Below are 576,716 nucleotides of genomic sequence, written 5' to 3' on the forward strand. Positions count from 1 at the left end.
CTATTTTCATGGGATTATTTGTCCAACCCCAAGGTAACTAATTCCCTTTGGGATTATCTTCCTTCCTCAACCAATGTTCAAAATAATCCTCCAGCTCTTATCCTATTCTTTACCCTCCCAAACCAAACATAGTATAATAAATCTCATGGTATATATTAAACCCATCCAATTATTCACCCAAAAGACTTTCAAGGAAGTGAGATTGTTGAGATTGGAGTGGAAGATGGTAAGGGTTATAAAGATACATATTCAAACGATATGTATAGCCCTGGGAGAAGTAAAAGTAAATATTTTGGTGGCGTTGGGGAAAGGGAGAGGCCCAAAAGCAGGTCAGGGAAGGATATAGAGGTAGATAAAGGGTATGTAAATTCATGAATGTCACATATTCATGAAGAAATAAAACATCATTAGATGCTCACAGAAAATTTGTGCTTATAATTTTCATTAGAATCTTCATTGCCTCTTTCGTCATTTACAGCTGTTATGTTTACCATTACACTGGCTTAAAAGAGTTTCATTTTTCATTTTTTTGGTATTTTATTACATCTTATCTAGTAATATTCTGCTTTTTAGATCATAATTAATTTAATTTGTTGTATTACAAAATATTCTATTTGAGGTATGATAATTGATATACTGCTTTCATAGATAGTTAAACCAGATCAATCTCTCTTGCTCTTCATCTCAGGTACATTTTTCAAAGCAATTAATTCTTTGGTAGTTTTGTTTGTTTTTCATTACTTTCTTTGTTTTTCAAATCAATTACTCTCTAATTTAAGATTTTGTAGATTTGTTTGTTTTCATTACTTTTGAGAAGGGGTGGTAATTGATTTGCAAGATAGTTTGGGATTAGATAGCTTATACTATAGATGGTCTCATGATCTCAGAGTGACAATGTATGAGATTATTTGGATTTTTGCAATTAATTATCTATTTAGCAAGTGTGCTTGGTCTATGTTTTTTGTGCTTATATTTTTTGTGTAACATTATGATTTTGAATTTCTAATGTTTATCATAATTTTTTGTTAAGTAATTTGAAATCTACCCTCGTCTGCACAGTTTTCTTTTTGGGCTTTGATAGGGACACAAAAATGGTGCTATACAAATGAAATAGAACACTACTAAGATATATTGGTATGTGTGGGTGTTCATGTAGTAGTGAGAACTTGTTGCTTACTTGTGAGTACAAGAACAAACTAAATGAAGCATACCTAATATCTAGTACTTGCCATTGTTATGTGCTATCAACTACAATCATGGAATTTTTTACTTTGTGATCAATCAGGATAATCTGGTTGTTCTTGTAGAATCTTCATTAGAGATACCTAGTCATCTTGATGAAGTTCTATATCATAATCTATCAAGAGCATTGTAGAAACTTTTAGTTTCTTCATTAATATGCTTCATGCTAGAAATGCTTCTAGTATGCTTGATAGTGTTGATTCAAGTTGCACCACCGGGATGCAAAAATCATGACAGTTGTTTATTTAGCAAGTAATTATCCATGCATGCATAAATAGCTGTAGACCTGTCCAAGAATCTTCATCAGAGATACCTAGTCATCTTTGATGAGGCTCTTCTTGGATTGTCCAGTTTGGACAGTTCAGGAGCACAAGTCTATGTTATAATTAGTAGTTCTACTACTTAAATATAGTCCATCTCGTAGAGATTTCGTGTAGTAGCTCCTCATGTTCTCCGGGGTGTAGCAATACACCCAGTCTGTGTAGTGTACTTGGAGAACCATAGGGAGATGCTGTCGAAATTTCGTTAGAGATAGATAGAGCGGTATGAGCTACTTTTTACAATATAGACTGTGCATTCCTGAATGGGAAAGTAGGATGAACCAACCTATTAGAGAAGAGTTAGAGGTGAATGGTGTCATGTCGCATGCATTATAAGGTACTTAATTGAGGTTAAGAATAATTAAAATGAAATGATAATTTTAAACTTTGTTGATTTGACAGTGACATTTGTAGTGTAAGACGAAGTCAGATGGATAAAAGTTGGATAAATCAGCATAGGTTGCATCCAGAATATATAGAAGGGGTTAAGGAATTTGTTAAACTTGCATGCCAAAATAATCTTCTATCCAATGAAGTCACATGTCCATGTAAATGGTGTTGGAATGTCAAACTAGTAAAGAAAGACCTTTTGGGGGAACATTTAATGGTCAATGGATTTTTTCCAAGCTACACCAGATGAATTTTTCATGGGAAAGATTTATCGGCGTCTGTGCCATTGAATGAGAATGTCAGTGATTCGAATGATGGCGATGAAGTCAATGAAATGATATATGAGGGGTTCGGACTTCCTCCACCAAGCTTGGTTCATCTAGCTAGTAATGAGACTGGAAGTTCTAATATTGAACCAGGCCCAGATAAGAAAACTGAAAGATTTTTCAGTTTATTGAAGGAGGCTGAAAGAGAGTTGTATCCAGAGTGTTACAAGTTTTCAACGCTCTCATTTGTTGTTCGATTATTGCATATCAAGTGCCTTAGTGGATGGAGCGACAAGTCTTTAACGATGTTGCTTAAACTTTTGAAGGATGCATTTCCAAAAGGTGAAACTTTGTCAAAGTCGTTCTATGCAATGAGGGCACTCCTTAGGGAATTAGGCCTCGATTATCACAAGGTACATGCATGCCCAAGAGATTGTTCACTGTATTGAAAGGAGACAGCTAGTAGGGATGATTGCATAGTGTGTCAGACGCCTAGATACAAACAGTTTGAGGGTGCGAAGAATGATTATAAAAAGAAGCAACAAAGAATTACACAAAAGATTGTGAGATACTTTCCTTTGATTCCAAGGCTTCAAAGATTGTTCATGTCATGTCATCCAAAACTGCTTCATTAATGAGATGGCATGCAGAGGGCCGAATTGATGACGGCAAAATGAGACATCCTGCTAACTCTCCTGTCTGGAAAAATTTTGATACTTTGTATCCCAAGTTTGCGAGTGAGCCTCGCAACGTCAGACTAGGTTTAGCAGCGGATGGATTTAATCCATTCAAGGCAATGAATGTTGCTCACAGCAGTTGGCCAGTTATTGTGATGCCTTATAATTTGCCACCGTGGTTGTGCATGAAACAACCTCATATGATGATGATATTGCTCATTGATGGTCCTTCTTCACCTGGCAATAACATTGATGTCTACTTGTACTTGTTAGTGGATGAATTGAATGAATTGTGGGAAAATGGTGTTCAAACATACGACGCAGAAACTAATCAAATGTTCCAATTGTACGCGGTCTTACTGTGGACAATAAATGATTTTCCTGCATATGCAAATTTGTCTAGATGGAGCAAAGGTGCTTTAGTTTGTCCTTTTTGTAACATACGTACTCGACATCGGTATTTAAAGAATGGAAGGAAAATTTGTTACATTGGGCATCGCCGCTGGTTGAATGCGAGTCATAAATTTCGAAAAGATGGTGCGTCATTTGATGGAACTTTTGAATTTGAACCATGTCCAACTCAGTTATTGGGGGCTAATGTGTTACGACAGCTAGGGCCTAAGCATCAACCAACTAACAGACAAAAAAGAACTAGGAAAGGAAAGGAAAAAGAGGACAACGAGGAGGATCATAATTGGAGGAAGAGGAGTATTTTCTTTGAGCTTCCATATTAGGAGCATAATTTGATTCGCCACAATCTTGATGTAATACACATTGAGAAGAACGTGTGTGATAATGTATGATAATGTATTGTGGACGATATTAAATGTTGATGGGAAAGGAAAGGATAATTTAAATGCTCGTCGAGACTTGCAAGATATGGGAATTCGAAAGGCGTTGGGAACAGGTATTATTTGCCGCCTGCATGTTTTGCTATGAACAATAGAGAGAGAGGTTTGTTTTGTACACTCCTGAAGAATATCAAAGTTCCAGATGGGTATGCATCCAATATTTCTCGTCGTGTTAACCTCAAACAACATAGCATATCTGGACTGAAAAGTCATGACAACCATATATTGATGCAACAAATACTTCCAATAGCAGTGAGAAATTTGTTACCGAAGAAAGTTGTTGAACCATTGATTGAGTTAGGCAATTTCTTCAGGCAATTGTGCTCCAAAACTCTAGAGCCAGATGGGTTAGATTGTCTTCAATCCCAAATTGCTCTTACACTTTGTCATCTTGAGAGAATTTTTCCTCCATCCTTTTTCGATATAAGGGAGCACTTGCCTATTCACCTAGCAGAGGAGGCCAAGATTGCCGGTCCAGTGCAATATCGCTGGATGTACTTTATAGAAAGGTGTGCAATTCTACTCCAATTTACAGTTGTATTCATTTGTTTGTTTATAATTGAAAGTCATGTGTGCATTTGTTTATAGGTAACTTATGACACTTAAGTCATATATGCGTAATCGAAGTCATCCAGAAGGTTCAATTGCAGAGGGATACGTAGTTGAAGAGTGTATGACCTTTTGCTCAAGGTACTTGGATGATGTCGAGTCAAAATTGAATCGACCAACAAGGAATTACGATGTTAGCGACAATCTTGGGATATTACTAGGTCATGCTTTAGGAAAAGGAGAAGGGTTTGCGCTTGATAACACATCATGGGTACAAGCTCATCGGTATGTGTTATTTAACACTGCTGCGGTTGTCCCATATAGAGAGTAAGATACAATCTTTGTTTCAAAATTTTATTGATACCATTAATAAGTATCTTGCATTTTATAAGTATTTTAAATGTATAGGGAGCATCGTGATTTTATTAAGCGGTCCCGACCGTAGATATGTGCTATTCATGTGTGACTAGATTGACAACAACAAAGGACTGAAGCAGGATGGGTTTGGTTTCACACTTGTTAATTTCAATCATTTGTTATATACAAACAAACAAAATAGCGATGAGCCATTCATCCTAGCATCTCAGGCACAACAAGTTTTCTATGTTAATGATACCGTTGAAGCTGATTGGGATGTTGTAGTCAAGATGAAACCTAGAGACTTGTATGAGGTGTGTGGAGAACAACCAATTAATGATGGAGAACATCACAATGAAGTGGAAGGATTTGCCGACCAAGAGTTAGATGCAACTTCATTTGCTTGTGAAGAGGACATAAATTGGGTTAGACAAGGTGAAGTTGGAACAACTATTGATGAAACTATTGGACCTCTTGGGATATCGACACAGACACAATCTGAAGATGATGAAGAAATGATATGATATTGTAATTTTGTTTCATATTCATTGTTACATTTGTGCTTTTAGCATGGATATTCATGTTAATGAAACCTTTGCTTTTAAAATGCGTCATTTGTTTTCTTTTCAACGTGATTGTCCTTGAGACAACCTTTTATGTCCTTGAGAATGATCATACTTGTTATATTAAGATTGTGTTTAAAATTTAAATTTGTAGAGAATTTTTTTTAATATTTTGGCAAGTCTTAATGTATTCACTATCGTATCTATTGTACTTTATATTCCTTGCTAACCCATAAAATTCTACACGTATGCTTGTGGTCTTCTGTAAACTAGCATGACAGATCGACGATGCTCTAGGCAGAGGCAACATTCAGCCTCTGCAAATTCTGAGAGCTCTTATAGTGGGAGGGCAAATGAGAGTTCTTGCAGTGGGAGTTCAGATGAGAGTTCAAAGGAGAGTACACGCATCATACCTGATCCACCCATGTCATGGTATCCTCCAGGTAGCTTGCCTAGTACATCATCGAGTATTGGTTCAACACATGACACTATTGCTGGTATGAATTATTTTATTCAATTGAATTACTCCATTAGATTTCTTTGTTAATGTTCTTTTTTCTTTTGATGTTTTACATTTCTTTTTTTAAAACTAAGTGGCACTACTCCGCTTGCTCCATGGTTTTGGATTTTTCCCCTTTGTCAAAAATCTATGTAGGCTTGGCTTTCAGCTTCCTTGTTAGTGCCCAAAAAAAATGTTCACTGCTGTAGCATTTTGGTTTTGTTATTCAATATGGTCTACCCTTGAGCTAGTGTTTGATTCTACTCTACAAAAATAATGCACTGTCAAAGTTACAAGATATTATTTTACCCTTGAGCTAGTTTTAGAAAAAATTTTGATATTATTTTTGAAAATGTTCATTAAAGACAAAAAGTGGAGATGGCAATCTTACAGCTGCATTTTCTGCACCAAAGCTGCTCGCTTTGCCGTCCAATCCATAAGCAATGTTCTCCTCAATGGAACAGTTGAACAGAACGGGCTTCTAGCTCACTATGCTAATCTGCATTTCAACAGTAGACTCGTCCATTAGATATGAAATTTCTTTTTTTTCTTTTTTTTTTTCTTTTATCAGCTATTAGAACTGAAATTTCACTGGACATTGAAAACCAATAAAAACATGTTTAAAATTTTCTGTTTGCACATGTTATGACAACTTACATTTCTGTGTAGGTGCTCATGGGATATCTCTACTAAAGCAACACCATTCACCAAAATCTTTCCTTTGATAGGGTCATAAAACCTTTCGATCAAGTTTGCTATAGTGGTCTGCATCATCCAATTAAAAGATATTAGTCATGTTGCATATGCATCAATTTACACCTGCTGTAAAGGGTAATATTTACAAAAATGTCATAAATAGGATCCAATGACTCTTAATTCAGATCCTTTTCTGGTTTGGCGAATGGCCTGAGTTTGAAAACATTGGAAAGAAAAATGCATAAACATGAATCCATTGCTAATCTTTAATAATATATTACCTTCCTACCACCACTGGGGCTGACTAGAGCAACCTTTGAACCAGCCTATAGTTTTAATGTTATTCCCTAATTCACAGAATGAGTCATGGTTATATCAGAACACTCAAATTTAAAGCCACTTCTGCATCTTGACTGCTACAATAGATGACAATGAAGTATTTAAGTAGCTTCCTTTGTCACCCTCTCGCGACGACAATGAATAATTTATTGATGATGTGATGTTTTGTTGACAATTACATTAATTTCTTCGACAGTTTTGTGACTGAAACCCAAGTATCTTATCAATTTTTATCATTCTTTCTAGTATCTTCTAACTTGATATTGATATTTGGATGAGTAAGTCATAGTTCGAGAGGCCCAACACTCATGCATGCTAGTGATTGGAACCCAAGTGGTGGCATTTTACATATTGTGCCTAATGCTGATTTTGTTGATACACTCTGTTCTGTCTTCTTTGTCATCTATTCTATTATCATTATAATTTTTATTTTTATTTGAAAAAAATTGAAATTTTGTGCATCAGGTGTGACATTGCATTCGAAGTCGTTGCATAGATTTTGGCTGGTAGATTGAGTTCAATCCTTTACAAGCTTATTCCCAATGAGGGGGCTTTTTATTCAACAGAGGAACTTTAATACAGTACTGGTTTTCTTGCTCAAGTGAAAGCAAACTCTATTTTTTTGAGTAGCTATACTGTTGTTGTAGGTATGAAATTGGTGGTTTTTGTGTAAAACATGTCTCGAAAGTGATAAGAATGGAATTTTTTTCTTCTTCTAAATCAATGAAATATTTTGATGCTGATGGAAAGTATCTTTTATTTTCATTATTATTTTTACTTTTTCCGTGATACTTGTTAGGAAGATCCTTTGATCATGTTTATGTTTTGGATAATAGAGTCAATGATACTGTGTTGTTATGGGGCATGACTTGAATTGCAGAGATCCAGATATATTTTGTTACTGTGTTGATGAATTGAGATATACTTTATTTTTATTTTTGATATAGAGATCAAGAGATTGATGAATTGCGTTTTAAAATGTAGAACATTACTTGATTTGTAGGTTTTAAAATGCTACACACTTGGAAAAAATGACAGAAAATAAAATGTGTAGAACATATTCATTCTAGGTATACTTGCAACTGCACTAATTTAGAATCCCCACCCCCCCCCCCCCCCCCCAAAAAAAAAAAAAAGAAAAAAACGCCACAAAATGACGTCATTGTAGGGCCCAGCACGAATTAAAAAAATAAAAAAAGTGGCATTTTTTGAAAAAACGCCACTAAATGACGTCATTGTGACGTCACACGTTAATTTGGGACGGAGGGTGAGACGGTCGTCAAAGATTTTGCGGCGTTTTAAGAAACGCCGTCTAATATTTTAAGCGACGTTTTTAAACGTTGGGTAGCTATTGCGGCGGTCCTATTAGCGGCGAAAATTTTACACGTCATTATAAGATATTACAGCGTTTTTTAGTATTTTTGCGGCGTTTTAAAAACACCGCTAAAAAATGAATTTCCTGTAGTGTGTTATCAAAACTTTGACATAAAATAGGTTAATAAAAATTGAAGGATATGTCTTCTATTTTCCAAACTAGGGTAGATTCTAAGCCATTATCACCATTTTCATCATATCTGGAGTTTTACATAACCATTTCATTTAAAACTAGTAAGGTTGAAAACTAGGCTCATAATAGATCAATTCAAGAAAGTTTTACAAATTACTAATGTTTTGTTAGAGAAAGTGAATTTTAGAGTCAGCCTGTCCACGGCCCCGGGGGGGGGGGGGGGGGGGTTACAATTAAGTGGTTTTTTTTTAAAAAATATTGGCGAATTATACTAATCGTCCTTGTAGTTTAGAGCTTGTGTTACTTTGGTCCTTAACCTTTCAACTGTAATACATCTGATCTCGAATTTTAAATTCCGTTTCAAATAAAGACAATTGAAGATATTGTTACTCTTATTCAAAGAGCAAAGTCATCAATATGATAAAATACAAACTAGTTTGACAAAAATAAAAGTCAAAAAATTATTTTTAAATTTTTAAAAATTATTTCTACTCGCCAAAGATAAAATTATATAAAAATGATAAATCTTTTACATTTTTATTTTTTTACCAACTTAGTTTGTAGTGTATATTTCGATCATGATCATGTAATAAGCGGTTGTTTTTGTTGATTTTTTAGATGATTATCATATAATAAATGGTTGTATTTATTATTAATAGATATTTTTGGATGGTTATTACGTTTTTAATGTGTAATTAATATGTTTAATAAATGAAATTTTTTAGTTTTGAATTTTTTTAATTTAATAGATTGGTTTAATAATGACATCAAAAGTTATTGCCATGTTTGACTTAAAAAAAAATAAAAGCTAATTTAACGAAAATAAATATAAAAAAAATTATTTATACCCTTCCAAGGATAAAATTATATAAAAATGTGTGTTTTTAATTTTTTTTTCATCAATTTAATTTTTAGTATCTTAGTAAAAAAAATTGAAATAGATTCTGAAAATCAAGCCAAACAAAACTTTATAACTAAGAAAGTTTCAACATTATTCATTAAAAAAAAAGACCATTACATACCAAACAACGTGCAAGGTAACTAATACAAAAAAAACTGTATAACGACTTTGCCCTTGAAATGAACCGTTTGTAAAGAAAACATTTTTGATTGTCCTTATTTGGAACGAGATTGAAAATTCAGGATCAAATGTATTACAATTGAAAAGTTAGAGACTAAAGTGATACAAACTCTAAACTACAAGCACTATTAGTGTAATTCGCCCAAAAAATATTTATAGATGCATGAAAAAATTTATAATTTTAATTATTAATATTTATAAAATTTACGAACCCGCTACAGAGCTCGAATTACTCAGGCTCGAAGTTGGCTCGAATTTTAAACGGCGTCATTTTTGTAATTTTTTTTTTTTTTTTTCAGCAGAAGGAAGAAGACGAAGAAGAGAAGGAGGGGGAGGGGGAGGGGGAGGGGGAGGAGGGGGAGGAAGGACTGGAGGGGGCCTCAAAAATGGAGGAGGAGGGGGCGGATGCGATCGGCGGAGGCGAGGGACGGACCTGCGACGACGACCTGCTGCCTACGACGACGAGCTGCCTGTGACGACGAGCTGCTGCCAGCGACGAGCTGCCTGTGGCGACGAGCTGCTGCCAGCGACGAGCTGCCTGCGACGATGAGCTGCTGCCAGCGACGACGACGAGCTGCCTGCGACGACTCTCGCCTTTGTTTCTCGCCTCCTCTGTAACAGAAGAAGGAAGAAAAAGAATAAAAAAAAAAAAAAAATCAATTTCGAGCCAGATTCGAGCCACACATTTCGAGCACTCAAACATTTTCGTAAAATTTATTACTTATGTATAATTTTTTTTTTCTCTATATTTTCACTGAGTTGTAGTTACTAAAAAACACCAATGTGCATTGTTTGGTTGGGCCCACAACTCCATTAACCCCAGGCTACATATGAGTACTATCTCATATTAATAGACTTTAATATGCACTCTCTCATTAAAAATAAATAAATAAATAACATGCACTCTCACTCACAAATTTTCATAATTTTAGAGTAAATGGTATAAGAGATGTGAATTTCCAAATTTTGATGATTCAACAATACGTACTAACTAGTAGTAGCATAGACATTAATTAAAAGGGGAACTATACAGGCAGAAGTACGGAAAAATAATTATCAATATATGAGGAAGTGTAAGTGACAATTACACCACATCACAAACACACTTACACCTTTCATGTATTGATAATTTTTTTTTTTTTTCTACCTGCATGTAATTCTCTCTTAATTAAATCATATTCATGATTCTTATGCTTTAAGCCATGACTCGCGTATCATAGATCCAAGTTCTGGAGATATGAGATGTGACATTATTCACCTTGTTTGGTTTTAAAAAATTGAGCTAATTTTTTAGAATATTAAGTTTTATATATTTTGTATTTTTTTTTTGTTTTTACTTAAAAACATATAATATTTTATGATTTTTTTAAAAAAAATTTTTAGATGCACATAACTTAGATTCACTTAAAAATTATCATATTTATGCGAAAAAACTCTTTAAAAAATTCATCAAATGCAAAAATACAAAAAATATAAAAATTCAATATATTTTGGTATTTTTTTGTATTTATCAAACTTTTTAAATATTTTTTCATAAATATTTTACTTTTTAAGTGCATCTAAATTGTGTACATATAGAAAGTAAAAAATTTACTTGAAATATTAAAAAAATTTACTAAACTTAAAAACACGAAAAATAAAAAAAATTAATTTTCAAAAAAGCAATCAAAACTAAACAAAGTGATTGGTTTTAGTGGAAATGAAATTTTACATAAAATGTTAATGACTTCTATAGAAATTTATAGAATCACACATCTATCTATCTATCTATCTATCTATCTATATATTACATAAGTAAAAGGTGATTTTTAGTGAGAAGAGTTAAGAGAGCTCTAAATGCTCAATCCAAATTTCTTGATTTTTCAATTTAAAAAAATAATTAATAAATCACACACTAACACTTTCTTTTTAAAACAAAGAATGCAGTTTTTATTCCTAAAGTCATTCATTCCTTACCATTAAACAAGAAAGGAGCTTTCCAATTAAAAAAAATTAATAAATCACACACTCAAAAATATGTCTTCATAAAATATTTTCTATTAAAATATTTTAAATTATTCACGATAAAGCATAAAATAATTTATATAATTAAAATTTTGTAACACGTTGTTTTTTTTTTTTTTTTTTTTCACCATGGCCATTACTACTCAACGTATATATCAAATCTCATTATTTTTATACACAAACGCTAGTAGGGATTCTTTAAGGTTCAAACTCTCAACTCATTTTTTTTTTAATTTTTAATTTTTTTAATAATAAAAATATTAAGTGTCATTATATGTTGCATTTTAATTAGTTCATAATTAAATTCATGGAGTTTTATATTAAACCCTTAAATCATGCTACCATAATTACTATGTCAAATTACTTTCTTAATTTATGTTTACCATACCAAATTTATTTTCAAAATGGCTTCCCTAAGATTGCATTAATGCATGATTTTGATACATTTATACGTATACATATGTAAAAAATCAAGTTGATAAGATAACAGTAACCATGTGTTAGTATCAATTTTGTATGAAAAAAATGGATGGTGAGAAAATAAACAGTTCATACATAATTAATCCAAACGCGTGACTTCCGTTATCTGATCAACTTGATTTTTTGCAGGGATGATGTACTCAAGGAACCCTAAAATGTGAACGGTTTAGATCATCAAAACGGGGCGTAAAATTGACCCATTGAATGTTTAATCCAATATTATAACCCCCAAATTAGCTCATACCGGTCACGAATCGATAAATTATGATATAATTTATACATAATATTTAAATTTATTATTATCAATTTTTTTTTTACTAAGATTAAAGCTAAAATATGACATATAATCTAGGGAGACTTTATCTTAGATAATTTTTGAATATATAAATATATGTAACTATTTATTTCATAGTGTTAACATAAATATATAATTTTTTACATAAGTTCAAATTTTTTAATGGATATGCATAAAATATGTTCATAATTCTTATTTAAAAAATAAAAATTACTTATAGATATTTATTTACCAATTTAATAAATAAATAGGTCAAATGATTCATAAGTTGGGCATAGACCAAGACAATTTTTAATGATTATGTGAAGATCACGTTGGCATAAATATATAAGTCATTTATGTGTAACTCTGATAAAAATGAATAAAAGTTAATTGATTATAAATCATTTTTACTATATATTTTAGATAAATTTTATATTATTATTTAATTTTAAAATTAATTTTTGATTATTTATTTATAATGGTGCATAGCACTACCAAGGCTACTTTAACAGCTCTTGACACAAAGTAAAAATAAAACTAACTAAGATTTTAAAAAGTAAAGTGATTTTTTTTATTTAGTAGCTCCAAAATACAAAAATTGCTAACATTTATAGGTTATTGACACAAAATAAAATTAAAATAAAACTAACTAATAAGATTTTAAAAAGAAAAGTGGTACTATTTTTTTTTTATTTAGCAGCTTCAAAATACAAAAATTGTTGAAATTTGTTGGCTGATCCTTTGAAATTCTTTTTTTTTCTTCTTATAGTTAAGTAGCTTTAGAATACAAAATTGTTAAAAATTATTAGTAGTAGACACAAAATAGAGTTAAAATTTGTATAATAAGACACCATAAATACTTATTTTTTAACTACACAATTAAAATTTAAAAAAATTATAGTTTCCATTTGACTCTTATATAATTTTTAACTTACTACACCTCAATTCTTTTCTTTTTTTTTTGACAAATTAAAAAAAATTTAGGTGACATTTCACTTTTATCTAATTTTTAAACTACCACCATCTTCTATTCTTCTATTAGAGTTATATTAGATTTTTTTTTTCTTCAGGTTTATCATATTTTATTTTAAAATTTTTAAATTTTAACTGGATTTCTATTTTTCAATCTTCATTTGATATTTACTAAATTTCTCTCTACCTCATCTTTCTAGAATTTATTTAATTTTCTCCTTCTATATTCTTATAGTTCATCCTCAAATTTAAACTTGATTTTTTTTTTAATCTTTATCTTATATTTACAGAATTCACTATCACTCTTGATTTTCAGTTGAATTTATTTTTTTCCGAAGATTTATCTAACTTTCTCTTTCTATATTCATTTTCAAATTTAAGCTAATTTTTTTTAATCTTTATCTTGTATTTATAGAATTTCTCTATTACTCTTCATTTTCAATTAAATTTATTCAATTGAGTGTATTTCAAAAAGAATTAATTACTCCTACATATTTATATAAATATAGTGAAATCACTCAAATCTATTATTTAAATACCCATCTAAATTAATATCATAATATTTAATTAATTTTTAACATATTTCATATTATTTAGCACATTTTGTTATTTGTCCGTGCATAGCACGGATTTTTCGCTTGTTAAGAAGAAAGGAAAAGAGACGTGAAGTCTACTTTACAAATGCCTTCCTTTCTAATTTTGTTGAAAAATGTATAACAGTGAATAATTATTATTATTAATATATATATATATATATATATTTTTAATCGGTTGTCCAAAGCAACTTACACTTACCTCCATTAATTTTGGGGAACCAATCCCTCTATTTGCTTACGGGACCTTATTTTTTTTTTTTCGATTCATAAAACAAAGTAAACATCCTATATGGATTAATCCAAGAAACTTATTATAAATCCAAGAAACTTATTATAAGTAGTATTGATTAATTATCTTATAATATGTAAGAATTAGAATAAAAAATATTTAAATATAATAATTCGATTAGATTAAAATTAGGGTATCAAAAAAAAATATATATATATATATATATATATCACATAAACCTTGGTATATTTATTTTGTAAAAGTTGAATTCAGAATCCACAAATATATATATATATATATCACATAAACCTTGCATTTTCCGATCAATATATATACATATATATAAATAAAATAAAATAAAAAAAACATTGCATTTTTAATTCTTTCCTCATAAACCTTTGTTTCCCAATCTCAACTATCAATCCATCTAGCCTTGATGGACTAGGCAATTCAAAAAATGGTGAAGGATAATTTTGTCAATTCACTCCTCTTCTTTACTTTAGCAACTGGTATGGTTATAAAATGAAGAGTCAACTCAACAGTTGTATTTACTTTTCAAACTCAATGATATGATAATTTATTATAATATGTAAGGTAATTTTTTTTCTCATATTTTTTTTAATCATCTTCATATCATTAGTCGAAAAAATAACTTCTATATCATTTTTTCCAAAATAAATTAAACTATATTAAAATTCAATTTGTCTCCGACTCATTAAAAATTTATTTAAATGCTAGTTCTTAACCAAGCTGAGCTCAAATAGCTTTAATAGAGAAATATGGCATCACAAATTTCCATGGAATTATTTTACCCCCCCTCCCCCCCTTTTTTTGTGTTGTTGATAACTCATGGTATCTGGGTTAATTTGTGTGCACCTCGATTAATCTCTGAGGGACCAATTCCACTATTCACTAGCGGAGAACTCAATTAAAGCCAGAACAGAGCTCCGTATGGATTGATCCTTGCAATTATCTCACTTTTCTCACTTTTTACCAGCCGTTTCCGTTTGTTTTATTTACTTATGAATAAAATTCTTGGCCATATATACTCATGAAGAGTATGACAGTATGGAACAAACAGGGGGCATGACCTCTGCACACAACTCTGTTATTTCGTTCCCTATAAAACATTCATGCATCTCTGTAGCTTCCCATGTTATGCCAATGCAACAACTTTGCCAACAAGGTGAAAGAAAACTATGGAGCCGAGTACATATATTCACTAATTGGCAAATAGAACACATCCAAGCCCATCACTAATTGGTCAAATTTAACTTAGGCCCATTGGGCTTAAGTAGTTATACGCCGAGCAAACCCACGGAGATTGAGATGTGTGCTAACCATGTGATGCTGAGCTTACAAACATTGAGGCTGAATGTTGAAGTCAGATTGATGTATCAATCCACTCCACGTGCGCCCAAGTTATTCCTTTCTAGAGGTGTAGTAGGAAGTTGGCCCCTGACATGGTGATGATCATGAGGTAAATATCAAAGCTACAGGAGAAATATCTAGGAAGGACCTCTATAAAAGGGGATAGTTCAAAGTAGAAAGGTATGTTTTGACAACTAAGATTCACTAGAAGTATAAAATACTTCTTCTCTCAACCAAATATTGACTTTCTCATCGGAGTACTAATTCCGATATCTCCAATCGGAGTACTTTTCTTGATTCAAGCATCGGAGGTAGGATCTTTCAACAAAGGAGTATTATAAAATCACCCCCACAAAAACTCACCGAGCAAACCCATACACTCGAGTTGAAAGAAAAAAAAGAAAAAGAAAAAGAAAAACAGAGGACCAACTGCGCAAACCCATAAAAGAAAATAGTTAAAAGGAAAAGAAAAGATCGGTCCATATGGATGTTCTTATAGAGCATAATATTAGAAACGAAAAATGAGACAATGTAGAAATAGATTGAAAATGATGTTGTATTTAGAGAAGACCAACCTGGTGTCATGGTGCCGTTGATGATGAAGAGGAACATCACCCATATGAGGCCTCACCATCCTTCGGTCCGGTGGATTGCAAGGATAACAATGCTTTCTTTGCCTGCCTTGCCTTGTTTATTAAGTTGACTAGGAGATGTCAATATAAGCTAAATGGAAGATTGCAGAGTTATATTGATATCTAAGCACTTCATCGGCTGATAGTAGTGAGAATGGGGATAAATTGTCTAGATTTCTGATTGTAGTGTGTACGGGGGTGAAATATCCTTTGTTTTCCGTACTCCTTGAACTCAAGCTTCACGGAACGACGCTTGACCTGAAGACAAAGAAATGGTGAGCTGCCCGGCGGTGTGTTGCCGGATAGACCCTCCGACGATCAAGTCAGACCACTTGAAGAAGAAGATAGCATTTTCTAGAGAGAGAGAGCATTGTTCAGATTGCATACCTCCAACGTCCCCCCTTCTTCCTTTTTCTAGGCTGGCCATGCAGCCTCAGGGATTATGCATACACTACCTTTGCTGTCCTTCCCTGGACAGGTGGCAGTGCTCTCCTCTCACTACCTTACGCGTGTAAAGGCTAAAACCCCCAAACAGCATGCGTGGAACTGCTAAACGGTATTGACGCGTGCCAGGAGTGGATTTCCCCTCCATCACACCATTGCTCCAAGTGGCACACCAAACCGGGATACTATGACCAACCTATCCCTTGGGAAGAAACACAACAATGATTCTCACGACCGAGTTGTATGAAGTCGGTCCTTCCAGGTTGACTGGCCGTGAGGCGTGCCGGCCTTCGCCCCGGCCTAAATTCATTCCGGGCTGTTCTTGGCACGGTCCAGACGTACCATTGCGGATTCAACCGAATGCCTAGCCAAATCATAGCTCGGTCTGGCACACGCCTGACTCCACGCTCCGGTCGACCAATCTAGCTCGGCCGAGCATGACGGGCCAGAGAATCACTCCGACCGAGGAAATAGCCCGGCTCTCGCAAGGCCCGTTATAACCCGCGTTACCGTAGCTTGGCCGTACCTGTCCGGCGCAAATCTCCCTCTCAATTGCCCCTTAATCCCATCCGAGCTGAGCGTGAATGGGATTACAACCATCACCAAGCTATCTAATTTGGTCGGTCTTCTGAATTACGCCAGTAGTCTTGTCACCAATCGTACAGCCGTACTGACAGAACCATCTTTTCGCTGCCACGTGGCTTCACATCACTGGGCCCGTGCAGCCCCACAGATGTCTCCCTCACGTGTAAAATTCAAACGGTTGCCGCCCTTTGGCTTCCCCCCTCCTTTATATACGCACACGAGGGGTCACACGCCCCTATTGTTCACCTTCTCTCTCGAGCCAAAACCCTAGCCTCTAAATCTCCAAGCTTCTGCCTCCACTGACATTACTGCTCTTTGCCTCATCTTCGTCCATTTCTGTCTCTTCCGAAGCTGTAATCAAGCTCGCGGCTGACTGATCTCTGCGTGGCACCCGTCATCAGTAAGCTTATTTACCCCTCTCTCGTATTTTTATGCCTGTGTTCTTCATGTTCTTCATTTATGCTTTTCAAGTTCTTTATTTGGGACTGCTGGCACTCTACCAGTCCCCCCATTTTTTGCATAAAACTTATACACACTAGGGAAAACTGAAATTAAAGAAACGGATGGGGCCTTCGTGCCCCTGGTTTCCCTTAGCTTCAATACATGAACTTCATATTTGGGATGAACAGAGCGGGCCCTGGGTAAGACCGAGCTAAATCCATCATTTAGATCCATAAATAGGATTTAGCCGAGCAAAAACTTGTTTGTGGTCTTGTTTTGAGGATGCGACCGAGCTGCAACTAGGGGGCAAGAATCGATCTAGGAAGGCCAGGTTGGCCAGATAGTGAAGCCGAGATAGGAAAGAAAACCGATCAAACGCCCCAGGATTCTAAACCGAGCTAGACACTTCTCGTTGGAGCCGTGCAATTTATGCCGTGCTAATCCTTGGACTTATTTCTTAATAATACAGAACAAACTAGGACCGACCAGGCCCGTTCAGCGTTACCAACGATGAAGCTCAAAGTCCAAGCAAACACACAAAAACTTTTCACCGAGATACGACCTAGGTTATCCCAATAAATAAAATCGGGATAGATGGGGAAATACCGGTTCATGGTGAGTTCTCCCGGGGCACTGGCCGAGTTCCGTAGAGAGTATAGTATCCCGGATGATGTCCACTTAGAGCTCGCTAAGAAAGGAGACACTCCTTGGGGCGAGCTGGACAAATGCCCCTTCACGGTGGTGTCCATAGTAGAAGGAGGCTTGCGCTTCCCGGTCCAACCGCTGATCTGCGAGTTTTTGAGGCAAACAAGGCTGTGCTCGACACAAGTCTCCAACAATACGTACAAAATAATAAACGGAGTGACCGAGCTAAATAGAATACTCGGCCTGAAACTAGGCCTCGCCGAGATATTTCACCAATATAGTCTTAGCAAAAATAAAGGTGGGCTTTGCTGGTATCTGAAGGTCAAGAAAGGCCGAGCAAAACTCATCGAAGGTAATCTGGACAAAGAAACCAACGACGACGACTTCATGTGGGTGTCCGGTCGTTATGAGGACACCGAGGCGCCCATACTGGGCTGGTACATTAGGAAAGATTTTGAGAGTGCCGGTGAGTATCTCGGTGAATCGTATTATTTTCTTTCTGCATTGGTCTTCTTGTTGCCGATCTAACACTTGTCTTCTTTTTGCAAATTATAAGCTCTTGACAGAGGATTACTCCCGCGCTAACCAGGAAGCTATAAGGGTTTTGTTGCGTCATCCGACTAAGGAGCGAGAATCACCAAAGCTGCTCGGCTTCGAACCCAGCTACCACTACATGGCGCCGTGCAAGAGCAGGGTAACCAACTTTCTGCGTGCGCCCTCTCTAGAACCATATCCAAGCCTTCCACCGATCAAACTGGTCCCTTTGACGGCCGAACAAAAAATGGCGAAGATCCAAGCTATCAAGTCGATGATCACCGGCGAGGCGAGTGACTCCCAGCCACCGGAGGCAACTGGGGGGACTTCTTCCACGTCAGCCGCGCAAGAGGAGGGGGCTGTGTTGGCTCTGGCCAGTGAACAAGCTGCGGGTCGGTCGAAGAAAAGACCGAAAAAAAATCAAACCGAACAACATCTGGCCGACGAGGATTCGACCGAGCATGCGTCAACCGACTTGGGGGACCAGACCGAGCAACCGATCAGCGGACCATCCACATGATCTAGTGCCCCCCCAGTCTGGTCGCTCGAGTTATCATATAAAGGCCAAGTTGTCTCCACTGCGGACTCAGTCTACGCGACAAGGATTACTCTCTCGGTTTCAACATGTCCAAGGGGCTGCTCCTTCCCGCCGACATGAAGAAGCATGAAGAGCTGTCTGACCTAAAGGTGCTCCGCTCGGTCGCAAAGTCAATAGTGTTGGTAAGTTGGCAGTCTCCTTAGTTTATCAAGTTGTTGCTCTATTTTTCCATTCTGACAATCTTCATGTGTTTGCAGGCCGCGCAGAAGAACTATCTCGCCCACAAGAGAATGATAGCTGTGTGAAAAAGTTTGCGGGAGGCCATAACCGATAATAAGGCCAAGACGGCCGAGCTGAATAAATTGAAGGCCGCGCAAGAAGAAGCTTCGGCCGAGCACGACAGCCTAGCTGAACGGTTGGCCCGGGCAGACAAGGAAAAGTAGAGGGCCCTGCAGATGACCAAGGCTCGCTACATCGTTGAGCTGCGTAAATTTCGCGATGCCCACAAAGCCGAGAGGGACAAGGCGGTCGACGACGCTGAGGACCGTGGCTACGCGGAGGGCGAAAGGGCTTACGAGCGGCAAGTTCAGGGGACCAAGGACATATTTTTCCAGTGCGGCTGGAAAGTTGCCGTGGAAAAACTTGGCCTTGGTCAAGACGTCGAGGTGTTCCAAAACCCGCCCGCTGCCTTCATTCCGGCCTATATGCAGGCTTACGCAAGTGTCGTGCAGAAGAGGCTTATTGAAGAAGCGAAGTAGGCAGCTGAAGTAGAAGCAACCGCTGTGTAACCAGCCGAGCAAAATCCTTCTGAAGCTTCTGGAGGGGCCGAGGATTGAGATGCCGAGCAGGAGGTTGTCGCAGTGGTTGATGCTGCGGCAGATGGAGCCGAGATAGGAGTGACCGAACAGGATGCTCTAGTAGATTTGGATTGATCTCCTTTTCCCTTTTTTGTTTTTTTTTTTGAATGTAACCGGGCTTAGCCCCACTTTTGTAGTCCAGCTTGCTCCATCAATGAAAATTTCAACTTTTTGCCTGCCATGTATCTATTTCTATGCGGTTATGATTGTCTCGATTATAATGTATAAATTTTCTTCGATTTGAAATGTTTGTCGAATACAACTTTTAGCTCGAGCATTACATAAGTCGGGCAAAATGCCAACTTTTAGCTCGGCTACAAAGTTTGTGGGTGAGCAAAATCAGTTCGGCCCTTACACAAATTGGGCAAAACGTCGACATTTCACGCTGGCGAGCAAAGTCGGCTCGACCCTTTGCAATTTGGTCAAAACGCCAACATTTCACTTGGCCGAGCAAAATCAGCTCGGCCCTTACAAGTTGGTCAGAACGCCAACATTTCACTTGGGCGAGCAAAATCAGCTCGACCTTACAAGTTGGTCAGAACGCCAACATTTCCCTTGGGCGAGCAAAATCAGCTCGGCCCTTACAAGTTGGTCAGAATGCTAACATTTCACTTTAGGCAAGCAAAAATCAGCTTGGCCTTCATGCAATCCAGACAGAACACCAACTGTTTGTATGGCCTGTCTCTACACCGGCGAGAAAAAGTCAGTTCGGCCCAGTGTAAGTTGGTCTTCTTGCCCCTGGCATCCATAGTGGCCCAATATCCTTGTGATGTCATTGTACAAAAACACATAATATAAGAAAAAAGTAGGGCTATCTTTCATTACATGTCAGCGATTTACATCAAATGCCAAAAGGCTAAAGGTTCAAAAGACTAAGTAACAAAAACGATTACATTTCAAAAGTAAAAATCTTAAGATTAGCTGCATTCCATGGTTTGGGGATAGCTTTACCATCTAAGTCTTCCAGATGGTATGCCTCTTTGCCTGCAAGGCCAGTCACCTTATACGGCCCCTCCCAATTTGCACCTAGTTTGCCTTCGCCAGGGATCACCGTGTCGCCCATCACTTTTCTCAAGACCCAATCTCCAATCTTGAACAGCCTTGGATGCACAACCTTGTTGTATTTCCTAGAGAGTTCTTGCTGGTATGCCGCTATATAGATCAGAGCCCGTTCCCTTCTTTCTTCAGCTAGGTCAAGTTCCAAGGCCACTACTTCATTGTTCAAGTCTAGCTGAAAACTTTCAGACCGGATGGTTGGCATGCCGACTTCCAGTGGGATGACGACCTCCATGCCATAGGCCAAGGCGAATGGTGTTTCCTCAGTGGAGCGTCTCGGCGTGGTGCGGTATGCCCAGAGCACATTTGGGTGTTCTTCAGCCCACTTCCCTTTGGCTTTTTCTAGCCGCTTCTTCAGCCCGTCCAGGATGGTCTTGTTTGAGGCTTCTGCTTGACCATTTGACTGAGGGTAGGCTAGTGTTGAGTTGTAGAACTCGATCTTTAACTCTTCGCAAAATCCGCGAAAGAGTTTCCTATCGAACTGAGTGCCATTATCCGATATGAGGGCCTTTGGTATACCGAAACGAGTGATGACATTTTGCCAAACGAACTTCTTCACATCTTTTCCCTTTATGGTTGCCAATGGCTCGGCCTCAACCCACTTGGTGAAGTAGTCGGTAGCAGCGATGAAGAACTTGTGGTTGCTCGGCGCTGTTGGGAGTGGTCCCACAATATCCAATCCTCAAAGCACGAACGGCCAAGGACTTGTAAGGGGGAGCAATTCTCTGGCCGGCCGGTGGATTTGGTGAGCAAATTTTTGTCATTTTTCACACTTGTGAACCTATTTTTGCGCGTCCGCCTGTATACACGGCCATTGTGCGGGGAGCAAATATTCAGGCAAGCCCGCACTCCTTTCTTCCAAGCTCCTGCCTATCCGATCGACCTGCGAGCACAACAGTGGTGAGCTACCCAGCGGTGTGTGGCCGGAAAACCCCTCCGACGATCAAGTTAGACACACACACACAGGGATAGAGAGAGAGAGAGGACTGAGTTGTGTTTAGTGTTTTTCTCACCAAATTGTGTCATCCCCAATATGGGGGGCGCAGACATGCTTATATACCTTCTGCGCCCCAAATCTACTCCCAGTGATCTCTCGATACGTGGTGCTGCTATCCCATCTGTCAGCACATATCTTGCTGAACATCACCTAACCCGACTGCCAGCCCATTCTATTGGGAGCTCGGCAGCCGGGCTGCAGTATCTCGGCTGTCAACGGCTGTGTTGTGCAGCTGGCTAGAGCGCTCCGCTCGCCGCGCTCCATTTCGACCGAGCTCGGTTGCATCTCAGCATCGCCGAGCTCGAGACAGCTCACGCTAGTTTACCATCGGCCTTCCTACCGAGCTAACTCTTGGACCGTGGAACAACCACGCCTCGCCTGGCGCCGGACATACCACTTGACCGGCTTCTAAATCGTGAAGCCAAACAGCCCGGTCCAACCACGCCCCTTATCCGAGCAAAACCTCTAAGGATGGGCCATGTTATCGCGGCCCAACCTTGTTCGGCCAAACACGTCTGGCCCAAATCTGTCTGGCCATTATCGCAGACCAAACCAAATCATAAATCTCCCTCTCAATTGCCCCTTAATCCCGTCCGCGCAAGCGTGACTGGGATTACCTGTTCTGACCGGGTTAACTCTTCCTCGGTCTTCAGTTTTACGAGAGGTCAACCGGGCTACTTTACTTGCTCGGTTCCCTGACTTGCTCGGTCGTCGCTTCGTCTGACCAACCTGTCCCCTCAACTCTGTTGTCGCCATTAATGGGGGCACGCGTCATGCGCTGATTGGTCCTCAAGCGGCCAACCAACGCGTCTGTTAGCATTCAAATTTTTGGCAGTTTTTCCACCTTAAAAGCATGCCCAGCTTCCTTCATCCTACTCTTCTTGCCTCTCAATTCTCTTCGACGACCCAGAGCTCGTGCCATTTTTCCCTTGCCATTTCTGAGCTTGTGTTTGTAGGAGGAGCCACTGTTTTCAACTGGTAAGTCCTTCAAGCCCCCTTTTTTACTATTTCACTTGGTATTGCACATATTAGGGCATAAATCTGTAGATTTTAGGACGCACCCTACCCCAAATCCTCACCTGGCCCTTATTCGCGTCGTTGTTCTTGCTGTTCTTCATTTTCCCTGATGAACACTGAAGATCTGGAGCGGACCGGGCTCCAGGTCTTCTTTTGATCCAAAAAATCATTCAGACCGAGCAAATAACCAGTCTGTCAAAACCTTAGGAGAAACTGGGTAGGCAGAGAACTCGGTCGCTAGACCGGGCTAAAATCTGGTCTGCTTGTGCGACCGAGCTCCTTGACTCACCCTATCGACCGAGGTGGTTGGCATCCTCTACGACTGAGCTAAAGTCAAGCTCTTTTTGGGCGACCGCGCTTACACTTACAATTGCCATCCTCTTCCTGCAGAGTCTAAGGGGACCATTGACCAAATATTGAGGCTCTCAAAGACCGAGCAGCCATCACGACACCAGTCTTTGCCAAACCACCTCAGTCGAGCTAAACTAGCCGGCTACACATGGGGCGCTTCCGCTTCCTTGTTGACACCCCGGCTGCCTTGGCTGTATTCCGGGAAGACTACAGTATCTCGGCAGATGTTCACCTAGAGCTCACCGAGATCGAGACAACCCCTTGGGGCAGATTAGACCAGTGCCCTTTCACCGTTCTTTCCATTGTTGAAGGAGGCCTCTGCTTCCCGGTCAACCCTCTGCTGACCGAATTTCTGTGCCGTACCGGGCTAGCACCCACACAAGTGTTAACCAACACCTACCAAATAATCAACGGCATTCACGAACTAAATAACCGGCTAGGGACCAACTTAGGCTTAGCCGAGATATTGCGATAGTACACCCTTGGGCACACTGGCGATGGCCTCGCCTACTGCTTAAAGATTAGGCCGGGCAAAGAAAAAATAGTGACCGGTACCCCAGACAAAGAATTACACGACGGCGACTTCTTCTAGGTGTCCGACAATTATGAAACAGCCGACGTACCGGGCTGGTTCATTAGCAAGAATTTCGGCGAGACATGTAAGCCGTGCTAACTTTCCCGGTCAATTGCCTTTGTTCCATAATCTGAACTTTAACATTTTCCTTCTTTCCTTTGTAGCAATCCACGCTTTACAAGCCAACTACCACTACCCCAACGAGGAAGCCATCAGGGCCGTGCTCCGTTATCGCAACCGGGATTGCAACGAGTTGCTCGGCTACATCCCGACATACCGGTACTCTGCTCCACACCGGAGTAAGGTCACAGACTTCCTCCGTGCTCCATCACCTCCTCCAGACCCAACACTACCGGACGTGCCTCTAATCCGGTTAACCGAGGAAGAAGAGATGGCAAAATGAAGCCGTATCAAAAACCTCCTCACTGCAACATCTGCCGAGATACTGAGCGTTATCACCCGCGCTCTAGCTGCCGGTTAATCAAGTGGTGCCATGGTGGCGTTGGCGTCTCCAGCCGCCGATCAAGCCAGCCAAGAAGCTCACCGGGCTGGGAAAAGGCCTCGCGTAGATCCCTCTACCGAGCTGGTTGAAGAGCTGACTACCGAGCAACCCACCGTCACCAAAGACCCAACACCGGCATGGCGACCGCAGCTCAAGCACCGGAGTAAGGAGATCCCGGCAACGGCCTCCGTGAAGGGCGACAAAGAACATCTCCTTGCCTTTGACCTCTCTAAGGCCCTTCTCCTGCCGAGCGACGTGGTCGGAAGTGACCATGTCCCAGACACCCGGCTGGTGAAGTCGGCCGTGAAGTCCATGACCAGGGTAAGAGTCTCAAACTTCTACTCAAATTTTCACAAGTGTTTGCACGGTTTCCACTCTGATCCAATTTTCTACTTGCAGGCCATCCAGAAGCAACACTTGGTCATGGAGAGCATCCATCGACTACGGCAAAAGGCAAACGACACTGCCAGCCAAGTCCAAAGCCTTCAGACTGAGCTCGGCCGAGCAAAGTCCTCTCTTCAAATTGCTAATGCTGACAACACCAATTTGCTCAGCAAGATTGACGCCGTTGAACAAGAAAGAGATGCAGTAAAACCCGAGCTCGAGGCACTCAAAACGTCAAGAGAGAATGAGTGCGAAGACGCCAATAATGTCGGCTTCAAGGAGGCCGAGGACAGTTACAAGAAGCAAGTCTTTGCCACCCAGGACATCTACTTCAAGGCGGGTTGGAAGGCTGCTTGCACTCAGCTCGGTCAAGGTCCTGATACCGACGTGTTTGCCTCCCCACCGGCTATCTTCCTACCGAGCTATCTCGTGCCATATGCCAACGACGTCTTCAGCGCGTTGCAGGCTGAGGCCGAGGAAGGACTTGAAGGAGAAGGCGAGGCAAATGCTGGGGGAGAGGACCGCCAAGAGCAGGAGCAGCCCGGCCAAACTGCGACCGGTGTCCGAGATCAAACCCCACCGATCAACCTGGAGGAAGCTGGCGACGAATTCACTAACCTTTCCCCCATAGTGTAGTTTTCTTTGTTTTTCTTTCTTTTTGCTCTGCACATGTAACTGGGCTGTCTGCCCCACCTCTTGTACATATTTTTATCATCAATGAAAAAGCTCAATTTTCTTGAAGTGTTGGCATGGTCTTAAAGCTGAGTAACCTCAATCGGACAAAATACTTCGGCAACATTAACCATCTTGCTTAACTTAACTAACTGGCAAAGGCATCTCGGTTGTAGGCATATAGTTGAATAAATCACCAACTATTTCAACCGTAACAATACATCTCGGTTAGCATAGTCAACCGAAATGAATCATCTCGGTAGTAGTTACAAAGCTGATCATGTCAACTCTTTCAACCGGAGTAAATCATCTCGGTTGAGAATACCCAAGTTGAGCAAAACATCAACTCTTTCAACCGGAGTAAATCATCTCGGTTGAGAATACCCAAGTTGAGCAAGACATCAACTCTTTCAACCGGAGTAAATCATCTCGGTTGAGAATACCCAAGTTGAGCAAAACATCAACTCTTTCAACCGGAGTAAATCATCTCGGTTGAGAATACCCAAGTTGAGCAAAACACCAACTCTTTCAACCGGAGTAAATCATCTCGATTGAGAATCTCAAAACTCAAAGCAACAATAAAAATGCTAAGGCAAAGATGAGTCACTTCTATATATTGACAAAAATGAATATTACATGAAGTGTAAGGCAAAAAATTCCTTTGCACAAAAAGAAAGCTAAAGCTAGAAATAATACAACTTGAGGTTGGCTGCATTCCATAGCCGGGGTATTCCTCTACCATCCAAGTCCTCCAGGTGATATGCCCCCTTGCCCGCCAGACTGGTTATTTTGTAGGGTCCTTCCCAATTTGTCCCTAGTTTGCCTTCACCTGGCACCAGGGTATTGCCATGACTTTCCTCAAGACCCAATCACCTACTTTGAACGGTCTGGGGTGCACCGTTTTGTTGTATTTTCTTAAGAGCTCTGGTTGGTAGGCAGCCACATGGATGAGAGCCTTTTCCCGACGCTCTTCCACTAGATCTAGTTCAAGGGCAATGGCTTCGGCGTTAAGTTTAGGTTCAAAACTTTCACGTCTGAGGATGGGCATGCCGACTTCCAAAGGTATGACTGCCTCCATGCCATAAGCCAAAGCAAATGGAGTTTCCCCAATAGACCGCCGCGGGGTTGTTCAGTATGCCCAAAGGACGCTGGGGAGTTCCTCAGCCCACTTTCCCTTGGCCTTTTCCAGCCGTTTCTTCAACCCATCAAGTATGATCTTGTTCGACGCCTTGGCTTGGCCATTGGACTGTGGGTAAGCCGGGGTAGAGTTGTAGAATTCTATCTTTAAATCTTCATAAAACCCTCTGAATAGGTGACCGTCAAACTGGGTGCCGTCATCAGAGATCAAAATTTTGGGGACGCCAAACCGCGTGACTACGTTCTGCCAGACAAACTGCTTCATGTCTTTCTCCTTGATTGTTGCCAAAGGCTCCGCTTCAACCCATTTGGTGAAGTAGTCTGTGGCCACGATGAAGAACTGCCGATTGCCTGGTGCTGTTGGGAGCGGCCCCACTATATCTAGCCCCTACATCGCAAAGGGCCAAGGGCTGGTGAGAGGAAGAAGTTCCCTGGCCGGCTGGTGGATCTGGTGGGCAAACTTCTGGCATTTCTCACACTTGTGAACATATTTCTGGGCGTCGGCTTGTATGCACGGCCACCAGTAGCCTTGCGAAATAGCTCGGTAGGCCAAAGACCTGCCCCCTATATGACTGCCACAGATGCCTTCGTGAATTTCATAAAGGAAGGCTTCCACGCTGCTCGGGTGCACACACTTCAGGTAGGGACCAGTGAAAGACTTCTTGTATAAAGCACCTGATGGAGAGAGCCAAAATCACTCGGACTTCACCCGCACTTTATGCGCTTCCTTCTTGTCGGCTGGAAGGGTCCGTTCTCTGAGAAAGAGAATTATAGGGTCCATCCAAGAAGGACCTAGCTCAGCGTAGAGTACTTCTGTCTGCCCGGTTTCCTCAATATTGGGCCTCGGAAGGAATTCAATCAAAAGAGGGTTGGGAGATGTGCTGTCGACCATAGAAGCAAGGCCGGCCAACTCATCTGCTCGCCCGTTTTCTTCTCAGCCAATCTGTTGGACCTTGATCGCCTGAAATCGCTTGATGTGGTCTTTGACCAGAGCTTGGTACTTCATCATTCTGTCATCCTTTGCCTCATAAACCCCAGAAACTTGGTTAACCACAAGCTGGGAATCGCTATAAACCACTAGCTCGGATGCTTGCATCTGAAGCGCGCTCTTGAGACCGGCCAATAGCGCCCCGTACTCGGCCTCATTGTTAGATGCTGGGAAGCCAAGGGTGATAGAATGTTCAATAGTCAGTCCGTCTGGCGAAATCAGAACTATACCCAGTCCGGCACCGTGATGGTTCGAGGCCCCATCAACAAAAAGTTTCCACATTTCGCCGACAAAGAGCTTCCAACACTCTGAGGGGTCCTGAGAAGCTTGAGGGTTGATGGGATCACGGTTGCTCGGCTGTTCGGCTTCCGGTCCCGTGCTGAGCGGTTCCACTTCAGCCCCCCTTGGTGATTCGGCGCCGGACTCAGCAAGTTGATCCATAATGCCTAAGTCCGTAAGCGAATCGCCAGGTTGCAGTATTATGCCGGCCGCAGGCTCTGTGCTGAGCGGTTCCATTTCTTCCCTCCTCGGTGATGGGGTGTCGGACAAAGCGGGTTGGTCAGTGATACCTAACTCCGACATCGCATCACCGTGCTGTAGTATCGTATTAACTGAAGGTGCTTCGGCGGGGCGCGCAAGTTCCGTGTCGTCATTGCCGCCAAGCTCTGGTATTTCGGTCGAGCTTGCATTCACTCTTCATCTGCCATGGCAATATCGACCGGGCATACCAGATGAGTTCCAAGTGAGAATTCAGCAACGAAGTCAGCCAAAGTCTGGACTTTTATGGCAGTGCACGGCTGGAACTTCACATCAAACTGTCCCAATTTGACCGCCCACTTAAGAATCCGACCGGAGAAGTCTGCCCGTTCGAACAAATCTTTGAGAGGGAACTCGGTCAAGACGATGATGGTATGGGCATGGAAATAGTGTGCCAACTTCCTTGAAGCCATCATCAAAGCTAACGCAAGTTTTTCCAGCGGCAAGTACCTCGACTCTGCCGGTAGCAAGGTTTTGCTGACGTTGAAGATGGGTAGATGTTTGATTCTTTCCGACCAGACAAGCACCGCACTGACTGCATGCTGCGATACGGCCAGATAAAGGTAGAGTTCTTCTCCGGGCTCCGGTGTGACCAACAACGGCGCTGAAGACAAATACTCCTTGAGCTCGGCCAAAGCCCAGTCACAATCTTCATCCCATGAGAACTTTGATTTCAAGGCTTAAAAGAAAGGGTGGCAGCGATCTGATGACCGGCTTATAAATTGGTTAAGCGCGGCGGCCATTCCGGCCACATGCTACACATCCTTAGCCGAGCTAGGCTGTTTTAACTCTTGCACGGCTCGGATTTGTGTAGGGTCTGCTTCGATACCTCGGTTCGTGACTAGGAAACCCAAAAATTTTCCAGATCCCACGCCGAAGGCACACTTAGACGCATTTAGGCGTAGCTTGTGCTTTTTGACAATGGTGAACATCTCAGCCAAATCGGACAAATGGTCTGCTTGATGCCGGCTCTTAACCACCATATCATCAATATAAGCCTCCATTGTCCGGCCTAGCAGAGGAGTGAACATCTTGGTAACCATCATTTGAAAAGTTGTCCCGGCGTTCTTCAAACCAAAAGGCATGACTCGATAGCAGAAGAGTCCCCTTGGTGTAGTAAATGAGGTGATCTCTCGGTCGGGCCCATGCATGGAAATCTGATGGTAGCCGCGGTAGGCGTCCAAGAAACTGAGCCTGTTATGTCCAGCTGTTAAGTCCACAAGCTGGTCTATTCTAGGCAGAGGGAAGCTGTCTTTCGGATAAGCTCGGTTGACGGTCTTGTAGTCAACACAAACTCGCCACTTCCCATTCTTCTTAGGCACCACGACCGTGTTTGAAATCCACCGAGGGTAGTGCACTTCCTGAATTGCTCGCGCCTCAAGCAAGTTCTTCACTTTCTTCGCAACTACCTCGGCGTGATGCAGTGCTGATCTCCTTGTTCGCTGAATGACCGGCTTGGCTCTGGGGAAGACATTGAGATGATGGCATATAAAACACGGATCGAGACCGGGCATGTCGTAAGGTGACCATGCGAAGACTTCAATGTTGGCCATCAAAAATTCAACCATGTCGGTCCTTTCTTGGGCTGTAAGGCTTAAGCCGAGCAAGAAGAACTTGTCTGGATGCTCTGTATCAATGTGCACTTCCACCAATTCCTCGATAGCTTTGTCCTCGGCCTTGGTGCCCACATCATCAAGGACTCCCCGGTCTTCTGGTCCCTCAATCATTTGAACGAAGCCTTTGGCAGCTCGGCTCCCGTTGACTGCCACGAAGCATTGCTTCGACATGACTTGATCGCCCCAAATCTCCTCGATTGCCCCCATAACCCAGGGGAATCTCATTACCTGATGATAGGTCGATGCTACGGCTTGCATAGCGTGAAGCCATCCCCTTCCAAGGATCAAATTATAAGTGGATGGCACCTGTAACACCCAGAACTCCACTTGTTTGACCATGGATCCCGCTTTGACTGGTAGGATAATCTTTCCCAAAGGCCACTCCGGTTGTGAGTTGAAACTAACCAGTGGCGAAGTTGCCGGGGCCAAATCTGTATCCCGGAGCTTGAGCTGTTTGAAAGCGTCGTAGTACATGATCTCGACCGAGCTTCCCTGATCGATCAAGATCCGTTTGACATCAAATTCTTTGACGCGGAGTGTAACCACTAGGGCATCGTTGTGCGGCGTCTGAATGCGCTCTAGGTCTCTTGAGGAGAAACTAATCACATCTTTCTCTTCGGTCTTCCCCCTTTTGATCGCAAGCTGAACCGACAAAACTTCCCTCATGTGTTTTGCCTTCTTGATCATACCTCGGAGCTCGCATACACACGCCGGTTCCACTATGCCGTGGATGACATTAACAACGCCTTGTGGAGGCGCATCTCGGTCATCCGGTCCCCGCGGGTCAACCGGAGCTTGATTGGCCTTCACGGCCCCATCAATGTAAAGGTCTAGGTGTCCAGCTGCGACTAGCTCTTCCAAGTATTGCCTCAAAGGCAAACAGTCCTCTATCCGGTGGCCTCGCTCCCGGTGAAACGTGCAATGGTACCTCGGATTGAGGCCCTTCTGTCCATCGCCTAACTTAGCAGGAAATCGGACATACTCCTCGTCACGGGTTTTACTAAGTATGCGATAGATTGGAATCTTAAAGACCGTGGTGATGCCTGTCCTTGCTTTCAACCTTCTATTTGCATCGGCTACGTCATCCCGGTCATTCTGACGTCCCCTACCCCGGTTTTTGCGATTTGAGCCACGGTTCGATTCCTCAGCGCAGTCACTTGATCGGCTAGACTCCTGTCCGACCGCATGCACTTTGCCAGCTGATCTCTTGTCCACTAGTACCGGAGTTATTTTCGCGGTAGATGCCGACGTCATCCTCCACACGGATGTGCTCATTGATGCGCTACATTAACTGGCCCATGGATGTCGGCTGGTGCATGGTAATCGAGTCCCGCAGTCTATGTCCGACCGGGAGACCTCGCTTGTATTGTGTGATTGCAAGGTTGACCGGGCAATCCAAAATCTCGTTGAAGGTCTCCCAATATCTGGAGTTATATGCCTTCAATGTGTCGCTCGGTTCCATTTTGACACTCAGTAGGTGGTCAACTTCCTTTGGTGTTTTTGTGTTGGTTTTGAAGCGCGTCACGAAGGTCTCGGCCAACTGATGCCACCTTTCTATGCTCTCCTCCGACAACCTCTCGAACCATGTCAAGCCCAGTTCGCCTAAACTTGACGGGAAGATAAGGCACACAAGTGCGTCATTCTGCCTATGCCCGGCCATGACCTGTCAGAAGTGACTCACATGCATGTAGGGATCGGTTTTTCCGTCGTAGAGTGGGAATTTAGGTTGGTGGAAGCCTGCTGGAAGCGGCGTTGTTTCTATCTCTAGAGAGAAAGGGGTGGCGCTCAGCCTTGCCAAGTCCGTATCTAGAAGGAGTGGCGCTGCTTGGCGGGGTGGAGGCATTCTGACCTCCTCGCTGGCGTGAACCCCATAGGATAGCCGCTAGAACGTCGGCATCCTCTGAACCTCCCGCCGGCGAGCTCGTTCCTTCAAGACTGCCGAAAAATCCTCTAAATGAGCGGAATAAGAATACCTCGACGTCGTCGCCAGACGTGAGGGTTGATAGGTGCTGTCTTGCGCACTGGACTTCTCTTCGTGCGAGTCGGAATCTCCAACCTTGTAACTTCTGGTGATGGAAATGGACGCAGTGTGTCGCTGACTTTGACTGCTTGAACGGCGGGGTTGGGTGCGCTCACTGTGGTCTCTCACTCTAGCTACACCCTTTCCTTTAACATGCCGCTTCAGCTCCTCCATCTCCGCCGCTATTCGCCGAATGACGGCGTCCTGGTCCCTTAACTTGTGTTCCAGACGTCTGGCATGTGATTCTCTCCGCCGCCGATGACCGTCTGGACTCCGTCAATGACCATAACTTCTTCCGCGCCTATCCCGCACATCTCTTGAATGTCCTCCTGGAGAAATCTCCAGGTCCGCCAACGGTGGAACGATGGTGGGATGCCATTTTCTCCATCTGCCTGACTCCGGGGTGACTCCGTCGATGGCAGACAACAGAATATCGTCGTTGTTCGCCATGGACGGCGATCAAATGAGCCTGGAAGACAAGGTTTTGTCTTTCAAAGTTCCCACAGACGGCGCCAATTGTGCGGGGAGCAAATATTCAGGCAAGCCCGCACTCCTTTCTTCCAAGCTCCTGCCTGTCCGATCGACTTGCGAGCACAACGGCGGTGAGCTACTTGGCGGTGTGTGGCCGGAAAATCCCTCCGACGATCAAGTTAGACACACACACACACACAGGGATAGAGAGAGAGAGAGGACTGAGTGGTGTTTAGTGTTTTTCTTACCAAATTGTGTCATCCCCAGTATGGGGGGCGCAAACATGTTTATATACCTTCTGCGCCCCAAATCTACTCCCAGTGATCTCTCGATACGTGGTGCTGCTATCCCATCTGTCAGCACATATCTTGCTAAACATCACCTAACCTGACTGCTAGCCCATTCTACTGGGAGCTCGGCAGCCGGGCTGCAGTATCTCGGCTGTCAACGGCCGTGTTGTGCAGCTGGCCAGAGCGCTCCGCTCGCCGCGCTCCATTTTGACCGAGCAAAACCTCTAAGGATGGGCCGTGTTACCGCGACCTAACCTTGTTCGGCCAAACACGTCGGACCCAAATCTGTCTGGCCATTATCGTGGCCCAAACCAGATCATAAATCTCCCTCTCAGCCACCAATAACCCTGGGAAATCGCTTGGTAAGCCAAAGACCTGCTCCCAATATGACTCCCGCAGATGCCTTCATGAATCTCCTAGAGGAAAGCTTCCACCTTGTCGAGGTGGACGCACTTCAGATACGGCCCGGTGAAAGACTTCTTGTACAAGGCTCCAGATGGAGAAAGCCAAAACCATTCTGATTTGGCCCGGATTTTGTCAGCCGCCTTGTTTTCTTCTGGTAGAATTCTTTCTTTTAGGAAGGCGATGATGGGGTCCATCTAGGATGGTCCCAAGTTAGTGCAAAGTACTTCGGACATTTCTGGTTCCTCAATGCTTGGCCGAGGTAGGAATTCTATCATCAAAGGATTGAGGAAAGCTGTTTGCGTAGATGTATGGCCGGCCAGTTCATCAGCTGTGTTGTTTTCTTCACGGTTGATTTGTTTCACTCTTATTGCGGCGAACTTCTTGATTTCTACGCGCACCAAGGCTTGATACTTGGTCATTCTTTCATCCCTGGCTTCATACTCCCCAGAGACCTGATTGACCACCAGCTTGGAGTCGCTGAATATTATAAGAGTCGACGCTTTCATTCTCAATGCACTTCTCAATCCGGCAAGGAGGGCCTCATATTTCGCCTCATTGTTGGACGCCGGGAAGCCGAGCGTAATTGCCTGCTCGATAACCAGCCCGTCCGGGGAAGTCAGCACGATACCCAGCCCAGCGCCATGTCTGTTGGAGGCCCCATCGACGAAGAGCTTCCACATCTCGCCAATATACAACTTCTAGCAGTCTGATGGGTTTTGGGAGCTTCTCAGCTCCAAGGTACTGGTCGGTTCATTCTGATCTCTTTCTATGTCTCGATCGGGCTTGTCTTTTGATGAGTTATCCGGCTTTCCCACTTCGGCTTGCATTTTCCCTTCTCCCATTTGTGATCCAACACTTGTCTCGGTTGCCTGAACCATGGGTTATGCCAAATCCGCGCTAGCCAAATCAACCGGGCAAACTGGATGCATTCCAGGGGCAAACTCCGCTATAAAGCCTGCCAGAACTTGAGCCTTGATCGCAGTACGCAGTTGGAACTTGATGTCATATTGCCCCAATTCTACGGCCCATTTCAAAATCCTCCCGGTAAAGTCTACCCTTTCAAAGAGCACCTTAAGCGGGAACTCGGTCAGCACAACTATTGTGTGGGCATGAAAATAGTGTGCCAGTTTTCTGAAAGCCATCATCAGGGCCAGGGCTAATTTTTCTAACGGTAGATATCTTGATTCAGCCAGGAGCAAGGTCTTGCTTACGTAGAAGATGTGAAGGTGCTGGGTACCTTCAGCACAGACTAAAACCGCGCTCACCGCATGCTGAGAGACCGCCAAATAGAGATATAGTTCTTCGCCTGGCTTCGGTGTAACTAGGATAAGGGCTGAGCAAAGGTATACTCTTAGATCCACCAACGCACGTCGTCCTAGAAGAACTTGGCCTTTAAAGTTTTGAAGAAGGGCCTGCAACAATCTGAAGACCGGCTTATAAATCGGTTCAGCGTGGCTGCCATCTCGGCAAGATGTTACACATCCTTCATGGAGTTTGGGCACTCCAGCTCTTGTATCGCCTTGATTTGGGAAGGGTCGGCTTCAATCCCTCGGTTCGTGACCAAAAAACCCAGAAACTTTCCGGTGCCGACTCCGAAGGCACACTTGGAGGCATTTAAACGAAGCTTGTGATGTTTAAGTGTAGCGAACATCTCTACTAGGTCGGCGAGGTGTTAAGACTTTTCCCTGATCTTTACCACTATATCGTCGATGTAGGCCTCCATGGTGCGGCCCAGAAGGGGAGCGAACATCTTGGTTATCATCCTTTGAAAAGTTGCCACAGCATTTTTCAATCCGAACGGCATGACTTTGTAATAGTACAAGCCTCTTGGAGTGGTGAATGAAGTGATCTCTCGGTCCGGTCCATACATGGCTATCTGGTGGTAGCCGCGATATGCATCCAGGAAGCTAAACCTCTGATGGCCAGCGGTCAAGTCCACTAATTGGTCAATTCGTGGGAGGGAGAAGTTATCCTTTAGGCATGCACGGTTGACCATCTTATAATCAACGCACACCCGCCACTTGCCATTCTTTTTTGAAACCACCACCGTATTGGATATGCACTGAGGGTATTGCACTTCTTCTATTGCCCCTGCTTCCAACAAGTTCTTAACTTCTTCCACCACTACCTCGACATGGTGCAAGGCCGAGCGGCGTGTCCTCTGGATGACCGGCCGTGCATTTGGAAAGACGTTTAACTGGTGGCAAATGAAACTAGGGTCGACGCCAGGCATATTGTAAGGCGTCCATGCGAAGGCTTCCATATTGGAAATCAGAAAGTCAACGTACTCAAGTCGCTCGGTGCTAGACAAGGATGAGCCCAAAAGAAAGAACTTGTTTGGGTCATTCTCATCTACACGCACCTCTACCAAATCTTCAACTAATTTCTCCTCGGCCTTCATTCCTACGTCTTCCAAGACTTCCTTTCCCTCCGGGCCCTCTACCATTTGAACGAAGCCTTTGGCGGCTCGGCTGCCGTTCACCGCAACGAAGCACTGTTTTTCCATTACCTGGTCTCCCCAAACCTCTTCTACCTGCCCGGTTAATGCCGGGAAACGCAAAACCTGGTGGTAGGTCGACGCTTCTACTTGCATGGCATGCAACCAGCCCCTACCCAAAATTAAGTTGTAGGTCGATGGAACTTTAAGCACCCAAAACTTCACTTGCTTTGTGACTGATCCCGCTCTGACCGATAGTATGATCTTTCCGATCGGCCATTCTGGTTGAGAGTTAAAGCCAACCAATGGAGACGTTGCAGGGGCCAAGTCCTTGTCTTCCAACTTCATTTGTTTGAATGTGTCATAATACATGATTTCGACCGAACTCCCCTAGTCAATCAAAATCCTCTTGATGTCAAAGTCTTTGACGCGAAGAGTCACTACTAAGGCGTCGTTGTGGGGCATTTGAATTTTCTCCAAGTCCTTACTTGAAAAGGTAAGGATATCCTTCTCCTCGGTCTTCCCTTTCTTCACCGCGGGCTGAACGGAGAGCACCTCCCTCATGTGCTCGGCTTTCTTAATTATCTCTCTCAACTCGCAGACCCTAGCTAGTTCAATGATGCCATGGATGACATTGATTATGCCTTGGGGCGCTGCGTCCAGGTCGACAAGGCCGTTCGGTTCGGTTTGTCCCGGTGGAGCAGCCTTCATGCCCCTCCCATCTATGTATTGGTCCAGATGTCCCGCCGTCACCAACTCCTCAAAATGTTGTTTGAGCGGCAAGCAATCCTCCGTTCGGTGCCCTCATTCCTCATGGAAGGTGCAGCAATACCTTGAGTTGAAGCCTCTCTGTGTACTCCCCAACTTGGCCGGCCAGCGGACGAAAGGTTCACCTCGAATTTCACTTAGGATGCAGTAAATAGGGATTTTAAAGACCGTGGTGATACCAGTGCGCACTTTCAATTTATTCTTGGCATCTTCTTTCTCATCACGAGGAGCGTTAGCTCGGTCGTTTCTGCGACCTCTGCTTCTATCATCGCGATTTGAGCCACGACGTTGATCTTTTGATCGGTTGTTTAACCTTCCCCGCCATTCTTCTGTCTGCCGCGACCGGATTAGCCTTCTCGGTCGCGGAGGCGGCATCATCCTCCACACGGATGTGTTCATTGATCCGTTGCATCAAGGCCTCCGTGGTTGTGGGCTGGTGCATTGTAAGTGAATCTCGCAGCCTATGTCCGACTGGGAGACCTCGCTTGTATTGAGTAATTGCCAGATTGGTGGGGCAGTCGAGGATCTCATTGTAAGTTTCCCAATACTTCGCATTGTATGCCTTCAACGAACCTCCAAACTCTATCTTGACGCCCAGGAGATGGTCAACCTCCTTTGGTGTTCGAGTGTTGGTTTTGAATCTGGTGACGAAGGCTTCCGCTAGTTGCTGCCATCCCTCGATACTCCCCATCAGAAGCCTTTCGAACCATTTCAGGCCTAGTTCTCCCAAGCTTGCTGGGAATATGAGGCACATCAAGGCGTCATTGTGCCGGTGTCCAGCCATTACTTGCCTGTAATGACTCACGTACATATACAGATCCGTTTTGTCGTCGTACAACGTGAACTTGGGATGGTGGAATCCTGCAGGGAGTGGTGTACTCTCGATTTCTGGAGATAGCGGCGTAACCGTAAGGCTTGCCAGCTCTTTGTCCACAAGCGCCGGGGCCACCACTCTGGGTGCAGGCATTGCCACCTCCTCACTACAATGGATTTAGGAGCTAAGCCTCTGCAATGCCGACAATCTCTGAGTCTCCCTGCGGCGAGCCTTCTCCTCCAACACATCCCTCAGGTCTCCGGAATGGCCGGAAAAAGAGTATCGCGATGTCGACGACGGGGGTGAGGGACGGTAGGTGCTATCGCGAGTATGAAATTTGCCCACCCGTAGGTCGGAGTCCCCGACCCATAGCTTCGGGTGATAGAGAGAGAATGCGTCATTTCTTGGCGGCGACTGCCAGAACGAAGAGATGGGGTGCGCTCATTGAGGTTGCCCTCTCCAGCAACACCCTTTCTCTTGATCTGGCGTTTCAGCACCTCTATTTCAGCTGCTATCTTGCGAATGAGGGCGTCCTGGTCTTTGAGTTTGTGCTCCAAGCGCTGTGCATGCGACTCCCCTCGCCATCGACGGCCCTCTGGACTCTTCGAGCGATCAGTACTCCTTGCGCGTTTGTCTCGTGCACCTCTCGAAGAAGTCTCTAGGCCCGCCATGGCTGGAATATTTGTGGGGCCTTCTCTCCGCCGAACAGACTCTGGTGTGACACCATCGACGACGGACAGTGGAGTTTCGTCGTTGTTAGCCATGGAAATGATCGAAAAAGCTTGAAGAGCAAGGTTTGAGTATCAAAGTTTTCCCACAAACGGCGCCAATTATACGGGGGTGAAATATCCTTTGCTTTCCGTACTCCTTGAACTCAAGCTTCACGTAACGACGCCTGACCTGAAGACAAAGAAATGGTGAGCTGCCCGGCAGTGTGTTGCTGGATAGACCCTCCGACGATCAAGTCAAACCACTTGAAGAAGAAGAGAGCACTTTCTAGAGAGAGAGAGAGAATTGTTCAGATTGCATACATCCAACGTCCCCCCTTCTTCCTTTTTCTAGGCTGGCCATGCAGCCTCAGGGATTATGCGCGCCCTACCTCTGCTGTCCTTCCCTGGACAGGTGGTAGTGCTCTTCTCTCATTACCTTACGCGTGTAAAGGCTAAAACCCCCAAACAGCATGCGTGGAACTGCCAAACGGTATTGACGCGTGCCAGGAGTGGATTTCCCCTCCATCACACCATTGGTCCAGGTGGCACACCAAACCGAGATACCATGACCGACCTATCCCTTGGGAAGAAACACAACAATGATTCTCACGGCCGAGCTGTATGAAGTCAGTCCTTCCGGGCTAATTGGCCGTTAGGCACCGGCCTAAATTCATTCTGGGCTGTTCTTGGCTCGGTCCAGATGCACCATTGCGGATTCAACCGAATGCCTAGCCAAATCATAGCTCGGTCTGGCACACGCCTGACTCCACACTTCGGTCGACAAATCTAGCTCGGCCGGGCATGACAGGCTGGGGAATCACTCCTACGGAGGAAATAGCCCGGCTCTCACAAGGTCCGTTATAACCCGCGTTACCGTAGCTCGGTTGTACCTGTCCGGTGCAAATCTCCCTCTCATAGTGGTAATTGTAATGGTAGTAATATAGATAGACACTATTTTGGTTGATAGCAGGGAGGCTGACTCTGGAGTCAGTCCGTGGATAAATTGTCTAAATTATTTTATTGTATAGTTTGATTGTGATCTCTATGCACTTTCTTGGCTAAATAGTGTGCACAGTTTAATAATAGCATTATTGTTTTGGTTTAAAAATTATATTATTTTTTAAATTTAATGATATGATATTTTATTAAAATATCTAAGACAATTCTTTTTTTCATTTATTTTCTAATCATCAACTAATCATCTTATGGACACATTATTGAGTTTAGAAAATAGATTTACAAAGTAGACTTGTATATCATTTTTCTTTTAATAAATAAGGATAAAAAATACGGCAAACCTTTTCAATCCCTATACAATGGGTTTGAGAGTTTGTCAATATGGTAAAATCAGGTTTGGAGATGAGAAATTATTCTAATGTGTATATTATTATTTTATTAATTTTTTTCAAATGTATTATTTTCCTTAAAATGTGATAATAGGATATTTATGTACTATTGTCTTATTAAACTTTTGACAAATGTGTCATTCTTAAAATATAACGATAGGATATCATTTTAATGTGTGTACTATCATCTTATTATGTTTTGAAATGTGGATATGCTTCATATGAGACATTTTAATGTGAGATAACACTTGTGGATTCATAAGAATATTTATGGGACTAAATAATCCATAAGTCATAGATATAGGATTTAGGAAAAGGCTTCTCTCTAGTCCAAATCGGATTGGAGAGTGTTGTTGGGCCTTCGTGAGCCCATTACAGAACTTCATCAATAATTCAAACCGTTTAATGTGTGTAAGGCTTGTCAAGTATTTCATTCCTGTAAAAAATCATGTTGATCGAATATTGATAATCACTAATAATCATTAATACGAGTTCCATGATAGGTCCACAGAAATCCAACAGCACCCTCCAGTTAGGTATCTCAACTAGAGAGGCAGTCTACTAAAATTTATTAGTAAATACTCCAATAAAAAAAACCGACAAGATTTTTGTGGATTTTGTTGGATATGAGGAGGACAATCTCACTCTACAGCCCGAGCCGATTACGCGTTTTGTGGGACCTGCGATGGCGGCTGATTATTTTGAATTATAAAACACAGCACACAGAGAAAGCTTCGAATAGGCGTAGTATGTCTGAGTTTTTCCAAAGTATAACTACCATGCTCAATTGTCACCCCATTAGTATGATAAATTTATATTATTTATTGCACTCGATATATTTTTTTGTAATTATCATTTTATTTAATTATAATTTTTAATATATTTTAATTAAAAGGCACTGTTAGACCCGTTAATAATTTAATGAAAAAAATTAAAATATCCTTATATTTTTTTCATTTATCTGAAAGACAAAGTGCACTTTAATACTTTATTTTATGTGTAATTTACCCCATTAAAATTTAAAAATGAATATATAACCTCCTTATATATGTCACGTGCTTCACACTTGTTATTAAGTTGAACAGAATGTTAACAGTGTACTTCAATTCACAAGGGGATTATGTGGTCATTTCCAAACGTTAAGGGGTAAACCGCATATGGCCCAAATCACAAGGATAAAGTAAAGATTGCCCCATCATATTTATAGCATTAAAAGTAGTGTTTACCCTCAAAAATTTTTTTTTTTCAAAATGAAAGTTGACTCAATCTGTTTATTTATTTATTATCAAATTAAGTTTCTTATTTATATAAATATAGTCAATACTTATAATCCTACTTTAATTAGTTTTAAGCTAATCAAACAGAGCCAAATGAACAATTGGCTATTCAAATTTTGTTTGAAAATTTAAAAACCTTCAAAATATATTCAAGATTGACTAGTTCAATTAACGAGTCAACTTCAAACAAAATTTGAACGAACCAAATATGAGTCGAGCTTGAACTATAATAATATGTTCACAATTGACTTATTAATCAATAGATTAATGCTTGAGATCTCCAAAATGGGGGACCTCCAAAATGATGTGGACCAATCAATTTTTTTTTTCTTTCCTTCCTCTCTCTCTCTCACAAGTGAGTAGGGGTTGTAGAGGTGATATTTTTTGGAGGTATGTAGCATTTCTGTAAATCAATATTTATTATATCCAATTTAAATTGGGGTATTTGGTGATACGTCCCTCACACTAATAGCTTCAAGCAAACATAACAGGGTAATGTGCTTTGCTGCCATAAGTCCTCAGCAACTATTGCACATAGCAGGGTTACAAAAATGCCCATAGTGGTTAAATTGAGTTTAAATTTTAAAATGTCATGAATTTTAATTTAGATGTCTATTTCTGAAAGGAAAAATAAAATACTATTTTTAATAGGACGAGATGTAATTTTTAAAATCACAATAAATAATTTATATTTTAAACAAATATCAAAAAACATATTTATAAATTATTCTGGTTTTTTTAATAATTTTTTTAAAAATAAACTATTCAAATTATCTGCATCGGTCTAATGTGAACTCATTGAAGGCAATTGCATCGTCCTGTTTATTTACATTGATCTGAAACGAGACTTTCATTGAAGAAATCTCATTGGCCAAGTGGGCGAGTTTTTTTTTTTTTTTTTGGTTAGAGGAAAATCCTCACATCCTTCCCGCAAGTCCATGGCAACGTCTATGACGAGATTACTATGGTGTCCTGTTTTCCGTTTTGGATGAGAGATTATAGCCTGGGAGCTTGTACCGACCCCTTAACACAAGTTTTATTTAAGTCAAAACTAGTGTAGCGGAGGGGAGTCAAACCCATGCCAATTTGCTGCTTGAGGCTCTCCTCCCCCCAAGCCAACTGCGCTACCGCCTAAGGGGTATGTGGGCGAGATTATTTGGCAGAGAGGGTGATTGTCTGTGACGGACCTCATTCAGATAATTTGATTGATTATGGAGTCAACACGTGACTTTCTCATTGAAGATATCTCATTGGCCAGGACGGGTTCGTAAAGGAAACTTATTTTACGGAGAGGGAACTTTAGAATGGGATCAGATTCTCTCCAGTCCACATAGTAGACTGGACCATGTTGTTTGGGCTTATAGGGTTCACCACAGGTCCTGTTTCGATAATCTGAACCGTTCAATGTGTAGAGCTTGTCGAGTATTTTATGCATGCAAAAAATCATATTGATCGGATATCGATAGCTACTTGATCGGATTAGATTTATGTCAACAATTTATTTTGAAAATCATATTTACCGTTGAAAGAAATATGATTTCATCAAGTGGCTATCAATATCTGATTGACGTAATTTGTTGTAGGAATGAAATACTCGACGGATTCTACACATATTGTGATGACCGGGTGCGCTACTCGTTTTGTTTTTCCCTGTTAAACTTTGGGTTTGTCTTATTGGGGTGTTGGGTTGGCTTGGAACCTTGTTAATTGATTGGGTTTGTTGCGTTCGAGAGTTTTTTCCCAAAGTTCTGCTCTTGTTTATTCTGGGGTTGTTTTTCACTCGTTTTTACGGGTGCTCGGTTGAGTCCGAAGTGTCTGGAATCGAACAAAAAAAATTCTGGGTTGGAGGACCAAGGCCGCAAGTGCGGGGCCTTGGGCCGCACGTGCAGAATTCAGGGGATTTTCTAGGTTGCACACTACTAAAAAGGCACGTGAAGAGGATGGTGCGGAGTGAGGTGAGGGGAGGGACCACCGCACGTGCTGAGGTGAAGGACGCACGTGTGGAAAGACGCTCTGCATGTGTGAGAGAGGGCGCCTTACGTGCGGGCCTCTGGGCAACCCAAAATTTTTTTCTTTTTCTTCTTTTGGGGCTGAGTGTATATCATTTTTTCCTATATCTCTCTCTAAAAACACATTGCTCTACCTTCTCTCTACATTTCTCAGCCAAAACATCACAAGATCCTTGATTTCTCCAAATCCATACACATTTTGACCCAAGTTCCTTCATCAAAGTTGGGGAGCTAAGTAAGAACTTCACATTGTACGATGGAGATCGAATTTCTTCAACTTTTGATTCTAGGGTTTCATCAAATCTCTTCATCAACCTTGAGGTAGGGACTCCTTTGAGTTATATATATGTTTTTGCAAAGTTAAATGTCGATTTTGTGGCTTTCTTGAATGATGTTAGGACAGTTTGATTTTTGGCTCAAGTATGATATGATTTTCAAAAGTGGGTTTAAATTTCAACCTTTTTTTTAATCCTTGAGGGTTTCATTTTCAATAATTTAAGAAAGATTATTGTGGTGACATTTCACCAAGGAAATGGGGGGAATGTTTTGGTTTTGATGAAGAACCCTAGAAATTTTGGGGGGTTTTGGAAAGTGTGGAGAACCTATGGATTTTCTTGTGTCAAAAAAATGAATGAATGAAAGTTTCATAATGTTGTTTGCAAAAATGGCAATTTTCTTGGTATATGAGGATTGGGAATTTATTTTAAAATTATTGTTAAATGCATGAACATGTGTAGTTATGAGATGACAAATTGTTGAGTTTCTTGAAACATGAAAGTTGTGATTTTGGAGGTTGATATTCAAAACTTGATATGTAGTCTTAAAATGACCAAGTCATTGAGAATTGTGCAAGGTGGGAAATGTGGCCACTTGTTAATAAGTTTAAATTGAACATGTAGCTATTTTGTGATAAATAAAATTGAAGAAGGAAAAATGGAAAGCATTGATAATTGTTGCATCACATACTTGTGAAGTGATTGTTATACTTTTTGAATTGAGCTTGGAAAAGTTTATATTGAGAAAGGAATATTTTGAATTGAGACTATTGAAATGTTTTGAAGTAAATACGTTGGTAAGTCCGGATAGGAGGTGTAGATGAAATTGTTTAAGTTGGCCTGAGTGTTCGGGGTGAAAGAACGAAAACACGTGCGGAGAAGGTACCACTTCCCTTCCGATTAGCAACCGGTAAAGTGGGGGTTTTTGGTAGTGCTTGTAAAGCCTACTTGCAGACACCAACTTAGGGATTACCTGAGTCGTATTTACCACCCCATTGAATTAATTTGTAAATTTTGAAATTGTTGAGATTTCAAGCTATGGTGGAACGTGATGACTTTTTTTTAAAGGCATGTAAATGAAATTCTCTTTTAATTGGCATTGCATGGCATTTTCACTTAATATTGAAAATTTTGCATAAATGTATATACTTTGTTAAGGACTTTCTACTGGGCTTTATGCTCACCCCTATGGGATTTTAGTGTAGGAAAAGATGTGGTGATCTCTCCAAGTAGAGGGCGTGGATATATTTTGTGAAGAGTAATGACTCTATTTTTGTTGTGACTCATTTTGCTAGCCAAAGGCTATTCATGTATGGGTTCATGAAACCATTTTTGTGTAATCGGGCTAAGCCTTGGAATATGTAAGCCCTTAAGGGCATTTTATTTCTTTTTTTTTTTGGGATTTGATGTACTACATGCTATAGATTCATGTATTTTTATATCATTGAATGTATAATCCACATGTGGGATTTTGTGTACAAACCTTATTGATTAATGATGTAAAGCTTGGGAAGTTGCTATTATTTCTTTAATGGATGTTGTTGATATACCTACTCTGTGTTGGGTTATTTTTGGGACGTTACACATACAGTTTGAATTATCGAAATAAAACTTGTGGTATGTCCCCACAGACCCAACCCGATTTCGGATTGGAGAGAAGCCTGGTCCCTTCAGAATAATTGGCTTGTCTGTGACAAACCTCATCCAGATAAATTGGCTGATTTTGGAGTCAACAAGAGCAAAAAAAAAAAAAAAAATCAATAAAGATGTTTCCTTACAACTTTGTGCATGATAAAATGGGATGGAGACAGTTAAAATCGCATACAAAATTAGCAGATTATGATTGGTCATTTTTTGACACAAATATGAATATGACATGATTTAATAGCACGAATGTTAAACAAGTTATGTTAATGTCAAACCTGCATAACACAAAGTTAGTCTAAATAATCTTCTTTTTTTGTCAGACATGAATCACCTGTTTAATAACAATTAGTTCCGCATTTTAATGTTACTTCTACTAATGGGTACATCACATTTTTTAATCCCTTATATAACTCCATCCAATTAATTTAGAAGTATGTAAAATATAATTTTTAAGCTAATATAATATTAACTTTGTTTTTAATTCAAAATAATTTATTTTTTTCTACTGATAGGTACATCACATTTTCAAATCTGTTATATGACTCCATCCAATTAATTTAAAAGTGTGTAAAATATAATTTTTAGGCTAATATAGTATTAATTTTGTTTTTAATTGAAAATAATGCCTTTTTTTCCTACTATTTTAAAGTTAATCTACTAAAAAAATATAATAATAAGGATTTATTTTTTGTGAATTAGAAAAATAGAATTGAGTTGAAATTAAATATTTTTATAAATAATTTCATTCCATAGAGTTTAGTTTCATTAAATTTAATTTGTGAGAAAAAGAATTTAGTTGTTCTTCACACTTAGTATTTTTTAAACTTAGGATGGGAGGTTTTTACATGACACATTAACTCGATACAAATTGAACATGAATAAAAAATGACCAAACACAATAACAAGAAATAATAAAAGAGTCAAGTTAATATTGAGATAATTCTGACACGACCCAACACGACACAAAGTCCACTTCTAGAATTAAATAGATAATATTTTTCTCAGACTGTTTCAATTCATCACATTATTGTCTCTTATAGGGTTAATTATATTTTTGAGACAATTACAATAAATCCTGAGTTTTTAGTTTTATCAATTTAAAACCGTAATCTTTTCATATGTTTTAATCTAAACTGTTCATCTATTTTCGTTAAGTAAAATTGACGAAAAAATAGTATTTTAATCATTAAACTCAATGTAAGGGTACACATAAAATGAATAAAATACATTTTTCATTGAATTTAATGACTAAAATATTCATTTTTCTATCGATTTTAATTGACTTGAAATAAACAAATGGTTTAGATTGAAAATAGTTCAAAAATTTAGTGTTTAAATTGATAAAATTAAAAATATAGGGTTTATTTTGTTATAAGACTCAAACCTTGAGTATTTTTTTTTTTTTTAAATTTTCCTTATATTTTTCTAATCCTCAAAATATGAGTCTTATATTATTTTAGTCCCCAATGTTTAAATTGTATCAATTTGGTCCCCAATATATAAAAGTGTTTTAATTTGGTCATCAATATTTAAATTGTGTTAATCTTGTTCCCAATGTATAAAAAGTCTTTCAATTTAGTCCCCTAATATTAAAATTGCATCTATTAACATTTTATATACTGTGGACCGGATTTACACTATTTATACATTGGGGATCAAATTGAAATATTTTTATATATTAGGTATCAAATTGTCACAATTTAAATATTGAAAATCAAAATAACACAATACTCATATTTGGGGAACCAAAAATATAATTAATTCTTTATTATATATCACATGTTATTTGCGATTTTGCATTACATTCCTCTGCTGCCAAGTGTGTTTTCTTTTCTTTTCTTTTCTTTTCTTTTCTTTCTTGTATATATATATATATATATATATAATCATTGAGCTGCTTTCCAAATAACAATTAGAATTCTTCATCACTTTTTTTTAAAATTCTAATTTTTCCCTATAAAATCTACTATGTTTTATAAAAGTCATGAAGAATTCTATATAGGGAAAATTATTTATAAGTCACATTAGGAGAACTTATTTAATGTGAAGTCCTCTGTAATTTCTTATAGAGTTTCAAATCTTATTTAGATAGGAATGTATTCCACAAGGTCCTATGAGTTGTGAATAAATGGTATTAATATACTATTATACCCTATAATGGCAAAACCATACATAGGAAATTGAATGTTACCATATATCATATCTATATGAATGTGAATTTGAATTTCAAAATACACGAACAAGCAACATTTTCAAATTCAATTTAAAAAATCAAAAACCTAGTAAGTTTGCGAAACGTAATGTGACACGTACGTAAACACTGAATACAGCAACGTCACAACACAAATTCAAAGAAAAAATACAACCAAACATAACATGCACAAAACATGACAACATTACAGATGTGGGTTAACATTACAACCTAAATGTAACGTCATTAGAGGATAATGAAAGTGTGCCAATGTATGGATGTACCATTTTACAACGCGAATGTGTTTTTTTACATCTGAATGTCGAATCTGATATGGTCACGTTACGTTACATTTATGTAGGTGTCACGTTACGTTTCGCAAACTTAATAGGTTTTTAATTTTTTTAATTAAATATGAAAATGTTGCTGGTTTATGAAAAATGGTACATCCATACATTGGCACACTTTCATTAGCCTCCAATGACGTTACATTTAGGTTGTAATGTTAACCCACATCTGTAATGTTGTCATGTTTTGTACGTGTTACATTCGGTTGTGTAGACCGCCCGAACTTCCTCTGCGCGCCCCCATTTTCGGAAAGGGCGTGGATTGGGTTCATAGCTACTACAGTTCGGACTCCTGTCACAGTTCTGAATCTAATCTCAAAAAGTACAATGTAAGACTGATAAATCACCAAAGAGTTCAAAATCAGCAAATCCTTTTGGAAAATCGATTTTAATCAAAAAGCGTAAAACATGGACTGCTTTGCCAAATTTTAGAGTCGCCACCTAAATATTTTATTTTGGGAAATTTAGAAAACCCTGACTCGTGCCTAAGGCCACGTGTCCGTCATCACCAAAGTTGCTTCGGCTCGGGAACTTGGGTACGAGGGGGGAAGGTCATGAAATGAGCACCCTCGCTCGCCCGATCAAAGGATTGGCCTCTACTAATCATGATATGTTAGTTTAAAAACATATGTGTTCTTATTCCGATTGTTATCTATCTTACTACGTGATGCGCACAACATACAAGTATAGACTAAATCGCAAGACTTGGAACAAAACATCTCATGTTTGTTTTTCGAAAATGGTTTGGAATTGCTACCCTCAAGTAGGCTAAAGCGCGAATTTGCCACCCTCAAGTGGGCTTAAAACTCGCATTTGATGAATTGTCCCAATTCAAGCAATGAAGCCTTCATCCATAGGCATTCATGCAGTTAATCACTTAAGCACATAGCCTCATGGCAAGCATGTTGTCATGGCAACACTCGCACTCATGCAAGTATGCTAAAGCGTAAACACTTATAATGTACTCCGAGCCAAAACAGAGAACTAGTTAGAAATCAATGCATGATCCTAACTGTACAAGATGCCTAATGCAACACATGCAAAAATGCAACTAATAGGCTTGGCTATCTAAAATGGCATATGAATGCAACAACTTGATACACGTATTCAAAGAGGTATTGAAATACGATACAGTTTGAATGATGCGCCGAGCCCGGTGCATGCAAGACAATTGAATGATGCAAACATACAAACATAAGATATGCTAATCAAAATGTGCCCTAAAACTAACCATCGTAAGCGGTTAAATAAAAGGGAGAAAGACGTGGGGTTGGAAGACATGCACACACACACGCATCCTTATTACAACATTTGCCCTCTCGACGGAGGGTCCGAATGAATAAGCTAAGCTACATCTAAGCTAAGTTAGCTAACTAATCTAATAATCTAATTAGACTAATTATTACACAACCAAAATGAAAAATAAACAATCTACTTACTAATTATTACATCACTTAACTAATTAACAAATTAATTAATTAATTACAAATTCAATGCTAACTAACAAGTAAGCATAAAAACTAAGCTACTCCAGCTCTGTTTGAAGAAGAAGAGGATGCATGCTCGGTCGCCGCCTCGAAAAGCTCTCTGGTTGCTCTCTTGAGGCTCTGTTTGCAGGGTGTCTTCAAGATCTTGCTGCTGAAACTTACCAAAACAGTGCTGGGGAGTGCACCAGTGGCCTATCGGCCATGAGGAGTTGCTGCCGACCATCTGCCGGCCAAAAGTGGGCTTCTGCCGGCCAACAATGAGAGCGTGCCGGTCATCAATGTGGCACTGCCGGCCACTGGTGTACTGCGACACCAAACTGCAACAGAGCACAAAACAGAGGAAATGGAGGGTCTCCCTAGGACATGTCTGTGCTATGTCCCTCCTTATCACCTCAAAACATCAAAGGAGAGGCACCATTGGATCCAAAACCATCAACCGAGTATCTCAATGCATGATGGCCAAAGATCCAACTTGTACAAATTCGATGAATGCACAACAAACAAGACACTAAGACCACGGCCTTATCATGAGTGATCCAAGGCAATGGAGACAAAGGGGATTGGCTCACTTTCATCACTTTGAGTATGAAGTGGACCAATTCACCTTGTGTTCAACATAACGTCCGGTTGAACACAATGCAATGCACACAAAACATGATTATCTTGACATGTTTTACTTAGCTCAATTCTTGTTTACACATTTTACATAACCAATCCATTCATTAGTTGGTTTGTCCAATTATGAGAGTCCTCTAATGAGAGAGAGGTCTATCATAGAGAATGGTTTAAGGCATGAGAGAGACCAATGCCTTTGACTAAGAGGAACCCTCAAAAGAGGGTTAAAGCCATTTAAGCATAGGCCTCAATCCCAAGCATTAAACTCAAACTCAAGACTAACCAATCCCCAAAGCAAATCAAAAGTGAAGAAATGAGGGAGATGGCAGATTTTAAAGTGCTAAAGTGGCATGAACAACAAGACTCTAACATGCAAACACTTCATGTACAACATGCTAGAAGGCTTAAACATTGAAACTAGTGAAGGACACAACACTAAAACCATGCAATACAATGCTCAATGGACTAAACCAGCCCTAAACAGACCTCATGCATGCCAAAACAGTGGCCAAAATGAACTGAGATGATGGCTTGAAAGGCAAGAAAATGATGCTCATGCAATGGCTCACAAACAAGGCATAAAGGTACAATTCTCAAGAGCACTTAAAGAGTGAAAAATATGGAAGTGTGACAACATCATATGCTCTGAAATAACATGCCAAATGATGCCAAAAGATGCAAATACCTTAAGTCAAGCATGCAAGATACATCAAAACTCAAAGCTAGTCAAGGCTATTGCACTACAAGCATGCATAACAAGCATCATACGACAAAGAAGGCTCAAAACAGAGCTAAAGCATGCCAAAATATAAGTAAAATCATGCTAGAGTGTAGCCAAAATGAGCTAGAATAACAGGCTAAAGAGCCAAGCATGCAAGGCTAGCTAGCAAGATTACACTACAAGTGTAAGAGACATGCAAGAGGTGACCAAACCAGCCAAAAACAAAGCTATGGAATGCCAAAATAACACCAAAAACATGCTTGAACTAAGCTAATTCAAGCCACAATAACATGCTACTTTGCAAGGCTAACAAGTAGGATTACACTACAAGTGCAAAAAGCATGCAAGAGGTGACCAAGCAAGCCAAAAACAGAGTTATGGCATGCCAAAATAACACCAAAAACATGCTGAGATTAAGCCAACACATGCGAAAATAACAAGCTAACTCATTAGGCATAGAAGGTTAGTGGGCAAGATTACACTACAAGTGCAAAGAGCAAGCAACCAATGATCAAACAAGCCAAAAACAGAGTTATGGCAGGTCTAAAAAGTCACAAAAAAATGCTTGAACAAAGCTACAAAGAAGTAGAAACACATGCTCATTTGGTGAGCCATCAACATAAGCAAACAAGACAAGAGGAGAGGGGACCACCCCCTCCTATTTGGGACCTAAAATCAAGTTTTCTAACACTGAAATTCCTCTGGAATTCAGTGGTTTTAAGGCCAAAAATAGATTGTTGTAAAGGCTTGAAAGATAGCACAAAAGGCTTTACAAGCCAAAGAGCAAAAGAGAAGACAACCCTCTAACTCAAAATAGGCTCAAACAACCATTTTAAGGACTGAAAAATGGATTTTTTTTTTAGTTGAAAACCAGCTCAAAAAATAGTCCAAAACAACGGAAAAAGGATGGTGAAGCAAGTGCACAAAACAAGCTTACAAGTTTAGACTTTTACCTCTTGAAGCACAGCATAAGAACAGCCACTTTCTTGGCTCAAATGACCTTCCAACAGCCCAAAAATAGGTTCCAAGGGACCTTAGCCCAATGATATGCAACTTTGATGAAGGATGCCTTGGCAAACTAGTTGTATATCTCAACTTCTATGCACAAAAGGACAAGAGAGAGAGAAATCTAGAGAGAGAGGCCGAGGTTTGCTCTGAAAATTTTCTAGATTTTTTTAGAGAGAGAGGCTCCCACAATTTCTAACCCTTGAATATGAGAGGAAAAGGCTCCTATATAGCAATATACAAGAGCTTCGGCCAAAAATATCAATCCAGAAATATCTGGAGCAGTATGGGACATAGCTGGAGGTAAATATCTAGAAAAATCTGAGTTTTGTCATTGTTCGCCAGCAGGAGATCATTCGTGGCCGGCAAGCATCATCAATGGCCGGCACTACATCATCCATGGCCAGCACCCTTCACCAGTGGCTGGCAGAGAAAATTTGCTCTCCAGGCCCAACTTCAAATGGGCATAACTCCTTCATCTGGACTCCTTTGTAGGTCATTCTTGTGTCCAAATTGAAGCCCCAGAAGTAAGATTTCCAATTGTGGCAGCCTTGCATCAAAATTCCAACTATGCGAAGAGATATCTCTCTTTTAGTGAAGACTGCTCAGTTTCGGTCCTACCCGGATTGATGCCCAACTTCAACCAGCCATATTTCCCCCATTCGGACTCGGCTTTAGGAGATTCTTAAGTGTAAAATGAAGCCCCGAAAGTTTTCTTTCTAATGGTGTGGCCCCATAGCTGAAATCCATGTATACGAATGGATAGACCTGATTTAGCGAGTGCTGCTCAACTCTCTTTTAACGGTTTATGCCCATCTTCTTCCCCAACTAGGTTTCTTCCCTCTCCTCTAATTTTCTTCAACTCCAAACCCCTAAGTAAGGTGTTTTGAAAGATTTTTCAAACAGTTCACCTCTCTCTCATTCATTTCCACTTTGTCCTTGCTCGGTTTACCGAAAGGCGCAACATTTAACAAAATGCGAGCATCGGAACATCGTAGAAACTTTTTTCAAAAATGTTTTGAAAGAGAGGGTTTTAAGGTCTAAAAATCATTCAAAATAGCTTTGGTTCACAATGGGGTGTAACGTGGATTTGGATCTCTTCTCTTACCAAAGAAATTGACCCTTTTCACTGCACATCTTTCATCACCAAGTAAACCATCAGTGGTGTCCAAGTCTTACGGGCGATCAAAAATGGGATGTCTATAGTTGCCCCTCTTTGATAGAGCTCAGAGTCATGAAATGACGTGAGCGAATGTCAAAGCCTAGAGACAACCCATTTTTGACAAGGCCGAAGACTTGGACAAACAAACAAACAAAATACAAATGCAGTTGGTTAAACCCAAGGGTTGCCTACGTATCCCTTTGCAAGGAATCAAACCAGCTTAGTTCAGGGACAGGATGAAGAATGACACATAATATAACAAAACAGTGTAAATGATATACAATGCAATGAAATAATCAAACCACAAGCAGTGTAAAACCACACAAATATCATAAAGGGATGGAGATGCAAAATCAAACTACATTTAACACAGAAAAGGTGCCGGAACCCTCAGACCACAATTCTCTTAGTGGAATAGGCATGCACATGCAGAACTGTGTGTTTCGTAGAAAGAATACAAGTAATTGAGTGGGATGATATAAGTGAGGAATGATCTGCTGAGGAAAGATCATGATCCTACATGCTAAATGCAACAAAACAAAGTACGATGCAATGGATGCAGTGAATAAGGCACAGGCCGAACCACATCTTGCCTAGAAAAGGCATGAACACAAAACGGACCACGTACAACACAGAAAAGGTGCCAACACCCTTAGACCACAATTCTCTTAGTGGAATAGGAATACCCACAGGTAAAGCTGACTCCCAAATACTGATAGTAATGCCCGCAGGCCTGATGCCCAAACTCGCAAACTGGTGCCCGCAGGCCTGATGCCCAAACTCATATACTGATACATGCATTCCTGTAGAGACGCACTCTAAAGCACAAAACAGATAAGTGAGAGCCAAAACACCCCTATGTTGGGGTAGGGTTTCCCTGTCCTATTTTGTTAGGAGCTAGGGTTTCACTACGTACGCAGCGGTTTCAAACAACCTATAAACGGGTAAGCAACCTGTCCTAGTTTGGAATGGTCACTATGGATCCGAATATGCACTAGGTCGAATGGTCAAAGAGGGTGCCCCGGAAAAATCGGGGTTTGTGTTCCCATACTGGCAGAGCCCACAACCGGTCAACCTTATGGTCATGCCTTGACAAGACAAGCCTCCGGCAAACCGTTCAGGAATAGCAGATGGCAAACACGGTGTCCTAGGCGCACCAATGCAAATGCAATGCAAAGAAAGACACAAGTGTAGTCAAAAACAAATATCATGAGTTCGAGTCAAGTTCTCTAAATCCCCAGCAGAGTCGCCAGAAACTGTAACAAGCCCGCGGGGGACCTCGCTACAGTTCGGACTCGATTTGTAGTCACGGTTCTAAGTCTGAACCAAAGAGTCCAAATCCGGCAAATCGTTTTGAGAAAAACAGATTTTTGAAAGAAGTGCCAAACATAGACTGCTTTGCCAGATACAGAGTCACCACCTAAATATTTTTTAATGGGAAATTTAGGAAACCTTGACTCGGTACCAAAGGCCACGTGTCCGTCATCACCAAAGTTGCCTCGGCTCGGGAACTTGGGTACGATTGGGGAAGGTCACTTCGTGAGCACCCCTGCTCGCCCGGTCAAAGACCGGCCTCTACTAACCATGATATCAATTTTTGAAAACATTGTATGTTCTTATTCCGGTTATTAGCCTAGGTTACTATGTGATGCTCGCAGCATATAAATATAGACTGGGTCGTCCGAATTGGAACAAAACATTTCATGCTTGTTTATTTGAAAATGGTTTGATGGTGCTACCCGCAGGTAGGCTAAGACACGGATTTGCCACCCTCGGGTGGGCTTAGAAAACATGATTTTGCCACTATCTAGTGGGCTTAAAACACACATTTGATGAATTATTCCAATTCAAATAACCCAACCTTCACCCACAGGCATTCAGGCAGTTATATCACATTAGCAATTAGCCTCATGGTAAGCATGCTATTCATGGCAGTCACTCACACGCATGCAAGGATGCTAAAGCATAAAGCTTACCGAGTACTCCAAGCCAAAATAGACACTTATTAGAAATCATGTATGAATCCTAAGTATACAGAAATGCCTAATGCAACACATGCAAAATGCAATTATAACAGGCTCGGCTATTCTAAAATGGCATATGAAATGTTACAACTATCACGTATTCAACTTTGAAATTGAAAATACAATGCAGTTAGTATGATGCGCCGAGCCCGGTGCATGCAATACAGATGAATGATGCAAACATGCTGTCATACTGTATGCTAATTTAAACATGCCCTAATCTAACCATCAAAAGCGGATAAATAAAAGGGAGAAAGACGTGGGGTTGGAAGACATACAACACACTCACCCACACTTATTACAGTTATACCCTCACTCGGAGGGTCCGAATAAATATACAGTCCGAATATTACAGTTCCGAATAAAAGAATATTACAGTCCAAAATGTTACAGAATCCTGATTAATTAACAAATTAACTAAGAAAATAAATAAGACTGGCGTGCAAGCCAGGGACTGTCTTGCTTCTGATGGATGATGCATGTCCGGATTGTCTTGCGCGGAAATCCACCGGAATGCCCCAATTAGCCTCTGTTTACACCTGTTCTTGAAATGCGTGCCAAGCCCTGAAAAATTGCTGATTCTTCGTTTTGCTGCAACAGAGAGCAGGAAAGGGGCATAGCAATGTATTTGCACATATATATGCATGTCTCGATCCTCGTGCCACCAATCACGCATACCGAGGCATGATGGCCGAGGAGTCGAATTGCACAACTCAATATAGGATGAATGGACATGAAACTACAGCTAAAACCTAACTCCATCATGGATAATCTGGAGTGTCGGTGACTGAGGAATTGAGACACATTCCGTCACTCGGAGTACGAAATGTACCTCGTTTCCCGTGCCCGGGCTAACTCCTATTCCGGACACGATGCAATATGCATGATATGCATGAAATGCAACTAATATACAATCCTAACATACACAATGCTATGGAATGACATGCCACGAAATACGTGCACACGGGCACGCAAATCGAGGCGATGATATGTGTCTCGAAATGCGTGCACACGGGTACGTAAACCGAGGCAATGACGGAATGTGATGAAATGATACGGAAACATGATAAATGGGCTTATACCAACATGAGTGAGCCTCAGCCACACTCACATAGGATGCCGGCGGATGAAAACGAGGTGCCTCGAAATGCGTGCACACGAGCACGCAAACTGAGGCAATGATAGAATGTGATGAAATGACATGAAAATGATATGGACTTATACCAACATGAGTGAGCCTCAGCCACACTCACATGGGATGCCGTCGGATAAAAATGAAGTGCCTCGAAATGCGTGCACACGGGCACGCAAACCGAGGCAATGCAAAAATGCGATGTAATGACATGAAAATGATAGATGGGCTTATACCAACATGAGTGAGCCTCAGCCACACTCACATAGGATGCCGTCGGATAAAAATGAAGTGCCTCGAAATGCGTGCACACGGGCACGCAAACCGAGGCAATGCAAAAATGCGATGTAATGACATGAAAATGATAGCAATCATTCTAATGGAATTTTAGCAGTAAAATATGGGGGAAAACAGCCCCGAAATGAGGCGAAATGACATGAAATGCATGGAATTGTCCCGAAATGCAACATTAGGCACCCGAAATGGCCTATAGCTATGCCAAACATGCACAATATGGACATGCAATGCAAAGACAGAAGCTAGAAAGTCCCGAAAAAGGCACTTTCACAGTTATAAACAAGGCCAAACAGCAAGCATAGGTAGGGGAAAAATGGCATGCAAGAATAGGGACCAAAAGAGGGGTAATGAAGCAAGTGATATAAGAAAAACCCAAACTGAAAATTTTCCTTCTACAACACTGAAGATGGACCAAAAATATGAACATTTACAGTATATGGCAGCCTCAAAATCAGTATACAAATATGCTAAAAATGTGATGCAAAACAAAGCTCAAAAGGTGCTATAACATGAAGTATACAAAATAATCACCAAACAGAAAAAAATTGTTAATGAAACATGAAGTATAGGTCAAAATAAGACTATCTCTAGGCCTGTAAAATGGCCGAAAACAAAAGCATGGTAGGCTAACTAAACATGCAAGAAAACGAACCAAAAGGTAGCCAAAGAGGCAAGTGGTATATGCAATGCTCAAACTGAAAAATTCCCTTCTACAACATTGAAGAGGGACCAAAAATAAGCATATTTCCAGAACTGTAAAACAGCCAAAACAGAATACAAACATGCTAGAAATGCAATGCAAAATTAGGCTCAAAAGTGGCTATAACATGAGGTATGCAAAATAATCACCAAATAGCCAAAGACCCTTAATAAAACATTAATTATAGGTCAAAATAAGACTATCTCTAGGCCTGTAAAATGGCCGAAAACAAAATCATGGTAGGCTAACTAAACATGCAAGAAAACGGTATTTACAAAGGGTATTGAAGCAAGTAGCATATGGAGGGCTCAAACAGGGTTGAGCCCTTAATGAAAAGTGACAATGAGCTCAAAAGAGGGCCCTTTTCAGTTAGGGCCGGAGCTTGAAACAAAAAGCATGGATGGCTTAGAGATGGTGCAAGAATGAGCTAGAAAAGAGGGAAATTGGACTTACCTTTGAAGACCAACACTTTTGTTGCTTCTTGGACCAGATTTGGTGACTCTAAGCTGCTGGAATTCTTCCCCTTGCTGCTGGAATGGAAGGGTGGTGGTAGAGCTTGAAGATGATGAAGAAATGGAACCCAAAACTTGAAGGAAATGGGGTGCTATGTATGTATCTCCTCCAAGAAAGCCTTGTAACCCTTTTCTTGAGTTGGGAGGCCAGCAAAATTTAAGAGAGAGAGAGAAGAGCCTCCTCCAAAGTGGAGTGAAAAATGAGCCTCTTTCTTCTTTCAAAAGGGTCCCCGGATGTAGATATTTTTTGGGGGAAAACCAAGGCACAGCTGGAATGCACTCAACCTGACAAAGCAGGCCGGCCAGGTACTTTTGCTGCAGGTGGCCGGCCGGCCACTTAACATAGCCGGCCGGCTAGGTCAAAGAAAAAAATGGCCGGCCGGCCAGAAAAAGTGGCCGGCCACCCCCTAGGATGAAGCCCCAGAAGTTAGCTTTCCAATGGCGCAAACCTTGCATTAAAATTCCTCCTGTAGAAAAAGTTATGCCCTTTTCCGTGAAGCCGCGCAGATTCAGTCCAAGCGGACTTCAACCAACCACATCTCTCCCCCCCGGACTTGGACTTGGGAGATTCTTGAGTGCAAAATGAAGCCCCGGAAGTAAGCTTTCCAATGGTGGTGGCCTCATATATTAATTTCTCTTGTACAAAGAGTTACGCCCGTTTCGGTGAAGCCGCGCAGCTTTTTCTCCTTCCCGGATTCATGCTGAACCACTTTTGACCAAAAAGAAGTTAGCTTTTCGGCAAAATTACTAGCCTCCCACCAACTTTTGGTGTCCTCTCATGTGTGTAGATCACATATATGTGGTTGAAAGTTGGCAATACAGGCTCCAGGGTGTTCAACATTGCATATGAAGAGAGGGGTAAAAAAGTAATTTTACAATTATTGGTCGGCCATGGGTTTTTAGGGGCCTCCCAGGTGTGTAGATCACAGATATGTGGTTGAAAGTTGGCAACACTAACTCCAAGGTGTTCAACATTGGCCCGGAAGAGGAGGGGCAAAAATGGAAAGAAAAATTAATGGCCGCCCATAAACTTTTAGGAGCCTCCCAAGTGTGTAGATCACAGATATGTGGTCGAAAGTTGGCAACACTAACTCCAAGGTGTTCAACATTGGCCCGGAAGTTGGAAAAACGGGCGCCGGGAGGCTCCGGAGGAGAGATAACTGGTTGCTGCAACAATTACTAGCCTCCCACCCTTCAGTGACCTTCCTGGTGATAAAACAGAGGTACCTGCCAAAAATGAGCAAAAACCGATGCAAAACGAATGCTCGGGGGCCAAAACACGCAGTTCGGAGTCCCGAAAATGGGCTGTTAAGCACCGAAAATGGCAATCGACCACGAAGTGGGTTTCTCAGACCCCAGTGTCCCTCAAAAGGGAGTAAATAAAAAGTATGCCGAAAAACAGAGCAAACGGAGGTGGTTAGGCGATCCCGAACCGAGGCACACGGCCTGACGGCTCCGAAAATCGAGAACCGGGCTCCGAAATGGGCAAAATGGCCTACGGCCACCAAATGTAGCTCACGGCCACTGAGAGATGGTCTACGGGACCTCTCCCTCCCCTCAGGAAAAGAAACAGAGAAAACCGAGTCTGGTTCGCAAACCGAGGCAAGGCACAGAAGAGGGTTCGGAAGCCCGGAGGCAGGGCTCGCAGCCGCGACTCTGAGACTTCTGAACAAGCACAACATGCAATATCACCGAGTGCTCAACTGGTGATGTCTGAGTCTTAAGGTCGGTCAAAAATGGGGTGTCTACAGTTGCCCCTCTTTGACAGAACTCGGAAGTCATAAGTGACGAGAGTGAATGTCAAAGTCCAGAGACGACCCATTTTTGACAAGGCCGAAGACTTAGACAAACATACAAAATAACACAGAGATGTGCCCGCAGGCAGGGGGCAAGATGCAAAAAAAAAAAAAAAATGATATGCAGGAAGATTTCGATAATTGGACTTATACGCCACGCGAAGCCGGTTTGAAAGTTGGACTTATACGCTACGCGAAGCCGATTTGAAAGTTGGACTTATACGCTACGCGAAGCCGGTTTGAAGAGTGGACTTATACGCTACGCGAAGCCAGTTCGAAGAGTGGACTTATACGCTACGCGAAGCCAATTTGAAGATTTGAGAATTCATGCAATGCACTGTAATGTAGTGGCTAAAACGCAATGTAATAGCTAAGAGGTAAAGGTACCTTAAAGGGGCAATTGGCAATGACTTACCTCATGCTGCTGGGGATCTTCCGCTTCTTCTTGGTTGAACTGCAGGTACTACTTTTCTCCCTGACTATGGTCGCAGCTTTCCCTATTCTCCAACAGGGTGACAGACTAGGTTGGATCAGTATCCAGAATTGAGGCGCATACAGATGCTATCTCAATCTATGGGGCTGCCATACAGATTTCAAGCCGAGGATATACCCCTGGGTATTTAAACCAGACTTTAGTCTCGGAAATCCCGAACCTTTGCGTTCTAGGCATAAGCCATTCAAACTCTAGTTTCCACCGTCTCAGTTGGTCTCCTAGGAACTCACCGCAAACACAGGCAGGTGGCTATACCAGACCACCGAAAGTCGTTCGGGCACGACAAACACCAAAGGAATTGCACCTTCAGAGGATTTAAGGTCTCCTAGACCAGGGGTGCACAAGATAGTGCGATGAAATGCAAGTGCGATGTGCAGAACAGCGTGAATGATGATGCAGGACTTAAGGTCTCCCTAGACCAGGGGATTTAAGGTCTCCTAGACCAGAGGATTTAAGGTCTCCTAGACCGGGGAGTGCACAAGACAGTGCGATGAAAAGTGAATGCACAAAACAGTGCTAAACAGATGCACAAAATAGTGCGATGCTAAAGGTGTACAAAACAGTACGAGTAAGGTGAATGCACAAAACAGTGCGATACAAATAAGGTGCGCAAGATAGCGCGATACAATGCACTAACAAGTACAGGTGAGATGCGCAAGATAGCGCGATGGAATGCATGCAAAATGCAAGTAAGGTGCACAAAACAGTACAATGCGCAAGAAAGCGCGAGTGATTTGAAATGCACAGGACAGTGTGATACGCTAAACAGCGCGATTGAAATGAAATGCACTAGACAGTGCGATGCGCTAAACAGCGCGATTGAAATGAAATGCACTAAACAGTGCGAGTGATGCATGTTCTATGTAAATGAGGTGCATTTTCTACGCAAAAGATACGAGCATATTCTATGCAAGTATGGAAGAGTGCATTTTCTATGCAAAAGATACGAGCATATTCTATGCAAGTATGGAAGAGTGCATTTTCTATGCAAAAGATACGAGCATATTCTATGCAAGTATGGAAGAGTGCATTTTCTATGCAAAAGATACGAGCATATTCTATGCAAGTATGGAAGAGTGCATTTTCTATGCAAAAGATACGAGCATATTCTATGCAAGTATGGAAGAGTGCATTTTCTATGCAAAATATACGAGCATATTCTATGCAAGTATGGAAGAGTGCATTTTCTATGCAAAAGATACGAGCATATTCTATGCAAGTATGGAAGAGTGCATTTTCTATGCAAAAGATACGAGCATATTCTATGCAAGTATGGAAGAGTGCATTTTCTATGCAAAAGATACGAGCATATTCTATGCATGAAACAAGCAAAGCATATTCTATGCATGAATCATAACGATGCGCGTGCCGCATGCAACAACAGTGTGTATGAAAGTTCACATTCTATGTAGTTGAGGAGTATCAAATATGTACTCTGGTGCCTCTGATTTACCTGTTAGAGGACTTTGCAACACACTCAGCTCAAAAAGGGGCACACCCTGTGCATATTGGCGAGGGATAACATTTGCTGCTGCTGCTTTAATTGCCGTTCTGACTTGAAGCATGCTTAAGCTTGGAGTAGAGGCACACTCATTCTTCAGGGCACTGGCAAGGCTTGAAGAGGTACACATGGAATGCAATCTCAGAAGTTTCTGAAGGTGAAACACACTCAGATGCTCAAAATTTTCCCTATTTTCTTTTGCTTTGCAGTTCGGAACTTATATAGCTTCAGATAGGTCCTGGTTTTGCTGTTCTGACATGACTTGGGCTGAACCCTGCGGTTTTATGAAAGAATGAATCTTGTTTTGCACAGATGTGGAGAACGGCACGGCACTCGGAGCGCAAAACGATTTTATTTTGAAATTGATAAATGAGCTCTTGACTGGGTATCGAGCCTACGACTGAACACAGCAAGACAACTCAACACGGAAATAAAAGGCACACAACCTAGACACATCGGGTAACACTCGAAACGACTCAAAACAAGAATCGAGATAAAACAAAAGGACACGACACTCAGACGTGCACAGGGAGTCTGTTTCACCGAGTAGTGTTTCCCACCCTTTCTTATTTGTGGTTCTCACATCACTCGGCCCTCAAGCTCTGTTTTTTCTGAAAAAGCCCCTTTCTCACTTTTTCTCTCATCGTACATCTCTCTATTCTTCAATCTCTCGTTTTTCATCCCTCCCCTGGGTGGTTGATGGATGAACGGGAAGTTGCGGGCTCACGCCCAACATAATCAGCTCGTGGCTATTTCCTTCGGTGACATCTGTCGATGCGCCGGATGAGGGAATGAAGCATCTTGATCCATTCCAATTCGTGCTTCGCACTCGGCTTGATACCTCGCTGCTTGGAGGATGAGAGAGCTTTCAGCCCTTTGTTGTTAACTTCGGTCATCCCCCTTTTTTTTTTGGCGGGTAGAGTGGCCTTTCTGGCAAGTATGTTGGCAATGGGGAAAAGACAGGAAGCCTGACTCAACTGTGCCCGTAGTTCATCATTTTGACCATTTTTTTAGTTTTAGTTTTCTAAAAAAATTTTTGACCAAAATGAGAGTTAGATTAACATACTTGTTCAATTTTCTGATTTAAAATCATGCAAGTTAGGCAGTGAGCACTGAGAGTTTTCCTTTTTTGGGTCCAAGAAATGGTCCAGTTTTGAAAATGGAATACTTTTCGAGAAGATTAGTCAACCTCAGTAAAAATTCTCAAAAACTATTTTTGCAAACGACCACTGCTCAACGAGTACGGAACCTACTCTCGAGATGCACAACCTCGGATCCGTAGCAATGGAAAATTGCTCCTTGTCTGAAGGACACTGCATGGCAACGGAATGTTGCCTCTTGTTTGAAATGACACTACGGCGTTCTGAATGGCAACGGAAAGTTGCCCCTTGTTTGGATAGCACCGCAGCGCATTGAATGGCAACGGAAAGTTTCCCCTTGTTTGAATGACACCGCGGTGCATTGAATGGCAACGGAAAGTTGCCCCTTGTCTGAATGGCACCGTAGTGTATTGTAGTCAGTCCTCAGAGCGACGAACGCAACCAGACTCTCAGATATAGAGAAGGCAAAGATTATCAGAACCATTACATGGACATGATTGAGTTTGAAGTGTTTTACGGCTGGACTTCAGAATGAAGTTGCCTACGTATCCCAAAGATGGGAATCAAGCCTTACGTAGTTCGGGGTTAAGGTACACTCGGGTATTAACCTCTCCTTTTTAGGCTCTAACTTTTGCCAAGGCGCCCGTTGCGGGTTTTCGACCTTGCGAGCTTTGTTCTTCTTTTCTTTTCAATTCTTTTTCCTTTTTTTATTTTTTCATTCTTTTCTTTGCATCTTTCTTTTTTGTTCTCTTTTTTTCTTTTTGCATTTTTTGCTTCTTCTTTTTTTGCTCTAACTTTTGCCTGGACCGCCCTTCCGGGTTTTCGGCCCAGCGAGCCTCTCAAGGGGTAAAAGTGTGACAAGTCCATGCCAAATGGTTTTAGGATCTCGAAGCCATCTGTATCTAAGAGAGTGGCTGTTGTATCGATTTGCAGAAGGATCCATCTTTGGCTCTTCGAGCACATCGGACATTTTCGCCCCTAGTTCGAGGGGTGTTTCTGTTCTAGCTTCGCAAGCTTCTTCTGATGAGGTCTGATCTTCTTGATCTGACTTTGGTGCCTCTCGTTCGAGGGCTGCTTCAAATCTAGCCACACAGGCCTCACATCGTAGTTGACCGTCGAACCTTCTGATTTCAAGTTCAAGGTTTGGAAGCGAAGGGGTTGAGTCTCGAGGCTGAGAGCGATCCTAGGCTGCACAATCTCAAGAGCGATTCCACACAGGTCTTCGCAAGACCGCGCAAAACATTTTGTTTTTGAAAGTTTTTAAGAAAGCGACAAATCGCTCGCGCTGAAGGTAGTGTGAAACCAGTCTGGATCAAGCCAGGGTCCTTCTCAGTACTCACGCTAACAAGCATGATTTCATTCATTAAGGGCTTAACATGCCTCTCTTTCTCTCAAATGATCAAAGTTTTGCAAATCCCGAGGAATTCCTTCCTCTTTGTTTTCACCGCAGTGTTCAAAAAGTTTTGAAAAACTTAGGTTAAATGCAATGATTTTGGGGTGCAGAAGAGAGCAGGTAGAATGTACTGCCATTTCATTCAGATTCCGTCACAACTAGCACACGGCAGAAGTGAACATAGAAGTGCAAAAATTACTGCTGTTTCATTCAAATCTGTTGGTACAACTGGCTCCCTGGCAGGAACAAACTCAAAACAAAACGAAAAGACAAACGCAAAACAAAATGGTGACGCCCGAGGTAACACCCCCCGGAATCACCCGACTCCTGTACAACAGGACTGACTCGATACAACAAGACAGATCCAAAATAAAAAGAGACTGACTCAAAACAAAAAGACAGACTCAAAACAAAACAACAAGACTGACCCAATACCCGAGTCGGAAATCGGCATTCGCAAATGCTCAAAACAGTGCATGCCGTCCATCATATCTGGAGTAATTGGGCGCTGCCCGCAGGTGGTTCATCCCTCGATCACATCACATTATCCCCTACAAGTTCACTGATCAAGTGCCGATAGACTTTGCAGGACCTGGTGCGGCGATGACCCCATTGTCAAATAGATCCTGTACTTCATGGCGAAGACGAAAGCAGGCGTTGGTAGTATGGCCAGTTTGTTGATGGTACGCGCAGTACTGGGTAGTATCATGTGTAGCCGGAAGAGGGTTCGGGAGAGGCCGAGGCTCAAGGGGTTTGAGATGGCCTTGTCCAACAAGGATTTGGAGGGCTTTGGACAAAGGCATATAGAGGGCATGGAAGACCCTCCGACCTCGGGGTTGGTATTTCAAGGTTTGTGGATTTTTGCTGGACGCACCAGCAGGGGGATTAGCAGATGCTGGCCTAGTTTGCTGATCTCTTCTGAGTGGAGGATTAGAGATAGCAGGATCGTCTCTGGTATGATGACCTTTCTCCCGGCTTGCCCCTTGATTCAGACTGCTCTCATTCTGAGTGGCGAAAGTGTTATCCACAGTTTTTGCAACCACTGCAAGCACTTGCTGTTTGTTCAGTCCTTCGGCTTTCAAAGCCTCAACAACGGACAGAAGATATTCATGGGGATCCATACCCGCCCCTACCTTGTTCTTTCCACTCGCCTCCACTTTGCCAAGGGATTGGCCTTCCTCAAATGCAGCCCGTCCCAACATCGGGGAGCCTTTTGACATGAAGTTCCCGGGATGTGGTGTGGTTGATGATGGAGCCAATGTCCCGGAGGCCAGATCCGTCACGGTTTTTTGAAGATCTTTAATCATTCCCATCAACTCAGAAGTAGTGGGTTCACGGGTTTGAGATGGTTGAGGTTCAGGTGCACCCATCATGCATAAGTCCATGCTTTCTGGAATAAACACCTCAGGCTTGGGTAGATGGGCCGGGGTGATGTATATGCTGGGGTCAAAGGTGGACAGCAGTATGTAGATGTGATTGAGGTAGGCAGGAGATGTTTGGTCGTTAGGGTCTGAAGGTGGAGCTATCGTCCGGTTGTCAATGAGATTCTGGACCTCATGACGAATGCGGTAGCAACGGTCGGTGCCATGACCGCGCTGCTGATGGTACACACAGTACTTGGTGGGGTTATGTCTGGCTGGGAGTGGGTTGGGAAGAGGTTGAGGATCGAGGGGTTTGAGATGCCCTTTTTCCATCAAGGCTTTTAGTGTGCTAGTCAGGCTCATATAGAGGGGGGTGAAAGTTCTACCCTGAGTTCGGGCTGGGCCAGCTGTTTGTAGGCTCGGTTTGGCAAAAGGGTCGGCTGTGGCGACCGTATTGATTTCGGTGGGTTTGGGAATAGCGCTACTACCAGCGTTGGTACTCCTTGAAATCACCTTCCTTGTCAGTTCCCTTGTCCTGGGAATGATCCCGCTGTTGAACGCATTCTCGACTTGAACCCCCAGTTCATGCAAACTTTTGAAAGTGAATATTGGAGCAACTATCAACTTTTGCAACATATCATGCTCGAGGTTTCGGACCATCATCTGCACTTGATCCTTCTCAGAAGGGCGACGATCTGCCATTTGTGCTGCCTTTGCTCTCCACCTTGCAATGAATTCCACAAAAGGCTCTGTTGGGTTTTGGCGAGTTGCTTCAAGCTCTTGGATGGTCATTTCAACTTGGGTATTGCAGGAATACTGATCGACAAAGGCCGCAGCCAGTTCTTCCCAGTTTTGCTTCACTGTATCCTCCAATTTGGTATACCAAGTAGCTGCTACACCCGACAGGGTTCTTCCATACAGAGAGAGTTTTTGTGGCTTAGTCAGACCCATCGGCTTTAGGACATCTAAGAAGAGTCGGATATGTACCATTGGATCTCCAGACCCGTCGAAACGGTCGATATATGGCATTTTGAATCTGTCTGGGAGCCGGATGGCAGCCTCGGTGTGCCCATCCTCAATGCCAGGAATGGAGTTAAGGCCCTGTGCCCTTTTGAATTGCTTCTCAAGGTTTGCAATTTTCACTGCGGTCAGATCGGAGTCATTAGCATCAAGGGGATAACGCCTCTCATTAGGCTGCACCAGGGGTCTAAAAACTTGAGCTTGAGCCAACCCTTCTCGAGGATCTGGATCCTGCAAATCTTCAACTGGCGGAATTGGGTCAAAGTTCGGCTGGGGTCCCAAAGCTGGATGTGAGGCAGATGCCCCAGATGGGCGCTGCGTTTCAATACTGGTCTCAGCCTGCATGGCAGTTCCCTGACTTAGCGCTGCTGTCACGGCCGCAAACTCTTCCGAACCTTGTGCCATCACAGTCTGCTGAGTCCGAACAAAGGTGATGTGACTGGCGACTGACGGATTAGATGAACAGATGAGCCCTGACCGGCTTTTCTTTACCTTGCCTTAGCGAAAGAACACTGATTACCCTTGAACTGAATCTCTGACCTGGCAAAGTCTATCAGCACAAGTTCGATGAACCTCAGGGGATATCGGAGCCTTCTGAAGCGACAGTTCCAAGACTTCCTAGCAAAAGAGAAAACAGACAGCACCTCAGCCTGGTTTCACCTGAACAGATATGAGCATAGTTGAATGAGTGTGCCTTCTACTGAATTCTGCCCAAAATTCGGCCTCAAAATCTGAGTCTGATACCCACAGGTAAAGCTGACTCCCAAATACTGATAGTAATGCCCGCAGGCCTGATGCCCAAACTCACAAACTGGTGCCCGCAGGCCTGATGCCCAAACTCATATACTGATACATGCATTCCTGTAGAGACGCACTCTAAAGCACATAACAGATAAGTGAGAGCCAAAACACCCCTATGTTGGGGTAGGGTTTCCCTGTCCTATTTTGTCAGGAGCTAGGGTTTCACTACGCACGCAGCGGTTTCAAACAACCTATAAACGGGTAAGCAACCTGTCCTAGTTTGGAATGGTCACTATGGATCCGAATATGCACTAGGTCGAATGGTCAAAGAGGGTGCCCCGGAAAAACCGGGGTTTGTGTTCCCATACTGGCAGAGCCCACAACCGGTCAACCTTATGGTCATGCCTTGACAAGACAAGCCTCCGGCAAACCGTTCAGGAATAGCAGATGGCAAACACGGTGTCCTAGGCGCACCAATGCAAATGCAATGCAAAGAAAGACACAATTGTAGTCAAAAACAGATATCATGAGTTCGAGTCAAGTTCTCTAAATCCCCAGCAGAGTCGCCAGAAACTGTAACAAGCCCGCGGGGGACCTCGCTACAGTTCGGACTCGATTTGTAGTCACGGTTCTAAGTCTGAACCAAAGAGTCCAAATCCGGCAAATCGTTTTGAGAAAAACAGATTTTTGAAAGAAGTGCCAAACATGGACTGCTTTGCCAGATACAGAGTCGCCACCTAAATATTTTTTAATGGGAAATTTAGGAAACCCTGACTCGGTACCAAAGGCCACGTGTCCGTCATCACCAAAGTTGCCTCGGCTCGGGAACTTGGGTACGATTGGGGAAGGTCACTTCGTGAGCACCCCCGCTCGCCCGGTCAAAGACCGGCCTCTACTAACCATGATATCAATTTTTGAAAACATTGTATGTTCTTATTCCGGTTATTAGCCTAGGTTACTATGTGATGCTCGCAGCATATAAATATAGACTGGGTCGTCCGAATTGGAACAAAACATTTCATGCTTGTTTATTTGAAAATGGTTTGATGGTGCTACCCGCAGGTAGGCTAAGACACGGATTTGCCACCCTCGGGTGGGCTTAGAAAACATGATTTTGCCACTATCTAGTGGGCTTAAAACACACATTTGATGAATTATTCCAATTCAAATAACCCAACCTTCACCCACAGGCATTCAGGCAGTTATATCACATTAGCAATTAGCCTCATGGTAAGCATGCTATTCATGGCAGTCACTCACACGCATGCAAGGATGCTAAAGCATAAAGCTTACCGAGTACTCCAAGCCAAAATAGACACTTATTAGAAATCATGTATGAATCCTAAGTATACAGAAATGCCTAATGCAACACATGCAAAATGCAATTATAACAGGCTCGGCTATTCTAAAATGGCATATGAAATGTTACAACTATCACGTATTCAACTTTGAAATTGAAAATACAATGCAGTTAGTATGATGCGCCGAGCCCGGTGCATGCAATACAGATGAATGATGCAAACATGCTGTCATACTGTATGCTAATTTAAACATGCCCTAATCTAACCATCAAAAGCGGATAAATAAAAGGGAGAAAGACGTGGGGTTGGAAGACATACAACACACCCACCCACACTTATTACAGTTATACCCTCACTCGGAGGGTCCGAATAAATATACAGTCCGAATATTACAGTTCCGAATAAAAGAATATTACAGTCCAAAATGTTACAGAATCCTGATTAATTAACAAATTAACTGAGAAAATAAATAAGACTGGCGTGCAAGCCAGGGACTGTCTTGCTTCTGATGGATGATGCATGTCCGGATTGTCTTGCGCGGAAATCCACCGGAATGCCCCAATTAGCCTCTGTTTACACCTGTTCTTGAAATGCGTGCCAAGCCCTGAAAAATTGCTGATTCTTCGTTTTGCTGCAACAGAGAGCAGGAAAGGGGCATAGCAATGTATTTGCACATATATATGCATGTCTCGATCCTCGTGCCACCAATCACGCATACCGAGGCATGATGGCCGAGGAGTCAAATTGCACAACTCAATATAAGATGAATGCACATGAAACTACAGCTAAAACCTAACTCCATCATGGATAATCTGGAGTGTCGGTGACTAGGGAATTGAGACACATTCCGTCACTCGGAGTACGAAATGTACCTCGTTTCCCGTGCCCGGGCTAACTCCTATTCCGGACACGATGCAATATGCATGATATGCATGAAATGCAACTAATATACAATCCTAACATACACAATGCTATGGAATGACATGCCACGAAATACGTGCACACGGGCACGCAAACCGAGGCGATGATATGTGTCTCGAAATGCGTGCACACGAGCACGCAAACCGAGGCAATGACGGAATGTGATGAAATGATACGAAAACATGATAAATGGGCTTATACCAACATGAGTGAGCCTTAGCCACACTCACATAGGATGCCGGCGGATGAAAACGAGGTGCCTCGAAATGCGTGCACACGGGCACGCAAACTGAGGCAATGATAGAATGTGATGAAATGACATGAAAATGATATGGAATTATACCAACATGAGTGAGCCTCAGCCACACTCACATGGGATGCCGTCGGATAAAAATGAAGTGCCTCGAAATGCGTGCACACGGGCACGCAAACCGAGGCAATGCAAAAATGCGATGTAATGACATGAAAATGATAGATGGGCTTATACCAACATGAGTGAGCCTCAGCCACACTCACATAGGATGCCGTCGGATAAAAATGAAGTGCCTCGAAATGCGTGCACACGGGCACGCAAACCGAGGCAATGCAAAAATGCGATGTAATGACATGAAAATGATAGCAATCATTCTAATGGAATTTTAGCAGTAAAATATGGGGGAAAACAGCCCCGAAATGAGGCGAAATGACATGAAATGCATGGAATTGTCCCGAAATGCAACATTAGGCACCCGAAATGGCCTATAGCTATGCCAAACATGCACAATATGGACATGCAATGCAAAGACAGAAGCTAGACAGTCCCGAAAAAGGCACTTTCACAGTTATAAACAAGGCCAAACAGCAAGCATAGGTAGGGGAAAAATGGCATGCAAGAATAGGGGCCAAAAGAGGGGTAATGAAGCAAGTGATATAAGCAAAACCCAAAATGAAAATTTTCCTTCTACAACACTGAAGATGGACCAAAAATATGAACATTTACAGTATATGGCAGCCTCAAAATCAGTATACAAATATGCTAAAAATGTGATGCAAAACAAAGCTCAAAAGGTGCTATAACATGAAGTATACAAAATAATCACCAAACAGAAAAAAATTGTTAATGAAACATGAAGTATAGGTCAAAATAAGACTATCTCTAGGCATGTAAAATGGCCGAAAACAAAAGCATGGTAGGCTAACTAAACATGCAAGAAAACGAACCAAAAGGTAGCCAAAGAGGCAAGTGGTATATGCAATGCTCAAACTGAAAAATTCCCTTCTACAACATTGAAGAGGGACCAAAAATAAGCATATTTACAGAACTGTAAAACAGCCAAAACAGAATACAAACATGCTAGAAATGCAATGCAAAATTAGGCTCAAAAGTGGCTATAACATGAGGTATGCAAAATAATCACCAAATAGCCAAAGACCCTTAATAAAACATGAAGTATAGGTCAAAATAAGACTATCTCTAGGCCTGTAAAATGGCCGAAAACAAAAGCATGGTAGGCTAACTAAACATGCAAGAAAACGGTATTTACAAAGGGTATTGAAGCAAGTAGCATATGGAGGGCTCAAACAGGGTTGAGCCCTTAATGAAAAGTGACAATGAGCTCAAAAGAGGGCCCTTTTCAGTTAGGGCCGGAGCTTGAAACAAAAAGCATGGATGGCTTAGAGATGGTGCAAGAATGAGCTAGAAAAGAGGGAAATTGGACTTACCTTTGAAGACCAACACTTTTGTTGCTTCTTGGACCAGATTTGGTGACTCTAAGCTACTGGAATTCTTCCCCTTGCTGCTGGAATGGAAGGGTGGTGGTAGAGCTTGAAGATGATGAAGAAATGGAACCCAAAACTTGAAGGAAATGGGGTGCTATGTATGTATCTCCTCCAAGAAAGCCTTGTAACCCTTTTCTTGAGTTGGGAGGCCAGCAAAATTTAAGAGAGAGAGAGAAGAGCCTCCTCCAAAGTGGAGTGAAAAATGAGCCTCTTTCTTCTTTCAAAAGGGTCCCCGGATGTAGATATTTTTTGGGGGAAAACCAAGGCACAGCTGGAATGCACTCAACCTGACAAAGCAGGCCGGCCAGGTACTTTTGCTGCAGGTGGCCGGCCGGCCACTTAACATAGCCGGCCGGCTAGGTCAAAGAAAAAAATGGCCGGCCGGCCAGAAAAAGTGGCCGGCCATCCCCTAGGATGAAGCCCCCGAAGTTAGCTTTCCAATGGCGCAAACCTTGCATTAAAATTCCTCCTGTAGAAAAAGTTATGCCCTTTTCCGTGAAGCCGCGCAGATTCAGTCCAAGCGGACTTCAACCAACCACATCTCTCCCCCCCGGACTTGGACTTGGGAGATTCTTGAGTGCAAAATGAAGCCCCGGAAGTAAGCTTTCCAATGGTGGTGGCCTCATATATTAATTCCTCTTGTACAAAGAGTTACGCCCGTTTCGGTGAAGCCGCGCAGCTTTTTCTCCTTCCCGGATTCATGCTGAACCACTTTTGACCAAAAAGAAGTTAGCTTTTCGGCAAAATTACTAGCCTCCCACCAACTTTTGGTGTCCTCTCATGTGTGTAGATCACATATATGTGGTTGAAAGTTGGCAATACAGGCTCCAGGGTGTTCAACATTGCATGTGAAGAGAGGGGTAAAAAAGTAATTTTACAATTACTGGCCGGCCATGGGTTTTTAGGGGCCTCCCAGGTGTGTAGATCACAGATATGTGGTTGAAAGTTGGCAACACTAACTCCAAGGTGTTCAACATTGGCCCGGAAGAGGAGGGGCAAAAATGGAAAGAAAAATTAATGGCCGCCCACAAACTTTTAGGAGCCTCCCAAGTGTGTAGATCACAGATATGTGGTCGAAAGTTGGCAACACTAACTCCAAGGTGTTCAACATTGGCCCGGAAGTTGGAAAAACGGGCGCCGGGAGGCTCCGGAGGAGAGATAACTGGTTGCTGCAACAATTACTAGCCTCCCACCCTTCAGTGACCTTCCTGGTGATAAAACAGAGGTACCTGCCAAAAATGAGCAAAAACCGATGCAAAACGAATGCTCGGGGGCCAAAACACGCAGTTCGGAGTCCCGAAAATGGGCTGTTAAGCACCGAAAATGGCAATCGACCACGAAGTGGGTTTCTCAGACTCCAGTGTCCCTCAAAAGGGAGCAAATAAGAAGTATGCCGAAAAACAGAGCAAACGGAGGTGGTTAGGCGATCCCGAACCGAGGCACACGGCCTGACGGCTCCGAAAACCGAGAACCGGGCTCCGAAATGGGCAAAATGGCCTACGGCCACCAAATGTAGCTCACGGCCACTGAGAGATGGTCTACGGGACCTCTCCCTCCCCTCAGGAAAAGAAACAGAGAAAACCGAGTCTGGTTCGCAAACCGAGGCAAGGCACAGAAGAGGGTTCGGAAGCCCGGAGGCAGGGCTCGCAGCCGCGACTCTGAGACTTCTGAACAAGCACAACATGCAATATCACCGAGTGCTCAACTGGTGATGTCTGAGTCTTAAGGTCGGTCAAAAATGGGGTGTCTACAGTTGCCCCTCTTTGACAGAACTCGGAAGTCATAAGTGACGGGAGTGAATGTCAAAGCCCAGAGACGACCCATTTTTGACAAGACCGAAGACTTAGACAAACATACAAAATAACACAGAGATGTGCCCGCAGGCAGGGGGCAAGATGCAAAAAAAAAAAAAAAAAAAAAAATGATATGCAGGAAGATTTCGATAATTGGACTTATACGCCATGCGAAGCCGGTTTGAAAGTTGGACTTATACGCTACGCGAAGCCGATTTGAAAGTTGGACTTATACGCTACGCGAAGCCGGTTTGAAGAGTGGACTTATACGCTACGCGAAGCCAGTTCGAAGAGTGGACTTATACGCTACGCGAAGCCAATTTGAAGATTTGAGAATTCATGCAATGCACTGTAATGTAGTGGCTAAAACGCAATGTAATAGCTAAGAGGTAAAGGTACCTTAAAGGGGCAATTGGCAATGACTTACCTCATGCTGCTGGGGATCTTCCACTTCTTCTTGGTTGAACTGCAGGTACTACTTTTCTCCCTGACTATGGTCGCAGCTTTCCCTATTCTCCAACAGGGTGACAGACTAGGTTGGATCAGTATCCAGAATTGAGGCGCATACAGATGCTATCTCAATCTATGGGGCTGCCATACAGATTTCAAGCCGAGGATATACCCCTGGGTATTTAAACCAGACTTTAGTCTCGGAAATCCCGAACCTTTGCGTTCTAGGCATAAGCCATTCAAACTCTAGTTTCCACCGTCTCAGTTGGTCTCCTAGGAACTCACCGCAAACACAGGCAGGTGGCTATACCAGACCACCGAAAGTCGTTCGGGCACGACAAACACCAAAGGAATTGCACCTTCAGAGGATTTAAGGTCTCCTAGACCAGGGGTGCACAAGATAGTGCGATGAAATGCAAGTGCGATGTGCAGAACAGCGTGAATGATGATGCAGGACTTAAGGTCTCCTTAGACCAGGGGATTTAAGGTCTCCTAGACCAGAGGATTTAAGGTCTCCTAGACCAGGGAGTGCACAAGACAGTGCGATGAAAAGTGAATGCACAAAACAGTGCTAAACAGATGCACAAAATAGTGCGATGCTAAAGGTGTACAAAACAGTACGAGTAAGGTGAATGCACAAAACAGTGCGATACAAATAAGGTGCGCAAGATAGCGCGATACAATGCACTAACAAGTACAGGTGAGATGCGCAAGATAGCGCGATGGAATGCATGCAAAATGCAAGTAAGGTGCACAAAACAGTACAATGCGCAAGAAAGCGCGAGTGATTTCAAATGCACAGGACAGTGTGATACGCTAAACAGCGCGATTGAAATGAAATGCACTAGACAGTGCGATGCGCTAAACAGCGCGATTGAAATGAAATGCACTAAACAGTGCGAGTGATGCATGTTCTATGTAAATGAGGTGCATTTTCTACGCAAAAGATACGAGCATATTCTATGCAAGTATGGAAGAGTGCATTTTCTATGCAAAAGATACGAGCATATTCTATGCAAGTATGGAAGAGGGCATTTTCTATGCAAAAGATACGAGCATATTCTATGCAAGTATGGAAGAGTGCATTTTCTATGCAAAAGATACGAGCATATTCTATGCAAGTATGGAAGAGTGCATTTTCTATGCAAAAGATACGAGCATATTCTATGCAAGTATGGAAGAGTGCATTTTCTATGCAAAAGATACGAGCATATTCTATGCAAGTATGGAAGAGTGCATTTTCTATGCAAAAGATACGAGCATATTCTATGCAAGTATGGAAGAGTGCATTTTCTACGCAAAAGATACGAGCATATTCTATGCAAGTATGGAAGAGTGCATTTTCTATGCAAAAGATACGAGCATATTCTATGCAAGTATGGAAGAGTGCATTTTCTATGCAAAATATACGAGCATATTCTATGCAAGTATGGAAGGGTGCATTTTCTATGCAAAAGATACGAGCATATTCTATGCAAGTATGGAAGAGTGCATTTTCTATGCAAAAGATACGAGCATATTCTATGCAAGTATGGAAGAGTGCATTTTCTATGCAAAAGATACGAGCATATTCTATGCAAGTATGGAAGAGTGCATTTTCTATGCAAAAGATACGAGCATATTCTATGCATGAAACAAGCAAAGCATATTCTATGCATGAATCATAACGATGCGCGTGCCGCATGCAACAACAGTGTATATGAAAGTTCACATTCTATGTAGTTGAGAAGTATCAAATATGTACTCTGGTGCCTCTGATTTACCTGTTAGAGGACTTTGCAACACACTCAGCTCAAAAAGGGGCACACCCTGTGCATATTGGCGAGGGATAACATTTGCTGCTGCTGCTTTAATTGCCGTTCTGACTTGAAGCATGCTTAAGCTTGGAGTAGAGGCACACTCATTCTTCAGGGCACTGGCAAGGCTTGAAGAGGTACACATGGAATGCAATCTCAGAAGTTTCTGAAGGTGAAACACACTCAGATGCTCAAAATTTTCCCTATTTTCTTTTGCTTTGCAGTTCGGAACTTATATAGCTTCAGATAGGTCCTGGTTTTGCTGTTCTGACATGACTTGGGCTGAACCCTGCGGTTTTATGAAAGAATGAATCTTGTTTTGCACAGATGTGGAGAACGGCACGGCACTCGGAGCGCAAAACGATTTTATTTTGAAATTGATAAATGAGCTCTTGACTGGGTATCGAGCCTACGACTGAACACAGCAAGACAACTCAACACGGAAATAAAAGGCACACAACCTAGACACATCGGGTAACACTCGAAACGACTCAAAACAAGAATCGAGATAAAACAAAAGGACACGACACTCAGACGTGCACAGGGAGTCTGTTTCACCGAGTAGTGTTTCCCACCCTTTCTTATTTGTGGTTCTCACATCACTCGGCCCTCAAGCTCTATTTTTTCTGAAAAAGCCCCTTTCTCACTTTTTCTCTCATCGTACATCTCTCTATTCTTCAATCTCTCGTTTTTCATCCCTCCCCTGGGTGGTTGATGGATGAACGGGAAGTTGCGGGCTCACGTCCAACATAATCAGCTCATGGCTATTTCCTTCGGTGACATCTGTCGATGCGCTGGATGAGGGAATGGAGCATCTTGATCCATTCCAATCCGTGCTTCGCACTCGGCTTGATACCTCGCTGCTTGGAGGATGAGAGAGCTTTCAGCCCTTTGTTGTTAACTTCGGTCATCCCCCTTTTTTTTTTGGCGGGTAGAGTGGCCTTTCTGGCAAGTATGTTGGCAATGGGGAAAAGACAGAAAGCCTGACTCAACTGTGCCCGTAGTTCATCATTTTGACCATTTTTTTAGTTTTAGTTTTCTAAAAAAAATTTTGACCAAAATGAGAGTTAGATTAACATACTTGTTCAATTTTCTGATTTAAAATCATGCAAGTTAGGCAGTGAGCACTGAGAGTTTTCCTTTTTTGGGTCCAAGAAATGGTCCAGTTTTGAAAATGGAATACTTTTCGAGAAGATTAGTCAACCTCAGTAAAAATTCTCAAAAACTATTTTTGCAAACGACCACTGCTCAACGAGTACGGAACCTACTCTCGAGATGCACAACCTCGGATCCGTAGCAATGGAAAATTGCTCCTTGTCTGAAGGACACTGCATGGCAACGGAATGTTGCCCCTTGTTTGAAATGACACTGCGGCGTTCTGAATGGCAACGGAAAGTTACCCCTTGTTTGGATAGCACCGCAGCGCATTGAATGGCAACGGAAAGTTGCCCCTTGTTTGAATGACACCGCGGTGCATTGAATGGCAACGGAAAGTTGCCCCTTGTCTGAATGGCACCGTAGTGTATTGTAGTCAGTCCTCAGAGCGACGAACGCAACCAGACTCTCAGATATAGAGAAGGCAAAGATTATCAGAACCATTACATGGACATGATTGAGTTTGAAGTGTTTTACGGCTGGACTTCAGAATGAAGTTGCCTACGTATCCCAAAGATGGGAATCAAGCCTTACGTAGTTCGGGGTTAAGGTACACTCGGGTATTAACCTCTCCTTTTTAGGCTCTAACTTTTGCCAAGGCGCCCGTTGCGGGTTTTCGACCTTGCGAGCTTTGTTCTTCTTTTCTTTTCAATTCTTTTTCCTTTTTTGATTTTTTCGTTCTTTTCTTTGCATCTTTCTTTTTTGTTCTCTTTTTTTCTTTTTGCATTTTTTGCTTCTTCTTTTTTTGCTCTAACTTTTGCCTGGACCGCCCTTCCGGGTTTTCGGCCCAGCGAGCCTCTCAAGGGGTAAAAGTGTGACAAGTCCATGCCAAATGGTTTTAGGATCTCGAAGCCATCTGTATCCAAGAGAGTGGCTGTTGTATCGATTTGCAGAAGGATCCATCTTTGGCTCTTCGAGCACATCGGACATTTTCGCCCCTAGTTCGAGGGGTGTTTCTGTTCTAGCTTCGCAAGCTTCTTCTGATGAGGTCTGATCTTCTTGATCTGACTTTGGTGCCTCTCGTTCGAGGGCTGCTTCAAATCTAGCCACACAGGCCTCACATCGTAGTTGACCGTCGAACCTTCTGATTTCAAGTTCAAGGTTTGGAAGCGAAGGGGTTGAGTCTCGAGGCTGAGAGCGATCCTAGGCTGCACAATCTCAAGAGCGATTCCACACAGGTCTTCGCAAGACCGCGCAAAACATTTTGTTTTTGAAAGTTTTTAAGAAAGCGACAAATCGCTCGCGCTGAAGGTAGTGTGAAACCAGTCTGGATCAAGCCAGGGTCCTTCTCAGTACTCACGCTAACAAGCATGATTTCATTCATTAAGGGCTTAACATGCCTCTCTTTCTCTCAAATGATCAAAGTTTTGCAAATCCCGAGGAATTCCTTCCTCTTTGTTTTCACCGCAGTGTTCAAAAAGTTTTGAAAAACTTAGGTTAAATGCAATGATTTTGGGGTGCAGAAGAGAGCAGGTAGAATGTACTGCCATTTCATTCAGATTCCGTCACAACTAGCACACGGCAGAAGCGAACATAGAAGTGCAAAAATTACTGCTGTTTCATTCAAATCTGTTGGTACAACTGGCTCCCTGGCAGGAACAGACTCAAAACAAAACGAAAAGACAAACGCAAAACAAAATGGTGACGCCCGAGGTAACACCCCCCGGAATCACCCGACTCCTGTACAACAGGACTGACTCGATACAACAAGACAGATCCAAAATAAAAAGAGACTGACTCAAAACAAAAAGACAGACTCAAAACAAAACAACAAGACTGACCCAATACCCGAGTCGGAAACCGGCATTCGCAAATGCTCAAAACAGTGCATGCCGTCCATCATATCTGGAGTAATTGGGCGCTGCCCGCAGGTGGTTCATCCCTCGATCACATCACATTATCCCCTACAAGTTCACTGATCAAGTGCCGATAGACTTTGCAGGACCTGGTGCGGGGATGACCCCATTGTCAAATAGATCCTGTACTTCATGGCGAAGACGGAAGCAGGCGTTGGTAGTATGGCCAGTTTGTTGATGGTACGCGCAGTACTGGGTAGTATCATGTGTAGCCGGAAGAGGGTTCGGGAGAGGCCGAGGCTCAAGGGGTTTGAGATGGCCTTGTCCAACAAGGATTTGGAGGGCTTTGGACAAAGGCATATAGAGGGCATGGAAGACCCTCCGACCTCGGGGTTAGTATTTCAAGGTTTGTGGATTTTTGCTGGACGCACCAGCAGGGGGATTAGCAGATGCTGGCCTAGTTTGCTGATCTCTTCTGAGTGGAGCATTAGAGATAGCAGGATCGTCTCTGGTATGATGACCTTTCTCCCGGCTTGCCCCTTGATTCAGACTGCTCTCATTCTGAGTGGCGAAAGTGTTATCCACAGTTTTTGCAACCACTGCAAGCACTTGCTGTTTGTTCAGTCCTTCGGCTTTCAAAGCCTCAACAACGGACAGAAGATATTCATGGGGATCCATACCCGCCCCTACCTTGTTCTTTCCACTCGCCTCCACTTTGCCAAGGGATTGGCCTTCCTCAAATGCAGCCCGTCCCAACATCGGGGAGCCTTTTGACATGAAGTTCCCGGTATGTGGTGTGGTTGATGATGGAGCCAATGTCCCGGAGGCCAGATCCGTCACGGTTTTTTGAAGATCTTTAATCATTCCCATCAACTCAGAAGTAGTGGGTTCACGGGTTTGAGATGGTTGAGGTTCAGGTGCACCCATCATGCATAAGTCCATGCTTTCTGGAATAAACACCTCAGGCTTGGGTAGATGGGCCGGGGTGATGTATATGCTGGGGTCAAAGGTGGACAGCAGTATGTAGATGTGATTGAGGTAGGCAGGAGATGTTTGGTCGTTAGGGTCTGAAGGTGGAGCTATCGTCCGGTTGTCGATGAGATTCTGGACCTCATGACGAAGGCGGTAGCAACGGTCGGTGCCATGACCGCGCTGCTGATGGTACACACAGTACTTGGTGGGGTTATGTCTGGCTGGGAGTGGGTTGGAAAGAGGTTGAGGATCGAGGGGTTTGAGATGCCCTTTTTCCATCAAGGCTTTTAGTGTGCTAGTCAGGCTCATATAGAGGGGGGTGAAAGTTCTACCCTGAGTTCGGGCTGGGCCAGCTGTTTGTAGGCTCGGTTTGGCAAAAGGGTCGGCTGTGGCGACCGTATTGATTTCGGTGGGTTTGGGAATAGCGCTACTACCAGCGTTGGTACTCCTTGAAATCACCTTCCTTGTCAGTTCCCTTGTCCTGGGAATGCTCCCGCTGTTGAACGCATTCTTGACTTGAACCCCCAGTTCATGCAAACTTTTGAAAGTGAATATTGGAGCAACTATCAACTTTTGCAACATATCATGCTCGAGGTTTCGGACCATCATCTGCACTTGATCCTTCTCAGAAGGGCGACGATCTGCCATTTGTGCTGCCTTTGCTCTCCACCTTGCAATGAATTCCACAAAAGGCTCTGTTGGGTTTTGGCGAGTTGCTTCAAGCTCTTGGATGGTCATTTCAACTTGGGTATTGTAGGAATACTGATCGACAAAGGCCGCAGCCAGTTCTTCCCAGTTTTGCTTCACTGTATCCTCCAATTTGGTATACCAAGTAGCTGCTACACCCGACAGGGTTCTTCCATACAGAGAGAGTTTTTGTGGCTTAGTCAGACCCATCGGCTTTAGGACATCTAAGAAGAGTCGGATATGTACCATTGGATCTCCAGACCCGTCGAAACGGTCGATATATGGCATTTTGAATCTGTCTGGGAGCCGGATGGCAGCCTCGGTGTGCCCATCCTCAATGCCAGGAATGGAGTTAAGGCCCTGTGCCCTTTTGAATTGCTTCTCAAGGTTTGCAATTTTCACTGCGGTCAGATCGGAGTCATTAGCATCAAGGGGATAACGCCTCTCATTAGGCTGCACCAGGGGTCTAAAAACTTGAGCTTGAGCCAACCCTTCTCGAGGATCTGGATCCTGCAAATCTTCAACTGGCGGAATTGGGTCAAAGTTCGGCTGGGGTCCCAAAGCTGGATGTGAGGCAGATGCCCCAGATGGGCGCTGCGTTTCAATACTGGTCTCAGCCTGCATGGCAGTTCCCTGACTTAGCGCTGCTGTCACGGCCGCAAACTCTTCCGAACCTTGTGCCATCACAGTCTGCTGAGTCCGAACAAAGGTGATGTGACTGGCGACTGACGGATTAGATGAACAGATGAGCCCTGACCGGCTTTTCTTTACCTTGCCTTAGCGAAAGAACACTGATTACCCTTGAACTGAATCTCTGACCTGGCAAAGTCTATCAGCACAAGTTCGATGAACCTCAGGGGATATCGGAGCCTTCTGAAGCGACAGTTCCAAGACTTCCTAGCAAAAGAGAAAACAGACAGCACCTCAGCCTGGTTTCACCTGAACAGATATGAGCATAGTTGAATGAGTGTGCCCTCTACTGAATTCTGCCCAAAATTCGGCCTCAAAATCTGAGTCTGATACCCACAGGTAAAGCTGACTCCCAAATACTGATAGTAATGCCCGCAGGCCTGATGCCCAAACTCGCAAACTGGTGCCCGCAGGCCTGATGCCCAAACTCATATACTGATACATGCATTCCTGTAGAGACGCACTCTAAAGCACATAACAGATAAGTGAGAGCCAAAACACCCCTATGTTGGGGTAGGGTTTCCCTGTCCTATTTTGTCAGGAGCTAGGGTTTCACTACGCACGCAGCGGTTTCAAACAACCTATAAACGGGTAAGCAACCTGTCCTAGTTTGGAATGGTCACTATGGATCCGAATATGCACTAGGTCGAATGGTCAAAGAAGGTGCCCCGGAAAAACCGGGGTTTGTGTTCCCATACTGGCAGAGCCCACAACCGGTCAACCTTATGGTCATGCCTTGACAAGACAAGCCTCCGGCAAACCGTTCAGGAATAGCAGATGGCAAACACGGTGTCCTAGGCGCACCAATGCAAATGCAATGCAAAGAAAGACACAAGTGTAGTCAAAAACAGATATCATGAGTTCGAGTCAAGTTCTCTAAATCCCCAGCAGAGTCGCCAGAAACTGTAACAAGCCCGCGGGGGACCTCGCTACAGTTCGGACTCAATTTGTAGTCACGGTTCTAAGTCTGAACCAAAGAGTCCAAATCCGGCAAATCGTTTTGAGAAAAACAGATTTTTGAAAGAAGTGCCAAACATGGACTGCTTTGCCAGATACAGAGTCGCCACCTAAATATTTTTTAATGGGAAATTTAGGAAACCCTGACTCGGTACCAAAGGCCACGTGTCCGTCATCACCAAAGTTGCCTCGGCTCGGGAACTTGGGTACGATTGGGGAAGGTCACTTCGTGAGCACCCCCGCTCGCCCGGTCAAAGACCGGCCTCTACTAACCATGATATCAATTTTTGAAAACATTGTATGTTCTTATTCCGGTTATTAGCCTAGGTTACTATGTGATGCTCGCAGCATATAAATATAGACTGGGTCGTCCGAATTGGAACAAAACATTTCATGCTTGTTTATTTGAAAATGGTTTGATGGTGCTACCCGCAGGTAGGCTAAGACACGGATTTGCCACCCTCGGGTGGGCTTAGAAAACATGATTTTGCCACTATCTAGTGGGCTTAAAACACACATTTGATGAATTATTCCAATTCAAATAACCCAACCTTCACCCACAGGCATTCAGGCAGTTATATCACATTAGCAATTAGCCTCATGGTAAGCATGCTATTCATGGCAGTCACTCACACGCATGCAAGGATGCTAAAGCATAAAGCTTACCGAGTACTCCAAGCCAAAATAGACACTTATTAGAAATCATGTATGAATCCTAAGTATACAGAAATGCCTAATGCAACACATGCAAAATGCAATTATAACAGGCTCGGCTATTCTAAAATGGCATATGAAATGTTACAACTATCACGTATTCAACTTTGAAATTGAAAATACAATGCAGTTAGTATGATGCGCCGAGCCCGGTGCATGCAATGCAGATGAATGATGCAAACATGCTGTCATACTGTATGCTAATTTAAACATGCCCTAATCTAACCATCAAAAGCGGATAAATAAAAGGGAGAAAGACGTGGGGTTGGAAGACATACAACACACTCACCCACACTTATTACAGTTATACCCTCACTCGGAGGGTCCGAATAAATATACAGTCCGAATATTACAGTTCCGAATAAAAGAATATTACAGTCCAAAATGTTACAGAATCCTGATTAATTAACAAATTAACTAAGAAAATAAATAAGACTGGCGTGCAAGCCAGGGACTGTCTTGCTTCTGATGGATGATGCATGTCCGGATTGTCTTGCGCGGAAATCCACCAGAATGCCCCAATTAGCCTCTGTTTACACCTGTTCTTGAAATGCGTGCCAAGCCCTGAAAAATTGCTGATTCTTCGTTTTGCTGCAACAGAGAGCAGGAAAGGGGCATAGCAATGTATTTGCACATATATATGCATGTCTCGATCCTCGTGCCACCAATCACGCATACCGAGGCATGATGGCCGAGGAGTCGAATTGCACAACTCAATATAGGATGAATGCACATGAAACTACAGCTAAAACCTAACTCCATCATGGATAATCTGGAGTGTCGGTGACTGGGGAATTGAGACACATTCCGTCACTCGGAGTACGAAATGTACCTCGTTTCCCGTGCCCGGGCTAACTCCTATTCCGGACACGATGCAATATGCATGATATGCATGAAATGCAACTAATATACAATCCTAACATACACAATGCTATGGAATGACATGCCACGAAATACGTGCACACGGGCACGCAAACTGAGGCGATGATATGTGTCTCGAAATGCGTGCACACGGGCACGCAAACCGAGGCAATGACGGAATGTGATGAAATGATACGGAAACATGATAAATGGGCTTATACCAACATGAGTGAGCCTCAGCCACACTCACATAGGATGCCGGCGGATGAAAACGAGGTGCCTCGAAATGCGTGCACACGGGCACGCAAACTGAGGCAATGATAGGATGTGATGAAATGACATGAAAATGATATGGACTTATACCAACATGAGTGAGCCTCAGCCACACTCACATGGGATGCCGTCGGATAAAAATGAAGTGCCTCGAAATGCGTGCACACGGGCACGTAAACCGAGGCAATGCAAAAATGCGATGTAATGACATGAAAATGATAGATGGGCTTATACCAACATGAGTGAGCCTCAGCCACACTCACATAGGATGCCGTCGGATAAAAATGAAGTGCCTCGAAATGCATGCACACGGGCACGCAAACCGAGGCAATGCAAAAATGCGATGTAATGACATGAAAATGATAGCAATCATTCTAATGGAATTTTAGCAGTAAAATATGGGGGAAAACAGCCCCGAAATGAGGCGAAATGACATGAAATGCATGGAATTGTCCCGAAATGCAACATTAGGCACCCGAAATGGCCTATAGCTATGCCAAACAAGCACAATATGGACATGCAATGCAAAGACAGAAGCTAGAAAGTCCCGAAAAAGGCACTTTCACAGTTATAAACAAGGCCAAACAGCAAGCATAGGTAGGGGAAAAATGGCATGCAAGAATAGGGGCCAAAAGAGGGGTAATGAAGCAAGTGATATAAGAAAAACCCAAACTGAAAATTTTCCTTCTACAACACTGAAGATGGACCAAAAATATGAACATTTACAGTATATGGCAGCCTCAAAATCAGTATACAAATATGCTAAAAATGTGATGCAAAACAAAGCTCAAAAGGTGCTATAACATGAAGTATACAAAATAATCACCAAACAGAAAAAAATTGTTAATAAAACATGAAGTATAGGTCAAAATAAGACTATCTCTAGGCCTGTAAAATGGCCGAAAACAAAAGCATGGTAGGCTAACTAAACATGCAAGAAAACGAACCAAAAGGTAGCCAAAGAGGCAAGTGGTATATGCAATGCTCAAACTGAAAAATTCCCTTCTACAACATTGAAGAGGGACCAAAAATAAGCATATTTCCAGAACTGTAAAACAGCCAAAACAGAATACAAACATGCTAGAAATGCAATGCAAAATTAGGCTCAAAAGTGGCTATAACATGAGGTATGCAAAATAATCACCAAATAGCCAAAGACCCTTAATAAAACATTAAGTATAGGTCAAAATAAGACTATCTCTAGGCCTGTAAAATGGCCGAAAACAAAAGCATGGTAGGCTAACTAAACATGCAAGAAAACGGTATTTACAAAGGGTATTGAAGCAAGTAGCATATGGAGGGCTCAAACAGGGTTGAGCCCTTAATGAAAAGTGACAATGAGCTCAAAAGAGGGCCCTTTTCAGTTAGGGCCGGGGCTTGAAACAAAAAGCATGGATGGCTTAGAGATGGTGCAAGAATGAGCTAGAAAAGAGGGAAATTGGACTTACCTTTGAAGACCAACACTTTTGTTGCTTCTTGGACCAGATTTGGTGACTCTAAGCTGCTGGAATTCTTCCCCTTGCTGCTGGAATGGAAGGGTGGTGGTAGAGCTTGAAGATGATGAAGAAATGGAACCCAAAACTTGAAGGAAATGGGGTGCTATGTATGTATCTCCTCCAAGAAAGCCTTGTAACCCTTTTCTTGAGTTGGGAGGCCAGCAAAATTTAAGAGAGAGAGAGAAGAGCCTCCTCCAAAGTGGAGTGAAAAATGAGCCTCTTTCTTCTTTCAAAAGGGTCCCCGGATGTAGATATTTTTTGGGGGAAAACCAAGGCACAGCTGGAATGCACTCAACCTGACAAAGCAGGCCGGCCAGGTACTTTTGCTGTAGGTGGCCGGCCGGCCACTTAACATAGCCGGCCGGCTAGGTCAAAGAAACAAACGGCCGGCCGGCCAGAAAAAGTGGCCGGCCACCCCCTAGGATGAAGCCCCAGAAGTTAGCTTTCCAATGGCGCAAACCTTGCATTAAAATTCCTCCTGTAGAAAAAGTTATGCCCTTTTCCGTGAAGCCGCGCAGATTCAGTCCAAGCGGACTTCAACCAACCACATCTCTCCCCCCCGGACTTGGACTTGGGAGATTCTTGAGTGCAAAATGAAGCCTCGGAAGTAAGCTTTCCAATGGTGGTGGCCTCATATATTAATTCCTCTTGTACAAAGAGTTACGCCCGTTTCGGTGAAGCCGCGCAGCTTTTTCTCCTTCCCGGATTCATGCTGAACCACTTTTGACCAAAAAGAAGTTAGCTTTTCGGAAAAATTACTAGCCTCCCACCAACTTTTGGTGTCCTCTCATGTGTGTAGATCACATATATGTGGTTGAAAGTTGGCAATACAGGCTCCAGGGTGTTCAACATTGCATGTGAAGAGAGGGGTAAAAAAGTAATTTTACAATTACTGGCCGGCCATGGGTTTTTAGGGGCCTCCCAGGTGTGTAGATCACAGATATGTGATTGAAAGTTGGCAACACTAACTCCAAGGTGTTCAACATTGGCCCGGAAGAGGAGGGGCAAAAATGGAAAGAAAAATTAATGGCCGCCCATAAACTTTTAGGAGCCTCCCAAGTGTGTAGATCACAGATATGTGGTCGAAAGTTGGCAACACTAACTCCAAGGTGTTCAACATTGGCCCGGAAGTTGGAAAAACGGGCGCCGGGAGGCTCCGGAGGAGAGATAACTGGTTGCTGCAACAATTACTAGCCTCCCACCCTTCAGTGACCTTCCTGGTGATAAAACAGAGGTACCTGCCAAAAATGAGCAAAAACCGATGCAAAACGAATGCTCGGGGGCCAAAACACGCAGTTCGGAGTCCCGAAAATGGGCTGTTAAGCACCGAAAATGGCAATCGACCACGAAGTGGGTTTCTCAGACCCCAGTGTCCCTCAAAAGGGAGCAAATAAGAAGTATGCCGAAAAACAGAGCAAACGGAGGTGGTTAGGCGATCCCGAACCGAGGCACACGGCCTGACGGCTCCGAAAACCGAGAACCGGGCTCCGAAATGGGCAAAATGGCCTACGGCCACCAAATGTAGCTCACGGCCACTGAGAGATGGTCTACGGGACCTCTCCCTCCCCTCAGGAAAAGAAACAGAGAAAACCGAGTCTGGTTCGCAAACCGAGGCAAGGCACAGAAGAGGGTTCGGAAGCCCGGAGGCAGGGCTCGCAGCCGCGACTCTGAGACTTCTAAACAAGCACAACATGCAATATCACCGAGTGCTCAACTGGTGATGTCTGAGTCTTAAGGTCGGTCAAAAATGGGGTGTCTACACATACTCCAACCATGCTGAAATTATGAGAGGAGGAAAAACAAATCCCAAACACGCCGAAATCATGTGAGGAAAGAAACACTCTAATCACGTTGAAATCCTGAGAAGAGGTCCAAAAACAACCGCTCAGGGGCGCACTCGACGCAACCTAAGATAAATTCCAAATACGCTGAAAATGTGTGAGGAAAGAAACACTCTAACCACGCTGAAATCGTGAGAAGAGGTCCGAAAACAATCGCTCAGGGGCGTACTCGACGCAACCTGAGATAAATTCCAAACACGCTGAAATAGTGTGAGGAAAGGAACACTCTAACCACGCTTAAATCATGAGAAGAGGTCCAAAAATAACTGCTCAGGGGCGTACTCGACGCAACCTGAGAAAAATTCCAAACACGCTGAAATTGTGTGAGGAAAGGAACACTCTAACCACACTAAAATTGTGAGAAGAGGTCTGAAAACAACCGCTCAGGGGTGCATTTGACGCAGCCTGAGATAAATTCCAAACACGCTGAAAACGTGTGAGGAAATGAACACTCTAACCACGCTGAAATCGTGAGAAGAGGTCCGAAAACAACTGCTCAGGGGCGTACTCGACGTAACCTGAGATAAATTCCAAACACGCTAAAATCATGTGAGGAAAGGAACACTCTAACGACGCTGAAATCGTGAGAAGAGGTCCGGAAACAACCGCTTAGGGGCGTACTCGACGCAACCTGAGAAAAATTCCAAACACGCTGAAATTGTGTGAAGAAAGGAACACTCTAACCACATTGAAATCGTGAGAAGAGGTCCGAAAACAACCGCTCAGAAGTGCACTCGACGCAACCTGAGATAAATTCCAAATACGCTGAAATCATGTGAGGAAAAGAACACTCTAACCACGCTGAACTCGTGAAAAAAGGAAAACAAATTCCAAACACGCTGAAATCGTGTGAGGAAGGGCACACTCTAACCACGGTGAACTCGTGAGAAGAGGAAAACAAATTCCAAACACGCTGAAATCGTGTGAGGAAAGGCACACTCAAACCACACTGAACTTGTGAGAAGAGAAAAACAAATTCCAAACATGCTAAAATCGTGCGAGGAAGGGCACACTCTAACCACGTTGAACTCGTGAGAAGAGGAAAACAAATTCCAAACACCCTGAAATCGTGTGAGGAATGGCACATTCTAACCACGCTGAACTCGTGAGAAGAGGAAAAGAAATTCTAAACACGCTGAAATCGTGTAAGGAAGGGCACACTCTAACCACGCTGAAATCGTGAGAAGAGGAAAACAAACAATCAGGAGCGCGCTCGACACAACTTGAGATAAGTCCCGGGGAACAACGATCCTAAACGTTGCTCAGCGTAAAAGGATAAATGAATACAAGATAGCACAAGATGCAAATAAATGCAATAAGTGCGATGATCTGATACATGTTACAAACAATGTAGTGTATGATACAAGGGAATGCAATAAACAAACAAAGTGGCGCTTTAGAAAGCACCTCATGGGGTGAGTGGCGATGAACCGCTTTACTCTGACAGGGATCTCTCCCTTGTGTTCTTCGAACTCTTACCTTCAACTCACAGTTCAAAGGTCCTGAAATACTGACAAGGAATGACATCTGCATGTAGAAGCCATGGATGCCACTCATTTTCCTGATCATATTCACAACTTTCCTTATTCTCCAACGGGGTGACAGACTAGGTTCGTTCAGTATCCAGAACTGAAGCGCATACCCGCTACCTCAACCTATGGGGCTTCCATACAGATTTCAAGCGGAGGATACACCCCTAGGTATTTAAACCAGACTTTAGTCTTGGAAATTCCAAACCTTTGCGTTCTAGGCATCAGCCATTCGAACTCTAGTTTCTACCGTCGCAGTTAGTCTCCTAGGAACTCATCGCAAACACAGCCAAGATGCCTCTAGCACGGAACAGTACTTGGGGAGGGCACTTTTGATTGTCATTCTGGCTTAAAGCAGACTTGAGCTTGAGCTTGAGGTAGAGGCACACTCACACTTCGGAGCATTGACAAGGCCTGAAGAGGTACATTCGGAATGCAATCCTAGAATTTACTAAAGGTGAAACACACTCAGATGCTTCGATTTTCCCTCTTTTTTTTTGCTTCGCAGTTCGGAACCTATATAGCTTCAAATAGGTCTTAGTTCTACTGTTCTCACATGACCTAGGTTGAACCCTGTAGTTTTATGAAAGAACAAATCCTATTTTGCATATATGTGGATAACGGCACAACACTCTGGGCATAAAACGATTTATTTTAAAATTGAGAAATGAGTTCTTAACCGGGTATTGAGCCTGCAACTGACCACAGCCAAAACGATCCAACAAAGGGAAAGACAAGGTAAAACAACCTAAACACATTTATTAACACTCAAAACAAGAATCGAGACAAATAAAAACAACAGACACGACACTCAGACGTGTTCCAATGGCGAGAGACCTCTCCGTTCACGAGGAGCCTGTTTCTCCGGGTATTGTTTCTCACCCTTTCTTATTTGTGATTCTCACATCACTTGGCACTCAATCTTTAATTTTCTGAAAAAGCCCTTTTCTCACTTTTTCTCTCAACGCACATCTCTCTATTCTTCAATCTCTCTTCTTTTTTATCCCTCCCCTGGGTGGTTGATGGATAAGCAGGAAGTTGTGGGCTCTTGCCCCTAGCATTCTGCTAGATTCTCATTCTTCTGCTCACAGCTAGTGAGTTTCTCCCACAAAGGGGTTGCGGTGCGACCAGATGTACGACAGATCTACAATTGACATCGGTTGACGATGCCCTTGGCTAGTTTGGAAGTGATTGTCCAGATAAGGGAACTGAATATCCCGCTCCATTTCCAGTTCGTGCTTCGCACTTAGCTTGATACCTCGCTGCTTGGATGATGAAAGAGCTTTCGGCCCTTTGCTTGTTAGCTTTAGTTGTGCCCTTTTCTGGCAAATATGGTGCCCTTCTTGGCAAGTATGTTGACAAGGGGAAAAAGACAGAAAACTTGACTCAACTGTGCCCCTAGTTCATCATTTTGACCATTTTTTGTTTTGGCTTTCTACTAAAACAATTTTAACCAATATGAAAGTTAGATTAACATACTTGTTCGACTTTCTGATTTGAAATCATGCAAGTCAGGCTATGAGCACTGAAAATTTTCCTTTTTGGGTCCAAGAAATGGTCCAGTTTTGGAAAAAAAGAATAATTTTCGAGAAAATTAGTCAACCTCATTAAAAATTCTCAAAAACTGTTTTTGCAAATGGCCATTGCTCGACTAACACAGAATTTCCTCTTGAGATGCACAACCTCAGATCTGAACTTGATTTGTCTTGCAGTTGAATCTTCTAACAGAGTAGGACAACTGAGTCTGAACAAAGATGATCATAAAGATGAGCCACTTCACATGGACAAGATAGCCGAGTTGAACAAGGGTAAACCAATCAACATGGATGAGCCAAGCAGGCTGAAAATGATTGGGACCGAACTTCAAGATGAAGTTGTCTACGTATCCCAAACATGGGAATCAGGCCTGACGTAGTTCTGGGTTGCGGTTCACTCGGGTGTTAACACTTTCCTTCTACGCTCTAACTTTTACCAAGGCCGCCCTTCTGGGTTTTCAACCTTGTGAGCTTTGTTTTTCTTTTCTTTTCATTTTTTCTTTTTCTTTTCATTTCTTTTCTTTTTCTTCATTTCTTTTCATCTTTTTCATTTCTTCTTTTTCATCTTTTTTCATTTTTGTTCTTTCTTTTCTTTTCTTTTCTTTTTCTTGCTCTAACTTTTGCTTGGGTCGCCCTTTCGGGTTTTCGGCCCAGCGAGCCACTCAAGGGTAGAAAAAGTTTAACTTTGTCCATGTTGATCAGTTTGAGATCTCGAAGCCATCTGAATCCAGTAGAATGGCTGTTGTTCACTGATGATGTAGGAGTCCATCCAATGGAGGGCTGAAGTTGCCCCTAGTGTTGTGGATAGGAACTCGATTGTCCTTCAGCAATAAATTTTCTTCTTCCAGCTGCTGGAATTTGGCTTTCTTGCCAGTCTTCATTGGTTTGCAGAATGACCCATCTTTTGAATCTTTGAGCACATCTGACATTTTTTGCCCCTAGTGAAAGGGTTGCTTCTGATCTAGCTTTGCAAACTTCCTTTGATAACATCTGATCTTCTTGATCTGACCTTTTTGCCCCTAGTTCAAGGGTTACTTCCAAATCTGGCCTGGCGGGTCTCCTTTGATGTCATACGACCTTATTGCCCCTAGTTCATGGGCTGCTTCAAATCTGGCCATACAAGCCTTACATTGTGGTTGACCGTTGAACATTCTGAATCAAAGTTCAAGGTTTGAAATCAAAGGGGGTAGAGTCTTGAGGCTGAGAACGATCCTACGCTGCACAATCCCAAGATCAATTCCACGCATGTCTTCGCAGGACCACGCAAAATATTTTTTGAAATCTTTTAAAAAAGCGACTAGTCGCTCGTGAAGACAGTGTAGAACCAATCAGGATCAAGCCAGGATCCCTCTCAGTACTCACATTAACATACATGATCTCATTCATTAAGGGCTTAGCATGCCTCTCTTTCTCTCAGTTGATCAAATTTTTGCAAATCTCGAGGAATTTCTTCTTCTTTGTTTTCATCACAGTGTTAGAAAAGTTTTTGAAAAACTTAGGTTAATGCAATGATTTCAGGGCACAGAAAAGTAGGTGAAAAGCACTGTCGTTTCATTCAAATCTTCTGGCACAACTGGCTTCAGGGCAGAAACAAACACAAAGATGTGAAAATCATTGCTATTTCATTCAGATCCTCAAACGAAAGAGTGTAAAAGACAAACACAAAACAAGCAAGTGATGTCCAAGGTAACACCCCCGAAAGCATCCGACTCTAACACCATAGGACTGACTCGATACAACAAGACAGACTCAACTGACTCAGTACAAAAAGATTGGCTCAATACAACACAACAAGACTGACCCAATACCCAAGTCAGAAAGTAAAATAAACAGCATTCGCAAATTGCTCAAAACAGTGCGTGCCATCCATCACATCCGGAGTAAACTGAGCGCCATCCACAGGTGGTTCATCCCTCAATCACATAATCACATTATCCCCCAAGTTCACTAATCTAATACCGATAGACTTTGTAGAGCCCGGTGCGATGATGACCTTGTTATCAATCAAATCTTGTATTTCATGGCGAAGATGAAAACAAAGGTCAGTATCATGACCGGTTTGTTGATAGAAGGCATAATACTTGGCCGGGTTGTGTGAGGAAGGGAGATTATTTGGCAGTGGGTGTGGTTCCAGAGGCTTGAGATGGCCTAGTCCTATAAGGATTTGGAAAGCTTTGGACAAAGCCATGTAGAGGGGATTGAAGACCCTCTGGCCTCGGGGTGGGTACTTCGAGGTTTGTGGAGTTTTGCTGGATGCACCAGCAAAGGAATTGGTAGGCGTTGACTGGGTTTGCTGATCTCTTCCGAGTATAGGATTAGAGCTGAAAGGAACATTTCTGGTACGACGTCCCTTTTTCCAGCTTGCCCCTTGATTCAGAGTGCTCTCCTCTTGAGTGGCAAAAGTGTCATCCACAGTTTTTGCAACAACTGCGAGCACATACTATTTGTCCAGTCCCTCGACTTTCAAAGCCTTAACAGCCCACTGAAGGTGTTCATGGGGACCAATACCTGCCCCTACCTTGTTTTTGTCATTTGCCTCCACATTGCCAAGGGATTGGCTTTCTTCCAATGCAACCCGTCCTGAGATTAGGGGGCTTTTTGGCATGAAATTTCTGGCATGCGATGTGGTCGATGACGGAGCCAATATTCCAAAGGCTAGATCTGCCATAGTTCTCTGAAGATCTTCGATCATTCTCATCAGCTCAGAAGTAGTGGGTTCACGGGTTTGGCATGATTGCGGTTCGAGTGCATTCGTCATGCATAAGTGCATGCTGTCTGGAATGAACATCTTAGGCTTAGGTAAATAGGCTGGGGTGATGTATATACTGGGGTCATAGGTAGATGGCAGTATATGGATTAGATTGAGATGTAAAGGTGACGGGTGAGTACTAGCTCGAGGTCCTTTTGGTGGAGTTATGGTCCCTTCATCAATAAGATCCTGAATCTTATGATGGAGGCGGATGCAATGGTTAGTATCATGACCGTGTTGTTGATGATAGACACAGTATTTAGCTGGGTCATCTCTTGGTGGAAGAGGATTTGGAAGGGGTTGGGGTTCTAGGAGTTCTAGGTGCCCTTCTTCTCGCAGCATTTCCAAAGCTTGAGAGAGACTCATGTAAAGATGATGGAATTTTCAGGCTTGGGGCCGAGTTGAAGTGGCTGGTTTTTGGCCATTGAAGGAAGTGGTGATAGAGTCTACCTCTGAGTATTTCACAGTTGTGCTACCATCAGTAGTAGCATTAGAACTGCGAGCAACATTCTTTGTCAAAGGCTCATAATCTTCCACAAAGATTCCTTGTCTGATGGCATCCTCGATTTGAACCCCCATTTCATGAAAGGCTGAAAAGGTAAACAGAGGTAGAACGACCATCTTTTGCTGTAACTTGCTATGCAGATTCCGAACAATCATCCTGATCTGATCTTTGTCGGAAGGTCTTGTAGTCATCATTGAGGCCTTTGCTCTCCATCTCGTCACGAACTCTGAGAAACCCTCATTTGGCTCTTGGCGGGTGACTTTGAGATCACGAGTTGTGACCTTGATCTGTGTGTTGTAGGAGTATTGAGCAATAAAGGCCTCAACCAGCTCTTCCCAGTTCTATTTCACAGAGTCCTCCAATTTCGCATACCAGATTGCGGCTATCCCAGACATGGTTCGGCCGAAGAGAGACAACTTCTAGGCTGTGGTCAAACCCATTGGCCTCAAGATATCAGAAAATAGGTGGAGGTGCACCATTGGGTCTCTAGAGCCATCGAAGCAGTCGATACACAGCATTTTAAACCGCTCGGGTAAGGTAACTATAGATTCAGTATACCTGTCCTCTAAATCAGGGATGGAATTCACTCCTTGTGCTCGTTTGAATAACTTCTCCAGTTTATTGATCTTAAGTGCAGTTGGGTCAACCTCACATTCAAAGGGAGCTTCGCTTTGATGGATTAGAGGCCTGTGCTGGGATTGGCTCCGCCGGATTGCCTTGAGTCTCTTGGACATTAGAAGTATGGGCAGTGGCTCCGGGTGTCGGTTTACCCATGAGAGGTGCATGAGATACAGAGGCCGCAGCCAGCTATGGCTGTTGTTGTTGTAGCCTGTTTATCACTTCGGCCTGACGAGCCGTGACTTCAGCCTGACAGACTGTGTCCTACTGTAGTGCCTCGATTGTCTATTGCAGGTGCTGAATCTGTTCTTCCACACTGGCTGGGGGATACTGAGCCATGGGAATGGGGGATTGATCCTGTGTTGAGCTGAATGTAGACAACTGTTCCCAGACCAGACTAGACCCAAACGAATTGAGATGTGACTGCTGTAGAAACTGTACTAGTGAATTCTGCCTGAACCTCCTTCGTCTTGTAACCGATGGGGGTGAGGCAAACACAGGTTGCTTCTGAACCAATTCCGACCTGACAAAGTCTATCAACACAAATCTATCAACACAAGTCCGGTGTACTCGGGAGATATTGGAGTCTTCTGAAGCTATGGTTCCAAGACTACCCTGCAAAAGAGAAAACAGACAGCATCTCAGCCTGGTTTCACAAGAACGGATGAGCATAGCTGAATGACTGTGCTCTCTACTGAATTTTGCCCCAAAACAGATACCAAACTTGCAACTGATATGCATACCCTGTAAAGTTTCACTGCAAAACACATACCAGATAAAGAGAGCCAAAACACCCCTATGGTGGGGTAAGGTTTCCCTATCCTAGTTTCGTCAGGAGCTAGGGTTTTACTACGCACGCATGCGATTTCAAACAACCTACAATCGGGTGAGCAACCTGTCCTATTTTGGAATGGTCTCCATGGCTTCAGATATGCAACTAGGTCGAATGGTCAAAAAGGGTGCCTCGGCAAAATCGAGGTTTGTGTTCCCATCGTGGCAGAGCTCGTAACCGATCAGTGTTATGGCACGCTTTTCCAAGCAAGCCTCTGGCAAACCGTTCAGGAATAGCACATGGAAAACACTGTGACTTAGGCGCACCAATGCAAATGCAATGCAAAGAAACACATAAGTGTAAATAAAACAACATATCATGAGTTCGAGTCAAGTTCTCTAAATCCCCAACAGAGTCGCCAGAAACTGTAGACCGCCCGAACTTCCTCTGCACGCCCCCCCTTTCGGAGAGGGCGCGGATTGGGTTCATAGCTACTACAGTTCGGACTCCTGTTACGGTTCTAAATCTAATCTCACAAAGTGCAATGTAACACTGATAAATCACCAAAGAGTCCAAATCTGACAAATTGTTTTGGAAAATCGATTTTAATCAAAAAGCGCGAAACATAGACTGCTTTGCCAAATTTCAAAGCCGCCACCTAAATATTTTATTTTGAAAAATTTAGGAAACCCTGACTCGTGCCTAAGGCCACGTGTCCGTCATCACCAAAGTTGCTTCGGCTCGGGAACTTGGGTACGAGGGGGGAAGGTCATGAAATGAGCACCCCCGCTCGCCCGATCAAAGGATCGGCCTCTACTAATCATGATATGTTGTTTTAAAAACACATGTGTTCTTATTTCAGTTGTTATCTATCTTACTACGTGATGCGCACAACATACAAGTATAGACTAAATCGCAAGACTTAGAACAAAACATCTCATGTTTGTTTTTTGAAAAATGGTTTGGAATTGCTACCCTCAAGTAGGCTAAAGCGCGAATTTGCCACCCTCAAGTGGGCTTAAAACATGATTTGCTACAAACAAGTGTGCTTAAAGCTCGCATTTGATGAATTGTCCCAATTCAAGCAATGAAGCCTTCATTCACAGGCATTCATGCAGCTATTCACTTATGCACATAGCCTCATGGCAAGCATGCTGTCAGGGCAACACTCACACTCATACAAGTATGCTAAAGCGTAAACACTTACAGTGTACTCCAAGCCAAAATAGAGAACTAGTTAGAAATTAATGCATGATCCTAACTATACAAAATGCCTAATGCAACACATGCAAAAATGCAACTAATAGGCTCGGCTATCTAAAATGGCATATGAATGCAACAACTTGATACACGTATTCAAAGAGGTATTGAAATACGATACAGTTTGAATGATGCATCGAGCCCGGTGCATGCAAGACAATTGAATGATACAAACATACAAACATAAGATATGCTAATCAAAATGTGCCCTAAAACTAACCATCGTAAGCGGTTAAATAAAAGGGAGAAAGACGTGGGGTTGGAAGACATGCACACACACACGCACCCTTATTACAACATTTTCCCTCTCGACGGAGGGTCCGAATGAATAAGCTAAGCTACATCTAAGCTAAGTTAGCTAACTAATCTAATAATCTAATTAGACTAATTATTACACAACCGAAATGAAAAATAAACAATCTACTTACTAATTATTACATCACTTAACTAATTAACAAATTAATTAATTAATTACAAATTCAATGCTAACTAACAAGTAAGCATAAAAACTAAGCTGCTCCAGCTCTGTTTGAAGAAGAAGAGGATGCATGCTCGGTCGCCGCCTCGAAAAGCTCTTTGGTTGCTCTCTTGAGGCTCTGTTTGCAGGGTGTCTTCAAGATCTTGCTGCTGAAACTTACCAAAACAGTGCTGGGGAGTGCACCAATGGCCTGCTGGCCATGAGGAGTTGCTGTCGGCCAACTGCCGGCCAAGAGTGGGCTTCTACCGGCCAACAATGAGAGCGTGCCGGTCATCAATGTGGCACTGCCGGCCACTGGTGTGCTGCGACACCAAACTGTAACAGAGCACAAAACAGAGGAAATGGAGGGTCTCCCTAGGACATGTCTGTGCTATGTCCCTCCTTATCACCTCAAAACATCAAAGGAGAGGCACCATTGGATCCAAAACCATCAACCGAGCATCTCAATGCATGATGGCCAAAGATCCAACTTGCACAAATTCGATAAATGCACAACAAACAAGACACTAAAACCACGACCTTATCATGAGTGATCCAAGGCAATGGAGACAAAAGGGATTGGCTCACTTTCATCACTTTGAGTATGAAGTGGACCAATTCACCTTGTGTTCAACATAACGTTCGGTTGAACACAATGCAATGCACACAAAACATGATTATCTTGACATTTTTACTTAGCTCAATTCTTGTTTACACATTTTACATTACTAATCCATTCATTAGTTGGTTTGTCCAATTGTGAGAGTCCTCTAATGAGAGAGAGGTCTATCATAGAGAGTGGTTTAAGGCATGAGAGACACCAATGCCTTTGACTAGGAGGAACCCTCAAAAGAGGGTTAAAGCCATTTAAGCATAGGCCTTAATCCCCAGCATTAAACTCAAACTCAAGACTAGCCAATCCCCAAAGCAAATCAAAAGTGAAGAAATGAGGGAGATGGCAGATTTTAAAGTGCTAAAGTGGCATGAAAAACAAGACTCTAACATGCAAACACTTCATGTACAACATGCTAGAAGGCTTAAACATTGAAACTAGTGAATGACACAATACTAGAACCATGCAATACAATGCTCAATGGACTAAACCAGCCCTAAACAGACCTCATGCATGCCAAAACAGTGGCCAAAATGAACTGAGATGATGGCTTGAAAGGCAAGAAAATGATGCTCATGCAATGGCTCACAAACAAGGCATAAAGGTACAACTCTCAAGAGCACATAAAGAGTGAAAAATATAGAAGTGTGACAACATCATATGCTCTGAAATAACATGCCAAATGATGCCAAAAGATGCAAATACCTTAAGTCAAGCATGCAAGATACCTCAAAACTTAAAGCTAGTCAAGGCTATTGCACTACAAGCATTCACAACAAGCATCATACGACCAAGAAGGCTCAAAACAGAGCTAAAGCATGCCAAAATATGAGTAAAATCATGCTGGAGTATAGCCAAAATGAGCTAGAATAACAGGCTAAAGAGCCAAGCATGCTAGGCTAGCTAGCAAGATTACACTACAAGTGTAAGAGACATGCAAGAGGTGACCAAACCAGCCAAAAATAGAGTTATGGAATGCCAAAATAACACCAAAAACATGCTTGAACTAAGCTAATTCAAGCCACAAACACATGCTACTTTGCAAGGCTAACAAGTAGGATTACACTACAAGTGCAAGAAGCATGCAAGAGGTGACCAAGCAAGCCAAAAACAGAGTTATGGCATGCCAAAATAACACCAAAAACATGCTGAGATTAAGCCAACACATATGAAAATAACAAGCTAACTCATTAGCCATGCAAGGCTAGTGGGCAAGATTACGCTACAAGTACAAAGAGCAAGCAACCAATGATCAAACAAGCCAAAAACAGAGTTATGGCAGGTCTAAAAAGTTACTAAAAATGCTTGAACAAAGCTACAAAGAAGTAGAAACACATGCTCATTTGGTGAGCCACCAGCATAAGCAAACAAGACAAGAGCAGAGGGGACCACCCCCTCCCATTTGGGACCTAAAAACAAGTTTTCTAACACTGAAATTCCTCTGGAATTCAGTGGTTTTAAGGCCAAAAAGAGATTGTTTTAAAGGCTTGAAAGATAGCACAAAAGGCTTTACAAGCCAAAGAGCAAAAGAGAAGACAACCCTCTAACTCAAAATAGGCTCAAACAACCATTTTAAGGACTGAAAAATAGATTTTTTTTTCATTTGAAAACCAGCTCAAAAAATAGTCCAAAACAACGGAAAAAGGATGGTGAAGCAAGTGCGCAAAACAAGCTTACAAGTTTAGACTTTTACCTCTTGAAGCACAGCATAAGAACAGCCAGTTTCTTGGCTCAAATGACCTTCCAACAGCCCAAAAATAGGTTCCAAGGGACCTCAGCCCAATGATATGCAACTTTGATGAAGGATGCCTTGGCAAACTAGTTGTATATCTCAACTTCTATGCACAAAAGGACAAGAGAGAGAGAAATCTAGAGAGAGAGGCCGAGTTTTGCTCTGAAAATTTTCTAAAGAGACAGGATTTTTTTAGAGAGAGAGGCTCCCACAATTTCCAATCCTTGAATATGAGAGAAAAAGGCTCCTATATAGCAATATACAAGAGCTTCGGCCAAAAATATCAATCTAGAAATATCTAGAGCAGTATGGGACATAGCTGGAGGTAAATATCTGGAAAAATCTGAGTTTTGTCATTGTTCGCCAGCAGGAGATCATTTGTGGCCGGCAAGCATCATCAATGGCTGGCACTACATCATCCATGGCCAGCACCCTTCACCAGTGGCCGGCAGAAAAAATTTGCTCTCCAGGCCCAACTTCAAATAGGCATAACTCCTTCATTTGGACTCCTTTGCAGGTCATTCTTGTGTCCAAATTGAAGCCCCAAAAGTAAGATTTCCAATGGTGGCATCCTTGCATCATAATTCTAACTGTGCAAAGAGATATTCCTCTTTTAGTGAAGATTGCTCAGTTTCGGTCCTACCCGGATTGATGCCCAACTTCAACCAGCCATATCTCCCCCATCTGAACTCAGCTTTAGGAGATTCTTAAGTGTAAAATGAAGCCTCGGAAGTCTTCTTTCCAATGGTGGTGGCCCCATAGCTAAAATCCATGTATACGAACGGATAGGCCTAATTTAGCGAGTGCTGCTTGACTCTCTCTTAACGGTTTATGCCCATCTTCTTCCCCAACTAGGTTTCTTCCCTCTCCTCTAATTTTCTTCAACTCCAAGCCCCTAAGTAAGGTGTTTTGAAAGATTTTTCAAATAGTTCACCTCTCTCTCATTCATTTCCACTTTGTCCTTGCTTGGTTTACCAAAAGGCGCAACATTTAACAAAATGCGAGGGTCGAAACATCGTAGAAAGTTCTTTCAAAAATGTTTTGAAAGAGAGGGTTTTAAGGTCTAAAAACCATTCAAAATAGCTTTGGTTCACAATGGGGTGTAAGGTGGATTTGACTCTCTTCTCTTGCCGAAGAAATCGACCCATTTCACTGCACATCTTGCATCACCAAGTAAACCATCAGTGGCATCCAAGTCTTACGGGTGGTGAAAAATAGGGTGTCTACAGGTTGTATTTGTCTTTGAATTTGTATTGTGACGTTGTTGTATTAAGTGTTTATCTACGTGTCACGTTACGTTTCGGAAACTTAATGGGTTTTTAATTTTTTTAATTCAATGTGAAAATGTTGCTAGTTTATGAAAAATGGTACATCCATACATTGGCACATTTTCATTAGCCTCCAATGATGTTACATGGCAACGAGTCGGGCCGGGGATCACATTTCCCATCCCCAATCCCCGATGGTAGAAATTTCCTCATCCCCGGCCCCAATCCCCAACGGGGAACCTATTATCGTCTCCATCCTCATCCCCTAACGGGAATTGGGTTTCTCTGACCGCAAAAATTTCCCGGCCAAAAAAAAAAAAAAAGAACAAAACAGAAGCAACAATAGATCTGAGCTCATCTTCATCTTCTTCTTCATCAACAACAAATCTGTACCATCGACCGCCGCAACCAAATCTATGTGAGAAAGAGAGCGAAAGAGTAATGGTGGTGCGACTCAACGCCGTCGGAGCTTCGTCAGCGTTGACGATGGAAGAAAAGTAAAGGCGACGGCGAGATGAAGAAAGGCTTCGTTAGTGTTTTCGATTCAGATCACCTTATTGCCGTTCGTTTGAACCGTCAATGACGCTGTGTTGGGAAAAGAGCTCTCAGGGCAGAGGAGGAGGGACTCTAGATCTGGTGATGATGGCGGCAGATTCATTGCCGACGAAGTGCAAGTGTGGCAGCAGAGGAGATCTCGGCTTGGAAGGAAAGTGAAGGTCTCTATTTCGCCCATCTGCACGTCCGCTATTGATCTTCATCACAAGAACTACACAACAAAGAGAGAGAGGGAGAAAGGCTGAGAGAAGTGAGTGTGATGTGAGCGAGAGAGAGGCTGAGAGAAGTGACACAAAATAACCCTAAACATATAATATATATACGGGGATTAGTCGAGGCCGGGGGAACCTATCTCCGTCCCCGGCCCGAAAACCATCGGAGATTCAATTTTCAATACCATCCCCGGCCCTATGGGGATAATTTTCAGGGAAAACCCATTCCAATCAGGGTCAGCGGGTTGGGTCCCCATCGGGCAGGGTTTAAATTGCCATATCTAGTTACATTTAGATTGTAATGTTAACCCACATCTATAATGTTGTCATATTTTGTGCGTGTTACATTCGATTGTATTTTTTCTTTGAATTTGTGTTGTGACATTATTGTATTCAATGTTTACGTACGTGTCACATTACGTTTCGAAAACTTACTATGCTTTTGATTTTTTAAATTGAATGTGAAAATGTTGCTTGTTAGTGCATTTTGAAATTCAAATACAAATTCATATAGATATGATCTATGGTAACATTCAATTTCCTATATATGGTTTTGCCATTATTTATGATATTAACAACTAATATTGAGGGTAAATGTGACGACCGGGCCTTTATTTTCCTTTTTATTTTCTTCCCTCTTCACTTCGTCCTCTTCTGCTCTTGTTGAGTTTAAAACGTCCGGAAATAATTCTTGAAATTAAAGTCCTTGTTCTTGTTTTCGCTCGGTGTGGAGTTTCACTTGTTCCGGAGGGTGCACGGTCGAGTCTGGAGTGCTCGAGGACCAAACGAGAAAATTCTGGGCTGCTGGGTCAGAGCTGCATGTGCGGGGCCCTAGGCCGCATGTGCAGGGGATGAGGTCGCACGTGCGGAGAGGGGTGATCTTCAGAAGTGTGCCTACTGCTTAAAAGAAACGAACGGAGAGTGGTGCAAAAGGACCACCGCACGTGCGGGGGTGAGGGCCACACGTGCGGAGGTGAGGGCCGCACGTGCGGGAAGGGGCGCTCTACACGTGCAGGGAGGGGCGCCGCACGTGCGGCACTCTGGGCATCCGAAACTCTATTTTTTTTGCTCTTTTGGCCGAACTTGTAACACATTTTAGACACTTTCCTCTCACTCTAAACCTTATTTTCCTCCTCCTCTCTAGAAACCCTCACCAAAACACTAAAACACTTTGATTCTTGCTATCCTTGGGTCTAGATTATCATCCTCTCTCTATAATCTTAAAGATCTAAGCTAGAGCTCCTCTTGGTGTAGTGGAAGATTGAAGGATCTTCTATCAAAGCTAGGGTTTCCATCTCTTTCATCATCAAACATTGAGGTAAGGATTTCTTGAGTTATATATACATGTTTTGCTAAAGTGATGTTGTTTTTAAAGCTTTCTTGAAGTTATGGTGTTGATTTTGATTCTTGCTCTAAATGTAGAGAGGGTTTTCAAAGAAATGGGTTTTTATCTCAACCCCTTTTTAATCCATGAGGATATTCTTTTATAAAACTCTAGAAAGATGATTTTAGTGGGATTTTTATCAAGGAAATGGGAAATTTTTTGTCTTTGATGAAAAACCCTAAAATTTGGGGATTTTGAAAAAATAAGAAAATGTCTACGAAATTTCTTATTGTCTTGTGTCAAGAGGATGAATGAGAGTAAATTTCATTACATGTTTAGCAAGATAGCAATCTATTTGATGTATGAGAAATGAAATAGTAGTGTAACATATTTGTTAAACACTTGAACATGTATTGTTGGGAAGTGGCGAATGGTTGTGTACCATGATATATGAAAATTGTAAAATCTTGGAGATTGACATTGAGAACATTACATGTGGTCTTGAGGAGGCTAACTTGTTATGAATTGTGTAGGGTGAGAGATTAATGTTGCTATGAATTGATGGCATGTGGTTATTTTGTGAAATAACATTGAAAAAAAGGAAATGAGAACTTAATAAATTGGTGATGTGATAGGGATACTTAAAATGGGAAATGCTATGAGGCATGGAGAAATCATTGTATTGCATACTCATTTAATTTAATATTGTGCATTGTAAATTTGGATTTGAAGATATTTATTTCATGAATGAAAAAGGTTTTGTAATAAGAACAACATAAATGTGTATGGGGTAAATACGTTTGGTAAGTCCGGTTAGGAGGTGTAGATGAATTGATAAGTTGGCCTAAGTGTCCAGGGTGAAAGACCGAAAACACGCGCGGAGGAGGTACCACTTCCTTTCCAGTTAGCAACCGGTAAAGTGGGGTTATTGGTAGTGCTTATTGAGCCTACTTGCAGACACCAACCTAGGGATTACCTGAGTCGTATTTACCGCCCCTATTGATTAAAATTGGAAGTTTTGAAATGTGTTGAGATTGCAAACTTATATTGAAAAATGGTAATCTTTAAGAAGAGCATGAAATGAAATTTCTTTTAAAGAGTATGGCATGGCATTGACATTTGCATTTTCATTGAGAGTTTGCATAACTGTATATACTTTGTAAGAATTCTCTACTGGGCTTTATGCTCACCCCTATGGGACTTTGGTGCTGGTAAAGATGTGGTGATCCCGCCGAGTTGAGGGCGTGGGTTTATTTTTTGAAGAGTACATTGCTCTCTTATTTTTGTTGTACATTTTGGTAAGCCAAGGGCCAATGTGTATGGGTCCGAGAGACTATTTTGTGTAACCGAGCTATTGCCTTGGAAGATATAAGCCCTTAAGGGCATTTTAATTACTTGAGACTTGATGCTTCACATGCTATAGATTCAGGTGTTTTCTTATCATTGAATGTATAATTGCATGTGAAACTTTTGTATAAGCTCGTTTCATTAAACATGTAAGGATGGATGGATCTTTGTCACTATTAGTAAATATTTGTTGATGTAGTTAGTTTATGTTGATTATTTTGGGGCGTTACAGAAAATGTGTATTTTGAAATTCAAATTCGCATTCATATAAATATGATCTATGGTAACATTCAATTTCCTATATATGATTTTGCCATTATTTATGATATTAACAACTAATATTGAGTTTAAATGGGTCAACAAACTTCCCACAAGACTTATGGGAACATAAGTTTTTTAGTAGGACCATGTGTAGCATAAGTCTCCCTAATAAGACTTATAAATAATTTTCCCTTCTATATAAACCAACGATCTCTTTATTTTTAGAGTTAAATACTGAAAAATGATATATCTGTTTCGAAGAGTCCTATATAAATATAAGCAAATCGTCTATTTTCTTATCAAAAAAAAAATCGTCTTCCTATTTTTTACATTGGTGATGATTGAAGAATAAAAAACAATTAATCTTTCTTATTTCTTGTGTCTGCTCCTACTATACTGATATACGTAATATTTACAATTGTTCATCATAGATTAAATCGCTGTGAATAATTTTGGTTAAATCTTAAAGTTGTATGCATCCGTTCAAATCTAGACAGAGGAAAATAGATATGTTTTTAAAACAGAGATTTGTGTTGTATCTCAAAAATTCACAGCAATCTTCATACAATTTTTTTTTTTTTTTTTTTTTGCTTAGATTAGATTTTCTGAACTGTAATAGTTTACATAGTACATTAATAACAAAGGTATGGTGTCACAATTGTAAATAAGAATCACTTTCGTTGGTTTCATTTTTTAAATCTATTTTCCAGTTTTTAGTTTTTCATTTTTTAAATATATTTTCTAGTTTTTGGTTTTTTAGAAGTAAAATTAAAAAATAAAAAAGTATTATCAAATTAAGGGAATCTATAAAAAAAAAAATGAAAGGGTTATTTAAAAAAAAAAAAACAGTGTCAAAGACAAAAAAAAATTAAAAAATTAAAACCAAAAAATTCAAAACAATAGTTTGAAAAAATAAACCAAACTAAACAGGTAAACTTCTCTTTTTTTAAATCTTTCTTCACTAATCTCTATTTTACACAAATTATTCACAAATTCCTTTCAATTTTTGTGTGAATTTAACAATCTAATTAAAAAATAGTGCATACACACAAAAAACATAAAAATGTAACACTAAACATCTACATTATAATCAACTATTTAATTATGAATTGTGTATGTCAATTTTCGACAACACTGCCAATTAAGCACTCAGTTGGAGAACACTGGCAGAATAGATTAAGCCCGAACTACCTGTCACAAAAAGAAGAGATTTCGGCGGTGGTTCGTCTAGTCGGGGGCTTTCCGACGATCAAGTCAGTTATCTCTCAAAGATAGCAAACAGTGCTTAACTCAATAGTCAGAACATAAAAAGCATACCTTAGACCCATGGGGTTACCTCTCTTTTATAGCCAACACTTACCTAATCCCAATAGAAGCCTAGCTTCAATGGACTTAGGATTACTGCTAATTTTGGACTCCTAGTAGGATTGGGATAAACTCTCTAAGAGTCTTATCTTTATCCAAACTGAAGCCCTCTCCCATTCTAGGACTCTTGTCCCTTATTCGCTTATCCCAGATTCCGGTTTCTTCGCAGATAACCTCGGCCTAGCCGAGATCATCTCGGTGTCATGACCAAGATACGTGACACCTCGGTTGACATTTCGATGTCACCTCGGCCACGTGTTGTCATTCAAAAATTATGTCCCCACAACTGCCCCCTAGGTTCTATTACCTCAGCATCCTGAGGTGATGGAACCTATATCATTCCTCTCATTTAGCACATCGGCTAAGTTTGCTTTATCCTTCATTATCGAGGTCATCATTCGTCGGCTCAAATATGACCACGACTTAGTCTGTTTTCATCAATGCCTTAGAACCAAAAAACCAAGTTTTGTTCAAGTTTCACAACCGAGATCGTCCTCCTAGCCGAGGTCCTGCTCCATTAAATTAAGAACTCCAAAAGTTTCATCACACGTATGAGCTGTCATGCACAGCAACTCAACCATTTTTGCCACGCGTCTTTCCCCTACTGAGCCGTGCCTGACATACGCCTTTAAGTCGCATCGCACTTGCGTGCGCCGTTTGACAAACACGTCGTCCTAGGCACACTAAATGCATTTTTGCCGCCATTTCGTGTGTTTGATCAAAATCACTTCTCTCTGTCTATCTTTTCACTTTTGCATCTTCGTGTTCGTGCAAGCTTTCTCTCTCTAACTTTCTCTAATCCTCCTATTGCTTCAAGCTCTAAAGCTCTCTGCAATCACTGTCGTTCACCTCCTCCGGCGAGGTTTTTGCTAATCCTTTCTGTTTGCTGCCATCATCTGACTCCGGCGTACTCAACACCGGCTTTCATTTTTCTTTGGTGAGTCATTATTTCCTCCTTTATCAGTCTGTGTTTTTCTTTGTACCTTGCACTTTTTCTTACTTTTTGAAACAATGTAAGCTTTAATTTGGCCGACATGCCATTTTTGTAATCTAAACAATCATTCTTCAATGTCATGCCGAGGTGCTTTCTTTCCTTATCTGAATGCATATACAATTTTTTTCCCTTTCAAGTGCTTTGAATGTTTGTCTTCTTTTTACTCTTGCATGATTCTATACTTAGAATAATTTGCATGTCTTCAATGTACACCTTAACTGTGCAACCTCCTCGGGGTGGAATACCTCGGTTAAACCACTATCGGTTTATTTCGGCAAGTACATAGGTACTTCTTTTCAATACAACCTTGGCTTAAAAAAAATTCAACAAGTGTTTAAACCAATCTTCCTTTAACATAACCTCGAATTCACTTCAACTTGTAAATTTTTCATAAAATTTCAACAAGTGTTAAACATGACCTCAGTTTAACTTCAACTTGTAAATTTTTCTTTAAAAATTTCAACAAGTGTTAAACATGACCTCGGTTTAACTTCAACTTGTAAATTTTTCTTAAATTTCAACTAGTGTTAAACATGACCTCAGTTTAACTTCAACTTGTAATTTTTTCTTAAAAATTTCAACAACTGTTAAACATGACCTCGGTTTAACTTCAACTTGTAAATTTTTCTTTAAAATTTTAACAACTGTTAAACCGATCTTGGCTTGAAAATTCCAACTCCCAAGCATCATTCTCCAGCCCTCTGCGCCCTAATGTGAACTTAAGTTCCACTTTGGGTTCTCATTAAGTATGTGGCTCTGACCTCGTTGCCGAAGTCTATATTTAAACAGAGACTAGCTGATGTTCTCAACCTTGGTTCTTCTGTTAATCTTACCCAAGTGCACTTAGTTTCAATCTGTGTTTGACTCTACCGATATGGCAAGTCCAGGTTAATTCAACTTAGTTCAACTCTATTATATGCAATAGAAACTCTGCCATATAATAGGTCTAAGTTATTCGTCATGTTTCAATCAGAAACATCGCCAACTTAGTTCAACTCTATTATATGCAAGTAGGAACTCTGCCATATAATAAGTCTAAGTTATTCGTCACGTTTCAATCAGAAACATCGTCAACTTAGTTCAACTCTATTATATGCAAGTAGGAACTTTGCCATATAATAAGTCTAAGTTATTCGTCATGTTTCAGGCAGAAACATCGTCATAGGACTGGTCGGTCCTTTCGCATAGATTTCAAATTCACAAAAATCAAACTAGCACTTTATTATTACTTCAGCCGATATGCCCCATTGCCGGCAACCGAGATGATTCTATTTGGGCCAAGTTTGGCCTCCCTATTATCCTTCTTATTGCCGACAACCTTTCTCAGGATAAAGTCCCTAACCTTGAACTCTCTTGGGTTGACTTTCTTGTTGTAAGCCCTAGCAAGTTGTTGCTGGTATGCCCCCAGCCGAATTGCTGTTCTCTTGCACGTTGCAGGTGGATTTCAACAATATTTTCACGCTTTTTTACATAGGCTTCAACTTCCTTTTGCATGTAAGGCCAAAAGAATCCCTGCGATATTGCTCTATGGGCAAGGGATCTGCCCCCTGCATGGTTTCCACCTACTCCTTTGTGGACCTTATATAAAAAGTCTTTAACTTAGGTTGAGCTTTTCTCTTCTCGGACTTAATCATCTAGGCCGAGACCTTGTCTTCTGGAATCTGGGATCTGCTCACTTTAGGTTGAGCTCTTCTCTTCTCGGACCTAATCATCTAGGCTAAGATCTTGTCTTCTGGAATCTTGGATCTGCTCACTTAGGCTGAGCTCTTCTCTTCTCAGACCTAATCATATAGGCCGAGATCGTGTCTTCTGGAATCTTAGATCTGCTCACTCAGGTTGGAGGGATCAGTTGTGACTGCCTATGCAGCCCTTAATCCTGTCTCTTGCTTGCTGTATCTAGTGTTACCCCGACCTCGCCTCGGCGAGCCGTTTCTCTTTTCTTGTGTTGACGTCTTTGTCCTCGGCGTATCTTCCTCGACCCTTGCATACTTCTCTATTCTGGCCATGAGTTCCTCCATACTCTTTGGTAGTGTCTTTGCCAGTGATTTTCGTAGCAGACAGTCATCTTTCAAGCCGTTCTTAAAGGACACGACTGCCACCTCTTGGTTGCATCTTGGTATTCGATTGAACACCTCATAATACCTCTTGGCATAGTCCCTAAGGCTTTCATCCTCGCTGAATCTCAAAGCCATCAGGGAGTCCACCCTTAATGGCTGCAGTTCGTTTGTCACAAACCTGGCCATGAACATCTCGACCAGGTCTTCCTAGGTTTTCACAGTTCCTTTTGGCAACTTGTGAAACCAATCTGAGCAACAGACGAGGGGATGAGGGGAACACCTTGCAGAGCAACGGCTCGTTCCCGGTGTATAATGCCATCGAGTTCAAGTACAAACCGACATGAAAGTTGGGGTCTGACTTACCATCGTATATCTGGAACCTCGGCATGTTAAACCTCTTCGGGGCTTCGAATTTGTCCAATTCTACCAAGAACGACATTTTCGGCTTGACACGGGATGTTACCTTGGCATCTTGTTGCTTCCTCTGGAGGTAATCCCTCAGGTCCTCCTTGGTACGTCCAGGAGCTCGGCTATCAACGGATTTCAACTTTTTTGGTGCGCTACTCCCAGTTTCATATGAGCCCTCTTGGACCCTTCTCCATTAGTTGCGTCAAAGCATAGCTCCTGCCCTTGAACATGCCGATGTTCTTTGGGGTCAACTTCCTTGGTGCGATGCGTCCTTCTAGAATCTCCCCTTCTTGACTCTCCTCGCCCGACCTCTCTTGAAGGAAGATGAGAGTGTTTTTCGGTCCTGGTGTGCTGGGGGACTGTAGGGACTGTTTTTTGCCCATCTTTTCGGGCATCTTTCTTGGCTGCTGGGATCGACGTATCTTGTAATGGGAATGGTGGCTGCATGACATTGTTCTGCATCATGAAGTTCACGACCGTTTGCAGGTCCGCCAATTTGTTCACCATTACCTTCATCTCGTCGTCCCTCCGCAGGCATCTTTATTTCCACACCTGGAGGTCGTCCTTGTTATAATACCCACTCCGGTCTGATTTCTTTGGTACGCCGCCCTTCTGGCCGACGTCCTTTCCTTCATGATTCTTATCATGAGTCTCTTCGTTGTAGTTGTCTTCTTCGATATCAAGGTCAATATGTTTCCCACTCTCAATAGGGGTGTTGTCCCCAACCTTCTCTTTATGTCCGTTGTTGGCCATCTATTCTCATTTCTTTCTCACAGACGGCGCCAAATTGTGTGTGTCAATTTTCGACCACACTACCAATCAAGCACTCAGCTGGAGAACACTGGCCAAATAGATTAAGCCCGAGCGACCTGTCACAAAAAGAAGAGATTTCGGCGGTGGTTCGTCCAGCTGGGGGCACTCCGACGATCAAGTCAGCTATCTCTATAGCAAACAGTTCTTAACTCACTATTCAGAACATAAAAAGCATACCTTAGACCCATGGGGGTGCCTCTCTTTTATAGCCAACACTTATCTAATCCCAATAGAAGCCTAGCTTTGATGGACTTAGGATTATTGCTAATCTTGGACTCCCAGTAGGATTGGGATAAACTCTCTAAGAGTCTTATCTTTATCCAAACTGAAGTCCTCTCCCATTCTAAGACTCTTGTCCCTTATCCGCTTATCCCGGATTTCGATTTCTTTGCAGATAACCTCGACTTAGCCGAGATCATCTCGGTGTCATGACCAAGACACGTGACACCTCGGCTGACATTTCGGTGTCACCTCGGCCACGTGTTGTCATTCAAAAATTATGTCCCCACATGAATAATTAACATTTTATTGTTACCTATGTTATATTGTTGCAAAAGGTTTCACTTGCGATATTTTATATATATCAATGTCTACATATATAAATATATTAAATATAGATATATATATTATATATGTTACTGTATTCATATATTGTCAATCCGTAATGCTATATTACCATTGGATACTTTAATTTTCTAACATGTATCACTTTATTAATATAGTTATATTTGTTAGGAAAAAATTACAGAATTATGTATTGTTCTTCTATCAACTTATGTTTAATACATATATACATACATATTATACAAACAAGTGGTCAGAACGAACACTTTCAATAACAAACTATGACTCTGCAAAACACTTCCATCACAACAATAATTGTACTTTTTTTCCCTTTCATAGAAAAATCACATTATTGAGGAAAAATGAAAATTTGAAATTTATAACAATATGATATCGTCTCAAACTCTTACTCATTAAAACATTTTTATTACAATAAGTTATAATGGTGAATAAGAAGAAAAACAAGAAGATGGTGAAACAAAAACTATAGAAGATCTATTACAATATGTTCTCCAAGCAAAGTTAGACGAGCTGAAGTTGGAATTGTCCTATCAGTTGTGAAATTCAAGAAAAATAACGTACCTCATGCACATATTTTAGTCAAATTGCAAGGAAAAAAAATCAAAGGATGCCCAAATATTATCGCAACAACTCAATGATGTAGAAAATAAGTACATCAGATAAAAAGTTTCAATCAGTTTTTGTCATATGCTAATTACTAACAGATGAGATAATAAAGTATGTAACTTGACAGTTTTATGAAAATAACCCTGCAAACAATTATAAGTATAGATCTATAAATATTGTGAAAACAATTATGAAATTTCTATATCAATCAAAATATGAAGCTACAATATCATTTCATTTTCTTAAAAAAAAACTATTTCACATTTTCCACATAAATGAAAATATACTAATGACTAATGTTATATTTCATTATGCAAGATATTTGTGGCACAGGAAACGAGACTCAACAACTTTTGATGTATAAAAATATATTACATATTGATATTAATACGTTTTTATACCAATAATATGCAAATAATATGCAATAGTGGGTTCAGTGAATTTATATTATGAGATGAATTATTAAGCAAAATTGTGCAATTGTGCAATTAATTTCACACCTTCAATTGTATTACAGGTATGGATTATGAAAAATTGAAGTAAGAAGTTAATAGAAAAAGATTTGTATAACACTATATATTTAAAAGGCTTGTCTATTATTTATTGTTAAGATATAATTGTAATCTCAACAATCTAACTATAAATTAAAGTTTATGTTTAGAAATTTTCTCATTTATTATTTGAATTCTTTAGTCGAGTATGTATTCATTTCTTACTTAATTAGTTGTATTTTGGGTATACTTTATATACATATCACATACCACTAGTAATTTATATGAAACCAAAGAGAGATTTCCAAATATTTTATTCAACACATCTCTCATTTCACAACATTATAGAAATACATAAAGTCTTACAAAGAAATAAGCCCAACAAAATTACCAGCAGGGGAGGCAGATTTATAATAAGATAACTCTACACTCCTTTATTCTCACACGAAGTACTATTATGTAAATGGGAATAGCTCATTGTCAAACATGCATATAAAGATTTTTTTGTGTGTGTGTGTGATGGCCACTACAGTCTATATCTCAGTGGAAAATGCCAGAAACCCTAAAAACACTTCCTCAATTTATTCATAATAGTGTGATATAATAGATTTCAATTTTTGATTTGTTACACAATTATATAATGCCCAACTCCTGCTATATCATTGTAGGTAATTTTGTGGATCAGTGGATCTCTACCATTTCTCATACGTCATCCAGTCCCAGTACTGGTCCGGGTCTGGGTCTGGGTCCCAATACTGGTCCGGGTTCAGGTCCCAGTATTGGTCTAGGTCCGGATTCGGGTCCCGATGGTCTAAACTGAAAGAAGCTTATAAACATGTTGAGTAGTGCAATTCTAATCCTTTGGAAAATCCATTGGCTGCACGCAAGAAGAAAGTCCCATGCCACAACCATAACAGAGAAAACGAGCCACATGAAGTAAAGAAGACAACTGAGCCACTTTGGGATGAAGACAGAGATAAGGGAGACTGGAGAAAGAACTCCCAAGACCATAATAACATGGCCAAAGAGTCGAGAATAGTTTGAACAAAACTGTGCACGTCCGAACAGAGCTGCCAAGCCATAAGTGCATATTGCGACCACAGAAATTCTCATGCTGATAGGATGAGTTTGAAAGGGGGAGTCGTCTCCATGTTGATACATCAGTTGGACGTAACCATTCAGCAATGTAACAAAGGAGAAGTATACAGCATGAAATTCTAGTGTGATGTATGAAGAGAGATTCCTCGCCCTTGCAAGAATTAAAAATTAAAAAATAAAATAAAATAAAATCGATTAGAATGCAATGTTAAAAATTATAGTTCTTCAAATATAAGTGAACTAAAGTGATTGAATATAATAGGTGTCAACTACAATTCTACCAATATCTGTGTGACTCTATGTGGTTTATGTTGGGGATTTCAATGTAAAAATTATAGTTCTTCAAATATAAGAAAACTAAGTGATTGAATATGGGGTTGTGGTTACAGTGTGTGTATACTAGTTTAAGTTGTATTTAGAACATATATTTGGATAGCGATTTAGAAAAAGAAAGGAAAAATATAAGAAAAATATGAATGAAATATTAGTTAAATTTTTCCTCAATTTTCTTTTTCTTTTCAATTGCCTATTCAAATCTATGATGCAAACACAACGTTAAGTATTTAAGTTTAAGAAAAATACTATGCCATCAACTTTTTTGTCATCATTTTATTTTTTATTTTTCTAATATATCATCATAAGGAACAGAAATTGACCACATACTACAATTAGATTTTTGTATGTAATGACTAGAAAATTCAAACCTTTAAGTTGTTAAATAAAAATAAGCTTATTTAGTCAATTTCAACCATATCTTTCATGTTTTGGGGATTGGTATGTTTAGTATATTTCTTGTCACCTTAGTTAGTATATATGCTTCATGATGTTTATGTACGATATGAGGCCCAAAATATGTGTAGCCTATGTGTTATCTAAACTTTGACATAAAATAGGTTAATAAAAATAGAAGGATATATCCTCTGTTTTCCAAACTCTAATATTCTGAGCCATTGTCACCAATTTTGTCAAATATGGGGTTTTACGTAATCATTTCTCTTAAAAGCAATGGGGTTGAAAACTAGACTCATAAATCAATTCTAAAAACTCTTACAAATTATTCATAATTGGTTAAAGAAAATAAATGTGAATTTCAGAGTCAGCACATCTGATTTGTTTTTCTGTCAAAAAAATAACCAATGTGCACAGTTTGGCCCGCAACTCCACTTACCCAAACCACATACTGATGAGTACTATCTCCTTTTAAATTAGACTTAATAACATTCACTTCCATAAATTTTCATGATTTTAGAGTAAATGAAATGATTTAAGATATATGAATTTCCAAATTTGATGGCTCTACAATAGGTGCTAACTAGTAACTAGCAGCACCATAGACATTAATTAAATCATATTCATGATTCTTATGCTTTAACCCATGACCCACATATCACATATGCGAGGCGTCACATTGTCGATTTTAGTGTAAATGAGAGATTCACATAAAGTTTTAATAATTTTTAAAATTTTATAGAATCACACACCGGGGATAAAGAAAAAGAAAATTTTTATTATACCTAATCTTTATTGAAAAACATGTAACATTAGCTATTTGTCTTCTAATATTCAATGAATTAGAATAAAAAAATATTTAAGTATAATAATTTGGTTAGACTATAATTATGATGAAAATTACCCTAAAGTACAAAATATTTTGTAAGGGTAAATTATTGATAAATCCAATTTAGAAGTGTTTTAACCCAAGAAGTCCATGAAGGAATTTTTTAACCCATTTAGTTCCATGTATGTATAGTTTTATTCCATAAAGTCCTTTTTCTTAATTTACACTATTTTCTTGGACACTTATGCCCTTATATTTAATTTTGATACCCTTATAAATATTTTTAGAACGGTTAGCAATTTTATGATGTGAACATTCATATTTTAAAATTCACATTGGTAGGAATGTAAAATTGGCCCGTGGGCGGCCCGAAACTAGCCCACGAGCCGGGACGGGCTCGGCCCGTTGACAATGTGAATATTCACATTGACATATTAACATTCACATTAATAGGAGTGTAAAATTGGCCCGCGTCCCGTGGCGGCGTGGAGCCCGCCCGCGGCCCATGAGCGGCCCGGGGCGGGTTCGGTTCGGCCCGTTGAAAATGTGAATATTCACATTAACATGTTAACATTCACATGATAAGAGTATAAAATTGGCCCACGGCCCATGGTTGGCCAAAAGCCCGCTCGCCGCCCGGGTTGGGCCCAACTCGGGCCGTTGACAATGTGAATATTCACATTGAAATGTTAACATTCACATTGATAGAAGTGTAAAATTAGCTCGCGCCTCGTGACTGCCCGAAACCCATCCACGGCCCATGGACGGCCCGGGACGGGCCCGGCCCAGCCTATTGACAATGTGAATATTCACAATGATATGTTAACATTCACATTGATAAGAGTATAAAATTGGCCAGCAGTCCAAGGCGGGCCCGACCCGGCCCGTTGACATTATGAATATTCACATTGACATGTTAACATTCACATTGATAGGAGTATAAAATTGGCCAGCGGCCTAGGGGGGGCCCGACCCGGCCCGTTAACAATGTGAATATTCACATTGACATGTTAACATTCACATTGATAGGAGTATAAAATTGGCCAGCGGCCCAGGGCAGGCCCGACCCGGCCCGTTGACAATGTGAATATTCACATTGACATGTTAACATTCATATTGATAAGAGTGTAAAATTAGCCCGCGCCTCGTGACTGCCCGAAACCCGCCCACGGCCCATGGGCGGCCTAGGCGGGCCCGGCTCGGCCTGGGCGGGCCCGGCTCGGCCTGTTGACAATGTGAATATTCACATTGACATGTTAACATTCACATTAATAAGAGTATAAAATTGGCCCGCAGCCCATGGACGGCCAAAAGCCTGCCCGTCACCCGGGGCGGGCCCGACCCGGGCCGTTGACAATGTGAATATTCACATTGACATGTTAACATTCACATTGATAGGAGTGTAAAATTAGCCCGTACCTCGTGACTGCTCAAAACCTGTCCACGACCCATGGGCGGCCCGGGGCGGGCCCGGCTCGGCCTGTTGACAATGTGAATATTCACATTGACATGTTAACATTCACATTGATAAGAGTATAAAATTGGCCAGCGACCTAGGGCGGGCCCGACCCAGCTCGTTGACAATGTGAATATTCTCATTGACATGTTAACATTCACATTGATAAGAGTGTAAAATTGGCCAGTAGCCCGTGGGCGGCCCGAAACCCGACCGCAGCCCGAGGCGGGCTTGGCCCGACCTGTGATAATGTGAATATTCACATTGACATGTTAACATTAACATTGATAGGAGTGTAAAATTTGCCCGCTGCCCGAAGCTTGCTCGCGGTCCGGGGTAGGCCCGGCCCGGCCCGTTGGCAATGTGAATATTCATATTGACATGTTAAAATGCACATTGATAGGAATGTAGAATTGGCCCGCGGCCCGTGGGCTTCCCAAAGTCCCCTCACGGCCTGGGGCAAGCTCATTTTGGTCCGGGCCCAAGCATGTCCGAGACCCTAGGTTAGGGCCTAGGTCATCACTTTGAAGCCCGGCCCATCGGCCCGCTTAAAGCCCATTCAAGGCTCGGTCCGAGGCCCAGCCCGCCCGAGGCGCAATGTATCTTTTTGTGGAAAATAATAAAATTTTGGTAGAAAAAATTAAAAAGAATTAAAAAAAATGGCCAGGCCCGCCCAAGCCTGACCTAAGCTCGAGGCTAGGGCCAGGCCCACCAGCCCAACCCGAGGCTCGATCCATCGGCCCATCCAAAGCCCGAATACCCTTGTGCTAGGGCTAGGACCTGGGCCTAATTTTTTGCCCTGTGGGCCGACCCGACCCGGTCCAGGAAAGGCTTGTTTAGGCCTAGGCTCGAGCCTAGTCCGAGACCCTAGGCTAGGGCCTAGGCCATCACTTTGAAGCCCGGCCCGGCCCGGCCCAACGACCCCGTTAAGGCCCATTCAAGGCTCAGTCCGAGGCCCGGCCCGCGCCGAGACCTAGTGTCTTTTTTTGTGGAAAATAATAAAATTTTGGTAGAAAAAATTAAAAAGAATTAAAAAAAAATGGCCAGGCCCGCCCCAGGCCGCCCACGGGTCGTGGGCGGGTTTTGGGCAGCCATGAGGCACGGGCTAATTTTACACTTCTATCAATGTGAACGTTAACATGTCAATGTAAATATTCACATTGTCAACGGGCCGGGCCGGGCTTGCCCTAGGCCGCTGGCCAATTTTATACTCTTATCAATGTGAATGTTAACATGTCAATGTGAATATTCACATTATCAACAGGTCGGGCCGGGCCCGCCCCAGGCCGCCCATGGGCCGTGGGCGGGTTTCAGGCAGCCACGAGGCACGGGCTAATTTTACACTCCTATCAATGTGAATGTTAACATATCAATGTGAATATTCACATTGTCAACGGGCCGGGCCGAGCCCGCCCCAGGCAGTGGGCGGGCTTTTGGCCGCCCATGGGCTGCAAGCCAATTTTATACTCTTATCAATGTGAATGTTAATATGTTAATGTGAATATTCACATTGTCAACGAGTCGGACCGAGCCCGCCCCGGGGCCGCCCATGGGTCGCGGGCGTGTTTCGCGCCGCCACGGGACGCGGGCCAATTTTACACTCTTATTAATGTGAATGTTAACATGTCAATGTGAATATTCACATTGTCAATGGGTCGGGCCCCTACACATTGACGATATGAACATTCACATTGACGGTGAGAACATTCACATTAGGGGTATTTTGGTAATTATGTCACCCATAGGACTTATTAAAACATAAGAAAATAATGTGAACTAAATGGAACATAAGTAGATGAAAAGGGTATTTTGGCCTTCTTATCTCTAATAGGACCTAATGGAATAGTCCAAAAGAATATGGGTTGGATAGAATAAAGTTCTTAGAAAGTGAATTTATCAAAAAAGCTCCCATTTTGTAATATTTACTTTATAAAATTTGGATTTTGAATCCACAAAAATATCACTTTAACCTTGCATTTTAATTTTTTCATCTTAAACCTTTGTTTCTAAATTGGCCCCAATCTTAACTATAAATCCATCTTAGTGGATGGAGGCGATTTAAAGATTCAAGAAGCATAATTTTCTCAATTCACTTTTCTTTCCTTTAGCAATAAGTATGATTATAAGACAAATCAAACTATTCGAACTGAATTTGTGTTTGACTCATTAAAAACTCATTTGAAGGCTAATTTTTAATCAAGCTAAGTTCAAATAGCTTTAATAGAGAAATATTGTATCACAATTTTTTGTGAAATCATCTTACTTCACTCACTTATTACTAGTTGCTTCAGTTTATTTTTTATTTATTTATGAAGTAAATTCTAGCGATGTACTCAAGAGTATGAGAGTATGGAACAAACAGGACATGAGGCTGTCCAAAACTCAAGAAAATATCATTTTGCTATTAAATTCATCACTCAAAAATCAATTCAACTCCTTATTTTTTAATAATATCAATTTTATATGTAAACTATTTTAACAATATCAAAAATCAATTCATCACTCAGAACTCTGGCATTTGGCTTGCTCTGAAACGTTCATCCGTCTTATGCCAATGGTGCAACAAACATGGAAACTCACCAACATAAATAAACTCTACCGTAAAGAAGAAAAGAAAAACAGAGGAACAAGCACCATTATCTGGTGTGATGATGATGGTTTTTCCAAAGAAAAACAGAGGAACAAGCAAACGCATAATTAAAGAAGGCCACCGTACCTGGTGTGATGATGCTGCTGATGATGAAGAGGAAGATCAACCATATAAGGGTGCACCATTATCTGATCCGGTGATGATGTTAGCGTTGGTGCTTCTTGGGTTACTAGGCTACTTGGTGCTTCTTGGGTTCTGCCACACCTCGTTTGTTCTGGTGTTTCAATACATCAATGCGTTCTCAAATTTTAGTGCAATTTTCTTCTAGTTTGGTGCCATCAAGTATGTTTATATTCACCAAATTGCCATCCGGTTAGTTGGCCCCAATTACCAATTACCAATTGCCATGGCATCAGAATTTTGTTATGGTGATATAGAATTTGGCACCTTCGTGGATATTTACAAGCGATGTCCACGTGGCAAATAATTTTGCAATTATAATAGGTAGCGCGCAGGTTTGAACCTGCGACGTCTGCAAGAGTAATCTCAACATTTAACCACCAAGCTTCACAGCCACCGTATTAGTAAATGAAATAAATTTATATTATTTACTGCATTGGTAATATTTTCTGCTATTATCATTTTATTTATAATTTATAAAATAATTATAACACACAATTTGGTTCTAATTAACTAAAGGGCCATAATATATGTATCTTATTATGTATTTTTGTGATAAATATCATACATTTTTTGTAGCAATTACGACAATTTATAATTCAGAAATTAAATAATAAATTTTTTGGTTGTTACCCATTTGATCCACATTTTAGGGTAAACTACCAATAGATCCTAATATTTAGACATAATTCCCACCAAGTCCTATAAAAAATAAGTTCTAATAAATCGTCGTTAAAAATAATTTTGTGTGATATTTTTTATATATGTCGCTAAAAATTGACAATTAGCGACTTTTTTTATCACGATTTTCATAATATGTCGCTAAAACTTACAATTAGTGACGTTTTTCTGTGACGAATTTTTTAAATTGTCGTTGAAAGTTGTAAATTAGTGTTTTTTTGTGACGATTTTTTTAAAATGTCGCTAAAACTTATAATTAGTGACATTTTTTGTGACAAAATTTTCAAACTATCGCTAAAAATCAACAATTAGTGACTTTTTTTAATAGTGTTTAATAAAAAATGTCATTAATTATTGTAGGACCTATTGGACAATAAGTTCACTTATTAGGACCTACACGTAAGTTCCCCAATAGTTTATAACCACAAAATGTGTAATAATACTAGGGGTGAGCAGCGAATATACCGATCCGTCCAAACCGACCAAACCGAACCGATCTGCCGCATTTTGGATGGATGCGTGATGACGAGCGGACGGTTGCGGATTGAGTTTTTCCAATCCACCTAGTTTTGGACGAATGGAGGATTTAAGGTTCCTTTGGCCACAACCAAACCGCCAAACCACGAGCATCCCTAGTAATTTATAAGATTTTGTGTTTTCAATTTGTTTAGATATTCTATTTGTGTTTTCAATTGAAAAAGAGTTTAAATATTATGTTGAATATATTCTATTGAAAAAGAGCTTTCAACTTGAATATATTTTTTGAATTGAAAAAAAATAAATGTATTATTTATCTATATTTTTTTATTTTTAAATCTAACTCTAAAAATAATGGTTTTTGTTTTGAAAAACAAATATAGATGTAACAATACAGAGGCATACAATCTCTACTACTGCTCTGTTCATGGTTTTGGTGGTTTGAATTGTTTTTATATTTTAAAAACCACAAATTATAATACTTTATGTGGATGAAACATGATGTAATTATAATATGTGGATGAGGCATGCAATGATTGTAATATTCTAAAATTTCAAACTTTCTTTCTTTAGATGAGGCATCCAATGATTGTAATACTTTTTTGAGTCATTGACTGTAATACCTTTTTTTTTTAAAGGAAGTGCACAAGTTGAATTATGTTGAAAATTTATAAAATTTTAAACCGCCAAACCGATTCGCATCCATCCGCTAATCCGTCAATTCGCTCAATCCACATCTGCCGGATTGGTAGACAGATGCAGATTGATTTTCTCTAATCCGCCAATCTGGTGGACGGATGGCGGATTGGAGGTTCCATGGCCGCAACCGATCCGCACCCACCCCTAAATAATACAACAAAATATGTAACATTATCACAAAAATATGTAAATTTATTTTTAAACTACAAATTGTCGTAATTGTTATCAAAAAAATATGTAACTGTTGGCACTGAATTCAAACCAACAAATTCGAAAGTGGAACGTAGAATAATATAGAGAGATAGGATCAGCTGATCAAGAGAGAGCACATGGCAAACCAAAAAAGGACAAATGTTAGATTGTAAGAGGTTTCATGTGGCAGTTTGAAACTTCAGTTATATATCATGAGTTAAAGAACAAGGCTTAGGGGTGTAACCGTTTCAAGCAGTTACAAAGAAACAGCTAAAGCCTTGGAATTCAAATTCAGAGTTAAAGGAGGGAAAAGCTTATGAATGTAGTTATAATTGTGGAGATTATGGAGGTGAGGTTCAATAATTACTGCAAATTTGAAAGACACCTATAAATAGTCGAAATGAAAGACAAAGAAAATCCTCCGAACAAATTCAACACATTAATATATTATTTTTCTCTTTTCTTCCTCTGCATTTACTTTCCATAGGAGTAGTTTTTAACTTAAAATTATAATTTTCTTTACCAGTTCTTACCTTCAAAGTTGCCAAAACAATCAAGCTAACACAAGTGTAATTAGATTATTTTTACGAATCAATTATTTTGTTTCTATTGGTCTTTTCCTCCCATTCTTAACTTGATTATTACCGCATTAAGTTCTCTTTATTCATTACATTGGTTCAAACTTAAGCACACACAATAATATCCTCTTTATTGAGGCAAAAAAATTTTCACAATCGCCTAATCGTTAAATTAACTTAATTAATATATATATATATATATACATATATGGATTATTTAATGGGTGGCACAATTTGTACCTTAAAAGATTGGTTGGATACCTCAACTTAATAAAAAAAAATTATTACGTTCCTATTCAAAATGACCAAAAAATACTTGAAATTTACAAAAAGTACAAATCTTAGGGGGTGTTTGATAACCTCATTCGGCTCTTAAAACTAAATGTATTAAATGATAATCAATTAAGCCGTTTGATAATCACAACTTATATCACTTAAAATTTTAAGTGCCTCTTAAAATGAAAGCTAAAACTTAAGAAAATTTTAAATTATATGAAACTTATTTAATTTTGACTGAATTTATAAATATTATAAACTCACCGCCACCACTACCACCACAACCAACACCATCATGCCACCACTACCACAACCACCACCATGCCACCGCTACTACTAACGCTACCACTACCACTACTACCACCACCACCACCATCATGTCGCCACCACCACCAATACTACCACCACTTTCATCGCCATCGTCATTGTTGTCATAAGCACCACCATCATTTTACTACCATTACCATCATTACAGCCATCACCACCATGTCGCCGCCACATCAACACCACAGCTACCACCACTACCACCACCATTACCACTACCATCACAATATAAAAATTAAAGTATACAATTTGAAAATAATAAATTTAAAATTTGATCTTATGCATATTAAAAATTTCATTTTTAGTTCAGCACTTAAATTTTTATGAAATAACTTTTCAACTAAAAAATTCAGCATTCAGTTTTCAATACTATTTAGTCTTCAGTTTTTTAGATTTCGGTTTTATTAAACACCACCTTAGTGTTTTCAATACCCCATCTTATAATTGTAGCACTCTCCAAAAAAATTTCTTTCTCATCGCTTGAGCGGTTTTACGAGTCATCCAGTACTTTTGTAGGTCTGAAATTGTGAGAGATATTGATGTTCGCTCGAGCGCAGGGTTGGTCGCTCGAGCAGCCTGCCTTGGTTTGGTCTGATGTCCTGGGAGTGTGAGTTCTACACTTGAGCAAAGGTTTCATCGCTTGAGTGGTGTGGTGTCTCTGACGCTTGAGTGTTAGAGTGGTCACTCAAGCGGTCTGTTCAAGATCAGCACTTTAAAGTCATTTTTAGTTCGCTTTTCTGCATTCTTTTGAGATTCTTTCTCTATCCTCTCTCTATTTTCAGCCATTTTCGAGTTCCAAGCTCATAAAAGCTTGGTTTTCATCTCTTTCTACTAATTTTCTATACCATGTTCCTTATATAAAAATGAAGAGTATGACAAGGGCTTTCTATCCAACACACCTGAAAAATATTTTTAGCCATGTAGGGTGAGCATAAAACCCAATACATAATATTTCAAAAACTAAATATTCTCCACTAGCATAAATGATCATGATGCAATACATATATACAATATGTCCAAATGCATTTTTAAATCCATCTGTTTTCTCAACAAAACAAAACCTTTCTTTCTAATTACCAAAACCTTTCCATTTATTCAAAATATTTTCCGAAATCAAAACATTTGTTGATAAAACCCATTTCCAAAACAAGTTCGATATATCACAATGTGTGGCTAGTTGTATTGTGACCTAGCATGTGGCTAGTTATGTGCTATGTGTTTGTCAGGGCTTATTATGCCGTATACGTTGTCTTTTAATCGTGTTTTGTTTTGATCCTCTCTTTTGTGAGTTTTGGGCTGAGAGTTTGGGTAAGAATGGTTTTCCTTCTCCGTTTTGGAGTATTGAGCACTCAGTGGTACTTTTGGGGATTGTTGGTGGTTAGACGTAGTTGACGTCTTTGAGTCCGAGGAGTAGTTGTTGCTTCTTGTCTCGTAGACCACAGCGAGTTATGTGGGTCGAGGATGCATCCGTGAGATGTTCTTAGAATTATTGGTATTCGGGTGTCTTTAGGGCTCTAAGGTGTTGGACCGGGATTCAGGAACTTCTCCCTAGATAGATCTAAGCTTGGGTAGGTGTTGTGTTTTTTTTTATAGACTGAGTGGCCATTTTTGTTTTTGGCCTTTCTTTAATTTCAAGGATGGCCTGGGTCAGTTTAACTAGAGTCATTTTCATTTTTGGTTGGGGTACGGGGTTGTCCTGAGTAACGTGGTGCATTTTGGGTAGTCTTGACCGTTGGTGTGCTTTGGGGTGCCTGCTGGGCAGCAGCCCAAAGAATCTAGGTCTGGCCCACAACCTTGTTGGTTGCATCCATGAGATATTAGGTTGGAGGTCGCGCTCGCGAGTGGACTGTGACTAGGCCGCGACCAAAACATGGCTTCAGGTCCTTTTTTGCTTGATTTTGATGTCATGATTTGGGCTTGAGGGTTTTGTTAAATTGGAGGTTGTTAGGCTATGGTTTTGCTACTACAACTATTTTCGATATATAAAATTGTATATGGATTTTTAAAAATGGAAAAGCCCCAATTTGTGAAAAACCCCAACAAATATTGTTTTTGGGAGTTGGGTTAATTTTGGTAAATGGTTTGGTTGGAAAGAGATGGACGTGGGATTTGAAAACAACGAGTATTATTACTTGTTTGGGAAAATCTTGGGCTATGTTTTAGGATTGTACAGATTATGGTGAGGATGGGTAGTTGTATAATTAATGTGTCTCATCTATGTTCAATGGTAGTACATGGTTAAAAGACCTAAGGTTTTTGTCTAAGATTCAAAGAGTTTTTTTTTTTTTTTTTTTTGAAGGAAAATTCTTCAGGTTTATTCAGATAAGGTAAAACGGATGAGAAGATAATAAATGAGTTTACTTTGAAAGTCTAGTGGGACTTTATAAAGAAAGTATCCACCTATGTATACTCTACTTTGGATAAAAAATGCACGTTATATATTTATGTATCATTTGTTAGCATTCATAATCACATGTATCTATTGATCTTATTGTTAGGAATCTTTGTAAATTCCTACTGGACATATTTGTTCATCCCACGTTATTGTACTATTTTCAAGAACGGAGTACTCGTTTGAAGATCGAGAAGTTAATTGTCCTTCAAGAGTATTATTTTGTAGAGGGCAAATGAAGATGTATAGTGTAGTGAAGTGTTGAAGTGTCAATATATACTCCTGTGTAATTATTTATTTTGTAAATTTAAATGACGGGGCATGTATTTGTAATGTATCAGACATTCTATTATTGTAATCATTCCGAAGAGAACATTTTCTTGTTATTCAATCATAATTATTCTTATTATTTCTATTTGCATCATTTAATTAGATTTAAATTAAAGGTTTTGGTAATGTATCCGGGTAATAAAATTTGGGGCGTGACAATAGTTAATCTCAATCTATCATTCTCTATTCTCTTTTTACTTTCTGCACTTTACATTTTTGTACTCAATCATATTTCTTTTAAATCTAACTTTCTTGCATTCTATTTCATATTAAATTCAACAATAAATAATGAAAAATAAATTTTCAAGATTTTTTTTTTTTTTTATAGAAAATGTAAGTTTTTTTGTTCACCTTCATCATTTTTGGTTGATGGATTTTCAAAATTTATTCAGAAATTTAGTATGGAACAAATTATATTTATTCTGAAACTTATTTCTAAAAATATTTCATATATTTAGTACAGTGTTTTCGAATTATTTGACATTGTTCATTTGGCTATGTATTTTCAAACATTTAATTATCTAACTTCTTCATATTATAATTCTGAACAAAAAAAAAAAAAAAAAAATCAATATTACATTTCTAAACAAATTACATATGTTCAAAAAGAATTTGGGCAAATTACTTACACTTCCTTTGAGGTTTAACGAAATTACAGATTCCCCCTTGAGGTTTCAAAAATTACATCCCACCCCATCGCAATTAACACCGTTAACGAATATCATAAATTGACTAAAATGCCCTTTTGACAAATAAGGGCAAACCTCAAGGGGTTTAGTTAAATTATAGATTTTCCTTGAGGTTTAACAAAATTACAGATTCCCCCCTAAGGTTTAGCTAAATTATCATTTTTAAATAAGTTACAAAATGCAAAATTAAAATGGAAAAACACTTATCACATCACAAAAATTTAAGGTTTTAGAGACTAAAATTTAGGGACAAAATTATTTTTAGAGGACCAAATATTTATGTTGCAAAAAATGTCATTATATTTTTAGCAACAAAAATTGAACATTAGTGATTAATTATTATCTCTTTGGTATCAAATTTTTTGTCCCAAAAAATAAACCATTTTGAGACCAAATTATTTTGTCCCTAAAAGTCTATTTATTATTGACATTTTTGAAATTTTATCGCTAAAAGTCTTATTTTTGACTTTTCAGGGCGACTTTTTAACCACTATCCTCACGACGATAGAAATTAGTCCCTAAATGTCTTTTGCAACAAAATTTTCACTTTTAGAGATAAAAAAAAATAGTTTCTAAAACTCTTATATGTTGTAGTGCCAGACGGTGAAAATATCATAAAATTAACAAATAATTAAATAAGTTAAAAGCACGAGAAATGGCTTGTCAAAAAATTCTTAGAATATGTTTGGTTTGATTTTTAGAAATTTATTTTAAAATTTTTTTTAAAAAATTAAAAATTAATTTGGTTAAGAAATAAAAAATAAAAAATTATTATTATTTTTATATAATTTTATCTTTTGAGTGGTTAGAAATAATTTTTACAAATTAAATATATTTTTCATATTTATTTTTATTAAATTAGTTTTTATTTTTTAAAAAATTCTGAAAAAAAAAATTCTAAATAACAAATCAAATATGGTTCTAAAAACTTAATTTTTTTTCCATCTAAAATAATTCTTTTGTAAATTTTGTTGATTTATCAAAGGGATTTTAGCAGGGGCAATATCGTCCATCAATTTACATTTTAGTGATGTTAGCTAATCGTTTTAGTTAACGGTAGGGGTTAAATTGTTATACGAATATAAATCTCAGGGGGCAGGATGTAATTTCTAAAATCTCAGGGAAGAATCCGTAATTTAGCTAAACCTCAAGGGAGGTGTAGGTAATTTGCCCCAAATTTTTTTAACATACTTTAATTCTATTCAAAAAAAAAAAAAATGCACATCTGTTTTTCTCTTTTCCCTTTTTCTCCGTCTCGCCCTATCCATCCATGGCCTCCTCGGCACCACGACCTCACTCGAAATTGTTGCTCCACCTCATGTGGTACTCTCTCTCTCTCTCTCTCTCTCTCTCTCCCTCCTTTGTTGATTTGTGTTGCTTTCTTCTTGCAACTGTATTTGTATATGATCCTTTGGATTCCCAATCCTTCAAATCCAAGACTGGTCGCTAATATGTGTTCGGGCAAATTTGATCCTGCAAGTAGTGGCGAAGGGACGTTGGGCTCAGGGAGGTCACGTGCCCCCTCTGACTTTTGAATTTTTTATTTTTATTTTTTTTGTTTTTTTTTTTTAGTGGGGTCTGGCTTTCACACACAGACACAGTGCCCCTCCTAATACACAATCTCAAACCCCCTGACATACACACCATACGCACTCACGTTTGTTTGTTTTTTTGGAATCCCAATCCCAACCAAGTACTGACACAACTTTTTTTTTTGGTGAGCGCACACACCTCCAATTACAGCAAGGTTAAAACTCTAAAACCCTAAAAGTGTATGAATTTTTTATTTATTTATTTATTCACAATACTTGTTAAGTATCTTCGTATTTTTTTTTGTCTTCTTTGTCTCATTTTGTTGCTTTACAATTTACCGACTCGCGATTCAACAAATTAGGATCACACAACACAGATTTGGGACCACACTACAACCTTGGTATCTTCTCTTCATTGTTTACAGGTAACTTTATTTATTTATTTTTTACTTTTAAATAAAAACTATTAGCATTAATTTACAGTTATTTGTTAAGTTATGATTTGTAAAAAAAAATTATTTTTTATTATTTATGTTAAAATAAGAGATTTTGATATGCTAAAATTATGAATCTTAATTGGTGGTGATTTATATTAAAATTAGGAATTTTTGTTTGTTGTTGTTTGTGCTAAAATTAGGGATTTAATATTTGCTAAAATTGAAAATATTAATCTGCAGTGATTAATATTTAAATTAGGGATTTTGATTTGTTATAATTTGTGCTAAAATTAGAAATTTTGATTTGTTGTGATTTGTGTTAATTTAAATTTTTTGATTTGTATTAAAATTGGAGATTTTGATTTGTGGGGGTTTGTGATTTTGATTATGAATTTTTATTTTGATTTTTAGTTTTTGGAACAGTCATGGAGAAATATTTCAAAAGAAAATCAAATTTGGAATCATCTCTTCCTCAAGTAGAAGATGATAATTATTCTTCTGCAAAACAAAGTCGCAAAGAAATCAACTTAGTAGACCTCCCTGCAGATCCAAGACTACGCCTTGGATTATGGACTATAATGCTAATGATCGAGACCAAATTCGTAGGGCATATCTACAAAAAGGTCCTTGTCAACCTCGTGATCATAATTTTCCACAAAAATCATTTGGACAAAAACATCGGTGATTTAATTTGGCTTGGTTTAGTGAATTCCCTAATCAGTTGGAGTATAGCGTAGCAAAAGATGCAGCATTTTGTTTATGTTGTTATCTTTTCAAACCCGATATTGGAGGGTGGTGATTCTTTTGTTGGTAAGGGTTTCTCAAATTGGAAGAAAAAAGAAAAAATTAAGACTCATGTTGGAGGTCCCAATAGTACTCATAATCAAGCTTCGAGTAAATGTCAAGACTTGTTAATCCAAAACCAGCATATTCAAACGATTTTTTTAAACAATCTATCGAATTGAGTATCGAACCCGTTTGAATTCATTGGTTGATTTTGTCAAATTTCTTCTATGACAAGGACTTGCGTTTCGTAGGCATGATGAATCTGAAAATTCAAGTAACAGGAAATTTTCTTGAACTTCTCAAGTTTCTTGCCGATCGTAATGAAGATGTCAAAGTGGTTGCATTGAGCAATGCTCTACAAAATCTCAAGTTGACATCTCTTGATATTCAAAAAGATATTGTAAATGTGGCAGCATTTGAAACTATCAATGCGATTATTAGAGATCTTGGTGATGCACTTTTTTATATTTTGATTGATGAAGCCCATGACATATTAGTCAAGAAGCAAATGGCAGTTGTAATACGATATGTTGACAAAAAAGACCAAGTGATTGAGCGCTTTTTGGGTATTGAGCATGTTGCTAATACGAATGCTCTCTCACTTAAACAAGCCGTGGAAAATTTATTCTCCAGACTTGGATTGAGTATTTCTAGATTACGGGGTCAAGGATATGATGGGGCTAGTAATATGCAAGGTGAGTTCAATGGTCTTAAAACACATATACTAAAAGAGAATCCTTGTGCATATTATGTTCATTGTTTTGCTCATCAATTGCAATTGGCACTTGTAGTTGTGGCAAAGAATCATAATCAAATTGTTTTACTATTCACTTTTGTTTCTAATGTGGTGAATGTTATTGGAGCATCATGTAAACGCTGAGATATTGTTAGGGAGAAGCAAGTTGCAAAAGTTGCTGAGGCACTTAATATTGAAGAGGTATCTAGTGGGCAAGGCTTAAATAAAGAAACTAATCTTAAACGTGCTGGAGATACACATTGGGGTTCACACTATGGTACTTTAGTCAGCTTGGCTAGTATGTTTTCAACAGTGATTGATGTGCTTGAAATGATTTCGGAGGATGGTTCAAATTCAAAACAATGAGTAGAAACAAATGTATTGTTGGACTCAATTCAATCATTTGAGTTTGTATTGAACCTTCATTTAATGAAAACGATATTGGCTATTACAAGTGAGTTTTCGCAAGCACTACAAAGGAAAGATCAAGATATTGTTAATGCCATGAATTTAGTTCAAATTTCTAAAGTACGGCGCCAAAAGATGAGGGAGAGTGGGTGGACATCTTTACTTAATGATATTTTGTCTTTTTGTGAAAAGCATGAAATTGATGTTCCCCAAATGGAAGATATATTTGTAGATCAAGGGAGAAAAAGATGGAACGCTCAAGAAATTACAAACTTGCATCACTATCGCGCTAAGTTATTCTACACTGTTTTGGATATGCAAATTCAAGAACTAAATGCTCGTTTCACCGAGTCGAACACTGAGTTGTTACTTTGTGTGGCATGTTTGAATCCATCTACCTCTTCCTCTAGTTTTGACAGGAAAAAGTTAATTCATCTTGCTGAATTTTATCCTAAAGAATTTTCTTCAGTGGAGCTCATGTTACTTAATGATCAACTTGATACATATATTATCGATACGCTATCCAGTAGTGAGTTCTCAATGTTGAATGGAATTGCCGATCTTGTTAAGAAAATAGTGGAGACTGGAAGAGACAAAGTATATCCATTGATGTATTTGCTCTTGACTTTAGCATTAATCTTACCTGTTGCAACTGCTATTGTTGAGAGGATATTTTTAGCTATGAATATTTTGAAGAATCGGTTGCAGAACCGAATGGGTGATGAATGGATGAATGATAGCTTGGTTGTCTACATTGAGAGAGATATTTTTTCCAGCATTGACAATGATGCTATTATGGAAAGATTTCAAAAGATGAAAACTCATCGGGGTCAATTGTAAAAGTTTAAAATTAAAAACTTTTTGTAATGAATATTAATTTTTAATGTTTAACATTAGCTTGAAAAATTATTATTATACTATTGTTATTGATTGGTAAAGAAAAATTTTGAGATTGTAATTAATAGGTGCCCACCTATATTAAATTCTTGGCTCTGCCATTGGCCGCCACATTAGTAAATGACATAAATTTATATTATTTACTGCATTTGTAATATGTTTTACAATTATCATTTTATTTATAATTTGTAAAATAATTATAATATCATAATTCGATTCCAATTAACTAAAGGTCCATGTTATATGTATCTTGTTACGTATTTTGTGATAAATGTCAAGCATGTTTATAGCAGTTACAATAATTTATGATTCATAAATTAAATGACACATTTTCTGATAGTGTTACCCATTTGATCAAAATATTTTATGAGAAAATTGTTAAGAAGTCCAAGTTAAGGTATTAGGTTCAATAGATAATTTTTTTTGGTGAGAGATCCACTTTTTGTGAAATAGTCTGGTAAGAAATCCTTTTATTTGTTTTAAAGGACATTTTGTTTCCAATTTTACCCCTTAATCTACCTATTGACTTTTTTTATCAGTTGACTTTTTTGACTATCTGTTCAAATTTATATCTATCTGTTGAATCTTTTTCCTTATTTGTTCAATTTTTTCCCTATTTGTTCACATTTTGAGGGTTTCTCTTTGTTTTTATCTGTTGAAAATCTGTGTCATAACTTTTTTATTTATTTGTTCAATTTTTTTATCAGTTAAAATAGTAATTCATTTTTTTTATCTGCTAAAACAGATATGAACAGGTTTTATCTTTTGTTTTATCTGTTAAAAATCAACTATTCAATAGATATTCAACAGCCCAGCAAGTAACTATTCAACAACCTAATAAAAGGTTCAATTTGACTTATATCCATTCATATCTAGATAAATATACTCTAGCTTATTGGTTTTAAAACATATGTTGCAGCTTATCCCTAAATTCACAAAAAAACTTAAATTTCACAAAGCATTTCCATAATACTAAGGTTAGTGTTATGCTAAGGTAACCTAGTGGTTAATTAACCAAATTTTCAATATGTGTGTATCAGCGGTGGCAATGAAGACCTTCACCTCATCACCAATCTTTGCAACTCCCTTCCCTCTATGACCACCTCACCACCACTATCCCCTTTCTGAACCCTCTGCCATAGCCATTTTCCAGCTCTTTTTCTTCCCCTTCTTTTTCCTTCGCCATTGCAGATGATCTCAGATCTGATATTTGAAGGAGATCTATGACAGAGAGAAGGTGACTGTCGAACACATCCCTCGTAGTCGCCTCATGGAGGTGAAGATTATAACAACCCAGATTTTTAATCAATCTGTAAAATTTATACTAATATTATTTAATTACAGTTAGGAAAATATATAATTTATTATATATTATGTGTAATTTTGTAAAACAATATAATTATTAAAAATTTAGGGGTCAAAGTATAAATAAATAATTAAGTTAAGTTTGGATAAGTTTTAATTAACGGAGAATTAATCGGAGGGCGACACGTGGTAGCCCGTGGCTTGGTGCCCACGGCTGCCATCCTATATAAGGGGGGATGTGCCCAGAAAGAAAAACAAGGAAAAGAAAGAAAAGAGAAAGAAAGAAAGGAAAGAAAGGAAAGAGAAATGAGGGAAGGAAAGGGAGAAAAAAGAAGAAAAAATAATGGAAGCTGAAAGGGTCTTTGGTGGTGGAAAGAAAGAGTGAGGTATTAAAATTAAGGTGAGTTATATTATACCTTGAGTCTCCAAAATATATTTTACATATGTTTTGACTTACCATATTTATTTTATACAAGTTATGTTTTATAAATTATTATAAACTATATTATTATTTCAGTTACGTGGATTATTTTCTGAACCCTATTTGTTAAAAGGAAACCCATGAATATGTTTGTTTTATATTTTAAGAATATTTGACTATGACCTTATATACAATTATGTTTTGTAAGAACCACCACGGGAGTCCCACGCCTTAGGGGACTTAAATAACCATTGGCCCTCTGATTAGTCACTTTGCGACCCTCTGTCTGTCATGGAACCATTGACCCTCTGAATTTCTGGTGTGGAGCAAAGTGCTGTACGGAGCAAAGTGTTGTACGAAACTAAGTGCTACACTATGGTGAGAACCACCTCTAGAGTTCGTACGAGCCACCTCTTGAGTCCATACATTTGTCCGATTTTGTACCGTGGTTATAACTTCTGGTGTGTAGCAAAGTGCTATACGTAGCAAAGTGCTATACGGAACTAAGTGCTACACTATGGTGGGAGCCACCTCTAGAGTTCGTATGAGCCATCTCTTGAGTCCATACATCTGTTTTGTTCCGTTCTGTATCGTGGTTATGATTATGTATATGATTTCCGTATTTGATCTCTGTATTATATATTCTGCATTTTAATATCAAGCTCTGTTTAGCCAATAATTATCCATGGTGAATTTTATGCCCTTATACTCTTAGTATAATATTTCTCACTCTGCCATATGCTTATAGTCGTTTACCACTTTCAGGTGATATGCCAGGGCCAGCGCGTGGGGTAGACACGAAGCACTTTGTAGAGATAGTCCAGTTCTAACAATTTAATTAAATAGAAGCTCCAATGATTATTTTGGTACCCTCACTTGAATATTATTTCCGCTCGCATTTATTTATTTATTTAAGAATTGGCCGAAGGTAACTCCAATTACTGGCCATCACGATGCTTAACCCTTGGGTACGGGGAGCGGGTCGTGACAAAGATCGAGTCTACTACAGCCGTACTCATTCATTCCCTATTTTTCCATGGTAGATCTGCAGCTATTGTTTGGCCTAAGGCAACACACAGAGCAAAGAGAGATGAAGCCATCATCAGTGGACTACTTAGCGAACCTAGACGACCATAGATCGATGATGGCGATGAAGTTGACAACGTCGAAGCCCTCGAGATATTGGTGGCAGTGGTAGTGGTAGTGGTAGTGGTAGTGGAGTTTTTGGATGAAAGAGATGAGCTTGGTTTCTAAGGAGAGAACAGAGAGAGAGAGAGAAAGAGAGAATTGAGTGATAAAGGTTTGGAATATTGTTGATGACCACCGGAGCATCGGCGGTGAGACTTCATTATCGAACCAAAAATCGTGGTGCGGTGGTGCGACGAGACTTCATCGATGGAAGTGGTATCGGTGGCAAACAATGAGGGAGAGAGAGTAGAGGAAAGAGAGAGAACAATGAGAGAGAGTAAAGGGAAGAGAGAGAGAGAAAAGTGGTGAAGTTGGGTGGTCGCTGCCATGGTCTGGTAACAAATAAGGTGAGATGGTGGTGGTGGTAGTCGACAACCGTCATCTAAGAGGATATGGAAGAATGGGTGGAGGAGGATAGAGACAACTAAGGTTTCATCTCCTTAAGAGGATGAGGAGATAAAGAAAGAAGATTGTAGACATCCCCGAACGCCCCGGGGAGGAACGAGTCCCCCCCGTTCCGTTCGATATTGGGCTCACTACAGTTCAGGACTCTCAAATTGTCACGGTTCTAAGTCTGAACCAAAGAGTCCAAATCCGGCAAATCGTTTTGAGAAAACAGATTTTTGAAAGAAGTGCCAAACATGGACTGCTTTGCCAGATACAGAGTCGCCACCTAAATGTTTTATTTTGGGGAAATTTAGGAAACCCTGACTCGTTTGCCTAAGGCCACGTGTCCGTCATCACCAAAGTTGCCTCGGCTCGAGAACTTGGGTACGATTGGAGAAGGTCACTTCGTGAGCACCCCCGCTCGCCCGATCAAAGATCGGCCTCTACTAACCATGATATCTATTTTTGAAAACATTATATGTTCTTATTCCGGTTATTAGCCTAGATTTACTATGTGATGCGCACAGCATACAAGTATAGACTGGATCGTCTGAATTGGAACAAAACATTTCATGTTCGTTTGTTTGAAAATGGTTTGATGGTGCTACCCGCAAGTAGGTTAAGACGTGGATTTGCCACCCTCGAGTGGGCTTAGAAAACATGATTTTGCCACTATCTAGTGGGCTTAAAACACACATTTGATGAATTGTTCCAATTCAAATAACCCAACATTCACCCACAGGCATTCAGGCAGTTATATCACATAAGCATATAGTCTCATGGTAAGCATGCTATTCATGGCAGTCACTCACACACATGCAAGGATGCTAAAGCATAAAACTTACCGAGTACTCCAAGCCAAAACAGAAGCTGATTAGAAATCCATGCATGATCCTAACTATACAGAAATGCCTAATGCAACACATGCAAAAATGCAACTATAGCAGGCTCAGCTAGTCTAAACATGGCATATGAAATGCTACAGCTAACATGTATTCAACTTGGAATTGAAAATACAATGCAGTTAGTATGATGCGCCGAGCCCGGTGCATACAAAACAGATAAATGAATGCAAACATGCTATCATACTGTATGCTAATTGAAACATGCCCTAATCTAACCATCATAAGCTGGTAAATAAAAGGGAGAAAGACGTGGAGTTGGAAGACATACATCACACACACGCACACTTATTACAGTTGTGCCCTCGCGCAGAGGGTCCGAATAAATAATATACAGTCCCGAATAATTACAGTCCAAATAATTACAAAAATCCTAATTAATTACCAAATTAACTAAGAAAACAATAAACTGGCATGCAAGCCAGGGACTGCCTTGACTCTTCTTCAAATGATGGATGATGCATGTCCGGGTCGCCTTTGCACGAAAATCCACTGTGATGCCCCAATTAGCCTCTGTTTTGCAATACTTTTTGGAAAGCGCGCCAAGCCCCGGAAGACTGCTGATTCTCGATTTGCTGCAACAGAGAGCAGGAAAGGGGCATGGCAATGTATTTTCACACATGTATGCGTGACTACTCTTCAGGGAGTGTAGTCCTCGATCCTCGTGCCACCAATCACGCATATCGATGCATGATGGCCGAAGAGTCGATTTGCATGACTCAATATGGAATGAATGCACACATAAACACAACGAAACCTAAACTCCATCATGGATAATCCAGAGTGTCGGTGACTGGGAATTGAGACACGTTCCGTCACTCGAAGTACGAAACGTCCCTCGTTTCCCGTGCTCGGGCTAACTCCTATCCCAAGCACAATGTAATATGCATGACATGCATGAATTCAACTAATATACAACCTAGCATGCACAATGCTATGAGATGGCATACACGATGCACGAGATAACATGACATACACAATGCGCTAACATACAACCTAGCATACACAATGCTATGAAATGAAATGGCATACACAATGCAATATGGGCTTACACCAACATGAGTGAACCTCAGCCACACTCACATAAGAGGCCATGAGATGAAAATGAGACACTCGAGATGCGTGCACGCATGCACGCAAATCGAGGATCGACCCTAAGGCACAAAATGCCACTCTAACAAGACATGGCAAGGCATGGAATATGGCATACAAGCATGCAAATTTCAGTACCAAAACACAATGCAAAACAGCCCGAAACATGGCAATATGGTACCCGATGCACGGAATGAACCCGAAACACAAAACTCGGCATATGCATTGGCCTATAGCTATACAAAGCATGCATTATTTGATCATGAAGCATGAAGACAGATTCAAGGTAGTCCTAAAACAAGCATATTTACAGTTTTAAGTAAGGCCAAATAGTGAACATGAATGGGGCTAAGCTAGCATGCAAAAATGGTCCCGAAAGAGAGATAATTAAGCAAGTGGCAGCTGCTGTCCCTAAACAGAGAAGGGCCCTTCTAAAATGTTGAAGAGGGGCCCAAAATATGGTATTCTACAGTTGGTGGCTGAGCCAAAAACAGTACACAAGCATGCTCAAAATACTATACAAAATAAGGCCTAAAAAGAGGTCTAAACACAAGGAGGAAAAAGGAAACATCAAACAGCAAAAGACCCTTGATGAAACATGAAGAGGGGGTCAAAATAAGGCCATTTACAGTTTGGACCAAAGTCCAGAAACACAAACACAAGGGGCTAACAAATCATGCAAAAATGAGGCCAAAAGAGGGATATAAAGGCAAGTGGCAAAACGAAGCCACAAACAGTGATGAGCCCTTCAATAATGTTGAAGAAGGGCTCAAAATAAGATTCTTTACAGTTCGGACTAGAGCTCAAAACAGTTTACATATAGGCCTAAAATAATATGCAAGAAAATGGCATACAAAGGAGGTAATGAAGCAAGTGCAAAAAGGGAGCCTCAAACAGTGAGAGGACCTTAAACAAACATGAAATAGAGCTCAAAAAAATGATATTTTCAGTTAGGGTCAGAGCCCCAACATGCAAGCACAAAGAGCTAAGATGTGAACCAAGAAAAGGGTCAAAAAGGGGAGAAGAGGACTTACCCTTGAAGACTAATCTTTGACAGCGTTTTGGACCAAGAAATGCTGCCTTCTAAGCTCTAAGAAGACCCTCCAAGCTGCTGGAATGGAGTGGTGATGTGGTGCTAGGTGATGGTGAGGAAATGGTGTAAGAATCAAAAGGGTTTTTTAAGGCTTGGAGTAGAGAGAGAGAGAGAGAGAGAGAGAGAGATTTAATGTGAGAGCTCCAAACCAAAATTTTCTAACCCCTAAGACACAGCTGGGGGGTCTGTTATATAAACACAAGAGGGTGGAAAAGAGGGGAAAAAATGGGGGGAAATGAAATTCAAATTTCCCCCCAAAATTGGCCTAAAAGGGAGATAAAGGGGCAAGTGATAGTAGGAGATCTCAAACCGAAGAGAGCCCTTCAACAAAATTGAAGAAGGGCTCAAAATAAGACACTTTGTAGTTTATGACAAGCCACGAAAATAAATACAAGTAGGCCTAAACTATCATGCAAGAAAAGGCCTAAAAGAGGGGTAAAGAAGTAAGTGGCAGTAGGAGATCTCAAACAGCAAAAGGTCCTTAATCAAACGTGAAAAGGACCTCAAAATATGACTATCTCAAGTTCGGGTCGGAGCCCAAAAATGCAGAATGAAGGTTCGGGAGCCAAAACACGCAGTTCGGGGCCTCGAAAGTGGGCTGTTGGGCACCGGAAGTGGTGTCCGACCACGAAGTTGGTTTTTCAGACCACAGTGTCCCTCAAAAGGGAGGAAATAAGGTGTGTGCCAAAAATCGGAGCAAACGGAGGTGGTTAAGCGGTCCCGAACCGAGGTATATGGCCAACAGCTCCGAAAAACCGAAAACCGGACTCCAAACGGGCAAAACGGCCTACGACCACAAAACGTAGCCTACGGCCACTGAGAGATGATCTACGAGACCTCTCCCTCCCTTCGGGAAGAGAAAATAGAGAAAACGGAGCCTGGTTCGCAAACCGAGGCAAAGTACAAAAGAGTCCGGAAGTCCGGAGGCAAGGCTCGCAGCCGAGACTCTGAAACTTCTGAACGAGCACAATATGCAATATCACCGTGCGCTCAACTGGTGACGTCTGAGTCTCAAGGTCGGTCAAAAATGGGGTGTCTACAGTTGCCCCTCTTTGACAGAACTCGAAAGTCATAAGTGACGGGAGTGAATGTCAAAGCCCAGAGACGTCCCATTTTTGACAAGGCTGAAGACTTAGACAAACATACAAAATAACACAAATGTGCCCACAGGCATGCCCGCAGGTAGGGGCAAAATGCAACTGCCAATGCAAGAAGCTGAACATAACTTATGATCATGCAAAGAAAACTGTAATGAAGCATACCATGCAACAGTTTTAAGCAAGTGAATACAAATCTAACTACATTTCATGCAGAAAGGATGTAAGAAAATTATGCAATTCTCACTGCGTCTTACGCGGAGAAGGCTAAAAGCGACTACTGAGAATACCCGGAGTCTTACACACAACATCTCTCTGCGTATCACACATAGGAGAGGAAGAAGGTAAACCTCTCAGCGTATCACACGCAAGAGAGGAAAGGTAAACTTCTCAGCGTATCACACGCAAGAGAAGAAAGGCAAATTCCTCAGCGTATCACACGCAAGAGAAAACCTCTCAGCATATCACACGCAAGAGAGAAAAGGCAAATTTCTCAGCGTAATCACACGCAAGAGAAAACCTCTCAGCATATCACCTGCAAGAGAGGAAAGGCAAATTTCTCAGCGTATCACACGCAAGAGAAAACCTCTCAGCATATCACATGCAAGAGAGGAAAGATAAATTTCTCAATGTATCACACGCAAGAGAAAACCTCTCAGCATATCACATGTAAGAGAGAAAAGGGAAATTTCTCAGCGTATCACACGCAAGAGAAAACCTGTCAGCATGTCACATGCAAGAGAGAAAAGGTAAATTTCTCAGCGTATCACACGCAAGAGAAAACCTCTCAGTATATCACATGCGAGGGAGGAAAGATAAATTTCTCAGCGTATCACACGCAAGAGAAAACCTCTCAGCATATCACATGCAAGAGAGAAAAGGGAAATTTCTCAGCATATCACACGCAAGAGAAAACCTCTCAGCATATCACATGCAAGAGAGAAAAGGTAAATTTCTCAACGTATCACACGCAACAGAAAACCTCTCAGCATATCACATGCAAGAGAGAAAAGGTAAATTTCTCAGCGTATCACATGCAAGAGAAAACCTCTCAACATATCACATGCGAGGGAGGAAAGATAAATTTCTCAGCGTATCACACGCAAAAGAAAACCTCTCAGCATATCACATGCAAGAGAGAAAAGGGAAATTTCTCAGCGTATCACACGCAAGAGAAAACCTCTCAGCATATCACGTGCAAGAGAGAAAAGGTAAATTTCTCAGCGTATCACACGCAAGAGAAAACCTCTCAGCATATCACATGCAAGAGAGAAAAGGTAAATTTCTCAGCGTATCACACGCAAGAGAAAACCTCTCAGCATATCACATGCAAGAGAGGAAAGGTAAATTTCTCAGCGTATCACACGCAAGAGAAAACCTCTCAGCATATTACACGCAAGAGAGGAAAGGTATGAATGAACACCGGAACTCGTCCGAATGTTCGAAACCGAAGATGTCCTAACGCACTGCATGCGAGAGGAGAAAAGATGACAATTGCAAGTGAAAAGGTGCATAACGATGCAGGTGACGTGTACATAACAATGCAAGTAATGAGCATAACAATGCTAGATAAATGTGCATAACAATGCAACGAATGAGCATAACAATGCTAGATAGATGTGCATAACAATGCAACGAATGAGCATAACAATGCCATATAGATGTGCATAACAATGCAACGAATGAGCATAACAATGCCAGATAGATGTGCATAACAATGCAACGAATGAGCATAACAATGCTAGATAGATGTGCATAACAATTCAACGAATGAGCATAACAATGCCAGTGGAACGCACGTGACAACACCCGTTTGAAACAAAAATACTGAATAAGGGAATACAAGCCTTAAGTAGACCAAATTCCAAACGCAACCTCCGATTTACCTCTCGGAGGGGTCACGATACATTCCAAAAAGGATACACCTCGTGCATGCCGACTGACGATGAGCTACACATCGAAGACATGAGTTGAAAATTCCGCAGAAACATTTTGAGCTGAAAAGAGTGGGTTCTTCTTGCACTTTCTTGATTGTACTTCTAAACCGCAGTTACTACATTTCCTTCCTGGCCATGTTCACAACTTTCCCTATTCTCCAACAGGGTGACAGACTAGGTTGATTCAGTATCCAGAATCGAGGCGCATTCACATGCTATCTCAATCTATGGGGCTGCCATACAGATTTCAAGCCGAGGATAGACCCCTGGGTATTTAAACCAGACTTTAGTCTCGGAAATTCCGAACCTTTGCATTCTAGGCAATAGCCGTCCGAACTCTAGTTTCCACCGTCGCAGTTGGTCTCCTAGGAACTCATTGCAAACACAGCCAAGATGCATTTGGCAGGGGCTGGTTTTCTGAGGGAGCACTTCAATTGCCATTCTGGCATTGAAGTAGGCTTGAGTTTGGGAGTAGAGGCACACTCATACTTCGGAGCATTGACAAGGCCTGAAGAGGTACATTTGGAGTATAATAACAGAGAGTATAATCACGGAAACTGAAACAAACTCAAAAGCTCCAATTTTCCCTCTTTTCTTTTGCTTCGCAGCCTGGAACCTATATAGCTTCAGATAGATCCTGATTTTACTGCTCTCACATGACTTGGGTTGAACCGTGCGGTTTTACGAAAGAACGAATCTTATTTTGCACAATCATGAAGAATGGCACAGCACTCTGAGCACAAAACGATTTTATTTTTGAAATTAAGAAATGAGTTCTTAACCGGGTATTGAGCCTACGACTGAACACAGCGAAAAAGACTCAACAACGAAAGACAAAAAGGTAAACAACCTAAACACAACGAGACACGCTCGGGACGACTCAAAGCAGGAATCGAGACAAACTAAACAAAAGACACGACACACAGACGTATCACAAAGACGACAGACCTCTCAGATCGCGAGGAGCCAGTTTCTCCGGATATTGTTTCCCACCCTTTCTCATTTGTGTCTCTCACATCACTCGGCCCTTAGGCTCTGTTTTTCTGAAAAAGCCCTTTCCTCACTTCTTCTCTCAGCGCACACCTCTCTATTCTTCAATCTCTCATTTTGTTATCCCTCCCCTGGGTGGTTGATGGATAAGCAGGAAGTTGTGGGCTCTTGCCCCTGGTATTCTACCAGATTCTTCTTCTTGTTCACAACAGTGAGTTTCTTCCACAGAGGGGCTGCGCTACAATTGGGTGTGTAGCAAATCTGCAGCTGACATCGGTTGACGATGCTCTGTTGGGGAGTTTGGACGTGATCAGATCTGTCCAGATAAGGGAGTGGAATATCTTGTCCCATTCCGGTTCGTGCTTTGCACTTAGCTTGATACCTCGCTGCTTGGAGGATGAGAGAGCTTTCAGCCCTTTGTTGTTAACTTCAATTGTGCCCTATTCTGGCAGGTAGAGTGCCCTTCTTGGCAAGTATGTTGACAATGGGAAAGACAGGAAGCATGACTCAACTGTGTCCCTAGTTCATCATTTTGACCATTTTTTTTGTTTTAGTTTTCTCCTAAAAAATTTTGACCAAAATGAGAGTTAGATTAAAATGCTTGTTCAATTTTCTAATTTAAAATCATGCAAGTCAGGCTATGAGCACTGAAAATTTTTCTCTTTTGGGTCCAAGAAATGGTCCAGTTTTGAAAATGGAATACTTTTCGAGAAGATTAGTCAACCTCAGTAAAAATTCTCAAAAACTATTTCGCAAATGGCCACTGCTGAACGAGCACGGAACCTACCCTTGAGATGCACAACCTCAGATCCGAAGGAAAATTGCCCCTTTCCTGAAGGACACTGCATGGCAACGGAAAGTTGCCCCTTGTTTGAATGGCACCGCAGCGCATTATAGTCAGTCCTCAGAGTAACGAACACAACCAAATCCTCAGATACAGAGAAGACAAAAATGACCAGAACCATCGCATGGACACAGTCGAATTTGAAGTGTTTTACGGCTGGACTTCAGAATGAAGTTGCCTACGTATCCCAAAGATGGGAATCAAGCCTTACGTAGTTCGGGGTTAAGGTACACTCGGGTATTAACCTCTCCTTTTTAGGCTCTAACTTTTGCCTAGGCGCCCGTCACGGGTTTTCGACCTTGCGAGCTTTGTTCTTCTTTCTTTATTTTATTTTTTATTTTTTATTTTTATATTCTTTTCATTCCTTTTTCTTCTTTTTTTGCATTTTTCTTCATTTTTCTTCTTTTTTTTTTCATTCTTTGCACTTTTCTTTTTTTTTTTCTTGCTCTAACTTTTGCCTGGGTCGCCCTTCCGGGTTTTCGGCCCAGCGAGCCTCTCAAGGGTAAAAGTGTAGCTTTGTCCATGTCAAATGGTTTTGAGATCCTGAAGTCATATGAATCCAGGAGAATGGCTGTTATTTGCTGACGAAGTAGAAGTCCATCCAATGGGGGCTGAATTTGCCCCTAGTGTTGTGGATAGGAACTCGGCTGTCCTTCAGCAATACTTTCTTCTTTCCTCCCTTCTGGGATTTGGCATTCTTGCCGATCTTCATTGACTTGCGGAATGATCCACCTTTGGCTCTTCGAGCTGTCTGACATTTTTTTGCCCCTAGTTCGAAGGGTGCTTCTGACCTAGCTTCGCAAGCTTCTTTTGATGACATCTGGTCTTCTTGATCTGACTTCCTTGCCTCTTGTTCGAGAGCTGCTTTGAATCTGGCCACACAGGCCTCACATTGTAGTTGACCGTTGAACGTTCTGAATTCGAGTTCAAGGTTTTGAAAGCAGAGGGGTCGAGTCTCGAGGCTGAGAGCAATCCTAAGATGCACAATCTCAAGAGCGATTCTACACAGGTCTTCGCAGGACCGCACAAAACATTTTTTGAAATCTTTTAAGAAAGCGACCAGTCGCTCGCGCTGAAGATAGTGTAGAACTAATCTGGATCAAGCCAGGATCCTTCCCAGTACTCACACTAACAAGCATGATTTCATTCATTAAGGGCTTAGCATGCCTCTCTTTCTCTCAATTGATCAAATTTTTGCAAAACCCGAGGAATTCCTTCCTCTTCGTTTTCACTGCAGTGTTCAAAAGGTTTTGAAAAACTTAGGTCGATGTAATGAATTCAAGGCACAAAAGAGCAGGTGAGATGCATTGCCGTTTCATTCAAATCTTCTAGCACAACTGGCGCACGGCTGAAGCAAATATAAGAGTGCGAAAATCACTGCTGTTTCATTGAGATCTGTTGGCACAACTGGCTCCTCGGTAGAAACAGACTCAAAGAAAGCAAAAAGACAAACACGAAACAAAATAGTGATGTCCGAGGTAACACCCCTGAGATCACCCGACTCCTATACAACAGGACTGACTCGATACGACAAGACAGACCTCAACTAACTCAGTATGAGAAGACTGACTCAAAACAAAAGGACAGACTCAAAACAAAACAACAAGACTGACTCAATACCCAAGTTAGAATGTAGCATTCGCCAACTGCTCAAAACGGTGCGTGCCATACGCCATATCTGGAGTAAATCAAGTGCCATCTGCAGGTGGTTCATCCCCCGATCACATAGTCACATTATTCCCCCCAAGTTCACTGATCAAGTGCCGATAGACTTTGCAAGACTTGGTGCAAAGATGACCCCGTTGTCGATCAGATCTTGTATTTCGTGACGGAGACGAAAGCACATGTCAGTGTCATGGCCAGCTCGCTGATAGAAGGCACAATAGTCGGCTGGGTTGTGTGAGAGAGGGAGGTTCTTTGGTAATGGCTGCGGCTCCAAGGGCTTCAGATGCCCTTTCTTGATCAAAACCCCTAGAGCCTTTGACAAAGGCATATAAAGTGGGGTGAAAACCTTCTTGGCTTGGGGTGGATATTTGGCTGCTTGCGAGCTACTCCCGAATGCACCGGTGAATGGGGTAGCTTTTTTTGATGTGGTGGTGGTGACCATGCCCACTTCAGAAGATCTTGCAGCTGCATCACCACTGGTGGTCGCATTCGAACTGCGGGTAAACGCCCTCCTGGGCTGCTCCTTCTCCTGGTCAATGAGGCCCTGCTTCATAGCATCCTCGATCTGTACTCCCATCTCATGTAAGTCTGAAAAGGTGGGGAAGGGGAGAACGGTCATTTTCTACATAAGCTTGGGCTGGAGATTGCGCACAATCATCCGAATTTGATCTTTGTCAGTGGGCCTAAGGGTCATCATTGAGGCTTTGGCCCTCCAGCGGGCCACGAATTCTGAGAAGCTCTCCTTAGGCTCCTGTCTCGTCGTCTCAAGATCACGGGTCGTAATCTCGATTTGGGTATTGCATGAATATTGTGCGACGAAGGCCTCGGCCATCTCCTCCCAGCTTCGTTTCACTGAATCCTCCAATTTGGCGTACCAGATGGCCGCGATACCCGACAGGGTCCTGCCAAAAAGGGAAAGCTTCTGTAACCTTGTCAAGCCCATCGGGCGCAGAACATCTGAAAACAAACTCAGGTGGACCATGGGATCTCCTAATCCGTCAAAACGGTCTATGTGAGGCATCTTGAACCTATCCGGCAGTGTCACAACTGCGTCGGTGTACCCGTCCTCAATGTCCGGGATGGACTTTACCCCCTGGGATTTCTTGAACAACTTTTCAAGCTTGCTCAACTTCAACGCTGTATGGTCTACCTCGAACTCAAAGGGAGAGTCCAATGGGTTGATTGGTACTTTAGACAGCTGGGGTAAGATTGGGGGCGGAGCCGGCTCTGTCGGAATGTCCGTACCTTCTTGGACATTTGGCGTCTCCCCGGGTATTGGATCTACTGGTGGAGGGGAACTTGATGCGAAGCAGATGCTCCGTTTTGCTTTTACAATCTGGTGATTAGCTCTGCCTGTTGGGCCATGACCGCAGCCTACTGTTTGGCGAATTCAGCTTGGTGGACAGTATTTTGCTGCATGAGTTTCATACTTTCTTGCATCTGGCGCATCATTGCCTCCATCCCTGATGTGTTCTGCTGATCCATCTAACTGACTGGTATCTATCCCTGTAGTAGAAACTGAGACCTCAGCCTGACTGTTCACTAGTGGGGTAGATAAGGGCCACTAATCTGGTAACTGCTGAACTGGTGATTTGTGCCTGACTGGCCCTTTTACCTTGCCTCTGGCAAAGGAACACTGATTGCCCTTGAACTGAATCTCTGACCTGACAAAGTCTATCAGCACAAGTTCGATGAACCTCGGGGGATATCGGAGCCTTCTGAAGCTATGGTTCCCAGACTACCTAGCAAAAGAGAAAACATGTAGCATCTCAGCCTAACTTCACCAAAACAGATACGAGAATAGTAGGATGACTGTGTCCTCTACTGAATTCTGTCCCCAAAATTCTGCCTCAAATCTGATACCCTCGGGTAAAACTGATTCTTCATATTTTGATGCTCGCAGACCTAATACCTAGACTTGCAAACTGATACATGCATTCCTGTAGAGACGCACTCTAAAAGCACATAACAAGCAAGTGAGAGCCAAAACACCCCTATGTTGGGGTAGGGTTTCCCTGTCCTATTTTGTCAGGAGCTAGGGTTTCACTACGCACGCAGCGGTTTCAAACAACCTACAATCGGGTAAGCAACCTGTCCTAGCTTGGAATGGTCACTATGGATTTCGAATATGCACTAGGTCGAATGGTCAAAAAGGGTGCCCCGGTAAAACCGGGGTTTGTGTTCCCATACTGGCAGAGCCCACAACCGGTCAGCCTTATGGTCATGCCTTGACAAGACAAGCCTCCGGCAAACCGTTCAGGAATAGCAGATGGCAAACACGGTGTCCTAGGCGCACCAATGCAAATGCAATGCAAAGAAACACATAAGTGCAATCAAAACAAGATATCATGAGTTCGAGTCAAGTTCTCTAAATCCCCAACAGAGTCGCCAGAAACTGTAGACGTCCCCGAACGCCCCGGGAAGGAACGAGTCCCCCCCGTTCCGTTCGATATTGGGCTCACTACAGTTCAGGACTCTCAAATTATCACGGTTCTAAGTCTGAACCAAAGAGTCCAAATCCGGCAAATCGTTTTGAGAAAACAGATTTTTGAAAGAAGTGCCAAACATGGACTGCTTTGCCAGATACAGAATCGCCACCTAAATGTTTTATTTTGGAGAAATTTAGGAAACCCTGACTCGTTTGCCTAAGGCCACGTGTCCGTCATCACCAAAGTTGCCTCGGCTCGGGAACTTGGGTACGATTGGGGAAGGTCACTTCGTGAGCACCCCTGCTCGCCCGATCAAAGATCGGCCTCTACTAACCATGATATCTATTTTTGAAAACATTATATGTTCTTATTCCGGTTATTAGCCTAGATTTACTATGTGATGCGCACAGCATACAAGTATAGACTGGATCGTCTGAATTGGAACAAAACATTTCATGTTCGTTTGTTTGAAAATGGTTTGATGGTGCTACCCGCAAGTAGGTTAAGACGTGGATTTGCCACCCTCGGGTGGGCTTAGAAAACATGATTTTGCCACTATCTAGTGGGCTTAAAACACACATTTGATGAATTGTTCCAATTCAAATAACCCAACATTCACCCACAGGCATTCAGACAGTTATATCACATAAGCATATAGCCTTATGATAAGCATGCTATTCATGGCAGTCACTCACACACATGCAAGGATGCTAAAGCATAAAACTTACTGAGTACTCCAAGCCAAAACAGAAGCTGATTAGAAATCCATGCATGATCCTAACTATACAGAAATGCCTAATGCAACCCATGCAAAAATGCAACTATAGCAGGCTCAGCTAGTCTAAACATGGCATATGAAATGCTACAGCTAACATGTATTCAACTTGGAATTGAAAATACAATGCAGTTAGTATGATGCGCCGAGCCCGATGCATGCAAAACAGATGAATGAATGCAAACATGCTATCATACTGTATGCTAATTGAAACATGCCCTAATCTAACCATCATAAGCTGGTAAATAAAAGGGAGAAAGACGTGGGGTTGGAAGACATACATCACACACACGCACATTTATTACAGTTGTGCCCTCGCGCAGAGGGTCCGAATAAATAATATACAGTCCCGAATAATTACAGTCCAAATAATTACAAAAATCCTAATTAATTACCAAATTAACTAAGAAAACAATAAACTGGCATGCAAGCCAGGGACTGCCTTGACTCTTCTTCAAATGATGGATGATGCATGTCCGGGTCGCCTTTGCACGGAAATCCACTGTGATGCCCCAATTAGCCTCTGTTTTGCAATACTTTTTGGAAAGCGCGCCAAGCCCCGAAAGACTGCTGATTCTCGATTTGCTGCAACAGAGAGCAGGAAAGGGGCATGGCAATGTATTTTCACACATGTATGCGTGACTACTCTTCAGGGAGTGTAGTCCTCGATCCTCGTGCCACCAATCATGCATATCGATGCATGATGGCCGAGGAGTCGATTTGCATGACTCAATATGGAATGAATGCACACATAAACACAACGAAACCTAAACTCCATCATGGATAATCCGGAGTGTCGGTGACTGGGAATTGAGACACGTTCCGTCACTCGAAGTACGAAACGTCCCTTGTTTCCCGTGCTCGGGCTAACTCCTATCCCAAGCACAATGCAATATGCATGACATGCATGAATGCAACTAATATACAGCCTAGCATGCACAATGCTATGAGATGGCATACACGATGCACGAGATAACATGACATACACAATGCGCTAACATACAACCTAGCATACACAATGCTATGAAATGAAATGGCATACACAATGCAATATGGGCTTACACTAACATGAGTGGACCTCAGCCACACTCACATAAGAGGCCATGAGATGAAAATGAGACACTCGAGATGCGTGCACGCATGCACGCAAACCAAGGATCGACCCTAAGGCACAAAATGCCACTCTAACAAGACATGGCAAGGCATGGAATATGGCATACAAGCATGCAAATTTCAGTACCAAAACACGATGCAAAACAGCCCCGAAACATGGCAATATGGTACCCGATGCACGGAATGAACCCGAAACACAAAACTAGGCATATGCATTGGCCTATATCTATACAAAGCATGCATTATTTGATCATTAAGCATGAAGACAGATTCAAGGCAGTCCTAAAACAAGCATATTTACAGTTTTAAGCAAGGCCAAATAGTGAACACGAATGGGGCTAAGCTAGCATGCAAAAATGGCCCCGAAAGAGAGATAATGAAGCAAGTGGCAGCTGCTGTCCCTAAACAGAGAAGGGCCCTTCTAAAATGTTGAAGAGGGGCCCAAAATATAGTATTCTACAGTTGGTGGCCGAGCCAAAAACAATACACAAGCATGCTCAAAATACTATACAAAATAAGGCCTAAAAAGAGGTCTAAACACAAGGAGGAAAAAGGAAACATCAAACAGCAAAAGACCCTTGATGAAACATGAAGAGGGTGTCAAAATAAGGTCATTTACAGTTCGGACCAAAGTCCAAAAACACAAACACAAGGGGCTAACAAATCATGCAAAAATGAGGCCAAAAGAGGGATATAAAGGCAAGTGGCAAAAGGAAGGCACAAACAGTGATAAGTCCTTCAACAATGTTGAAGAAGGGCTCAAAATAAGCTTCTTTACAGTTCGGGCTAGAGCTCAAAAAATTTTACATATAGGCCTAAAATAATATGCAAGAAAATGGCATACAAAGGAGGTAATGAAGCAAGTGTAAAAAGGGAGCCTCAAACAGTGAGAGGCCCTTAAACAAACATGAAATAGAGCTCAAAAAAATGATATTTTCAGTTAGGGTCGGAGCCCCAACATGCAAGCACAAAGAGCTAAGATGTGAACCAAGAAAAGGGTCAAAAAGGGGAGAAGAGGACTTACCCTTGAAGACTAATCTTTGACAGCGTTTTGAACCAAGAAATTCTGCCTCCTAAGCTCTGAGAAGACCCTCCAAGCTGCTGGAATGGAGTGGTGATGTGGTGCTAGGTGATGGTGAGGAAATGGTGTAAGAATCAAAAGGGTTTTTTAAGGCTTAGAGTAGAGAGAGAGAGAGAGAGAGAGAGAGAGATTTAATGTGAGAGCTCCAAATCAAAATTTTCTAACCCCTAAAACACAGCTGGGGGGTCTGTTATATAGACACAAGAGGGTGGAAAAGAGGGGAAAAAATGGGGGGAAATGAAATTCAAATTTCCCCCTAAAATTGGCCTAAAAGGGAGATAAAGGGGCAAGTGATAGTAGAAGATCTCAAACCGAAGAGAGCCCTTCAACAAAGTTGAAGAGGGGCTCAAAATAAGACACTTTATAGTTTATAACAAGCCACGAAAATAAATACAAGTAGGCCTAAACTATCATGCAAGAAAAGGCCTAAAAGAGGGGTAAAGAAGCAAGTGGCAGTAGGAGGTCTCAAACAGAAAAAAGTCCTTAATCAAACATGAAAAGGACCTCAAAATATGACCATCTCAAGTTCGGGTCGGAGCCCAAAAATGCAGAATGAAGGTTCGGGAGCCAAAACACGCAGTTCGGGGCCCCGAAAGTGGGCTGTTGGGCACCGGAAGTGGTATCCGACCACGAAGTTGGTCTTTCGGACCACAGTGTCCCTCAAAAGGGAGGAAATAAGGTGTGTGCCAAAAATCGGAGCAAACGGAGGTGGTTAAGCGGTCCCGAACCGAGGCACACAGCCAACGGCTCCGAAAAATCGGAAACCGAACTCCAAACGGGCAAAACGGCCTACAACCACGAAACGTAGCCTACGGCCACTGAGAGATGATCTATGAGACCTCTCCCTCCCTTCGGGAAGAGAAAACAGAGAAAACGGAGCCTGGTTCGCAAACCGAGGCAAAGCACAAAAGAGTCCGGAAGTCCGGAGGCAAGGCTCGCAGCCGAGACTCTGAAACTTCTGAACGAGCACAATATGCAATATCACTGAGCGCTCAACTGGTGACGTCTGAGTCTCAAGGTCGGTCAAAAATGGAGTGTCTACAAAGATGAAAAAGGCAAATAAGTGTGAAAGATGGTTTGAAACATGCGTGATCCAAACAAATAGTAATGAGTATTTTGGTCATTTTGTAGGAGTTTGTCTTTATGAATATAATGTTTTAGCGCTTAGACCTTTGAGCAAAGAAAATCCAAAAGTGAATTTATTGCCCAAGTGTCCATATTTTATAACCACAAAATGTGTAATAATACAACAAAATATGTAACATTGTCACAAAAATGTGTAACTTCATTTTTAAACTACAAATTGTTGTAACTGTTACTAGAAAAATATGTGACTATTGGCCACGAATTCAAACCAACTAATTCGAAGGTGGCATGTGGCATAATATGAAGATATAGGATCAGCCAATCAAGAGAGAGCACATGGTAGACCAGAAAGGGACAAATGTTGGATTGTAAGAAGTGTTGTGTGGCAGTTTGCAGCTTCAGTTATATATCATGAGTTGAAGAGCAAGGCTTAAGGGTGTAACCATTTCAAGCAATTATAAGGAAACAACTAAAGCCTTGAAATTCAAATTCAGAATTGAAGTAGGGAAAAGCCTATGAATGTAGTTATAATGGTGGAGATCATGGATGTGAGATTCAATAGTTACTGCAAATTCGAATAACACCTATAAATAGTCGAAATGAAAGACAGAGAAAATCTTCCGAACAAATTCAACATATAAATTTCTTGTTTTTCTCTTTTCTTGCTCTGCATTTACTTTTCCTATGAGTAGTTTTTAACTAAGAATTGTAATTTTCTTTTCCAGTTTTTACCTTCGAAGTTGCCAGAACAATCAAGGTAACGCAAGTGTAATTGAATTATGCAATTAATCAATTACTTTCTGTTTGTCTCTTCCTCCCATTCTTTACTTGATTATTACTACATTCTTTCTACTCACTACATTGGTTCAATCTTAAGCACATACAATAAAATCCTCTTTATGGAGATAAAAAAAACTTTTCACATTTGCCTGATCATTAAATTAACTTAAATATTTATAAGGATTATTTAATGGTGGCTCTATTTGTACCTCAAAAGATTGGTTGGATACCTCAACTTAATAAATAAATAAAAAATTACGTCCCTATTCAAAATGACCAGAAAAGTACTTGAAATTGACAAAAAGTACTTGAAATTGACAAAAAGTATTAGTGTTTTGAATACCCCATCTTATAATTAATCTCAATCTTTCATTCTCTATTCTCTTTTCACTTTTTGCACTTTACATCTTCATATTCAATCCTATTTCTTTTAAAACCAACTTTCTTGCATTCTATTCCATATTAAAATCAACAATAGACAATGAAGAAAAAAAAAATTCAAGCGATTTTTTTTATTATAGAAAATGTAAGTTTTTTTGTTCATCGGTCAATCGGTTTTCAAAATTTGTTCAGAAATTCAATATGAAACAAATTATATTTATCCTGAAACTTGTTTCTAAATTTTTTTTTTTATATGTTTAGTACTGTGTTTTCGAATTATTTGACATTGCTCATTATTTAATATCCGAACAAATTATTTATGTTTGATTGTGTGTTTCCAAACATTTAGAGATTCTTTGATAACGTTTATATTTATCATTTTTTGTTTATATTTACATAATTTTTGAAAATTATAAATAAAAATTCATTTTGTTTCCATTTTCATTTTTAAAAAGTTATAAATAGGCACAAAAAGGTTAGTTTCGTTTCCTATTTAATTTTTTTATTTTTATTTTTTTTATTTCTTTTTCTTTCTTCCACTCTTTCCAACTACCACCCATTGCTCTTACCCAGACCTCAACTTTTTTTATTAAATATATTTATATATATATAATATTTATTTTCACTCATTTATCATATTACATCTTCTAACTCTCATTAATTATAATGTATTATATTACCTTTAATTTTTATTATTTTTTTATTTTTAAAGTTATAAAACTAACCTATCTTTGCCCTGGTATGATATGGGGCTGGGGCTGGGACTGGAACGGGGGTGGGGGCAAGGCATGGGCAGGGGCAGGGGCAGGGGCCAGGGCAGGGCCTCATTGTCATCTCTTCTCATCATTATTGGCTACCATCACTAACAATGGCCTCATTTGTTAACCACCTTCAGCTACCACATTTCTTAACTGTTAACCACCTTTCATTGGTACCAAACGCCTCTTACTGGCGATAACCATCCTTTGGTTACTACTTTTATTAAAAATCACTTTCAACTACCACTAGTCATTATCTCGAACCATTAACAATCACTTCCAACCAACATTTTTTGTGGCAATAACCACCTTTAGCCACTGCAAACTACCTCTTACCTGTGGCAATCACTTTCAGCCATTAACTTGCATTGCCAACAATCATCTCAGGCCACCATTTTCAACCATCGACAATGACCTCCTCCATCTCCTATTTTTACTTGGTTTCAAAATAAAATTTTAAAATACTTATGTAACAAACATATTTTTTATAAACAAAATAAATTTATAAATTTTGCCAAACGACACCTTAATTATCTAACGTGTTCATATGTTCTCAACCCCCTTCCCCAAAAAAAAAACTATTAAGGGGTTGTTTGAGATGTCCTAAATAAGTGTACTTTTTGAATTTTTGGACTAAAAAGTTGAAGAAAAAAATATGATTATTTGGGATAACTTTTTGACTTTTTACGAAAATGTATTAAAAAATTGTATAATTAAGAGTATAGGAGAAGGGAGAGAAGAATAGGCAGTACGGTGGCAGAGGAGTGGGCAGACTAGTATATAGAATATGCTTGTCTCCTTTTCAGGTATTGAATTGGACGGTAATGGTCGGCCTATGGGGGCCCACCACGGGTCTTATTTTGGTAATTGGAACCGTTCAATGTATAGAACTCATCAAGTACTATATGCTTGTAAAACATTACGTTGATCGGATATCGATAGCTATCTGATAGGATTAGTTTTTTTATCAACCATTAACTATAACACTATCTTTTTTTATACAAAACTGATTCGATCATATAGTTAGCGATATCCGATCAATGTGAACGAGTTCTACACATTGAACGGTTCAGATTATCAAAACGGGACCTGTGATGGGCCCCCACGGCCTGAACAACACCGTCCTTAAGCTTGCCTCTGCCTGTGTAATTTGTTCTCACCAAGGTCAGGTAAAGACAACTCATGCCAGAGTGGGTTGTACCTTTTTGTGTAAAAATAATTTTTTTTATAATTTTTTTTTGATAAATAATGATAATTTTTTAACTTTTTAACTTTTTTATTATTATTTTTTTTAAAGATGTCAAACTAGGCTTAAATATTGTATTTGTAAACAAATTACGTAGTTTCAAATTTTTTATTGTACATAATTTTAATTTTAACGTTATCCACATCCGTTTTTGTCTTTTCCCCTTATTCGCCGTCTCGCCCTATCCACGGCCTCCCCGGCACCACCGCCTCAGCCACGCCCTCACTCGACACTGTCGCTCCACCTCATGTGGTACTCTTTTTCTCTCTCTTTTTCTCTCTGTCTCTCTCTCTCTCGTTTGTTGATTTGTGTTGCTTTCTTCTTGCAACTGTATTTGTATATGATCCTTTGGATCCCCAATCCTCCAAATCCAAGGCTGGTCGCTGATATGTGTTAGGGCAAATTTGATCCTGCAAGTCTCAGGTTTCTAATTGTTAGATTTCTTAAAGTTCAGGATTTCTTGCTCTTCCTTTGATTTTTTGTTACTTATTATTATTTTTAAAAGCACACAACTCACCCCTACTGCGTTCTACTTGCTTCTAAGAGTTGTGTGACCTCTCCACTTGATTTTCTTCTGAGTTGGATGTTTGTTGGTTTTCAATTTGATGTTCATAGAATTTGTTTTTTATCTTTGTTTGGATGAATTTTGCAATTGTTGTCGTTTTCTCTTTTCCTTCTACATTTTCCCATATTTAAATTATAGTTTCCTTCTACTCTATTGTTCCTCTTGTTTTTCTATTAAGTTAATGTTGTTGTTGTTGTTGTTTTTTTTTTTTTTTTTTTTCTTTTTTTTTTTTTTCAGATTGAGAAAAAAACTGTAGAGGACCACAAAACAGAACAGAAATATTGGAGTTTGTTTTCTCCTGCGTTTCAGGTAAAAAAAATTCACTATGGTTTAGGGTGTTTATTGGCTGCATCTTGCTTTGAACAAATCTCATATATATATATATATATATATATGCAGAGTGGATTTGCATTTTGGAAATTTATGTAGTTAATAATTGTTTCAGGGAAATCACAAATTTGAGAAGTAAAGCAAGTGAGTTCCTTTTTAATATTCCATATCATTTAAACGAGATGTCAATGATTCGTGCTATCAAATTTTTCTGGTTAATTATATTGCACCATAAAAATTGCCCTTGATCAACTTTGTCAAGACTTGTATTTAAGACTGAAAGATTCCATGTGAAACTCCTTTTGAGGTGGTGCTTAGTGAAAAAAAGGATTCCTTTTAAAGTTTCAACCTAAGAAGCACTGACACTTCTAAGAAGGTAACATGCCGTGTCCAACACCATGTTGGACACTGACACAACACCACATGACATTTATTTGAAACTTCCCGACACTTAGACACACATGAATGACATTACAAGTTTGAATAGAATAACTTGGAATCAAATGACAAAAAGAAAGTAATGTAAATTTATACCCATTCTCCTCCTTAACAAGACTTAAAAAATTATTATCTTTTATTTAAATATTCATATATATGATATATAATAATTATTATATATTTATTATATCTTTTGCATGTGACCCCACGTGTCAAGCGTACATTTTTTGAAAATTTATGTGTTAGTGTGTCCGTGTCGTATCACATGTCCGTATCTGTGTCCGTGCTTCTTAGGTTTTAACTTTCAAGTAGAAGTTCCTTCTATATTAACGTGCCATCTGGTATTAACAAGATGACTTAGAGAGATTTGGGGTTGTAAGTTGTAAGTTAACATCTCCAACCCATATAAGGTGGTGTTTTGGGAAATTGGTAAAAGGCAGGTTTTTTGCTTTTTTAGTCTATTTTGTATATGAGAGGTGATGTGACTCAAAATGGGTAAAAAGCTAAAAGTTGGCTTTTTTTTTTTGCTTCCCAAAAGACTCCAAGGTTAGAATGAGAAATCCAAAATTGGATAGCTTTTCAGAAGCAACAGAATAAATGAGCATTAATTATTGGTTAGTCGTCGAGTTGTTAATGCTTATGAACTTGGACTTCATAAACATTGCATTGGAGAGTTCTAACTACAACAAAGAGCTGAAGGAAGCCGTCCATGAGTCTTTCCTGAGAGTGTCGTGCTTGGTGTTGGTTGCAGGCTAGTAGTCTCATTTTTGCATTAAACACGGTATGGCCATTTTATCACTGGCTGCAATTGAGCAATAGAGGACATTTCCCAGTGGATACAATGCTTGTTGGAATTTCATAAAATGAAAGAGTCCCTCAAAAAGCACAAGGACATCTAACAATGGTTAGTTCTCAAGATGAGATTTTGCCCCTACATCTGATTATCCACATTCTTGAAAGGTATATATGTTTTGGGCTGGATATATTGAAACCAAACATCGATTGCCATATGATTTAAGTCTGAAAGTAAACTATTTGACTTTATTTCTTATTGTTATAAATATCTTCTTCTCTTTTTTGGAGCATGGAGTATGGTGAAACTTTTCTAGGATCTTATAACTCATTTTATTTTTCTAAAATACCCAGATGAGGATTTGTATTATCTAAAGTTTGTTCACCTCTGCATCTCTTGAAGACATATCCTTTTGTGAACATTATGATATCTGATGCCTTTTCCTTGTGTCTGTGCTTTTATGGATGACCTTCAGTCTGCCCTTCTTTTTCTGTTGTTAATTTGTAGCTCTCACATGGAATTTGGAAGACTTGATTCCTCCGAGCGAAAGATATATTTTCAATTTCAATTCAAAGGAAGAGCTAAAAAAGTGGCATCTGTATTCAGATTCTGAATATGGAGGTGTGTCTTGCTAAACTTTGATGCCTCTATTACATAAATGATTCATGATTGAGATATTGTACAACATACACATCCAACCAACCAAAGGTTGTGGAGGAATCTGTAACTCACTTTATTTCATTTGTTGATTCCTTTTCTTTTATAGTGGTTGTTGTATTAATTATGGACATGAGTAATATCATTCAATCTTATCCCGGATTTACTACACACTCTTTAAGTAGAAAAATTCTTGTTCGTTTTCTCAAGAAAGTATCTTGATTTACTGAACTGCATGGTACTCCTCCGAAGGCAATTCATGTATAGTTAGATGTTGTGGTGTGGAGTAATTGATTCTAAAGATTATTCAAAGTGGAGACTCCTTTTACTATCATTGATCGGTCACTCTTCATGTTTGTCCTCAGCGTCTTTGGAGATCAGAGATGCTGGAAATGAATTAAGAGGTAACTCTCAGTGGATATTACTCTATATGTCAAAGCACAGGTATTTGAAAATTAGAAAATATAGTTATTATCTTGCGACATTCCAAGGGGAATCTAAAATATCTATGTATGAGCATGAAACTAAATTCCTTTTGGAAAATTTCCAGGAGAACATTAGTTTATACCTTTTTATAGTGCTTTCCACTCTTTAATCCAAATTGAGGTTCCAAGTTTTTATTAAATGCAGATGGCATCTAGTTTTTTTTTTCTTTGATCAGAAAACTTAACCTACTATCTGATGGTTGAGGAATCCCAGTTTAATCCTTGCTAGAAATGGTTGAAATTAAAGTTAGAGTGAGTCAAGATAAAAATCTTGTTTACATGACTTTGGTGAACTGGTGGTTATTCCTTCCTTCCTTTCCTTCCTTGTCTTTTATAGGAATAACCCTGGGTCTTCAACTATGCTACAATGGACTTTGGTATGGGTGTCGGGTACGCAAACTAGATAAAGAAGGGGTCGTAATTTTACATTTTTTGTTTATTATGTGAGATGAAATGGTGTTATACGTAACATACACTGTTTAAAAGGCATTTGACTCATTTTACAACAATTATACAATAATATATACATATATAACGATGGTGTTAAATACAAATATAACAAGTGTCCGATGGAATGTACTAGACACATATGTCACACCCTTGTCCAAGTGTCGAGTATCTGACATGGGTATTTGATTTATTTTGATGAGTCCATGTAACATAGGTCTTCAACTAATTTGAAACTTCCTAAAGCATTCTATGTATTTATATTGAGCTGTGATCAGGTTGCTACAAATCATATTATTTTTCTTATATGTAGGGCTTCATTTGTGTGCGCAACCTCTTACCCCCCTCTCTCTCTCTCTCTCTCTCTTTGAGGGAGTGGAGTGAGGAGGGTGCTGATCTTGTACATTCTTTGGTCAAAGGCCATACCTTGGTGTTGGTCCTAACAATCAATTATGTTTGAGAGGGGTACACTGGATATTGACTTTACCTTTGTCACAATACGCAGAGTGTCTGCTGTCATAATTGATCTCCCATCCTTGTGCTTGGTAGTATTAGCATTTAACCACTGCACCAAACATTGGCCCCTACATTGTTTGTTAGTTTTCATTTTTTAATTTAAATGAAATCCATGCGAGATATGTGGTTTTGGTTTTACTTTCTACTTATGCAAGTGCCCATTTGGGTTCGGCATCTCTCATACAACTTGGTGCAGCAAAAGCTTGTCTGATTTTAATATGGTTGCAGCAAATCAGCTGCCAAACTAACTTCTCCATGACTTACCTGCAAAATCAGAAGCTTACAAACTGCAATGTGCACTAAAAGCTTTGCATGATTCCCTAAATTTTTGTTCTTTACAACATTTGAACCTTGTGTTGGCTTCTGAACTTTGATTGCTCTTGATGTTTTTGATTAGCGGTTTTCTCTGGAAAACTTTCTCTGGATGTAGCTGAGGATTCAAAATGGAACATTTCTCGTAGTGGCTTTTGTGGTATGCGCTCTAAGAAGGTGATGTGATTGCCATCATTCTTAGGGATCAACTGTAAACAATTATAAATTTCTGTTGCAGTTCTATTCCTGTTTGCATTTTCAACTATGTTGTGGAGTAGTGTTACTAGAAAACACTAGTACCCTAGAAAATTACGTTTTGGAACGCACGTTCGAAAACGGGTGCACTTTTGTTCCAAAACAGTAAATTTGGCTATCCAAATCAATCCCAAAAGTTTTTCCAATATATTTACTTAAGGTTTCCGTATAAGTAAAAAAATAAAATATAATGAACTAAAATGGGTTAATTACATAGATCTCCCTTGAGGTTTTTGACAATTATAGAGACCTCCCCTAAGGTTTTTAAAATTACACTGACCTCCCTTGCTTTACTGACAATATATGTGAACCTCTCCTCTGTTAAATAGTTGTTAGAGGTGCTAACAGAATATTCTAACATCGGCACATTTGAGCCTCTAAATGCCAATGCTATCCTTTTTTCACCACTGCAAATACCAAACACCTTTTCTTATCCCTAACACCAAACACACATTATCACTGACCATCACAACCAAACACCACTCTCTCTCTCTCTAAAGTGCTGCACCATCACTTCCAATCCCACCCAAATCAAACACTCACTTTGAAAACATCTTGAAATTCTTTTTTTTCTTTTATTCTAGTGGGTAGAAATCTTTGAATTCATTTATATATATATATAATCTGGTGGGATATACATGATCTTTTGCATTTCATATTTCTTATGTGTGTATATATATATTGTCTATATATATGAATGCAAGATATATATATATATATATATGTATGAACCTAATGATGGTGCTTAACCAGAATTAAGGAAACATTTCTATGCTTGTGATATCTATATGCGTCTGTAGGATACTTTTGTTTAGGGAACTCCGAAGTCAGAACACCTTGGGGCATTAACTACTCTGGACAAGTGGCAATGAGCCAGCGTATGGGATGGGGGTTGGGGAGTGAGATGGCGATTTTACTATGGTAGGCACTAGGCACACAGATTGAATGTTGGAAGGCGTTTAATCAGGTTAGAGGTTGGCTGTTGTCATTTATCACACAACCTATGATTTCCTTAGAATTTGAATGGATCAGTTCTGTCTCGCCAACCACTCTCTTGGGAGCTGTGACATTTAAATTTTTCTCCTGTTGTTTTAAGCACAATGAAAGATTGGCTTTTTATCTGGGAGAGTTTCCCCCTCCCTATGGTATGCAAGTTAAATGACTCAAATTCATGTCATGTATAAATTCATTTGTCTGATTTTAAGAAAATTAAACCATTTTTTATTTTATCAACAATTTGTTAATGGCTCCTTTCCTTAATGATTATATTTCATACTCCAAACATCGTGTAGCATTAAATGGAATGATTTAATTTACATACATGCAATGCAGAGCATCCCTCCTCCTCTCTGCTACCACAGTTTCTCTTTACTAATCTGTGTTGTCTGCAGTTTGATGGCTTCATTGATTTGGATGCATATGACACCATAGCACTAAAAGTCAAAGGAGATGGAAGATGCTATATTTCTACTGTGAGCTTTCTTCATTGAGAATGGACTATTGAGAGGCTTGTATGTGTAGCGCTCTGTCTAGGGTTAATAGTTCATATTAGACTCTTCAATTTGTACTGAACTTTTAGCATACTGTGATGCAGATTTATACGGAAAATTGGGTCAATTTGCCTGGGCAGGAGGAGGATAATTCCTGGCAAGCTTTTGTTTTTGTGCCTAGGGACAACTGGTATATTGCTAAGGCAAGTTCCGCACCCTTTCGTATAGCTGGAGATTACTAAGACAGTTTAGAGACTGACTAGAAAAAGCTAAGAAAGGAAAAAAGGTGACAAAATTGTAGTAATTTACCTGGAAAGATGCACAGGTACAACAGAAAACATTGACATTATTGATATTATAAACAAAAAACTGTTATTAATAACACCATAATTTGAATCTATTTATGATATTGCTACTTATTATGGAGCTTAGATTATGCATCTTTTGTTGAATGGGAATGACCTTTTTGCTTGATAATTGAAATTCCTCAATTTGTAGACCGTGGTAAGATTCGTTTATATGGTAAAATGAGCCAACCTGCCAGTTTTTGCTTGTATATAGGAAATGAAGTGTTATTTGATGTATAAGACTACTTGGAATTTTAGTTTTTGTTATGTCCATTTGCGCACTTGAAACATGTTCTATTGTGGCTTAGGTGGGGTTTGACAATTGCTTATTATTATTATTATTATTATTACAGAACAAAAAAAAGCTTATGCATTTGGTAATTGCTAGAAATAATTTTTTGGGCTCTTTTTAAACTTGCTTTTTGGTGAAAAATTCCCATATTACGCATGTATAATTGTTGGGCCTTTGTAGGGACGCAGTGGAATTTCTGAAGTATTGAAGGTAAAATCTTCTGTTCACAAATTTGATAAATAATAGAGAGGTCATCCCAAACAGGCTCATTTGTTTTTGGCTTTTTTAGCAAAAAAAGAGCTTATTTAGGAGATCCGAAACAGAGGCTTAAGTTGCCCTGTTCTGCAATTGGAATTTCAGACTCATAATCCTATGTAATGTCAGTAAGAAAAAAAGATCATAGACACATGAATACTTTTCCATCATTTTGGGAAGTATGGAGTCTGATAGTGAATTGTCATGTTGAAAATGCTAAATATGAAATATGTTTTTCTTATCTTTTGACATCTGCTTTTTGTCGAATGTCCATTTAAAATAGTTTTTTTATGTAACTGTTGCTTGATTTGCTTGCTTGCAACATGGTTGACTTGCCCTAGATCTGAGATAGGCACGTAATGCTTCTTTGCATGGGGAAAAAAAAACATGTAAATTAACTACGAATTGGTTGTGCTTTGGAAACAACATGGCTTTACAGATTCCGCTTGCTCGATATCTGCCAACATGGAGAGGGAACATTATAGACGTAGACTTGGAAATGAATCCATCTCGAATTGTTGGCATGTCTCTATCTGTCAATGCAGAAGGTGGAGTCCCAGGTGCTAGGTCTGGCCCAGGTGATTTTCAAATGGAAATCGATTGGATTAAAGCCTTGAGGACAACACAATGAGTTGTAAAATGCTTTGTTGTACATTGTTCATTTCAAACATGTACATTTAAAAGTTATTGACTCAAAAAAAAAAAAAAAAAAAAAACGTTTTTGGTTAAATGTGCTCACTGAAATCCCAAATCCATGGAGTTGCTTTTTGGTTTCCTGTATTTTCTCTGAACTTTCTCATTAATTTGGAGTATCTTTTAACTTGACTTTGTGGACATTGATTCTTGTTGCACTCTCAACTTGCAAAATACTCTCTTCTGCCCATGTACCGCTTTCATCTTCGTAATAGCAACATTTGTCGTTCACTTTCTCTGATTCAATTTCTCATTGTCCTAGTTTATGACTCTGTTTCAATTTTAGATTTGTGGGCATATTTGGTTATGTTTCTGTTTTTGTTTTTTTTGTTGTTTGTTTGTGTATTTTTAAAAACTAAAAACAAATGGAAATTTTGAACATATCCACCATTTTTCATTTTTGTGTAAAATATTTTTCAAAATAACTTTTTGGTTTTCATCATAATGTATTGTTCTCAAAAATATTTCTTAAAAACTGTTTTTGAAAGGTTACGACAACTTGTACAATCGATAGTAATAGAACATGGCCGTTTTGTGATTTGTAAAAATTTGGATTTGACTTGTTTGGTGAGTCAGTTTTCCAATTGATTGTGATAGAACCACCAAAGTTATGACTATTTGTGGTCATTGTTACTAGCTTTGTGAATAAAAACAGTTATGATATTACATGGGCCATTGACTCCGAATAAGTTAAGTTTTGTGGTTATGAGTATTAGGGGTAGTCACAGATCGGTTTCGTGCGATTCGGGTGACGGGTTGGACCTGCCCAATAGGGTGCGGGTTGGGAAAAAATAAAATCGCTTCCGCCCGTAATGCAGGTTACGGATTGAACAGGTGGGTCATGCGGTTGTGGGAATGGTTGCGGGCGGTTTGTGAATTAATTTTTTTTTTTTTGGGACCTTCTCCATTTTCTAAGTAAAAAAAAACAAACATGACTAATTTTTTTTTTGCACTTCGAATATGTAAGTATAACAAATAAAGACGAAAAAAAAAAAAAACCAATTTTATTATTATTATTATTATTATTCAACTCAGCTAACTTTATCACATACCAATTGCAAGTATCCACTTTTTCCCATATACTGCTTACCTCTTTGCATCCAACTTCCAAGTATCAAACCATCCATAGTATGGATTCCATACCTCTCCCCTTCTCTCTGTTCCGTCGCTTTCCAACTTAATGAAAACTTTTTGTTTTTTTAAATAAACAAAACAAGTCTTTTCCAGATCTGGCATATCTTCCAAGTATCAAACATTTTTTTTTTTTTTTGTTTGCAATAGATGATCTCTAGATCTGGTGGGCGATGGCGACAAAGAGAAGAGGGGACAACTGCAAGCAACCAATGACAAGGGGCGAGAGATGGTGGTGGTGACAGCGACGGCAAGGAGAGTAGTGAGAGGTAGGCGAGATGTGAGAGAGAGAGAGAGAGAGATATAGAGAGAGGGGCAAGGGCCAGTTGAGAGAGAGAGCGGGGTAGAGAGACAGAAGACCAAAAAAATGAATTCAACTGTGATGTGGGAGTGAGATTTTTTTATTTTAAACATAATTTGCGGGCGGGTCATGTGGTTGCGCATGTAAGGTTGGATCTGACTCGAATCCCATTTTGCATGGAAAAAATAGACTCGCACTCGCCCTATTTATGCATGCGGGTAGGGTCGGATTTGTGCGAGTAGGGTTGGTTTGGACGGATTGTGCAGGTCGAATAAATCGTTGCCCACTCCTAATGAGTATGGTTATCAAAATCTTTATTTGAATGTTAGGATCTTACGAGTTGAATCAAATAATTTGGATTATAATAAGATTTTAAAATAATTACAATCTTAATTATAAAATTGTGTAAAATCGCACTTTGATTTCAATTCTAGTACGACTTTGATTTTACTAATTGTTTTTTTCTTTTTATTTATTTCTTGTATGTGTGTGTATATGCGTATATGCATATATTTATATTAAAAAAAAAAATTGACTATAAACTCCATTTTTATCCATATCCTCTAATTTATGTTAACATAGAAGATATATTAGGTTGGCACATATGATGTATATGTAATTTAAATAAGAGTAAATTACTAATAGGTTTTATTTTTTAAATTTATTACCCATTATATCCTATTGATAAATTTATCAAATAATAAATTTATCAGTCTCTTATTTTTATGAATAAATTTATAGTGATAAATTTATCAGACAAGACTTGTAGATAAATAAATCTAGCTAATAAGATTGATTGGTAAGTGCCCCTTCAAATAAATGATAAAAAAAATTAAATGTTATTAAAATATGTATATTGCTCAAATGGTAGAAGTTTTATTTCTTAAACTTTAAGGTTTCTAAGATGGTGCATATATATATATATATATTGTTATAAATATAGATATAAGTACACATCTCAAAAGGAGAAGACTTACGCGTCAAGTTTAGCCTTCGCTTCATATAATAATATAAATATAAATATGAATAGTATAAATTATATTATTATCATCAATCTGCCTCCCTACTTTTCAATTTTGTCGTGGTTTGTGAGGGCACCTGTAGTTATGTAATGCTGGGAGGCTCAAATATGAAATTTAGAAATAAAAGGAAATTTCTGTGATACAGAATTGATTTGTTTAAACATTGAATTAAATATTCAATGTTTTTTTTTTTAAAAAAATAGTAAATTTTTTAATTTGAATGTTTAAATTTAAACAGTGAAATTCACACACATAATAGTGATTTGTATTCATTGGGCTTCGGATTGATTATGGGTACTTTAAAGTTGATTCATTAATCTTAAAAAATTATTGTAAAATTATCATTTTACTATTAAACAGTCAAACTATTACATAAGCTTATTATCAATCACTACTGCATCAATTGAGCACATCATTTATAAGATTGCACATGTTGGAAAGATTTACACAAAGCACTTATATAACAAAGCAAATAACTGAAACAACAATGATATAGAACTTTAATTTTGAAGTTTTAAAGAGAGCTCTAGTAATGTGAGAAGAGAAAGAAAATAAATAAATAAAAACAAAAACATAGACGCACACATCATATCATATGTGGGTCCCACTCCTTACATATCACTAAAACTTTCTTTAAAATTTTAAAATTAGAACTCCCAATCTTTATTCAAGCGCAAAATGATGGTTTACTTTTTTTCACCATATATGAGGCTGAGTAGCACTATATGATCTCATAATTATGTTTTCCTGTGCTTTTTTGTCTTCTAGATTTGTAGTTGTGGAATCTATTAGAGTTACATGCACCCATCACATTAGTCCCTTATTTTTCACTGAATATACATGTACGGGGGAGCAAATATTCAGGTAAGCCCGTATTCCTTTCTTCCAAGCTCCGTTTCTGTCCAATCACCTGCGTGCATAACAGCAGTGAGCTACCCAGCGGTGTGTGGCCGGAAAACCCCTCCGACGACCAAGTTAGCACACATCTGAGGATAGAGAGAGTGAGGAGAGAGTTGAGTGTAAGCGTTTTTCTTACCAAATGTTCATCTGTCCAGCATGGGGGGCGCAGACTTGCTTATATACCTTCTGCGCCCCAAATCTACTCACATTCGTCTCTCGACACGTGGTGCTGCTATCCCATCTGTCAGCACAAATCTTGCTAAACATCACCTAACCCGACTGCCAGCCCACTGTATTGGGAGCTCGGCAGCCAGGCTGTAGTATCTCGGCTATCAACGGCCATGCTGCGTTTCATGCCCAGGTGCCCCCAACAACCGAGCTCCTTTCCAGCCATGCTCAACTGCATTTCGGCGAAGCCAAGCTTGAGATTGGTCATACCGGTCAACCAAAGTCCTTCCTGCCGAGCTTCAGGCATGAGCCTTCACGCTGAGCTATGGATGCGTGCTTTCCAACCGCGCAACGCATAAACCGTGGAACCCTTACTTGACCGGCCTCCGTGCCGACAAGGTGAAGTAGCTCAGTTCCACATGCCCTTGCCATTGCCAAGCAAAAATCACTTCTGGGTGGACCCGGGATACCACGGCCCAAATGTGTTCGGCCCACAATTTGCCTGGTATTACCATGGCCCAATCCAGACCATATTTTTTCCTCTCAATTGCCCATTAATTCCGTCCGCGCCAGCGTGACCGGGATTACCTGTTCCGACCGGGATGAACTCTTCCTCGGTTCATAATTTACAAGAGACAACTCGGGCTAATTTTCGCGCTCGGATCCTTGTCTTGCTCGGTCGACACTTCGTCTGACCTTCCTGTCTCTTCAACTCTGACACTGCTATTAATGGGATCACGTGTCAATCTCCCATTGGTTCTCGAGCAGCCAACCCAGCCGTCCCCTGAAATTCGAATTTGGGCGGTTTTTCTTCCTCAATAAACATGCCCCCTCCCTCTTTGATTCATTCTCACTAATATTCCTTCGTTTCAAGCGTCTCTAAGCTCTTGCCCTTTCTTTCTCGCCATCCCTGAACTCGCGTTCGAAGAAGGAGCCTCTGCTTTTCATTGGTAAGTCCCCCAACCCTTGTTATTACTATTTTCATTTCATATTTTTTTCTTTATGGCGCCAAATTCGTAGGTTTTAGGGCCTCCCCCACCCAAAACCTTCAATGCCCCTTAGTTTCTTCGCTGTTCTTCAATTTCCCTGATGAACAATAAAGATCTGGGGCGGACCGGGCTCCAGATCTTCATTTGATCCCAAAAATCATTCAGACCGAGCAAATCTTTAGTTTGTCCCAACCTTAGTAGAAACTGGGGTAGCAAAAAGGACTTGGCCGCTCGACCGGGCTAATCTCTGGTTCGCTTGACCGACCGAGCTCCTTGGCTAGCCTTTACGACCGAGGTGGTTTGGCACAAAATCATGACCGAGCTCAAGTCTAGCTCGTTTTGCGCGACCGCGCTCCTACTTACAATTACCCTCCGTTTTCCTGCAGAGTCCAAGGGGACCAAAGACCAATTCTGAGGCTCTCAAGGACCGAGCAGCCATTAATTTCCAGCCTGTGCCAAACCACCTCAGCCGAGCTAAATTAGTCGGCCACACATGGGGAAATTCCGCTTCCTTGTGGACATACCTGCTGCCTTGGCCGCCTTCAGGGAAGAATACGGTATCCCGGCAAATGTCCATTTAGAGCTTGCTGAGATGGAAACAACCCCTTGGGGCAGGCTTGACCAATGCCCCTTCACCGTGCTGTCAGTAATTGAAGGAGGCCTCCGCTTCCCCTGAATTTCTGCGCCGCACCGGCTAGCACCCACCCAAGTTTCGACCAATACTTACCGAATAATCAATGGCGTGCACGAGCTAAACAACCAGCTAGGAACAAACTTAGGTTTAGTCGAGATACTACGACTGTACGGGGAGCAAATATTCCGGCAAGCCCGTACTCCTTTCTTCCGAGCTCCGTCGATGTCTGATCACCTGCGAGCAAGTAACGGTGAGCTACCCAGCGGTGTGTGGCCGGAAAAACCCTCCGACGGTCAAGTTAGCACACACCTTAGGATGGATAGAGAGAAGGGAGAGAGAGTTTGGGTGTAAGAATTCCTTACAGAGATGTTCGTGTGTCGCGTATGGGGGGCGCAGACATGCTTATATATCCTCTGCGCCCCATATCCACTCCCAGTCATCTCCTGACACGTGGCTCCACTATCCCATCTGTCAGCATAAACCTTGCCGATCATCACCTAATCTCAACTGCCCGCCTACTCAGCAGGAGCCCGGCGGCCGAGCCGCCCCATCTGTTGCTATGCCGTACCGTACTACAAACCCAAGCACTTCACCGGCTAAGACCAAGGAGGACCGGGCTAGACAGCATCTCGGCAAAGCCTGGACCGAGGCACCTCCTGTGGTCGGCCTCTCTGCCGGTCAACCAGTTATCTTGGCTGACCACGCCTTCTCGGGCGCCGGTCACTCAACTTGTCCGGCTTCGGCCATCCCCTAACCGAGCAACTCGGTCTGACCGAGCACTTCCTCGCCGAGCAGCCTCTTCACGGTCTGGGGCAGCACACACTCGGCCCAAATTCTGCCCGGCCCGAGTTCTGGCAGCCCATCTACGAGCGGATAGTTGATCATCTCGGCCCCATGCGCCATTGGGCTCTTAGCCTGCTCGGCCGTTACCTCGGCCCAATTCCAGATCATAAATTTCCCTCTCAATTGCCCCTTAATTCCGTCCGCGAAAGCGTGACTGGGATTACTCACTTCGACCGAGATGACGTTTCTCCGGTTTCCAAGATGCCAAAGCTTCACCGGGCTAATCTGCAATCCTGCCCGGTCATGTGGCTTACATCCTTTTCCTCGACCTTTTCCTCGAAAGTAGCTCGGTTGGCTCTTCGTCTCTTCAACCCGTCGCTTCAGTCCTGACGTAGCCATAAATGGGGACACGTGGCGAGCTCCCATTGGTCATCGAGAAGCCAACCCGCCGTTTTTGCCAGAATTTGAATTTGGGCGGCCTCTCACTGGTATATACATACAGGACCTCCAAACTTCATCTCCTCTTACTGCTATTCCGTCTCTCAACTCCAGAGCTCTTGCGTCCTTGCCTTTGATCCGTCTGCCATTCTTCGTGCTCGAGGGACTCGACCCTGCCCTTCACTGGTGAGTCCTTCTACCTCTATTTTGTTGCTATTTTCTTTCATATTACACACATTAGGGTACAAAAACGTAGTTCTTAGGGCATAGGTCGTAGAATCTGTACCTAACCTCCTATTGTTCTTGGTGTTCGTCATCTTCATGAAGAACACTGAAAAACTGGGGCTAACCGGGCTCCTGGTCTTCTTTTGATCTAAAAAACCAATCAAACCGAGCAAAAAACAAGTTTGTCTCAACCTTAGCAAAAAACCGAGATCATAAAAGGACTTGGTCGCTCAACCGGGCTAACATCTGGTCTGCTTGGGCGACTGGGCTCCTTAATTAGATTAGACAACCGAGGTGGTTTGGCACTCTAAATGACCGAGCCAAAGTCCAGCTCCTTTTGCGCGACCGCGCTCGCACTTACACTTGCCATCCTTTTCCTGCAGAGTCCAAGGGGACCACTGTCGTTCCTGAGTCACTCAGAACCGAGCAGCGACCAATTACCTCAGTGCCAAACCCTTCGACCGGGCTATACCAAGCCGGCCAGAAATAGGGAAATTCCGCTTCCTAGTGGATACTCCGGCTGCGCTGGCTGCGTTCAGGGAGGAGTACGGCGTCCCGGCCGATGTCCACCTGGAGCTCGCAGAAGAGGAGACCACACCTTGGGGTAGGGAGGAGTGCCCCTTCACCGTGCTGTCCATCGTTGAGGGGGGCCTTCGTTTCCCACTCAATCCACCGATAACCGAGTTCTTGCGCCGAACCGGGCTGGCACCCACCCAAGCGTCCACCAATACTTACCAGATAATAAACGGCGTGCACGAGCTAAACAACCGGTTAGGTATAAACCTAGGTTTAGCCAAGATCCTACGCCAATACACCCTGGGCCACACCGGCGACGGTCTTGCCTATTACCTGAAGATTCGACCGGGCAGAGAGAAAATCGTAACCGGCACACCAGACAAGGATCTTCACGACGATGATTTCTTCTGGGTGTCTGGTAACTACGAGACAGCCGAGGTACCAGGCTGGATGATTAGCAAAAATTTTGGGAGCACATGTAAGCCGCGCAAATTATCCCGGTTTATACACTTTCTTGATGTTTCTGTAGTTTAATCATTCTCTTGTTTCTTTTGCAGCCATCCAAGCCTTGCAAGCCAACTACAATTTCCCCAACGTAGAGGCAATCAGGACCGCGCTTCGCTACCGCGACCGAGATTGTAACCAACTGCTCGGCTACAGTTCCATATACAGATACTCCGCTCCCCGCCAGAGTAAAATAACTGACTTCCTCCGAGTTCCAACACCTCCACCAGATCCTACTCTGCCAGACGTTCCCCTCATTCGCCTGACCGAGGAACAAGAAATGGCCAAGCGTAGCAGAATCAAGAACCTGCTCACCGCCACATCCGCCGAGGTGCCGAGCGTTGTAACTCGGTCTCCAGCCGCCGGTCAATCCAGTGGTGCAGTGGTCGCCCTTGCCTCTCCATCCGCCGGGCAATCCAGCCGAGAACCCTCTGCGCGGCACGCCGGAAAAAGAGCTCGGGTAGACCCATCCGCCGAGTTAGTCGCCGAGCTAACTACCGAGCATCCAACTGACGCCCCCGCCCCAGTACCGGCCTGGCGCCCCCAGCTGAAGCACCGGGGTCAAGACATCCTGGCGACGGCTTCGATCAAGGCTGACAAAGAGCATCTGCTTGCCTTTGATCTGTCAAAAGCTCTGCTGCTACCGAGCGACGTGGTCGGCAGCGACCACGTCCCTGACATTCGGTTGGTCAAGTCGTTAGTGAAGTCTATGGCCAGGGTAAGTCAATGCAGCTCTGAAAATTTTCCCAAGTGTTTGCCCGGTTCCGTTTCTAATCAAGTTTGCTTTTTTTTTTAGGCCATTCAAAAACAACACCTGGTTTTGGAGCGCATCCACCGGCTTAGGCAAAAGGCAAACGACACAGCCAGCCAGGTTGAGAGCCTTCAAGCCGAGCTCGGCCGGGCTAAGGCTTCCCTTGAGATGGCCAATGCTGATAATAACAGGCTGCTCGGTCAGCTGAATGCGGCCGAGAAAAAACAAAATGAGCTCCAGACCGAGGTGGACACCCTCAAGAAGTTGAAAAAGAAAGCTTGCCGGGCTGCCAATAACGCGGGTTTCAACGAGGCCGAGCAGAGCTACAAGAAGCAAGTCTTTGCAACACAAGACATATACTTCAAGGCTGGCTGGAAATTCGCTTGCGAACACCTCGGCCAGGGCTCTGACACTGACGTATTTGCCAGCCCTCCTCCAGCTTCGCTACCGGTCTACCTCGTGCCTTATGCAAACGACGTCTTCAGCGCTTTGCAGGCTGAGGCCGAGGAAGGACTTGAAGAAGGAGACGGGGAGACAGATTCTGAGGAAGAAGAGGCCGAGGTGCAGGAGTAGCCCGGCAATGAGGAGCCCGGTGCCCAAGATGCCAGTCCAACAATTAACCTGGATGCCGGCGAGGACGAATTCACCCATCTATCCCCCTTAGTTTAGTTTTCTTTTCTTGTATTTTTGCTTTGAACACTTTTGATGTAACCGGGCGCTGTCCCCACCTTTTGTAAGGGTTTTCTTATTAATGAAAAAGCCAAATTTTGCCAAGTGTTTGTGCGGTTGCAATCAATTCCATTTTCAGCAAAGCATCTCGGTATTAGTCATTGTTTGAATAGCACCTCGTCGACCGGAACTCATAACCCGGTTGATGTACTTAAGTTGGACACAACAAATTCATGAACCGAAATAACCATCTCGGTTGTAACAAAGTTGAACAAATCGACACTTCCAACCGGATTAGATCATCTCGGTTGATAATCCAAAGTTGGACAAAACACCAACTCCAACCGGAGTACATCATCTCGGTTGGGAATCCAAAGTTGGACAAAACACCAACCCTTCCAACCGGAGTACATCATCTCGGTTGGGAATCTAAAGTTGGACAAAACACCAGCTCTTCCAACCGGAGTACATCATCTCGGTTGGGAATCTAAAGTTGGACAAAACACCAGCTCTTCCAACCGGAGTACATCATCTCGGTTGGGAATCTAAAGTTGGACAAAACACCAGCTCTTCCGACCGGAGTACATCATCTCGGTTGGGAATCTAAAGTTGGACAAAACACCAACTCTTCCAACCGGAATACATCATCACGGTCCGTAATATTAAAACAACAGTCCAAGTGCTAAAGCAAAATTACTTCTATAAATTGACAAAAAGAATTACATGCTGTGGTGCAAGCCAAAAAATTTCTTTGCACAAGAAAAAAAAGCAGAAGCTTAAAAATAATACAGTTTCAAGTTGGCCGCATTCCATGGCCGGGATATTGCTCTTCCTTCTAAATCCTCCAAGTGGTAAGCCCCCTTGCCCGCCAGACCAGTGATCTTGTAGGGTCCTTCCCAATTTGCCCCTAGTTTGCCTTCTCCTGGCACCAGGGTGTTGCCCATAATCTTCCTCAAAACCCAATCACCAACCTTGAACGGTCTGGGGTGCACCGTCTTGTTATACTTCTTTGAGAGCTCCTGTTGGTAGGCGGCCACATGGATGCGGGCCTTCTCCCGACGCTCGTCCACTAGGTCCAGCTCCAAGGCAATAGCCTCGGTGTTCAGCTCGGGCTCAAAACTCTCGCTTCTGAGGGTGGGCATTTCAACTTCCAAGGGTATGACCGCCTCCATGCCGTAAGCCAAAGCAAATGGAGTTTCCCCGGTAGAACGTCGCGGGGTTGTTCGGTATGCCCAAAGGACGCTAGGTAATTCTTCAGCCCATTTGCCCTTGGCCTTTTCCAGCCGTTTCTTCAACCCATCCAGTATAGTCTTGTTCGATGCTTCGGCTTGACCATTGGACTGCGGGTAAGCCGGGGTGGAGTTGTAGAATTCTATCTTCAAATCTTCACAAAATCCTCTGAATAGGCGACCGTCAAACTGGGTGCCGTTGTCAGAGATCAAAATCTTGGGGACGCCAAACCGCGTGACCACGTTCTGCCAGACAAACCGCTTCACGTCCTTCTCTTTAATGGTGGCCAAGGGCTCAGCTTCAATCCACTTTGTGAAGTAATTTGTGGCCGCGATAAAGAATTTCTGGTTGCCCGGTGCTGTTAGCAGTGGTCCCACTATATCTAGCCCCCACATGGCGAAGGGCCAAGGACTGGTGAGGGGAAGAAGTTCCCTGGCAGGCTGGTGGATCTGATGGGCGAATTTCTGGCATTTTTTGCACTTGCGGACATATTTTTGTGCGTCGGCCTGCATGCACGGCCACCAGTATCCCTGCGAAATAGCCCGGTAGGCCAAGGACCTGCCTCCTATGTGGCTGCCACAAATGCCTTCATGAATTTCGTACAAGAAGGCCTCCACACTGCTCGGGTGCACGCACTTTAAATAAGGACCAGTGAAGGACTTCTTATATAACGCGCCAGATGAAGAGAGCCAAAACCGCTCCGACTTCACCCGGATTTTGTGTGCTTCTTTCTTGTCAGTCGGAAGAGTCCGGTCTCAGAGGAACAAGATCAAGGGGTCCATCCAGGAAGGACCTAGCGCGGCGCAGAGTACATCCGTCTGCCCGGCGTCTTCGATGCTTGGCCGCGGAAGAAAGTCAATTAACAAGGGATGTGGAGATGTGCTATCCACCATGGAGGCGAGGCCGGCCAGCTCATCAGCTCGGCTGTTTTCTTCACGACCAATTTGTTGGACTCTGATTGCCTCAAACTGCTTGATATGCTCTCTGACCAGAGCTTGGTACTTCGTCATTCTGTCGTCCTTTGCTTTGTAAATCCCAGAGACTTAGTTAACCACAAGCTGGGAATCACTGTACACCAGAAGCTCGGCAGCCTTCATTTGAATTGCACTTTTTAGCCCGGCAAGAAGGGCCTCGTACTCAGCCTCGTTGTTAGATGCCGGGAAGCCAAGCGTGATTGAATGTTCAATGGTCAGGCCATCCGGGGAGATAAGAACGATACCTAGGCCGGCACCATGACGATTGGACGCTCCATCTACAAAAAGCTTCCACATTTCCCCCACAAAAAGCTTCCAGCAGTCTGATGGGTCCTGAGAGTAGCGAAGGGCAATGGGATCACAACTGCTCGGCTGTGCGGTTTCAAGTTCTGTGACGACCGGTTCCAATTCAGTCCCTATTGGTGATTCGGCACCGGACTCAGCAAGTTGAACTGTAGTGCTCAAGTCCGTAGGCGAATCACCAGGTTGCGGTGTCAAGCCAGCCGCAGGGTCTGAGTTGTGTGGTTCAATTTCTTTCCCCCTTGGTGATGCGGGATCGGACAGAGCGGATGGGTCGGGAAGACTCAATTCTGTCATCGCATCTCCGGGTGGTAAAACCGCGCAAACTGAGGGTGCTTCAATGGTGCGCGCAAACTCCGCGCCGCTACCTATTCTAACAAGCTGTACCTCGGTGGTGCTTGCGCGCATCTCATCATCTGCCCCGGTAATATCGACCGGGCATACCGGATGAGTGCCAGGTGAGAACTCGGCGACGAAATCTGCCAAGGTCTGGGCTTCGAAAGCGGTGCGCGGCTGGAACTTCACATCAAACTGTCCCAGCTCGACCGCCCACTTAAGAACATGGCCTGAAAAATCTGCCCGTTCAAACAAGGCCTTGAGGGGAAACTCGGTCAGCACGACGATGGTATGGGCGTGAAAATAATGCGCCAACTTCCTTGAAGCCATCATCAATGCCAACGCAAGCTTTTCCAGCGGCAGGTACCTCGCCTCAGCCGGCAGCAAGGTCTTACTGACATAAAAAATTGGGAGGTGCTTGATTCCTTCAGCGCGGACTAGCACCGCACTGACTGCGTGCTGGGAGACGGCGAGGTAAAGGTAGAGTTCCTCGCCCGGCTCTGGTGTAACCAACAGTGGCGGAGAAGACAAATACTCCTTGAGCTCTGCCAAAGCTCGGTCACATTCTTCGTCCCACGAGAACTTTGACTTCAACGCTTGAAAGAAAGGGCGGCAGCGATCTGATGACCGGCTTATAAACCGATTAAGCGCGGCGGCCATCCCGGCCAGATGCTGCACGTCCTTAACTGAGCTGGGCTGTTTCAATTTTTGCACGGCTCTGATCTGAGTAGGGTCTGCTTCAATGCCTTGGTTCGTGACTAGGAATCCCAAAAATTTCCCGGATCCCACGCCAAAGGCACACTTTGACGCATTCAAGCGCAGCTTGTGCTTCTTTAGAATGGCAAGCATCTCGGCTAAGTCGGACAAATGGTTTGCCTCATGTCGGCTCTTTACCACCATATCATCGATGTAAGCCTCCATTGTCCGGCCAAGCAAAGGAGCAAACATTTTGGTTACCATCCTCTGAAAGGTTGCCCCGGCGTTCTTTAAACCAAAAGGCATCACTCGGTAGCAGAAGAGTCCCCTCGGAGTCGTGAAAGAGGTGATCTCTCGGTCAGGCCCATGCATGGCAATCTGATGGTAGCCGCGGTAGGCATCCAAGAAACTGAGCCTGTTGTGTCCAGCCGTCAAGTCCACAAGCTGGTCAATTCGTGGTAAAGGGAAGCTATCTTTGGGACAAGCTCGGTTGACTGTCTTATAGTCGACGCAAACTCGCCACTTTCCATTCTTTTTGGACACCACTACCGTGTTGGAGATCCACCGAGGGTAGTGCACTTCCTGAATTGCTCGTGCCTCAAGCAGATTCTTCACCTCCTCTGCAACTACCTCGGCGTGATGTAGTGCCGATCTCCTTGTTCGCTGGATGACTGGCTTCGCTCCAAGGAAGACATTGAGGTGATGGCAGATAAAACTTGGGTCGAGGCCAGGCATGTCGTAAGGCGACCATGCAAAGACTTCGATATTCGCCATCAAAAACTCAATCATCTCGGTCCTCTCTATGGCCGTGAGATTTGAACCGAGCAAGAAGAATTTATCCGGCTGCTCGGTATCAATTCGTACCTCAACCAATTCCTCAACAGCCTTATCTTCGGCCTTGGTACCCACATCATCCAAAACACCCTGGTCCTCCGGTCCCTCAATCATTTGAATGAATCCTTTGGCAGCCCGGCTTCCGTTGACCGCCACGAAGCACTGTTTGGACATGACCTGATCGCCCCAAATCTCCTCGATTGCCCCCATAGCCGAGGGGAATCTCATTACTTGGTGAAAAGTTGATGCCACGGCTTGCATGGCGTGTAGCCATCCCCTTCCAAGGATAAGGTTGTACGTCGAAGGCACTTGCAGCACCCAAAACTCAACTTGTTTGACCACGGATCCCGCTTTGACCGGCAGGATAATCTTTCCCAAAGGCCACTCTGGTTGCGAGTTGAATCCAACTAGTGGCGAAGTCGCCGGAGCCAAGTCTGTCTCCCGGAGTTTAAGCTGCTTGAACGCATCATAATACATGATCTCGACCGAGCTTCCCTGATCGATCAAAATCCGTTTAACATCAAATTCCTTGACGCGTAGCGTTACCACTAGGGCATCGTTGTGCGGCGTCTGGATACGTTCTAGATCCCTTGAGGTGAAACTAATCACTTCTTTTTCTTCTGTCTTCCCCCTTTTGATGGCTGGCTGTACCGACAAAACTTCCCTCATATGTTCGGCCTTCTTTATCATGCCCCGGAGTTCGCAAACTCGCTCCGGTTCCACGATACCGTGGATGACATTGATTACTCCCTGCGGCGGTGCGTCTCGGTCATCCTGTCCCCTGGGGTCGACCGGGGCCTGATTCGGTTTCACACCGCCATCAATGCAGAGGTCCAGGTGCCCGGCTGCGACGAGCTCTTCTAAGTGCTACCTCAAAGGCAAACAATCCTCAGTCCGGTGGCCTCTCTCCCGGTGGAACGTGCAACGATACCGCGGATTGTAGCCCTTCTGTCCATCGCCCAACTTAGCAGGAAACCGGACATACTCCTCGTCTCGGATTTCACTAAGTATGCGATAGATTGGAATCTTAAAGACCGTGGTTATGCCAGTCCTAGCCTTCAACCTTCGGTTTGTGTTCGCTACGTCATCTCGGGTGTAGTCATCCCGGTCATTCCGACGTCCTCTACCCCAGTTTTTGCGGTTTGAACCACGGTCTGATTCCTCTGCTCGGTCACTTGAGCGGCTGGGCTCTTGCCCAACTGCGTGCACTTTACCTGCTGTCTTCTTGTCTATTGCTACCGGACTGACCTTCACGGTAGAAGCTGACGTGTCATCTTCTACACGGATGTGCTCATTGATGCGCTGCATGAGCTGGCCCATAGAGGTCGGCTGGTGCATGGTAAGCGAGTCCCGCAGTCTATGTCCGACCGGGAGACCGCGCTTATACTGCGTGATTGCAAGGTTGACCGGGCAGTCCAAGATCTCGTTGAAGGTTTCCCAGTACCTTGAGTTGTATACCTTCAGTGTGTCGCTCGGTTCCATCTTGACACTTAGCAAATGATCGACTTCCTTTGGTGTCTTTGTGTTGGTTTTGAAGCGTGTAACAAATGCCTCGGCCAACTGGTGCCACCGTTGTATGCTCCCTTCCGGCAACCTCTCGAACCACTTTAAGCCCAGCTCTCCTAAACTGGACGGGAAGATAAGGCACATAAGCCCGTCATTGCGCCTATGTCCGGCCATGACCTGTCGGAAGTGGCTCACATGCATGTACGGATCGGTCTTTCCGTCGTAAAGTGTGAACTTAGGCTGGTGGAAGCCTGCCGGAAGTGGTGTTGTTTCTATATCCAGGGAGAAGGGGTTGGCACTCAGCCTGGCCAAGTCCGTATCTTCAAAGAGTGGCACTGCTTGGCGGGGTGGAGGCATTCCGACCTCCTCGCTGGCATGAACCCCATAAGATAACCGTTGGAACGCCGGTATCCTCTGAGCTTCGCTCCGGCGAGCCCGCTCCTTTAGGATTGCCCGCAAATCCTCCGAATGAGTGGAGAAAGAGTACCTCGACGTCGTCTCCGGACGTGAGGGTTTGTAGGTGCTGTCCTGCGCGCTTGACTTCTCTGCACCTGCATCGGAATCACCAACCTGGTAACTTCTGGTAATAGATATGGACTGAGTACGTCGCTGACTCTGTCCGCCTGAACGGCGGGAGGGGGTGCGCTCACTGTGGTCTCCCACTCCAGCTACACCTTTCCCTTTGACATGCCGCTTTAGATCCTCCATCTCCGCCGCCATTCGCCGGATGACAGCATCTTGGTCCCTCAACTTACTTTCCAGTCGCCTGGCGTATGAATCTCTCCTCCGCCGGTGACCATCTGGACTCCGTGAATGACCATGACTTCTTCCACACTTATCCCGCGCGTTTACTGACTGTCCACCAGTGGGCGTCCCCAAGTCAGCCATTGGATGGACAGCAGGAGGTCCCTCTCTCCTTCGGGTATACTCCGGGGTGGCTCCGTCGATGGCGGACAACGGAAACTCGTCGTTGTTCGCCATGGACGGCGATCAGATGAACCTGGAAGACAAGGTTTTGTCTGTCAAGCTTCCCACAGACGGCGCCAATTGTACGGGGAGCAAATATTCCGGCAAGCCCGTACTCCTTTCTTCCGAGCTCCGTCGATGTCTGATCACCTGCGAGCAAGTAACGGTGAGCTACCCGGCGGTGTGTGGCCGGAAAAACCCTCCGACGGTCAAGTTAGCACACACCTTAGGATGGATAGAGAGAAGGGAGAGAGAGTTTGTGTAACAGCGCCCGCGTGGGCCTCGTGCTACAGTTCGGACTCAATTTGTGTCACGGTTCTTAATCTGAACCAAAGAGTCCAAATCTGGCAAATCGTTTGAGAAAACAGATTTTTTGAAAAAGTAGTGCCAAACATGGACTGCTTTGCCAGATACAGAGTCGCCACCTAAATATTTTAAAATGGGGGAATTTAGGAAACCCTGACTCGGTGCCGAAGGCCACATGTCCGTCATCACCGGAGTTGTCTCGGCTCGGGAGCTTGGGTACGATCGGGGAAGGTCAGCTATGAGCACCCCCTTTTGCCCGGTCTGAAGACCGGCCTCTACTAACCGTGATATCCGTTTTTGAAAACTTTATGTGTTCTTATTCCATTTATTAGCCTAGAATTACTATGTTATGCACGCAGCAAACAAGTATAGACCAAATCGCCCAAATTGGAACAAAACATTTCATGTTTGTTTTGAAAATGGTTTGCTACTCGCAAGTAGGCTAAAATGCAGATTTTGCCACCCTCAAGTGGGCTTTTAGAAAAGATGATTTTGCCACTATCGAGTGGGCTTAAAACTCACAGTTTTAATGCATTATTCCGATTTAGGTAATTCAACCTCCATCCACAGGCATTCAAGCAGTTATATCACATAAGCAGCTAGCCTCATGGTAATCATACTGTCATGGCAACATTCACACGCATGCGATATGCTAAAGCATAAAAGCTTACCTAGTACTCCGTGCCAAAACAATAAACTAGTTAGCAAACATGCATGTCCTAGCTCATGTTAGATTGACTAATGCAACACATACGGGATGCAATTGAAGTAGGCTCGGCTAACCTAAGCATGGCATGTGAGATGCAATCAACTATCACATAGTCAATTTTTGAATTGAAGTACGAATGCAGTTAGCGTGATGTACCGAGCCTAATGCATGCAGTACAAATGCATGGATGCACGCATGCATAACATAAAGTATGCTAAAATAAATGAGCCCTAATCTACCATCATAAGCAGGTAAATAAAAGGGAGAAAGAAGTGGGGGTTGGAAGACATACACACACGCACCCACACTTATTACAAGTTTGCCCTCGCTCGGAGGGACCGAATAAATATTACAAATTAATTAACTACGCAAGCTAATTAAAATTACAAATTAATTAATTAACAAATTAATTAATCTAGGAAAACAGTAAAACGCCTCGAGAAGCGCGCCGCCATGCGCAAGCTGCCTCTGTTTTCCTTCTTTCACTCCTCTAGAGGCTGTCAAAACCTCAGGGTTGCATCCTTGGATGCTGGGAGACACCACCGGCTGGGTGAAATTGCCACCGGCACTGAGATGTTGCCACCGGCACAAAATTGAAGCTGTCGGCAGAGAAAAGATTGCCGACCGGCACCTTACACTGCCGGTCGGCAGAGTATTCCTGCAGAATCTGCAATTGACAGCAACAGAGGGCAAAGCAAAGCATGGCAGCACAATTCAAGGCATGTATGCACTACTCATGTCCCTTATCATAGTGATGACTCAAAGGGGCATGTGCCTCGGTTCCCGGACCACCAATCACGCATTTCCATGCATGATGGCCCAAAGAACCAAGTATGCAACTTTGATTTCAAATGTATGCAAACCAATCAAACAAAACTCCCAATCCCTATCACCCAAGTCAAGGGACAAGGAATGCATGCAAGATGCAATGCAACCTAGGCATACAAGCTAAGAATGCAACATGGCATGGCAAGGCACTTATGCAAGCATACGAGCATACATATGGCAATGCAAATAGATGGAAAGATGGACTTATACATGAATTAGGCAGCTCTAGTTAGGCCCAAAACAGTGGCCATAATATGAAAATGAAGTGCCTCGAAACGCGTGCACACGGGCACGCAAACCGAGGCAATGGCATATGCAATGCAATGGCTAAAACGGCATATAGAATGCAACATGGACTTATACTAACATGAGAGAACCTCAGCCACACTCACATAAGAGGCCGATGAATGAAAATGGAGTGCCTCGAACTGCGTGCACACGGGCACGCAAACCGAGGCAATGGCATACGCAATGCAATGGCATGGAAATGATATGCAAACATGCCAATGGGATTTCAGCAGCAAAATGAGGGGCAAAACAGCCCCGAAATGAGGCGAAAGTACGCCCGATGCATGGAATTCCTCCCGAAATGCGAAATTAGGCACCCGAAATGGCTTACAGCTATACAAAGCATGCATAATATGGACATGGAGCATGAAGACAGAAGCAAGACAGCTCTGAGACAAGAATTTTTACAGTTTATGACATGGCCAATCAGCAAGCAAAGATGGGGCTAAAATGGCATACAAAAATGGCCCTAAACATGAGATTATGAAGCAACTCACAGCTGCTGTCCCCAAACATGTTAGGGCCCTTCAACAACATTGAAGAGGGGCCCAAAATATGCACATTTACAGTTCATGGCAAGGCTCGAAAACAGGTACAAGCATGGCAAACAATTTATGCAAGATTAAGGCCACAAAAGGGCTATAACATGAGGTATACAAAACATTCACCAAACAAGAAAATACCCTTAATAAAACATGTTCAGGAGGTCAAAAGAAAGCCACTTTCAGTTCGGACCAAGGTCCAAAAACAGCAACATCAGGGGCTGCCAAGACATACAAAAATGGGACCAAAAGGAGGACATAAAGGGAAGTACAACATGGAAGTCCCAAACAGTGTTGAGCCCTTCTTCAATGTTGAAGAAGGGCTCAAAATAAGCCTATCTTCAATTTACATCAGGCTCAAAACCAGATTACACATAGGCCAAAAATAACATGCAAGATTAGGGCCTAAATGAGAGATAAAGAAGGAAGTGCTAGCTACTATCCTCAAACAGCAAGAGGTCCTCAATCAAACATGAAGAGGACCCCAAAATATGATGGTTTGAAGTTTGGGTCGGAGCCCAAAGATGTAAGCACAAGAAGCTAAGATATAGGCCAAAAAAATGCGCAAAAGAGGGAAAATGAGACTCACCCTTGTAGAACCAAACTTTAGCAACCTTTGGACTGAGTTTGGGAGCTTTTAACCTCTGGAGGACAGCCTCAAGCTTCTGGAATAGGCGTTGGATGCCTTGTGCTATGAGTTGATGAAGAAATGGCCCAAGAACAAGGGTGTTTGATGGTTGAATGAGGGAGATATGGTGAGAGATCAAGGGTTGTATGTATGTATATCAGATATATCTATATATCTCTGGTTTTTTGTTCCAAAAATCTCTCACCTAAACAAAGGAGGAGGATAGGTGCATATATATGCAATAAAGCACTTAACTTACAAGCTAAGTCAAGGGAAAGGGGTCAAAGGGGTTCAAGGCTTATTGGAGAAGCTTGGACAGCTGGTAGGCTTCTTGAGGAAGCCAAGAAAAGGGGTCAAGGCTTCCTCAAGAAGCCTTGAGCAAAGGGTGCAAGAAAAGGGGCCAAAGGTGTGCAAAGGGTGCAAAACAAACACACATGCACGTGGGGGATCAATTCTGTGCATTCCAGCTGGCACAGTTGGAATCCACTCAATCTGCAGAATGCTCCGGAAGGTCGTCGGCTAGCAAAAATTGCCGGTCAGCACAATAAAGTGCCGGTCGGCACAATAAATGGCCGGTCGGCACAATAAATTGCCGGCCGGCACAAACAGAGTGCCGATGGGTGGCCGGTGAGGTCAAAAAAGTGCCAGTGGATGTCCAGATTGAAGCCCCGGAAGTTAGCTTTCCAATGGCGCAAACCTTGCATTAAAATTCCTTCTGTGCAAAAAGTTATGCCCTTTTCCGTGAAGCCGCGCAGATTCGATCCAACCGGGATGATGCCCGACTTCAACTGATCATATCTCCCCCACCCGGACTTGGCTCTAGGAGATTCTTGAGTGAAAAATGAAGCCCCGGAAGTAAGCTTTCCGACGGTGGTGGCCCCATAGCTAAACTCCAAGTGTACAGATAGATAAGCCCGATTCAGCGAGGGCTGCTCGACTTGCTTCTACCCGGATTCATGCCGAACTTTTCCCAGACCAGTTTTCTCCTCTCCTTTCCTCTTTTCTTCAACTCCAAACCCCTAAACAAAGTGTTTTGAAGGATTTTCCTCTCTCCTTGCCAAAGAAATTGAATCTTTGCCCTGCACATCTCTCAACACCGAGCAAACCATCAGTAGTGCCCAAGTCTTAAGGGCGGTCAAAAATGGGGTGTCTACAGTTGCCCCTCTTTGACAGAACTCGAAAGTCATAACAATGACGGGAGTGAATGTCAAAGCCCAGAGACGACCCATTTTTGACAAGGCCGAAGACTTGGACAAAAAAACAAAATATCGATAAATAAATGGTTGCGCCCACAGGCTGCCTACGTATCCCTTTGCAAGGAATCAAACCAGCGTAGTTCAGGGGCATGATGCAAATGATATGCAGGAAGACTTTGATAATTGGACTTATACGCCACGCGAAGCCAGCTTGATAAAACAATGCAAGTGGAATGTGCGTGACAACGCAAGTGAAGAGGTGTGCATGACAATGCGACCTAAGATGAATTCCAAACACACTGAAATTGTGTGGGGAAATGGGACAGGGAGAAACATAGGGACATATCCCGGTGTTTCGGAATGGTGTGAGCATTGGAACGTATTCCGAACGCTTTTAACTGAAGAGGGAGAAACATAGGGACGTATCCCAAGGATTAGGGACGTATCCCAAAGGTTAGGGACGTATCCCAAAGATGAGGGACGTATCCCAAAGGTTAGGGACGTATCCCAAGGATTAGACAAAGGAGAAGAAACATAGGGACGTATCCTGGTGTTTCAGAAAAGGAGAAAGAAACGTAGGGACGTATCCCGGTGTTTCGGAAAAGGAAGAGAAACATAAGGACGTATCCCAGTGTCTCGGAAAAGGGAGAGAAACATAAGGACGTATCCCAGTGTCTCGGAAAAAGGGAGAGAAACATAAGGACGTATCCCAGTGTCTCGGAAAATGAGGAGTGAAACGTATGGACGTATCCCGGTGTTTCGGAAAGAGAGAGAAACGTAGGGACGTATCCCGGTGTTTCGGAAAGAGAGAGAAACGTAGGGACGTATCCCGGTGTTTCGGAATGGAAGAAGAAACATAGGGACGTATCCCGGTGTTTCGGAAAGAAGGAGAAACATAGGGACGTATCCCGGTGTTTCGGAAAGAAGGAGAAACATAGGGACGTATCCCGGTGTTTCGGAAAGAGAGAGAAACGTAGGGACGTATCCCGGTGTTTCAGAATGGAAGAAGAAACATAGGGACGTATCCCGGTGTTTCGGAAAGAAGGAGAAACATAGGGACGTATCCCGGTGTTTCGAAAAAGGAGAAGAAACATAGGGACGTATCCCGGAGTTTCGGAAAGAGAGAGAAACGTAGGGACGTATCCCGGTGTTTCGGAAAGAAGGAGAAACATAGGGACGTATCCCGGAGTTTCGGAAAAAGAGAAAGAAACATAGGGACGTATCCCGGAGTTTCCGAATGAGAAGGGAAAGCATAAGGACGTATCCCAGTGTTTCCGAATAAGAGAGCGTGCATAACAATGCAAGTGGAAAGTGCGTGACAACGCAAGTGAAAAGGTGCATGACAATGCAAATGTAATGAGCATGACAATGCTGGATAGATGTGCAAAATCAATGCAATGAATGAGCATAACAATGCTAGTGAAGTGGGTGCATAACAATGCAATTGGAACGTGCATCACAATGCAAGATTGATCTTGCGCCTGAGGTAGAGGTACACTCATATTTCGGAGCATTGACAAGGGCCTGAAGAGGTACGTCCGGAGTACAATCACGGAATTTTCTGAAGTTGACACAAACTCAGATACTTCGATTTTCGCTCTTTTGCTTTTGCTTTGCAGTCTGGAACTATCATAGCTTCAGATAGGTCCTGGTTTCACCGTTCACACTTATCGGGGGTGGACCCTGCAGTTTTCGAAAGAACAAATTTCCTTTTTTGCACAAATGTGGAGAATGGCACAGCACTCTGAGCACACAACAAATCATTTTTTGAAATTGAGAAAATGAGTTCTCGACCAGGTATTGGGCCTACGACTGAAAACAGCGAGAAAGACTCAACAACGGAAAACAAAAGGTAAACAACCTAAACACGTCGAGACACGCTCGGAACGACTCAAAGCAAGAATCGAGACAAACAAAACAAAAGACACGACACATAGACGTGCACAGGGAGCCTGTTTCACCGGGTATTATTCCCACCCTTTCTTATTTGTGATTCTCACATCACTCGGCTCTCAAGCTCGGTTTTTCTCTCAAAACCCTTTTCTTGCTTTTTCTCTCAGCGCACATCTCTCTATTCTTTAATCTCTCGTTTTTCATCCCTCCCCTGGGTGGTTGATGGATAAGCTGGGAATTGTGGGCTCTTGCCCCTGGTATTCTACCAGCTTTTGATTCTTGTTCACAACAGTGAATTCCTCCCACAGAGGGGTTGTGCTACAACTGGGTGTGTAGCAAATCTGCAGCTAACATCGGTTGATGATGCCCTGCTGGGGAGTTCGGACATGATCAGATCTGTCCAAACAAAGGAGTGAAATATCTTGATCCGTTCCCGTCCGTGCTTCGCACTTGGCTTGATTCCTCGTTGCTTGGAGGATGAGAGAGCTTTCAGCCCTTTGTTGATAGCTTCAGTGGTGCCCTTTTCTGGCAGGTAGAGTGCCCTTCTTGGCAAGTATGTTGAAAATGGGGAAAAGACAGGAAGCCTGACTCAGCTGTGCCCCTAGTTCATCATTTTGACCATTTTTTGTTTTGGTTTTCTACTAAAACAATTTTGACCAATATGAGAGTTAGATTAACATACTTGTTCGATTTTTGATTTGAAATCATGCAAGTCAGGCTATGAGCACTGAAAATTTTCCTTTTTTGGGTCCAAGAAATGGTCCAGTTTTTAGAAAAGATGGAACAATTTTCGAGGAAATTAGTCAACCTCAGTAAAAATTCTCAAAAACTATTTTTGCAAACGGCCGATGCTTAACAAGCACGGAACCTACTCTTGAGATGCGCAACTTTAGATCCGAAGGAAAATTGCCCCTTGCTTGAAGAAAAGCTGCACGGCAACGGAAAGTTGCCCCTTGTTTGAACGGCACCGCAGTGCATTGAATGGCAATGAAAAGTTGCCCCTTGTGTGAATGGCACCGTAGTGTATTGTAATCAGTCCTCAGAGCGATGATTGCAACCGAACTCCCGGATACAGAAAAGACAAAGATGACTAGAACCATCACATGGACACAGTTGAATTTGAAGTGTTTGTGGCTGGACTTCAAGATGAAGTTGCCTACGTATCCCAAACATGGGAATCAAGCCTTACGTAGTTCGGGGTTAAGGTACACTCGGGTATTAACCTCTCCTTTTTAGGCTCTAACTTTTGCCAAGGCGCCCGTTGTGGGTTTTCGACCTTGCGAGCTTTGTTCTTTTCTTTTCAAAATTTTTTTATTTCTTTTTCTCTTTTTTTTTGTTCTTCTTTTCTTCATTTCTTTTTTTTGTTCTTCTTTTCTTCATTTCTTTTTTGTTCTTTTCCTTTTTTTTCTTCTTGCTCTAACTTTTGCCTGGGTCGCCCTTCCGGGTTTTCGGCCCAGCGAGCCTCTCAAGGGTAAAAGTGTAGCTTTGTCCATGTCAAATGGTTTTGAGATCTCGAACCTGTCTGAGTCCAGGAGAGTGACTGTTGTTTGCTGACAATGCAGGAGTCCGTCCCATGGGAGCCGGATTTGCCCCTAGTGTTGTGGATAGGAACTCAGTAGTTCTTCAGCAATACTTTCTTATTTCTTCTCTTCTGGGGTTTGGCATTCTTGCCAGTCTTCATTGATTTGCAGGACGACCAATCTTCGGCTCTTCGAGCATATCTGGCATTTTTGCCCCTAGTTCTAGGGATACTTCTGATCTAGCTTTGCAAGCTTCTTTTGGCGACATCTGATCCCCTTGATCTGACTTTTCTTGCCCTTAGTTCATGGGCTGCTTCAAATCAGGCCACACAGGCTTCACATTGTGGTTGATCGTTGAACCTTCTGAATCCAAGTTCAAGGTTTGAAAATGAGGGGTCGAGTCTCGAGGCTGAGAGCGATCCTAGGCTGCACAATCTCAAGAGCGATTCCACACAGGTCTTCGCAGGACTGCGCAAAATATTTTTTGAAATTTTTTAAGAAAGCGACAAATCGCTCGCGCCGAAGATAGTGTGGGACCAATCTGGATCAAGCCAGGATTCTTCTCAGTACTCACATTAACAAACATGATCTCATTCATTAAGGGCTTAGCACGCCTCTCTTTCTCTCAGTTGATCAAGTTTTGCAAAACCCAAGGAATTCTTTCCTCTTTGTTTTTATCACAATGTTTCAAAAAAGGTTTTGGAAAACTTAGGTCATTACAATGACTTGAAAGGCACAGAAAAGGCAGGCCAAGAGCACTGTCATCTCATTCAAACTTCTGGCATAACTGGCACACGGCAGAAGCAAACACAAGAGTGTGGAAATCACTGCTGTTCATTCAAATCTGTTGGCACAACTGGCTCCCTGGCAGAAACAGACTCAAAAGGACAAACACAAAGCAAAATAGTGATATCCGAAGTAACACCCCCGGAATCACCCGACTTTAACAAAACAGGACTGACTCGACACAACAAGACAGACCCGACTAACTCAGCATGAAAAGACTGACCCAATACAAAACGACAAGACTGACCCAATACCCAAGTCAGAAAGTACAAAACTAACATTCACAAATGCTCAAAACAGTGCGTGCCATACACCATATCTGGAGTAAACTGAGTGCCGCCCGCAGGTGGTCCAACCTCTGATCACATCACATTATCCCCCCACAAGTTCACTGATCAAGTGTCGATAGACTTCGCAGGACCTGGTGCGGGGATGACCCCGTTGTCAATCAAATTTTGTATCTCGTGGTGGAGACGGACGCAACTGTCGGTGTCATGACCGGTTTGTTGATGGAAAGCACAGTACTTAGTCGGGTCATGTTTTGGAGGGAGAGGATCGGGTAAAGGCCGTTGCTCTAACGGTTTCAGATGTCCTTTCCTGAGTAGGACCCCCAGGGCTTTAGACAAAGACATATAGAGTGGGGTGAAAACCCTCTTGCCTCGGGGCAGATAGTCTGAAGTTCGGGGTTTGAAGTGGATGCACCAACAAAGGGGGTGGCTGCTCTTGGTGTGGTGGTGGTGACCATGCCCACTTCAGATGATCTTGCAGCTGCGTCACCACTGGTGGTCACATTCGAACTACGGGAAAATGCCCTCCTGGGCTGCTCCTTATCCTGGTCAAACAGACCTTGCCTCATTGCATCTTCGATTTGTACCCCCATATCGTGTAAATCTGAGAAAGTGGGAAAGGGGATTACAATCATTCTCTGCATTAGCTTAGGCTGGAGATTGCGCACAATCATCCGTATTTGATCCTTATCTGTTGGCCTAATGGTCATCATTGAGGCCTTGGCCCTCCAGCGGGCCACGAATTCTGAGAAGCTCTCCTTAGGCTCCTGCCTCGTCGTCTCAAGATCACGGGTCGTAATCTCGATTTGGGTATTGTATGAATATTGTGCGACGAAGGCCTCAGCCATCTCATCCCAACTTCTCTTGACGTCATCCCCCAATTTGGCATACCATGCGGCCGCTACACCCGACAGGGTCCGGCCAAACAAAGACAGCTTCTGCAATCTAGTGAGGCCCATTGGTCTTAGGACGTCTGAAAATAGTCGCAGGTGTACCATGGGATCCTCAGATCCGTCAAAACGATCGATTTGTGGCATCTTAAATCGATCTGGCAGCGTCACAGCTGCGTCGATGTATCCGTCTCCAATGTCCGGAATGGACTTCGCACCTTGAGATTTTTTGAACAGCTTTTCAAGCTTGTGCATTTTTAATGCCACGGGCTCCACCTCGGGCTCGAAGGGAGAATCTGATTGGTTGATAGGAGTGGGTGCCTTGGAGAGTTGAGGCAGAATCGGGGGTGGAGCTGGCCCGACTGGAATGTCCGTATCATCCTGGACATGGGTTGCCTCTCCGAGTGTGGGAACTCTTGGTGGGGGAGGAGCCTGGTGCGAAGTAGATACTCCAGTTTGCTGCTCCAATCTGGCAATTGTCTCTGCCTGTTGGGCTATGACCACAGCCTGTTGCTTGGCGAATTCTGCTTGACGGACAGTGTCTTGCTGCATGGCTTTCATACTATCCTGGAGTTGGCGCACCATCTCTTCCAGACTCGACATACTGTTCTAATCTAACTGAGCAACCGGTATATCTGTCTCTGTGGCAAAAGCAGATATCTCAACCCAACTGCACACAGGCGAGATGGATAATGACTGTTGATCTGAAGACTGTTGAACTGATGATCTGTGCCTGACTAGCCTGCTCTAGCCCTGATTACCCTTGAACTGAGTCTCTGACCTGACAAAGTCTATCAGCACAAGTCCGATGAACCCCGGGGATGTCGGAGCCTTCTGAAGCTATGGTTCCAGGACTACCCTAGCAAAAGAGAAAACCGACAGCATCTCAGCACAATTTCACTGGAACGGTTTTGAGCATACTAGGATGAATGTACTCAACACTGATCACTGTTTCCCAAATATCTGTCCCAAAATTGATACCCTCAGGTAAAACTGATTCCCCAAATACTGATGCTGATGCCCACAGGCCTGATGCCCAGACTTGTAAACTGGTATATGCATTCCTGTAGAGATATACTCTAAAAGCACATAGCAAGTAAAAAGAGCCAAAACACCCCTATGTTGGGGTAGGGTTTCCCTGTCCTATTTTGTCAGGAGCTAGGGTTTTACTACGCACACAGCGGTTTCAAACAACTTAGCATCGGGTAAGCAACCTGTCCTAGTTTGGAATGGTCACTATGGATTCCGAATATGCACTAGGTCGAATGGTCAAAATGGGTGCCCCGGTAAAACCGGGGTTTGTGTTCCCATACTGTCAGAGCCCATAGCCGGTCAGCCTTATGGACATGCCTTGACAAGACAAGCCTCCGGCAAACCGTTCAGGAATGGCAGATGGCAAACACTGTGTTCCTAGGCGCACCAATGCACATGCAATGCAAAGAAACACATAAATGAAGTCAAAACAGGATATCACGAGTTCGAGTCAAACTCTCTAAAATTCCCCAGCAGAGTCGCCAGAAACTGTAACAGCGCCCGCGTGGGCCTCGTGCTACAGTTCGGACTCAATTTGTGTCACGGTTCTTAATCTGAACCAAAGAGTCCAAATCTGGCAAATCGTTTGAGAAAACAGATTTTTTGAAAAAGTAGTGCCAAACATGGACTGCTTTGCCAGATACAGAGTCGCCACCTAAATATTTTAAAATGGGGGAATTTAGGAAACCCTGACTCGGTGCCGAAGGCCACATGTCCGTCATCACCGGAGTTGTCTCGGCTCGGGAGCTTGGGTACGATCGGGGAAGGTCAGCTATGAGCACCCCCTTTTGCCCGGTCTGAAGACCGGCCTCTACTAACCGTGATATCCGTTTTTGAAAACTTTATGTGTTCTTATTCCATTTATTAGCCTAGAATTACTATGTTATGCACGCAGCAAACAAGTATAGACCAAATCGCCCAAATTGGAACAAAACATTTCATGTTTGTTTTGAAAATGGTTTGCTACTCGCAAGTAGGCTAAAATGCAGATTTTGCCACCCTCAAGTGGGCTTTTAGAAAAGATGATTTTGCCACTATCGAGTGGGCTTAAAACTCACAGTTTTAATGCATTATTCCGATTTAGGTAATTCAACCTCCATCCACAGGCATTCAAGCAGTTATATCACATAAGCAGCTAGCCTCATGGTAATCATACTGTCATGGCAACATTCACACGCATGCGATATGCTAAAGCATAAAAGCTTACCTAGTACTCCGTGCCAAAACAATAAACTAGTTAGCAAACATGCATGTCCTAGCTCATGTTAGATTGACTAATGCAACACATACGGGATGCAATTGAAGTAGGCTCGGCTAACCTAAGCATGGCATGTGAGATGCAATCAACTATCACATAGTCAATTTTTGAATTGAAGTACGAATGCAGTTAGCGTGATGTACCGAGCCTAATGCATGCAGTACAAATGCATGGATGCACGCATGCATAACATAAAGTATGCTAAAATAAATGAGCCCTAATCTACCATCATAAGCAGGTAAATAAAAGGGAGAAAGAAGTGGGGGTTGGAAGACATACACACACGCACCCACACTTATTACAAGTTTGCCCTCGCTCGGAGGGACCGAATAAATATTACAAATTAATTAACTACGCAAGCTAATTAAAATTACAAATTAATTAATTAACAAATTAATTAATCTAGGAAAACAGTAAAACGCCTCGAGAAGCGCGCCGCCATGCGCAAGCTGCCTCTGTTTTCCTTCTTTCACTCCTCTAGAGGCTGTCAAAACCTCAGGGTTGCATCCTTGGATGCTGGGAGACACCACCGGCTGGGTGAAATTGCCACCGGCACTGAGATGTTGCCACCGGCACAAAATTGAAGCTGTCGGCAGAAAAAAGATTGCCGACCGGCACCTTACACTGCCGGTCGGCAGAGTATTCCTGCAGAATCTGCAATTGACAGCAACAGAGGGCAAAGCAAAGCATGGCAGCACAATTCAAGGCATGTATGCACTACTCATGTCCCTTATCATAGTGATGACTCAAAGGGGCATGTGCCTCGGTTCCCGGACCACCAATCACGCATTTCCATGCATGATGGCCCAAAGAACCAAGTATGCAACTTTGATTTCAAATGTATGCAAACCAATCAAACAAAACTCCCAATCCCTATCACCCAAGTCAAGGGACAAGGAATGCATGCAAGATGCAATGCAACCTAGGCATACAAGCTAAGAATGCAACATGGCATGGCAAGGCACTTATGCAAGCATACGAGCATACATATGGCAATGCAAATAGATGGAAAGATGGACTTATACATGAATTAGGCAGCTCTAGTTAGGCCCAAAACAGTGGCCATAATATGAAAATGAAGTGCCTCGAAACGCGTGCACACGGGCACGCAAACCGAGGCAATGGCATATGCAATGCAATGGCTAAAACGGCATATAGAATGCAACATGGACTTATACTAACATGAGAGAACCTCAGCCACACTCACATAAGAGGCCGATGAATGAAAATGGAGTGCCTCGAACTGCGTGCACACGGGCACGCAAACCGAGGCAATGGCATACGCAATGCAATGGCATGGAAATGATATGCAAACATGCCAATGGGATTTCAGCAGCAAAATGAGGGGCAAAACAGCCCCGAAATGAGGCGAAAGTACGCCCGATGCATGGAATTCCTCCCGAAATGCGAAATTAGGCACCCGAAATGGCTTACAGCTATACAAAGCATGCATAATATGGACATGGAGCATGAAGACAGAAGCAAGACAGCTCTGAGACAAGCATTTTTACAGTTTATGACATGGCCAATCAGCAAGCAAAGATGGGGCTAAAATGGCATACAAAAATGGCCCTAAACATGAGATTATGAAGCAACTCACAGCTGCTGTCCCCAAACATGTTAGGGCCCTTCAACAACATTGAAGAGGGGCCCAAAATATGCACATTTACAGTTCATGTCAAGGCTCGAAAACAGGTACAAGCATGGCAAACAATTTATGCAAGATTAAGGCCACAAAAGGGCTATAACATGAGGTATACAAAACATTCACCAAACAAGAAAATACCCTTAATAAAACATGTTCAGGAGGTCAAAATAAAGCCACTTTCAGTTCGGATCAAGGTCCAAAAACAGCAACATCAGGGGCTGCCAAGACATACAAAAATGGGACCAAAAGGAGGACATAAAGGGAAGTACAACATGGAAGTCCCAAACAGTGTTGAGCCCTTCTTCAATGTTGAAGAAGGGCTCAAAATAAGCCTATCTTCAATTTACATCAGGCTCAAAACCAGATTACACATAGGCCAAAAATAACATGCAAGATTAGGGCCTAAATGAGAGATAAAGAAGGAAGTGCTAGCTACTATCCTCAAACAGCAAGAGGTCCTCAATCAAACATGAAGAGGACCCCAAAATATGATGGTTTGAAGTTTGGGTCGGAGCCCAAAGATGTAAGCACAAGAAGCTAAGATATAGGCCAAAAAAATGCGCAAAAGAGGGAAAATGAGACTCACCCTTGTAGAACCAAACTTTAGCAACCTTTGGACTGAGTTTGGGAGCTTTTAACCTCTGGAGGACAGCCTCAAGCTTCTGGAATAGGCGTTGGATGCCTTGTGCTATGAGTTGATGAAGAAATGGCCCAAGAACAAGGGTGTTTGATGGTTGAATGAGGGAGATATGGTGAGAGATCAAGGGTTGTATGTATGTATATCAGATATATCTATATATCTCTGGTTTTTTGTTCCAAAAATCTCTCACCTAAACAAAGGAGGAGGAGAGGTGCATATATATGCAATAAAGCACTTAACTTACAAGCTAAGTCAAGGGAAAGGGGTCAAAGGGGTTCAAGGCTTATTGGAGAAGCTTGGACAGCTGGTAGGCTTCTTGAGGAAGCCAAGAAAAGGGGTCAAGGCTTCCTCAAGAAGCCTTGAGCAAAGGGTGCAAGAAAAGGGGCCAAAGGTGTGCAAAGGGTGCAAAACAAACACACATGCACGTGGGGGATCAATTCTGTGCATTCCAGCTGGCACAGTTGGAATCCACTCAATCTGCAGAATGCTCCGGAAGGTCGTCGGCTAGCAAAAATTGCCGGTCAGCACAATAAAGTGCCGGTCGGCACAATAAATGGCCGGTCGGCACAATAAATTGCCGGCCGGCACAAACAGAGTGCCGATGGGTGGCCGGTGAGGTCAAAAAAGTGCCGGTGGATGTCCAGATTGAAGCCCCGGAAGTTAGCTTTCCAATGGCGCAAACCTTGCATTAAAATTCCTTCTGTGCAAAAAGTTATGCCCTTTTCCGTGAAGCCGCGCAGATTCGATCCAACCGGGATGATGCCCGACTTCAACTGATCATATCTCCCCCACCCGGACTTGGCTCTAGGAGATTCTTGAGTAAAAAATGAAGCCCCGGAAGTAAGCTTTCCGACGGTGGTGGCCCCATAGCTAAACTCCAAGTGTACAGATAGATAAGCCCGATTCAGCGAGGGCTGCTCGACTTGCTTCTACCCGGATTCATGCCGAACGTTTCCCAGACCAGTTTTCTCCTCTCCTTTCCTCTTTTCTTCAACTCCAAACCCCTAAACAAAGTGTTTTGAAGGATTTGCCTCTCTCCTTGCCAAAGAAATTGAATCTTTGCCCTGCACATCTCTCAACACCGAGCAAACCATCAGTAGTGCCCAAGTCTTAAGGGCGGTCAAAAATGGGGTGTCTACAGTTTGGGTGTAAGAATTCCTTACAGAGATGTTCGTGTGTCGCGTATGGGGGGCGCAGACATGCTTATATACCTTCTGCGCCCCATATCCACTCCCAGTCATCTCCTGACACGTGGCTCCACTATCCCATTTGTCAACATAAACCTTGCCGATCATCACCTAATCTCAACTGCCCGCCTACTCAGCAGGAGCTCGGTGGCCGAGCCGCCCTATCTGTTGCTATGCCGTACCGTACTACAAACCCAAGCACTTCACCGGCTAAGACCAAGGAGGACCGAGCTAGACAGCATCTCGGCAAAGCCTGGACCGAGACACCTCCTGTGGTCGGCCTCTCTGCCGGTCAACCAGTTATCTTGGCTGACCACGCCTTCCCGGGCGCCGGTCACTCAACTTGTCCGGCTTCGGCCATCCCCTGACCGAGCAACTCGGTCTGACCGAGCACTTCCTCGCCGAGCAGCCTCTTCACGGTCTGGGGCAGCACACACTCGGCCCAAATTTTGCCCGGCCCGAGTTCTTGCAGCCCATCTACGGGCGGATAGTTGATCATCTCGGCCCTATGCGCCATTGGGCTCTCAGCCTGCTCGGCCGTTACCTCGGCCCAATTCCAGATCATAAATTTCCCTCTCAACGACAATACACCCTTGGGCACACTGGCGACGGCCTGGCCTATTATTTAAAAATAAGACCGGGCAAAGAGAAAATAGTGACCGGCACCCCGGACAAGGACTTACATGATAACGACTTCTTCTGGGTGTCTGGCAATTATGAAACAGCCGATGTACCGGGCTGGTTCATCAGCAAGAGCTTTGGTTCCACATGTAAGCCGCGCTAATTTGCTCGGTTAATTTCCTGCCTTCAACATTCTGTACTTAACCATTTTTCCTATTTCTTTTGCAGCAATTCAAGCCTTGCAATCCAACTACCAATATCCCAACGTAGAAGCCATCTGGACCGTGCTCCGTTATAGCCACCGGGATTGTAACGAGTTGCTCGGCTACACTCCAACCTACAGATACTCAGCTCCACGCCGGAGCAAAGTTACAGACTTTCTCCGTGCTCCAACACCTCCTCCAGACCCAACTCTACCAGACGTGCCGCTAATCCGGCTGACCGAAGAACAAGAGATAGCAAAACGAAGCCGCATCAAGAACCTCCTCACAGTAACCTCAGCCGAGATACCGAGCATCAGTATCCACCCGCCAGCTGCTGGTCAATCCAGCAGCCCCGTGGTTGCCTTGGCGTCTCCAGCCGCCGGGCAGGCCAGACAAGAGACTCGCCGAGTTGGCAAAAGACCTCGCGCAGACCCATCTACTGAGCTGGTTGTCGAGCTAACCACCGAGCAACCCACCGTCACCGCCGACCCAACACCATGATGGCGACCGCAGCTAAAGCACCGGGGTAAAGACATCCCGGCTAACGCTTCCGTCAAGGGCGATAAGGAGCACTTGCTCGCCTCGACCTTTCAAAAGCCCTTCTGCTGCCGAGCGACGTAGTTGGCAGCAACCACGTCCCTAACACCCGGTTGGTGAAATCTGCCGTGAAGTCCATGACCAGGGTAAGAATCTCAATCTTCTACTGAAATTTTTACAAGCGTTTGCACGGTTTCTTCTTTGATCAAATTTTCTTCTTGCAGGCCATCCAAAAGCAACACTTGGTCATGGAGCGCATCCATCGACTGCGGCAAAAGGCGAATGACTCCGCCAGCCAAGTCCAAAGCCTTCAAACCGAGCTTGGCCGAGCAAAGTCCTCACTTCAAATCGCCAATGCTGACAACAACAGGTTGCTCGGCCAGCTTGACGAAGCCGAGAAGAAGAGGGATGAGCTCCAGGCCGAGTTGGATGCACTCAAGATGTCAAGGGAGAAGGAGTGCGAAGATGCCAACGACGCCGGCTTCAAAGAAGCCGAGGACAGCTACAAGAAGCAGGTCTTCGCAACTCAAGACATTTATTTCAAAGCGGGCTGGAAGTCTGCCTATGAATATCTCGGTCAAGGTCCTGATACCGACGTGTTTGCCACTCCGCCGCCTGCCTTCCTACCGACCTATCTCGTTCCATATGCCAACGACGTCTTCAGCGTGTTGCAGGCTGAGGCCGAGGAAGGTCTTGAAAAAAAGGCCGAGGCAGATGCTGAGGGAGAAGACCACCAAGAGCAGGAGCAGCCCGGCCGAAGTGAGCCCGGTGCCCAAGACCAATCTCCAACGGTCAACTTGGAGGCAACTGAGGATGAATTCACCAACCTTTCCCCCTTAGCTTAGCTTTCTTTTTCTTTGTTTTTTGCTTTGCACATGTAACCGGGCTCTCTGCCCATCTTTTTGTACTACTTTTTTCATTAATGAAAAAGATCTAGTTTCACCAAGTGTTTGCACGGTCCTAGAGCTGAGTAACTTCAACCGGACAAAATATCTCGGCAAGACAAATTTCATTAATTAACTCATATAACCGAAATAAATCATCTCGGTAGTACACCCAGAGTTGAGCAAAACATCAAGTCTTTCAACCGGAATAAACATCTCGGTTGAGAATACCTAAGTTGAGCAAAACATCAACTTTTCAACCGGAATAATCATCTCGGTTGAGGCGAACTAATTTGAACATCAACTTTTCAACCGGAATAAACATCTCGGTTAAGAGTGCCTAAGTTGAGCAAAACATCAACTCTTTCAACCGGAGTAAACATCTCGGTTGAGAATACCTAAATTGAACAAAACATCAACTATTTCAACCGGAATAAACATCTCAGTTGAGAGTGCCTAAGTTGAGCAAAACATTAACTCTTTTAACCGGAATAAACATCTCGGTTGAGAATACCTAAGTTGAACAAAACATCAACTCCTTCAACCGGAATACACATCTCGGTTGAGGATACCTAAGTTGAACAAAACATCAACTCCTTCAACCGGAGTAAACATCTCGGTTGATGGTACCTAAGTTGAACAAAACATCAACTCCTTCAACCGGAGTAAATCATCTCGGTTGAGAATACGCAAAACGCAAAGCAACAAAAAATTCTAAGGCAAAGATGAGTCACTTCTATATATTGACAAAAATGAATATTACACGAAGTGTAAGGCAAAAAATTCCTTTGCACAAAAAAGAGAGCAAAAGCTAGAAATAATACAACTTGAGATTGGCTGCATTCCATGGCCGGGTTATTCCTCAACCATCCAAGTCCTCCAAGTGATATGCCCTCTTGCCCGCCAAACCGGTTATCTTGTAGGGTCCTTCCCAATTTGCCCCTAGTTGGCCTTCGTCTGGCACCAGGGTATTGCCCATGACCTTCCGCAAGACCCAATCACCCACTTTGAACAGTCTGGGGTGCACGGTTTTGTTGTATTTCCTTGACAGCTCTTGTTGGTAGGCGGCCACATGGATAAGAGCCTTTTCCCGGCGTTCTTCCACTAGGTCCAATTCCAAGGCAATGGCTTCGGCGTTCAGCTCGGGCTCAAAACTTTCACTTCTGAGGGTGGGCATACCAACTTCCAAAGGGATGACCGCCTCCATGCCATATGCCAAAGCAAAAGGAGTTTTCTCGGTAGATTACCGCGGGGTTGTTCGGTATGCCCAAAGGACACTGGGGAGTTCCTCAGCCCACTTTCCTTTGGCTTTCTCAAGCCTCTTCTTCAGTCCATCAAGAATGGTCTTGTTCGAAGCCTCGGCTTGACCGTTGGACTGCGAGTAAGCCGGAGTAGAGTTGTGGAATTCGATCTTCAAATCTTCACAGAACCCCCTAAATAGGCGGCCGTCAAATTGGGTGCCGTTATCAGAGATCAGAATTTTGGGGACGCCAAACCGTGTGACCACATTCTGCTAGACAAACCGCTTCACGTCTTTCTCCTTGATTGTTGCCAAAGGCTACGCTTCAACCCATTTGGTGAAGTAGTCTGTGGCCGTGATGAAGAACATCCGGTTGCCTGGTGCTGTTGGGAGCGGCCCCACTATATCTAGCCCCCACATCGCAAAGGGCCAAGGGCTAGTGAGGGGATGAAGTTCCCTGGCCGGCTGGTGGATCTGGTAGGCAAACTTCTGACATTTCTCACACTTGCGAACATATTTCTGGGCGTCGGCTTGCATGCACGGCCACCAGTAGCTTTGCAAAATAGCTCGATAGGCCAAGGACCTGCCCCCTATATGACTGCCACAGATGCCTTCGTGAATTTCGCAAAGGAAGGCTTCCATGCTGCTAGGGTGCACACACTTCAGGTAGGGGCCGGTGAAAGACTTCTTGTATAAAGCGCCTGATGGAGAGAGCCAAAACCGCTCGGACTTCACCCGCACTTTATGCGCTTCCTTCTTGTCGGCTAGAAGGGTCCGTTCTCTGAGAAAGAGGATTATAGGGTCCATCCAAGAAGGACCTAGCTCGGCGCAGAGTACTTCTGTCTACCCAGTTTCCTCAATGCTGGGCCTCGAAAGGAATTCAATCAAAATAGAGTTGGGAGATATGCTGTCGACCATAGAAGCAAGGCCAGCCAACTCATCTGCTCGGCCATTTTCTTCTCGGCCAATTTATTGGACCCTGATCGCCTGAAATCGCTTGATGTGGTCTCTGACCAGAGCTTGGTACTTCATCATTCTGTCATCCTTTGCCTCGTAAACCCCAGAAACTTGGTTAACCACAAGTTGGGAATCACTGTAAACCATTAGCTCGGATGCTTGCATCTGAAGCGCGCTCTTGAGACCGGCCAAGAGCACCTCGTACTCGGCCTCATTGTTGGATGCTGGGAAGCCAAGAGTGATAGAATGTTCAATAGTCAGTCCGTTTGGCGAAATCAGAACTATACCCAGCCCGGCACCATGACGGTTCGAGGCTCCATCAACAAAAAGTTTTCACATTTCGTCGACAAAGAGCTTCCAACACTCTGAGGGGTCTTGAGAAGCTTGAAGGTTGATGGGATCACGGTTGCTCGGCTGTTCGACTTCCGGTCCCGTGTTGAGCGGTTCCACTTCAGCTCCCCTTGGTGATTCGGCGCAGGACTCAGCAAGTTGATCCATAATGCTTAAGTCCGTAGGCGAATCGCCAGGTTGCGGTATTAGGCCGGCCGCAGGCTCTGTGCTGAGCAGTTCCATTTCGTCCCTCCTCGGTGATGTGGTGTCGGACAAAGCGGGTTGGTCAGTGATACCCATCTCCGTCATCGTATCGCCGGGCTGTAGTATCGTATTAACTGAAGGGGCTTCAGCGGGGCGCGCAAGTTCCGCGTCGCCATTGCCGTCGAGCTGTGGTATTTCGGTTGAGCTGGCATTCACCTCTTCATCTGCCACGACAATATCGACCGGGCATACCGGATGAGTTCCAGGTGAGAATTCAGCAATGAAGTCGGCCAAAGTCTGGACTTTGATGGCTGTGCGCGGCTGGAACTTCACATCAAACTGTCCCAATTCGACCGTCCACTTAAGAATCCGACCGGAGAAGTTTGCCCGTTCGAACAAAGCTTTGAGAGGGAACTCGGTCAAGACGATGATGGTATGGGCATGGAAATAGTGTGCCAACTTCCTTGAAGCCATCATCAAAGCTAACGCAAGTTTTTCCAGCGGCAAGTACCTCGACTCTGCTGGTAGCAAGGTTTTGCTGACGTAGAAGATGGGTAGATGTTTGATTCCTTCCGACCGGACAAGCACTGCACTGACTGCATGTTGCGATACGGCCAGATAAAGGTAAAGTTCTTCTCCGGGCTCTGGTGTGACCAACAACGACGCTGAAGACAAATACTCCTTGAGCTCGGCCAAAGCCCGGTCACACTCTTCATCCTATGAGAACTTTGATTTCAAGGCTTGAAAAAAAGGGCGGCAGCGATCTGATGACCGGCTTATAAATCGGTTAAGCGCGGCGGCCATTCCGGCCAGATGCTACACATCCTTAGCTGAGCTAGGCTGTTTTAACTCTTGCACGGCTCGGATTTATGTAGGGTCTGCTTCGATACCTCGGTTCGTGACTAGGAAATCCAAAAATATTCCGGATCCCACGCCGAAGGCACACTTAGATGCATTCAGGCATAGCTTGTGCTTTTTGAGAATGGCGAACATTTCGGCCAAATCAGACAAATGGTCTGCTTGATGCCAGCTCTTAACCACCATATCATCAATATAAGCCTCCATTGTCTGACCTAGTAGAGGAGCGAACATCTTGGTCACTATCCTTTGAAAAATTGCCCCGGCGTTCTTCAAACCAAAAGGCATGACCCGGTAGTAGAAGAGTCCCCTTGGTGTAGTAAACGAGGTGATCTCTCGGTCGGGCCCATGCATGGCAATCTGATGGTAGCTGCGGTAGGCGTCCAAGAAACTGAGCCTGTTATGTCCAGCCGTTAAGTCCACAAGCTGGTCTATTCTAGGCAGAGGGAAGCTGTCTTTCGGACAAGCTCGGTTGACGGTCTTGTAGTCAACGCAAACTCGCCACTTCCCATTCTTCTTGGGCACCACGACCGTGTTTGAAATCCACCGAGGGTAGTGCACTTCCTGAATTGTTCGCGCCTCTAGCAAGTTCTTCACTTCCTCCGCAACTACCTCGGCGTGATGCAGCGCTGATCTCCTTGTGCGCTGAATGACCGGCTTTGCTCCTGGGAAGACATTGAGATGATGGCATATAAAACTCAGATCGAGACTGGGCATGTCGTAAGGTGACCATGCGAAGACTTCGATGTTGGCCATCAAAAATTCAACCATGTCGGACCTTTCTTGGGCTGTAAGGCCTGAGCCGAGCAAGAAGAACTTGTTTGGATGCTCTGTATCAATGCGCACTTCCACCAATTCCTCGACAACTTTGTCCTCGGCCTTGGTGCCCACATCGTCAAGAACTCTTCGGTCTTCCGGTCCCTCAATCATTTGAACGAAGCCTTTGGCAGCTCGGCTCCCGTTGACCGCCACGAAGCATTGCTTCGACATGACTTGATCGCCCAAATCTCCTCGATTGCCCCCATAACAGAGGGGAATCTCATCACCTGATGATAGGTTGACGCTACGGCTTGCATAGCGTGAAACCACCTCCTTCCAAGGATCAAATTATAAGTGGATGACACCTGCAATACCCAGAACTCCACTTGTTTGACCACGGATCCCGCTTTGATCGGCAAGATAATCTTTTCCAAAGGCCACTCCGGTTGTGAGTTGAAACCAACCAGTGGCGAAGTTGCCGGGGCCAAATCTGTATCCCGAAGATTGAGCTGTTTGAAAGCGTCGTAGTACATGATCTCGACCGAGCTTCCCTGATCGATCAAGATCCGTTTAACATCAAATTCTTTGACGCGGAGTGTAACCACTTGGGCATTGTTGTGCGGCGTCTGAATGCGCTCCAGATCTCTTGAGGAGAATTTTATCACATCTTTCTCTTCAATCTTTCCCCTCTTGATCGCAGACTGAACCGACAAAACTTCCCTCATGTGTTCTGGATCATACCTCGGAGCTCGCACACACGCGCCGGTTCCACTATGCCGTGGATGACATTAACAACCCCTTGTGGAGGCACATCTCGGTCATCCGGTCCCCGCGGGTCAACCGGAGCTTGATTGGCCTTCACGCCCCCATCAATGTAAAGATCCAGGTGTCTGGCTGCGACTAGCTCTTTCAAGAGTTGCCTCAACGGCAAACAGTCCTCTGTCCGGTGGCCTCGCTCCTGGTGAAACGTGCAACGGTACCTCGGATTGAAGCCCTTCTGTCCGTCGCCTAACTTAGCAGGAAACCGAACATACTCCTCGTTACGAATTTCACTAAGTATGCGATAGATTGGAATCTTAAAGACCGTGGTGATGCCTGTCCTTGCTTTCAACCTTCTGTTTGCATCGGCTACGTCATCCCGGGGGTTGTCATCCCGGTCATTCTGACGTCCCCTATCCCGATTTTTACGATTAGTGCCACGGTCCGATTCTTCAACGCGGTCGCTGGATCGGCCGGACTCCTGCCCAACCGCGTGCACTTTGCCAGCTGACCTCTTGTCCGCTACTACCGGAGTTGTTTTCGCGCTAGATGCCGACGCATTATCCTCCACACGGATGTGCTCATTGATGCGTTGCACTAGCTGGCCCATGGATGTCGGCTGGTGCATGGCAAGCGAGTCCTGTAGTCTATGTCCGACCGGGAGACCTCGCTTGTATTGTGTGATTGCAAGGTTGACTGGGCAATCCAAAATCTCGTTGAAGGTCTCCCAATATCTAGAGTTGTATGCCTTCAATGTGTCGCTCGGTTCCATTTTGACACTCAGTAGGTGGTCAACTTCCTTTGGTGTTTTCGTGTTGGTTTTGAAGCGCGTCACAAAGGCCTCGACCAACTGATGCCACCTTTCTATGCTCCCCTCCGGCAACCTCTCGAACCATTTCAAGCCCAGTTCGCCTAAACTTGACAGGAAGATGAGGCACATAAGTGCGTCATTCCGCCTATGCCCGGCCATGACCTGTCGGAAGTGACTCACATGCATGTAGGGATCGGTTTTCCTGTCGTAGAGTGTGAATTTAGGCTAGTGGAAGCCTGCCGGAAGCGGTGTCGTTTCTATCTCCAAGGAGAAAGGGGTGGCGCTCAGCCTTGCCAAGTCTGTATCTAAAAGGAGTGGCGCTGCTTGGCGGGGTGGAGGCATTCCGACCTCCTTGCTGGTGTGAACCCCATAGGATAGCCGCTGGAACGCCGGCACCCTCTGAGCCTCCCGCCGGCGAGCTTGTTCCTTTAAGACTGCCCGCAAATCCTCTGAACGAGCGGAATAAGAATACTTCGACGTCGTCACCGGACGTGAGGGTCGATAGGTGCTGTCTTGCGCACTGGACTTCTCTTCGTGCAGGTCGGAATCTCCAACCTTGTAACTTCTGGTGATGGAAATGGACGCAATGTATCGCTAACTTTGATTGCCTGAACGGCGGGGTTGGGTGCGCTCACTATGGTCTCCCACTCCAGCTACACCCTTCCCTTTAACATGCCGCTTCAGCTCCTTCATCTCCGTCGCCATTCGCCGGATGACGACGTCCTGGTCCCTTAACTTGTGTTCCAGACGTCTGGCATGTGATTCTCTCCGCCGCCGATGACCGTTTGGACTTCGTGAATGATCATAACTTCTTCCGCGCTTATCCCGCGCATCTCTTGAATGTCCTCCTAGAGAAGCCTCCAGGTCCGCCATCGGAGGAACAATGGTGGGATGCCCTTCTCTCCGTCTGCCCGACTCCAGGGTAATTCCGTCGATGACAGACAATGGAATCTCCTCGTTGTTCGTCATGGACGGCGATCAGATGAGCCTGGAAGACAAGGTTTTTTCTGTCAAGTTTCCACAGACGGCGCCAATTGTACGGGGGAGCAAATATTCAGGCAAGCCCATATTCCTTTCTTCCAAGCTTCATTTCTGTCCGATCACCTACGTGCACAACAACAGTGAGCTACCCGGCGGTGTGTAGCCGGAAAACCCCTCCGACGACCAAGTTAGCACACACCTGAGGATAGAAAGAGTGAGGAGAGAGTTGAGTGTAAGCGTTTTTCTTACCAAATGTTCATCTGTCCAGCATGGGAGGCATAGACTTGCTTATATACCTTCTGCGCCATAAATCTACTCACATTCGTCTCTCGACACGTGGTGCTGCTATCCCATCTATCAGCACAAATCTTGCTGAACATCACCTAACCCGACTACCAGCCCACTGTATTGGGAGCTCGGCAGCCGGGCTGTAGCATCTCGACTGTCAACGGCCATGCTGCGTTTCATGCCCAAGTGCCCCCAACAACCGAGCTCCTTTCCAGCCATGCTCAACTGCATTCCGGCGAAGCCAAGCTTGAGATTGGTCATACCGGTCAACCAAAGTCCTTCCTGCCGAGCTTCAGGCATGAGCCTTCACGTCGAGCTATGGATGCGTGCTTTCCAACCGCGCAGTGCATAAACCGTGGAACCCTTACTTGACCGGCCTCCGTGCCGACAAGGTGAAGTAGCTCGGTTCCACATGCCCTTGCCATTGCCGAGTAAAAATCACTTCTGGGTGGACCCGGGATACCACGGCCCAAATGTGTTCGGCCCACAATTTGCCTGGTATTACCATAGCCCAATCCAGACCATATTTTTCCCTCTCAATACATTATATTTTATGTCCTCAATTCAAGTCACATGTGCAATTTTATTTGAATACATTTTATTTGAGTAATGATTAGTAAATAGAAAGATTACATGAGCAAATTATATTAGATTTTGATTCCCTCGTTGGAAATAAAACACTCATTAACTTATTATTTTTTTTTAAAAAAGGAAGTATACTATGTGCATTCTCTCTTCTATGTAGTAAATATTACGAATATTTGTAGTGTATTATGTTTTTTTTGGTAAAAATTAAAAATAACGAATATATGATGTGCGCCATTGAATGAAAGTCTTTACAATTTTAATAAGTTTTTCAAAACGAGTTTATTCCATGTGGTTTGTGGCCCCATGAATTTTGCTGGCAAGGGAAATCGAACCTAAGGTTTAGAGAGTGAGCAAACTCTCAAATCTCAAGTCTCATCCACCAGGTCAAATCCTTGGAATTCCCTTCTATAAAAGTTACGAATCATTGTAGTATTTTATGAAAGTTACAATTATATTATCAATGATGTGGTATAAATATTACAAATCATTTGTGATGAAAAATGTAATAAATCATTATGGTAAAAAAGTTAAGGTTTGTGGTATTTGTTTACAAAAGTTATATCCTATATGTTGTAATACCCTAAAACCGAAAATTCAGCCACAATGGTTATATTTCAATCAATTTGGGTCATTATCAAAATCAAATTGGATAATAACAAAAATACTACAAATGTCTTGTAACAAAGGCCAATTCAATTCCTTAATTTGAGTCATAACTAAAAATATCACAAAAGTCTCATAATCAATCATTACAAACTTCATAACCAAGTTCACTAAAAATTTGACAATCACAAAACTTCATAATTAAGCAATATATTATTTATAATCGTCACCACAAATCTTCATAACTAAAGTGTTATTGTGTACCATACAACTTTTTTTCTTTTAATTTTTTTTGTGAAATATTCTATAAAAATTTTGAGTTTGTAAATAATTTTCCAAAACAATGTGGTAAACAATTTTTTTACTTGATTAATTTAAAGTATCACATAAACATTATCTTTCTAGAAAAAATGTAATCAATATATTTGTAATTAGTATAATATTATGAAAAAAAAGGGTGGTACTGAAACCAGAATCAAATTAGTCTTATGCTGGAACAAGTCATCTATGCCAATCACATCATACCATAACATGCTTTTGAAACTTTTTTTTTCAAAGGGACTGATCTAATCTAATAACTGATTGACCATGGGGTTGATCTTTGTAGATTCACTTGATTTGATACACATCAGTTTGCACAAATATTATATTCTATTTTCTTGTTTAAATTTAAATTAGCTGCCAAAATAAGGTTGTTGATTGAATACTATGCTTTGACATGCAGTTTTAAGGAAAAATTTGAGTAAATTATATTTTATATGTCTCCACTTTTTATTGAATCTCACTTGTTCTCTAATCTTTTAATTGTTTTTTGATGATACAACGTGTTCTAGATGGAACGGGTCGGATTGATCCACGCTTTCCAAACCAGTATCCGAGGTACTAAGCCCACAATGGAACCTGCACAAGAGTTCAACGGGGAATGGGGAGTCCCCCAGCGAACCCTCCGACGAGCAAGTTAGAAAGAGAGATGAAATGTAGAGATAGATTAGAGATAGAAAGCTTAACCTTCTTTTTGTCTTCGACATCTGCTTATATCCTCTAGTAATCATTTCGTTGTCCCTTCCGACCTGTCATCTTGGCCGAAAGTCTATGCTTTAGCTTGCCTTGTTCATGGTGAGGCCGTTCTGTCTCGACGGGGAGGGGTTATCGCAATAAATGTTGTAAGGGGCTTTATTAATGGCTGATGTGCAGTGTAATAACTTTGCAGGATCTTTGTCTGCTTATGTGACTTATCCTTCTCTTGCCACGTGTTTAGATGTTATTAGTTCTTAGTGCCATGTTGAGTTCCAGCAACGTTGGGCTTTGGTAGTTGAATTATGTATTGGGCCCTAAATGGTGAGCTATAACCTTTATGGGCTTACCCATGTCAGTAGTCCCCTATTCCCAAGTGCAGCTTTAGTCCAACGAAGGGAATAATGAAGAAAGCGATGGTTGTGAAAGACCGACGGGGAGAAGACCGACCGAGAGGTGGGGCAACGACGATGGGTGGCTGAGCAGAGGGGAATACCATAAGGAGGGCCGACCGCGAAGGGTGACCGAGTGGAAGGACCGACCATGAGGAGGGGCGACTGCAAAGGGTGACCGAGTGGAGGGACTGACCATGAGGAGGGCCGACCGCGAAGGGTGACCAAGTGGAAGGACCGATCATGAGGAAGGCCAACTGCGAGGGGTGACCGAGTGGAAAGTCCGATCATGATGAGGGCCGACCGCGAAGGGTGACCAAGTGGAAGGACCGATCATGAGGAGGGCCAACCGCGAGGGGTGACCGAGTGAAAGGACCAATCGTGATGGGGGCCGACCGCGAGGGGCGACCGAGTGGAAAGACCGATCATGAGTGGAGGGGCAAGTGGTAGTACGCAGGGCTCGAGGATTGGCAGGGCACGTGGTGATTTGAAGTGGAAAAGACAAGGTAGGGGAAGGAGGCAGTGGATCGTGGTCGTACACGTGGCCTAATCCCGTGATGGGGAAGGTTAGGTGTTGGGCAAGAGACGAAAGGGTAGGTTAACATAGTGTAGACACCCCATTTTTGACCGTCCTCAAGACTTGGACGTCACCATTTGAACACTAGGTGATCATCCATGTTCGTGTTTGTCTTGAGTTCTCGGAGGTTTCGGTCTCGCGCCTTGCCTCAAGACCTCTCGACTTGTTTGTTTTGTACTTGGTTGTACACCAAACACTTGTGTTTTGCTTCTGAGGGCAGGGAATGACTTTTTAGCCATCCCCACACTTCACCGGCCTTGGTTTGAGGCCACCGGCTTTGTTTTATTGCTATCGGCCAAATATTTTAGTCGGTCGGCAGTGTTTTTGGTCGGCCGGCCATTTGTGTTGGTCAATCGGCCATATTTTCCAGCCGACCCCTTTCCATATGCTTTTGGCAGATATTTTATGCCAGTTGTCACAGCTAGCATCCACTTTACACCCCCTCCATGTACGTGTATGGAGGGATTTGCCTCTTGTTTAGCTTCTCTTGGAAGCATGAGGATTTGAACCTCTATAAAGAGGGAGCCCCTCCTCCCTCCTTCAGGTTCAGAGAATTAGGGTTAGAGAGTGAGATACAACTTTGTATCTATATTCCCTTATTTGATCCCATTTTGTGCCTCAAAAGTGAGTTTCTGTCTTACTTTTGCACTTGAACACCTAGCATTACACCACCCTTGGGTTGCTGAGGCATTAGAGGGTTGTTGTTAAGGTTCTTGAGCTGATTTTGATCAGAGAAACCTGCTGGAGCTTGGTTTTTGAAGAGGTTCTACAAGGGTGAGTTCCTTGCTTTAGAGTCCCCTTTTTTGCACAAGCTTTTAGCCTATCTTGCATCTGTTTTTAAGCTTAAGTTATAACTGATAAAAATTCTATTTTTAAGTGCTTAAAATAGTTGTTTAAGATCGCTTTGGTGTTTGGGGTTTTTTACCCCCTCTTAGGCCTTGTTTGGCCTCATTTTTGTGCCTTTTTTTGTGAGCTCCGAGACCACCTTGTATTGGCCTTCTCACCACTGAAATCTAGAGGGATTTCAGTGGTGGGGATGGTGTTTTGAGGTCCTAAGAAGGAGAGGGTCATCCCCTCTCCTTGTTGCCTTCAATACTTGTCATATTTGCCTCATGTGTGAGCACATTTCTTAAGTTCATGTTGGCCATGTCTTAGCTGGTATTTAGTGTTATTTTAGCATGATATACCTTTGTTTTGAGTTGGTTTAGACATGCCATGTATGCCTCATACACTTGTCCTGTAATCCCATATTTTAGCCTAACATGCATCATGTTGTAACATGTCTTTCTAGCATGATTATGGCTTAGCTTCAAGAAGTTTTTATCCATGTTTTGGTATGCTTGAGGTCCGATTTTGGTTGTTTGGGTCATCCACGACTTGCTTTGTATAGCTACAATGCAATCTAACTTGAAGGCTTCGAGTTTTGACCCCCCTAGCATGCATTACTTGGCTTATTTCGGTGATTTGGAGTCACTTACCATGTAATTTCAGTCCATATGGCATGCTTGTTTGCTTGCATTTTCCATCCTTTCAATGCTTTGAAGAGTTGGCGTCTTATGCTCCATGATTGGGTCATTGTGCATACTTTTAGACTTAGGCCATTTAGATGCCATCTAAGTGGGTTTTGGGGCTTATTTTGACATGATATGATTCTGTTTTGCATTAAATAACATTAAATAATCCATGCCATGTTTGGTTGTGATAGGTGTAGAGTAATGCTCCCTTTTGTAGCTTTGAATGCCCTTTGTTTTGGGCCCATTTCTTAGCATGTTTTGGCCTTGTTCCAGGCATGCTCTAACCTTGTTTTGGTCTGCCTTAGGACTGTTTTAAGCCCTCTTGGCCCTTTGGGGCTTGGTTGGTATGGTCATGGCTTGAACCCCTTGGCTAGCCTCAAGTTTTTGAACTCCCTTGCACGCTTTACTTGGGTAGTTTGATTGGTTTGGCACCACTCTTAATATGATTTCAGAGCTTAGCATGCTTGTCATTTGTCCATATTAGTCTCTTTTAATGTGTTTAAAAGTTGCCTCTTTTATGCCTTAGATGATAGGCCTTTGTGCATGCATGTTTGCATATCTATTCCATGCTTTTGTTACATCATATTGGCCACTAATTTGGGCTTATTTGAGAGTTGTCCATATTAGTTTAAGACCATTCCCGCATGTTGTTGCATGCTTGCCTTGCATGTTGTTGCATACTCGGCCTATTAACATGTTGTTGCATGTCTAAGTGGTAGTGCATTTGGCATGCATTCTTTTGGTTTTATGTTGCTTAACATGTTGTTACATGTTTACCTCACATGTTGCTACATGATTGAATGAAGTCACATGTTTATTTGCATGCTTGAACGTCCATGTTGCATCCTGCATGTTGACATACTCATGTTGCATTAGATTTGTTGCACACTTGAGCTATTTACATGTTTGCTTGCTTGCTTAGGTTGCATTGCATAGTGTGTGCATTCCTCACCTCTTGATCAACCATGATAGAGGTTAGGGCCCTTTGTGTGTTTTGTGCATTCCATTCCATATTGAGTTGCACACTTGGCACCTTGGGCCACCATGCATTGAAATGCGTGATTGATGGCCCGAGGGTCGAGCACCATGCTCCTCTAAGTCTCAAACATGCTGAGGGGGGTGGTAGTGCATAAATTGCTTTGAAAATGCATCGCCATGTTCTGTCTGTCCTCTGTTGCAGCAAATCAGTGTTCTACAGGAAGAAATGGTCGGTCGGCAACTTTCAGTGCTGGCCGACTACCAAAATAGTGCCGGTGATCCCATTTTTGGTCGATGACCATAAACCCATAGCCGGTGTTGTTTTCTATTGGTCGGTGACATCCCACTGTGCTCAGAGAGTGATTCTAAAGCTTCCTTGGGACTTGTGAAGTTTTCAAAAGTACAGATCAGTGTAAACAGAGGCAGCATGAGCATATCGACGGATTTCCGAGCGAAGCCGAGCACCCATGCATCTGTCCCTCTTCCCGAGGCTGCTTTACTACTTTTTTAGCTTAAATTAATCTGTTTAATTAGTTAAGCGTTGTGTAATATTTAGTTAGCTTGTTAGTTAATTAATTTGTATTATTCTTTCGGTCCCTTCCTCGAGAGGGCGCAATTGTGTAATAAGCGTGCGTGTGTGTGATGCATGTCTTCCAACCTCTAATTCTTTCTCCCTTTTACTTAACCGCTTATAATGGTTAGTTCTAGGGCACGTTTCAATTAGCATCCTTATGCTATGCATGTTTGCATCATTCATCAGTATTGCATGCACCGGGCTCGGCGCATCATACTAACTGCATCGTATTTCAATTCCAACTTGAATACATGTATCAATTGTTGCATCTCATATGCCACGTTAGAATAGCCAAGCCTATTTCTAGTTGCATTTTGTATGTGTTGCATTAGCCATCTTAACATGGACTTGGATCATACATCGATTACTAACATGTTCTTTGTTTTGGCTCGGAGTACACTGTGAGTGTTTATGCTTTAGCATCTTGCATGTACGTGAGTGTTAACATGACAGCATGCTTGCCATGAGGCTAATTGTTTATGTGATATAACTGCCTGAATGCCTGTGGATGAAGGTTGGGTTGCTTGAATTGGAATAATTCATTGAAATTCGTGTTTTAGCCTACTTGCAAGTAGCAAACTCCAAACCATCTTTCAAATAAACAAACATGAAATGTTTTGTTCCAACTCAAATGATCCAGTCTATACTTGTATGTTGTGTGCATCACATAGTAATTCTAGGCTAATAACCGAAATAAGAGCACATAATGTTTTCAAAACTCAATATCATGGTTAGTAGAGGCCGATCTTTGATCGGGCAAGCGGGGGTGCTCATGAAATGACCTTCCCCAATTGTATCCAAGTTCTCGAGCCGAGGCAACTTTGGTGATGACGGACACATGGCCTTAGGCACGAGTCAGGGTTTCTTAAATTCCCCACAAAATAAAATATTTAGGTGGCGACTCTGTATCTGGCAAAGCAGTCCATGTTTGACACTTCTTTCTAAAAATCTGTTTTCCAAAAACGATTTGCCAGACTTGGACTCTTTGGTGATTTATCAATTTTGCATTGCACTTTGTGAGATCAGATTAAGAACCGTGACATTTGAGTCCGAACTGTAGTGAGCCCAAATGAACAAAACGGGATTTCTCCCGGGGCGTTCGGGACATCTACACATGGGGTGTTGAAAAGGTGATTTTGGCAGATTTTTTGAAAATTTTCAAGCTGGCAAAATTTAATCGTGACCCTTGGCATACAGGAAAGCCTTGGGCTTTTGGTATTATTCACTTTACCTATCTTTTTGCAAAAAACCAAAACGTTCCAAAAGTAAACTCTTTTGTTTCCAGTGATACACCTTTGTAACATTTTGTGAACTACCTTGTGCCGCGTCCGAAGCCATTCGTAGACACACAAGAGAAATGGCACAAGAGGAAGTAGCAACCGCAAGGGTCGATCCGTTAGGCAACGACGATGCAGTGGATTTGGAAGAACAGTATCGTACGGAGCGAAGGAAGGGGGAGATAGTGAGCCAGGCGGCGCGGGCTCGCCCTAGGACAATGATTGCAGCTGCGAGACCTATTAGTCAGGTGGAGCCGGACCACTGGCACACCAAACTGGACAGATCCATACTTACGGCAGAGGAGTTGAAGGGAATAAGGAGGAAGTACCAAATTCCCTCGGAGATAGGGCTGAGGCTGCCCATATCCAGGGAGAGGGCGTCGGATGTGCGGCCAAACAAATTCAGTCTCTACGAGAAAGCGTTGCGAGGAGGTTTGAGGCTACCTTTCCCTCAAGTAGTGGTGGGCGTGCTGAATAAGTTGGAAGTGGCGCCAAGGCAGTTGATGCCTAATGCCTGGAAAATACTGATGGCCTGTGCGAGTTCTTGGCAGCCAGCGATCGGAGGAGTGGCCATGACTGTGGAGGAATTTTTCTCCTGCTACAAGGCCTCCGGTCAGCAGGAGACGTGGGTGACGCTGCAGGCTGTAACAGGGCGAGGTGTAGTGGCGAGGCTGCCATCTTCGGTGAAGGGATGGAGGCCGAGATGGTTTTTTGTGTCTACGAATGGCGGAAGGGGAGTTCGGGCAACGTGGAAGGTCCCTACCAAATCGATCGAGCCCAAGTTGGACGGGGCGGCCGAAGACCGAGTGAAGAAGGTAAAGGAATAGAGGGAAGAGAAGGGAGTGAGGTGGGAGGAACAGGTCCTTCCTTCAACGTTGTTTGCCTTGAACTTGGAACGGCAACCGTTGGGGGAGGATCCGGCAAAGGAGGAGTTAGAGGTGCAGAGGAAAGTGGAGGAGGAGAGGAGGTTGTTTGCTAGAGCGGACAAGTATAAAGAGGCAAGGTTGGGGCCTGCTCCGAAACCGATCACGAGGGAGCGAGTCTGGCCGCGTCCCAAGCCGCTTGGGGAGAAGTATTTGAGCGGTTTTGAGCCACGACCACCTCCAGTGGATCCTCTGAAGGAGAAGAGTAAAAAGGAGATGGAGGCTGTGTTGAAGGGGGAGAAGAAGAAGAGGGTAGACAAGGGTGAGGAGGGGCCAGCATTGAAGAAGATGAAGGAGGGGGTGGCGGAGGTCGCCCCAGAGGTGGGGCTGGAGGAGACAAGGGGTGGTGTGGAGACTGCCGTGGGCCCTGAAGTACAAGTGGAAGGTAGGGCGACTGGCCCTAAGCAGGAGGCAGAGCAACAGCCTAAGGGGGGTCCTGCGCCCCAAGGAGAAAGAGAAAGGGCTAGGTTGAAGACCGCCATTTACCATGCCCCAGCAGTGTTTGGGTAACTAGAAGGAGAAGGAGTTAAAGCCAGGACTGCTGCAGATCGCCTCTTAGGGGTGGTAGAAGACGTGGTCGTGCGTTCGGTGGCTGGTTTCACTGAGGCCGAACTGCTAAGGGGGTTGTGCTCTGCCCAGATGGAGGCAATTGCCTTAGCAGGAGCCCTACTGAACAATGCGGTGGCTGCAAAAGGCGAAGTGAGGCCATTAAAGACAAAGTTGGAGGAGGTGGAGGCCCAACTTGAAAGTTTGAGGAAGGAGACCGCAGGCTGGAGGAAGACTGCGCGGAGTGCGTGTGTTAGGGGGCTGGAAGAGGCCCAGAAAGCCAAGAAGATGGACGTGTTGGCGATGGTGCAGAGCTATTCTGCCGACCGTGCCAATGCTGAGCTGCTCATAACCAAGTTAGAGTTGGAGACGGCGCGCCGCAAGGTGGCGTCGCTCGAGTTCTAGTTGGCTGACGAGCAGAAGAAGCTGGAAGAGGCCCAGAAAGCCTGCACCGTCACCAACAAACGGTGGGATGAGGCCATGGTCTGCAACGAAGATCTGTGTGCTCAGTCGATCAAAGAAAAAGAAGAAGCAGATCTGAAGATCGCTGAGTTGGAGAGGGTGCTGGCAGACGAGCAGGCCAAGTTGGTGGCAGAGAGGGCGCGGTTGGAGAAGGCCTTGGAGGATGAAAGGGCCAAGTTGGCATCTGAGAGGGCGGCGTACCCCGACCTATGTGTTGCAGCGGTAGAGCAGTTCAAGGGGTCCACCGACTTCCAGATGGCCATTGATGCCGCGATCGCCAGCAGCTTGGCGAAAGAGAGGAATAGGGAGGCTGGCCCGTCGGGAGCGACCGCTAAGAGCAGAAGCGAAGAAGAAGTGATCTAGAGCTTCCAGCGGTCGGACTTCTATAAGCATGAGATGGCTGAGTTCTGGGACAGCGGCTGGAAGACTTTCAAGCGTAAAGCAGAAGAGCTGTTCCCAGACTTGGACTTCAGCAATGTAAGAATAGATGAAGACGATGTGGCCCAAACCCCCCTAGACGAGGGTGTTGAAGAAGAAGACCTTGCCTTAAGCGAGGATGAATGAGTGATGTGAATAAAATTTGTAAAGAAAATTTTGGTTGTTGTGGTTTTGTTGTTTTTTTTTTTTTTTGTAATTTCTGTAGTGGACTTATGTGTAAGTTTGTGAATAAATAAAATTATGAGTTGTTTTTTTCATACTATTGTCTTTATTTTTTGTGTATCCGAAAAGAATGAGAATGGTCATTCAAATAAGGCTTGTGTATAAATTGTAGTGAAAGCTGAGAAGTAAGGAGTCAATCTAACTTGTAAGAAAACTGTGACGCAAAGAATGTTAACAATAAAAACGTCGAAATGTAAAGGTCTTAAAATGTAAGAGTCTTGATATGTTAAATCATGTGGTCAGAGTGTTGAGGAATGAGGGATTGGGTTGGGAGATGAAAGTTAAAAAAGTAAAAAATGTTAAGAGGCGTAAAAGCATGGACCTGCAATTTGACTAAGTATGGCACCTATGCTACAAACATGAAGTTGCAAGAATGCTTGAGCCATAATTAATTCAGTCTGGCAGAGCCCTTCGTGCTTAGGCTGGCTGAGGCTGTAAGTAACTCAGTCTGGCTGAGCCCTTCGTGCTCAATTGGGCTGAGGCTTTAAGTAACTTAGTCTAGCTGGGTCCTTTGTGCTCAGTCGGGCTGAGGCTTTAAGTAACTCAGTCTGGCTGAGCCCTTCGTGCTCAGTCGGGCTGAGAGTTTAAGTAACTCAGTCTGCTGAGCCCTTCGTATTCAGTCTGGCTGAGGCTTTAAACAGGGTGTTATTGAAATATCACGCAGATAACTGAGATATGAGAGTGTTGTCATTTAAAGCGTAGCCCATTGATCACGTATACCATGTGAGAAAAGGATAAAAACATCCAAGTGCGTAGATTGTCAGAAAGAATATACAGCAATTGATCAATACAAAAAAAAACGCTTTTATTGAAAATAACGCTTCAAGTGCTCGGCGTTCCATGGATGGGGGAGGTCTCGGCCTTCCATGTCCTGAAATCGGTAAGTACTCGGACGAGGTTTGGCCTTAACAACATAAGGTCCCTCCCACTTGGCTGCCAGCTTGCCCTTAGCCAGATTTTTTGTGGCAAGAGTTGCTTCCCACAAAACAAGGTCCCCAACAGAGAACTCCTTCGGTCGGACTTTGCGGTTGTAGTGTGTTCTCATTTTCTGTTGATATGAGGCCCTCTTGACAGCAGTGGTCTCTTGGAGCTCTTCAATCGGGTCCAAGTCGGCTCGACGCAGTTCTTCAGTTAGTTCTGGATTTGAGTGCAGAACCCTTGGGGTGGGCAGACCGATTTTCACTGGGATGACCGCCTCAGCGCCGTATGTTAAGTGGAAGGGGGTCTCCCCAGTGGGGGTTTGGACGGTAGTGCAGTAGGCCCAGAGTACGTTTAGCAATTCCTCAGCTCAGAGTCCCTTAGCAGCTTCCAACTTAGTTTTTATGATCTTCAGAAGAGAATGGTTGGTGACCTCAACTTGGCCATTGGCTTAGGGATGACCTAGGGAAGAGAAACATGGTTGGATTTGAAGTTCTGCACAGAATTTCCTAAACTTGGCATTGTCGAATTGTTTGCCATTGTCGGAGACGATGGCTTAAGGGATGCCAAATCGGCACACGATTGACTGCCAGATGAATCTGATTGTGTTCCGCTCGGTGATTATGGCGAGGGGTTCCGCCTCCACCCATTTAGTGAAGTAATCAATGGCGACGATTGCGAATTTGGTTTGGTCTCGGCCGGTGGGCAATGGGCCAACTAAGTCGATCCCCCATTTGGCGAACGGGTAAGGACTGCAGAGTGTGATCAGTTCTGACAGAGGAGCATGAGGGATGTTGGCAAAGCGTTGGCACTTATCACATTTAAGCACGAATTCAGTGGCATCTTGATAGAGAGTAGACTAGAAGTAACCGCTGCGAAGTATTTTGTGGGCTAGTGACCTGGCACCCAAATGATTACCACATATACCCTCATGGACCTCCCTCATCACGTAGGTCGCTTGAACAGGATTGAGGCATCGCAGGTATGGGCGTGAAAAACCACGTTTGTACAAAAGGCCGCTGATGAGAGTGTAGTTGGATGACCGGGCCCTGACTTTGGCGGCCTGTTGTTTGTCGTCTAGCAGTTCTCCCTTTGTCAAAAATAGAAAGATGTCGGCCGCCCATGGAATAGGTTCGTTTTGGAGGAAGTGGACTTGCAGCTGGTTTGGGGAAGTGGCAAGGTGGGCCAAATACTCGAGGCGGACACCATGGCTGAGGTCGGACTGGTCTGTAGAAGCTAATTGAGCCATCTCATCTGCCTTGGAGTTTTTCGCCCGGGGAATGCGCTTGATGTGGAAAGTGTTGAAGAGGCGAGCAACAGGGAGTGCAATATCCCTGTAAGCCCGTATTGTGTCTTCCTTGGCATCAAATTCCCCCGTAATTTGTCCGACAATAAGCTGGGAATCGCTGAACACCCGGATATGGCTGACACCAATGTCTCTGGCTAGGCGAAGACCTGCTATCAAGGCTTCATATTCGGCCTCATTATTGCTTGCATCGAAGAAGAAGCGGAGAGCACACTTGAAATAACCACCCTCGGGGGCGGTGAGGATGAGACCAACCCCACTGCCTTCTTTGCGGGATGATCCGTCGACATTGAGGGTCCAAGAGTGGGGCTCTTCTGTTTCAGTGTTGACTTGCCTGGGCGGCGGGGTTGGGGTTAGAGTGGGATTAGTGAACTCCAGGATGAAGTCGGTGACAGCCTGTCCTTTGATCGCCGTTCGAGGTCGGTAGGAGATATCAAATTGGCTGAGCTCGACAGACCATTGCATAAGTCGGCCGGACAACTCTGGTTATTGCATTATCTTCTTCAATAGTTGGTCAGTGAGGACGACAATGGGTTGGGCCTGGAAGTAAGGTCGGAATCGTCTTGAGGCTATGACCAAGGCTAAGGCCATTTTTTCAAGCAGTAAGTAGTTTTGTTCTGCTCCCCTGAGAGCCCGACTAATGTAGTAGACCGGTCGTTGGACAGAGCTGTCTTCCTTGATGAGTCCTGCACTAACTGCGGTGTTTGACATGGCTAAGTAGAGAAAAAGGGGTTCACCCGTGATTGCTTGAGAAAGTAAGGGGGGTTGACCATGCACTACTTCAATTGCTGAAAGGCCTCTTCGGATTCTGCCGTCCACTCAAAAGTTTGCCGAAGAACTTTGAAGAAGGGGAGGCACTTGTCCATTGCGCGGGAAATGAAGCGGTTGGGGGCGACGACTCTGCTAGTAAGCCGCTGAACCTCCTTAATTGTTCTGGGCGACTACATTTCTATCAAGGCCTTGATTTTTTCGGGGTTAGCTTCGATGCCCTGCTGACTGACCATGAAACCCAAGAATTTCCCAGATCCTACGCCGAAGGCGCATTTCTCCGGATTGAGCTTCATTTGATACTTTCGTGGGGTGCCGAAGGTCTCTCACAAGTCGGCCAAATGATCAGTGGAGAGTTTGCTCTTGACTAGAATGTCATCGACGTATACTTCCATGTTTCGGCCTATCTGATGATGAAAGACGGCGTTGACCAACCATTGGTAAGTGGCCCCGGCATTTTTCAACCCAAATGGCATGACACAATAATGGTAGGTTCCCTGGTCGGTGATGAAGGAGGTGTGTTCCCGGTCAGACGGGTGCATCAAAATTTGGTTGTACCCAGAGAAGGCATCCATGAAGCTGAGCATTTGATGGCCGGCCGTGGCGTCAACAAGCAGATCTATGCGAGGAAGGGGATAACTGTCTTTGGGGCAAGCTCGATTAAAGTCGGAGTAGTCGACACAGAGTTGCCATTTACCGTTGTTTTTACGGACCAGGACCACATTTGACAGCCATCTGGGGTAGTCCACATTTTTGATAAACTGTGTCTTAAGGAGCTTATCTACTTCAGAAGCGATAACAGTATTGCGCTCCGGGTGAAAGATGTGCTGCTTCTGGCGAAAGGGTTAGAAGTGGGACTCAATGCTGAGACAATGGGTGATGAAGGAAGGGTCAATACCCGACATGTCGGAGTGGGTCCAGGAAAATACGTCGTTGCGCTCAATCAGGAGAGCAGTAAGGTTGGCCTTGGCCTGGGAGGATAGTTGGCTACCGATTTTGGCAATTTTTGTCAGGTTGGTGGGATTGATGGGGACCTCGACAAGCTCTTCCACTGGTGCCCCTCTGACCAGCTCATCCTCATCCCTGATGTCGAGCCCTTCAATGATCATAGCCTCCTTTAGCTTGACCTCTTTAAGTGAAGCGACGTAACATTCCTTGGCCACGGTCTGCTTTCCTCCCACTGTGCCGACCCCAAGGTCGGTGGGGAATTTGACAGCAAAATGGAAAGTGGATGTGATAGCTTGGAAATCATTTAGGGTGGTGCGGTCGAGGATGATGTTGTAAGCAGAGGGACAATCGACGACGAGGAAGGTGAGCAACTTTGTGGTCTGCTGCAGGTATTCTCCGATTGTGATGGAAAGATCGATGGAGCTGATGGAGGTCACCCGATCTCTAGTAAAACTGACCAATAGGGTTTGGAGAGGGGACAAACTTTTTTCTCCGACCTTGAGCTGGCGAAAGGCATTGAGGAAGATGATGTCTGAAGAATTACCGTTATCGACGAGAACCCGTCTGACTTTGTAATTGGAGAGGAGGGCAGAGATGACGAGGGGGTCGTCATGGGGGTAACGGATGCCTGTACAGTCGGCCTCCGTAAAGGTTATGGTCTCCATCCACTGCTTGGGCTGTTTGGAAGGGCGGTCCAATGTGGCAACTTCTTTGTCTGAGCCCTACCTTATTTTTCTGAGTTCTGCCCGCTGGGCCGAACGGGATGGTCCTCCACAAGCAAACCCGTCGGCAATAACTCGGATCTCTCCAACAGGGGGGGCGGGGTTACCTTGTGCCCGAGGTTACTATGGAGGGCGATCATGACCTTGGTTAGGGTGTGCGGGTTGTCGAGGAGGGGTGTGTCGACGGTTGTTTCTAATGGGTTAAGTCCTTTGCCTCTGCTGAGGGCGGGCTTCCATGAACCGACTAAGACGTCCCTGATGTATCAAGCCCTCGACCTGGTCTTTGAGGTTAACACACTCCTCCGTATTATGGCCATGGTCCTGATGAAAGCGGCAGTATTTGGACTGGTCTCGCCGGTTGGAAGGAGACCGTGACGGTTGGGGTCATTTTAAGGGATAACCTCGTTGAATTTGGTTCAAGACTTATTCTATAGGGGAGTTGAGGGGGGTGTTTCGTTCGAACCGGCCGGGCGGTCGGGCTGACGCCGACCGGTCGGCTCGGGGTGGTCGGTCTGTATACTGAGGTGTTTGGTGAGTGTATTGGGTGTTTCTGGTTTCGGAGTCCTTTCTCTTCTGTCTCGGGGTCGGGTTTTTGGCTGTAGGATCTTGTCAGGCGGCTAAGGAATCTTCGGTGTTCATGTATTTCTGGGCTTTGGAAAGTAGAGTTGCCATGGAGGTTAGGGGATTTTTAGAGAGGGAGAAAAGGAAGTCAGATGATCGTAGGCCAGCTATGAAAGCCGTGAGGATTATCTTGTTATCGTTTTCCGCTACCTGCAAAGCTTAGGTGTTGAAGCAGGTGATGAATCTGTACAGCGACTCCCCCTCGGCCTGACGGATATTGAGGAGTTGGGTTGCCGGACGCCACTAGTGCTGGGTACCAATGAAATGGCTGAGAAATAAGTCACTCAGGTGCTGAAAGGTAGAGACAGAGTATGTCGGTAGCTGACTAAACCAAAGTCGGGCTGACCCCTTAAGTGTTACGGGGAAAGACCGAAACATGATTTCATCAAGGAACGCATGGAGGATCATGAGGGTCCTGTAAGTCTCCAAGTGATCGACTGGGTCCGTTGTACCGTCGAAAGAGTCAATCAAGGGCATTTTAAACTTAAGAGGTAGAGGTTTGTCCCTGGTGGAGGCAACAAATGGTGAGTTAGAGGTAGTAGATGGTTTATGCTGTATGTTCTGCATGACTCCTTGGAGTTGGAACTTCATGGCTCGGAGTTCCACGTCCCAGAGTGGAACATTGTCACCGCCGGAATGCAGCGGGGGCTGGACACTACTGGCCTCTCCCTCGGGTGTGGGTGCCTAGACCGACGGAGGTGGGACCCGGGGTAGCAGGTTTATATCTGGGGGAGGGGGTCGCAAGCCTTCCAAGTTGGGTGAATTGGGCTGCTGGATAGTATGACTCGGGGCTCATTTTTGGTTGAGTGGGATATCTGGAGGTGGTAGTGGGGGCATAGGAAGGTTTCTTTGGAGTAAAGTATTAATCAGGGCTTGGTTTTGTTCGGCCAGGCGGTTAATGCTATTGGTGAGCTCGGTGAAATACTGCGGCGGGTTGTTTGGATTGGGAGGATCGGCTTGGTGGTCGGCAACATTGTGGTGAGAAGCCATGGATCTAGTTGTGACCATTCACCTTGGTGGATGGCAGGGAGGGGTTATTGGGAAAGGGTCTCCGGCGACAATGAGCACAACTGGCGCGCGGAGCAAAAGGTTCCCATAGACGACGCCAACTGATGATACAGTGTGTTCCAGATGGAACGGGTTGGATTGATCCACGCTTCCCAAACTAGTATCTGAGGTACCAAGCCCACAGTGGAACCTGCACAAAAGTTCAACGGGGAACGGGGAGTCCCCCAGCGAACCCTCCGACGAGCAAGTTAGAAAGAGAGATAGAATGTAGAGATAGATTAGAGATAAAAAGTTTAACCTTCTTCTTGTTTTCGACGTCTGCTTAAATTCTCTAGTAATCATTTTGTTGTCCCTTTCGACCTGTCATCTTGGCCGAAAGTCTATGCTCTAGCTTGCCTTGTTCATAGTGAGGCCGTTCTGTCTCAACGGGGAGGGGTTATCGCAATAAATGCTGTAAGGGGCTTCATTAATGGCTGATGTGCAGTGTAATAACTTTGCAGGATCTTTGTTTGCTTATGTGGTTTGTCCTTCTCTTGCCACGTGTTTAGATGTCATTGGTTCTTAGTGCCATGTTGAGTTTCAGCAACGTTGGGCTTTGGTAGTTGAATTATGTATTGGGTCCTAAATTGTGGGTTATAACCTTTATGGGCTTACCCATGTCAATTTTAATTAACTTTCTATATTTTGAGTCAAGTTACAATTAAGTCTAATTAAATAACGCCATTTAAAAAAAAGAAAGAAAAACAAACATGTAGGGACTAAAATTAGATATGATAAAAATATATGAGTAAGAAAGATTAAAATGAAATTTTGATAAAAAGTGCAAGGGCACCAAGTGTAATTAATATTATCACATAGCTGTTCTCTATTAATTTTTTAACACAATGTTATACAATTGTATCAAATTACTACTCAACAAAAATTGTAAGACTGTGTTTGGTTTAAGAATTTGGGGAAGAATTTAGAAATGGAAAGAGAAAAAATAAGTAAAATGTGAATAAAATATACCTATATTTCACTTAATTTCACACACTTTTTCCCTATTTGTTTCAAAATCTCTCTCTTCAAATTTATGAACCAAACACAGTTTAAGGGATTGATTGATATAATTAAAAAGTTAGAGAATAAAGTGAGATTAGATGTAAAGTGTACGGGAGTACGAGTGTAAAGTATAATTTGCTCAGGGTTTTGTTCGATCTCCAATTGAGTATTGGCAATTTGGCTGACTGAGAATATTTGGAACCCAATGCTTAAATCAATAGTTTGAAAGTATAGCAGCTAATTCTAAGCAGTTATTTGCTAAGCCTAAGTTATTATGTGGTTCCATGCCCACTAAATAGAGCGGGGAGACGTATAATTATTTTACGGATAAATTTATAGTGTGTATAATTATTCTGTCTATCAAGAATTTTATATTGACGGTGTGTCCAACTAATACCAAGGGAGTTAAAAATTATATGGCACTAAAAATAAGAAAATAGTGAAGAAATGACATGATCTCATTGAATTGATATATGGTCACGTAATCTTTATGATTCATATGATAATATTTGCTTAACAAAATAGTTATAAGTTTTTGTATTGAAAGTAATGGATATTTATAGTGTATGTTATATTATAAAGTTACACAATGAATCTATTATGTACGTTCTAAAATTACAAATGACGAAATTATGATACTTTATAATTTTTGTCATGATAATTTTGTGGTAAAAAAAATTATGATATTTTATTGTGAGAAAAATTATAACATTTTATAATTTATGTTAGGAAATTTTATAAATTTGTTAAAAAAAAAAATTCTGAAAGACCTACCATATAAATCATTTTAGAGGTGTGCTAGTCTCTCCCTTATTTTACATAACTATTAACTCCTATAATTGAAAGGACACACTATTTAACATAGACCTTACCTATTAAAATAATTCCTTATGAATACATTGCAACCTCTTTCTTACTAGGGCTCAACTCCCCTATTTGACAATTAATGACTAATGTCATAATGATTATGTACATTACATTTAATTTATTATGTGACATGTAATCACTATATTAGGAACAGCTGTGACTCATTCAAGCAATACAATTATGACAAATGAGATAATAAATCTCACAGTGATATATAAACAAAATTATTATAGTACTATTCGATAGTATTTTTTAGTTTTATTAATGTATGCCCTTGGGACATTTATAAATGCACAACTTGCTTAGATCGATCTTCCATAATAGAAATACTTGATCCAAATAATAAAAAAAGAACACACGGTCACAAGACACATTTATTCTAATATATAAATTGAAGACTAAAGTTAATGTTGGTATTACATAAATTATTTTCAAAAAATGCCTCCAAACTTGATAACTGTCATAAGCTATTTCAATTCTCTCAAAACAGTCTCAAATGACTATCATATTATCAAATTCAATTATAAATTAAACAAAGAAAAGACTATCTATCTTAAATTTTCTCACTTGTGGGCCAGCATTGATTACTGGAGTGAATCAATTGTAACTTGTCATGAGTTAGGCACTGGTTAGATTTCATTATATAAGGTAGACTTTCAAATTTATTATCGTTTGGCATTTGCTTCTTTCGCGTAAAAACCAAAAAAGTCCACCGCATTAATTCCAGCTTACGGTGAAGTTGTCATATAGGTTAAAAATACGGTAATTACATAAATAAAATTAAAAAAAAAAAATCTTAAAGATTTGATATTTGTAACATTTTTTATTTTATTTTTTAGTTTTGTCAATTTAAACAGTAGACCTTTGATTTGTTTCAATTTAAATTACATGCTTATTTTTGTTAAGTAAAATCGACGGAAAAAATAGTATTTTAATTATTAAATTCAACGAAAAATAATATTTTAAACATTTTATGCACAACTGTATTGAATTTAATAACTAAATTCTATTTTTTTTCATCTATTTTATTTAGCTGAAATAGATTGATGGTTTAGATTAAAAATAAACTACAAAATTAGGATTTAAATTGATAAAATTAAAAATTCAGTATTTATTTTGTTATAAAAGTCAAATTTTGTTAAGTAAAGGAATTTTTTTTAAAGGACGAATTATTGTTTTAAAGGAATTTTTTTTTTCCCAATTTTTCCCAATCATCGTTGAACCATTGTTGGTATTTTGGTATTTGTTAGAAAGTTCGCCTTCACCGGAAAATTTGCCAAAGGTGCCCAACAATGGTGATGATGATATGTATAAATAGGTAGATTTAGTAGATGACACGGGGCAAAATAAATAAAACTTTGATAGATAAGTAGACAGTGAACAAATAGATAGAGAGGTAAAGATCATATGATCTTCGAAATTATTATTGTCCTTTTAATTCCAAAATAACAAAATTTGCGACTATTGTTCTAAAAGTTTTAAAATTGAACTTTATGGTCCGAGTACCTTGTCTGTAATTTTTTTTAATCTTTAGTGATCTTGTTTAAAATTATGTCAATATCCTATGAAGATGAATCAAAAAAATAAATAAAAAGTCACTAAAGACAAATAATCTAGTCGAGTGGAACCAAATGTAATTTATAAAAAAAAATTAAAAAAATCCTTAAAATAAACAAAAAAAAATTTAAAAAAAAGGGGGTCATTAGAAAAGGCAACACAAACATCCACTGATTATAGTTCCATAAATGTCCTCATTCCATCATGAAGTGCATACCAATCGTGGCTCTCTGAGATGAAATACACATCGTTACATGAGTCATGTTATTTGTCATAATACATAACAAAAATATTAAGATCTCAAATTTTTTATTAAAATTTTTACCATGCGAGTGTTCGGTGGAAATTGCATTCCTAATATTGCTCAATATATACCTAAAGATATATTTTTAATTGTAATCACAATAATAATCATAATAGGTTATAACTAATATTATAATAAATCATAACTAGTGCAATAAAATATCAAAATAAGTCATAACTAAGTTATAATTAACACGACAATGAATTATAATAAAAAAAATCACAAACATAATAACTGTATGTTATAAATACCTAATTTGCAATGTTTATTATAAAATTTCATCAAATAAACAACATACTCGTCTGTTTTAATGTGACTTAAAAGCCACAATAATGAAGTGATCATCAAATATAAGAAAATTAATATTCAAACTCCATTTTAAATTGAGAAAATTTTGATTTAGTGCATATTTATAAAAATAATTATAAATTAATGATAAATTTTATAAATATTAATAATTAAATTTATAATAAATTTCACCAATTTGTAATAGTATTGTGGAAAGACCACTGTGTGGTAATTTCCCCTTTCAAATTTTACGTACTCTTGTTGTCTAAAGTACAAAAACAATTAGCCTTTGAGAACAAGTTATTTTAGTGATTTTTAATTTTTTGACTAAAATATAAGTTAAAAAAATAAGTGATTCTACTTACACTGCAAGTTTAACTTCTTACACCCTTACAATTTAATTTTTTTCTTTAATTTTTTTTATAATTTCTATAATTCTTTTATTACCCTCATCCCTAACCTTCTTCTCTCTTACACCCAAAACCTAAAAACCCTAACCCTAACACCCATTTTCATTTTCTTTCTCTTTCCTTGTCACTATCATTGCCACCGGTCGTCGCTACTGTCATCGCCATTGGCCACCACTGCCACTACCTTCACATCTCTTCAACCACCACGATCACCACCAACCACCACCTTCGTAGCCTCCTCCGCCACTCTACCGCCGCGACCATCACTACCATTGCAACCACCTCATTCTACCCCATAGACGACCACCTTCCTACCACCGTGACCCCTCTTTTCCCTTTCTTTCACCTTATTCCAGATCTAGGCTCTCTCTCTCTCTCTCTCTCTCCTCTGGTTATTCAATGGTAGATTCGACTTACTTGGTTAAGCACATAAAGTCATGTGTTGACTCTTCTAGCTCTCCGTCTCAACAATTCCATTGGTCACTAATTTCCTTGATGCTTTGGTTGATTGGCGTGTAATTTTAGCAAAAGCATATAATTTTTATTTTTCATGGCTTCAGCTTTCCCAACAATCAAACAGAACATCAAAAGAAAAGAAAAAAATTATCTATAGTTAGTGCAATTGCATTTTGTTTTTCTCATTTTTTCATTTCAATTCATTTGGGTTGTTTATGTTTCGTGTAATCAGAAGGTTATAAATCCACTGGTGGAGGTGGAGGTGGTGGGGAGAATTAGGGTTAGGGTTTTTAAGTTTTAGGTATAAGGAGAAAGAGAAAAGGTCAGGGATGAGCATAATAAAGTAATTATAGAAATAATAAAAATATAAAATAAGAAAATTATATTTTAAAAGTGTAAGGAGTTAAATTGGTGGTGTAAGTAGAATCACTCAAAAAAATTAGTATGTTTGGGATGACAAAAATATGCAAAAGTAAAGAGAAAATTGAATTTTTGACTTTTTTTTGTATAGTTTGTTAGCTTTTTGACTTTTTTAATAACTTTTTGACTTTTAGGCTAAAATGTAACACCCCCAAAATATAACCATAAGTTCAACCCAAATATATATGAATGATAGCATGGGTCAAAGTGTAAAGTTCATTCATTTCATAATATTAATAGTGCAAAAGAGTTTAGCATAAATAAATGCCCTTTTAGGCTTACACCTTTCAAAGCCTTGGCTTGGTTACAACAAAAGTGAGACTAGCTCATACAATTAAAGCCCTAGGCTATACAAGAAGTGAAACAAAACAAAGAAGCTCTTATTTCCTGAGAGTCCCTCCAATGCTATTGTCTTTGTGGAGGCATGTCACCAGCACCTGAAAATGGTTTTCCCTAAATAGGGTGAGGCACATCCTAATAGGAATAATCTAACATAACATATGAGATTTAATAAAGACATAAGTGCAATGTGCATATACAGTGTCAGGGACAAAACATTCACATTTTTATATAGTCATATAATACTGAGTTCATATTTCATTTCATTTTTCTTCAATTCATTTCAATACATGAGCCAATTTCATTATTTTTCTATAACCCAAGTGAGACTACAACTCAATGGTTCTACAATCACACAATCAACACACAAACACTTCAATCTGCCATTTTACGAAAATTTCATCTGCGGGATCGGCATCCATGTATAAATTTCGAGACTTTCACTCAGGACACTCCGGCCAACTTAATTATAATGGAGTCCATCTCCTTTCTCCTCCCAAACAGTAGAGTACATCTCCTTTCTCCTCCCAACACAATCATACATATGCAATGTATTTAAACACATAATCATACATGGAGTACATCCACTTTCTCCTCCCAAACAATCATACATATACAATGTATTTACAACATGATCATATTCAATGATAACCAACCATGGATTAGTTTTAATTCACCTAATCCTCGTGCAATTTTTATAACAATCATAGCTATCCTCCACCGATAGCCCAATAAAATCATTTCTAAACAGAAAAATAATCTCAAGATATATTATTTAAAATTTCCAAAGATGAGGCGTATCATCTACTCAATTCCACCATGTATGCCAATACTCATTCAATTTCATGTTTACAATACCAATTTCATTTATTTATACAAAATGTAACGCCCCAAAATAAACCAATATACATAATACATCAACCCATATTCACTAGATAATAATGGTAAATCTCCAACCCTTACATCATTAATCAATAGAGTTATTGCAAAAGTTCCACATGCGAATATACATTAAAAGGTATGTGTAGACACCCCATTTTTGACCGATAATAAGACTCAGACGTCACCGGTTGAGCACTTGGTGATGTTGCATATTGTGCTCGTTCTGAGGTTGCGGAGTCACGGCTGCGAGCCTTACTTCCGAACTTCCGGACTCTTTCGTGTCTTGTCTCGGTTTGCGAACCAGGCTCTGTTTTCTCTGTTTTCTCTTGCCAAAGGGAGAGAGAGGTCTCGTAGATCATCTCTCAGTGGCCGTAGGCTACGTTTCGTGGTCGTAGGCCATTCTTCCCGTTTGGAGCCCCGTTTCCGATTTTTCGGAGCCGTTGGCCGTGTGCCTCGGTTCGGGACCGCCTAACCACCTCCGTTTGCTCTGGTTTTTGGTATGCAACTTATTTCCTCCCTTTTGAGGGACACTGTGGCCCGAGAAACCAACTTCGTGGTCGAACGCTACCTCCGGTGCTTAACAGCCCATTTTCGGGGCCCCGGGCCGCGCGTTTCGGTCCCCCGAACCTCCGTTTTGCATCTGTTTTGTTTCATTTTTGGTGGAGACCTTACTTTCATGGTTAGGAAGCTTGTAGGAGGGTGGGAGGCCAGCAATTGTTCTGAAAAGCCAGCTTTATTTCTTCATCGCTCTCCGTCGCTCGTTTTTCCTCACTTGAAAGCCAATGTTGACCACCCTTGGGCCACTTTATTTGACCCTAAGCCCCATATTTGTATTGTACACACCAGGGAGGCCACCAATATGGGTTGGCCGGCCATCAATCATTCCTGACCCTTTTGAACCCCTCTAAAAAGCTAGCTTTTCTCTCTCCTGGTTCACTTTTTCCAATTTTTCTTCACATAGCTGTGTTGTACATACATGGGAGGCCACCTTTTTAGGGGTGGCCGGCCACTAATTGTGATTGACCCTTTTGACCCCTAGTCGGCTGGCCATGAGAGGTGGCCGGCTGGCCACCTGAACCTTCTGAACCTGGTCGGCCTGAACCCCCTCTCTAAGTGTGTTCCAGCTATGTATTTTGTTTCCCCCCAGATTTTGTATCCGGGGGGTTGCCTTTTGTGGGGAAATTTGAATTGGTTTCCCCCCCTTTTCCTCCACTCCTCCCTCTATAAAACCAGACCCCCCAGCTCCTTTTTTGAGGGTTACAAAATTTTTTTAGGGCCATTGCATACAATCCTCCCTCTCCCTCTCTTCCAAGCCTCAAAACATCCTTGGTTCTTGGCCATTTACACACCAACTCATAGCACAAGGCCTCCATCCTCCATTCCAGAATTTTGGGACTGTTTTGAAGAGGTTGAGAGCTCAGAAATTTGGTCCAAGAGTTGCTGAAGTTTGGTCTTCAAGGGTAAGTCTTCTTCTCCTCTTTTCTTGCCTTATTTTGCTCTATATCTAAGCCATATTTGCTAGCATTTTCAGGCTCCGACCTGAACTGTAAATAGTCATATTTTGAGCTCATCTCCATGATTGATCAAGGGTCTTTCTCTGTTTGAGGTCTCCTCCTCCACCTTTGTGTTTAAACACTCTTTTAGGCCTATTTTTGCATGATATTTTAGGCTTATTTGTGAGCTGTTTTGGACTTTGACATAAACTGTAAAATGCCTTGTTTTGAGCCCCTATTCAACTTTGTTGAAGGGCTCTCCTCTGTTTGAGGCCAGAAGCTATCACTTGTTTCTTTATCCCTCTTTTAGGCCTTTTTCTTGCATGATATTTTAGGCCTACTTGTGGTTATTTTCGAAGCTTGACATAAACTATAAAAGGCCTTATTTTGAGCTCCTCTTAAACTTTGTTGAAGGGCTCTTCACTGTTTGAGGCCAGTTGCTGTCCCTTGTCTCTATTCTCTCTTTTAGGGCCATTTTTGCATGATAGATTAGCCCTACTTGTGTTTGTTTTTGAGAGTTGTCATAAACTGGAAAAGGGCTTTTTTTGACATCATCTTCAAGTTTGTTTAAGGTTACATTTTTGTTTGAGGTCATATGCTTCCTTGTATGCTTGATTGTCTCATATTTTGAGCCTTACACCTAAGCCCTTGTTGCATGGTTTGTTTGGCCTTCTAGCCACTGAAATCCAGTGGATTTTCAGTGGCTAAGACACTTTTTTGAGCTTCCAAATCAGAGGGGGGTGACCCCCTCTCACCTTGACTTGTTTGGTGGCCATTTTGGCCTTCCAAAGAGACCCTATCTTGCATGCTTTGGAGTCACTTTCTAGGTTCAATTTGGTGAGTTTTGGGACTACCATATTTGATTTTCAGAGTCGTTTGTGCTATGCTAAGTGTCCCCCTTGTATGTTCTTAAGAATCCCTTGCATGGCCCTCTAAAGTAACTCATCATTTTTGCATGCCATGGTTGCATATCAGTGGTTATTTGGGCCTATTTTCACATATTTTGTTCACTGATTTTTTCTGGTTTGGTGAGATTCCATATGCTTCATACACTTGCCATGTAAACTATGTTTGCTAGTCGAACTTGCATGCTATGTTAGGCCATCTTGCTAGCACCTTTTGGCCACACTTTGAACTGGAAATATGCATGTTTTGGGACTGCCTTGTCTCTGTCTTTAGACTTTATGATCAAATAATGCATGCTTTATATAGCTATAAGTCATTCCATGTGCCTAGTTTTGTGTTTCGGGACCATTCCATGCATCGGGTGTCATGTTTCCATGTTTCGGGACCATTTTGCATCACATTTTAGCGCTGGAAATTACATGCTTGTATGCCATATTCCATGCCATGCCTTGTTAGAGTTGCATGCTATGCCTTAGGCTTGGCCCTCGATTTGCGTGCATGTGTGCACGCATTTCGAGTGTCTCATTTTCACCTAATGGCCACTGATGTGAGTGTGGCTGAGGTCCACTCATGTTGGTGTAAATCCATTGTACATTGTGTATGCCATTTCATTTCATAGCATTGCGTATGCTAGATTGCATGTTAGAGCATTGTGTATGCCATGTTACATTGAACATTGTGTATGCCATTTCATAGCATTGCGTATGCTAGGTTGTATGTTAGTCACATTGTGCATGCCATCTCATTTACATTGTGTTTGGGATAGGAGTTAGCCCAAGCATGGGAAACGAGGTACGTTTCGTACTCCGAGTGACGGAACGTGTCTCAATTCCCTGTCGCCGACGCTCCAAATTACCCATGATGGAGTTTAGGTCTTGTTGTGTTTTTAGGTGCATTCATTTCATATTGAGTCGTGCAAATTCGACTCCTTGGCCATCATGCATCGAGATGCATGATTGGTGGCACGAGGATCGAAGACTACACTCCCTGAAGAGTAGTCGTGCATACATATGTGAAAATACTTTGCCATGCCCCTTTCTTGCTCTCTGTTGCAGCAAAGCAGAAACTGGCAATCTTCTGGAGCTTCGTGCAATACTCCGGGCTCAACTGCAAACAGAGGCAAACCAAGGCATCACAAGGGATTTTCCGACAAAGGCAACCCGAGCATGCATCATTCATCTTTCGGAACAGAGCTGAGGCGGTCCACGGATTTGCGTGCCAATTTATTACTTTCCTAGATTAACTTGTTAATTAATTAGGGTTTTGTAATTATTTGGACTGTAATTATTTATTTGGGACTGTATTATTCTTTCAGACCCTCCGAGCGAGGGCAATGATGTAATAAGCGTGCGTGTGTGTGATGTATGTCTTTCAACCCCACGTCTTTCTCCCTTTTATTTACCAGCTTATGATGGTTAGATTAGGGCATGTTTCAATTAGCATACAGTATGACAGCATGTTTGCATTCATTCATCTGTATTGCATGCACCGGGCTTGGCACATCCTACTAATTGCATTGTATTTTCAATTCCAAGTTGAATACATGTTAGCTGTAGCATTTCATATGCCATGTTTAGAATAGCCGAGCCTGCTATAGTTGCATTTTTGCATGTGCTACATTAGGCATTTCTGTATAGTTAGGACCATGCATGGATTTCTAATTAGCTTCTGTTTTGGCTTGGAGTACTCGGTAAGTTTTATGCTTTAGCATCCTTGCATGCGTGTGAGTGACTGCCATGATAGCATGCTTACCATGAGGCTATATGCTTATGTGATATAACTGCCTGAATGCCTGTGGGTGAAGGTTGGGTTATTTGAATTGGAACAAATCATCAACTGTGAGTTTTAAGCCCACTAGATAGTGGCAAAACCATCTTTTCTAAGCCCACCCGAGAGTGGAAAAATCTGCATTTTAAACCTACTTGCGAGTAGCAAATCACTTTCAAAAATGAGCAGGAAATGTTTTGTTCCAAGTCAGGCGACCTGGTCTATACTTGTATGCTGTGCGCATCACATAGTAAATCTAGGCTAATAACCGGAATAAGAGTGCATAGTGTTTTCAAAACTAGATATAATGGTTAGTAGAGGCCGATCTTTGATCGGGCGAGTGAGGGTGCTCACGAAGTGACCTTCCCCAATCGTACCCAAGTTCCCGAGCCGAGGCAACTTTGGTGATGACGGACACGTGGCCTTAGGCAACGAGTCAGGGTTTCCTAAATTTTTCCAAAATAAAACATTTAGGTGGCGACTCTGTATCTGGCAAAGCAGTCCATGTTCGGCACTTCTTTACAAAATATCTGTTTTCAAAAACAATTTGCCGGATTTGGACTCTTTGGTTCAAATTAAGAACCGTGACAATTAGAGTCCTGAACTGTAGTGAGCCCAAAATGAACAGAACGGGACCTCATCCCTCCCGGGGCGTTCGGGGACGTCTACAGTATGAAAAACACATGAATCTATAGCATATGAAGCATCTAGTCTTAAGTAATTAGAATGCCCTTAAAGGCTTACATCTTCCAAGACATAAGCCCGGTTATACAAAATTGTCTCTTGGACGCTCACATGTTTAGCCCTTGGCTAGCAAAATAAATGCAACAAATAGAGTCGTCCGCTCTTCACCAAATATATATCCAGGCCTTCAACTTGGCGGGACTACCACATCTTTACCTGCACCAAATCCCATAGGGGTGAGCATGACGTCCAGTAGAGAAATCCTTACAAAGTATATACAGTTATGCAATTTATCCAATATTTGATGCAAATGCAAATGCCATGCAATGCCATTTCAAGGATAATCTCATTTCATGCTCTTTTAGAAAACCACCATAATTTCAATAACATTTTGAAATCTCATCAATTTCAAATTTCAATTTTTTTTTTAATCATTAGGGGCGGTAAATACGACTCAGGTAATCCCTAGGTTGGTGTCTACAAGTAGGCTTAACAAGCACTACTAATAACCCCATTTTACCGGTTGCTAACCGGAAGGGAAGTGGTACCTCATCCGCGCGTGTTTTGGGTCTTTTACCCCGGACACTTAGGCCAACTTATCAACTCATCCACACCTCCTAACCGGACTTACCAACGTATTTACCCCATACACATTTCCGTAGTTCTTATTACTTGAAGTAAATGTTTCCAATCTAAATTCACAATGCATAATAATTAATTTCATGCGAATGCAATACAATGATCTTCCTTGCCTCATAGCATTTCTCCACTATCAAGTATCTTAACAACAATATCAAAATAAATAATAACCCATTTCCTCTCTTCCATGTTATTTCGCAAAATAACCATATGCCATCAATACACAACAACAATTTCTTATCATGTACAAGTCTTAACAATTTGGTATTTTCAAGACTACATATGATGTTTTCAAACATTAATCTCCAAGATTTTACAATTCTCACAATCCATGGTACACAACAAATTGGCCACCTCACAACTATACATGTTCAAGTGTTTAGCAATAATGTTAAAATAATTTCTCATTTCTCATATATCAAGAAGATTGCTATTTTTCATAACTTATAATGAAATCTACTCTCATTCATTCTCATATCACAAGAAAAGAAATAAATCCTTAGACTTTTCCACATTTCTACAAAACCCCTAATTTCTAGGGTTTTTCATTAAAAACCAAACATTTTCCATTTCTTTAGCGAAAACCCACCAAAAACATCTTCCTTAAATTAATGAAAGTGGAACCCTTAAGGATCAACTTTAAAACATTAATTTTTAAACCTTCTTTTGAAAAAAATTTCTCTACGCTCTTGAGCCAAGAACCAAACTTTCAAAATAACTTCAAGAAAATTTTAAAATCAACATCAATCTAGCAAAACATGTATATATAACTCTAGGAAGTCCCTATCTCAATCTTTGATGATGAAAGAGATGAAACCCTAGAGTCAAGATGGAAGATTCTTCAAGTTCCACCACACCAAGAGGAGCCCTAGCTTTGATCTTCAAGATTCGAGAGAGACGATGACTCTAGGCTCAAAGGATCATAAGAAATCAAAGATTTTGGTGCTAGATGAGGGTTTTTAGAGAAAAGGAAGAGTAAAATGTTTTTAGAGAGAAAGAGAGAGAAGTTGAAAACAATGAGATACATTCAGCCGTAAAAGATAAAAAAAAAAGAAAAAAAAATAGGGTTTTCGGGCTGCCCAGCGTCCCACACATGCGGCACGCGCCCTGCATGTGCGGAGCCTCTCTCCCGCACGTGCGGCCCTGAGCCCCGCACATGCGGCATCCCCTTGCCGCACCTCCTTCAGCACCTGCATATATTGCAGTGTGCAGCCCCAGACCTCTCCTGAATTCTGCACATGCGGCCCCTAGTTTCCAACCTAGATTTTTCCCGCTCCATTCTAGGCACCTTGGACTGAACCTTGCACCCTCCGGAACAAGTGGAAATCAACACCAAAGAAACAAGAACAAGAATTTTGAGGAAGAACTTTCGAGCGCAACAACCCAGACGATTAACAAGGCTTCAAGTGAGACCCAACACAGTAACGTGACAAATCTGATGTTAAACAAAGAAAAAGAGACGGATGGCACACTAGGTCGTCACACAAAATAAATATCATAATCATCTTAGGGCAAACTCCCTCTTTTCCCAAATATCAACAAAGTACCAAAATCAAAAATTTTGACATCATACAATATCATTTTCAAACCCCATAATCATTTTCTTCTCATTCACCAAAAACCCCTCTTTCCATTTTACATCCAACCCTAGATTTGTTCACATTACCCCAAAATCCCACCACTGTTACACAACGACAAATAACTAAGTTAAAAACTATATTAAGGTATAGAAAATCCCTACCTCAAGAAGAGAAGATTAAGCAAAGCAAAGTAAAACCCTCAACAACGCCGAGACCACATTCTAATCGGATCAAAATGAAGCTCTTTGAATGCTCTAACTTTTTCTTAAAGGCGCTAGGGTAGGGAACCCAAAGGATCTAGGCCAAAATGTATAGAGAGAGAGAGAGAGAGAGAGAGAGATTATTTTAGAGAGAGAGAGTCAAGATCTAGGTTTTTGGAAAGTCTTAGAGAGAGAGAAGAACGAAAAAGTGATATAAAATGTCATTTCCGCGATCTGATATACGCATCGTCCGCTCGAGTGGAAGAGTTGACGCTTGAGCGTCCGACACAAAAAGTTATTCCGCTTGAGCGCAATAAAGATTGCTCGAGGGCCAAGACACAATGAACGCTCACCGCTCGAGCACAAGAATTCGCCGCTCGAGCATAGAAAACACAGATCTAGAAGTTTTACAGACAACAATGCAACACTCGAGCACAGGAAAGGCCGCTCGAACGCCCACCCGCTCAAGCGTAGGAAACGCCACTCGAGCGTAGAAATCACTCTCCCAGTAGTTTTGTATACTTGCAAAGTACTGAGAGTTTGTAAAGCCTGGTCGAGTGCAAGAATGGCCGCTCGAGCGGAGGAGCAAAAATCTGGATAACAAAGGTTTGGAAAAACAAGCAACTAACCTGTTCCAAACGCACAACTACAATCCAATAACCAAAATAGAGAGGAGACAAGGAAAACAAGATATGAATCACCATTCAAGACCATACAAACCCAAGTCCGGAATACGAACAAGTGACGGGTCAAAACCGGAATCGCTATATAAAAAGTGATGTTCTTGAATATTTTTTTAGAAGAAATTCTTTTGGGAAGTGGGTTGACTGTTTGACCATTTTAGCTTGAGCTAAAAAGTCTGGTTTGGGTTTAGTTTTTTTATTTTTTTTACTTAATGAGGAAAAAAAATGAAATGATTATGGTTTTGATGTGATATTTTGTCTTATTAACTTTTTAACCTATTTTGTCTTTTTGTGATTATTTTCGCTTTTTAACTTCCCAACCCAACATGCCAAGTGATGGTTAAAAATTCTATGCTAATGTGAAGAGGAATCTAAAAAAAAATAAAATAAAATAAAATAAAAATTAGAGATTTGAGTTTTGAGTATTGTAATAAAAAATTATTAAAAATTTAATTTTATCAATTTAAATTCTAAGATAAATTACAAATACACGCCCTGAGATTTGATTAAAATACAAATCACCCCCTGTGGTTTTAGAAATTACATTTCAACCCCTGAGATTTTTAATTTCATAACAAATCGCCATTTTTATTAATAAATCGTGAAATCAATTGACAGTCTTTAATGATATTAGAAATATATTTTAATTAATAATTTAGGTAATTTTATTGTTGTATGACAGAACAATTATGAATTTTATTTTTTTAGTTAATTCTGTTAAATAAATTTTTTTGATAATGGAATATTTGTAATTTTTCAAATCACAAAGGACAATCTGTACTTTAAACAAACCTCAAGGTCTGTATTTGTAATTTATCCTAAATTCTAATATTTTATTGTATTTTTCCATTTAAAAAATTTTCAACCTATTTTCATCAAGTAAAATTATCAAAACTAAAATATTTTAGTTATTAAACTCAGTATAGGTGTACGAAAAATATTTAAGATATCCATTATAATTGAGTTTAATGACTAAAATAAACTTTTTATAAATAATTTTACTTAACAAAAATAGACAAACACTTAAATTAAAAATTCAGAAATTTTTTTTTTTGTTACAAACTCAAATTTGACATTTGGTAACGTATACATTTTTCGTTTATGTTTATAAAAAATTTATAAATTAGTTTTAGTTTATTTTAGAAAAATAAAAATTAAAAACAGTTTCGTTTGAACAAAATGTCAGAAAAATTTTAAGCAAAAAGTGTTATTCTCGTGATTTGAACCACTGACCTTGGTCCATCTGCATTGCATCCGTGTGTTACTTTTATATTTTTCTTTAATTTTTAAACTTCTGTACGCTAAAAATGATAAAAACACAAAAACGATTTTGCGAGTGCTACTCTCATGGTTCGAACAATTGACTTTGTACATTGGCATTCCTTCTGCATTGCTTCCATGTTCCTTTTGTATTTATTTTTTTTAGTTTTTAAATTTTTATAAACACATTTTTTTCAATTTATGATTTTTAACTTAATTTTTTATTTGAGAGACCTGTTTATAAACTTAAAAACTTACTAAACAAGTTTATATGCCAATTTTTAATTTTTTTATAAATATAAATAGAAAACTAAAAACATAATGGTTATTTTTTTTAATTATAATTCTTCCTAAAATGTGAATTTTGAACTGGCAAGATTACCCTTGAGAGGAACCGGACGCACTATAAAGCAAGGAGAATGCAACATGAGAGAGAGGACAGAGGGACAATGACATTGTGCAGGGGTGTAAATTTGGCCCAACCCGACCCATGTCGGGCCTCGCAGGCTCCTGTCAAAATTTGGACTGGACTGGGCCTGGTCGGGCTAGCCAACGGACCAGAAAATTAGGCCCAAGCCCAAGGATATTCGGGCCTTGGGCGGGCCTCGAATCGGGCAAGTGGGCCTGGGCCTAGGCTCGAGCTTAGGCCGGTTTGGGCAAGCCTGAATATTTTTTCTGTTTGATTGTTTCTTTATTTTTTCTACCAAAATTTTATTATTTTCTACTAAAAAAGACATTGGGCCTCGGGCGGGTTGGGCTTCAAAATGGTGGCCCAGACCCAAGCCTAGGGTCTCGAGCTGGGCTCGAACCTGGGTCCAAACGGGCCTAAATGTGCTGGGCCTAAATGGGCCAGGCCCACCCTGGCCTGCGGGCGGGTTTCAGGCTGCCCACGGGTCGCGAGCCATTTTTACACTCCTTGTCCCACATTGCTACTTTGCAGCTCTCTCTCTCTCTTTTTCTAAACCCTCCAGACCATCTCCATAATTTCTACAAAACCTGTTTCACCATTCTCAAATCTCTCTCTCCCTTCAAATATACCACCAAAAAACCACATTTGCACCGCTCACTAGTATCGAAAAACTATTTTAACTCACCGCCAAAACTGCTATTTTCTTCAGTCTCCGTTGACTCTTTAAGCGATCGCGTCGAAATGAGTACTAGAGACCTTATTAGCATCGAACCTTAGGAGGTTCAGTTCCCTTGTAACTTTCTCTGAATTGCCCTTCATTGGGATTTTGCTTTTAAATCTGTGTTTTTATTGGTTTTTGAATTGATTTGTGGTTTTTTTTAGTTGAATTAAGGAAACAGATCTCTTGTTCTCTGCAATTAACGAACAAGACTGATAACTATGTTGCATTCAAGGTACCAACTTATATGGTGTTAGTTAACTTATATGTTGTTTGAAATGTAATGGCATTTTTTTTTTTAAATGAATAATGTTAGAACTTTATTGGTTATAAAGCATTGTTTTGTTTGGTTTTCAGAATTTATTTTTAGAAAAATTTTCTAAGAAATTAAAAATTAAATAAAAAAATTAAAAACACATCATTTTTATATTATTTTATTTTTTCAGAGTGTAAAAATAATTCTTTAAAATATATTTTTTTATATTTATTTTCGTTAAATTAGTTTCTATTTTTTCAAAAGTCAAATATGGCAACAAGTTTGATGTCATTATTAAACCAATCCATTAAATCAAAAAAATCCAAAACTAAAAATATTTCATATATTAAACATGTTGATTACACATTGAAAGTCCAATAACCATCCATTACATGATAATCATTAAAAAATATCTGTTAACAACAAATACAACCGTTTATTACATGATAACCATCCAAAAACATAAACCAAAAACAACCACCATTACATGATTATCATCCAAACAAATACAAACAATTAATTAGGTAAAAAAATAAAAAAAATAAAAAAGATTTATTGTTCTTATATAATTTTATTTTTGGTTGGTAGAAATAATTTTAAAAAATTTAAAAATATTTTTTGATATTTATTTTTGTCAAACTAGTTTATAATTTATCAAATTGATGACTTTACGCTTGAAATGGAACAACGGTATCTTCAAGTGTCCTTATTTGAAATGAGATTCAAAATTCAGCAAGGTGAAATGTATTACAATTGAAAGGTTAAGGATCAAAGTGACACAAGCCCCAAATTACAGGGACTGTTAGTGTAATTCGCCCTTTTAAATAATTAAAAAAAGAGTTATGCTATTAGCACCCCATCTATTATTTTAGAACCTCCATTTATTTGGACCTCCACTTATAAATTCTAAAACCCTTAAAATTTCTTTTCTCCTCTCAAATAATATCAAAATTATCCTTGTGAAAACATTAGACCCATTCAATTGAATGCACGCCCCGACGCCACTACGCCCAAAAAAGTCTCTCTCCCAAAAACCCTAACAAAACCCATGAAAGTGATTATAACTCCATCTCCACATACTTGTTCATGACTTGAGAAAATAAATATAGGGTTTTTTTGTTGCTGATTCAAAATTTCTCTTTTGCGGATTCTGCGATCTCCACTAGTTTGGTTTTGTGATCTCTCAAGTGGGTTTCTTTGAATTCTCTGACAATTTCAATTCTTATTCCTTATCTTACTTGGGTTTCGTGATTTTAAAGTTTAAAAAAGTTTCATTAATAATGTTCGTTTATCTGTTCCCAAACAAATAAGAAATATTCAGTTATTAGTTCTCGAACAAATAAACAATGTTTGTGCCTGTGTTCCCGAATTTTAATCATATGTTCGGGAGTTCAATCCTGAAAAAATGATGTACAGTTTTTATTATTTTTGTCATTTTTTTCAAGAAACTTACCCTTACATGGCCATCTCTTCTGAATTAAGAACACCATCAAAGTTATGAACCTTCTCTGAGCTTTTGTAATGCCCCGAAAAAAATATAATAATTCAACAGTAAAGACTAATACAAAATGACAATAACAAAGTATTCGGTTTTCATTAATCAAAGTCAATTTACAAAAGGGGGCACATGCATTACACATTCATAAACTTTACCCTGAATCTATAGCATGTGCACCAAACTAAATGATCAACGAAATAAATGTCCTACAGGCTTACAACTTTCCAAGACGGTGCTTGGTTACAACAAATGAGTCAAAAACTCAATACAAATAAAGCTCTAGGTTTTTACAAAAAAATAAAATAAAATAAATACAAATAAACAAAAGTGAGCTCTCAGCCCCACAATCCTTCCAGGCTAGGTCCTTGGCAGATGCATATCACCAGCACCTGAAAATGGTTTTTCCCAAGTAGGGTGAGCCAAAGCCTAGTAGAAGCAATATATCACAATATATGAAGCTTAATAAGGATATAAATATGGCATGCATATGCAATCCCTATGACAAAATCATTCATATGGTTACAAGATCATAATGTGCCAAGTTTTACATCTCCAGCCATTTTATCATTAATTCATTTCATGACAATTCATTTCACCTCAATCCATGAGTTAAATCCATTACTACCCAGACAACCCAACTGAGGTTACAAATTAGCAATTCTCTAACCAACGTAACCATCACATAAACACCTCAATTTGTCATTTTACAAAAATTTTGTATGCGGGATTCGGCACCTATGTATATACGCACAGTTTTCGAGACTTTCACCCTGGACACACATGCCAACTTAATTCAATGGAGTCCATCTCCTTTCTCCTCCCAGACATCATACATACACAACATATTAAAACACAATCATATTCAATGACAATCGATAAAAGATTAATCTCAATTCACCTAATCCTCATACAATTTCTACAACAACCATAGATATCCTCCACCGATAGCCCAAGCAGGTATTTCTAAACAGATGTACAATCTCCAAAATAGATAAATTATCTATATTTCCGTAGATGAGAGATGACCAATATCCAACTCCACCATTTACATTCATATCTATCCAATTTCACATTTCTTATACCAATTTCATTATTTGTACAAAATAATTATTTGAAACATTTTAGGGCAAAACCCCATTTTCTCCCAAATCCAACCCATGTGTCAAAATCAACAGGCTTAACACAACACAACCTCATATCTATACCCATCACCATTTTCAACCCCTTCATTTGAAAGCCCCTTTTTTATTTTAAACCAAAACCTAGGTTTGTCTAAAATCTTCCAAATCTCAACATTATATATACAACCAACAAATAACCAAGTTAAAAGTGATACGAGAGTGTAGAAAGTCCCTACCTCAAGCTTAGAAGGTGGAAGAGAAGAACTTGGAGAAATTTCACGTCAACGAAATCACAAGATATTTGGATCAAAAGAAAGCTATTGACACGATCTACACCTTATCTCAAAGGATCAAAGTGAGGAGATACCTCTACGTGGGTAGATCTAAGGATTTGGGTGAGAAAAAGTAAAAGTTGAGAGAAAAAGAGAGAGTCACGGGTAAGAGAGGGAAAGAGAAAACAACTCAAGAGAAAAGGGGACTTTGGGTCTATTTATAGTGACTAAGTATCACTAGCACAACAGCTCCAAGGTTAAATGAAAGAAACAAGCTAAAAATCTCCCAAAAAGTAGGGCCCAACCGAGCAGAATCTGGAAAAAGAGTCACAGGTGTCGACTCCTGCAACAGAGGTGTCGACCCTCAAGAAGAAAAACTGAGACACTGGTGTTTAGTAGCGGGCAAGGTGTCGACATCTTCCATTCTAGTGTCAACACTAAATGTCAACAAGCAAACTCATATTCTGCTGCATGCAAGGGTTGACCCTTCAGGCTAACAACAAGACACAAATGTCGACACCTCCATAGTTGGTGTTGACACTAAATTTCAGTTCCCATACCTAGAACAGAACAACAAGATGGTATTGACCCTTCCAAAACTCGTGTCGACACCTAGAGCAGAAAAAGGCAAGAAAAAGAAGGGAGTATCGGCACCAACAAGGATGGTGTCGACCCCTAAAGCCAAAACCAACCAAGAAGAGAGAGGAACGACCACCGCGACTATGGTTTCCAGGATTCAAAAGCAATAATGGATTGGGTCTAAGCCCGGATCGCTATAGGTTTGTTTTTGTTGTGCTCCTCTTGTCTCATGAAGTTGTGGGTGCTTGAAAAACTGTAACGCCCTCAAAATAATAACATTAAACCCAACAAATAAGACAAGCGTTGATAGATAAACTAACCACCTTCTATCATTCATTAGAATTCCATTACATAAGTATTACATGTTAATCTCATAACAAAATGCCCTACGGGCTTACAGCTTTCCAAGTTAACACTTGGTTACAACAAAGAGTTCTAACTCGTTTACACATTAAGCCCTTGGCTTGAAATTACATGTAATACATCAAAAGTAAAACGACAAAACTATGCCCGCCACTAGCCTCCCAGCTATGTCCTTGGAGGTGGCATGCTTCCTGCACCTGAAAATGATGTTCCCATATAGGGTAAGCCACAGCCCAGTAGAAATACACTAAACCAACCATGGACAATGACTAAAACATTAGCAATTGATAGTTGGTCAACACTGATACAATCACATAAATTACATATTTATGTCAACGATTTACAAGTCCCATTTACTTTTCATTTTCCCTTTTTCAACAGATAAGCATGCTAGCTCTATCATCATTTCCACAGATATGTATAAAAACTATATCTCACATTCAGATAAGCATAAAAGCTATATCCACAATCTCAACAGATATGTATATCAACAGTATCCACAGATAAGCATACAAGCTGTATCCACATTCTACAACAGATATGTATATCAACAATATCCACAGATAAGCATACAAGCTGTATCCACACTTCACAAAGATAAGCATATGAGCTCTATCTTCACTTCTCTAGACAAGCATATAAGCTCTGTCTACGGAGTACATCCCCTATCTCCTCCAAATACCTATCCGGTTTAGAGGTCCATCCCCTATCTTCCCCCAAACCGCGGAGTACATCCCCTATCTCCTCCTCTACACATAACGTATATAAACACATTGGTTCTATATACAATCACACAATACAAACAGTTAATGTATTCCAGCAACTGTCAAGTTCCATAACACATTCCATTGATTAGTTTCAGTTTGCCTAATCAACATACATTGTCTACAACAATCACGACTATCCTCCACCGATAGCCCAAAGCAGTTATTTCTAAACAGAAAATAAATGCACAAATGGATATTCAATCAACATTTCATTTCCTCATTTCTCACCAATTAATTATCCCAATTAATTAAACAATGTAATTAGGCCATTTTCCATAATTACCATTTCAACCCTTAGGTTCCATTTTCATCAATGTTTCAACAATCATTCCATTTTTTTTTCATGCTAAACATGCATCTAGGTTTATTATGAATAAAACCCCAACTTTTGTATAATTGCACAAAAGCCCCAAACTTTCACAAAATTACCAAACCAAGCCCAACATCTCAAAATACCAAAATTTAAAGACAAAACCCATAGAGAGGAGTAGGTTATCCCTACCTTGAAGTTTAAGCCAAAAAGGAGATGAAGACTCCAAGATCAACTTGCTCCAAATCCAAACTTTTTCAGATTAAATTGAAGCTCTCAACGCCCTCTATCTTTTTAACAAAGGCCCTAGGCTAGATTCACACCCTAGGGAGATGAAATCTTAGAGAGAGTGCAAGTTTAGAGTGAGAGAGGCTCGGATTTAGGTTTTGCTCAAAGAAAAGAGGTGAAAAAGTGATGTTTTAGACGCTGCTGTCCGCTGATATAAAACACGCTCGCTCGAGCGAAGGGTTGGTCGCTCGAGCGACCAGACACAGAAAACTCTCGCTCGAGCCAAGAAGTTCTCGATCGAGCGAAGAAAAACCCAGACCGCTCGAGCCACGAGAAGCTCGCTCGAGCCAGAAACTACAACTCTCAGGTCCAGAACCGGGGCAACACTACTCTCGCTCGAGCGACAAACTCCTCGCTCGAGCGAAGGACCAAAAATCTGGGCAGCAACACTAGGCTCCCAAGCACAACCAACCTGTAACAAACCTGCCCAACACATTCCATAACTCAAAATACAAAGTAAAGAGGATGCAAACTAGGAAATAAACAACTATCAACATTCACGGACACATGTCCGGATCACTGTACAACAAGGGTAAACCCGGGATCGCTATAACCTCCCCCCCTTAAAGAATTTCGCCCCCGAAATTAAGCACAAGTTTTCAAAAACAGGTTTTCCTCCATTTTGGACAATGTTACACATTTTAACATTCAACAGTTCGACCCATTACCGGTCATCCCATCCCTTTAACAAGAGACATATCACAATATGTAAACAACATATGTATTATTAACATGCATCAACATTATGCACTAACTTTCCAATGTCAACAATATACTTAACACCTATAATGTTACATTCAACTTCCATATGAGGCAAGTTCCAAACATACTTTCAATAACCAAAACATTTTCAATGTTTCACAACTTAAGACATATATAAAAGCTCTTAAGTTCAACAAAATGTAAAATTTAAATACAAAATTACATATCAACAAACAAGTCCGGATATTTCTCTCGGACTTCCAACTCACGTTCCCAAGTGGCTTCCTCCACTCCGTGATGTTTCCACAAGACTTTCACCAAAGGAATGGTCTTGCCACGCAGGACCTGATCCCGCCTATCCAAGACCCGAACCGGTCTCTCCTCATACGAGGCATCCTCATCTACCTCTAAATCGCTCCAATCCAGCACATGTGATGGATCTGGTTCATACTTCCGAAGCATACTCACATGAAACACGTCATGCACTCCGGACAACTGCGGTGGTAAGGCTAACCGATAAGCAAGCTCACCTATCCTCTCAAGGATCTCAAAAGGACCAATAAACCGAGGGGATAATTTCCCACTCTTCCCAAACCTCATCAGGCCTCGCCTAGGTGATATTTTCAGAAAGACATGATCACCTACCTCAAACGCCAAAGGTCTCCTCCTACGGTCAGCATAAGATTTCTGCCGACTCTGGGCTGTAACAAGCCTCCTACGGATAAGCTCAACTTTCTCCGTCGTCTCCCTAACTAACTCCGGACCCAACAAAGGTGCATCACCCACCTCGGCCCAACAAACTGGAGACCTACACGGTCGGCCATACAAGGCCTCAAACGGTGCCATACCGATGCTAGACTGAAAACTGTTGTTGTAGGCAAACTCTACCAATGGCAAGTGCCTCTCCCACGTCCCACAGAAGTCCAGGACACAACCCCGAAGCATATCCTCGAGGATCTGAATAGTACGCTCGGACTGCCCGTCAGTCTGAGGATGATAAGCCGTACTAAAGGTCAACTTAGTGCCCAAGGCACTCTGCAAACTCTGCCACAACCTAGCAGTAAAACGAGGATCTCTATCTGAGACGATCGTCACTGGGACCCCGTGCAATCTTACTACGTCCCGAATATACAAATCGGCAAGATGATCTACCGAATCTCTCACGCGCATAGAAATAAAGTGCGCCGACTTAGTCAACCGGTCTACAACCACCCAAATAGCATCACTACCCCGTTGAGTCCTCGGAAGACCTACAACGAAGTCCATAGTGACATGCTCCCATTTCCACTCGGCAATAGGCAAGGGTTGCAACAAACCCGCTGGCCTCTGATGCTCGGCCTTCACTTGCTGGCAAGTAAGGCATTTCGATACGAAAACAGCCACATCTCTCTTCATACCCCGCCACCAAAACTGGCGACCCAAATCCTGATACATCTTAGTACCTCCCGGATGCACCGCAAGGCGCGAATGATGAAACTCTCGGAGTACTTCCTCTCGGCAAGCCTCCGGTACAAACAAACGGTCTCGGTATCTCACACTCAGGTCGGGATACACCGTCAAGCCCTTCTCAACTTTCCCACTGGGGATCTTCTCTCGGAGGGATTCTACCTCAAGGTCACCTCTCTGTGCCTCTAACACTCTAATCAAAAGTGTAGGCTGCGCAACAACAGAAAACAAAGCCGCAGTCTCAACAGATTCGCCCAGTAGCAAATCAAACTCACCAAGTGCTCCCAACATCTCCCATTCCCGGATGGCTATACAAGCTACATCACTAATAGATTTCCTACTAAGGGCATCGGCCACAACATTGGCCTTTCCCGGATGATAATGCAACTCAAAATCATAATCCTCGATGAACTCCATCCATCTCCTCTGCCTCAAATTCAAGTCTCTCTATGTAAACAGATACTTCAAACTCTTATGATCCGAGAATACCTCGAACCTCTCACCATAAAGGTAGTGCCTCCAGATTTTCAAGGCAAAGATCACAGCTGCTAACTCTAGGTCGTGTGTGGGGTAATTCTTCTCATGTATTTTCAACTGACGTGAGCCATAAGCTACCACTTTCCCCTCTTGCATCAACACACAACCCAAACCCTCTCGTGAGGCATCACAATAAACCGAGTAACCCAACCCTCTCTCCGGAATAATCAACACCGGAGCGGTGGTCAATCTAACTTTCAGCTCTTGGAACGACTTTTCACAAGTCTCACTCCACTCAAACTTGACTCCCTTCCGAGTCAGTCTAGTCAACGGTGACGCTAACCTGGAGAAATCTTTCACAAACCGACGGTAATACCCAGCCAATCCCAGAAAACTGCGGACCTCAAACACACTCTTAGGCTGTGCCCAATCTTGCACTGCCTCAACCTTGGATGTGTCAACAGACACCCCTTCCCCGAATACCACGTGGCCTAAGAATTTGACTTCCCTCAGCCAGAATTCACACTTCCCAAACTTGGCATACAGCCTATGGGCTCTAAGTAACTCAAGCACCACTCTCAAGTGTGCCTCGTGCTCCTCCTCAGAAGACGAATAGATAAGAATGTCGTCCACGAAGACAACCACAAATCGGTCTAAGAACTCCCGGAAAATCCGGTTCATCAAGTCCATAAAGACTGCCGGTGCATTGGTAAGCCCGAATGGCATCACCAAAAACTCATAATGGCCATACCGCGTACGGAATGCCGTCTTAGGAATATCTTCCTCCCTGACCCTCAACTGATGGTAACCCGATCTCAAGTCTATCTTAGAGAAACAACGGGAACCCTTCAACTGGTCAAACAAATCATCTATACGGGGCATAGGATACTTATTCTTAACCGTAGCCCGATTCAACTTCCGATAGTCAATACACAATCTCAAGGCACCATCTTTCTTTTTAACAAAGAGTGCCGGTGCTCCCCACGGTGAAACACTAGGGCGAACAAAGCCCTTCTCGAGCAATTCCTGGAGCTGAACTTTCAACTCAACCAACTCTGCTGGAGCAAAACGGTAAGGTGCCATAGAAATCGGCGCCGTACCAGGCACTAAATCAATAGAGAACTCTATCTCTCGGTGAGGTGGCAAACTAACAAGTTCTTCGGGAAAAACCTCCGAATACTCACAAACCACCCTCGGTAACACAATCTGAGTCTCAACACACTCGCTACTCTCAAAGCTAGTAAGTAACCCACTAAGCTCACTTCGCCCTCGCGAATCATACCCCGGTGGCAAAACACTACCAACCCGGTCTCCCAAGAAATGGAACCACTCCCCGCTCAAGGTACATAACGTGACCCTCTGGCGGTAGCAATCAATAACAGCCCGGTATGACGATAACCAGTCCATACCCAAAATAACATCAAAACCCTTCATGGGCATGACAACAAACGGAAAAGGAAGCCTATAGTCGGCGACCTCTATATCACATCCTCTAACACCCTGTTTCAGAATCAACTCACCACCCAAAGGTGATACCACACAAATAGGAGATGCTAACTGTGCTAACTCCAATTCCAAAACAGATGCAAATGCAGCAGATACAAAAGAATGAGATGCACCCGTGTCTATCAACACATTAGCAACCGAGTTGCAAAACAGAAAAGTACCTCTCACTACTGATGGAGTCGGTACTAAATCCTGCGCGGTAACGGCATACACGCGCCCCGTAGGCCCCTGGTCTACCTGCTCACCTCTCGGAGCAAAAGACTGCTGCACAGACTGGGATGACGAAACTCCCGGATTGGCCCTCGAGGCCTGCACAGACTGAGCTGGCTGAAAACCCTGCGTCTGCCTAGAACCAGACGCTCCCGAAGTGGCACACAACTGTGGGCAAAACCTCTTCATGTGCCCAGGTTGTCCACACTGATAACAAGTCAAGAGCTGCCCCCTGCCCAAACTCTGACTCTGCGGTCTAGCTGATGAAGAAGCAGCTTTCTGACCTCCACCCTTCTGCGGGCAAACAGATACCTTGTGACCCAGCTGGCCACACTTGTAACAAGTGAATTCCCCCTGACCACCTCTCCCTGAGCCTACACTCGGCACTGGGAAGGTCGATCTAGCAACACCACCCTGCGACTGCTGAGGGTTAGAACCCCTCTGCCTCCTGCCATCACTCTGACCATCTTGGCTCCTCTTGGAGCCTCTCTGCCCCTCATCCTCCTCCTGCATCATAAGCTCCATATGAGCTGCAGCGTCCACTAGGTGTCTATACTCCCGGATATAAGACCCACCAACTCTCAACTTGAGGCCCCGCCTCAACTTCCTGATTCTCAACCCTAAGAATACCCAAAGCTCCTGCTAACTCTCTGGCCAAGGCACCCATAGCCTGCTGACCCACTGGTTCGGCCACATTGGCCTGACCCACTCCCTCCTGCACTGCCGGAATCTCACCCTGTAACGGTGCTTCCTGCCTCGCAGGTCTACCACGCCTAGCACCTCTTCCTCGTCCTGACATCCTAATAAAGGCAACACAGAACGTTAGCACATTCATACGTGTGCCGAAACTAAACACTCACGTCCTAATGCATGGACAAGTGTAAGTCACTCCACATAAGCACATAAACACATAAGCACTTACGAATTTCATTTCCGGATAATGATAGTCCCGAGACGTCACTAGAGTTCCGGTTAGAAATAGCATTGATCAAGTGCTTTTCCAACAAGACTCCCAGAAACTCAAGGATCCAATCAACATCCCAGAAATTAAATCCCATACCCACATAGTCACATAAGCATGTTATCAAGTAAGCACAAAGCATGTGATACTACATCTAAGTCTCTATCAAGCGAGACAAACCCATTGTGATACAAATCACTTCCCACGTACCCAAAGTATTCGAACCCGATACGCTCTGATACCAAGTTGTAACGCCCTCAAAATAATAACATTAAACCCAACAAATAAGACAAGCGTTGATAGATAAACTAACCACCTTCTATCATTCATTAGAATTCCATTACATAAGTATTACATGTTAATCTCATAACAAAATGCCCTACGGGCTTACAGCTTTCCAAGTTAACACTTGGTTACAACAAAGAGTTCTAACTCGTTTACACATTAAGCCCTTGGCTTGAAATTACATGTAATACATCAAAAGTAAAACGACAAAACTATGCCCGCCACTAGCCTCCCAGCTATGTCCTTGGAGGTGGCATGCTTCCTGCACCTGAAAATGATGTTCCCATATAGGGTAAGCCACAGCCCAGTAGAAATACACTAAACCAACCATGGACAATGACTAAAACATTAGCAATTGATAGTTGGTCAACACTGATACAATCACATAAATTACATATTTATGTCAACGACTTACAAGTCCCATTTACTTTTCATTTTCCCTTTTTCAACAGATAAGCATGCTAGCTCTATCATCATTTCCACAGATATGTATAAAAACTATATCTCACATTCAGATAAGCATAAAAGCTATATCCACAATCTCAACAGATATGTATATCAACAGTATCCACAGATAAGCATACAAGCTGTATCCACATTCTACAACAGATATGTATATCAACAATATCCACAGATAAGCATACAAGCTGTATCCACACTTCACAAAGATAAGCATATGAGCTCTATCTTCACTTCTCTAGACAAGCATATGAGCTCTGTCTACGGAGTACATCCCCTATCTCCTCCAAATACCTATCCGGTTTAGAGGTCCATCCCCTATCTTCCCCCAAACCGCGGAGTACATCCCCTATCTCCTCCTCTACACATAACGTATATAAACACATTGGTTCTATATACAATCACACAATACAAACAGTTAATGTATTCCAGCAACTGTCAAGTTCCATAACACATTCCATTGATTAGTTTCAGTTTGCCTAATCAACATACATTGTCTACAACAATCACGACTATCCTCCACCGATAGCCCAAAGCAGTTATTTCTAAACAGAAAATAAATGCACAAATGGATATTCAATCAACATTTCATTTCCTCATTTCTCACCAATTAATTATCCCAATTAATTAAACAATGTAATTAGGCCATTTTCCATAATTACCATTTCAACCCTTAGGTTCCATTTTCATCAATGTTTCAACAATCATTCCATTTTTTTTTCATGCTAAACATGCATCTAGGTTTATTATGAATAAAACCCCAACTTTTGTATAATTGCACAAAAGCCCCAAACTTTCACAAAATTACCAAACCAAGCCCAACATCTCAAAATACCAAAATTTAAAGACAAAACCCATAGAGAGGAGTAGGTTATCCCTACCTTGAAGTTTAAGCCAAAAAGGAGATGAAGACTCCAAGATCAACTTGCTCCAAATCCAAACTTTTTCAGATTAAATTGAAGCTCTCAACGCCCTCTATCTTTTTAACAAAGGCCCTAGGCTAGATTCACACCCTAGGGAGATGAAATCTTAGAGAGAGTGCAAGTTTAGAGTGAGAGAGGCTCGGATTTAGGTTTTGCTCAAAGAAAAGAGGTGAAAAAGTGATGTTTTAGACGCTGCTGTCCGCTGATATAAAACACGCTCGCTCGAGCGAAGGGTTGGTCGCTCGAGCGACCAGACACAGAAAACTCTCGCTCGAGCCAAGAAGTTCTCGATCGAGCGAAGAAAAACCCAGACCGCTCGAGCCACGAGAAGCTCGCTCGAGCCAGAAACTACAACTCTCAGGTCCAGAACCGGGGCAACACTACTCTCGCTCGAGCGACAAACTCCTCGCTCGAGCGAAGGACCAAAAATCTGGGCAGCAACACTAGGCTCCCAAGCACAACCAACCTGTAACAAACCTGCCCAACACATTCCATAACTCAAAATACAAAGTAAAGAGGATGCAAACTAGGAAATAAACAACTATCAACATTCACGGACACATGTCTGGATCACTGTACAACAAGGGTAAACCCGGGATCGCTATAAAAACTTTCACTCATTGTCATTGTTAGAGAAGTGTAGGTAGTCAAATAGTTGCCACCATTACCGCCGGAATATTGCCGCCAAAGGGTTTTCAAGGTTTTGAGAGTGGGTAGGTTTTGAAGGTGAGATTTGGAAAAGATGGATGAGTGGTGATGGATGTGGGTGCTCTCATAAATCCTAACACATGATGTAGTGGGTGTGTAAGTTTAATTGTGAAATGGGATGTCCCAAAATTATTGATGTCTTTTTTAGTAATTTCATTGAGGTTATTATTGTAATAAAAAAAAAGCTAAAAAATGAGAGGTCCAAAATAATTGATGGGGTGCTAATAACAGCACTCTAAAAAAATCTCCATTGATTAGCTTCCATTTAACAATATAAAAAATAAGGCTGTGTTTGGAACGATTTCTAAACTATGATTCTACCCCCACATTCCAATATAATGTTTAGATAGGATGTTCAAAGTATACTTCCACAACATTTAGAAAACTCAGCAGAAAACTCACACAGAGGTGCGATTTTCAATTTTTTTTTTTTTTTTTTTTTTGAAATTTGCCCTAATCGGACGTCCCACCGGTCGTTCAGCCAGTTGACCGGAACAATGCAAATTAAATTTTTTTATTTTTTTTACATATGTTAATTTTTATATATTAGAAAAAAATACTTTCTGAATTTTTAAATTTTTTTTATGTGCTTTAATAGAATTTTGAGTTGTATGTTTGGTTATGAGTTGGAAGTTTTTGAATCAAATATCATATGTCACATCAAAAATTCCCCACTCAATTCAAAATTCTTTTCAAAACTCTTTTACCAAACAAATTTTCCACACTCAAATCATAATTCCAAAACTCACAAACTCAAAATACAACTCCTACTCTCAAATCATATTTAGAAAGCTCTACCAAACGCAACCTAAAACTCTAAGGGAGCTTTTTTGATAAATCCACTTTCTAAGAGTTTTATTCCATCCAACCCATATTCTTTTTGACTATTCCATTAAGTCCTATTTGAGATAAGAAGACCAAAATACCCTTTTCATCTACTTATGTTCCATTTAGTTCACATTATTTTCTTATGTTTCAATAAGTTCTATGGGTGACATAATTACCAAAATACCCCTAATGTGAATGTTCACACCGTCAATGTGAATGTTCATATCGTCAATGTGTAAGGGCCCGACCCATGTCGATCCTCGTGGTTGCTCGGAAAAATTCGAGTCAGACCAGGCCAGTCCACGGGCCAAAAAATTAGGCCCAGCCCTAGCCTTGGCACAGGGTTATTCGGACTTTGGGCGGGCCAGTGGGTCGAGCCTTGGGTCGGGCCAGTGGGCCTGGGCCTAACCTCGGGTTTGGGCGGGCCTGGCCATTTTTTTTTTAAATTCTTTTTAATTTTTTCTAGCAAAATTTTATTATTTTTCACAAAAAAAGACACTAGGCCTTAGGTAGGCCGGGCCTCGGACCGAGCCTTGAATAAGCCTTAAACAGACCGATGGGCCAGGCCGGCCTTCAAAGTGATGGCCCAGACCTTAACCTAGGGTCTCGGACTGGGCTCGTGCCCAGGCCCAAACGAGCCTGCCTTGGGCCGCGAGCGAGCTTCGGGCAACCCACGTTCTTTTTGACTATTTCATTAGGTCCTATTTGAGGTAAGAAGACCAAAATACCCTTTTCATTTACTTATATTCTATGTAGTCCACATTATTTTCTTATGTTTCAATAAGTCCTATGGGTGACATAATTACCAAAATACCCCTAATGTGAATATTCACACCGTCAATGTGAATGTTCATACTGTCAATGTGAATGTTCATATCATCAATGTGTAGGGGCCTAGCCCATGTCGAGTCTCGTGGGTGTCCGAAAAAATTCGGGTTGGGCCTGGCCGTCCCACGGGCCAAAAAATTAAGCCCAGGCCCTAGCCCTAGCACAGGTGTATTCGGACTTTGGGTGGGCCGGTGGGTCGAGCCTCAGGTCGAGCCAATGGGCCTGGGCCTAGCCTCAGGCTTGGGTCGGGATTGGGCCGGCCTGGCCATTTTTTTAAAATTCTTTTTAGTTTTTTCTACCAAAATTTTATTATTTTCCACAAAAAAAGACACTAGGCCTCGGCGCAGGCCGGGCTTCGGATCGAGCCTTGAATGGGCCTTAACCAGGCCAATGGGTCGGACCGGGCTTCAAAGTGATGGCCCAGGCCCTAGCCTAGGGTCTCGGACTAAGCTCGAGCCCGGGCCCAAACGAGCCTTTCCCGGGCCGCGGGCGGGTTTCGGGCAGCCTACGTTCTTTTTGACTATTCCATTAAGTCCTATTTGAGGTAAGAAGACCAAAATACCATTTTCATCTACTTATATTCTATTTAGTCCACATTATTTTCTTATGTTTCAATAAGTCCTATGGGAGACATAATTACCAAAATACCCATAATGTGAATGTTCAAATCGTCAATGTGAATGTTCATATCATCAATGCGTAAAGGCCCGGGCCAGCCCATATCGAGCCTCGTGGGTGTTCGAAAAAATTCGGGCCGGCCCACGGGCCAAAAAATTAGGCGCAGGCCCTAGCCCTGGCACAAGGCTATTCGGGCTTTGGACGGGCCGATGGATCGAGCCTCGGGTCAGGCCTAGCCTTGAGCTTAGGTCAGGCTTGGGCTTTTGAATTCTTTTTAATTTTTTCTACCAAAATTTTATTATTTTCTACAAAAAAAGACATTATGCCTCAGGCGGGCTGGGCCTCGGACCGAGCCTTGAATGGGCTTAAGCGGGCCGATAGGCCAAGCCGGGCTTCAAAGTGATGGCCTAGGCCCTAGCCTAAGGTCTCGGACATGCTCGGGCCCGAACCCAAACAAGCTTGCCCCAGGCCGTGGGCGGGCTTCGGGCAACCTACGGGCCGCAGGCCAATTCTACATTCCTATCAATGTGCACGTTAACATGTCAATGTGAATATTCACATTGTCAACGGGCCGGGCTAGGCCTACCCCGGGCCGCGGGCGAGCTTCGGGCAGCAGGCAAATTTTACAGTCCTATCAATGTTAATGTTAACATGTCAATGTGAATATTCACATTGACACGGATCGGGCCAAGCCCGCCTCGGGCTGCGGGCCAATTTTACACTCTTATCAATGTGAATATTAACATGTCAATGTGAATATTCACATTGTCAACGGGCCAGGTCGGACCCGCCCTGGGCCGTTGGCCAATTTTACACTCTTATCAATATGAATGTTAACATATCAATGTGAATATTTACATTGTCAATAGGCCGGGCCAGGCCCGCCCCTGGTCACCCACGGGCCGTGGGAGAGTTTCGGGCAGCCACGGGGCACGGGCTAATTTTACACTCCTATCAATGTGAATGTTAACATATCAATGCGAATATTCACATTGTCAACGGGCCGTGGGCGGGTTTCGGGCAGCCACGGGGCGCGGGCTAATTTTAGACTTCTATCAATGTGAATGTTAGCATGTCAATGTGAATATTTACATTGTTAACGGGCCGAGCCTGCCCCCTGCCGCGGGCGGCCTTTTGGCCGCCCATAGGCCGCGAGCCAATTTTATACTCTTATTAATGTGAATGTTAATATGTCAATATGAATATTCACATTGTCAACGGGCAGGACCGGGCCCGCCCCGGGCCGCTGGCAAGTTTCGCGCCGCCACGGGACGCGGGACAATTTTACACTTCCATTAATGTGAATGTTAACATGCCAATGTGAATATTCACATTGTCAACGGGCCAGGCCCGCTCCGGCTCACGGGCAGGTTTCGGTCCGCCCACGGGCGAATTTTACATTCCTACCAATGTGAATTTTAAAATATGAATGTTCACATCATAAAATTGCTAACCGTTCAAAAAATATTTATAAGGGTATCAAAATTAAATATAATGGCACAAGTGTCCAAGAAAATAGTGTAAATCAAGAAAAAAGACTTTATGAATAAAATTATACATACATGAGACTAAATAGGTTAAAAAATTCCTTCATGGACTTCTTAAGTTAAAACACTTCTAAATGGGATTTATCAATAAAAATCCCAAACTCTAATTACTCCCTGATATATGACTTTTAAAAGTAAAATATACTAATTCTTTTCAAAATGCATATTTATGTTGCTATTATAAATATAAGAAGCAATTTACTAGAATAGAAAAATAACGACATCAAATTTTAAATATTCAAAAATTGACTATATTGTGCACATATATTTCTATCTTTTCATACGCATGATTTTTTTTTTTTAAATAAAGTTTCAAATCTCTTATTCTCACACCTTTAAAAAAAAATGACAAATTACAAAAATCTTGAGCTACTCACAAAATTAAAAATAATAAAATATTTTAAAAAATTATAATAAATTTCGTCTGTATTTATATCTATCCATAACAAAAAAAAAAACGTATTAGAGTTCTAAAATGACATTCTATTGATAAGCCTATAGAGAGCTCCAAAACACTATACTTAATTTCTTGAGTTTTTTTTTTAAATTTTAAACAATTAAAAAATTTTCATTTACTAATTATTTGATGATTTATAACTTTCATGAAGAGAATGTACTAATCTATTTTAAAATTCAATTGAAAAGGAAACACTTCTATGGTAAATCCCATGATTTAAGATTTTGATTTGCTATTATATTATTTCATATTTATCTATACTGCATTATATACCTATGTATATATATAACAATGTAGTCATTCAAAAAAAAAAAAAAATCATAAACAATCGTAACAGCTATATTACTCAGAGATTTCAATCTCTTTTCCACCATATATGTCATCAGTATCGGTTTCAATTTTTTTTGTCAATTTTTCTAATACATGTTTTAAATATTATTCATTTTATTTTATTTTATTTTATGTGGAAGTTAACCCATGTGATATTATAATATTTTTGTGGAGATTTCTTCTTCTTCTTCTTCTTTTTTATTTTTTTATTTTTTTATTTTGTGATTGTGGAATTTGAAAGTTTTAGTTTAGATTTGTATGTTTCTTCTTCGTTAGATATATAGTAGTTAAAGAAAGTTGATGATAAAATGATGGATTTACAAAAAAATAAATAAATAAATGCATGTTTAATTTTAATTCCTTCAATTTCAATTTTAAGTGGTTTGTTTTGATTTTTTTTTTTTTTTTCATATTCACTCGGGTTGACAACATGTAAGCTTTATTTTTATTTTGTTTTATATTTTGTTTTTAAATTTTTTTGAAAAAAGGATGTCATATATATATGATTTTTTTTTTCCAAAAATGATGATTTAAATTTAGGAAATTTTTTTTTAAGATCCCTGATGTTAAGATTTTATAAAATAAATGACATACAATACTTTTATAGTAGATAAAGTCGCTCAACATTTCTACAGAGAAAATTCAACTCAGAGATATTCTGTCCGACTCAAAGAAATTTTTCCCCGACTCAGAGAAATTTTAATTTTAAAAGAGAAATTTCAAAATTTCTCTATGATCATACTAGAGAAATTTTGAAATTTCTCTGAGTTGAGGCCGAAATTTCTCTTTGTGAAAATGTCGAGGGATCTTAGCTAATAAAAAATAATATCTTGGACCTCTTCTACTACACAAAGTTGGAGAGAGATATTTTATTAATTTTTCCTTAAATTTATCTATTTATTATTTTAATTTTTATTATGGTTTCAATATAGAGTTACAAATCATCTGAAATTTTTTATGAAAGTTCTTGAATGAGAAGGCAACTCGAAGCAATTTGTCAACAACTATATGTATGATTATTTATCATATTATTATAGAATATAAATATACAATCATGTTACTTTTTAGCTTTAGCACACACCCATTATTTCGATAATATTTTGATAATTGCTTGTAATCTTTGAACAGTTGTCTTGCAAATTGGTTGACATGTGTATTGATTATTTAGTCAGCATTCATATGAGTAATATTACGGGAAAATTGCATTTAAGTAGGGCAATGGGAAAAAAAAAAAAAAAATCGTAATGGTCCAACTCTCTTATGTGCATGGTGTAAACTCATTCCTCTGCTTAGTGCAACTCTTCCTATAATGTCAGACCTCTTCCTATAATGTCAGAGTTGCACGCACACAAAAAAACATAAAAAATAAAAAATAAGAATTCCATTTGTAGTACAATTTTTCCCCATTGCTCCATGTGTTTGCAATTTCCCCTAATCTTATAGGTGCATGACTATGACCACTATGATTTTGTTGGAAATGATTATAAAATTCTGGATAAAATCGGAATTTTTTTCCTAAATTCGGTCTATTTTTTAGGTGGGCCCCGAGTGTCGATTTACTCGGGTCAAAGTGGTAACGCGTTCTATGCCGCGTTATGATTCACGTGGTATATTTGGTTGCTCAAAACCATTACCGAGTGAATGAGAAATTGAAGCCAAAGTGTGCTCCATGGAAATGGAGTTTTGGTGGAAATTCCTTAAGGTTGTAAATTGGCTTGTCCCACATTGATTTAGTGGGAAGTTTTGAAAGGGTTTATAAGGCTTAGGGTGAGATACTTGGGGTGTGCCCCAAGGGGTACCCAAGTGTTTTAGAGGGAGAGGTTATGGGCAAAATGGGCTAGACCCATTGGATCCAAAAATCACCACACGCGTCGCCGTCCCGGCGGGCTGGGCCTGGGCGCGGGTGCGTGGTGTGTGGTTGGGTTGGGCTTCTAATCTTTTTGGGCCAAAAACATTTGAATTTAATTTTACCTGTTCAATTCAAAACCCAACAGGTATCATACCTGTTCAATTCAAAACCAAGAGCCACCTTCACATCTATAAATAGGACCACCTTCATTTGATGTTTTCTATTCAGAAATTTCGTATTTCACTTCTGCTATTTATATTCTTCATCTTGCTGCATTTTAATTTCGAAAGAAAGAGTGTAAACACTTAGTGTGTTCGTAAGGCAAACAATTAGTAGTGCTGCTATTGTTTGTGGTAGATCATTTCATCCTGGGAGATAGACGTCCAAATTCTGAAAGCACCGTGGAGAGGACGAATCTGTCTTAAGGACACAGTGTCAAACACTGGACTTGATCAGAAAAATAATTCGAAGAAATTAAATCAAGTAAGTTATTTAATTTACTTTCAGTGTTGTTTTTATTTGTTTATTTATTCAGATTTTAATTTTGTTTTTGTAACAAAATAAAATCTGTTTTTTATTTATATATTTTTATTTCAAGTTTGATTTTTGTAATCAAACATATTCTCTCCTTTTCTTTATTTCTTTATATTCTGGTTGTTGTTTAGTACACAACAGAATTTAATTAATTTAAATACAGTGAAGAATGTCCTACAATCTTAAGACATATTCCTTTTTGGGTATCTTCATTGTATTTAATTTTCTGTGTTTTCAAATTAATATTCTGGTTGGAAAAACAAATAGTGATTTATGCTATTTGACAAATAGTAGTAATATACTGTCTCTTTTCTTTGACAACAACTAGTAGTACGATACTGGTGTCATTAACAATTCAAAATATTATTTGGTATTACAGAAAATTCTTGTGATATTTTATTTTTCTAGTTTTAGTAACAAGGAAAATAAAATTATTTTGTTGTTATAATTTATTTTCTGGTTTTAGTAACTAGAAAATTATTTTGTGTTTGTTCTGATTTTTGTAATCAGATAGTTTTGTGGTATTTTATTTTCTAGTTTTAGTAACAAGAAAAATAAAATGATTTTGTGTTATAATTTATTTTCTGGTTTAAGTAACTAGAAAATTAATTTGTGGTTTGGTTTTCTGATTTTTGAAATCAGTTATTATTTCGGTATTTTATTTTACTAGTTTTAGTGACAAGGAAAATAAAATTATTTTGTATTGTAATTTATTTTCTGGTTTTAGTAACTAGAAAATTAATTTTGTTAATCAATCATGTAACTTTGTGACTCGGTCACAATCTGTTAATTTTGAAAGTAACTTATGGTTTCGTTTGGTAGACCACTTATTTTTGAACCCTTTGTGAAAAGGTGTTAATTATTTTGATTTTATCATAGTTCATCGTGAGTATACATGGTAGAATTTGTTTCTAGAGTAAAATATTAGTTTTACAAACTAATTTTATTTTTATTACAATGTGGATTCATAGTCTTGAATTGTTTCTGTACTTGAATCGGAAAATATATATATATATATATATTCACAAGAACATTTTAATGCATATTTAATTTGTTTATTTATGTACAAATCAAACTTATTAAATGAATGTATGTTTTGTCATTTTGAAGTTTAAAGTTTGAATGCGTTGGATTTTATTTATGAGTAGAATCCTTTTATTTCATGATGCAAGTGATGGGATTGTACATGATTAATTTATTTTGGTAATTCATTATTTTTAGTTGATGCGTTTGATATGTATGTATGATATCAACTCAAGTTATTTCTTAACAATAATTTCAAGTGATTTGGAATGATAAATTGTTATGTCGACTTTGGACATAAGCAGGTTAATTTGAATTTTTCTAATCAATTTTGAATGGGTGTTTAAACACCAGAGAAATTTAAACATGAAGATGTATGTAATTATATCGGTCCGTTTTATTGGAAGGTAATTTAAGAAATCTTTTATGTTGATTATTATGTGACATGAGATGTCATTAATAATAATTTTACTTACGTAGTAGAATATGTTAAACCATGAACCATTTTATTAATATGGGGGTGTATCTCTTGCATTGTTTGAGATAATTTAAATTTTCTTTTATCACAAATATTTTTATGACAGTGACATTTATTTGTTATTGAGTTGCAAGAATGTATACAATCAAATGAGTTTTTGAATTGTTTGATTCTTAGGCAAAATTTTTATAAGGATATAATTTTGTCAAAACATTAATTCTGACTTGAGTAGCCATAATTATTTTGGTTTTTTTTTTTTTTCTTGAATTTATTTTAAAATTCATTGATTTATATTAGAAGTGATAGGGGTGGTGAATATGATGCACCATTAAATGAATTTTGTGCACAACATGGCATTATTCACCAAACTACAGCCCCTTATTCTCCACAGCAAAATGGAATTGCTGAAAGGAAGAATAGAACTCTCAAAGAAATGATGAATGCCATGTTACTAAGTTCAAGCTTACCACCGAACTTGTGGGGGGAAACAATATTGTCTGCTAATTATGTTCTTAATAGAATACCCCACAAGAAAACCAACAGCACTCCTTATAAATTGTGGAAAGGTCGATCGCCTTCCTACAAATACTTAAAAGTGTGGGGGTGTTTGGCAAAAGTTGAAGTTCCTGTTCCTAAAAAGACTAAGATTGGACCAAAAACAGTAGACTGTGTGTTTATTGGTTATGCTCAGAATAGTAGTGCATATCGGTTTCTGACTTATAAATCAGAAATACCTGATATAAATGTGAACACTATTATAGAGTCAAGGAATGTTGTGTTTTTTGAACATGTCTTTCCTTACAAGAAAGGACAGGAATTAAGTTCACAGAAAAGAACTTATGATTGTACATAAAGTCAAGAGACTAATGACAATCAAACACAAGAGACTAATAATAATCTTGACCAACAGGATTTAACTAATGATGAACCTAGACGAAGTAAGAGAGCGAGAACATCAAAATCCTTTGGTCCAGATTTTCTGACATACTTGTTAGAAAATGAACCTCAAAGCTTTAAGGCAGCAATGACAGGTCCTGAAGCACCTTTGTAGAAAGAGGCTGTTAATAATGAAATTGAATCCATTATGCAAAATCATACTTGGGAATTGGTGGATCTTCCACCAGGTTCTAAACCTCTTGGATATAAATGGATATTCAAGAGAAAAATGAAAACAGATGGTTCAATTGACAAGTATAAAGCAAGACTTGTTGTTAAAGGTTACAGACAAAAGGAAGGTCTGGACTATTTTGACACATATTCCCCTGTGACAAGAATAACATCCATTCGCATGCTTATTTCTATAGCAGCGTTGTTTAATTTAGAAATACATCAAATGGATGTTAAGACAGCTTTCTTAAACGGTGATCTAAATGAAGAGATCTATATGGAACAACCCGAAGGGTTTGTAGTATCAGGGCAAGAAAAGAAAGTTTGTCGACTTGTAAAATCCCTTTATGGATTAAAACAAGCACCTAAGAAATGGCATGAAAAATTTGATCATGCAATGCTTACTAATGGGTTTAAGATAAACGAATGTGACAAATGCGTCTATGTTAAAAACACTGACCAAGGATATGTCATAGTTTGTCTTTATGTGGATGACATGCTTATCATCGGAAGCAGTCAAAACATGATCAAATCAACTAAGCAGATGCTTAACAAAAGATTTGATATGAAAGATATGGGGGTCGCAGATGTTATATTAGGAATGAAAATTACTAAAACATCTGACGGATATGAATTATCTCAATCTCATTATATTGAGAAAATTCTTGATAAATTTATCAAGGATGATTTGAATTTAGCTAGAACACCTGTAGACATCAGTCTTTATTTATCGAAAAATAAAGGTGATGCAGTGTCTCAGTTAAAATACTCCCAAATCATTGGAAGCCTAATGTACCTAATGAATTGTACTCGTCCTGATATAGCTTATGCTATCAGTAAATTGAGTAGGTACACTAGTAACCCTGGAGAAGACCATTGGAAAGCGATCATTCGAGTTCTTAGATATCTAAGATTTACTTGTGATCATGGTTTGAACTTTACTCGATATCCAGCAGTACTCGAAGGTTATTGTGATGCCAATTGGATATCGGATACTAAAAATTCAAAATCCACTAGTGGATATGTCTTTACTCTAGGAGGCGCTGCTGTTTCTTGGAAGTCCACGAAACAAACTTGCATCGCACGATCCACAATGGAATCCGAGTTCATTGCTTTAGACAAAGCAGGTGAAGAAGCAGAATGGCTTCGTCACTTCTTAGAAGACATTCCAATGTGGCCAAAACCTGTGCCAGCTATTTGCATTCATTGTGATAGTCAATCTGCAATAGGCAGGGCACAGAATCACATGTATAACGGTAAGTCACGACATATACGTCGTCGACATAATACCGTAAGGCAATTGTTGTCAAACGGAATAATCTCAATAGATTATATAAAATCTAAAGAGAATATTGCGGATCCGTTAACAAAAGGTTTGACAAAAGAGCTAGTGTATAGTTCATCGAAGGGGATGGGATTAAAGCCTATTACATAAGAGTCGTCATAATGGTAACCCTACTTATATGACTGGAGATCCCAAGAACTAAGTTCAAAGGGACAACTAAGTTATGTATGGCTCGCCAGAAATCACCAAGGGATTAAAATTCCTACCCATTCTTATGGTGAGAGTGATATCTGCAACATATGTTGTATGCAGGGGTATAAGGATAAGCTTTGCTTTTAATATTTACTTATATCTTGATTAAGGCATAAAATCAAGATGAGTATAAGGAGATACTCACAATAAGAATCACCTATATGAGTGTTGAACTGGGGCCGGTTCTATGAGAAAGAAGAGGCTAAATTCTCTAGAAACACTTATGAAAACCAGGTGCGTTCAAGGCCAAAATGAACACAACAGTGAGAACCACGATGTGTTAGAAGATATTTTGTGTGAAACCTATTGTCTTGGCTTACACAAACGGCTGAACAATTCAAGGCATCGCGTCCATTGGTTAGCCAGTAAGTCCGATAGGTTATCACTAGGGAAGGTTCAAAGCCGAAAACTACCTATCCTGATGCAAGATATTTTCGACTTATAGTCTTTCGTTAAAGTCTGCATATTGTTGCATTTCCGTTGTCATCAAATTCCATTCATGTGGGGGATTGTTGGAAATGGTTATAAAATTCTGGATAAAACCAGAATTTTTTCCTAAATTCGGTCTATTTTTTAGGTGGGCCCCGAGTGTCGATTTACTCGGGTCAAAGTGGTAACGCGTTCTATGCCGCGTTGTGATTCACGTGGTATATTTGGTTGCTCAAAACCATTACCGAGTGAATGAGAAATTGAAGCCAAAGTGTGCTCCATGGAAATGGAGTTTTGGTGGAAATTCCTTAAGGTTGTAAATTGGTTTGTCCCACATTGATTTAGTGGGAAGTTTTGAAAGGGTTTATAAGGCTTAGGGTGAGATACTTGGGGTGTGCCCCAAGGGGTACCCAAGTGTTTTAGAGGGAGAGGTTATGGGCAAAATGGGCTAGACCCATTGGACCCAAAAATCACCACACACGCGCGCGCCGCCGCCGCCGGCCGTCCGGTCGGGCGGGCTGGGCCTGGGCGGTGGTGTGTGGTTGGGTTGGGCTTCTAATCTTTTTGGGCCAAAAACATTTGAATTTAATTTTATTTTTTATTAAAATAAAATCCATAATTCAAATTAAATTGGTTTGGATTTTTTGTTCATGGACCCAAAAATCACCACACACGCGCGCGCCGCCGCCGCCGTCCGTCCGGTCGGGCGGGCTGGGCCTGGGCGGTGGTGTGTGGTTGGGTTGGGCTTCTAATCTTTTTGGGCCAAAAACATTTGAATTTAATTTTATTTTTTATTAAAATAAAATCCATAATTCAAATTAAATTGGTTTGGATTTTTTGTTCATCCAAACAGGACCCTTCCCGGTTTCAAACAGAAATAAACTGTTTTGTAATCAAACATATTCTCTCCTTTTCTTTATTTCTTTATATTCTGGTTGTTGTTTAGTACACAACAGAATTTAATTAATTTAAATACAGTGAAGAATGTCCTACAGATTTTTGCTTATTTTAAAAATTATTCTTTTTGGCACAAACACATTTGATGTTGATATCATTTGCTCATAATTTTTTCAATCTCTAACTAATTTTAAGGATTCACAAATGGTATACAACCTCAAATACCACAAAATCATAGAGACAAATCGAATGAATTACTCAACCTAAGTATTGTAAATTTGTCTTTTTGTATGCCTAATCCTATAAGATAGAGATAAGGAAATATAATCATGATATGCTAATGTTTTTTGAATTATTTAATTTATAGAAAATATAAATTTTTAAATTGATTTTAAGATTTTATTGATTTAAGTCATGGGTTGAGGTTGGCTTTATATTCTTAGTTAAGTTTCAGAATTTTCTTTAGACATTAAAATGACTGAAATGATAATCATAAACATAATGAAAAAAAAAAAAAAAAAAAAAAATTAAGACTTGCATCTAGTAAAAGAAATTCATGTTCAAATCAACTTTAGCCATAATATTAGCAGCCTCACCTTAAAAAATAATCCTTGCATAATTCTCACTAATGCACTAGAAAGCAACACATACAGTAGCAAAGTTAGAGTTAGACTAACAAAACAATTCCTTGCCTATTTTGAATTACCATGTCTATTCCACATTAAATTTGGTCACCATGTCAAATTCTTACCACAATCAAAATTTTCTAACATTAGTATATCAAATTTGCACCTTGATCAAAATCACAGAACTCTCTCTCTCTCTCTCTCTCTCTCTCTCTCTCTCTCTAATTTTAATTTTTTCACAAATTCAAATATTTTTAATAAAATATTAAAAATTAAAAATTGATATTATGATGGTATAAAATATTTTAAAGTAAATTTTTAATATTTTTGTTATTTTTAAATTTTAAAATAAAATTTTAAACTTCTCGTGCACAGCACGGGTTTTATGGTAATTTAAGAAAACATAATAGTATAAAAATAATGATAAAGACAAATGCACATATTATTTGTGTTGTTCAAGTGATAAGGGTATATTTTACCAAATCCATAATCTTGATTTCAAGTCTTGCCCCCTTCTTTTTTTTTTTTTTTTTTTATATAAAATATCAACTACAGGGATATTTTGAAGAAAAAGATTGTGAGACAAAAACTATTAGAATAGATAATAGTTAACTTTTTAAGAATCATATGCTTTAGTATGGCCCAATCCCACTGATCCAACTTTGTAATAACCTCAAGCTCTCTACGCAGCATTTTCAACCCAATAAAGGATTCGTCCATTGAATTTGTTTAACCCAAATTCGTCTAAATGAGTCTCTTATTTAGATAAATTTGGACTAAATAAATTCGATAAATATAGCAGTGTTGTTTCAACCCAATGGGTCTATCACGCAACATTTCAAGTAAAAAGGCCTAGCTAACGAAAAAGATTAGGCAGCTGAATGAAACTAGCCTCTTCGGTGCAGCTACATGTTAATAATTAAAAACAAAAAATCAAAAACACTTTCTTTAATAGAAAATGATATATAAGTTTATTTTTTAAATCTATTTTATAGATTTAATAATATGTAAATGATATGATTTGTTGATAATTAGAGAAAATATAAGAGAAAGTGTTATTTTTAATTGGAGGTGGCAAATGAGCGAGTTTGGGCTGGTTTAAATGGGTTATGCATTAAAATTATTCAATCCAAACCTACCCATTTAATAAATGGATTGGATTAAATTGGATATGGATATTGATATGGATTTGACAAATCAACCGAACTAACCTGATTATTTTATTGAACTCTTTTCTAACAGATGCAAATATTTTTTCAAAACTAATTTTCATACAATTTCAAAAATGATTTTTTTCAAGAATTAAATTCAAATTAAAAAAAAAGGCAATTACTAATTAATTAATGATTATTAAATGAATAAATATGACGTAAAAGAAAATGTAACGTGATTGACTAAATAATAAGTTAGTTGGTTTATTTTTTTATTTATTTCTACCAAAATAGTATTAATATAAATATTTTTATACAACAAGTATATCAATCAAGTATACAGGTGGAACGGAAGTATTGCTTTGATTTGAAAATGATCGATTCCTGTTCCTTACATTTTTAAAACATGGGGAACTTATTGAGAAGTTTTATACACAAAATTTAAAATCTATCTAATTTTAAAACAAAACACTTATATCAATTTGTCATACATATTTTTAGTTGTTATAAAAAAAATTTATTTTTTTTAAAAAAATATTTAAAGACGCTATTATATCCCACCATCACTGGACTTCTATCAGATAGTCATCGGAAGCTTGTCGGAATGTTCAACATAACCGGAAAGTCGCCAGAATATCACCGGAAATTTGTCGGAGTATTGTTGGAATATTCTGAACGTCACCGGAAGTCGTCAGAATGTCTAGAATGTTTGCTGGACGTCAAGAATATCATTGGAGACTCACCTGAATGTCTAGAATATTGTCGAAAAGAAGAAGAAGAATAAACTGAGAAATTAAAGTAAAAAAATATAACAAAATGTGTTAAATATCGATAAACTGAAAGAAGAAAAAAAACCTAAGAACAACAAACATCAATAATGGAAAAAAAACATATGTTATTTTTATTTTTTGTAGGGTTTAAGCAAATATTTTTTAATATTGATCAAACTGAAAAGTAAGTTTTGAAACTGTAAAATGTTATAGTTTCAAACTATGATTCTACTAAGTATTTATCCTTATTAATCAAATTGAAAAACATGTTACGAAACTGTAAAATTTTACAATTCCAAAGAAAGTTATGAAACTGCCAAATTTTACAGTTCTAAAGAATTATTCATTTCAGTACCAAAAAAAACTGAAATTCTAAAATTTTACAGTTTTCACCGCCTGTAATTAAAACTCGAAACATAACTTGTTTAGAATTTGAAAATTTTCTTTATTATAACAGAAAAATAAAAGTGCATAGTACAGAAAAAGTATTAAAACTAGGAGATCGAAGGAAAGAAATAAATATAGAGAGATACTTGTATTCCGATAACTTTTTTTTATTTATTTAGATCTAGCAGGATCTAACGTAGATTTACTCAGATCTGAGTAAATCTACATTATATTTGAGTAGATCTACTTATCTTCTTTGTCGAAAACTCATCTTTTTCACCATCGGTGAGTACGAAGCAAGGAGTTGGTACTCAATGGTTGCTCCTGAATCCCAATCAATGGTGGTCGCCAGTGACTCTAGATTAGAAAAAGAAAGAAAAGAAAGAAGTCATGGTCGTGGTTGTCGTTGTCATTGATATCAGAGAAAGAGAGATAAACAGAAAAAGCAAGGTGCAGAGAAAGAGGAGAAGAAAAACAGGTATAGGACTTTTGGATCTATCTAAAAGATTTTAGAATTAAATAGAGCATACACTTTTCAAAAAGGACTTGTGAGTAATTTGTCCTTAAAACATTCCCAGTTGTGGACCCAACCTAATAAGAAGCCCACATACCCAATTATGACCCAAATAAACATGTCCAAAACCGATAAACTATGGGCGGGTTGATGGGTTCGGGTTGATATTGTCGCCTCCATCTTTAATATTTTAATTGATTATCACATTATACTGAGCTTGAAAATTGAATTTAATTTTTTTTTAATCTTGAATAGCAATATTCTATTTAATTTTGAGATAACTTATTTTTTTAGTTTATTTAATTTATTTTTTCTTAATAAGTTTTATTTTTTTTTAGTATTTTTCTTAATAAGTTAAAAGCAGAAATTACTGTCCACAACTTGACACGAACTCCCAGAATACAAAAAAAAAATTATGAATAGCCATAAGATTATTTGGTGTGTGACTGTAGCCAAAAAAATTATGAATAGCCAAAAAAAAAATTATGAATACAAAAAACCTATAATTGCTTATAGGTTTTTATTTTTATTTTTATTTTTATTTTTATTTTTATTTTCTTTTTAATAATTCTGATAGTCTATGTGTGACTGTTTGATGTATCTTCTGATAAGTGGTGGAGCCAAAAACTTAAATTAGAGAGGGCACTTAGTAATTACAATATTGAAAAAATTTACAAAAATATTTCACGTACGTTTTTACAATTGATTTTGAGAAATATCAAAAAAATAATGTTATTTATAACTAGTGTATCATAAACAATATAAAAAAATATAGATATAAGTCTTAAAATAAATTATAAAATGATAAATTATTTTTTTATACAAAATTTGATTAAAAATTCAATATAATGATAAAATCACGTAATCATTAGTATGTAATATCACCAACTAATAGCAAATAAACACATAAAGAGTGAACCTCACATGTTAAATGTAACTAATAATCTAATAAATTTCATATCTTTATAGTAAGATTACTTATACTTGCATGTCAATAATAATGATATTACTGTTACATTCGAAATTTTTCATAGATAAGATGGTTTATAACATTCTCTTCATTTTCAATCAAAATAACCATTATTATTGTCATAATTTTTAAAATATCATTGACATTTCACTCTAATAATATTTTTATAATTTTTTTTATTTAAAATATTTTGTTTATATTTACAACAACAAAAAAAAAGCCCAAAATCCAGGGAGGGCCGTGACCCTCCTGGTCCTCACTTCCCTCCGCCCCTACTTCTAATTATAGCTTATTAGATAAGAAATTAAATAAGTTTAAAAAAATTAATTTTCTAAAAGCATGATTAAACTGCTTTTGATTTATACTTTTAAATTATTAATTTTTAATTTATAATAAGTTTATGCTATATGCAGACTTGGCGTTGCATTCTTCTGTTTTTACTCTTCGCAAAGTGAGTTTTATTTTTTAGGCAAATTACACATACGCTTTTTAAGATTTATTTAAGACACCAATCGCCTCATATAGTTTTAAAAATTATATTTTGCCTTCTAAATTTTTTAATTTCATAACAAATGACCCATTTTATTAATAAATCACTAAGTTAATTAATAGTTTTTAATGATGTCAGAAATATATTTTAATTAATAATTTAAGTAATTTTATTATTTTATAAGAGAACAGTTATAAATTTTATTTTTTCAATTAATTTTGTTAAATAAAAAATTCAGACAAGGGAGTTTTATATATTTCCAAATGACAGGAACAATCCGTATTTTAAGCAAATCTTAAGGGTTACATTTGTAATTTACCCTATTTTTAAAAATATTTTTTTGTAATCATTGAGTAGTCTTCCAAAATTAACAAAGGATTTGACACTATACACTAAGAAATAATAACTTGATTTTTTATTTTTTATTTTATAGTTTAGATATGGATTTCAAAATTGAATTTGAGAGTTTTGTTTACTAAATTTCAAAGAATTATTTAAAAACAGTTAGGGCGTGTTTGATTGGGGGGATTGGAGGAGGGACTATCCACTATTTGGATTACAATCCAAATAGTGTTCCTTATCCGCCGTTTGATTTTTTTTTAGTCCGCCGGACATGGAGTCCGGCCGGACTCCATGTTCCCCATATGGGGGACTATTGTGACCTAGGGGGGGTGAGATAGAATGTGGGGGACTATTCACTGTTGGGATTAGATGCGAAAATGACCATTTTGACCCTCTACTATTTAATTATGTATTATATTTAATAAAATTCAATAAAATTTAAATGTCTCAATTTAAAAATAAAATAATTTTATTTAACTTTTTATTGATGTTTTATTTATTTAAATTTTTAAAATAATTTTTTATAGATATTTTATTGATGTTTTATTTTAAAATTTTGTTTATAATTTATTTAATTTCATTATTTAAATTTTAATATGTGTTTTATTTAAAATTTATTTAAAATTTTAATTAAAAAAATAATATAAATTTTTTATACAGGTTATACAGTATTTTATTAAATCAAATTTAGTGGTTATTTATTTATTTAATTGTGTAAAAAAATAAATTTATTTAATTGTGTAAATAAACAAACACAGTAAAGTTTTGCATGTAAAAAAAATAATGATTTGTTATACAGTAATGATTTAAAACAAATTTTATTGATATTTTATTTATTTATTTATTTAATTTTAAAAAAATGAATTTATTTAATTAAAAATAATTAAAATATTAAAGATATGTTTAATATTGCTATTACTTAGTAAACAATTGAAAAAGGATAAAATAGTCTTTTGTTCATTTATCCTATCCAGTCCGTCCAACCAAACGTTGGATTCACTGAAAATAGTCCTATCCAGACATCTAATCCCATGAAAAAACAAACACAGGATACATATCCAATCCGACTAAATAGTCCGGGAGATTCACAGTCCCAGGACTCAAGTCCGATAGATTCTAATCCCCCATTTTCCAGTCCGTCCAATCAAACACACCCTTATTGTTATTATTTTGGCAATTGATAAGATATTGTTTACAAATATAAGAAAATTATTTGAATTCAACAATCAACTATATAAGAAAATTTAACAAATATCAAATTATCTCAAAATTAAAGAGAACATTACTATTCAAGATAAAAAAATTCAATTCAATTTTCAAAATCAATAATATGACAATCAATTAAAATATTAAAAAGTAGAGGTGACAATATTAATCTGAAACCATCAACCAAACCATTGTTTACCGTTTGGTAACACTTACGTTTTCAGTTTTCTGTTTATATTTACAAAAATTTGAAAAACTCAAATAAAAACTTGTTCGGTAAATTTTTGATTTATAAATCAGTGGTCTCAGTTTATAAATTTGGCAAAAAAATGTAAACTCAAAAAATGTGTTTCCGTTTTAAGTTTTGAGTTTTTTTTTTTTTTTACCACCCAACACTAGCCACCACCCGCCACCATTTTCCACTACCGTCTTCCGCCACCACCACCCACCACCCACCTTTCACCACCACCTGCCACCACCACTCACCACTCACCTGCCACCACTACCCACCGCCCGCCACCACCACCCACCTGCCACCCACCAGCCACCACCGACCTGCCACCCACTCGCCACCACCACCACCACTACCACCACCACCCACCTGCCATCTACCCGCTTGCCACCCGCCACTACCATCCACCGCCCCCCACCACCACCCGCCACCACCACTCACCACCCACCTGCCACCACCACTCACCACTCACCACCCGCCACCCATCCCCACCACCCACCCACCCGCCACCACCACCACCTACCACCCACCACCTACCACCACCACCACCCACCACCCACCACCACCACCATCACCCACCACCCACCCACTACCCACCTGCTACCACCACCCACCACCCACCACCACCACCACCCACTCGCTACCATCCGCCACCGTCATCCATCTACCCACCACCACCACCACCCGCCACCTACCCACTACCACGCACCACCACCCGCTCGCCATCTGCCACCCACCTGCCACTACCACCACCCACCCGCCACCACCTACCACCCGCCACCACCACCCACTCGCTACCACCTACGACCCGCCATCGTCACCCACCCACCCACTATCACCACCCGCCTGTCACTACCTACCACCACCCGCCATCCGCCACCCACCTGCCACCACCACCCACTCGCTACCATCCACCACCATCCACCGTCACCCACCCACCCACCACCACCCACCCGCCACCACCCGCCACCACCCGCCATCCGCTACCCACCTGCCACTACCACCCGCCGCCGCCACCCACTCGCTACCACCCACCACCCGCCACAGTCACCCACCACCACCACCCACCTGCGACCACCCACCACCACCCACCTACCACCACCACCCACTACCACCCACTCGCTACCACCCACCACCCGCCACAGTCACCCACCCACCCAGCCACCCACCCACCATCACCACCCGCCACCTACCTGCTACCACCACACACCCGCCACCACCCACCACCACCCGCCATCTGCCACCCACCACCACCCGCCACCACCACCACCGCCCATTCGCTACCACCCACCACCCGCCACCATCACCCACCCACCACCCACCCGCCACCACTCGCTATCTGCCACCCACCTGCCACCACCACCCACCACCCACCACCCACTCGCTACCACCCGCCACCGTCATCTACCCAACCACCACCACCCGCTACCCACCACCCACCGTCACCACTTTCCACCACCGTCTTCCGCCGCCACTTGCCACCACTTGCCATTTCTCACTCTTTTTTATATTTTTAAATTTTTTAAAACATTTTGTCAATTACCAAATGTGTTTGTAGTTTATGTTTTTCTAAAAATAAACAAAAACTAGTTTATAAAATTTTTGTAAATATAAACTGAAAACGTAAACGTTACCAAACAGACCCTTGAACAGGAATACCTAAGCATGAATAGAGAACTTTGGGCTAAATAGAATCCTCATGGATTGGCTATTTTACTTATATAAAATTGAAGCAATTTTTTGCTTGGACTTTAGTTATGATTTTTTACCAATATGTAAAAGCAAGTTTTATTTGCTTATAATGGTTGTAGCAATTTTTTACATTGCTTGTAATTTGGTTAGCAATTTTTAAATTGCTTATAAGTTTGGGTTTGGTTTGTTTTAACCTGGTTCATCCCTTGGAAGACATAATTCTAAAAAAATTGTTTCCCACAGACTAGGAGTCAACATGCTTTTGAAATTTTTGTCAAAAGGTTAACTGGGTTTTAAGTGGGACCGATGTGACCCCTCCAGTCTTCTTGGGAACGTTCTTAACCATGTTCGATTCTAGGTTAAATGGTGAGACTAGTTTTGAATTAAATTTCCAACTTTGGGATTTTCTAGTATTAAGTTTAATTTCTGGAACGTAGAATAGTGAAATTCTGTTGTATTTTTCAGAAATGGCAATTATCACCGATGCTGTTGCTGTTGCTGTTGCTAATGTTGGTGGGAATCAGAACCCCGGGGCAACTGGCTTGCCAACCCCTACTATTGTGACCTCTGTGGTCAACTCTATTGTTGCTCCTACTGTTCTAGAAGGCCCGCTCAACCATCATGAGCGCCCGGAGAAGTTTATAGAAGTGAATTTCAAAAGGTGGTAGCAAAAGATGCTATTTTATCTGACTACTCTAAACCTTGTGATGTTTTTGAGTGAAAATCCATCAGCGGTGGAGGAGAATGAGCGAGACAAGAAGAAGCTCATGGTTGTAGATGCTTGGAAACAGTCAGATTTTTTTTACCGGAACTATGTTCTGAATGGCTTGGCAAATTTACTTTTCAACGTGTTTTATGCCAAGAAGTTCGCAAAGGAGCTGTAGGATGTTTTGGACAAGAAGTACAAGACCTAGGATGCTGGGGCAAAGAAATTTGTCATTGGTCGGTTTTTGGACTTCAAAATGGTGGACTCAAAAACCGTCATTAGTCAAGTCCAAGAGTTCCAAGTAATTCTGCACGAGATACATGCAGAGGGAATGCTCTTGAGTGAATCATTCCAGGTAGCTGCGCTGATCGAGAAGCAGCCTAACGGCTGGAAAGACTTCAAGAACTGCTTGAAGCATAAGCGAAAAGAGATGACAGTCCAAGAGCTCGTTGTCAAGCTCCGGATTGAAGAAGACAACATGAAGAAAGGGGGATTACCTTCACTGTGAAAGCAAATGTAGTTGAGCATGGCCAGTCCTCGGGGGTAAAGAAAAAACCACCGACAGGCAAAAGCTCGAAGTTAGGGGCAAGAGGTGGTGTCTCCAAGAGGTCAATTTACAAGTCGTAAGAACTTACTTTTAGGTTCAATGGAAAGTGCTTCAATTGTGGAAATGATGGGCATTGGGCGGTTGACTACCACAAGAAGAAGAAGCCTTACAAGAAGTACCCTCCATAGAATAAGAGTCGTGCCCACATGGTTGAAATAGAGGATCTATCATAAGATATGGACGACATGCATCTAGCAGCTATCATCTTCAAAGTGAACATGGTGGAGTCCAACCTAAAGGAATGGTGGGTGGACACTAGGGCCACTCGCCACATCTGTGTCGAGAAGAAAATGTTCACAACCTTTGAACTAGTTTCAAACGGTGAAAAGTTGTTCGTAAGAAATTTTGCCACCTCAACTATTGAGGGAAAGGGCAAGGTGGTCCTAAAGATGACTTCAAGAAAAGAGGTGACTTTGAACGGTGTCCTATTTGTATCGGATATTCGTAAGAACCTTGTCTCAGGGTTACTCTTGAGTAAGCATGGCTTCCGCATAGTATTTGAGGCTGATAAGGTTGTGTTGACCAAGAACGGGGTTTATGTGGGGAAAGGGTATATGTCGGGCGGTATGTTTAAGCTCAATGTAATGACTCTTGTCCCGAAAATTAACGAGAAAGCTTCTTCTTCTGCTTATATGCTTGAGTCCCCTAATTTATGACATGGTAGACTGCGTCATGTAAATTTTAATGCTTTGCATCAAATTAGATCACATACCATCTTTCAAGATTAATCCAAATCACAAGTGTGAAACTTGCGTAGGATTTCCTTTCATTCTGTTGAAAGAAATACCGAGCCTTTAGATTTAGTGCATAGTGATGTGTGTGACTTGAAAGTCGTACCATCATGTGGTGGAAACAAGTACTTCATCACTTTTGTTGATGATTACACTAAATACTGTTATGTGTATTTGCTTAAAAACAAAGATGAGGCAATTGATAAATTTATTCATTGCAAGAATGAAGTTAAGAATCAATTAAGCCGAAAGATTGAGACTTTAAGAAGTGACCATGGTGGTGAGTATGAATCCCCGTTTGTCGAGATTTGTGCTCAATTTGGGATTATTCACCAAACCACAGCGCCCTACTCCCCTCGGTCAAATGGTGTTGTTGAGCGGAAAAATAGGACGTTAAAGGAAATGATGAATGCAATATTGATCAGTTCTGGGTTGCGACAGAACTTGTGAGGGGAAGCAATTCTCTCCGCGAATTACATTCTTAATAAAATACCTTGAAAGAATGTAGACAAGACTCTATATGAGTTGTCGAAAGGCCACAAGCCTTCATATAAATACCTACGAATGTGGGGGTGTCTTGCAAAAGTGGCGGTGCCTACACCCAAGCAGGTTTAGATAAAACCGATTGGCTATGCACATAATAACAGTGCATATCAATTTCTCGTGTTTAAATCTGCTATTCCAAATATACATAAGAATACTATCATGGAATCAAGAAATGTATCTTTCTTTGAAGATGTATTTCCTCGTCGTCTCCAAGAAGGGGTTTCGAGTTCTATGAAAGAAGTTGAAGATGACTATGATCACATAAATGATCACATGGATGATCAAGTCAATGATCAAGTCGATGATCAAGCTAAGGAAATAGATGCGCCAAGAAGGAGTAAGAGGGCTAGGATTGCAAAGTCCTTTGGTCCGGACTTCTTGACTTATATGTTAGAGGGAGGGAGAACTGTAACATGCCCAGGGAGTACCCGTGCGCGTTAAATAGTTCGAACCTTTGATCTCTTTAATCTAGTCTCATAAGTGCAATGTGAAACATAAATGAGAGTCCACATTTGGCAACTTTTAGAAAATCCATTTTATTGCAAAAGCATTTGCCAGAAATGGACTGTATCATTAGATCTCAGAGTCACTGCCTAGTATTTATTTTAGAAAAATTAGGAAACCCTTGACTCGTGCCAAGGCCACTGTTTGTTGTAACCAAAGATGCTTGGCTCGGAACCTTAGGTATGAAGGGGGAAGGTCATTAATTGAGCAACCCCGCTCATATGATCAAATGATAGGCCTTTACTAACCATGATATGATTTTTATTTCCTTTATGTGTTCATATTCTGATTATTTAATCAATCCTAAAAAAATTACTATGTAAAGCATACAAGTATAGACTATGTCACCCACATTGGAACAACTTGATTTCATGTAGTTTTAAAAGAGTTTTGAAGATGTACAATCCAAATATATTGAGTTTACAAACATGAAAATCAACATTATTCCAAATTAAGTGACACAACCTCCATCTACCGGCATTCATACAGTTATATCAAATAAGTAAATAACCTTATAGTAGGATGCTAAACATAGTAAGAAAGATACAAACAAGTGGGATGCTAAAGCATCAAAACTTACATATTTATCGACGTCTCGCGAACAGCTAAAAAAAAAGTTAGCAAAAATGTATGATCTTATATACAAAATCTGAATGCAATTCACACATGAGATGCAACTAAAGATTCGGCTTCTAAGTTATGACATGTGAATCATCTTAAAAACATGAGGTACTGCACATAATCAGATAAGAATTGATTAAATCCACAAATGCAAAATTAGCCGAATCAAGATGAATGAAACATGGATGCATAGCAAGGATATACTAAAAAAAAAATGATGCATATACACAATTAAGGAAAGCAAGTAAAAGAACGAGATAGAAAGAAATGAGGTGAGAAATTCTTACATCACTTTGAATAAATTATTACAAACCAAATGAAAGAGAGAGAAGAGGGAATATTACAATAAAATAAAACATAACCTCACAAAACACTCAAAATAAATATAAACAAACTAAAAGCTTCATGTTCCTTGGAACCGTTGGTGGAAATTGATCAACATTGGGAGATTATGCCATCTTGTCCAAAAGAAGCTAACAAGCCGGCCAAATAAGCCGGCCGACCAACTAGGCCGAGCAAAACCTTCCAAAGAAAGATTGAACTTCTTGATTTCCAAACTTCCTCTTGATCACCCTTAAGTTTAGGAAGTATCTTTTCAATCCTCAATTCGAAACTAGAATGAAGCTCTAGGTATGTGTGGTGGAAAAGTGGCTAACTCTCTTATTTTTCCTCACTTTCAACAACACTCACTCTTTCCTTTGACCAATTACTGTTGAAATTTAGCTATTTTAGAATTTTTAGAGTTGTTTTGGACGTATAAAAGGTGGAATTTCAGTGTGTATAAGCCATGGAAGGTGTATATGGAAGATGGAAGTGTTTTTGGCTCAAAACTTGAATTTTCTCTTCTTTTTTTTTCCTCTCTTTTTCTCACTCTTTTCTCTTCAATTTTGTGGGCCTCTCTCTCTTTTACCATTTGATCATTCTATATAGGCAATAAGGGAGAGTTAAGGTCGAAAAGAAGGTGGGAGACAAGAATATGATAGGAGGGCAAATTTTTCAAGGCGTTTAGATTGGATCCCTCTTTTATGGATGCAAACAAATTTCTTTTTGACAATGAGGGATGCTTAGGTATGTATTTGGTGATATATAGGTTGGCCAATGGGGTAGGGAGTGTTCCATACACACACACAAAAAAAAAAATGCAAAAATATACCTTCTTTGTTTGCTGGTTTGAAATAGTCAAATATTATTTGAGAGGAATTATAACACAAGGTGATGCTTTGGCAGAGTAGTTAAGGTTTAGGATGTGGAGTCTTAGGTTGGGGGTTTAAACCCCTTCACCACCATTCTTGTTTCTTTTTTTCTTTTTTTTTTTGGTAAAGACATGTCAGCGTCACATCATTAGCACGGACCAATCCAGTCATGCCATGTCAGCAAGATTGCCATGTCAGTGTCACAGTCAGCATTGACGGAATATTCTACATATGGACAGAATATTCACTGACTTAACAGAATATTCCCTAACATAACAAAATATTCCTAGAGTTTTGAAAATTACAATTTGGCCTAGAAATTTCAAATAATTGTGCTGTAACCCAAATTTCGGTAGAATTTTTCAGTAAGTTCCCTGGAAGTGCAGCGAAGGTTGATCCTAGCTAAACGAACCATTCTGGACACAATTGTGAGGTCAGAATATTCCCTTGGAAAGGTAATTTGTAGCTGTTTAGAGTTGGAAACATGGCTCAAATTCTAAGTTTTCTTATTAAGGATTCTGTAAGAAACACCTTGTTTTGTCATCATAGGGTAATCAAAAGAAAGCGCCCAAGTCTTAGGGTCTGTCAAAATGGGGTGTCTACAGTTGTCCTTCTTTGACAGAGTTCGAAGTCATTTATTGACGTGAGTGAATGTGAAAGCCCGAAGACGACCCTTTTGACAAGGTCATAAGACTTGGTAAACAAACAAAATGCAATGCAATTGGTTGAACCTGAAGGTTGCCTACGTATCCCATTGCAAGGAATCAAACCAGCGTAGTTCAAGGACAGAATGCAAATGACATGCTCGAAATACATTTTGAAAGTTGGACTTACACGCTTTGCGAAGCTGGTCGTTTGAAAATTCATGATTATGCAATGCAATGCAATGCAATGTCATGGAGTGATAATAAAGATATGAAGATGGTAACATGAGAGGCAAGCCTCGTGTAAATGATAGGAAACATAACAGGGGGTGCATCGCATATAAATGTGCCACAACACAAATGATAGGTGAACTCGAAATCCAAATACGTCTCACACGAGAGGAGAAATAGTGAACAAATCCAAACGCGTCGCACGCGAGAGGAGAAAATGTGGTATAAACAATAGATATACCAAACCATATTTCCTACGAGAGAAAGAAGATTTTAATTGGGTGAATGTGAAAGGAGCAAAGGTGGTGTAACCAATAGACGTACCTAACTGCATCTCATACGGAGAGAGAAGAGGTTTTAACCAAGTAAACGTCAAATCTAACATGTTTTACGTAAAATGAGCAAAGGTGGTGTAACCAATAGACATACCTAACCGTATCTCATACGGAGAGGGAGAAGGTTTTAGCCAGGTAAGCTTCAAATCCTAACGTGTTTCACTTCAAAGGTGAAAAGGTGGTGTAACCAATAGGTGTACCTAACCGCATCTCATACGGAAATGGGTAAGGTTTTAACTAGGTAAACATCAAATTCTAACACGTTTCACGTGAAAGGAACAAAGGTGGTGTAACCAACAGGTGTACCTAATCGTATCTCATACGAAGAGGGAAAAGATTTTAACTAGGTAAACTTCAAATCCTAACACGTTTCACGTGAAATGAGCAAAGGTGGTGTAACCAACATGCGTACCTAACTGTATCTCATACGGAGAGGGGGAAGGTTTTAACTAGGTAAACTTCAAATCCTAACACGTCTCACGTGAAAGGTGAAAATGTGGTGTGACCAACAGGTGTACCTAACCCTATCTCATACGGAGATGGGAAAGGTTTTAACTAGGTAAACGTCAAATCCTAACACGTTTCACGTGAAATGAACAAAGGTGGGATGCAATAGATGCAACATGTTGAGTGATAAATGCACGGGAGCGGTTGAATTGTGCGGTAGATGTACATGAATGGTCGATTCACAAAGATGGTTTGATGGATGCACAAAGTTATTTTATTATTATTATTATTTATTTATTTTATTTTATTTTCTCCTTTTTGAAATTATTGTATATATATATATATATGTGTATTTTTATTTTGAATAAATACCATATACTGTATTCATATACATCCATATACATATACATACGAATGATATGCAAAATACGTATTACATACGTAAACGTATACACACAGGCAAACTATATACATATACAGATACAAATACAGACATATACATATACAGAAAATATATACATCTTTACATGTACACAGACATATATATACATAATATATGCACACATACACGTATATATGTATACGTATACATATCTCTCTCTCCTCCCCTGTTTTTGTCTCTCTCTCTCTCTCTCCCTTCTTTCATCTTCTTTGAGCGTCGTGTCTGGCGCGCAATTTCAACAATCGCAGCGCCTAACCGACAGGCTGCCCCAATCTCCAATGGTGCCTCAAGCCTTCTCTTCCACTTCGTCTTCTTTTTCTTTCTCGTTCTTTTCTTAAGTCAAGGCTTGTGAGAGAGAGGGAGAGCAAAAGGCTGCAAACTTTCTCTGCCACCACTCTGCAACCCCTTTCTTTTGCATCACTCTCTTTTGACATGGCCTCTTCCCGTGGTTCTCTCACTCTTTTTCCAGACCTCAACAAGTCCACGATAGAAATGACCTATTCTAACTCCCCTGAACCTCAACCACGTGCTCTTCGTCCTTCTTTTGTTTTTAACTTTTCAGCGATGTCAATTGAGCAAACAATGATAGCACAGTCTGACATCGAAGCTACCTCGTATACGCTGAAGTCATGTGTGGAGGATGTTTGATGTACATCAGTTAAATGCACAACTCTCCATGCTCCAACGTATGTACAAGGACTCTTAAGTAGAAATTAGTGCACTGAAAAAGTAGAACAAAGAACTGAAATGACATGCCACCTCTGCGGCCCGATTTGGAGTTCCTTCGCACAACCAATTTGATGGCCGGCGAGGAGTAATTTCTTTTGGAAGCTCTGCCAATACCGAGGTAGAGTCTTCAAGGAATCCCTAAGAGTAAAGATGAAACGAGGCAGCTGATGGTAGCTGTGTGCAAATGAAGCCGATTGTAATCTTCACCATCAGGCTGCTGCCGAAAAACTGAGAAAATGCCACTCTCTTCTTCTTCTTTTTTAAATTTAATTTAATTTAATTTTGTTTATTTTTTTTCTCTTTTTTTGCCTAGGAAGGAGCACCAATCCTTCATAATTTTCTCTCTTTTGTTTCGAAATTTCTTCCTTTTTCTGTAATGCTATAATCGGGGGGTTCACCCTGGAATTGAATAAAAGAAATTTCATTTTTGTACATCATGGAGTGAATGGCTTTGCACTTGAATTTGAAGATATTTATTCAATTTAAATTTGAGAATGATCAAATTTGAATGAATTCTAAATTGGACATTGAGCACTCAACTGACCAGAAATCAAAGAATGACTCAATGGAAAAAAAAAACCGAGCAAAAACAATCCAAACATTCCTATTTACACTCACAGGAATGAAAGAGACTCAAAACAAAACTCCAAAAGACAAGCCATTGAGCTTTATACAAGTTCTGCGATTTTTCCTTTCTGGGTTCATAAAGGGGCCGGCCGGTAGATTGAGTAAACAAGAAACATACCTGGAGTCAACTAAAATCTAGATGGCTGATTGAATGGTTAGCCGGCCAGCTGAAATATGAACATGGGACTCGAGAGTGAGGGGAGAAGACAAAATTCCTAACTCAATTATGCCCCTAGTTCATTGCTTTGACTTTTTTTTGACTAAAACTATTTTGACCAACATGAGAGTTAGATTAACATGCTTGTTCTACTCCGTGTTTTGAAATCATGTAAGCTAAGCTGTGAGTACTGAAAATTTTCCTTTTTTTTTAAAAAAAAATCTAAAAATGGTCCGGTTTTGTAAAAATGGAATAATTTTCAAGAAAATTAGTCGACTTTATTGAAAAAAACTCAAAAACTATTTTCGCAAATGGCCACTACCTGACCAACACGGGATCAACCCTTGAGATGTATAAACTCAAATTAGATAAGCTGGGCAGGATTTGTCTTACAACTAAATCGTAATATGATAACTAAATTGAACGGAAATGAGCTACTTGAACATGGATAAGATAGCCGAGTTGAATAAGGATACACCAATCAAACATGGATGAGACAAGCAAGGTAAAAATGATTGGGCCGAACTTCGAGATGAAGCTACCTACGTATCCCGAAGATAGGAATCACGCCTTACGTAGTTCATGCTATGGTTCACTCGGGTATTAACACTCTCCTTTTGTACTCTAACTTTTACCAAAGCCGCCCTTTCGGGTTTTCAACCTTGCGAGCTTTTCATTTTTTATTTTATTTTATTTTTTCATTTTTTCATTTTTATGCTCTAACTTTTTCCTAGGACCTTCTGGGTTTTCAACCCAGCGAGCCTCTCAAGGGTAGTACTTCTTCAGCTTGTCCATGTTAATTGGCTGTAAGAACTCCAAACCATCCAAATCCATGGGAATGACTGCTCTCCTTGACCAGATTCACTTGATGACGTAGGGACCCGTCCAATTGGGTCTGAACTTGCCTCTGGGTTCATAAATAGGGGCTCGATTGTCCTTCAACACTAAGTCTCATTCCCTTAAATTCCTAAATTTGACATTTTTATTGAATGCTCAAGCAATCCTAATATCCCTGAATGTGGTATAACGCCTTCAATCTTCGCTCATTATATAGCATCAGTTCTTCAAATTGGTTCTGTTGCCAATCAACTTCTGCTATCTGACATTTAGCTATAATCCTTGATGAAAGCACTTCCATCTCAATCGGAAAAATAGACTCCATTCCATATACCAAAGAGTAAGGGGTTGCCCCTGTAGATGTTCAGATTGATGTCCTGTATCCCCAAAGTGCAAAGGGCAGTTTGTCTAGCCAATCTCTATAGGTTTCCACCATCTTACGAAAAATGGTTTTAATGTTCTTGTTTGCAGCTTCAACAGCTCCATTGGTTTGTGGCTTGTATGTTGATGACTTGTGAAAAGCCACATTATATTTTTCAAGTAGAACTACCACTTTCTCCTCTGAAGTGTGAGCCATTGTCTGAAATTATTTCATTTGGTACCCTATATCTGCAAATGATGTTATTTTTGATGAATTTGGCAACGTGTGATGCTTTCAACACTAAATACGACTGTGTTTCAACCCACTTAGTAAAATAGTTAATGGCAACCAAGATGAACTGATGCCCATTTGAACCTTTTGGTGTAACTGTCTCGATGACATCTATGCCCTAGACTGAGAAAAGCCAAGGCAAAGTCATGTTGTAGAGTTTTGATGGCGAGATATTCATGCGATTGGCGTGGATTTGACATTTGTGGCATCGCCTAACAAAGTTGATACAATCACTCTCCATGGTTAACCAGTAGTATCCTTGTCTAGAGATTTTTCTGGCTAGCATTGTACTGTTCACATGGGCTCCACACTCTTCTCCATGGATGGCTTCCATGATACGCTTTGCCTCTTCTTCCTTTACACACAGCTTGTGCATTCCCAGATGCCCTCTCTTGTATAGCTTATCTCCACAAATGACGAACTGAGCGGCCAGACGCCGTATCCCCCTTTTGTCTTTGGCGTTTGCCTCTTGTGGGTATGTGTCACTTTCCAGAAAATTCCAAATATCAAAGTACCAAGGGTTTTCATCTTGAACTTCTTCCGTTGCGGCTATCATTTCATACGCAGGGGCATACTTTTGTTCTATAAGAATCGGGCACATCTTGACCCCGACTGGTATATCAATCATTGATGCCAGGGTTGCCAACACATTAACAAATCGATTATTCTCCTTACTAGGTGTATAAAAGTCAGTTTTTCAAACCTCGGGATCAACATGTCCAAGGTCTGATGATAGACTTTCATTTTTTCCTCTTTAACTTTGTAATCTCCATTGGCTTGAGAGACGACCAAATTCGAGTCCCTGATCACACCTAACCTTATTGCCCCTAGTTCCAGGGTTGTTTTCAATTTCGACAATGTACGCCTCATACTCTGTTGGATACCCTGAATCAGAGTTTGAAAGCTAAGGGGATATGAGAATCATTTGGCGTTATGAGCAACACGCCTATCCTATAGCCAAATTGATTGGGTGCTCCATCGAAGTACAACTTCCAAGTATTTTTTTTTCCATCTGCATGACCTCTTCATTTGGGAATTAGTACTCCACATCTTCTCCTCCTTCAATTGGGTGATTAGCCAAAACTTCTACTACGACCGTTCCTTTGACAGATTTGCGAGTGACCTACTTAAAGTCAAATTCAAAAAGCAAAAGCAACCAACGAGCTAGCCTACTGGTAAGTGCTGGTTTCTCAAAGAGATATTTGATTAGGTCTAATCTTGAAACCAAAATTACTGAGTGAGCTAACAGGTAGTGTCTCAACTTCCTTGTGGTCCATACCAAAGCTAAGCAAGATTTTTCCAAGGAGTATAATGGGTCTCATATTCAAGCATTTTTTTACTTAAGTACTAGATAGCCTCTCCACTTTCTCATCCGACTCTTGTGAAAGCATACATCCCATAGTTGATTCGGTCACTAATAAGTACAAGATTAGCGGGTTCCCTAGCTCAGGAGGTGATAACACAAGTGGATTCTGCATATACTGCTTGACTTGCTTGAACGCAAATTGACATCGATTATCCCATTAGAACTTCTTCTCTTTCTTTAGGAAACCAAATAGTGGTACACAAGTCAAGATTAGCTTTGAAATAAACTTCTTTATGAATTGCACTTTTTCCAGAAAACCCCGCACCTCCTTTTCAGTCATTAGTGGCGGCATTTCTAAGATGGCCTTAATTTTAGATGGATCAACTTCGATTCCCCGCTATGTGATCAAAAATCCCAACATCTTGCCTGCAGTTAGCCCAAAGGTGCATTTTTGTGGATTTAGCCTTAGCCTGTATTCCCTAATTCTCTCAAAAAATTTCTTCAATGTGGTGTAATGGCTTTTCTGATCTTTGGACTTGATAATCATGCTGTCTACTTATACCTCAACTTCTTTGTGGATCATGTCATGCAAAAGAGTGGTAGTGGCTCTTTGATAAGTGGCCCCGACATTCTTCAAACTGAATGGCATAACCCTGTAGCAGTATGTCGGATCTGATTATACCCCGAAAAACCATCCATAAATGACAATAAGGCATGCCTTGTAGTGAAGTCTACCAATTTATCAATATGTGGCAAAGGAAAGTCATCTTTCGGACTAGCCTTGTTCAAATCTCAGAAATCAACACAAACCTTGATTTTGCTGTCTTTCTTCGGGACTGGCACAATGTTGGCTAACTAAGTCAGATACTCGGATACAAGCAAAAACCCGGCATTGATTTGTTTAGTAACCTCTTTTTTGATTTTTAGTGCTCAATCTGGACGAATTCTACGAAGCTTCTGTTTGACAAGTCGGGCATCTGGATTAAGAGGGATCCGATGTTGTACAATCTTAGGATCAATTCCAAGCATATCTTCGTAGGACCATGGAAAAACATCTTTAAATTCTTTTAATAAAGCAACTAATTGCTCGCGTTCTTGCGAAGACAATGTAGAGCCCATCTGGATCAAGTGAGGATCTTTCTCAGTACCCACATTTACAGAAATAATTTCATCCACTAATAGCTTAGTCCGCCTTTCTTTCTCACAGTCGATTAAAATTTTCAAATCCCGAGGAATTTCTTCCTTTTCGTTTTTATTAAGATTCTGAAAATTTTGGTTAATGCTATGAACTATGGGCACAAAAAAGTAAGCAAAAATCACAACATCTTCATTCAAAGCCTCGGGCTCAATAGTTGCAACAAACTCAAAAGAAAAAGAAAAAAAAGACTCTGACATCCCAGACAAACTCGAATCTGACTCCCAATCCCACAAGCCCATCGGACTCAGACTCAATAGCCAATTCAAAACTCCCAATAAAACTTCTTTCAAAATGCCAATTTGTTTGCAGGACATTCACTTCATCCACGATGAAGCTTGGGCAATCAACAGGTGATCCTTCCCCGATCATAGAAATGGTCATATCCCTCAAGTTCATTTGTAACGCCCTCAAATTTGTAACATTAAACCCAACAATTAAGACATGCATTTACATATATACTAACCACATTCTTTTATACATTGGAGTTCCATTACATTAGTATTACATGTTAGCATCAAAACAAAATGCCTTACGGGCTTACAGCTTTCCAAGTCAACACTTGGTTACAACAAAAGAGTTCTAACTCATACACATTAAGCCCTTGGCTTGAAGTTACATGTAATACATCAAAAAGTAAAACGACAAAACTGTGTCCGCCTCTAGCCTTCCAAGCTATGTCCTTGGAGGTGGCATGCTTCCTGCACCTGAAAATGATATTCCCATATAGGGTGAGCCACAGCCCAGTAGAAATACACTAAACCAACCATGAACAATGACTAAAATATTAGCAACTGATAGATGGTCAACACTGATACATTCACATAATCCACATATTTATGTCGTACAACTTATGAGTCTAAGTTACCTTTCGTTTTCCCTCTTTCAACAGATAAGCATGCTAGCTCTATCATCATTTCCACAGATATGTATAAAAACTATATCCCACATTCAGATAAGCATAAAAGCTATATCCACATTCTACAACAGATATGTATAACAACAATATCCACAGATAAGCATATAAGCTATATCCACATTCTTAACAGATATGTATAACAACAATATCCACAGATAAGCATATAAGCTATATCCACATATCACAAAGATAAGCATATGAGCTCTATCTTCACTTCTCTAGACAAGCATATGAGCTGTATCTACGGAGTTCATCCCCTATCTTCTCCCAACACTATCCGGTTTAAAGGTACATCCCCTATCTTCCCCTAAACCGCGGAGTACATCCCCTTTCTCCTCCTCTGCACATAACGTATACAAACACAATGGTTCTATATACAATCACTCAATACATATAGTTAATGTATTCAATCAACTGTCAAGTTCCATGACTCACTTCATTGATTAGTTTCAGTTTGCCTAATCAACATGCATTGTCTACAACAATCACGACTATCCTCCACCGATAGCCCATAGCAGTTATTTCCAAACAGAAAATAAATGCACAATGGATATTCAATCAACATTTCATTTCCTCATTCTTCACAATTAATTATTCCAATTAATTATACAATGTAATTAGGTCAAATTCCATAATTAACATTTCAACCCTTAGGTCCCATTTTCATCAATGATTTAACATTCATTCCATTTCTCTATGCCAAACATGCAAATAGGTTTATTATGAATAAAACCCCAACTTTTGTAAAATTACACAAAAGCCCCAAACTTTCACAAAATTACCAAACCAAGCCCAACATCTCAAAATACCAAAATTTAAAGACAAAATCCATAGAGAGGAGTAGGATATCCCTACCTCAAAATCGGAGTCCCAAAGGAGAAGACGACAAAACCCAACGTGCTCCAAAACCCGAGATTTTCAGATTAAAAAGAAGCCCTCGACGATCAACAACCTTTTTGTAAAGGCCAAAGGTGAGCAAATCACTCTTACTAGATCAAAACCTAGAGAGAAGGTAGAGTCTAGAGTAAGAGGCTCAACAATGGTGATTTTAGAAAAGTAAGAGAGAGAAGAGAAAGTAAAAAGTGATTTAAAAAGTCACAAATTTCGGGACTTTAACCCAGGTCCCCGCTCGAGCGGCCACTCACAGACTTCCGCTCGAGCGGCCAACCTCCCGCTCGAGCGCAGAATGCACTCGCTCAGCACTTTTGCAGAACCAGGCCTCCGCTCGAGCTCCCAACTCCCCGCTCGAGCGGCACTCACACGACCCCGCTCGAGCGGCCAATACCACGCTCGAGCGTACAACACTGCACAGGAAATACTGGATGGGTGTATTCCCCGCTCGAGCGTACAGGCCAAAAATCTGGGCAACTAGTTTTGGTTTCTACACTCAACCAACCTGAAACAAATCCGCCCAACACATCCTATAACTCAATTACGAAGAAAAAGGAATGTAAACACGATAATAACCAACTACCAACATCCACGGACACATGTCCGGATCACTGCACAACAAGGGTAAACCCGGGATCGCTATACATTGGTTCGGCACTAGTATCCGACTCTTTTAGCAAACTAGCCAGTGTTAGACCCAAGATTTCATCCTCACTACTGCCGTCATTGTCTTGACCAATGTTGATGCTTAGATCTGCTTGCTCCCCTTTGTTGTCAAAAAGCTGGTGCTCAAAGAAGATTTCAAATCCAGGATATCTCTTCTTGTCCCCATGGTCAATCCATAGTTCAGGAAATCCATAGAAAGGAAAATCCTCTCATTCACGAACAAAGCGCCCGTTCAAAGTTCCATGAATTGGTCTATGGATCATTTCAAACTATTTCTCAGTTCTTTTCGCCTTGATTCTCTCCTTAATTTCTTCGCCTTTCCTCTTCCAGTCCACTATCGTAAGTGTATACCCCAACCCAAATGCATGTGGGTTATGGGATACTTCATTCACTGTGGCAGCATTTTTTCTGCCGCTTTTGCCGAATCTCATCCCAGGAATATGCCCCAACTTACTCATAAGATAAATTGACTAAACACTGACATACGTTCCTTCATCTTTGGCCATGATCGTTTGCACCGGTTGGGCTTCGACCAATGTGAAGCCTGAAAGAAAGACATCTTCTTCTCTATGCAGTATTTCTAACAATGGCGTTGTCACTTCTAGGGAATGATGGATTATAAAATTCCCAAATACTATGGCAACTCCTCTATTGTACGGGTATTTCACCAGCTGGTGTATGGTTGAAGAAATCGCTCTCATTTCATGCAACCAAGGTCTGCCTAGTAATAAGTTAAAAGTTACTAGGACATCCATAACATGGAACTCTGCTTCATGTTCAAAAGGACCAAACAATATCTTGGCTCTGAAAGTCACCATAATATCTCTACTAGTGTTGTCATATGCTCGGACCACCTGACTTGTTAATGTGAAGTCAACCGGTTTCAACCCTATTGCGTAGGTAGTCCTTGCCAGACAAACGTTAATAGCCAAACCGGTATCAACCAGAACTATAAGGATCCACTTCTTTCTATATTCTACCGCTACATACAATGGCTTATTATGTTCTGATCCTTCAGGTGGTAGCTTTTGTCAGAGAAAGCTATTGTGGGGACTGTTTCTCTTGAGGTGATCAACGACACCAGTTGTTCCGGTGTTGTATCAACCGACAACTTAGCCTTGGTAAGGGCTAACAACATTCCTTGCCAGTGTTCTCGGGATGCTATAAGAAGCCCCCATATGGAGATTTTTTCCTGGATCTTTTTTTAATTGTTTCATAACCAAGTCTTCTTCTGCCTTTTTCTCTTTCTTTTTCTCATCTTCTTTGTCTTTTTCCGATTCTGCTTGATCTAGATGTGGAGGCTTAAAGTAACACCCACTCCTAGTAAGATGATCAATCTCTTTAGAATACCAAGTTTCATTAGGGGAATTGACACCCTATCCTTCATCGATGTAGGCAAAGTTGAGATCACTATCCTCCTACTATTCTCCTTCAATTATTGAAAGGCAATTATTTGACTCTATTTGAAGCCCACCTATGAGCTGATTTTTTCTAGATTTACTCCCTCAAAGAAGGAGAAGTCAATCAAATCTCCTTCTATATTTATCAAAAGCTCCAGAGTTTGTGTTGTCACCGCCTTTACAGGGTTTTGGGATTTTGGCTGGGGTTGAGGTACATCTATCATGCACATATCAATGCTCTGTGGAATAAGCACTTTGGGTTTGGGTAGATGGGAAGGCGTGATGTACATACTGAGGTTGTAGGTGGATGACAGCATATGGATTAGGTTCAAGCGAGGAAACGATTGGATTTTATCATGAGACGGTAGTGAGTTGGTGGTAACATTGGGTTTTGGTGGTTGTGGGGAGCTATGACTTTATTGTCTATGAGATCTTGGATCTCATGACGGAGATGAAAGCAACGGTCTATGTTAAGTCTGGGTTGTTGGTGGAAAGCACAGTGTTTGGTAGGGTCATGTTTGGCTGGGAGAGATTCGGGAAGAGGTCAAGGGTCCAAAGGCTTCAAATACCCTCTTTCTGTCAAGATTTTCATTGCTTTGGAGAGTGACATATGGAGAGGGATGAATGTTCTGATTGGGGCTTAGGTTGTGTTCGTTGTTTGCTGGCTGGCATAAGCAAAGGGGTTGGCTGTTTTAGTGGTAGTGGCAATTGAGTTGATTTTAGAGGGCTTCATAGCTGTGTTACCATTGGTGGTAGCATTGGAACTATGCTCGAAGGCTTTCCGTATTGGCTCCTTGTCGTCAATGATGATTCCTTGTTTAATGGTGTCTTCTATCTGGACCCCCATTTCATGTAATTCTTTAAAAGTAAATAGGGGAAAAACTGTCATTTTCTGAAGCATCTTGCCATGCAAATTCCTATCCACCATGTGACTTTGATTTATTTCTGGGTATGTTGGTCATCATCGCCGCCTTGGCCCTCTATCTGGTGATGAAAGCCACAAAAACTTTTATTGGGCTCTTGACAGGTGGCCTCTAATTCCCGAGTAGTCACTTCAATCTGGGTGTTATAAGCATACTAAGTGATAAAGGCCTCGGCTAACTCTTCCCAACTTTGTTTTACTGAGTTCTCTAACTTGGCATACCAAGCAGCCACTCTTGACAAAGTTCATCCGAATAAAGAGAGCTTTTGCAGACGAGTCAAACCTATAGGCTTTAAGACATTAGAGAACAAGCGAATGTGCACCATTGAGTCACCGGAGCCATTAAACCTATCAATGTGTGGCATTTTGAATCGTTCTGGCAACTTCACAATTGTCTCAGTGTATCCATCTTCAATATCCGAGATTAAATTGACTCCTTGTAACCTTTTGAAAAGTTTTTCCAACTTGGCTAGTTTTAACATAGTTGGGTCAGACTCAGGTGCTTCGGAGGGAAGGAGCCCTCCCGCTGGTTGGGGAATTGATCCTCCTGAAGTTTGTACAGGAACCATTAGATTTTCTAGTGAGTTAAGCTTGGGAAACTCGTCAGTTGGTGGAGTTGGAGGTGGAGGTGGTGGTGAAACTGGATGAGTCATCGAAGGTGGTTGAGTAGTGGACGCCTAGATGGGCATTACAATTCAACAAAAGTATTTCCTTGAGCAGCAAGAGTAGTGCCTTGGATAGCAACCGTAGTGGTAATGGTATCCATGCCCCGTTAAAGGGCCAATAGTATGTCTGCTAAATTTTCTGGAATCTAAGCCATCACTGATTCTGGTGAGTTGAGTGGTGATGATCTAGTAGGTGAAGAAGGGGTATTCTGGACAGTTGATGAGGCTTTTGTTTTTCTCTTTCGTGTAACCGGTGGCAAAAAAACTAACACTGGTTGTTTCTCAACTAGATTTGAGATCTTACAAAGTCTACCAGTGCGAATCCAGAGAACTTGAGGGATATTAGGCCGTTCTGAAGCTATTGTGCTACGACTACCTTGTTGAAACAAAATGGGACCCCCAATCAGAATTTCATTAGCATTCCGGCTCAACTGATTACTGCTAACTCATGCTAAAAAACTGAACTCAACCCCACAAATTAAAATGACTGAACCATTCATCTAAATCTGAGAAACCCTACATTGATCCCATACATAACACGTAGTAGAAAAGAAAACAAACACCCCTATGGGGGGGTAGGGTTACCCTGTCCTAGTTTTGAAATGGTCTAGAGCTTCATTATTCAAACAAGCGGCATCATACAACCTAGAAATGGGAGAGGGAGAGCATCCTATCCTGTTATTGGAAGGTACTAGAGCTCACTATATGCACAAGGTTAGCTATACTCTAGTGGTTGAAGTCAAGGTGACGTTACCAAAGAGTCCTTTGGGTCATAACCAATAAAGATCCTAAGAAATCAGAAGAGTCAATATAGCCTCTCTTCAGAGTCTGAAAACCTTAGATAGTAGAGCTACCTTTTTGACAGATCTCAATAGGTTACAACACAAGGCCTCTAAAGTATCTTAAAGATAGGTGTAGTGTCATAAAAAGCTTGCTTGTGCTCCCACCAGTATTTAGGCAACACAGGGACTTGAAGTGCACCAATGCATGCAATGCAATGAACATATAATTGAAAATAAAATCATATCATGGAGTTCGAGTCAAGGTTTCATAATATTCCCAATAGAGTAGCCAGAAACTGTAACATGCCCGAGGAGTACCCATGTGTGTTAAACAGTTCGAACCCTCGGTCTCTTTGATCTAGTCTCACAGGTGCAATGTGAAACGTAGATGAGAGTCCACATTTGGAAACTTTTAGAAAATCCATTTTATTGCAAAAATATTTGCCAGAAATGGACTGCATTATCAAATCTCAGAGTCGCCACCTAATATTTATTTTAGAAAAATTAAAAAACTCATGACTCGTGCCAAGGCCACTGTTCGTCGTAACCAAGGTTGCTTGGCTCGAAACCTTAGGTATAAAGGGGAAAGGTTATTAATTGAGCAACACCGCTCACCCGATCAAAAGATCGGCCTTTACTAACTATGATATGATTTTTATTTCCTTTATGTGTTCATATTCCGATTATTTAATCAATCCTAAAAAAATTACTATGTGAAGCATGCAAGTATAAACTATGTCACCCACTTTGGAACAACTTGATTTCATGTAGTTTTAAAAGAGTTTTGAAGATGTACAATCCAAATAAATTGAGTTTACAAACATGAAAATCAACATTATTCCAAATTTAGTGACACAACCTCCATCCACCAACATTCATACAGTTATATCAAATAAGCAAATAGTCTCATAGTAGGATGCTAAACATAGTAAGAAAGACACACACAAGTGGGATGCTAAAGCATAAAAACTTACATATTTATCGACGTCTCACAAGTAGCTACAAAACAAAGTTAGCAAAAATGCATGATCTTATATACAAAATCCTAATGCAATTCACACATGAGATGCAACTAAAGATTCGACTTCTAACATATGACATGTGAATCATCTCAAGAACATGAGGTAGCGCACATAATCACATAGGAATTGACTAAACCCACATATGCAAAATTAGCCAAATCAAGATGCATGAAACATGGATGCACATCAAGGATATACTATATAAAAAAAAAACAAAACATGATGCATATCCACAAATAAGGAAAGCAAGTAAAGAACGGGATAGAAAGAAGTGAGGCGAGAAATTATTACATCACTTTGAATAAATTATTACAAACCAAATGTGAGAGAGATGAGGGAATATTACAATAAAATAAAACATAACCTCACAAAACACTCAAAATAAAAGTAAACAAAATAAAAGCTTCATGTTCCTTGAAATAATCGATGGAAATTGGTCGACATTGGGAGATTACGCCATCTTGTCCAAAAGAAGCTAACCGGCCGGCCAAATAAGCCGGCCGACCAACTAGGCTAAGCAAAACCTTCCAAAGAAAGATTGAACTTCTTGATTTCCAAACTTCTTCTGGATCACCCTCAAGTTTAGGAAGTGTGTTCTCAATCCTCAATTTGAAACTAAAATGGAGCTCTAGGTATGTGTGGTGGAAAAGTGGTTAACTCTCTTATTTTTCCTCACTTTTAACAACACTCACTCTTTCCTTTGATCAATTTTCAGAATTTTTGGAGTTGTTTTGGATGTATAAAAAGTGGAATTTCAGTGTGCATAAGCCATGGAAGATGTATATAGAAGATGGAAATGTTTTTGGCTTAAAACTTGAATTTTCTCTTCTTTTTTTTTTTTATCTCTCTTTTTCTCACTCTTTTCTCTTTAATTTCATGGTCCTTCTTCTCTTTTACCATCTGATCATTCTATATAGGCAATGAGGGAGAGTTAAGGTCGAAAAGAATGTGGGAGATAAGAATGTGATAGGAGGGCAAAATTTTCAAGCAGGTTAGATTGGATCCCTCTTTTATGGATGCAAACAAATTTCTTTTTAACAATGGTGGATGATTAGATATGTATTTGGTGATATATGAGTTGGCCAATGGGGTAAGGGAGTGTCCCATACATAAAAAAAAAAAAATGCAAAAATACACCTTTTCTGCCTGCTGGTTTGAAATGGTCAAATATTATTTAGGAGGAAAAATAACACAAGGTGATGCTTTGGCAAAGTGGTTAAGGTTTAGGATGTGGAGTCTTAGTTTAGGGGTTCAAACCTCTTTACCAACATTCTTGTTTCTTTTTTTTGGGTAAAGACATGTAAGCGCCATATCATTAGCACGGACCAATCCAGTCATGCCACGTCAACAAGACTGCCATGTTAGCGTCACAGTCAGCATTGATAGAATATTCAGTATATGGACAGAATATTCACGGACATTACAAAATATTCCCTAAGTTTTGAAAATTACAATTTGGCCCAGACGTTTCAAATAATTGTGCTGTAACCCAAATTTTGAGAAAACTTCTTAGTGAGGTCCCCGGAAGTGCAACGAAGGTTGATCCTAGCTAAACGAATCATTCTGGATGCAACCATGAGGTCAGAATATTCCCTTGGAAAGGTAATTTGTGGCTATTTAGGGTTGGAAACAGGGCTCTAATTCTAAGTTTTCTTATTGAGGATTCTGTGAGAAACACTTTATTGTTTTGTCATCATAGGGTTATCAAAAGAAAGCGCCCAAGTCTTAGGGTCAGTCAAAATGGGGTGTCTACAAGAACCTTAAACTATAACGATCCCGGGTTTTACCCCTTGTTGTATAGTGATCCGGACTTGGTTCCGTGGATGTTAGTAGTTGTTTCTATCTTGTTTACGTCCTTTCATACCTTGTATTTGAGTTATAGGATGTGTTGGGCAGGTTTATAACAGGTTGGTTGAGCTTAGAAACCAAAAGTAGTTGCCCAGATTTTGGCCTTGACGCTCGAGCAGGGCTTTTGACGCTCGTGCGGGCCCTTCGTTGCTGCTTCTCCGCTTGAGCAGGAGTTTTGACGCTCGAGCGTAATTTTCCATCTCCCAGTACTTTTCTTTGCAGCGTTGGATGCTCGAGCGGGAGTTTGTGTGTGACGCTCAAGCGAGGAGTTTGACGCTCGAGCAGGTACCTGGTTTTGCAAAAGTTCTGGGAGCGTGTATCCAGTGCTCGAACGGCGGTTTGGACGCTCGAGCAGAAGTCTGTGAGTGACGCTCGAGCGAGGCGACGAGTATATCACTCCGAGATCCAAATTTTTGGGTCACTTTTTCAACTCCATTTCTCTCTCTTACTTTTCAAAGACACCATTGGAGACCTTCTCTCACTAGAACCTCAACTTCTCTCTAGGTATTGATCTAGTAGGAGTGATTTCCTCACCTTGGGCCTTTGTAAAAGTTGTGTTAATCGTTGAGGGCTATCTTTTGATCCGAAAATTTTGGGATTTGGAGCATCTTCAATTTTTTCATCTTCTTCCCTTGGGCTCCGAAATTGAGGTAGGGATTCCTACTCACTCTTATGGGTTTTGACCTATATTTTGAGCATGTTGTTTAGATGGTTTGGTTTTGGGACTTAGGGTTTCAAAAGTTATAAAAGAGGGTTTTGTTATTTTGATTCTTAAATGTGTATTTTGGGTTTCAAAATGAAGTTATTGTTGTTGGTTGTTGATATTTGAGCCATTGGGTTAATATTGAGAAAATGGGAAGAAAACCCTAATTTGTATATAAATTAATTAGTATAATTAATTTGGAAAAGTTGTGGATTTGTGAAATTGAGTTGAATATAATGATAATGGTTCATTATGAGATGGAATAGTGGAGTCGGATTAATAAATCGTTCACTTTTGAAAATGCGGATATTTTATTTGTTGGTGTTTTATTATCTGTTTAGAAATAATTGCTTTGGGCTACCGGTGGAGGGTAGTTTTGATTGTTGTAGACAATGCATGATGATTAGGCAAACTAAAACTAATCAATTGGATGTGTCATAGAGTATGACAGTTGACAGAATACATTAACTTTATGTATTGATTGATTATGTATATGGCCTATGTATATATACGTTGTGTGTGGGAGAAGATAGGGGATGTACTCCACGGTTTAGGGGAAGATAGGGGATGGACCTCTAAATCGGATGTTGTTTGGGAGGAGATAGGGGATGGACTCCGTTGATACAGCTCATATGCTTATTAGTTAATGTGTTGATATAGCTCATATGCTTATCTATGGAAGTGTGGATATAACTCATAGGCTTATCTGTTGAAGTATTGATATAGCTCATATACTTATCTGTTGAATTGTGGATACAGCTCATAAGCTTATCTGTTGAAATGTTGATACAGCTCATATGCTTATCAGTTAATGTGTTGATATAGCTCATATGCTTATCTATGGAAGTGTGGATATAGCTCATAGGCTTATCTGTTGAAGTGTTGATATAGCTCATATACTTATCTGTTGAATTGTGGATACAGCTCATAAGCTTATCTGTTGAAATGTTGATACAGCTAGCATGCTTATCTATTGTGAAGTGGGAAATGTTTAATATGAGTCACTGTCTCATGTAAACTGTTTGGCCAGGTTTCTGAGCCATAGTCATGAATTGTGATCTTGATAAGAAATGGAAAATGAAATGAAACATGGACTTAGTGAACATGTAATGGAAATGAATTATGAATTGATCTATATGAGTCGAATGTTTATCAATTGCTAATGTCTTAGTTACTGCTCATATTGTGTTTAGCATATCTCTACTGGGCATTGGCTCACCCTATATGGGACATCATTTTCAGGTACAGGTAGCATGCCACCTCCAAGGACATAGCTTGGATGGTTCTGGGAGTTGAAGACTCTTTTTGATTATTTTGTTTGTATTACATGTATTTCAAGCCAAGGGCTTATTTTGTATAGAGTTAGTACTCTTCTCTTTGTAACCAAGTGTTGACTTGGAAAGCTGTAAGCCCTTAGGACATTTGCTTTTGTTATTAACATGTAATACTATTGTAAGAACTACTCTGATGAATAGAAAGGTGTTGATTCCTCTTATATCATTACATGTCTAAATTGATGGGCTTTATGTATTATTTTGAGGGCGTTGCATAAAATTTCCATGAAGCTGTGACTTCACCTGAAAGTCCTTTGTGGAAAGAAGCAATTAAGAGTGGGATTGATTCCATCTTACAAAACCATAATTGGGAGTTGGTTGATCTATCCCCAAGCAGTAAGGCCTTGGAAAGTAAGTGGATCTTTAGAAGAAAAATGAAAGCAAAGGGATCAATTGATAAGTATAATGCTAGGCTAGTTATCAAAGGATATAGGCAGTGAGAAGGCCTGGATTACTTTGATACATATTCACCTGTGACAAGGATTACATCCATTCGCATGGTGATTGCGATAACAGCTTTACGTGGTTTGGAGATACATCAGATGGATGTAAAGATAACTTTCTTAAACAGAGATTTAGATGAAGAAATCTATATGGAGCAACCTAAGGGGTTTTCAGCTCTAGGACAAAATAAGAAAGTCTGTAAGTTTGTCAAATCATTGTATGGTTTGAAGCAAGCTCATAAGAAATGGCATGAGAAATTTGACAATGCTATGTTGTCAAATGGGTTCAAAATCAATGAGTGTAACAAATGCGTACATGTCAAATACATTGACAGAGGTTATGTCATTTTGTGTCTATACGTTGATGACGTACTCATTATTGGTAGTAATGATGAGATGATTAGAACTACCAAGAGATTGTTAAACTCTAAGTTTGACATGAAAGATATAAGCCTTGTAGATGTAATTCTGGGTGTTAAGATTACTAGAACATCTGATGGTATTGTACTTTCTCAATCTCACTATGTTGAGAAAATACTTGAGAAATTTGGTAAATTAGATACAAGTGTGTCTAGGACACCAGTAGAGTATTCTCAGGTCATTGGAAGTTTGATGTACCTGATGAGTTGTACAAGGTCAGATATAGCCTACTCTGTTAGCAGGCTTAGTAGATACACGAGTAATCCGAATGCTACCCATTGGAGGGGCATTATGCGGGTGTTAGGTTATCTAAGCTACACCCGGGGTTATGGGTTGCATTATACCAAATACCCAGCTGTACTAGAAGGGTATAGTGACGTTAATTGGATATCTGATATAAAGGACTCTAAATCTACTAGTGGTTATGTGTTTACCTTCGGAAGGGTAGTTGTGTCTTGGAAATCTTCCAAGCAAATGTGTATATTGAGATCAACGATGGAATCTAAGTTTATTGCCTTGGATAAAGTAACTGAAGAAGCTGAATGGCTTCGCCAGTTCGTTGAGGATATTCCACATTGGTCGAACCCTGTGCCAGCCATCTGTATTCATTATGACAGCCAATCGGCTATTGGAGGGGCACAGAATAATATGTATAATGGAAAGTCTAGACATATTCGCCCTAGAATGGAGTTGTCACTTTAGACTATGTAAAGTCTAAGGACAACATTGCGGATCCGCTAACCAAAGGGTTAAATCGAGTGTTAGTAGAAAAGTCGTCAGAAGGAATGGGGTTAAGGCCTTTAGTGTAAGGTGTTATCGAAATGGAAACCCAACCTAGTTGATTGGAGATCCCAAGATCTAGGTTCAATGGGACAACCTAATTGCATGTAACGGTGGTATGTCATTGAGGAGGTTAAACCTCCAGCCATTTCTTTTATCAGTAATACCTGCAAGTGTAGAGGTTAAGCTGAGCTTTTAATGACTCTAGTGTGTTAAGCTGTTGAGCTGAATATAGCAGGATACTCAAGTAGAGTCACCTATGTGAATATGAAGTGCGGCCGCTTCTATAAGAATTAACAGGGCCTAATTCTTTAAACCACTCACTGAACCAGGCTAGTGTTCTAGGGCCAAACCGGACACAACAGTGAGAACAGAATGACGGTTAAAGTAATTCCTGTGTGATGTTTGTTGTCTTGGTTTACATAAATGGCAGAACAGTTCAAGACTTCATGTTCATTGGACAACCAATAAATTCGATAGACTTCACTAGGAGGGGTTTAAAGCCAAAAGCTACCCTTTCCGATGCTGGGGTTATTCTGTTGCACTCTATTTGAGTCTTTGTCGCTAAGCATTGTCCATTTGTTGTTATTCGGTCAATTTTTATTCATGTGGGGGACTGTTGGAAAAATAATGGTTTTTTGGTGACTTTAATTCAATATTAAAGTGGGTGCTAATCATCAATTGAGGTGGAGTAAAGTGGGTTTAGATTCTTTGTAGTGAGATCTTCACACCACAAAAAGAATGAGCAAAAATCATTAAGATTTGAATGAGAAATTGACTCATTAAGTTGGCCTCATGAAAGAGATGTTAGGAAAGGTGTAAAACCTTGTATCCCACATTGATTGTAGAGGAAAGCATTGGTGGGTATTTAAATCTCATTTTTTGCCTAAGGGTGTGAGCCCTTTAGGGCATCCAAATTTTCAGAAGAAAGAGAGTTATGGATGCTTCAACGTTGGACTTGGGGCAAGACTATGGTTCAAGTTGGTTATGCAAAAATTACGACATGCGCGCACGCCGCCCACCCTCCCGGACAAGACCGGGCTGGGTCCGGGTTTGTGGTCCGTGATCCGTGGATCTTGGGACTTGGGACTTGGGCTTAGGTTGAGGCTTGAGGCTTACTGGAATGGATTGAGTATGACTCATCTTAATCTTTTTGGGCCAAGCCAAATGTGTGGGCTACAGGAATATATACACAAAACCTATGTGCATAATAGAGCTAATAACTCCTCTATTCATGATGGATTTAATCCATTAGTTTTGTCAGTTAATAAACAATTGATTTCTGCATTTGTGATGGGCCTTGATGGCTGGAGCCTCTTCCTCTCTCCCTCCATGTGTATAAAAGGAGACCCTTTCCTTCAGCTTTCTACACTAGAAATTGTTTTTCCTGTCTTCAAAAGTTTTTCCTCCAGTTTATATTACATTCTTCCTCAGAGTGCTACAAAGTTCTGTTCGCCAAAGCTACTCAGTTAGTGCATTGTTGTAGTTGGTCTAACCGTCGTATCCTGAGAGACACACGTTAAGCAACATCCAACACCCAACTGGTGAGGCGGCGAATTTATTTTAAGGAGACTATCTAGTGCAGGTTTCGGTTTGCTTCCTTTTGCTAGTTTTATTTTCTTATGAATTTCTGTAAATTTTAGCATGTTCTTATTCTGAAATTCAAAGTGGTTGTTCAATATGAATCTATTTGTTTTAATTAATTACACAATATGTACAACACAATATGTACCAGTTCTAGTTCCAGTTCCAATTCCAGTCCTAGTCCCTCCAAGCTTGTAAACAAGTTGAGCACTACAGAAGTAATTTTTTTGTAAAGCCATTGGCTGAAAGGGCGAAGAAACATGTCACATGTCACTAGACCCATAAGAATGACAAACAAAACGAGCCAAATCATGTAGTGAAGCCAATGGAGCCGATTTGGGATGAAGGCGGAGACAAGGGACATTGCAGAAAGAAGCCCTGAGATCAGAACAGGATGACTAAAGAATCGAGAATAGTTCAAACAAAGCTGAGCCAGTTGGAACAAAGCTACCAAGCCATAAATGCATATTGCTATTAGAAAAATCCCCATATTCTTTGAGTGAGTTTGGAATAGAGATTCATATCTATTTTGATACTTGATTTGAATGAATCTAATCAGCAATGTAAGCCAAGCTGCATATATAGCATAGCATGCAACAGCGATAGACAAAATGAATTCTCTTGTTCTAACAATAACAAGAATTAAAGATAAAAAAATATGTATTAGACTTATCATAGAATTCGAAAGAAACACTATTCTAATTTAAAAAGAAAAAATGTAAAACTACATACTTCCAGCACTGTTCTCAAATTTTGTAAAACTTTGGCCGGATTATTTAAGTCTTCAGTTGAAAGCTAGAATTATTTAGCTAAATGATTAAAAAAAAAATGAAAAAAAAAAAATAGAATGTGCACATAAAGGTTAAAAAAAAAAATAGCAGATTTGTATTGGAATTATCCAAATAACCACAAGTTTTTTTGGACTTGAAAGCAACTGGTGTGTTTAGTTGAATCAGACAAATATTTATTAATGATTTGGATCATCAAAATAAAATCTCTGATAAGTCATACGGATTTGCATAACATAGTCAAGTTCAGATTTAAACTTGATATAAGCCTAACTCTAAGTAAAATACTATTGAACTTCATATCGTGTGTAGGCCTATATGTTATCAAAACTTTGACATAAAATAGTTTAATAAAAATTGAAGGATATATATATCCTCTATAGATTCTAAGCTATTATCACCATTTTCATCAAATCTAGAGTTTTATATAACCATTTCATTTAAAACTAATATGGTTGAAAACTAGGCTCATAGTAGATCAATTCAGGAAAGTCATACAAATTACTAATATTTGGTTACAGAAAATGAATTTTAGAGTCAGCACATTTGATTTGACTTTCTGTCAAATAAACAAAAAAAAGAGGGGGGCAATTACAACTAAGTGGTTTTTTAAAAAATATGGTCGAATTATATTAACGGTTCTTGTAGTTTTAAATTTGTGTTATTTTGGTTCTTGACCTTTCAATTGTGATATATTTGACCTTGAATTTTGAATTTCATTCCAAATAAACACAATTGAAGATGTTGTTACTCTTATTCAAGGGCAAAGTTGTCAATGTGATAAAATACAAACTAGTTTGACAAAAATAAACGTCAAAAAGTTATTTTTAAATTTTTAAAAATTATTTCTACTCGCCAAAGATAGAATTATATAAAAATAATAAATCTTTTACATTTTTATTTTTATACCAAATTAATTTTTAGTATGTATTTGAATGATGATCATTTAATGAGTGGTTGTTTTGTTAATTTTTTTAGATGATTATCATGTAATAGATGATTGTATTTGTTATTAACAGATATTTTTTGATGGTTATTATGTAATGGATGGTTATTGGGCTTTTAATGCGTAATTAATACGTTTAATATATGAAATGTTTTAGTTTTGGATTTTTTTTAATTTAATATATTGGTTTAATAATGATGTCAAATGTTACTGATGAAAATAAATATTAAAAAAAAATATTTTAAAAAATTATTTTCACTCTTCAAAAAGATAAAATTACAAAAAAATATTGTGTTTTCAAATTTTTTTCATCAATTTAATTTTTAATTTCTTAGAGAAAAAAAAAATTTGAAAATAGATTTTGAAAACCAAGCCAAACAAAACTTTATAACTAAGAAAGTTCTATCATTATTCATTAAAAAAAAAAGACCATTAAATTTCAAACAACATACAAGTTAACTAATACAAAATAAGTTATATAATGACTTTGCCCTTGAAATGAACTGTTTATAAACGAAACATCTATGATTGTCTTTATTTGGAATAAAATTAAAAATTTAGGATCAAATGTATTGAAATTGAAAGGTCAGAAACTAAAGTGACATAAATTCTAAATTACAGACACTACTAGTATAATTTGCCGAAAAAATATTTATAGATGTAAAAAAAAATTTATAATTTTAATTATTAATATTTATAAAATTTATTGCATATGTACAATTTTTTTTTTCTATATTTTCACTGAATTGTAATCACTAAAAAAACCAATGTGCATTGTTTGGTTGGGCCCACAACTCCATTTGCCCCAAGCCACAAACTATGAGTACTATCTCATATTAATAGACTTAATATGCACTCTCCCATTAAAAATAATTAAATAAATAAACAACATGCACTCTCACTCGCAAGTTTTCATGATTTTAGAATAATATGCACTCTCCCATTATAAATAAATAAATAATATGCACTCTCACTCACAACTTTTCATGATTTTAGAATAAATAGTTTAACAGATGTGAATTTTCAAATTTTGCTGATTCAACAATACATGCTAACTAGTAGTACCATAGACATTAATTAAAAGGGGAACTACATATCGGTAGAAGTAGGGGAAAATAATTATTAATATATGAGGTGGTGTAAGTGACAATTGCATCATCATAGTCTTTCATTTGTACCCCATCATAAACACATTTACACCTCTCATGTGTTGATAATTTCTTTCTTTTTTTTTTTTTCACCAGCATGTAATTCTCCCTTAATTAAATCATATTCATGATTCTTATGCTTTAACCCACGACCCGCGTATCATAGATCCAAGTTCCAGAGATATCAGATGTGACATTATTCATCTTGTTTGGTTTTAAAAAATTGAGCTAATTTTTTAGAAAATTAAGTTATATATTTTTTGTATTTTTTTGTATTTAGTTAAAAAAATATAATATTTTAATTTTTTTAAAAATTTTTTAGATACACCTAACTTAGATTCACTTAAAAAGTATAATATTTATGCAAAAAAATCTTTAAAAAATTCATCAAATACAAAAATACAAAAAATATAAAAATTCAATATATTTTCATATTCTTGTGTATTTATCAATTTTTTAAAATATTTTTTCATAAATATTTTACTTTTTAAGTGCATCTAAATTATGTACATATAGAAAGTATAAAGTTTACTTAAAATATTAAAAAAATTTATAAAAATAAAAAAATACGAAAAATAAAAAATTTAATTTTCAAAACAATAATCAAAACTAAACAAAGTGAATGGTTTTAGTGTAAATGAATTTTTTACATAAAATGTTAATGACTCCTATAGAAATTTATCGAATCACATATTAAGAATAAAAGAAAAGAGACGTGAAGGCTACTTTACAAATGCCTTCCTTTCTAATCTTTATTGAAAAATGTATAACAATGATTTATTTTTATTTTTATTTTTTATAATCGGTTGTCCAAATCAACTTACCTCCATTAATTTTATGAAACCAATCCCTCCGTTTGCTTACGGGACCCTATTTAAAGTCAAAGTAAACATCCTATATGGATTAACCCCAGAAATTTATTGTAACTAGTATTGATTAATTATCTTATAATATTTAAGAACTAGAATAAAAAATATTTAAATATAATAATTCGATTAGATTAAAATTGAGAAAATTAGCCTAAGGTCCTTATCTCATTTTCAGTAACGGAAAATGTTCACAATATTATTTTGTGATGTCTAAAGTCCCTCAACCTTAACACCCATATATCATAGAGAATTTAATTATCTCAAATCAAACCTCATTTCTCTCTCTCTCTCTCTCACATCAACATCATATATTTCATCGTTCTTAAAATTTACAATCAAAATTCACACACAATTTGTATTCTTTCTCGTCGATCTCTCTGTTCATTTTATCTTTTTCTCCTTTGTATTGGTTTTGCTTTCTAGGGTTTCGCACTGATTGAAAATGGATTGCGGGAACATAATCGCAGAAGATCTCATCAAAGCCCTATGCGAAGTGGACTGGTCAATACCTCCTCACCCTCTCTGCGAATTCTTCTCCAGATTCACTGTTCCCCGATCCTCCTCCAAATGGAACAGTTGCCTCAAGTGCAATCTCTACTAGTATATATATATCTTCACATGCATTTCTATTTATACAATTCTCTTTTCATGCACTGCTTGGTTGCTCATAAATATTGTAAGAAACAACTCAATTTTGACCTATTCATTGGTTTCAAAAACAAAATTTAACTAATCCAGGTTTGGTTGGAGCTCAATCGACTTGAATTTTATTGGGTTTGTTGTAGCACTTGTGTCATTTAAACTATTGGAGAGTGTATTTAACTCCTTTATTTTCATTTTGGGAGTCTTTGGAGTTGTTATATTTCGGTTTTGGAGTTGTTGTATTTCGGTTTTGGAAGAATACGATTCGATTTAGACTTGTTGGGGTTGTTTGTTCGCACTCGTTTAGGTTGAAAAGTTCTTTTGGAACTTGAAAAATCTATTCTGGTGTCGACACTAGCCTTCCTGAGGGTCGACACCACCTTGCTGCCTTGTTCTTAGTGTCTTTGTTGGTTTATAGGATCGACACCACGGGTTCTGAGGGTCGACCCTTCCCTTGCCATTTTGTTCTGGGTTGTATTCTAAAATATAGGGTCGACACCATTGGTTTCTAGGGTCGACCCTTGTCCTCTGCACACATTAGTGTCTCAGCTTTTCTTCCTGAGGGTCGACAACATTGTCATGAGAGTCGATCCCTGTGAGTTAATTTCCAGATTTTGGTTTAGTTTTGAGCTCAACTTTTTGGGAGTTTGACTTATTCTTTTCTTTGGCTTTAGGGCTATTATTCTACCACTATAAATAGACCCAAACACACTTTTCTCATTCACTTTTTCTTTTTTCCCTCTTTCTCTTCCCTCTTTACATCGTGAATGTAATGCCACCAAAATATAACCATAAGTTCAACCCAAATATTTATAAAAAACGGCATGAATTAGAGTGTAAAGTTATTTCATTTCATAATATTAATAATACAAAAGAGTTTAGCATAAATAAACGCCCTTTAGGCTTACACCTTTCCAACCCTTGGCTTGATTACAACAAAAGTGAGACTAGCTTATACAATTAAAGCCCTAGGCTATACAAGAAGTGAAACAAAACAAAGAAGCTCTTGCTTCCCAAAAGTCCCTCCAATGCTATTGCCTTAGTGGAGGCATGCCATCAATACCTGAAATGTTTTACCCAAATAGGATAAGCCACAGCCCAATAAGAATAATCTAACACAATATATGAGATTTAACAAAAGTATAAATACAATATACATAAACAATGCCTGTGACAAAACATTCATATTTTATATAGTCAAAAGGTACCAAATCCAAATCTTCAATCCATTCCTATTCAATTCATTTCAATACACGAGCCAATTTCATTATCTTTTAATAACACAATTAAGACTACAACTCAATAGTTCCACAATCACACAATTACCACACAAACACTTCAATCTGCCATTTTACGAAAATTTCGTCTGCGAGATTGGCACCTATGTATAAATTTCAGGACTTTTACCTAAGACACTCCGGTCAACTTAATTATAATGGAGTCCATCCCCTTTCTCCTCCCAAACAGTAGAGTACATCCCCTTTTTCCTCCAAAACAATCATACATATACAATGTATTTAAATGCATAATCATACATGGAGTACATCCCCTTTCTCTTCCCAAACAATCATATATATACAATGTGTTTATAACATGATCATATTCAATGATAACCAACTATGGATTAGTTTTAATTCACCTAATTCTCATACAATTTCTACAATAATCATAGCTACCCTCCACTGATAGCCTAATACAGTTATTTCTAAATAGATATACAATCTCAAGATATATAATTTACTTAAAATTTCCAAAGATGAGACGTATCATCTACTCAATTCCACCATGTATTTCAATACTCGTCCAATTTCATGTTTACAACACCAATTTCATTTATTTATACAAAATAAATATCATAATCATTTTAGGGCAAACTCCATCTCTTCCCAAGTCTCAATCAAGTACCAAAATCAACAATCTTGACACCATACAACATCATTTTCAAACCCCACAATCATTTATCTCTCATTCACCAAAAATCCCTCTTTCCATTTTACACCTAGACCCTAGGTTTGTTCACATTATCCCTAAATCCCACCATTGTTACACAACGACAAATAACTAAGTTAAAAACCATACTAGAGTGTAGAAAATCCCTACCTCAAGAAGAGAAGACCAAGCAAAGCAAAGTAGAACCCCCAACAACGCTGAGACCAAGTTCCAATTAGATCAAAATGAAGCTCTTGAAATGCTCTAACTTTTTCTCAAAGACACTAGGGTAAAGAACCCAAAGGATCTAGGCCAAAATGTAGAGAGAGAGAGAGAGTATTTTAGAGAGAGAGAGTCAAGATCTAGGTTTTTGGAAAGTTTTAGAGAGAAAGAAGGATGAAAAAGTGATATAAAATGTCATTTTCGTGACCTGATATACGCACAGTCCGCTCGAGCGAAAGAGTTAATGCTCGAGCGTCAGACACAAAAAAATTGTTCCGCTCAAGCGCAATGAAGGCCGCTCGAGTGCCAAGACACAACGAACGCTCACCACTCGAGCGCAAGAATTCGCCGCTCGAGCATAGAAAACACACATCTAGAAGTTTTGCAGACAACAAACCAACGCTCGAGCGTAGGAAATGCCACTTGAGTGCCCACCCGCTCAAGTGTAGGAAACGTCGCTCGAGCATAGAAAACATTCTCCCAGTAGTTTTGTAGACCTATAAAGTACTGAGAGTTTATAAATCCCGCTCGAGCGCAGGAATGGCCGCTTGAGCGGAGGAGGAAAGATTGCAAAGCCCACTCAAGCGCAAGAATGGCCGCTCAAACGGAAGAGCAAAGGTTGCAAAGCCCACTCGAGCGTAAGAATGGCCGCTTGAGTGGAGAAGCAAAAATCTGGGCAACAAAGGTTTGGAAAAAGCGTAAGAATGGCCGCTCGAGTGGAGGAGCAAAAATCTGGGCAACAAAGGTTTGGAAAAACAAGCAACCAACCTGATCCAAATGTACAACTACAATCCAATAATCAAAATAGAGGGGATACAAGGGAAACACGATATGAATCACCATTCAAAACTATACAAACCCGAGTCTAGAATACAACAAGTGAAGGGTCAAAATCAGAATCGCTATAACCTCCTCCCTTAAAAAATTTCGTCCCCGAAATTACAAATCAAATTCAAAATAAACATTAGACTATTCATAACAATGTTATTCTCACAAATTCAATACCATGACCCATTCTTCGATCATCCATTCTCATCGACTCGATACATAAGTCCCACATTAAAATGAAAGTTACAATTTCCCAAAACATCTACAATGTTTGATCAGAATCCAAGTTTTTCAAAATTTTCACAGTATATATAATGCTTTAAAAAGTGATACAACACCCACAATATTCCATATTCTCAAAACATATGCAATGCTTATATTGAATCCGTGTTTCCAAAATGCCCATAACATATACAATGTCTTTACATTTCATTTATATAATGAAAATCTCAATATAAAATTAAACATCAATAAATAAGTCCGGATATTTCTCTTGGACTTTCAATTCACGTTCCTAAGTTGTTTCCTCAATTCCGTGATGTTTCCACAATACTTTAACCAAGAGAATTGTCTTGCCTCGCAAAACTTGATCCTGAGTATTCAAGACTCTCATTGGTCTCTCCTCATACGAGGCATCCTCATTTAGCTTTAAGTCGGTCCAATCCAACATGTGCAATGGATTCAACTCATACCTCTGAAGCATACTAATATGAAACACGTCATGAACTCCAGAAAGTTATGGCAGTAATGCCAAACGATAAGTAACCTCCCCAATGTGCTCAAGGATCTCAAAAGGGCCAATAAATCGAAGTGACAACTTCCCAAATATCATCAAATCCCGTCTAGATGATATTTTCAAAAAGACATGATCTCCCATCTCAAAAGACAAGGGTCTCCTCCTACGGTCGGCATAACTTTTCTAGCAACTCTAAGCCGTAACCAATCTCTTACGAATAAGTGCTACCTTCTCTATCATTTCCCAAACTAAATTCGGGCCCAACAAAAGTGCATCACTCACCTCGACCCAACACACCGGAGATCTACACGGTCCGCCATACAAGGCCTCAAATGGTGCCATGCCAATACTTGATTGGAAGCTGTTATTATAGGCAAACTCTACTAAGGGCAAGTGCCTCTCCCACGACCCTTCAAAATCAATGACACAACCTCGAAGCATATCCTCAAGGATGTGAATGGTACGCTCGGACTACCCGTCAGTCTGAGGGTGATACGTTGTGCTAAAAGTCAGTCTAGTGCGCAAGGCACTCTACAAGCTCTGCCACAATCGAGCTGTAAAATGTGGATCTCTATCCGAAACAATCGTTATAGAGACCCCGTGCAACCTCACTATGTAACTAATGTAAAGATCAGCAAGATAGTCTACCGAATCCCTCACGCACATAACTACAAAGTGCGCTGACTTGGTCAACCAGTTAACTTCCTTGGAAGGCCCACAACAAAATCCATCGTGACATGCTCCCACATCCACTTGGCTATAGGCAAGGGTTGTAACAAACCCGCCGGTCTCTAATGCTAAGCCTTCACTTGCTGACAAGTAAGGCATTTCGATACAAACACAGCTACATCCTTCTTCATACCTATCCACCAAAACTGATGACTAAGATCGTGATACATCTTTGTGCCTCCTGGATGCACCACAAGGCGTGAATAGTGAAACTCTCGGAGTACTTCCTCCCAACAAGACTCCGGCACGAACAAATGGTCACGGTATCTCACACTCTGGTCAGGATATACAGTCAAGCCTCTTTCTACCTTCCCATTGGAAATCTTCTCTCAGAAGGATTCCACTTCCAAGTCACCCTTTTGCTCTTCCAACACTCGGTTCACAAGTGTAGGTTGTGCAACCACTGAAAACAAGGCTGTAGACTCAACAGACTTGCCTAGACGCAAGTCAAACTCACCAAGAGTACCCAACATCTCCCATTCGCGGATGGCGACACAAACCACACTGCTAATAGGCTTTCTACTCAAGGCATCGGCCACTACATTGGCCTTCCCAGGATGATAATGTAACTCAAAGTCATAGTCTTCTATGAACTCCATCCACCTTCTCTGCCTCATATTCAAGTCTTTCTGAGTAAACAGATACTTCAGACTCTTGTGATCAGAAAATACCTCAAATTTCTCACCATATAGATAGTGCCTCCAAATCTTCAAGGCAAATATCACCGCTGCTAACTCTAGATCATGGGTAGGGTAATTCCTCTCATGTGTTTTCAACTTCCATGAGCCATAGGCTACTACCTTCCACTCTTGCATCAATACACAACCCAAACCTTCTCATGAGGCATCACAATATACCGAATAGCCCAAACCCCTCTTCAGAATAATCAAGACTGGAGCAGTGGTAAGTCTAACCTTGAGCTCTTGAAATGACTTCTCACAAGTCTCATTCTACACAAACTTAACTTCCTTCCTCGTCAGTCTAGTTAATGGTGAAGCTAATCTAGAGAAATCCTTCACAAATCTTCGATAACACCCGGCCAACCCCAGGAAACTATGAATCTCAAAAGTATTCTTAGGTTGTGCCCAATCCTGCACTGCCTCTATTTTGGATGAATCTACAGTCACCCCTTCCCCGGATACCGCATGGCCTAAGAACTTAACTTCCCTCAGCCAGAATTCACATTTCCCAAACTTAGCATACATCTTGTGGATTCTAAGCAACTCAAGCACTACTCGTAAGTGTTCCTCGTGTTCCTTCTCAGAGGGTGAATAAATCAAGATGTCATCCACAAAGACGACCACAAAGTGGTCTAGAAACTCACGGAAGATCCTATTTATCAAATCCATAAACATCGCTGGAGCATTAGTTAGCCCAAAAGGCATCACTAGGAACTCATAATAGCTATACCGCGTGCGGAATGCCGTCTTCGGGATATCCTCCTCCCTTACCCTTAACTGGTGATAACCCGATCTCGAGTCTATCTCAGAGACACAACAAGACCCCTTCAACTGATCAAACAAATCATCTATACGAGGCATTGGGTACTTGTTTTTAACAATTACCCGGTTCAACTTCCGATAATCTATACAAAGTCGCAACGTTCCATCTTTCTTTTTAGCAAAGAGAGCCGATGCTCCCCAAGGTGAAGTACTAGCGTAGATAAAACCCTTATCTAGCAATTCCTGGAGTTGAATCTTCAACTCACTCAATTCAGCAGGTGCAAATATGTACGGTGCCATTGTAATCGGTGCCGTACTAGGCACTAAATCAATAGAGAATTCAATCTCTCAGTGGGGGTGGTAAACTAACAAGATCTTCGGGAAAGACATTCAGGTATTCACAAACCACCCTTGGCAACTCAACCCGGCCTTCATCACACTTACTGCTCAAAAAGCTAGCAAAGAGACAACTAAGTTCACTTCACCCATGCGGATCGTACACTGGTGATAAGACTCTATCCACCCGGTCCCCCAAGAAATAAAAGCAATCACCGCTCAAGGTACATATAGTGACTCTTTAACAGTAATAATCTATAACAACCCGGCATGACGATAATCAGTCCATACCCAAAATAACATCAAAACTTGTCATATCAAGCAATACGAATGCAAATGGGAGTCGACGACTGGCAACCTCTATGTCACAACCCTGACACCCTTATTTCAAGATGACCTCACCACCAATAGGTGACTCTACACAAATAGGAGATGTTAATTGTGCCAACTCCAATCCCAAAACAGATGCAGATGCAGACGAGATAAAAGAATGGGATGCACCCGTATCAATCAACACATTAGCAACTGAATTGCAAAACAAAAAGGTACCTCTCACTACCGAAGGCGTTGGTACAAGATATGGCGCAGTGACAGCATACACATACCCGGTAAGTCTCTGCTCAACTTGCTCACCCCTTAGAGTATATGCTTGATGCACTGACTGAGCCGAAAAGGCTCCCTGCTTGGCCCTTGAGGCATGTGCTGACTGTGCAAGCTGGTGACTCTGCGTCTGCCTCGAATCAGACACACCAGATGTACCATCTAACTGTGGGTAAAATCTCTTCAGGTGCCCTGCCTGCCCACACTAATAACAAGTGGGTGGTTGCCCTCTACCCTGATTCTAACTCGGAGAACGAGCCGAAGACAGTGCAAACCGTTGCCCTCATCCTCTCTTCCGACAAGCTGGAGACTTGTAGCCCAACTCAACACATTTGTAACAAGTAAAATCTCCCTGACCACCCCTCCCAGAACCCGAACTCGGTACTAGAAAGGTGGACCTCGATTAAGCTCCCTGGGATGATTGAGGATTAGAACCCCTCTACCTCTTACCGTCCCCCTAACTATCCTGACTCATCCTGGAGCCCCTCATCCTCTCATCCTCTGCCTGCATAATGATCCCAAGATGGGCCACCGCCTTCATAAGGCGCCCATAGTCTCTAATCATGGATTCGGCCACTCTAAACATGAGCCCAGTCCTCAGCCTCTTCTCAAACTCCAAACAATGGTGCTCCTCAATCGCCACCAACTCAGGTGTAAACCTAGAAAGGCTAGTGAATGTGGCTTCAAACTTAGCCACAGGTGTATTCAACTGCACCAACTTGGAAAACTGGTCCCTTAACTTCTCCCTGACAGTGGAAGGCAAAAACTTGTCTTGGAAAGCATTGACAAAAGCCTCTCAAGTCCCTCTAATGCGTCCCCGTACATACTTCCACCATTGACCCGCGTCTCCCTTTAACTTGAAGGACACCAAGGTCACTCTCAAACCCTCGTCTTCGATGCCGAGCATCTCAAAAGTCTTCACCATTTGTTCTAACCACTCATCCGCTTTCAGTGGTTCCTTAGGATCACCCAAAAACTCGTCCAAATTCGACCGAAAAAACTCCTTCTTTAGAAAAGATGGCCTTGCCTCAGCAACCTAAGCCTGGACTTGGTTCTTAGCTTTGAGAATGTCCATAGATTCCCGTAAAGCTCCGGCCATTTCGCGGGCTAAGGCACCCTTGGCCTGTTGACCTACTAGCTCGGCCACGTTGACCTGACCAACCCCTTCTTCTTGTGCCAAAATTTCATTTGGTATAGGCATCTCGTGCCTCCTAAGCCTACCACGCCTACCACCATGACCACGTCCTGATATCCTAATAAAGGTAATAAAAAGATTAGCACATTCACAAATGTGTCGAAACTAACTCACTCACGTCCTTGTGCGATGGACAACAGTAAATCACTCCATATAAGCACATAATCACATAAACACATACGAATTTCCTTCCTAGATAATGATCGTCATGCGACGTTGCAAGAGTTCCAATTAGAAACAGCAGTGATCAAGTGCTCTTCTAATAAGACTTCTAGAAACCCATAGACCGAACCAATATCTTAGGAACTAACTCCCATACCCATATAATCATATAAGCATGTTATTACACAACATTACTAGCATAAAAACATCTCTGTAAAGCTAGACAAACCCATTGTGGTACTAACCACTTTCTATGTACCCAAAGTATTCAAACCCGGTATGCTTTGATACCAAGTTGTAATGCTCCCAAAATATAACTATAAGTTCAACCCAAATATATATAAATAACGGCATGAATCAGAGTGTAAAGTTCTTTCATTTCATAATATTAATAATACAAAAGAGTTTAGCATAAATAAATGCCCTTTAGGCTTACACCTTTCCAACCCTTGGCTTGATTACAACAAAAGTGAGACTAGCACACACAATTAAAGCCCTAGGCCATACAAGAAGTGAAACAAACAAAGAAGCTCTTGCTTCCCAAAAGTCCCTCCAATGCTATTGCTTTGGTGGAGATATGACATCAATACCTGAAAATGTTTTTCCCAAATAGGGTGAACCACAGCCCAGTAGGAATAATTTAACACAATATATGAGATTTAACAAAGGTATAAATACAATATGCATAAACAATGCATGTGACAAAACATTCATATTTTATATAGTCGAAAGGTACCAAATCCAATCTTCAATTCATTCTCATTCAATTCATTTCAATACATGAGCCAATTTCATTATCTTTCAATAACACAATTGAGACTATAACTCAATGGTTCCACAATCACACAATTACCACACAAACACTTCAATCTGCCATTTTTCGAAAATTTCGTCCGCGGGATCAGCACCCATGTGTAAATTTCGAGACTTTCACCTAGGATACTCCGACCACCTTAATTATAACGGAGTCCATCCCCTTTCTCCTCCCAAACAATCATACATATACAATGTATTTATAACATGATCATATTCAATGATAACCAACCATGGATTAGTTTTAATTCACCTAATCCTCATACAGTTTCTACAACAATCATAGCTACCCTCCACCGATAGCCCAATACAGTTATTTCTAAACAAATATACAATCTCAAGATATATAATTTATTTAAAATTTCCAAAGATGAGATGTATCATCTACTCAATTCCACCATGTATTTCAACACTCGTCCAATTTCATGTTGACAACACCAATTTCATTTAGTTATACAAAATAAGTATCGTAATCATTTTAGGGCAAACTCCATCTCTTCCCAAGTCTCAACCAAGTACCAAAATCAATAATTTTGACAGCATACAACATCATTTTCAAATCCCACAATCATTTATCTCTCATTCACCAAAAACTCCTCTTTCCATTTTACACCCAAACCCTAGGTTTGTTCACATTATCCCCAAATCCCACCATTGTTACACAGCGACAAATAACTAAGTTAAAAACCATATTAAAGTGTAGAAAATCCCTACCTCAAGAAGAAAAGACCAAGCAAAGCAAAGTAAAACCCCCAACAACACTGAGACCAAGTTCTAATTGGATCAAAATAAAGCTCTTGGAATTCTTTAACTTTTTCTCAAAGACACTAGGGTAGAAAACCCAAAGGATCTAGGCCAAAATGTAGAGAGAGAGAGAAAGAGAGAGAGAGAGAGAGGGAGTCAAGATCTAGGTTTTTGGAAAGTTTTAGAGAGAGAGAAGAATAAAAAAGTGATATAAAATGTCATTTTTGCGATTTGATATACACACAGTCCGCTTGAGTGGAAGAGTTGACGCTCAAGTGTCAGACACAAAAAAATTATTTCACTCGAGCACAATAAAGGCCGCTTAAGCGCCAAGACACAACGAACACTCACCGCTCGAGCACAAGAATTCGCCGCTCGAGCGTAGAAAACACATATCTAGAAGTTTGCAAATAACAAACCAATGCTCGAGCACAGGAAAGGCGGCTCAAGTACCTACCCGCTCGAGTGTAGAAAACACTCTCCCAATAGTTTTGCAGACCTACAAAGTAATGAGAGTTTATAAATCCCGCCCAAGCGCAGGAATGGCCACTCGATCAGAGAAACAAAGATTGTAAAGCCCACTCGAGCGCAAGAATGGCCGCTTGAGCGGACGAGCAAAAATTTAGGCAACAAAGGTTTGGAGAAACAAGCAACCAACCTGTTCCAAATGCACAACTACAATCCAATAATCAAAATAGAGGAGATCCAAGGGAAACAAGATATGAATCACTATTCAAAACCATACAAACTCGAGTTCAGAATACAACAAGTGACAGGTCAAAATCGAAATCGCTAGTGAATCTCTCCATCTCTCTTAGAAACTCAACTTTTCACTAAGAACTCTAGATCTACTCATGTAGAGGTATCTTTTCACATTGTTCCTTTGAAAAAGATATTAGATCTCGTCAAGGGCTTTCTTTTAATCCAAGAGTTTCGTAGTTTCATCGACTTTGAGTTTATCCGAGTTCTCCTCTTTGTTTCAAGAGGTAGGGTCTATTTTCTAAACTCAATGTGAGTTCGTTAGCATATTTGTGGCGTATTTTTTTATTATATTTAGTATGATTTTTACCCTAGTTAATTGTTATTACAAAAGATCTATGGATTTGGGTGTTTCAGATTAAACTTAGGGTTTGGATTTGAAATGTAAAAGAGAGATTTTTCAAATGAGTTCTTAAACAAGGTTATGATTGTGTATTGGTGGTTGAGATATGTTGACATGGTGGCTTTCCTTTACTCAAAAGTGATTTTGAAAGAAAATGAGGTTTTCTTCTAAAAACATGGGTTTTGGCTTGTGTTGGAAAACAATGAAAAATGATATTGGTGTTGTAAGAGATGGGAAGAAAATGTCTATGGGATTTTATAAATGGTTGTTGCTATTCTTTTGGAAATTATATCTATATTGATATTTTTTTTGATTATTGCATAATAGATAACTATTAGCATTGCCATGTGTTAGAAATTACATATGGATTAGGCAATTCGAAATCATTCATATCATGGAGCATGTAATGGGTTTTGGAAATTGAAACTGTATATTTTGGAAAGAGCTTTTGGAAATTATCATATTTTGTTTTGGAACATTTGCATTGTTTTGGAAAATATTTTGAATCACATGTGTTGTGCTATTGGAAAAAGGTAAATAAAGTGGTAAAGCTTTGAGGGGGTGTTAAAGCAGAGTTAAGTTGGCCTGTGAGTCCATAGTGAAAGACCTAAACCTGTGCGGTAATGGTCAAGCCTTCCGGTTAGCACCGGTAACAATGACCTTGTGACTTGTATGGTTACTCGTATGACCACCAACCCTAAGATTTATCTATTTTATTTATTATCGTTTTGGCTTGAAAAGACATTTTGAAAAAAGGTTTTAGCGATGTATTCTCATTTGATTTAGCAATGTATTTGCTTGTTGGTATCGAGATACCCTGATCGGTTTTTGGAAAGGGATTTTATATCAAACGGATGATTTGAACTTGGGAAAAACGTTTTGATTAAATGTAAGGTTTTGGTAATTAGAAAGAAAGGATTTTGTTGAGAAATCAAATGAATTTGAAAATGCATTTGGCCATATATTATATATGTATTGCATCATGATCATTTATGCTGGTGGAGCATGCTTAGTTTTTTATATATTTTCTAATGGGCTTTATGCTCACCTGTAGACACCCCATTTTTACGGCCCTCATACCCCATTTTTACGGCCCTCACGACTTGGACGTCATCACTTGCACACCCAATGGTGAGTGTATATGCTTGTCAAGTGCTCGAAGTCCTCAATAGAATGCCAAAGCTTTGAGCCTTTCAAACCCTACACCCCTAGTTGCCTTATTTTTGGACCAAACTCAGAGATCTTCAAGCCTGCAACCCCTGGTGGCTTGCTGGCCACCTCTTTGGGTAGTCGGCCATCACTCTTGGTTGTTGACCACTAATGTGGCCTGCTGGCCACCAATGATGGCCGACCGACCACCAGTGTCTTTTGCAAATATTTTGTGACAGCTATGCCAGCTGTTTGCACAGATGCTTGCATCTGCTCGCACATGTAGGGTTAGGTGTTTTTGAGGAAAATTCATGTTTTCTATATACAGGAGGTCTCCCTCTCATGTTTTAAGGTTAGAAAAATTTTGGAGCAAAATTTTTCCTCTCTCTCTACAATTCTCTCTCTCTCTCTCTCTCTCTCTCTCTCTCTCTCTCTCTCTCGCAAATTTCTACACTCTTACCTACATATCCTTAATCTTTGCCTATACACCCTTAACCAAACCTTCTCATCTTTGAGCTAAGGTGTCTTTGAGCTTTGTTAGAGCTCTTGAGGGTGTGTTTGCTTGGTTTTATTGGTTGGAATTGATTTTCTCTTCAAGAGGTATAAAGCTTTGCCTCTTTATTTGCTTTAACTACTCTTTTTCTACTATTTTCCAACTATTTTTGGACTACAAAAACTCCATATTTTTGGGCTGAAAGTTGGGTTTTAAGGCCAACAAAGGTTAAGAGGTGGTTAACCCTTCTCTACACCTTTCTCTCAAGGCCTTTTCCCTTGTGTTTCCCACCTTTGCACTATCTTTTCATGAGCTTTTAAACATTGATTTTCAGAGTTATTGTAGTGGCCAAAATCATGTTTTGAAGTCTAAATTTAGAGGGGTTAGCGTCCCCTCCTTGTGTCTTGCTTACTAACCTAGCTTATGCTATGTTTCAGCTTATTAATCTAGTTTTTTTTGTCTTAATTCCAGCATGTTTTAGGACTATTTTTAGACTATTTTAGCACTATTTTGGGTTGATAGTTGCATTTGAGCTTTGTTTTGCATGCTCATAGTGTAATTGTCCTCATGAGTTTGGTGTTCTAGGCCTTAGATACCATCTTATTTGAGTTGATTGCATTTATTTATGGCTTTCCATACTTGTAATCACCCTTAATCACCTCCACAACCTCCCTCCTTTCTTGGCTTTTGTTTTGCTTTGAAAGTGGTTTCAAACAACTTGTTTGTTTAAGCATGAGATTGAGATGTTATGCTTAATAGTTTAATCCCTTTGGGGTTCATTACCAACGGTATCATGTCTCTTTCATGCCTAAAACAACACTTAGTTTGAGCCCTCTTTCCATTAGAGGACTTAAACTCACCATTGGACTCAATGAATTAAAGAATTGATGGTAATTAAAATGGGACTAAAATGGTGCAAGATAATAATTGGTTTTGTGTTCAATCGGACGTTGATTGAACACATGGAAACTTGAGGCATTTCATACTCATTAGTGATGAAATGGTTCAAGTCTCCAAGGTCACCACTTCCCTTGATCAATTCATGAAAGAGAGGAGGTTTGAGTCTTGTTTTGTTGCATTTATTGAACTTGCACATTTTGATTCATAAGCCATCATGCATTGAAATTACTTGAGTTGGTGGTTTGTGGACCAAGTTTTTCCCTCCTTTGATTTGTTCATGATAAGGAGGGGTGAGTTGTGCAGATAACCCTTGAGAATACCCTGTGCATACTCTGTTTGTTCTCTATTGCAGCAAGATGAACCCTGCAGCAGTGGTCGGCAGACCACTTTCTATGGCTGGTAGGCCACCTTTGGTAGCCGGGAGGCCATCATTATTGAGCATGTGCATGAGCATTCCTCACTTACCAAGCATGTTTAAGTTTAAATATTTAGCTTAAATATTTTTTGTAATTAATTAGTTGTAGCTAGTTAATTTTATAAAGTGTTGTAATTAATTAGTTAGTTAACTAGTTGTTTGATTTCGTCTTGTAAGTATTTTAATTAGCTAGAATAGTTAATTACTTCGGTTTGTAATAATTAGTTAAGTAGTTTAGCTATTTATTCATTTGCTTTGTAATAATTAGCTTAGCTTTAATTAGTTAGCTAGCTAGTTAGTTTATTTGGACTCTCCTTTGTGAGAGCGTAATGTAATAATGTGTATGTCTTCCAACCCCACGCCGTTCTCCCTTTTATTTACTAGCTTATGATGGTTGGTTTAGGGATATCATGTTTTGTATAGCATACTTCATGTTTGTAGCCATTTGTCTTGTATGCACCGAGGCTCGGTTCATCATTCTAACTTACATTGTTAGTTTAGCGCTTCTTTGAATACGTGCTTAGACCGTATGCTAACAAATTGATACATATGCCATATTAGTAGCCGAGCCTAGTAATTGCATATCGCATGTGTTGCATTAGTCATATTTCCTAGTTAGAATCATGTATCTCTCTAACTTTATCATCTTTTTTGGCTTGGAGTACTAGATGAGCCTTTACTCGCTTTAGCATGTCGCATGCGTGTGAATGTTGCCATGTTTTAGCATGCTTGCCATAAGGCTAAATGCTTAAGTGATAAACTGCTTGAATGCCTGTGGATAGAGGCAAATTGCTTGAATTGGAACAATTTGAGTAATGTTCATATGCGATCACTTTTTTCAAGTGGTACATATTTCGAAACAATTTTCAAAACAAACATAAATCAAGTGTTCCAATTCTTGCAAAGTTAGTCTATACTTGTGTGTGCGTATCACATAGTAATGTTAGTCTAATAAACTGGAACAAGAACATATAATGTACATAAGATTCATGTCATTATTAGTAGAGGCCGATCTTTGATCGAGCGAGCAGGGGTGCTTAATTCATGACCTTCCCTTCTCGTATCTAAGTTCCTGAGCCGAGACAATCTTGGTGATGACGGACATGTAGCCTTTAGCATGAGTCGCAGGTTTCCTAAATTTCCCCAAACAAAAATATTTAGGTGGCGACTCTGTATCTGGCAAAGCAGTCTATTTTTTGCAATTTGATTCAAAATTGATTTTCCAAACGAATTAGGACTCTTTGGCGTTTATCTATTTCACATTGCACTTATGAGATCAAATTCAGAACCACGGAGTTCGATACTGTAGGGCTTATTCGACTTCTGAGAAGGGGCACGAAAAAGTAGAGCTACAGTTTTTGGCGACTCCACTGGGAAAATTAGAGAACTTGACTTGAAATTCATGATATGAAATTTTATCTACACTTATATGTTTCTTTGCATTGCATTTGCATTGGTGCATTTAAGTCACTGTGTTTGCCATCTGTTATTCCTGGACGGTTTGCCAAAGGCTTGCTTGAAAAGCTTGCCAAAAGGCTGACCAGTCACGGGTTCTGCCATGATGGGAACACAACCCTTGGATCTGGACTACCACTATACCGTTTGATCTTCTTTTCACTTTTCGGTGTTAGGTGTGAGAGGTATATTAGGTAGTCTTGCTGAGGTACCCTTTTGACCATTTGGCCTAGTTGCATATCGAAAGTTGTAGAGACTGTTCCAAATTAGGACAAGATGCTTACCCGAATATAGGATTGTATGAAACCACTTTGTTTGAATAGTGAACCCTAGTTCCTGACAAAACTAGAATAGTGTAACCTTATCCCCTCATAGGGATGTTTTGGCTCTCACTTAACTGGTATGTGCTTTATAGTTAAACTGTACAAGAATGTGCGTATCAGTTGCAAGTTGGGTATCCGTTTTTGGGACAGAATTCAGTGTTTAATGCAGTCTTACAACTTTGATTACATCTGTGTGTTGTTAACATCTGAGCTGAGATGTTGTGCAGTTTCTAATTACTGCTTTCTTTTTGCTTTATTTCTTTTTGCTATGTAGTTTAACACCATAGCTTCGGAAAGTTCGGATATCCCCCAAGAGCTCTAGACCCGTATCAGAAGGCTTTGCAAAGCTGGAGATCATGTTAGGGGACAACCCGTGTTTACTTCACTCCCACCGATTACGAGACGGATGAGAGTCAAGTAGAGTTCACTGGTCTAGTTTCTACAGTAGTCACCCCTCAATTCACCTGCATCCAGTCAAGCTCAGGGACAGTCTTCTAAATCTAGTCCAGCACGAGATCATTCGCCCATTCCGATGGCACAGTATCTCCGAGTTAGTATAGAGGACTTGATTCATTATCTTCAACAAATAGTTGAAACCTTGCAGCAAGACGCTGCTCGCTGGGCTGAGGTCACAGCACGTCAGGCTGAGGTAATAAACAGACTGTAACAATAGCAACCACAACTGGCAGCAGCTTCTTCATCTCATGCACCTCCTACGGGTATCCCAACACCCAAAACCACTGCCCATACTGCTAATGCCCATGTTAAGAATCAGGGCAATCCAGCAGAGCCGATCCCACCACATGCCTCCAAAGCACCTATGTATCAAATCGAGGCTCCATTTGAATTTGAGGTTGACCCAACTGTGCTTAAGATCAACAAGTTGGAGAAACTATTCAAATGAGCACAAGGTGTTAATTCTATCCCCGACATAGAAGACGGGTATACCGACTCTGTAGTGACATTGCCAGATCAGTTCAAAATGCCACACATCGATCGATTCGATGGCTCTGGAGATCCCATGGTTCACATTTGGCTATTTTCAAACATCCTGCGACCGATGGGGCTGACCAGATTGCAGAAGCTCTCACTTTTTGGCTGAACCATGTCGGGAATAGCAACTATATGCTATGTGAAGCTGAAGGATTTTGTGATGCAGAGTTGGAAGGAAATGGCTGAGGCCTTTATATCTCAATACTCATACAACACATAAATCGGTGTCATAACTCGTGATCTTGAGGCAACGCACCAAGAGCTGAAGGAGGACTTTTAAGAATTTGTGACGAGGTGGAGGGCTAAAGCTTCAATGATAACCACATGGCCTTCCGAGAAAGATCAGATAAGGATGGTAGTCCACAATCTGCACGGGAAATTGTTATAGAAAATGATCGTCCTACCTCTGTTCACATTTATCGAGCTCCATGAGCTGGGGGTTCAGATTGAAGATGCCATGAAACAAAGGCTGATTATTGATGAGAAACAGCCGGCCAAGAGGCCTTTTGTGCACAGTTCCAATGCAACCACTAGTGGTAGCACAGCTGTGCGGCCGTTAGATGTGAGCGTTGTCACCACCACAACCAAGACTGCCAATCCCTTTGTCAATACAGTTCCACAAACTTCAAACAACTCTGTCCAATCCCAAAGGACCTTTACCCAACTCTACATAACCCTATCCCAAGCCATGAATTGGTTAAAAATGGGGCACCTCAAACCATTAGAGCCTCGCCCACTACCTGATCCTCTTCCACCTAAACACAACCCAGCGAAGTACTGTGCGTTTCACTAGTAACATGGTCACGACACCAACCAATGCTTCAAACTACGTCATGAGATTCAAGACCTCATTGACAACAAGGTAATCGTACTGCCCCAGAAACCAAATGTGACTACAAACCCTCTCCCAGCCCACAATCAAGTACCCCTATCTCAAAATCTAAACCTAATCCATACACTGGCCATCCCCTACGACCCCAGCATATATATTACCCTTTCTCACCTACCCAGACCGACAGTGTTCATTCTTGAAAGTATAGATTTGTGCATGATGGACACGTCCACACTTCATCTTAAGCCTATGGTGGTGACAGTTGCAGTCGGAGGGAGACTGGCCTTAGAGGAGAGTACGAGTCCGTTGCCTGAGAGCTTTGAAGACTTGTCTGAGGGGGTGTATGATCCAAGCTGCTACATTGTGCCAATTGATCAAGCCAAGCCAGAAGTGGTATTGCCAACTGTAGTGGAGGTCAATATGGTTAGGGAGGATGGCCCGAGCCAAGGTTTGGATGATCTGGCAGAGCTAGAGGAAGATCTAGATAATCTGTAGTTCTTCGACGAACAGGACCAAGGGGATGTACAGATTGACTGGTTCAACGGACAACTCTAGGTGGTCGAGTGATGAATCGGACAAGGAGGAATAAACTGAAATAAAATTGGAAGAAAAGAAAGCAAGAGCTGTAGTGGCCACAATGGCCGATAAAAAGGGAAAACTGCCGAAGAACATCGGCGTGGAAAATTTAGCTCAGGAATTGGGCACTATGAGTACTGTGGACACAGAACAGGCAGCTGCGCTGAAGTGGTTTGCACAAGAGCGTTAAAGACGACCAGGAAGCTGTACTGGCCCAATACCCTGCGGGGGATGCTTGTGAGGTGAAAGTGATACAAACGGAGCCAGACAACTGTTTGTCGGCTGCTGAGGGTGTATGGTGGGAAGATGGCGATCTACATCTAGCCTACACTGACGAGGACTGGGGTGAGTGCCTCCCAGACAACAAGTGGTATGCGGAAGATATAGATCACATGACAAGAAGTGGGCGGTATTTCAAGCCACTGCACTTAGATCAAGTTGAGGCATCTGGGAAAGACAGAGAGGTTGAGAAACAGAAAAAAAGAAGCAGCTGGAAGAAGAGGCAGTATTGAAGCAACTAAAGAAAATCCAAGCTAACATCTCAATTTAGGGTCTTCTCATGGCCTCCTGGGTATATCAACAAGCAGTACTGTCAGCAATGGACAAAACTAAATTCCATTGACACTGCCCCTGAACAGCTTGTGGGATTAGTCTTCCCAAGTGGTGCCAGGCCAACCCTAACCTTTTCTAACATAGAATTGCCACTAGAAGGCTCAGCTCACAATAAACCCTTGTATATATCTATTGAGTGCAGGGAGAAATGGGTACCGGTAGTGTTGATGGACACCGGTTCGGTTATCAATATCTGTCCTTCTTACACAACTTATGCAATCGGCCTTAAACCGACAGACTTTGTGCCCACGGCCCAAGTGATTCAGGCATATGACAATACAAGCAGGGAAGTTATGGTCACGGTGCAAATCAGAGTCCAGGTGGGCCCAGCTCAGCAAGATGTCGAGTTCCATGTCCTGGATATGCCGGCCACTTTCAACTTACTGCTAGGGAAGCCTTGGTTGCATCATATGAAAGCAGTCTCCTCTTCCCTCCACTAAATGTTGAAATACTCCCACGGGAAAAAAGTGGCGATTGTTGTCAAGAATTCATCTATCCATCCCCCGCCAGAGGTAACTACACTGGTGTTGGAGATCATTCATGGCGAGGAGGATGTATTCCTCTCAGGGTTCACTCTAGCTGAGGCCTGGGTAGTGCAGACCATTTTAGTTGCTGATGAGGGTATGTATGTCAGCGCCCAATCTATCAATGTCATGAACAAACTGCAACATATGCCAGGAATGGGACTTGGAAGAAGTGGCCAGAAAGGTGTTACAACATTCGCCGATGTGCCGCACAAACCATATGCCTTTGGTCTGTGTTATGTACCCACCAAAGAGGACTAGATCAGGAAAAAAGAAGATATGACAGGCAGAGCCAGAGCCAAACAGGCCAGGAAACACTATGAGCTCATCCATAAGCCAATCCGAGGAACGTTGAATGGCCACTTTGTTCAGGAGGGAGAAGATTTCCCCTTTTGAGGCTTTTCCGAGCCTTGGATGAATTCTGCAAAGTAGTATGTCCCTGGCTTCGAAATTTTCTTCGATCTACAGTTACAAGATTGTGATGCTGAGGAAAAGGCTAAACCAGGTACTAAAGCTGAGCAAAGCATGGAAAGTGACTCGGACAACAGCGAACTTGGAGTAGGGGCAACATTGGCATGTCTCCTTACAGATCCTCTGGCTAACTCAAAAAACTTGGGGGATAACCTTACCATCTCCGTGATCGGGGACCAACCGGGTGTCAACCCATCTAGCAGCATTTTGGATGTATCGGAAGCACCATCTCTTATCTGTTAGGGAGGAGGGCTACTTGTCTAGTTCTGAGTCAGGTGATAAGCTAGAATCTGATTCCACAAAGTTTGTGGAGTCGGAATCAAATTCTAATTCTTCTGAGTCTAAATCTGGTATTCATGGGGGTGATAACCCGGATGCCAAGGTCTTGTCCATGTCCTCTTTTTTTTTTTTTTTTTGCTTTTGAGTCAGTTGTAACCAAAGAGTTGGATCTTATGAATGAGAACGCTACCGATTCTGAGTATTTCTTTGTGCCACTTGTTTATTGTATTGACCAAGATTTTCAGAATTTTAATGAAAACAACGAGGAAGCAATTCCTCTGGTTTTGAAAAACTTGACTAATTGAGAAGAGAAGAGGTTTGCAAGACCTTATACTGATGAAATCATTGCTATTAATGTGGGTACTGAGAAGGATCCGCGTATGGTCTAAATCGGGTCCACGTTGTCTTCAGAGGAGCGCGAGCGCTTAGTCGCTTTATTAAAAGATTTTAAAGATATTTTCGTGTGGTCCAATATAGACATGCCTGGAATCAATCCTGAGATTGTACAACATCTTATCCCTCTTAACCCTGAGGCCCGACCTGTCAAGCAAAAGTTGTGAAGAATTCGTTCGGATTAGGCGATGAAAATCAAAGAAGTGGTCACTAAGAAAATCGAGGCAAGTTTCTTGTTAGTATCTGAATATCCGACTTGGTTGGCCAACATCGTTCCAGTGCCGAAAAAGGATGGTACAATCCGGGTGTGTATGGACTTCCGGAACCTAAATAGAGCCAGTCCGAAGGACGACTTCCCTCTGCCACGCATTGATGAGTCAGTGGATTTCACTACGGGCCATGCATTGTTATCCTTTATGGACGAGTTTTCCGAGTATAACCAGATTCTAATGGCGCCAGAGGACAGAGAGAAAACTGCATTTACTATGTTATGGGGTACCTATTGCTATCGGGTTATGTCATTTGGGCTGAAGAATGCCGAGGTTACTTACGAAAGGGCTGCAACCACTATTCTACATGATATAATCCATAAAAAGGTCGAGGTGTATGTGGACAGCATGATTGTCAAGTCCAAAGAAAGAGAAGGCCACTACACCGCCTTGAAGAAATTTTTTCAACAAATCAGAGAATACAGACTGAGGTTGAATCCGCAGAAATGCACTTTTGGCATTACAGTAGGGAAAATGCTAGGCTTTTTGATCACACAGAGGGGCATCAAAGCAGATCCTTCCAAAATCAAAGCCATCCTAGAAATGCCTCCACCAAGGACTGAAAAGGAGGTGCGAAGCTTTCTGGGTAAAGTGCAATTCATAAGACGATTTATTTCCAAATTAACCTTGACTTGTGAACCACAATTTGGTCTCTTGAAAAAAGGAAAGAAATTATGATGGGATGATCGATGTCAATTTGCCTTTGAGCAGATTAAGCAGTACCTCCAGAATCTGCCGGTGTCATCGCTGCCAGAGCTGGGAAAGACTTTGATTTTGTACCTGTCAGTGACAGACACGACTATGGAATGCATGCTCGCTCAAGAATCTGAAGATAGGGTGGAGAAAGCCATCTATTACTTGAGCAAGAAAATGCTAGATTATGAGACCCACTATACTCCGTTGGAGAAAGCTTGCTTAGCTTTGGTATGGGTTACCAAGAAGTTGAGGCACTACTTGTTAGCCCACTCTGTAATTCTGGTTTCGAGATTAGATCCCATCAAATATCTCTTTGAGAAACCGGCGCTTATAGGTAGGCTAGCCCGTTGGTTGCTTCTCCTCTCAGAATTTGATCTCAAGTATGTCACCCGCAAGTCGGTCAAGGGAAGAGCTGTAGCGGAGTTCTTGGCAGACCACCCGGTAGAAGGGGATGAGGCGGTGGAATACTTGTTCCCATATGAAGCCATTCTGCAAGTTGAGGAGGAGACTTGGACATTGTACTTTGATGGAGCATCCAATCAGTATGGTTATGGGATAAGTGTGTTGCTGATAGCACCCGACGACACCCATATACCTTTAGCATTCAAACTTCGGTTCAAGGTATCCAATAATGATGCAGAATATGAAACGTGTATCGTTGGTTTAGAAGCCGCCCTGGAACTAGGGGCAAAAAGGTTGGATGGCATCGAGGACTCAAAGTTAGTTGTTTCTCAAGCAAATGGAGACTGGAAAGTCAAAGAAAAAAAGATGAAGGTTTATCACCAGACCCTGGACGTTCTGATTCCTAAGTTTGAAAAGCTGACTTTCACATATCTACTGAGAGAGAACAACAGGTTCACTGATGCTTTAGCAACTCTATCTTCTATGGTAGATATCCTACTTGGAGTCCGGATGCGTCCGATTATTATTGAGCAAAAATACACGTCGACCTATGAAACTACCACCGCAATAGATGAAGTGCAAGACAAAAACCCTTGGTATTATGATATTTGAAACTTCTTGGAAAAGGAGATTTATCCACCAGGGGCAAATGCCAAGGGTGATACGGCGAATGGTCGTCCAATTTATCATCTGTAGAGGCAAACTGTAGAAAATGGGTCATCTGGGAATACACAAGTTGTGTGTCGAAGAAAAGGAATCAAAGCGCCTAATGGAGGCCATCCATGGAGGAGAGTGCAAAGTGCACATGAACAGAGTGATATTAGCCCGAAAGATTCTCAGGCAAGGTTATTATTGGTCCACTATGGAGGAGGATTGTATTGGTTTTGTTCGACGATGCCACAAATGCCAAATTCATGCTAATCGCATGAATATCCCGCCGTCAAAGCTATACAACATGACTTCGCCATGGCCTTTCTCGGTCTGGGAATCGATGTCATCGATGTAGTCACACCAAAAAGGTCGAATGGGCATGAATACATTTTGGTGGCAATTGATTACTTTACAAAGTGGGTGGAAGCTTAGTCCTATGCAGTGTTGAAAGCATCGCATGTGGCCAAGTTCATCAAAAATAATATCATTTATTGATATAGAGTCCCAAACGAGATCATATCAGATAATGGCTCCCACTTCAAGAAAAAGGTGATAGACTTGTTGGAGAAATACAATGTGACTTTTCATAAGTTATCTACATATAGGCTACAAACTAATAGAGCTGTTGAAGCTGCCAGCAAGAACATCAAGAACATCTTGCAGAAGATGGTTGAGACCTATTGGAACTGGCCAGATAAATTGTCATTCCACTCTGGGGTTATAGAATTTCAATTCGGACGTCTATAGGGGCAACTCCTTATTCTCTTGTCTACAAGATGGAGGTTGTTTTACCAATTAAAATAAAAGTCCTGTCATTGTGAGTTCTGGCTGAGTATCAGATAGTAGAGGCGGACTGGCAACAGAGCAGATTTGAAGAGTTGATGCTCTTTGATGAGAGAAGGTTAAAAGCATTGTATCAAAGAAGGAGATATGGTGCTGAAGGACAACCGAGCTCCCATTCATGACCCTAGGGACAAGTTCAGACCCAATTGGACTGGGCCATACATCATCAAAACTATCTGGTCAGGTGGAGCTGTTATTCTCATGGACTTAGATGGCCTGGAATTTTCACAACCAATCAACATGGACAAGTTGAAGAAATACTATCCCTGAGAGGCTCGCTAGGCTGAAAACTCGGAAGGGTTACACCCTTGTGTATGATGTATAAAGCTTTGCCTCTTTACTTGCTTTAATTACTCTTGGAATTGATTTTGTCTTCAAGAGGTATAAAGGTTCAAAGGTTGAAACTTGGTATTTTTAGGGTTCATCTAACTACACTGCTGCAGGGTTCATCTAACTACTCTGTATTTTTAGGCTGAAACTTGGGTTTTAAGGCTAATAAAGGTTCAAAGGTGGTTCACCCTTCTCTACACCTTTCTCTCAAGGCCTTTTCCCTTGTGTTTCCCACCTTTGTACTATCTTTTCTTAAGCTTTTAAACACTGACTTTCAGAATTATTTCAGTGGCCAAAGTCATGTTTTGAAGTACAAATTTGGAGGGGTTAGCTTCTCCTCCTTGTGTCTTAGCTTGTGCTATGTTTTAGCTTATTAATCTAGCTTTTTTTGTGTTAATTCCAGCATGTTTTAGGACTATTTTTAGACTATTTTAGCACTGTTTTGGGTTGATAGTTGCATTTGAGCTTTGTTTTGCTTGCTTATAGTGTAATTGTCCTCATGAGTTTGGTGTTCTAGGCCTTAAACACCATCTTATTTAAGTTGATTGCATTTATTTATGGCTTTCCATACTTGTAATCACCGTTAATCACCTTTGCAACCTCCCTCCTTTCTTGGCTTTTATTTTGCTTTGAAAGTGGTTTCAAACAACTTGTTTGTTTAAGCAAGAGATTGAGATGTCATGCTTAATGGTTTAATCCCTTTAGGGTTCATTACCAACGGTATGATTTCTCTTTCATGCCTAAAACAACACTTGGTTTGAGCCCTCTTTCCATTAGAGGACTTAAACTCACCATTAGACTCAATGAATTAAAGAATGGATGGTAATTAAAATGAAGTAATTAAAATGGGATTAAAATGGTGCAAGATAATAATTGGTTTTGTGTTCAATCGGACGTTAACACATGGAAACTTGAGGCATTTCATACTCATTAGTAATGAAATGGTTCAAGTCTCTAAGGTCACTACTTCCCTTGATCAATTCATGAAAGGGAAAAGGTTTGAGTCTTGTTTTGTTGCATTTATTGAACTTACACATTTTGGTTATAAGTCATTATGCAATGAAATTGCTTGAGTTGGTGGTTTGTGAACTAAGTTTTGTCCCTCCTTTGATTTGTTCATGATAAGGAGGGGTGAGTTCTATAGACAACCCTTAAAAATACCCTGTGCATGCTCTGTTTGTTCTCTGTTGCAGCAAGATAAACCCTGCAGCAGTGGCCGGCAGGCCATCATTGGTGGCTGGCAAGCCATCATCAGTGGACGGCCGGCCCCTTGCCAGCCACTAATGCAAAATCCAGTAGTGTGTTTTTTAAGCAGAGCAGAGTTGTTCTGGAAGTGGACAAATGTGTAAGTGTTCTATTATGCAACAGAGACCTTCTGGAAGCAAAATAGTGGCCTTTTTGGGTGGGAACTGAGCATGTGCATAAGCATTCCTCGTGTACCGAGCATGTTTAAGTTTAAATATTTAGCTTAAATATTTGTTGTAATTAATTAGTTGTACCTAGTTAATTTTATAAAGTGTTGTAATTAATTAGTTAGTTAACTAGTTATTTGATTTCGTCTTGTAAGTATTTTAATTAGCTAGAATAGTTAATTACTTCAGTTTGTAATAATTAGTTAAGTAGTTTAGCTATTTATTCATTTGTTTTGTAATAATTAGCTTAGCTTTAATTAGTTATCTAGCTAGTTAGTTTATTCAGACTCTTCTTCGTGAGAGCGCAATGTAATAATGTGTATGTTTTCCAATCCCACGTCTTTCTCCCTTTTATTTACTAGCTTATGATGGTTAGTTTAGGGATATTATCTTTTGTTTAGTATACTTCATGTTTGCATCCATTTGTCTTGCATGCACCAAGGCTCGATTCATCATTCTAACTTACATTGTTAGTTTAGCGCTTTTTTGAATACATGCTTAGACCGCATGCTATCAAATTGATTCATATGCCATATTAGTAGCCGGGCCTAGTAATTGCATATTGCATGTGTTGCATTAGTCATATTTCCTAGTTAGGATCATACATCTTTCTAACTTTATCATCTTTTTTGGCTTGGAGTATTAGGTGAGCCTTTACTCGCTTTAGTATATCGCATAAGTGTGAATGTTGTCATGTTTTAGCATACTTGCCATGAGGCTAAATGCTTAAGTGATAAATTGCTTGAATGCCTGTAGATGGAGGCTAATTGCTTGAATTAGAATAATTTGAGTAATATTCATAGGCGATCACTTTTTTCAAGTGGTACATATTTCGAAAAAATCTTCAAAACAAACATGAATCAAGTGCTCCAATTCTTGCAAAGTTAGTCTATACTTGTGTGTGCGCATCACATAGTAATGTTAGTCTAATAAACCGGAACAAGAGCATATAATGTACATAAGATTCATATCATGATTAGTAGAGGCCGATCTTTGATTGGGCGAGCGGGGGTGCTCAATTTATGACCTTCTCCTCTCATACCTAAGTTCCCGAGCCGAGACAATCTTGGTAATGATGGACACGTGGCCTTTGGCATGAGTCATGGGTTTCCTAAATTTCCCCAAACAAAAATATTTAGGTGGCGACTCTATATCTGGCAAAGCAGTCCATTTTTGGCAATTTGATTCAAAATCAATTTTTTAAAAGATTTGTCGGATTGTGACTCTTTGGTGTTTATCTATTTCACATTGCACTTGTGAGATCAGATTCAGAACCGCAAGAGTCCAATACTGTAGGGCTTATTCGACTTCCGAGAGGGGGAGCGAAAAAGTCGAGCTACATCACCCTATGTGGCTGAAAATATTTTTCAAGTGTACATGTGTGGATGTGGATTGAGACGTGAAGCTGTGTTTGGAACCATATAGGGTGTTTTTGTTATTTGTAGACCAAGGGCCATTTATGTTATTTATTGGTAGTGTGCCATTCTCACCCTTGTGTATGATGTAAGTCTCTGAGCATTTAATTTGATTTTATAACAGCTGTGCACGTTTTAGTTACAGAACATCTATTTGACTTAGATGTTGTATCTAGGAATGTGTAAAATTAGATAAACACTTGTATTGTGTGACTATATTATATTCATTTGCATGAGAGTTGTTATCTATTGTTCATTGTCAGGTGGTTTGTTTATGTGAGCCGGACCTTGTAAATCTAAGGCATGACAACTTGGTATCAAAACTAACCAGGTTTGAAAACCTTGGGCTCGTGGGAAGTGGTTAGCCATAATGGGTTTATCATGCGCGGTGAGGACATTTGTATGTTGTGTGCTATATGGTAAAATGCTTGTGTTGCATTTTATGTGGGCATTGGGTTGAGGCTCATGGATATTATTCAATGTCTAGTTGACCAACTTAGAGGTCTTATTGGAAACGCGCTTGATCAATGTTGTTTCTAATGAGAATTCTAAGGGAGCACTAGAATGAATAACTATCTTTGTAAGCTTAGCTCGATTATGCATTATGTGTTATGTGGTAGCTGATGTGTGAGTTGATTGGAGTCTAAATACGGTTGTTCGAGTATTTGCTTATATGATGGTATTGCGTTAGTATTTCGGTGAAGGGTGCTCGTGTTATGTATCCTAGGTTACGTGTTTTCTCTTCAATGGAGACGTGTTGGGTGGTAGTAATAAACATTGAGTGGGCACCTCTATGTGTGCAATATGGGTGATATGTTGTGTAGCTAATGCTAAAGTGTATGAGATTTTTGTTGGGAACACCATTTGATATGTGCTAAATTTTAGGATGTCTACGCAAGGGTGTGACGACTTTTCTCCTTTGACACGGGAAGAATTGAGGAAGCAATTTATGGAGATGTGCCAAAGTATTACACCTTTGGCACAATTTGAGGCTTGGTTTACCAATCTATCTAGGTTCGCTCTAGAGTTGGTGAAAACCAAGGAGCTCCGTTGTGTGGAGTTTAAGAGTAAGTTACGTAATGATGTTTGGGGAAGGATTGCTGGGCCTTGGCATCGGAATTGTCGTACACTTGTAGAAGTGGCAGCTCACGTGGAGACCACAATCCTAGTCATAGGACAGAGTGGGGAAGGGGCCAGTTCGACAACTCCTACGGCTGGGGGTCATGGCAGACCTAGTAAGAACCAAAGAAGAAAGGAAAGGTTGTTGCATCAACCTATATGTCACACCTCGTATTTTATTACTTGGACAACATTACCAAAATTTATTAATTAAGTTCATTTACAATTGACAATTCATCCTTGGATGAAATGATGAATAATTAAATATACATGTCCCCTCTCGTTATACAATAATGGCATTTACATATAAATAAAAGAAGTGCCTTGAGGCTTACAATAAAAGAGAGGATACTACTCTTTACAAAAAGATAGCATTCAGCCAAATAAACTAATGAAGTAGTACAATCCATCACTACATTACACTAGTGAAATGATAAAACCCATTGTTTGATCTTCAAATCCGAAAAGCATTCCCTGTACACATGTACATGTACAGATAGGAGGTGAGTAACCACTAGCTTACTAAACAATCTCATATTATAACATTAGAAGATATGCGCGTACAAAAATACTCATACAAATACGTGAAATCATATCATGTCAAACCATATGATTTTATTACATAATCTCTTAAATCCAATTTATTTAATTAACCACAACAAGTTAACTTAAATAAATAAACATGCTTCAATAGTAACAGGATACCTTTTTTCCAATTCATTCAATTATCCCATTGTCAATTGAATCGATAATTAAACAATTCATAATGACATCTAACAAAGCATCAAATACATTTTATATGGTCTTATGAGATGAATGCATATGCCATGTCATGCTCAAAATATTTTTCTTATCTTTTGAAAATCTTGTGCACAATACTAATTTGAAAACACATGAATCCAACGATTTCAATAAAATTTCAAGGTGGTAAATACAACTTTAGTAATCCCTAAGCTAGTGTCTGCAGTAGGCATATTGAGCACTACCAAATCTACACTTTACCGGTCTCTCACCGGAAGGCATGTGGTACCTCCTCCGCACGTGATTTCAGTCTTTCACCATGGACACTCAGGCCAACTTAAACCAATATCAAACTACACCCCCTATCCGGATTTACTAACGTATTTATCCAAAACAAATCAAAATGATCTTGTCTCACAAAAACAATTCATTTCTCAAAATAATGGTTTTCAATTTCAATTCGAAACCCATGATAACAATGAAATGGAATGACAATGAAATATGTAACAATGCATTAGAATAGTTCCAATTTCAATTCCACCACACAATGCTCCATTGTGATCAAATTCTATATCTCTATCAATGTAATACCATGATACAATCTCAAGAGATACTATAATAATATCCACTTTCATGTATTTACCACATATAAGTCAACAACTTTCAACTTAGTCTTTTTAGAACAATTCAACAATATTCTTTATATAAAACAAACCTCCAAAATCAAACGTTTTTCTTACCTTTCCAAGAATTTCCTTATTTAAATATCAACATGGTAATCCCTTACCGGTTACCAAAACCAAAACTTCTAAACAATAAGTTCATCAATAGCAATAACATATAACACCAAAGCGGATTCAAGGTTTCATCAATCTCTAACTCACATACTTTATCAATGAAATGTAATTACAACATTTCCAAAACTCATTCCCATCCTAAACATTAAATAGGATCAAATTCTCATTTTTCTCATGCAAGTAAAATTTCGGGATCTTCAACTTCAATTATAATTCTCAATAAGCATAAATGAATATTCCAACACTTAATCAATTATATCAAAATCTTCTCTTGACTATAATTATAAAATATAACACAGGTGTTTACTTTCCAATTATCAACATTAACCCCATCAAATTAAACCAAGGAAAATAAATAAGTAAATAAAAGTTTTTGATAACTCATTCTTGTTTTAATCCAATTCATCCATTTGCTCCAAACGAGCTAAATCATATTCTTTTCTTTTCTTGTCAAAATCTGCCAAAACAATTCAAATATCTCATATATGAATTTTAGGTAATATTATGATGAACTAGTAAAACTAGGGACCAAATACTATATCGCTTATTTCTCCAAATCTCATACTTGATCAACATCATCACTTTTAATCTTATAATATTAAAAGTTAGGAATTTAAACCCAATAACACCCCTTTAATTACGAAGGACTTTAAATATTAACTAAACTAATTTAATTCATCAATTTAGTAAGTCCATCATGTTCACCATCTCCCAAATTAATAACACCAAACATAACTTTGCATGCCTCATCACTCAAATACACCCACATTTCATGCCTAGCCAATTTTTCCAAATATCTACAACTAACAATTTCACAACTTTTCTAAAATCAATAAATTAACATTCACAAAATATCATGAATATAACACCTTTAGAGTCTTTAATTCCAAAATCACCCTATAATTCCAACTTCACAATTTACACAATTTTCATCCATATCAATTTATTCTTCTCAAAATAAATTCCAAAAATCAAATATGAAAATATTTCAACTTTATATTTCTCAAAATAAATTTTCTAATCATAATATGATGTGCATACAACACATACAACTATAAAAATTTAATTTTTGGATTTTTAGCTAAAACTTATTAACATAAGGTGATTTTCTCAAATCAATCTCAAAATATCAATATTCTTAACATTTCAACATCATTTTTCTTCCAAAAATTACCAAACAAAAAATTGAGAAATATATATGTGTAATACCTCCTATAATGATATATTTTCTCAAAATAACCCTAACATAACTTTAAAGTAATAATATGAAGAAAGTCCTATCTCATAATATAAAGAAAAGCAAATATGAAAAGCAAACTTCTCCTGATCAAGAATCCGAGACTACCATTGCGAAGATCACGACGAGCTCTCCGACTTTTGTTTACGACATTTTTTACAAAATCTCACTCTAAAGACTCTCATTTGAAGCTCAAAGATTGAGCAACAATGAAGAAAAGAGAAAGAGAGAGTGAGGGAGCGAGAGAGAGAGAGAGAGAGAGAGAGAGAGAGAGAGAGAGAGAGAGAGAGAGAGAGAGAGAGAGAGAGCCGAGCTCTCTTCCAAACCAACCGAAGAAATGAAATGAAAAGGAAGGGGGAAAGATGGCAAGGACAAAAAAGGGAGCAATCCACGTAGGTTGTTTTCTCCACACAAAAAAAAATTTGTAATAATATTTCAAAATTTTATATTATACATTATAAAATGATATAATTTTTTTCACCACAAAATATAATATTTTTGTACACTACAAAAATGTAATCTTTTGCTCACTACAAAATATACCCATTATATTCACTATAAAAATATATAATTTTTCACCATATGGTATACACCATAAAATCAACTATCAAATATTTATTATAATTCTATATAATAAATAATAGCAACTCTCATGGTGGTCAATACCAATCATATAATCAAAAAGGAGCAAACAGTTAAACATGAATAATTAAACAAACTTAATTTAAATTAAATCTAAATCATGGGTCTTGAATTAAATTATCACTCATAAACCAAACATCACCCCATTATATATCAAAGTAGTCTTAACAAACTTTATCTCAAGCCATGGTCTAAACATCCAAAACGCAATTCCAAATTTCACTGCAAATTAAATTGAACACCAATCAGTCTGTAAATTCTAATAAAATAGATACTCACCATTAAATTTCGGAATTTTTTTATCCAACATGCTAGACTCTTATAAGAACAACATAATAAAAATTTTATAATTTCTGAGATTGAAAATTATATATTAAAAAAAATTATTACAAAAATTAAACTATTTTTACACATAATTTTAAACAACACTCCAATTCAAATATTACTCAACTAGCATATTACCCGTGCTATGCACGAATTGTGTTTACAATTATCTATATATGTGAATTGTGATTTTTAAATGTTTTTTTTTTTTTTAAATGTCTTCTTTTTTTTCCTTTTTTATATTATATTAAAATTTAATATTTTGATAATAATCATATGTGTTCGACTTTTCTAGAAATTAAATGTCTTTTTTTATTATTATATTATATTAAAGTTTAATATTTTGATAATAATCATATGTGTTGGACTTTTTAAGAAAATTTTTTTATGCTTGTTCTTAATGCATTAAAGTATTATTATGATGGATAATAATCATATGTGTTGGGACTTTTCAAAAAATTCATATCTGTTGGATTTCAAAGAATTTTTTTTATGGTTGTTCTTAATATATTAAAGTATTATTATGAGGGATAATATATGAGGGATAATAATCATATGTGTTGGGACTTTTCAAAGAATTCATATCTGTTGGATTTCAAAGAATTTTTTTTATGGTTGTTCTTAATATATTAAAGTGTTGTTATGATTGTAAGACTTAAGAGTTGAGAGAAATTAATAAATGCTAAAAAAAAAATTTAATTAAAAAATAAAAAATTTAAATTAAGAGATTGGAGCTCCCATAAAATTTGGAATTAAGAACCCCTTTTAGTTAATATACAGGATAGAAGTATGGATTAGTTTATGGACCCGAAAAGCTGAAACAGAAGATCTAGTGATATTAAAAAGTTCTCTAGAGAGAGAGTCTGAGCTAGAAAAATATGACCGTTACTGAGCTTTCAATCGCCGGAGAACAACGGCTGGAAACGGGCTGCTCCACGGAGGAGGCAAATCATCTGATCAGAAGCACTAAGAAGATTAAAAGCACAGCTGATTCAAAGGACGAAACGATGAATGAATCCATCCTGAAGCCTGAGATTTTGGGAGGGGTGTCTCATGCGTGCCATGTGGATGCCCTACCTGCTGACGAGGTTAATCCGAATCAGATCACGGAGATTTGCCCTAAATTTGCGGATATTAAGATGAGTACCTCTGGAAATCGCTCCTTCAAACAGGCCCTCTTACGATCTAGGTTTAATGAGAATGGTAATGAAAAAAATTTTGATTGCGATGTGGAAGTATTATCCTCTGATAAGGAGGATGATAACACTGATGAACAAATTGCGGAAAGGGGTAAGGATGGTTTTGAAAATCATAGTGCCTTTCCCAACATCAGAATTCCTTCGGCTCTTCTGAAGAGGATTAGGGAACCCTGGAAAAAGTGCCTGATTGTGCGTCTGCTTGGGAAAACCATATGGTATAAATTGTTCATGCTGAAAATGTTCAAAATTTGGGGTCTGCAAGCAGATTTTGATGCTTTGGATATAGGCAACGGATTTTTTATAGTAAAATTTGACATGGTTGAGGATTATACTAAGGTTTATACAGGTGGTCCTTGGATTGTTTTGGATCATTATGTCACCGTAAGGAAATGGCAACAAGATTTTAAATCTGATGATACTGAGGAGGATACCACAGCGATCTGGGTTAGATTTCCTAATTTACCCATTGAGTATTATAATGAAAAGGTCTTATTTCATATAGCTAAAGCCTTGGGAGTCCCTTTGAAAGTTGATATCAACACAGCCATGGCAGCTTGCGGGAAGTACGCTCGTGTGTGCGTTGAAATCGATCTTCGAAAACCACTGATTTCTCACTTTACCATTGGTAAGTATACTTATGGAGTTGAATATGAACACCTCCACTCACTTTGCTTCTCTTGTGGCAGGGTAGGGCATCGCCAAGAAAGCTGTAGTGATCGTCAACCACCGGCGTTAGCGACCCAGCCCCAAGATTGCACCGGCAACACAATAGAGAAGACAACGGACCAAACGGGCAAAAGCCCAAACCCAGACCAAGAAAGGACAGATTCTGAATTGGGCCGACCCATGTATAGGCCTTGGATGACAGTCACAAACCAAAGAAGAAAAGCCAAAGGGTCGCTGCCTAATAGAGGAAACAAAGCCCAAATGGACAACAAATTTCATGATCTGAGAGAGAAAGGTGGGCCTGTCAAAGATCCAGGTCAAACTAGTAGAACTAATGAGGAGTTGGGTTTTCGTTATAAGACCAACAATAGCCTAATTGTGGGAAATATATCACATAGCCCCCTAGCTACTGCTAAAGCCACCAATGGAGAGGACATTAGACTGGGATCAGAGTTTCAAAACCTACAGACACGCCATCAGAACTCCAACAGTAATACCATGGCTCAGATGTCAAAGTCTATCCCATCTACTCATAGTGGTAATCCCCCACCCACCACCACTGAAGCCACTCTTCTGCAACAAGCCAACCCTCAAGTTCAAGTTCAACCCCAAGCTAAGACCAGAAAGCCACCGGACAAGAATGGAGGCCGAAGGAGAGAACTACCCCGTGGAACAACTCACAGTGAGTCGAAACAGAGTGATGGTGTTTCTCACACTAGGGAAAGAAGCATTTCACCGCATTGCCTCAGAAGGGTGGATAGAGGAAGTAAAAATCAGGATTTAACCATGGAGGCAAATCGAAGTGAGTCAGGAGCGTCACATGATATCGGTAGTGGCATTGAAATCCATGGAGGACAACCTAAAGAAAGCAAAGGAACTTCTGAGCTTTGTTGACCAGATATCACCACCCAAATTTAACAGATCATCCATAACTTTGCTAATTTGAAATTTTAGGGGTGCGGGAAACAAAAAGTTCAAAAGAAATTTGCGTGAATTAGTGCAGATCCACAAGCCAGATTTGTTAGTTCTTATGGAAACAAAAGTGGAGTTGGCTGCCATGGGAATGTTTTTCAACCAGATGGGATTTACTACTTCAGCTCATGTTGATCCTGTAGGTCGAAGTGGGGGAATCTGGATGCTTTGGAACCCCAGTCTAGTCAATGTTAGAGTCACTGAAGCCAGCTCTCAACTCATCACAGCCAGGATTGCTAAGTAGGATTACCCTGAGGCCATGTTTGTTTAAGCAGACTGGATTAGCATTCCCATGACTAATAGTCCTAGGATTACGAATCCGTTAGATTATATATCCTATCTTAACTAATAGTCAAGTTTAAAATAATTAATTCGTATTTCAATTGTTTAACCAAATATCGGATTAATAATTTTATTGGACTATTAGTCTAATCCCAAACTCATGTCCACCCAAACAAACATGGCCTGAGTGGCTGCTTACGGCAGTGTATGCAAGTCTTATCAGCAACAAAAGAGAAGATTTATGGGACAGCTTGGAAAACACTGCTCAAACTAATTCTGCACCTTAGATGATAGCTGGAGACTTTAATGATTTTGCTAGCCATTCAGAAAAGAGACAATCTGCAGGGAGCTCAAGTTTTTCTAGCAGCCAAGATCAACGAAGAATAAACAAGTTCTCAGAAAGAATGAACAACTGTCAGTTAATGGACTTGGGTTGCTCTGGTCCGAGACGGACCTACACAACTAATAGACAAGGTTGGGCTAATACAATGGTTCGTTTGGATAAAGCTATGTGCAACAGTGAGTGGAGAACTAGCTTCCCTGAAGGTCTGGTTCGAAACCTCCCACGAACTTACTCTGACCATTCCCCAATAATGATATTCACTCAAGGTATATCTCCTTTTAAACCCTCTTGTAAGCTTTTCAAATTTAAGGCTGCCTGGATCTCTCATGAAGAGTTCCACACAGTGGTGGAGGAAAGTTGGTCTAACAACCAAACTTCCCTTATGACTAAACTTGATACTCTAGCTCACAAGGCTAGTAATTGGAATAAAGATGTGTTTGGTAACATATTTAGGAGGAAAAGATGGTTACTTGGGCGGATTGAAGGAATTCAGAGAACCCAAGCAACTTTATATTCCCATAACCTTCATGTGTTAGAACTTGATTTGATTGCTCAATATAACAAAGTCCTCTTTCAAGAGGAACTGCTGTTGTTTCAGAAATCCAGATCGAAATGGATCACCCAAGGTGACAGAAACACAAAATTCTTTCATCTCACCACTATTATAAAAAGGAGGAGAAAGAAAATTGATGTTCTGAAGGGTGCTAATGGTGGTTGGATTGATAATCCTAATGAGCTTAAGAGGCATGTGCTCAATTATTTTACTACTCTATTTGCTCATAATCCTTCTTTTTCTTTGAGTCATTGGAACAACTTGGCTAGTCATGTTGTTAATGTTGAGGAAAATTGTGAGCTCATGAAAGTAGTTACTAATGATGAGATTTGGAAGGCTGTGAAAAATATTAAAGCCTTTAAAGCCCTCGGAAGAGATGGCTTCCAAGCCATCTTTTATCATACCTATTGGAATGTGATTGGCCCTTCTGTGTGTGATTTTGTCAAAAACTGTTTTGCTACCCATTCTATTCCCTCAACCATCAACCGTACCCTGGTGTCTCTTATCCCTAAACTGGATAACCCTGTGAATATTAAACAGTTTAGACCCATTAGTCTGTGTAATATGACCTACAAAATCATTGCAAAAATTTTGGTTAGTAGAATTAGACCTTTGCTCTGTAAGCTTGTAAGGCCTAACCAAAGTAGCTTTGTGCCTAGTCGTTCTACCAGTGATAATATTATTATCTCATAGGAAATTATTCATACCTTAAGTTCTAAGGAAGGGAAAGTTAGTGGAATGATCCTCAAGGTTGACTTGGAAAAGGCCTATGATAATATATCTTGGGAGTTTTTGAAACTGACTCTGGATGAGTTTGGTTTAGATAACAACCTTATTGATATGATTATGTGTTGTGTTACTTCTGTCAGCACTGCTATTCTTTGGAATGGTGCACCATTGCAAGAGTTTAAACCTGAAAGGGGGCTGAGACAGGGAGACCCTTTATCTCCCTACTTGTTTGTGTTGTGTATGGAAAGATTATCTAACATGATTACCAAGCAAGCTGAAAACAATAAATGGAAAGGCATCAAGACCTCCCATAGGGGCCCTTGTCTGACAGATTTATTTTTTGCTGATAATTTAATGTTATTTGGCAAAGCAGATGTAAGAACTTGTAACACAATTATGACCACCATGACTGAGTTCTGTGAGATTTCTAGACTGAAAGTTAATGCCCAAAAATCCAAAATCTTTGTTTCTGCTAACATTGACAGGAGAGTGGCTAGAGATTTGAGCCTTATATGTGGTATTCCCCTCACTTCTGAGTTAGGGAAATATCTGGGTGTCCTCCTTTTACATGGGAGAGTCAACAGAGGGCACTTTAACACTATTCTTGAGAAAATGCAACATAAGCTGGCTAGTTGGAAAACCAGTGTTTTGTCCTTGGCTGGCAGAAATACCCTTATTCAAGCTGTTAGCTCTGCTATCCCAGCTTATACCATGCAGACTACTGTGTTTCCTATGAAAGTGTGTGATGCTATTGATAGACTTAATCGAAATTTCTTGTGGGGTGATACCCCTGAACGGAAAAAAGTCCACTTAGTGAAATGGGACACTGTTTGCACTTTGAAAAAATATGGTGGACTTGGTTTAAAGAAGGCTAGAGACCAAAATCTGGCTTTACTTTCTAAACTTGGCTGGAAACTTTTAAATAATGAGGAAGGTGTTAAAAAAATGAATGTATAAAGAGAAATAGAGAATTGTATTATTGATTGATTGTATGTTGATTGTTTGTATACAATGACTCTCCTATATATAGAAGAGAAAAACATATTTACCTACCACACTCAACTCTCACCTAACACACTTACATCTACCTACCACACTCAACTCTCACCTAACACACTCAACTCTACCTACCACACTTACAGCCCCCCTCAAACTCAAGGAGGATAGAGACTAACCAACTTGAGTTTGGAGAGAGTAACAAAACAGGAAAGTAAACTGATAAATAAAATAAAACAGGATAGGAGACACTGTATGGTCGTGTCAGACCATTGGTGAAGACACTAGATGGTGGTGTCATAACGTTGTAGAGGACACTGTATGGTGGTGTCATAACGTTGTAGAGGACACTGTATGGGGGTGTCATAACGTTGTAGAGGACACTGTATGGTGGTGTCATAACGGTGTAGAAGACAGTTTATGGGGTCATGTCGGACCGTTGTAGCAGACAATGTTGTAACAGTTTACAGAGTCTTGCTGGACCCTTGTAGAAACTAACCGGAATCAATGTCGGGACAGTTTACAAAGTCTTGTCGGACCCATGAAGGAGCTAACCGGAATCAATGTCGGGACAGTTTACAAAGTCTTGTCGGACCCATGAAGGAGCTAACCGGAATCAATGTCGGGACAGTTTACAGAGTCTTGTCGGACCCCTAAAAAGTCGCACCCTCAAAAGGTGTACCCAATCTTTCAAAAGGCGTGCCATAAAAAGGCGTGCCCATGCCATAAAAAGGCGTGCCAGATATGATGGCGAGGCACGTGAGTGCCTTGGCTGGCGCGCCCGTTTGTCGTCTGGCGTCAAGTGGCGCGCGATACGCGTGGCTGCCTCGACTATTTAACTAAGGTTGAGGCGGAGGCTGTGCAAACCAGTCTGAAACCGCCGAAAATCCTTTGAAAAAACTCTTCCGTTTCTGAGAAAGAGATTCTAGAACACTCTGTTGCCATTCTGTAACCAACCCTTCTCTGAAACACTCAACCCCATAACATGGCCTCGTCTTCCCGTTCAGCTACCCAGAATATGGCCTCTTCGTCCCGTGGTCTGCTCACTCTCTTTCCCGACCTCAACGAGTCAACAAGAGAGATAACTGGTGTGGTGGCCAGTGAACCTCAACCAAGCGCCTCTGGTTTTGCTCCGTTGAACTTTCCGATGCGGTCGGTGGAGCAAAAAATGGCGGTGCAAACTGATATTGAGGCCAATCAGTATACTTTGAAGTCATGTGTGGAGACCATGACGGCGGTCACAAACCTGTCGCACCGGCTGCAGAGTAGGACAAATGAGGTGCAGCAGTTAAACGCCCAACTGGCTCTGCTCCAACGCATGTATAAGGATGCGCGAGCAGAGATAAGTGTGCTAAAGGCGGAAAATAAGGAGCTGAAGCGGAAGGCCACCGTGATGTTTCGATTTGGAGGGCCGCCATATGCTGCAGTGGAGGAGCAGGGAGTAGTGATCATGCCTGGTGGATTAGGAAGCACAGAGGCAGCACCGGTAAGGACCGCCCAGGACGGAGGCAAAAAAAAGAGACCGGCGGCAGAGTAGGTCGGTGGGTGGCCGTCTGCAGAAAAGAAAACAAATCCTTTGTTGTTGTGTTTGGGTTTGTTGTTGTTGTTTTTTTTTTTTTTTTTTTTTTTGTAGAATTGTGATCGGAGTTGATCCCTGAGATGAATAAAATATGGTGTGGTGTGCAAAGCGATATGGTATGAATGGAATTTGAAAAAGATTAAAAATAATGTGAAAGAAAAATAAAGAAAGAAATAATAAGAAGATATTTTGAAATCAAAATGAAAGATGGGAGAAATAAGGAAAGTGGTTTGGAGAAAATAAATAAAAATAATAGATTTTAAAATCAAATGGAGGAGAGAGAGAGAACAAGCCCATGTGAGTAAAAGAGGGATTTAAAGAAAGTGAGGGAGAAAGGAGATTGGGCACGTGGGTTTCTTGGCCCACTGTCTTGTTAAATCCTGCAATGGTTTTTTTTTTTTTTTTTTTTTTTTTTTTAAAGAAGGAAGATAAAATAAAACAAATAAAAAGGATAGTGGGATCAGACGGTGTGGTGGTGTGAAAGTGAAGTGTGTGGGTAATATAGTATAATAAAAAGAGATATAGATAGATATAAAATAAAGAAAGGTGGGTTGAGTGGGAAGCATAATAATGATTCTGTGGTGTGAAAGAGAGGATTTGGGCAATGATGCTGCTGCCACCAGGAGGCTTACGAACCCCGCCAAAGTAGTCTCGAGATTCTACCTGCCCATCAGCAAAAATATTGTGGCCACTCATTTCTCGCAGCTTAGCTGAACTCAGTGATCTCTCAGGAGCATCTCCTTTGAAAATGTGAGTACCATTCAGCTCTGCAAATTTCTGGTTGGGAATCTTCTTTGCTGGCTTGATTATGGGCTCCTCATTAAACAAGTCGCTGCTCTGACCTCCAGCGGGATTAGAAACTTTGACAGATGTGCGTATGTTACGTGGTGCAGGTTCGCCAATTTCTATGCTTTCTCTTAAGGCCAAAGCTCGAGCAGCCAACAGCCGTGGTTGAAGTTCAGGAGGCGGAGCAAAGATGTCATTCCCACTAAGTTCCTTGCACTTAGCATCAGAAAGTTGCTTCTTCAACTTGGCCTCCGATTCACTTTCTAGCGTCCCACTCAACTCACGCTGTTTTGACACCTCATGCAGTGCAGTTGGCTTCTTGAGAGAAACACTTTCTTCTTCACCAAAGGAGATGTGACTGAGTCCAGCGACCGCTTGCTGGTACATACGTAACCCAGTTTGGTTATTTGGAGTAGGGTTCACATCAGATTCTAGTGCCCCATTTTCTGCATCAGCAGCAAAAATGGAGCTACCAGTCATCTCCTTTAATTTATACCCTGAACAAGGTGTCCTTTTGTTCAGACCAGGTGAGTAGATCTGCAGTGGATGTGTGAGACTTCCTCACCGGAGTGTAGAAAATAAGCGGAATAGATTGAGGTCCGGCGGACGGCTAAGGTGAGGTTGCCGCCCGCCGGTGAAGCGAAAAATACTAGGTTCTAAACCTGCTCTGATACCATGTTAAAAAAATGAATGTATAAAGAGAAATAGAGAATTGTATTATTGATTGATTGTATGTTGATTGTTTGTATACAATGACTCTCCTATACATAGAAGAGAAAAACATATTTACCTACCACACTCAACTCTCACCTAACACACTTACATCTACCTACCACACTCAACTCTCACCTAACACACTCAACTCTACCTACCACACTTACATTTGTGGCTTGATGTGCTGAGAAGAAAATATTTGAATAGAACTACCTTCTATAATTGGCCTAAGAAGAAGCTTGCTTCCTATGTGTGGAGAGGCATTCTCCAAACTAGACATATTCTCAAAAAATGGGTGAAATGGAAAGTTGGAAGTGGTGAATTGGTAGATATATGGAAGGATTGGTGGTGTGGTGATAAATCCTTTGAGGAGTTAATGACTATTGACCACCAATCCAACCATATACTTGCTGATGGTTTTGGTACTGTGAATGCTTTCTTGAATGAGCATGGAGGTTGGAATGTGGATCTTGTGTCCACTCTAATGCCTGTTTGCATTGCTGCTATCATTTTGGCTGCACCTCCTCCTCCTCCTTCTTCTACTGTCACAGATAGTTTTAACTGGAATAGCACCCTTAGTGGAGGTTTTTCTACTGCCTCTGCCTATGATGTTATCATGGGCCATCATAGTTGTGCAGATAACTGGAGCTGGATTTGGAAAGTAAGGCTACCTCAAAAACTTAGAGGTTTTATGTGGCTTCTTTTTCATGGAAAGCTGCTAACTAACCTTATGAGATTGAGGAGGGGCTTAACATCTACCCATACATGCCCTAGCTGCTGTGGGTTGGAAGACATGGATCACCTATTCAGACATTGCTTCAAAGCCAAAGAAGTGTGGCTGGCCTTATGTGGCCGAACCTGGTGCAGAAACATGTTTAGCTTATCTTGGAAGGATTGGCTTTTGTCTAATTCCAAGAATAAAAAGCCTTTTAATGAGCAGGCTACTTGGTCTTCTGTCTTCATTATCACTTTATGGAAAATTTGGAAAAATAGAAATGTTTTTGTTTTTGAAAAAAAGTTGTGTAATGGCATGGATAGTGTTAAATTCATTCTTGACTACTCAAGAGATATTGATTTGGCTTTCAATTTGTCCATTATTAATCCCAGGCCTGCTTTTAGATTGATACAGTGGATGTTACCTCCTGTAGGTAAAATAAAACTAAATGTTGATGGCAGTAGGAAGCTGGGAGGTGGAGGCGGTTTTGGTGGAGTTTTTAGAGATGAACACGGCGCTTGGGTATGTGGCTACTATGGAAGGCTGGACAGTGGAACAAGCTTGGAGGCGGAACTGTGGGCTCTCTACAAAGGACTGACAGTAATGCTCCAGAAGGGTATGCACGAGGTGATCATTGAGACTGATGCTAAACAAGTTGTGCAGCTGATAGAGGATGTTATAGATGATAAATTCCCTTTTAAGGGACTGTTAGAGGATGCAAAAATAATTTTCAAAAGATGTGAATGCACCATCCATCAATGTGCGGATGCGTTGGCCAAATTTAGAACGGAGCAACCTGAAAATATCTTGGTGGTTAATGACCCACCATAAGAAATTCAATGTTATCTTGTTGCTGATATGATCAGCCTCTTAAGGGAAAGGTCCTAGTTTGTTTGTATTTCTGTTGTACCTAAAAAAAAAAAAAAAAAATTTATGGACCGAACCAATTCACCAAATAATCAACTTAGGGCTGGTTTGGCATAGACTATATAATCCATCTTTTTATCTTTTTATCTTTTTTCCATCACATCACCTCTCTACTTTTCTGCACATCTTTTCATAAAAAGACAAAAAGTACACTTTTTTAGGACACCCCAAACCAACCATTATTCTCCTTCCCCAAACCCCCCCTCCCCCCCCTCCCCGCGCCCATTTTCCTTATGATTGCCCTAGCCCTTTTTCACAAACACTGATTTCTCTCTCAATCTCGATCTTAAATGGATCGTTCGAAGCTCTCGTTTCTCAGGTCGCCGTCGACGGTTCTCTGTCCTTCGACCACCTCGCCTTTGCCCCTGCCCTCCTCAACCTCTTCTAGGTCTCTTTCTCTCTCGCTGATAGCTTGTGTTCTAGATGATTCTAGGGAGAGAATTGACAAATAGCTCTGAAGATCTATGGCGGATCCTTCTCTCTCTCTCTCTCTCTCTCTCTCTCTCTCTCTCTATCTATCTCTCGCACGCGTTTAACAGACCTGTATATTTTTACTCTCTTGCTTGCTCGTTAGCTCACCCACTCGTCATCGTCGTCTGAAGATCTCCAGCGGTATGAATCTCTCTCTCAATCTCGCTCCCAGTCCCTCTCTCTCTCTCTCGCAATCTCTCTCTCTGTCTCTCTCTCTCTAGCCACGCACACATCATATGAGGAAGCTGTGGTTTGACTCATTCCTTTCTCATCTGCGTACAGGTACGTACCGGTTTAACTTATTTCATTCTTGCCCTATTTTCTTGCATTTTTCCATATCTATTAGTGTATATCTCTCAATTTCTTATTCAATACATTATAGTGAGCAGTTCAGTATTGTTTTTAACTTGGAATCAAGATTTCATTGATTATCGGCAAGTTTGAATTTGTTGAGTCAAGAACTGGTAAATTTGAATTTGGAACTGGTAAATTTGAATTTGGAAGATAAAAAGTCCTAGTATTGAATTTGCTTGATTTATATGTGATTAAATTAGCTTGTTGATCATGCTGACTGGATTTTCTAGTTGATTGTTCTGTTACCATTGACATTGACATGAATCATTATCACCTGGTACAAGTGTATTCATTATTGCTCTTGCTGTTGGAACTTTTGCTTGTTGGATGTTGTGAATGTCTTTGGTGATTTTTATAATCATATTTTTTTTTTGTATATGTTTGGAGAAAGAAGGGAGGGTGGGAGGAAAACTAACTAATTTATTTGGTCCAATCAAGAAACATATAACAAATTCTAGATTCTTACAATTCCTTTTACGTAGTTGATGTGAATTTTCATGTCTAGAAGGTGAGAAGTTCGTGCTTACCTAAAAACAGAACTGTTAGGAGTCCTTGTGTGCAAATTGTTCTTTATTGAAAATTTTACAAGCACTCAAATCTGAAGATGGTAACAAGTATGTAAAATTGCATAATTGAATTGGTTGTAAAAATGATAATTTAAACATACTAAATGAATCCTTTGCTTGTTTGCTTTGTTTACTATATAGAGTCTTCTTCATGGAGATAGTGGACTATTTAGAGAGTCCCTTTGCAGCTCTAGGATATTTCGGTAAATTTCAAGGTCTAGATGGCAAGGCAACCATTTTCTTGATTTTACTCCTTTTGTTCTTCTCTCTATTTGTGTGTGTGTGTGTAAACTGGAGAGGAGGCTTGAGATTGGGAAATGTAGTGCTTTTCAGTGACTTTTAATTTTTTTTATAATCAAAAACTGAGTGGAAAGTACATATAAGATCAATTTGGAGGTGCTCGCAAATTGAAGAAAGTGATCAAATAGTTTTTGTCTTCGTTTGGGAGTAGATATGGTTGACGCACAAATTTGAGAGTTAGCTTGTCGTATTCTATATATTGAAGCTAGACAGAGAAGCAAGTTTTGAAGGTAGTTTGAATAACTACAGGAAATCGTTTAAGTCATTTAAGTCATGATCTCCATTGGACTTAGTAACTATCAGAAATATATCTTGCTTGGCATTGTCTGAAGTACCAGAAATTCTTACAGAGAACATGTATGCATAAAAAATTGAACTGAATTATAGTACATGAGGAATTGTTAAGTTGATAGTTTCAACTAAATATATGGATTGTGTTTTTAACTAGGTTTAATTGTTCAAAAAAGCTTATCTCAAGCAGTTTGAATTGTGAAATTTGATAGATTATCTTCTGTTAGAAACTTCTTTTTCCTATTCTATTCTTTTATCGCGTTGTTACAAGTAACATGCATTTTTACAGATTTTTAAAGGCAAGGAAGTTTGACCTTGATAAAACAGTCCATATGTGGGCAGAAATGCTCAACTGGAGGAAGGAGCATGCAGTAGACTATTTTACAGGTAATAACTGCAATCATGGCAATGTTTTCACTTTATTAAAAGCACTTTATTTCAGAGCATAAGACCATATCCCAGTCTGGACGAGAACCTAGGAGGGGCAAAATGAGGCACCCAGACTTGTTTGGGATTTGTTATTGTTTAAACCCTATCTTATATGTATGTGCTGCATGCAGCAATTTCCTACTTTAAGCCCTTATAGCATAAATCCAGAATAAAACATGGGATCTCTGGCATGCTACTCTGGTTTCAGATAAACACACTTATGCCAAATTTGGCTGTGTTGTATAAGTTACTTGCATTTTGTGTGCTACAGTTATGTAAGTTACCATACCAATATCATGTTTTTATGTTGTGCTCTAGAATTCATGTTTCTTTGTTGAAACCGCATGGTAATAGTTAAGAAACTTGGCATCATCCGAATGTTTAAAAGAGTGAATTATTGATTAGTTATTGATGAATTATCTCCTATAAAATGTTTTAGTTCTTTCTGTTGATCCTCAATCTGTCGAGATAACTCTGTGCTGGCAATGCCCCTGTAAATATAATTTTTGGATGTTTGGGGGGAGTACATTTCCTAAACCAAGGAAAGAGTTGCAAACGAATTCCAAAATGTAGGCATTGACCAGAACATATGGTAACCTGTCAAAGTTGTAAAATGAAATTTTTTAAAGGAACCAAGATTGGGGTTTAAATTAATTTAGGTCTACATCTTCCAATCTTCATTATTTTTCTGAACAAACCACTTTGTTGTTTAGCCAAGTCTAATAGATTGGAATGAGGCAGCTGCATTTACAACAACTTTTCAAGTTGGAAAGTGTGATATTGTCGAGTTAACCTTGCTCTTCTTTTGTAAGGGGATTTTCACAAGTTCCTATCTCATTTTTTCTAAAAGTTAAGCTCTTCATTTCTTTTTTTCATTCATACCTCCTTTATCTGGAAACTTCATGCATTACTTAAAATTCTTATATCAATTTGTATATTTTTATTCCCTTTTATTTTTTCTTATCATAAGGAAAACTAAAACCTAGAAAACTAAAACCTAAAACCTAGAACCCAACCCCCCTCCCCCCCCCCCCCCAAAAAAAAAAAACAAAAAGAAAGAAAGGAAAGAAAGGCTGACATGTTGATTTTAAGACCATTTTGGAGGATCTTTAGTTTTGATTTTTAGACCATTTTTATGAGCCCTTTCTGATTGACAGAAGGCATCTACTTTGTTCTGCTTGTTATTTAAGTATATATATATCTTTCTATTTATTAAAAAAAATTAAGCATATTTTTCCGACATTCTAACAGATGCCATGACACATGTTTAGGACTTCGTATATGATGAATATGAAGAAGCTCAGCACTACTATCCTCATGGTTACCATGGTGTGGACAAAGAGGGACATCCTGTTTATATTGAAAGACTTGGGAAAGTTGAAGCCAGTAAACTCATGAGAGCCACCACAGTGGAGAGGTTCTTAAAAATATCATATCATGAGCCACCACAGTGGAGAGGTTCTTAAAAATATCATATTCAGGGGTTTGAGAAGACTTTCGCCAAGAAGTTTCCTGCATGTTCAATCACAGCTAAGAGGCATATAGACAATACAACAACAATACTTGATATGCATAGGGTGGTTAGTTCTGAGCATGACAAGATATCCATATCATTTATGAGTTACATTTCGAGTCTGAAAATTTTACATGATTCTTATTATTTTATTGATTGTGCAAAATTGGATGAATTTTGGCAAAGTTGCACATGATCTAGTTATGCGCATGCAGAAGATAGATGATGACAACTATCCTGAGGTGCCTTAAATACTATAAGAAACTAAATTGAATAGTTCCTCCACTTTCTTTTCTTTTTTTCTTCTCCTTCTCCCCTCCCTTATGTTTATGTTTGATGATTCTTTTTTTGATTATTTGTTCATTCACTGCAGACGTTGCATCAGATATATATTGTTAATGCTGGTAGTGGATTTAAACTGATATGGAACACAGCAAAAAGTTTTCTTGATTCGAGGACAACAGCAAAGATACATGTAAGATGAATTTATATATTTTTGTACACCTTCTAGACTATCATATGACACTATCGTGAATGTTTGTATACCAATTTCACAGGTTTTGGGGAACAAATTCCAGAATAAGCTGTTGAAAGTCATAGACTCAAGGTGGGGTTTCTGTTTTGTGTTTTGGTATCTTTTACATGATTAGAGGTCGGATACTAGGGCTCTCATTTGTATTTTTTGCACCTTTGTTTTAAACAGCCAATTGCGAAATTTTCTTGGTGGAACCTACAAATGCCCAAACGAAGGTGGGTGTCTTAGATCTAACAAGGGACCTTGGAGTGATCCAAAACTGATGAAGGTAAGTCATTGTCATTGTCATTTGGCAACTCCTATTATGTCATAATAAAAGTGGAAGTATTATTGACACAACACGGATACGAGTTCCTTCTAAAAGTGTCGGTGCTTTATAGACTATGAACTTTCAAAGTTTATTATTTCACAGTACTAATGGTATAGCTAACTCTTGTTCCCAGTTGGTACATTTTGGAGAAGCCATAAATCGAAGAAAAACTACTAGTTTTTCTGATGTTGATGATCTAGAAGCCAAGTGGTTTGCTTCTAAGGTGACATTTTGATAATTTAACTACATATACTAACTTTCCATCACCTTATGCCAGTTAATGGAGACTTCGCTTCTTTGTACAGGTTCGAAGTAATGAAATAGTTTCTGATGTCATGCAACCAGTGCCACCTCAAGACAAAGTATGTATTATTGAATTCTCCTTTGTGATGTACAGAACACACAGCCTTGTTTCTTTGGTAGTGAATTAGTTGTGTTTGTGCTTTCTTATCTTGCACATTTCATTTTGAAGTTTTCAATCCTATTTGTACTTTTGCTTTCAGATCTCTGGACCTCTCCTGGATGAAAGCCAGGTCAAGAGCATTGTCGATGAGATAAAACAGGTGATCACAGCCAGCTCAAGTAGAAAATGAGAAAGAGCAGAGAGGGCCAAAGCTGAAGACTTCGATGCTGAGGAGGGGGAAATACTAAGAGAGGAAAAATGAGCAAGAGGAAGAAGTTTTTGATCAAGTTTGTCTTCCACTAATCATTTTTTAGTGTCATGGATCACATGTTCATCTTTTTATTATATGGTTCTAATAAAATTTCATTTCATTTTTTGCCTCAAATGGATTTCCTGAATCAGGTAGGTGAAATCTTGGGAACTCTGATAAAAACATTTAAGGCCTCTTTCTTGCCCTTCTTTGATGAGCTGTCATCATATCTTACGCCTATGTGGGTAAGTTCTTCTTCAAGCTACCCATTTATGTTTTATGTATCTTTTGTGTTTAATCGAGCTTTGATAATTGATGCTCATTGGTTTGTTGTATTGTGTACCCATATGATAGTCTTTTGTAACTCTTCTATTCATCAGTTTGTTAATGTTGAATTTTGTGCGAGCAGCTCTGTTACATCGTGCTTCATTACTTGCCTGCTCGTCTCAATTGTAGGGGAAGGATAAAACAGCAGAGGAGAGAAGGATAGCAATTTGCATCTTTGATGATGTTGCAGAGCAGTGTCATGAAGCAGCTCTGAAGTAAATATTTCTTTCAAAACATTTATGTAGATGTACTGATTGCTATTGTGGCCATTTATCCAATATAATTTTTCTACATTGTGTTGAACAGATATTATGATACATATCTTCCTTTCCTTTTGGAAGCTTGCAATGACATGAACCCAGATGTCCGGCAAGTTTGCGCAAACTACTCAATATTTTGGTTTAATCCCTAAGTTTCTTTGCGATTGATCACTTTTGAAACATGTTTATTTTGAGGCTGCTGTATATGGACTTGGCGTTTGTGCAGAATTTGGTGGTTCTGTTTTTAAACCTCTTGTTTTAGGTATAATCTGCTTCCATGTTTTGGGAGTTGATTTCCTTCATATTTCCTTTGAATTGATTCAAAGGCTCTTTCAACGTTAAATGTTGTGATAAGGGACCCTAATGCCTTGCAACCTGAAAACATAATGGCATATGATAATGCTGTTTCTGCTCTGGGAAAAATGTCAGTTCATCGTGAGAGTATAGATTCAGCTTAGGTAATTCCTCTTTCTTTATTGTTCACAAGCCTATTCAAGCATAAATAATTCTGCAAAATGTGGATTCTTTGATTCTTTTGGTTCACCTTGAAACTTGAATATATTGTGCAGAATGACTTTTAGTTATCTTAGGGTGTGTTGCGGGCTACCTTACACCTTTTAAACTAACAAGATCTTGACTCTTGATATGTGATTTGTTAGGCATTTATTAATCAGTATGTGTATCCTAAATATTTTATGAAATACTAGAGCTCTGAAATGGATTATTTATTTACTTGTGTTCCCATATACTTACTTTGTGCAAGAAAACAAGATGATAAGTGATAATCAGTTGGTAACTCATGCACAATTTGCTTATGCTTTTTCTTTAGTGGATGCTTCTTTAATAGGGGGGATTTTTTTTGTTTGTAGTGGCAGTTTCATTAATTGGTTCAGTTTTTTTTTTCATTTGGGAATGGTCTCACATTTTTCACCTTTCATGATTTCTTGGTTTAAGGGGGCATTACTTGATTCTTGTAGAGTCATTCTTGCTGTGTATGATCTTTTACAAATATCTACTTATAGTTGATGCTCCTGAAATGGTTGATTTTTTTTTTTAAACCTTAGTTCTTATGAATACTTGTAGTTGATGCTCCTGAAATAGTTCATGCTCTTGCAATGGTTATGAAGATCTTGAATTTTTGCTTTATGTGGATTTTATTTGCATATAAGTTAACACTATTGAGATCATGAATTTTTGTTAATTTTTCATTATGACATTGCTTTTATGGGGCCATTGAATTATCTTATTAATTTTGGAAATGTTTCGTTGATGTTTTAAAATTTCTTGATCATTTCTTAATACATCAGGAAATATTTTTGTTCCTGAGTCGTTGGTTTTTGTACTTATATGAAGTTTCCTTTGTCATGCAGACAAGAAATGCAACAAGGTTTGTTGCTCCAGTTATTGCTGCGGGTTTAGGTGCCTTGACACATATATTGGGTACCCTCGTCCATGTGACAAGAGCAAGTGGATTTGCTATAGCTGCAACTGCTATAGGAACTGTTGTCGATAGTTTTAGATAATCTCTTAATAGTTGTCGATATGTTTAGAAAGTTAGATATGTATAGTTTTGGGTGGTTTAAACTTTTTGTACAGTTTAGAACTTAAGGATGTAGTTTTTTAATGTTTGGAATGTATAAACAATTGTTGAATGTTTATAATTTATGGATTAGTTTCTTTTTGATGTTTCAAACAATATTTTGGTGATTGATTGATATTTTGTGATGCTTGTTTGTAATATTTGTTAGATTGTACAAAATTGGTCAAATAGAACCTGCTGAATTTAAAAATAAAAAATAGAAATTGCATATTCTACGGTAGGTATAATAAGTCGTCGTATTACATATTTTATAGCGCGCAATCAGCGTCGTTATTTGTCTCACCAATTAACGACGTGCAAAAGTAGTCGTAGAAAAAGTAATAATGACGCACAAAATTTGTCGTTAAATAGTTTTTAACGGCGTACTATAGCATGTTGTAGAAAAAGTAATAACGACGTACAAAATTTGCTGTTAAATAGTTTTTAACGACGTACGAAGCATGTCGTTGAAAGTGAATAACTTTTCATGACTGGTCATAATATGACACGCGCTGCACGTCGTAGAAGGATTTTTACGACGTGCACTTTTTGTTGTAGTGATAATAATGAGTTATAATAGTGAGTAAGACGAAAAACAAGAAAATGGTGAAACAAAAACTATAGAAGATCTATTGCAACATGTTCTCTAAGCAAAGTTAGATCAGCTGAAGTAGAGATTGTCCTATCTATTGTGAAATTCAAAAAAAAATAATAATGTACCTCATGCACATATTTTAGTCAAATTAAAGGGAAAAAAAATCAAATAATACTCAAACATTATCACAACACCTCAATAATCAGAAAATAAATACATCAAATAAAAAAATTCAATCAATTTTTGTCATATGCTAATTACTAACAAATGACATAATAAATTATGCAACTTGACAGTTTCATGAAAATGACCCTGTAAACAATTATAAGTGTGGATCTATAAATAACGTGACAACAATTATGAAATTCCTATATCGATCGAAATATTAAGTTACAATAGCATCCCATTTTTTCAAAAAACTATTCTATATTTTCTACATAAATGAAAATGTACTAATGATTAATGTTATATTTCATCATGCAAGATATTTGTAGCACAGAAAACAAGACTTAATAACTCTTGATGTATAAAAATATATTACATATTGATATTAATGCGTTTTTACACCAATAATATGCAATAGTAGGTTCAATGAATTTGTATTATGAGATGAACTATTAAACAAAATTATGTAATTGTACAATTAATTTTATATCTTCAATTGCATTACAAGTATGGATTATGAAAAATTTAAGTAAGAAGTTGATAGAAAAAGATTTGTGTAACACTATATATTTAAAGGACTTGTTTATTGTTTATTGTTTATTGTTTAAGATAGGATTGTGATCTCAACAATTTAGCTATAAGTTAGTGTTTATGTTTATAAAATTTCTCATTTATTATTTGAATTCTTCAGCCAAATATGTATTCATTTCTTACCTAGTTGTCTTTCGGATATAGATCAATTTATCCATACAAGCCTCTATACTATGTATACATATTACATACCAATTTAAAATATATGAATAATTGTAGTACTAATAATTGATAAAAAAAAATCACGTATCACGTACAATGTATATGCCCAACAACTAATAATTTATATAAAACCGAAGAAAGATTTTCAAATATTTTATTCAACACATATCTCTCATTTCACAACATTACAAGGATACATAAAGCCTTACAAAGAAACAAGCCCAATAACAAAATTACCAGTAGGAAAGGCAGATTTACAATTGGATAACTCTACACTCCCTTATTGTCATACCAAGTGCTATTATGTATGTAGGAATATCTCATTGTCAAACATGTGGTGACAATTTTTATTTTATTTTTTTGATGGCCACTACAGTCTACATCTCAGCAGAAAATGTCAGAAACCCCTAAAAACACTTCCTCAATTTTATTCATAATAATGTAATATGATAGGTATTAATTTTTAATTTATCACACTTAATCATATAATGCCCAACTCACCTACTATATCATTGTAGGCAATTTTGTGGGTCTAGGTAGTGGATCTCTCACATTTCTCATATGTTAATACATCCCAGTCTCATATTTGGTCTCAGTCCTAGTCCGAGTCCCAATAATATGAAGTGGAATAATCTTGTAAATATGTCGAGCAGTGCAATTCTAATCCTTTGGAAAAAGCCACTGGCTGCACACAAGAAGAAAGTCCCGTGCCACAACCATAATAAAAAAAATGAGACAGATGGAGTAAAGAAGACAATCAAGCCACTTTGGGCTGAGGACAGAGATAAGGGAGACTGGAGAAAGAACTCCCAAGGCCATAATAACAAGGTCGAAGATTCGAGAATAGTTTGAACAAAACTGAGCATGTTTGAACAGAACTGCGAAGCCATAAAAGCATGTTGCTACCACAAAAATTCTCATGCTGATAGGATGAGTTTGAAAGGGGGAGTCATCTCCATGTTGATCCATCAGTTGGATGTGGCCATTCAACAATATAACAAAGGCGAAGTATACAACATGAAATTGTAGTGTGATGTATGAATAGAGATTCCTCACCCTTGCAAGAATCAAAATTAAAAAATAAAATAAAATGAATTATATATCAAAGTTAAAAATTATAGGTCTTCAAATATAAGTGAACTAAAGTGATTGAATATAATAGGGATCAGCTACAATTCTACCAATATCTGTGTGACTCTGTGTGGTTTATGTTGGGGATTTCAATGGTGGTGTTTCGGAAGTTTGTGTGTTAGGTTTTTTTTGATTTTTTTCACTAAAAGACAAACTTTTTGCAAAACCACAAAAAACAAGTCAAAACAAAATATCACATCCAACCCCATAATCATTTCACTTTTTCTCTCACAAACATCACATCGAACCAAATAAAAATCCAACTATTTTTCCAAACACCAAAAAAATTTTCTCCAATAATATCCTACAACTAAAAAAGCCTACATAAAAACCCACTTCCCAAACACCCATAATGTAAAAAATTATAGTTCTTCAAATATCAGAAAACTAAGTGATTGAATATAGGGTTGTGGTTCTAGTGTGTACTACTAGTTTAAGTTGTATTTAGATCATACATTTGGATAACGATTTAGAAAAAGAAAGAAAAAAAAATATGAATAAATTATTAGTTAAATTTTTCCTCAATTTTCTTTCTTTCCAAATGCCTATCTAAATTTATGATGCAAACATAGCGTTAAGTATTTATATAGCGATCCCGATTTTGCCCCAACCTTCATTGTGTCCCGGACTTGGGGTCCGCGGTTAAATACTGTATCCATGTCTTGTTTTTCCCCTTTGACTCTTTGTATTTGAGTTTTGGAACTTGTTGGGCGAGTTTGGAACAGGTTGGTTGTTAGTTGGGTTAGATTGTTATTGCCCAGATTTCGGCCTCTTCGCTCGAGCGAGGCTTTTTGCGCTCGAGAGCCTTTTGTAATTTACTCTTCGCTTGAGCAAGGTTTATTGCACTCGAGCGACAATTAGGAGCTCTCAGGTTTCCTTCCAGACGCAGCTTTTCTGGGGAGGGTGAAGTTCTTCGCTCGAGCGAGCCTTCTTGCGCTTGAGCGTGCGTCTGCGTCTGTGGCAGACCTGAAGCTTTGTATTTTGCGCTCGAGCGAGGTCACATGTTGTGTCTAGTCGCTCGAGCGACGACTCCTTCGCTTGAACGAGGATTGCGTATATCAGTTCACAGCAGAGCTTTTCTGCAGCACTTTTTGATTTCTTTTCATCCCAAAACCCTAATCCAACAGCTCCTCTCTCTAAAACTCTCTCTCTCTCTCTACAAATACTCTTTGATCCAAGTACCATTACTCTACTCCCTTTGAGAAAAAGGTAGAGCAACTCGTGGGCTTCTATTTGATCCAAGAAAGTTTGAGTTTGGGGCATCTTCAAGTTTCTCCTTCTTCCTCTTTAAGCTTCTCCACTTGAGGTAGGGATATTCTACTCTTTAATATGAGTTTTAACATAGATATTTGTTAGTTTGTATAAATGGTGGAGTTTGGGGGTTATGGGTGGAACTAAGGTTTGAGCTTGAGATTTGAAAGAGGGGTTTTCTATTTTTGGGTCATGAGAGATATGTAGGGTGTTGAAAATGAGATTATATGGGTTGAAATGATGAAATTTAGACTTGTGATTGATATTTGGAAAGATGGGGAAAATTGCCCTAATTTATGTTAAATAACTATTTTGCATAAATAATGAAATTGGTCTGGGAAATATGAAATTGGGAGGTTATGTAAATGAATGGTGTAATTGAATTTGATAAATCACTCACCTATAGAAATTTGATAAATTATCTGTTTGATAGATTTATTTATCTGTTTAGAAATATCTGTTTTGGGCTATCGGTGGAGGATAGCTATGATTGTTGTAGAAACTGCATGCGGATTAGGAAGATTGAAACTAATCAATTGAATTAAGTCATTAAATATGACGATTTGATTAAACCATTGAATATGTGAACTGATTAGTCATTGTATATGATAACGTGTTTAAATACATTGTATATGTATCTTTGTTTGGGAGGAGATAGGGGATGGACTCCATTGAAAATTAAGTTGGCCGAAGTGTCCAAGATGAAAGTCCCGAAATCTTATATATATATATATATATGGGTGTTGGTTCCCTCGGATGTGATTCCGTAAAATGGCAAGAAAATAGAAGTGTTGGATTGATGAATGAATTGAATTGTGAACCATTGAGTTGCAATCTCATTTTGGTTGGTTGGTTAGATGAAAATGAATTTGGTTAATGGATTTACCCGAAATGGATGTATGGAAATGAATAGAGATACGGTTATCTATATTGAATGGTCTTGGAAAGAGTATGTGTTGATCGAGATTATTGCACATTTATCTAATGCTTATATCTTAGTTAAATCTCATATATTGTTTAGCATATCTCTACTGGGCTTTGGCTCACCCTACTTGGGAAACCATTTTCACGTACAGGTGGCATGCCACCTCCAAAGACATAGCTTGGGAGGTTTAGGGGCTGAAGGTTCTATTTTTGTTATTTTGGTTTTGTGTATATATTTTTTATTTATTTTTTTTTTTAAGCCGATGACTTTAATTGTAAAGAGCTTATGACTCTCTTTGTTGCACCCAAGTTGTCTTTTGGAAAGATGTAAGCCCGTAAGGCCTTTATTTCGTTGTTAACAACTAGTGTTACATGCTGTAGTTTCAGAATGGATACTTATGAAAATATAATGCATGTAATCTCTTTTGTAATATAAACTCTGATGAATAGAAATAATACTTTTCCTACTATGTTTATGAATATATTGGGTTGGTTTATCTTCTTTATTTTGAGGGCGTTACAATTTAAGTTTAAGAAAAATACTATGTCATCAACTTTTTTATCACCACTTTATTTTTTATTTTTCTAATATATCATCATAAGGAACAGAAATTGACCACATACTACAATTAGATTTTTCTATGTAATGACTAGAAAATTCAAACCTTTAAGTTGTTAAATAAAAATAAGCATTTCAACCATATCTTTCATGTTTTGGGGATTGTTATGTTTAGTATATTTCTTGTCACCTTAGTTAGTAATATGCTTCATGATGTTTATGTACGATATGAGGCCCAAAATATGTGGCCTATGTGTTATCTAAACTTTGACATAAAATAGGTTAATAAAAATTGAAGGATATATCCTCCGTTTTCCAAACTCTAATAGATTCTGAGCCATTGTCACCATTTTTGTCAAATATGGAGTTTCACATAATCAATTCTCTTAAAAGCAATGGGGTTGAAAACTAGAGTAAATCAATTCTAAAAACTCTTACAAATTATTCATAATTGGTTAGAGAAAATGAATGTGAATTTCAGAGTCAGCACATCTGATTTGTTTTTCTGTCAAAAAAATAACCAATGTGCACAGTTTGGCTCGCAACTCCACTTACCCAAACCACATACTGATGAATACTATCTCATTTTAAATTAGACTTAATAACATTCACTTCCATAAATTTTCATGATTTTAGAGTAAATGAAATGATTTAAGAGATATGAATTTCCAAATTTGATAGTTCTACAATAGGTGCCAACTAGTAACTAGCAGCACCATAGACATTAATTAAATCATATTCATGATTCTTATGCTGTAACCCAGGACCCACATATCACATATCCGAGGTGTCACATTGTCGATTTTAGTATAAATGAGAGATTCACATAAAGTTTTAATAATTTTTAAAATTTTATAGAATCACACACCGGGGACAAAGAAAAATAAAATTTTTATCATACCTTCCTAATCTTTATTGAAAAACGTGTAACATTAGCTATTTGTCTTCTAATATTCAACGAATTAGAATAAAAGAAATATTTAAGTATAATAATTCGGTTAGACTAGAATTATGATGAAAATCACCCTAAAGCACAAAATATTTTGTAATATTTACTTTATAAAATTTGGATTTTGAATCCACAAAAATATCACTTTAACTTGCATTTTAATTCTTTTATCTTAAACCTTTGTTTCTAAATTGGCCCCAATCTCAACTATCATGGAGATTTAAAAATTCAGGAAGCATAATTTTCTCAATTCACTCTTCTTTCCTTTAGCAGTAAGTATGATTATAAAACAATTCAAACTATTCAAATTGAATTTGTGTTTGACTCATTAAAAGCTCATTTGAAGGCTAATTTTTAATCAAGCTAAGTTCAAATAGCTGTAATAGAGAAATATTGTATCACAAATTTTTGTGAAATCATCTTACTTCACTCACTTATTACTAGTTGCTTCAGTTTATTTTTTATTTATTTATGAAGTAAATTTTTAGCAATGTACTCAAAAGCATGAGAGTATGGAACAAACAAGGGACATGACGCTATCCAAAACAAAAAGAAAATATCATTTTGCTCTTAAACTCATCACTCAAAAATCAATTCAACTCCTATTTTTTAATAATATCAATTTTAAATGTAAACTATTTAAATTATATCAAAAATCAATTCATCACTCAAAACCCTGGCATTTGGCTCGCTCTAAAACGTTCATTCGTCTTATGCCAATGATGCAACAACTTGTCAAGAGGTGAAAAAAACATGGAAACTCACCAACATAAATAAACTCTACCGTAAAGAAGAAAAGAAAAATAGAGGAAAAGAAAAACAGAGGAACAAGCACCATTATCTGGTGTGATGATGATGGTGTTTCCAAAGAAAAACAAAGGAACAAGCAAACCCATAATTAAAGAAGGCCAACATACCTAGTGTGATACTACTGCTGAAGGATATAAACATATATGACACATTAGCTTGATTCCTTTATAGTTGTTGCAATTCTGGACATCTCTTTTATTCTTATAGATTGGTACTAAAATACTCTTCGTTAAATATCATATAAAGTAAAGGATTTGAGTGTCTAAATTGGGCAAGATGTCAGGTACATATTCCACATGCTTACCCTTGTCATATTGGGTGGTCATGGGTACACTGGGAGAAGTAGAAGAGTTCATGTAACACAACTAGTATTTAAATATAATGCTACCTTTAAGTTTTACCGCGGATTGGCCTGCATTGTATATATGAAAGCAATTGACTGTTAAGTAATATTCTTACTTTCAAGGCTCTTTGTGTTGTTCGAGAATTCACTGGATAAGAAGTTTTTCTAGTAAGTCTAAGTAAATGTTTCTTTATTATGAATTGTTTTTAAATTCCAAAAGTTGATCCAAAAGTTGAAATTTGCAAAAAAAATTCAGGTGATTCTACAATGTAGTTAACACATAAGAGTTATTCTAATATGCTTCAACTTGGGATTCCAATCTCTTTTCATATAGTTCCTTGGTAGAAAAGTATTGCCCAGTTTCATGTTAGAAGACAAAAAAGGGGCCCAAATTACACCTGATGTACCCATCTAAATTTGATATTAACCCAGCTCTGTCTACTTGTGTCCTAAGTTTTATATTGTTTGTTTTTTGTGTGACATGCTCCAGTCAGAACGGGTTTGGAAGGACCTGGACTCACAGTTGCACAGAAACTGTGTGTAAAACATAAAGCACTATAACGCAGCGGATAAAATGTTTAGATCATACCTTTTAGCGAAGAACCTCGTGGGTAAATCATGTGCTTCCAGAATTCGATAAACCAACCCAGCAGTAGAGTAATATTACAGAATGAATATCACCCACACAAGTCACAGTGCAAATAGCTTGATCGTTGTTTTTGGGAGAGAGTCAGAGAGAGAGGAGAGTCTGGGAAAAAAGGTCATGGGTAAAAACCCCATAACGTATCTGATATACGTATTTGATTCAATATATTAGATTAACCATATAATCTGATATATAACCAATATCTATCTATCCATCTATCCATATCTATTGATATGATAGATATAGATATCCTGAGTGGTTATCCAAATAGGTTTGAATTCAAATTCAAAACCTATTTGGATAAGGTTCAAAAGATTCAAAGGGTCATGCCACATGGGCGCCCATTTCTAACACTGTGGTATTGTGTTGCTAATGTTGGTGGTCAATATATCTGGTCTCGTTTGCTTATATTTCTGTACACAGGAAGGTATGTGTTTTAGCACATTCTCCTTTTGTAGTTCTTCGAAATGCAGCGTCAGTAAATACTTGGCCTTGGAATGGAGTGGGGGCTATAGAAATATATTAGATGCAGAATGTGAGTGTGGATGAGCACATTCAACAAGCCTGAATGAATGCAATGATACAATAACATGAAATTCTGTTACAGGGTTTTTTTAAAACTTTGAAGTTCCAATGTGTTATTGAACGATGTGGCTGGGTGGTGAATTATTGTCGATATAGGGCATGCCATTGCATCATCTTTATGTTTTATCTAAAGAACAAAAGAACTATAATTATAATTTATAAGTATCAGTGACCCATACTAAACCTGTAAGTCATGCTCCGGAATAAGAGACTCTGGCTTCTATAAGATAAATCTTTCAGAATTATTTTCCTTTATGCTGTGCTTGGTTAGGGGATTTGGGAAGGGATTTGGAAGGGAAATAGAAAAGCTAGGTGAAATGTGAATAAAATATACCTATATTTCACATAATTTCACACACATTTTCTCTTTCTTTTTCCAAATCCCTTCTCAAATCCTCCAACCAAACACAGCGTTAGTAAATTTGTAATTGACCAGGAAAGGATTTGTCTTTCCATTACATTATATAGCTTTAACATTCTGTAGTTTGCACATGTTATACTAATGCAGGTATCGAAATCTTATTGAGAGAGTACTACTAGCAAGGCTTGTTTATGGAAGCCCTAATATGAACAGAGCTGTTAGCTTTGAGTACATGAATCGCCAGTTAGTGTGGAATGAATTCTCGGTGAAGTTTTTATTTTTTACTTTGCATAACTATCAACTTCAGCAACTGAATATTAGGAAAGGCTTGTCTGTTTAAATTTCAAATTTATCATATGTTCTAGTTGGTAGGCACTGATGAGTTGTTGGCCGATTGACTAAATGCCTTTTTGTATGGTGTTCTTCCAAGCACACTTCTGGATCTATCATGTCCAGTTTCTTCTTCAAGACCTAAAAATATCTTTCTTTTCCCCCCTCCTCCCGTCCCCCCCTCCATTGTCTTGGTACCGCAAAAGTTTTTGCTCAATTTTAAAGTACTTTATGTTGTACTAGATGTGTGCGCTATGAAAATCAACCAGTTGAATGTAGGAGAAAGAAAAAAAAAAACTGAAAAGTCATCAAAATTTGAAATTCAAAATAAAAATCTGAGATGGTTATATGGAGGTATAGGGAAAATTTGGAAATGTAAAGATGTATTCAATTATATATTCAATTATGTTGTTAATCATTGTTTTCTTGAGAAATACATGTGTTAATAATTGAAGTGCATTGCTAAGTAAAGATCTTGCATATTATCCACTGTTCATGATGAATCTTATATCTTATTTTGATGTGCAGGAAATCTTATTGTTACTTCTTCCTCTTATCAATTCATCATCCATTAAAAAATTTCTGTTAGGGAAAATCGATGTGATTCCCACAAGTAAATCAATCAATGGGAATAAAAACTAATGCGGAAAAATTAAATCAAAGACAACACAAGAATTTTTACGTGGTTCCCTCAATGTAAGGTACGTCCACGGGATCGAAATCCGATCTCACTATCAACCAAATAAGTTCCAAACGATTACAAACGAGATACGAATGGTCTCACAAAAAACACCCTTAGGTGAATTCCAAATAATCACAAATAAACAAGAGGAAAGACCTCACCAAATAGATGAACCAAAATCTTCAGAACCAGAGTTGTAGAAGATCCAAAATAACGAACCAAATCAACACCGAAAACGAAGCAAAGAACCACCCAAATTAATTCCACTATTCACATACCCAAATAATTGATTTCACCAAAGTGGAGTATGTAGCAGCCGTTCTCTTCACCTCAGGATGAGCAAAAAACAAACCCTAAAAATATTATGAATCTAGGGTTTATTATCAAACCTTAGTTGTTTCCAAATTGGATTGGGTCTCCACAAATTAAATATAATATATAAAAATATATTATAATTAATACTAAATCAAATTAAACTCTTTTTCCAAAACCAATTGGGTCCCACACTCCAATAAGGAGGTATACCCAACAATTCTCCCCCTACCGACTTAGGTGGAGACATCAACCATACCCGCCAAAGTTCGACACTTCAAATGTTTGTCCCTTGATAAAGTCTTTGTCAACATATCTGAAATATTATCATTTGTGTGAACCTTTTCGAGTTGTAACAATTTCGAATCTAACACATCACGAATCCAATGGTATCTCACATCAATGTGTTTCGATCTCAAATGAAAAGTAGAATTTTTACTCAAGTGAATAGTACTTTGACTATCACAATAAAGCACATACTTTTCTTGCTTTAAACCCAACTCTTGCAAAAATTTCTTCAACCATAACTCTTCTTTGCAAACTTCTGTAATGGCAATAAATTCAGCTTCGGTAGTTGAGAGAGTAACACATTTTTGTAACTTAGATTGCCATGCCACAGCTCCCCCTGCAAAAGTCATCAAATACCCCGAAGTAGATTTCCTAGAATCAATATCACCAGCCATGTCAGAATCCGTGAACCGATCAAGCATCGGCTTACCATCCCCAAAATACAAACACACCTTCGAAGTCCCTCGAAGATACCTTAGAATCCATTTTGCCGCTGCCCAATGTTCTTTACCCGGATTAGAGAGAAAACCACTCACCACACCAACGGCGTGAGCAATATCCGGCCTTGTACAAACCATGGCGTACATCAAAGAACCAACTGCTGAAGCATAAGGAACTTTCAACATCTCTTCTTTGTCTTTCTCACTTGTAGGACATTGATTCAAACTAAGCTTGAAGTGACCTGCAAGTGGACAGCCAACCGGCTTTGCTTTATTCATGTTGAACCTCTCAAGAACTTTCTCAATGTAGCTTTCTTGAGACAACCAAATCAGCCCCTCTTTGCGATCACGAACAATTTTCATACCAAGTATTTGCTTTGCCGGTCCCAAATCTTTCATAGCAAAAGACTTGCTCAACTCCAATTTCAACCTATTAATTATGGTAGAATCTTGACCCACAATTAATATATCATCAACATAAAGCAAAAGAATAATAAATTTACCATCCGGGAAATTTTTCACAAACACACAATGGTCCGAAGTGGTTTTAGAAAAACCATTATTCATCATGAAAGAGTCAAATTTTTTGTACCATTGCCGCGGGGCTTGCTTGAGACCATACAAACTTTTCTTCAATTTGCAAACAAATTTCTCTTTCCATTTCTCTACAAAACCTTCTGGTTGCTCCATGTAAATTTCTTCTTCAAGGTCACCATGAAGAAATGCGGTCTTCACATCAAGTTGTTCAACTTCAAGGTTCATACTTGCAGCCATGCCAAGTACAACCCGAATAGAAGACATCTTCACAACCGGCGAGAAAATCTCATCAAAGTCAATACCTTTCTTTTGCCCAAAGCCTTTCACAACAAGACGTGCCTTGTACCTCAGATTCTTGCCATCATTCTTCAATTTGAAGACCCACTTATTTTTCAGAATTTTCTTCCCCTTAGGCAACTTCACTAAATCATAAGTGTGATTTTCAACTAAGGAATTCATCTTTTCTTCCATGGCCTTTTTCCAATCACCTTTCTTTGCATGCTCAATTGCTTCTTGGTAGCTCTCGGGCTCCCCTTGATAAGAAATCAATACAAACTCATTGGGAGGATACTTTCTTGAAGGTTGTCGGTCCCTTGTAGATTTCCTCAACTCAAGTTGTGGTGGCGGTTCTTGAGTTGGATGCTCTTCCTCAATTTCTGGCTCAACTTCATTAGGATTAGCATCATCCTCTACATCTTCAATAGGTGGCTGCATATCTCCCCCATTTTCATCATTAACTGAAGATGAAGGAGATGGATCCATGTCAATGAGATCACTAGTTTTTGGCTCTGATTGGTCACCTTTGCCAAAGTCTTCAATTGTTTGGTCTTCAAGAAACACAACATCACGGCTTCGAATGACTTTCTTGTCGACTGGATCCCACAATCTATACCCAAATTCATCACGCCCATAGCTAAGAAAAATACATTGTCTTGACTTACTATCAAGCTTGGACCTCTCATCCTTTGGAATGTGAACAAAAGCTCGGCAACCAAACACTCTCAAGTGCTCATAAGACACATCTTTACCGGTCCAAACTCTTTCTGGAACATCACCATTCAAAGGATAGGAATGAGACAAATTGATCACGTCAACCGCTGTCTTCAATGCCTCACCCCAAAAGGATCTTGGCAATTTAGCTTGTGAAAGCAAACACCTTGTTCTTTCCACAATAGTGCGGTTCATCCTCTCGGCAACGCCATTTTGTTGAGGAGTCTTCTTGACTGTCTTTTGATGCCAAATACCTTGGCTGCGACAATACTCATCAAATGGCCCAATGTATTCACCACCATTGTCTGATCGGATGCACTTCAATTTCTGCCCTATTTCTCTTTCAACCATGGCCTGAAAATGCTTAAATACTTCTAGAACTTGATCTTTAGTTTTTAGTAAAAAAGCCCAAACTCTCCTTGAATAATCATTAATAAAAGTAACAAAATAAAGTGCACCACCATGTGTTCTAACTTTTAAAGGACCACAAACATCCGAATGAATCAACTCCAAAACATTTTCTTTTCTAGATGCAACATTTTTATGAAAAGAAACTCTATGTTGTTTACCCGCCAAATAATGAACACAAGTTTTAAGATGTGTACCTTTCAAACCGGGTAGAAGCTCTTTCTTGAACAAAACTTGCAGCCCCTTTTCACTTATGTGGCCAAGCCGCTTGTGCCACAATTCGGTAGAAGTATCATCTTCAAGTGCATTGACAACACCTTTACAAATTTTTCCTTGCATCGAATAAAGTATATGAGTCTTCTTGCACTTAGCCACCACCAAAGAACCCTTTGTGAGCTTCCATATTCCATCACCAAATTTGTTGTTGAAGCCTTCATCATCTAGTTTTCCAGTAGAGATCAAATTGAGGCGAATGTCGGGAACATGCCTCACATCTTTAAGCAACAACTTACAGCCCAAATTTGTTTCTAAGCAAACATCACCCATGCCAATAATCTTGGACAAACCTTCATTACCCATTCGAACAAAACCATAATCTCCTTCGGTGTAGGTAGTGAAGAAATCAACTCGAGAAGTCACATGAAAAGACGCACCGAAATCAATCACCCAATTGCTCTCTTGGCCCACAAAATTGATACAATCATCTTCACAAACGACCATGAGATCACCATTGGTAGTAACTGCTGTTGTGTCTTCTTGCTTCTTATCCACACTTTTATCACGCCTTTTCTCCTTGTTCTTGAGTTTTCGGCATTCTCACTTCATGTGCCCTTTCTCATGGCAATAATAGCACTCAATGTCTTTCTCTGAAAAAGAACCATCTCTTGATTTGTCACGGCTTTGATCACGACCATGAGGAGTCTTACTCTTCCCCCTTGTTTTGCTTCGGCCTCTCACAACAAATGCTTCTGAATGAGAGGAACCCGCTGATTTTCTTCTGGTTTCTTCATTCAACAGGCTACTAGTGACTTGGCCCATTGTGACAACTCCATCGGGCACCGAATTACTAACCGTCACAACCAAAGTCTCCCAACTTTCGGGCAAAGAACTAAGTAGCATCAAAGCCTGCAACTCATCATCAAAAACAATTTTCATAGAAGCAAGTTGGTTAACAATACTCTTTATTTCATTCAGATGTTCCGGAATAGGGCTGCCCTCTTTATATTTTAAATTAACCAACTTACGAAACAGAAAAGCTTTATTTGTGACTGATTTCCTATCATAAAGACCTTCTAATTTTTTCCATAAATCATGTGCTGAAGTTTCAGTAGCAACATGATGAAACACACTGTCATCAATCCATTGACGGATAACACCAACGGCTTTTCGATTAAGCATATTCCATTCATCATCTTTCATACCCTCGGGTTTGCCAGAATCACCCTCAATGGGTCTATATAAATCTTTACAAAATAATAGGTCCTCCATTTTAGTTTTCCAAGTTACCCAATTGCTTCCATTGAAGTTAGACATACGACCCACATTCCCCTCCATTGATTTACACAAATAAATAGATCCAAATAAACCGTAAGCTCTAATACTAGTTGTTAGGGAAAATCGATGTGATTCCCCACAAGTAAATCAATCAATGGGAATAAAAACTAATGCGAAAAAATTAAATCAAAGACAACACAAGAATTTTTACGTGGTTCCCTCAATGTAAGGTACGTCCACGGGATTGAAATCTGATTCCACTATCAACCAAATAAGTTCCAAACGATTACAAACGAGATACGAATGGTCTCACAAAAAACACCCTTAGGTGAATTCCAAATAATCACAAATAAACAAGAGGAAAGACTGTTGGAAATGGTAGAAAAATTCTTGGTAAAACCAGAATTTTTTCTCAAGTTTGGTCTATTTTTTAGGTGGGCCCCGAGTGTCGATTTACTCGGGTCAAAGTGGTAACGCGTTCTATGCCGCGTTGTGATTCACGTGGTATATTTGGTTGCTCAAAACCATTACCGAGTGAATGGAAAATTGAAGGCAAAGTGTGCTCCATGAAAATGGAATTTTGGTGGAAATTCCTTAAGATTGTAAATTGGCTTGTCCCACATTGATTTGGTGGGAAGTTTTGAAAGGGTTTATAAGACTTGGGTGAGATACTTGGGGTGTGCCCCAAGGAGTACCCAAGTGTTTTAGAAGGAGAGGTTATGGGCAAAATGGGCTAGACCCATTGGACCCAAAAATCACCACACACGCGCGCCCCGCCGTCCGTTCGGTCGGGCGGGCTGGGCTGGGCCTGGGCGCGGGTGCGTGGTGTGTGGTTGGGTTGGGCTTCTAATCTTTTTGGGCCAAAAACATTTGAATTTAATTTTATTTTTTGGTAAAATAAAATCCAGAATTCAAATTAAACTGATTTGGATTTTCTGTACATCCAAACAGGGCCCTTCCCGTTTTCAAACAGAAATAAACTAGTTTGGAATTAGTGCACACCCAAACAGGGCCCTTCCCGTTTTTGCTATCTGTTTGAATTGTTAACAGATTCAAATCTGTTTGAATTCAAAACCAACAGGTATCATACCTGTTCAATTTAAAACCAAGAGCCACCTTTACATCTATAAATAGGACCACCCTCATTTGATGTTATTCATTCGAAAATTTCGATTTTCACCTCTGCTAATTATATTCTTCATCTTGCTGCATTTTATTTCTGAAAGAAAGAGTGTAAGCACTTAGTGTGTTCGTAAAGCAAACAATTTGTAGTGCTGCTATTGTTTGTGGTAGATCATTTCATCTTGGGAGATAGACGTCCAAATTCTGAAAGCACCATGGAGAGGACGAATCTGTCTTAAGGACACAGTGTCAAACACTGGACTTGATCAGAAAATAATTCGAACAAATTAAATCAAGTAAGTTATTTAAATTATTTTCAGTGTTGTTTTTATTTATTAAAATCAGATTTAAATTTTGTTTTTGTAACAAAATAAAATCTGTTTTTTATTTATTTATTTTTATTTCGAGTTTGATTTTTGTAATCAAACAAATTCTCTCCTTTTCTTTATTTCTTTAAATTCTAATTGTTGTTATGTACACAATAGAATTAAACCTTTTAAATACAGTGAAGATTGTCCTACAATCTTAAGACAGATTCCTTTTTTGGTATCTTCATTGTATTTAATTTTCTGTGTTTTCAAAGTAATATTCTGGTTGGAAAAATAAATAGTGATTTATGCTATTTGACAGATAGTAGTAATATACTGTCTTTTTTCTTTGACAACTAGTAGTAATATACTGGTGTCATTAACAATTGCAGAATATTATTTGGTGTTACAGAAAATTATTTTGGTATTTTATTTTTCTAGTTTCAGTAACAAGGAAAATGAAATTATATTATTTTCTAGTTTTAGTAACAAAGAAAATAATATTATTTTGTGTTTGTTCTGATTTTTGTAATCAGATAGTTTTGTGGTATTTTATTTTCGAGTTTCAGTAACAAGGAAAATAAAATTACAGTATTTTCTAGTTTTAGTAACAAGAAAAATAAAATGATTTTGTGTTCTAATTTATTTTCTAGTTTAAGTAACTAGAAAATTAAGTTGTGGTTTGGTTTTCTAATTTTTGTAATCAGATATTATTTCGGTATTTTATTTTACTAGTTTTAGTAACAAGGAAAATAAAATTATTTTGTATTGTAATTTATTTTCTGGTTTTAGTAACTAGAAAATTAATTTTGTTAATAAATCATGTAACTTTGTGACTCGATCACAATCTGTTAATTTTGTAAGTAACTTATGGTTTCGTTTGGTAGACCACTTATTTTTGAACCCTTTGTGAAAATGTGTTAATTATTTTGACTTTATCATAGTTCATCGTGAGTATACATGGAAGAATTTGTTTCTAGAGTAAAAATATTAGTTTTACAAAATATTTTATTTTTATTACAATGTGGATTCATAGTCTTGAATTGTTTCTGCACTTGAGTCGAAAAATATATATATATATATATATATATATATATTCACAAGAACATTTTCATGCATATTTAATTTGTTTATTTATGTACAAATCAAACTTATTAAATGAAGGTATGTTTTGTCATTTTGAAGTTTAAAGTTTAAATGCGTTGGATTTTATTTATGAGTTGAGAATCCTTTTATTTCATGATGCAAGTGATGGGATCGTGCATGATTAATTTATTTTGTTAATTCATTATTTTTAGTTGATGCGTTTGATATGCATGTATGATATCAACTCAAGTTATTTCTTAACAAATAATTTCAAGTGATTTGGAATGATAAATTGTTATGTCGACTTTGGACATAAGCAGGTTAATTTAAATATTTCTAATCAATTTTGAATGGGTGTTTAAACACCAGAGAAATTTAAACATGTAGATGTATGTAATTATATCGGTCCGTTTAATTGGGAAGTAATTTAAAAAATCTTTTATGTTGATTATTGAATTATGTGACATGAGATGTCATTAATAATTATTTTACTTGCGTAGTAGAATTTGTTAAACCATGAACCATTTTATTAATATGGGGGTGTATCTCTTGCATTAGTTGAGATAATTTATTTTTCTTCTGTCACAAATATTTTTATGATAGTGACATTTATTTGTTATTGAGTTGCAAGAATGTATACAATCAAATGTGTTTTTGAATTGTTTGATTCTTAGGCAAAATTTTTTATGAGGATATGATTTTGTCAAAACATTAATTCTGACTTGAGTAATCATAATTATTTTGGTTTTTTCTTGGATTTTTTTTTTTAAAATTCATTGATTTATATTAAAAGTGATAGGGGTGGTGAATATGATGCACCATTAAATGAATTTTGTGCACAACATGGCATTATTCACCAAACTACAGCCCCTTATTCTCCACAGCAAAATGGAATTGCTGAAAGGAAGAATAGAACCCTAAAGAAATGATGAATGCCATGTTACTAAGGCCTCGTTTGGCAAGAGGCTATTTTAGCCAATTAGCCAAAAAGTTACTAAATTAGCCAAAAAGCCAACAACCCATACCAAAAAGTCAAAGATTCTCTTTTCTCTCTACTTTTTGCACATCTTTTCGTAATTAGCCAAAAAGTCATCCCAAACATACAAGTTTTTTTTACCTACCTTTTTAGCCAAATAGCCAAAAAGTTACTAAATTAGCCTGTTCCCAAACGAGGCCTAAGTTCAGGTTTACCACAGAACTTGTGGGGGGAAGCAATATTGTCTGCTAATTATGTTCTTAATAGAATACCCCACAAAAAAACCAACAGCACTCCTTATGAATTGTGGAAAGGTCGACCGCCTTCCTACAAATACTTAAAAGTGTGGGGGTGTTTGGCAAAAGTTGAAATTCCTGTTCCTAAAAAGACTAAGATTGGACCAAAAACAGTAGACTGTGTGTTTATTGGTTATGCTCAGAATAGTAGTGCATATCGGTTTCTGACTTATAAATCAGAAATACCTGATATAAATGTGAACACTATTATAGAGTCAAGGAATGCTATGTTTTTTGAACATGTCTTTCCTTACAAGAAAGGACAGGACTTAAGTTCACAGAAAAGAACTTATGATTGTACACAAAGTCAAGAGACTAATGACAATCAAACACAAGAGACTAGTAATAGTCTCGACCAACAGGATTTAACTAATGATGAACCAAGACGAAGTAAGAGAGCAAGAACATCAAAATCCTTTGGTCCAGATTTTCTAACATACTTGTTAGAAAATGAACCTCAAAGCTTTAAGGCAGTAATGACAGGTCCTGAAGCACCTTTGTGGAAAGAGGCTGTTAATAATGAAATTGAATCCATTATGCAAAATCATACTTGGGAATTGGTGGATCTTCCACCAGGTTCTAAACCTCTTGGATATAAATGGATATTCAAGAGAAAAATAAAAACAGATGGTTCAATTGACAAGTATAAAGCAAGACTTGTAGTTAAAGGTTACAGACAAAAAGAAGGTCTGGACTATTTTGACACATATTCCCCTGTGACAAGAATAACATCCATTCGCATGCTTATTTCTATAGCAGCGTTGTTTAATTTAGAAATACATCAAATGGATGTTAAGACAACTTTCTTAAACGGTGATCTAAATGAAGAGATCTATATGGAACAACCCGAAGGGTTTGTAGTATCAGGGCAAGAAAAGAAAGTTTGTCGACTTGTAAAATCCCTTTATGGATTAAAACAAGAACCTAAGCACTGGCATGAAAGATTTGATCATGCAATGCTTACTAATGGGTTTAAGATAAACGAATGTGACAAATGCGTCTATGTTAAAAACACTAACCAAGGATATGTCATAGTTTGTCTTTATGTGGATAACATGCTTATCATTGGAAGCAGTCAAAACATGATCAAATCAACTAAGCAGATGCTTAACAAAAGATTTGATATGAAAGATATGGGGGTCGTAGATGTTATATTAGGAATGAAAATTACTAAAACATCTGACGGATATGCATTATCTCAATCTCATTATATTGAGAAAATTCTTGATAAATTTATCAAGGATGATTTAAATTTAGCTAGAACACCTGTAGAAATCAGTCTTTATTTATCAAAAAATAAAGGTGATGCAGTGTCTCAGTTAAAATACTCCCAAATCATTGGAAGCCTAATGTACCTAATGAATTGTACTCGTCCTGATATAGCTTATGCTATCAGTAAATTGAGTAGGTACACTAGTAACCCTGGAGAAGACCATTGGAAAGCGATCATTCGGGTTCTTAGATATCTAAGATTTACTCGTGATCATGGTTTGAACTTTACTCGATATCCAGCAGTACTCGAAGGTTATTGTGATGCCAATTGGATATCGGATACTAAAGATTCAAAATCCACTAGTGGATATGTCTTTACTCTAGGAGGCGCTGTTGTTTCTTGGAAGTCCACGAAACAAACTTGCATCGCACGATCCACAATGGAATCCGAGTTCATTGCTTTAGACAAAGCAGGTGAAGAAGCAGAATGGCTTCGTCACTTCTTAGAAGACATTCCAATGTGGCCAAAACCTGTGCCAGCTATTTGCATTCATTGCGATAGTCAATCTGCAATAGGCAGGGCACAGAATCACATGTATAACGGTAAGTCACGACATATTCGTCGTCGACATAATACCGTAAGGCAATTGTTGTCAAACGGAATAATCTCAATAGATTATATAAAATCTAAAGAGAATATTGCGGATCCGTTAACAAAAGGCTTGACAAAAGAGCTAGTGTATAGTTCATCGAAGGGGATGGGATTAAAGTCTATTACATAAGAGTCGTCATAATGGTAACCCTACTTATATGATTGGAGATCCCAAGAACTAAGTTCAAAGGGACAACAAAGTTATGTATGGCTCACCAGAAATCACCAAGGGATTAAAAATTCCCTACCCATTCCTATGGTGAGAGTGATATCTGCAACATATGTTGTATGCAGGGGTATAAGGATAAGCTTTGCTTTTAATGATTACTTATATCTTGATTAAAGTATAAAATCAAGACGAGTATAAGGAGATACTCACAATAAGAATCACCTATATGAGTGTTGAACTGGGGCCGGTTCTATGAGAATGAAAAGGCTAAATTCTCTAGAAACACTTATGAAAACCAGGCGCGTTCAAGGCCAAAATGAACACAACAGTGAGAACCATGATGTGTTAGAAGATATTTTGTGTGAAATCTATTGTCTTGGCTTACACAAACGGCTGAACAATTCAAGGCATCGCGTCCATTGGTTAGCCAGTAAGTCCGATAGGTTATCACTAGGGAAGGTTCAAGGCCGAAAACTACCTATCCTGATGCAAGATATTTTCGACTTATACTCTTTCGTTAAAGTCTGCATATTGTTGCATTTCCGTTGTCATCAAATTCCATTCATGTGGGGGATTGTTGGAAATGGTAGAAAAATTCTGGGTAAAACCAGAATTTTTTCTCAAGTTTGGTCTATTTTTTAGGTGGGCCCCGAGTGTCGATTTACTCGGGTCAAAGTGGTAACGCGTTCTATGCCGCGTTGTGATTCACGTGGTATATTTGGTTACTCAAAACCATTACCGAGTGAATGGGAAATTGAAACCAAAGTGTGCTCCATGGAAATGGAGTTTTGGTGGAAATTCCTTAAGATTGTAAATTGGCTTGTCCCACATTGATTTGGTGGGAAGTTTTGAAAGGGTTTATAAGACTTGGGTGAGATACTTGGGGTGTGCCCCAAGGGGTACCCAAGTGTTTTAGAAGGAGAGGTTATGGGCAAAATGGGCTAGACCCATTGGACCCAAAAATCACCACACACGCGCGCGCGCCGCCGCCGTCCGTCTGGTCGGGCGGGCTGGGCCTGGGCGCGGGTGTGTGGTTGGGTTGGGCTTCTAATCTTTTTGGGCCAAAAACATTTGAATTTAATTTTATTTTTTGGTAAAATAAAATCCAGAATTCAAATTAAACTAATTTGGATTTTCTGTACATCCAAACAGGGCCCTTCCCGTTTTCAAACAGAAATAAACTAGTTTGGAATTAGTGCACCCCCAAAGAGGGCCCTTCCCGTTTTTGCTATCTGTTTGAATTGTTAACAGATTCAAATCTGTTTGAATTCAAAACCAACAGGTATCATACCTGTTCAATTTAAAACCAAGAGCCACCTTTACATCTATAAATAGGACCACCCTCATTTGATGTTATTCATTCGAAAATTTCGATTTTCACCTCTGCTAATTATATTTTTCATCTTGCTGCATTTTATTTCTGAAAGAAAGAGTGTAAGCACTTAGTGTGTTCGTAAAGCAAACAATTTGTAGTGCTGCTATTGTTTGTGGTAGATCATTTCATCTTGGGAGATAGACGTCCAAATTCTGAAAGCACCGTGGAGAGGACGAATTTGTCTTAAGGACACAGTGTCAAACACTGGACTTGATCAGAAAATAATTCGAACAAATTAAATCAAGTAAGTTATTTAAATTATTTTCAGTGTTGTTTTTATTTATTAAAATCAGATTTAAATTTTGTTTTTGTAACAAAATAAAATCTGTTTTTTATTTATTTATTTTTATTTCGAGTTTGATTTTTGTAATCAAACAAATTCTCTCATTTTCTTTATTTCTTTAAATTCTAATTGTTGTTATGTACACAATAGAATTAAACCTTTTAAATACAGTGAAGATTGTCCTACAAAGACCTCACCAAATAGATGAACCAAAATCTTCAGAACCAGAGTTGTAGAAGATCCAAAATAACGAACCAAATCAACACCGAAAACGAAGCAAAGAACCACCCAAATTAATTCCACTGTTCACATACCCAAATAATTGATTTCACCAAAGTAGAGTATGTAGCAGCCGTTCTCTTCACCTCGGGATGAGCAAAAAACAAACCCTAAAAATATTATGAATCTAGAGTTTATTATCAAACCTTAGCTGTTTACAAATTGGATTGTGTCTCCACAAATTAAATATAATATATAAAAATACATTATAATTAATACTAAACCAAATTAAACTCTTTTTCTAAAACCAATTGAGTCCCACACTCCAATAAGGAGGTATACCCAACAATTTCTTCATCCATTCTCAAAGGATGAATCTTCAAATTCAGGGGTGGATGATGCTGTATGCCCCATCTGCCTAGCCAGCCCAAATATTCCATTTCTAGCTCTCCCCTGTCAGCACAGGTACATTCCTTATACTTTCATTTCTCTATTGACCATAATTACTTCATACATGCAAATCACTTATAATCGAAAGCCCAAATGGCGTGGATCAAAATGTTTTAAATCCTCTCAAAACAGTCATCGGACTGCTTGTGGTGGGCAGTTCTCTCACTTATCCTGTTTCATTGTGCATTCCATTGATACAAATATATGGTAGAAGAACGGTTCAAGAATTTTACCAGAATATGTTTAGTAATTACTCTATTAAGAATCTCATGCAATTTTGCAATATTTAAATCTTTTATTTGAAATTATGAAAGGAGTGCTTACAGACCTAACCTTTGGCATTATTTGTGAATTGGCTGTTCTCAAACTCAAACCCCCCTTTTCTATGAATTATAAAGCCCCTTGCGCTCCATTTGTTTCTACGGAAAATATTTTTTGAAAAATGTTTTTTTGCATTTTCTAGCGCTTGGTACAATAGAAAATGAAGTCAATGGAAAAAGTTTTCCATGCAGGAAATTTTTTCCCCCTTTGAAAAGTAGAAAGGTTTTCTAGAACAAAATCTTACTAATGCCACCACACCACCACCACCTCCTCCTTTGAATTTATTTTTTAGTTTTAGGGTTTAGTTTAGTCTTTTAGTTTGTTCCATATGTCCTACATCACCACCACCACCCCCGCTAGTACAACCACTTGTACATTAGTTTGAAGGTCACAACCATAGATAGGAAAATGTTTTGTTTTTTACTGAAAACATTTTCCAGAAAAAGTTTTTCTAAAATGTTTGCCACTGAAACAAATGGAGTGTTAATATTTGGAACAATGGCTTAGAGGGCATCTGGGTAGATGTTGGGCTGGTCTGCTTATCTGTAACCTGGAACAGTTTCAGCCTCATGTTTCAGTCTAGGTTTCAAGATACGGGATCAAAGTTTTGTAAATAATGTGATTTCATTATAGCACATGCACATCACTGTAAGCCCTCGTGTGTATGTTTTGGGGAGGATCTATATGGTAACGAATGTTTTAGAACAACAGTTCCATGTCAGCTTGGTTCAATGAAAAGCTTAATATGGTTTCTTGCTTAAAAACTTAATGTGGTTTCCTTGTTGGCAGCTACTGTTATTACTGCCTTCCTTGTTGTTAAAATTTATAATTAGTGACTTTTTTTATGACGGATTTTTTAAACTGTAGCTGAATGTTAAAAATTAGTGATTTTTTTTGTGATGATTTTTTAAAATTATCGTTAAAATTTATAATTAGTAACATTTTTTGTCATATAATTTTCAAATTGTCACTAAAAATTAATAAATAGTGTTGTTTTTAAATAGTATTTGATGGAAAATTCAATTAATTACTATAGGACTTATTGAATAATAAGTCTATTTATTAAGGCATACCAGTAAGCCTTCCTAAATATAATAGATGCAATGACACTCAAATTTCTTAGCAATTTTCATAATCAATCAATTTTCTAAATGTATTTAGAAGTGTTGATTCCGCTAGAAAAAGCTAAACTAATTATAAAGATATTCTTTAAAATTTTTATTAATGAGTTTAATTTGACTGGTTCATAATAATTTTGGAACTTCTTAAAATATAAAAATAAACTATGGTTTAATGTTAATAAACTTATGTAGAACCCTCAATTCATACTATGGTTTTTGCTTCAACTGAAAGATAATTTTTTTTATAAATATCTCCAATTTATAACATGAGTTTATAAATTAAATTGCAAAGGTTTAATTACTGGCAAAAAAAACTATCATAAATATTATAGCAAAAACTAATGATTAAATGAAACATTTGTTCTTATATTTTTATAAACACAAAAAAAAATTAAAATTAAAACATTGTCTATGTTTATGCATAATATTTTGAAAATAGAATTTATTTCTAAAAAAAATTAAAACTAAATATTTTTAATATAAAGAATTCAAAAATACAATAGTGTAATATATCCATATGTATATAAACATTACCATATCGATAATAAATCAGCAAAAATAAATGTGCTTTGAAATTAATAATAACAATTCAAAATTTAATGTACTTTCTAAATTGAATTGATTTGATGATTATTACCTTATGAACTAAATAATTAATTATTAATTATATTTAAAATGTAATAACTAATAATTGAATGACATGTGTATTTATGTATTTTAAAAATTAAAAAAATTGTATTGAAAGTTTCAAGCTCAAAGATCTCACAACGTTTTTACTTATATTATACTAGTGGTAACTCGTGCTACGTACGAAACTTTATAAATTAAAAAAAAAATCATTATAAATATATTGAAGTAATTTAATATTTTGCCTTGTGATATACATAAAATTTATAAATTAATTTTATGTTTATAACTTTTTAAATATATATATTTATATATACAAATCTATTTAGTGCAATTTTGATAATTTGTAATAAAAAAAAGTTAAACCTAATTAAATGAGGTTAATAACCATAGTGTATGAGAGAAATTGAAAATGATGTTGCAGTAACTATAAGAAAAATCATAAAGATTTGTGAGTCAGGAGAAGTCAATATATGCTGAGGTTAAATTTTTTTTTTTAAATCAAAAAATTAGAAAATTAAGATTGGGATGTTGAAGGTCCTCTACAAGGCTTGTGGGTTAGAAACCCTCTTTTCCTTATATAATATATAGATAAATACTAGCAGACCACACACACAATGCGTGTGCAATCTATATTATATATTAAGGAAAATGGAATTTCTAATGAGAAGAGATGTGAGAGCTCTAATATATCATGCTAAATTCTTAATTTTCTTAATTTTAGATAATTAAAAAAATCTCCATTGATTAACTTCCATTTAACAATATAAAAAATAAAACTCTAATTACACCATGATTTATGACTTCTAAAAGGAAAATATACTAAGGCTAAGTTTGACATTTCGTAAAAAAGTTAAAAAGTTACTATCCTATTTAAATGATATCATCTTATTTAAATCACATCACTTATCTACCACATCACTTCAAACCTAACCCAAATTTCATAAATCGTCGAAAAAAGCACTTATTTAGAACATCACAAACAATCCCATGTTGGGCAAGTTGAAAAAAAGTCAAAAAGTCAAAAAGCTACTCAAAAAGTTAAAAAGTTATCACTATTCATCAAAAGTCAAAAAGTACAACTGCACAACTCTCAACTCTTTTTAAAATGCATATTTATGTTGCTATTAAATATATGAAGCAATTTACCATAATAGAAAAATAACGATGTCAAATTTTAAATATTCAAAAATTAACTATTTTGTGCGCATATATTTGTAACTTTTCATACACATGAATTTTTATTTTTTTTTAGAATAAATTTTCAAATCTCTTATTCTCACGCCTAAAAAAAAAAATTGCAAATTGTAAAAAGCTTGAGTAACACACAAAATTAAAAATAATAAAATATTTTAAAAAATTATTATAAATTTCATCTGCATTATATCTATCTATAACCAAAAAAAAAAAAACCTTATTAGAGTTCTAAAATGACATTCTGTTGATAAGCCTATTGAGAGCTCCAAAATACTATACCTAATTTATTGAATTTTTTTTTTTTTTTTGTAAATTTTAAACAATTTAAAAAATTCTATTAGCTAATTATTTCAAGTATAAAATTTATACAAATTTTTTTTAAAAAAAAATTCATTGAATACAATAAAATAAGATAATGTATTGAATTTTTGTATTTTTGTATTTGTTTTATTTGGTGAATTTAAAAAAAAATCACAAACTATTATACTTCTTAAGTGTATCTAGATTAGGTGTATTTAAAAAATAACAAAAAAAAATTGCTTACAATAAAAAACTTCAGTAAGAATTAAAAAAAGAAAAGAAAAATAAAAATAAAAAACTCAATTTTTTGTGAGTTAAACCAAAGAACTTTGAAATGACATTAACAAAATATTTGTATTATTTTATTATTTTATATGTATAAAGGTTAAAAGATAAATATGTCATTTTAATTTAATAAGGAATAAGTGTAATTTTTCAAATATGAGGAGGAATCTGTATATTATATAAGGAAAAATGGGTTTCTAATTCACACAAGCCTGGTGAGAGTTTTAATATCTCAATCTTAATTTTTTAATTTTTTAATTTAAAAAAAAAAAACATCATTACTTATTGACTTCTTCCAAATTTTTTGACTTCTCTCATACACACCATTTTCAACTTCTCCCATACCTATTTAATTATTTTGGAAATAATAATTATACCTTAATTTATGGATTTCAAATGGAAAGATAACAAAAATATTTTATAATCTCTCCATTCTAATTTCTCGCATTAATTTCCAAAAGAAATTATTAAACGGTGGTACTACATGCATCAATTAGTGTACTAACTAGTATACTAACACTAGTTATAATATTATTATTGGCCCCACACATTAATTACATTACAAATACCGAAAATCTCTTATATTATGTCACAACATCAATTGGTACACTAGTTGATACACGAATTAGTACACTAGTTGGTACACGAATTGGTACATATAACATTATTCAATATTAAAACTTGCATTTCTTTCTCTCATTCAAAAAATCAAATAATATTTTTCATGAGAATTGTGCGTATCTATCTATATCTTATATATTATATTATAACATGACAAAAAAAAAAAAAAATCAGATATACAAACAGATAAAATTAGTAAATATGATTTTTATTTATTCAGTTAAAATCTTTTTTTTACCTCTCAATATCCAATTTTAAATTTTAAAAATCTTTAAAGTCTTACTAAATAAATCTAATTTGAAAATTTCTCATACCATCATACTTTAAATCAATAAAATTCACATGTCTATCGCATATCTAACTCACATCATAACTTACCTAAATAACAATAAAGAAGATAACAAAAATATTTAATAATCTCTCCATTCTAATTTCTCTCATTGATTTCCAGATGAAAATATTAAAATTTGCATTCCTTTTCTCTTCCTCAAAAAATCAGATAATATTTTTCATGAGAATTGTGCGTATCTATCTATATCTTATATATTATATTATATTATAATATAACATAACCCAAAAAAAAAAAATCAGATATATAAATAGATAAAATTAATAAATATGATTTTTATTTATTCAGTTAAAATCTTTTTTTTTGCCTCTCAATATCCAATTTTAAAATTTTAAAATGTTTAAAGTCTTACTAAACAAATCTAATTTGAAAATATCTCATACCATCATACTTTAAATTAATAAACCTCACATGTCTATCACATATCTAACTCACATCATAACTTACCCAAATAATAATAAAGAAGATAAGAATTAAATTAAATTAAATTAAAAACCATAGATAAATTAAATTAAAAACAATAGAAACCCACAATACCATCTTAAATAAATTGAAAAAAAAAAACAAATATAAACCACACAAAAATAAAGTAGATAAGAATTTAGATATAGATCTCAAAAAGATATAACTATATCTAAATTTGAATTATAATTATCAATTTTTTTTGATGTATATTTATCAACATTTTAAATCGCTTAATGGGACAAATTAATCAATTTTCAAGTCTTATTTAAAGAATAATTTGATTAATCATCCAAACTCCTAAACTTCGCGGGCACTGGCGGAGGAACTGACAGATTAGGTGAGGCGAGGTCTAACTTGTTGGGGGGGAATATCCTACCACTACATAAATTTATTTGTTTTTAATTTTATTTTTTTCTGTGTGTTTCTTTTTCTCTGTTGTTGGTTTGGTTTTGGTTTCGGTTTTAGTAACATTTATGTGTTTGTTTATAGGTTTATATGGTAGAGAAGAATTATTGGTGATGATGGTTGCAATCAAAGTATTTATGCCCATTCTGTGCTAAGGATTTTGATCAGATTTTATTTTTTTCAATGAAAACAGTAAAATTGAAGTAAAAAATTGCGTATCGAATTTTTTATTATAGAAAATGTGAAAATTTATTGGGAATTCAATATTGTATTATAACATTAGATTTTTGTATAACTAGGTACATTTAAAACTTTCAAATATCATTGTATTTTTTATTTTTATCCTTTTTTTATCCTATTATACTATTACTGCTATTTGTTAGGTTGTTAATCATAATTCAATTAATTGAAAATGAAAGCTTATTATAACTTTTCATATATATTAATTAATTTTTTATCGCTATATTTGTACATAATAGCATAATAGGGATAAGCTCCAAATATAATTTATATTTTTTTATATGATTAAAATAGTCCATCTTAAAATAGTATATAGATGAGTTAGATGGTTTCTTTTATCCCAAAAAACCCAATCTAATTTTTTTATATATACTTTTTAATTTTTTAAATTGAAAAATTAGTTGTTTGTATCCACAAAACAAAATTGATAAACACATACCCAAAAACAACATATTTGTTTCATTTTTTCTTTTATTTATTTATTTTTTTAATAGGTAGGATATTTATAAATGAAAAATATTTGACAACTCAATTTTTTTTCATAATCCGACTTATAATGACGTGGTCATAAATGTCCATTTATATTCAAATATGAGAAGAGAATTAATCAAATTATACATTTCAACCAATCATATACGCAAACTTTTACTATTTCAAGATGTTATTTCACTATAATTATAATTAAGAGAATCTTCAACCCTTAATATTTTTTTTATCGAATTATAATTTTATAAAAATTTAAAAAGATGAAGCGTTGGAAATTATTATTTTTTTCATCAAAATTGATGAAAAGAAAAAAAAATTGGAAAAAAAAATGAATTCTTTTAAAAATTGATAAAAATTGAATGAAAAAAGTTAAATTAATTCATATCTAATTTTTATTTTTTATTCAAATTTAAAATCAAATTAGATAAATAAAATTAAAAGAAAATGATGAAATCTTGTAAATATTCTAAAACCTTCTTATTTTTAAAGACTAGAAATCCGTGTGCATATTATATTCATATTGCATTTTTAGTTATAAAATTAAAACCAAAAGAAATGTAACTTAAATTATTGAATTAATAATAAAAATATCATATCAATTATTATTAAATATTATTTCACTTCACATTTAATAATAAATTGTATATTTTTCTTAATTATAACTTTTAAATTTATATATTTTCATAATAAGAAGAGACATATCATAACTCACGTAACCTCATTTAATTAGATTTAACTTTTTATATTTATTACAAATTATCAAAATTACACTAAATATATATATATATATATATTTTAATTTTTTAAACTAATAATTTAAAAAGTTATAAATATAAAAATTAACATATAAATTTCATGTATAATACAAGACAAAATATTAAATTACTTCAATATATTTATAATAATTTTTTTATTAAAATTTATAAAGTCTCCTGCATAGCACGGGTTACTATTAGTATGTATTAAATGAAAACCTTAAGGTGTCAGTGTAAATTGTAATCGATGATACCATATGCATTAATTAATATGCATACTAGTGTACCAATTAATGTTATGATATTATTATTGACCATATTTATTATACAAGTTACAAATACTCAAAACTATAAAAATGATGTTGCATCATCAACTATTAGTAATGGGAGCTTTTTTGATAAATCCATTTTCTAAGAGCTTTATTCCATCCAATCCATATTCTTTTTGACTATTCCATTAGATCCTATTTGAGATAAGAAGATCAAAATACCCTTTTCATCTACTTATGTTCTATTTAGTTCACATTATTTTCTTATATTTCAATAAGTCCTATGGGTGACATAATTACCAAAATACCCCTAATGTGAATGTTCACAGCATCAATGTGAATGTTCATATTGTTAATGTGTAGGGACCCGGCCCATGTCGATCCTCGCGGGTGCCCGAAAAAATTCGAGTCGGGCCAGGCCGGCCCACGGGTCAAAAAATTAGGCCCAAGCCCTAGCCCTGGCACAGTGTTATTCGGACTTTGGGTGGGCCGGTGTGTCGAGCCTTGGGTCAGGCCGGTGGGCCTGGGCCTAACCTCGGGCTTGGGCGGGCCTGGCCATTTTTTTTTAATTCTTTTTAATTTTTTCTAGCAAAATTTTATTATTTTTCACAAAAAAAGACACTAGGCCTCTGGCGGGCCGGGCCTCGGACCGAGCCTTAAATAGGCCTTAAACGGACCGATGAGCCAAGCCGGGCTTCAAAGTGATGGCCCAGGCCCTAGCCTAGGGTCTCGGACTAGGCTCGTGCCGGGGCCCAAACGAGCCTGCCTTGGGCTGCGGGCAGGCTTCGGGCAGCCCACATTCTTTTTGACTATTCCATTAGGTCCTATTTGAGGTAAGAAGACCAAAATACTCATTTCATCTACTTATATTCTGTGTAGTCCACATTATTTTCTTATATTTCAATAAGTCCTATGGGTGACATAATTACCAAAATACCCCTAATGTGAATGTTCACACCGTCAATGTGAATGTTCATACTGTCAATGTGAATGTTCATATCGTCAATGTGTAGGGGCCCGGCCCATGTCGAGTCTCGTGAATGTCCGAAAAAATTCGGGCCAGGTCGGGTCGGGCTGGCCCACGGACCAAAAATTTAAGGCCAGGCCCTAGTCCTGGCACAAGGGTATTCGAACTTTGGGCGGCCCGGCGGGTCGAGCCTCGGGTCGGGCCGATAGGCTTGGGCCTAGCCTCTGGGTTGTGTCGGGCTTGGGCGGGCCTAGACATTTTTTTTAATTCTTTTTAATTTTTTCTGCCAAAATTTTATTATTTTCTATAAAAAGGACACCAGGCCTCGGCGCGGGCCGGGCCTCGGACCGAGCCTTGAATGGGCCTTAACCGGGCCGATAGGCCGGGTCGGGTTTCAAAATGATGGCCCAGGCCCTAGCCTAGGGTCTCGGATTAGGCTCGAGCCTGGGCCCAAACGAGCCTTTCCCGGGCCGCGGGCAGGTTTCGGGCAGCCTACGTTCTTTTTGACTATTCCATTAAGTCCTATTTAAGGTAAGAAGACCAAAATACCATTTTCATCTACTTATATTCTATTTAGTTCACATTATTTTCTTATGTTTCAATAAGTCCTACGGGAGACATAATTACCAAAATACCCATAATGTGAATGTTCACATCGTCAATGTGAATGTTCATATCATCAATGCGAAGAGGCCCGGGCCGGCCCATATCGAGTCTCGTAGGTGTCTGAAAAAATACGAGCCAGACCGGGTCGGCCCACGGGCCAAAAAAATTAGGCCCAGGCCCTAGTCCTGGCACAAGGGTATTCAGGCTTTGTATGGGGCGATAGATCGAGCCTCGGGTCGGACCGGTGGGCCTGGGCCTAGCCTCGAGCTTAGGTCGGGTTTGGGCGAGCCTGGCCATTTTTTTTTAATTCTTTTTAATTTTTTCTACCAAAATTTTATTATTTTCCACAAAAAAAGACATTGCGCCTCGGGCGGGCTGGGCTTCGGACCGAGCTTTGAATGGGCCTTAAGCAGGCCGATGGGCCGGGCTGAGCTTCAAAATGATGACCTAGGCCCTAGCCTAGGGTCTCGGACATGCTCGGGCCCGGACCTAAATGAGTCTGCCCCGGGCCGTGGGCGGGCTTTGGGCAGCCCACGGGCTGCGGGCCAATTCTACATTCCTATCAATATGCATGTTAACATGTCAATGTGAATATTCACATTGTCAAAGGGCCGGGCCGGGCCGGGCGAGCTTTGGGCAGCGGGCCAATTTTACACTCTTATCAATGTGAATGTTAGCATGTCAATGTGAATATTCACATTGTCAAGGGGCGGAGTCGGGCCCGCCCTGGGCCGCTGGTCAATTTTATACTCCTATCAATATTAATGTTAACATATCAATGTGAATATTCACATTGTCAACAGGTCGGACCGGGCCCGCCTTGGCCGCCCATGGGCCGTGGATGGGTTTCGGGCAGCCACGGGGCGCGCGACTAATTTTACACTCCTATCAATGTGAATGTTAACATGTCAATGTGAATATTCACATTGTCAATGGGCCGGGCCAGGCCCGCCCCGGGCCGTGGGATGGCTTTTGGCCGCGCATGGGCTGCGGGCCAATTTTATACTCTTATTAATGTGAATGTTAACATGTCAATGTGAATATTCACGTTATCAACGGCCCGGACCGGGCCCGCCCCAGGCCGTCCATGGGCCACGAGCGAGTTTCGCGCCGCCACGGGACGCGGGCCAATTTTACACTCCTATTAATGTGAATGTTAACATGTCAATGTGAATATTCACATTGTCAACGGCCCGGGCCCACCCCAGCTCGCGGGCAGGTTTCGGGCCGCCCACGGTCCAATTTTACATTCCTACCAATGTGAATTTTAAAATATGAATGTTCACATTATAAAATTGCTAACCGTTCAAAAAATATTTATAAGGGTATCAAAATTAAATATAAGGGCATAAGTGTCCAAGAAAATAGTGTAAATCAAGAAAAAAGTTTTATGCAATAAAACTATACATACATGAGACTAAATGAGTTAAAAAATTCTTTCATGGACTTCTTGACTTAAAACACTTTTAAATGAGATTTATCAATAATAATCACATTAGTAATTAGTACATATAAAATTATTCAATTGTAATTTACCCAATTTTTTTACATAATTTAATTCTATTCGGGGGAAAAATAAAAAAAATCAAAATCCACATCCGTTTTTCTTTTTCCCCTTATTCTCCGTCTCGCCCTATCCACTGCCTCCGCACTACACCACCGCCTCAGCCACTCCCTCACTCGACACTGTTGCTCCACCTCATGTGGCACACTCTTTACTCTCTCTCTCTCTCTCTCTCCTTTGTTGATTTGTGTTGCTTTCTTCTTGCAATTGTATTTGTATATGATCCTTTGGATCCCCAATCCTCCAAATCCAAGGCTGGTCGCTGATATGTGTTAGGGAAAATTTGATCCTGCTAGTCTCAGGTTTCTAATTGTTAGATTGCTTAAAGTAGTTCAGGATTTCTTGCTTTTCCTTTGATTTTTTGTTACTTATTATTATTTCTTTTAAAAGCACACAACTCACCCCTACTGCTTTCTACTTGCTTCTAAGAGTTGTGTGATCTTTCCAGCTGATTTTCTTTTGAGTTGATGTTTATTGGTTTTCAATTTGATGTTCATAGAATTTGTTTTTCTTGTCTTTGTTTGGATGCTGTTTGCACTTCTTGTTGTTTTTTCTTTCCTTTTATATTTTCCCAGATTAAAATTATAGTTTCCTTCTATTCTATTGTTCCTCTTGGTTTTCTATTAAATTAATGTTGTTGTTGTTGTTGTTGTTTTTTTTTTTTTTTTTTTTAATTAATTTCAGATTGAGAAAAAAACAGTAGAGGACCACAAAACAGAACAGAAATATTGGAGTTTGTTTTCTCTTGCGTTTCAGGTTTAAAAAAAAAAATACAATGGTTTAGGGTTTTTATTGGCTGCATCTTGCTTTGAACAAATCTCATATATATATGCAGAGTGGGTTTGGGTTATTTCTTTGTGGGTCATGCATGAGAGAGACGGAAATGGTGGTGACTACGGCTAGTGGGTATTGTGCATTTGGTTAAAATAATTTTTTGGTTCTTAGAAGCGGCAAGTATATATGTAATTAGTTCAAGCCCACAGAGAAATTGACATTTTGTTGGAGTAATTACTCATATTGTGTCTTTAGCAAAATTATGTTGAAGCAATTGTGGGTGTCAGATCTTGCAAAGAATGCTTTCTGTTTACAAGTTAACAGTTCCCTACAGCTTGCACTATCTTTAGGTTTTCATATCAACCATAGCTAAAGATCTAAAAAAGGCAGTTTGTGTATATTTTAGGAATTTTGGGGGGCAAGGGAGATGTCCAGGTTTCGTGCACTGTGGCAAGCTTCTCTTAATGCAACAAAGAGAGGTATGCCACTCAATAAACATGTTTTGAGTTTGCAGAACTGCTTTCTTGTTGTTAAGTTAATCTCTATCTGTCTGTTTGATATGTTTATTGGTTCTTTTCATTTTTATTTATTTATTTTTCTGTGTTTTTCTTTTAAAAAAAATAATAAAAAATAAAAAATTGTTGTGTAATTAAAATTATTATATGTTGTATTTTCTTACGGCATTTAGCTGGAATTCATATCAATGCATTGATGTTGGAAATCATACATCACATTTCTGATAAGTAGGCTGGTTCTGAAGTTTGATGTAAAGCTTCGCAAGTTTGTTAATCATTGATTAATTTGTGAAACAGGTAGTTGTAGAATTCATCACTAACCAATTTAATAAAATAATTATATGAAATTTCACTCACAAATAATTGAATAAAAAACCAGCCTTTGCATTTTGGAAATTTATGTAGTTAATAGTTGTTTCAGGGAAATCACATATTTGAGAAGTAAAGCAAATGAGTTCCTTTTCAATATTCCATATCATTTAAACGAGATGTCAGTGCTTCGTGCAATCAATTTTTTCTGGTTAATTATGTTGCATTATAAAAATTGCCCTTGATCAACTTTGTCAAGACTGATATTTAAGACTGAAAGATTCCATGTGGAACTCCTTTTGAGGTGGTGCTTAGTGAAAAAAAAAGGATTCCTTTTAAAGTTTCAACCTAAGTAGCACTGACACTTCTAAGAAGGTAACGTGCCATGTCCGACACTATGTTGGACACTGACACAACACAACACGACATTTATCTAAAACTTCCCAACACTTAGACACACATGAATGACATTACAAGTTTGAATAGAATAACTTGGAATCAAATGACAAAAAGAAAGTAATGTAAATTTATACCCGTTCTACCCCTTAATAAGACTTAAAGAATTATTATCTTTTATTTAAATATTCACATATAAGATATATAATAATTAGTATATCTTTTGCATGTGACCCCCATGTGTCAAGTCTACATTTTTTTGAAAATTTATGTGTTAGTGTGTCCGTGTCGTTCACGTGTATGCAAGGTTTTAAAAAGCGGCCGCAACCGTTACGTAACGCCGTTACGTAACGGTTTTGGTGGTTACCGCCACTCGTTACGGCCGCTTTTGCAGTGTGATTGAGACTTGCAGGTGTGTCGGCTGTAGCGGTTGCCGTAACGGTGTCGTAACGGTCGTAACGGTGCCGTAACAGCCGTAACGGTCTGTTACGCACTGTTACGTAATGGTTTCAAACTGTTTCTTTCAAAAAAACACAAAAAAAAAAGCTGAAAATGAGGGAAGAGGGATAGAGAGAAGAGGGAAAATAAAGGAGCAAGAGATAGAGAAAGAGAAGAGGGAAGATGAATAACATGTTATTGATTTGTTGAAGTTGTAAGATCTATGTTATTCTATTCAGCTGCTATCACTCAACCATTTTGATTGTGTGTCTATTTATATATTGTTTGAAAATAATAATAATAATAAGTGTGATCATTATTTATTTGGCTTGGTAAAAATATGTATATATATGTATATATTTAGGTTCTTATTTATTTTCTTACTTTTGTCATTATTTATCTTATATATAATAGTTAGTGATTGATTTTTTGTATAATATAAAGTCATTAATCATTAAAATAAAATGTAAAAAACTCAGTTTATAGTGATTTAAAAATATGAAATATATTGGATCATACTTAAAAATTTACAAAAATTGATCAATATTTATTTTTAACCAAATAAATATGATCATGGAAAAAAAATATGCGTATTGGTAAGTTTTTTTCAAATTGTGCGAAAAATAAAAAAATTCACGGTTCCGGTTACCGCAACCGTTACACTACGGCCTTTACACCCTCAACCGCAACCACAACCACAACCGCAACCGCGCCACCGCCACCGTTACGGCGACCGCAACCGCTTTTCAGAACCTTGGTTCTAACTGCAACAAAGAGCTGAAGGAAGCCACCCATGAGTCTTTCCTGAGAGTGTCGTGCTTGGTGTTGGTTGCAGGCTAGTAGTCTCATTTTTGCATTAAACACGGTATGGCCATCTTATCACTGGCTGCAATTGAGTAATAGAAGACATTTCCCAGTGGATGCAATGCTTCTTGGAATTTCATAAAATGAAAGGATCCCTCAAAAAGCACAAAGACACCTAACAACGGTTAGTTCTCAAGATGAGATTTTGTCCCTACATCTGATTATCCACATTCTTGAAAGGTATATATGTTCTGGGTTGGATATATCGAAACCAAGCATTGATTGCCGTATGATTTAAGTCTAAAAGTAAACTATTTGACTTTATTCCTTATGTTATAAATATCTTCTTCTCTTTTTTGGAACATGGAGTATGTTGAAACTTTACTAGGATCTTATAACTCATTTTATTGTTCTAAAATACCCAGACGAGGATTTGTATTGTATCTAAAGTTTGTTCACCTCTGCATCTCTTGAAGACAAATCCTTTTGTCAACATTATGATATCTGATGCCTCTTCCTTGTGTCTGTTCTTTTATGGATGACCTTCAGTCTGCCCTTCTTTTTCTGTTGTTAACTTGTGGCTCTCACATGGAATTTGGAAGACTTGATTCCTTCGAGCAAAAGATATATTTTCAATTTCAATTCAAAAGAAGAGCTAAAAAAGTGGCATCTGTATTCAGATTCTGAATATGGAGGTGTGTCTGGCTAAACTTTGATGCCTCTATTACATGAATGATTCATGATTGAGATATTGTACAACGTACACATCCAACCAACCAAAGGTTGTGGAGGAATCTGTAACTCACTTCATATCTTTTGTTGATTCCTTTTTCTTTTATAGTGGTGTTTGTATTAATTATGTACATGAGTAATATGATTCAATCTTATCCCGGATTTACTACACACTCTTTTAAGTAGAAAAATTCTTTTTCATTTTCTCCAGAAAGTATCTTGATTTACTCAACTGCATGGTTCTTTTTTTTTCCCCTTATTTTTTTAATTTTCCTGCATGAAGGCAATTCATGTATAGTTAGACATTGTGCAGTAATTGATTCTAAAGATTATTCAAAGTGGAGACTCCTTTTACTATCATTGATCGGTCACTCTTCAGGTTTGACCTCAGCGTCTTTGGAGATCAGAGATGCTGGAAATGAATTAAGAGGTAACTCTCAGTGGATATTACTCTATATGTCAGAGCACAGGTATCTGGAGATTAGAAAATATAGTTATTATCTTGTGACATTCCAAGGGGAATCTAAAATATCTATGTATGAGCATGAAACTATATTCCTTTTGGAAAATTTCCAGGAGAACATTTAGTTTATACCTTTTTATAGTGCTTCCTACTCTTTCATCCAAATTGAGGTTCTAAGTTTTTATTAAATGCAGATGGTATCTAGTTTTTTTTTTTTTTTAATCTGATCAGAAAACTCAACCTACTATCTGATGGTTGAGGAATCCCAGTTTAATCCATGCTAGAAATGGTTGAAATTAAAGTTAGAGTAAGTTCAAGATAAAAAATCTAGTTCCTTTCCTTCCTTGTCTTTTGTAGGAGTAGCCCTGGGTCTTCAACTATGCTACAACGGACTTTGGTATGGGTGTTGGGTATGCAAACTCGACAAAAAAGGGGTCGTATTTTTACATTTTTTGTTTATTTTATGAGATGAAATGGTGTTATATGTAACATACAATGTTTAAAAGGCATTTTACTCATTTTACAACAATTATACAATAATATGTACATATACTGATAGTGTTCAATACAAATATAATAAGTGTTCGATGGAATGTACCAGACATATCTCACACCCTTGTCCAATTGTTGAGGTCTGACATGGGTATTTGATTTATTTTGATGAGTCCATGTAACATAGGTCTTCCACTAATTTGAAACTTCCTAAAGCATTCTACGTATTTATATTGAGCTGTGATCAGGTTGCTACAAATCATGATATTTTTCTTGTATGTAGGGCTTCATTTGTGTGCACAATCTCTTACCTCTCTCTCTCTCTCTCTCTCTCTCTCTCTTTGAGGGAGTGGGGTAAGGAGGGTGCTGATCTTGTACATTCTTTGGTCAAAGGCCATACCTTAGTGCTGGTCCTAACAATCAATGATGTTTGAGAGGGGTACACTGGATATTGACTTGACCTTTGTCATAATACGCACAAAGTGGCTGCTATCATAATTGATCCCATCCTTGTGCTTGGTAGTGTTAGCGTTTAACCACTGCACCAAACATTGGCCCCTACATTGTTTGGTAGTTTTGATTTTTTTATTTAAATCAAATCCATGCGAGATATGTGGTTTTGGTTTTACTTTCTACTTATGCAAGTGCCATTTGGGTTGGGCATCTCTCAGACAACTTGGTGCAGCAAAAGCCTGTCTGATTTTAATATGGTTGCAGCAAATCAGCCGCCAAACCAACTTCTCCATGACTCAACCTGTGAAACGAGAAGCTTATAAACTGCAATGTGCACTTTAAACTTTGCATGATTCCCTAAATTTATGTTCTTTTACAACATTCGAACCTTGTTTTGACTTCTGAACTTTGATTGCTCTTGATGTTTTTGATTAGGGGTTTTCTCTGGAAAACTTTCTCTGGGTGTAGCTGAGGATTCAAAATGGAACATTTCCCAGAGTGGCTTTTGTGGTATGCGCTCAAAGAAGGTGATGTGATTGCCATCATTCTTAGGGATCAACAGTAAACGATTATAAATTTCTATTGCAGTTCTATTCCTGTTTGCATTTTCAACTATGTTCTGGAGTAGTATTACCAGAAAACACTAGTACACTAGAAATTATGTTTTGGAATGCACGTTTGAAAACATGGTACACTTTTGTTCCAAAATAGTAAATTTAGCTATCCAAATCAATTCCAAAAGTTTTTCCAATATATTTACTTAAGGTTTCCGTATAAGTAAAAATATAAAATATGATGAACTAAAATGGGTTAATTACATAGACCTCCCTTGAGGTTTTTGACAATTACAGAGACCTCCCCTAAGGTTTCTAAAATTACACTGACCTCCCTTGCTTTACTAACAATATACATGAACCTCCCCTCTAACAATACTATCCTTTTTTCACCATTGCAAATACCAAACACCTTTTCTTATCCCTAACACCAAACACACATCATCACTAACCATCACAACCAAACGCCTCCTTTCACCCCAAATTCTCTCTCTCTCTCTCTCTCTCTCAAGTGCTGCACCATCACTCCAATCCCACCCAAATCACTCACTCACTCACTTTGAAAACATCTTTAAATTCTTTTTTTTCTTTTATTCTTGTGGGTAGAAATCTTTGAATTCATTTACATGTATATCTAATCTGGTGGGATATGCATGATCTTTTGCATTTCATATTTCTTATGTGTGTATATATATTGTCTATATATATGAATGCAATATATATATATATATATATGTATGAACCTAATGATGGTGCTTAACCATAATTAAGCAAACATTTCTATGCTTGTGATATCTATGTGCGTCTCTAGGAGACTTTTGTTTAGGGAACTCCAAAGTCAGAACTCCTCAGGGCACTAACTACTCTGGACAAGTGGCAATGGGGTGGGGGTTGGGGAGTGAGGTGGTGATTTTACTATGGTAGGCACTAGGCACACAGATTGAATGTTGGAAGGGGTTTGATCAGGTTAGAGGTTGGTCTGTTGTCATATATAACGCAACCTATGATTTTCTTAGAATTTGAATGTATCAGTTCTGTCTCACCAACCACTCTCTTGGGAGCTGTGACATTTAAATTTTTCTCCTGTTGTTTTTTAAGCACAATGAAAGATTGGCTTTTTATCTGGGAGAGTTTTCCCCCTCCCTATGGTATGCAAGTTAAATGACTCAAATTCATGTCATGTATAAATTCATTTGTCTAATTTTAAGAAAATTAAATCATTTTTTATTTTATCAACAATTTGTTAATGGCTCATTTCCATAATGATTATATTTCATACTCCAAACATTGCATAGCATTAAATGGAATGATTTAATTTACATACGTGCAGTGCGGAACATTCCTCCTCCTCTCTGCTACCACAGTTTCTCTTTCCTAATCTGTGTTGTCTGCAGTTTGATGGCTTCATTGATTTGGATGCATATGACACCATAGCACTAAAAGTCAAAGGAGATGCAGGATGTTATATTTCTACTGTGAGCTTTCTTCGTTGAGAATGGGTTATTGAGAGGCTTGTATATCTAGTGGTCTGTCTGGGGCTAATAGTTGATATCGGACTGTTCAATTTGTACTGAACTTTTAGCATACTGTGATGCAGATTTATATGGAAAATTGGGTCAATTCACCTGGGCAGGAGGAGGATAATTCCTGACAAGCTTTTGTTTTTGTGCCTAGGGACAACTAGTATATTGCTAAGGCAAGTTCCGCACCCCCAAGCTAAATCTTTCGTATAGCTGGAGATTACTAAGACAGTTTAGAGACTGACTAGAAAAAGCTAAGAAAGGAAAAAACATGACGAAATTGTAGTAATTTATCTGGAAAGATGCGCAGGTACCGTACAACAGAAAACATTGACAGTATTGATATTATAAACAAAAAACTGTTATTAATAACACCATAATTTGAATCTGCTTATGATATTGCTACTTGGAGCCAAGATTATGCATCTTTTGTTAATGGGAATGACCTTTCTGCTTGATAATTGAAATTAGTCAATTTGTAGACCGTGGTAAGATTTGTTTATATGGTTAAATGAGCCAACATGCCAGTTTGTGCTTGTATATAGGAAATCAAGTGTCATTTGACGTATAAGACTACTTGGAAATTTACTCTTTTACGTTTTTGTTGTGTCCATTTGCGCACTTGAAACATGTTCTATTGAGGCTTAGGTGGGGTTTGACAATTGCTTATTATTATTATTATTACAGAATCTAAAAAAGCTTATGCATTTGGTAATTGCTAGAAATAATTTTTTTGGGTCTTTTTAAACTTGCTTTTTGGTGAAAAAAGTCTCATATTACCCTTATATAATTGTTGGGCCTTTGTAGGGACACACTGGAATTTCTGAAGTATTGGGGGTAAAATCTTATTTTCACAAATTTGATAAATAATAGAGAAGTCATCCTAAATAGGCTTATTTTCTTTTGGCTTTTTTAGCAAAAAAAGAGCTTATTTAGGAGATCCCAAACAGAGGCTTAAGTTGCCCTGTTCTGCGATTGGAATTTCAGACTCATAATTCTATGTAATGCCGGTAAGAAAAAAAGATAATAGACAGAGGAATACTTTTCCATCATTTTGGGGAGTATGGAGTCTGATAGTGAATTGTCATGTTGAAAATGTTAAATATGAAATATTTCTTTCTTATCTTTTGACATCTGCTTTATGTCGAATATCCATTTAAAATAATTTTTTATGGAACTGTTGCTTGATTTGCTTGCTTGCAACATGGTTGACTTGCCCTAGAGCTGAGATAATCTCGTAACACTTCTTTGCATGGAAAAAAAAATACCTGTAAATTAACTACGAATTGATTGTGCTTTGGAAACATTGTGGCTTTACAGATTCTGCTTGCTCGATATCTGCCAACATGGAGAGGGAATGCTATAGACATAGACTTGGAAATGAATCCATCTCGAATTGTTGGCATGTCTCTATCTGTCGATGCAGAAGGTGGAGCCCCAGGTGCCAGGTCTGGCCCAGGTGATTTTCAAGTGGAAATCAATTGGATTAAAGCCTTGAGGACAACACAGTGAGTTGTAAAATGCTTTGTTGTACATTGTTCATTTTGAACATGTTACATTTAAAAGTTATTGACCAAAAAAAAAAGTGTTTTTGGTTAATGTGCTAACTGAAATCTCGAATCATGGAGGTGCTGTTTGGTTTCCTGTATTTTCTCTGAACTTTCTCATTAATTTGGAGTGTCTTTTAACTTGACTTAGTGGACATTGATTCTTGTTGCACTCTCAACTTGCAAAATACTCTGTTCTGCCTATGTACCGCTTTCATCTTTGTAATAGCAACATTCAACCGTTCACTTTCTCTGATTCAATTTCTCATCGTCCTAGTTTATGACTGTTTCAATCTTAGATTTGTGGGTGTATTTGGTTGTGTTTTTGTTTTTGTTTTTGTTTGTTTGTTTGTTTGTTTATTTGTTTTTTTTTTTTGTGTGTTTTTAAAAACTAAAACCAGATGGAAAATTTGAGCATATCCATCATTTTTCATTTTTTTGTAAAATATTTTTCAAAATAACTTTTTGGTTTTTCTTCATAATGTATTGTTCTCAAAAACATTTGTTAAAAACTGTTTTTGCAAGGTTTTGACAACTTGTACAATCGATAGTACTTGAAAATGAAAGGATTTTTTTTTTTTTTTGAAAATATACGAAAGGTTATGATAACTCATGGCCCTTATGTGATTTGTAAAAATTTCGATTTGACTTGTTTGGTGAGTTATGACTGTTTGTGGTGATTGTTACTAGTTTTGTGAATAAAAAAAAAAGTTGATATTACGTGGCCTATGACTCTGACTCCGGATAAGGGGTTGTTTGGGGTGTCTTAAATAAGTATATTTTTTGTCTTTTTGAATTAAAAAATTGAAGAAAAAAATATGGATGTTTGGGTTAACTTTTTGACTTTTTATAAAAAAAATGTGTATTAAAAAATTATATAATTTAGTGTGTAGGGAAAAATTAGGATTAAGAGTTGTACAGTTGTTATTTTTGACTTTTGGTGAATAGAGATAATTTTTTAATTTTTTAACTTTTTAACAATTTGTCAAACTTGGCCTAAGTTAGGTTTGTTTTGTGGTTATGAGTATGGTTATCAAAATTCTTATTTGAATGGTAGGATTTTACGAGTTGGACCAAATAATTTAGATTATAATAAGATTTTTAAATAACTACAATCTTTTAACTATAAAATTATGTAGAATTGCCCTTCGATTTCAATTCTAATACCATTTTGATTTTATCAATTTTTTTTTCCTTTTATTTATTTTTTGTATGTGTATATGCATATATTTATATTAAAAAAAACTGACTATAAACTCCATTTTCAACCATATTCTCTAATTTATGTTAATATAGAAGATAAATTACCGGTTGACATACGTGACACAGGTGCAATTTAAATAAGCATAAATTATATTAAGGGTAAACTATCAATAGGTCCTAATAGTTGGATTTAATTTCCATAAAGTTCTATTGAAAATAAGTCTTGTTAAAATTGTCGTTAAAAATAAATTTTTTTGTGGTAATTTTTTATATATGTCGCAAAAAATTGACAATTAGTGACCTTTTTTGTCACGATTTTTATAAATTATCGCTAAAACTTACAATTATTAACATTTTTTTATGTCAAATTTTTTTCATAAGACCTATTAAACAATAAGTCTACTTATTAAGAGTTACACGTAAGTATCCCAATTATCAATAGATCTTACTTTTGAGATTTATTACCCATTAAGTCTTATTGATAAATTTATCAAATTTATTAGTTTTTCTTGTTTTTATGAATAAATTTATAGTAATAAATTTATCTATGAAGACTTGTAGATAAATAAATCTAGTTAATAAGACTGGTTGGTAAATGCTCCTCGAAATAAATGATAAAAAAATTAAATAATATTAAAATATGTATATTGTTCAAACGGTAAAAGTTTTATTTCTTAAACTTAAGGTTTCGTGTTACCCAAAAGACAACCTAACAGGAGGGGTGAATTAGGTTTTTATAATTAAAATTAATAATACTCTAATAAAAATTATGACTTGCACAATAAATAAATATAATTACTGAAATAAAAATAATTAAAACAAGTGCTTTAACAACTATGTTAGTTAATGATTTTAGCACAGTAAAAATGTGAAGTATAGTTATGGCAATTTAAAATAAAATAAAGAGATAAGGGTGAGAGAGACAAACAAATTTATAGCGGTTCGGCTTCAACTCGGCCTACGTCCACTCCTCAAGTTTCATTTGAGATTTTCCATTATACTCTACCTTCACAGGGTGCTAGCAACCTTTTCACAGATGGAGCAATCCTCCACAGATTTTACACTGACTTTCTAAGTCAAAAACACTGAATGTGCTATACTCTCACAAGGTTGAAAAGAATGTATTTTTGCTTTCACAGAAAGCTACAAGATTTATCTCTCAAAGATAGATATAAAAATGAAACTCTTGTTTTTTTGTAAACCTCACACAAGCAAGATGGGCTTAAAGTTATAAGGCTCAGTGTATAATTTCTGAGAATAGATGTGAGTGATTATAGATCAATGAATATTTTCAGGTTTTTGTAACTTGTTTACATTAGAAGCTTTGGTATATATAATGAAAATTATAGCCGTTTATAACCGTTGTAGTCATTTGAATTTATAGCCGTTTATAGCCGTTGTACTCCATCATTACTAATTTGAATTTCTTCCACTCTATCATTACAAATTTGAATATCTTCCACTTGAACCTTTTGAACCTTTTGGCCTGCTGTTGTACTGGGCTATTTGAACTCCTGATTTAATCAAATATTAAATACATTCTAACAACATTTAGGATAAAGGTTTAGGCGAGAAATAATGGGACAAAATAAAATTTGATTTTATTAAAACATAAAATCATCAAAACAAATGTTGATTCAATTTTTCTTTTTCAACTAAATCATCAAAATAAATTTTGATTATATTTTTTTCTTTCAAATAAATCATCAAAATAAATTTTGATTTTATTTTTCTCTTCCAAATAAATTAAAACATAATTAAATAAATCATCAAAATAAATAAATTTAACAATCTCTCCCTTTTTGATGATGGCGCACAATGATGTTTTGATTTGATTTGGCAGTAAGAAAAGCCCCCCCTCAAGTCATGCTCTCTGAATTCATTTCTAAATACATAGGTTAGCACATGTGTAATAAATACGCTTTAATTAGAGACATGATATGAGACTAAGATATCAAACTATAAATACATAATCATCAGATCAGTTTTCAAATAATATCATAATTTGAAAATAATACCATAATACATAACATCATATAATTTTCCCCCCTATGACATTATCAAAAGGAAATCATCAGAATCTAGAGGAGGAGGAGGAGAAAAAGGATAGGGATAAATGGCATCAAAAAATAGATAATCAAAACATATATATATATATATATGAATCGCCCGCGCCTCTCTTTTTCGTTGAAAATCGCGTCGAACACGTGGCCTCGCTTTTGCGTCAGTCGACCGACAAAAGCAGCTTTCCTCGATTACTACTCGCCTCGGCTATCTCTCCCTCATTGTCTTCTTCTCTTCAGCCTCGTCTCTTCAGCCTTCTTCTTAATCACACTCGTCTGCTTCTTCTTCTTCACCTCACTTTCTTCTATCTCTTCTTCACCACTCTCTTCTGTTCTTCTTCCTCATCGAATGGAGGAGGCCAAACCTCAGTCTGTTTGCTTCTATTTCTCTGCAACTCATTTCTTTGACACCTCTCACCTCTAATCCATGGCTTCCTCATCCCATCCCCTTACTCTATTTCCGGACCTAAACGATCCCATAAGCTCAGCTGGATCGAGTGCCTCTACTCCTACTCTTCCTGTCATTCCTCTGCCTAACCTTCCTATGATGTCGATTGAGCAAATCATGGCAGCTCAATCTGACATAGAAGCCAATCATTTCACACTGACGTCCTGTATAGAGACGGTGACGGCAGTCACAAAATTGGCTCACCGATTGCAGAACAGGACGAGTAAGCTCCAACAGGTCAACGCCCAATTCTCTCTGCTCCAGCGCATGTACAAGGATGCGCGAGCAGAAATAGGCGCACTGAAGGCTGAAAATAAAGAGCTTAAACGGAAGACCACCTCCATGGCCCGATTTGGAGTAACGTCGTTCTTGGCCTTTGATAGTCAGTGGGGAGTCGTCGCTCTCGACGAAAGCACGGGGGCAGGGGTGTCAAGGGTCGCTCAAGGTGATAAAAAGAAGAAGAAAACGATGGAAGAGGCGAGTAAGTAAGAACGGCGTATGGCCCGAAAAAAAAAATGAAGGGTTTTTTTTTTTTGTATGTTTATTCTGATCGGCGTGTGGCTGAAAAAAAAATGAAAGGTGTTTTTTTTTTAATGTAAATATTTGTATTTTGATTTGTTTTTATTTTTATGTTTAAGTACTGAAAAATGAAATTAAAAAGCAGAAAAAAAAGAAAATTAAGTCTAAACAAAAAATAATAATGAGAAAAAAAAAAAAAAAATTAAGCCTAATAACAAAATTAAATAAATTAAAATAAAATAATACCAGCAGAAATTAAAATTAATGGGATATTGGTGTTGTTGGAATGGTAATGCAAAAAAAAAATACCATGAGGGTTTAAAAAAAAACAATGTATGCAAAGTTAACTTTACCTCAAGATGCAGAACCAAAAAAAAATTACATAGTTGAGAATAGCAAACTGTTAAGGAGAATAAATGTATGAAGGACTTAAGAACATTCAACTGATATAAATGTTTCCATATCAATGTAGCAATACACATATATCATTTTAACAAAAATTCAAGTTTCACAGTCATAACAAAACTTTTTAAGTAGAAATCGACATTCCAAGATCGCCATAAATAAAATTGAAGTGATCCTCACTTAGGGGTTTTGTGAAAATATCCGCCAATTGCTTATCGGTGTTTACAAATTCAAGTACAATATCCCATTTTTGAGCATGATCTCTTAAAAAATGATGTCGAATTTCAATATGTTTTGTTCGTGAGCGTTGAATTGGATTTTTGCTTAAATTGATGGCACTAGTATTATCACATTTAATAAAGATATGATCATAATGCAAATCAAAGTCCTCCAATAGTTGTTTCATCCAAATTATTTGGGCACAACAACCTCCGGAAGCTATATATTTAGCTTCGACCATTGATAAAGCAACAAAATTTTACTTTTTGTTAAACCAAGATACTAATGAGTTACCAAGAAAGTGACAAGTGCTACTGGTGCTTTTTCTATCAAGTTTGCATCCGGCAAAGTCGGCATCCGAGTAACTAATTAAATCAAATGCATAATCTCTAGGATAAAACAGTCCCAAATTTTGAGTGCCAACAAGATATTTAAAAATTCTTTTAACAGCACTGAGATGTGATTCCTTAGGATTTGATTGATATCTAGCACACATACAAACATTAAATATAATATCGGGTCTACTTGCAGTTACATGAAGAAGTGAGCCGATCATACCTTGATATTTTGTTTGATCAATGGACTTACCTTCTTCATCCTTGTGTCACGGCCTTAGACTTCGCAAGCCAATCGTGCGGCCTTAGATGCTTTTCAACCCTCTTGGTTGCACCTAAGTCAGCCTTCCCACTCAACCACACTAACTTGGACACAAAGTTTAGATGGAAGAATGGCTTCACTATACAAGTTTACTGTACAAGTATAGTTGTGTACAAAGCTTTACAAGGCTCTCACACTCACACTCACACTCACAAGTGCTTCACTCTTAGAGCTCTCTTGGATCTCCAGCATTCCATGCCTAACAAATGAGACCCCTCACCCTTATATAGCCATCCCCCTCCTCAATGGATGGCTAGGATCATTTTGATCCAAGGGCTACAAACACTCGTCTAGAACTCTCCTTACTAGAATTCTCTACACTAGTGTAGTACATGGTAGGCTTCTCCAGGATAATCTAGGATGTTCCAGACCCATCCAGACTCCTCTGGACACTCCAAGGTTCTTCCACATTCCGGAATCTTCTAGGCCACTCTGGACCCTTCCACCACGTTCTAGAGTCTTCCAGCATACTCTAGCCCGTTCTCGCACCTTCCGGAACCTTCCAGCGCATTTGGCACACTTCAAATGCTGCTCCTCGTGTCACAGAAATTCTCGGGGCGTGACACTCTCCCCCACCCGATTCCGTGACGCCCTCGTCACGCAGAAGCATACCGAGCCACCACGTCTCGATATGATCTGTGTCCGCTGCTGCTGGTGCTTGCCTCTTCGCCCTTGCCCTTGCCATGCTGCTCATTCTGCTGCATTGCCGCAAATGCTTTCCCCTTGTCCTTGAGTAGTTGACTCTTCGCCACCAATGGGACCTCACATGGTCGACCACCTGCAAACAACAACATGGTTGCAACGTGCGGGACTGCCATCACATTGTTCTTCCTCATAAAATCCATCCCTAGGATTATGGGGTGGTCATCCATCTCAATGATCGAGAACTCCACTTGCCCAGTCCAACTCCCAATGGTCAAGTCAACACTCCTTACGACACCTTGGATTGGTTTGGCCTTCGCATTCACTGGCTTGGACCAACCCTTGTTCTCTTTCACCTTTAAGCCCAGCCTCTTAGCCTCTTCGGTGCTCACAAAGTTATGAGTGGCACCTGTATCCACTAACGCGTGTGAAGTCATCCCGTTTACCTTCACCTCCGTGTAGAGCACATCCTTCTTTTGGATGCTCCTCGGCTCCTGCATTTTCTCATTCTTCTTGGACACCGACCCAAGAAGTTGGATGCTCCCCAGTTGGGCTTCCTTTTTTGAAGCGCTATCACTATCGGAGCCCTTCGCCACTTTCTTCTTCATGGCACTCGGCGTCTTCTTCTTCGGGCAGTTCCTCACCATGTGCGGTCCGTTGCACCGGAAACACTCAAGCTGCCCTTTGCCCTCACGCTTCTTCCTTGGAGATCCGGTGCGTTGCCCATTCTTGCGCCGTTCCTGTCTCTTTTGGTACTCTCCATCACTGCTCTCATCATCGGTGGTTTGTGGAGACTGTCTCCCACCTTTAGTATGACCCTCTCTTGCACCCTTGGGTTTCCCTAGCGCTTTGAAGTCATCCAGCTTCTCCGCTTCTGCTAGTTCAGTTGCAAGGTCTTTTACTCCTTGACTCTGCAACTCTCTTACTGCCCAAGGCTGTAACCCATCCAGGAAGCCATACAACGCCTCTTTCTCCGCCATGTCGGGGATCTCCAACAGTAGCGCGGAATACTTCTTCACATAATCCCGCAGTGACCCCTCATGCCTTAGCTTGCGTAGCTTCCTGTACGCTTGGAACTCGACATTGACAGGGTAGAAGTGCTTCTTCAACTCTCTCTTGAGCTCAGCCCAAGTCTCTATCTTGCACAACCCCTTTTCCATGTCAGCGTACCGCCTCCTCCACCATAGCATTGCAGTGTCCTTCAGATACAAGGTAGCGGTCTGCACCTTCTCGTCTTCGTCCTCGATGTTGACGTTCTCAAAGTACCGCTCCATGTTCCAAATGAAGTTATCGATCTCCTGGGCATCCCTTGTACCATCATAGCTCTTAGGTTCTGGCGCACGAACCTTCCTCCTAGTTAGAGCCAAATTCCCTCCATTGCCAGCGACGATGGCCTTCTTGCACAACTCCAACTCCACTTCTAAGCTAGCCACCCTCGCCTCTAGGGCCTTCTGTTCGGTGGGACTGTCTCTAACTACCTCTGAGAGAGACGAGTTCACCCTTTCTTCGAAGGAATCAACCTTTTCCTTCAACTCTTCTACCCTAGCAATAAGACTAGCAAAGTGAGCGAAGAATTCTCCTACATGGGATGTGGGCTTACCAGGGCCAACTAGAGCTTCCTCCAGCCTAGTGAACCGCTCTGCCACAATCTCCATCATCCCCTCAAGTCGTGCCTCCAATGTTGCCATTGAGTCCTTCGTTGAGAGCTTCTTCACCCTGGGGACGTTAGCACCTTCGTCACCCGAAGTAGCCATGTACACCTCTCTCGGTTACTTTTTCACGTAACCTCGCTCTGATACCAACTGTCACGGCCTTAGACTTCGCAAGCCAACCGTGTGGCCTTAGATGCTTTTCAACCCTCTTGGTTGCACCTAAGTCAGCCTTCCCACTCAACCACACTAACTTGGACACAAAGTTTAGGTGGAAGAATGCCTTCACTATACAAGTTTACTGTACAAGTATAGTTGTGTACAAAGCTTTACAAGGCTCTCACACTCACACTCACAAGTGCTTCACTCTTAGAGCTCTCTTGGATCTCCAGCATTCCATGCCTAACAAATGAGACCCCTCACCCTTATATAGCCATCCCCCTCCTCAATGGACGGCTAGGATCATTTTGATCCAAGGGCTATAAACACTCATCTAGAACTCTCCATAGAACTATCTAGGACAACTACCCTTCCTACTACATTCTAGAATTCTCTACACTAGTGTAGTACATGGTAGGCTTCTCCAGGATAATCTAGGATGTTCCAGACCCATCCAGACTCCTCTGGACACTCCAAGGTTCTTCCACATTCCGGAATCTTCTAGGCTACTCTGGACCCTTCCACCACGTTCTAGAGTCTTCCAGCATACTCTAGCCCGTTCTCGCACCTTCTGGAACCTTCCAGCACATTTGGCACACTTCAAATGCTGCTCTCGTGTCACATAAATTCTCGGGGCGTGACACTTGTCTAGCTTAATGGATGTGCTCATAAGTGTTCCAACTGTTTTTGAGTCATACATACCAAACTTTTTGGGTAGTTCTTTTGTGTACTTAGTTTGGTTGATAAAAATTCATTCCTTACATTGTTTGATTTGAAACCCAAGGAAATAATTTAGCTCTCACATCATGCTCATCTCAAACTCACTTTGCATACATTTAGCAAATTCCTTACACAAGGTTTCATTAGTAGCACCAAATATAATGTCATCCACATATATTTGCATAATAAGTAAATCATCATTTTTTGTTTTAACAAAAAGTGTTGTGTCAATTGTTCCTCTAGAAAAATTATTTTCAATCAAAAATTTACTTAATCGTTCATACCATGCACAAGGTGCTTGTTTCAAACCATATAAAGCTTTTGATAGTTTAAAAATATGATTTGGAAAAGCATAATCTTCAAAACGTGGGGGTTGTTTAATATAAACTTCCTCATTTATAAAACTATTAAGAAAGACACTTTTACATCCATTTGATAAAGTTTGAAATCTCTAAAACATATAAATGTAAGTAACATGCGAATGGCTTCTAATCTAGCAACCGGAGCAAATGTTTCATCGAAATCAATACATTCTTCTTGATTGTATCCTTGTGCAACAAGTCTAGCCTTGTTTCTTATAATTGTGCCGGATTCATCAAGCTTGTTTCGAGAGATCCATTTGGTACCGATAATGGTATGATCTTTAGGTTTTGGCACAAGTTCTCACACTTTGTTTCTCTTAAATTGGTTAAGCTCTTCATGCATAGCTATCATCCAATGTTCATCGAATTTGGCTTCTTGAAAGTTTTTAAGCTCAATTTGTGAGAGAAAAGCCAAGTTACTACAAATATTTCTAAGTGAAGAGTGAGTTTCAATACCTTTTGTAGGGTCACCTAGGATTAAATCCTTAGGGTGATTATGAACAAACTTCCATTCTCTTGGCAAATCATTATTGTTTCCTCCTTCTTCTTGAGGTGGGAGAATAGGTTGTTCAATCTCTTTATTCAGCTTACATGGTTGGTTCTCTTCTTTGTAGATATTTGAATCTTCCACATTTGGTTCCAAATCTATATTATCACTAACAATTTGCTTTTGAGTAGAGATGTTAGTTTCATCAAATACCACATGTATAGATTCTTCCACAATAAGAGTTCTTTTATTAAAAACACGATAAGCTTTGTTACTTAAGGAATATCCAAGAAAAATTGCTTCATCAGATTTTGAATCAAATTTACCTAAGTTATCCTTACCATTATTGTGCACAAAACATTTACAACCAAAAACATGCAAGTGACTAATGTTGGGTTTTCTATCATGCCAAAGTTCATAAGGAGTCTTTTTGAGAATAAGTCTAATTAATGTACGATTTAAAATATAGCATGCGGTGTGAACGGCTTCGGCCCAAAAATATTTAGGAAGATTATTTTCGCAAAGTATTGTTCTACTCATCTCTTCTAAAATTCTATTCTTCCTTTCTACTACACCATTTTGTTGAGGGGTTCTAGGTGCTGAAAAATTATGTCTAATACCATGCTCATCACAAAACAATTCAAATTTCTCATTTTCAAGTTCTCTATCATGGTCGGTTCGAATATTAGTAATAAGAAAGCCTTTTTCATTTTGAATTTTATGATAGAGTTTTGTGAAAGAAGAAAATGTTTCATCTTTGTGTGCTAAAAACATAACTCATGTACATCTTGAATAATCATCAACAATAACAAGACAATAACGTTTACCACCTAGACTAGATGTCTTTGAGGGACCAAATAAATCCATATGTAATAGTTGTAAAGGTCTAGTTGTGGAAATATGAGATTTTGATTTAAATGATGCTTTGGTTTGTTTTCCTTGTTGACAAGCACTACAAAGATGATTCTTTCAAATTTAATTTTTAGAAGTTCAAAGACCAAATCCTTTCTCAAAAGTTTAGCAATTAAATCCATATGAGCATGACCAAGTCTTCTATGCCATAACCAGCTATTTTCATTATTAACATATAAACGTTTAACATCACTAGCATAGACATCATTAAGATGAAAAACATAAACATTATCAGGGCGATTACCAACGAATAAAACTTTATGATCATTTATACTTTCAATTATGCAATGTGATTTATCAAAAATAACTCGATTACCTTTATCACATAATTGACTAATACTAAGTAGGTTATACTTAAGTCCATCAACAAGTAAAACATTTTCAATATAAAGGTTAGGAGAAATACCGATGCTACCAATACCGTTGATTTTTCTTTTCTTATTGTCTCCAAAAGTAACAAATCCTCCATCTTTCGATGATAGTTTAGTAAAGAATGATTTATCTTCGGTCATGTGTCTGGAACATCCACAATCAAGGTACCACTTCCTTTCTTTAGCTTTGGACTTAAAACAAACCTACAAGATGACAATCAAGTGTTGGTTTTTGGTACCGATAGCTTCTTGGGTCCTTCTTGATTAGTTTTGTTAAATCCCTTAACAATCCAAATCTTTTTAATTCCCATGTTTATATTATTTTTGAATGGACAAGAAGATATATAATGGCCTTTCTTTCTACAATAATGACAAGTAATATGATGGTGAGTCATGAGAGGTGCCTTTTCAAAAATTGTATTGAGATTCTTTTATTTTTTAATAGGGTCATATCCAATGTCCGCCTTATTGAAAACACATATTTGATTTCCAAAAAGCATGTTGAGATTATCTCTACCTTTTACAAAATTTTCAAGTGTCTTTGTTAAATCATCAACATTGTTTTTTAAAGTAGTTTTCTCATTAGAGACAGTATCAAAATCATTTTTCAAAATAATTTTTTCTTTCTTTAATTCTTTTACATTAATAGATAAAGATGCAACAGATTTCTTCAACACATTATTTTTGGCACAAACTTTTCTAAATTTATTTGATAGTTCATGGAATGCACTTTCAAGTTCTTCATAAAGAGTAGTTACCTCATCTTGAGTAGAGTCTTCATCTTCAAGAGCCATGAGACATAAGTTGGCTACTTCATTTTCAATTTCATCACTTGAGCTTTCATCTTCCCTTTCTCTCTAAGCTGCTAGCACGACCTTTTTGTTTCTTTTGTAGTCTTTTTCATGATTCTTCAATTTTGGACAATCCATCTTTGTATGTCCAGGATTTTTGCACTCATAGCAAATAATAGGCTCTTTCTTGTTATCTTTGTTGTACTCTTTCTTGAAAGGTCTTCTTCCTCCATAATTGTTTTTTTTTTTTAGTGCTTTTTGAGATTTCTACTAAACATGGCATAGCTTTCATTCTCACTAGAGTTTTCATGTTCTTCTTCATTTGATGAGGCTTTGAATGCAATTTCACTTTTCTTTTTGTTTTTAACATTTTCATGTCCTTTCATGGTGATCTCATGAATCATAAGGGAACCCATAAGCTCATCCAATCCAAGTATGAAGAGATCTTTGGCTTCTATAATGGCCGTGACCTTTGCTTCCCAATTCTTTGGTAAACACCTAAGAATTTTTCTTACCAACTCACTGTTAGTATAAGTTTTGCCAAGAGATTTCAAAGAGTTTACAATTTTAGTAAATCTAGTAAACATACATGAAATAGATTCATCAGAGTTCATTTTAAACAATTCATAACTATGAACAAGCATATCAATACGAGATTCCTTTACTTGGTTTGTACCTTCATAAGTTACTTCAAGTTTGTCCCAAATTTCTTTTGCAGAGTCACAACTTGAAATTTTATTATACTCTTTAGAGTCTAATCCACAAATAAGGGTGAGTTTGGCTTTAGCATTGGCTTGCAATAATTTGTGATCCCTCTCATCACATTCATATTCAGTTTTAGGTACACTAATATTGTCTACTAATTTGGTAGGAATTTTTGGACCTTTGGAGACAATAATCCACATAGCATAATCAGTGGCTTGTAGGTATATGGTCATCTTATCTTTCCAATGACTATAGTTGTTTTCGTCAAATAATGGCGGCCTATTGGTGGCTTGTCCTTCAGTAGTGCTAGTGTTAGCTAAGGTTGCCATGGATCGAAACTCTTAGATGGTTAAATCTAAAGTAAGAGTCTAGGCTCTAATACCAATTGTTACCCAAAAGACAACCTAAGAGGGGGGTGAATTAGGTTTTTATAATTAAAATTGATAATACCCTAATAAAAATTATAACTTGCATAATAGATAAATATAATTAATGAAATAAAAACAATTAAAACAAGTGTCTTAACAACTATGTTAGTTAATGATTTTAGCACAGTAAAAATGTGAAATATAGCTGTGGCAATTTAAAATAAAATAAAGAGATAAGGAAAAGAGAGGCAAACAAATTTATAGTGGTTCAGCTTCAACTCGGCCTACGTTTACTCCTCAAGTTTCACTTGAGATTTTCCACTATACTCTAGCTTCATAGGGTGCTAGCAACCTTTTCACAGATGGAGCAATCCTTCACAGATTTTACACTGACTTTCTAAGTCAAGAATACTGAGTGTACTACACTCTTACAAGGTTGAAAAGAAGGTAATTTTGCTTTCACAGAAAGCTACAAGATTTATCTCTCAAAGATAGATATAAAAATGAAGCTCTGATTTTTTTGTAAACCTCACACAGTAAAGATGGGCTTAAAGCTATAAGGCTCAGTATATAATTTCTAAGAATAAATGTGAGTGATTATAGATTAAAGAATATTTTCAGGTTTTTATAATTTGTTTACATTAGAGGCTTTGGTATATATAATGAAAATTATAGCCGTTTATAGCCGTTGTAGTCATTTGAATTTATAACCGTTTATAACCGTTGTACTTCATCATTACTAATTTGAATTTCTTCCACTCCATCATTGCAAATTTGAATATCTTCCACTTGAACCTTTTGAATCTTTTGGCCTGCTGTTGTGCTGGGTTGTTTGAACCTTTGTTTTGGGCTGTTTGAACTCCTGATTTAATCAAATATTAAATACATTCTAACAACATTTAGGATAAAGGTTTAGGTGAGAAATAATGGGACAAAATAAATTTTGATTTTATTAAAACATAAAATCATCAAAATAAATGTTAGTTCTATTTTTCTCTTTCAACTAAATCATCAAAATAAATTTTGATTCTATTTTTTTCTTCCAAATAAATTAAAACATAATTAAATAAATCATCAAAATAAATAAGTTTTACATTCGAAAATAGTGCATATATATATATATATATGATTATAAATATAGAAATAAGGACACATGTCATAAGGAGAAGACATGGACGTGAAGTTCAGCCTTCAGTTGATATAAGAATATAAATATAAATATAAATATAAATAGTATAAATTAGGGTAAATTACAAATACACCCTTGAGATTTATTTAAAATACGAATTGTCCCCTGTAGTTTGAAAAATTACAAATACCTCCCTGTCAAATTTTTTTTATTTAATATAATTAATTGAAAAAGTGAAATTTCTAACGGTTCACCTATATAATAATAAAATTATCTGAATTATTAATTGAAATAAAATTTTAACATTATTAAAAATTGTTAATTAACTTAATGATTTATTAATAAAAGGACTTATTTGTTATGAAATTAGAAACTTTAAGGGGTATAATGTAATTTCTAGAACTACAGGGGGTAATTTATAATTTAAGTAAATCTCAGGGGGTGTGTTTGTAATTTATCCTATAAATTATATTAATTTTTTTTAATAATTTTGAAATTATGTAAGATACATTATTATAATTAATCTGCCTTCCCACTTTTCAATTTTATGGTGGTTTGTGAGGGCACATGTAGTTATGTAATGCTGGGAGGCTCAAATATGAAATTTAGAAATAAAAGGAAATTTCTAGGATACAAAATTGATTCGTTTAAACACTGAATTAAACATTCATTTTTTTTTTAAAAAATAGTAAAATTTCTAATTTGAATGTTCAAACAGTGGAATTCACACACATAGTGATTTGTATTCATTGGGTTTCGGATTGATTATGGGTGTTTTGAACTTGATTCATTAATCTTAAAAAATTATTAAAAAATTATCGTTTTACTATTAAATAGTCGAACTATTTCATAAGCTTATTATCAATCACTACTGCATCAATTGAGTGCATCATTTATAAGATTGCACATGTTGGAAAGATATACACAAAGCATCTATGTAACAAAGCAAAAAGCTCAAAATGATGGTATACTTCCAATAATTGTCCTCAAATTCTGTAAAATTTTGGCCGAATCATTTGAAAGTTTAGTTGAAAGATTGAATAATTTAGCTAAGAGATTGAAAATTTGAAAATAAAAATAAAAATAGAATGGGCGAATACAATTAAAAGTAGCAAATTTGAATTGGAATTAGCCATAGAACCACAACCTTTATTGGATAAAGAAATGTTTTCATAAAAAAATCTCTCTTTTCACCTTCTTTCTTTCTCTATTTTTATTAAATTATTTTAAAATTAAATTCTTACTCTAGTAGCAATATAGAATAGAGGACAAGATGCCCATATATAACTCTAAAACAATGGTGTTTTCTTCCATTGCTCTTTACCGAGAAACACTCATCTGTCCTCTATTCCATGTTTGAATGCGTGCAATAACTCTAACCAAAGTTACTACTTAATTCAGATAGAATTCTAATTAGAAATCAATTGACAGTCAGCGGAGACAAACACAATAGAATCTGCAGTCAGAGAAAAAACAAAACCTGAATTCAAGACTTACTAAAAATTAGAGCTCACACCATATTAAAGTCACTCTAAGATATATATCAATTGCCAACAAGGTAAGAGAAATGAATATATGAAGATCAACATGAGAACACACAACGCAAACCCATCAAAGAATTAATATTGTTATGATGATCATATTTTATTACCGTGTTTTTGCGATGGCAATCGAGAATACTACCCATCTATAATATGTCCCAGTTCCTGCTCCAATTCAAACACATCTATAATATGTCCGAGTTCCTGCTCCAAGTCCAGTTCTAGCCCATCTTCCAGTCCTAGTCCCTCCAAGTTTGTAAACAAATTGAGCATTGTGGTTGTAATTTTTTTGTAAAGCCATTGGCTGAGACGAAACAAGTCCCATATCACTAGGACCACAACAATGACAAAGAAAACGGGCCAAATCATGTAGTGAAGCCAATGGAGCTGATTTGGGATGAAGACGGAGATAAGGGACATTGCAGAAAGAAGCCCTGAGACCAGAACAAGATGGCTAAAGAATCGAGAATAGTTCAAACAAAGCTGAGCCAACTGGAACACAGCTGCCACGCCATAAATGCATATTGCTATCAGAAAAATCCCCATGTTCTTCGAGTGAGTTTGGAACAGAGAGTCGTTCTGATGCTCGGTTTGAATGAGGCCAATCAACAATGTAAGCCAAGCTATAAATATGGCATGGCATGCAACAACCTGGGAGAAAGTGAATTCTCTTGTTCTAGCAATAGCAAGAATCAATGATAAAAAAAAAAATGTATTAGAATCATCATAGGATTTGAACGAAGTACCATTTTAGTTTTTATTTATTTATTTATTTTTAAATGTAAAACTAACTTTGTTCTCAATTGTAAAACTTTGGCCGGATTATTTAAAACGGTAGTCGAAAGCTGGAACTATTTAGGTAAGAGATTGAAAATTAAAAGATAAAATAATAATAATAATAAAAAATAAAATGTGCAAATACATGTAAAAAATAGCAAAATGGGATTGGAATTGGAATTAGCCAAAGAACCACTAGTTTTTTGGGGTTGGAAAGGAATTGGCGTGGTTTAGTTGAATCAAACCAACATTTATAAGCATGTTAGCAACTAATGTCATCTTACAAAATCAACTATTTAAATCATCAAAATGAGATTTGTGATAAACTTTACGGTTCCAGACAACACAGTCAAGTTAAAAAATACTACAAACTTTACATATAGTATGTGGGGCCTATGTGTTATCTAAACTTAGACATAAAATAGACTAATAAAAATTGGGGGATATATCCTCTATTTTCCAAACTTTGATAGATTCTGAGCCACTGTCGCAATTTTTGTCAAATCTGGAGTTTCACGTAATCATTTCCCTTAAAAGCAATGGGGTTGAAAACTAGACTCATAAATCAATTCTGGAAATTATTACAAATTACTAATAGCTGGTTAGAGAAAATGAATGTGAATTTCAAAGTCAGCGCATCTGATTTGTTTTTCTGTCAAAAAAATAACCAATGTTCACTGTTTGGCCCACAACTCCACTTACCCAAACCACATACTAATGAGTACTATCTCATTTCAAAATACACTTAATAACATTCACTCCCATAAATTTTCATGATTTTAGAGTAAATGAAATGATTTAAGAGATATGAATTTTCAAATTTAACGGTTCTACAATAGGTGCTAACTAGTAACTAACAGCACCATAGACATTAATTAAATCATATTCATTATTCTTATGCTCTAATCCATGACCCACATGTCACATATCCGAGGCGTGACATTATCGATTTTAGTATAAATGAGAGATTCACATAAAATTTTATAGAATCACACACTGGGAATAAAGAAATAGAAAAATTTTATTATACCTTTGTAACATTAGCTATTTGTCTTCTAATATTCAATGAATTAGAATAAAAAAAATATTTAAGTATAATAATTGGGACAGACTAAAATTATGATGAAAATTGCCCTAGAGTACAAAATATTTTGTAATATTTACTTTATAAAATTTGGATTCTGAATCTACAAAAATATCACTGTAACTTTGCATTTTAATTTTTTCATCTTAAACCTTTGTTTCTAAATTAGCCCCAATCTCAACTATCAATCCATCTTAGTGGATGGAGACGATTTAAAAATTCAAGAAGCATAATTTTCTCAATTCACTCTTCTTTCATTTGGCAATAAGTATGATTATAAAACAAATCAAACTATTCGAATTGAATTTGTGTTTGACTCATTAAAAGCTCATTTGAAGGCTAATTTTTAATCAAGCTAAGTTCAAATAGCTTTAATAGAGAAATATTGTATCACAATTTTTTGTGAAATCATCTTACTTCACTCACTTGTTACCAATTGTTTCAGTTTATTTTTTATTATTTTTGAAGTAAATTCTTAGCGATGTACTTAAGAATATGAGAGTATGAAACAAACAGGCGACATGATGTTGTCCAAAACTCAAGAAAATATCATTTTGTCTTAAAATCATCACTCAACAATAAATTCAACTCCTATTTTTTTTAAAAATATCAATTTTATATCTAAACTATTTAATTTTGTATCAATTTTACCCCACTGTTAATTGTTGTCTACAATCAAACATAAGTTGCTGATATGATACCCAAAATTCATTTGAAAATTTATTTACTCCCAAACTATCATCAAAATATCAATTTGATCCTTAAATAAAATGAAGTTTGGGGGTCTAATTGATCTTTTAAAAAGTAAAATAAAATTTTACAGCCATATCAACAAATTTCGTTTAATTATAATTGGCAAGTAACAGCACCGATTAAATTGATCCAAATTCAAATAGTTAAAATATAAAATTAATATCATCAAAAGAATAGAAGTTGAATTGATTTTTTAATAATAATTTATGGAGCAAAATGAAATTTATAGTGAGAACTCTGACTTTTGACTCCCTATGAAAGGTTCATCCGCCTTATGCCAATGATGCAACAACTTGTCAAGAGGTGAAAGAAACATGGAAACTCACCAAGCAAACCCATCAATATACTCTACAATAAAGAAGAAAAGAAAAACAGAGGAAAAGAAAAGCAGAGTAACAAGCACAACACAAACCCATTGAAGAAAATAGTTAAGAGGAATGACCTATAAAGGTTGCCATAGAGCATAATATTAGAAAAGAAAATGAGACGATGCAGAAGTAGATATAAATGATGAATTGGAAAAAAGTTAGGGCTTGCCAAGAGACTCAACGTACCTGGTGTGATGCTGCCGATGAAGATCAACCATATGAGGCTGCACCATTATCTGGTCCGGTTGCTGATGATGAAATTATTTATGTGATAGAGTTTAGCACAGAATTTAGTGACAGAGTTTATAGTAGATGTGAGTTTATTTATGTTTCACAGAGTTTGGCTATGTGATGTGAGTTTATAGTAGATGTGAGTTTATGTGATACTTACACACAGGGTACATACATACCCAAGCCAACAATTTTAGCAGTACACACAGACCAATAGCATCACAGAATTTAGTGACAGACATGTGAGTATAATTAGTTTAGCGACATACCCAAGCCAACGATTTTAGCAGTACACACAGACCAATAGCATCACAGAATTTAGTGACAGACATGTGAGTATAATTAGTTTAGCGACATACCCAAGCCAACGATTTTTGCAGTACACACAGACCAATAGCATCACAGAATTTAGCGACAGACATGTGAGTATAATTTATATTTTAAAACAGGGGTATTAGACATGTACCACGTCAATATGTACACCAATATGTGGGGCATAATATGTGAGAATAATTAGGCATAATATGAGAGAATAATTTATGTTAACCATTAGACATGTACAGAATATGAGAGAATAATTTTTGTTGACCTGTGAAAATAGCAGAATTTCACAGAATTTAGCTTCATGTTGACCTGTGAAAATAGCAGAATTTCACAGAATTTTAATAGACTAACCTGGTATCATCTATGGCTCACGTGTCTTATAGTTAGGACCCATTAGCCTTGGGTGGGCCCAAGGTTATGCCGTGGGGCTCTTCTCCCGCCCATTATTTTTATTTCTATTTGATTTCTATGGCTATCATTCTAATTGGGTGTTGATATTGTAGGGATGCTCATTCAAGATACTTTCATGTCTGACAACAATCGGTGGTATGAAGAGCACTATGCCTTTTCATCTCTTGAAATGGGCTCTCTTGAACCGGAAGGGCTTGTTGAGATCGCCGGTATTCTCGTTGGGCTTCTCCAATACTGGCTCCATGAATTTTACTGTTTGAATCTCCTTAAAATTGTTGGTGATAATTACAAATAAAATATCAGAAAATACAAATAATAAAAATTAAGGGCTGAGGCGCAAGAAATTTGCTCTTTTTAAAGAGATTCAAGTCCTCTGCAATTAGGCAAAGTCTGACACCGGTGCAGCAGAAAAAACCTTGACTTGTCCCCCCCAGGATACAACAGCCCGCTAAGTCGTATGCTTCACCAATACTGCACAATTGGTTGAACCCAAAGTTTCATCACATACACCCTTTATTCTCATCATGATTACTACACTAGCATTGACCATCCAAGATAAACACATGCATGGAGCTTTTCAATAAATTTAGTAACAACTCACAACAACTCATGCTTGAAACAACAATGTACATAATAACACGTACTTAACAATTTTCAATACATTTCCCTTCAACGCTAGGGAATAATACTAATGAAAAACAACTTTGAATTAAGTATGAAATTCACACAACAAAATGAGAAAGATTGTAGTGTATATCTATAAACTTGCCTCATGAGTCATATTATCTGAATCTATATCATCTTGCGTCACATTTTGATTCACAGGCTACATCTCAGCACATAAACCAAATATCATATCAGGAATATAACCGTGTGATGCAACAAAAGTCGATTGAAGTGTTGACAAATTGTAGAGATACCGTGACAGGAGTTTCTCTAGAACTAACTTCACTGTACTCACACTATATATGTTTTCTGCATGATGATCATTCTGCTATACTATACCCTGCAACTATACACATTGTATCTGATATATTGACTACTGTTTTTCCAGATCCCAGCTGTACCGAGGGCACCAGTGGCAGCGGCGGCACCAACACCAGCAGTATCTTCTCTGGTGACAGAGAGGCGAGAGACACAAGCCCTAGCATGCAGCTGAAACGAGCATTGCGGTCGAGGCAGGGACAGGGGTGCCTGAGGCTGGAGTTGTCCTTTGGAGCCCATTCGGGAGCAAGGTCGTTTAGTGTAATTCTTAACGGCTCTCTTCTTTCAGGATGAGGCTATCCATGGTAGCATTCTTCATTGGTCTCCTCTCCCCTTTGATGAGTGCGCTTTTTGCCATCAAAAGGGCCATTGGAAGTACAATTGTCTCAAGAAGGGCCGTCAGTCTGCTCAGTCTTTTCAGCATGCTCAGCCACAGTCACAAGGTCTGAGCAGGCTGAGAAGATTGAGTAGACTGACGGCCCTTCTTGGGACAGTTGTACTTCCAATGGCCTTTCTGATAGCAAAAAGCACACTCATCAGAGGCTAGTGGGCCTTTCTTGGGCTTTGCATTGGCCTGAAGTTGATGAGGTGGGGGGTTCGACAGCAGAGGAGACGGAATAGGAGCCAAAAAGACAGATGAAGACAGTGTTTGACTGGCCGTCTTAAGACGGGTCTCTATTTTCACATCAGTTTCTGCTCTGTTCTGCAGGAAAAAGGGACACTGCTTGGTTGAAAAAAGTGGTCGGCCAGCTAGAAGTGGTGGACGGCCGTACAGAAAAAGTGGCCGGTTGGCACCTCGGGAAGTCTTTGTTTGAATCTGACTTCACCGAAAGACCATAGACGCATGCTTAATATGAACTTAAGTGAAACTTAGGTTCACATTAGGGAGCAGGAAGCAGGAATGATAAAAAAACTTAAGAGCTTGGGACTTGTTGAAATTTTCAGAAAAATTTACAAGTAAAATTGGGCTTAACACTTGTTGACATTTTGGAGAAATTTACAAGTTGGAGTTAGCCGAGGTAATTGTGAATAAAGCACCCGAGATACATATTACCCGAGGTGACCAACCAGGTTGTCAAAACTTGGAAAGGGTGAAGTTTTAATAGAAGATAACATATGGAGGTAAAAAAACAATACTGAATAATACTTGTAAAAATATTTTGATATTTTTAAAGTGTTAGCCAAGGTATGCTAATGGTTGGCCAAGACAAACAGTCAAGGCTTATAATTTATGTTAACCATTAGACATGTAGATAATATGAGAGAATAATTTTTGTTGACCTGTGAAAATGGCAGAATTTCACATAATTTGGCTTTATGTTGACCTGTGAAAATAGCAGAATTTCACAGAATTTAGCGACAGACATGTGAGTATAATTTATGTTGACCATTAGACATGTAGATGTACACTAATGTGTGACCAATGATGTGTGTATAAATTATATATTCAAGCCAACAATTTTAGTAGCACAGACCAATAGCATCACAGAATTTAGCGACAGACATGTGAGTATAATTTAGGTTTCTACCACAGGGGCATAATTTGGGCAATAGCATCGCGACAAAATTTTGCATTATAATAGGCAGCGCGCAGGTTCGAACCTGTGATGTCTGCTAGAGTTTTTACAACGTTTAACCACCAAGCTTAACAGTCGCTACGTTAGTGAATGATATACATTTATATTATTACTGCATTGGTAATATTTTCTGCAATTATTATTTTATTTATAATTTATAAAATAATTATAATATCAGAATTCGGTTCTAATTAACTAAAGGGTTATGCTATATGCATCTTATTACGTATTTTTGTGATAAATGTCATGCATTTTTTGTAGCAATTACGACAATTTATTGTTCAAAAATTAAATAACACATTTTGTGATTGTTACCCATTTGATCCAAATATTTTAAGGTAAACTACCAATAGGTCATAATATTTGAATTTAATTCCCATCAAGTCTTATTCAAAATAAGTCCTGGTAAAATCATCGTTAAAAATATTTGTTTGTAACGATTTTTTACACATGTCACTAAAAATTGACAATTAGTGACTTTTTTGTCACGATTTTTATAAAATGTCACTTAAACTTACAATTAGTAATATTTTTCTATAACGAATTTTTCAAACTGTCGCTAAAAGTTATAAATTGGTGATATTTTTTTGTAATGATTTTTTTAAACTCTCGCTAAAACTTATAATTAGTAACATTTTTTTGTGACAAAAATTTCAAACCATCGCTGAAAATTAAAAATTAGTGACATTTTTTAATAGTGTTTAATGAAAAATGTCATTAATTATTATAGGACATATTGAACAATAAGTCCGTTTATTAGGACCTACACGCAAGTTTCTCAATTTTTTATAACCACAAAATGTGTAATAATGCAACAAAATATGTAACATTATCACAAAAATATGTAATTTTATCTTTGAACTACAAATTGTTGTAACTGTTATCAAAAAAATATGTAACTGTTGACGCTAAATTCAAACCAACTAATTCGAAAGTGGCACGTGGCATAATATAAAGAGATAGGATCAGCTAATAAAGAGACAGCACATGGCAAACCAAAAAGGGACAAATGTTGGATTGTAAGAGGTTTCATGTAGCAGTTTGCAACTTCAGTTATATATCATGAGTTAAAGAACAAGGCTCAGGAGTGTAACCGTTTCAAGCAATTACAAAGAAACAACTAAAGCCTTGGAATTCAAATTTAGAGTTGAAGGAGAGAAAAGCTTATGATGTAGTTATAATGGTGGAGATCATGGAGGTGAGGTTCAACAATTATTGCAAATTCAAAGGACACCTATATATAGTTGAAATGAAAGACAAAAAAAAACCTCTCAACAAATTCAATACATTAATCTAAGGAATGTTGTACCCCTTGCTCAATGAAACTTATAGGACTTATTACACATGGGTCAAAACGTAGGGGAAGCAATTTTATGGAAACCGATGGGAACTATAGGGTATGTTTAGTTTAATATTAGAATTATGATTTGAGTGTGGAGTTGTGTTTTGTGTTTTGAGTTTTTAAATCATGATTTAAAACGAGAAAAAAAATTTAGTTATAAGTTTTGAAAATAGTTTTGGGATGATTTATAATTTTTTTTTATTGATTAATGTATAAAATATGAGAGGAGAGAGGAGAGAAAAAATAATTAATAGATTGATTAATAATAATTAAAAAAAGATAAGAGAGGAGTTTTAAAAACTATTTTGAATTGTATCTTAAAAATATATTTTATTAACATATTTCATCAAAAATAGAATTGAGTTTTGAAAAATAAAATAGGCGCCAGCTTTGTTTTTCATTATATTTTTGATTATTTTTTTTCATTATCTTATACCCCCAAGAACAGTCTTTTTCATTATAGAGGAACTGATTTTTTGATTTTTTTAATTATAGAGAGAAACTGATCACCTTATACCCCCTACAACAATCTTTTTCATTATAGAGAAACTGATCAAAATGCGCATTTCGGCAACATCTTTTTCATTATAGAGAAACTGATCACAATGAGCATTTCGTCGTAGGATCCTGTGGGTCTTTTTCCATTATAGAGGAACTGTTCATCAACAAGAAGGCAGATAATCTATCTATCTATACTATAATATTAAGTAAAAGGAAATTTTTAACCCCAAGGCCTGTGGAAGCTCCAATCTCCTAATCCTAATTTTTTAATTTTTTGATTTAAAAAAAAAAAATCTCAGCATTTATTGCCTTCTCCCAACTCAATCTCAGCATTTATTGACTTCTCCCAACCCACGATCCCTTTTGACTTCTTTCATAATTATTGCAACACTCTTTTCAATTTCTCCCATACACTATGGTTACACACAAAAATAAATAAAAAAAAGATAAGAATTTAGTTATAGATCTCAAAAAGATATAATATCTAAATTTGAATTATGATTTAATAATATAATTATATATTTTTTTTATGTATATCTATCAAAATTTTAAATCACTTAATGGGACAAATTAATCAATTTTTGTTTTTCATTATAGAGGAACTGATTTTTTGATTATTTTTTTTCATTATCTTATACCCCCAAGAACAGTCTTTTTCATTATAGAGGAACTGATTTTTTTGACTTTTTTTAATTATAGAGAGAAACTGATCACCTTATACCCCTACAACAATCTTTTTCATTATAGAGAAACTGATCAAAATGCGCATTTCGGCAACAACTATCTTTTTCATTATAGAGAAACTGATCACAATGAGCATTTCGTCGTAGGATCCTGTGGGTCTTTTTCCATTATAGAGGAACTGTTCATCAACAAGAAGGCAGATAATATATCTATCTATACTATATATTAAGTAAAAGGAAATTTTTAACCCCAAGGTCTGTGGAAGCTCCAATCTCCTAATCCTAATTTTCTAATTTTTTGATTAAAAAAAAAAAATCTCAGCATTTATTGCCTTCTCCCAACTCAATCTCAACATTTATTGACTTCTCCCAACCCACGATCCCTTTTGACTTCTTTCATAATTATTGCAACACTCTTTTCAATTTCTCCCATACACTATGGTTACACACAAAAATAAATAAAAAAAAGATAAGAATTTAGTTATAGATCTCAAAAAGATATAATATCTAAATTTGAATTATGATTTAATAATATAATTATATATTTTTTATGTATATCTATCAAAATTTTAAATCACTTAATGGAACAAATTAATCAATTTTTTAAAATTATTGATTTTTAATTTACAAAATAGATTAAAAAAACTATTAACTGATTTATTTATTTAATAACGAAAATATTTCATAATCTCTCCCTCCTAATCTCTCTCACAAATTTTTTTAAAAAAATATTAAAACTTGCATTCCTTTTCTCTTCTCCAAAAAATCAGATAATATTTTTTATTAAAGTTGTAGATATCTGCCTATATTTTATATATTATATTATAACATAACAAAAAAAACTAAAAAACTAAAAAAAAAAAAATCTTTAAAGTTTATCTAAATAAACTTTAAATCAATAAAACTCACATGTCTATCACATATCTAACTCATATAATAACTTACCTAAATAATAATAATTAAAAACAAATGGAAACCACAGGTAAATTAAATTTTAAAAAAAAAAGATACCCACAACTCCATCTTAAATAAATTGAAAAAAAAATACCCGAATAGAAACCACACAAAAATAAAAATAAAAATAAAAAGATATATCTATCTATCTATCTATCTATATTAAGAAAAAGGGGGTTTCTAACCCCCCAAGTCTTGTGGAAGTTCCAATATTTCAATCTAAATTTTCTGATTTTTTATTTTTTAAAAAAAACCATAACATTTATTAATTTCTCCCAACCCCCAAGTATAAAATTTTTTTTTTGAAAAGTCCAACACATATGAATTATTTGAAAAGTCCCAACACATACGATTATTATCCCTCATAATAACACTTTAATATGTTAAGAACAATCATAAAAAAAAAATTCTTGAAAAGTCCAATACATATGAATTTCTTGAAAGTCCAATACATATGATTTTTATCAAAATATTACACTTTAATATAATATAAAAAAAGAAGACATCTAAAAAAAAAATTAAAAATCACAATTCACATATATAGAAATAATTGTGAAGTACATACGAATTCCTTGAAAAATCCAACACATGATTATTATCTCTCATAATCTATACTATATATTAAGCAAAAAGGGGTTTTAACCCCCAAGGCTTGTAGAAGCTCCAATATGTCAATCCTAATTTTTTAATTTTTTATTTTTAAAAAAAAAAAATAACCTCAGCATTTATTAACTTCTCTCAACCCATAAGATTTTTTGATTTCTTTCATAATTACTGCAGTACCTTTTCCAAAATAAATAATATGTATATTAAAAAAAATTAAAAACAAATATAAATATCTATAGTTATATCTATCTCTAACCCACAAGTTTTGTGATAGTTCCAATATTTCAATCTAAATTTCTTGATTTAAAAAAAAAAATCTCAGTATTTATTAATTTCTCACAACTTCTAAGCCTTACATTTATAATAACACTTTAATACATTAAGAATAAATATAAAAAAAATTCCTTGAAAAGTCCAACACATATGAATTTCTTGAAAAGTCCCAACATATATGATTATTATTCCTCATAATAACACCTTAATGTATTAAGAAGAAGTATAAAAAAAAATCCTTGAAAAGTATAACACATATGATTATTATCAAAATATTAAACTTTAATATAATATAAAAAAATAAGACATTTAATTCATTGAAAAGTCCAATACATATGATTATTATCAAAATAATAAACTTTAATATAATATAAAAAGAAAAAAAAAGGAAGACATTTAAAAATCACAATTTACATTTATATTCCCTGATCAGCATTTATTATTATTTTTCAATTCACATGTCTTTCCACATACCTGAATTTATTGATTTGGTCAAAATTCTAATCAGCATTCAAAATCTCCTCATACAAATAATTATAGATACAACCCGTGCATAATTACTACAATACCCTTTTTAACTTTTCCAATACATTATAATTAGTGATAAGATTGTTAGATTATTATTATAAAAAATCTTCAAAAACATAATTTATATACTAAAAAAAACTAAAATAAATATATATAATTATTCTATGCATAGCAGGCGCATATTATAATAGATAGTGGGCAGGTTCGAAACTGCGCCGTCTACTAAAATTTTCCCAATGTGTAACCATTATGCTGAACAGCCGCCACATCAGTAAACGGTATAAATTTATGTTATTTATTGTATTTATAATATTTTTTGCAATTATCATTTTATTTATAATTTGTAAAATAATTATAATATCACAATTTAATTCCAATTAACTCAAGGTCCATACTATATGTATCTTGTTACGTATTTTTTTTTATAAATGTCATGCATTTTTTATAGCAGTTACGACAATTTATGATCCATAAATTAAATGATACATTTTCTGATAGTGTTACCCATTTGATCCAAATATTTTACGAGAGAATTGTTAAAAAGTTCTAGTTAAGGAGAGTAGAAGGTATTAGGTCCAGTGGATATTTTTTATTAATGAAAGATCAACTCTTTATGAAATAATTTAGTAAGAAATCCTTTTATTTGTTTTAAAGGATATTTTGTTTCTAATTTTATCCCTTAATCTACCTATTGACTTTTTTTATCAGTTGACTTTTTTTGGACTATCTATTCAAATTTTTATCTATCTATTGAATCTTTTTCCTTATTTGTTCATTTTTTTTCCCTATTTGTTCACATTTTGAGGGTTTCTCTTTGTTTTTATCTGTTGAAATCTGTGTCATAACTTCTTTGTTTATCCGTTCAATTTTTTTATCTGTTAAAATAGCAATTCATTTTTTTTTTATCTATTAAAACAGATCTGAATAGGTTTGATCCCTTGTTGAATAATACTAGAGATCATAAAAAAAGTATTATAAAATACTTTATGAGTTTTTTTGATTGTTTAATTAGTGTGTGATATTTTATTATATGTGTAATCTAACGTTAGAGAAATTTTCATAATCCGTAGCATTACTCTCTTTTGTTTTATCTGTTAAAAATCAACTACTCAATAGATATTCAACAGCCTAATAAAAAGTTCAATTTGACTTATATCCATTCGTATCTGGATAAAAAATATACTCCAGCTTATTGGTTTTAAAACGTATGCTGCAGCTTATCCCCAAAATTCACAAAAAACTTTAATTACACAAAGCATTTCCATAATCCTAAGGTTAGTGTTCTGGCCACTATGCTAAGGTAACCTAGTGGTTACTTAACCAAATTTTCAATGTGTGTGTATCAGCGGTGGCGATGAAGACCTTCACCTCTTTACCAATCGTTGCGTCTGCCTTCCCTCTATGACCGCCTTACCACCACTATCCCCTTTCTGAACACTCCGCCACAGCCATTTTCTAGCTCTTTTTTTCCCTCTTCCTTTTCCTCCACCACTGCCGATGATCTCAGATCTGATACTTGAAAGAGATCTATGATAAAGAAAGGGTGATTGTCGAACATATCCCTCGCAATAGCCTCATGGAGGTGAAGATCGAGTTTGCCGCCGTCGTACTCATTCATTCCCCATTTTCTATGGTAGATCTGCAACTATTGTTGGGCCTAAGGCAACACACAAAGCAAAGAGAGATGAAGCCATCATTGGTGGACTACTTGGCGGACCTAAACGACCATGGATCGATGATGGCGATGGAGTTGATAACGTCGAAGCCCCCGAGATGTCGGTGGTAGTGGTAGTGGAGTTGTTGGATGAGAGAGATGAACTTGGTTTCTAGAGAGAGAGAGAGAGAGAGAGAGAGAGTTGAGTGATTAAGGTTTGGAATATTGTTGATGACCATCGGAGCATCGGCGGCGAGACTTCATCTTTGGAGCAGAAACCGTGGTGCGATGGTGCGGCGAGACTTCATCGATGGAAGTGGTGGTATCGGTGGCAAACAGTGAGGGGGAGAGAGTAGAGGGAAGAGAGAGAGAGAGAACGATGAGAGAGAGTAAAGGGAAAAGAGAGAGGGAGAGAGGAAAGTGGCGAAGCCGGGTGGCCGCTGCCATGGTCTGGTAACAAACAAGGTGAGACGCTGGTGGCGGTAGTCGACAACCGTCAGCTAAGAGGATGTGGAAGAATGGGTGGAAGAGGAGAGAGACAACTAAGGTTTCATCTCCTTGAGAGGATGAGGAGATAGAGAGAGAATATGCAAAAGACAAATAGGTGTGAGAGATGGTTTGAAACACGTGGATCCAAACAAATAGTGGTAAGTGTTCTGGTTATTTTGTAATTTCCGTTTGATAACGTTTACGTTTTTAATTTATATTTATAAAAATTTTATAAATTAGTTTTTGTTTAATTTTAGTAAAACATAAACTACAAACGTGTTTGGTAATTGACAAAATATTTAAAAAAATTTAAAAATATAAAAAAGAGTGAGAAATGGCAAGTGGTGGCAAGTGGCGGCAGAAGACGGTGGTGAAAAGTAATGACGGTGGGTGGGTGGGTGGGTGGGTGGGACGGTGGCGGGTGGTGGGTAGTAGCGAGTGGGTGGTGGTGGCAGCAGTGGGTAGCGGATGGTGGGTGGTGGCGGGTGGTGGTGGTGGGTAGGTGGGTGATAGTGGCGGGTGGTGGGTGTTAGCGAGTGCGTGGTGGTAGTGGTGGTGGTGGCGGCGGCAGGTGGGTGGCGGATGGCGAGTAGTGGCAGGTGGTGGCAGGTGGGTGGTGGTGGCGGGTAGGCGGCGAGTGCTGATGGTGGGTGGGTGGGTGAGGGTGGCGGCTGGTGGGTGGTGGGTGGTAGCGAGTGGGTGGTAGTGGTGGTGGTGGTAGCGGCTGGTGGGTGGTGGTGGTGGTGGCAATTGGGTGGCGGATGGCGTATGGCAGGTGGTAATGGGTGGCGGGTGGTGATGGTGGTGGGTAGGTGGGTGATGGTGGTGGGTTGGTGGGTGACGATGGCTGGTGGTGGTAGCTAGCGAGTGGGTGGTGGTGGTAGTGGTGGTGGGTGGTGATGGCAGGTGGGTGGCGGGTGACTGGTGGGTGATGGTGGTGGTGGGTGGTGGTGGCGGGTGGGTGGCAGGTGGGTGGTGGTGGTGGGTGGCTGGTGGTGACGGGTGGTGGGTAGTGAGTGGTGGTGGCGGGCGGTGGATGGTAGTGGTATGTGGTGGGTGGATGGCAGGTGGATGGTGGGTGGTGGTGGTGGTGGTGGTGGTGGAGGTGGAGGTGGAGGCGGCGGCGGCGGCGAGGGGTGGGTGGTGATGGCAAGTGGGTGGCAGGTGGGTGGTGGTGGCGGGTGGGTGGTGAGTGGTGGGGGCAGGTGGTGGTGGGGGGTGAGTGGTGGTGACGGAAGACGGTGCTGAAAAATGGTGGCAGGTCGTGGCTAGTGTTGGGTGGTAAAAAAAATAAAAATAAAAACTCAAAATGGAAACACATTTTTTGAGTTTATATTTTTTGGCCAAATTTATAAACTGAGACCACTGATTTATAAATAAAAAAATTTACCAAACAAGTTTTTATTTGAGTTTTTAAAATTTTTGTAAATATAAACAGAAAATTGAAAACGTAAGTGTTATCAAACGGTACCTAAGTGTTTGTCCTTATATAAATATAATGTTTTAGTGCCTTCAAAAATGAATTTATCATCCAAGTGTCCATATTTTATAACTACAAAATGTGTAATAATACAACAAAATATGTAACATTACCACAAAAATGTATAAGTTCATTTTTAAACTACAAATTGTTATTATTGTTACCAGAAAAATATGTGACTGTTGGCCATGAATTCAAACCAACCAATTCAGAGGTGGCATGTGGCATAATATGAAGATATAAGATCAACCAATCAAGAGAGAGCACATGGCAAACCAAAAAGGGATAAATGTTGGATTGCAAGAAGTGTCATGTGTTAGTTTGCAGCTTCAGTTATATAGCATGAATTGAAGAGCAAGGCTTAAGGTTGTAACCATTTCAAGCAATTATAAGGAAACAACTAGAGCCTTGAAATTCAATTCAGAATTGAAGTAAGGAAAAGCCTATGAATGTAGTTATAACGGTGGAGATCATGGATGTGAGGTCCACCGAATTTGACACCTATAAATAGTTGAAATGAAAGACAGAGAAAATCCTTCGAACAAATTCAACATATCAATTTCTTGTTTTTCTCTTTTCTTACTCTGCCTTTACTTTTCCTATGAGTAGTTTTTAACTTAGAATTGTAATTTTCTTTTCCAGTTCTTGCCTTCGAAGTTGCCAAAACAATCAAGGTAACACAAATGTAATTGAATTATTCAATTAGTCAATTACTTTATGTTTGTCTCTTCCTCCCATTCTTAACTTGATTATTACTACATTCTCTCTACTCATTACATTGGTTCAAACTTAAGCACATGCAATAAAATCCTCTTTATGGAGATAAAAAAAAAACTTTTCACACTCCCTTGATCATTAAATTAACTTAATTAATATATATATAAGGATTATTTAATGGATGGCTCTATTTGTACCTCAAAAGATTGGTTGGATACCTCAACTTAATAAACAAATAAAAAATTACGTCCCTATTCAAAATGACCAGAAAAGTACTTGAAATTGACAAAAAGTATGTTTTGAACACCCCATTTTAGAATTAATCTCAATCTTTCATTCTCTATTCTCTTTTCACTTTTTGCACTTTACATCTTCATATTCAATCCTATTTCTTTTAAAACCAACTTTCTTGCATTGTATTTCATATTAAAATCAACAATAGACAATAAAGAAAAAAAATTCAAGCTATTTTTTAGTATTATTATTATAGAAAATGTAAGTTTTTTTTGTTCATCTTCATCGTTTTTGGTCAATGGGTTTTCAAAATTTGTTCACAAATTCAGTATGAAACAAATTATATTTATCCTGAAACTTGTTTCTAATTTTTTTTTATATGTTTGGTACTGTGTTTTTGAATTATTTGACATTGTTCATTATTTAATATCCGAACAAATTATTTATATTTGATTGTGTATTTCCGAACATTTAGGGCTTATTTGGTAACGTTTATATTTATCATTTTCTGTTTATATTTACATATTTTTTGAAAATTATAAATAAAAACTCGTTTGATTTCTATTTTCATTTTTAAAACGTTATAAATAGTTAGTTTCATTTTCTATTTAATTTTTTTTCTTTTCTTTTCACTCTTTCCAACTACCACCCATTGCTCTCTTGCCCTAATCTACACAGTTCCCGCCTCAATTTTATTTATTAAATATATTTATATATATATATAATATTTATATAATTTAATTTTTAATATAATAAAACTAAAATATTAAAATATTATACTTAATATTTATTTTCACTCATTTATCATACTATTACATCTTCTAACTCTCATTAAGTATAATTTATTGTATTCCCTTTAATTTTTATTATTATTTTTATTTTTAAAGTTATAAAACTAACTAACCTATCTTTGCCCATGGTATAATATGGGGCTGGAGCGGGGTAGGGGCGGGCGAGGGCAGAGCCTCATTGTCATCTCTTCTCATTTCTATTGACTAATATCATTAACAATGGCCTCATTTGTTAACCCCACCACATTCCTTAACCGTTAACCACCTTTTATTGTCACCAACCACCTCTTACTTCTTACTGGCAATAACCATCCTTTGGTTACTACTTTTTATTGCAAATCATTTTCAACTACCACTTTAGAGGCTGACCAGTCATTATCTCTAACCATTGACATCCACTTTCAACCAATATTTCTTGTGGCCAATAACCACCTTTAGCTATTGCAAGCTATCTCTTACCGGTGGCAATCACTTTCAGACCCGACCCTGAGATTTTCGGGGCCCAAAGCCAATAATCAACTAATAAATTTTTAGGGCCCTTCACATTTTTTTTTTCTTTTTTCAAGAAAAAAAAATGAAGATAAAAGACAAAAAATTTGTGTCAAAATCACAAAAAATACTTAATATTATATTATAACAATTAATAAGTGTCGTTTGATTCTCGTTCTTCTTGCATTTTTAGAAGCAAATAAATCAATCATACTTGCATACTCTAGTTTTTTTGCAAAATCGTATTTAATGGATAACAATGCTAATTATTTTAAATGGGCCTTTCAATTTTTTAATGGGTCAATTTATTTTAAGTTAGTTTGGGTCTTCCTTAATTTTTTTTTGGATTTAAAATATACCTAATATATTACAATAAACTATAATAGGAGAGACCCTTTTTTTTTGGTCTATTTTCAATGGATAATAATGTTAATTTTTTTGAATGAGGCTTTTAATTTTTTAATGAGTCAATTCATTTTAAGTTAGTTTGTGCCTTCTTTAATTTTTTTTTAAAACTTAAAACATACCTAATATATTACACTACATCATAATAGAAGGGGCCCCCATTTTTGGTCTATTATGAGGGCCCTAGGCCATGGCCTTGTTGGCCCTTGCCCAGGGCCGGCACTGATCACTTTCAGCCATTAACTCTTATTGCCAACAATCATCTTGGGTCACCATTTTCAACCATCAACAATCACCTCGCCCATCCCCTATTTTTACTTGTTTTCAAAATAAAATTTTAAAATACTTATGTAACAAACATATTTTTTGTTTTTGTTTTTGTTTTTATTTTTATTAAAAATAAATAAAAACATGTTTAATATTTTTTATAAACAAAATAAAATTATAAATTTTGCCAAATGACACCTTAATTATCTAACGTGTTCATATTCCAGTTGTCAGCCAAAAAAAAAAAAAAAAACTATTCAATATTATATTGGGAGATTTATTAAAAAATTATCTTTCAAGTGTTTGTATTCCAATTACTCCACAAGATATTCTTATATTCCAATAAAACCTATTTTTTGAACATTTGATCTACTAAGTCATAATTCTCATATTTAAGGTATTTTATGGATATTTATACCCTTTCAAATATTTTTTGAACGTCTAGTAATTTGGTGATATGAACATTCATATTTTACAATGTGAATATTCACATTGACGTGGGAATGTTCACATTGATAGTATGAACATTCATATTGACAATATGAATATTCACATTGATGGTGTGAACATTCATACCACGAGACATTCACATTGTAATTGTAAATATTATTAGGGATATTTTAGTAACTATATCACCCATAAAACTTATTGAAATATAAGAAACTAATGTGAACTAAAAGAAAAATAAATAGATGAAAATAAATTTATGAAAAAGTGCCCCTATTATATTTGTAAACAAATTACATATGTTCATTTTTTTTTTTACATAATTTAAATTTTAATTTTATCCACATCTGTTTTCCTCTCTCTTCGTCCTTCCCCTTATTCGCCGTCTCGCCCTATCCACGGCCGCCCCGGCACCACCGCCTTAGCCACGCCCTCACTCGACACTGTCGCTCCTCCTCACGTGGTACTCTCTCTCTCTCTCTCTCTCTCTCTTGTTGATTTGTGTTGCTTTCTTCTTGCAAATGTATTTGTATATGATCCTTTGGATTCCCAATCCTCCAAATCCAAGGCTGGTCGCAGATATGTGTTAGGGCAAATTTGATCCTGCAAGTCTCAGGTTTCTAATTGTTAGATTTCTTAAAGTGGTTCAGGATTTCTTGCTCTTCCTTTGATTTGTTGTTACTTATTATTATTTTTAAAAGCACACAACTCACTTGTATGAACTTTTGAGCAACAATATATTTTCCAATGCTATTCATGTGCAAAAATGGATGATGGTTATAATTGAATCAAACTGAACCATGCTCACCCCTACTGCTTTCTACTTGCTTCTAAGAGTTGTGTGTCCTCTCCACTTGATTTTCTTCTGAGTTGATGTTTGTTGGTTTTCAATTCAATGTGCATTGAATTTGTTTTTCTTGTCTGTGTGTGGATGATGTTTGCAATTGTTGTTGTTTTCTCTTTTCCTTCTATATTTTCCCAGGTTTAAATTATAGTTTCCTTCTATTCTATTGTTCCTTTTGATTTTCTATTAAATTAATGTTATTGCTGTTGTTTTTTCTTTTTTTCTTTTTCAGATTGAGAAATAAACAGTAGTAGAGGATCACAAAAACAGAACAGAAATCTTGGAGTTTGTTTTCTCTTGTGTTTCAGGTAAAAAAAAAAAAATCACTATGGTTTAGGGTTTTTATTGGCTGCATCTTCCTGTGAACAAATCTCATATATATATATATATATATATAGAGTGGGTTTGGGTTATTTCGTTGTGGGTCATGCATGAGAGAGACGGAAATGGTGGTGACTACGGCTAGTGGGTATTGTGTATTTGGTTAAAATAATTTTTTGGTTCTTAGAAGCTACAAGTATATATGTAATTAGTTCAAGCCCTCAGAGAAATTGACATTTTGTTGGAGTAATTACTTGTATTGTGTATGTAGCAAAAATTTGTTGAAGCATTTGTGGTGTCAGATCCTGCAAAGACTGTGTCACGCCCTAAAAAATATTACATAAAACCCATCACTTTAAACATGCATTGATACAAAATAAATCAACCATTTCTATTCATCAGAGTAGTTCTTACAGCAATATTACATGTTAACAACAAAAGCAAATGCCCTACGGGCTTATAGCTTTCCAAGTCAACACTTGGTTACACAAAAGAAGAGTACTAACTCTATATAACATAAGCCCTCGGCTTGATTTACATGTAATACAAACAAAATAAACAAAAAGGAGTCCTCAACTCTCATCATCATCCAAGCTATGTCCTTGGAGGTGGCATGCTACCTGTACCTGAAAATAATATCCCATATAGGGTGACCCAACGCCCAGTAGAGATATGCTAAACACAGTATGAGCAATAACCAAGACATTAGCAATTGATAAATGTTTAATTTCCATAAATCAATTCATAACTCATCTCCATTACATGACCACTATGTTCATGTTTCCTTTCATTTTCCATTTCTTATCAATTCCACAATTTACACCAACGGTTCAGAACCTGGCCAACCACTTATATGAGACAGTGACTCATATTAAACGTTTCCCATTTTACAATAGATAAACATAATAGTTGTATCAACATCTCAACAGATAAGCATACAAGCTGTATCCACATTTCAACAGATAAGCATATTAGCTATATCAACACTTCTAAAGATAAGCATATGAGCTGTATCAACACTTCCATAGATAAGCACATAAGCTGTATCAACACAATAACTGACAAGCATATGAGTTGTATTATGGAGTCCATCCCCTATCTCCTCCCCAAACAACATCCGGTTTAGAGGTTCATCCCCTATCTCCCCCTAAACCGTGGAGTACATCCTCTATCTCCTCCCACACACACAATATATAGACTCATGGGTCATATACGCAATCAATCAATACATAACGTTAATGTATTCTATCAACCGTCAAACTCTATGACATGTCCAATTGATTAGTTTTAGTTTCCCTAATCATCATGCATTGTCTACAACAATCAAAACTACCCTCCACCGGTAGCCCAAGCAATTATTTCTAAACAGATAATAAAAGCTCCAACAGATAAGATATCAATGTTTTCAAAAGTGAGCGATTAATAAATCCAACTCCGCTATTCTAACATATAATGAGCCAATTTCATTATTTCCAACTCAATTCCATATAACAACACTTTTCCCAAATTAATTATACCAATTAATTTATACAACAAGTTAGGGTTTTCTACCCCATTTTCCAATATTGACCCAATGGTCTATATATCAACAACCAACAATAATATCATTATTTTGAAACCCAAATTACACATTTTAGAATCAAAATAACAAAACCCTCTTTTAACATTTTGAAACCCTAAGTCTCAAAATTACCCAACTTCAACACTTTATCAAAACAACCAAAAATCTATGTCAAAGACCATAAGAGTGAGTAGGAATCCCTACCTCAAATTTCGGAGCCCAAGGAAAGAAGAAGACCAAACTCAAAGTGCTCCAAATTCCAAACTTTTCGGATCAAAACGACGCCTTCGACGATCAACACAACTTTTACAAAGGCCGAAGGAAAGGAAAGCACTCTAACTAGATCAAACCCTAGAGAGAAGGGAGTTTCTAAAGAGAGAGGCTCTCAAAATATTTTTTTAGAAAGTAAGAGAGAGAGTGTAAGTGTAAAAAGTGATTCAAAAATGCCCAGCTGCCCTCTGTTATACGACATTCCCGCTTGAGCGGAAAACACAACGCTCGAACGTCAAGAACAAAAAACTAGATACGCTCGAGCGCAACAAGGCCCGCTCGAGCGCCAAGACACGAGAATAAAGTACATCCGCTCGAGCGTGAAAACCAGTCCGCTCGAGCATAGATTTCCCCCTCTTAGAACTTTCACAGACAAAGCACTACCCGCTCGAACGCCAACAATCCCGCTCGAGCGCGACTCGCTCGAGCGCAAGAAACCTGCTCGAGCGTGAAAAACATGCTTGCAGAAGTTTTGCAGAGCACAAAGATACTGGGAGTGTGCAATCTCCGCTCGAGCGCTAGACGACCCGCTCGAGCAGAAAGACCAAAAACCTGGCAACAAGAATTTAGACCAAGGTCCAACCCACCTGCTCAAAACAAGGCCAACACATCCTAAAACTCAAACAAATGGAATTAAAGGATGACAACAAGGTAGACACAACTACCAACTCCATGGAACCGAGTCTGGAATACAACTGAACAGTAAAGGAAATACTGGGATCGCTATAACCTTCCCCCCTTAAAGAATTTCGTCCCCGAAATTAAATACAAGTTTTTGAAAAACAAGATTTTCTCAATTCCCAACATTATTACAATGTGAAATTTAACAACCCGACCCATTACTGGTCATTCCATCTCCATTCAAGAGGCAATTCATCATATATCTCAATATGTATTAACAACATGCTTTCCTCGAAATCCAACAATTTCTACATACATGTTTCACAATTTTATATCATATTCAACATTTATGATATATCTCAATTTCTACAATGTATTCAACATATACAATGTTATAACAAACTTCCATAAACCAAAACATTTACAATGTTTTACAACTTAAGACATATTTAATGCTCTTAAAGTTCAACAATATTACAAAATTTCATTACATGATTATACCTCAACAAACAAGTCCGGATACTTTTCACGGACTTCCAACTCACGCTCCCAAGTGGCTTCCTCTACTCCGTGATGTCTCCACAAAACCTTTACCAAAGGAATGGTCTTGCCACGTAGGACTTGATCCCGCCTGTCTAAGACCCGAACTGGTCTCTCCTCATACGAGGCATCCTCATCCACCTCTAAGTCGGTCCAATCTAACACATGGGACGGATCCGGCTCATATTTCCGAAGCATACTAACATGAAAGACGTCATGAACCCCGGACAACTGTGGTGGCAAAGCCAAACGATAAGCAACCTCCCCAATCCTCTTAAGGATCTCGAAGGGACCGATAAACCGAGGGGATAACTTCCCACTCTTCCCAAACCTCATCAAACCTCGCCTAGGTGATATTTTTAAAAAAACATGATCACCTACCTCAAACGCCAAAGGCCTCCTCCTACGGTCGGCATAACTTTTTTGGCGACTATGGGCTGTAACAAGCCTCCTACGGATGAGCTCAACTTTCTCTGTCGTCTCCCTAACCAACTCCGGGCCCAACAAAGGTGCATCACCCACCTCAGCCCAACAAGCTGGAGACCTACACGGTCGGCCATACAAGGCCTCAAACGATGCCATACCGATACTCGACCGAAAGCTGTTGTTGTAGGCAAACTCCACCAAGGGTAAGTGCCTCTCCCACGTCCCACTAAAGTCAAGGACACAACCTTGAAGCATATCCTCAAGGATCTGAATAGTACGCTCGGACTGCCCGTCAGTCTGAGGATGGTAAGCCATACTAAAGGTCAACTTAGTGCCCAAGGCACTCTGCAAACTCTGCCACAACCTGGCAGTAAAACGAGGATCTCTATCTGAGACAATCGTCACTGGGACCCCGTGCAATCTCACTATGTCCCGAATATACAAGTCGGCGAGATGATCTACCAAATCTCTCACGCGCATAGGGATAAAGTGCACCGACTTAGTCAACCGGTCTACAACCACCCAAATAGCATCACTACCCCGCTGAGTCCTCGGAAGACCTACAACGAAGTCCATAGTGACATGCTCCCACTTCCACTCGGCAATAGGCAAGGGTTGCAACAAACCCGCTGGCCTCTGATGCTCGGCCTTCACTTGCTGACAAGTAAGGCACTTCGACACAAAAACAGCCACATCTCTCTTCATACCCCGCCACCAGAACTGGCAACCCAAATCCCGATACATCTTAGTGTCTTCCGGATGTACCGCAATGCGCGAATGGTGAAACTCTCAGAGTACTTCCTTTCGACAAGACTCCGGCACAAACAAACGGTCTCGGTATCTCACACTCTGGTCGGGATACTCAGCCAAACCCTTCTTAACCTTCCCACTGGAGATCTTCTCTCGGAGGGAATCTACCTTAAGGTCACCTCTCTGTGCCTCTAACACTCTAGTCACAAGTGTAGGCTGCGCAACTACAGAAAACAAAGCCGCAGCCTCAACGGATTCGCCCAAAAGCAAATCAAACTCGCCCAGTGCACCCAACATCTCCCATTCCTGGATGGCTATACAAGCTACATCGCTAATGGACTTCCTACTAAGGGCATCGGCAACAACATTGGCCTTTCCCGGGTGATAGTGCAACTCAAAATCATAGTCCTCAATGAACTCCATCCACCTTCTTTGTCTCAAATTCAGGTCTCTCTGTATAAATAGATACTTCAAACTTTTATGGTCCGAGAATACCTCGAACCTCTCACCATAAAGGTAGTGCCTCCAAATCTTCAAGGCAAATATCACTGCCGCTAACTCTAGGTCATGTGTAGGGTAATTTTTCTCGTGTATTTTCAACTGACGTGAGCCGTAAGCTACCACTTTCCCCTCTTACATCAAAACACAACCCAGACCCTCTCGTGAGGCGTCACAATAGACTGCATAACCCAAACCTCTCTCCGGAATAATCAAAACCGGAGCGGTGGTCAATCTAACTTTCAACTCCTGGAACGACTTTTCACAAGTTTCACTCCACACAAACTTGACCCCTTTTCCGCGTCAATTTAGTCAACGACGAAGCTAGCCTGGAGAAATCTTTCACAAACCGGCGGTAATGCCCAGCTAATCCTAGAAAACTGCGGATCTCAAAAACGCTCTTAGGCTGTGTCCAATCTTGCACTGCCTCAGTCTTGGATGTATCAGCAGACACCCCTACCCCGGATACCACATGGCCTAAGAACTCGACTTCTCCTAGCTAGAACTCACATTTCCCAAACTTGGCATACAGCTTATGGGCTCTAAGCAACTCAAGCACCACTCTCAAGTGTTCCTCGTGCTCCTCCTCAGAAGGCGAATAGATAAGAATGTCGTCCACGAAAATGACCACAAATCAATCTAAGAATTCCCGGAAGATCCGGTTCATCAAGTCCATAAAGACTGCCGGTGCATTAGTGAGCCCAAACGGCATCACCAGAAACTCGTAATGGCCATACTGCGTACGGAATGCCGTCTTTGGAATATCCTCCTCCCTGACCCTCAATTGGTGGTAACTCAATCTCAAATCTATCTTAGAGAAACAACGGGAACCCTTCAACTGGTCAAACAGATCATCTATACGGGGCATAGGGTACTTATTCTTAACCGGAGCCCGATTCAACTTTCGGTAATCAATACACAATTTCAAGGCACCATCTTTCTTCTTAGCAAAGAGGGCCGGTGCTCCCCACGGTGAAACACTAGGGCGAACAAAACCTTTATCCAACAATTCCTGGAGCTGAATCTTCAACTCACTCAACTCGGCTGGGACAAAACGATAAGGTGCCATAGAAATCGGCGCCGTGTTGGGCACTAAATCAATAGAGAACTCTATCTCTCGGTGAGGTGGCAAACTAACGAGATCCTCGGAAAAAACATCCGAATACTCACAAACCACCCTCGGCAATACAATCTGGGTCTCATCACACTCACCACTCATGAAGCTAGCAAGTAGACCACTAAGCTCACCCCGCCCTCGCGGATCATACACCGGTGGCAAAATACTACCAACCCGATCCCCCAAGAAATGGAAACGCTCCCCGCTAAAGGTACAAATGGTAACCCTCTGGCAGTAGCAATCGATAACTGCCCGGTATGACGATAGTCAGTCCACACCCAAAATAACATCGAAGCCCTTCATGGACATAACAACAAAGGGAAAAGGAAGCCTACGGTCGGCGACCTCTATATCACAACCTCTACATCCGTGTTTCAAAATCAATTCGCCCCCAACAGGCGATACAACACATATAGGAGATGCTAACAATGCCAACTCCAACTCCAACACAGATGCAAATGTAGCAAACACAAAAGAATGGGACGCACCGTATCAATCAATACACTAGCAACCGAGTTGCAAAACAGAAAGGTACCTCTCATTACTGATGGAGCCGGTACTAGGTCCTGCGCGGTAACAGCATACACGCGCCCTGTAGGCCCTTGATCCACCTGCTCACCTCTAGGAGCAAAAGACTGCTGCACAGACTGGGATGACGAAGCTCCCGGATTGGCCCTTGAGGCCTGCACAGACTGAGCTGGCTGATAACTCTGCGTCTGCCTAGAACCAGATGCCCCCGAAGTGGCACTTAACTGTGGGCAATATCTCTTCAGGTGCCCAGGTTGACCACACTGAAAACAAGACAAAGGCTGGCCCCTGCCCTGACTCTGGCCTTGAGGTCTGGCTGAAGAAGAAGCAGCTCGCTAGCCCCCTCCCTTCTGTGGGAAAACCGAAGACTCGTGACCCAGCTGGCCACATGTATAACAAGTCAAGCCTCCCTGACTACCTCTCTCGGAACCTGCACTCGGCACGGGGAAGGTCGATCTAGCCAAACCGCCCTGAGACTGCTGAGGGTTAGAACCCCTCTGCCTCCTGCCGTCACCCTGACCATCTTGGCTCCTCTTGGAGCCCCTCTGTCCCTCCTCCTCCTCCTGCATCATAAGCTCCATATGAGCTGCAGCATCGACTAGGCGTCTATACTCCCGGATAAACGACCCTCCAACCCTCAACTTGAGTCCACGCCTCAACTTCTGCTCGAACTCAAAGCAACGGCGTTCCTCAGATGCCACAAGTTCAGGTGCAAACCTGGACAAACTGGTAAAAGTAGCCTCAAACTCGGCCACTGACAAGCCCTGCTGTTTAAGCTAGCGAAACTGCTCCCTCAGTTTCTCCCTAGTAGCTGAAGACAAAAACTTTTCCTGGAAAGCATTCACAAAGACCTCCCATACACCACCAACACGGCCCTTCTCGTACTTCCACCATTGACCCGCATCTCCCTTCAGTTGGAAGGATGCCAAGGTCACTTTTAGAGCCCCATCCTCGATGCCAAGCATCTCGAATGTCTTCTCCATCTGTTCCAACCACTCGTCAGCCTTAAGTGGCTCTTTCGGATCTCCAACAAATTCGTTCAGGTTAGACCGAAAAAACTCCCTCTTCAAGAAAGAAGGTCCTGCCACAACAACCTGATTCTCAGCTCTGAGAATACCCAAAGCTCCCGCTATCTCTCGGGCCAAGGCACCAATAGCCTGCTGACCCGCTGGCTCGGCCACATTGGCCTGACCAACTCCCTCCTGCACTGCTGGAACATCATCCGGTAAAGGTACTTCCTGCCTCGCAGGCCTACCGCGCCTACCACCTCGTCCACGTCCTGACATCCTATTAAAGGTAATGAAGACGTTAGCACATTCATAAATGTGCCGAAACTAAACACTCGTGTCCTAATGCATGGACAACTGTAATTCACTCCACGTAAGCACATAAACACATAAGCACTTACGAATTTCATTCCCGGATAATGATAGTCCCGAGGCATTACCAGAGTTCCGGTTAGAAACAGCATTGATCAAGTGCTTTTCCAACAAGATTCACAGAAACCCAAGGATCCAATCAATATCCTAGAAATCAAATCCCATACCCACATAGTCACATAAGCATGTTATCAATTAAACACATAACACTACATTTAAGTCTCTAACCAAGCGAGACAAACCCATTGTGATACTAATCACTTCCCACGTACCCAAAGTATTCGAACCCGGTACGCTCTAATACCAAGTTGTCATGTCCTCAAAAATATTACATAAAACCCATCACTTTAGACATGCATTGATACAAAATAAATCAACCATTTCTATTCATCAGAGTAGTTCTTACAGCAATTTTACATGTTAACAACAAAAGCAAATGCCCTACGGGCTAACATCTTTCCAAATCAACACTTGGTTACACAAAAGAAGAGTACTAACTCTATATAACATAAGCCCTCGGCTTGATTTACATGTAATACAAACAAAATAAACAAAAAGGAGTCCTCAACTCTCATCATCATCCAAGCTATGTCCTTGGAGGTGGCATGCTACCTGTACTTGAAAATAATGTCCCATATAGGGTGAGCCAACGCCCAGTAGAGATATGCTAAACACAGTGTGAACAATAACTAAGACATTAGCAATTGATAAATGTTTAATTTCCATAAATCAATTCATAACTCATCTCCATTACATGACCACTATGTTCATGTTTCCTTTCATTTTCCATTTCTTATTAATTCCACAATTTACACCAACGGCTCAGAACCTGGCCAACCACTTATATGAGACAGTGACTCATATTAAACGTTTCCCATTTTACAATAGATAAACATAATAGTTGTATCAACATCTCAACAGATAAGCATACAAGCTGTATCCACATTTCAACAGATAAGCATATTAGCTATATCAACACTTCTAAAGATAAGCATATGAGCTGTATCAACACTTCCATAGATAAGCACATAAGCTGTATCAACACAATAACTGACAAGCATATGAGTTGTATTAGTGGAGTCCATCCCCTATCTCCTCCCCGAACAACATCCGGTTTAGAGGTTCATCCCCTATCTTCCCCTAAACCGTGGAGTACATCCTCTATCTCCTCCCACACACACAATGTATAGACTCATGAGTCATATACGCAATCAATCAATACATAACGTTAATGTATTCTATCAACCGTCAAACTCTATGACATGTCCAATTGATTAGTTTTAGTTTGCCTAATCATCATGCATTGTCTACAACAATCAAAACTACCCTCCACCGGTAGCCCAAGCAATTATTTCTAAACAGATAATAAAAGCTCCAACAGATAAGATATCAATGTTTTCAAAAGTGAGCGATTAATAAATCAAACTCCGCTATTCTAACATATAATGAGCCAATTTCATTATTTCCAACTCAATTCCATATAACAACACTTTTTCCAAATTAATTATACCAATTAATTTATACAACAAGTTAGGGTTTTCTACCCCATTTCCTAATATTGACCCAATGGTCTATATATCAACAACCAACAACAATATCATTATTTTGAAACCCAAATTACACATTTTAGAATCAAAATAACAAAACCCTCTTTTAACATTTTGAAACCCTAAGTCTCAAAATTACCCAACTTCAACACTTTATCAAAACAACCAAAAATCTATGTCAAAGACCATAAGAGTGAGTAGGAATCCCTACCTCAAATTTCGGAGCCCAAGGAAAGAAGAAGACCAAACTCAAAGTGCTCCAAATTCCAAACTTTTCGGATCAAAACGACGCCCTCGACGATCAACACAACTTTTACAAAAGCCGAAGGAAAGAAAAGCACTCTAACTAGATCAAACCCTAGAGAGAAGGGAGTTTCTAGAGAGAGAGGCTCTCAAAATATCTTTTTAGAAAGTAAGAGAGAGAGTGTAAGTGTAAAAAATGATTCAAAAATACCCAGCTGCCCTCTGTTATACGACATTTCCGCTCGAGTGGAAAACACAATGCTCGAACGTCAAGAACAAAAAACTAGATACGCTCGAGCGCAACAAAACCCGCTTGAGCGCCAAGACACGAGAATAAAGTACATCCGCTCGAGCGTGAAAACCAGTCTGCTCGAGCGTAGATTTCCTCTTCCCAGAACTTTCACAGACAAAGCACTACCCGCTCGAGCGCCAACAATCCCGCTCGAGCGCGAAACCCGCTCGGGCGTGAAAAACATGCTTGCAGAAGTTTTGCAGAGCACGAAGATACTGGGAGTGTGCAATCTCCGCTCGAGCGCTAGACGACCCGCTCGAGCGGAAAGACCAAAAACCTGGCAACAAGAATTTAGACCAAGGTCCAACCCACCTGCTCGAAACAAGGCCAACACATCCTAAAACTCAAACAAATGGAATTAAAGGATGACAACAAGGTAGACACAACCACCAACTCCACGGAACCGAGTCCGGAATACAATTGAACAGTAAAGGGAATACCGGGATCGCTATAGACTGCTCTCTGTTTACAAGTTCACAGTTCCCTACAGCTTGCACTGTCTTTAGGTTTTTATATCAACCATAGCTAAAGATCTGAAAAAGGCAGTTTGTGTATATTTTAGGAATTTTGATGGGCAAGGGCGATGCCCAAGTTTCGTGCATTGTGGCAAACTTCTCTTGATGCAACAAAGAGAGGTATGCCATCTCACCTTTTAAGATGATGGGTATCTATGTTTATGCATGTTGAGTTTGCAGAACTGCTTTCTTGTTGTTAAGTTAATCTCTGTCTGTCTGTTTGATATGTTTCTTGCTTCTTTTGATTTTTATTTATTTATTTTCTAGTGTTTTTTTAAGAAAACAAAATGTTGTGTAATTAAAATTATTGTATGTTGTATTGTCGTAAGGCATTGCCGTAAGGCATATGACTGGAATTCAGGTCAATGCATTGATGTTGGAAATTGTACATCACATTTATGATAAGTAGGCTGGTTTTGAAGTTTGACGTAATTAGTTCTAGGAAGAAATTAAATTTTGTGAGCTGATAAAAAATTGTCTTCCTTTCTTTTTCTTGATGTCGAAAAATACGTCTCGTATGATATCACAAATCAGGAGTAGAGACACTAAGCTTCGCAAGTTTGTCAATCATTGATTAATTTGTGAAACAGCTAGTTGTAGAATTCATCACTAACAAATTTAATAAAATAATTTTATGAAATTTCACTCACAAATATTTGAATCAGAAACCAGCCTTTGCGTTTTGGAAATTTATGTAGTTAATAATTTTTTTCAGGGAAATCACATATCTGAGAATTAAAGCGAGTTCCTTTTTAATATTCCATATTATTTAAAGCTTTTGAAAGAGATGAACCAGACCCACTTGGTCCTCATCCCGAAGGTTAAAGCGCCAAAAAAACTCTTCAATTTAGACTGTGATATCTATGTGATTTTAATCTCAAGATCATCACAAACATTTTGGCAATTCGTCTAAAAGGGTGCTGGGTAAGGTCATCTTGCCAAACCAATTGGCCTTCGTACCCGGGCATTTGATTCAGGACAATATTCTTGTTGCCCGTGAAGCTTTTCACTTCTTAAAAATGCAGAAAAAGGGGAAAATCTCGGACACGGCAGTCCAGTTGGACTTTAACAAAGCATACAATAGAATCCAATGGGACTTTCTTCAAGCGGTGATGCAACAGATGGGTTTCAATGGGGACCGAGTTATGCAATGCATGTCCATGGTGACGTTTTCGGTGTTTGTCAACGGTGCCAAATGTACCACTTTCAAACCATCAAGGGGACTTTGTCAGGGGGACCCGCTCTCTCCTTACCTGTTTCTCTTGGTAGTTGAAGTGCTATTGAAGCTCCTAAATCATAGACTGGAAAGGAAAGATCTTTCAGGGATGAAGGTGAGAAGGGATTGCCTTGTTCTTTCACATCTAATGTTTGCTGATGATGTACTCTTATTCCTCAAAGCAGATGTCAGTCAATGCCACATAGTTCTCAAAATTCTGGACATTTATGGAAAGACTTCTAGGCAATCGATTAATTTCGAGAAGTCAGGCATCTAATTCTCATCCAATACGGGGCTGATCTTACAACATCAAATCTGTGCTTCCATGAGGATGACCTTGGTTAAAGCTGGCTCAAAATATCTAGGACTGCCTTCTTGTTGGGGGAGGTCCAAAAGTGAGGCTTACAATTTTATTGTGGAACAGGTTTTGGATAAACTTCAATGGTGGAAGCTAAAGTTTCTGTCCAATGCAGGTCGTGAAATCCTTTTTAAATTGGTGGCTCAGGGCATTCCCACCTTTGCAATGGCTTGTTAAGTAATTTTTGGTGGAAAGGAGACCCCGAGAGTAGAGGAATTCATTGGGCCTCATGGGAGAAGATGTCTTTATCTAAACTTCGGTGGGGAATGGGTTTTCGGGATTTCAGAGCTTTCAACAAAGCTTTGTTGGCTCGGCAAGGTTGGAGATTACTTAAGCATCCAAACTCCTTTTGTGCCAGATTTTTGAAGGGTCTTTATTATCCGAACACAGATTTTTTGAATGCTAAAAAGGGGGGCACGGCTTTGTGTGCTTGGGCAAGTCTCATTGAGGGCCAAACTGTTCTTAATCGTGGAGTTCATTGGCAGGGTCGTAATGGTAAATCCATCAAATTTTGGGAGGATAAGTGGGCTGCCTCCTCAAAGGACCTTCGCATTAATTCCCACAAACCCAATGGGTGCACTCTCTTGCGGGTAAAAGCAGCCATCAATCCTAACTCCAAGACATGGGATGTGAATGCTCTTAAGGGCTTGGTTTCTCAAAAGGAAGTTGATGAGATCTGTGTTGTGCCCATTCGATAGAAGACCATGATGATCGCTTGATTTGGCACCATGATGTAAAGGGCAATTTTTCAATCAAATCTGGCTATAGAGTGGAAGTGGAATCTCAGCGTGCTCAGGTTGGGGACTGGTTATCATCCTTGGGCGTGTGGAAACTCATTTGGGCTCTTCGTGTCCTGTTAGAGTATATAATATATTAGTAGATAGTGAGCCTCCCTTTCGGTGCCTTTAGGTGCTAGTGCTTCACTTTCCATCATGAGCCATCATTGTCCATTGTCTGTAAGGATTGTATTTTCTCCTATATAAAGAGCCCCTCACCATTTATAATATACACACACTTAACATCAATCAATATTACATCAATTTTAACATGGTATCAGAGCAATAAAATTTAGGCCCGTATTTTGTTTTCTTACCAGCGGGCAGCCGGCCGGCAACCTTGCCTTCGCTGCCCGCTGGAATTTTCTACACATACCTTCACTTTCCTGCATCTTCTAACTCATCAACAAAATCCCCACCGCCTCTTCTCCTATTTTCACTCTTCTTCTCTCTCCTCTTTCTTCTTCTCCAAAATCTCAATCTGCTATTCACTTTCCTGACCTCTCTACACTCTCCTTCGTCTGAAAGTTGAGAGTGCCTCAACTCTAGTGGGTCGTATTGCATGTTCCATGCTCCCACTCACAGCATACTTGGTTTTGAGATCAGCATGCATGTTACAAGCCCCAGAACCTTCTCATTACCGCCGCCGGAGTTTTGAAAATCTCCGTTGTTTTGGCCTCTCCACCTCGCCGGAAAACCAGCTCCACCGCAAGTGCTCCAAACCACCTGCGGAACTCCGGCATACACCTCCCCGGAAGTCCTCCGCTGCCGCGACTTCGACGGCGCAAAGGCCGACGCCTGGTCTTGCGATGTCATCCTCTTCCTCTTGCAGCACCACTCACACATTGGGAGCTGAAAAACACACAGACACAAGGGACATCGAGCACGGTGGTGTGCATGAGGGGAGGCTGGCTCTCTCTTGGCACATCTACTCTCTCTCTTAATTTCTTTTCCTCTCTCCTGGCATCAAACCAATCACTCTCGGCAGTCATCTCAAATGCTCCTTACCTACTGAATGTGGATTGTGATCATTATATAAACAACAGTAAAGCTCTCCTTGAATCTATGTGTTTCATGATGGACCCCACCTCTAGGAAGAAAATATGCTATGTGCAGTTTCCTCAAAGGTTTGATGGGATTGATCGTCACGATAGATACTCGAATCGCAATGTTGTGTTCTTTGATATCAATATGAAAGGACTGGATGGGATCCAAGGGCCAATTTATGTTGGAACTGGTTGTGTCTTCAGGAGGCACGCACTCTATGGCTATGATGCTCCCACCAAAAAGAAACCTCTCTATCTCTCACAGAGCATTGCAGAAGTTGGAACTTGCAAACACACACACTGCCACCTCACTCTCTCTCTCTCGGGTTAGGGAGGGAGAGGGCCATACACACACCCATTTTAAGAGACATCCATCCACACCACACCACAGACTCATTATTACGTATCTCACTATCCCTTTTATTTATTTTATTTTATCTTTCTTCTTTCATACAAAAAAAAAAAAAAAAAAAAAAAAAAAAACAACAACAACAACAACAACCGATTCATCCACATCCACACAAATCAAGGGCTCTAAGATCGGGACATCCATATGCTCCACTCATTACCCCCACGTCACTCAACTTTCTTTTCTTTTAATATATATATATATATGTTTATTCTTGCTTTCACCAACACCAACCCCACTAAACTTTCTTTTCTTTTAATATATATATATCTATATGTTTATATATTACCTAAAGCTCCCACCATGTCCACTTTTGCACAATCAATCTTCACCTTTTGCACCTCACCCACGTTGCTCCACTTTCTTTCTTTTCTTTTCTTTTATTTATTTATTTATTTATTTATTTATTTTTTTCATTATACACAACAAAAAAAAAAAAAAACAAAGCAGACGAAGAACTGCACACCAAACTCCTTTTATTCATGTCGGGGCTCACCCCGATCACCATTTTCCACCACAAAAAAAAAAAACAAAAAAAAAAAACACAAACAACAAAAACCAAATACACAAACAACCACACCCACCGGCGGGATTTTTCTATCCCTTCTCTACTCTGCCGCCGGTCTCTTCTTTTTGCCTCCGTCCTGGGCGGCTCTTGACGGTGTTGCCTCCGTGTTTCCCACGCCGCCGAGCACGTTCGCTCCCCCCTGCTCCTCCACTACAGCATATGGCGGCCCTCGAAATCGGAACATCACGGTGGCCTTCCGCTTCAGCTCCTTATTTTCCGCTTTCAGCACACTTATCTCTGCTCGCGCATCCTTATACATGCGTTGGAGTAGAGCCAGTTGGGCGTTTAACTGCTGCACCTCATTTGTCCTACTCTGCAACCAGTGCGACAAGTTTGTGACCGCAGTCATGGTCTCCACACATGACTTCAATGTATACTGATTGGCCTCAATATCAGTTTGCACCGCCATTTTTTGCTCCACAGACCGCATCGGAAAGTTCAACGGAGCAAAACCAGAGGTGTTTGGTTGAGGTTCACTGGCCCCCGCACCAGTTATCTCTCTTGTTGACTCGTTGAGGTCGGGAAAGAGAGTGAGCAGACCACGGGAAGACGAGGCCATTTTCTGGGCAACAAAGTGTTACAGAGTTTCTCTCTCAAAAAACGCAGAGTTTTTCAGAGTTTTTTGTTCGCAAGTTTTTTGTCTTCGCCTCAGCCTCAGCCTCAGCCTCCGTCTTGGTTAAATAGCCAAGGCAGACACGCGCATCATGCGTCGCTCGGCGCTCGACGACAACATGGGCGCGCCTTTTGATGGCACGCCTTTTGATGGCACACCTTTTTATGGATTGGGCACGCCTTTTGATGGCACGCCTTTTGAAAGATTGGGCACGCCTTTTGAGGGTGCGACTTTTACAACGGTCCGACATGACCCATAAACTGTCCCGACATTTGATTCCGGTTAGCATCTCCAACGGTCCGGCATGACCCCGTAAACTGTCCCGACATTGATTCCGGTCAGCTTCTACATCGGTCCGGCATGACCCCATAAACTGTCCCGACATTGATTCCGGTCAGCTTCTACATCGGTCCGGCATGACCCCGTAAACTGTCCTGCTACCATGGTCCGACACGACCATACCGTGTCTTCACCAACGGTCTGACACGACCATACAGTGTCTACTATCCTCTTTTATTTATGTATTAGTTTATTTTCACGTTTTGTTCCTTTCCAAACTCAAGTCGGTTTGTACCTATCCTCCTTGAGTTTGAGGGGGGCTATTAGAGTATATAATATATTAGTAGATAGTGAGCCTCCCTTTCGGTGCCTTTAGGTGCTAGTGCTTCACTTTCCATCATGAGCCATCATTGTCCATTATCTGTAAGGATTGTATTTTCTCCTATATAAAGAGCCCCTCACCATTTGTAATATACACACACTTAACATCAATCAATATTACATCAATTTTAACATGTCCCTCCAAAGCTTCGACATTTTTAGTGGAGGGCATGCAACAATCTCTTGACTGTTAAAGCAAATCCGTTTCGTCGAAAATGTGCCGAGGATGACGTGTCTCCATTGTGTTTAAAAGAATCAGAATCTATCGAACACTAAGTGTGTGGCAGTGATTCGGCCATAGATTGGGCCAAGGTGGTATGGTTTGGTAGTATTTTAAATCTCACTTTCCACCAGGGGCACATTACTTCAATCCAGCAATGGAATTGTGACTTATATCAAGCTTTGGCGAATCGTCAGGAGCGTGAAGACTACTTTTGCAAGTTGTTGTGGCTTCCTTGGCATATATGAAGGGCAGATATGATCAGGTCTTCAATCACTCTCCTGTTGACCCTATGTCGACTCTATTTAAGGCAACCAAAGATTGTGAGGAGTATCTCGGGTTGTCTCAGAACCTTCATCAAGCAGCAGGGGTTTCAACCATTTCACGAGGGCCTCAGCTGGCTTGGACTGTGATGCTCTCATGCCTGGGTTGACTAGAGCATCCATAGCTGTTTTGTTTCGGGATTGGCAGGGATCTTTAGTGGATAGTGCTACTCAGATGGAGGAGGTGGGTTCGACCATGCAAACAAAGATGTTATTTTGCTGTTTGTATCAGAAAATGAACCTCCTTGGGAGTGCGCTCCAATCATTGAAGATATTAGAAGACTTGCTAGTAGGGGCAATATTTCTTTCCTCTGGTCTCCGCGTGAAGCAAATTGTGCTGCTCACTGGACAGTTAAGGAGTTTCTAAAGGGTAGTTTGCCTTTGTATTGGGTTTGTAATCCCCCTGTTGGGCTTAGAAAGGCTTTAGCCTTGTCTCAGTAATACAAATTTCGTTTGTTCATAAAAAAATAAAATAAAATAAAAATAAGTGATTAGAGAAAATGAATTTCAGAGTCAGGACATCTTATTTGTCTTTCTGTCAAAAAAAAAAAAAAACAAAACAAAACAAAAAAATTAATAACCAATGTGCATTGTTTGGCCCACAATTCCACTTACCCAAACCAGGTAGTGATGAGTACTATCTCATTTTGAAAAAGAATTAATAACATTCATTTTCCTAAGTTTTCATGATTTTAGAGTAAATGGCTGTAAATGGGTTTATGAGCGGTGAAATTCCAAATTTGATGGTTCTACAATAGGTGTTAACTAGCAGCACCATAGACATTAATTAAATCATGTTCATGATTCTCATGCTCTAATCCATAACCCGCATATCACATATTTTTGAGGCATGACATTGTCGATTTTAATGTAAATGACATATTCACATAAAGTTTTAATAATTTTCAAACTTTTATAGAATCACACATCGAAAATAAAGAAAAAAGAGAGCTCCGAGGTTGCTTCACGACATCCTTTCTAATTTTTATTGAAAAACATGTAACATTATCTATTTATCTTCTAATAGTCAATGAATTAGAATAAAAAATATTTAAGTACAATAATTCGGTCAGACTAAAGTATGATGAAAATTACCTTAAAAGTACAAAATATTTTGTAAAATTTGGATTCTATCTTAAACCTTTGTTTCTAAATTGGCCCCCAATCTCAACTATCAATCCATCTTATTTTTGATGGAGGCGACTTAAAAAATCAAGAAGGATAATTTTCTCTATTCGCTCGTCTTCTTTCCTTTAGCAATAAGTATGATAATAAAACAAATCAAATTATTTGAACTAAATTTGTGTTCGACTCATTAAAAACTTATTTGAAGACTAATTTTTAATTGTGTTGAGTTCAAATAATTTTAATAGAGAAATATTTATTATGCGGGGAGCCCCTAGAAAAACTTAATCACAAACTAATAAGATACCAAGATTTACGTGATTCGACTTAAACCTGCATCCATAGACAATCACAAAAAGAAAGATTCTACTACCAAAGATAACAATGCTTTGACGAGCTACAATGGTGACAAAACAATCTCTCACAACACTCACCACCCAAATACATATTCTCTCACCAAACCCAAATCCTCTCTACACAAGTCTCACGAAACTAAGGTTTCAATCAAGAAATACCAAGTGACTAAAGACCCGGAGGCCTACCAACAAAACCCCCCATGAGAGGCTCCAAGGAATTAACAATCAATGAGAGTTTCTACTTCTTTATAGCCAAAGAATCCTTCCTAAAGTAAAACAGGCTTCCTTCCAAACAGGTTTGCTTCCAACCCAATCCAATCTAAAACCAATTAGGAAACACTAAATCCAAAACTTTAAGAAGTCCAAACGAAGTAAAATAGATCTCTCATAAATCCAAGCCAATATGGGAGTCAAAACTAAGTCGATATTTGACTACCCACAAATCCTATTCCAATTAGGAAATAGAATACGAAATTGGGAATGGACATTGAACCAATAATCCAACAATATTGTATCACAAATTTTCGTGAAATCATCTTGCTTCTCTCACTTATTACCAGTTGTTTCAGTCTATTATTTATTTATTCATGAAGTAAATTCTTGGCAATGTACTTAAGAGTACGAGAGTATGGAACAAATAGGGGACATGACGCTATCCAAAACTTGAGAAAATGTCATTTTGCTCTTAAAATCAGCGCTCAAAAATCAATTCAACTCTTGCTTTTTTAATAATATCAATTTTATATCTAAACTATTCAATTTTATTTCAATTTTACCCCATCGTCAATTGTTGTTTATAATCAAACATAAGTTGCTGATGTAACATTCAAAATTCATTTGAATTTTTTTTTTACTCCCAAACTATACCCAAAATATCAATTAGACTCCTAAATAAAATGAAATTTGGTGCCTAATTGATCTTTTATAAGGTAAAATAAAATTTAAAACAAAATTTCAGTGTCACATCAACAATTTTTGTTTGATTATAAATGGCAAGTAACAACAGCGGTTAAATTGATCCAAATTTAAATAGTTAAAATGTAAAATTGATATTATCAAGAGAATAGAAGTTGAATTGATATTTTAGTAATAGTTTATGGAGCAAATGAAATTACTCTCATAACTCTCTGGCATTTTGGCTCCCCATTAAACGTTCCTCCCTCTTATGCCAATGATGCAACTACATGTCAAGAGGTGAAAGAAACATGGAAACTCACCAAGCAAATCTATAAATAAACTCTACCGTAAAGAAGAAAAGAAAAACAGAGGAACAATCACAATACTAACCCGTAGACAAAAACAGTTAAGAGGAAAGGTCTACAAAGGTTGCCTGCCATAGAGCATAATATTAGAAAAGAAAATGAGACGATGCAGAAGCAGATAAATGATGAATTGGAAAAAGTTACAACTTGCCAAGAGACTACAAGTATGTAATTAAAGAAGGCCAACCTAACTGGTGTGATGGTGCTGCTGATGATGATGAAGAGGAAGATCACCCATATGAGGCTGCACCATTATCTCCGGTGATGGTGGATTAGTTGTGAGTAACGTTGTCTTGTGTTCAATATACACGAATATTTGAACTCTTGTAGGAGACTGCATTTTTTTTTTGGATCCATTGTAGGAGCCTGCTGTATGTTTCAAATTTCAATATATGTTTGTCTCTCTTACTCAAAACTTTTTCGTGAGAGAGAGAGAGAAGCTTTTTCGTGTGTGAGAGTGAGAAAAGACTGACCGGTCCCTGTGGACGGACGATTTACAATTATCATTTTATTTAATTACAATTTATAAAATAATTACAATATCACAATTTGATTCCAATCAATTCAGGGGTCATTTTGTATGCATATTGTTATATATTTTTGTAATAAATATTATGCATTTTTTGTAGGAGTTATGACAATTTATGGTTCAAAAATAATATTAGGCATCATGTGGTAGTGTTACCCATTTTGCGATCCAAATATTTTAATACTACAAAATGTGTAACATTACTACAAAATACATAATATTTTTATAAAAATGTATAATTTCATTTTTGAATTATAACTATTATCAAAAAAATATGTAATTGTTGGCGATGAATTCAAACCAACCAATTTTGAAGGTGGCACCTGGCATAATATGAAGATAGGATCAAGCAATCAAGAGAGCGCACATGGCGGACCTGAAAGGGACAGAGGTTGGATTATAAGAGGTGTCATGTGGCAGTTCACAACTTCAGTTATATATCCTGAGTTGAAGAGCAAGGATTAGGGGGTGTAATTGTTTCAAACAATTACAATGAAACAGCTAAAGTCTTGAAATTCAAATTCAGCGTCGAAAGAGGGGAAAACACTATGAATGTAGTTATAATGGAGGTGAGGTTCAGCAATTGCTGCGAATTCGAATAACACCTATAACTAGTCGGAGTGAAAGATAGAGATGATCCTCCAAACAAATTCAACACATATCAATTTCTTATTTTTCTCTTTTCTTGTTCTGCATTTACTTTCTATTGGAGTAGATTTTAACTTAGAATTGTAATTTCTTTACTAGTTCTTTCCTTCAAAGTTGTCAGAACAATCAAGGTAACACAAGTGTAATTGAATTATTCGATTAATCAATTACTTTGTTTCTGTCTCAGTCTCTCCCTCCCATTCACAACTTGATTATTTGTGCATTAAGCTCTCTCCGCTCATTACATTGGTTTAAACTTAAGCACAAGTATTGAAGTTCTCTTCATTAAGACAAAAAGAACTTTTCGTAGTCACTTGGTCATTAAATTAGCTTAATTAATATCTGTAAAGATTATTCAATCATTGCTAGTACGTGCAAATTTATATTTTTTATTTTTGAATTGTCAAAAAAGCCAACTTTATCATTTATAAAAATTAAATTAAAAATACGTAGCACACATTACAAAAATACCTAACAAAATGTATATAATACGCACCTTTGAAGAGGTGTGCACCATAAAAATTTCCTTAACTCAATGATTGAACATTTAACCAACAGTCTGTATTTGAAAATATTGTTTCAGATGATTGTTTTAGATAATGTAAAATAATTTTTATCTGACCATATCATCATATCATATACATATACTCATTTATTATCATATTAGAGTATTTACCCTCAATTTTTTTTTTTTCTCAAGTATCAAAGTTGGCCCAGCCTATTTACTTATTTATTATCAAATTAAGTAATGAATAATCCTATCCTACATCAATTAGTTTTCACCTTATCAAATTGAGCCAAACAAATAATTAATTGTTTAAATTTAGTTTAAAACTTTAACAAATTTCAAAATATATTCAAGATTAACTTGTTTATTTAATGAGTCGAGTTCAAGCTGTACCAAGAAGCACGATATTGATACAAGAAAGCATTCAAATTCCACATGAATTCTAATAAAATGCTTCTCTTTTATCTCTAATTTATAATTTTTATTTAATTTATCAATCCAGCCACAACAGCTTTATTTTTATAAATTTATACAATTCAACATCAAATTCATCCATTTGAAATCCATCTATTAAAATGAAACCTAATTTATGCCTAGTTTTGGCATTTGTGATATTTAATTATAACTTATTGTGACGTTGGCTGTGACGTTGGCATGACTTGGTTTTGATTTATTATCATTAGTTATAACTTAGTTATGAACTCTTGTGATTGTTATTTTGGTTATAACAAAAAAAAGTTTTTAATTATGCCTAAAGTACTGTTTGATTATAACTTGTATTTTTTAGATTTGATTTAAAAGTGATTTAGTTATGACATTTTAATTTCCATATGGTACACTCCTTTTTGAGAAAAAAATATTGAGTGTTGACATTGAGTGTAATTGTGATACCATTCTACATGGTATTATTAGCCATTAAAAAAACCACAAAGCCATTAAGAGTGTTTGAGAAGTGACTATTTTAGTTAATTTTTTATGAAAAGACATGTGAAAAAAGTAGAGAGTGATGTGATTGAGTATTTTGACTTTCTAGTTATTTTAGCCAAAAAGCCAACACTGCAAATGGGGCCTAAGTGGATATGGCTGGTCTCTCACTAACCTAACAAAGTTATGATCCCTACCGCAAAATGAGATTGAAAAAATCTAGAAATCTCCTAGATGTTGATTTGTAATTATGTATCAATTTTAAACAGAATATAACAATTCCAATCAAACAATCAAGACAAAGAGACACAAGCGATTTTACGTGGAAAAACCACAATTGGACACCTCCAATTGTGATAAAAAACCACGGGCAACAGCTACAAGAACAATCTACTAAGAAGATTTAAAGGAATTACACAGGTATACTCTCAATTACTTAGCGAATCCACAACGCCTAATTGAACCAACCTCTATGTGCCTCTTTCAACCCCATCATCACCTCAGAATTGTCTTTCCAAAGAGCCACTCCAGGATCCACTGAAGCTTCAAGCTCGAATTCTTCAGACTCCACCGAAGAACAACTCTCTCTTTTGTGTATAACAAATCAAACCTTTGATGTACTCTCTTTAAACCATGAGTTGAATACTCAATAAAAACATCAAAGAAACTAGCAAAATATCTCCAGATATAAACCTTAAGATTCAAAAATAAGATCGGGAGAAGTTCCTTTAGTGTTGGGAGAAAACCAACTATTTATAGAAAACCAAAGCAATCCTAGTTTCAGAAGAAAACCAACTCCTTAACAAATCTGGAAATCTGGGATCGCGCGGTCCGCTCGAGCGTGGGTCTTTTCGCTCGAGCGAAGACTTCAAATTCTGTGATTTCATATAGGCTCCACGCTCGAGCGTCGGTTTTGACGCTCGAGCGTCGAATCACACCATCCAGTACTTTTTCAGACATAGCAGAGACACTGTGAGCTTGTAAACCCCGCTCGAGCGTGAAGGCTAAAACTGGAAAAACTGGAAAAGTATAACATGATCAGACAGGCAACTTTGAATGCATTTTTGCATTTTGCTTCGGGCCGCGAGCTGACCGGGTAATAATCAGCAAAGTGGCAAACTTGTATACATTGACATCACAAACTTCTCTGCAAAACACAATTCGGATTGGATTCGCCTCTAACAACTCATAGCCTCACTGAAATATAAATGCGAATAAAATTACAACTCAAAGGAGTTTTGTCAAATGGAATTGCCAAGAAATAAAACCTAACAGAGATAATTTATTAGATGGTGATATTGTCACGTAATATCACCATTATACACAATTTTTTTTTTTTTTTGGGGGGGGGGGGGGAGGGATATGTATCACAGAATGACCCATATATATACAAATAAAGAGATCTTCAAATGAAAATGATATTTATACATAATTTATGACAAAAATAATATAACAATTGCATTATTTGGCATCTATTTTTACGTGTTAAAAACTTATAAAAATTTTACAAAATTTATTAAATTATTGAAATAAAACAGTTGTTTCAATATATTTTTAATTTTTTTTTTCCTCTTTCATTTCCTTGTGCAATCACCGACATTCTTTTTTTTTTTTTTTTTCAACTACTAAAAATGATAGCATTACAAATGTGAGTTTATAAAACAAGATGTTAACATACTAAACGTCATACCTAAGATTCAACAAATTCAACCTAAAATTATATATATATATATATAGAAGTTAATAATTATGAAACCAAGTGAGGAAGTAATAGAAGTGTTGAAAGAGAACTAAAATTTTCATATAATTTTTATAACTCAAATTTTATAACTCAGACTATGTTGATCTAAGATTTCATACATAAATTTGTGTCTGTTTTTGTGACTTAACAATTGAAAAAAAGGAAAGAAAAAAGGAAAATTTACCAATAAATCCCATTTCACAAACTATTAAACCAATTAGTCCTAACTTTATTCTTTTGTTCGAATAAGTCCTATCAGTGGGGAAGTTTATTTCTTGTTGATCCTATTTTTCATATTTAGTGTAACTGTGTGGACGATTTTACCCATTATTGTTTTGTTTCCATGTACTGTTGGGGCCATCAATGTGATCCCTCACTTCACCATCACTTCACCATTTCCCACATTATAACTCTTCCCCTCTTCTGTCTGCAACCCACCCGCGCTTCTCTCTCTCTCAAATTTCGTTCCCTCCAAACCCTTCCACAGATTTAATCTAACAAAACTCCTCTCATCTCTCATTTCAGATCTCTCTCTCTCTCTCATCTCAGACCCCATCTTTCTCTGCCGCTCTCTGTCTCTCGTCTCTACGCCGCCGTGGCCGCACTCCGCCGCTTGATACCATCGGCGCAACCAGTCTCCATCTTCTCTCCTCTCTCAACCGATCGAGACCTCTCTTCTCTCCCTGTGTTTGTGTGTGTGTGTGATGATGATGGCGATTCAGATCTCAGTCTCAGATCTGCAGATGCATGTGTGTGTGTGTGATGATGATGGCGACTCAGATCTCAGTCTCAGATCTGCAGATGTGTGTGTGTATGTATCTGTGTGTGTGTGTCTGCCCCTCGTAATGTATGTGTGTATTTGTGTGTGTGTGTATCTGTGTGTGTGTGTATGTATCTGTGTGTATCTGTGTGTGTATCTGTGTGTGTGTGTATCTCTGTGTGTGTGTGTGTATGTATCTGTGTGTGTATCTGTGTGTGTGTATGTGTGTATCTGTGTGTGTGTCTGTGTATCTGTAAGCAACGGGGTAGACGAGGGTAATTACGTCCCTCACAATTAAATGGGACTAAACGGTTTACTAGAATAAAAATGGGACTAATTGGTTCATAAGTTTACATTTTGGGATTTATTGGTAAATCTCCCAAGAAAAAAATGGGCAGTGAGTGGTGGCCTCAGGACATGAGAGATTGAAAGAATAAATTCAAAATAAATTTATTTTATTACAAAAATTTAGAAAATTTATAAGTTGTTTATCATTTTTTAAAAATAAAAAATAGACAACAAAATATTTGAAATTCAATGGAAAATATTTTATTATTATTTTATCATTATTACGTGAAAATCAATTTGATACTCAAACTTCAGATTATTTTAACCCCTAAACTTTTTTAAATTTGATTAATTTACCATCTGTTGTCAGTTTCCATCTACAATTAAATGGAACTTACTGAAAAGTCACCAAACTTCATTTGGAACTTCATTTTACCCCCAAACTATATCTTAAAAATCAATTAGCCCTCCAAATATTAATAAAACAATAAATTTAAATATTTAATTAATCACCTTGTTTGGTTCTAATTTTTTAAGTTCAACTTTCTAAAAATTGAGTTTTTTTTCGTATTTTTTTGTTTTCACTAAATTTTTTTAACATTTTAAATAATTTTTTTTTTAGTTTTTACACTTAATATAAATGCAATTAAAAATTATAATATTTTTGAAAAAAAATCTTTAAGAAATTCACTAAATACCGAAAATATAAAAATTTAATATATTTTTGTATTCTTGTATATTTAATATTTTGTTACAAAATATCTTATATTTCAGGTACATATAGGTTAAATGCATCTAAAAAGTATAAAAAAAATGTGCTTAAAATATTTTTAAAAATGGGCAAATTACAAAAAAAAAAAAAACAAGGTTTTGCGTTTGTCAATTTAAACCCCTCGGTTTCAATATTAACAATTAAAACCCTGATGTTACTTCTGTGTCACAATTTACCCCCTTCCCCGTCCATCCCCGTCTAATGATAGTCCCGACTTTGAGATCAAAATAAAATATATTAATATATGTTTTGGGTTTATTAGGGACCAATTAAAATTGTAGGGATATGATTTGAGTTAATTAGGGACCAACTAAAATTGTAGGGAAAAGTGATTGATCATTTTACAACCAAATAAATTTGTCTAGAAAATTTAATAACATGATTAAATATATTTTTAAAAAAATTCTTTCATTTTGTCCTTAAAAGTATAATTTTTACAAACAAATTATTTTTGTCCCTAAAAATTTGTCTTTAAAACCTTAATTTCTTGTAGTGAGATATGAATTTCTAAATTTTGATGATTCAACAATTCGTGTTAACGAGTAGAACCAAAGACATTAATTACAGTGGAATTACAGGTAGAAGAAGGAGAAAATAATTATCAATATATGAGGGTGCAAGTTGCATGCCCACTATCTTTTATTTGCACCCATCGCAAACACACTTGCACTTCTCATGTGTTAGTAACTTTTTTTCTTTTTCCCACTTGCATATAGTTTCCGTTTAATTAAATCATATTCATGATTCTCATGCTTTAACCTATGACCCGTGTATCATAGATCCGAGTTCCGGAGATATGAGACGTGACGTGACATTATTCACCTTGCTGATAAAAAAAAAAAAAACATTATTCACCTTGTTTAGTTTTAAAAAATCAAACTAATATTTTAGAAAATTGAGTTTTATTTTTTTTTTTGTGTTTTTTTTACTAAAAAAATTTAATATCTTAAAATTTTTATTTTTATTTTTTAGATGAACCTAACCTAACCTAGATTCAATTAAAAAGTATAATATATATGCGAAAAAATCTTTAAAAAATTCAACAAATACAAAAATTTCAAAATTTAATATATTTTTGTATTTTTGTGTATTTATTGAATTTTTAAAATATTTTTCATAAATATTTTACTCTTTAAGTGCATTTAAGTTATGTGCATCTAGAAAGTAAAAAAATTACTTAAAAGTCTTAAAAAAAATTCAATAAAAATAAAATAAATGAAAAAAGATAAAATATTCAATTTTTTAAAAATCAACTAAATAAGGTGATTGGTTTTAGTATAAATGAAATTTTTACATAAAATTTTAATGACTGCTATAGAAAGTTATGGAATCACACATTAAGAATAAAAGAAAAGAGACGTTGAAGGCTACTTTACAAATGCCTTCTTTCTAATTTTTATTGAAAAATGTGTAACAATGATTAATTATTATTAATTTTTTTTTTTTATAATCGATTATTCAGGCCAACTTACACGCACCTCTATTAATCTTGGTGAACCAATTCCACCGCCTACTTACAGGATCTCATTTAAAGTCAAAGTAAACATCCTATAAAGACAAACCCAAAAGGCTTATTGTAACTAGTGAATATTAATTAATTATCTTATAATAGGTAAGAATTAGAATAAAAAATATTTAAATATAATAATTCAATTAGATTAAAATTAGGGTATCCATAGAAAGAAAATTGGCCCAAAGTAAAAAATGCCTTGGTATATTTATTTTGTAATATTTGAATTCAGAATCCACACAAAAACAAAAACAAAAATAAAAAGTGAAAAATATCACTTAAACCTTGCATTTTCCAATCAATATACATACATATATATATATATACTAGCTGTAACCCGTGCTATGCACGGGCAAGTAACAAAAAATAGTAAATAATGTTGAACATGCTAAAAATTAACAATTAAATACTATGATATTTATTTAGATGGGTATTGAAATAATATATTTACTGATCTTACTATATTTAATTAAATAAATTTTAGAAGAAAAAAAAGTTGAACTGAAAATTAAGAGTAAGAGTGGATTCTGTAAATATAAGATATAGATAAAAACAAATTAAGTTTAAATTTGAAGATAAACTATATATATATATATATATAAGAAAATTAGACAAATCCTAGAAAAATGAGGTAGAGAGAAATTCAGTAATTGAAAAAAAAAAAAAACAAAGTTGAAATTTAAAATTAAAAAATAAGATAAGACAAACTTGAAAAGAAAAATAAAATCTAATATAACTCTAATAACAGAAGAAATGGAGAGGGTAATAATTAAAAAATTAGATAAGAGTGAAATGCCACTTATAATTTTTAAAAATTTGTAAAAAAAAACTAAAATAAAATCGAGGTAGTATGTTAAAAATCAGATAAGATTTAAGTGCCACTTATAATTTTTTAAAATTTAAATTTTGTGTAGTTAAAAAATAAGCAATTATGTTATCTTATTATACAAATTTTAACTCTATTTTGTGTCTACTACCTATAATTTAATCAAATTTTGTCTTCTAAAGCTACTTAATTGAACTAAGAAAGAATAAAAAATTATAAGAATATAGAAAGTGAAAATCAGATAAAAATAGAATAAACTTAATTAAAAATCAAAAGCAAGAATCGATCATGTAAATATAAGATAAAAATTTAAAAAAAATCAAATGCAAATTTGAAGATAAATTGTATGAATATAGAAAGAGAAACTTAGATAAATTGCAAAAGTAAAAGAGAGCAAAAAGCACAATATGAGATTTAAAACATGTGCTTCTTTTCACATAAACTTAATTAAAAATCAAAAGCAAGAATCGATCCTGTAAATATAAGATAAAGATTAAAAAAAAAATCAAATGCAAATTTGAAGATAAATTATACGAATATAGAAAGAGAAATTTAGATAAATTGCAAAAGTAAAAGAGAGCAAAAAACACAATATGAGATTTAAAACATGTGCTTCTTTTCACATAAGATGCTAAAAATCTTGCATAATTGGTTAAATCACCCGTTTAATTTCTTTAGAACGTTATTTTTGTTCTCCAATCTTTTTGCCTAATTTCATATTGTCATAGAAGTTAGGTTTTGAGATTTATAAATTTATTTATTTATTTATTTCAAATATCCTTGGGTAAGACATAAATTGATGAAGAAATTTGAATTAGAGTCAAACTCATCTTTTATTTTTAAATATTTTGAAAATCTTTTTTCTTTAAATATTTTGAAAATCTTTTATATCCATGCCATAAGTAATTAAAAAGTGAAATAAAAAATATAAAAAAAGATAAGAAAAAATAGAAAAATAGAATGAGAGAAGAATGGATGTGCCACGTAGGAAAGAGGTTCATGAGATGTTAGGATTGAGAGTTTTGATGAAGAAATTTGAATTAGAGTCAAACTCATCTTCTATTTTTAAATATTTTGAAAATCTTTTATCTTTAAATATTTTGAAAATCTTTTATATCCATGCCATAAGTAATTAAAAAATGAAATAAAAAATATAAAAAAAGATAAGAAAAAATAGGAAAATAGAATGAGAGAAGAATGGATGTGCCACGTAGGAAAGAGGTTCATGAGATGTTAGGATTGAGAGTTTTGAATTTTTTAAGAGATCACTACATTTGCTTATATATATAGTATAGATATATAAACAATCATGATTCAGAGCTCCACTAACATGGCAGGAAGCAAAAGAAAAAAAAAGAAAAAAAAAGAGATAAATGCATCATATCATCACTGGGTGAGGCGCACTGCCTGCCCATTAGAGCTGTGATTAGAACTCTAAAACATTTTCCATAAAAAAAAAAACCTTGCATTTTTAGTTCTTTCGTCATAAACCTTTGTTTCTAAACTGTCCCAATCTCAACTACCGATCCATCAAGGTTTCTAAACTGCCCCAATTTCAACTATCAATCCATCTAGTCTTGATGGACTAGGATATTCAAAAAATGGAGAAGGATAATTTTGTGAATTCACTCCTCTTCTTTACTTTAGCAACTGGTATGGTTATAAAATGAAGAGTACGCTCAAAAGTTAAACATACTTTTTAAACTTAATGATATGATAATTTATTAGAATATGTAAGATAATTCGTTCTCTCATGTCTTTTTTATTCATCTCTATATTATTGGGTTTAGAAAATAACTTCTATATCATTTTTTCTAAAACAAATTAAACTATATTAAAACTCAATTTGTGTCTGACTCATTAAAAATTTATTTTAATTCTAGTTTTTAACCAAGCTGAGTTCAAATAGCTTTAATAGAGAAATATGGCATCACAAATTTTCATGGAATTATGTTTTACTCTTTTTTTTTTTTTTTTTGAAAACACAGGATGTCTAGGCTAATTTGTGTGCACCTCCACTAATTTTTAGGAGACCAATCACATCGTAGTTCAACTAAAACCAGAACAGTTCTCCGTATGGATTGGCTCATGCAATTACTTTTTACCAGTTGTTTCTGTTTGTTTGTTTTTTTATTTTTTTTAATGAAGAAAATTCTTAGCCATATATACTCATGAAGAGTATGACAGCATGGAACAAACAGGGGACATGACTTCTGCACACAACTCCGGTATTTCGCTCCCCATAAAACATTCCTCCATCTCTGCAGCGTCCCATATTATGCCAATGCAACAACTTTGCCAACAAGGTGAAAGAAAACTCACCGAGCAAACCCATAAACTCGAGGCGAAAGAAAAGAAAGAAAAAGAAAAACAGAGGACCAAGTGCGCAAACCCATAGAAGAAAACAATTAAAAGGAAAAGAAAAGATCGGTCCGTATGGATGTTCTCATAGAGCATAATATTAGAAGCGACAAATGAGACAATGCAGAAACAGGTTGAAAATGATGCTGTATTTAGAGAAGGCCAACCTGGTGTCATGGTGCCGTTGCTGATGAAGAGGAACATCACCCATATGAGGCCTCACCATCCTTCGGTCCGGTGGATTGCAAGGATAACAATGCTCTCTTAGCCTGCCATGCCTTGTTTATTAAGTTGACTAGGAGATGTCAATATAAGCTAAATGGAAGATTGCAGAGTTATATTGATATCTAAGCACTTCATCGGCTGATAGTAGTGAGAATGGGGACAATTTGTCTAAATTTCTGATTGTAGTGGTAATTGTAATGGTAGTAATATAGATAGACACTATTTTGGTTGATAGCAGGGAGGCAGACTCTGGAGTCAGTCTGTGGATGAATTGTCTAAATTATTTTATCGTAGTTTGATAGTGATATCTATGCACTTTCTTGGCTAAATAGTGTGCACAGTTTTAATAATAGCATTATTGTTCAGGTTTAAAAATTATATTATTTTTAAAATTTAATGATATGATATTTTATTAAAATATTTAAGACAATTCTTTTTTTTTATTTATTTTCTAATCATCAATTAATCATCTTATGGACACATTACTGAGTTTAGAAATAGATCTAAAAAATAGACTTGTATATCATTTTTTTTTAATAAATAGGGATAAAAAATACAACAAACCTTTTCAATCCCAATAAAATGGGTTTGAGAGATTCTCATCAATATGGTAAGATCAGGTTTGGAGATGAGAAATTATTCTGATGTGTGTATTATTATTTTATTAAATTTTTTCAAATGTATTATTTTTCTTAAAATGTGATAATAGAATATTTATGTACTATTGTCTTATTAAATTTTTGACAAATGTGCCATTCTTAAAATATAACGATAGGATATCATTTTAATGTGTGTACTATCATCTTATTATGTTTCGAAATGCGGGTATGCTTCATATGAGACATTTTAATGTCAGATAACACTTCTGAATTCATTAGAATATTTATGGGACTAAATAGTCCATAAGTTATAAATATATGATTTAGGAAAAGGCTTCTCCTTAGTCCAAATCAGATTGGAGAGTGTTGTTGGGCCTTCGTGAGACCATTACAGAACTTCATCAATAATTCGAACCGTTTAATGTGTAAAACTTGTCAAATATTTCATTTCTGTAAAAAATCATATTAATCAAATATTGATAGCCATTAATGATCATCAATGCGGGTTTCATAATGGATCCACAGAAGCCCAACAACACCCTCCAGTAGAGTATCTCAACTAGAGAGGCAGTCTACTAAAATTTATTAGTAAATACTCCAATAAAAAAACCGACAAGGTTTTTGTTGGATAAGAGGAGGACAATCTCATTCTACAGCCCGACCCGATTACGCGTTTTATGGGACCTGTGATGGTGGCTGATTATTTTGATTTATAAAACACAGCACGCAGAGAAAGCTTCGAATCGGCGTAGTGTGTCCGAGTTTTTCCAAAGTGTAACTACCATGCTCAATTGTCACCCCATTAGTATGATAAATTTATATTATTTATTGCACTCGATATATTTTTTTGTAATTATAATTTTTAATATATTTTAATTAGAAGACACTGTTAGACCCGTTAATGATTTAATAAAAAAATTAAAATATTTGTCAGTTGTCTGAAAGGCAAAATGCACTTTAATACTTTATTTTATGTGTAATTTACCCCATTAAAATTTTAAAATGAATATATAACCTCCTTATATATGTCACATGCTTCACACTTGTTATTAAGTTGAACAGAATGTTAACAGTGTACTTCAATCCACAAGGGGGTTATGTGGTCATTTCTGTTGGAAATGGTTATAAAATTCTGGATAAAATCAGAATTTTTTCCTAAGTTCGGTCTATTTTTTAGGTGGACCCCGAGTGTCGATTTACTCGGGTCAAAGTGGTAACGCGCTCTATGCCGCGTTGTGATTCACGTGGTATATTTGGTTGCTCAAAACCATTACCGAGTGAATGGGAAATTGAAGCCAAAGTGTGCTCCATGGAAATGGAGTTTTGGTGAAAATTCCTTAAGGTGGTAAATTGGCTTGTCCCACATTGATTTTGTGGGAAGTTTTGAAAGGGTTTATAAGGCTTAGGGTGAGATACTTGGGGTGTGCCCCAAGGGGTACCCAAGTGTTTTAGAGGGAGAGGTTATGGGCAAAATGGGCTAGACCCATTGGACCTAAAAATCACCACACATGCGCGCCGCCGTCCGGTCGGGCGGCCTCGACTTGGGCGCGGGTGCGTGGTGTGGTTGGGCTTCTAATCTTTTTGGGCCAAAAACATTTGAATTTAATTTTATTTTTTATTAAAATAAAATCCAGTATTCAAAATTAAATTGGTTTGGATTTTTTGTTCATCCAAACAGGGCCCTTCCCGTGTTCAAACAGAATTAAACTGTTTTGGATTTATTGCTCATCCAAACAGGGCCCTTCTCGTTTTCAAACAGAATTAAACTGTTTTGGATTTATTGCTCATCCAAACAGAGCCCTTCCCGTTTCTATCTGTTTGAATAAACAGATTCAAATCTGTTTAAATTTGAATCTAACAGGTTTCATACCTATTCAATTCAAAACCAAGAGTTACCTTTGTATCTATAAATAGACTAGCCTCCCATTTGGATTTCATTCCAATTTTCGTACTCCATCCTCTACAAATTATATTCTCCATCTTGTTGCATTTTATAGACGTCCAAATTCTGAAAGCACCGTGGAGAGGACGAATCTGTCTTAAGGACACAGTGTTAAACACTGGACTTGATCAGAAAAGTTATTCAAATAAATTAACCAAGTAAGTTGTTTAATTTTATTCTGTTTTTATTATTTTTATTTAATCAGATTTTATTTTTGTTTTTGTAACAAAATAAAATCTGTGGTTTTATTTATTTATTTTTATTTCGAGTTTGATTTTTGTAATCAAATAAATTCTCTCCTTTTCTCTATTTCTTTTATTCTTGTTGTTGTTTTGTACACAACAGAATTTAATCTTTTTAAATACAGTGAAGATTGTCCTACAATCTTAAGACAGACTCGTTTTTGGGTATCTTCATTGTATTTAATTTTCTATGTTTTCAAATTAATATTCTGGTTGGAAAAACAAATAGTGATTTATGCTATTTGACAGATAGTAGTAATATACTGTCTCTTTTCTTTGACAACAACTAGTAGTACGATACTGGTGTCATTAACAATTCAGAATATTATTTGGTATTACATAAAATTCTTGTGATATTTTATTTTTCTAGTTTTAGTAACAAGGAAAATAAAATTATTTTGTTGTTATAATTTATTTTCTGGTTTTAGTAACTAGAAAATTAATTTGTGTTTTAATTTTTTCTGATTTTTGTAATCAGAGATTATGGCTACTACAACTGAAACTGCATCTGGCAGTGGTACTCCTATTGTTACACCTACATCGGTCCCTATCCAAAACCATGTTCATGTACCAATCAATCATGGAGAAAAACCGGAAAAATTTAACGGTACCGAGTTTAAGAGATGGCAGCAGAAGATGCTGTTCTATCTTATAACTCTTAATTTGGCCCAGTTTCTCCATGAAGAGGCTCCAGCACTTAAAGAGGGTGAAAGTGATCGGCAAGTTGTTGACGCTGTAGATGCTTGGAAACATTCAGATTTCCTGTGCAGAAACTACATCCTAAATGGCCTTGACAATATGCTGTATAATGTATACAGTCCTCTGAAAACAGCAAAAGAATTGTGGGATTCTTTGGAGAAGAAATACAAGACAGAAGATGCCGGCACGAAGAAATTTGTCGTCGGTAAATTTCTGGACTTTGTTATGGTAGACTCCCAAACGGTAATATCTCAAGTTCAAAGTTTTCAAATAATTTTGCATGATATTCATTCAGAAGGTATGTCTCTTAGCGAGTCATTCCAAGTTGCTGCTTTAGTGGAAAAGTTACCACCGGCTTGGAAAGATTTCAAAAATTATTTAAAACATAAACGCAAAGAGATGACTATGGATGAATTGATTGTAAGATTAAGAATTGAAGAAGATAACCGAAAGGCTGAAAAGAGGAATGGGAAAAATCCCATTGAGTCCAAGGCTAATGTGGTTGAACAAGTTCATAAACCACATAACAAAAAGAGGAAGTTTACTGGAGATGGTCCTAAACAAGGCGATAGTAGTAAGAAGTTCAAAGGAAAATGCTATAACTGTGGCAAAACTGGACATCGAGCTTCTGACTGCCGCCGCCCTAAGAAGAATCATGGAAGTACAAGTAAGAAGACCACCAATCAGGCCAATGTAACAGAATTGGATTACATCTCTGACGAAGTGAATGACATCAACCTTTCTGCTGTGGTGTCTGAGGCTAACTTGGTTGGAAATCCCAAAGAGTGGTGGGTTGACACTGGAGCAACTCGTCACATTTGTGCGGACAAGAAGATGTTCACTACCTACAATGAGGCTGCAAATGGTGAACAACTTTTCATGGGAAATTCTTCTACTTCTACTGTGGCTGGACAAGGGAAAGTGATCTTGAAGATGACATCAGGGAAAGAACTGACCCTCAACAACGTACTGCATGTACCTGACATCCGGAAGAATTTAGTTTCTGGGTCTTTGTTAAGTAAAAATGGTTTTAGGCTTGTATTTGAGTCTGATAAATTTGTATTAACAAAGAGTGGTATGTATGTTGGTAAGGGATACATGAGTGATGGTCTCTTTAAGTTGAATGTAATGACAGTTGTACCGAAAGTTGCTATGAATAAGAATAACACATCTTTTGTTTATATTCTTGAGTCAAATTTATGGCATGGTAGATTAGGACATGTGAATTTTGATGCTTTGCGTAGATTAATTGGTTTAGATCATATACCAAAGTTTGAAATTAATCCTAATCATAAATGTGAAATTTGTGTAGAAGCGAAACTAACTAAGGCTCCATTTAAATCGGTTGAAAGAAAAACCGAACCTCTAGAATTAATTCATACTGATGTATGTGATTTAAAATTTATTCAAACTAGAGGAGGCAAAAAGTATTTCATAACATTTATCGATGATTGCACAAGATATTGTTATGTTTATTTACTTAGAAGTAAAGATGAAGCCTTAGAAATGTTTAAACTCTACAAAACAGAAGTTGAAAATCAACTTGGTAAAACCATTAAAATGGTTAGAAGTGATAGGGGTGGTGAATATGATGCACCATTAAATGAATTTTGTGCACAACATGGCATTATTCACCAAACTACAGCCCCTTATTCTCCACAGCAAAATGGAATTGCTGAAAAGAAGAATAGAACCCTAAAAGAAATGATGAATGCCATGTTACTAAGTTCAGGCTTACCACAGAACTTGTGGGGGGAAGCAATATTGTCTGCTAATTATGTTCTTAATAGAATACCCCACAAGAAAACCAACAGCACTCCTTATGAATTGTGGAAAGGTCGATCGCCTTCCTACAAATACTTAAAAGTGTGGGGGTGTTTGGCAAAAGTTGAAGTTCCTGTTCCTAAAAAGACTAAGATTGGACCAAAAACAGTAGACTGTGTGTTTATTGGTTATGCTCAGAATAGTAGTGCATATCGGTTTCTGACTTATAAATCAGAAATACCTGATATAAATGTGAACACTATTATAGAGTCAAGGAATGCTGTGTTTTTTGAACATGTCTTTCCTTACAAGAAAGGACAGGAATTAAGTTCACAGAAAAGAACTTATGATTGTACACAAAGTCAAGAGACTAATGACAATCAAACACAAGAGACTAGTAATAGTCTCGACCAACAGGATTTAACTAATGATGAACCAAGACGAAGTAAGAAAGCGAGAACATCAAAATCCTTTGGTCCAGATTTTCTGACATACTTGTTAGAAAATGAACCTCAAAGCTTTAAGGCAGCAATGACAAGTCCTGAAGCACCTTTGTGGAAAGAAGCTGTTAATAATGAAATTGAATCCATTATGCAAAACCATACTTGGGAATTAGTGGATCTTCCACCAGGTTCTAAACCTCTTGGATATAAATGGATATTCAAGAGAAAAATGAAAGCAGATGGTTCAATTGACAAGTATAAAACAAGACTTGTTGTTAAAGGTTACAGACAAAAGGAAGGTCTGGACTATTTTGACACATATTCCCCTGTGACAAGAATAACATCCATTCGCATGCTTATTTCTATAGCAGCGTTGTTTAATTTAGAAATACATCAAATGGATGTTAAGACAGCTTTCTTAAACGGTGATCTAAATGAAGAGATCTATATGGAACAACCCGAAGGGTTTGTAGTATCAGGACAAGAAAAGAAAGTTTGTCGACTTGTAAAATCCCTTTATGGATTAAAACAAGCACCTAAGCAATGACATGAAAAATTTGATCATGTAATGCTTACTAATGGGTTTAAGATAAACGAATGTGACAAATGCGTTTATGTTAAAAACACTGACCAAGGATATGTCATAGTTTGTCTTTATGTGGATGACATGCTTATCATTAGAAGCAGTCAAAACATGATCAAATCAACTAAGCAGATGCTTAACAAAAGATTTGATATGAAAGATATGGGGGTTGCAGATGTTATATTAGGAATGAAAATTACTAAAACATCTGACGGATATGCATTATCTCAATCACATTATATTGAGAAAATTCTTGGTAAATTTATCAAGGATGATTTGAATTTAGCTAGAACACCTGTAGACATCAGTCTTTATTTATCGAAAAATAAAGGTGATGCAGTGTCTCAGTTAAAATACTCCCAAATCATTGGAAGCCTAATGTACCTAATGAATTGTACTCGTCCTGATATAGCTTATGCTATCAGTAAATTGAGTAGGTACACTAGTAATCCTGGAGAAGACCATTGGAAAGCGATCATTCGGGTTCTTAGATATCTAAGATTTACTCGTGATCATGGTTTGAACTTTACTCGATATCCAGCAGTACTCGAAGGTTATTGTGATGCCAATTGGATATCGGATACTAAATATTCAAAATTCACTAGTGGATATGTCTTTACTTTAGGCGGCGCTGCTGTTTCTTGGAAATCCACGAAACAAACTTGCATCGCACAATCCACAATGGAATCCGAGTTCATTGCTTTAGACAAAGTAGGTGAAGAAGCAGAATGGCTTCGTCACTTCTTAGAAGATATTCCAATGTAGCCAAAACCTGTGCCAGCTATTTGCATTCATTATGATAGTCAATCTGCAATAGACAGGGCACAGAATCACATGTATAATGGTAAGCCACGACATATTCGTCGTCGACATAATACCGTAAGGCAATTGTTGTCAAACGGAATAATCTCAATAGATTATATAAAATCTAAAGAGAATATTGCAGATCCGTTAACAAAAGGTTTGACAAGAGAGCTAGTGTATAGTTCATCGAAGGGAATGGGATTAAAGCCTATTACATAAGAGTCGTCATAATGGTAACCCTACTTATATGACTGGAGATTCCAAGAACTAAGTTCAAAGGGACAACTAAGTTATGTATGGCTCGCCAGAAATCACCAAGGGATTAAAATTCCTACCCATTCCTATGGTGAGAGTGATATCTGCAACATATGTTGTATGCAGGGGTATAAGGATAAGCTTTGCTTTTAATGATTACTTATATCTTGGTTAAGGCATAAAATCAAGACGAGTATAAGGAGATACTCACAATAAGAATCACCTATATGAGTGTTGAACAGGGGCCGGTTCTATGAGAATGAAGAGGCTAAATTCTCTAGAAACACTTATGAAAACCAGGCGCGTTCAAGGCCAAAATGAACACAACAGTGAGAACCACAATGTGTTAGAAGATATTTTGTGTGAAATCTATTGTCTTGGCTTACACAAACGGTTGAACAATTCAAGGCATTGCGTCCATTGGTTAGCCAGTAAGTCCGATAGGTTATCACTAGGGAAGGTTCAAGGCCGAAAACTACCTATCCTAATGCAAGATATTTTCGACTTATACTCTTTCGTTAAAGTCTGCATATTGTTACATTTCCGTTGTCATCAAATTCCATTCATGTGGGGGATTGTTGGAAATGGTTATAAAATTCTAGATAAAATCAGAATTTTTTTCTAAGTTCGGTCTATTTTTTAGGTGGGCCCCGAGTGTCGATTTACTCGGGTCAAAGTGGTAACGCGTTCTATGCCGCGTTGTGATTCACGTGGTATATTTGGTTGCTCAAAACCATTACCGAGTGAATGGGAAATTGAAGCCAAAGAGTGCTCCATGGAAATGGAGTTTTGGTGGAAATTCCTTAAGGTGGTAAATTGGCTTGTCCCACATTGATTTGGTGGGAAGTTTTGAAAGGGTTTATAAGGCTTAGGGTGAGATACTTGGGGTGTGCCCCAAGGGGTACCCAAGTGTTTTAGAGGGAGAGGTTATGGGCAAAATGGGCTAGACCCATTGGACCCAAAAATCACCACACGCGCGCGCGCGCCGCCGCCGTCCGGTCGGGCTTGGGCGTGGGTGCCTGGTGTGTGGTTGGGTTGGGCTTCTAATCTTTTTGGGCCAAAAATATTTGAATTTAATTTTATTTTTTATTAAAATAAAATCCAGTATTCAAAATTAAATTGGTTTGGATTTTTTGTTCATCCAAACAGGGCCCTTCCCGTGTTCAAACAGAATTAAACTGTTTTGGATTTATTGCTCATCCAAACAGAGCCCTTCCCGTTTTCAAACAGAATTAAACTGTTTTGGATTTATTGCTCATCCAAACAGAGCCCTTCCCATTTCTATCTGTTTGAATAAACAGATTCAAATCTGTTTAAATTTGAATCTAACAGGTTTCATACCTGTTCAATTCAAAACCAAGAGTCACCTTTGTATCTATAAATAGACTAGCCTCCCATTTGGATTTCATTCCAATTTTCGTACTCCATCCTCTGCAAATTATATTCTCCATCTTGCTGCATTTTATTTCCGAAAGAAAGAGTGTAAACACTTAGTGTGTTCGTAAGGCAAACAATTTGTTGTGCTGCTATTGTTTGTGGTAAGATCATTTCATCCTGGGAGATAGACGTCCAAATTCTGAAAGCACCGTGGAGAGGACGAATCTGTCTTAAGGACACAGTGTTAAACACTGGACTTGATCAGAAAAGTTATTCAAATAAATTAACCAAGTAAGTTGTTTAATTTTATTCTGTTTTTATTATGTTTATTTAATCAGATTTTATTTTTGTTTTTGTAACAAAATAAAATCTGTGGTTTTATTTTTTTATTTTTATTTCGAGTTTGATTTTTGTAATCAAATAAATTCTCTCCTTTTCTCTATTTCTTTTATTCTTGTTGTTGTTTTGTACACAACAGAATTTAATCTTTTTAAATACAGTGAAGATTGTCCTACAATTTCTAAACGTTAAGGGATAAACCGCATATGGCCCAAATCACAAGGATAAAGTAAAGTTTGCCCCATCATATATATAGCATTGAAAATAGTGTTTACCCTCAATTTTTTTTTTTTTCAAAATGAAAGTTGACTCAATCTGTTTATTTATTTATTATCAAATTAAGTTTCTTATTTATATAAATATAGTCAATACTGATAATCCTACTTTAATTAGTTTTAAGCTAATCAAACAGAGCCAAATGAACAATTGACTATTCAAATTTTGTTTGAAAACTTAAAGACCTTCAAAATATATTCAAGATTGACTGGTTCATTTAACAAGTCAACTTCAAACAAATTTTGAACGAACCAAATATGAGTCGAGCTTGAACTATAATAATATGTTCACAATTGACTTATTAATCAATAGATTAATGCTTGAGACCCCCAAAATGGAGAACCTCCAAAATGATGTAGACCAATCAACTTTTTTTTCTTTCCTTCCCCTCTCTCTCACAAGTGAGTGGATTTTGTAGAGGTGGTGTTTTTTGGAGGTATATAGCATTTCTGTAAATCAATATTTATTATATCCAATTTAAATTGGGGTATTTGGTGATACGTCCCTCACACTAATAGCTTCAAGCAAACATGACAAGCTAATGTGCTTTGCTGCCAGAAGTCCTCAGCAACTATTTCACAGAGCTGGGTTACAAAAATGCCCATAGTGGTTAAATTGAGTTTAAATTTTAAAATGTCATGAATTTTAATTTAGATGTCTATTTCTAAAAGGAAAAATAAAATACTATTTTTAATAGGATGAGATGTAATTTTTAAAATCACAATAAATAGTTTATATTTTAAACAAATATCAAAAAACATATTTATAAATTATTCTGGTTTTTTTAATAATTTTTTTTTAAAAATAAACTATTCAAATTATCTACATCGGTCTAACGCGAACTCATTGAAGGCAATTGCATCATCCTGCTTTTTTAGATTGATCTAAAACACGACTTTCATTGAAGAAATCTCATTGGCCAAGTGGGCGAGTTTTTTTTTTTTGTTAGAGGAAAATCCTCACATCCTTCCCGCAAGTGCATGGCAACGTCTATGACAAGATTACTAAGATGTCCTGTTATTCGTTTTGGATGAGAGATTATAACTTGGGAGCTTGTACCGACCCCTTAACACAAGTTCTATTTAAGTCAAAAATAGTGTAGCGGAGGGGAGTCAAACCCATGCCAACTTGCTACCACCTAAGGGGTATGTGGGCGAGCTTATTTGGCAGAGAGGGTGCTTGTCTGTGACGGACCTCATTCAAATAATTTGATTGATTATGGAGTCAACACATGACTTTCTCATTGAAGATATCTCATTGGCCAGGAGGGGGTTCGTAAAGGAAACTTATTTTGCAGAGAGGGAACTTTAGAATGGGATCAAATTCTCTCCAGTCCACATAGTAGACTGGACCATGCTGTTTGGGCTTATAGGGTTCACCACAGGTCATGTTTCGATAATCCGAACCGTGCAATGTGTAGAGCTCGTCGAGTATTTTATGCATGCAAAAAACCATGTTGATCGGATATTGATAACTACTTGATCGGGTTAGATTTATGTCAACAATTTATTTTGAAAATCATATTTACCGTTAAAAGAAATATGATTTGATCAAGTGGCTATCAATATCAGATTAACGTAATTTGTTGTAGGAATGAAATACTCGACGAGTTCTACACATACTGTGATGACCGGGTGCGCTACTCGTTTTGTTTTTCCCCGTTAAACTTTGGGTTTGTCTTATTGGGGTGTTGGGTTGGCTTGGAACCTTGTTAATTGATTGGGTTTGTTGCGTTCAAGAGTTTTTTCCCAAAGTTCTGCTCTTGTTTATTCCGAGGTTGTTTTTCATTCGTTTCTATAGGTGCTCGGTTGAGTCCTGAGTGTCTGGAATCGAACCAGAAAAATTATGGGTTTGAGGACCAGGGCCGCACGTGCGGAATTAGGGGATTTTCTGGGTTGCACACTGCTAATGAAGAGGATAGTGCAGAGTGAGGTGCGAGAAGGAACCACCGCACGTGCAGAAGTGAAGGCCACACGTGCGGGGGCGCTGCACGTGAGTGCCTCTGGGCAACCCGAAAATTTCTGCTTTTTCTTCTTTTGGGGTTGAGTGTATATCATTTTTTCCTATATCTCTCTCTCTCTCTAAAAACACATTACTCTCCTTTCTCTCTACATTTCTCACCAAAAACATCACAAGATCCTTGATTTCTCCAAATCCATACACATTTTGACCCAAGTTCCTTCATCAAAGTTAGGGAGCTAAGCAAGAACTTCACTTTGTACGGTGAGATCGAATTTCTTCAACTTTTGATTCTAGGGTTTCATCAAATCTCTTCATCAACCTTGAGGTAGTGACTCCTTTGAGTTATATATATGTTTTTGCAAAGTTAAATGTTGATTTTGTGGCTTTCTTGAATGATGTTAGGAAAGTTTGACTTTTGGCTCAAGTATGATATGATTTTCAAAAGTGGGTTTAAATTTCAACCTTTTTGTTAATCCTTGAGGGTTTCATTTTCAATAATTTAAGAAAGATGATTGTGGTGAGATTTCACCAAGGAAATGGGGGAATGTTTTGGTTTTGATGAAGAACCCTAAAAATTTTGGGGGGTTTTGGAAAGTGTGGAGAACCTATGAATTTTCTTGTGTCAAAAAAATGAATAAATGAAAGTTTCATAATGTTGTTTGCAAAATTGGCAATTTTCTTGGTATATGAGGATTGAGAATTTATTTTAAAATTATTGTTAAATGCATAAACATGTGTAGTTATGAGATGACAAATTGTTGAGTTTCTTGAAACATGAAAGTTGTGATTTTGGAGGTTGATATTCAAAACTTGATATGTAGTCTTAAAATGACCAAGTCATTGAGAATTGTGCAAGGTGGGAAATGTGGCCACTTGTTAATAAGTTTAAATTGAACATGTAGCTATTTTGTGATAAATAACATTGAAGAAGGAAAAATGGAAATCATTGATAATTGTTGCATCACATACTCGTTAAGTGATTATTATACTTTTTGAATTGAGCTTGGAAAAGTTTATATTGAGAAAGGAATATTTTGAATTGAGACTACTGAAATGTTTTGGGGTAAATACGTTAGTAAGTCCGGATAGGAGGTATAGATGAAATTGTTTAAGTTGGCCTGACTGTCCGGAGTGAAGACCGAAAACACGAGCGGAGAAGGTACCACTTCCCTTCTGATTAGCAATCGGTAAAGTGGGGTTTTTGGTAGTGATTGTAAAGCCTACTTGCAGATACCAACTTAGGGATTACCTGAGTCGTATTTACCGCCCCATTGAATTAAATTTTAAATTTCGAAATTGTTGAGATTTCAAGCTATTGTGGAACGTGATGACTTTTTTTAAAGGCATGTAAATGAAATTCTCTTTTAATTGGCATTGCATGGCATTTGCACTTAATATTGAAAATTTTGCATAAATGTATATACTTTGTTAAGGACTTTCTACTGGGCTTTATGCTCACCTCTATGGGATTTTGGTGCAGGAAAAGATGTGGTGATCCCGCCGAGTTGAGGGCGTGGATATATTTTGTGAAGAGTAATGACTCTATTTTTGTTGTGACTCATTTTGCTAGCCAAGGGCTATTTATGTATGGGTTCGTGAAACCATTTTTGTGTAACCGGGCTAAGCCTTGGAATATGTAAGCCCTTAAGGGCATTTTATTTCTTTTTTTTTTTAGATTTGATGTACTACATGCTATAGATTCATATATTTCTATATCATTAAATATATAATCCGCATGTGGGACTTTTGTATAAACCTTATTGATTAATGATGTAAAGGTTTTGAAGTTGCTATTATTTCTTTAATGGATGTTGTTGATGTACCTACTCTGTGTTGGGTTATTTCGTTACACATACAATTTGAATTATCAAAATAAAACTTGTGGTATGTCCCCACAAACCCAATTCGATTTCAAATTGGAGAGAAGCCTGACTCCTTTAGAATAATCGGCTTGTCTATGACAAACCTCATCTAGATAAATTGGCTGATTTTGGAGTCAACACGAGCGAAAAAAAAAAAAAAAATCAATAAAGATGTTTCCTTACAACTTTGTGCATGATAAAATGGGATGGAGACGGTTAAAATCGCATACAAAATTAGCAGATTATGATTGGTCATTTTTTGACACAAATATGAATATGGCATGATTTAATAGCACGAATGTTAAACAAGTTATGTTAATGTCAAACCTGCATAACACAAAATTAGTATGAATAATCTTTTCTTTTTTTTATCAGACATGAATCACCTGTTTAATAACAATTAGTTCCGCATTTTAATGTTACTTCTACTAATGGGTACATCACATTTTTTAATCCCTTATATAACTCCATCCAATTAATTTAGAAGTATGTAAAATATAATTTTTAGGCTAATATAGTATTAATTTTGTTTTTAATTCAAAATATTTTTTTTTTCTACTAATAGGTACATCACATTTTCGAATCTGTTATATAACTCCATCCAATTAACTTAAAAGTATGTAAAATATAATTTTTAGGCTAATATAGTATTAATTTTGTTTTTAATTGAAAATAATGCCTTTTTTTTCTACTATTTTAAAGTTAATCTACTAAAAAAATATAATAATAAGGATTTATTTTTTGTGAATTAGAAAAATAGAATTGAGTTGAAATTAAATATTTTTATGAATAATTTCATTCCATAGAGTTTAGTTTCATTAAATTTAATTTGTGAGAAAAAGAATTTAGTTGTTCTACACACTTTAAACTTAGGATGGGAGGTTTTTATATGACACATTAACTCGATACGAATTGAACATGAATCGAAAATGACCTAACACGATAACACGAAATAATAAAAGAGTCAAGTTAATATTGAGATAATTTTGACACGACCCAACACGACACAAAGTCCACTCCTAGAATTAAATAGATAATATTTCTCTCAAACTGTTTCAATTCATCACATTATTGTCTCTTATAGGGTTAATTATATTTTTGGGACAATTACAATAAATCCTGAGTTTTTACTTTTATCAATTTAAAACCGTAACCTTTTGATATGTTTTAATCTAAACTATTCACCTATTTTCGTTAAGTAAAATCGACGAAAAAATAGTATTTTAATCATTAAACTCAATGTAAGGGTACACATAAAATGAATAAAATACATTTTTCATTGAATTTAATGACTAAATTATTCATTTTTCTATTGATTTTAATTGACTTGAAATAAACAAATGGTTTAGATTGAAAATAGTTCAAAATTTTAGTGTTTAAATTGATAAAATTAAAAATGTAGAGTTTATTTTGTTATAAGACTCAAACCTTGAGTTTTTTTTTTTTTTTTAATTTTCCTTATAACTTCTAATCCTCAAAATATGAGTCTTATATTATTTTAGTCCCTAATGTTTAAATGGTATCAATTTGTTCCCAATATATAAAAGTGTTTCAATTTGGTCATCAATATTTAAATTGTGTTAATCTTGTCCCCAATGTATAAAAAGTCTTTCAATTTAGTCCCCTAATATTAAAATTGCATCTATTAACATTTTATATACTGTGGACTGGATTTATACTATTTATACATTGGGGATCAAATTAAAATATTTTTATATATTGGGTATCGAATTGTCACGATTTAAATATTGAAAATCAAAATAACACAATACTCATATTTGGGGAACCAAAAATATAATTAATTCTTTATTATATATCACATGTTATTTGCGATTATGTGTTACATTCCTCTGCTGCCAAGTGTTGTTTTCTTTTCTTTTCTTTTCTTTCTTTTATATATATATATATATATATAATCATTGAGCTGCTTTCCAAATAACAATTAGAATTCTTCATGACTTTTTTAAAAAAAATTCTAACTTTTCCCTATTTTCTTTTCTTTCTTTTATATATATATATATATATATATAATCATTGAGCTGCTTTCCAAATAACAATTAGAATTCTTCATGACTTTTTTTAAAAAAATTCTAACTTTTCCCTATTTTCTTTTCTTTCTTTTATATATATATATATATATATATAATCATTGAGCTGCTTTCCAAAATTCTAACTTTTTCCTATAAAATCTACTTTGCTTTATAAAAGTCATGAAGAATTTTCTATAGGGAAAATTATTTATAAGTCCCATTAGGAAAATTTATTTAATGTGAAATCTTGTATAATTTTTTATAGAGTTGCAAATCTTATTTTTTATAAGTCCCATTTGGTTTTGAGGCCCAAAAACGCAGTGGACTAGGTAAAAAGGCCGTACAGAATACTCCGGCCCAGAAGGGCAAAGTTACTCCGGCCTTGGGAAGACAAAGCTACTTCGGCCCAAGGAGGCAAAATTACTCCGGCTCAAGAAGAGATCGTTACTTCAGCCCAAGGAAGAGTAAAATTACTCCGGTCTGGAGGCAATTCACAGTTAGGCCGGTCTCAGAGTTAGTCCGGTCGCAGTATGTTCTGAGAAGACCGGTGTCGGAATTAGTCCGGTCGTGACTTACATCGGTTAGGTCGGTCCGAACTTGTTACCTGGAAGTTTGATCTAAGCGCATCAAGGTCGAACAGGGCAGCCGAAGTAAAGAGTTGGAGGAGAAGACCGAGCTAAGGATAGTTCGGCCTTCTGTGGCTCGGTATAGCCAAGTTTACTTCGGTCAAAAGGAAGTTCGGCCGTAAAGAAAACCATCCCACTTGGTTTAAGCAGTGGGGGAGGGTGTAAAAGGATAAGCATTATCCTTAAGAGATTGAATCCTAGGAGGACTCAGTATAGAGAAATACAAGTCCTACTAGGATTGTGCCATATGAAACTTATAAAAGCTCACAAGCATCACCTTGGAGGAGGTAATTGAACACAATCTTTCTGAGAACTTAGAGCTTTGTCTATTTGTCAAGTTTTCTGACTTAGGCATCGGAGAGGTTTCCGGCACACACCCGCCGGCTAGCTCACGTTTGTGTTTTCAGGTGACAAAGCGACGTCGTACGGAGGAGCGTGGACTTGGTCAACAGGATTATACGAGGAGAATTATTTCCTCCCCGTACAATTGGCGCCGACTGTGGGAACAACAGACAAGAACAAAAACCTCTTGACTAAGCTTCTCCTTTTCTCATTCAATGGCACACATTGAAGACTTGCCGCAGTCCGCCGTCGACGGACTAACTCCAGAAGGGGGCGCAAGGCGTGAAGGATTACCTGCCGTCCCTCCCATGGCGGACTTGGAGCCCCAACAACATAATTCCAGGAGGAGTGGCAGGGGAAGGCGGAATGGCAGCCCTCGTCACTCTCAAAGTCCCGACAGGCAAAGGAGGAGGATTGATCCTCAAGCCCTGGAAGATCGCGTAAAGGAACAAGATGAACTAATTCGAAGGATGGCGGCGGACATGGAGACTTTAAAACGCCAGATAAAGACCAAAGATGTGGCGACAGGAGAGGGGCGCAAGCATAAAACGCCCCCTCGCCACTCAGAGAATCGTAGTAGGAATACTACGCCCTCCCAAGGAGAGAGCAGAAGCCTCAGGACAGGCGACACTCACTCCTTATCTTCAAGAACTCGTCACTCCAGGTCTGAGAGGACGAGATCCGAAAGATCATATACTGAAGGAAGTACGTATTGGCCTTCACATTCACACCAAACCAGATCCAGACAAACCGAGCTACCCAGGTCATCCGACTTACGAACCGTGCTAGAAGAAAAAGCACGATGCAAGGAGGATGCCAGGGCAAGGGATCCACACCGAATTTCGGCCCTACAACGGTTGGCTCCTCGAACGCATGGAAGCGTCGAGGTTGGAATGCCAATACCACAACCGGCCTACGAACCAGCGGACAAAGCATTGGCAAGGCTACAGACTTCGCCGTTTGTCCCAGCGATCGAAAACGCTCCCCTACCATCAGGCTTCCTTCAGCCGAAGTTCAATACATATGAAGGAAAGACGGACCCGTATTCACACTTGAGCCACTTTCGCCAAGTCATGGCCGTGTACAGGCGAAACGAGGCCTTAATGTGCATACTTTTCCCATCAAGTCTGGGCGACCTGGGCTTGACTTGGTTCGAAAAGCTCCCAGAAGGTAGCATAGCCTCCTGGGCCCAATTGGCAGAAGCATTCGTAACAAGGTTTCGGACAAATACTAAAACACCGGTGGAGATAGACCAGCTACTCTCCATCGACATGGGTGAGAAAGAAACTCTCAGATCTTACAACAGTCGTTACTGGGAGACATTCAACCAGATTGGAGACTGCCCCACCAATCTAGCCATTGCGCAATATAAAAGAGGCCTACCAGTAGGGAACCGACTAAGGGATTCAATTACCATGACGCCACCCCTCACCATGGAAGCCCTGATGGAGAGAGTGCATCAGCACATCAGGGTAGAAGAAGATGGCGCACGTTCCAAAGCCAAAATAAGTACGGCCACGGTACCAGAAAAGAAAACCTCAGCAAAGGTTAATACGGTGGACCGAAGTAACAAAAACGGGCGTGGCAGACGAGATAACGGAGAAGACCCAGACAAAAGATGGTTGAGAATCCGCACTGCCATAACAACAGTGTTCAAAAAACCAATTTATCGGATTCTAAGCGAAATCAAAGATGGGCCTTTTGTCAAGTGGCCAGCCAAGCTTGGGGAGGCTCAGAAGAATTACGACGACAGATCACGGTGCACCTTCCACAAAGAAAAGGGGCACCGAACTGAGAATTGCACGCCCCTAAGACAGCATTTAGAAGAATTGGTGGCAGCAGGCCACTTGGACGAATACATTGAAGGAGGAGCGCAACCGGCCCCCCAAGATCATGACCAACCCAACAGAATGCCAAACGACGCACCACCACAAGGCATTATCAATGTAATTCATGGAGTTTTTGAACCTGAGCGCGTATGCGAGCTTAGAGGTTCAATCAAGAAGGCTGAACACTTTAGGGAAGTATTAAGTTCCCAACCCGCCATCAAGAAGGGGAGGACAGAGGCAACAAACGTCATGTCCTTTTCGGATAAGGACTTGGAACGAATTTACTGCCCCCATAATGATGCCCTGGTTGTCACTCTCCGAGTCAAGGATTTTGACGTCAAGCGGATTCTGATTGACCAGGGTAGTTCATGTGAGATCATGTACTACGACACATTCAAACAACTAAAGTTGCAAGACAAAGACTTGGCACCTGCAGTTTCTCCCCTGATTGGATTCAACTCCATGCCAGAGTGGCCTGTCGGCAAAATAATTCTTCCAGTCAGAGCTGGAAGTGTATCAAAACAGGTGGAGTTCTGGGTATTGAAGGTCCCCTCCACCTACAACATCATCCTAGGCAGAACATGGCTGCATGCCATGCGTTCGGTGGCGTCATCATACCATCAGGTAATGCGGTTCCCCAATGACGCCGGTATAATTGAAGAAATCTATGGCGATCAGATCATGTCAAAGCAGTGCTTCGCCACAGCAAATGGAAGCCGAGCTGCCAAAGGATACGTTCATTCGGTGGAAGAACCAGAGAGTAATGAACTATTCGCTGACGTCGGCAAAGAAGCTAATCAGAAAGCGGTGGAAGACTTGGTGGAGGTAAAAATAGATGAGAAGAACCCGGATAAGTTCTTCCTGCTTGGCTCATCATTGTCCAGCGCTGAGAGATTAGAGGTCATGGAATTCTTGACTTCCAATATCGAAGTGTTTGCCTGGACACCTTACGACATGCCAGGCATTGATCCAAACTTCATCAGTCACCAACTCAATGTCCACCCATCCGCCAGACCAGTTATTCAACGTACACGCAGATCGGCACTCCACCACGCCGAAATAGTGGCAGAAGAGGTGGGCAACCTGCTGGAGGCAGGAGCAATAAGGGAAGTCCACTACCCAAAATGGATCTCCAACACCGTCGTAGTGCCAAAAAAGAATGGTAAATGGCGCGTCTGCGTCGACTACAAAACAGTCAACAAGGCATGCCCGAAAGATAGCTTCCCTCTACCAAGGATAGATCAACTGGTGGACTTAACGGCAGGACATAACCGACTTAGCTTTTTGGATGCATACAGAGGCTACCACCAGATCGCCATGCACGAACCAGACCAAGAGGTCACTTCCTTCACAACACCAAGGGGGTTATATTGCTACAAGGTCATGCCCTTTGGCCTAAAGAACGCAGGGGCGACATTCCAAAGGATGGTCACCAAGATGTTTGAACCATTGTTAGGCAGAACAATGGAGGCGTACATCGACGACATGGTGGTCAAAAGCAAGGATGAGAATGACCATCTGAAAGACTTAGGCGAGATGTTCCAGATCCTGAAGAAACACAAGCTACGCCTCAATGCGTCCAAATGCGCATTCGGAGTTGGATCTGGCAAATTCTTGGGCTTCCTGGTAACCAACCGAGGTATAGAAGCCGACCCCTCTCAGATCAAAGCGATCCAGGAGTTGGAGAGACCAAACTCAGTCAAAGAAGTGCAGCATCTTACTGGTATGGCGGCTGCACTCAACCGGTTCATAAGCAGATCGTCGGACAGACTACGACCGTTCTTCCAAGCTTTAAAGGCCAAGTTTGAGTGGGATGAAGAATGCGACCGAGCTCTGGAAAGCTTGAAGGAATACATGTCTTCCCCACCACTACTTGTTACTCCAGTACCTGGTGAAGAACTCTTTTTGTACCTAGCAGTCTCTCAACACGCAGTCAGCGCAGTGTTGGTTCGTGCAGAAGGAATACAACACTTGCCCATCTTTTATGTCAGCAAGACATTGTTGGGAGCCGAAACAAGGTACTTACCATTGGAGAAACTAGCATTAGCATTAATGATGGCATCCAGGAAATTGGCGCACTACTTTCATGCCCACACCATAGTCGTCCTTACGGCCTTTCCATTAAAAGCTCTGTTAGGAAGGGCGAACTTCAGTGGGCGAATTTTGAAATGGGCAGTAGAGTTGGGACAATTCGATATCAAGTTCCAACCAAAGACCGCAATAAAAGCTCAATCTTTGGCAGACTTCGTCGCAGAGTTTACTCCTGGAAGTCATCATATCTGTCCAGTCGACCTGACTGACTCAACCGAACTAGGGACGGAAGTTGACGCCGGAATAACGCAACCCCTAGTGAAAGGTAGTCTAACGACCGAACTAGAGACGGAAGTTGACGCCGGAATAGCGCAACCCCTAGTGGAAAGTAGTCCATCAAGCACAAAGGCAAACCATACTAAGGACAACAAGGAAAAGCCAAACAAAGGCTCACCAGCAGTTCAAACAGAGGACGAAGGGCAGACAGCCAATATGGATTTTGAAGAAATCACCATCCTTGACCCCACGGCATCGTCTGACCCTTCCACCTGCTGGAAACTATTCGTTGGGGAGATGTGGAAGCTCTTTGTGGATGGAGCATCCAACCGACATGGTGCAGGGCTTGGCATAGTCCTCATCTCTCCAGACGGCCTGGTTATAGAGCAAGCAATCAACCTTGGCTTCCCAGCATCCAACAATGAAGCGGAGTATGAGGCGCTTCTCGCAGGACTCAAATCGGCACACTTCATGAAAGCAACCGAACTAATGGTGTACAGTGACTCTCTGCTGGTGGTAAACCAAATTTCTGGCGAATACGAAGCAAAGGATGACAGAATGGCCAAGTACCAAGAGCTAGTCAGAACGGAGATCAAGAAGTTTGATGTGGTAAGGATAGAACAAATTGGCAGGGAGGAAAACAGCCGAGCGGACGAGCTAGCAGGCCTGGCCTCAATGGCAGATACATCGATCCCTCATCCATTACTCATCGACTTCTTACCAAGACCAAGTATAGAAGACCCCGAAGCAGAAGAAGTATATTGCACTGAATTAGGCCCTTCATGGATGGATCCCATCATCCTGTTCCTAAAAGACGGCATCCTACCAGCAGAGAAAAAAGAAGCCAACAAAATAAGGGCAAAGTCGCAGCGATTTTGGCTATCTCCATCTTTGGCATTATACAAGAAGTCATTCTCTGGGCCTTACCTCAAGTGCGTTCATCCCAGCAAAGTAGAAGCCTTCCTATTCGAAATACATGAAGGGGTATGTGGAAGTCATCAAGGGGGAAGGTCGCTCGCCTACAGGGCTATTTCGCAAGGATATTGGTGGCCATATATGCAAGCAGACTCAGAAAAATATGTGAAGAAGTGTGAAAAATGCCAGAAATTCGCGCACCAAATACATCAACCAGCAAGAGAACTCCTACCTTTAACTAGCCCATGGCCTTTCGCAATGTGGGGCTTAGACATAGTAGGACCACTTCCAACAGCACCCGGAGGCAGAAAATTCTTTCTCGCAGCAACAGACTACTTCACAAAATGGGTGGAAGCAGAAGCACTGGCGTCAATCAAAGAGAAGGATGTGAAGAAGTTTGTTTGGCAGAATATTATCACTCGGTTTGGCATACCAAAAGCACTGATCTCAGACAATGGAACTCAGTTCGACGGCAGGATCTTTAGAAGCTTTTGTGAAGAGTACAAGATAGAGTTCTACAATTCCACACCGGCATATCCCCAAGCAAATGGGCAAGCAGAAGCATCAAATAAAGTCGTCTTGGATGGACTAAAGAAAAGGCTAGAGAAGGCAAAAGGCAAGTGGGCAGATGAACTTCCTCATGTTTTATGGGCCTACCGCACGACACCACGGCGATCAACAGGAGAAACACCATTCTCCTTAGCATATGGAATGGAAGCGGTAATCCCACTAGAAGTTGGCCTCCCCACAATTCGAAGCGAAAATTTTGATCCAGACTTAAATGGAGAAGCCATAGCCTTAGAACTCAACCTTGCAGAAGAAAGAAGAGAAAGAGCATTGGTCCACATCGCCTCATACCAACGAGAGTTAATCAAAAAATACAGCAAAAAGGTTCATCCAAGACAATTCAAAATTGGCGATTGGGTACTGCGCAAAGTAATGGGAAACACCTTGGTCCCAGGAGACGGCAAGTTAGGCCCAAATTGGGAAGGTCCTTATAAGGTGGTTGGGTTAGCCGGCAAAGGGGCATACCACCTAGAAGACAAGGATGGCAAGGCAATCCCTAGGCCATGGAATACGGCCAATCTCAAGATATTCTACTTTTAGCTTTTATCCTTCAAACATTATGTAATTTTCTCTTCCTTCAATAAAATGAGATTCTTTTTAGCACAGATTACTCTTTGTAAAAGTTAGCTAGACTTGAGTATATTGCAAGCATTCCATTCTAAGTTAGCCAGAAAAACAAACTTAGAGGTTGGCTGGATTAAACCAACACCCTTCCTAAACCCAGGATAAGGATCCAGGCTGCAGGACATTTGGTCGGAATAACCAAATACTCGAAGTTAGCTGGAAAAACTAACTTCAATTGTTGGCTGGAATAAACCAACACTCGTTACTCTTCAGCCGAAGTAAGTGTATGGCTGAAGAGTGGTTGGCTGGAATAAACCAACTCTTGTTACTCTTCAGCCGAAGTAAGTGTATGGCTGAAGAGTGGTTGGCTGGAATAAACCAACACTTGTTACTCTTCAGCCGAAGTAAGTGTTAGGCTGAAGAGTGGTTGGCTGGAACAAACCAACTCTTGTTACTCTTCAGCCGAAGTAAGTGCAAGGCTGAAGAGTGGTTGGCTGGAATAAACCAACACCTGTTACTCTTCAGCCGAAGTAAGTGCAAGGCTGAAGAGTGGTTGGCTGGAATAAACCAACACCTGTAACTCTTCAGCCAAAGTAAGTGTTAGGCTGAAGAGTGGTTGGCTGGAACAAACCAACTCTTGTTACTCTTCAGCCGAAGTAAGTGCAAGGCTGAAGAGTGGTTGGCTGGAATAAACCAACACCTGTAACTCTTCAGCCGAAGTAAGTGTTAGGCTGAAGAGTGGTTGGCTGGAACAAACCAACTTTTGTTACTCTTCAGCCGAAGTAAGTGCAAGGCTGAAGAGTGGTTGGCTGGAATAAACCAACCTGTAACTCTTCAGCCGAAGTAAGTGCAAGGCTGAAGAGTGGTTGGCTGGAATAAACCAACCTGTAACTCTTCAGCCGAAGTAAGTGCAAGGCTGAAGAGTGGTTGGCTGGAATAAACCAACACTTAATACTCCTCAGCCGAAGTAATTATGTCGGCTAAGGAGTGGTTGGCTGGTAAGTATAGTTTAACCAACCAAAAACCGAAATAACACTTGGAGTGAAAGGAAGTCATTACAAACGCAAGCATACACACAACAACTGGAATAAAAGAAGTAAAATTTTCATTCAAAAAGAAGTCATTACAAGGGGGCTTAGTTCGGTTACAGAGAAAAGAGTACAAATTTAAGAGAAAAGTTCATCTATCTCGGCATCAAAGGCCGCATCAGTATCAGCAGGAAGACCGGTCTCTGGCGGCAGGACTCCTTCAGTCACAATAGTGGCATCGACCGGAGCCACAGTGTCATTTGGCTGTTCAATAGTCAGATCTTCAACTCTAGACTCCGGCCGATCTATCTGATCCACGTTTTCAACCGGAGTATCCTCAGAAGCAGAATCTTCGTCAGTATCTGAACCCTCAAGGAATTGCTGCTGCAGGGCATCCGCAAACCCCGCAAGGGACTTCGGTATAAAGTACTCTGGAGGGTTGAAGACCTCGGTCTGTTGATCATAACCGAGCTTCTCCACAGCCGCCCTCCAGCCGCACTTGAAGAAGAGCTCCTTGGCGGCATCGCATTGCTTGACGTAGGCCACTTCTGCCTCCTTGAAACCTCGCTTGTACCCCCCCTTGTCGACCGCCTCCATGTTCTCTTTTAGTTCGCTTATTTCGGCGTCCTTCCTCTTCTCAAGCTTCAACAACTCCCGCAAATACTTGTCCTTCATAACGATGGCAGCTTTCTGCTTCTCCGCTTCCGCCGAATTGACTAGATCGGCAAGACGGCCGTTCTCCGCTTCTAGCTCGGCCATTCTCTTTTCGGCTTATAGTAGTTCGGCCGACTTTGCTTCGGCTTCCGCCATCGCCTGCCTTGTGGTTTTGCGGAGTTCTTGGACTTTCCTGTACGTAACATTGTTCTTTTGCAAGGCCTGGCAAAACAAAAATCTCATCTCAGCCGAAGTAAAAGTTAGGAAAAATTTAGACAGGATAAAGCAGACAGCTACTTACCAAGATCATGGACTTGGAAGCAGACCGAATTGATTTCATTTCGGTGTTCAGTTGCTTCAAGTGGTGCTCCATGTCCTTGGGGAGGCACACACTTTTGGCCAGGTTAAAGGCCAGTTGGTGGTCTTTTTCAGCCACGACCGAATCAGTGGCTTTGATGTTTCGGTCATTGAAGATCAAAGGCGGAGCCCACTTCGGAGAACGAGCTCGGTCAGTTTGCTCTGGTTGGGAAGCAGGACGAGGACTTTGGGGGACGGATTCGACTTCGTCAACAAGTTGCTGTTCGGCTGACGCAGATCGGGCGCGTTTTGAAGGGCGCGATGAAGAAGGCCGTTGTGAAGGAAGGGCTACGACGGCGGGCTGAACCTCAGTAGTCGGTGTTACTTCGGCCCTAGTAGTTGCGGTCAGGAGGGCCCTAACTCTGCTCCTTTTCGCCATCTCTTCTTCTGCTGTTAGAGGGACAAGCCTTATCTCGGGCAAAGTTGGGTCCGGCTCCGGTGCTTCCTCGAGAAGAAAATCGGTTACCTTTGCTTTGCGGCGACCGCTGTAACGGTAGGTCGGCTCGAAATTTAGAAGCTTGGCCCAATCTCTTTCTTTAACCCGAAATGCGGCTCGCAACACTCCGAGGTTGGGATAGCTATACAAGGAATGGAGATGGGCAAAATCTGCAAAAAAGAGAAGTGTTAGTTCGGCTAATAGACTAAACAACCGAGATAACTTACAAAGCAGAAGACCGAAGTAAAATTACCAGGCTCTCCCATTTTCCAATTTATAGGTCGGCCAGGAATTTGAGCCTGAAAATCCTCAAAGTTCCCAGAGACCCAAAAGAAATCATCATCGTTAAGATCTTTGTCCGGAGTGTGCTTAATTATCTTCTCTCGGCGGCGGCGAATTCTAAGGTAATATACCCACCCAGCATTCTTTGAACCGATGGAATACTGATGGAATATTTCGGCTAGGCCGAGATTTAGTCCGGTTTGATGATTTAATGCGGCTATTCCCATTATAATACGATATGTGTTGGTGGATAGTTGGGTGGGACATAACCTAGTCTGTCTAAGAAATTCGCAAATTAACGGCTGAACAGGAAACCGTAGTCCGGTCTCTATTATGGATTGAAGGGTGAAAGGGACGAAGCCTTCATTGTCCCAGGGAGTAGCATCTTTCTTGGCCAACTCCAGTTGGACATCATCAGGAATCTGGTAGTCCTGCCTGAATTCGGCCATGCCACCAGGGGTTTCGACTAAATATCTATACTTACCCATTTGTTGTATAAATTACGGATAAGTTATTTCGGTACAAAAATTTGGCTCAGTAGCTCGGTTGAGCACACGCAGGAGTGTCTGGGCAACCTAAGTCTGCAAGGTAGAAAACAAAGGGGTTAAGCACAGATCGATTGACCGCGCTACAAATTATAAGCAAGATATACAAATCCTACTTCGGCTTAGTGGGCTGGTTCTACCTCGGCTCTTCAGAATGTTTGTTAGCACGGTTGTGAGCACATTATACCGGTTTAACGTCTAGGGGCAGCTTTCTGAGTTCGGTCTAAAAAACTAAGAAAGCTGGTCTAGTCCCAAGGCCTAAAACGGTTACAGTATGAGGAAAATTACTTCGGTTGAGCTCTTAGGGGCGGCTTTCTAAGTTCGGTTTAAGAACTAAGAAAGCCGGCTTGGCCCCAAAATCTTAGCTCGGTTATAGACCGAAGTACCTAGTTCGGTATGAGCAAGCTTGTTCGGTGATCCTATCTTGGCTAGAGTGGGTCAAAAGAAACTACTGATATTCCTACAAGTTCTAGTCCGGTTATGTTCTGAATCTATTCACATATATGACACAAACAGTATCCAAGTTCGGTCGGGACGTGATTCTGGATCAAAATCAAAATTTTTTCTCTAGGGTATATGACATATACATAGAGTTCTAAATGGTTTCTCCATAAAAGTACAAAAGCGAATCAGAAATGGACAAACTATTTGCAAAAAACATACAGAGCATGGAAAGCAAAATACGAAAACAAAGAAAGCAAGAAGGATAGGCTTGCTTACCTGTATAAGAGAGAAGCTAGAAATGGAGGCAATGGCAGCAATGGAGGCACGAACACAGTAAACTCAAAAACTCAGGAACCAGGGGAGAAGAGAAAGTGAAGAATCGAAGGTGAGTGATTCAAGAAGGAGAAAGGCTGTTTTGTGAAAAGGGAGAGAGAAAATAGGCGGCAAAAAGAGGCGGGAACAGTACGAAAATTCTGAAGGACGGCGTGACAATTGGCCACAGCCTATCAGAGTTTGCCACGTGTCACGGGAATGGGAAGCGATACAGTCGCTGTGATTGAAGAGACGTTTTTGACCGGACATAGTTGTACCCGAGGTAAACTTAGCTCGGCTGGAAAGGCTAAAGGGTTTTTATCTCGGCTGAAAAAGCATGACAAACTCTAGCTCGGCCAGAAGGCTGGTAATCCCAATCATGTTGCACAGATGGAATTAAGGGGCAATTGAGAGGGTAATTTTTGGGAAAATTGGGCCGAACTTCGAGTTTGGTTTTGAGGCCCAAAAACGCAGTGGACTAGGTAAAAAGGCCGTACAGAATACTCCGGCCCAGAAGGGCAAAGTTACTCCGGCCTTGGGAAGACAAAGCTACTTCGGCCCAAGGAGGCAAAATTACTCCGGCTCAAGAAGAGATCGTTACTTCAGCCCAAGGAAGAGTAAAATTACTCCGGTCTGGAGGCAATTCACAGTTAGGTCGGTCTCAGAGTTAGTCCGGTCGCAGTATGTTCTGAGAAGACCGGTGTCGGAATTAGTCCGGTCGTGACTTACATCGGTTAGGTCGGTCCGAACTTGTTACCTGGAAGTTTGATCTAAGCGCATCAAGGTCGAACAGGGCAGCCGAAGTAAAGAGTTGGAGGAGAAGACCGAGCTAAGGATAGTTCGGCCTTCTGTGGCTCGGTATAGCCAAGTTTACTTCGGTCAAAAGGAAGTTCGGCCGTAAAGAAAACCATCCCACTTGGTTTAAGCAGTGGGGGAGGGTGTAAAAGGATAAGCATTATCCTTAAGAGATTGAATCCTAGGAGGACTCAGTATAGAGAAATACAAGTCCTACTAGGATTGTGCCATATGAAACTTATAAAAGCTCACAAGCATCACCTTGGAGGAGGTAATTGAACACAATCTTTCTGAGAACTTAGAGCTTTGTCTATTTGTCAAGTTTTCTGACTTAGGCATCGGAGAGGTTTCCGGCACACACCCGCCGGCTAGCTCACGTTTGTGTTTTCAGGTGACAAAGCGACGTCGTACGGAGGAGCGTGGACTTGGTCAACAGGATTATACGAGGAGAATTATTTCCTCCCCGTACAATACCCTATAATGGCAAAACCATATATAGAAAATTGAATGTTACCATAGATTATATCTATATGAATGTGAATTTGAATTTCAAAATACACGAACAAGCAACATTTTCACATTCACTTTAAAAAATCAAAATCTTGGTAAGTTTGCGAAACGTAACGTGACAAATACATAAACATTGAATACAACAATGTCACAACACAAATTCAAAGAAAAAACACAACTGAACGTAACACGCACAAAACATGACAACATTACAGATGTGGGTTAACATTACAACCTAAATGTAACGCCATTGGAGGCTAATGAAAGTGTGCCAATGTATGGATGTACCATTTTACAATGCGAATGTGTTTTTTTACATCTGAATGTCGCATCTGATATGGTCACGTTACGTTACATTTATATAGGTGCCGCATTACGTTTTGCAAACTTAATGGGTTTTTAATTTTTTTAATTGAATGTGAAAATGTTGCTGGTTTATGAAAAATGGTATATCCATACATTGGCACACTTTCATTAGCCTCCAATGACGTTACATTTAGGTTGTAATGTTAACCCACATCTGTAATGTTGTCATGTTTTGTGCGTGTTACGTTCGGTTGTATTTGTCTTTGAATTTGTGTTGTGACGTTGTTGTATTAAATGTTTATGTACGTGTCACGTTACATTTCACAAACTTAATGGGTTTTTAATTTTTTTTAATTCAATGTGAAAATATTGCTAGTTTATGAAAAATGGTACATCCATACATTGGCACATTTTAATTAGCCTCCAATGACATTATATGGCAACGGGTCGGGCCGGGGCCAGGGATCACACTCCCCGTCCCTAATCCCCGATGGTAGAAATTTCCCCGTCCCCGGCCCCAATCCCCAACGGGGAACCTATTACCGTCCCCATCCCTGCCCCCTAACGGGGATTAGGTTTTCCCGACCCCGAAAATTCCCCGGCCAAAAAAAAAAAAGAGAACAAAACAGAAGCAACAGCAAATTTGAGCTTATCTTCATCTTCATCAACAACAGATCTGTGCCATCGACCGTCGTGACCAAATCTATGTGAGAAAGAGAGTGAGAGAGTAGTGGTGGTGCGACTCAACGCCGTCAAAGCTTCGTCAGCATTGATGACGGAAGAAAAGCAAAGGTGACAACAAGATAAAGAAAAACTTTGTTAGCGTTTTTAGTTCAGATCATCTTATTGCCGTTCGTTTGGACCGTCAACGGCGCTGTGTTGGGGAAAAAGCTCTTAGGGCGGAGGAGGAGGGACTCTAGATCTGGTGATGATGGCGGCAGATTCATTGCCGACGAAGTACAAGTGTGGCAGCAGAGGAGATCTCGGCTTGGAAGGAGAGCGAAGGTCTCTATTTCGCCCATCTGCACGTCCGCTATTGATCTTCATCACAAGAACTACACATCAAAAAGAGAGAGGGAGAGAGGCTGAGAGAAGTGAGTGTGATGTGAGTGAGAGAGAGGCTAGGAGAAGTGACAGAAAATAACCCTAAACATAATATATATATATATATATATATACGGGATTAGTTGGAGATTAGTTAGGGCTGGGACAACCTATCTCCGTCCCCGGCCCCGGCCCGAAAACCATCGGGGATTCAATTTTCAATACCATCCCCAGCCTTATAGGGATAATTTTTTGGAAAAACCCGTTCCAGTCGGGGTTAGCAGATCGGGTCCCTATCGGGCCGGGTTTAAATTGACATCCCTAGTTACATTTAAGTTGTAATGTTAACCCATATCTATAATATTGTCATATTTTGTGCGTGTTACATTCGATTGTATTTTTTCTTTGAATTTGTGTCGTGACGTTGTTGTATTCAATGTTTACGTATGTGTCACGTTACGTTTCGCAAACTTACTATGTTTTTGATTTTTTAAATTGAATGTGAAAATGTTTCTTGTTCGTGTATTTTGAAATTCAAATACACATTCATATAGATATGATCTATGGTAACATTCAATTTTCTATATATGGTTTTGTCATTATTTATGAAATTAATAACTAATATTGAGGGTAAATGTGTATTTTGAAATTCAAATTCACATTCATATAAATATGATTTATGGTAACATTCAATTTTCTATATATGGTTTTGCCATTATTTATGATATTAACAACTAATATTGAGTTTAAATATGTCAACAAACTTCCCACAGGACTTATGGAAACATAAGTTTTTTAGTAGGACCATATGTAGCATAAGTCTCTCTTATAGGACTTATAAATAATTTTCCCTTCTATATAAACCAACGATCTCTTTATTTTTAGAGTTAAATATTGAAAAATGATATATCTGTTTCGAAAAGTCCTATATAAATATAAACAAATTGTCTATTTTCTTATCAAAAAAAAAAAACAATCGTCTTCTTATTTTTTTACATTGGTGATGATTGAAGACTAAAAAACAATTAATCTTTCTTATTTCTTGTGTCTACTTCTACTATACTAATATGCGTAATATTTACAATTGTTCATCATAAATTAAATCGCTGTGAATAATTTTAGTTGAATCTTAAAGTTGTATGCATCTGTTCAAATATAGACAGAGGAAAATACATATGTTTTTAAAACAGAGATTTGTGTTGTATCTCAAAAATTCACAGCAATCTTCATACACTTTTTTTTTTTTTTTTAGATTAGATTTTCTGAACTGTAATATTTTACATAGTGTAACGCCCTCAAAATAAACCCATAATATCATACAGTCAAGTTACAGGAAAGAGATATTATATTACAATCATCAGAGTATCCTTACAAAATGTATTACACGTTGACAACAAAAGTAACTGCCCTATAGGCTTACAACTTTCCAAGTCAACACTTGGTTACAAAAAGAATTTACATGAAATACTAACTCAATTACATATTAAGCCCTTGGCTTGAATTTACATGAAATACATCCAAAGAAAACAAAACAACAAAATAGTCTGCCTGCCTCTAGCCTCCCAAGCTATGTTCTTGGAGGTGGCGTACCATCGGTACCTGAAAATGAAGTCCCATATAGGGTGAGCCACAGTCCAGTAGAAATACACTAAACCAACTATAAACAATGACTAAAACAATAGCATTAGATAAATGGTCCACACTTATATTCCAACGTATACCATGTTACAGTTTCATGACAATCATGTCCATATTACAATTCATTTTCCATTTCTTATCCAACTTTAAGTTTGAAAACAAGGCTCAGAGTCTGGCCACATAATTTAATGAGATGATAACTCATCACTAAAATACTTTCGAAATTCGTAATGAATACACTTTTTGGTGCTGTATCAAAGTCAACAAAAACATTTCCATACTTCACAAATGAAACTGATATACATTTTAGTGCTATATCAAATCAAACAAACACTTCCATACTTCACAAATGATAATGATATACATTTTAGTGCTATATCAAATCAAACAAACACTTCCATACTTCACAAATGATACACATTTTAGTGTTGTATCAATCTCAAACAAAATCCGGTTTAGAGGTCCATCCCCCATCTTCCAATAAACCGTGAAGTACATCCCTCATCTCCTCCCACACAATACAATGTATATAAGCAATTATCATATACAAATTTAATCAATCAAGACAAATGATACACATTTTAGTACTATATCAATGTCACACAAAACACTTCTATAATTCACAAATGATACACATGGTAGTGCTGTATCAATGTCAAACAATATCCGGTTTAGAGGTCCATCCCCCATCTTCCAATAAACCGTGGAGTACATCCCCCATCTCCTCCCACACAATACAATGTATATAAACAATTATCATATACGAGTTCAATCAATCAATACAAAATTTTGATGTATTATACCAACCACCATACTCGATAGCATACTTAATTGATTAGTTTTAATTTGCCTAATCATCATACATTGTCTACAACAATCAAGACCATCCTCCACCGATAGCCTAAAGCAGTTATTTCTAAACAGAAAATAAATGCACCAACTGGATAAAATATCAACATTTTGTCTAGGTGAGCGATAAATTAATCCAACTACACCCTTTAATCCCATACCTTTCCAATTTGAATATTTCCTATTCAATTTCTCATTTCCCTAAATTAATTATACAAATTAATTTATCATAACAATTAGGGCTTCTCCCCATATTCTCAATATCAACTCTAAGGTTCCATTTTCATCAATGATCCACATACAATTCCATCTTCCAACATATTCTACTCATATGGGTTTTAAACTTGAAAACCCCTCTTTTGAAAATTACACAAGGACCCCAAACTTTCTCAAAATTACCCGACAACCCCCAACATATCAAAATGCCAAAATTTAAAGACGAAGCTCATAAGATGGAGTAGGATATCCTTACCTCGAAGTTGGAGCTCAAACGGAGAAGAAGACCAAACTCAAAGTGCTCCAAACTCTAAACTTTTCGGATCAAAACGTAGCCCTCGACGATCAACACACTTTTTGTAAAGGCCAAAGGGTAGGAGAACACTCCAACTAGATCAATCCTAAGAGAGAAGGGAGATTCTAGAGAGAGGAGCTCTCAAAAGATATTTTTCGAAAGTAAGAGAGAGAGAGAGTGTGTAAAAATTGATTCAAAATATCACAGCAGCCAACTGATATACGACTCTCCCGCTCGAGCAGATAACAGGACGCTCGAGCGTCAAACACAAAAACTGGACCTGCTCGAGCGCAAGAAGACCAACTCGAGCGCCAAAACACAAGAATAAAATACATCCGCTCAAGCGGGAAAACCAGTTCGCTCGAGCGTAGATTCTCCTCTCCCAGGATTTTCACAGACAATGAACACCCCGCTCGAGCGTAAGGAAACCCGTTCGAGCGTGAAAAACACATCTACAGAAGTTTTGCAGAGGCACAGCTACTGGAAGTATGAAAACTCCGCTCGAGCGTGAAATGGTCCGCTCGAGCGAACAACCAAAAATCCAACTCCGCTCAAGTGCAAAGGTACCCGCTCGAGCGTACCACCAAAACTCTGGGCAACAAGGAAAGGGACTAAGGCTCAACCAACCTGTTCGAAACACGCCCGACACATCCTAAAACTTAGGCATATGGAATTAAAGGATGACAACAAGACATACAACCACCAACTCCATGGAACCTAAGTCCGGAACACTGTACATAAAGAGGACAAACCCGAGATCGCTATAACCTCCCCCTTTAAAGAATTTCATCCCCGAAATTAAGAAAACAACACAATTACAAGGTCAACCGACCACAAAGTACTCAACACCCGAGCACTTAGGGAAGAAACTATTCTCCCAACAAATTTGTAGTTAACTCTCACAAAAGAAAGGACTAACTAAGGAAACACGTTCCACAGACAACACTCAGGCACAAAAGACTTCAACAAAACCAAACTCTTCCCGAGATAAATCACCAAAACACCCGACTAGTGCTTCCAGCTAAGTCACTTCTCAACAATTATAATTCCAAATAAAACAACCAACGCAAATCTTTTGTGTAAATATAAGGGAAATTATTCTCTTGCTCATGAGGCATTTCTCAAAGAAAATCAAATTTTCAACGTTGGCATTCTGAAGTAAAAAAAAAAAAAAAAAAATTTGCAATTCCCGTGCGAAACTTAAAAATTTTGCAAACATTTTTCATAAACACGATGTCACCCATAACGCATGACCACCCACGATTTAAATTAAATCAGTTTCTCAACAATATTACAATTCAACCATCAACCACCTGACCCATTACTGGTCACCCTGTCTCTATTCGAGGGGCAACCTACAGTATACACCACAACACGTATTACCCACATGCATTTCTTCCAAAGCCAACGATTTTCAATATACATGATTCACAATTTCATATCATAGTCAATGTTCATGATATGTTTCTAGTTCTATAATACATTCAACACATGCAATGTTACATTAAACTTCCATTTCAAGACAAGTTTCAAAATACTCCCGTAAACCAAAACATATGTAATGTTTTTCAACTTAAGACATAGTCAATGCTCTCTAAAGTTTTAACAAAACAACAAGGATACAACACATGCTCAAACATCCACGAATAGATCTGAATATTTCTCTCGGACCTGAAATTCACTTACCCAAGTGGTTTTCCCCAATCCCGTTATGTTTCCACAACACCTCATTTAATGGAAGGGTCCCGTCCTCCAAGACCCGATAACAATGATAATAGTAAGCCACACGCAACCACTACAGTGTTCTGAGACATCCACTACGTCTCGACTACCGACAAAACTCAAACCAGTATTTAGTACTTACTACCTCAACATAGGAAATATGAAATCATTTGTACACAAGGCTTCCAGTCGACTTTCACAAAACAGGAACGCAAGACGAAGCAAGGGTAAGGAACAACATTACGGCCCATTTACACCCTAAAATTTTAAGGTCTTACCAAAGACACACAACATGTAACCAGTAACTCAGGCTAGGTCAAATCTAACTTCCCACAAAATATTCCATTCAGGTTAAAGAATCTATTTTATTTGCTCCGTTTGTTTCAAAGCACTCAGTTTTTCCCAAAGATATCCAGACTTACACCGTCACCACTTAAACACGTCATTTACAACTGGCCACAACCGAACTCAGAGATTCCCCTCGAATTATTTTCCAAAAATAAGGATCGCAAACTCACGTTTCGATTCAAAATCATTTTAGTTTACGAAGAGTACTCAATGTCCCTCAAGCGAATCACAACGTAACCAACCCACAAAACCCGCCCTACTCACAGTGATGACGCAATCCCCAAAAACAGTACTTTCACGATAGGGACTCCTAAACGTTTGAAATTCCCAACAACGCAACAATATAAAGGGTAACTTTATATACCTGCACCTTACACCGCACAGACAAGACTGAACAAGTCAAAACGACTCTAACAATGTGCCACTTACTTTACACAATTTCACTACCTCACTCGTATTACCACTATCCAAACTGGGCGACGGACACTTATATCAAAGTGACCTAGCTTTACCAAACCTCAAACCACGCGATTCCATCAGTAACCACACTATAGCCTTACCAAGGCATTCGCCTGGGATTCTCTAAGAGTGATCCCCTTCTATACATCATCTACTAACAACATACGAACCACGCACTATCACACACCGCACTATGCAAAACTTCCTCATTTAGAGATTTCACTCACCACCTCGACTGAACTCGAAGTAACAGGATTTGCATACCCCTTCCCTCATACCGAGTTAACTGACAGGGTTTGCTACACCACGACATTTAACACTACCAAGTAACCGTTCGTACCGAACACCAGCAAACATAGTACTTTCATCCGCAAACACCATACCATTGTGACTTCATCCACGGGTCACACCCTAACCACGGGCTATACGCCCAATCAACCCTTCCGATAGCATCTCCTGACCTAACCAGTGCTAAGGTACAAACCTATCGCATTCGATCATAATAAAGGAGCCCGAAAACTTAGGAGACACCCATATACTACTACCCGAGATATAGCACCAGCTGCTCACAACACACCACTCTCCGTTGGCAACAACCACAACCTTATATAGGGACTAACACTCCTTCAATCGAAACGACCAGTCAGTACATATGCAAATTTAGCAACGTTACCTACCACAAAGGTACAAGTCTATTCCTAACCAGATTATGCACTATGTCCGCATAAAATACCATGTTAAATACATACTACATCTAGTATTAGTCACACACTTCACATCCCCTTGAGGAGTTCCCGCGACAGTAGATCAACATCACTTTCACACACATAAAATCAATTAGATAACACTAATGAGATTTCGAACACCTGGTAAGTGTAGACACCCCATTTTTGACCGACCTTGAGACTCAGACGTCACCAGTTGAGCACTCGGTGATATTTCATGTTGTACTTGTTCAGAAGTCTCAGAGTCGCGGCTGCGAGCCCTGCTTCCGGACTTCCGAACCCTCTTCTGTGCCTTGTCTCGGTTTGCGAACCAGACTCGGTTTTCTCTGTTTCTTTTCCTGAGGGAAGAGAGAAGTCCCGTAGACCATCTCTCAATGTCTGTAGACTACATTTGGTGGCCGTAGGCCATTTTGCCCATTTCGGAGTCCGGTTTCCGGTTTTCGGAGCCGTCAGGCCGTGTGCCTCGGTTCGGGACCGCTTAACCATCTCCTATTGCTCCGGTTTTTGGCATACTTCCTATTTGCTCCCTTTTGAGGGACACTGGGGTCTGAGAAACCCACTTCGTGGCCAAACGCCACTTTCGGTGCTTAACAGCCCGTTTTCGGGACCCCGAACTGCGTGTTTTGGCCCCCGAGCATTCATTTTGCAACGGTTTTCGTCCATTTTTGGCAGGTACCTCTGTTTTATCACTGGGGAGGTCACTGAAGGGTGGGAAGCCAGTAATTGTTGCAGCAACCAGTTATACATCCTCCGGCGCCCGTTTTTCGCACTTCCGGGCTAATATTGAACACCTTGGGGGCACATTCTTGAAGTTTGAACCACATATTTGTGATGTACACACATGAGAGGACCCTAAAAGTTCATGGCCGGCCATTAATTCAACTTGACCCTTTTGACCCCCTCCTTCCGAGCTAATGTTGAACCCCTTGGGCCCATTTTCTCGAACTTTGAACCACATATTTGTGATGTACACACTTGGGAGGACCCTAAAAAGAGGTGGCCGGCCAGTAATTCAATTTGACCCTTTTGACCCCCTCTTTCCGAGCTAATGTTGAACCCCTTGGACCCACTTTCTTGGACTTTTAACCACAGGGTTGTGTTGTACACACATAGGAGGACACCACCAGTTGGTGGCCGGCCAGAAAATCTGATTGACCTTTTTGACCCCTAGCCGGCCGGCTAGGGGGTGTGGCCGGCCGGCCACATGGAGCAAAAGTAATAGGCCGGCCGAGCTCCTTGCACTGTGCACTTTACAGCTGTGGAGCTTTATCCCCCAGAAAAGATCTTTATCCGGGGGATATTTTGTGGGGGAAAGTTACTCTCCTTTTCCCCCACCTTTACACCCCTTCTTTGGCCCTTTTAACAAGCAAGCTAGATCATTTGTTGGGGTTAGAAAATTTGGTCTTCAAGTCTCCATACACAACTCCATCTCCATCTCTCTCATTTTCCTAAAAAGCTCCAAGTCCTACACCACCATTTACACTACAACACCAAGCTCTACCACCACCACTCCATTCCAAGAGCAAAGAGAGGGATTCCAGCAGCTAGGAGGCAACAAATTTGGCCCAAGAAGCAACAAAAGAATTGGTCTTCAAGGGTAAGTTGCAATTTCCCCTCTTTGACCCTTTTTCTTGATCCTTTTGCAAGTCATCCATGCTTTTTGTTTCAAGCTCCGGCCCTAACTAAAAGGGGCCCTCTTTTGAGCTCATTTTCACTTCTCATTAAGGGCTCAACCCTGTTTGAGCCCTCCATGATACACTTGCTTCATTGATCCTCTTATATGTCATAATTTTGCATGCTATTTTTGGCCCATGAGTAATCTGTTTTCGAGCATGTTGTAAACTGATATTAGACTTATTTTGAGCCCCTCTTCAACATTTAAGAAGGTCTCAACACCATTTGGGACTTCCATGTTATACCTACCTTTATATCTCTCTTTTATTCCCTATTCTTGCATGCAATGGCAGCCTACCATGCTTATGTTTTTGGCCATTTTACAGTTCTGAAAAATTCATTATTTTGGTCCATTATTTATTTTTCATTTAGGTCCTTTCATGGTTTGGGATCTCCATATGCCACTTCATGTTATATCTCTCTTTTATTCCCCATTCTTGCATGTTTAGTTAGCCTACCATGCTTTTGTTTTTGGCCATTTTACAGTTCTGAAAAAGTGCTTATTTTGGCCCATTCTACATGTTTTATCAAGGGTCTTTGGCTGTTTGGTGATTATTTTGCATATCTCATGTTATAGCCACTTTTGAGCCTTATTTTGCATCACATTTCTATCATGTTTGTATACTGATTTTGAGGCTGCCATAAACTGTAAATATTCATATTTTTGGTCCCTCTTCAGTGTTGTAGAATGGAATTTTTCAGTTTGGATTTTGTTTATATCACTTGCTTCATTACCCCTATCTTGGCCCCTATTCTTGCATGCCATTTTTGCCATACCTATGCTTGCTGTTTGGCCATGTTTATAACTGTGAAAGTGCCTTTTTTGGGACTGTCTAGCTTCTGTCTTTGCATTGCATGTCCATATTGTGCATGTTTAGCATAGCTATAGGCCATTTCGGGTGCCTAAATTCGCATTTCGGGACAATTCCATACATTTGGTATCATTTCGCCTCATTTCGGGACTGTTTTCCCCCATATGTTAGTGCTGAAATTCCATTAGAATGATTGCATGCCATTTCCATGTCATTACATCGCATTCTATCATCGCCTCGGTTTGCGTGCCCGTGTGCACGCATTTCGAGGCACTTCATTTTTATCCGTCGGCATCCTATGTGAGTGTGGCTGAGGCTCACTCATGTTGGTATAAGCCCATATCATGTTTCCATATCATTACATCGCATTCTATCATCGCCTCGATTTGCGTGCCCGTGTGCACGCATTTCGAGGCACTTCATTTTTATCCGTCGGCATCCTATGTGAGTGTGGCTGAGGCTCACTCATGTTGGTATAAGCCCATATCATGTTTCCATGTCATTACATTGCATTCTATCATCGCCTCGGTTTGCGTGCCCATGTGCACGCATTTCGAGGCACTTCATTTTTATCCGTCGGCATCCTATGTGAGTGTGGCTAAGGCTCACTCATGTTGGTATAAGCCCATATCATGTTTCCATGTCATTACATCGCATTCTATCATCGCCTCGATTTGCGTGCCCGTGTGCACGCATTTCGAGGCACTTTATTTTTATCCGTCGGCCTCTTATGTGAGTGTGGCTGAGGCTCTCTCATGTTAGTGTAAGCCCATATCGCATTTCCATATCATTTGCATTGCGTATGTCATTTTTTCGGTTTGCGTGCCCGTGTGCACGCATTTCGAGGCATCTCATTTTCATAGCATTGCGTATGTTAGGATTGTATCTTAGTTGCATTTCATGCATATCACGCATATTGCATCGTGTTCGGGATAGGAGTTAGCCCGGGCACGGGAAACGAGGTACATTTCGTACTCCGAGTGACGGAATGTGTCTCAATTCCCCAGTCGCCGACACTCCGGATCATCCATGATGGAGTTAGGTCTTGTTGTGTTTTCATGTGCATTCATCCTATATTGAGTTGTGCAATTCGACTCCTCGGCCATCATGCCTCGGTATACGTGATTGGTGGCACGAGGATCGAGGCATGCATATATCTGTGAAAATACATTGCTATGCCGCTTTCCTGCTCTCTGTTGCAGCAAAATGAAGAATCAGTAACTTTTCGGAGTCTGGCACGCTTTCCAAGGATAACTGCTAAACAGAGGCTAATTGGGACATCCCGGTGGATTTCCGCGCAAGACAACCCGGACATGCATCATCCATCAGAAGCAAGGCAGTCCCTGGCTTGCATGCCAGTTTTACAGCTTTCTTAGTTAATTTGTTAATTAATTAGGAATTTGTACATTATTTGGACTGTATTATTCGGACTGTAATATTCTTTTATTTCGGGACTGTATATTTATTCGGACCCTCTGCGCGAGGGCACAACTGTAATAAGTGTGCGTGTGTGTGTTGTATGTCTTCCAACCCCACGTCTTTCTCCCTTTTATTTATCCGCTTATGATGGTTAGATTAGGGCATATTTCAATTAGCATACAGTATGACAGCATGTTTGCATCATTCATCTGTTTTGCATGCACCGGGCTCGGCGCATCATACGAACTGCATCTGTATTTCAATTCCAAATTGAATACATGATAGTTGTAGCATTACATATGCCATCTTAGAATAGCCGAGCCTGCTATAGTTGCATTTTGCATGTGTTGCATTAGGCATTTCTGTGTATTTAGGATCATGCATGATTTCTAACGAGTTTTTTGTTTTGGCTTGGAGTACCCGGTGAGCTTTATGCTTTAGCATCCTTGCATGCGTGCGAATGAATGCCATGATAGCATGCTTACCATGAGGCAATATGCTTATGTGATATATCTGCCTGAATGCCTGCGGGTGAAGGTTGGGTTAGTTGGATTGGGACAATTCATCAAATGTTTGTTTTAAGCCCACTAGATAGTGGCAAAACCATCTTTTCTAAGCCCACCCGAGGGTGGCAAAATCTGCATTTTAAGCCTACTTGCGAGTAGCAAACCATCTTTCAAAAATAAACATGAAATGTTTTGTTCCAATTCGGGCGACCCAGTCTATACTTGTATGCTGTGCGCATCACATAGTAACCTAGGCTAATAAACCGGAATGAGAACACACAAAGTTTTCAAAAATAGATATCATGGTTAGTAGAGGCCGATCTTTGATCGGGCGAGCGGGGGTGCTCACGAAGTGACCTTCCCCAATCGTACCCAAGTTCCCGAGCCGAGGCAACTTTGGTGATGACGGACACGTGGCCTTTGGCACCGAGTCAGGGTTTCCTAAATTTCCCATTAAAAAACATTTAGGTGGCGACTCTGTATCTGGCAAAGCAGTCCATGTTTGACACTTCTTTTCAAAAATCTGTTTCTCAAAACGATTTGCCGGATTTGGACTCTTTGGTTCAGACTTAGAACCGTGACTACCAAGTCGAGTCCGAACTGTAGTGAGGCCCCCCGCGGGCTTGTTACAGTAAGTAAAACTGTTCTCGCCCCCTAGTAATCCTGACTGAGATACGCGTCCCTCAGTAATCCTTCCAAATTTGAAAACATGGCTCATCAACCCTCATTTTCCCAAACCAAATCACACGTATAAAAATGCATTAATACCAAAAATTTTATAGTTTCACAACAACTTAACACATTAATAAAACTTTAGAGCCACAACATGCTCCAATCCGCACAACCTACGGGAATTATTAAACAAAGACATACATATATAAACAAGCAGTTTTGATGTTTCAACATTCCCAAAACACATTGGTTACACAACAGAACCCAATGATTACAAAATGATAATTCACCGATTACAAAACGGATTATTCAAAACAAAACCACCCCATCGGTATTACCACCACTACCATCCCCCGCTGGACCGCTAAGGTTGGTCATCCCCAACCCAAGATAACCTACGAGCTTACAAGCCACGGACAAGAACTACTGATGTGCCCCAACTGGCCACACCTAGAACAACTGCGGACTTCCCCAATCGGGGTTTGGGAACTCGACTCTTCCGAGACCCTCGAAATCTGGCTTGTTTGTTCTCCAAAACGGTATTGCCCCTGTCCAGTCAAATAAGGCTAGACCCGACTAGGTTGTAAAACCCCCAAAGAAGCCCCTGGCTGAGTACAGAAACGTCTGATATGACCCGGCTGATTACACACCCAACAAGTAAACGGCTCCTGAGCACGAGACTGGTTCAAAGTCCGAGCTGATGGAGACCCCAACAACTGCTTCCTCACTGAACATTCGATCGACCCAAAACCTGACTAGCTAGATGATTCTGGTGGGGCAGTTACTGGTCGAACTGCCAACCCTGCCCTCTTCCTCTGTGGGCAAGCTAGGGACTTGTGGCCCAGCTGACCACATTTGAAACAAATGACAACCTTACGTTCGCCCTTTCCCAAACCTAGACTCGGCACTGGAAAAGTAGAGCCAGACTGAGGTCTCTAAAATTGTTGTGGATTAAAATCCTTCTGCCTCTTAAAAGGCCTACCAACACTCTGAGTCACAGGAGTCACCGAAATGGCCTCCTACATATTTTGGCCCATAGCTAGCACCGTTGCCTCCACATGAGTCGCAGCCCTAACGAGTACACTGTAACTCCTATGCCAAGACCCCGCAATCCTTTCTCGGATGTCGTCACGCAGCCTACTCTCAAACTCTGAACAGCACAATTCCTCCGTCTCCACCAATTCTGGAGCAAACCTCGACAGGTTAGCAAACCACCTTTCAAACCGTACCAAAGGTGTAGTACCTTGGCGTAACTCCACAAACTGTTTTCGCAACTCTTCCCGAGCGGAAGGAGAGAAATCACAACTTCCTCGCCTAGGCATCCTAGTAAAAATAACAAAGGTATTAGCACATCAACAAAGGTGCTGAAACTATCTCACTAGCATCCTAACACGATGGACGGCTGTAATTCATTCCACGTAAGCACATAAACACATAAGCACTTACGAATTTTATTTCCGGATAATGATAGTTTCGAGGCGTTGCTAGAGTTCTGGTTAGAAACAGTATTGATCAAGTGCTTTTCTAACAAGACTCACAGAAACTCAAGGATCCAATCAACATCCCGGAAACTAAATCCCATACCCAAGTAGTCACATAAACATGTTATCACATAAGCACATAACATTACATCTAAGTCTCTAACAAGCGAGACAAACCCATTGTGATACTAATCACTTCTCACGTACTCAAAGTATTCGAACCTGGTACGCTCTGATACCAAGTTGTAACGCCCTCAAAATAAACCCATAATATCATACAGTCAAGTTACAGGAAAAAGATATTATATTATAATCATCAGAGTATCCTTACAAAATGTATTACACGTTGACAACAAAAGTAACTGCCCTATAGGCTTACAACTTTTCAAGTCAACACTTGGTTACAAAAAGAGAGTACTAACTCAATTACATATTAAGCCCTTGGCTTGAATTTACATGAAATACATCCAAAGAAAACAAAACAACAAAATAGTCTGCCTGCCTCTAGCCTCCCAAGCTATGTTCTTGGAGGTGGCGTACCATCGGTACCTGAAAATGAAGTCCCATATAGGGTGAGCCACAGCCCAGTAGAAATACACTAAACCAACTATAAATAATGACTAAAACAATAGCATTAGATAGATGGTCCACACTTATATTCCAACGTATACCATGTTACAGTTTCATGACAATCATGTCCATATTACAATTCATTTTCCATTTCTTATCCAACTTTAAGTTTGAAAACAAGGCTCAGAGTCTGGCCACATAATTTAATGAGATGATAACTCATCACTAAAATACTTTCGAAATTCGTAATGAATACACATATTGGTGCTGTATCAAAGTCAACAAAAACATTTCCATACTTCATAAATGATACTGATATACATTTTAGTGCTATATCAAATCAAACAAACACTTTCATACTTCACAAATGATAATGATATACATTTTAGTGCTATATCAAATCAAACAAACACTTCCATACTTCACAAATAATACACATTTTAGTGTTGTATCAATCTCAAACAAAATCCGGTTTAGAGGTCCATCCCCCATCTTCCAATAAACCGTGGAGTACATCCCCCATCTCCTCTCACACAATACAATGTATATAAGCAATTATCATATACAAATTTAATCAATCAAGACAAATGATACACATTTTAGTACTATATCAATGTCACACAAAACACTTCTATAATTCACAAATGATACACATGGTAGTGCTGTATCAATGTCAAACAATATCCGGTTTAGAGGTCCATCCCCCATCTTCCAATAAACCGTGGAGTACATCCCCCATCTCCTCCCACACAATACAATGTATATAAACAATTATCATATACGAGTTCAATCAATCAATACAAAATTTTGATGTATTATACCAACCACCATACTCGATAGCATACTCAATTGATTAGTTTTAATTTGCCTAATTATCATGCATTGTCTACAATAATCAAGGCTATCCTCCACCGATAGCCCAAAGCAGTTATTTCTAAACAGAAAATAAATGCACCAACTGGATAAAATATCAACATTTTGTCTAGGTGAGCGATAAATTAATCCAACTGCACCCTTTAATCCCATACCCTTCCAATTTGAATATTTCCTATTCAATTTCTCATTTCCCTAAATTAATTATACAAATTAATTTATCATAACAATTAGGGCTTCTCCCCATATTCTCAATATCAACCCTAAGGTTCCATTTCCATCAATGATCCACATACAATTCCATCTTCCAACATATTCCACTCATATGGGTTTTAAACTTGAAAACCCCTCTTTTGAAAATTACACAAGGACCCCAAACTTTCTCAAAATTACCCGACAACCCCCAACATATCAAAATGTCAAAATTTAAAGACGAAGCTCATAAGATGGAGTAGGATATCCCTACCTCAAAGTTGGAGCTCAAACGGAGAAGAAGACCAAACTCAAAGTGCTCCAAACTCCAAACTTTTCAGATCAAAACGTAGCCCTCGACGATCAACACACTTTTTGTAAAGGCCAAAGGGTAGGAGAACACTCTAACTAGATCAATCCTAATAGAGAAGAGAGATTCTAAAGAGAGGAGCTCTCAAAAGATATTCTTAAAAAGTGAGAGAGAGAGAGAGAGAGAGTGTGTAAAAAGTGATTCAAAATATCACAGCAGCCAACTGATATACGACTCTCCCGCTCGAGCGGATAACAGGACGCTCGAGCGTCAAACACAAAAACTAGACCCGCTCGAGCGCAAGAAGGCCAACTCGAGCGCCAAGACACAAGAATAAAATACATCCGCTCGAGCGCGAAAACCAGTTCGCTCGAGCGTAGATTCTCCTCTCCCAGGATTTTCACAAACAATGAACACCCCGCTTGAGCGCGACCCACTCGAGCATAAGGAAACCCGCTCGAGCGTGAAAAACACATCTGCAGATGTTTTGCAGAGGCACAGATACTGGAAGTGTGAAAACTCTGCTCGAGCGTGAAATGGTCCGCTCGAGCGGACAACCAAAAATCCAACTCCGCTCGAGCGTAAAGGTGCCCGCTCGAGCGTACCACCAAAACTCTGGGCAACAAGGAAAGGGACTAAGGCTCAACCAACCTGTTCAAAACACGTCCAACACATCCTAAAACTTAGGCATATGGAATTAAAGGATGACAACAAGACATACAACCACCAACTCCACGGAACCTAAGTCCAGAACACTGTACATAAAGGGGACAAACCCGGGATCGTTCTACATAGTACTTTAATAACAAAGGTATGGTGTCACAATTGTATATAAGAATCACTTTTGTTGGTTTCATTTTTTAAATCTATTTTCCAGTTTTTAGTTTTTCATTTTTTAAATATATTTTTTAGTTTTTGGTTTTTTAAAAGTAAAATTAAAAAATAAAAAAATTATTATCAAATTAAGGGAATCAATAAAAAAAGAAAATAAAAGGGTTATTTAAAAATAAAAATAAAAAGTGTCAAAGAAAAAAAAAATTAAAACCAAAAAAATCAAAACAAAAGTTTGAAAAAATAAACCAAACTAAACATGTAAACTTCTCTTTTTTTAAATCTTTCTTCACTAATCTCTATTTTTACACAAATTGTTCACAAATTCCTTTCAATTTTTGTATGAATTTAATAATCTAATTAAAAAATAGTGCATACACACAAAAAACATAAAAATCTAACACTAAACATCTACATTATGATCAACTATTTAATTATGAATAATTAACTTCTTATTGTTACCTATGTTATATTGTTGCAAAAGGTTTTGCTTGCGATATTTTATATATATCAATGTCTACATATATAAATATATTAAATATATATATATATATATATTATATGTTACTATTCATATATTGTCAATCCGTAATGCTATATTACCATCAGATACTTTAATTTTCTAACATGTATCACTTTAGCAATATAGTTATATTTGCTAGGAAAAAATTACAGAATTATGTATTGTTCTTCTATCAACTTATTTTTAATAGATATATACATACATATTATACAAACAAGTGGTCAGAACAAACACTTTCAATAACAAACTAAGACTTTGCAAAACACTTCCATCACAACAATAATTGTACTTTTTTTTCCCTTTCATAGAAAAATCACATTATTGAGGAAAAATGAAAATTTGAAATTCATAACAATATGATATAATCTCAAACTCTTACTCATCAAAACATTTTTATTACGATGAGTTATAATGGTGAGTAAGAAGAAAAGCAAGAAGATGGTGAAACAAAAACTGCAGAAGATCTATTACAATATGTTCTCCAAGCAAAGTTAGACGAGCTGAAGTAGAAATTGTCCTATCTGTTGTGAAATTCAAGAAAAATAACGTACATCATGCACGTATATTTTAGTCAAATTACAAGGAAAAAAATCAAATGATGCCTAAACAGTATCGCAACAACTCAATGATGTAGAAAATAAGTACATTAGATAAAAAGTTTCAATCAATTTTTGTCATATGCTAATTATTAACAAATGACATAATAAAGCATGTAACTTGACAGTTTTATGAAAATAACCCTGCAAACAATTATAAGTATGGATCTATAAATATCATGAAAACAATTATGAAATTCCTATATCAATCAAAATATGAAGTTACAATATCATTTCATTTTCTTAAAAAAAAAAAAACTATTTCATATTTTCTACATAAATGAAAATATACTAATGACTAATGTTATATTTCATTGTCCAAGATATTTGTGGCACAGGAAACGAGACTCAACAACTTTTGATGTATAAAAATATATTACATATTGATATTAATGCGTTTTCATACCAATAATATGCAATAGTGAGTTCAATGAATTTATATTATCAGATGAATTATTAAACAAAATTATGCAATTGTGCAATTAATTTCACACCTTCAATTATATTACAGGTATGAATTATGAAAAATTGAAGTAAGAAGTTGATTGAAAAAGATTTGTATAACACTATATATTTAAATGGCTTGTTTATTATTTATTGTTAAGATATAATTGTAATCTCAACAATCTAACTATAAATTAAAGTTTACGTTTAGAAATTTTCTCATTTATTAGTTGAATTCTTCAGTCGAGTATGTATTCATTTCTTACTTAATTAGTTGTATTTTGGGTATACTTTATATACATCACATACCACTAGTAATTTATATGAAACCGAAGAGAGATTTCCAAATATTTTATTCAACACATATCTTTCATTTCACAACATTATAGAAATACATAAAGTCTTACAAAGAAATAAGCCTAACAAAATTACCAGCAGGGGAGGCAGATTTATAATAAGATAGCTCTACACTCCTTTATTCTCACACGAAGTACTATTATGTAAATGGAAATAGCTCATTGTCAAACATGCATATAGCGAGTTTTGTGTGTGTGTGTGTGATGGCCACTACAGTCTATATCTCAGTGGAAAATGTCAGAAGCCCCTAAAAACACTTCCTCAATTTATTCATAATAGTGTGATATAATAGATTTCAATTTTTGATTTGTTACACAATTATATAGTGCCCAACTCCTGCTATATCATCGTAGGTAATTTTGTGGATCAGTGGATCTCTACCATTTCTCATACGTCATCCGGTCCCAGTACTAGTCCGGGTTCGGGTCCCAGTACTAGTCCGGGTTCGAGTCCCAATACTGGTCCGGGTCCGGATTCGGGTCCCGATGGTCTGAACTGAAAGAAGCTTGTAAACATGTTAGGCAGTGCAATTCAATCCATTGGCTGCATACAAGAAGAAAGTCCCATGCCACGACCATAACAGAGAAAATGAGCCAAATGAAGTAAAGAAGACAACTGAGCCACTTTGGGATGAGGACAGAGATAAGGGAGATTGGAGAAAGAACTCCCGAGACCATAATAACATGGCCGAAGAGTCGAGAATAGTTTGAACAAAACTGAGTACGTCCAACCAGAGCTGCCAAGCCATAAGTGCATATTGCTACCACAAAAATTCTCATGCTGATAGGATGAGTTTAAAAGGGCGAGTCATCTCCATGTTGATACATTAGTTGGACGTGGCCATTCAGCAATGTAACAAAGGAGAAATATACAGCATGAAATTCTAGTGTGATTTATGAAGAGAGATTCCTCACCCTTGCAAGAATTAAAAAATATAAAATAAAATAAAATAAAATGGATTAGAATGCAATGTTAAAAATTATAGTTCTTCAAATATAAGTGAACTAAAGTGATTGAATATAATAGGGTGTCAACTACAATTCTACTAATGAGAGGGAAATTTATATGAAAAATGGGCCGAGCTGGGTAATGGGCCGTTATGGACCACAATACGGAGGGCAGAGTAAAAAGGCCTTGAAGATTAGTCCGGTCCCAGAGCCTTGAAGTTAGTCTGGTTCCAGACGACCCTAAAGTTAATCCGGACCCAGAGAACCTAGTGTTATCTCGGTCCGGGAGAGTACTACGGGTAGCTCGGTCGCCAGGATGTCGCACACAGAGTTGGTCCGATCACTGTATAGCGCAGCTAGCTCTATCGAACCTAGCTAATGGTTAGCACTGTCTAAGCAATACTAAGGTCAACGCTGGGAAAACCGTGGTGGGAGCAGTGAATGGAAGAACCGAGGTAGAGTTATCTCGGTCTAGTCTGCGACTTAGCATAGCCATGCTTACCTCGGTCATGTTGGAGTCTGGCCATGGTAAAACCATCTCACTTGGTTTAAATAGTGAGGGGGGTGCTGAAGGATAAGCATTATCTTTCAGGAGAATGAATCCTAAGAGGACTCTACATAGAGGAGTAAGAGTCCTATTAGGATTGTGCCACGCGAAACCTATAAAAGCTCATAACATCACCTATGGAGAGGTAACACACAACTTTGATTCTCTAATACACAGAGCTTTTTGTCTTTGTCTATTTTGCTGACTTAAGCATCGAAGAGGTATCCGGCACACACCCACCGGCTAGCTCACGTTTGTGTTTTCAGGGAGTAAAGCGACGACGTACGGAGGAGCGCAGACTTGATCAACAGGATTATACAGGAAGAATATTTCATGCCCATACAATTGGCGCCGTCTGTGGGAAGATCAGACTAGAACAAAACCTCTTGATCAGGCTTTTCCTGTTTAGAAGCAATGGCGCACAACGAAGATTTGCCGCAGTCCGCCATCGACGGACAAACGCCAAAGGGGGGTGCAAGGCGCGAAGGCCTACCTACTATCCCTCCCATGGTGGACTTGGAGCCTCAGCGACAAAATCCTAGGAGGGATGCAAAGGGGAGGAGGCGGACTAAGAACCCCCGTCACTCTCGTTCACGAAGTCTTGACAGACAAAGGCGGAGGATTGATCCTCAAGTTTTGGAGGACCGCGTGAAGGAGCAAGATGAATTAATAAGGAAGATGGTGGCGGACATGGAGGCCATGAAGCGCCAGATCAAGGAAAAAGGGGTGGCGACAGGAGAGGGGCGCAAAGGCAATGCGCCTCCTCGCTACTCAGAAGATCGTAGTAGGCATACCACGACATCGCAAGCAAAGAGTAGAAGCCTCAGGACAAGCGACACTCAATCAAGGACTTCCAGAACTCGTTACTCCAGGTCTGAGAGAACGAGATCATTAAGGTCTTGCATAGAGGGAAGTACCTATCGGCCCTTACACACGCACCATACATCATCCAGGCAAATGGAGTTGCCTAGATCGTCCGACTTACGGACTGTGCTTGAAGAAAAGGCGCGACAAAAGGAGGATGCTAGGGCACGCGACTCGCACAGAGTTTCAGCCCTTCGGCAGTTGGCTCCTCGGACGCATGGTAGCGTCGAGGTTGGAATGCCAGTACCACATCTTGCCTACGAACCAACGGACAAAGCATTAGCAAGGCTGCAGACCTCGCCGTTCGTTCCGGCAATTGAAAACGCGCCCCTATCTTCAGGCTTCCTCCAGCCCAAATTCACCACGTACGAGGGGAAGACGGACCCCTACATACACCTAAGCCACTTCCGCCAGGTTATGGCGGTATATCAGCGAAACGAGGCTTTGATATACATCCTCTTCCCATCAAGCCTTGGTGACCTAGGCTTGACTTGGTTCAAAAAACTTCCAGAAGGCAGCATAGCCTCCTGGGCACAATTGGCGGAGGCGTTCGTCACAAGGTTCAGAACGAACACCAAAACCCCGGTGGAGATTGACCAGTTACTTACCATCGACATGGGCGAAAAGGAGACACTAAAATCCTACAACAGCCGCTACTGGGAGACCTTCAACCAGATTGGGGACTGTCCCACCAATCTCGCTATCGCACAATACAAAAGAGGCCTTCCAGTCGGGAACAGACTAAGGGACTCAATCACTATGACACCACATCTCACGATGGAGGCCTTAATGGAGAGAGTGCACCAACACATTCGGGTAGAAGGAGATGGTGCCCGTGCTAAGGCAAAGTCTAGCACCACCGCAGTACCAGATAAAAAGACCGCGACAAAGGTCAACGCGGTAGAACGTCTGAACAAAAACGGACGCGGCAGGCGAGACAATGGAGAAGACCCGGATAAAAAATGGTTGAGAATCCGCACTGCCATAACCACGGTATTCAAGAAACCGATCTATCGGATTTTGAGCGAAATACGCGATGAGCCTTTCGTCAGATGGCCAGCTAAGCTAGGAGAAGCACAGAAAGACTACGACGAAAGATCGCGATGCACCTTCCACAAAGAAAAGGGGCACCGCACTGAAAATTGTATGCCATTGAGACAGCATCTAGAGGAGTTGGTGGTAGCCGGTCACTTGGATAAATACATTGAAGGAGGGACGCAACCAGCCCCCCAAGACCACAATAACCCCAATGGAATGCCAATTGACGCCCCACCTCAAGGTGTGATCAATTTGATACATGGAGTATTCGAACCTGAGCGTGTATGCGAGCTCAGAGGATCGATCAAGAAGGCTGAGCACTTAAGAGAAGTACTAAGCGCTCAACCTACCATCAAAAAGGGGAGAACAGACCCTACGAATGTCATGTCTTTTTCAGACAAGGACTTGGAAAGAATATATTGCCCTCACAACGATGCACTGGTCGTCACCCTCCTCGTCAAGGATTACGACGTCAAGCGAATTCTGATAAACTAAGGTAGCTCGTGTGAGATAATGTACTACGACACCTTCAAACAACTGAAATTGGAGGACAAAGACCTGGCACCGGCTGTATCCCCCCTGATCGGATTCAACTCAATGCCAGAATGGCCAGTCGGCAAAATTATCCTGCCAGTCAGGGCAGGAAACGTGACAAAACAAGTGGAATTTTGGGTGTTGAAGGTCCCTTCCACTTACAACATAATCTTGGGAAGAACATGGCTCCATACCATGAAATCAGTAGCATCATCCTACCATCAAGTAATGCAGTTCCCCAACGAAGTCAGAGTAATTGAAGAGGTTTTTGGAGACCAGATTATGTCCAAGCAATGCTTTGTCACGGTTAATGGCAGCCGCGCTGCCAAAGGATATGTTCATTCGGTGGAAGAACCTGAGAGCAATGAACTGTTCATTGATGTCGGCAAAGCAGCTGATCAAAAAGCGGTGGAAAACTTGGTAGAGGTAAGAATAGATGAAAAGAACCCGGATAAGTTCTTTTTGCTCGGTTCGTCGTTGTCCAGCACTGAGAGATTAGAGGTCTTGGAATTCTTGACCTCTAACATCGAAGTGTTCGCCTGGACACCCTACGACATGCCAGGCATTGATCCAAACTTCATCTGTCACCAACTCAATGTCCACCCATCCGCCAGACCAATCATTCAACGCACTCGCAGATCGGCACTCCACCACGCTGAGATAGTGGCGGACGAAGTAGGAAATCTGCTAGAGGCAAGAGCTATCAGAGAGGTATATTACCCCAGATGGATTTCCAACACAGTTGTGGTGCCAAAAAAGAATGGCAAATGGCGGGTCTGCGTCGATTATAAGACAGTCAACAAAGCATGCCCAAATGACAGCTTCCATCTACCGCGGATAGATCAACTGGTAGACCTAACGGCGGGGTACAACCGACTTAGCTTTCTTGATGCGTACAGAGGTTACCATCAGATCGCCATGTACGAACCAGACCAGGAGGTCACATCCTTTACAACTCCCAGAAGACTGTATTGTTACAAGGTCATGCCCTTTGGCCTAAAGAACGCAGGGGCAACATTCCAGAGAATGATCACCAAGATGTTTAAGCTGCTGTTAGGCAGAACAATGGAGACTTACATCGACGACATGGTGGTCAAGAGCAAGGATGAGAACGACCATCTAAGGGACCTAGGTGAGATGTTCCAGATTCTGAAGAGGCACAAGTTGCGCCTTAATGCATCTAAGTGCGCGTTCGGAGTAGGATCTGGCAAATTCCTGGGCTTCTTGGTGACCAACCGGGGTATAGAGGCAGACCCCTCCCAGATCAAAGCTATTCAAGATCTGGAGAGGCCTAACTCAGTAAATGAAGTGCAGCATCTCACCGGTATGGCAGCTACACTCAACCGATTCATTAGCCGGTCGTCAGACAGACTACGACCATTTTTTCAAGCATTAAAAGCCAATTTCGAGTGGGACGAAGAATGTGACCGCGCACTGGAAAACTTGAAAGAATACATGTCTTCTCCACCATTGCTTGTCACCCCAATACCTGGAGCAAAACTCTTCATGTACCTGGCAGTCTTTCAGCACGCAATTAGCGCAGTGTTGGTCCGTGCGGAAGGAATCCAACATCTGCCCATCTATTATGTCAGCAAGACATTGCTGGGTTCCGAAACAAGGTATTTGCCACTAGAAAAACTGGCTTTAGCCTTAATGATGGCATCAAGGAAGTTGTCGCACTACTTTCACGCCCACACCATAGTTGTCCTTACAGCTTTCCCATTAAAAGCTCTGTTTGAAAGGGCGAACTTTTCTAGGAGAATCTTGAAGTGGGCAGTAGAGTTGGGACAATTCGACATCAAGTTCCAACCAGAACCGCGATAAAGGCCCAAGCTTTGGCAGACTTTGTCGTAGAATTTACCCCAGGAAGTCATCATATCTGCTTAGTCGACCTAACTGACACAACCGAACTAGGGATAGAAGTTGACGCCGGAATAGCGCAACTCCTGGTGTAGGATACTCAGTCAGACCCCATGGCAGACCAGAGTAAAGACAGCAAGGAAGAAGCGAACCAAGCTACACCGAGCCAAGACTCACCAACAAATAAAGACTTGGTACAATCAGATAGCGAGGGGCAGATAGCAAGCATGGACCTTGAAGAAAACACCAGCAACATTCTTGACCCCACGACATCATCTAACCCCTCCACTTGCTGGAAGTTGTTCGTTGGAGAGATGTGGAAGCTCTTTGTGGATGGGGCATCCAACCGGCATGGTGCAGGACTTGGCATAGTCCTCATTTCACCAGACGGCCTGGTCGTGGAGCAAGCAATCAACCTTGGCTTCCCAGCATCAAACAACGAAGCAGAGTATGAAGCACTTCTTGCAGGACTCAAATCAGCATTCTACATGAAGGCCACCAAACTAATGGTCTACAGTGACTCACAGCTGGTGGTAAACCAAATTTCTAGCGACTATGAAGCAAAGGATGACAGGATGGCCAAGTACCAAGAATTGGTCAGAACAGAGATCAAGAAATTTGAAGTAGTAAGAATAGAACAGATTGGCAAAGAGAAAAACAGCAGAGTAGACGAACTAGTAGGCTTTGCTTCAATGGCAGATACATCCATCCCTCATCCGTTGTTAATTGACTACTTACTAAGACCAAGCATTGAAGACCCCGAAGCAGAAGAGGTATGTTATGCCGAACATCATATCATTCTTAAAAGACGGCATACTGCCGGAAGAAAAGAAAGAAGCCAACAAAATTAGAGCAAAGTCGCAGCGATTTTGGCTCTCCCCTTCTATGGCATTGTACAAAAAGTCATTCTCAGGACCTTATCTAAAGTGTGTTCATCCCAGCAAAGTTGAAGCATTCTTGTTCGAGATACACGAAGGGGTGTGCAGAAGCCACCAAGGAGGAAGATCATTAGCTTACAGAGCCATTTCGTAAGGATACTAGTGGCCATACATACAAGTAAACTTAGAGAAGTATGTGAAGAAGTGCGAGAAATGTTAGAAGTTCGCACACCAAATACATCAGCCGGCCAGAGAACTCCTACCATTGACCAGCCCATGGCCCTTTGCAATGTGGGACTTGGACATAGTAGGACCACTTCCAACAGCACCTGGAAACAGGAAATTCTTTCTCGCAGTAACAAACTATTTCACAAAGTGGGTGGAAGCAGAAGCATTGGCATCAATCAAGGAAAAAGATGTGAAGAAATTCGTCTGGCAGCATATCATTACTCGATTCGGCATACCTAAAGCCCTAATATCTGACAACGGCACTCAGTTTGATGGCAAAGTCTTTAGAGGCTTTTGTGAAGAATACAAGATAGAGTTCTACAATTCTACACCGGCATATCCCCAAGCCAACGGCCAGGCGGAAGCATCAAACAAGGTCATCTTGGATGGACTGAAGAAAAGGTTAGAAAGAGCAAAAGGCAAATGGGCTGACGAGCTTCTTCATGTTTTATGGCTTACCACACCACACCTCGACGATCAACAGGAGAAACACCATTCTCCTTAGCCTATGGCATGAAAGCAGTAATCCCGCTGGAAGTTGGCCTCCCCACAATTAGAAGCAAAACTTTTGATCCAGACTTGAATGGAGAAGCCATAGCATTGGAGCTCGACCTCGCTGAAGAAAGAAGAGAAAAAGCACTGGTTCACATTGCCTCATACCAACAAGAGTTATCCAGGAAATACAACAAGACAGTACATCCAAGCCAATTCAAAATCGGAGATTGGGTACTGCACAAAGTAATGGGAAACACCATAGTTCTGGGAGATGGCAAGTTAGGGCCCAATTGGAAAGGACCTTACAAAGTGGTTGGATTAGCAGGCAAAGGGGCATACCACTTAGAAGATGAGGACGGCAAAGCAATTCCCAGGCCATGGAATACTGCCAATCTCAAGTTATTTTATTTTTAGCTTTTTTTTTTTTTATGTGTAATTTTTCCTTTCTCAATAAAATAAGTAGCTCCTTTTCAGTATAATTGTTTCCCTCTGTAAGAGATTGTATTAGTAAGTTAGGGACATCAAAAGCAAGGTTGGCCGGAATAACCAACTATGTACCCTCCTAAGCCCAGGATAAGGATCCAGGCTGCAGGATGTTTGGTCGGAACAACCAAACAATTTACTCTAGGTTGGCTGGAAAAACCAATCTAGATGTTGGCTGGAAAAACCAACACCCCTCCTAAGCCTAGGATAGGGATCCAGGCTGTAAGACGTTTGGTCGGAATAAACCAAACACTCTACTTTAGGTTGGAAAAACCAATCTAGAGGTTGGCTGGATTAAACCAACACTTTGAACTCTTCAGTCGAAATAAGGATATCGGCTAAAGAGTGGTTGGCTAAATTAAACCAACACTTTGAACACTTCAGCCGAAGTAAGGATATCGGCTAAAGAGTGGTTGGCTGGATTAAACCAACTCTTAGTACTCTTCAGCCGAAGTAAGGATATCGGCTAAAGAGTGGTTGGCTGGATTAAACCAACTCTTAGTACTCTTCAGCCGAAGTAAGGACATCGGCTAAAGAGTGGTTGGCTGGATTAAACCAACTTTTAGAACTCTTCAGCCGAAGTAAAGATATCGGCTAAAAGAGTGGTTGGCTAGACTAAACCAACTTTTAGAACTCTTCAGCTGAAGTAAGGATATCGGCTAAAGAGTGGTTGGCTGGACTAAACCAACTTTTAGAACTCTTCAGCCGAAGTAAGGATATCGGCTAAAAAGTGGTTGGCTGGACTAAACCAACTCTTGGTACTCTTCAGCCGAAGTAAGGACATCGGCTAAAAAGTGGTTAGCTGGATTAAACCAACTTTAAGTATTCTTCAGCCGAGGTAGGGATCTCGGCTAAAGAATGATTGGCAGGGGTACTTATAGTTGCAAATGTTTGCAAATATTAAAGACCAATATAAAGTATCTCGGCAAGTGATTGCTATACCTCATCCAAGACTTCAATCAGAAAGTAAAATACAAGCATGAAGATCAACCGAAATAAGAGTTGAATAAAAAAGCAGACCTCATTGAAAAATTCAAAAGCAAGTACAAAGGGTGGAGCCTCAGTCCGGTTACAATTTGTTTCCAAAAAAAAAAAAAAAGAGAAAAAGAAAAAGAAAAATATAAAGTCAGTTAAACAGATCATCTATTTCGGCGTCTAGGTCGGCGTCAATATCAACTCGGAGATCATTTGGCAGAACGGTCTTGGTTGGAAGAACGGTTTCAGTAGGCAGCTCGTTGGTCAGGTCTTCCACCATTAGCTTCGATCGAACGGTTTCAATGACAACCAAGGTTTCTTTGGGCACGGTATCTTCTTCATCATCTGAATCCTCAAGAAATTGTTGCTGAAGGGCACAGCATATTCCGTCATAGAGCTCGAAATGAAGTATGCTTGAGCGTTGAAGACCTCGGTTTCTAGACCATGACCGAGCTGCTCTACAGCCGCCCTCCAACCGCACTTGAAGAAGAGTTCCTTGGCAGCTTCACATTGTTTAATGTAAGTCGCCTCCCCCTCCTTGAAACCCCGAAGCTCGGCGTCATCAACATCCTTCTTCAGCTGCTCTATCTCGGAGTTTTTCTTGCCCTCAAGTTTAGCAAGTTCGCGCAGATATTTATCTTTGATAACGGCTGCAGTCTTTTGTTTTTCTGCTTCAGCCGAGCTGACTAGTCTTGTCAGACGACCGTTCTTGGATTTTAGCTCGGCTATTTACTGCCTGGCTTGTTCCAGCTCAGCAGTTTTTTCTGTTACTTCGGCCAGCACCTGCCTCGTAGTCTTACGGAGTTCAAGCACTCGCTTATAAGCAATGTGACTCTTCTGCATGGCCTGCAAAAAAAGGGGGAGACTTGTAATCAAATCGAGATAGAAGTTGGGCAAATTAAAAATATTAACAGAAGAAGCTGCTTACAAGCACCATGGACTTCGTGGCCGAACAGATGGCCCTTAGTTCGGTCAGGTGCTAGTGGTGCTCCATGTTTGCTAGAAGGTAGACACTCTTGGCAAGGTTAAATGCCATTAAGTGATCTTTTTCAGTGACCACTAAGTCTGTGTCCTGAATATCTCAGTTTTGAAATGTAAGTTTGGGTGCCCACTTGGAGGAGCTGGCTCGGTCGGAGTGCTCCGGCTGAGGGCTTGGTGGAAGAGTGGTTTCATCTTCATCAGCAAGGCGTTGCTCGGTTTGGGTAGTCCGGGCACGCTTGCTGGGGCGAGATAAAGAGGGTTGTTGAGATGGAAGAGCCACCACGGCCTCTTGAGTCTGGGTGGTTGGTGGTACTTCGGTTGGGTGTGTTTCGGTTAGGAGGGCCCTTACTCTGTTCCTCTTCGCCATCTCTTGTTCAGCAGTAGTACGAACCAGGTTAATTTGTGGCAAAGTTGGATCCGGTTCAGGCGATACCTCAAACAAAAAGTCTGTCACTCTGGCTTTTCGTCAACTGCTGTATCTATATGTCGGTTCAAAATTGAGCAGCTTGGCCCAACTTCTTTTAGGATACCGTAGTGCGGCGCGAAGTGTATTTAGGTTAGGGTAACTGTACAGTGACTTGAGGTGGGATGAGTCTGCATAAAGAAGACAACTGTCAGTTCGGTTCAGGAACAGGAAACCGAAATAAAAGAGGCATGCAATAGAGCCGAGGTAATTTTACCGATGGTCCCTTTATTCCAGTTTATTCGGTCACCAGGAATCTGGGCTTCTTGGTCTTCGAAGTTCCTAGAAACCCAGAAGAAATCATCATCGTTCAAGTCTTTATCCGGTGTGTCCGTTATTATTTTCTCTCGACAACGGTGTATTCTTAGATAATAGACCCAACCATCTTATTTTGATCCTATTGAATATTGATGAAAGAGTTTGGCTAAGCCGAGGTTAATGCCAGCTCGGCGGTTTAGCTCGGCTATACCGTTTATTATGCGGTATGAGTTTGTGGAAAGCTGAGTTAGGCCTATCCTAGTTTGCCTAAGGAATTCACAAAGTAAGGGCTGAACAGGGAATCTTAGGCTGGTTTCTATAATGGAAAGGAGGGTGAAGGGAACAAAACCAGGGTTTCCCCAAGGTATGATATCTTGATCGGCCAAGGTGAGATGGACGTCGTCAGGAATGTTATACTCCCTTCGGAATTCGGCTAGGCCACCAGGTGTTTCTACTAAAAACCTATATTTACCCATTTTGTCTTAAGTTATGAATAAATTATACTTGTGATTAAGCTCGGTCGCAGAAGTGGGCTGAGTAGCTCGGTTGAGCGCTCAAATGAGTGCCTGGGCAACCTAAAGTCTGCAAAGTGAAAAAACAGAGGTGTTAAGCACAGACCGTTGGACCGTGCTAAAGAGAAATAAAGGCAAGATGTATCAAATCTTAGCTCGGCTATGTGAAATGCTACGTGTCTTAGCCCAGTTTTGAGCAAGGGTTTGGTTATCTCGGTTTGCACTAGGGATTTGGTATCTCGGTTTATACAAGGGGTTCGTTATCTCGGTTCGTGCAAGGGTTTTGTTAGCTCGATTGAGCCTCTAAGGGCAGCACTTGTAGTTCGGTTGAACTACGAAGGCTGGTTTAGCCCCAGTCATAGCTCGGTCGTGGTCAAGGCTTTCAAACATAGTATTGCATAGACCTAGTACGGTCCAATAGATCGGCTAGTTGAATCACAAGGAGGTTTTATTTCTTGAGATTATTGTTATAACATAAAGTGTTAGTTCGGTTGAATGGCCTAGCTAGAGTGACATCAACTACAAACAACTTTTTAGTTCAGTTATACAGTGATTTTGGATCAAAATCAGTGTTTTAGTTTATTTTTGAAAAGCCAGAGGTTCTATTACATGAAAGAAAGGTATGTGTTTTGAGAAAACACACAAAATACATGTATTGTAAAACTAAATGCGAAAACAACAAAAACAAGGCAGATTTGAGTAAACTTACCAGATCAAGAGGAAGAAATCAGAGATGAAAGCAACGGCAATGAAGAACACGAACTCAGCAAGTTCAGGGTTGAAGAAGCTCAGGAACAAGAGAGATAGATGAGGAAATGAATAGTGTGGTGAGTGATTCAAAAAAACAAAGAGTTTTGTTTTGATGCAAGGACCAGAGGTGGGAACTGTTCAAATTTCACGGAGTACAAAGACGGCGTGACAGCTGCATTGGGCCAATCAGAGGGGGCCACGTGTCATAGGAATGAGAAGCGATTCAGTTGCTGTGATTGAAGAGATGTTTTGTCCGGGTACCTACAACCCGGAATGAGTTTAGCTCAGCTGGAAAGGCTAAAAGAGTTTTAGCTCGGCTGGAAAAGCTTAAAAGCTTAGCTCAGTAGTAAGATTAAAGTTTTTAGCTCGGCTCGTAGAACAAGGTAATCACTATCATGCTGCACAGATGGAATTAAGGGGCAATTGAGAGGGAAATTTATATGAAAAATGGGCCGAGCTGGGTAATGGGCCGTTATGGACCACAATACAGAGGGCAGAGTAAAAAGGCTTTGAAGATTAGTCTGCTCCCAGAGCCTTGAAGTTAGTCCGGTTCCAGATGGCCCTAAAGTTAATCCGGACCCAGAGAACCTAGTGTTATCTCGGTCCGGGAGAGTACTACGGGTAGCTTAGTCGCCAGGATGCCGCACACAGAGTTGGTCGGGTCACTGTATAGCGCAGCTAGCTCTATCGGACCAAGCTAACGGCTAGCACGGTCTAAGCAATACTAAGGTCAACACTGGGAAAACCATGGTAGGAGCAGTGAATGGAAGAACCGAGGTAGAGTTATCTCAATCTAGTCTGCGGCTTAGCATAGCCATGCTTACCTCGGTCATGTTGGAGTCTGGCCATGGTAAAACCATCTCACATGGTTTAAGTAGTGAGGGGGGTGCTGAAGGATAAGCATTATCTTTCAGGAGAATGAATCCTAGGAGGACTCTATATGGAGGAGTAAGAGTCCTATTAGGATTGTACCACGCGGAACCTATAAAAGCTCATAACATCACCTATAGAGAGGTAACACACGACTTTGATTCTTTAATACACAGAGCTTTTTGTCTTTGTCTATTTTGCTGACTTAGGTATCGGAGAGGTATCCGGCACACACCCGCCGACTAGCTCACGTTTGTGTTTTCAGGGAGTAAAGCGATGACGTACGGAGGAGCGCAGACTTGATCAACAGGATTATACGGGAAGAATATTTCGTGCCCGTACAACTAATATCTATGTAACTCAATGTGGTTTATGTTGGGAATTTCAATGTAAAAATTACAGTTTTTCAAATATAAGAAAACTAAGTGATTAAATATGGGGTTGTGGTTACAGGGTGTGTATACTGGTCTAAGTTGTATTTAGAACATATATTTGGATAGCAATTTAGAAAAAGAAAGGAAAAATATAAGAAAAATATGAATGAAATATTAGTTAAATTTTTCCTCATTTTTCTTTTTCTTTCTAATTGCCTATCTAAATCTATGATGCAAACACAGCGTTAAGTATTTAAGTTTAAGAAAAATACTATGCCATTAACTTTTTGTCACCATTTTATTTTTTACTTTTCTAATAGATCATTATAAGGAACAAAAATTGACCACATACTACAATTAGATTTTTGTATGACTAGAAAATTCAAACCTTTGAGTTGTTAAATAAAAATAAGCATATTTAGTCAATTTCAACCATATCTTTCTTGTTTTGGGGATTGGTATGTTTAGTTTATTTCTTGTCACCTTAGTTAGTATATATGCTTCATGATGTTTATGTACGATATGAGGCCCAAAATATGTGTGGCCTATGTGTTATCTAAACTTTGACTTAAAATAGGTTAATAAAAAGTGAAGGATATATCCTCTATTTTCCAAACTCTAATATTCTGAGCCATTGTCACCAATTTTGTCAAATATGGAGTTTTACGTAGTCATTTCTCTTAAAAGCAATGGGGTTGAAAACTAGACTCATAAATCAATTCTAAAAACTCTTACAAATTATTCATAATTGGTTAGAGAAAATAAATGTAAATTTCAGAGTTAGCACATTTGATTTGTCTTTCTGTCAAAAAAATAACCAATGTGCACAATTTGGCCCACAACTCCACTTACCCAAACCACATACTGATGAGTATTATCTCATTTTAAATTAGACTTAATAACATTCACTTCCATAAATTTTCATGATTTTAGAGTAAATGAAATGATTTAAGAGATATGAATTTCCAAATTTGATGGTTCTACAATAGGTGCTAACCAGTAACTAGCAGCACCATAGACATTAATTAAATCATATTCATAATTCTTATGCTTTAACCCATGACCCACATATCACATATCCGAGGCGTCACATTGTCGATTTTAGTATAAATGAGAGATTCACATAAAGTTTTAATCATTTTTAAAATTTTATAGAATCACACACGGGGGATAAAGAAAAAGAAAAATTTTACTATACCTAATCTTTATTGAAAAACATTTAACATTAGCTATTTGTCTTCTAATATTCAAAGAATTAGAATAAAAAAATATTTAAGTATAATAATTTGGTTAGACTATAATTATGATGAAAATTACCCTACAGTACAAAATATTTTGTAATATTTACTTTATAAAATTTGGATTTTGAATCCACAAAAATATCACTTTAACCTTGCATTTTAATTTTTTCACCTTAAACCTTTGTTTCTAAATTGGCCCCAGTCTCAACTATCAATCCATCTTAGTGGATGGAGGCGATTTAAAAATTCAAAAAGCATAATTTTCTCAATTCACTCTTCTTTCCTTTAGCAATAAGTATGATGATAAGACAAATCAAACTATTCAAACTGAATTTGTGTTTGACTCATTAAAAACTCATTTGAAGGCTAATTTTTAATCAAGCTAAGTTCAAATAGCTTTAATAGAGAAATATTGTATCACAAATTTTTGTGAAATCATCTTACTTCACTCACTCATTACTAGTTGCTTCAGTTTATTTTTTATTTATTTATGAAGTAAATTCTTAGCGATGTATTCAAGAGTATGAGAGTATAGAACAAACGAGGGACATGACGCTGTCCAAAACTCGAGAAAATATCATTTTGCTCTTAAATTCAACACTCAAAAATCAATTCAACTCTTATTTTTTTAATAATATCAATTTTATATATAAACTATTTTAATAATATCAAAAATGAATTCATCACTCAGAACTCTGGCATTTGGCTCACTCTAAAACGTTCATCCGTCTTATGCCAATGATGCAACAACTTGTCAAGAGGTGAAAGAAACATGGAAACTCACCAACATAAATAAATTCTACCATAAATAAGAAAAGAAAAACAGAGGAACAAGCACCATTATCTGGTGTGATGGTGATGGTGTTTCCAAAGAAAAACAGAGGAACAAGCAAACCCATAATTAAAGAAGGCCAACGTACTTGGTGTGATGATGCTGCTGATGATGAAGAGGAAGATCAACCATATGAGGGTGCACCATTATCTGATCCGGTGATGGTGTTTGCAGAGTAAAGTTGGTTCTAGTCTTTCTGGTGTTTCAGTGTATCAACGGGTTCTCGTATTTAACACAATTTTCAAGTTTTGCTATCTAGTTTTCCTGTTTTCTGTCCTGTTGCCATCAAGTATGTTTTATATTGACCAAATTGCCATCAGAAGTTTTTCGCGTAGTTTTGCTATCAAGTTTGGGAGCATCTATTTACACACACACACCTCTCTCTATACACATCCTCCATACACAACTCTCAAACACACCCTCTCATTAAGTGTGTGAGAAAAGAGGATATAGTGTGTGCAAATAGAAGCTCCCATCAAGTTTTCCTGTTTTCTTTCTTTCTTTCCTGATTGCCATCAAGTATGTTTATATTTACCAAATTGCCATCAGAAGTTTGCCCCTTCGTGCCATCAAGAGTCAAATTGCCATGTTTAGGGGTTGTTTGGGATGATCTAAATAAGTGTACTTTTTGACATTTTATGAAATATGGGTTGGGTTTGAAGTGATGTGTTGGAGAGGTGATATGACTTAAATAAGATGATATGATTTAAATAAGATAGTGACTTTTTGACTTTTTATCTTTTTTCAAGCATGCCAAACTTGGCCTTATTGTTATGTTAGGTTTATTGTTATGCTATGTTATGTTATGTTAATCAAATTGCCATCAGATGTTTATTGTTATGTTTATATTTACCAAATTGCCACCAGAAGTTGGCACCTTCGTTGATGTTTACAAGAGATGCAGGTTTGAACCGGCCACGTCTGCTAGAGTTATCGCAACGTTTAACCACCAAGCTTAACAGCCACTACATTAGTAAATGACATGAATTTATATTATTTACTGCATTGGTAATATTTTCTGCCACTATTATTTTATTTATAATTTATAAAATAATTATAATATTACAATTCGGTTATTTTATTTATAATTTATAAAATAATTATAATATTACAATTCGGTTCTAATTAACTAAAGGGCCATAATATATGCATCTCATTATGTATTTTTGTGATAAATATCATACATTTTTTGTAGCAATTACGACAATTAGTGACTTTTTTTATCACGGTTTTCATAATATGTTGCTAAAACTTACAATTAGTGACGTTTTTCTATGACGAATTTTTCAAATTGTTGCTGAAATTTGTAAATTAGTGATATTTTTTTTTGTGACGATTATTTTAAACTGTCGCTAAAACTTATAATTAGTGACATTTTTTGTAACAATTTTCAACTATCACTGAAAATCAACAATTAATGACTTTTTTAATAGTGTTTAATAAAAAATGTCATTAATTATTATAGAACCTATTGGACAATAAATTCACTTATTAAGACCTACACGTAAGTTTCCCAATAGTTTATAACCACAAAATGTGTAATAATACAACAAAATATGTAACATTATCACAAAAATATATAATTTTATTTTTAAACTACAAATTGTCATAATTGTTATCAAAAAAATATGTAACTGTTAGCTCTGAATTTAAACCAACTAATTCGAAAGTGACACGTAGCATAATATAGAGAGATATGATCAGCTAATCAAGAGAGAGCACATGGCAAACCAAAAAAGGACAAATGTTAGATTGTAAGAGGTTTCATGTGGTAGTTCGCAGCTTCAGTTATATATCATGAGTTAAAGAACAAGGCTTAGGGGTGTAACCGTTTCAAGCAGTAACAAAGAAATAGCTAAAGCCTTAGAATTCAAATTCAGAGTTGAAGGAGGGAAAAGCTTATGAATGTAGTTATAATGGTGGAGATTACGGAGGTGAGGTTCAATAATTACTACAAATTCAAAAGGCACCTATAAATAGTCGAAATGAAAGACAAAGAAAATCCTCCAAACAAATTCAACACATTAATATATTATTTTTCTCTTTTCTTTCTTTGCATTTACTTTCCATAGGAGTAGTTTTTAACTTAAAATTATAATTTTCTTTACCAGTACTTACCTTCGAAGTTGCCAAAACAATCAAGCTAACACAAGTGTAATTGGATTATTTTTATGAATCAATTATTTTGTTTCTATTGATCTTTTCCTCCCATTCTTAACTTGATTATTACCGCATTAAGTTCTCTTTATTCATTACATTGGTTCAATTAAGCACACACAATAATATCCTCTTTATTGAGGCAAAAAAACTTTCACAGTTGCCTAATCGTTAAATTAATTTAATTAATAAATATATATATATATATACATATATGGATTATTTAATGGGTAGCTCAATTTGTACCTTAAAAGATTGGTTGGATACCTCAACTTAATAAAAAAAAATTATTACATTCCTATTCAAAATAACCAAAAAGTACTTGAAATTTACAAAAAGTACAAATCTTAGGGGGTCTTTGATAACCTCATTCAACTCTTAAAACAAAATGTATTAAATGATAATCAATTAAGCCCGTTTGATAATCACAATTGATATCACTTAAAATTTTAAGTGCCTCTTAAAATGAAAGCTAAAACTTGAGAAAATTTTAAATCATATGAAACTTATTTAATTTTGACTAAATTTATAAATATTATAACCTCACCGCCACCACTACCAACACCATCATGCCAATATCACCACCACCGCCACTACTACCGCTACCACTACCACTACCACTACCACCACCATCATGTCGCCGCCACCACCAATACTACCAACACTTTCATCGCCATCATCATTGTTGTCATAAGCACCACCATCATTTTACTACCATTACCATCATTACCGCCATCACCACCATGTCGCCGCCACATCAACACCACTGTTACCACCACAACCACCACCACCACCATTACCACCACCATCACAATATAAAAATTGAAGAATACAATTTGAAAATAATAAATTTTAAATTTGATCTTATATATATTAAAAATTTTATTTTTAGTTTAGCACGTAAATTTTTATGAAATAACTTTTTAATTAAAAAATTCAACATTCAGTTTTCAATACTATTTAGTCTTTAGTTTTTCAGATTTTCAGATTTTATTATAAACCACCTTAGTGTTTTCAATACCCCATCTTATAATTGTAGCACTCTCGAAAAAAAATTCTTTCTCATCGCTTGAGCGGTTTTACGAGTCATCCAGTACTTTTGTAGGTCTGAAATTGTGGGAGATATTGATGTTCGCTCGAGCGCCGTGTTGGTCGCTTGAGCAGCCTGCCTTGGTTTGGTCTGATGTCCTAGGAGTGCGAGTTCTACACTCGAGCAAAGGTTTCATCGCTCAAGTGGTGTGGTGTCTCTGACGCTTGAGCGTAAGAGTGGTCACTCAAGTGGTTTGTTCAGGATCAGCACTTTAAAGTCATTTTTAGTTCACTTTTCGGCATTCTTTTGAGATTCTTTCTCTGTCCTCTCTCTATTTTCAGCCATTTTTTAGTTCCAAGCTCATAAAAGCTTGGTTTTTATCTCTTTCTACTAATTTCCTACCCCATGTTCCTTATATAAAAACGAAAAGTATGACAAGGGCTTTCTATCTAACACACCTGAAAAACATTTTTAGCCATGTAAGGTGAGCATAAAACCCAATAGATAATATTTCAAAAACTAAATATGCTCCACTAGCATAAATGAGCATGATGCAATACATATATACAATTTGTCCAAATGCATTTTTAAATCCATCTGTTTTCTCAACAAAACAAAACCTTTCTTTCTAATTACCAAAACCTTTCCGTTTATTCAAAACATTTTCCGAAATCAAAACATTTGTTTGATAAAACCCATTTCCAAAACAAGTTCGATATATCACAATGTGTGGCTAGTTGTATTGTGACCTAGCGTGTGGCTAGTTATGTGCTATGTGTTTGTCAGGGCTTATTATGCCATATATAATGTCTTTTAATCGTGTTTTGTTTTGATCCCCTCTTTTGTGAGTTTTGGGCCAAGAGTTTGGGTAAGAATGGTTTTCCTTCTCCATTTTGGAGTATTGAGCACTCAGTGGTAGTTTTAGGGATTGTTGGTGGTTAGATGTAGTTAACGTCTTTGAGTCCGAGGAGTAATTGTTGCTTCTTGTCTCCTGGACCACAGCAAGTTATTTAGGTCGAGGATGCATCCGTGAGATTTTCTTAGAATTATTGATATTCAGGTGTCTTTAGGGCCCTGAGGTGTTGGACCGGGATTCAGGAACTTATCCCTAGATAGATCTAAGTTTGGGTTGGTGTTGTGTTTTCTTTTATAGATTGAGTGGCCATTTTTGTTTTTGGCATTTTTTTAATTTTAGGGATGAAATTTCTTAAGTGGGGGAGCTTGTAGTGGCATGGGTCAGTTTAACCAGAGTCATTTTCATTTTTTGTTGGGATACGGGGTTGTCTCGAGTGACGTGGAGCATTTTGGGTGGTCTTGACCGTTGGTGTGCTTTGGGGTGGTTGATGGGCAGCAGCCCAAGGAATCTGGGTTTGGCCGATTTGGCCCATGACCTTGTTGGTTGCATCCACGAGATGTTAGGTTGGAGGTCGCGCTCACAAGTGGGCTGCGACTAGGCTGCGACCAAAACATGGTTTTAGGTCATTTTTTGCTTGATTTTGATGTCATGATTTGGGCTTGAGGGTATTGTTAAATTGGGGGTTGTTGGGCTATGGTTTTGCTACTACAACTATTTTCGATACACAAAATTGTATATGGATTTTTAAAAATAAAAAAGCCCTAATTTGTAAAAAACCCCAACAGATATTGTTTTGGGAAGTTGGGTTGATTTTGGTAAATAATTTGGTTGGAAAGAGATGGACGTGAGATTTGAAAACAACGAGTATTATTACTCGTTTGGGAAAATCTTGGGTTATGTTTTGGGATTGTACAAATTATGGTGAGGATGGGTAGTTGTATAATTAATGTGTCTCATCTATGTTCAATAGTAGTATATGGTTAAAAGACCTAAGGTTTTTGTCTAAGATTCAAAGAGTTTTTTTTTTTTTTTTTTTGAAGGAAAATTCTTCAGGTTTATTCAGATAAGGTAAAACGGATGAGAAGATAATAAATGAGTTTTCTTTGAAAGACTAGTGGGACTTTATAAAAAAAGTATCCACCTATGTATACTCTACTTTGGATAAAAAAATGCACATTATATATTCATGTATCATTTGTTAGCATTCATAATCCCATGTATCTATTAATCTTATTGTTAGGAATCTTTGTAGATCCCTACTGGACATATTTGTTCATCCTACGTTATTGTATTATTTTCAAGAACGTAGTCGAAAACATTGGTTTGAAGATCGAGAATTAATTGTCCTTCAAGAGTATTATTTTGTAGAAGGCAAATGAAGATGTATAGTGTAGTGAAGTGTTGAAGTGTCAATATATACTCCTGTGTAATTATTTATTTTGTAAATTTAAATGATGGGGCATGCTTTTGTAATGTATCAGACATTCTATTATTGTAATCATTCCGGAGATAACATTTTATTGTTATTCAATCACAATTATTCTTATCATTCCTATTTGCATCATTTGCAAAATTAAAATGGAAAAACACTTATCACACTATAAAAAATTAAGGTTTTAGAGACCAAAATTTAGGGACAATTATTTTTAGGGGACCAAATATTTATGTTGTGAAAAGTGTCATTTTATTTTTAGCAACAAAAATTGAACATTAGTAATTAATTATTATCTTTTTGGTATCAAATTTTTTGTCTCAAAAAATAAACCATTTTGAGACTAAATTATTTTGTCCCGAAAAGTCTATTTATTATTGGCATTTTTGAAATTTTATCGCTAAAAGTCTTATTTTTGACTTTTTAGGGCGACTTTTTAGCCACTATCCTCACAACGACAAAAATTAGTCTCTAAATGTGTTTTGCAACAAAATTTTCAATTTTAGAGATCAAAAAAATTAGTTTCTAAAACTCTTATATGTTGTAGTGCCAGACGGTAAAAATATCATAAAATTAACAAATAATTGAATAAGTTAAAAGCACAAGAAATAACTTGTCAAAAAATTCTTAGAATATGTTTGGTTTGATTTTTAGAAATTTATTTTTAATTTTTTTAAAAAAAATTAAAAATTAATTTGGTTAAGAAATAAAAAATAAAAAATAATTATTATTTTTATATAATTTTATATTTTGAGTGGTTAGAAATAATTTTTACAAATTAAATATATTTTTTCATATTTATTTTTATTAAATTAGTTTTTATTTTTAAAAAAATTCTGAAAAAAATTTCTAAATAACAAATCAAATATGGTTCTAAAAACTTAATTTTTTTTATCTATCTAACATAATTCTTTTGTAAATTTTGTTGATTTATCAAAGAGATTTTAGTAGGGGCAATATCATCCATTAATTTATATTTTGGTGATGTCAGCTAATCATTTTTAACGTTTAGTTAACGATAGGGGTTAAATTGTTATACAAATATAAATCTCGGGGGACAAGATGTAATTTCTGAAATCTCAGGGAAGAATCTGTAATTTAGCTAAACCTCAAGAGAGGTGTAGGTAATTTGCCCAAAATTTTTTTAACATACTTTAATTCTAGTCAAAAAAAAAAAAAAATGCACATCCGTTTTTCTCTTTTCCCTTATTCTCTGCCTCGCCCTAGCCATCCATGGCCTCTCCAGCACCACGGTCTCAACCACAACCTCATTCAAAATTGTTGCTCCACCTCATGTGGTACTCTCTCTCTCTCTTTTGTTGATTTGTGTTGCTTTCTTCTAGCAACTGTATTTGTATATGATCCTTTGGATTCCCAATCCTCTAAATTCAAGGCTGGTCGTTGATATGTGTTCAGGCAAATTTAATCCTGCAAGCAGTGGTGGAGGGACGTTGGGCTCAGGGGGGTCACGTGCCCCTTTTGACTTTTGAATTTTATTTTTTGTTTTGTTTTAGTGGGTTCTGGCTTTCACACATAGACACAGTGCCCTTCCTAATACACAATCTCAAACCCACTGACACACACACCACACGCACTCACATTTGTTTGTTTGTTTCTTTCTTTTTTTTTTTTTTTTTTTGGAATCCCAATCCCAACCAAGTACTGACTGTCACGACCCGCTTCTCGTACCCAAGGGTTAAGTATCGTGATGGTCAATAACTGAGGTTACCTCCAGCCAATTCTTAAACAAATCAATAAACGCGAGCGGAAGAAATATTTAAGTAAGGGTATCAAAATAATCATTGAAGTTTCTATTTTTATTACAAAATTTTATTGACCAAAAGGCCGATATTTACATATAAAAATAATATCAAAAGTGCTGTGTGTGTCTAATCCAGAGCCCCAAATCTAAGACTTTCCAAAAGTTATTTCTGACTTGCATTATTTCCTGAAAATTGGTAAATAACTATAAGCACATGGCAGAGTGAGAAATATTATACCAAGAGTATAAAGGACACGAAATAACCATGGATAGTTAGTTAGGCTAAAATATTTACATAACCCAATTTGGTAAGTAAATTATTTAAGTAGCAGAAACTAAAATACAGATATTATGTAAGTAAATGACCATAACCACGGTACAGAACAGAACAGAGGTCACAGAAGTAACAGTCAGAACAGAGGTACGGATTCAAGAGGTGGCTCCCACAATAGTGTAGCACTCAGCTCCGCACAGCACTTTGGTCCGCACAGAATAGAGGTCAATGGATCCATGACAGACAGAGGACCACAAAGTGGTCAAACAGAGGCCAATGGTTATTTAAGTCCCCAAGGCGTGGGACTCCCGTGGTGGTACTTACAAAACATAATTGTTTATAAGGTTATAGTCAAATATTCTTTAAAATATAAAGAGACATATCCATGGGTTTCCTTTAAAACAAATAGGATTCAGAAGATAATCCATGTAACTGAAACCTTTATGAAATATAACTTTTATTAATATACTAATAAAACATAACTTGTATAAAATAAATATGGTAAGTCAAAACATGCGTAAAATACTTTATTGTGACTCAAAGTATAATATAACTCATCTTAACTTTAATACCTTACTCTTCCTTTCCACTATCAAAAACCATTTCGACTTCCGTTATTTTTTCTTCTTTCCCACCTTTCCTTCTTCTCACTCTCCTTTCTTTCTTTTTCCTCTTTCTTTCTTTCTTTTCTTTCTTCTCTCTTTTTCTTTTCTTCACAGGTTTGATCAGCTCCCCTATTTATAAGGAGGAAAATCCAATATGTGGCCAGCCGAATCAACCTCCTGATCTGCTGCATAACTTCATCAGATTTGTTTATTATGAGCCTAGATTCATATTTATCTTATATTTAAGATAATTATATTTTAGCTCAACTTTTTAATATAATTATATAAATAATTTAATTTCTAATTAAATTACACTTTATTTTATATTAACAAAAAATTAATTAATTATTTTAGAACCACACATATTATTATTATTATCTATATTATTATTATTTATATTTTAACCCATAAACTTTTACTAATTATATTGTTTTATAAAATTACACATAATAATATATAATAAATTATATTTTCTTAACTGAGATTAAATAATATTAGTATAAATTCTACAGGATAATTAAAAATTTGGGTTGTTACAATCTTCCCTCCTTTTAAAATTTCGTCCTCAAAATTTGTCATATTTATAAGCTATCCGCTGCGCACTCTGATAAATATATGTTAGATGATTAATCTGATAGAAAATATTACCTCAAAAAAAAAATTTACCAAAAATAATTCACTGTCTAGTTGTCAAAAATTGATTTGGGCCAAAATGAGAAATAATGGGCGACTTTAAAAACTTTTCACTCGTTTTGTTTATGATAAAAATAGATAAAAATAAGAACACAATGACAGAATTATATTCAAGAATTGAAAAAAATTTGAGATGAACTTTTCATTGATAGGAAATAGTTTCAAAATTAATATCTTTATAATTTGAACCTACTTTTAAAAACATCAAAATAATTTTTTTTTTTTAAATACTGAACTGATAATTATATGTATTTAATTATATTATAATTTTGGTAGGTGCTTGAGCCCGACATCCTTCTTTTCTTGTCCTTCTTTTACTATAACAAATATAAATTATATCTAATATCCTTCACAAATTTGGCACACTAAAAAAAAATTATTATATATATAATCATATAAAATAATAATATAATTAAATCGACGAACAAAATATAATAATTCGGTGCTAATTACCCGTTATCCTAGTTCTTAAATGTGCGCGTGTTCTATGCTCCAACGATGATTTTTTTTATTTTATTTTATAAACCATTGCTCTGATACCATTTGTCACGACCCGATTTTCGTACTCAAGGATTAAGTATCGTGATGGCCAGTAACTGAGGTTACCTCCGGCCAATTCTTAAACAAATCAATAAACGCGAGCGGAAGAAATATTTAAGTAAGGGTACCAAAATAATCATTGGAGTTTCTATTTTTATTACAAAATTTTATTGACCAAAAGGCCGATATTTACATATAAAAATACTATCAAAAGTGCTGTGTGTGTCTAATCCGAATCCCCGCATCTAAGACTTTTCAAAAGTTATTTCTGACTTGCATTATTTCTTGAAAATTGGTAAACAACTATAAAGGGACACGAAATAACCATGGATAGTTAGTTAGGCCAAAATATTTACATAACCTAATTTGGTAAGTAAATCATTTAAGTAGCAGAAACTAAAATACAGATATTATGTAAGTAAATGACCATAACCACGGTACAGAACAGAACAGAGGTCACAGAAGTAACAGTCAGAACAGAGGTACGGATTCAAGAGGTGGCTCCCACAATAGTGTAGCACTCAGCTCCGCACAGCACTTTGGTCCGCACAGAACAGAGGTCAATGGATCCATGACAGACAGAGGATCACAAAGTGGTCAAACAGAAGCCAATGGTTATTTAAGTCCCCAAGGCGTGGGACTCCCGTGGTGATACTTACAAAACATAATTGTTTATAAGGTTATAGTCAAATATTCTTTAAAATATAAAGAGACATATCCATGGGTTTCCTTTAAAACAAATAGGATTCAAAAGATAATCCACGTAACTGAAACCTTTATGAAACATAACTTTTATTAATATACTAATAAAACATAATTTGTATAAAACAAATATGGTAAGTCAAAACATATGTAAAATACTTTATGGTGACTCAAGGTATAATATAATTCACCTTAACTTTAATACCTTACTCTTCCTTTTTACCACCAAAAATCCTTTCGACTTCCATTATTTTTTCTTCCTTCCTTTCTTTCCTCCTTCTCACTCTCCATTCTTTCTTTTTCCTCTTTCTTTCTTTCCCTTCTTTCTTCTTTCTTTTTCTTTTTCTTTTTCTTTTTCTTTTCTTCACAGGTTTGATTAGCTCCCCTATTTATAAGGAGGAAAATCCAATATGTAGCCAACACGTGGCCAGCCGAATCAACCTCCTGATCTGCTGCATAACTTCATCAGATTTGTTTATTACGAGCCTAGATTCATATTTACCTTATATTTAAGATAATTATATTTTGACTTAATTTTTTAATATAACTATATAAATAATTTAATTTCTCATTAAATTACACTTTATTTTATACTAATAAAAAATTAATTAATTATTTTAGTACCACACATATTATTATTATTATCTATATTATTATTATTTATATTTTAACCCATAAACTTTTACTAATTATATTGTTTTACAAAATTACGCATAATAATATATAATAAATTATATTTTCCTAATTGAGATTAAATAATATTAGTATTAATTCTACAGAATAATTAAAAATCTAGGTTGTTATACTGACACACAACTTTTTTGGGGGGTGAGTGCAGACAACCCCAATTACAACAAGGTTAAAACTCTAAAACTCTAAAAGTGTATGAAATTTTTTATTTTTTTATTTATTCACAATACTTGTTAAGTATCTTTGTATTTTCTTTGTCTTCTTTGTCTCCATTTGTTACTTTGCAATTTACCGACTCGTGATTCAACAAATTAGGATCACACAACACAGATTTGGGACCACACTACAACCTTGATATCTTCTCTTCATTGTTTATAGGTAACTTCATTTATTTATTTTTTTACTTTTAAATAAAAATTATGAGTATTAATTTACAGTTACTTGTTAAGTTATGATTTGTAAAAAAAAAAATTATTTGTTATTATTTATGTTAAAATGAGAGATTTTGATATGCTAAAATTATGAATCTTAATTGGTGGTGATTTATATTAAAATTGGGAATTTTGGTTTGTTGTTGTTTGTGCTAAAATTAGGTATTTGATTTGTGCTAAAATTAAAAATATTAATTTGCAATGATTAATATTTAAATTAGGGATTTTCATTTGTTATAATTTGTACTAAAATTAGAAATTTTGATTTGTTGTGATTTGTGCTAATTTAAATTTTTTGATTTGTATTAATATTGGAGATTTTTATTTGTGGGGGTTTGTGATTTTGATTATGAATTTTTATTTTGGTTTTTAGTTTTTTCAAACAATCATGAAGAAATATTTCAAAAGAAAATCAAAGTTGGAATCATCTATATCTCAAGAAGAAGATGATAATTATTCTTCCGCAAAACAAAATCGCATAGAAATCAACTTAGTAGACCTTCCTGCAAATCCAGGACTACGCCTTGGATTATGGACTATAATGCTAATGATCGAGACCAAATTCGTAGGGCATATCTACAAAAAGGTCCTTGTCAACCTCGTGATCATAATTTTCCACAAAAATCACTTGGACAAAAACTTCGGCGATTTAATCAGGCTTGGTTTAGTGAATTTCCTAATTAGTTGGAGTATAGCGTAGCAAAAGATGTAGCATTTTGTTTATGTTGTTGTCATTTCAAACCCGATATTGGAGATCAAGCTGGTGGTGATTCTTTTGTTGGTGAGGGTTTCTCAAATTGGAAGAAAAAAGGAAAAATTAAGACTCGTGTTGGAAGTCCCAATAGTGCTCATAATCACGCTTCGAGTAAATGTCAAGACTTGTTAAACCAAAATCAACATATTCAAACTATTTTTTTCAAACAATCTGATCAAGCTCGAATTGAGTATCGAAGCCGTTTGAATTCATTGGTTGATTGTGTCAAAGTTGTTCTAAAACAAGGACTTGCGTATTGTGGGCATGATGAATCTAAAAATTCAAGTAATAAGAAATTTTCTTGAACTTCTCAAGTTTCTTGCCGATCATAATGAAGATGTCAAAGTGGTTGCATTGAGCAATGCTCCACAAAATCTCAAGTTGACATCTCCTGATATTCAAAAAGACATTGTAAATGTGGTAGCATTTGAAACTATCAATGTGATTATTAGAGATCTTGGTGATGCACTTTTTTCTATTTTGATTGATGAAGCTCGTGACATATTAGTCAAGGAGCAAATGGCAGTTGTAATACGATATGTTGACAAAAAAGGCCAAGTGATTAAGCACTTTTTCGGTATTGAGCATGTTGCTAATACAAATGTTCTCTTACTTAAACAAGCTGTGGAAAATTTATTCTCCAGATTTGGATTAAGTATTTCTAGATTGCGAGGCCAAGGATATAATGGGGCTAGTAATATGCAAGGTGAGTTCAATGGTCTTAAAACATGTATACTGAAAGAGAATCCCTGTGCATATTATGTTCATTGTTTTGCTCATCAATTACAATTGGCACTTGTAGTCGTGGCAAAGAATCATAATCAAATTGCTTTACTTTTCACTTTTGTTTCTAATGTGGTGAATGTTGTTGGAGCATCATGTAAACACCGAGATATTGTTAGGGAGAAGCAAGCTGCAAAAGTTGCTGAGGCACTTAATATTGGAGAGCTATCTAGTGAGCAAAGCTTAAATCAAGAAACTAATCTTAAACGTGCTGGAGATACACGTTGGGGTTTACACTATGGTACTGTAGTCAGCTTGGCTAGTATGTTTTCAATAGTGATTGATGTGCTTGAAATGATTTCGGAGGATGGTTCAAATTCAAAACAACGAGTAGAAGCAAATGTATTGTTGGACTCAATTCAATCATTTGAGTTTGTATTCAACCTTCATTTAATGAAAACAATATTGGCTATTACAAGTGAGTTATCGCAAGCACTACAAAGGAAAGATCAAGATATTGTTAATGCCATGAATTTAGTTCAAATTTCTGAAGTACAGCTCCAGAAGATGAGGGAGAGTGGGTGTACATCTTTATTTGATGATATTTTGTCTTTTTGTGAAAAAACATGAAATTGATGTTCCCCAAATAGAAGATATGTTTGTAGCTCAAGGGAGAAAAGGCACAATGCTCAAGAAATTACAAACTTACATCACTATCGCGCTGAGTTATTCTACACTGTTTTGGATATGCAAATTCAAGAACTAAATGCTCGTTTCACTGAGTTGAATACTGAGTTGTTACTTTGTGTCGCATGTTTGAATCCATCTAACTCTTTCTCTAGTTTTGACAGGAAAAAGTTAATTCATCTTGTTGAATTTTATCCCAAAGAATTTTCTTCAGTGGAGCTCATGGTACTTAATAATCAACTTGATACATATATTATCGACATGCTATCCAGTAGTGAGTTCTCAATGTTAAATGGAATTGCCGATCTTGCTAAGAAAATAGTGGAGACTGGAAGAAAGAAAGTATATCCATTGATGTATTTGCTCTTGACTTTAACATTAATCTTACCTGTTGTAACTGCTACTGTTGAAAGGGTATTTTCAGCTATGAATATTGTGAAGAATCGGTTGCGGGACCGAATGGGTGATGAATGGATGAATGATAGCTTAGTTGTCTACATTGAGAGATATACTTTTTCTGGCATTGACAATGATACTATTATGGAAATATTTCAAAAGATGAAAACTCATCGGGGTCAATTATAAAAGTTTAAAATTAAAAACTTTTTGTAATGAATATTAATTTTTAATGTTTAGCATTAGCTCAAAAAATTATTATTATGTTATTGTTATTGATTGGGGAAGAAAAATTTTGAGATTGTAATTAATAGGTGCCCGCCTAGATTAAATTCCTGGCTCCGCCATTGGCCACCACATTAGTAAATGACATAAATTTATATTATTTATTGCATTTGTAATATTTTTTACAATTATCATTTTATTTATAATTTGTAAAATAATTATAATATCACAATTCGATTCCAATTAACTAAAGGTCCATGTTATATGTATCTTGTCACGTATTTTTGTGATAAATGTCATGCATTTTTATAGCAGTTACGATAATTTATGATTCATAAATTAAATGACACATTTTCTTATAGTGTTACCCATTTGATCAAAGTATTTTATGAGAAAATTGTTAAAAAGTCCAAGTTAAGGAGGAAATAAGGTATTAGGTTCAATGGATATTTTTTTATTGGTGAGAGATCCATTTTTTGTGAAATAGTCTGGTAAGAAATCCTTTTATTTGTTTTAAAGAACGTTTTGTTTCCAATTTTACCCGTTAATCTACCTATTGACTTTTTTTTTATCAATTGACTTTTTTGACTATCTGTTCAAATTTGTATCTATCTGTTGAATCTTTTTCTTTATTTGTTCAATTTTTTCCCTATTTGTTCAAATTTTGAGGGTTTCTCTTTGTTTTTATCTGTTGAAAATCTATGTCATAACTTTTTTATTTATTTGTTCAATTTTTTTATCCATTAAAATAGTAATTCATTTTTTTTTATCTGCTAAAACAGATCTGAACAGGTTTGACCTTTTGTTTTATCTGTTAAAAATCAACTATTCAATAGATATTCAACAGCCTAGTAAGTAACTATTCAACAACCTAATAAAAGGTTCAATTTGACTTAGATCCATTCGTATCTAGATAAATATACTCTAGCTTATTGGTTTTAAAACATTTGTTGCAGCTTATTCCCAAAATTCACAAAAAACTTACATTTCACAAAGCATTTCCATAATCCTAAGGTTAGTGTTATGCTAAGGTAACCTAGTGGTTAATTAACCAAATTTTCAATATGTGTGTATCAACGGTGGCGATGAAGACCTTCACCTCATCACCAATCTTTGCAACTTCCTTCCCTCTATGACCACCTCACTACCACTATCTCCTTTCTGAGCCCTCCGCCATAGCCATTTCTAGCTCTTTTTCTTCCCCTTCCTTTTTCTCTGCCACTGCCGATGATCTCAGATCTGATATTTGAAAGAGATCTATGACAAAGAGAGGGTGACTATCGAACACATCCCTCGCAGTCGCCTCTTGGAGGTGAAGATCGAGTCCACCGCCGCCGTACTCATCTATTCCCTATTTTTCCATGGTAGATTTGCAACTATTGTTTGGTCGAAGGCAACACATAGAGCAAAGAGAGATGAAGCCATCATCGGTGGACTACATGGCAAACCTAGACGACCATAGATTGATGATGGCGATGGAGTTGACAATGTCGAAGCCTTTGAGATATTGGTGGCAGTGGTAGTGGTAGCGGTAGTGGTAGTGGAGTTGTTGGATGAGAGAGATGAGCTTGGTTTCTAAGGAGAGAAGAGAGAGAAAGAGAATTGAGTGATTAAGGTTTGGAATATTGTTGATGACCACCGGAGCATCAGCAGTGGGACTTCATTGTCGGACCAAAAATAGTGGTGCGGTGGTGCAACAAGACTTCATCGATGGAAGTGGTGGTATCGGTGGCAACAGTGGGGGAGAGAGAGTAAAGGGAAGCGAGAGAACGATGAGAGAGAATAAATAGAATAGAGAGAGAGAGGAAAGTGTCGAAGTTAGGTGGTCGCTACCATTGTCTAGTAACAAACAAGGTGAGATGGTGGTGGTGGTAGTCGACGACCGTTATCTAAGATGATGTGGAAGAATGGGTGGAGGAGGAGAGAGACAACTAAGGTTTCATCTCCTTGAGAGGATAAGGAGACAGAGAGAGAAGATGAAAAAGACAAATAGCGTGAGAGATGGTTTGAAACACACGTGATCCAAACAAATAGTGATGAGTATTTTGGTCATTTTGTAGGAGTTTGTCTTTATGAATATAATGTTTTAGCGCCTAGACCTTTGAGCAAAGAAAATCCAAAAGTGAATTTATTGCCCAAGTGTCCATATTTTATAACTACAAAATATGTAATAATACAACAAAATATGTAACATTGTCACAAAAATGTGTAACTTCATTTTTAAACTACAAATTGTTGTAACTGTTACCAGAAAAATATGTGACTGTTGGCCATGAATTCAAACCAACTAATTCGAAGGTGGCAAGTGGCATAATATTTTTTAACTACGAACTGTAATTTTCTTTTCCAGTTCTTACCTTCGAAGTTACCAGAACAATCAAGGTAACACAAGTGTAATTGAATTATTCAATTAATCAATTACTTTCTGTTTGTCTCTTCCTCCCATTCTTAACTTGATTATTACTACATTCTCTCTACTTATTACATTGGTTAAAACTTAAGCACACGCAATAAAATCCTCTTTATAGAGATAAAAAAAACTTTTCACATTCGCCTGATCATTAAATTAACTTAATTAATATTTATAAGGATTATTTAATGGGTGGCTCTATTTGTACCTCAAAAGATTGGTTGGATACCTCAACTTAATAAATAAAAAAAATTACGTCCCTATTCAAAATGACCAAAAAAGTACTTGAAATTGACAAAAAGTAATTAGTGTTTTGAACACCCCATCTTATAATTAATCTCAATCTTTCATTCTCTATTCTCTTTTCACTTTTTGCACTTTACTTCTTCATATTCAATCCTATTTCTTTTAAAACCAACTTTCTTGCATTCTATTTCATATTAAAATCAACAATAGACAATGAAGAAAAAAAAATTCAAGCTATTTTTTTTTTATTTATTATAGAAAATGTAAGTTTTTTTGTTCATCGGTCAATGGGTTTTCAAAATTTGTTTAGAAATTCAATATGAAACAAATTATATTTATCCTAAAACTTGTTTCTAATTTTTTTATTTTATATATTTGGTGCTGCGTTTTCGAATTATTTGACATTGTTCATTATTTAATATCCAAACAAATTATTTATGTTTGACTGTGTGTTTCCGAACATTCAGGGCTTCTTTGGTAATGTTTATATTAATCATTTTTTGTTTATATTTACATAAATTTTGAAAATTATAAATAAAAATTTGTTTGGTTTCTATTTTCATTTTTAAAAAGTTATAAATAGGCACAAAAAGGTTAGTTTCGTTCCCTATTTAATTTTTTTTATTTTATTTTTTTCATTTCTTTTTCTTTCTTCCACTCTTTCCAACTACCACCTATTGCTCTCTTGCCCAAACCTCAATTTTATTTATTAAATATATATATATATATATATTTTCACTCATTTATCGTATTACATCTTCTAACTCTCAATAATTATAATGTATTATATTACCTTTAATTTTTATTATTATTATTTTATTTTTAAAGTTATAAAACTAACCTATCTTTACCCTGATATGATATGAGGCTGGGGCTGGGGCTGGGGCTGGGACGGGGGTAGGGACTAGTCATGGGCAGGGGCAGGGGTGAGGTCAGGGCCTCATTGTCATCTCTTCTCATCATTATTGGCTACTATCACTAATAATGGCCTCATTTGTTAACCACCTTCAGCCACCACATCCCTTAACCGTTAACCACCTTTCATTGGTACCAACCGCCTCTTACTGGCGATAACCATCCTTTGGTTACTACTTTTTATTGAAAATCACTTTCAAGTACAACTAGTCATTATCTCTGACCATTGACAATCACTTTCAACTAACATTTCTTGTGGCCAATAACCACATTTAGCCACTGCAAATTACCTCTTACCGGTGGCAATCACTTTCAGGCATTAACTCTCATTGCCAACAATTATCTCGGGCCACCATTTTCAACAATTGACAATCACCTCCCCCATCCCCTATTTTTACTTGGTTTCAAAATAAAATTTTAAAATACTTATATAACAAACATGTTTTTTATTTTTATTTTTACTAAAAATAAACATAAACATATTTAATATTTTTTATAAACAAAATAAATTTATAAATTTTGCCAAATGACACCTTAATTGTCTAACGTGTTCATATTCCAGTTCTCAACCAAAAAAAAAAAAAAACTATGGGTCTATTTGGTAAGTAACATTTGGTAACGTTTACGTTTTTTGTTTATGTTTACAAAATTTTTATAAATTGATTTTTGTTTATTTTTAGAAAAATATAAATTACAAACGTGTTTGGTTTGAACAAAATGTTTAAAAAAATTTAAAAACATATACTAAAAAATATGTTTGTTCAGCCCTAAAATATTTATATTTATTTTTATTATTTATGACAATGGGATCACACACATTATAATTGAAAAAAATTAATTAAAAAAATAATTGAAAAAAAATTATTTCAAAAAAAATTTAATTGGGAAAAAAATATTTGAAAAAAAAATTAATTGAAAAAAAAGTATTTGGAAAAAAAATTAATTGAAAAAAATATTTGAAAAAAAAATTAATTGAAAAAAATTAATTAAAAAAATAATTGAAAAAAATTTAATTGGGAAAAAAATAATTGAAAAAAAATAATTGAAAAAAAAATTATTTGAAAAAAAAATAATTGAAAAAAAATTGAAAACTGAAAACGTAAACTCATATTTTGAGTTTATATTTTTTCCTCAAATTTATAAACTGAGACAATCATTTATAAATCAAAAAAATTATCAAACAAGTTTTTATGACAGTTTTTAAAAATTTTGTAAATATAAACTGAAAACTAAAAATGGAATGGTTACCAAACAGGCCAACCATTTCGTTTTCAATTTTCAGTTTATATTTACAAAAAATTTTAAAACTGTAATAAAAACTTGTTTGATAGTTTTTTTGGTTAATAAATGGTTGTCTCCATTTATAAATTTGAGGAAAAAACATAAACTCCAAAAATAAATTTACATTGGTTTTCAAATATAAATTTAAAATTTTGACTAACAATTTTTTTTTTCAAATATTTTTTTTAATTAATTTTTTTCTAATTATAATATGTATGATTCCATTCTCATAAATAATAAAATATATATATACACACATTTTAAGTCTGAACAAACATATTTTTTAATTTATATATTTAAAAATTTTTAAATATTTTATTCAAACTAAATTGATTTATAATTTATATTTTTTTAAAAATAAACAAAAATCAACTTATAAAATTTTTATAAATGTAAGTTAAAACATAAATATTACCAAAAGTTACCTATTAAATATTGTATTTGTAAATAAATTACGTACGTTCAAATTTTTTTTTTACATAATTAATGTTAACAACATCCGTTTTTGTCTTTTCCCCTTCTTCGCCGTCTCGCCCCATCCACGGCCTACCCGGCACCACCGCCTCAGCCAAGCCCTCACTCGACACTGTCGCTCCACCTCACGTGGTACACTCTCTCTCTCTCTCTCCTTTGTTGATTTGTGTTGCTTTCTTCTTGCAACTGTATTTGTATATGATCCTTTGGATCCCCAATCCTCCAAATCCAAGGCTGGTCGCTGATGTGTTGGGGCAAATTTGATCCTGCAAGTCTCAGGTTTCTAATTGTTAGATTTCTTGAAGTTCAGGATTTCTTGCTCTTCCTTTGATTTTTTGTTACTTATTATTATTTTTAAAAGCACACAACTCACCCCTACTGCTTTCTACTTGCTTCTAAGAGTTGTGTGACCTCTCCACTTGATTTTCTTCTGAGTTGGATGTTTGTTGGTTTTCAATTTGATGTTCATAGAATTTATTTTTCTGTCTTTGTTTGGATGAATTTTGCAATTGTTGTTGTTTTCTCTTTTTCTTCTACATTTTCCCATATTTAAATTATATTTTCCTTCTATTCTATTGTACCTCTTGGTTTTCTATTAAGTTTTAATGTTGTTGTTGTTGTTTGTTTGTTTGTTTGTTTGTTTGTTTGTTTTTTTTTTTTTTTTTTTTCAATTTCAGATTGAGAAAAAAACTGTAGAGGACCACAAAACAGAACAGAAATATTGGTGTTTGTTTTCTCTTGCGTTTCAGGTAAAAAAAAATTCACTATGGTTTAGGGTTTTTATTGGCTGCATCTTGCTTTGAACAAATCTCATATATATATATACAGAGTGAATTTGGGTTATTTCTTTGTGGGTCATGCATGAGAGAGACGGAAATGGTGGTGACTACGGCTAGTGGGTATTGTGCATTTGGTTAAAAGAATTTTTTGGTTCTTAGAAGCTGCAAGTATATATGTAATTAGTTCAAGCCCACAGAGAAATTGACATTTTTTTTGGAGTAATTACTCATATTGTGCCTTGCGCAAAATTATGTTGAAGCATTTGCAAAGACTGCTTTCTGTTTACAATTTCACAGTTCCCTACAGCTGCACTGTCTTTAGGTTTTTATATCAATCATAGCTAAAGATCTGAAAAAGGCAGTTTGTGTATATTTTAGGAATTTTGAGGGGCAAGGGAGATGTCCAGGTTTCGTGCACTGTGGCAAGCTTCTCTTAATGCAACAAAGAGAGGTATGCCATCTCAACTTTTAAGATGATGGGTATCTATGTTTATGCATGTTGAGTTTGCAGAACAGCTTTCTTGTTGTTAAGTTAATCTCTATCTGTCTGCTTGATATGTTTATTGGTTCTTTTGATTTTTATTTATTTATTTTTCAGTGTTTTTTTAAAAAAAATAAAAAATAAAAAATTGTTGTGTAATTAAAATTATTGTATGTTGTATTGTTGCATTTAACTGGAATTCATGTCAATGCATTGATGTTGGGAATCGTACACTACATTTCTGATAAGTAGGCTAGTTCTGAAGTTTGACGTAATTAGTTCTACGAAGAAATGAAATTTTGTGAGCTGTTAAAGTAGTGTCTTCCTTTCTTTTTCTTGATGTCAAAAAATATGTCTCGTATGATATCACAAATCAGGAGTAGAGACACTAAGCTTCGCAAGTTTATCAATCATTGATTAATTTGTGAAATAGGTAGTTGTAGATTTCATCACTAACCAATTTAATAAAATATTTTTATGAAATTTCACTCGCAAATATTTGAATCAGAAACTAGCCTTTGCATTTTGGAAATTTATGTACTTAATAATTGTTTAAGGGAAATCACATATTTGAGAAGTAAAGCAAGTGAGTTCCTTTTCAATATTCCATATCATTTAAACGAGATGTCAATGATTCGTGCTATCAAATTTTTCTGGTTAATTATATTGCACTACAAAAATTGCCCTTGATCAACTTTGTCAAGACTTGTATTTAAGACTGACAGATTCCATGTGAAACTCCTTTTGAGGTGGTGCTTAGTGAAAAAAAGGATTCCTTTTAAAGTTTCAACCTAAGCAGTACTGACACTTCTAAGAAGGTAACGTGCCATGTCCAACACCATGTTGGACCACTAACACAACACGACATGACATTTATTTGAAACTTCCCAACACTTAGACACACATAAATGACATTACAAGTTTGAATAGAATAACTTGGAATCAAATGACAAAAAGAAAGTAATGTAAATTTATACCCATTCTCCTCTTTAACAAGACTTAAAAAATTATTATCTTTTATTTAAATATTCATATATATGATATATAATAATTATTATATATTTATTATATCTTTTGCACGTCACCCGGCGTGTCAAGCCTACATTTTTGAAAATTTATGTGTTAGTGTGTCCGTGTCGTATCACATGTCCGTATCTGTGTCCGTGCTTCTTAGGTTTCAACTTTCAAGCAAAAGTTCCTTCTAATTAACGTGCCATCTGGTATTAACAAGATGACTGATTGGGGGTTGTAAGTTGTAAGTTAACATCTCCAACCCATATAAGGTGGTGTTTTGGGAAGTTGGTAAAAAGTTGACTTTTTGACTTTTTTAGTCTATTTTGTATGTAAGAGGTAATGTGACTCAAAATGGGTAAAAAGCTAAAAGCTGACTTTTTTTTTTGCTTCCCAAAAGACCCCAGGTTAGAACGAGAAATCCAAACTTGGATAGCTTTTCAGAAACAAGCAGAATAAATGAGCACTAATTATTGGTTATAGTAGTCGAGTTGTTAATGTTTATGAACTTGGACTTCATAAACATTGCATTGGAGAGTTCTAACTACAACAAAGAGCTGAAGGAAGCCGCCCATGTGTCTTTCCTGAGAGTGTCATGCTTGGTGTTGGTTGCAGGCTAGTAGTCTCATGTTTGCATTAAACACGGTATGGCGGCCATTTTATCACTGGCTGCAATTGAGCAATAGAAGACATTTCCCAGTGGATACAATGCTTGTTGGAATTTCATAAAATGAAAGGGTCCCTCAAAAAGCACAAAGACATCTAACAATGGTTGGTTCTCAAGATGAGATTTTGCCCCTACATCTGATTATCCACATTCTTGAAAGGTATATATGTTCTGGGCTGGATATATTGAAACCAAACATCGATTGCCATATGATTTAAGTCTGAAAGTAAACTATTTGACTTTATTTCTTATTGTTATAAATATCTTCTTCTCTTTTTTGGAACATGGAGTATGGTGAAACTTTTCTAGGATCTTATAACTCATTTTATTGTTTTTAAAATACCCACATGAGGATTTGTATTATTTAAAGTTTGTTCATCTCTGCATCTCTTGAAGACATATCCTTTTGTGAACATTATGATATCGGATGCCTTTTCCTTGTGTCTGTGCTTTTATGGATGACCTTCAGTTTGCCCTTCTTTTTCTGTTGTTTACTTGTAGCTCTCACATGGAATTTGGAAGACTTGATTCCTCCGAGCGAAAGATATATTTTCAATTTCAATTCAAAGGAAGAGCTAAAAAAGTGGCATCTGTATTCGGATTCTGAATATGGAGGTGTGTCTTGCTAAACTTTGATGCCTGTATTACATAAATCATTCATGATTGAGATATTGTACAACATACACATCCAACCAACCAAAGGTTGTGGAGGAATCTGTAACTCACTTTATTTCATTTGTTGATTCCTTTTCTTTTATAGTGGTTGTTGTATTAATTATGTACATGAGTAATATCATTCAATCTTATCCCGGATTTACTACACACTCTTTAAATAGAAAAATTCTTGTTCGTTTTCTCAAGAAAGTATCTTGATTTACTGAACTGCATGGTTCTTTTTTTTTTACCCGGTTAATTTTTTAATTTTCCTGCATGAAGACAATTCATGTATAGTTAGATGTTGTGCAGTAATTGATTCTAAAGATTATTCAAAGTGGAGACTCCTTATTGATCGGTCACTCTTCAGGTTTGTCCTCAGCGTCTTTGGAGATCACAGATGCTGGAAATGAATTAAGAGGTAACTCTCAGTGGATATTACTCTATATGTCAGAGCACAGGTATCTGGAAATTAGAAAATATAGTTATTATCTTGCGACATTCCAAGGGGAATCTAAAATATCTATGCGTGAGCATGAAACTAAATTCCTTTTGGAAAATTTCCAGGAGAACATTAGTTTATACCTTTTTATAGTGCTTCCCACTCTTTAATCCAAATTGAGGTTCTAAGTTTTTATTAAATGCAGATGGCATCTAGCTTTTTTTTTTTCTTTGATTAGAAAACTCAACCTACTATCTGATGGTTGAGGAATCCCAGTTTAATCCATGCTAGAAATGGTTGAAATTAAAGTTAGTGAGTCAAGATAAAAAATCTTGTTTACATGACTTTGGTGAACTGGTGGTTATTTCCTTCCTTCCTTTCCTTGTCTCTTATAGGAATAACCCTGGGTCTTCAACTATGCTACAATGGACTTTGGTATGGGTGTCGGGTACGCCAACTAGACAAAAAAGGGCCGTATTTTTACATTTTTTATTTATTATGCGAGATGAAATGGTGTTATACGTAGCATACAGTGTTTAAAAGGCATTTTACTCATTTTGCAACAATTATACAATAATATACATATATAACGATGGTGTTAAATACAAATATAACAAGTGTCCGATGGAATGTACCAGACAGATATGTCACACCTTGTCCAAGTGTCGAGTGTCTGACATGGGTATTTGATTTATTTTGATGAGTCCATGTAACATAGGTCTTCAACTAATTTGAAACTTCCTAAAGCATTCTACGTATTTATATTGAGCTGTGATCAGGTTGCTACAAATCATGATATTTTTCTTACATGTAGGGCTTCATTTGTGTGCGCAACCTCTTACACCTCTCTCTCTCTCTCTCTCGCTCTCTCTCTCTCTCTCTCTCTCTCTGAGGGAGTGGGGTGAGGAGGGTGCTGATCTTGTACATTCTTTGGTCAAAGGCCATACCTTGGTGCTGGTCCTAACAATCAATTATGTTTGAGAGGGGCGCACTGGATATTGACTTGACCTTTGTCATAATACGCACAAAGTGTCTGCTGTCATAATTGATCCCATCCTTGTGCTTGGTAGTATTAGCATTTAACCACTGCACCAAACATTGGCCCCTACATTGTTTGGTAGTTTTCATTTTTTTAATTTAAATCAAATCCATGCGAGATATGTGGTTTTGGTTTTACTTTCTACTTATGCAAGTGCCATTTGGGTTCGGCATCTCTCATACAACTTGGTGCAGCAAAAGCCTGTCTGATTTTAATATGGTTGCAGCAAATCAGCTGCCAAACTAACTTCTCCATGACTCACCTGCAAAATCAGAAGCTTACAAACTGCAATGTGCACTTTAAGCTTTGCATGATTCCCTAAATTTTTGTTCTTTTACAACATTTGAACCTTGTGTTAACTTCTGAACTTTGATTGGTCTTGATGTTTTTGATTAGGGGTTTTCTCTGGAAAACTCTCTCTGGATGTAGCTGAGGATTCAAAATGGAACATTTCTCGGAGTGGCTTTTGTGGTATGCGCTCTAAGAAGGTGATGTGATTGCCATCATTCTTAGGGATCAACTGTAAACAATTATAAATTTCTATTGCAGTTCTATTCCTGTTTGCGTTTTCAACTATGTTCTGGAGTAGTGTTACCAGAAAATACTAGTATCCTAGAAAATTACGTTTTGGAATGCACGTTCGAAAACAAGGTACACATTTGTTCCAAAACAGTAAATTTAGCTATCCAAATCAATCCCAAAAGTTTTTCCAATATATTTACTTAAGGTTTCCATGTAAGTAAAAAAATAAAATATAATGAACTAAAATGGGTTAATTACATAGACCTCCCTTGAGGTTTTTGACAATTATGGAGACCTCTCCTAAGGTTTTTAAAATTACACTGACTTCCCTTACTTTACTGACAATATACGTGAATCTCCCCTCTGTTAAATAGTTGTTAGAGGTGCTAACAGAATATTCTAACATCGGCACATTTGAGCCTCTAAATGCCAATGCTATCCTTTTTTCACCACTGCAAATACCAAACACCTTTTCTTATCCCTAACACCAAACACGAATTATCACTGACCATCACAACCAAACACCACCTTCTCTCTCTCTCTCTCTCTCTCTCTCTCTCTCTCTCTCTCTCTCTCTCTAAAGTGCCGCACCATCACTTCCAATCCCACCCAAATCAAACACTCACTTTGAAAACATCTTTAAATTCTTTTTTTTCTTTTATTCTTGTGGGTAGAAATCTTTGAATTCATTTATATATATATATATATAATCTGGTGGGATATACATGATCTTTTGCATTTCATATTTCTTATGTGTGTATATATATTGTCTATATATATGAATGCAAGATATATATATATGTATGAACCTAGTGATGGTGCTTAACCAGAATTAAGGAAACATTTCTATGCTTGTGATATCTATGTGCGTCTCTAGGATACTTTTGTTTAGGGAACTCCAAAGTCAGAACTCCTTGGGGCACTAACTACTCTGGACAAGTGGCAATGAACCAGCGTATGGGATGGGGGTTGGGGAGTGAGATGGCGATTTTACTATGGTAGGCACTAGGCACACAGATTGAATGTTGGAAGGGGTTTAATCAGGTTAGAGGTTGGCTGTTGTCATTTATCACACAACCTATGATTTCCTTAGAATTTGAATGGATCAGTTCTGTCTCGCCGACCACTCTCTTGGGAGCTGTGACATCTAAATTTTCTCCTGTTGTTTTAAGCACAATGAAAGATTGGCTTTTTATCTGGGAAAGTTTTCCCCCTCCCTATGGTATGCAAGTTAAATGACTCAAATTCATGTCATGTATACATTCATTTGTCTGATTTTAAGAAAATTAAATCATTTTTTATTTTATCAACAATTTGTTAATGGCTCCTTTCCTTAATGATTATATTTCATACTCCAAACATCACATAGCATTAAATGGAATGATTTAATTTACAGACATACAATGCAGAGCATCCTTCCTCCTCTCTGCTACCACAGTTCCTCTTTACTAATCTGTGTTGTCTGCAGTTTGATGGCTTCATTGATTTGGATGCATATGACACCATAGCACTAAAAGTCAAAGGAGATGGAAGATGCTATATTTCTACTGTGAGCTTTCTTCGTTGAGAATGGACTATTGAGAGGCTTGTATATCTAGTGCTCTGTCTAGGGTTGATAGTTGATATTGGACTCTTCAATTTGTACTGAACTTTTAGCATACTGTGATGCAGATTTATACGGAAAATTGGGTCAATTCACCTGGGCAGGAGGAGGATAATTCCTGGCAAGCTTTTGTTTTTGTGCCTAGGGACAACTGGTATATTGCTAAGGCAAGTTCCGCACCCTTTCATATAGCTGGAGATTGCTAAGACAGTTTAGAGGTCGACTAGAAAAATCTAAGAAAGGAAAAAAGGTGACAAAATTGTAGTAATTTTCCTGGAAAGATGCACAGGTACAACAGAAAACATTGACATCATTGATATTATAAACAAAAAACTGCTATTAATAACACCATAATTTGAATCTGCTTATGATATTGCTACTTATTATGGAGCTTAGATTATGCATCTTTTGTTGAATGGGAATAACCTTTTTGCTTGATAATTGAAATTCCTCAATTTGTAGACCATGGTAAGATTTGTTTATATGGTAAAATGAGCCAACCTGCCAGTTTTTGCTTGTATATAGGAAATCAAGTGTTATTTGATGTATAAGACTACTTGGAATTTTAGTTTTTGTTATGTCCATTTGCGCACTTGAAACATGTTCTATTGTGGCTTAGGTGGGGTTTGACAATTGCTTATTATTATTATTATTATTATTATTATTATTATTACAGAATCTAAAACAGCTTATGCATTTGGTAATAGCTAGAAATAATTTTTTGGGCTCTTTTTAAACTTGCTTTTTGGTGAAAAATTCCCATATTACACTTGTATAATTGTTGGGCCTTTGTAGGGACACAGTGGAATTTCTGAAGTATTGAGGGTAAAATCTTCTGTTCACAAATTTGATAAATAATAGAGAAGTCATCCCAAATAGGCTCATTTGCTTCTGGCTTCTTTAGCAAAAAAAGAGCTTATTTAGGATTCTGCAATTTTAAATTTCAGACTCATAATCCTATGTAATGTCGGGTAAGAAAAAAAAATCATAGACAGAGGAATACTTTTCCATCATTTTGGGAAGTATGGAGTCTCTGATAGTGAATTGTCATGTTGAAAATGCTAAATATGAAATATGTTTTTCTTATCTTTTGACATCTGCTTTTTGTCAAATATCCATTTAAAATAGTTTTTTATGTAACTGTTGCTTGATTTGCTTGCTTGCAACATGGTGGACTTGCCCTAGATCTGAGATAGGCACTTAATGCTTCTTTGCATGGGGGAAAAAAAAAGAATGCAGGGTCACTGCTGTGTGACCACTGCTGTTCCCTTTCCTGCTGTGGTCCATACGGTCCCATTTTATCTTTATTTATTTGTTATTTTTCAAATCCTTATCTCATGCTCATGGTGTTATTTGTTGGAGCAAGATATTTGCAATAATATAATATTTTTATTTATTAATCTATTAAAATAAACACAAAAGAATATTTATATATATGGGTACACATAAATAAATTAATTTAAAATAAAACTTATTAATTTAAGTTATATTTTTATAGTATGATATAAGTAAAATTATTATTTTACATTATAAATGTCACAATATATTTTAAAATAATTTTAGGGACCATTTGTTGTATGATTAAAAACTGCAAAGTGTGGGAGGGATTTTATTTTTTTTCTTCAGTTCAGTTGTGTAAACAAAGTTGTGTTTGCCTCCTTCTTCTTCTTCTTCTTTTTTTTTTTTTTTTTTTCTCTTTTTCTTTAAAAAAAATCTCATTGATTTTGCATTTAGCAAAACAAATTTGTATAATAATAATTTTAGTTAAATTAATAAGTTTTAATATGTGTACCCATATATATAAACATTCTTTTGTGTTTATTTTAATAGATTAATAAATAAATATATTATATTATTGCAATCTTGCTCCAGCAAACAACACCATGAGAGAAGGATTTGAAAAAAAATAAAATAAATAAAGATAAGACAGCACCATATGTGCCACAGCAGGAACAGCAGCGGGAGTCACACAACAGTGACCCCGCCTCGAAAAAAAAAACATGTAAATTAACTACAAATTGGTTGTGCTTTGGAAACAACGTGGCTTTACAGATTCCGCTTGCTCGATATCTGCCAACATGGAGAGGGAACATTATAGACGTAGACTTGGAAATGAATCCATCTCGAATTGTTGGCATGTCTCTATCTGTCAATGCAGAAGGTGGAGTCCCAGGTGCTAGGTCTGGCCCAGGTGATTTTCAAGTGGAAATCGATTGGATTAAAGCCTTGAGGACAATACAGTGAGTTGTAAAATGCTTTGTTGTACATTGTTCATTTCAAACATGTTACATTTAAAAGTTATTGACTCAAAAAAAAACAAAAAACGTTTTTGGTTAATGTGCTAACTGAAATCCCGAATCCGTGGAGTTGCTTTTTGGTTTCCCGTATTTTCTCGAAACTTTCTCATTAATTTGGAGTATCTTTTAACTTGACTTTGTGGATATTGATTCTTGTTGCACTCTCAACTTGCAAAATACTCTCTTCTGCCCATGTACCGCTTTCATCTTTGTAATAGCAACATTCGATCGTTCACTTTCTCTGATTCAATTTCTCATTGCCCTAGTTTATGACTCTGTTTCAATCTTAGATTTGTGGGCATATTTGGTTATGTTTTTGTTTTTGTTTTTTTGTTGTTTGTTTGTGTGTATTTTTAAAAACTAAAAACAAATGGAAAATTTGAACATATACATCATTTTTCATTTTTGTGTAAAATATTTTTCAAAATAACTTTTTGGTTTTCGTCATAATATGTATTGTTCTCAAAAATATTTCTAAGGGTCTGTTTGGTAACGTTTACGTTTTCAGTTTATATTTACAAAAATTTTATAAACTGGTTTTTGTTTATTTTTAGAAAAACATAAACTACAAACGCATTTGGTAATTGACAAAATGTTTAAAAAAATTTAAAAATATAAAAAAGAGTGAGAAATGGCAAGTGGTGGCAAGTGGCGGCGAAAGACGGTGGCGGAAAGTGGTGACGGTGGGTGGTGGGTGGTGGATGGGTGGGTGACGGTGGCGGGTGGTAGGTGGTAACGAGTGGGTGGTGGTTGCGGTGCCACGAGTGGTGGTGGTAGGTGGGTGGCAGATGGCGGGTGCTGGTGGGTGGTGGCGGGTGGGTGGTAGGTGGTGATGGTGGGTGGGTGGTAGGTGGTGGTGGGTGGGTGGGCAGGTGACGGTGACGGGTAGTGGGTAGTAGCGAGTGGGTGGTGGTGGTGGTGGTGGCAGGTGGTGGGTGGTGGGGGCAGGTGGGTGGGGGATGGCAGGTGATGGTGGGTGGTGGATGGGTGGGTGACGGTGGTAGGTGGTAAGTGGTAGCGAGTGGGTAGTGGTGGTGGTGGTGATGGTGGTGGGTGGTGGTGGCAAGTGGGTGGCGGGTGGGTGGTGGGTGATGGTGGTGGTGGCGGGTGAGTGGCAGATGGTTGGTGGTGGTGGGTGGTGGGTGGTGGCAGGTGGGTGGTGAGTGTTGGTGGCAAGTAGGTGGCGGGTGGTGATGAAGGGCGGTAGATGGTAGTGACGGGTGGATGGCAGGTGGGTGGTGGTGGTGGTGGTGGTGGCGAGGGATGGGTGGTGGTGGCGAGTGGGTGGTGGCTAGTGGGTGGTGGTGTGTGGTGGTGGCAGGTGCGTGGTGTGTGGTGGTGGTGGAAGACGGTGGTGGAAAATGGTGGCGAGTGGTGGCTAGTGTTGAGTGGTAAAAAAAAAAAACTCAAAACTCAAAATAGAAACACATTTTTTGTGTTTTCATTTTTTGGCCAAATTTATAAACTGAGATCACTGATTTACAAATCAAAAATTTTACCAAACAAGTTTTTATTTGAGTTTTTTAAAATTTTGTAAATATAAACAGAAAACTGAAAACGTAAGTGTTACCAAACGGCACCTTAAAAACTGTTTTTGAAAGGTTACGACAACTTATACAATCGATAGTAGTAGAATATGAAAGGATTTTATTTTATTTTTATTTTATTTTATTTTATTTTATTTTTTTGAGAACTGTAGTATATAAAAGATTATGATAACTTATGGCCATTATGTGATTTGTAAAAATTTGGATTTGACTTGTTTGGTGAATCAATTTTCTAATTGATTGTGATAGAACCACCAAAGTTATGACTATTTGTGGTCATTGTTACTTGTGTTGTGAATAAAAAAAGTTATGATATTCCATGGGCCATGACTCTGACTCCGAATAAGTCTAAGTTTTGTGGTTATGAGTATGGTTATCAAAATCCTTATTTGAATGCTAGGATCTTACGAGTTGGACTAAATAATTTGGATTATAATAAGATTTTAAAATAACTACAATCTTGATTATAAAATCATGTAAAATTGTACTTTGATTTCAATTCTGGTATGGTTTCGATTTTACTAATTGTTTTTTTCTTTTTATTTATTTCTTATATGTGTGTATGCATATATTTATATTAAAAAAAATTGACTATAAACTCCATTTTTATCCATATTCTCTAATTTATGGTAACATAGAAGATGTATTAGCGGTTCACACATATGATGTATATGTAATTTAAATAAGGGTAAATTACTAATAGGCCTTACTTTTAAAATTTATTACCCATTAAATCTTAATAAATTTATTAGTTTTTCTTGTTTTTATGAATAAATTTATAGTGATAAATTTATCAGTCAAGACTTGTAGATAAATAAATCTAGCTAATAAGATTTATTGGTAAGTGCTCCTTCTAATAAATGATAAAAAAAATTAAATAATATTAAAATATGTATATTGCTCAAATGATAAGATTTTTATTTTTTTAACTTTAAGGTTTCTAAGATGGTGCATATATATATATTGTTATAAATATAGAAATAAGGACACATCTCAAAAGGAGAAGACTTAGACGTCAAGTTTAACCTTCATTTCATATAATAATATAAATATAACTACAAATAGTATAAATTATATTAATTTTTTCTTTTATAAATAATTTTGAAATTATGCAACATATATTATTATCATCTATCTATCTACTTACTTTTCAATTTTGTGGTGGTTTGTGAGGGCACATGTAGTTATGTAATGTTGGGAGGCTCAAATATGAAATTTAGAAATAAAAGGAAATTTTTGTGATATAAAATTGATTTGTTTATTCACTAAATTAAATATTCAATTTTTTTAAAAAAAAAATAGTAAAATTTTAATTTGAATGTTTAAACAGTGAAATTCACACACATAATAGTGATTTATATTCATTGGACTTCGGATTGATTATGGTTGCTTTGAACTTGATTCATTAATCTTAGAAAATTATTATAAAATTATCATTTTACTATTAAACAGTCAAACTATTTCATAAGCTTATTATCAATCATTACTGCGTCAATTGAGTGCATCATTTATAAGATTGCACATGTTGGAAAGATTTACACAAAGCACCTATGTAACAAAGCAAATAGCTGAAACAACAATGATAAAAAGCTTTAATTTTAGAGTTTTAAAGAAAGTTCTAGTGATGTGTGAAGAGAAATAAAAATAAAAAAAAAAGACATAGAAACACACATTACATCCACTCCTTGCACATTACTAAAACTTTCTTTAGAGTTCCAAAATTAAAACTCTCAATCTTTATTCAAGCTCAAAATGATGGTTTGCTTTTTTCACCATATATGGGGCTCACTAGCACTATATTATGATCCCATAATTATGTTTTCCTATGCTTTTTTGTTTTCTTAGATTTGTAATTGTGGAATCTATTAGTTACATGCACCCATCACTTTAGTCCTTTATTTTACGCTGAATATACATTGTATTTTATGTCCTCAATTCAAGTCACACGTGCAATTTTATTTGAATACATATTATTTGAGTAATGATTAGTAAATAGAAAGATTATATGAGCAAATTATGAATCACTGTCTTTGGTTTGAGTTTTTTGGATTAAATTTTTTGAAAATTGACTTTTTTTAGTTTTTGTGTTTTTTTTGTTTTTAGTGAATATTTTTTAAATTTTAAACATTTTTTTTACTTTTTTAGATGCACCTTACTTAGATGTATCTAAAAAGTAAAAAAATTGTGAAAAAATATTTTAAAAAATTAATACATACATAAAAATACAAAAAATGTACTAAATTCTTGTATTTTTTTTGTATTTTTGGTATTTAGTAAATTTTTAAAAGATTTTTTTTACAATTTTTTTACTTTTTAGGTGTATTTATGTTAGGTGTGTCTAAAAAGTAAAAAAATTGCTTAAAATATTAAAAAAATTCAATAAAAACAAAAAAACATGAAAAATAAGAAAGTAGAATTTTCTGAAAAGTATTTTGGAAAACTAGAAACCAAGTAAGGTTAGATTTTGATTCCTTCATTTCAAATAAAACACCCATTAACTTATTATTTTTTTTAAAAAGGATTAATTACACCAACGGTCCCTATAGTTTAGAGTTTGTGTCACTTTAGTTTCTGACTTTTTAATTGTGACACATTTGACCCTGAATTTTGAATGTTGTTCCAAATAAGGACAATTGAAGATACTATTAGATTTTTCAAGGGCAAATTCGTCAATTTGATAAAATATAAATTAATTTGACAAAAATAAATGTTAAAAAATTATTTTTGAATTTTTTAAAATTATTTCTACCTACTAAAGATAAAATTATATAAAATTGATAAATCATTTAGACATTTATTTATTTTTTTTACCAAATTAATTTTTATTATGTATTTGGATGATGATCATGTAAAATTAATTTTTAAAAATTAATCATGTAATTTTTATTAATTTTTATCAATTTTACATAATTTTATCTTTGGTGGATAAAAATAATTTTTAAAAATTTTAAAATATTTTTTTGACATTTATTTTTGTCAAATTAGTTTATGTTTTATCAAATTGACGATTTTTTCCTTGAAATTAAGCAATGGTATGTTCAATTGTCTTTATTTAAAACAAGATTCAAAATTCAAGGCCAAATATGTCACAATTGAAAAGTCAGAGACTAAAGTGACACGAGCTCCAAACTAAGGGGCTATTAGTGTAATTTGCCTTTTAAAAAAAAAAGAAAGTATACTATGCGCATTCTCTATTCTATGTAGCAAATGTTATGAATATTTGTACTGTGTACCATAAAACTTTTTTTCTTTTAATTTTTCTGTGAAATATTCTATATAAAATTTGAGTTTATAAATAATTTTCCAAAACATTTGTTTACGTGATTAATTTAAAGTATCACATAAACATTATATTTCTAGACAAAATGTGATCAATATATTTGTAATTAGTATAATATTATGAAAAAAAAGGGTGGTACTGAAACCAGAATCAAATTAGTCCTCTGCTAGAACAAGTCATTTATGCCATTCACATCATACCATAACATGCTTTTGAAACATTTTTTTGAACGGCACTGATCTAATCTAATAATTGATTGACCATGGGGTTGATCTTTGTAGATTCAATTGATTTGATACACGTCATTTTGCACAAATATTATATTCTATTTTCTTGTTTAAATTTAAATTAGCCGACAAAAAAAGTTGTTGAATGAATACTATGCTTTGACATGCAGTTTTAAAGAAAAATTTGAGTAAATTATATTTTATATTTTTTTATTGAATCTCACTTTGTTCGCTAATCTTTTAATTATCTATATTTTGAGTCAAGTTACAATTAAGTCTAATTAAATAATGCCTTTTGAAAAATTGAAAGAAAAACAAAAATATAGGGACTAAAATTAGATTTTAATAAAAGTATATGAGTGCTAAAGATTAAAATGAAATTTTGATAAAAAGTGTAAGGGCGCTAAGTGTAATTAATATTATCACATAGCTGTTCTCCGTTAATTTTTAAAACAATGTTATACAAATGTATCGAATTACTACTTGACTCAAACTCTAAGGCTATGTGTTTGGTTCAAAGATTTGGAGAAATATTTGGAAATAGAAAAAGAAAAAATAGGTGAAATGTAAATAAAATATATTTTGTTTCAAAATCTCTCTCCAAATTCATGACCTAAACATAGTCTAAGAGGTTGATTGATATAATTAAAAAGTTAGAGAATAAAATGAAATTAGATGTAAAGTGGATGAGTGTATGAGTATAAAGTATAATTTGTCCTAAGACGAGGGTTTTGTTCAATCTCCAGTTGTGTATTGGCAATTTGGCTGACTGAGAATACTAGGAACCCGATGCTTAAATCAACAGTTTGAAAGTATAGCAGCTAATTCTAAGCAATTATTTGCTAAGCCTAAGTTATTACATGATTCCATGCCCACTTAAGAGAGCGAGGAGACATATAATTATTTTACAGGTAAATTTATAGTGTGTATAATTGTTCTGTCTTCTGAAAATTTTACATTGACGGTGTGCCCAACCAATAGCGGCAGAGTTAAAAATTATATAGCATTACAAATAAAAAAAATAGTGAAGAAATGACACGATCTCATTGACTTGACACACGGTCATGTAATCTTCCTAATCCATATGATAATTTCTGCTTAACAATATAGTTATGATTTTTTGTATTGAAAGTAATGGATATTTATAGTGTATGTTATATTGTAAAGTTATGCACAATGAATCTATTGTGTACATTCTAAAATTACGAATGACGAAACTATGATATACTTTGTAATTTTTGTCATGATATTTTTGTGGTGAAAAAAATTATGATATTTTATTGTGAGAAAAATTATAATATTTTATAATTTATCTTACGAAATTTTATAAATTTATAAAATAAAAAAATTATGAAAGACCTACCATATAAACCATTTTAGAGGTGTGCTACGCTCTCCCTTATTTTACATGACTCCTACAATTGAAAGAACACATCATGTAACATAGACCTTACTTATTAAAATATTTCCTTATGAATATATATTTTTTGAACTGTTCCTTATGAATATATTGCAACCACTTTCTTAGTACGGCTCCACTCCCCTATTTGACAATTAATGACTAATATTATAATGATTATGTCCATTACATTTAATTTATTATGTGATATGTTATCACTATATTAGGATTAGATATAACTCATTCAAGCAATGTAATTATGATAAATAAGATAATAAATCTCATGTGATACATAAATAAAGTTATTGCAGTACTATTCGATAATATTTTTTGAATTTTATTAATATATGCGGACATATAAAGGCACAAGTTACTTAGACTCATCTTCCATAATAGAAATACTCGATCCAAATAGTAGAAAAGAACACAAGCTAACAAGACACATTTAAACTAATATATAAAGTGATGACTAAAATTAGTGTTGATATTAATAAATAAATTATTTTCAAAAAATGCCTCAAAACTTGATAACTGTCATAACCTAACCTATTTCAATTCTCTCAAAACGGTCTCAAATAACTATCATATTATCAAATTCAATTATAAATTAGACAAAGAAAAGACCATCTATCTTAAATGAAAAATGTTTGGGATAAAAGAAGGTTTCCATGACTCTCACTAATGTATTGACTATTAATATGTTTAAATTTTTTTTAAGAGTTGTGTCTGAGAGTAACATAAATGTTTCAGATTATTTTGGGAGTTGTGAAAGTTATATTTGTTAATATTCTGTGTAAATAAAATAAATTGAAACAAAATCAAACAAAATAAAATAAATAACTTACAGAATTTATTTTATCGAACCGAATGAAAAATAAAAGACCAAGTCGAGTGTGTGACACTCTATCCTTAAGACAGATTCACCCTGCTACGATACTTACGGTTATGTGGCGTCTATCTCCCAGGATACAATGATCTTCACAAATTTGTAATAGCACTCCAAACAAATTTGTCTGGCAAACTAGAACCTTGTATTCTAACTCTCTGAATTTTTCCTATAAAATATGAAGATTATATCATGCAACAGAGCAAAAGAAAGGCAAAAAGTGCTGAATTTCGGAATGGTAAAATGCTGGAATAGGGCTAGTATTTATAGGCAACACAAACTGCCGAACAGGTGCAGTATTTTGAACGAACAGATGCAAAACTATTCCGAACAGATACAAATTAAATTCAAACAGATCTGGACACTTTTGAATTCTGTAAACTGCTGGCAGTTAAATCCGAAACAGCTGAGCAGTTTCTGGAAGTTTAATAACGAAAAAACAGTTTGAATCTGTGAGGAATTTCGGATTGAATGAGATACAATTAGATAGAAAATTAATTCAATTTTTGGCACAAAATTTGAATTTAATTTCATTTAAAATTCAAATAAATTTTGTCCAAAAAATTAATATTAGAATCAACCCGACCCACACCTGCACCCGGCATGGCTCAGCTTGGCCGGCGGCCCGCGCGTATGGTGGTTTGGGCTAAGGTTCACTTTGTCCATAACTCCTCCCTTCTACAAACTTGGGGTGCCCCTTGGGGCCCAACCCAAGTATTGTACTCTAGAGTCTATATACATACACAAGCTCTCTTAAAGTTTCAATAACTCATTTCAAGGAAACACACATTTAATTCTTTAAATGTCTAATTCCACGAACCCGAAAAACAAGGTCAACTTCCCATTCACTCATAAATGGTTTTGACAAACCGTCTTCACCATGTGACTTGCCATGAGGCAAAGAACACGTCACCTTTTCGGACCCACCCCAAATGACGTTTGGGGTCCACTCAATTTTGGGCTCAAAGTTGACTCAAAATAAGCCTTTATAAAACCAATGTCCCAACAATCCCCCACATGAATGGAATTTAACGGAGAGAAAATGTAACAACATGATCTAATTACAGAGAGTACAAAAATTGGAAATATTTTGCAAATGATAGGTAGCTTTTGGTTTTGAATCTTCCCTTGTGAGACACTATCAGATTTACTAGCTAATCAGTAAACATGATGTCTTGAATTGTTCAGTTGTTTGTGTAAACTAAGACAATAAAACTCACACAGTATATCCCCAGACACAGTTTAGTTCTCACTATTGTGTTTATTTGGCCCTGAACAACCTGGTCTTTCATGAGTGCTCTAGAGAATTGTAACCCTTCACAAATTTCATAGAACCGGCCCAATTCACACTCACATAGGTGATTCTTATGAAGAGTATCCTACCATACTCCACTAGGTTTATCTAGATATAAGAATCATTAAAATTGTACTTAACCTAAAATGCTGCAGACATCACTATTTCATCATAGAAATGAGTAGGAGTTTGACTCTCCAGTAATCCTTCTGAGTCATACACAACTCGGTTGTCCCTTTGAACCTAGATCTTGGGATCTCTAGTCAACTAGGTTGGATTGCCGTTGTGGTAACTCTTATTTAATAGGCTTAAGCCCCATTCCCCTCGATGAATTCTCAACTAACTCTCTTGCTAACCCTTTGGTTAGTAGATCCGCTATGCTGTCTTTAGACTTCACATATTCAATGGAAATAATTCTATTAAAGAATAGTTGTCTCAAGGTGTTATGTCGACGACGAATGTGTCGTGACTTACCGTTATACATATGACTCTATGCTCTACCTATTGTTGATTGACTATAGCAATGTATGCATATAGCAAGCACCGGTTTTGGAATATCTTCAAGGAAGTGGCGAAACCATTCTGCTTTTTCCCCAACTTTATCTAAAGCTATGAATTCTGATTCCATAATAGACCTAACTATGCAAGTTTGTTTGGAAGATTTCCAAGATACAGCTACCCTACCAAGAGTAAAAACATACCCACTAGTGGACTTTGAGTCTCTTGTATCCGATATCCAGTTTGCATCACAGTAACCTTCAAGTACTGCTGGATATCTAGTATAATTCAGCCTAATGTTACGAGTAAATCGGAGATATCTTAGAACCCTTATAATTGCTTTCCAGTGCTCTACTCACGGATTACTCGTGTATCTACTTAATTTACTTACTGTATAAGCTATATCCGGGCGAGTGCAGTTCATCAAATACATTAAGCTTCCAATAATTTGGGCATACTCTAATTGAGAAATACTTTCATGTACATTCTTAGAAAGAAACAAATTAACATCCACAGGTGTTCTAGCAAGATGATCATCATCTTTGTTAAATTTGTCAAGTATTTTCTCAGTGTAATGAGATTGTGACAAACCATATCCTTCTGATGTTTTCGTAAATTTCATACCAAGAATTACATCAGCAATGCCCATGTCCTTCATGTCAAAATGTTTATTCAACATTTTCTTGATAGTTTTAATCATGCCATTATTACTACCTATGATGAGCATATCATCTACATAAATACATACAATGACATAACCTTTGTTTGTGTTTTTAATACAAACGCATTTGTCGCACTCATTAATTTTAAATCTATTTGACATCATTACCTTGTCAAATTTCTCATGCCATTACTTTGGCGCTTGTTTTAAACCATATAATGATTTAACCAATTTACACACTTTTTTTTTCTTTTCTTGGAACAGAAAAACCTTCTGATTGTTCCATGTAAATTTCTTCATCTAACTCACCATTTAAGAAAGCGGTTTTCACATCCATTTGATGAATTTCTAGATTGTACAAAGACGCAATAGCAATTAACATTCTAATGGATGTTATTCTAGTAACCGGTGAGTATGTGTCAAGGTAATCTAGACCTTCTTTTTGTCTATACCCCTCGACCACAAATCTAGTCTTGTATTTGTCAATTAATCCATTTGCTTTCATTTTTCTTTTGAAAATCCACTTATATCCAAGAGGTTTACAACCTGGTGGCAAATCCACCAATTCTCAAGTGTGATTTTGCAAGATGGATTTAACTTCACTATTGACAGTTTTTTTCCATAAAGGAGCTTAAGGACTGGACGTAGCCTCTTTAAAAGTTAAAGGCTCATTTTCTAACAAATATGTTAGAAAATCTAGACCAAAAGATTTTGAGGTTTTAGCACATTTATTATGCCTAGGTTCCTCTTCCTCATTTTGATCTAACTCTTGCTCTTGATCATGTTCTTGATCATTACTAGTAATAGCATCAAAAGATTTTTTATCAGTACTAGTCTCTTGTCCAGTTTTATTTGGAAATACATGTTCAAAGAATGATACATTCCGAGACTCAATAATAGTATTTACATGCATTTCGGTATCTTTTGATTTATAAATCAAAAACCGATATGCACTACTATTCTTAGCATAACCAATGAAAATGCAATCAATGGTCTTAGGACCTATTTTAGTTTTTTTTGGACTAGGAATAGCCACTTTAGCCAAACACCCCTACACTTTTAAGTATTTGTAGGATGATACTCTTTCATGTCACAATTCATAAGGTGTTTGATTCACTTTCTTTTGGGGCACTTTATTTAAAATATAATTTATAGAAAGTATTGCTTCTCCCCACAAGTTCTGAGGTAATCTAGAACTTATTAACATGACATTCATCATTTCTTTTAAAGTCCTATTTTTCCTTTCAGCAATTCCATTTTGCTGAGGTGAGTAAGGAGCGGTGGTTTGATGAATTATTCCATATTCTTTATAAAACTTATTAAAAGGTGATTCATATTCACCACCTCTATCACTTCTTAATTTTTTTTTATTTTCTTACCAAGTTGATTTTCAATTTCATTCTTATATTGAATGAAAGTTTCCAAAACTTCATCATTGGTTCGAATTAAATAAACATAACTATATCTAGTATAGTCATCTATAAAAGTGATAAAATACTTTTTTCCACCTCTTGTTTGAATTGATTTAAAATCACAAATGTTACTATGAATTAATTTAAGTGATTCCGAACTTCCTTCAATTGAATGAAAATGAGTTTTGAATAACTTTGCCTCAACGCAAATTTCACATTTATGATTTAAATCAATGTCAAATTTAGGTAAACATTCCATATTAATTAATCTTCGCAAAGATCCATAATTAACATGTCCTAATCTACCATGCCATAAATTTGAAGACTCAAGCAAGTAAGAAGAAGATGTATTTTTATTACAACAATGCTAGAGACCCCCATATGGGGGTGACCCCCACTGGGGGTCTAAGTCATTTTTGTTTTTATTAATAACTGAGGGTACAACGGTCATTACATTTGTCTTGAAAAGGCCATCAGACATGTAACATTTTCCTACATACATCCCATTCTTAGTGAGTACAAATTTATCACTCTCAAACACTAACCTAAACCCATTCTTACTTAACAAAGATCCGGAAACAAGATTCTTGCTAATGTCCGGTATATGCAGCACATTGTTGAGAGTGAGTTCCTTTCCAGATGTCATCTTCAGAACAATCTTCCCTTATCCTTCAACTTTAGAAGTTGATGAGTTGCCCATAAAAAGTTGTTCATTATTGTCTACTGTAGAATAAGATGTGAACATCTTTTTGTCAGTACAAATGTGGCGAGCAGCACCAGTGTCTACCCACCATTCTTTATGATTTCTAACAAGATTTGCTTCGGAAACAACTGCAGAAAGATTGATGTCATCTACATCATTGAAAATATTGTCTACTTCGGTCATATGGGCTTGAGCAGGCTTCTTGCTTGTTCTTCTTTTGCTTTTACCTTTGCTACGGCAATATTTGGCCCGATGTTTTTGTCACAGATGTAACACTTGCCATTAAACTTGTACTTTTTAATTTCCTCTTTTTTAGAACCTTGTGATGAACTTTCTCCAAGGAACTTCCGTTTCTTTGCTTTTGGAGCATGTTCCACCACATTTGCCTTAGACTCTATAGGATGCTTACCAGCCCACTTTTCAGAATAGCGGTTGTCCTCCTCAATGCTGAAACGCACAATTAATTCTTTTAAAGACATTTCTTTGCACTTGTGTTTGAGGTAGTTTTTGAATTCCTTCCAGTCTTGTGGTAATTTCTCAATTAAGGCTGCAACTTGGAAGGATTCACTGAGAGACATGCCTTCTGTGTGAATGTCATACAGAATGAGTTGGAGATCTTGAACTTGGCTGATCACAGTCTTAAAATCAACCACTTTTTTCCCAACGACTCCCAAAGTTTCTTTGCTATCTTGATAGGACTGTAGATGTTGTATAATGTGTTGTCAAGTCCATTCAAGATGTAGCTCCGGCAAAGGAAATCAGCATGTTTCCAGGCATCGACCGCAGCAACCACTTGCCGGTCAGTTTCATCCTCTTTCAAAATAGAAGCATCCTCACAGAGAAAACGAGTCAAGTTCAGAGTTGTAAGATAGAATAACATTTTCTGTTACCATCTTTTAAAATCAGTTCCTGAGAACTTCTCTGGCTTCTCACTGTGATTTACCGATACTGTCACAACAGGAGAGGGGGTTGGCGTAATTGCAGTCACCATACTAATACTTGTTTGAGCATTTATTTAAGTAGCCATGAATTCTAAATTATAAACAAAATTATAATTAAAATTTATACCACACAGAAAATTAATCCAGATTCGTAGAATTAAATTATGTAAAAATAAAAGAAACAAGAATGTAACTTTTATTTTTCAATTAAGTTGGAAATAAAATAAAATTTTATTTAACCAAATTAATTCCACACAAAAAATTAAATTTTTGTAACACTTCAATAATTAAAAACAAACTAAAACATAATTTTTTAATTAATGAACACTCATAAATAAATTAAGAAAACCAAAATTAATTTTTTAAAAAATTCCACAAATTAATATTCTGAATTGTTAATGACACCAGTATATTACTACTACTTGTCAAAAAAAATAGACAGTATATTACTACTATCTGTCAAACAGTATATTACTACTATTTATTTTTCAACCAGAATATTATTTTGTAAAATCACAAAAAATAATTTTTGTAAGAAGAAGAAAGAAGAAAGGAAATAAACGAAAAATTCTGTAAACAGTATAATTTGAATCTGTCTTGAGATTGTTGAAACAATCTTCTGTGTAAATAAAGGCGTTGTTTGGGAAACACAGGTTAAGGCTATTATAGCCTCATTTAGGATATAAGCCAAAAAGCGTGAACAGTAGGCGGAGGTGCAAAATTCAAAATTCAAAAAAAAAAAAAAAAAAAAAAAATAGACTGCAGCTCGGGACAGTGTGGTGCCTACACTGTCAGTGGACAGATTGTAAAATCAATTGGAAAATTACAATTGCACCCCTTTATATATTATAATCTTATGGACAAATTTGTCATTTTAACTTCAAACATCATTTCAACTCATTTTTCAATACAACAACTCAAATAAAAATCCATTTCATCTTCCCAAACACAAAAACTAAAATAGCCTACTAAAATAGCCAAAAAGCCAAAAAGCCTCTAAAATAGCCACTTCCCAAACGAGGCCAAAATAAATTGAAACAAAATCAAACAAAATGAAATAAATAACTTACAGAATTTATTTTATCGAACTAAATGAAAAATAAAAGACCAAGTCGAGTGTGTGACACTCTGTCCTTAAGACAGATTCGCCCCGCTACGGTGCTTACGGTTATGTGGCGTCTATCTCCTAGGATACAATGATCTTCACAAATTTATAGTAGCACTCCAAACAAATTTGTCTGGCAAACTAGAATCTTGTGTTCTAACTCTTTGAATTTTTCCTATAAAATATGAAGATTATATCATGCAACAGAGCAAAAGGAAGACAAGAAGTGCTGAATTTCATAATGGTAAAATGCTGGAATAGAGTTGGTATTTATAGGCAACACAAACTGTCGAACAGGTGCAGTATTTTGAACGAACATATGCAAAACTGTTCCGAACAGATACAAATTAAATTCAAACAGATCTGGACACTTTTGAATTCTGTAAACTGCTGGCAGTTAAATCCGAAACTGCTGGGCAATTTCTGGAAGTTTAATAATTGAAAAACAGTTTGAATCTGTGAAGAATTTCGGACTGAAGGAGATAAAATTAGACGGAAAATTAATTCAATTTTTGGCACAAAATTTGAATTTAATTTCATTTAAAATTCAAATAAATTTTGTCCAAAAAATTAATATTAGAACTGACCCGACCCACACCCGCATTCGACACGGCTTAGCTCGGCCAGCGACGCGTGTGGTGGTTTGGGCTAAGGTTCATTTTGTCCATAACCCCTCCCTTCTATAAATTTGGGGTGCCCCTTGGGGCCCAACCCAAGTATTGTACTCTAGAGCTTATATACATACACAAGCTCTCTTAAAATTTCAATGTGGGACAACCCATTTTAAGAAAACTCACATTTAATTCTTTAAATGTCCAATTCCACAAACTCGAAAACGACGTCAACTTCCTATTCACTCATAAATAGTTTTGACGAACCGTCTTTACCGTGTGACTTGCCATGCGATAAGAAACATATCACCTCTTCAAATCCACCGTAAACGACGTTTGAAATCCACTCAATTTTGAGCTCAAAATTGACTCAAAATAAACCTTTATAAAATCAATTTTTCAAAAGTATTTTGTAGAGTCCCTACCATTACTGATCTTAAATTTTCTCCACTTGTGGGCCAGCATTGATTACTGGAGTGAATCCATTGTAACTTATCATGAGTTAGGCACTGGTGAGATTTCATTATGTAAGGTAGACTTTCAAATTCATTATCGTTTGGCATTTGCCTCTTTCGCGTAAAAACCATAAAAGTCCACCGCATTAATTCCAGCTTAGGGCGAATTTGTCATATAGGTTAAAAATACGGTAATTACATAAATAAAATTTTAAAAAAATCTTAAGATTTGATATTTGTAACATTTTTTATTTTATTTTTTAGTTTTTTTAATTTAAATATTAGAGCTTTGATTTGTTTTCAATTTAAATCATATCCTTATTTTTATTAAGTAAAATCGATAGGAAAAATAATATTTTAGGTATTAAATTCAATGAAAAATAATATTTTAAATATTTTATATACACTTCTATTAAAGTTAATAACTAAATTCTATTTTTTTTCATCTATTTTATTTAGCGGAAATAGATTGATGGTTTAGATTAAAAATAAACTACAAAATAGGATCTAAATTGATAAAATCAAAAATTAAGTATTTATTTTGTTATAAAAGTCAAATTTTGTGAAGTAAAGGATATTTTTTTTTTTTTTTTTTTTTTTTTGTTCCAATTTTTCCCAACCATCGTTGAACCATTGTTGGTATTTTAGTATTTTGTCAGAAAGTTCACTTTCATTGCCAAATTTGCCAAAGGTGGCCAACGATGGTGATGGTGATGATGATGACATGTATAGATAGGTAGATTTAGGTTGTGTTTGGTTGAGGGATTTGAAGAGGGATTTGGAAAGGGAAATGGAAAAGGTAGGTGAAATATGAATAAAACATGCCTAAATTTCACATAGTTTCACACATCTTTTCCATTTCCCTTTCCAAATCCCTCCTCAAATCCTCCAACCAAACACACCATTAGTAGATGATACTTGGACAAAATAAATAACACTTTGACAGATAAGTAGATAGTGAACAAATAGGCAGAGAGATAAAGGTTATATGATCTTTAAAATTATTATTGTCCTTTTACTTTCAAAATAATAGAGTTTGGGACTATTATTCTAAAAGTTTTAAAATTCGACTTTATGGTACGAGTACCTTGATTTTAATTTTTTTTTAATCTTTAGTGATCTTTTTTAAAATTATGTCAATATCTTGTGAAGATTAATCTAATAAATAAATAAAAAGTCACTAAAGACAAATAAGACTTTTTCTAAAAAAAATTAATTTTTTAGTTCGTCTAGTCAAGTGGAACGAAAAAAAAAAAAATTCTAAAGAAAATAAAAAAAATCCTTAAAATAAACAAAACAAAATAAAATAAAATAAAATAAAAGGGTCATTATAAAAGGCAACCACAAACATCCACTGGTTATAGTTAAATAAATGTCCTCATTTCATCACGAAGTGCATACCATTCATGGCTCTCCTAGATGAAATACACATCATTATATGTTGAGTCATGATATTTGTAATAGTGTATAACGAAAATATTAAAGATCTCAATTTTTTAACTAAAATTTTTACTACGTGAGTGTTTGGTAGAAATTGCATTCCTAATATTGCTCAATATATAACTAAAGATATTTTTTTGATCATAATCAAAATAATAATCTCAATAGGTCACAACTAATATCACAATAAATTATAACTAATACCATAAAATATTAAAATAAGTCATAACTAAATTATAATTATCACGACAATGAATTACAATAAAAAAAATCACAAACATAATAACTGTATGTTATAAATACCTAATTTGGGATGTTTATTATAAAATTTCATTAGATAAACAACATATTCGTCTTTTTTGTACATGACTTAAAAGTCTCAATAATGAAGTGATCAAATATAAAAAATTAATATTCAAACTCCATTTTAAACTGAGAAAATTTTAATTCAGTGTATATTTATAAAAATAATTATAAATTAATGAATTTTATAAATATTAATAATTAAACTTATAAAAAATTTCACCAATTTGTAATAGTTTTGTGGAAAGACCACTGTGTGGTAATTTCCCCTTTCAAATTTTACATACTAGCTTCGTTTGGGATGTGAGTTAGTTTTTTGTCGGGGCTAAAAAGTTTGTTTGCGTTAGATTTTTTAGTTTTTTTGACCTCAGTGAGAAAAAAGTAAAATTATTATAATTTAGATGTGACATTTTATCTTATTTACTTTTTAGTCTATTTTGTAACTAAATTAGCCCCCAACCTCATTTTAGCTTCATGCCAAACGAGAGCTTTGTGTTGTCTAAAATACAAAAACAATAAGCCTCGTTTGGGAATATGCTATTTTAGTAATTTTTAAAAAAAATTTGGCTAAAATATGAGGTAAAAAAATTAGTATATTTGGGATAATTTTTTTATTTTTTAGGAAAAAATGTGCTAAAAGTAGAGAGAAAATGAAAATTTTGACTTTTGGGTATAGTTTGTTGTCTTTTTGACTTTTTTAATAACTTTTTAACTTTAAACTAAAAAGTGATGCTCCTGAATATTATTTTTAGAAGAAATTCGTTTGAGAAGTGGATTGACTTTTTTAGTCTGGGATAAAAAGTCTCGTTTAGGTCAGGCTAAAAAGTTTTGTTTGGGTTAGATTTTTTTTGACTTTTGCGAGAGAAAAAAATGAGATAATTATGATTTGAATGTGACATTTTGGAGGTATTTGGCCCAATTTTTTTTACCCAACTTATGGCTTTTAGCTTAAAAAAATCTAAAACTAACTATTTGTTCCAACTTAATCATACCAACCTAAACTTATAACAGCTTTTTTTGAAGGTAAATAATTTGATTTTGAGAATCTGCTCCAAGGGTGCTTCTAATTCTCAACTTAAACGGAAGAGGATCAAAATTACTTAAATGCCCTTCACCAATTTGAAGTATTACCAAATTGCCATTAGATAAACCATAAAGATATCACTGTTTACTATGAGAGTGAGAGAGAGATACGCAATTTCTGACGGTGAGAGGCGATTTCCAGTGAAGCTCTTTCTCTCTGTTTGTCGCTGTGCCTTTGTCGTCGTCCTCCCATTGTGATCAATGGTGAAGTGTTCTCCAATTGTTGTGAGCTCCCTCTCTCTCTCCAGCGTCTGTGATCTGAAATCAGCGCGATCTGATACTGGAAATCGCCATCTCTAGCGTTATAAGAGGCGATTTTTGGCGTGAACCAAAGCTCTCTCTCTCTCTCGCGATATGAAACCATCACGATTCCAACACGATCCGTCGGTTCCGGAAGAGAACAAATTACTTCTCTCTCTCTCTCTCTGAAACCATCGCGATTCTGGCACGAACGACTTCTCTCTTTCTCATGAACTAGGGATGATGGCTAGGGCATCAACGACGAGGGCTTCGCAGACCACCAATGGCGGCGAGGGCTTCTTGCAGACCACCGGCGGTAGCTAGGGTTTTGCAAAATTGTAATGAAAAAAAAGAAAAGAAAATTTATTTCAATTAACTTGCATTTAATTTTAAAAAAATATTTCTATTAATATTGAAATAAATTGTGCAATTTGTATCCATTAAATAAATTGCACAAATGCACAATTTAAATAAAGAAATAAATTGCACAATTTTATCAATTAATATTGATATAAATTTATTTCAATTGAACAACTTCTTGGTATTGTAATAATAATAATAATAAAATCATTGCTAATTGATATTAACGAAAAAAAAATAAATAAATTTTATTAAATGAAATAACAATTGTTGTAATGAAATGTCTCAATTTTTATATTAATTGATACTAATTATATTAACTTCTATTAATGAAATAATTTTTTTTAAAAAAAATTAAAACTAAAGAAAATGAAAAAATAACAATTTTTATATCTTATAAGGGCAAAAAAAGCATTACACAGTAAAAAGTTATTTTACAGCTTATTCAACCAAACACTACTCTGTTGATTAAATCTATAATCCAACAGATATACCAAACAGATTAATAGTATTTGATTAAAATCATAATCTATAATATGTAATTTATTTTAACAGTTACAGCGAACCTTTGTCTTATTGACTTTTAGCTTAGTTCGTCCTTTTTTGTGTGGCTATTTTAGCTTTTTCGCCTCCCAACCCAACATGCCAAATGATGACTAAAGATTCTATACTAGTGTGAAGAAGAAATTAAGAAAAAAAAAAAAGAAAAAGATTAGAGATTTAAGTTTTGTAATAATTTTTTTTTTAAAATTTTACTTTTATCAATTTAAATTCTAGTGTAAATTAGAAATACATCTATGAGGTTTGATTAAAATACGAATCATCCCATGTGGTTTTGAAAATTACATTCTACCCGCTAAGGTTTCTAATTTCATTATAAATAGTCTATTTTATTAATAAATCATGAAATCAATTAATCATGTTTAATGATGTTATAAATATGTTTCAATTAATAATTTAGGTATTTTTATTATTGTATGAGAGAACAACTATGAATTTCATTTTTTTACTTAATTCTGTTAAATAAAAATTTTTGACAAGGGAATATTTGTAATTTTCCAAATCACAGGGACAATCTGTACTTTAAGCAAACCTAAGGGATGTATTTATAATTTATCCTAAATTCTAATATTTTAATTTTTTTTCCATGTAAACATTTTTTCAACTTATTTTCATTAAGTAAAATTATCGAAAAAAAAATATTTTAGTTATTAAACGCAATATAGGTGTACGAAAAATATCTAAGAAATCTATTACAATTGAGGTTAATGATTAAAATACAATTTTTAAAAATAATTTTACTTAATAAAAATAGACAAACACTTAGATTAAAAAAAAAAATTAATAAATTAAAAATTTAGAAATTTTTTTGTTACAAACCAAACTTTATGTTTGATAACATTTACGTTTTTCAGTTATGTTTATAAAAAATTTACAAATTAGTTTTTATTTATTTTTAGAAAAATAAAAATTAAAAATACATTTGGTTTGAATAAAATGTTTTGGAAAATTTTAAAAAATAAAAAAAACAAAAAATGCTGTTTTCGTGATTTGAACCACTGACCTTGGTACTTCTGCATTGCATCCGCTACTTCCATATTTTTCTTCATTTTATAAACCTTTGTACGTTAAAAATGATAAAACAAAAAGAAGATTATGTGATGCTCTCATGGTTCGAACAACTGACATTGTGCTTCCACATTGTTTTCATAGTTCTTCTATATATATATTTTTTCAATCTTAAAACTTTTATAAACATGTTTTTTCAATTTATGATTGTTAACTTAATTTTTAATTTGAGAGACTTATATATAAATTCAAAAATTTACAAAAACAAGTTTATATGACATTTTTTAAAATTTTTGTAAATGTAAATTAAAAACTGAAGGTAGAATGGTTACTCTTTTTTTTTTTTTTTAAAAAAAATTATAATTTTTCCTAAAATGTGAATTTTGAAATGGCAAGATTACCCTTGAGAGGAACCGGACGCACTGTAAAGCGACGAGAACGCAACACGAGAGAGGGGAGAGAGGGACAACGACAATTGTCCCACGTTGCTACTTTGCAGCTCTCTCTCTCTCCCTCTCTCTAAACCCCCACACCATCTCCATAATTTCTACGAAACCTGTTTCACCATTCCCAGATCTCTCTCTCTCCTCAAACTCATTCACCGGAAAACCACACTTACACCGCTCACCGTTATCGGAAAACTGCTTTAATTCACCGCCAAAACCGCCCTTGTTTCTAGTCTCCGTTGACTCTCTAAGCGATCGCGTCGAAATGAGTACTGGAGACCTTATCAGCATCGAACCACAGGAGCTTCAGTTCCCTTGTAACTTTCCCTGAATTGCCCTTCTTTGCGATTTTGCTTTCAGATCTGTGTTTTTACTGGTTTTTGAACTGGTTTGTTTTTTTTTTTTAGTTGAATTGAGGAAGCAGATCTCGTGTTCTCTGCAATTGACGAACAAGACTGATAACTATGTTGCATTCAAGGTACCAATTTTGAATTTTTTGCATGTAATTTAGGCGTTTTTTGTGTTAAAGATTTCATGAATTTTGTTGGATTCATCAAACCCTAGGGGATTAAAAATGTCTGCTTTTTTGTTTTTGATTTTTTAATTTTGCGAGTTTTAGGTCAAGACGACGAATCCTAAAAAGTATTGTGTTCGTCCTAACACTGGAATTGTGTTGCCACACTCTGCATGTGATGTTATAGGTAAAAAACCATATTTTCTTTCATTCATTTCATTTTCATTTTCGTTTTCGTTTTCGATCTTGATTTGGGTTTCCTATAATTATCATCTCCTTGTCATCCATTTTGTCAATTATTATATCAATTTGGTGATAAATTGTCAAATTTGTTTTGTTTAGTTACAATGCAAGCACAAAAGGAGGCTCCTCCTGACATGCAATGCAAGGACAAGTTCCTACTTCAAAGTGCGGTCGCTAGTCCTGGAGCTACCACAAAAGATATTACTGCAGAGATGGTAACTACTAATTGTTATGTGATTTTGCATGCAAGTTTCTAAAATCTGAAAGAAAATGTTCTGGCTCGTCGAATTCTTTTGTTTTGTTTATTTTATTTTATTTTATTTTATTTTGAAGTTCAACAAGGAGTCTGGAAATCATGTGGAGGAGTGCAAGTTGAGAGTTTCTTACGTCCCACCACCACAACCACCGTCACCAGTGCGAGAAGGATCAGAGGAAGGTTCTTCGCCAAGGGCTTCAGTGTCAGATAATGGGACCATAAATAGAGCTGAATATACTGCTGTGAGTATTTGAGATGTTATACTACGGTAATTTGAAAAGAAGTCTTTGCATCGTTAAAATTTCTTATCACCAGATTACATATTGACACACATGACTACCCATATTTGTAGGCTTCAAGTGCATATGTTGAAAGGGCATACGTCGAGCCTCAAGACAACTCATCAGAGGTTAATTGTTTCTTACCTGTTCTAATTTTATCCTTTGGATTTGCCTGGATTATATATTAATGTTAGTTTATCATGGAAATTTGAAAAGATATTTGTAATTAATAATCATCACCAACCATTTGCATTCTGGTTATATATATTATATATATATATTTAGCTTGGTACAATTATTTAAAATGTTTGAAAGAATATCTCACAGAGATTTATTATCCATTTATAGCTTTCATACATTTCTCCTCGAAATGCACTTGAAATGTTAAAGGGATTCAGCTTTTAAGTTTTGTACGCGTGTCTTAGAATGGGCTTGATTTGAACTCCTCTTAAGAGTATTTTGAGTGATTGTATGGGGATGGTGCTACATGAGTTCCAACTTGGAACTTGAAATTTGTATTTTGCTCGAGCAACTATGTACCCGCTTGACTGGTTGTTTGTTTTTGTTATGCTTCACTTCTGAACTAGTTGTCAAGCTTACACTTCATGCATGTGATACAATTACAATTGAACACTGCAACATACATTACACAAGAATGATACAATGGGAATGACTTAACTAGCACAAGGGTTTTGCCCATAGAAATTAGCCAATACATCAAATATATTAACAGTCTCTTTCAAATTGTATCTTTGTTATATAACATAATGATATAATTCTGATTGTATTTAGAACTTGTCTCAAGTGACGCCCAAGTTTCAGAGGAAAGTAGTCATTTGAAGAAGGAAAACTTCCAATGCACATCCCACAGTTACCATTTTTGTTTGCAAAGTTTGATTCCTCTGAGGGATTAGATCTCATTCGATTGCTTCCGTTTTCTTTTGTTTTGCTTCAATTTTTTGGTTTCTTGATCATTCCAGCCTTAGGGTTTCAATCTTGGTATTTGTTCACCTTCAATTTTGCTGAAACTTGTTTGATCTTCCTTTGAGTTTGTTTGGTGATCTAGTTTATTTTGGTCTGGGTCTTTCGAACGAAGGTTTTGATCTTGGGCTTCAATCTCCATTTTTCTTCGCTCTTGTAGTTTCTCTCTATCTAGGGCATTGACCAAGCTCAATCCATTCGCCATTAGGGTTTTAATCTTGGACCTTGTTGGCATTTGATTTCTATTGAACTCCTCCTCCAATCTTTGAGTTAGTTCAGTGATCTCGTTTTTTGTGGCTCTTCTGTCGAACTAGGGTTTCAGTCTTCTCAATCTTGAGTTTCTATCTCCATTTTTCTTCGCTCTTATTGTTTCTCTCAGTTTTGGGCTTTGATTAAGTTCTTTGATCTCCTTAGATCCTTTGGTTACCTTTTTTTTTGAAATGTTGGAGTTAGTTGAAGTTGTGCATAGCAGTGTTACATGGACTCTTATATATACTCTATAGTACTCATGTCCACTAGATGTGACAAAGGTAAGAGTGTGACGTGTCCGACATCCATACCTAATTTTGACATTGAAATCCTCTAATTTTATATGGTGTCTGAAGAAGAAAAAGCTTGCATTTGTTAGAAAGAAATATTTCATCTCTCACGTGGGTAGAATATAGAAATTTTGAAAAGCCTATTTAATTTCAAGCACATCTCTAAGTAATTCACATCATCCTATTTAAGAATATTATGTAATATGCAATATATATAAGTATTTAGGACATGTTCCCGTACTTGTACCCAACTTTTGGATACATATCCCAATATCTTAATATTTAAATTTAGGAAGATCTGATTCTTGGACAAGCACCCGCACCCAATACTTATACCTGAGTCCATGTAACATAGGTGGTTAGATAGGGGCTTCAATAGGCCAATCCAAGAACAACTTTATCCTTTTAAAATTACCTGCCCAAATTTAATCCAGTTCTCAGTTAGGGTTAGTCACCAAACACAGTAATAAACAATGCTAAGATTAAACACATTGATTTAATACGGAAAATCTTGAGGAAAAATCTCATTGAGGGAAAAATCATGGTCCAAACACCCCAACAAAATTCCACTAAGCAAATCGATGTAGTATAAAAACATGCACATGTGGCTAAATATGTGCACTAGGGGCTCCAACACCTAAATCAGGTCAAATTGGGTAAAATAGTGCAATTGATTGCCCATTGCGCGGCATCAAGTGTTAAGTGAGCAGTACAATCTATAAAGAAAAATGTTGAAAGTTCACCCAATGCTCAATTGCCTTGGCACTTAAATTTGCTCGATTGCTATTAAGAGCGATCTTCTCTATTTTGACTAAAATTCATAGGTACTAAAAAAATTTAGAGGTTGTTTGAGATGTTCTAAATAAGTGCACTTTTTGACTTTTTATGAAATATGGGTTGGGTTTGAAGTGATGTGATAGAGAGGTGATGTGACTTAAATAAGATGATGTGACTTAAATAGGATAGTGACTTTTTGATTTTTTGACTTTTTTAGTATATGCCAAACAAGGCCTTGACACCCAAGGTTGAAAATAAGTTATGAAATTAGAAAATATTTTCAAAGACAATACTTAATATAAATTATTGGATGCAATCTACATGAATGCACTGATACTTGTTAACATAACAAGGATCTTTGATGCCTTCGACAACTAACTAGGCCTTTAACAAGACACTCTTTCAACCCTCTATCTAAACTCCCAAGCCCCATTAATAATTAATCCAAGACCATTTTTTCACACAAAGATGGCCAACATCTAGATCATATCTCAATCTCTCCCTTTGACAAGCTGGCTATGATGCACGGACACAAACACGGATAAGATACAAAGAGATGGACATGCAAATTTTCAAAAAATGGGGGATACGACATGCAGGGGACACGTTTAATATATATAATTTTATTTATTTATTATATATCTAAAATTTAAAAAAAATTATTGGTTCCTATAAAATTACAATAATAATAATAAAATTAATACACACATTACCTTAATTTTTTTTTTCAAATAAAAATAATTTGTTTTATAAATTTTATGTTCAACAAAAACATGGATATCAAAAAAAAGAAAAAAAAAAAAGAGTAGAAAATAAAGGAAGGGAAAGAGACGACATTAGGAAAAAATGGAGGGGAGAGCAAAAAAAAGAAAAGAAAAACGAAGGAGGGGAGAGAGACAGAAAAGGGAGAGACAGAATCATAAGAGAAAGGAAGAGAAGAAGAAGAAGACAGAAGACAAAGAGAAGAATAGAGAAGACTAAGTTGCGAAATAGGTTAGGGTTTCTTTAATCTCTCTCTCTCTCTCTCCCCAACAGGGTTAGGGCTTGTTTGATCCACCTCGCACGTGTCTGAAACACGGCTTGTCCGACTGGAAAAATTCCAAAAATAAAGGACACGTAGTAGTTTTTGTTTGTTTCGTCTCATTACCAACACAACCTAAGCCACTCTTATCCTTCTCTGCCAGACTCACAAACTACATGTGGTTAGGTTTTGCTTTATCACTAGTGAACTTCCCGAGGGAGTCTTTAGATTTAGCTAGTTCTTTCTCAAGTTCTTTGACCCTAGACTTAGCCTTTCTCAATTTGTTTCTTAAGTCAGCACTAGTCTAGTTCAACAATTTGTTTGATAGTGAACTGCTTTGAGTTTTCTACTGTTCAACAATTATATTTTTTCTCATTCAAATCTTCTTTAAGAGCATCTCTTTCCTTTTCTAGAGTCTTGAAACTCAATTCCCCCCCCCCCCCCCCCCCCCCCCCCCCCTTTTTTTTTCTTTCCAGTTTTAGATGTTCTTCATACAATTCTTCATACATTTGTTTAATGGAGTCCCCTTTCTTCTCACTATACTCACTATTTTCTTTGCAAGTTTTACTAGACTTCGTTACAATCACTTCACCATCACACACACCTCAAGATTGAGAGACATAAGAGCACGTTTGGTATGATGGGAATGGGAATGAGAATGGGAATGTAAATTCCATTCCGTTCAACCTTGTATTCCATTCTTACTCTCATTCTATTCCCACTTCATTTCATTCCATCGTACCAAACATGCTCAAGAGACTTGACGGTGGCAATTAATTCTGTAGTTTACACTGCTCTCATTAGACCTAGAGTCATGAGACTGACTCCCCTCAGTATCACTCTCATCATCCTCAGTAGCTTTGAGACCTTTAATCTCACTTTTCCTATTACCATATTCAGCCTGAACATGACTAAGACCATGACACTCATGAGTCATGACATTGAATTCCTTCATGCTTTTTAAGTTTTGATTGATGAGACTTTTATCCTTTTTTGAATGTCTAGAGTTTTTATAACCACTGAATTTCTGAGGTTGAGTTGAACCGGTGCCCTTTAAAATTTTAAACATCTTTTAAACTTCTTTGCAAAGTTCTTCAATTGTCATGGTGTTAAGGTTCTTAATCTCTTCAATGGCTGTGAACTTGGCTCTAAAATGCTCTGAGAGATCTAAGAACCTTTCTAACAATTTTCGCATCACTGATAGTTTCACCTAAGCTAAAAGTACCATTTTCTATGTTTCTTAGCCTGGCATAAAATTGATCAACAGTTTCAGATTCTTTCATTATACATTCTTTAAATTTTGAAGTCAGAGTTTGTAGTTTAGGGTCTTTTATTGTTTGAGTTCCTTTGTGAGTAATTTTCAATATTTCCCAAGTGTCTCTGGCACTCTTACAAATAGAGATTTGCTTGAACTCACTAGGAGTAACAACATTGAAAATAGCATACAGTGCTTTCACGATGTATTCCTTGTTATCAAGATCTATCTCTTCCCATTGGGTGTGTTTTCAACTTCTTTTCATTGGTGTTGGGATCAACCACAAAGGCTGGTTCAAATCCGTGTTCTACAAACACAATACACGTGGATCAAGGGACTTGAACTAATAGTTCATTTTGGCTTTCCAATACGGGTAATTACTACCAGCAAAATGTGGTGATCCGTGAACGGAGCCTCCCTCTCTAAGTGAATCTGACTGCATCTAAATGAATATGAAACCTTAGGATCAACTCTAGTGGTTAAGCTATAAGAAATGAGCACTTTTGCACTGATACCAACTGAAATATTAGAGTTACCTGAAATTGTGTTTAGAGAGGGGTGAATAGGCTAATTCAAGAACAATTTTACCCTTATAAAATTATTGGCTCAAATTAAATTTGCCTCTTTGTGCGGGTTACAATCACCAAACACAATAATATTGAACGCAGTGGCTTAACGTGGAAAACCCCGAGGAAAACCATCATTGAGGGAAAAACCATGGTCCTAACACCCCAACATAATTCCTGTTAAGCAATTCAAACTAGTACAAGACAGAGACAAAATGACTTACAACCTATCCTCAATTATCCTATCTCTGAGTTCCACCAATGAATGAGCATGGTCTAGCCTACTCAACCTTCTTCTATATGCTTGTCCATCATGAAGCTCCTTACCTCGATTTTTTTTACACAAATGATTCTGTTCACTCAAAAGGACGAGTGATGGGATGATGAATGCATGTATGAATCCTAGGATGCAATCTACATGAGTGCACATATACCTAGGAGGGTAATGGAGTAAGGATCTTTGGCCTTGGACAACTAACTAGGGTCTTCACAAGACAGTCTCTTAGCCCTCTATCTAAACTCCCAAGCCCCATTACAAATTACATGAGATCATTTTGTCGTGCATAAATTGCTCATGGGCTATGTTTCATGGACTTTTTTGAATGTATGAAGTACCTATGTCAAATGTGTATTTGAACATTTGCCTAGCAAGCATAGTTAATAATTTGAGTTTACAATTAAACTATGCATAAACCCTTAGATTATGCATGAAATATTCTATGACACTTTTTGAACATTATTTTACCCTAAAAAATAAATTAAGTATATATTAAAAAACTATAAACATTTTGTCGTGTCTCCGTATCCTTGGCCATGGGAAGTAAATGAATACCCACACATGCACCTTAGTTTTAGGAAACTCTAATTTCAGGTGAGCAATTTGCTCTGGAATCTCGATTCTTCAATTCAAAGTAAGAATCTAATTAGAACTACATTCTTAATTAGGATGGAACCTCTCAAACTAAGTAGCATAGACGCAGACAAGACACGACACGACATGACGTGAACATACTGTAATTTTTAAAAAATGCAAGACACTATATGAATATTTTATTGGAAGGTAATAAATAAAAAACATAACACTAATTAAAATTAAAGTTATACAATTCATAACTTATACATTAAGATATTATTCATGTAACAATTGTATTCTAAAGAATGGAAAATGATTATAGAACATTGAAGTACGCATGATATATTCGTCTTATAAATGTTTCATAACATATTTACAGTACACAAGTTGCATTATGAAGAATGCAAAACATTGTTACTACGAAGACTTTCATCAGATAGGTAGTGTTTGGAGGATTCAAGAAGGGTTGTTGAAGTGTTCGAGTAGTCTAAAATTTTAATTAAGACACGTTAAGGAAATGTTAGAATCGATTTAAGGAATGTTTGCTGAGTGTCATGTCAGACATGGGTGTCCAATGCCTCCTCTGTAGACTTGTTTGCGCTTCTTAAACATATGAATCCCCGTTATTATGAATTTAAAATTTTAATTAAGATGTTGAGGAAATGTCGGAATCACTTTTAGGAGTGTTTACTGAGTGTCGTGTGGACATGGGTGTTCATTGTTTCCTCTGTAGATATATATGAAAAAAATTTACTCAAAAAAAAAAAAAAAAAAAAAAACCCTTCAAATTATAGAAAAAGATTAACTCAAATTTATACTAATAGTTCATATTCCCTGTCTCAAATTGTTTGTTCATTTTCTTTCCTTTTAATTGGGTCAATAAATTATAGGAGTGAGCATGGTTTAGTTTGGTTTGGTTTTGAAGTAAACCAAGACCAAACTACTACTTATGGTTCTAAATTATGGAACCAAACCGAACAATGGAAATCTCAAAACCAAACTAAACCAACTCGGTTCAATTCGGTTTGGAACTATGATTTTTATGAACTTTGTCATCCTTCACAACATGATTACAACTTGCTCAAAGATAGCGCAATATATCATCATTTTACAATTTTTTTTTTTGTTTACATGCTTGTTTAAAACTAGTTCTACTATTATGCAAGAACACACTTGCCAGAGCAAAGACTTGACAACTTATGAATATATATGAGATACTAATAACGTACTAGAGTGTCTACCATAAATAACAAATTATATATGTATATATCTAAATGGTCTTGGTTCAGTTCCAAACTAGAACGATAACAATAAAATCACGGACTGAATTGTGAAGGATAGTGCACCTATTTTTAGAATTGGGACTGAACCACACATTGAGAAAACCAAATCCAACTGTTCAGTTTGGTCTAAATCGGACCGATTTGCTGTTTTTTTTGCTCAATCCTTTAATTTATCCACAAATTAAAAGATTTTAATTAGTCCTTGTAGATAAAGCATTCAAAATCATTGAAAAAGGAAAAGGATGAAATATGTAGACAATTTTCTTGGATGGCTAGAATAGTGAAAATGGACAAATAATTTAGGATACAGTGAGTATTTACATAATATTTATTATATTCACAAAAAAATAATTTGTAGTTGACACCAATATTTATTCATATTTTAACAATATATCGTAACTAAAAAAAAAAAAAAGGTTTTACAATATATAAAATATATAAATGCTATCATAGGTGCTCAACCTACTCTTCCATGTGTTTCGCTTATCGCGCTGTTTCCATTTCGTGCAATAAGATCCGCACCCATTCCTAAGTCCATGTAATATAGGAAATGGGTTTCAATTTGAGTTTCCGAAGTGAAGAGGTGAGATGGAAGTATGACGAGAGTGGTGGTGCAACTAAGGCTAGTCGTGGTTTCTATTGTCGATTGTGTAGCCAAAGTTTTAAAAGGCTTTACTAAGGCTCACCTCGCCTCGAGGCTAAGGTAAAATGCATCAACGCTTTGATTTTTGGGCTATACTTTCCCAAGGCTTGCGCATCGCAGGCTAAGATATACGCCTTAGATGCGCCTTGTACGCTTTTTGCGCATAAGCATATAAAGAGTACACACGTGAAGAGGCTTCCTTAGGCTCTTGTTAAACATAGTGAAATGTTCAATGCCTTGAGAAGAAAAATATTTACACCTTTATATTTATTTTTTATTTAATATTTTACTATTTAAAACTATTCAACTTATTTACTAAATATTAAAATTTGAAATTTGAAATGCTTGTGTCTCGATGCTTTAAGGCTTATGCCTTGCCTCATGAGGGGTAAAATGCCTTGAGTTATGCATTCACCTTTAAAAACTGTGTCTGTAGCCAATTGAAGTTGGAGGTTGAAGCCTCTGAAATTAGGGGTCTGTTTTCATGTGCGAGTGTAGTAGTTGCCGGTAGGTGTTAGTACATTAATACACTTGAGATGGAAGGGGGTGGGGGTTGGATGGAGGCGCCGCAATGGTTTTCTCCGTTTGGTGGCTGGAAGTGTCTGGAGGGGTGAGCTTATTCGTGAAGAGGGTGTAGCAGAAGATTCCATTGGTGGTCAAGGTTCCCACCTCGGGTTCAGGGAGCTTCGAGACACTCATGTAGGTAGAATTAGGGCAGTTTGGTGACAGTGTTGGTGTTAAAAGGTCCGACAGCATTGGGGAAGAAGATGAAAGGAAGGAGATGACTGAGGTTTACACGTGGAAAGCTCATGGATCAGGTTGAAGTTCTCAGGAATGGGAAGGTGACAGAGAGGACTTGAGAGAAGATGAAGTCTGCTGCATGAATTTGGGAGGGTTTGCAGAAGTAGAAATGGCCTGGTGGAGGGCTAAGATGGATTGGAAATGGTGTTGTGGGTTAGGCAAGGAATTGTGTGTGTTTTTTGTTGGGAGAGAAATAGATCAATTTACCAAGGAGAGGCCTGGTGATTAGAAAAGGCTCGACAAAAGTTGGGCTCAAAGTTTGATGGGCCATTACAAGGTGAGAAATTTAAGGTCATAATGTAGTTTTGTGTGCCGCGAAAAGAGATTGGAATGCTGCTGTTGGGGATTTGTTGGTCTTGCACCCCAATAATCCAATAAAGTATTGGCCAGTTTTGCTAAGGTTGTGAAGAGTACAAGGCCAAAGGCATCAGAGGCAAGAATCAGTAAAGTTGATGTGCTGGGTTGGGGTTTAGTGAGGAGGGTGGCCAGTTTTGCTCTTTGGTTATTTATTTACTAGTAAATGGTCAGTGAGGGTATGGGGTGAAAAAAGTCGTCATCTGCATAGAAGTTTGTCTTTTCTCTTTATTTTGTGCTATACCACACAGGAATTTCAGGACATTGAATGGTTATTTTTCATGAGAGTTGGTTTTTGAAGAAATTTCTTCTACAGTCTATTATTGGAAATCTGGGATCTCTTGAAATATGTTGTCAGATTTCTGTGAAGAATGTGACACTGTAAACTTTCTGGCCTTGTGTGTTGGTCTTTTTTAGGTGTACCTTGTTCCTTCTGATGCTTCTCATACTAGTGGTTATTGGAATTATAGGAAACTGTCCAGATAACCCGACTCTCTAAAACCTGCATTTATAGTTTTAATTTTTCCATGTTGTATTAGGTGACTGCAAATCCCTGTTTTTGGAATTTTTTTTATTTTTTATTTTGCTTCTCACATGCGTGGTCATTCTTTTGATATTGTTATTGTTACTAAGTTTTGAAAACAATTTGCCTGGTAGAGCTCAATGGATTAGAAGTTTCTTTTAATCATGGCAACTACTCGGTTTTTACACAGGCTATGGTTATAGAATTCAGTACTGTATAAATTAAGCGGTACTTTGATCCAATTTCAGGTAAAGGCTCTTGTTTCTAAGCTGACTGAGGAGAAGAATTCTGCAATTCAGCAAAATAACAAGCTTCAGCAAGAATTGGTAAGGGATTCAGTATGTGAATGCTTCTTTCGACTAAACTGTCCTACTTAACTTATGGAATAGAATTAGCACCATCTTGTTATTTCTCTTTGCTGGAGGGCTCCTTTCAGGCATGCTTACAAGTAAAGTTGTTTCATTATTCCCTTGGATGCTATAAAAAAATCAGTTAAGAAATATAGTAATGCATTCATTGTTACATCTATGTGATCTTGTAGATGTTTGGATCTTGGATTTGTGGAGGGAAAATTGAATGAAATATAAGCTTTCCTGTTCTTAACTCTTTTCCTTCCACAAAAGCACAGAGACTTTTA

The 576,716-nt window shown here is 38.5% G+C and overlaps 12 protein-coding genes and 2 pseudogenes across 36 annotated transcripts in view; 10 read left to right on the forward strand and 4 right to left on the reverse strand.

Moving 5' to 3' along the window:
* Positions 1–33,153: 33,153 nt before the first annotated feature.
* On the reverse strand, positions 33,154–33,639 carry LOC145791614 (uncharacterized). Its single transcript, XM_082871992.1, has one exon. It carries the CDS (start codon positions 33,637–33,639, stop codon positions 33,154–33,156), a length of 486 nt encoding a protein of 161 aa, XP_082728118.1.
* An 18-nt stretch (positions 33,640–33,657) lies between these two features.
* On the reverse strand, positions 33,658–35,768 carry LOC145791615 (uncharacterized). Its single transcript, XM_082871993.1, has 2 exons — positions 34,974–35,768; positions 33,658–33,828 (listed from the first exon to the last, which is right to left on the reverse strand). The coding sequence occupies exons 1-2, from the start codon at positions 35,766–35,768 to the stop codon at positions 33,658–33,660; spliced, it is 966 nt and encodes a 321-aa protein (XP_082728119.1).
* Positions 35,769–36,429: 661 nt separating this feature from the next.
* On the reverse strand, positions 36,430–37,131 carry LOC145791616 (uncharacterized). Its single transcript, XM_082871994.1, has one exon. It carries the CDS (start codon positions 37,129–37,131, stop codon positions 36,430–36,432), a length of 702 nt encoding a protein of 233 aa, XP_082728120.1.
* Positions 37,132–125,271: 88,140 nt separating this feature from the next.
* LOC145791617 (uncharacterized) lies at positions 125,272–126,512 on the forward strand (annotated as a pseudogene).
* A 285-nt stretch (positions 126,513–126,797) lies between these two features.
* LOC145791618 (uncharacterized) lies at positions 126,798–127,616 on the forward strand. Its single transcript, XM_082871995.1, has one exon. The coding sequence runs from the start codon at positions 126,798–126,800 to the stop codon at positions 127,614–127,616; it is 819 nt and encodes a 272-aa protein (XP_082728121.1).
* Positions 127,617–150,366: 22,750 nt separating this feature from the next.
* LOC145789380 (putative complex I intermediate-associated protein 30) lies at positions 150,367–389,335 on the forward strand (annotated as a pseudogene). The gene is made up of 9 exons (XR_014330005.1): positions 150,367–150,495; positions 151,046–151,117; positions 381,258–381,329; positions 383,894–384,008; positions 384,425–384,475; positions 385,889–385,980; positions 387,402–387,482; positions 387,605–387,703; positions 388,848–389,335. The product of XR_014330005.1 is annotated as a putative complex I intermediate-associated protein 30 (transcript).
* LOC145790802 (putative complex I intermediate-associated protein 30) lies at positions 152,877–158,257 on the forward strand. 3 transcript variants are annotated; one of them, XM_082869569.1, is made up of 6 exons: positions 152,877–152,990; positions 153,314–153,430; positions 154,872–154,963; positions 156,433–156,513; positions 156,636–156,734; positions 157,865–158,257. In XM_082869569.1, the coding sequence occupies exons 3-6, from the start codon at positions 154,949–154,951 to the stop codon at positions 158,054–158,056; spliced, it is 387 nt and encodes a 128-aa protein (XP_082725695.1). In that variant the 5' UTR covers positions 152,877–152,990; positions 153,314–153,430; positions 154,872–154,948; the 3' UTR covers positions 158,057–158,257. The 3 variants fall into 3 exon arrangements, with proteins under 3 accessions (XP_082725695.1, XP_082725693.1, XP_082725694.1); XM_082869567.1 differs by lacking the exon at positions 152,877–152,990 and adding an exon at positions 153,849–153,901 and having other exon boundaries at positions 153,349–153,430; XM_082869568.1 differs by lacking the exons at positions 152,877–152,990; positions 153,314–153,430 and adding an exon at positions 153,915–154,423.
* Positions 332,057–339,365, forward strand: LOC145790800 (uncharacterized). The gene is made up of 2 exons (XM_082869541.1): positions 332,057–332,477; positions 338,717–339,365. Exons 1-2 carry the CDS (start codon positions 332,156–332,158, stop codon positions 339,112–339,114), a joined length of 720 nt encoding a protein of 239 aa, XP_082725667.1. The 5' UTR covers positions 332,057–332,155; the 3' UTR covers positions 339,115–339,365.
* On the reverse strand, positions 336,249–337,566 carry LOC114318591 (uncharacterized). Its single transcript, XM_028265514.2, has one exon. It carries the CDS (start codon positions 337,332–337,334, stop codon positions 336,264–336,266), a length of 1,071 nt encoding a protein of 356 aa, XP_028121315.2. The 5' UTR covers positions 337,335–337,566; the 3' UTR covers positions 336,249–336,263.
* Positions 339,447–346,915, forward strand: LOC114288815 (phosphatidylinositol/phosphatidylcholine transfer protein SFH9-like). 4 transcript variants are annotated; one of them, XM_082869542.1, is made up of 14 exons: positions 339,447–339,963; positions 341,482–341,579; positions 342,893–343,376; positions 343,508–343,609; positions 343,692–343,741; positions 343,838–343,937; positions 344,113–344,202; positions 344,285–344,341; positions 344,483–344,669; positions 344,785–344,877; positions 345,089–345,174; positions 345,266–345,332; positions 345,415–345,677; positions 346,590–346,915. In XM_082869542.1, the coding sequence occupies exons 3-9, from the start codon at positions 343,269–343,271 to the stop codon at positions 344,570–344,572; spliced, it is 597 nt and encodes a 198-aa protein (XP_082725668.1). In that variant the 5' UTR covers positions 339,447–339,963; positions 341,482–341,579; positions 342,893–343,268; the 3' UTR covers positions 344,573–344,669; positions 344,785–344,877; positions 345,089–345,174; positions 345,266–345,332; positions 345,415–345,677; positions 346,590–346,915. The 4 variants fall into 4 exon arrangements, with proteins under 4 accessions (XP_082725668.1, XP_082725670.1, XP_082725671.1 ...); XM_082869544.1 differs by lacking the exon at positions 346,590–346,915 and having other exon boundaries at positions 342,893–343,201; positions 343,321–343,376; positions 345,415–346,583; XM_082869545.1 differs by lacking the exon at positions 346,590–346,915 and having other exon boundaries at positions 342,893–343,201; positions 345,415–346,583.
* Positions 389,336–423,259: 33,924 nt separating the features above from the next.
* On the forward strand, positions 423,260–544,979 carry LOC114303095 (putative complex I intermediate-associated protein 30). Of its 19 annotated transcripts, none has more exons than XM_082869549.1 (10): positions 423,347–423,409; positions 535,912–535,983; positions 536,392–536,464; positions 538,674–538,787; positions 539,197–539,287; positions 539,664–539,716; positions 540,704–540,795; positions 542,298–542,378; positions 542,501–542,599; positions 544,485–544,979. In XM_082869549.1, exons 3-10 carry the CDS (start codon positions 536,413–536,415, stop codon positions 544,674–544,676), a joined length of 774 nt encoding a protein of 257 aa, XP_082725675.1. In that variant the 5' UTR covers positions 423,347–423,409; positions 535,912–535,983; positions 536,392–536,412; the 3' UTR covers positions 544,677–544,979. The 19 variants fall into 19 exon arrangements, with proteins under 19 accessions (XP_082725683.1, XP_082725675.1, XP_082725674.1 ...); XM_082869548.1 differs by lacking the exon at positions 423,347–423,409 and adding an exon at positions 522,706–522,724; XM_082869546.1 differs by lacking the exon at positions 423,347–423,409 and adding an exon at positions 535,247–535,366.
* Positions 528,145–529,230, forward strand: LOC114265979 (uncharacterized). Its single transcript, XM_082871996.1, has one exon. It carries the CDS (start codon positions 528,145–528,147, stop codon positions 529,228–529,230), a length of 1,086 nt encoding a protein of 361 aa, XP_082728122.1.
* Positions 529,348–529,872, forward strand: LOC145791619 (uncharacterized). The gene has a single exon (XM_082871998.1). It carries the CDS (start codon positions 529,348–529,350, stop codon positions 529,870–529,872), a length of 525 nt encoding a protein of 174 aa, XP_082728124.1.
* Positions 544,980–565,164: 20,185 nt separating the features above from the next.
* The window catches only part of LOC114268752 (vesicle-associated protein 1-2), a 13,648-nt gene continuing 2,096 nt past the window's right edge, over positions 565,165–576,716 (forward strand). Inside the window, exons 1-7 of the mRNA XM_028209967.2 lie at positions 565,165–565,506; positions 565,597–565,667; positions 565,809–565,890; positions 566,046–566,161; positions 566,280–566,444; positions 566,555–566,611; positions 576,328–576,405. Coding sequence (XP_028065768.1) covers positions 565,455–565,506; positions 565,597–565,667; positions 565,809–565,890; positions 566,046–566,161; positions 566,280–566,444; positions 566,555–566,611; positions 576,328–576,405 — 621 coding nt within the window. The 5' untranslated portion in view covers positions 565,165–565,454. The remainder of the gene's footprint in view (positions 565,507–565,596; positions 565,668–565,808; positions 565,891–566,045; positions 566,162–566,279; positions 566,445–566,554; positions 566,612–576,327; positions 576,406–576,716) is intronic.

This window comes from Camellia sinensis, chromosome 5 (assembly GCF_055761805.1).
Source record: "Camellia sinensis isolate YWXY chromosome 5, ASM5576180v1, whole genome shotgun sequence".
Lineage (NCBI taxonomy): Eukaryota > Viridiplantae > Streptophyta > Magnoliopsida > Ericales > Theaceae > Camellia > Camellia sinensis.

What these genes read in the sequence shown, in the direction of transcription:
- LOC145791614 (XM_082871992.1), bottom strand. Translation starts at nt 33,639, where the DNA reads ATGTGGAAGCTCTTCGTCGATGGGGCCTCCAACAGACATGGCGCTGGG.
- LOC145791615 (XM_082871993.1), bottom strand. Translation starts at nt 35,768, where the DNA reads ATGTATTATGACACATTCAAACAAATGAAGTTGGAAGACAAGGACTTG. An exon ending in AAAAGAATGGCAAGTGGCGG is followed by an intron (nt 33,829 to 34,973) that starts GTGTGCGTTGAT and finishes CCCATGGTTCAG; the next exon opens with GCAACCGAGACAAGTGTTGG.
- LOC145791616 (XM_082871994.1), bottom strand. Translation starts at nt 37,131, where the DNA reads ATGCCTGCACCCAGAGTGGTGGCCCCGGCGCTTGTGGACAAAGAGCTG.
- LOC145791618 (XM_082871995.1), top strand. Translation starts at nt 126,798, where the DNA reads ATGAAAACGATATTGGCTATTACAAGTGAGTTTTCGCAAGCACTACAA.
- LOC145790802 (XM_082869567.1), top strand. Translation starts at nt 153,871, where the DNA reads ATGCTACAATGGACTTTGGTATGGGTGTCGG. An exon ending in GAAGATGCTATATTTCTACT is followed by an intron (nt 156,514 to 156,635) that starts GTGAGCTTTCTT and finishes ACTGTGATGCAG; the next exon opens with ATTTATACGGAAAATTGGGT. An exon ending in ACAACTGGTATATTGCTAAG is followed by an intron (nt 156,735 to 157,864) that starts GCAAGTTCCGCA and finishes ATGGCTTTACAG; the next exon opens with ATTCCGCTTGCTCGATATCT.
- LOC145790800 (XM_082869541.1), top strand. Translation starts at nt 332,156, where the DNA reads ATGATAGCTGGAGACTTTAATGATTTTGCTAGCCATTCAGAAAAGAGA. An exon ending in AATAATGATATTCACTCAAG is followed by an intron (nt 332,478 to 338,716) that starts GTATATCTCCTT and finishes TACCTCCTGTAG; the next exon opens with GTAAAATAAAACTAAATGTT.
- LOC114318591 (XM_028265514.2), bottom strand. Translation starts at nt 337,334, where the DNA reads ATGACTGGTAGCTCCATTTTTGCTGCTGATGCAGAAAATGGGGCACTA.
- LOC114288815 (XM_082869542.1), top strand. Translation starts at nt 343,269, where the DNA reads ATGATTCTTATTATTTTATTGATTGTGCAAAATTGGATGAATTTTGGC. An exon ending in GGACAACAGCAAAGATACAT is followed by an intron (nt 343,610 to 343,691) that starts GTAAGATGAATT and finishes CCAATTTCACAG; the next exon opens with GTTTTGGGGAACAAATTCCA. An exon ending in TTGAAAGTCATAGACTCAAG is followed by an intron (nt 343,742 to 343,837) that starts GTGGGGTTTCTG and finishes TGTTTTAAACAG; the next exon opens with CCAATTGCGAAATTTTCTTG.
- LOC114265979 (XM_082871996.1), top strand. Translation starts at nt 528,145, where the DNA reads ATGAATCTAAAAATTCAAGTAATAAGAAATTTTCTTGAACTTCTCAAG.
- LOC145791619 (XM_082871998.1), top strand. Translation starts at nt 529,348, where the DNA reads ATGCAAATTCAAGAACTAAATGCTCGTTTCACTGAGTTGAATACTGAG.
- LOC114303095 (XM_082869549.1), top strand. Translation starts at nt 536,413, where the DNA reads ATGTCCAGGTTTCGTGCACTGTGGCAAGCTTCTCTTAATGCAACAAAG. An exon ending in CTCTATATGTCAGAGCACAG is followed by an intron (nt 539,288 to 539,663) that starts GTATCTGGAAAT and finishes TGTCTCTTATAG; the next exon opens with GAATAACCCTGGGTCTTCAA. An exon ending in GTGGTATGCGCTCTAAGAAG is followed by an intron (nt 540,796 to 542,297) that starts GTGATGTGATTG and finishes TGTTGTCTGCAG; the next exon opens with TTTGATGGCTTCATTGATTT.